This window comes from Pteropus medius, unplaced genomic scaffold, assembly GCF_902729225.1.
Source record: "Pteropus medius unplaced genomic scaffold, Ma_sr-lr_union100, whole genome shotgun sequence".
Classification (NCBI taxonomy): domain Eukaryota; kingdom Metazoa; phylum Chordata; class Mammalia; order Chiroptera; family Pteropodidae; genus Pteropus; species Pteropus medius.
This window is the reverse complement of record NW_024344240.1, coordinates 2,381,642-2,958,357: the sequence shown is the minus strand read 5'-3', so window position 1 is coordinate 2,958,357 and position 576,716 is coordinate 2,381,642. Positions and strand designations below refer to the sequence as shown.

At 41.2% G+C, this 576,716-nt stretch overlaps 2 protein-coding genes and 5 pseudogenes across 5 annotated transcripts; 5 read left to right on the top strand and 2 right to left on the bottom strand.

Moving 5' to 3' along the window:
• The first annotated feature begins 29,822 nt into the window (after positions 1 to 29,822).
• LOC120607565 (uncharacterized) lies at positions 29,823 to 29,938 on the top strand (annotated as a pseudogene).
• Positions 29,939 to 63,227: 33,289 nt separating this feature from the next.
• On the bottom strand, positions 63,228 to 63,346 carry LOC120607642 (uncharacterized; annotated as a pseudogene).
• A 122,365-nt stretch (positions 63,347 to 185,711) lies between these two features.
• Positions 185,712 to 185,827, top strand: LOC120607470 (uncharacterized; annotated as a pseudogene).
• Positions 185,828 to 261,371: 75,544 nt separating this feature from the next.
• Positions 261,372 to 381,799, top strand: CLVS1 (clavesin 1). 2 transcript variants are annotated; one of them, XM_039868863.1, is made up of 5 exons: positions 261,372 to 261,899; positions 311,182 to 311,356; positions 358,569 to 358,679; positions 361,559 to 361,794; positions 379,463 to 381,799. In XM_039868863.1, the coding sequence occupies exons 1-5, from the start codon at positions 261,445 to 261,447 to the stop codon at positions 379,548 to 379,550; spliced, it is 1,065 nt and encodes a 354-aa protein (XP_039724797.1). In that variant the 5' UTR covers positions 261,372 to 261,444; the 3' UTR covers positions 379,551 to 381,799. The 2 variants fall into 2 exon arrangements, 1 of the variants encoding a protein (XP_039724797.1); XR_005654094.1 differs by lacking the exons at positions 261,372 to 261,899; positions 311,182 to 311,356; positions 358,569 to 358,679; positions 361,559 to 361,794 and adding an exon at positions 365,724 to 366,848.
• On the top strand, positions 354,249 to 354,367 carry LOC120607650 (uncharacterized; annotated as a pseudogene).
• ASPH (aspartate beta-hydroxylase) lies at positions 381,248 to 558,808 on the bottom strand. Of its 3 annotated transcripts, none has more exons than XM_039868860.1 (24): positions 558,412 to 558,732; positions 531,571 to 531,717; positions 528,411 to 528,479; positions 503,564 to 503,656; positions 500,708 to 500,782; positions 496,949 to 497,071; positions 494,955 to 494,987; positions 493,943 to 493,999; positions 493,402 to 493,452; positions 489,096 to 489,134; positions 488,673 to 488,705; positions 486,662 to 486,706; positions 476,507 to 476,548; positions 443,696 to 443,781; positions 438,561 to 438,647; positions 432,004 to 432,154; positions 429,399 to 429,535; positions 423,757 to 423,855; positions 421,577 to 421,666; positions 416,696 to 416,833; positions 398,167 to 398,302; positions 394,735 to 394,826; positions 394,231 to 394,364; positions 381,248 to 383,524 (listed from the first exon to the last, which is right to left on the bottom strand). In XM_039868860.1, the coding sequence occupies exons 1-24, from the start codon at positions 558,533 to 558,535 to the stop codon at positions 383,374 to 383,376; spliced, it is 2,232 nt and encodes a 743-aa protein (XP_039724794.1). In that variant the 5' UTR covers positions 558,536 to 558,732; the 3' UTR covers positions 381,248 to 383,373. The 3 variants fall into 3 exon arrangements, with proteins under 3 accessions (XP_039724794.1, XP_039724795.1, XP_039724796.1); XM_039868861.1 differs by having other exon boundaries at positions 496,949 to 497,068; positions 558,412 to 558,729; XM_039868862.1 differs by lacking the exons at positions 381,248 to 383,524; positions 394,231 to 394,364; positions 394,735 to 394,826; ... (16 more) ...; positions 500,708 to 500,782; positions 503,564 to 503,656 and adding exons at positions 522,758 to 523,828; positions 529,882 to 529,926 and having other exon boundaries at positions 558,412 to 558,808.
• Positions 531,995 to 532,113, top strand: LOC120607592 (uncharacterized; annotated as a pseudogene).
• Positions 558,809 to 576,716: the final 17,908 nt, after the last annotated feature.

Sequence of the window (576,716 nt, the reverse complement as noted above, 5' to 3'; positions counted from 1 at the left end):
CTCCCATAGAAATTACCACAGACTGGGCGGCTTAAGCAACAGAAATTTGTGTTCTCACCATCCTGGAGGCTGGTCGCCTGAGATCAAGGTGTTGGCGGGTCGGTTCCTTTGCTTGCGGTCCCTCCTCCCTGTGTCTTCACGTGGTGTCCCTCTGCGCATGTCTGCGCCCCAATCTCTTCTCAGAAAGGCACCAGTCCTATTAGATCCCAACCTAATGGCCTCATTTTCACTTAATCACCTCCTTTAAAGACCCTGCCTCAAATATGGTCACTTTCTCAAGTACTGGGAGTTAGAATTTCAGCATGTGAATTTGAGGAGCGCACAGTTAAGCCCATAACACTCACCCCAAATCGTCACGACGTCATGAAGAGGGCCTTGGAGTCTGGAAAGTATAAGGGCTTAACTATGAGAAAAAAATCAAACAGATAAGATTTTTTTTTCTGGGGAAAAAAAAAAAAGGTTAAAACATTTTAGTATTCTTCAGAACCAGAACTGGTTATGCTTCGTTAAACCAATGACGCTGCAAGGTTTAAAACATCTAAATGTGAAACTAGTTGTCCTAAATTAGGATAGTAGGCTCAGAGGCGATTAAATGTTTCTATTTTGTGAAATTTACTATTGTTACATCACCTTTTTCATGAAAAATCGTAAACGAGACGAATGGCGACATTGCACGTATTTGACCCTTCAAAACCACCTATTTGAATTGTTTCGTTTTGGAGGAAGGAAGCTGAGACAGAGAGATGGAGAAAAATGCCAGCACCGCGGCTCGGCCCCAGCCCTGCACTCTGCCCGCACTGGGCACGTGAAGTTTGTCCAGAGGGAGCTGGGCTGGTTCTTAGATTTACGCAGGCTGACGGAAATAGACGGGAGGTTCTAAGCGAGATCATCCTCTGATCCTGAGTTGGGACTTTTGCTGCATTTTCAGAGAATACTTTCCTTTGTTTGTTTTTCTGATAAATCTCGAAACCAGCGCAGACTCTTCCGCAGCCCCCACGATACCCAGATGAGACGTGCACTGTCTCATCTTCTTCTCATCTCCGCCCACGACACCCACACAAACAAGAGTTGGGACAGGTTGAATACTAGAGTCCTTCCTGATTCTTCTAAACACAGTACTTTATTCCTTTCTCTGTAAAAACGGCATGAAAGCATCGCATGGGCTGTTGCTTGTTTCAACAGGAGGCAGGCGAGCCATCCAGAAAGGCTGTGAGCTGGCTCCTTGGCCTCACCGCAGGGGACAGAGCTCCTCAGAGCCACCTGGAAAATCCTCCCCACCGTGCAGGAACCACACGTCAGCACACATTTATCGTGAGCAGCACAATGCTGTATAATCCAGAAATTTGGGATCTGTTGTGAATAAACATCTGTGATCACTTGACTGTCCCCTGAAGGCCAAGTCGTGACTTCATAAGTCAACCGTTTCCTTATTGCAGTGAATATTAGGATGCACAGATGTTTATTTACAGGTTTGAGGAAGGATGCAGTATTGTTTGATATGTGAAAGGGATAGAGTGTCTTGTTTTTAAAGTAATTCCCCAGAGTCCTGAGATAGACGGTTTACTTCTCAGTGACCTGGAATCCCTCTGCCTGTTCCTTGCTGTCATGACCAAACTTGCCATCTGCTCTGAGACACTCTGGGTCTGTGCCCGGGACTGTCTAGCAGAACTCACGTCCTCTGCCTTTTCCATCTTTCCTCTTCCTGGCACACGCAACCGTCCCCTCTCATGGCCTCGCCTGGTCTCCACGACATACTTTGGGAACATGATTCCTCGCTTCTTACCTTCACACGGGTGTCACCTGTTCTTGGTCTGGCAAAGCATGATTGGTCCCGAATATATATTTTTGGCAATCTAAAAAATTGTGGTACAGTATACATGACATAAAACTTACGATTTTAACCATTTTAAAGTATAATTTGGTGGCATTAAGTACATTCACGATGTTGTCCAACTGTCACCACCATCCACCTCCAGAACCTTTCCATTATCCCAAACAGGTCTTCTGTACCCATTAACCAATAACTCCCCATTCTTTCCTCCCTCCAGCCCCTGGTAGCCTTTATTCAACTTTTTATATATATAAATTTGCCTATTTTGGGTACTTCACGTCAGTGGAATCATACAGTATTTGTCCTTTTGTGTCTGGCTTTTTTTAAGTTAGCATAACGTCTTCAAGATGCATCCATGTTCTAGCATATATCATAATTTAATTCTTTTTTAAAGGTGGATAACATTCCATTTTATGTATATACCACATCTTGTTTATCCATTCCCCTGCCGATGGACATTTGGGTTGTTTCCATCTCTTTGGCTGTTGTGAACAATGCTGCTGTGAACATTAGGTAACACATGTCTGTTTGGGTCCCTGCTTTCAATCCTTTTGTGTGGATACTTAGCAGTGGAATTGCCGGATCACACGGCAATTGTTGAGGAAGCACCAACCCCAAATCACTTTTAAGCATCTCCTCATAGAGCGTGGTCACTGAGCGTGGTGTGACTGTGCACTTATTTTTGACGGCAGGACCATAGCCTTTCAAGGACAGGACTTTAGAGGTCATCGGTCACTCGCTTCCTTTGACAGATGAGGCTGAATGGCACAGGGGTTAAGCACTCCCCGGAGCCAACCAGGCAGAGCTGAATTCCAGTTCTGATACTTGCTGGAGCTGTGATCTTGGGCGAGTTACTTAAAAACTCTAAGTAGCAGTTTCTAGTGAAGACAATGACATCTACCTTTTGGGACTGTTGGAAAAGTAAATAGGACAATGTGGTAAGATGTTTGGCACAGATCCAGTTATAGGCATGTCCTCAAGAGGTGGTAGCCATTGTCGTTACTGTGACCATATTTACAAGGACACCGAGGCCAAAGGAAGGTAATAATTCTCTGGTTGCTTCTTCCCATAGCTGATTCTAAATTTCCCTGTATATGGCTGTCTTTCTATGTCCATGCATTATGATACAGTTTAAACTACAATCCTACTGTGAACCTTGTTTATCTCCTCTGTAATGCTCATGGATGTGGTTGCTTGATGGTTCAGATCCAGCTAAAATGTTTCAGGAAGCATTTCACACTGACTAACCACGTGGCCTTGAGCAGGTCACTACATCAGTCTAATCCTCATGTTCCACCATAATGAGGGGGCATCCTACCAAGTGCACCAGGCTGCGGTTAGACCTATGGAAAACACGTAAGTAACACCCCAGCACCGAGGCAGTCACCGAAGGGCAATCCCCATAGTTCATCAGAACAAAGACACTGGTTGCCAGATGGGCAGTTTAACTAACACACAAAGCTAAGGTGTCATGGACTGTGAGATGCACCCCATTTTCCAGATGTTAACATCCTCGACCTGATGAAATATGGTAAGTGCCTTTTGGTGAGTTCCTAAGTAAAAGATCATAAAGAAAAACAAAACGAAACCGAAGCTCAAAAAAGCCTCACCTTTTGGAAAAGGAACAAAGGAACTGAAACAGTTCTGCTTTCCCTGTGATTAAACTGAAGCCCACACCTGGGACAGCTCTCCTACCTACTCATGCCCAAAGAATTCAAGGAGAAAAAGCTGCTTTGGAATGCAAGCTCAGCTTTGGCACACAGAATGGAAGAAGGAATGCTTTGGGGAAGACAAAAAAAACGAAACACTCTCTCTCCCTTTTTTTATTCATCATGTGAAATGGAAGCATTGTCCTTAACTTATGGCCTCGCCTGGTGGCTGGTTGTCTGAGGTGAGAAGAGTCACCTTAGGTCTCCCCAGGTTAACTTAGTCCAGTGACCCCTGCTTGTGCTATCTGGGCGTCTTACACTATAGATCTATTTGAAGGTGCCAACTGTAAGTGAGTGACTCACTTCTGAGCCTCTGAAACACCAACTTGTTGGGTCTTGATGGAACTTTTGAAGTGACCTTGGTAATGGCCTTGGCAATGAGATGCTCACGTTCCCACAGCTAGTGGTGGCTTAGGTGGGAGGAGAATCTGAGACTTTCAGATCCCTCTCCAGCATGCACACGGCTCTCAGAGTTTTACAAACAAGGTTGACTTCTGTTTGAGGTCGAAGAGGTTCAACTAATGACATTCTGCAGATGGCCCGGACGGCAGGTGACTGGATTAACGAGGGTTTTACCTCTTTTGGTAGAGAGTTAAACTTTAATAACTGTGACCTATTAGCAGTTCTGTGGTTAACAGTCTCTACTTCAGATGCTCTCTTCACTTAAACTCTTCCCTCGCAGTAAGCACACACTTACTGGCATTTGCTATGTTTTAGGCACAATTCTGAGCACTTTTACACTGAGAAATGTCCTGTTACTATTCCCACTCTAGATTTTGCTTAAGCATTGGAGTAAGTTGTTCAATGTTATACAGAAAGTTTGACCTCTGACCTTGGAGACTGAATTCCCAACCCTCGATTTAGGGCCTCCCTCGATTGACTTCTTACCTTTTCCCCAAATAGCAGCCATCAGATGGGAGTGCGCTCATTTCCCTCCACTGACCTTACAAGCCTGCCTACCTCTGGCTCTGGCTCCGCCTTCCTCCCTCTGGCTCCGCCTTCCTCCCTCTGGCTCCGCCTTCCTGCCTCTGGCTCCACCTTCCTGCCTCTGGCTCCACCTTCCTTCCTCGTGCCTCCCTTGTGCTCCTCCGCCGCTGGCGGCTCCATCCTTGCTCAGCGTCCCACCCTGGCCTGCCTTCTTAAAGCCCTCCCTCCGTGACCATCCGCTTTCTCCAACATCTTCGACCTGCTATTTACTGACTGACTCCTTTCCTAACTTAGGTATCTCCCATATTAAAAAAGATATGCGAAGCCTCCCCTCTCGGCTCACACCCCCACGTGAGTACATATGCGCTCCACACTCGCTGCATGGGTTGTATAAATTCCTGCGTTTATCCTCGTCTCCTCGTTAATTCCTCGTTTACACTCGTCTCCTGCTCCTTGTATCAGCATTCCTTGAAAATATGTTAGAAATGCAGGTTCTCAGGCCCCACCCCAGACTCATCAAATCAGAAGCTTTGGGGTGGGGCTCAGCAATCTGTTTTATAAGCTCTCCAGGCGATTCTAACGCACGTTAAAATTTGAGAACTAGCATAACGTCCCTCTTTTTGTTGTTGTTTGTTTTGTTTTGGGTTTATTGATGTTTAATTGACAAACAGGAATATTCACTTTTTTACATGCATAGTTCTCGGAATTTTAGCAATGTATATAGCCGCGTAACCACCTTCATGAACAAGAAGTCACCTACTTCCATCGCCTGAAACAGTTCCCTGTTCCTCTTTGTGTTTAATTCCTCCCTCCATCCCCACCACCTGGCAACTACTGATCTTAACTTTGTTCTTATAATTATTCACTTCTAGAGTATTTCATATAAAGGGAATCACACTGTATGTGGTCTTTTGAGACTAGCTTCTTTCAGTTGGCACGATGAGTTTGCGATTCGGCCATGTTGTGTATCAGTGGTGTGTGCTTTTTTCATTGCTGAGTAACACCCATTATGTGGACACTTGCATTTGTTCAATCATGGTGGGACATTTGAATGGTTTCCAGTTTTTGGGGACTATGAATGAAACTTCTCTCAACATTCACATACAAACCTTTGCGTAGACATATATTTTCATTGTTCTTGGGTAAATTACTCAGAAGTGGGGTTACCGCATCCTATGGCAAAAGTCCTTTTGGCTTCATAGGAAACTGGCTTCCAGTGTGGCTGTGCTATTTTGTACTCCTGTCAGCAATGGACGAGACTTCTTGTGGGTTCAAGTCCTCATCAGTACTTGGTATTGTCAAGTTTTAAAGTTTTAGCCATTCTAATAGATGCGTACCTGGGATTATTTTTTCTTCTTCATTATTCTTTCGGGGATGGTGGAGGGAGGGGAGGTAGGTAGAGAGGTGACTCATCTGATGAGCGAGTTTGGAAGGAGGTCTCTGTGATTCGCTCCCCTTTTCTCCTGCCTGCAGGGAGGGTGCATTTTGATAGGAAGGTGCACTATGATGCCAGGCGGCAGGCTCAGCTGGCAGGCTGTGTTCCCAGGCTGTGCCCCTGCTGGGCCACCACCAGCTGTCCAGTGTTGCTTATGACTGGGGATAGCTTCTCTTCTTAGGGCAATTCTAGAAAGCCCGTTTTTGCCAAATGCATAAGCCAGGTCTCCACTCTAGCATTCCCCCCAAACCCCTTAAATCTGACATATAGACAATATTTGTCTGGCTCTCGCATCCATCTCTCAAATGAGTCTAAATCTGGGGTGAGGGAGGGAGAGCAAATCTACCTGGACCCCGTAATTGGTATAGTGCTGGCACGCGATGGGATAGGAAGTCTCCTGTGACGATAATGTCAGGCTGGACCTACTTTGCTATCATGTCAACAGAATGTGTGTATGAATAAAGGCAACACATGGAAAACTGAACTGGGAGATGAAGAGAGGAAGGAAGGGGTGGCAGATAGACAGAGAGAAAGAGAGAAAGTGTCTGAGAAAGACGGCACTGCTTCAGCTCCCTCCAGCTGTGCCTGAAATTGTTATACATTCTACTCCTCATCTTTTGAGATATGGTGAACTTTCCCACACATGTTTAAATCAGTTTCCATTGGGTTTCTATTCCTTGGATCCAAGTCAGTTTGGCATGAATGGGTGAGAAGGTAGACTCCGGAGGCAGTCATCGGAGTTCGAATCCTTGCTCTGCCTTTTACAAGCTGTGCGACCTTGGGCAAGTTACTAATTCTCTCTGTGCCTCAGCCACCTCATCTGTAACATAAGAATACTAACATGATAATACATCATAGAGGAGTTGTAAGGATTAACTGAGTTAATATTTATCAATTCCTTAGAACCCGGCACGTGGAAAGTTCTTAATAAACGTTGCCTATAATTAATGCAACCTTATTCTGTTTTCTTCTTGCCTTGCTGGGACCTCTTTTTCAGAATCCTTTGAGACTTTCTCATCTGCTCATCAACTAAATGTTGGCGGACCCTCAGGTTTCTGTCTTCGACCTTCTCCTCGTCACTGCACCCTCTCCCATGGTTTCAGCTCCTATCTGCATGTTAATAATTGCCAAACGTACATCTCCAGGCTTGACCTGTCTGTGATCCAAACCCAAATATCCAACCGCTTGTTTGTTTTCTCCAATTTAGGTACCATGTTATTTTCCTATCGCTGCATAACAAATTACTCTACGCCTGGTGTCTCAAACCAATATGTGTTTATCATCTCATGGTTTTCATGGCCAGGAGTCCAGGCGTGGCTTAGCTGGTTCCTCTGCTGAGGGTCTTACAAGGCTGAACTCCAAGTGTTGGTTGGGCTGTCCTCTGTGGAGGATTAACTCGGGTAAGAATCCATTTCCAAACTCACTCGGATTGTTGGCATAATTAATTTCCGTGTGGCTGTGTGATGCGAGGCCCCGCCTTTTTGCTGGCTGTTGGCTGGAGGCCATCCTCAGGTTCTGGAGGCTGCTCACTGCTCCTTACCACGTGGGCTCTCCCAGCGTAACTGCTCACTTCCTCAAGCCTACAAGAAAGTCTCCGTTTCCAGTTGGTTAAGAGAGAATCTTCTATAACGTAATGTAACCACGGTGACAGCCCTCCCCTTTGCTACATTCTGTTGGTTAGAAGGAAGTCACAGGTATTGCCTGCACTCATGGGGAAGGGTTTATACAAGGGCGTGAAGACCAGGAGATTGGGTCACAGGTCACCCTGGCGTCTGAATGCCGCAGATGTCAGGAAGCATCATCACCATGCCCGTGGTGGGACGCATCACCTCCTGACCACTCTCTCCTTTTTCCATCTTCCCTGCGGCAGGAAATGGTGCCACCCTTCAAACCAAAGCTCCAGAGGTCACCCTGACTTCTTAACTGGCCGCTCATACAATCGACCGTACAGCCGATTGATGTACCTCCTGACTGCTACTTGATTCCCTCGCTCTGGCCACTGTTCGCGGCGCTGGCCTCTTGCTGGCTTCCATTCTTTTCTTTCCGCCAGAGTGATATTTCTAAAATGCAGTTCTGGCGACGTTGTGCCTTCCTTAAATCCTGTGATAGCTTTCCGCGGACTTCAGGATGAGACCCAGACTCCTTGACGGACCCTTGGGCATTGGGCTTCTCTCTCCTCTCCAACTTCTCTCGCTTCTGGCCTTTGCCCTTCCTGTCTCTTTAACCTGGAGCCCTCTCTCCTTCCCTCGGCTTGGTAGGCCTCCTCATTGGCCAAGACTCAGCTTCTATGTCACTGCCTTTGGGAGGCTTTTCCTGGCTGTTTGACAAATTAGTCCCTCCCCTATCCTCCCCAGTCAGCACCCAGAGTGGCTGTTTCTTGTCCACTTATCCTCATTGTCCTCTAAACTGTAAGCTCTGGGAGGCTGGGGAACACCCTCTGTGGCTAGCACCATGCTTTCAATACTGTAGGCCTTCAAATAATTGTCAAGAGAATACAATGGTAGAGGAAGACTTGGACCTCAGCCTAACCTTAAAAATATCCGCCCTCTCCCCTTGCAGCAACGTCCAGCTTTTACTCTTGATGGGCTCTGTTCCAGTTGGCAGCCCATTTTAAATCGAAAGTAATATATTAATAGAGGCACTTTGGTTTCGGGTAATATTTCTTTCCTATTATGGCCAGTTTAGTCTCAAGACATTTCCTTGCTGCCGATATACTCCAGTGACATCAGTGCCAGGACATCACCTATTTCCTCAGTACGCGATGTTTGTCCTTTTGCTGTGTAATCGGAATTTTGTAAAAATAGCTGACCAACTGCAGTACATATAGTTCTATAATCTCTCTGGGAACAGGCCCGTCTGTCCAGCCTGTGGAGGGGCCCACACCTGCTCCCAATACATTCCAGGAGACACTCTCATCCACTGAGAACAGAAGGAGCATTTGTTCCCTGAGTCCACTTCGGAGGGACAGCTGAGGCTGGGCCCAATCCAGCCAGGTCTGGCTGTTCCTGAGAACTGGGTCTATTTTCACACAACAAGTGATTGAGCTTAATTGACAGGTGTGAAGTCTGGCCTTTCTAGCCCATCTCTATTCACTTTCGCCTGTAGGGGTGAGGCAGACTCACTTGGGAGCCCAATTAGCATGTAATGTGTGTGTGTGTGTATGTGCGTGCGCACGCATGTATGTATGTGGCGGGGTGGGGTGGGGGGGAGAAAGAGAGAGCCAAAAAGAGAAAAGAAAAATAAACTCAGGGAAAGAGAGATGGGTAGAGAGAGACTTAGAGAGAAGAGAGAGAGAGAGAAATAAACGGAAGGAAACAAAGAAAGAGAAGCAGAGAGCTGGAAATAGATGGACAGATAGGAGGGCTTGGGAGAGTGTGCAGACGGGCACTGTTGGTGGCCTTTTAGTTGGGCTAAGTGCACACAAATGGAAAATGGGATAGTGTAGAATGTCAGTCCCATCTGGAGGACCATGTGTGAAAGAAGGGCAAAGTGAGCATCTGTATGATCGTTAGTATTTCCCTAATGGGCCGGGAGTGAATTCAGGGAGGGAGTGGGCTGGGAGCCCTGTGTGTCCACAGTGGGAGGCTCCACCCTCAGCCCCAGTCAGCTCTCTCGCACATACATGAGGCTGGGGAGAGGGTAGGGTGCCCGCCAAGTCATTATACTGGGACTAAGATGTGAGGGCCTGTTCTGCGTGGAGCAAAATCATCCCCTCGACTTGTTAGGGGTGGTCCTTGCATTCAGAGATCCCAGAAGCCCAATCCAAGGCTTTTTGATGGACTTCAGAACCCTACTAAATGAGGCCAGCTACCAAGCATGCATAAAGCACACACCGTTCTTCATGGCGTTCATACATTAACTCATTAGTCCTCACAGCACCCTTAAGTGGTAGATACGATTGTCATGGTTGTACGGATGAGGATAGGAGGCACAGAAAAATTAACCCACTTGCTCGATGCCACACCACTGGTGAGTGTTACCACATACGCTGGACTTTGAACCCAAGAAGTCAGGTTCCGGAATCAGTGCTCTTACCCACTATTCTACTAATCGAGATCTGGATGTTAAACTAAATTCATTTTTTTTTTTTTCAGGTCCTTTCCAGAGAAGACAGAAGAGGTAGTAGAGTGTAGTAGAAAGAACTGACTTCTTGCCCTGGCTCTGCTGTTTATAGTTCTATTTCCAGACGGCCTCTCGAAGCTTCAGTTGGGGGCAGTGACTAAGTGCACTGATGCTGGAGTCAGACCGACCTGGGCTCTCACTCCCTGCTCTGCCACTTACCAGCTGGGTGTCCTTGGTCCTTTACTTAGTCATTCTAGGCCACAGGTCCTTTCTCTGTAAAATGAGGACAGAAACAAGGCTGTCCTCCTAGGGTTGTGAAAGATAAACAAGGTCATGTAATTAACATGCGTGGCCAGAAGTAAGCCCTCAGTAAACTTTACCTATTACTATTATCTAACAGATGGTGGCCATTTCTATTTTATATACTTATCGTAGTGACGATATGAGAGAACGAATGTGAATTTGTAGAATTTTTCGCATTGTTCAAATGTTAGATAGTATCATTGCTGTTATTAAACACTGTCTGAGCATAAGGTATATATAAGGTACATGGATTAATAGCTTTAGTAGACAGCAAGACGAGGACACTACCATGGGGGATGGGTTAGTGGAAGGGGCTGGAGTGAGGAGTAGACAGTAACCGTAATACCAGATCGGATATGGAAATGCCCACAAAAGAATTCCAACACCATAATACTCTGGGGTCCAGTAGAGAAAGGAATTGGAAAAGATTTAATTAAAAAATGAATTTTTGAAAAGGACATGAAAATCCATTCATTCAATGCATATCGAGTCTCTGCGCTTTGCCAGTCATCGTGGTAGATGCTGGGGATACAGTGATGACTAGGACATGGTCATGACATCCAGGAAGTGGCCTTCGGGATGAGATTTCCACTGGGATGGGTTGGGAAGGGGACTTCAAGAGGAGAAAATAGAGTGAGCAAAGACATAGAGGTAAAAAAGATGAGTGAGCTTTGTAGAGCATCCTGGAGTCATCTGTGGCCAGAACGAAGTTGTAGAGTCGTGGAAGGTAAATTCAGAAAAGGTGTTTGGGGCCATATTTAGGCAATTTTGAATGACTATCTCTAAATAACTCGAAAGGCAATGGGGAGCCATTGAAAGGCAATAAGATGATTGCAGTCACATAAAGGCCACTGTCAACCAAGAAGTCACATTAACACAACTTATTTTAGCTAGTTTAGCGATCATATCCTAAGTAGATGATAGTCTATCTCAGAAAAGACCTGCTCAAAACTTTTTCAGGGCATAAATGTGTATATTCAAAGTCTTTCAGGGTAACATTAAGTCAACTGCAATAAACTAGCATGCCTTTGCACTTGTCACAGATTTACTGTGGTGCTCTGCACATGCGTGCACATACACACACACATCAGTAGACTACATTTTAAAGTCAGTTCTGCATTTGGAGGTATTTACATGTGTCATTTTCTCTTTCAGCTCTAAAATTTAATATGTCAATATATAAAATTCAAGAATAAATGTATATGGCAGGGTAATTGTTCAAGAATTAAAATATATGCCAACAGAACATCGTCAGGCTTTCTTTCATGACATTTGTGGCTCCTTTCTTTGCAGTGTTTCTTTGTGGTAAAAGAGGTAGATTAAAGATCATTGCAAATCAAAGTGATGCCTTCAGTTTTTGAAATGAACGCTAGCTTGTCTTTTTCCACTTTTCATAAATTTGCATAGATCTGTCAACGAAATTCTGAGTTCTTTTAAGAGCAATGTTCAATATGGAGTTGTGAACATCCACGTACCACAAAAGTACTTTGCACCTTTCTCTCTCACTTCACACCCCCACTGCCCTTCCCTTCACCTGCTCCAGAGTATGTTTCTCTCTGAACATCTTCGCCGAAGCTTAAAGAGAAGCAATCAGAGCCTTAAAAACAAATCGATAGCTGCCAAACCAAACTTGCAAGTAGAAACCGACCCCTCCCAGCCACTGACCCTTCCATGTGAGTTTCTGTGTTTAGTTGCAATTCTGCTGACAGCTGGAGGAATGTGTTTTCAGATGTTTCCCAGTGAAATGCCGGAAGTATCTCCTGGTGGGATCTGAGTAGTCAGGTGTGTGTATTCTTCTAGGGTAAGAGATCTGCCGTTGGCTTCCGCAGGGTTAAAAACCCCTGGTGCGAGAGAGCCCTCAGCGAGTGGGAGGACGACGGAAACTGGACTGGCTTCTGCCGCTCACCCTGGCCTTCAAGTTCATTTATGGGGAGTCACAGTGATCCAGTGGTTCATTTGATTCTGATTGGCTGCCAGCTGCCAGACACCACTCAGGTTTGCAAGAACAGTCAGCTCTGCTTGCAAAGGGTTGCTAACCACAACTGTCAAAGACTTGAAAGGGGCAGTTGGGGTCTTGGTTTGGTATATGCTTTGTTGTCTGTTATTTTTAATTCCAAATTAATAGCACAGATCAAGCCCACAGTTAAATAACACATCTGCCTCGAGTTTGGGTAGCGATTCACAATATGTTTTTTCTTCATTATTGTTTTAATTATGGCTCAGAACTCTTTTGAATCACTCCCAAGTAACAGGTGGTTTTCTGACCATGATAAATGCTCAGTGCTGCTGAGGATGAGGCAGGCAGTTAGGCGTTGTTTTCCTAGCTGTGCTAACACCTAGGCCCCAGGCAGATTTCGAATTAGCAGCCTGTGACAGATTGGAATTCTAAGGGGACTTCTCTTAACCCTTAGTGCTCCCTAACCTGTTTTCAATGTTCTGTGGGGGTAGGGGCTCCCCATTACACCCAGAATTGCTGCAATTGTACTTTTTGTATCTTGGGAGGTAGCAGGAGGGATCAGGGCAGGTCAAAAAGTTAATATGTCAGTGTTTTGATGGGTGATGGGAGTAGGAACATGGTGTGATATTGAAGATGATTTGAATTTAGATTTTTTAGAATAAAAGCATTCTTTTATATATCTGCAATAGCTGATAACAATTAAATAAGTCACACATGAATCATAGAAATTAAAGCTAGGGCAAAGACCTATTAGATCATCTAGCCAATTCCCCAGCTAACGCAGAATTATTCCCTACAGCGTTTTCGGGAGAGCTCAGTACAGTCTCTTTTGAAAGACTTGAGCAATTGGGGCCTTCAATCATTTCCTTAGGGAGACGAGACGCTTTCCCTTATAAAAGGCCACAGTGTTTTTTCTCCTTAGCCTGATAGCGAAGCTAAAAAAAAAAAAAAAAAAAACTGCCTATATACTACCTGCGAAATCATTTGCACATTGAGACTGGCCAGAGGTAGAAATTATACCTACAGGTCTCCCCCAAACCTGGCATTGCCCTGTGCACTCTCATTTCTGCTTTCGGTGCTTGGATTTGCATACGCCTTAGGGGGTTTGTACTGAAAAATCCTTCCACAGCCTCTCTGTTTCCAATATCGCTATCAAGAACTGGTCAGAGGGAACACTGAACCTTTAGTTTGAAAAAGCACGTTGGAAGAAATCCTGTTGAGCCTGTCCGTGTTTAAAGGATAAAACTACTCGGTCATCCGGGAAATAGCGACTGCTTAGCAATTCCTCCGTCTTTGGAACAAACGGGTATTGTCTCTCCGGGTTGTTTGTGTTGGAGAGGCCACCGCCTGTGCGCGCACATGACCGCAGTTCCAGGGCCGACTCTCCCGCTCCGGATTCTCAGGGACCCTGGGCGTGGGGCGCGCACCCGGCGTGTGTCCCAGCTCCAGGAAAGGGCTGGGAGAGAAGGGCGCTCTAAGAGGAAAGGTTTTGTGTTCCGAGAGTTATAGGCACCCCAAGGAATGAAGTACAAAGGTCTCCAGGACGCAGGAACGCGGTGATTGGAACACCGTCTCCTGTTCCGTTCCCCTCACCTTTCTCTCTTTAGACTTCGGTCCATGTGCCAGGCACTGAGCACCGGGATGGGGAACAAGGAAACAAGCTCCCGCCCTGGAGCACCTGGGTTAGATGAGGCAGGCAGGTGTGGAAGTAATTTCAAAGCACTGAGATAAGGGCATGAAAGAGGTAAGCAGGGCCAGGGAGTGACTTCTGAGCAAGCCTGGGTGCGGGGAAGCAAACAAGGTTAGGAACAGTAGTGGCCCAGACAGAGAGACAGCTGCGTGTAAGCGGGGTGGGGAGTGCGGGAGGCCGGAGGGGGCGCCGGACTGCCATGCCAACCCCCACCGTCTCTGAAAGGGGCTCACTGTCCTCATTTTGCAGATGAGGGCAACGTGGTTCGGAGCAGCCGGGTGCCTTATCCAAGGTCACACGGGCCAGAGGCAGAGCTAGGATTCAGACTCACTGACCCCACTGTCTGAGGAATACAAGGCGGCTAGAGTACAGATTCCAAGTGAGCATACTTGGGGTCTCCTGGACAGAGCAGGTGGTGATAGGAGCTGTATATCCTTGGGGAGCCCCAGGGGTAACCAGATGTTTTGGTACCCACCTTGCAAGGACAGAGGCAGGGACCTCTGTCCCTTAGTTCAGGGAGAGAAGAAATAGGTTCCCTAGAGTTCATCAGCTCTTACAGTCACACAGAATGGCTGGTGTCAAGCAAAACCCAGTGCCCCTTGCACCAGGTCTGAGTCGGCTGGGCTGGTGGCAGCCACGCTTGGCCTATGACAGTGGCCAAAGCTTTGTGGTCACAGCCTTCTAATAGGCATTTGACATATGGGAAACCCATGAGGAGGGACCCTACCTCGGAAAAGGGAGGGAGGAGAAAGACACAGAGGCAGCCATAGCAAGAAAGGCAGGTGTTGGCCTACACGTGTCATCGAGAGCAGGTGCTGCTTCTTTTGGAGTGGGCCTCCCAGCCTTGTTCTTCATGCCTTTCTCATCTTTTCCTCAGCCCAGGTATGGGGACGTTTTGATCTGATTGGAGAGGTTGTGAGAAGCAAGCATGACGTCTTAGCCCTTCTCCCTCAAAGATTTGCTGGCCTGCAAATTTCCTGGGTTCTCCCCTCTCCCTGTCCCAGGTGCTGATCCGGGGCCTGCTGCTTGCTGCAAGCTTACAGTAGAAGGTTCGAGGCAGTGCTTTGGGGTTGACCTCAGGTCTCAACTTAGTCTCCCATTAGGAAGACCCAATCGTGACGATAGCTAAGCTGGGGTATCCAATTCAGATTTTATAGTAATAAAGTTGCTTTTTTGAACAATTGTGTCTACTTTAAATTGATTCTCAACTCAGAGATGGAGAAAAGAACTGTGATTAACATTCCTCAAATGCTAACACTGTGGGATTTAATACAGCATTTGAGACAGAGATCAAGTGAGGATTAGGGCTGGAGTTGAGGGAAATTACTGAGAATAAGACACATTTGATTATAACTAAAAACCAGAATAAGCTCAGTGTCTGATCGTACAATTATGGTTAAATAAATTATGGCATATCAATACAATAAAACATAACATTAAAAATGATTATATGTGTATCTAGATTGTCATATAATATTCACATTCTATTAGAGACCAAAGCAGATTTTAAGACAGAATAATTGCATTTTGATTAAAACATGCATAAGAAAAAATCTGGAAGAATATAACCTAGAATATTAATAGATCATCTCTGGGAAAGGGATTATATGTAATTTTTTCCCTCTAATGTATTATGTTAATTTTTTCCTAAAACGAACATGATTTCTTGAATAATTAAAGAAAATGGGAGACTGCGGACATCTTGTCATACAAAAAAGAAGTTATGGTGGAAGGAGATAGCACTGGATCTAGAATCAGAAAGATCTGGTTTTGACTCCCAGCTTTGCTCCTTCTAGCGAGGTGGCCTTGGCACTTGGCATCTTTTATTTCTTACTCCCACTGGTGAGGGCTCATAGCAATGCACACCAAGACAGGCTGTCATCTGGCGGGTCCCCAGAGGTCCACAGGTTCTGATGTGTGAACAGAGCTTGGTCTCCACAGCTTTGCAGGCTCAAAATCTTGATTTTGTTATCCCCCAAGAGTGGATCAGGGATTGACTTGCACTAATGAACTTCATAAACGGTTCGTGTGTGAGTTAAACTCCATTTTTACTTTCCCTGATAATAAGGTGGAATGAGCTGGCAAGAGGAAGGAGTCCTGACTTCTTCATCTATGTAGGCGTGGGAAAGTCGAACTGAAATGAAAGCCTTGCTGGGTGAGTGTAGAGTCTTTCACATTTCAGCAAACAATTCCGATCACCTAAGATGGAGTGGGCTTTGGGCCAGGTGCTGCAGATGACAGTATTGCCATTTCCGTAGTGGGTAGAACATTATTAATGACGGCACAGGTTAGTGGCTAGGAGCTTTAGCGTCAGATGGTCTAAGACTCAAGCTTTTCCATTTACTCACAGTATAGCCTTGGATAAGTCGCTTAACTTCTCTGAACCTCATATTTTTTCACCTCTAAAAGGAAAATACCTCTTACCTCACTCATAGTCTTTTTTGAGTATTAGATTATGTGTGTAAATTGCTAAGTACAGTGTCTGGCACATAGATGTGCTCAGTAAATGGTGCTATACCAGCTATCGATACACTATTTTAGCTTGATGTCTGTCTGTCTGTCTGTCTGTCTGTGTGTATGTATGTATGTATTTATTTTGAAACTTTTTTACAGCTTTGCAATTTTTTTACCAGGATTTGCTAACCCTGGACCTTCATCAAGCTAACCTCCTAAGTATTTATATGCATGTGTGTACACGTGGCTTTTATTTTCTTGACTTTCTTCCTCTAAAACACCCACTGAGCCTTCTAATTATTATGTTTTTGTTTTTTAACTATGTTAATACCATCAATTGGGTCATGGGTTGGCAAAACACTTTCTGCAAAGAATTTGATAGCAAATACTTTGGGCGGAAAGAAGAAGGAGCAGAAGCAGCAAGAGAAGGTGGCGTATTGGGGTGTATGTATCAAATGTGGGTTCGGGAGGACCCTGGTTGCTATGCAAGCACTATCTCTTCTTAAATAACAGTCTCAGCCTCCTTCCTTGCCCTTACTCATCCCATACCCTGTTATCACGATTGCAACTACTCAACTCTGCCACAGTGGAGCAAAAACCTCCACAGACTCATGTGAATGAATGGGCGTGGCTGTATTCCAATAAAATTTTATGGGTACTGAAATTTGAGTTTCTTATAATTTTCACTTGTCAAAAATATTTTTCTTTCTCTCTATCTCTTTTATTTTCAATCATTCAGCTACAAAAATGTGAAAATCAATCCGGATTTGGCCTGCAGGCTACAGTTTGCTGACACCTGACTGAGGCAATAGTCAGGTCGCCTCTAATTAGAAAACTTCTTAGATCATTGATCTCATCCAATATGTGTTGATTTTATAATGTGATTCTTAGATAACAACTTATTTCCCAGTTCTTGGGCCTGTCTCACTATGGCTGCCCTCTTCTCCACGCCTCCTTCCCACCATGTAATGGCCACGTGTATCTTACAGGCCACATATACCCTTACATGTGAGGGTAAAATGACTTACTACGGGAAAAGAGCCTGGTCGTATGACTACTCAGTAAATGTTCTTTTCTTGATTTCTCTTTTCCCCTAAGGTTATTTGGAAATTGCCATCACCGCCCCTGATGCCTGACCTTAGTGGAAATGAGGATGTGGCCCTAACTTTCCATTTGAGATAAGAAAGGTACCTTTTTTACTCCATAGTCCATCCCTTGTACTTATGATGAGTAGTATGGAGAGAAAAGATATGATAGGGCTCTACAGAAACGATACTTGTAGAGTCCCCCAGAAAGTACTTAGGTTGCAACCGCTAGAGCTAGAGACCACATCTAGCACACGCCCTGGTCTCTACCAACACACAACGTACAGGACGCCTTAGCTCTGTTCTTGTCTCACATACATGCTGGACATGTATCTGGCTCTTAATCCCAGCTGGAGAAATAGATTCAGCTTTATGAAATATGCAAGAGAATCGTATACTTTACTGAAGGTATTGTGGGAATTCAAGAATTTATAATACATTCCACACTGCAAAAACATAATAAAACATCATATTAGACATTTCTTTTGACTCTTGCAAAGTGTTTCTTCTCCCCGCCCCCAGCTTTCTTGTCTCCCTTTCTTCTCTTGTCTCAAAATCCTCTCTTTTCCTGAGCACTTCAGCTCAATGTTTCTTCTTCTATTCCAGAGCGTCTTTTTAGATCATTTCCTTTTTTTTGGATGTTCATCCTTTAGAAGTTCCTTTGCTAAGAGTCTGTTAAAGGTAAACTGTTTGAGTTTTTGTTTGGCAAAAATGTTTTTCTTATCATTCTTGAAAGAGAATATTTCTGACAATACAATTCTAGATTGACAGTTATTTTCTTCCAGCCTTTGAAGACATGGTTCTGTAGGCTTTGGCTTCATTGTTTCTGTTGGAAGTCCATGTCAGACCACAGTCATTCTGTGGTAGATGATCTGTCGTTTTTCTTGTTGCTTTCAAGATTTTCACTTCAGCTTTGGTGTTTTACAGTTTCAGGTGATGTGCCTAGTGTGTGTGTGATTGTTTAAAAAAATTATCCTGCCTGAGATATATCATATTTCTGTCTCTGAGGATTCATATCTTTCATTAGTTCTGCCATTTTCTTAGCTCTTCTCTTCCAACAAGTTCTTGTCCTCGTTCTATTCTCTCTTGTGTAACTTTGGATATATGTTAGACCCTCTCATTCTTCTTTTCTTTTTCTGTTTTCTATTTTCTTATCTTTTTTGTGCTGCATTTTGAGTATTTTCTTAAAATCTGGCTTCAGTTCACTAACTCTCTCTTCATCCATATTTATTTTGCTGTTTTACCTACTTATTTCTCTATCTATACACACACATCTATCTACCATCTATCTTTCTTCTATATATCTTTCATCTATCATCTATCAACTATCATCATCTATTATCTATCTATCTATCTATCTATCTATCAATCATCTATCATCTATTGTCATCATCTACCTACCTACCTACCAACCTACCTACCTTCTTTCTATCTATCTATCATCTAATATATGCATGTGTATATCTATTTATATGTTTTTAATTACATATAGTTTTATTTTTATTTCTACAAGTTCTACTTTTTTTTCTTTGATAAATCTGTTTGGTCACTGTTGATAGTGCTCTTCTCCTTGTTCATTTTCCTAACTTTTATCTCTTTCCACATTTTGTACATAGTTATTTTATGTTCTATATTTAATAATTCTATTCTATTGAAGTTCTTGGAGGTTTAGGTCATGCTTGTTGTTTTTGTGGACTCTCACTAATGGTGGTTGGTTATCTTGTGGTTTAGTAAATTTTTTCTCTGTTTTTAAACTTACATTTAATTGAATTTAAACGGTGGGAATCCTCATGTGACTAGGTTAATAAGGCTTTGCTCTGGAGAAGATTTGCACTTCCTTCTTCTCTCCACCAGGTACACTGTTGTTACCAAACTGGAATACTTTACTTTATTTTCTTTGTTTGGGGTTTTCAAGATGAGGTGGGTAATGAAAACCTGAACCCGAGACTCATGTGACAGCAGGGCTACAGTTACAAATATCCAGGAGAGACCATTATTACTATTTAAAATTTTTATTATTACTACAATCATTAAGAATATTTTCTACTTGGAACTGTGCCAGAAACAGATAGATTCCCCTCTGCCTTGTTTTGTCAGCATGTATAGTTTTCTAGTGGCCCCTTTTCCTGGAGTGTGAGCCCCTTTGAAGGTTCAAACTTTATGTGAGTCCCAGGTTCATCCTACTTTGTACAAATCCCAAAGACCCCATTTACCTACACAACTATTAAGGGGTTTCTTAAAGGATCAGCCTAAATATTTTAGGCTTGCTGGCCATGTGGTCTCTTTTGCAACTACTCAACTCTGCTCTTACAGCATAAAAGTCCAGTCATAGACTATACATAAATAAATGGGTGTGGCTGTGTGCCAATAAAACTTTATTTACAAAAGCAGGTGGTTGGCCTGCATGTTATGACTTGCTAATCCCTGCTGTAGGATCCCGGTATTGGTATTCATTTCGGGAGCAGCCCCAGCTCCTGAATTTTCTTACTTTTTTCTGCTCATGGCTTATTTTATTTTGTTTTATTATACTTTATGTTTCCAGGAATTTTCCGTATTATCTCGAGAGTTAATCAGTTTACTTAATATGGCAATTTATTCAGCATCTCAGTGTTTTGCAGTGGAAGAATTTTCAAAATATCTAGTCATTTGTATTTCTAATAGCAAAACCCCAAAATTTATCTCTCCCCTTTTGCTTACAAAAGTTTATCATGCCTCTTAGCTAAAAACAACAACAACAAAAACAAACAAACAAAAAAACCCCCAAAACCCCAACAACCCAGTACTTTAGCTAAGTGGCAACCATCTATTTTTCTTTAACCATCTGCCCTACTCCTTTAGCATCTCGTTGTCCCCATTTAGAGTTTCTCTTCCATCTGAGAGCTTAGAGTCTCAGGTTAGTAAGATTTCAGAAGAGATATACTAAGATTGTGACCTCTCTTCTGTCATGTCAGAGGACGGAATAGGAGAAATTTAGGTGTTATGTATGAACGAAGCCTTCTGAAGTTTCTTCCAGACATGTTTATTGAGCCTCTGCTACATGCCTCTCACTGCTCTAGGGGTTGAGGTTTATTGGTGTAAGAGACAAAAAAAAAAAAAAAAAATCTTGTTCTCTTAGACCTGGCATTTTAATGGGGAGGAACAGAAAACAAATAAGTGGATAAAACCAGGAAAAATCAGGAAATGAGAGTGCTATGTTGAAAACAAATGGAATTGTCTTAACAGAGTCACTGGGAGATTGTGTGTGTGTGTGTGTGTGTGTGTGTGTGTGTGTGTGTGTTTTGATTGAATGGTAGGGAAGGGGCATTTAGTGAAGAGGAAACATTTAAATCCGACTTGAGTGATAGAAAAGAACAAGCTCTGTCAGGATCTGAGGCAGGGGAGGGGAGTGGAGCTTAAACATAGAGCGGGAGCCAGTGCAGAGGCTGCGGAATAGGAGTGTTTTTGGTATTTTCCAGGGTCAGAGAGGATGCTAGAGTGGCTGAGTTAGAGTAATAGCAAAATTGAAACAAAAAGGTCCTGAAGAAAAAGAAAAAAATGGGAATCTGAGAAGCGGTCGAACTAAGTCAGGGGTATAGTGAAAAGGGACTCAGGGATGACAGCTGTGCAGCAGCCTTAGAAAACAATGGGTCCAAATTAGTCCAGGGAAGCAGAGGGGCCCAGTAAGGAAGGTTTTCAATAAGAAAGGGGGTTCTATTACACACATTATATGATTAAGATCCTGGAAGATTTTCATAGGTCTTCTGTTAGTCAGAAAAAAAGAAAGGCAATAGACATTGTGAGAAAAATTAAAAATTTATAGGAAATGTATAGTTCGGATATGAAGTAAGCGGCAACATGGCATGATTGAGAGTAGCTGATGTAATTTAAGAGAAGAGAGTGCGTTCGATCTTGACGTGTGGAACATTCTCCTCTGGGCAGTTTAGGTTTAGGGTGATACAGTCCGATGGCTGCACTTGCTTTTCTGTGAGTACAATCATATTACTCAGTGGGCGATGTTAATGCGGTGACAGTAGCATTATAGATGTTGTTTTGGGGTTTAAAGTTTTAGATTCAACTGATATTGACAAAGCAAGAAAGAGCCAGAGGTAAGGAAGGACAGATGCTATAGATGTATGCACACCAGCTGCAGAAGGCTGGGAGGGCAACGCACTCCAGCCAGCCCATTTCCTTGTCTTACGGAGCAAGTCTGAGGGGTGAGGGTTTGAGGAAGAATTTACATTTTCAGTTTTTTGGTGGGTTGAAAGCTTTTAAAACTCCCTGCTCGTCTTATTTTTATAACTTATTTTAGAGAGAGTTACTCTTTAGTTGCTTTATTCCATATTATTTATGGAACATTTCCTACATTCCATATATCATATACCGGGGAGCAAGTGGAGAACAAGACAAAAAAAAAAGGTCCCTGTCCTCATGTAGCTTATACTCCAGTGGAGGAGAATGTGCCTTTCCACAGGTATCAGATAGACCCACGTGAAAGAAATGAGGTATTAGTGACATCTCAGTCGTGCTCAGCAACTCCCAAATTTTGATGGCCGTGTGTGTATTGATGAGTCTTAGATCTCTGTCTTCGGACCAGACCTTGTTCCTGAGCTTGACATCTGCATGCCTAAGTGCCTACGGAGCATCTCTAAACCTGATCTTCTTCCACATCCTGCAGCTCTGCCAGACAACATCTTTCCCCCTCTTCCGCCTCCTTTCCTTCTCCCACCCACACTCCACCCCACGTCCAATCAGTTGCTAAGCTCTGCTGATTTCGTCTCCCATGTAGAACTCAGCTCCCTGCATTGGTTCTCTGCCTGCTGTTTCTTCTCAGTCCTGGCCATTATTTCTCATTTGCATTATTCCAACACGCCCTTCACTGCTCTTCAATCCATTTTCTACACAGCAGCCAGAGAGACATTTCAAGCAAACAAATCTGATCATCTCATTAAGGTGCTTAAAGTCCTCCAATGACTTCCCACAGCCCTTAGGAAAAAGTTCAAATTCTTTAATATGGCTTGTAAAGTTCCTCTTTCTTTCTCTCATGTACGTGTGCGTGCATGCGCGCACACACACACACTTAGGCCTGCACATATGCTACTTTCTCTTTTTAGAATGTTTTCCCCATTACCTAGTTCTGTTCTACAGGGTCTTCTCACCCTTCCTATGTACTCAGCTGCTTGTGTTGCTGGCAAGACACAGGCCTCACACTTGTTTGTGAAACTCTGCTTGTTTTGGTGTCCCTTTGACTGAGTCTGGGGCAGAGTGATTATAGAATGCAGGCTCTGGGTTCGAATCTCAATCTTACCATTTCTTTGGGCAGGTTAGTTAACTTCTCTTAAACCGTGTAAGCGTCTGCAAAATGGGGACCACAGCAAACATACCTCACAGGTGTTAAGACATGTGACGTGCCACAGTGCATCTTTGCTAATGACTTTTATTGGAACTCTCATGCTTCTGGTCTCAGCTTAATGAGAATCTCAGGGAGGTTTTCCTCGAGATGGCCTCCATTGTCGTGGCTCCTGCATTTCTCTTCTGTGCACGCATTCCCCTTTATCGTTCGTGTAGTAGCAGTAACTAACTGTCTGCTGGTCTGTGAGCTCCACGGCTACGGAGACCAATCTCTTATTTCCCACATTTCCAGTGCTCAGTGCAGTGCTTGGTGCATGGTGTTGCTCAGTGAAAAAGGAATAAATGAAGAAGGCATGAGATGGATGCAGAATTTAGTCAGTCTGATGACCCTGGAAAGAACTTTTTAATCTTGAGAATCGTGGGGTCCCTGGCACACCTGAGCAGACAGCTCCACATCTGGAAATGCGTTCTGTCATTCTATAACTCAGAAGAGCTTTAAAAATGTATTTCTTTATTGGTTTTTACAAATGCTTATTTCCAGCCATGTTTTTAACTTAGAGACTATTAAGAGATGTGTCTAAATGTCTGAAGGTTAGAACCATCTCTACCAGAGAGGTTTAGAGGCAGGCTTGCAGAGCATCGTACACCCCAGTCCACAGTGTCACTCTGCCTTGAGAAGGTCCTCTTTTAAGGGGCAGTGTTATTTATTCATCTATGCCCCCATACAAACCTATCGCGGGACCAGCCGGCGTTCCTCCTTCGAGTATGTTGCTCTGACATAAGGCTGGTGGCCCACTGTTTGAGGTGGGTGTGACATGACCTCAAGCAGCGTTGGCTCCTTTAAGAGCAGGGACAAGCTTGAGGAGTCCTGGGGCTCTCACCCCTCTACCGCCAGCAGCAGAGCCCAGCTGTCGGCAGGCCCCACGGGACTTCCCTGTGTTTACATGAACGGTCAGATGGTAACCTCTCCTAGCTCACGGGCAGGCTGCAGTTACCTCATCTGCAATCCAGTGACCTCATCCATGTAAAATGTGCCAAGTGCGAAACAGGAGCTGAACCCGCCCAGCCTCTCACACGGAGCCCAGAGAAACTGTCCTCCACGTGGGCTTGGGGAATCAGCCGGAGAGCTGTCCACTTAGTAATTGCTCCCAGCCAGGAGCTGATTCATAAGTCAAGTGGATGTGTCTTCTGGGGGTGGAGCTGGGAGGTGCCTGTGCAGAAACGTGTGTGTCCACACTTGGGACCTGCTTATTTCATGAAATTTGTGTCCTCTCTAAGAAGTACCTCAGACTCCAGGCTAGGCAGAATCATTATCCCCTCTGGCCCCTACCCCCACCCCAGCCACACTTAGACACTTTGTAGATGTGGATGCACAAACAGGATGAGAAATGCACCACAAAAGCAGAGAAAGACACGTGTTTTCTTAACTGGGGGGTGAAAGCGTTACTAGATACTGTTTTTTGTTTTTTGTTTTTCCATTGTTTATCACTTTCTTTGAATTATATTTGTTCTCTCCCTCCAAAATATATTGCATGTGATGACTAGGAATATAAAATAAATTACCTTTGCCATAGGCTGCTGGGTTTATTAGCCCCTTTCAAGCTCTTCACAATGTAAAGGACAGGCTGACCTAGAGTGATCTCCTCTCGCGGTAATAGGAGCTCTGCTATTTGTGCATTTAACAGCTTAACCCTTCCAGTTACTCCAGAGCTCTGCCTTCCTGCTGGGATTTCTTTGGGGAGGGTCATCCGGTTTGGGATGGCATTTTAAATTTTAAGGCAGCCAATTTGTGTTATCCAGATCATGTGTACATTTAAAAAATACAAACAGAGGTGAAAAACAAGCCTGGGAAATAAAAATGGAAGAAATGACACGAAAGTTAAATAGCTTCAGAGATCAAGAATTTTTTAGGCAATGCCTGCATAACGAAGGTCTTGTGTGTGTGTGTGTTGGGGGGGGCACTTATTTTAGGGAGCCAGTGTTAATAGCACGAGAGGTCACCTCCTGACTGCATGGAGATCGATTAGCCATATAGGACCCATTGCTCTTCTCCTTTAAATGCCTGACAAAACTAGTTATTTAAGGTGGGATCTAAGTCTTCCAGGGAGGGAAGCAAATTGTTGCCTCTAATGAGCAAAAGAGCAGAGGTCATTATTCCGATGGGGTGTTTGTTATTTACTCCCAATCACGCGCCCGACCGATTCTTGCTTATTAGCAAGCGTGCAGCAGCACTGGCAAGTGTTCAAATAATTTCCCCCAAAATCTGGACTCCAGGACACTCCACTGCACACAAATGAAAGTCCTCATGAACAAATGGCCTCCCCGGCCTGTCCAGAGTCACCTAGTGTGCGGGCAAGTGGTCTTTCAGAGCAAGGTAAGCTACGGAGAATCAGAAGCTGTACGTTTAAACAGTCACAGGCCTGGTTTTGTTTCTGCCTCCTGCTGCACAATCCAGAGCAAGCTGGTGTAATATGTGCGCTTTACATATCAATGGCAGAGGAGGCTGTTTCCAGATGGCTGTACCTATTTCAAAGCCACCTTTTTATGCAGGAGGAAGACCGTGTGGCCTCCCTCTAAGTCAATGTGTTTTGTAAGCCCTGGGAATGAATGCTTAAAACATGGTCCCAGGCTATATTTCATGTCCAGTCCGACGTGTTGTGTGTGCACAGCTGTTCGGGGCTGGCATGTGGTAGCATATTAAAAGGAAGATTACCATTTCCCATTTTTTCCCCCTTCTGAAGCCTCGATATGCATATATGAAACTTGGGGAAAAAATAGGCATAATGAGACAAGGAAGCCAGGTCTCAAGGCACGAGTCGGTGCACATCTGGAGTTTGTAGCATTCTAGAGATAGTCACTTATTCCCAGGAGCAGCCTCCGGGGTGGGGACGGTGGCCCGGTATCCATGGTGAGCTTCCCTATCGCACTGTGCCAGGTGTGCGTGTGTGTTGTTTCTTGGAAAGGCTGTCCTCTGAGGGGGTGGGGAGGGGAGAGGACAAGAGAGGAGAGGAGGGAAAAACAGAAGGGAGGTAATTAGGCGCCACCTTGCCCAGCGGAGCCAGCTCAGGCGTCTGAAATCAGAAGTGGGTATTGGACGGGCGCTGGTGGAGTCAGATGGTGTGCGCAGAGGTGCCTGCCAGCTCCACATTTGTTTCTATGGGGACAAGACCAGGGAAGGGAGGCCCTGGGGTCAGAGGAGCCACAGATAACAACACCTAGCGGGATGGGCCCGGGGAGGTCCTTGCTACTGGCCTCCTATGCAGTGTGATATTGGTCTTGAACTGACAACCTGAATTCGTGCTGTTTTTTCCTCGTTGAGACATTGCAAGTGTTTCAGACCTCACAGGCTGTATTTAGAAAAAGGCGTCATGGGGCAGCATTTTGACTGGATAGCTAGCGGACCAGCTGAACTTTATATTCCCACTTAATGGATAGGGAAAGTGAGGTTTCAGGAGCTGTATGTACCTGCCTTACAATGATGGGTAAACCGGGAGTGTGGCTGGGAGTTTTTCCCAGGAAAGAGAGTTCGTTTTAGTTTCATAGATTCATGGTTTTTTTTTTTTTTTGAGCTGCAAGATTGTGAGGTTCCAGATGCTCCGTGTAAAACAATGCCCCACAGGGGAAAGCCAGGGAAGGGAAGTGTTAGGTCCAGCTTGAGGCCACCCTAAAAAGGGTTATAAACAGCAGCTGCTTCTATTGTGTGTGCCAAGTGCTGCCTGTTAGGTCTCCCAACTCCTGGCTTCTTTCTCTTAAACCAGATGTGGCCAACAGGAGTTTGTCAATCCATAGGTGGACCCTAGATGGTGGGGATCAGGGAAAGGAGGCCAAGGGGCACGTGGGGGGTGGTCTGGGCGCCCCGGCGGGGCAGGCTCTCTGCCCTTTCTCAGGTGCTTGGGTTTTCCTCACGTCTGGTTTGCCATCTCAACTTTTGAGCTTCGGCCGCTGAGGCAAAGTGGCCCGACACATCTGATGTTCGAGCTCAGATGTGGCATGTGGAGGGCACAGAACACACCCGAAGATGATAGATGATGGCAGAGGAGTGCTCAGAGGAGCCACAGCCGGGGAGTCCCAGACGGAGGGTAGGAAGAGGGTAAACATGAGACTCCGTGCCGCTGGGATCATGCAGACCCTGGGTGATGAAACACAAGGACGCAGGCAGGAAAAGACAGGGACATTTCACTCAGCCACACCTGGCGAAGGGCTCCAGCAATTCCCCAGTTGGTAGGGAATAGACGTCAGCCTCAGAGCCATATTACTTTTAGTGTGTGTGTGTGTGTGTGTGTGTGTTTACCATTTAAGAAAGTGCGGATTCAGGTTTTCTTAATGAATGCCTTCTTATTTCTCTTTCCCTCTTTCTTTCTTTTCCCAAGTTAGAGACTCTTTTCAGATATGAATTAAAAGACCCATCTGAATAAGTTGTACCCTAACTCGTACAGCCAAGAATCACAAGCACGGAATGAAGAGATGGGGTGAGCAGCATCTCTTAAACAGCTTACATTTAACAGATATGGCCCAGGTAAATGGAGCCACAAGCAACAACTTCTGTCTTTTTGTCCTCTCCTTTTTCTGAGTTGATAAGAATCATTGCAAGACTTACCTTTGGAGGTTTTCAATTATGCTCCCTAAGCTATTTCTGTCATTGTATCTGACAGTTATTTGCAAATTACACAGCAGTGAATTCTCATCCACAGCTGGTAGAGGTGAGATGGGTGTAGCCATTCTGGGGAGAGATTCAAAAGTACTTAGGCAGATGATATGTTCTTATAATCCATGACACAGCAATCCCAATATATGCCAGAGAAACTCTTACATACATTCATAAGGAAACAAATGTGTAAGGATATTCTTCACAGCAGTTTTTTGGGAGCTGGATGCAACATAGGTGTTTGTCATTTGGGGAATGGATAGATGAATGTGATCGAAGCTTATGGTGGAATGTCATGCAGCAAGCGAAGCGATGCACAGACATTGTTCTTTACAAAGAGTGTTAAATGACAAAGTAAGAAATAGAATAAGATCCATAGCATGATACCATTTTAAAGTTAATCATACACATGCAGACAATGCTCTATTTTAAGATACGTATATGTCCAACGGCAAATTCTTAATACGTTAGACGGGTATCTGGGGGCAGGGGGTGGGGAAGGAAGGAGACAAGTCATGGGGATTAAGAATAAAGGGGAAAAATCAAATAAAATTAAAGAAGAGAGAGGTTTTGTGCTGTCCAATTATAAGATTGTGCCACAAACAATGAACAATGAACTGAGATCTGTACCTGAATTCTCATATATAAAAATTTTATCTCACTAATCTACCTACCTATAAAATACCATGGTTTCTGTGATAAGAGGTGCTATAGAAATGTATAAATGCATCTATAATATCACCATCAACAGTGAATCATCAGGCACTCTTTAAACTTATACTATGGGTTTAATGCTGTGCTGGCTGTGATAGGCCATGCAAAAGCATATGGTATTATCCTTGATCTTATCATGCAACTTGGAAATTCTATGTGAAATAATAATATGCAATTCAAAACAGTTTATAATTAAGGCCCAAAACGTGTGAGACATAGCACATGAGTTGCATGAGATTAAAAATAAAAGTCGGTGAGGACAGCAGTAGTCGGGAACAATTTCATGGAGGACAAAGCCCTGCCCCGCGTCTCCAGGGAGGGAGGGCTTGTCCTGGAGCAGCGGGGAGGTCTTGGGGCTGTGGTAGGACCACAGAAGGGGGCAGGGTCGAGGTGCGGAGAAAGTGAGATGCAGTGCACGCTTGCCCTGTCACCTGTGTGGCATTCATCTCCCGAGGGCTGTGCTTCCGGTCCCCTATGTCCTCTGCTCCCTTTGGATCTTCAGGAAGCCATTGTGCCCAACCTCCACAGAGCCTGTCCCCAGCCTCCTACCCTGCATTCCCTTTCACTTTATTTTCACTCTTATATTTAGGGCTGTCTCCCAGCTTTGACTGCTTCCATAGGACAATGCAAAGGGGTCACGTTTTCAAGTAACAGTCCTCCAATTTTTATCAACTCCACAAGTGACAATATTCCACAGAAAATTCTCATTCCACATACTGGTGGACAAAACTCCCAGTGATCGTTTTTCAAAATCATACAAAATCAAAGTGTGTAGCCAATAGTGTGAGGTTTAAGAAAAATGAGAGTCCCAAGCCGTTTCTCCTCCGTTTCTTCTTACTCAGAGAGAGTCACTTGGAGCTAACGTTGGCAGATTCCTTTTGTATTTACTTCTCTGTTTCTATTTAATAGGATTCTATTGCTACGTTTTAATTTTTCAGTTTCAGGCATTTAGGATTTAGCTTTCTTTCCTCTTCCTCCTTTGACACAATAAACATTTACCATTCCGTCTTCCCGATTATAATTATATTATACTTTTGATTAAACAAATATTCAGAGTATGTTATTTGAAGCTGAGCCATGTAGTAACTATAATTATTTTTACTTTCCAGATGACTTTTTAATCTCTCTGGATCTTAGTTGTCCAATACAGTAGCCACTAGGCACATGTGGCTGTTGAATACTTAAAATGTGGCTAGTGTGACTAAGGAATTAATTTTTAAGGTTATTAAATTTTAATTATTTTTTCATCTTACTTTAAAAACTGATGGCTTTTAGGAAATTTTAAGTATGTTTGGAACACCTTTGGTATGTGAATAACCCTTTCAACTGCAAATTTAATAAAAACAAAATACGGATAAAATCAAGTTTTTCTGAGAAATTTTAGTGTGCAGATTGAGATGGGCTATACATGCAAAATACGCACTGAATCTCAAAGATTTAATATAAAAATATGAAATGTCATTAATAATTATATATTAATATTATATTGAAATAATATTTTAGGTATATTAGGTTAAATAAAATATATTGTTGATATTAATTAATTTCAACTCTTTTAAAAATGTCATTACTAATGAATTTAAAATTATATATGGGGACATGGGTCCATAGTGTAGCGGTTAACACATCTGCTTTACACACAAAAGGTCCTTTACACACCCCCAGTGGAGCTAGAGTCCATGGTCTACGGCCATGGCACCCTAAACAAGCCTGATGTCTGATCTCAGAAGCTAAGTAGGATCGTGCCTGGTTAGTACCTGGATGGGAGACCACCTAGGAAGTCCAGGTGCTGTAGGTGTAAAAAATAAAATAATAATAATAAAAAAAGTATATAATAGTTTAAAAAAAATAAAAAATAAAATTACATATGGGTTCACACTTTCTGTTGGAGAACGTTACTGCAGATTATAGTTGTTTAGTCTGTTTATTTGATTTTTATTATATTTATCAACTTCTAATTTTATGCCAGTATTCTGGATCTCCTCTTGAAATGTGCCTTCACATCAGACATCTGTCTCTTCATCTTCTGGGGGAGTCTGTCCTGGACTCCCTGACAAGCTCTTGTCTGGACTGGCTATTGCTCGACTGTATCAAAGACCATTTCCTGGGTCTTCTTCTTTCTTGGTCTATTCCTTTGTTTTATGAAACATACTTTTCAATAGTTTCCTAAGAAAAAGTGTGTAGAAGATTAATTTTTTTCATATATCTGAAATATGTATCCATTCTGCACATGCCCTTGACTCATAGTTTGTCTGGATAGGTAAGTCCAGGATGGACATGAGTTTCCAGAATTTGGAAGGCATCGTCTTTTAGCTCCCTGTGTTGCTCTTGAGAAGTTCTAAGTCATTTGATTTCATACCATTTATAGGTAACCTTTCTCTCAGTCTCTGTCTCTGTCTCTGTCTCTGTCTGTCTGTCTTTCTCCCTCTCCTCTCTCTCTCTTTCTCCTTGTAGAATCTTCCTTTTCTTTCAAATGTTGTAAGGTTTCATGATGATGAGACTTGGTGTGGGTCACGCTCTTCTATTCTGGGAAATCCCCTTGAATTACTTTCTTGGTGACTTCCTCCTTTCCATTTTCTGTGTTCTTTCTCTTTGGCACTCTTTATTATTTGCACGAAACAGATCATTGTTGGTCTGTACTGGTCCTTTAATTTCCTTATTTTTTTCTTTTATTTTCCATCTCTGTATTTTGCTCTCCTTTCTAAAAAGTTTCCTCAACTTATCTTCCGGCCCTTTTGCTGAGCTATTCACTTATGCTATCACATATTTAATTTCTAAAAGCTCTTTTTTGTTCTTTGACCAATTTTCTTTTTAATAGCATCCTGTTCTTGTTTTATTGGTACTATATCTTCTCCTGTGTCTTTTTCTCCAAGGGCAATAATGATCGTTTTGCTTTTTAGTTTCCTTTTCCTCTCATAATCTCCTCTATATCTCCTTTTGTCCTGTGTTTGATCTCTCTCTTTTACATTAGAGGCTTCCTCCGATGTCTAGCAATCCTGGATTGTTTACGCATGTTTAGGGTAGGGGACTAGAAGCTGGTTTGAGGCTGTGTGCATGTTTAGGGTAGGAGGAGGGATCCTCATGAAAGGGAGCTTTTCTGTAGGGTGGCTGTGGGGAGCTCCCAAATGAGGTACTTTAGGTCTTTCCTCTAGAGCTGGTCAGAATTCCCAGAGGAGAATCTGTATGTCTCCTGCCTGGAGGGTAATAACCTGGCTGTCAGCATTCTGGGAGCTGAGGTGGTTATGGAGACTGGGGATTTCAACATTTCCACTGGTTTCTGTAAAGCTCCCCAGGCTGCTCTTGGCTGCCTCTGTTTATCTATTTCTGTTTAACACATTAACCCCTAAACTGTGTGGCTTGGAATAACGATTGTATTTTGCTCATAATATTTAGGGTCAGGAATTTAGTAGCTAGGCTGGATGGTCTATCTGATCACACGGCCTCAAGCCTCAGCTGGCATAGCTGGGATGGAAGGTCCACTTCCATGCTGGCTTCTCCCTCCCAAGTCATGGTTCCCTGCCCCCTCTCCCCCCACCAATGGTGTCTCACTCTTCAGGGTCTCTCTGTATGGCTTGGGCTTCCCATAGCATGGTGCTCTCAGCATAGTCACATCTTTTACATAGCTGCTGACTTCCTATGAGCAAGAAGCAAAGGCTCCAGGTCAGCTTATGACTGGAACTGGCGGAGGGCACTTCCAGCATATTCTGTTAGTCAGAGAAGTCACAGAGTCTCTCCAGACCCCTGCCCAGATTCAAGAATGTAAAGAACCAAACTCTTTCTCTTGGTAGGAGAGGAAAGTCACATTGCACATGAGTGTGTAGGCTGAGAGATTTGCCATCTTTGGAAATTCTAATGTGCCACACAGCCCATATTAACGTTGATTGAAAACAAAAATTCCAGTGACAATATTTTCAAGATAGGAATATTTATGAATTGTTTCCTCTTTATATTCTCCATAATGGCCTTTCAACACTGGTGAAAATCTAAATTAAAACTTGTCTTAACCTTATTCCCCGCTTTTTGGAACAAGTTTATTTCAAAGATAAGCCTTTGCTCGGAGTCTTCAAATACGCTTTCTTTTTTTCATGTACTAAATCTTTTCGTATGTTCTGTAATTTTTATTTTGTTTTGATTTGCTTTCTCCTTCAGAGGAGATCTATATTTACCCAGTTTGAAAGTCGAGCTGGCTTTGTCACCGACCTGTGTTGGTTCCTGTTGTCTTAGTCCCAAAGGGGGAATTTTAGGTTTTTATTTATTTGGTAGTTCTATTTTCTTTGCTTAAGGGATCCAGAGCACCAGGGGGAAGTTGGTAAAAAATTACTGGGAAGGCATTTTTGCCTCAAGAGTTCACTGCTTTTTCAAAATCGTTCCTCCGAAGACTCTGCGGTGGGGGTGCCGCTGGGGCATGGGGGTTAGGGGGTCCCAGATCTCCCCCGGGGCGGCCAGCCTGCGTGTGAGGCGCTGCTGTATTCGCCATATTCCTCTGACTTGCTCCCCACCAACTGTCCCACAGTCCCATTCTCTTCCAGTTCAAGTGAGAAAATTTCCCAGGTCTTTGGGGGGAATTTCACCCCACGTTTTCCACACAGCCTTTCTCTGTCTGCGCTGAATAGTTCTCCTTCGTTCTTTGACTCATCTGTTTTCACCTGCACCGAATCATATCTATTTCCTCAAGGTTTCTAGACCGTTGATACCATTCTTCCTTTTTTTAACATGAATGTTATAGACTTTTCTCCCTGCCGGGTATAACTCTATGATCCTTTTAGTGGGATTTGGGAAGCGAAGGGCATTACACCTGTCAGCTTGAATTGCCATCTGTAAGTCTCATTGGTCACTTTGTCCTTGGTTTTCATCAAGCAGGCTTACTAAGATGTGCTCCAAAGATTAGATTAAGCTTGAGAAAGTGAATATTTTCTTTCCAGGACTAATAAGAGGCACAAAAATCACAGCAGTGGTTCTCAATCCTAGCTGCACATCAGAATCACCTGGGGATCTGACGAAATGCTTCTGTCCAGTGCACCCCCAGAGGTGATGATGTGATTGGCTTGGGATGGCGCCCAGTCATCAGATTTCATAAAAGCGCCCTGGGCAGTTTTGGTACTCAGAGTGCTGAGAACCGTGGCTCTTAGAGTCACAGGAGCATGTCCTAAGCCTGTGAGTGCCTCTGGAACGGGGAGAAAGAGGAAAAGGAAACAGCAGGAAAGGAAAGGAAGACATCACAGGGTTGAGGAAAAAGCGTGGGATTTAGTGCCTGCGTCCGATTCCCAGCTCCACAGTTCAATTGTCCTCATAACCTTATATTACCTCTTTGGGGCCCCATTTCACTCTCTGTAAAATAGCAATAGTGGTACTTACCTGTGGCACTGATACAAGACAAAACTTCATGTCTGTGAAAGCAAATGCTTGTTATTTAAAAAAAAAAAAAAGTAAAGATAGAGAGAAAATGTAATGTTAGGAAAAGGAGAGAAATACCATGAAAGAAAACAAAAATCCATAAGATTGAGAGCAATGGTATATATCCCCTTTGTTGAATGTCTGACCTTGGCGTGAATCTACATCACTCATTTTTAATGGTGAGAAACTGCAGGGAACATTCCAGGAAGGGAGTTTAAAGGGGCCAAAATCTGGGTCCTAGATCTCTGAATACTTCCTTAGCTTCAGCAGCAGTCGCAGTGCCAGTGGTGAGCTCACAGATGTCACCCTCGTTAAATGCTGTCCATGTTTCTTGACCTTCTCCCAAAAGATTACCTGCAGTGTAAACTCAGGATTGATGGGCAGATGAAGTAAGTCCTGGGGAAGCCTTACAACCTTTTTAGAACGTTTGTGTAAAGACCTCATGTCTAACCAGCTGCAGAGAAGTTTATCATGAGACACCCATTAACTTCTCTACTTTGCCTTCTTAGGTTGGTTCGGTAAATAACACCTTCGTAGATTTAACTAATATGTGCTCAGCACTATTAGATTTTGTGAGAAAACACAGGTCTTTTCTTCTTTCTCTTCCCCTCAGTAGTGAGTTGATTTATGTACTTTCCCAAAATGCATGTTTAAATCCTCACTTTCATGGGGCATTTTCTCTGACATCAACCAAATCTTTAACTTTTCAACACCAAAATGAGGTGTCCAACGATTCAGTTCAGCTCTGACACTAACTACCCAGAGTTCGTGCAGACCCCACAGGTTAAGGGCTCAGTCCTCAAAGCGTGCTCCCACTTCAGATGTCAGTTGCAAGTCTCGGGCCACCCGTACTTCTGACTGACCAGGTATAAATTGAGGGTTCTCATGACGCCTTCCTCAGGTTTGATAATTGGCTATGTCCACTGAAAAATAATATCGACGAGGTGTTTTTTTCTTCCACCAAAATGGATTTATTTGGGAAAAAAGAAAAGGTTGCAACCCAGTGCATGCAGACATGAAAAGCCACATGCATGCTTTGGCCCCCATGCTGAGATGGAGGCGTGTCTATGGAAGGGAAAAGGAAGTTAAGGGAAGGGGAAGTTAGATACATAGAGCTTTATTATGAGTATAGAGTGCTTCCTGTAGGGTTCTCAGAATTATATAGAGTATGAGAACGCCCATAAGCCCTAGCTCCTCCCATAGATCCTCCCGACCGATTTTGTTTGCTTAAAGTTCCGGTTAGTCTTTAGCAAATAGAATGGCTCATAGAACTCAGGAAAACTGTTTACTTATGCTTACTGGTTTATTATAACAGCCAGATGGAAGAGATGCATAGGGCAAGGTGCGGAGCAAGACATGGCACTTTCATGCCCTGTCTGGGAGCACCACCCTCCCAGTAACTTGATGTGTTCACCAACCTGGAAGTTCTCTGAATTTTATTATTTTGGAGTTTTTATAGAGATCAATTTCCAGCCTACCTACCCTCCCCTTACCAGAGATTGGTGAGTAGGGCCGAAAGTTCTAACCACTGGTCTTTCTGGTGACCAGCCCTACCCTGAGGCCATCAAGAGGCCCTGTCCTAAGCCATTCACAATTGAAAGTGCTCATTATGAATAATGAAGACACTGTATCACTCGGGAAATCCCAAGGGTTTTAGAAGCTTTGTGCCAGGAGCTAGGGGTAAGAATCAAGCATGTTCATATTATACTAATGAAGACAAAAAAAGGGGTTCTATGGAAAGTCACCTCACAGATTGATCTGATCATAAATTCCTAATTGGGAAGATCATGGTGGGTAGTCACTCCCCAGGCATCTGAAGTTTTAGTAAAAGGTTTATCTTTGACTTGGCAAGACTTGTTCATTGTTTCTGTGCATCTAGGTTAACACACTTTTGAAATAAGCCATAACTACCCTCAAGAAAACACATAATCTTGTTAACTATCAGGTAATCCAATCCTCACCTTGCTTTTCCCCATGTCCATGTACTCTTCCTTATGGCCCCTCCTTAATTTCAAAGGCATGAAAGAAGCAGCAAAACTGTTATTACCTGGAGTATTTGAGTTCCTGCTCCTGGCATATGTCATCAATTTGGCTCACATAAGCCCTTATAAAAATTTTCTACAGGTTTGAACATTCTTACGTTGACACCACACCTTGGCATCTGCGAATGTGACTTCATTTGGAAGTAAGGTTTTGCAGATGCAATTAAGTTAAGGATCTTGAGATGAGATTATTCTGGATTTAGGGTAGGACCTAAATTCAAGAACCAGTAACTTTATAAGAGACTAGAATAAAGAGATAGACACACAGACACAGAGGAGAGAAGGCTATGTGAAGACAGAGGCAGAGATGGGAATTACGCTATCATGACAAGAAACACCTGGAGCCGACAGAACCTAGAAGAGGCAAGGATGGATTCAGAGCTTTCGCAGGGAGCAGGGCCCTTCTGACACCTTGATTTTGGACTTCCAGTTTCCAGAATTGTGAGAGAATCCATTTTTGTTGTTTTGAGCCATGAAGTTTGTGGTTATTTGTTGTGGCAGTGCTAGGAAGCTTAACACACCCTTCCCAACACCCTCTTCTTTCTCCTCTTCTTTCAGCTTAATTATAATGTTTAAGAAATATTCTTACTCTCAAAAGAGATCTAATTACGCCGATCCAATGAACACATCTCTCAGTAGAAGTTAAATGATATGCAAGTTAAATGACAAAACAAAACCACAAGATGATGATGCCACAAGCCACCAGGCAACCGAGTGCTAAGTGAAGGGTGCATACAATAAGTACGGGAGGTCAGGGACTTCTTTGCCCTCAGACTCGATGTTTCCTTTAATCGAACATTCCTTGATCCCGAGAACTCGTTTTCTCTCCGCACACCCTGGAAGATGCATCTCGTTTAGCAGCGTCACTTTGGTATCTCAATTCTGAAACTTCTGCTAGATTCTTCTAGGGCTAAGGTTTTTCCAGATCATATTTCTGGCATATTTTGTACTTTGCCTGCCTCCTAAAGTGAGTTTTAGAATATATGTGACTTAAAGATGGTGGACAAAAATCACTGGGCTGTTAAATCTCTCTTGAGCGACCATGAGAAAATCAAGACCCACATTGATAAAATGTTCTTTCATGTTTGGGAAAAACATGTATTTTGAACTTTGAATTAATTATTTTCTTTGTCTTGTTTCTAAATTAAAATCAGTCACTACTGGGTGACATCACAAGGATATGGCAGAGTAGGAAGCTCCAGGAATCTACCCCTCCACCAAGTCAATGAGCTGGCAGGAATGTCAGCCCATTCATGGCTGATGCGGCTTCCGAAGGGATTTAAAGTGACAGGACCTACTTTTTTCCCCCTCCCTTTCACCTCTTTTGAGAGCCAAACATTTAAGGAAATCTTTATGAGGTCACTGGCTGACTGCAGATATAACAAAACAGAAGCATCAGGACCATACAAAGCAAGATTTACACGTTACAGAATAATTTGGAAAAGTTACGGATGATTGGCTTTGGCTTTCAACAAGCAAGGTTCAGCAGTCCCTGAAGTGTGGAACAATTAGATCTCTAGAGCTGGCATGACATAATACTCGAAATGTCCAGTTCTTAACAACACCACCACAAAATATACCGCCTCCCCCCAAAAAAGTCAGGAAAATATGCCCATTAGAGAATGGCCCATTCACAGGGGGAAAAAAAAAATAATTTGACAGAAATCATCCCTGAAGAATTGCAGATATTGGAATTATTAGTCAAAGATGTCAAATCTGCTGTCTTGCATATGTTTAATGAGCTAAAAGAAACCATGGACAAAAAAAACTAAAGGAAATCAAGAAAATAATGTATGAACAAGAAGAGAATATGAACAAAGAGATAGAAATTATATAAAGAAACCAAACATAAATTCTGGAGCTGAAAAGTACAATAACTGAAATGAAAAACTCACTAGAAGGGTCAAACAGCTGATGTGAGCTGGCAAAAGAAAAGATCAATAAACTTGAAGATAAGACCATGAAATTATCCAGTCTAAGGGGTGAAAGAACATGGAATGAAGGAAAATGAACAAGTCATGAGAGATGCATGGGGTCTCATTAAATATACGAACATACGCATTATAGGATTCCTAGAAGAGAAAGAGAAAAGAGAAAAAAGAAATGGAATAAATAATGGCCAAAACCTCCTCAAATTTGAAGAAGCACATGAATATACACGTCCACGAAGCTCCATGAACTCCATACAGGATAAACTCAGAGAGATCTACACCAAGGCCCGTGGTACTCAAGTCATTGAAACCCAAAGATAAACAGAATTTTGAAAGCAGAAAGAGAGAAATGACTCATCGTGTTCAAGGGATCTTCAATAAGAATAACAGCTGATTTATCCTCAGAAACCATGGAGGCTGGAAGGCAGTGGGATGACAGAAAGTCCTGGAAAAAACAAAAACAACCATCAACCTAAAATTTTATGTGTGGTAAAATAATCTTTCAAGAATGGAGGAGAAAAACTAAGGCAATAGCTGAGGGAGTTCATCACTAGTTCACCTGCTCTACAATAAATGTTAAAGGGAGTCTTTTAGGCCGAAATGAAAAAGACAGTAGACTGTAAATTGAAGCCATAAGAAAAAATAAAAAACACTGGTAAAGGTTCTTTATCTTTTCACATAGGTTCTTTATCTTTTCAAATATAAAATCCAGGATCAGTTTTCTTTTGGTATGGCTTGCAAATTCTTTTTTTCTTTCTTTCTTTTTTTTTTTCACATGATTGAAGACACAAATGCATAAAACTGACTATGAGCATCGAGGTTTGCACACAGTTCCCCTCGGCAGGGCACACCTTCTGAATGGAGGAGCGTGATTCACAAGACCTCTTTCTACCCATTTCCAGTACAGATGTGCCCTCTCTGAGGCTAATTTTAAAAGGGGTGAAAGTATCATGTGGCTGAAAGGGAACTTGCAGAGTGTCTGCCGCAATACCGGTGCCTTCTGTCTGTAGAGTTTCGGAGTCATCTTCAGAGGCAGCACGCCATGTCTGGTATAGCTTTGAGTCTGTGAGGCAGGTAAGGCAGACATTTGGTTTCAGCGAATGAATATATAGTGAGGGTCCTCTGTATGCCAGGCAATGAGCTCAAAACTTCACACAGAAAAATAACAGTGTGTCTTGCCTTTAAGGAGCCCACATGGCACACCCACTCCAGGTGAGGAAACTGGCACTTAGAAAGACCAGGCTCTGTGGGTGAAATCACACGAGAAGAGGAATGGCTGGGGCAGGAAGCCAGGTCTGCTTTGTAGATCAGAGGACGATGTTGGGACGTCAGGCTGCCTGTGCGCTGGATCAGCCCATGTATGCTTTTCACGGTCCCAGAAGGGGCGCTTATGGAACTCCTTTTGGTTATAAACTCTAGTCTGGCACACCTGACTAGAGATTTTGTTCTCAACGGTAGTAGCTTCAACATCTCATGTTGAACTTAACAGTTACTTCCTGTTGTTCTTTTTAATTGAAAAACACACAGTCCCTGCCCTTTTTCACTTCTGGTCAGTGGCATAAGTTCCTCATTCAACACTTTGCAGATCACTTGCATACAGCACCCTGGGGACAGGGTGAGAGGTGGAGGAGGGAGGAGCAGAACTGCCGACCTGAGCCCTACGAGATCTGCAGGGCCCAGCGACCATGCATGTGATGCTGGCGAGGTTTGCAAAACTTGCACTTTCTTCATCTGGAGGTGGAGAAACAGGCCTGTTTCCTCTCCCGGGTACGTGGTGAAAACTTAATTTTTTAGAGGCCTTGCTTTCTCTTTAACCATCACATTAACTCTTAATGACTTTTAATGGGCTTTGGCAGGGACATCTATTATAATTTGGTACCAGTATTGTCACATTCTTGAAATCACTTTATGTTCCTTATGTCGTCAGACTCAATACCAGAATTGTACAGTCAATAAAGAATTAAGCATAGCGACTATAGTGGGCTGAATGGTGGCTCCCAAAATATCAGGCCCTAATCCTTGAAACCTGTAAATATGACCTTATTTGGAAAAAACATTTGAAGATGTGATTAAGTTAAGGATCCTGAGATGGAGTTTTATCCTGGATTATCCAGATGAGCCCTAAATACAGGAAAAGTGTTCTCAGAACAGAGAGGCGCAGGGAGATGACACACACAGAAGAGGGGAGGCAGTGTGAACACGGAGGCAGAGATTAGGGTGATGCGGCCGCAAGCCAAAGAATGCGGGCCGCCACCGGAAGCCGGGAGAGGCGGAGAACGATTCTCCTAGGACTTCCAGGGGGAGTGTGGCCCGGTAACACCTTGATTTCTTTCTGGGAAGGCTGATGTTGAACTTCAGGCCTCCAGAACCATGAAGAAAGAGTTTGCTATCGTTCGAAGCCACCAACGTTGTGGTAACTTGTTACAGCAGTCACAGGGCACTGGGACAGGGGAAAAAAAGCTTATGCCTCTATTGTTAGAGCAGCCTCGCAAAGTCTATGGATCTCTTCTCAGAAAAATGGTTTCGAATCATAAGATAAAATAATACTTAAGATCATGCAGGAAGGCAAATATATTGAAGTACGGTTGTTGGAACATTAGAAAACAACTTTGAACAGCTTGGAGCACGTTCATCAAGACGACCCATTGCAAACATAGGCAAGTTAGAGCTGGTTTTATTTTCGGAAGACACCAGCTTGAAGGTTGCCGAGTTGGAGCTGAACTACACTGTGCAGCGGGCCTGGGGCGGAGCAGGTCGAGATCATGTGTGATCAGCGAGGGGGTCTAGTACGCACTATCGATTTGAAGTAGTGATGAAAATAGAGCGTTGCAAGGTCTGTACAGCAGCTGTAACGTAACCATGGAAATATTCGATGTTCTCCGGTGACCAGGTCCCAGGACTGCCAATGCTCCGTGCTGTGTTGCCTTCACTGACAATCGAAGGAAATGCTGGATTGCGAACCTCTAGTGCAGGACCGCTGGCTCAGACGGGCAGGCAGCGGGAGCGCCAGTGAGTGCGAGCTGCGGAGAGGCCGAGGAGGGCTGGGCAGGCTTCGTAAGGAGGGCGGCCTGCGTAGGAGCCGGACCCCTCAGCTGGGCACTCTGAGCGGCAGCAGCTCCCGGGTGCAGCCCGGTGATAAAGCAGGCATGGCAAATTGGACCGGGTGTCAGGCTGACAGTGAAGTATGATGGATTAACAGCCGAGACTGGTGGTGTGACCTGCTTTTGGACACTTCGTTTAGAAGTTATCGTGTTGCTAGATGCTTCTTATAATTTGTGATGATGCCGATTGTGATAAATCGCGAGTTTCTGGCAAACTCCCCCAGCCGGCTCCGAGGGCTGAACAGAGAAAATGTGTAACTCTGTGGGGACATTCATGCCACGAATGAGAGTGAGGATCTGGCCGTAACAGCAGAATGCTCAGTCAATGAACAAAGTAATTAAATCAAGCTAATTAAATCACAATAAAAATAATTTTAATTTAATTAATTTCTCTGCACTGATTGAACATTATGTTGCAACCGTGAGGCTTTCTGAACACTAATAGAATTTAGGGGCTGGGACACCGAAGTTGTGGTCACTGGTGTGATACGTGGGTTATTGTCAAGGGAATGAAATGAAATACATTTAACGAGATGCCGAAATGTTGACCGAGCCACAAGTAGAAAATGGTTTTGGAATTAAGATAATAAGGTCTTTTCCTTTCCCAGTTAGGTTTCTGTACTAACCAGGGCAATAAATGTCAAGTTTAGCAATAATGATAAAGGCCCAGACAAAGGAGATGGTGCACAATCACTTTGCTGTGTTGGAGTTGGTGGGGAACTTCAGGTCAAAACCTCAGTAGTAAGTGGTAGTGCTGGGGACACTTACCCGTTGGAGATGGGGGGCGCACTTAACCCCAGCCCCTGGTACCTAATAAAGGCCCTACAAGCGCAAGGATTGGAATCCTGTGCGTTCCTCAGTCAGGGATGAATCAAGTGGCAATGGATTTTTAACAGCAGCACGAAAGACTTAAGTGAGGCATATAGAAGGACTTTCTATCTGGGACAGATGTTAACAATAACCGGTGACTGCTCGAAAATGTGAACCGTGGTTCCCGCAGGTCCACCCGGACCCCAGTGCTAAGCAGAGAGCCTCGCACTCGCTGGTCCTCAAGTATTTATTATGAATTGAATAACTGAGGTCTCAAGGAATTTCTTTCCTTAGTGCTTGAACATTAGGACAGATACTCTTCTTCGGGGTTGTTTAGACATTTTTCAGTTAATAAGCAGGAGGAAGCTCACATAAGATGACCTCTCAAGGTCACCTCCAGAGACTAATTTTGTCATATAAGCAACACTGAGATTCTGAGTGTGTTGTGTTAGCAGGCGCCCACATAATTACCAATTTTAGAGGATGCCTGTGCTTTGGATCCCAATATTATTTATCATGCACGTTATTTTAATTAATATTTTGCGTGTGTGCCAACATTTGAACCAGACCTCATTATGAGTGGTCGGGGCACCGCGTTGTTTGTTGAGTGGAATTGTTTTCCTGAGATGCAGCTGGTTTCCCTCCTCTGCAGCCAGGGAGGGCAGAGACCCAGGGCCAGCGTTTGCAAAAGCCTCTGCTGCCACAAAAATGTGCTGGAGATTCGTGGTTCTAGATGGCTCGTCAGCAAGAACCTGTGTCTCTATCGAAAAGAGGGATGTGGGGAGGTGCCTCGGCAGGGACTGGATGCTGAGTGAGTTTCCCAGGGAGAAGGAAGTGGGGAGTCAAGTGTTTGTACTGTATGAATGCTGCTGGAACAGGGGTGTCCACGTGCCTTTGAAGAGCTAATTGGCACCTTTTCTGTTGTCTGTTCTTATGGAATTATACAAACAGAGTGAAATCCAGGCTAGCGCAATACTCATAAGCTCCATTGGCTGGTCAGCTCAGCCCGCACAATAACTGAAGACCCCCAGCCCCTCCTTACACTCTGCCTGCAGGACGTTTGGGCAGGTGCTCTCCTTCCTGGCACAGCTGCCCCTGAGGTTAGAACAGGACCTTTTTCAGGAGGAGACCGTCGTCATTCAGGAAAGGAGGGCACGGAGCTCAACCTGCATTCCTGCCATTGTCCCCTCCTGCGTCTGACCCGCCGCCCCCCCAACTGGGTACCTGTTGCCTCCCTCACTAGTGCAAACGTCCATCCTGACCAGCAGGGAGGGACGGGGTTGCCGAGCGAATCTCCCATTTCTCTGGGACCTGATTCTAGAAAGATATTATCCACAACTGTGAAACATCTCAGGATTAGCTAATGAGGATTATGACCCTAAAGTCACAAACCTTTCCCTCATTCTCATGGACCACAGTCCTGTGAGGTCTAGTTCTCTTCATAGCATTTTAAAAATTGTGCTTCAAATAACAGTATCTAACCTTCATTTGTGGGCAGATAGGTGCCCAGCGAAGTCCTAAGCACTTGACCTGCATCATCACATTTAGTTCTCGCAGAAACTCTCTGAGGTCGGTGCTATTTTTATTTCTTTCTCATACACAAGAAAATGGTGACTTGCAGAAATTCAATAACTTATGCTCTAGGTCAGAGCTAGTAAGTGGCCAAACTGCCACTGGAATCAAGGTCCTTCTCTCCCCTAAACTTTCCACCATCCTGCCTCAGAATGAACCAAGGACTGAGGCATATTGTGTAAGTGACCTGCTGCTCTCCTTCCCAGCACAGTGCTGCCCGGGAACACACGCGTTCTTCTGCGTCCGAGCCCCAGAATGCTCTCCCAGATCCTTTCTCAACCCTGGCAAGCTATTTTAACAGAAGGAAGATGTTAGACCCCCTAAGAACGTCAGGACAATTTTTTCCCTTACAAAGTAAATTAACTACACACTGTGCATCTGTATTCGTCCAAGGATCCTGCCACAGGAGGAAACCCCTTTAAAGGGTTTGACTTAGAGGCCCGAGGACATCTGGAGCATCGGCCCTTAAAGCGGCACGAGGCCCCGGTCCTGCGCATGCCCGGTGTCCTCGCTCAGCGTGGCTGGGCTCTTCGGAGATGAGAGGTAACTAAGCGGTGCCGCCCCCGGGCGTGAGAGCAGCCGGCCCCGCTCGATCCGCTACCCAGAGAGCTTCCCCTTCATCAGCGCTGCTCCCCTTTCTTTGATCTCTTTCTCTCTCTTCTTCTGCTTATGTTTCCCCTTTTTCTCTCCCACCCCTGTTCTTGCCCCAGCCCCTCACTTTCCTGTCACCTCGTCTGTGCAATTGGCACCACACTACATCGTTCACATGGCCTTTGCCCGCTTTATAAATCTCAGCTGAAACCTCATAATAACAGAAAACCCAAGAAGAGAAAATATTTACCAGTGCCGAAATGGCTTGCATTAATGAAATAATGTTTGGGGGCATTTAGATTGAACTGGTGTAATTGTAGGTTGCACAGTCTAATAGTAGCTCATGCAGGGTTATCATTTTGTACTATTTTACCTTCAGGTTTTTGTTAATCCAGTGGGTTTGGTGGAATTAGAGGGCTGCTGTGAAAAAAAAAAAAAAGCAAAAAAAAAAAAAGCCTGAGCGACCTGCTGGCCAGAGAACAGCCTTGTCAAACTAGCAGGTAGCTGCATGGTTAGCCTTTATCCCGCATACAATGAGGGCAGTCGCCAGGGCCTCTACAAAGAGTATTGAACTGTCGACACAGGACATTTTTGTTGAAAGCAGTCCTTTTGATTTCATCTTTCCAGCCTAATGTAATAAAAACAGACATTATGAAATACACTCATCTCCGTTTGATGGAACCATCATGAATACCCAGGCACGTGTGCAAGCGTAAAGGCTGTCCAGCTGCCGGAAGTGACTTGCAACATGATGGCTGATCCAGAGATTGTAAGCGCCCCCACCCCGTGAGGGGGCACAGCTGTCTCGAGAGCAGGCCAGTGGGTGAACCGAGTATAAACATGCTGTTTCTACCAAGAAAATATTTAACTTCTCAAACAATCTAAGGCCCAGCCACAGGCCTGTTCTCTCTAAGAAACAAAACCTTGAGATTATCTCACAGGAAGAAGAAAGGAAAACAAAGCAGAAGAATCTTGAACTTCTTTTTGCTGATGGGATGGCCTCTTCTATAGAAATAGAAGGGGAGCCCACCACAGTTAGAAGCCTGGTTCCTGTCGGCTTCTCTCACTTTCCATAGTCACCAATTCCATACTCTGACCTCACTGGGCACCAACTGCAAAGACAAGGGGTTCACATGACTCGAGAATTTAGGAGTTTTCCCCCAAACAAGAAGCTCACAGAAGTGAGCCTGACTCTGGCATTAGAAGATTCAAAAGTACTAAACCTTCTAATTTCTTGAACTACTTGAAACATTCCAAGTTGGCTATCACATGGTAAACGTGACTCCCAATATTCACTTGTGTACAGCTAGGGAACTCTTTTCTATGTACTTGCTAAAGTGCCCTGAAAGAAGCTGCTTACTCTCCATCGATTGTACTCTGCTGTGAGTTTTTAAGTAACATTTTGTTGAGTGTGAGAATGAGAACGGGTGTGTAATTGCAGATTGTTGAAAATAGTATGTAATTCCTCAGGCTGAATGAAAACATGACCTGATATTTCTTTGAGATTCAAATAGCTATTGTTCTAATAATTACTGTTGCATCCATTGTATTTTATACTATTTGTTTGCTCATGGGTTCATTCAACAAATTGCCACTGAGCACCCACTGTGTGCCAGGATTCAGGTACTGGGTTCTGGGAGTTCATGTACAAAAGACAGTCCCCGCCCTCAGGCAAGTTACAGTCTAAAAGGTTTCTAAGACAAGGCAGAGGGTTACAGTATAGTATGATAAGCACTGTGATAGGGAGATGCCCAGGGTACAGTAAGAGCCAGGAGGGGAGCCACAGACCCAGCTGTCTGTGTGTGTGCGTGCATGCGTGCGCAGGTGTGCACACTTGCATGCTCATGGCGTTTGGAAGTACATAGCTTTAAAGTAGCTGTCCCAGTGGAGAGGATGTCTAAAATAAATCTTGAAGGAAAATGGAAGTTAGACAATGAAAGGAAAAAGGGTTACATTCTAGCTAAGAGGAATAACAAGAGAAGATGATAATTTAAGAACTACGCTACTTTGTTAACGAGAGCTGCTGTTATTTGGAGTTGTGGTGACGGATGAGTCTGGGGACATTGTGGTGCTCTTGTGTTTCATGCCAAAGGGTTTATTTGAAGACGTAGGGAAGGAAGGAAGAAAGGAAGGAAGGAAAGAAAAGAGAAAGGAAGGGAGGAAGGAAGGAAGGAAAAAAGGAAGGAAAGAAAAAAGGAAGGAAGGAAGAAATGGCAACAGTGAGTATTGAAGAGCAGGAAAGGATCTAAGATTTATTTCCTGCTTGTGCCTGGTGATTTTCTTAAGTCCATTATGTCTTTTAATGTTTAACCTCTGAATTCAGTTTCCTCATTTACTAAAAAGAGAAATCCCTCCAACGTAGAGAAGTTGCGAGGGTCAAATGAGATCCCGATGTAAGGTGCTTAGCAGTCCCTGGAACATTATCAATGCTCCACAAACTGTGGTCATTATTATCACGACAAGCTCGGAGGCCGTATTACGAGGGCAAGATCTGGAGCAGTGAAGAGGCTGTAATGAAAGGGCCAGGGAGAGATTATGGCGTCTGAAACGGGGTGGAGAGACAGCAAGTGACGTGAGAGATATTTGGGGAAGCCGCATCAGCAGGGCTGCTGACTGAGGATGAGCAGGGGCTGAGGGAGAGGAGAGTCAATGTGACTTCTAGCTCTCTGGTTGGGTGCACAGTGGCCTCCCCTCTGAGATGGACACAGAGGGAGCTGCGGGCAGTGTCCACAAAGTGAAAGACCATCCAACTCCCAAACCCAAACCGTCTTTGGTCTGTAGAGCTTGTTTTCAAAACTGGACTCAAATCTGGAGCATGTGAAGCAGTGGGGTGTGCTTAGTGGGGTGGGATGGGGGTGCGGAGACGTCTCACTGCAGTGGAGATGCATGCGATTCCTCCCAGATGACCCTCCCTTAATGCCGCGTAACCACCTGCACCTCCTTTTCCTCGCTGGGCCTGCTTTTCTCCAGCTCTCTGCCGACCTGTAAGAATCAAGCCACCCTATACCTTCTCCTATCGGCCTAGGTTTCTCACCTTGTCCCAGGAGCTGTGATGCCAGTGACCTTCGGTCCTTCCTACACACCAGACCCAACGTCATTGCGTATAAACCTGCTGCTGGGAAAATGAAAAGAGTTATGAATCCTGCTTCTTTGTGTTCTAGCCAAAGCAATAAAATATATTCCCAATACTAATACTGCAATTTAAATTTATTATCTTTGCACTTTACAGTATCCATAGCAGTAAAATCTGTTCCCAAGAGTGTCATTACAATTTCCAACTACTTAAGGAATTCTTTTTGTTTACATTTTAAAGCCATGGCAATAAAATTTAACACCAACGATAATACTACAACTTTGTATGGTCTTAAAACTTGTCATAAATGATAACTGTGAGGAGAATGTCAGTAAACATGTAAATGTTTTTCCAGGAAAAAGCAGCCTTTTTGGTTTGTCTCATGCAGAGGCCCAGATTCTTAACAGAGCCTTGAGAAGCACACACCCTTCCAATCGGCCAACAAGTCTGGCCGATCCCGTCTGCTAAGTATTTCTCCAATCGGCCTGTTTCTCTCGGGCCCGAAGCTCCGTGTCCTGGCTGCAGTGTAGGGAGCTGTGCTCGCCTGCCTGGGTAACTAACGTGCCTCTGGTGGTCCACACCCCTCGCCCTTCACTCAGCCCTCCACACAGCCGCTCCGAAGAAGTTTTCAAAACACAAATGTTGCCAGTTTCCAGGAAACGTGGGGGATGGAAGACACGTTATACGACACTGCGAAGAAACGGTCAAATGCAGAATGTGGGACACTGTGCAGGACAAATGACCTGGTTTCTCTAACAAATCGAAGGTATAAAAGAGAGGGAGGAAGACAGGGGAGACCGTGATGGAATGGAAAGGCTGAAAGCACTAGAAACACAATGACCAAATATTATCTGTGGGCTGTGTGTGGTTCCTGATGCCAATGAGCGACTGGATGCAGACACTTGTGAGAAAATCAGGGACATCTGACTGTGGCGTGGATACAAGACGATACTAAAGACCCACTGGAAATTTCGTTGGCCGCTGTTTATGTTTAAAAGCAAAAGCTTTCTCGGTTAGAGGTGATTTCTGGGGTATTTACAGAGGAAATGGCATTCTTACATTTGTTTTAAAATACCAGAGCCCACTACTTCCCCAAAGTGGATAGACTGTGGGGACAGATGAGAATCAAGATGGCCCAAATGTTGATAACGGTTGGAGCCGGGGGATGGGTACATGGGGGTTCATGACGTATTCTATCTACTCTTTTTTTTTTTCTGTCTCCTGGAAAAGTGGCATAATTAAAAGTAAAAAATTCAAGAGACCAGGCGGATGAAGCATTTGTTCTTTTTAATAGCAACTGATGCATTCAAGAAATACGCTTTTTCATCACCCACTTCAACGCAACATATTTTTTACTGAACACACTTACCTCATGCAGAACTGAAGAAGACACAGCTTCTGCCCCTCAGAAGCTCGCCACCTGGAAGGGAAGGAGAGACCTATGCTTGTGAAAAGGTAACTAACTCTAATGCGAACACTAGGACTCATACTAATACCAAGAGCTAAATCGACAATATGCGAAACAGTCAAAAGCTATCCAAAAAAGTCAAGGTACAGAACGCTGCGCATGGTGTGCTCCTTTTTGAACATGTAACGAGAAAAAAGAATCTCTAGTCTTATTTGCTTGTATAAATATAAAAAACGTCAGGAGGGACACATAAGAAAGTAGAAAAAATTGATATCAATTTAAGAGAGGGTCAAACGGGGGGCCACGAAAGACCTTTTACTGAATATGTTTTCGTACTTTATGGTTTTTGAAAACATTTAAGTGTATTGCATACCCAACAATTTAAAATAAAAAGTAATCTCTCAGCCCCCACCCCCACCCCCACATCAGAGCATGTCTCTCCCCTAACACTTTTATCGGTCCTGTTATTCTTGTCACATAAGGCACAGTCCTTTTGGTGGCTTTTCAAGACGGGCACGGTCTGGCTTCTGTGTCCTCTCAGCCTGTGCCTGTCGTTCTGGGTCCTGCAGGCTCTCAGCTCAGCCGAGCTCGCTCTGTCTACTGCAGGAAGCCAACGAGCTCTTCGCTGTGCTTCTCGCCTGGCCTGCCCGACCCCAGGTCACTCTTCAGGTTTCTCTGGAGATGCCACTTCTTAGGGCCGCCCCTTCAGCAACTCGCATCAGGTCCCTCTGCTAAATGCTCCCAAAGAACCCCATGCTTCTCTATTTGGGTAAGGCAACTGCCAAATTCGTAAGTAGTTGTCTGATTTTATCTTTTAACTCATCTGTAAATTCTACGCGGGCACAACTACGTCTGCGTCTCGTTTCCTCGCCTATGCAAGCCTCGCTTTTAGCAGACGTTTAATCTGAAGCGAAGAACGTAAAGATGGGATCAGTTTGCACGTGTGTGATGCACAGAATGCAGGCGTCAATCGCGTTTCCACGAGAAGCGAAGGGAAGGATCAGACAGGAAGTGGCACAGACCCCACGGCGAGCAGGGAACAGAAGGGCGGCCGCGGCCGCGGAGGCGGAGGCCTTCTCCTCCAATCCGGGGTGGAGGGCAGGCGTCGGTGCTGGAGCGAAGACAGTGGTGGGGTGAAAAGGGTGAAGAGAAAAGACTTCGCGTTTACTAGAGGAGAAGGAAACGGGTGGCTATTCAGCTGTCTGTCCACGTTTCTGCAGGTCTGCGAATCTCTGGCAACTGCGTGGAAACTTTCACGGAGCCCTTTACGTGCGTATTTTCTTTTTCTGAGAAAACCCCATAGCTTTGTGAGGATTCGAAAAGCCTGCAGATTCAGAAGGACCGAAGATCTCGTTAGCCGCAGATGAAGCCGATGAAGCAGACAGAGTAAGGAGAAGAGAAAGATGCTGCTGTGACACAGGTGATGACCAGCAGGTAGATGCCGGAAGCGTTTTGCAGAAACGGCGGCCGCGACCTGGAGGGAGGCGGGGCGTGCAGTTATAGGGAAGGTCGTGGAAGGTCATTGACACCGCATGGAGGGGCCCCGTCACCGCCTGGATTGGGAGCGCGACGTCCGCTTCATCGAACTTCATTTTCACTCTTGGGGAGAAGGAAGGGTGGGGGAGCTTTACAAAAACACCTTGTCTACCTCATCAGGGTGTCATGACGGGATAAGCAAGACTGCTAACATCTGGAAAGCTGTGGGGCTTTCTTCGTTCTTCAATTTGTTCTTTATGCAATTTCTATTAAATTTCATGTAAAAATAACTACAGCCCCACTGAATGGTGGGGGGATGGGGGAGCCCCAGCACTATTCGGTCTTTAACCCCTCGTTGACCTTCTGGAACTATGAAAAGAGATTTACGACGTCTCCCCTAACTAAAGACTCTTTTCCCATTCAGTTTACATAGTGTCAGCTTGGAATGGGCTTTGCTTGTTTTCTATAAAGTTCCAAGCATGGAATTCTACTCCACGACCTTACTTTCTAGAAGCGGTTTTGTGCAGCGGGCAGCGGCTGGGCCCTTGTGCCAACCTGGACCCTCGTCCTGCTCTGCCTCTTGCTGGCTGGTGACCTTGAGCCTGTTTCTTCACCGCTGCATCTCAGGCTTCTCATCTCTAAGATGGGACTCTCCTGAGCGCATGAGGCGGCGGTGAGGATTGTCTGGTGCAACATGCGTGAAACCCGGAGAGGGAAACCTGCCCCCCAAAGCGGCACGATGTTCGCTTCCTCCGCTTGTCTCACCTCCCGGGCGGGAGGGGCCGCTCCCAAACGGCAGGAGACGGTCGCCTCACCAAGGCCTTTCACTCACCTCCCACCAGCAACTTCTCTGGAGCTGCCCCAGGGCGTCAGGTTTGAGAGAATGCCTACTCATCTGTGCAGAAGGGACGTTATGTCCAGTCCTTCTCCTGTCTTTAGGGGCTGGGAAAATGCACGGTTTCTGCAGGGCCCCTGAGTCAAAGCCAGGAGAGGTGGTGTCCTTCCCGCTCCGCCGCCTCGTCATCTCGGTTCTGGACGCGTTCCTTTCCGTCACTGAGCCTTTATGTCCTCGCTCCAAACTGAATGTACCCGCTGCTGGGCCGGCGCCCTAGACTGCTAGGCTGCCGTTGGAAACACCGGACTGGGGGCTGAAACGACAAATTTATTTTCTCAGTCGTGGAGGCTGGGCGTCCAAGACCAAGGCATTTGAGGGCTGGCTTCCTCTGAGCCCTCTCTCCTTGGCCCGTAGGTGACCGCCTGCTCCCTGCGCCTGTACACGGTTTACCCTCGGTCTGCATCCTAGTCTCCTTTTCTGGAAGGACACCAGTCAGATCCGATTAGGGCCCACAGTGAACAGCCTTATTTTACCTTAACCACCTCTTTAAAGACCCTCTCCCCAAATACGGTCACATTCTGAGGTCCTGAGGGTTATGACTTTGACATACAAATTTGGGAGAGTGGGTGCACAGTTCAGCCCATAACAGAAGGCTGAGAAATGGTTAAAACTCGGCCTAGAGCAGGCACTCGGTAAGTGCTAGGCAAACATGTTGACGCGCGTCGCTGCGCTGTGTTTTGCTTAGACAACCTATGGTTGGTGAAGGGGATGGACCTGTTGCTCTGACTTGGCTGAGCTGGCCATCGGGCTTTACGGTTTTCTGTTTTACAGCGCACCTCCCTTACGGCCCATGCTCACTCAGCCGGTGTGCCATGGCTGGCAAGGGGCAAACAAGTGGCATCTAAGATTTTTTTTTTTTTGATTGTCATGCTATTGAATGGAAAATCGACCTGGTGAGACTCCTCAGGCCACACACACTGTTAGAAGTTTTAGGGTATCGTCTCTGTTGTTTGGATTTTGCTTTTACTGGTCACGTGCCTGTGTCACTGGAGCACAAGCTCACAGTGGCATCTCATGAGTGAAGGCACATCTGTCCTGAGCCATTGGCTTGCTGGCGAGATCTTGCAAAATAGCTTTTCAGTATTTCTTCAGTAAACAAAAGCAAGCAAAAGCAGCAGTCACGACAACCATAACAAGGAAGAAAGGGGGAGAAAGAGCTCCTTGGTTCCAAAGATAAGAACAGTAAAAAGCTCTCCTGGAAATGGCCGCCAGGCCCGTCTCCGCCCCAGTTTCAGCCCAGCTGCTGTCCCTGGGCCTCCCTTCTGCCCGTCCCCTCGTCTCGTGTCCAGGCTCCTGCATCTTGCAAACCTCATCGCCAGTTCTGTATTCCTCTGAGTGGTGCTCTGGTGGCTCTCTGTCACTCAAAATGACCCTCTGGCAAGGGTTAATGACTGCGAGCAAGGACTTGGAGTTGGCACTGTCCCTTCTTCTGGGGAGAAGCAGACAGAGGCTTTCAAGCCCCTGGGCTGTTGCCTTCAACCTTTGACTCTCGAAGGCCTCTACCTTCCGACCTCCTCTACTCTTGTGGTTAATGACAGTTATAAATGTCCAAGAGGCACACGTCTGAGGCAAGCGGCCTCAGCTAATTGGGTAAAACCATTCGATAGACGTAGACTTTATTTTCTTCAGTATACAGCGATGTATATTCCAAGAGCAATAAATAATGAATTTGAGAAAAAAAATCAAGAATAAAACAATGGAGATTTAAAAGAAAAAAAATTAATTCTGGATTTTGAGAAAAAAACTCCTGGTTGCAATTTCGGATTTCCTTGATGGCTGGATTTGCTTCAGGTGGGGGATGTCAAAGGCTCAGGTGTGCATGGCAGGGGGAGGGTGGAGTACAGCTGCAATGCAGAGAGCCCAGATGGCTTGCAAGGACAGAGTGAAAACTCAGGGAATTCTAATGATGAGAAGCCCTCGGAGAGCTTCCGGAGAGCAGGCAGGCATGCTAGGAACCCTGGGAGCTGTGGGAATTACCATCTAGAAGCAATCGTGGGACATCCTTGCCTAAAATACAGGTCTACAGTGCAATGTGGTCTCAGCGTCTGGAGTGTGTGCTCAGGACAAACAAACAGTCTCCATTCATGCTCAACGGTCCCATGTTGCTATGGGAACAAGCGTCTGGCTGCCTAATTGACAGGGGACTGGCTTCCTGAAGCCACGGGCCGTACCCAGCCCAGGCCGAGGCACCCTCTCCACCTTCTGCGGAAGCTGGGCACCAGCGAAAGCTGAGGTTGCCGCCTTACTCAGGCCGCAGACAAGCTCTCCCTTCTTGACCTGAGAAGAAACTAAGGCTTTGTCCTTTAAACAGTACAAGCTCACCTTAAATAGCCATGTGGTCGCTGTCAAAAGATGTTCGAATATTTATGCAGAGTTCTTGGAGAGGACCTCACAGCACTCTTGGTGTTCTTACTAGCCCGCGGGCTGCTTCTGGGTATGTGTGTGATTGTGCGTGTGTGTGTATGTGCTTGCACGTGTGTGCGTGTGTGTGTGTGTGCATGTGCATACGCGGGGAGGAAGATGGGAAGGTTAGGAATAAGTTGGAAGGAAGGCATCGTCTTTATTTATTTTTTGAAAAAAGGAGCTTGTGATTTTCCCATTGTCCCCCATGAAAAGAAACCATGCTGTGAACTCTTAGATGGGTGTCTTTGGGGGAGGATGTATGGCGTGATGAGGAAGGGGCTGGTCCTACTCTTTTGCTAAGACTGCCGGGGCTGTCGGCAGTAATTTGAGGGGACAGGCAGAGGGAGAAGAGAGGTGCAGTGTCACGCTCGGAGGGCCGGCTAGCTAGCCCTCATCCACTACCTTCCGCTTCCTGTCTATCCTGGTATCATCTTTAAGCCTGAACCCACCAACCTTGTTCGGTGAACTTATTTGACCTTAATTTCATAGCTGCATGTAAAACCAGGATACTCGACTGAAGTTTCATGTGAGGGCTGCAGAGCTTCCTTGTGGTGGCGAAGGTCCCTGCAGTGAGGTGCCAGCGTCACTCCCACAGCAGTGGACGAGGAAGTGAAACGGGGTAGGCTAGAAGGGCATCGTGATTTGGAGGCTGAAGACCTGGGCATCACTTCTGTCCTTATGAGCCAGGGATCCTCGCAAAAGAGATTGACCCTCTTCGAGCCTCTATTTTATTATCTTTAAAATGGAGCCAATGAGAGTCTCCACTCTCCCTACTTCATAAAGATACCGTGAGAAATAAAACATGAAAACCCCATATGCCAAAACTCAGGGCAACACGTGACTCACCCAATTGGGACTACCTAACACATTCAGTTGAAGAAACAAATAAATAGATGAGCATAAAACAGAGAAAAGATGATCAATCCACGAAAGCAGGAGGGAGCGAGGCAGAAAACGAAGAGAGATTCAAACGGCGATGGGATCAGCAGAGATATTGGACTCACTCGAAAATGCAGAGTGACCGGGTCCACTGAACAACCAACAGTACCCATACTCGACAACCTAACGTGCCAGCTACTGCACCATGAGTGCGGAGCCAAGACAGGAAAAGGGTCAGCAGGGAAGAGGCCCCGGGTAGAGATGGGGGAGAGGAAGCCCGACAGCTGTTGTTTTGGGGAGACTGAAGGCTAGGGTAGAAGTCGCACGCCGAGCTGGATAGAGTAAGCTCGGATGGGCTAGAGCTGAAAGTGAGGCCGCTCACATTATTTGCTATTTGGAACGGAGGAGATCTTTATTCAAAAAGCCATCCAAGAAAGGGACTTATCATTTTTTTTCAGGAGAGGAAGCCTTGATTTCTTTGCTCTGAACCCAATTATTTGGTTCAAACTGGAAGTTTCATCGCATGTAAGGGAGACCAGAAAAAGATAGTTCTATCTCTAAATATCGAGAAGGCCAGTCAAGCTTCTGTCATTCAGCGTCATGAGAGGTAAAGGAAGAGTTTCTGGAAGGAGGTGACAACATTGTTTAGCCTTTCAGGAAAGGAGCCAGTGAAAATGGAATGATTGTAGTTGATTTAAGGGGTAAAAGTTGAGAGGCAAATGATGACTGAGGTTGAAAGGGCTTCTCTGAGTAGTCCTTTTGTTCGTGGGCAAGATATTGTTGCTGATGGGTTCAAGGGGAGTGGGAGGGATGATGGATTGCCGATGAACCTGTGAAGAATGAGGCAAAGCAGCATGAAACCATTTGTTTGGGCTTTATAGATTTTCTAATAAAAACGTCAAGGTTTTTTCACACCATTTTGAAAATGTCATCAAATGCAAAACAGTTCTTATGCCAGTGACAAAGGCTGCATTTCCAATGGTAAATTCCAGCCTAAGATGCAATCACATACTCTGTCAGGTTTTCCTCCAGTTCAAACCAGGGGTCAGGTTTGATCCAGGACCCTTCAGGGTAACCTTTGACCCTCCACAGTAAGTGACCCCTCCCAACAGAACCCAGAACTTTCCTGAATGTGAAGTATTTGGGGAGTGATTAAGAGTTAGTGTTAGCCCAGTGGGAACATCCTAAGAATGAGAGTCCATTTCTGAGCCATGTTTGGGGGTGAAGAGCATGTTTTCGAGTCTCTGCCTCAGTCGAGTTATTTCGGATGTAGCCATTAAAGAAAATCTTTCAATGCCCTTTCCTGCCTTAGACTCTCCTCCTTGCAAGCTGCCTCACACACTTTCTTGAAGCTGTTGTCGTTGTCGTTGTTGTTACTATTATTATTTCAGTACATCTTTAATCCCGCGGCAGCCCAGCTCGAAGACCTTCGGTTGCTCCCCTTTGCCGTTTTTGTTTTTATTTTTTGTAACATTTTAAAATTAATCCAAGAAGTCTAAGATAGTATCATTACAAAGTGCAATCCACAGCAGGATGACGAATATGACATTTTATATTCTTTCTTCATACTCAGCTTCAAAATCCAGTGTATTTTACAGCTATGGCACGTCTGAATTTGGAAGTAAATTTTATGAGATATACTTAGTCTGTAGACTTTGCTTTCATAAGATTTATACTTGTAAGAGAGGATTCATGAACCAGTTGTCCAAATATACCTTAAAATTTTCCAACGACCGAATCAAATATCAATGTTCAGAGCTGAATTTACACTAATTAAATTAAAAATCCCGTTCCTCTTATGCAGAGCAGTATCCCATCATTGGGGGGACCACGCAGTCTCCTTTGTTTTTTAAATTAAGTGCAAACACTTTTGAAAGGTTTTCTGCTCCCCGATTCCTCTGTACTCCTACCTTTTGTAATTCCTGGGCATATACTCGGCCAAAATCATCCTGCCTTTGTTCCACACCAGCCCTTTACGCTTCCTGCTCTCCACTGGAATGCCCCTTCCTCCTAGGGCATTCCCTTAAGGCCACCTTTGCCTCTTAAAATTCTGCTGTTCCTCCGAGATTGATCTCAGAAGCCACTTCTTCCATGAAATCTTTCCTGATTTTCTCAACTGTGATTCTGTCAACTGTGATTTCTCCTTGCCTTTTATCCTTCGGAGCACGTTGGTACCTCCAATGAATCCGCTTCAACATATATTCCAGTCTAATCAAGATGCTTACCTCCCTGAAGCCGACAGGAAACCGCCTCACATTTTAATGTTTTATAGCCCACCCCACCTTCCACCCGCAATAAAGTGTCCTCGAGTTGCTTCCTAGGGTGGACCGCCATGGTGAGAGCAGAGTGGAGGCCTTAAGTTTAAGGTGGGTCTTCTTTTGGGGTTCATCTCTATTTAAAGTTTACCCGCTAAAAGGAAAAAGAAAAAAAGACACAAGCAAAGTGACTGGTAATTTCTGCATATTTCTGTTTCCCGGGCCCAGAAGCAGAGGCCAAGAATGAACTTGCAAATACGCTGTCTTCCTTCCCTTGCTGGCTCTGCAGCTCTGAGGGAGTAAGTTCAAGGACCAACGAGAGAGAGAGAGCAGTTTCTGAGAGGTTCTGTTGCACTCATGGGATTTTTATTGGGGCTTATTCTAGAAAAATCTCCAGCGGGGTCCCGGCCCAAATGTTTCCTCTTAGATCTTCTAAGCCTGAGGGGTATTAAACACTGAAAGAGGTTGCTTCTGAGGATCAAGGCAAACATAGGAATTATATTCTTTGACTTAAAAAAAAATGTAGGAAGGCAGTAGGGTCGCCGTGCTCTGTCTGGGTGACACAGGGGTCAACTCAACTGGTTTGGCACCTTCTGCTTCCAGGAGCCACCAAGTGTTGGTTCGTTGGATTGGCGATGTCTGGGCAATAATTTTGTGGTGCACAGGAAGAAGGTTTCAAGGAGCTTAGCGAAGCAGCTCTCGGTCACAATCTGCAGGGTGCGGGCATCCACTGCTGGGCTCCCTGGCAATGGCTTAGTCTTTTAGTCACAGAATTTGATGGTTTAGTCCTGTATTACCAGTGGCTTAGTCCTGAAGGAGGCCGCCTCATGACTGAATTTTCCACGTGTAGGTGCGATTGTCACGTGTCTTTTCTGGAAACCTGGCCAAACGTGACTGTTTCGACTTCGAACTGGAAAGAAATGTAGCCCCCTCTCTCCTTTCCTTCCTTCCTCTTTTTCCTCAACAGATATTTATGAAGTGCCTGCCATGAGCCAGGAGGTAGAGCCGTGAGCAAAACAGTCAAGACCCTGACCTTATATATGTGCTAGCGACCGCCAGACAAGTAAATATATATATATGTATAATATCTAGTAGTGATAAATGCTCTAAAAAAGATAATGATGGTTGAGGGGACACAAAGTAACAGAGAGCTGTTTGTAACAGAGCAAATCCATCTAAAATGGCTTCGTCTGTGGGGGTGGAATTTGAACAGAGAGACCTGGGTGAAGTAAGGGTGTCACTGGGGGAAGCTCGGTGGCACATACAGAGAGAAGAGTTCAGACAAATGTGCCAGCTACGTGCCCCTGGGCAAGGTGATAACTTCTGTGAACCTCCGTTTCCATGGTTTAAAATAACACTAATAACGCCTACCTGACAAAGTGCTTGTGTAGATTAAACGCAATAATGCATGTAAAGGCTTGGAGAGCAGCAGGAGCAGGGTACAAGGTGGGCGTTCTCGGTGACAGTGGCTGCCCTTGTGTGCCGCCTCGGTGCCTGCTGCTCCCCAGGGCCACTTCCATGCTTCAGTCTCTCTTTGGGTCTCTTTCTCAATCAATAAAAGCAGCAAACAACCCTTGCCCCCTCCTCGAAGGAGTGCAAAAAAGCAGGTGAGACAGTAAATGCAAAAATGCTTTGAATTAGCCCTTCACATAAAGGTCCGGGGGGAATCAGAGCCTGTGTGAGAGGCCGGCGCTCGCCCGGAGGGTTTGGCGGCAAAGGCGTCAGGACCAGGACAGAGCCTCAAAAAGCGTGGGGTTGAGACGGAGACAGAGACAGATTTGCTAGCACAAGAGACAGCTGGGAAAAGAGCCAGTCCCAGGGTGGAGGCTCAGAGAAGGGCGGGCTCCGGGGTGACCGCCAGGAAGCAACAAAGCAGCAACACAAACAGGAAACAGGACCGCTGGTGACAGGATGGGGCCCTGCCAGAACCGGGAAGAGCCCGGGTGGCAGGGGCGGTGGGGAGGGCCGCTCTTGGGGGAGCTGGCATCCTGGGGCAGGATGGGAGGTCTCCCTGCACCGGCTCCCACGTGAAAAAGACATCGCCACCGAGTACCGAATAATGCTCCCCTTTCATTTTTTCTTAAAAACACAGCAGAAAGAACCGATTTCTGCCTATTTTGTAATCCTCCCTCCCACCCCCGCCAAAAGAGTTTTTCTGCTTCCCTCTTGACCACTTATACATCCAGCTCGTTATTTGTGAAATAGCACCTCACTGCCAGCCCGCCATTACCCTCCGCTGATGCCAGAGGCCTGGGCACCGGTGCCCGCCTTCTTATTTAGAAAACTACCGGTAGGTGCATCTAGCAGGGGATTGACTCCCAGTGAGAACAGGATCTGCATCTACAATAATATAAGCAGATTGCAGATTGATTCATGGGACCGAACACCAAACAACCCAAACTCCATTCTTTCTTCTGAGTTCCCTCTCTGATCTCCTGTCAGTCTCAAAATTGATAGAACAGCCCGAAGCCATTGAACAGAGTTATGTCTGCAATCACCTTTCCAATTCTTGCATATAGGTGCCAATACGTCAAGAGGACCCAGGCAAGGGGACAACAGGGTGGCTTTATTTAGCATTACGACAAGCAAGCGCTTGAATACCAAGGAGCTCGTGAGCTTTACAGCAGCAGGAAGAAAAAAAAAAAAAATTAAAAAGCCCCTGCATGAACGCCTGCCACGCGCTCTGTGGCCCTGCGTGGTGCAAAAAGGAGATCGCTAACAAAAAGGTTATTCAGCGGTTCCCAGAATAAACCCAAAGGTAACAAGTATGGACGGAGCAGATGTCAGGAGACTGAGCGCTATTTTGGAAAACTGCCGAGATATTTAGAAATAGCGCTTTCTTATTAACCCAAGCATAATGCTAGAAGTCCTTTAAAATAAAACTTCCCAGATGCCACCTGCATCTGACATGGCAATAGGGTGAATGGTCCACTGATACTGGAAATGCTCTTTAGAAATAGCTTCCACGGATTGTTCCAGCACAAACAAATCACAAACTAATTTATGTATTCCTGCAGCTGCACCCCAGCTGAGGTGAGCAGTCCCACCAATTCACAGTTGACTAGTGCTGCCTCATTCTTCGCAGATTTTGGCATTTAACTGTAATTAAGATTTATTGTTCACTAGCTTGCAGGTCAGGGCAAGCATGACAATATGGGTAACTTTTCTGTTTACTAGTAAAATGTCTGGTAGGAGGAAGCCTCAAATCTTTCAAGCAGAACTTGACAGAAATAAATAGCACCTCTTCACTCCAGGACCAGCGCATTACCGATTTTAATCAGACGCGAGGGTTCTCTTTAAGGGAGGGCAGGGAGAAATCAGAAAGAGCCAGTGAACTGTGCTGTTGCTTTTGCACCAGAAGGGTACGGGCCGGAAGCCAAATCAATTATTGCTGATCTTCTGGATTTGGGGAAGGGATTGTCTGCTCGGTGTGGGAGGGACCTGAGACCTTGAGGCCTACAAAGGTTCTGCAAAGACTGGGACCTGCGGGTCATTGTGGCCCCTCCTTGCGACCCAGAGGAGAATCATCCTTCATCTCTCTCCACTCTCAAGGATGACCGTGGACCAGGTCAGATGGCCTGAGGAGGAGGGAGGCAGGGTTCAGCAGTCAGCGGCCACTCACCTGCTTTTCTCGTCTGTCTGCAGAGGTCCTGTGCAGGTGACCCACGACACAGTGGGTGTGAATGAGCAAACGGTCTGCAAGCAGACAGATGAGAAAGGGCATCTCATCCCTACTGGTTATTTAGAAGGCAGAAATGCTGAAGCATAATGTCCTTCAATTTTCTAGCATCTATAATTTATTATATATTATTGTTTGTCCTGCTTGGGGTATTTTTTGCCAGTGCCTATCATATAAAACAAGAAAGCATTACTCACATGGCCCAGAGATTTGGACCCTGAGCTTTTTCTGTTTCTCTTGTTCCTTACAGAGGAGGGGAAGGAAAAAAAAAAATCCTTTGCTTGTTGACGACTGGATATAATTTTCAATGATACTGTGAACATATCTTTGTATCTTACCCTAAACTGTGAATCATTCGGATTGTGCCTTACAAAAAATCCATACAACGCTTCAGGGAAAAAAATAAGGATGCGTGAGTGAGGAAACCGTGCGATTCCTGGCATCCTCCTGGGTCGTGTCGTCTGTTAATATCGGAGCTACTAGTTCACGGAGGTTGAGGAGGGTTGGTTCTGTTCTGCCTCTCTTCGGTACTTCTCTGACTGCCTTAATTCGAGCACATTTGTTTTTCCCTTTACCCAGAAGGATCTGGAGATTCTAAGAAGCATAAGGGGGCTTTTGTTTTGACATTAGGAGAAGGCTGTAAGAGCAAGCATCTTTCCCAAAGGCACATGGGGCGGGGTGGAGGGTGGTGGTGGGGAATGGGTGTGAAATTAATTTTAATGGTGGATAGAGACAAAATCTGAAAAAAAAGATTTAAAAGAAAACTTCCCACCTATTCTACTAACAAAAGTATTTTATAGCCCTAGCTACCAGATTTCTAATTTTGTGGCATACAGTTCAATTAAAGTGATGCTGAATCATGGAAGAGGAAAATTTAATTGTGGGAGGATGGATTCTAATATTCAGATTCAGTTGTTGGTGGTATTTTTGACCACGTGAAGAGAGCCAGTCCTCCGTTCCACTAAACTCAGTATTGTTAGTTTAATTTTGAGATCTTGTCAGTTCAAGTCAGCATATCTATGCCAAGGACACTTGAGACAGGCACAAGAAGGTTCAAGTGAGTCTCACAGGGAGCAAACTTGACCCTAAATGCGAGCCTAGTTTACCAAGCCAGGGAACTTTGGTCCTTGGCAATGCTCTGCAAGGTGATCTCGGGAGAATGTAAACAGTCGCTCACAGCTTCCCGCCCTCTGATCCAAGCGGAGCGCATCAGCCTCGGCCACCATGACAGGCATAGAAAGGACACACGAGACATTGCAGCCATTTATTTAGTAGGCAGGACGTCATTGAGCCCACTGCTGTTTGGTGCAAACAATGGAGGGAGAGAGAGCGGCAGAGGCTCAGAACAGGTGGGAAGCTGGAGGAAAATCACTTTGCTCTCAGCTGGGGAGGGCTTGGTGCAGGAAGGGGGAACTCAGGAGCTAGTCGAATGATTGCAGGAGACAGCTTGATGAGATGGGATGGGGCAAGATTCCAGGCATGGGGACTCCTGCCCAGGAACCAAGGAAATCTGCAAGGAGGGAATATGGTGCTTGGCTGAAGAGGCAGTGGGAAACAGGCCAAGGAAGGGAGAGAAGGGACGGGCTGTATATGAGCAGGGCTACTTGGGTTTCCAGGTTGCAGGAGGTCCTGATTCACTGGACCACAATCACTATTTCCCCATCTCTGCTAAAAATGTAATTACTTTATTACAGTCCTTGGCATTTGAGCTTCGCTTTTAAAGAATAATATTGTGTGCACATTGGCCACCACACTCTGAATGGAATGATAAAATGTGAGAGATGATTCATCAAAGACTGCCCAGAATAGAGACAAAATGGACCAAAACACAGGGAAAATAACCCCATTGTTTGAAAAATTTTTAAATGCGTTTTTTAAATTAGAGATGATGAGACCACGGAGTAATGATTATTTCCTGAGACAGTAAGAGCTAAAAATGTCCTTTTACCAAGAGGAAGGTAAATAATAGTTTTCTACCTTCAAAGAAGAAAAAAAGGTGTCAGAGATTTCAGGTGCTTTTAATAGATAGTGCTGAATTATCCCGTAAAAATGCTGTAGGAATATCTATATCTACCAATAGTTTGTGTGAGACTAGCTATTTCCTTCAGCCCTTCCCCCAGAATAGAAGTTATAGTATTTATGATATCATAGGCCAAGAATCAATACTTTGCTTTGTGTTGACCTTCTCTGATTGTGAGGGAGAATGCTTATTTCAACCTAGATCCTGATCTAAATCGAGATCTATATCTGATCTGGTGTGACCACTCGCATCTCTTCTGTGAATTGCCTGTTCAAACCCTTTGCCTGTTTTTCTCCTTGACTCTTTGTCGTTCATCATTTTGCAGGAGTTCTTTGTATATGAGGCATATACCGTTAACGCAAGAGAGGGCTCATTCTACAGCAACCTGGCCAGCATTCGGTAGAACTGATTTTCTTAATTTGCCAATTTAACAGTCTAAAAGGCCATTTGGATGTTTTGTTTATATTTATTTGCTTATCGGTGAGGTTGAATATTTTTTTCATATATTTGTTAGAAATTGATATATTTTTGCAGTTAGCTTCTTGCCCATCTGTGGGGGGAGGTGCTGATAGTGCTTTTCTTCCGCGTTTGTAACACCTCTTTATGGGATATGAACCCAGGGTCTATTATTTGTGTTAAATAATCTGTCATGCAAATTTTAAGCGCTTTAGGCGGCCCTGAGCTAATAGTGAGTTTTTCCGCTTGGCTTGCCAGGAAACTTTTGGTTCTGTGGACAGAGTGGGAAGAAGGTATGTGATTCAACTCTAGCTTGTAGTCTCCCTAAATTTGGAAATCAAATACAATTTCCCATTCTGAGGATTAATCTCTCTTTGAAAAACACCCAGTCTGGTCTATATATATGAAATTTTATTTCCTCTTGTAATATGGCTTTGACCATGTACTGTACAACATTGTAACCCTGGCCTTATTGTGCTAAAGTTGCATTTGGTTGACTTTATTACCACTGAGCTGATGCATTAAAAGGACTCTGCTCTCACCCCTGCCTACAGGATCTGGGGGCTAGGGCGGAGGTGGGCAGGGAGTAGGGATCCGCAAGCAGCAGAATAACCGCGCTGTAGGAGGAGGGGCAGGGAAGAGACTTGACTGTGGCCACAGGTGCCATCAGCACTCTTGCTCCATGTCTCTGCTTCTCGATGACTTCCGAGAAGTCTGCTTCTCCTTTGGGAGGTTGGCCTTCTTCATGTGGCAGAAACCATCTCACACCTTCGGCCCCTGGAGAGAGGCAGACTCGGTTCTCTTTTAATTCTATCCTGCAGAAAGGACTCTCCTGACAGCCCAGTTTGGGTCAGGAGTAGAGTCGTCAGATAAAACACGAGGTGCCCAGATCAGTTAGAATTTCAGTGAAGCAAGTGATTTTTAGTTATAAGTAGCTCCCCAAATTTGCATGAGATATACTTATATTAAAAATTATTAATCAGTTATCTGAAATGCACATTTTATTTATTTATTTTTCATTTTTTAGGCAAGGCAACCCTTGGTCGACCTCACAGATTGCAAGGACCTTTCAGCTTACAATCCCTTATTTTTTTATTTTTTACTCCTACAGCACCTGGTCTTCCTAGGTGGTCTCCCATCCAAGTACTAACCTGGCCCGACCCTGCTTAGTTTCCGAGGTCAGACGGGATCCGGTTTGTTCAGGGTAGCATGGCCATAGTGAAATTCAAATTTAACTGGACACCTTGTATTTTTTATTTGCCAAGTTTGACAGGAAGTTGGGGTTCCGCTCACCCTCACCTGTGGCCAGTGGACTCAATCACGGCCTTACTGCCGCCCACTTGCTGGAGGTGGGGGTGGGGGTGGTTACCGTGCGGAGGGGACAATCCTATGGGTGTCCACCATACCTGCCTGACTTAGACTAGCTTTTCCTCTGCCTGGAATGGGCTCCCTGCAGCTCGCTCTCGTGACCCTGACCACCTGATCGTACCCAGGACTCCCCAGCACAGTGCTCTGTGATCTGCTGTCACTGTTAACTCTTTCGGAGTCTGGTCCCTCGTGATACAAGCTCCGCGAGGGGCAAGGCCTGGTTGAGGACTTCTCCAATGCATCCCGACATTTCATTAAGGGTCTGGCACACGCTGGGTGCCAGTGCATACCTGGGTGGAACTAACAGGTCCCCGTATCTGTTACGTCGTTGTCCCTTCCACACCAGTCTGCGGGACGCTGGTCTTACAGGAGACCCAGCTCTTTCCTCTGGAGGCCGCGCCTCAGCTGGGGACGTGCTCGCTGGGGACACGTGTGCCTGTCCTGTCTGCTTCACAGCTTCTACCTGCACAAACACGCATTTACCTTTGGCGCCTTCCATCCTGCCTGAGGGGTCACCACCGACCCCCACACGCATGCAGGGCTCAGCTCTGGGTGCGGTACCCGTGTGCGGGGCAACCCTGCCCGCGAGGGGAGAGAAGATTGGAGCACATGCATCGGACCGAGATTGTGTCAGAACCACTGGAGATCAGAACGAACTCATCCGGGGAAGCTAGACCCAAGACCCCTGACGACCTTGCTCACAGAGGGCTCCAGAAGGGCATCCGGGCTCCCACCCTCACACACTCCCCCTCCCCCTCTGCTTGCCCATGCTGACCCGATTCCCCCACAACTTCCTCCCATTTCAAGAGCACTTACTACATGCTGGGCACCGTTAAAAAATTTAAAAATCATTTTAACAACCCCAAAGTATAGCGATTTGTCTGTGCATTTTCATTTAAAAATGGCAACATTAGAAACCCAGAAACATTAAGGAAACTCAGCCGGAGAGCTGCACCTATAAGCACCATGTTGTACTACGGTGCAGCCTCTGCGAATCCACCATCAGACCGCGGGGCCTGTATGTGGGCGGGGCGGGGCGGGGCGGGCAGACACTTGGGGTAGGTGACTTGCACAGGACTGCATGAAAAATACTCTTCCAACTTTATCCTTGACCAGACTCGGTCCGGCCCTCCCCCTTCCCCTTCCCATCTGTGCCAGCCCCGACCCTGCCCATGGCACTCCATCATCACCTGTCTTCCTTCTGCTCCCTTGTTTTCATTCATTACGCTGAAGGTTAGCTGCCTCCTCCCCACATCCAGGGAGGCATTATTACTTTGCAAACAAAACATGTCCTGCTTGCTGGGCAAGATGGGTTGTCTGGAGAGATTTCCTGCAGACCGCTGTGCTCATCGTGGCTCAGGATTCTTGTAAACTGCAGTCACAGAGGGTGGCACTTCCTGCCAGAGAGGAACCTTGTCCTCTCCCTGACCTCTGTCTTATTATCCCTTGTCGTCCATCTTGGAATCCCTCTCTCATTTGCACTGAGGGCCTTGTCCTGCCAACCTCAGGTCACCCCAGGCGGGAAGAAAGCTGTGCCATTTGGAGGTGGCAGGGGACAGACAGACATTGCAAAGCGGGATGTGGTTCTGCCTCAGTCCTCACTGGCCATTTGGCCGACCCACGGGCTGACCCCTCCCCAAGAATGACTGAAGGCCAAGGCTTGAAACTTTCCTGAGGTCAGTTATGTCAGCAAATCAATAAAGATGGAAAGAGCAGGGGTTCCTTCCAGACCCCTTTCTAGAACCTTCTTTGAATGACATGATTCTCATCCCCAGCTGCAGCTGAGAATGTGTTTGTGGGGCTCCACTTCAGACAGTGTCAGCCACAGTCTCTTTCCAGCTCCAAAGCATTTTGCCTCTGGCCTGAATCTTCTCTTCTCTCTCTCTCTCTCTCTGTCTTCTCTCTCTGTCTCTGTCTGTCTCTTCAATCTCTTCTGTCTCTCTCTCTCTCTCTCCTCTGTCTCTTCTCTCTCTCTGTCTCTCTCTGTCTCTCTCTGTCTCTCTCTCTCTGCCCCTTGGTCATTCTCTTTCCAGGTTTTAAAAAGGGGAAGGGATTGGCAAGCTAATCCAAACCCTGATTTTTGAGTAGAGAGAAGCCGTTCACATGACAAAATAAAAGAACATACATTAATAGCTTAGAAAACAATGGTAATATTTAATTAACCTTTTGAAATGGCTGATCTGCAAATCTGCACGTGTCAGCTCATCTTCGAACAGAGGGACTGTGTGTGCCGATGCCAAAATCAACATGCTGGGTCCGTGCATTTCTTCCATGGGGATTTTGCAGGGGGAAAAAGTAAGACCCATCTCCTCCCCAACCCCCCCGAAATCAGTTGTTTTACTTTAAAAATTCATGTGATCCAGCTGCCCTCGTCAGGGCCGGTTGTAGCCTGTTGTGCTACACATCTGAGGACCCCAAGTTGAAGCTTGGCTCCTTTCCCTGTCATTGTAGCAGACAGGCCGCGGGCCTCCTGGGGGAGCGAGGGTCAGTCCTGATGACAGCAAAAATCAGCTCGATGCACTTGGAGCTCTCCCAACACAGTGCATGTCCACAGGACAAAGGGAATTAGACTCATCTGCAAGTGTCAAATCTGGCTTTTTTAGTGATTTTTTTTTTTTTGTCCCTTTTAAAGGTGGTGTGCTCTCTTAGTTTGAGAAGGCATGTCATCCAGGGAGCACTGGGGTTGGCTCATTAAAATATCACCTGGTTAAAGTAAATCAGTGTTGATGGAATTGTTTGAGGTGTTCCCCTCGCGGAGCTGGTGTGTCATACTGATCAACCTGTTACTCCCATCACGGGCTCAATGGGAACCCCTCCTTTCTGCTCGGCACCCCGTACCTGCTTTAATGAGCAAGTCTCACGACGTAATGAGAAGCCTGAGTTGATGGGTGGTGACTAATAACATTTTATTTCCTTTTATCAACAGCAGCAGCAGAAAGAATTAGGGAGGGTCTACTTTGCTCTCTGGGACTTCCAGAATTCAAGAATGTGGACCTCAAGAAAATGAATATGGCACAGTTGATTTGTACTTTAAACTGTACAGACACATCAATCAAGCAGTAAAATGTGTTTCGAAATGTTAAAAAAAAATGGCTGTAATTGTTATTGCTTTTATGTGTTTTGAATCAGAAAAAGGTTTGGAGATTTTAAGAAATGTGGCGAATCTGCCACGCTTTGAGTAGGAGATACAAACCTGATCAAATGAAGCAAATATTTGATTGCTAAGCTCCTCTTTTTCCTGATTAGAAGGACATAGCACAGTCAGGTAGGGCCATTGCAAAATGATCTTATCGCTGTCGTTCTAGCAGGATCAAGAGACTTAGGGATCCAGAAAGTAGGCTAGAGGGAGGGAGCTCTTCCCTGAGAGGAGCAGGTGTGCCTTTCTGGAAGAAAAGGGAGCTCCCCAGTGAGGGCCGTGGGGCAAGCCCGACCACGAGTGACTCAACACACAGCAAGGACAGAACATCGATGAACACGGTGACCCAGAAGTGTTGCAATGATCAAATCTACCAGTGGCAATTGCTGGGCTGAGTGCCAAGGTCTCTTCAGTCCCCAGAGGCATGGGAGCGAGTAGGAAGTAAGGGTTACCTGGAAGTAGAAAGAAAATTCAGCGTTTGTTTATGAGCCTCTACTTAGAGACCACTTACTACACTCCACGCTTGTTCTCTGCACTTTGCATGCCTTATCTTATTTACTCTGCATCACAGACCTATGAGATATTTACTGGTGTCAGCCCCACCCACCTCAGGGTGAGGCATCTGAGGCACAGAGAGGTTAAGTAACTTGTCCAAGGTCACATAGGATATATACTGATTCTGAGTAATGATTGAAGAGTCGAGTCGAAGAAGAAGGTATCGGTTATAGCCAATGGTTTGTATTTTTAAAATGGGTTTTCTGTTTTATCTTGTCTTTATTGTGTCAGGCTTTTCTGAGACGCTAACCGCAGCTTCTCTGGGGAAGCAGAAACAGCATTTTTGGGAGAGCATATCCATCCTGAACACAGGGACGAAAGTCAGCGGAATTGAGAGATGAGAGCAATGGAGAGGGGGGCTCCGCATGCGTGCACAACACCCCCCCTTCCCGATCCCCTCTCCCCGGGAGGAGAGCTCGGCTTCAGGAAGGAATTAGAAAAGGAGCAAGATGGCAAACGAGGGAGACCTCGTCCGTGGAGAAGCGAGGATGGCTTCCATGCCGGACTTCCACCCGCGCGGCCCGGGGCTCTGTCCCACCGCTGTGCGGAAGACTCGAGTGGCAGAAGGAACGACAGGACCCCTGGGAGCAGCGGAGCAGGGAACTGGGGGGACCTCAGCGCATGATCTGGGAGAAGGGCCTGATTTCCGGCCTGGGCGCACGAAACCATCCAGAGTTAATACGATACAGCAAGCCGCACCGTTTCTCAGTAAGGAAATAGCTCGTGGAGATGGTATTACGGGGTCCCGCAATCCTAAGTGTCTCGTATGTGGGCCATAACGCAAAGAGGCGTAATCCGCCTCTTAAGATGTTTATTTCAGCCGGGGAGTAACCTCTTCACTAATGTCCCTCTGACACTGAAAACTAGAGGCCACTGAAAGGCGATGTAAATTACAACATGAATAACATTGCTGGCGATGACTGCCGATGGTGGAGACATGCACCGCAGACAGCCAGGGGACTTCTTTGATGTCCCCTGTATTCATGCCTGTCTAATTCCCTGAGCTGCTAAACTATCACATTTAGTGATTAGCTCTCTCGGAAAATCTAAGTTGACTCCCAGGAGGCGGGGGAAGAAAGCTGTATGAGCATACGTGAGTGGAGGCCGTATAAATGTGTGTGCGTGCGCGCGGGCGTGCGTGCACACGATTGTGCATGCAAGTGGTGAGGCGCTGAGGGTCTGAGCAGTTTTCTGAGATTCCCCAGAATACGGAAGGCTTGCGGTGCATATGGGAGAACTGACAAGTGGAGCAGAAGGTGAGGGAATGGCTGGAAGCAACGCTAATGCCGCTCCATCTGGAAAGAGGGGGACTGTTTAGTACGTCTGGAAAGCATTATTTCTGCAAATAGCTCAACCTCTATCAACTCTCAGGCAGGGATCCCGATCCGCTGCCAAGATGAGATCTCCCTGACGGCTCTGTGGTGGGAGAGGCTGAGCAAATGAACTAATAGCAGAAAGCAGGAAATCTGTGGAGATGGCAGCCGTGAAGGTGCCACACAGCAAGCACCTGCCTCTCTCCAAAAAGACAGCCGGGGTTTCACATCGCATTACGCCAGGACCGTGCTGGGGGAGGGGGAGGGGGCGCTGAACCTGCTGGGGTTTGGGGCTCGGCAGCCATCCCCAACCATTTCTCACACAATTTTTGGGCTCAGAAAAGCCCCAAATAGAGTTAGCCAAATGGCTTTCCTGCATTGATTTTTATACCCATGGGTATTTTGAAGGAAATTAAATCCATGTGTTTCTGATTCAGTTGCCATTAGCACATGAAAACGCTGTTTTGTGAGAGTTACGGTATGCCGTGGGCACCTTCGCTCAGGGCTGCTAAACGCCATCAAACCGCCCAGCCAGACACGGAGCTGCGAGAAGCCGGCGCGTCCTGGATCCGCCATTCCCCGGCCTATCCCGAGGGCAGCCCGTTTTTGTCGCTCGCATCCTTTCCGATGTAGCCCAACACGTTTTCTCAAGCCTGTTAATCGTCTATCATTTCCCATTCGAATAAAGCCGTATTAGCCGGGATGATGAGAGTCGGCCCTTCACCACTAAGAGCTGGATGGGATTCAGACTAAAGCAGCCACCAAGGCTGGTACTGGTCACCGGGTCTGGCGGCACAGAGGCCACGCTCGGGAAAGGTCTGCAGTGCTTAGAAGCAGGCGAGCCTGTGCTGGCAGGGAGTCTGGTCTGGGAACAGGAGAATAGGGAGCTCACGCAGGCTACTACTCTCTGCCTCTGAACCTTCTCCATAATGACCACTGGGTCAAAGGCCTTCCGGTTAGGGCTCTTTCTAGGCCTGACACGCTAGGATTAAGAACCGGCTTCTATCTGTCCCTAGTCACACATTCACTGCATGATTGTATGTATTACATCCTTAGTGTGTTCAAGGTTTCGTGCTCAGTATTGAGGACAGAGTGATGAAAAGCACGTTTCTGCCTTTGGAGGAAGGAGAAAGGCGAGGGGACTAATTTATAGAGTACTGACTACGAGTCGGGCCCAGTGCTAGGAGTTTCATTTGCCAACCTCATGTCATCTTCACGGGAATATTCTAAAGTAGGCATTATTGCCCCCATTTGATAGATGGAATTGCATTAGGGATCAGGCAGATGGAGTAATTTGCTCAAGGACGCAAAGCTCGTAAATGGAGGAGATGGGATATAGAGTCTCTTATGTCTGACCCCAAAACCCATGTTATTTTCCCTCCTCCTTACTGTTTTTCACAGTTCAATGTGCTCAGTGTTAAATAAATATGTATAATATATAATATTTTATATCTAGAATCGCAGAGGAGGAAGTGTCTAGTTCTGTTTTGGGGACACGGGGAGATTTCACTGGGAAGATGATATTTGCATTGGGGTTTTGAAGGATGAACAGGAGTTGACCAAGCAGAAATGGAAGACGGATCGGGGAACAGCAGAGAGAAGGGTGTGTGCAAAGACCCAGGCCGAAATGGAGAGCAAGGTGCTTCAGGAACTGAAAATATCTCGCTTACCTCATTTCGGCCACATTGATGAATGTTTAAACTGCTGAAAATGCTCAGGACACATTTTTATCCTGATTGTACATTTTCTTATCAGAAAGATAAAACATCCGGTTTTTTTTTTTTTTTTGACCTTCAGCCCAGTCTCATTATTCATCTATTGGACAGCACAAAGGACATCGTCTTGGGGAGCAGATGTAAACTCGGCCAAGGTGAGGTTGTCTTGACTTTGGTGAGCCCGGTAGAAGGGACTTCTCATCCTCCTCTCAACCCCCCCCCCCCATTAATATCAAACATGTTTTGCTCTTCGCTTGCAATGGAGAGAGGATGTTGAAAGCACAGCTGGTGGCAGTTTTGCTCTGACTTTGGAGGTCGTGGAGCAAACGGGAAATTTCATGCTGCAGCCGTGGTGGAGGCCAACTGAGCTTCAGTGACTTATGTGGCATGTCCACGACCAGCTTCCCATGAAATTGCCAATAAGTGTGGACAACCTGGAGAACCACAGCTGAACTTCTTGTCTAGAAGGCTCTCTGGTTTTCATAACTGGGCTCACTCCAGCACTTAAGAGAATCATATTCTCCTATGCCTTGGACGGGTCAAACTTGCCTGTACCCTGCTCCCACAGTCAGTTTGCTTTCTGAAGCAGTACAATAGGCAGTTGGCTAAGAGTTGTTTTATCTTATCATAAGGATTTCAGGTCTCTTGGCTCCTGGCAAGGGGTATGCTATGTTCCTGACTGAACAGACTTGCTTATCTTGGTCTAGAATTTGACCTGTGGCTTGAGTGCCTTTGGTGACATGTCTCTGCTTCTAATAATGTTTAAACGAATCCTTCTGGGTGGGGCTGGTGTCAGCCAGTTGTGAGAATCTAGCACTCCATTTAGACTTAGGGATCCTACTTCTAGTCCAGAATCTTTCAAAACGCAAAAAACAAACAAACATAAAACTTCACCATCTGTTAAGTGAAGAGGTCAGACTAGATAGTCCCTTAAGATTTATCTGGCTCTAAAATTTTCCAATTTCTCTTGTTCTAGATGTCCTGGATGGAAGTTGAGAACCGCTGTTTACTTTCATTCAAAGACAATCTCATTCTCTTAGGATTAGTCTAAAGATGTTTGCATCCTAGTTTTCTCATCTTGCTCCATTAAAACAGATCCCAATTTATTTGGCCTTATCTCAGAAGGCCAGTTTTCCTGACCATGTTATCATCCACGTGGACATGAAACATTCTGGGGCCCTCTCCAGGGTCTTCACACCACACTCCGGTGGCACCATTCAGATGGAACGCCAATATGGGCTTGATTGCACTGGAGTTGTGTGGCTGGGTATGGATACAGCTGTTTCTGCCATTCCAAACCTTGCTTCTGTGAGAGCTAAACCATGTCTGAGAGCTCGCAGCCACTCTCTCCTCCGGTCGGGGTCTTTGAGGGTATAGGCAGTGTCACATGTGTTATAAACATGGCAGCCAACAATGAATGTCCTGGACGCATTTCCCTCCTGGCTTATGCAGAGAGAGAGGCCAGTCAGGTGGCTTGGAGGTGTTGTTGGCAGGAATCACGGCTCCCTCGATTTGGGAATGAAGGACCATAAATGGTGGCTGCCTTCCAAACTGCCAATAAATAAGTAAATATAGAGAGCGTTGACACTGATCTCCCTGCCAAACTCCAGGCTGCGTCTATCCTCATCTTCGGGGGAGATGAAAGAGAGAAGGGTTATTGAACGGGCTGTTGAGAGGTAGCCTCAGTTCTTCTTGGAATCTCTCCTCTTTTTGGAAAGCTTTCAATCGTCTTTCTGGCCCTTCTCGGAGAGTGAGACTGTTCTGTCAAATGTGAGATTGTGTTAGCTTATTCATAATAACTATCAGCAATAGAGTGAAATGGAGCTGTTTCTAAGGAGGAACCGTTGTCAACACACACTTAGGCTACAGTTTGGAATAACTGCTGAGCCCGTGAGAGGCTGCATGTTGGACGTGCAGTGATCAGGGGAGATGGCAAGGCAGTGTAAGGTGCTGCCAGGCATGCACCACCCTAAGAATACTCGGCTCTGGGTTCAATTTCAGGGTCCACAGACTCACAAGGTTTTTAACCTCCACCTCCTGAGTTAGAGGATTCTGTGCACTGAGTTTGAAGTCAGGCAAAATGGCGGTCGTTTTCTAAGTAAGAAAGGCGTTGAGAAAAAATGCCGTTTGGCTTTTGCGTGCCTAGAGCTTACCACGTTGCCTGTCACATCAGGGGCACTTAATAAATATTTGTGGAATGAACGAATTAATTTGGAGACTTTGGAGATGCTTTGCTTCCTCTCTGCTGTGATCTACACTCTCAGGCTGTTCTCGTATTCTGAATTACTCCAGAGCCACACTTCCAGAATGTCTTAAGTTTGAGATTTGGCTCTTTCAGATGCCCCTTTTGCCACCGACTCCTGGCCCGTTTTCTTCTTAGGAACCCCGCCACAAGCATCACACGGGGCTCCCTATGAAGGCAGTTCTGGCCCATGCTACACTCTCTATTTTCCTGTTCTGATTCCCATACATTTGTTCTTTTTTTTTTTTTTAAATTACTATTTCACTGCTTTCCCGTTCCTTTCCCCTTTTTCTTTGAAAAATTTCAAGACCCTCCAACAACTCGCAAAATCTAACTGAGAAACTGAGGAAACAGAAGGCAAAGGGCTAAGAGAGAAGTGAATAGCACAATATCTTCTCTTTTCTTGAGACCCGACGGGGTTTTCTCCCTTGATGGCTGGTCTCCTGGGCAGAACCACTGGCCTTAAAGGGCCATGCACAATTCAATTTTCCGCTGTTGCTTTGACAGCTGTGATTTCAGAGTGTGATTTATTATCTACCTATTAGATATTTATTATCTATTAGAAGACATGGTATGAGGGTATATTCCCATACACACCCATTGGATACTATTGGGTTTTGACTAGTCTAGAAATTACTGCTTTTTCTATACATTCCCATGGCATCTGCTAGTAATGGTTTTGAGACAAGATTTTCAGGTAGCTAAACTGTCTTTCAAGAAAGGCTCATCTCTTCAGAACTCTGGTTCCAGAGAATTGTAGATTATTGGCGTGGCAGTTTCGATGGCTAGCCTTCAGTTTGGGGACTGGTGTAGTTTAATGGGCAGCTTATGCCATCACATAACAGTAAAAGTTACATAAATGTGCCACATATACTGTTGTGCACATTTTAAAGACTATAATCAGCATATTTGTGTCTATAAAGAGACATGAGCCCGCACGATTATCGTGTTTTTTCCCCCAGGGTTCTTAGTATACTTTCACTTTTTATATTTTTCGTTGTGTGAAAGTACCCGGAGGCTTAGTGGGAAAGGAAGAGAGTTGTAAAAATGGAATAAATAAATAAATTAAAATTTAAAAAAATTTTTGAATTAGCGATGTCTGACTCCCCCTATTCATGTTATTGCTACTCTTGTTGCGTTTTGGTTTTTGTTTTGCTGCTTGACTGTTGTTGTTTTCCACCAAAGCTGTCATTTATCGTGAGAACAAGAGCAGCCATGTGTTGATTTTTCTGGATTCTTTTTGGATACCATCCCAGCGCTAATGAAGGCCCTTCCAGAATGCTAAAGAGCTGGTGCCAAATTCACTTCTGCGGAAAGCAACGGAGCAGGGCGGTGCACACAGAGCGCGCGTATACCCACGTATGCGCACACGCAGACATTCCACTCAATACACGTGTGCGCCACTCACTATGTCAGTGCGAACACAGAACGTGTGCCCTGGAGCGACGCCCCACAGGAGGATGCGGGGGCTGCACTCTCATAAAAAGTCTTTTCACATCTGCTTGCAGAAAATTTTCATTGATCAAAGGATGAAGAGAATTTCTAGATGTTGCAATGCGCTAATTTGTCAGTTCGGAGGCCATTAGAAATGCATATTCATGAACGTAAAGAATTCAGATGCGAATATGAATTTTGTTCTAGATCTTATTTGTTTTACTAAGAGATGAGGATTCTACTTCAAGAAGCACCTGGAAAGCGCTTAGCTTAGGCTTCGCTGCTGTGCTTATATTAATTACCATTGGTCTTTGAGTACTTTTGAGGTAGTTTATCACCTGTAAAAGGCGGAAATTTTGTAGCGGAGGCTCTCTCTATATTTAATAGATTCTCCTTCCCTTTCTCCCAATGTGTAATTATTCTCTCCTCAATTTGTTTACACAGCTTGGAGATGGGGACAGAGTCCTCTGGCGACCGTGCAACTGCGTGCAATCACCCTAAAGAGAAGCATTTAGAGGCTATAAAACCTAAATGCCCTGCCATGCATCATTACATCTCACAGTTATTCAAATTTAGTAAATTAAATTAAATAATCTCAAATAACTTGATTTCGGGGCTTTAAAAATTCATCTCTATGGTGCCCAGTAGTCAATTTCCTTTATTATTGTTGTTCATCAAGCAGAATTTATGTTTTTTATGAATCAAAGTCCTTGCCTGCCTCGCTGGAGGAAGGAGCTCGGGCTCGCTAGGCTGAGTGGGCGGCTTGCTGCGCCATCTACCGGCTGATTCGGGCACAGCCGCCGAGAGACCTCGCGGCCGCCCGCCCCGGAGTCCGGGGAGCGGCGTTGAAAGCCAGTGTGGCCACATCCCACGTCTCCGTAAAAATCATCGACAGGACGGTGCTCTCAGCTAGTGTGCTAACTGCTCCCTTGGGCTTTGTCGTCGTGGGACAACTTGAAGTTGCAGGGACGACCCAGAAAGATTTGCTGCTGAGGCTGGAGGAGTGTTTTCTGTTTCAGCTGCAAAGTAAACACGTTTTGGTCTGGTCTCTGCTCCCGTTCTTCTTTTTTTCTTTCTTTTCTTTTTAATTTTTACAATTTTTTTTTTTTTTTTTTTTTACTTTTCTTATAATTAATTAAAGCCCAGGTAATCTGATCAAACTGCTGTTCACCGGACATATCTGGGAAGCCATTTCTTTATCACCAAAGGCCTTTCTCTGCTCTGACATGTTTGAAGAGGACAGAGATAATAAACTTTTGCTGCCAAAATGTCCCGCAGATATCGACAGTGCTGAATTTTGCCATGGGTTATGTTTTAAAAGTATTAGGGAAATCTTCTTCCTTTAACACTTCTGAAAGGGAGTTGAAGTTTAGAGTGGTAGGGGTGACCGCCAGCCATCTTTTGTTTTAGAGGCTGGTTTAAATTTACAAGATTTAATGATAGTTTAGCAAATAAACAACCATCACATGATGGCTGTGTGAGTTTTAGGAGGGAGATCCCTTCCAAGTAGTGTTAAAATATTCCTTATTCCAAACTTCTCTGACATCTTTGTTTAATCTATTTTGCTTCAGTGAAGCTGTATAAATGTGCCATGCACATGCTTTCACACATTTTTAAGAATATTATAATTCAAGCGTCCCAACTAGGCATCCACCAAGTTCCTTTTCTCCTCTAGGCTCCCCAGCAGAGGGCTCAGAGTGGATAATTCCGTATCTACGGGTACCTTCGAGTTTGTGGGTCATCTCCCCAGCCCTCGAATGGTTCGACATAGCAGCAGATGATGTTTTAGGCTTTTTGGCTGAGTTTGGGGTGGTCTACTCTGTGCTTTCTCAGGAAGGTGATGACGGTAAATCCACTCTGTTATTAATAAGTTCAAATGAGATGCTAGGACCATCTCTTCAAAATCCAGCTTACTTCTCCGAGCCCCTGGCTTCAGGGTTAACGTGCTTTTCCCAGCCTCAAAAGGAGCTCTCCTGCCCCTCCTTGAAAGGAAACGGGTCCTCCTCCCTTACAGCACCATCCCCCTTGTTGTCTAAGCATTTTCTTTAGATGTTTGTACAGAAAAAGGTGTAAGGGAAAGATTGCCCGATTGGGAACAAAAGCTCATAATTGATAGTTCTCTGGCACATGTTAGGTTACAAATCTCTGGAGATTTTAAAGGCCATTTTATCTTCGAAGCAAGGGTCAAAACTAAGTAATAGCCTTCATTTGGGTCAAGAAAAGCAAACCGAATGGTGCTAGACGGTCTTGCTACTGGGCCTAAATCTAACGCAGAAAGTCCAGTTCTCAAAGGACCACCCTCCTCGCCCTTCAGTGGTGTGTGAGGAACGACCGAAGGCTCTTGCCAGGCTGTGAACGATCAGGACGGAATCCGCTCTTCTTCGTGTGTTAGCTGAAGGCAAGGCCTTCTACCTACCCTGGGCTTGCGGTCCATGTCGCGCTAGCGTTATTGTGATTGGATCGCTTTCGCGCGGCAGGTGCGTTGCTGAGGCACTGCTCCTCCTCATTCTGCCCTTGTTTAGCGAGGCTTCGCCGGCCAGCCAGCGTGCTGACCCAGGCGTCAGGTCCTCTAGTTACCCACCCGTGTCCTGCTCTGTCCCCCTTACTTCTCTGGCTCTCTAGCTCCAGTCTGATACAGTCATTTCCCCACCCCGCTGAGTGTAAAGGAGTCAGCAAAGAAACAGGCATGAAGTAGTTTCCCCAAACTCAATCCTTAATCTGTCTTATTCTTTTATGGAGAAAACCAGAAACAAAGCGACTAAAACATTGTGCTGTCTAACACCAAAATTCCTATAGGAAGGTGTTATGGGCTGAATTGTGTGCCCTCCTCCCTAAATATACGTGCTGAAGTCCTAAACCCAGTCCCTCAGAATTTGGCCTCATTTGGAGATGGGGTCTTGACGGCAGTAATTAAGTGAGGTCATCAGGGTGGGCCCTGGTGCAATAAGACTGGTGTCCTTATGAGAAGAGGAAGTTAGGACTCAGACGTGCACAGACAGAAGACTGCATGAGGACACAGGGAGAAGACAGCCATCCGCCCGCCAAGGACAGAGGTCCTTCTCGCAGGTCCTTGGAGGGAACTGACTCTGCTGACACCCTGATCTCAGCCTTCCAGCCTCCAGAACAGACAATCAATTTCTACGGTTTAAGCCACCCAGTCTGTGGTGCTTTGTTATAACAAACCTAGCAATCTCATACAGAAGGTGAGAAAATTAATTCAGCCCATCTGCATGTTGTGGAATTCTAGAATGACTTCCATTACTTCGAAGAGCCTGAGGCTTGTCTTCACTGGCAGGAAAATTGGTGAGCTTTTTTCGGGTGGACACTCAATGCAGTTCCAAACGAGGCCCCCGGAGGTCTTCAGCTTGGCCCCACGTGACTCTACCCCCGAATCCTGGGTAAGCCATAAGGTAGCACTGAAGTCTGTGGAGCATCTTGCCGAATGCAGACCACGATTAATAACAGATGTGACTGTCTTTCATTTAGCTTCATATATCCGGACACAGAAAGCACTTTTGTGCTGACAGACTAAACGCTCCAAAAACATAGTGCTTTAGCTGTCTCTTTCGCCCATGTTTCACATGATTTTGAATGGAGTTAAGCTCTGTGGACCTGCAAACTTAATCCCCAGGGCTGATGCCCCTGCCTATGTCAGTCAGGTGGAAGGCCCAGGTGAGAGCTTTTTGCTCGCACAGTGGAAGGTGAGGCCTCATCCAGAGATGCTCTTTAAGGACTCACTTGATTCATCTTTTCATCCATGCAGCTGCTTTCCCAGGGAGCACCTGGTCGAATGCTGAATTCTTTTCTGGATGCCTTCGGCTTTGGGTTTATCCTGTACGGTGTTTGTGGTAACTTCCCAGAAGTCATGCTCATTCACTCTCTGGAGAACACAGTAAGTAAAGCGGCTGTTCCAGTATGTGTGTCGGGTTTGGTTTAGCAGATACGAGGAAACGGCTACAACTTTCAGCTGGACTTGGTTTTTCTTTCTGTGATTAGCAAACCAACATTTCAAAACTGAGTCAAATTCTGAGACTTCAATCTCACTGAAAAAGGTCGTAGAGCATTTATTTTTATTTACTTACTATTTATTTATTTTTTTAGTGTACCTCACCATGTTGCATTGGCTTACTGAAGAAGTCTTGCAATATTTTTTTGTGTGTGTGGAAAAGTAGAAAAAAACTCAAAATGAATTTCAAAAGGGATGAGAAAGCCCTGGAGAAGTAGAGCAAAGAAGCACGTTTTACGTAGGATTTTTACTAAAGCTCAGTAGTATTTAAAAAAAATCAGGTACTTTTATTAGTGTTCCTTTGAGAATTTGTTTAGGTTACTAATGGATACAGGTCATGGTGACAGTGTTAAATAAACCTTCAGTGATAAACAAATTATGTTGAGTTTTCATAAGATTACCATCATCTCGTGCCTGTTCTGATTGGGCAAATAACGCATGAAGGAAATGAGCGTGGTAGATCATATACGTCATACTGTCACGCCCAAGAGCGACACAAGCACTCTCTTGAGGAGACTCACACCGTCTTTCTGCCCAAAGCCAATGAGAATGTACATTAGTACTTTATGATAAATTGTTCACTACCCTGTGTTAAGCTGTCTCACTCACACACACACACACACACACACACGTGCACACACACCCATGGGATAAAAAAGAGTTTAGTAGACATTAAGCCTTTGCTCTCGAGATTTGGGAATTAAATACTGAGAGGACTAATCAAATGTCAAAAATTAGAGTGGAATGAACAAAATGAATAAATTGAGTTGTCTAACTCAAAATTACGTATGTACTCACCTTTGCTTTGGGTTTATATCTCAAGACCCCACATAAATTAAGTTTATAGTTTGACCCGTTGAAAAATAACTCTCTTTTACTGTTGAGATCTTTAAGGTTGAGTTCAAGAAGTGTCAGCACTACAGTGATTTACCATTTTGTTTGATTTACCATTTTGTGTTTCTTTTCCAAATACCTTTCTCTAGCATGGGTATGTTTTGTCCCTCCCTGTTCTTCCTTGCTCCCAGAGAACTGATGGGCTGTGTATTTGTAATGTCCAGTGTCTGTCTGGAATATGAAAAATATCTGCATTTTTCATTTTTCACTCCTCATCGGGATATTTGAGGTGATATACTAAATATGTTCATATGAAGTCATATGACTTAAAAATATCATTCTGATTCTAATGTTTACATTTAAAAGTATGATTTTTTTTTTTATTGGTGAATCGACCACTCTGTGATAAGGTGTATTACACAATCAAGAGAATGTGTTCATGGTTTAATAGAAAATATCCTGATGTTTTTCCTATCTGGATGGTCCTTGAGATGAATGTGGTGTAAAAATATTTCATTGCTACAGAAGCAGCTCAGAAATCTTTACCTGTAATGATGGGCTAACAGCTGCAAACACAAGGTGACATCTTTCAAGATAAGGACACTGAGGTATTGATTAGACAAATCTATCTGGCAAGGCAGCAGTGGTGTATAGATAGGCGAAGAGGATGTTGGGAGAAACAATGCACATATTCGAAAATACTTTATGTGGTTCATGAATAATAATAATTATAATAAAGACTCTGCCAGCGGCTTAAGGATCCAAGTGATATGAACTGATCGTCGTTAACATTTCACTTTAAAGATAGATTAATTAATGCTGAATCATTCGGTAATTCTTATGAAAGTACTGTACATATGACATCGAAATTCATACCAGATGAGTTCGTTAGAAGTGGGATCATTCCAATGACTACCCAATAACCTCATAACAACAAGGGGTTCAGAATTTCAGGCGTTAGAGTATTCAGAGGGACAGATCTCTGGCCACCGCTGAGGTGTCGGCTCAGGTCAAGCACAATTCTAGAGGTTCCTTGGCCTTTCGGTGTGATTTTCCCCGATGTCTGGGCTAGAGATTTCTCTGCTGACCATTTCGCGTCTACTGGGCCAGATGTGCTGAGTGGTATCCAGGTCACTCACTCTGCTAAGGGTGTGGTTGCTCTACAGTCTCCTGAGCAGACGTACCAAAGAAATGCTGATGAGCTGATGCAAATCACTAGAGCCTGGTTAACAAAAAGCTTGGAAAGTTTGGGGAACTGAGGATCTCTCCTTTGGTTTGGTTTAGTTGATCTTTTTCTTTTTTCTCTCTCTCCCTCTTTTTTTTTTTTTTTTTTACCTATCCCCCCAGTACCCCCAGCAACCATCAGTTTGTTCTCTGTATTTATGGGTCTGTTTCTGTTTTGTTTATTCATTTGTTTTGTTATTTTGGTTGTACAAATAAGTAAAATCATATGGTATTTGTCTTTCCCGTCTGACTTGTTTCGCTTAGCATAATACCCTCTCAGTCCATCCATGTTGTTGCAAATGGCAACATTTCATTCTTTTTTATGGCTGAGTAGTATTCCATTGTGTATATATGTACTACATCTTCTTTACCTGTGTATCTATTGATGGACACCGAGGTTGCTTCTGTATCTTGGCTATTGTAAACAACGCTGCAATGAACATGGGGGTGCATGTGTTCAAATTAGTGTTTTGGTTGACCTTTCTTACCCTTCCTGCCTGCTGCCTAAGTTTATTGCATTCCGACGCTTGCTCGCGCTACCACGGGGATCTGGTAGAACCTTCTCATTTTGCATAAACTCATGCCGAGACTGAGAAGTGGAGGGACTTCCCCAAGACCACACACCTGTAAATCCCCAGCCCAGGCTTCTTCTTTCTGGTCCCCAATAAGGCACCTTGACCAGGCAGTGAGCTGGAGCCAAACGGAGGAAAGTGCTGAGGTGTCTGCCGTTAGCAGAGGCCCGTGCGAGAAACCATAAGATCAGAGAGCATCTGAGGAATCAGAGATGCTTTATGGAAGGAGCCAATTTCCTGCCCTGGGAGTGAGAGCTCTCAGCTTCCCAGGTCTGCTGGAATAATTCAGAGTCACTTCTACTTTGCAAACAGCTAAGACCTGGGGCCGCTTGGAGCACTTTTTCCTGTGTTTGATAATTCACGAGGTCGAGAGAAGAACAACAACAAAAAAAATGGAAAATAAATATCAGATAGCTTCTCCCAGTATCCAAGCAGAGCCCTTGTGAGGAGCCGAGAGACCTCACATTTCTTTTCAAGAGAAAAGACCCAGAATTGAGAAGCCTCCAGGGAGAGGCAGTGAGAGGGAGAGGAACGGGGAGCAGCAGGACCGAGGACTGAAACTTTGTGCGGAGGGAAATCCTACAGGGGACTTTTAGGAAGGCGGACTGTGTGCTTTATGACGTAATCCTCCCGTGGCCCCTTCCGCAAGGAATCTGGGCTGAGGACGGACTTACATCACCGTTCAAGGCATTTGGAGGCAGCGGTTGCTTTGAATATGACACTACTGAGGGCTCGTTCTCAAGGTCGCCCAGCCTCACGTGGTCCGCCTTTAATTAAGCTTTTATATTTCAAGCACTAGGCTAAGATCTAGGGATAAAAAGCGACGGAGACCCCATTTCTGCCCTCACAACTGGGGTAGAGGGAGAGGTGGCCTCTTGGATTAACTGTTTGATTAGTGTCTGCTTCTCCCACCTGACTGCAGGCTTTACAAAGGCAAGAGGTCTCTTTTGTTCATAATACCTGGGGGATGACAGGTGCTCAATAATATTCGTTAAGTGCGTGTTTTATCAGTTTCCTAGGGCTGCTGTAACTAAAAACCACGAACTGGTGGTTTAAAATAACCGCATTTATTATCTTACAGCTCTGGGGCCAGGAGGCCAGAATCGAGGTGTCGGCAGGGTAGTTCCTTCCTGGGGGCTCAGAGGGAGAATCTCTGTGATGTCCCGGGGTTGCTGTAGCAGTGCTCCAAGGTCTGCTTCTGTGGTCATGGGGCTGTCTTCCCTCTGTCTCCACATGGCATTTTCCTCTCAGTCGGTGCCTGTATCTGTGTCCCTTGTTATAAGGACACCCGCCATATTGCACTAAGGAACCGCCCTACTCCACTGTGACTTCATCTTAAACTTATACCTGGAAAGACCCTATTTTCATACCAGGTCATTTGTACAGGTGTCAGGGATTAGGATGCCAGCATGTCTTTTCTGAAGGACGCATCTAAACTCACAAGTGCTGAACAACATTATCAGTACGTACTTGGTGAATTATTACCCAACCTGGTTTGGATAGGGCAGTCTCCAAAACTCACAGGCACGTTGGCTGAGAAGTGGACAGGGTCTGGACTGCAGGAAGCCTAGGTGTGACCACGGGCTTCTCCTGTCCTCTCCGATGAGCTCGCTTCTCACTCAGACTCGGAGCCAACCCCACCTGCCCCTCCTGCCCTCCCCTTTGCCTCTGGCTGCTCGCTGCTCCTCCCTGTTATTCTCTACTCTCTCCCCTGCCATGGCCCTTCCATTCTTGTGTCTGTTTCCGCTTCAACTGCTTCTTTGGCCGTGTCAGCTCAGAGGAGGATGAAGATGAGACAAGATACCCACTCTTCTCCCCCATTCTAATGAGGGCCATGCAGACGGTTCCAGTGGCCACGAGCAAATGTCATGGGGTCTGGGGACTTTACTCTGGCTTAGGCAATCTGACTAGGCTTCTACCAAGAACATATAGCTAATGTTTATTAAGTTCTTAACATATGCCAAATGTGAAATGCTTTATGTGTATCTTGATATGACACTCTGAGTCACGAGGTAAGTTCTTTGCTCAAGGTTACCTAGCATATCAGGAGGTGGGTTGGGACTTTAACCAGGTTTTATTTGTCACCAACGTTTGACTCTCGGCGCCAGGCTCTCAGGCAGTGGTGAGGTTCCACCTGGCGCCGGTGAGGGTGTGGTCTCTTGTGAACGTCTGGTTTCCTGAGAAGCCCCTGCAGCCACACCAGGAAACTGGGTCAGCCGTGAAGAAGGGACAGAGGGAGGCGGGGCAGAGAGAGCAGCCACTGGAACATGAGTGGAAGTGAAACGTGTCACTGCTGGGCTGAGGTTTTTAAGAATCAGATATGCCTTTGCCACTGTGTTTCGCCCTATCTGCCAGGAGATGATGCAGCCGTGAGATGAAAGGGGGCCGCCAACAGGGAGCCCTTGTGTCAGGCTGTTATCTGGGTGAGAAATAAATTCTGATTGTGTTAAGCCACAGAAAAGCGGGTGCTTATTTGTTCCCTTGACTAATATAGGGTGTAAAACAAGGTCTAGGGTGGTTTTAGTTCCCACTTGGCTCGGCCGGTGTGCTCGTGTACCTCCTGTGAGCTGTTTGTGAATTCATGACGGTTTCCTGGGAGGGAAGTCCTCCCTACACCTCTGGCCCCGCCCGTGGGCTGCCCGTTTGCTGGCAGATCTCCTGAGCGAGCCTGGGCAGGGCAGCCCTGTGCAGACCACACGGGACTCACGCATCTGTCTCCATCCACACTGGGACACTTCCTAGTAAAGGACCATGGTTTTAAAGCATTTCGTTCAGAAATAATTTGGGTCTTATAGAAGAAATGTTCCTCTCCATGGAACACAGATCCCCGTTGGGGTGAAGGAAACGAGAAGGCATGGGGAGAAAAGTGTGAATTGACTGAATATTTACCTAAAAGGGACTGAAAATAAAAGGTAGAATTGACTAAATTATCATGAATTAGCAAGGCAAAGTTCTTCAACATCGGTGGAAATGGGGAGCTCCCGAGGCAGCTACGTTTGGTGATGGAGCAATAAAGGTGACTGTGTCTCTTCACACTAGGTGCACTTTGCACATTTTACATTCGTCCTCCTACGAATGTAGTGTCTAGTTAATGCTGGGCGAAGTCCAGCAATTTAGAGATAGGAGAGGCGTTGGGGCCCCAAGGCAAGTTCTGAACTCTTTGGGCTTCAGTTTGCTCATTTGTAAAAGGAAGATAATAGTGACACTCACTTCATTGCAGGACTCCTAGGATTACATGAGATTCTTTATTTAAGCTCCAGAATATGTTAACTCCAAGTCTCTGAAGTTCTGAGCGACGCAGTAAATTGTAGCTATTAGTCTAGAGAAAGGAATTTTGGTGAGATGAAGGAAAGAAAGGTTCTACGAAGAGAACAGAATTGGACGGAACGCCAGAGCAGGGCACTTGGGCAGCCAGCCCTCAGGCTGGAGGCAGAGGGCCTGGAGAGGGTGGGTTGGAGGCAGGAAGGGCACAGGAGGGGAGAGAGATGGTGCCAACTCGCTTTGCATCCCTCGACTTCCTGCCCAGCATGGCGCCTGATCATCGGGAACCCACACCACACTTGGCATTTACTGGGACCGTAGCATGGCTTCTGGTGCCATCTCCCTAGGGAGTGGACCTTACCCCACCCAAGGATCCCCCCACTTCTCGCTGTGTCCAGCTCCATGCCAGGACTCATACAGTGCAAATGCTTAAAGGACGACTTCTGTGGCACTGTCAAAGTAACAAGCACCAGAATAATTCACCATGTCTCAATTTCCTCTGCGCCTTTTAAGGAAATCATCATTTAATCCCTGTGGGTTTCACACTGTTACTCCCTCATTATTCTCTGTTCAGAGTAGTAAATGAACACAGGACCACACAGCAGAGGAAATAAGCCAAACAAATTGCAAAGTTCCCGGCCATTGAGGAACTTGAAATATAGCAGCATGAGTGGCATAAATAATTCGATACAGAATGGGGACAAGGTGATTAGTGTCTTTTCCTGATGAAATCCTTTGTAGGACAGGTGGGGCTTCAGGAGGAGCAAAATGCAGTTGAAGCAAGAAAACATTAATTGGCATGTGTTCTAAGTGAAAGGAGAAAATGAAGGGAAAGATGCAAAGTTAAGAGTTTATGACAGACGAGCTATCGAACACAGAGTCTTCTGGATTTGGGTAGAAGGGTTCGAGGAAAGAAAATAAGGTAAAATACAGGGGCAATGGAGTGGTGGAAGGTTTTGGTTTTCAGACAAAGACACTTGATCTTCACATAGGTCCAGAGACAACAGGGGTTAAAGAGCTTGGGGTGTGGGGAGCGGATTGTGCAATGTTTTCTGGCACAGAAAGCAGAGCCTGGGCCTGGGAAGCGCATGTGGCGAGAGTCAAGGACAAAACTACGCCATCCATCGACCCGCTTCCATCATGAGGGGACAGACTGTGGCCTGGGGGACAGGAAGGGCGGCTGAGTCGCTTGCTAAAGCGTTACTCCCTTTGGTGGTCTTCATCATTTGAGCACCGGGTGCTGTGCTTTCTCAGACCCGGTGTAAGCGAGAGCGGGGAGAAGCCAACTCGGTAATGAGCTGCCGCGTCACGAAGGTCTTGCTCCCGCATCTTCCACGACCTCTGTGTGTCAGAGTCTCTTTCTGAAGCAGCTCCTATGGCGTGTGCTGCAGCCCCGCAGTGGACGGTGCCGGACAAACGGCTGGCGGCCAACAGGTGTCCATTACCAATTAGATCTACAGACGGTGAGGAGTATATTGCAGGCTTCTAGGCTCGAAAGAAAAACAGGTCATCGAAGGCAGCTGGAGAGTTGCTTCTCTCTGTGTGCGAGCACGGGCTTTACCTGGTCTGGCAAGTGAGATGCAGGATGGGGAGATCACAGGGGAAGGGCCCGGAATCAGTGAATGCCTCTTTATTTCTCCTTCCAGTGCCTCGGGCCCCAAACCTCTTCTATCCGTAAGTTGCTGTACAGCGGTCAAAGCCGCCGAATGGGAAAATCTATTGGATCTACTCTCTAACAAGGTTTCCCCAAACTCGAGAGCTTAAAACAGCTCTTTCTTAGTTCTTACAAGTCTGAGGGCCTGAGTTCCAGCTGGAAACGGTTCTGGCCCTGGTGTCTTTCTTCCTCTTTCTGGGACAGCAGGCCAGTCCTGGCTCGTTCTCCTCCTAACGATGGCAGAAACGCAAGAGCGGAAGCCACAGTCACCAAACCTTCGATTGCATCGTGTCTGCTACCATCTCATTGCCCAGAGCAAGTCACAGTGTGGAGAGGGGGCCGGGGCAGAACCCAAGCAGAGAGGAGCGGTCGTCCGGCCCGAGGGTTACTGTGCAGCTGTGTGTCTCTGTGTGGGGGTAAGAGCTCCTGTCCTCTCTCCCTTTTATGGGGACCTGGGTTTGACCAAAAGAGAAAGAGCTTCTAGAGGATAGACCTCAGAGGACCTGTGGGAGGGGCCTGGGGAAGAACAAGGAGCAGAGAGGGCCGCTTCCCCAGGCAGGGGTGAGAGTAGGTCTGCTCAGCCTCGCACCCTTCCCCCCAGGGGCTTGTGTCCTCCCCCTGGCTCTAGTCTGGAATAGCCCGAGAGCTTCCTGCAGAAAAGCTCCGGTGAGACCATTCAGTGGTGGTGTCACTTCTGCTACCAGTGGGGTCTGTACCCCTGGTTACTGCTCACAAGGAGCTCACTCAGGCTGGTGAGAGAGAGTCATATTTCCTGCTACAAGTCAGGGCAGACTGACCTTGCCAGATGAACCAAGTGGCAGACAAGTGACTTTCATATCGAGAAACAAGGTAGACTGCAGTTTAAGCTCAGAAGGGAAGAGTGACGCCTTGACAGTGACTGCCGTCTTAGAGACTAGGGCCGGGTCCCCAAAGCGGAGAAGCTGTCTTGTGTCTGCTCCTCTGGCTGGGTCAGCTCCGTCATCCCCAAATTCAAAGGGAGCGTTTAGAGCCAGGGTCACAGCAGATTAAGGCCTACAGCTCAAGGCCTCACAAACCAACAGTTCTAAACTCAGCTGAGAAATCAGGAGTGACCTTTTCCACATTTGGGACGCTCAAGAGTCATTGGTTAAGAAGTTTTACTAATTCTCTAAAGATTGCTCTTATGTTGTTGAGTGAGCTACCAACAAAGTCAGGTATAATTTTGAGTAAAACTTTAAGTGTGACTGTATTTTCCTTGTAATTATTCTCTGGGAAAGTTGTATTCAGTGGTTTCCTGAGGGAAAACCAATACAGTGGTAGCAAAAAAGAAGCAGAGGACTTGAAAAAAGAAATAAATGCAGGAGGTTTCAAAATTCAGGATACATCGGCTAAACATACAATAAATACACAACTTTCCTTGACTTTCCAGATGTTTGAGATAGTAGGTTGTAGTAGGCAGTAGTACTACTAGATAGTAGATATCAGAAGAAAAGCATTGAGCATATTATTTGAAAATGCATATTTTTGAGTTGAACAATATTTTCTCTTCCTTTTTTTATCGAGGTAAAACCGACACACAACATTATATCAGTTTCAGGTGTACAACATAATGATTTGATATTTACATATATTGTGAAATGACCACCGTAGTAACTCTAATTGACATCTATCACCACACGTAGTTACAGTTTTTTTTTTTGGGATGAGAACGTTTAACATCTGCTCTCTTAGCAACTTTCAAAATACGATATGGAATTATAAACTACAGTCACCATGCTGCAAGCTACATCCTCATGACTTGTTTATTTTATAATGGAAGTTTGGTCCTTTGACCCCTTCACCCACTTTCCTACCCTCCATCCCCCACCTGTGGCTCCGGAAGGCACCTCTCCGTTCTCTGTGTCTATCAGCGGCTTTTTTTCTTTTTAAGATGCCACAGAAGATGAGATCACAGGGAATTTCTCTTTCTCTGTCTGACTTATTTCACTTAGAATAATGCCCTCAAGGTCCATCTACACTGTCGCAGATGGCAAGATTTCCTTCTTTTCTTATGGCCGAATAATATTCTGTTTTGTGTGTGTGTGTGTGTGTATAAATATATATATCTCTCTCTCACAGTTTTTTTTATCCATTTATCTGTTGGACACTTAGGTTATTTCCATATCCTGCTTATGGTCAATAATACTGCAACGAACACTGGGGTACAGATATCTTTTTGTGAAAATGTATATTTTTAACGAATTATTTTATTATTCTATTTTCTGACTTTTCGAATGTCCCGAAATTTGTTTTCTGAGTTGAAAACAGAGATGCCAATTGCCTCGAGCAAGAAGAAATCTGAAATTCTTGGCCTCTTGTTTTTTTCCCTTGGAGGAGATGTGCAGTTTGGGGTTTTCTGCCCTGACCTCGACACAGCTCTGGGGGGGGTGGGGGAGGGGAGGGCCTGACATTCCTCTCCCGCTGAAGCCGCACTGTCCCAGGGAGCTCAGAAACCGCAGGCCGCCATCGTTTCCTTCCATTGTCTGCTTTTTCCAGTCTGCAGTTTGATGTGTTTCTTTTTGTTGTTGTTGTTTGTTTTATTCTTTACAAAAAGGACTGATAAAATAAGGGCAAGGCACCAAAGAGTAATTTTAAGATTTCTCAGCCTCACGCGTTGGTTTGAATCTGATCCCGAAGAAGAGGTGTGCAGTGGCCTCGGGCTCTGTGCCTGACCCGGGGGTGCGACCTGCCTCGCCATCGCCATCGCCGAGAGCTGGGCCACACCGCCAGGGAAAGGCCAGAATTCAGAGAGGGGCGAAAGGAAGGTCTGTCTCGTGTAATCTAAATGCAGGCACAGAACTGCAGGGGTTTATGCGAACCCCATCTCTCTGCACAGGGACGCTTCCTCAGACTCGTTAAAGAGCAAAGAGCGGGCCCCCACACCCCGCGAGACGGTGGATTATCCCTCCAGGAGAGCGGAGGGTAAACACTCGCCATCCCCTCAACTCCTCTCCTTTTTCTTTAAAAATCACTGTTTATAAATGCAATCGTTATGTAATAACCTGGCTTAATTGGACATCCATAATGAAAACGTATTTGTTAAAATAAATTCTAAATCAGTGCCGCTTTCGGGTGCACCTGATGAGTTGATTTTCACGAGGAAGTCGGTTTTGCCCAGACTTAGTGGCCACGGCCTTTGGTTTGTGTAGCTCCTCCCTGGTGCTCCCCGCGTCATTGTCATTCCCGCTACCTCCCCTGCGCCCCGCCCCGCCCCCCCTAGGTCATGTGCCGGGAGTGGCGAAGCTTCTGGATTGAGGGTGTTAGTGTCTTACCACTTTAAGTCGACCGTGGGAGGTCTCTTATGACATGGTGAGCTGGCATCTGGGAGAATGGAAGCGTGGACTTGGCGCCCCCGCCTCTGAGGAAGGGGCAAGAATAGCTAGAGGAAATGAGGTCTTTCAGAACTCCAAAATGCGGATTTGAGAACAATGCGGACTTCTGGAAACTGTGAAGTGTTGAGGGAAGTTATCCTCTGTCACAGGAAGAGTGAGCGAGACAGTGTGTGTTGTGGGACTTCTGGCCAAGCTCTCGGGGAGGCTGCAGAGGGGTGGCGGGTCACCTGGGGAACCGGAGGGGACTTCATTTGGCAAGACTCCGACTGGGCCGGGAGGAAGACACAGAAGCCGCTCTGAGTTGTTGGTATTGAAATGTGAGCATTAAAATGGACCAAATAGTGAAATGTGGCTGGACTTTTGCATTTTAAGATGCTGAACTAGAAAGTTCTTTACTTTCCCTTCCCTTTCTCCTCTCTTCTCTTCCTCTTCTCCTTCTTTTTCTTTAAGGGAGCTGGTGGAACCCGCTGGCTAACAACGTGGGATCTGGCTTGTGCCCTTGCTCTGTCATTTGCCAGCTATGTCCTTTTAAGCACCATCATCTCTTTCTGCCCCAATTTCCTGTAAAATGTGAATAATAATAACCGGTAACTCATAAACATTTGTCGTTAGGATTATAATTCTCATTTTTTTGACTCTTTGGAAATAAAACATTCCTTTCAGAAATAAATAGTGCAACACATGTTAAAACTCTGCCTTTCTTATTTAAAATTCTCCTCAAATTTGATTATTTAAAAATATTCATCATTTAAATACCTTTCACTAGAAAAGGGAATAGAGTGATTTGAGGAAATAAGGCATCCTAACTACCAAAACCTAGGATATAAATTCTAGTTTCCATCACTCACATTTCAACCACTTTTTTTTTCGTGGACATACTTTTATTAATCCGCCCACCTGTCTGTAGACCCCCGCATCCCGCTGGACCTCCAGCCATCCATTCGATGTGTATTTCTGGACACCTGCCATGTGTCTTTCCCAGGGCTACCCTCTGGGCTCTCCAGCTAGAACCGGGGAGAGATGAAAGCTCCCCCGTGAGCCCAGCCAGAACACAAAACTTCCATTCACCGCGCAAGCAACATTGTCAGTATTTCTATGTTGACAATTACACAAAACGCGCCTCACATACTGCCGTAACACCAAAAGCATGCATTTCTGTAGGAATAAACACAATGTTTTCGCATTTATAAAAATTGGTGCATAACACGCATCACTTAAAATGTGCCACGCTACCCGTCGTCAAGCGTGCGGCTCGGCGGCGTGACATGCTTCTGCATTGTCGTGCAGCCATCACCGCCCTGTCTTCAGAACTTTTTCCTTTTCTCAGACTGAAACTCTGGACTTAGCAAGTGCTACATCCCTGTTCCTCTCTCCTTATAGTCCCTGGTGACCACTGTTTCACTTTCTGTCTCTATGACTTCGGCTGCTCTAGGGGGCTCGTATTAAGTGGAAAAACGCCGTATTTGTCCCTTTGTGATCGACTTATTTTACTTAACAAAACGTCTTCAAGGTTCATACATGTTGTATCTATCACGTGTCAGAATGTCTGTGGTATGTATACAGCACATTTTGTTTTTCCATTCATCTGTCTATGTACGGACACTCGGGTTGCTTCTACCTTTTGGCTACTGCAAATAATGCTGCTGTGAACATGGGTGTACATAAACACAATTTTTTGCTAATAAAGATGACGATTATTTAATAGCGAATCAACTACTTAATGGTGAGTAACATGTAACAAAATTTCAGTTTCATAAAGAGAACTCATTCATTCCTTCAACAAACATTCACTATCCTCTCTGTGCCAGATACTGTGGGTAGTGTGGTGGGTGCCCAGGGTAAACTCACAGGCTATCACGGAAGCAGATATTAAACAAGCGAACATACCAATCAGCATATAATTATTCATCTCGATCAGTGCCGTGAAGGAAAAGAACAGGATGCATTGAGAGAGTATTGATTGAGTGACCTGGTTCAGGCAGGGTGGTCAGGGAGGGGCTTTATGACAAGGTGACATTTGTGCTGAGGCCTGAGGATGAGAAGAAGCCAGACTAGTGCAGAGTGGGAGGGAAGAAACTTCTGGGCAAGGACACAGCACAGGCAAATTATGAGTAGAACCACTGAACTGTTTTCAAATGCCCCCTTTGTGAATGAGTTCTGACAGTTTCTGATTTTGCTCAGTGACTCGAGTTCCTGACATTCCAGCAACTCAGTTTTGGTTTATGAATCAAGCATAAAACTGCCTGCTATAGACATGCTTTGTGACTTTGGAACTGCAGCATCTTAGGGGTGATTAGAAGCATGAATATCCTCCTTTTCCAGGCTGCACACAACCCAGCCCTGTTTTAGGGCTTGGGGCCCCCGGGGAGAGTCCATAACAAGGACCTTTGCTGGTGTTTCCCATATGGGAAGCAGTGATAAGGCAGGGGGAAGCTCTCAGAATCCTTTGGGAATGAAAGTGCTGTCTCAACATGAAGCATGACTCATATAGAGCTCTTCCTGAGTGAAACGTGCTTGAAAACCTACACATTTCCTCCTTTCTAATTATACATTTTTTTGACCCGTAGTGGACTAATTCCCAAGTCAGGAAGCTTAACGTTGTAGAGTGGTTTGCTAAGAAAGATATCCTGGATTTCTAGTTGGCCGACATAAGAAGCAAACCAAATGGTGTCAAGAGGGAAAGAAAAATGACATTTGTTATCTCAAGTGGGCTTCTTTAAGTAGCATTGGCAAGTATCTCAAGCCCACGCCAGCCACCTCTGCCCTCGTGGTTAACGTGTGGCTCTCCTGCTCAGGCCTGTGTACCAAAGCCCCACTTCACGGAGCAGTGAGTGCTCAGCATATGTGAGTGGCAGTTTGTAATGTAAGGTGACCCTGGACACTCACAAACGCCTGTCTCTGTCTGACGACCCTAAGAGAGGATCGCAATCATGGAAAGTCTAAAAGTGTTAAACTCTTTTTGCTGTTGTTTCTGTTACCTACGTTATATTTCATTAATATAACCCCCTAGGATATAGAGACATTTGTAAATATGTCAGTTGCAGATATAGCCAAGGAAATACTTCTGTTTTAGTCACTCATTTTTCTCTTTATGTTATGCTGACTCAGTGCCTCCTTTGTCTCTTGGATTGAGGCTGACTTGTTTTAGTTGTTTGTTAAAATATTTTTATATATGTTCTACACAGTCTTCTTTCAAATTTTTTGACTGTCAGTAAGAAATATAGTTTACTTCATCTGAGGTAATGAAATTTCATGAAAACAATTCTTCCTACTAGGGATGCAGTCTGTATTTTATATTCAATAATATTCTCTTTAATTATGTTCTATTTCATTTTCTAAAATGCCAGTCAAAACCTACTGAAGTGTTTAAATGTTAAAGTGTCATCATGATTCACTATTGGGTTGAGACCTGCAATTTGAGAACCTCCGTCCAGCCAGGCCATTGAGCCTTCTGTGTGGGTCACTGCCTGTCCAGCACCAGTTCATCTCAGCAGGCCTGTGAGCTCTTCAGTGCAGGATGGTGGTTTTCTCCTCAGGGTTCAGGACATAGCAGCTGCTTCGGATGGATAAAGGTCAATTTCAGTAACTCAATCTCCTGAGTTTTAAACTCCCTGTCATTCCTAGTCGAGCTTGAATCATAAGAGAACAAAGTTGTCGAGATGGGTACTCTCTGTTTGTGAATTAAGAGTTCTGGAGGATTTGGCTTCTACTGGACAAAACTCCAAACAGCTTAAGTCCTTTTTTTTTTTTTGGCTTTTGCTCTCTCATTCATTTGGCCATAAATAGCGTTAGGGAGACAGATTGAGCCTCAGTGACTTGGGTAAGCATGAGTTTCCCCAACCTCAAAATGAGGAAACCTTTCCTAAGGTTGTGAGGATTAAATCAAATGATAAATCAAATCAAATGGCATACTTAGAACACATGGTGATTCCTTGATAGTAACCATATTACTGTTGTCTTTTACTTTCAAATATGTTAGCTGCTAAGAATCCACAACATTCTCTTCATATTGTGTTTTTGTGTTTGTTTTTGTTTGTTTTTGATCAAGAGAAGGTGGAAGAAGAAAATTCCAGGATGTAAGAGGTTGTATATTTTTCATCCTTTATCTCCAACATCCAGCATCCATCATAGGTTATTTCTTAGTTGGTAAATATGGCATCATGAGAATAAGAAGGAAGAGAACAGAAAGCCAAGGTCTCAGTTGAAACTCATGATCTATTGCCCAAGTTTCAAATCTGAGCTGATTCTCAGACACGCAGTCAAGTCTTAGTGAGAACCGATTCTGTGACAGGGAGGGGAGTGTCTAGGGTATACACTACAGTGTATAGAATAGTGATTTTCCAGTTCTTCCCTAGAGGAACATATGGCTAGAAACAGGTTATACCCACCTTGTTCAAAGGCTGTTGGTTATAGGTCTGAGTTTATGTGGATTCCTGGGGACTCAAAGCACCACCGCCACTTCTCTGTTACAGGAGGGATTTATGGGAGTCTTGGCCATGGCACTTTGGCTGGTGGGTCTACTGAGTCTGCAGACCAATAGGTGGTCATTTCCCAAATTCCTGAATATATATTTGGTAAATACTTAGGTTGGCAGAATATTTATGTTGGTTCTTTGATCTGTGGAAAAGAGCTATTATAATAGGAAAAGGTGAGTGGAAGGCCCTTTCCATACCGTAGTAGTAAATCAAGAGCAGTATCGCATCCTGGAGAGAACGACAGAGATGCGTGCAGCACTAAATGATTAAATGAGGCAAAGGTAGTCGCTTTTGTCATAACCTCCAGTCCGGTTTTGCAAAACCAGATGGATCAGGGCATATGACAATGGACTACTGCAAACATAACCAGGTTAGTGGCTTCGATGACTACTGCTCTGTAAAATATGCCGTCTTTGCTAGAGCCGATCATCACAGCCTCAGGTGTGGAGTGTGCAACTATTGATTTAGTCAATGCATTCTTTTCCATCAGGAAGGAGACCCAGAGCAGATAGCATTCATATGGGATGGACGACAGTATGTAGTCATGATCTAGTCTGAGAGATATGTTGATTCTCCTGCACTCTGTTGTAATATAGTCTGAAAGGATCTGGGTTTGCTGGGCATTCTAAAGACCATCGATCCTCTATGGCAAGTGCTCTATATGCCTTAGTAAGATAAATACTGTGGAGTAGGAAGCAAATCTCTCAAAAGATTCAGGGACCTGCCATATCAACGAAGGTGATAGGTGTCCTGCGGTCTGGGGTGTTCCAAGGTAGACCCTCCAAAGTAAGGAACAACTACCTTGCTCTTAGTAAGAAACAAAGGGACAAGTGAGTACCTTGCACCCACTACTATTAAGAAAGAGACATAACTACTGTTAGACCTCTTTGGTTTTTGAAGGCAGTACATTCTATACTTGAGAACATGTCCGACTTACTTGTTGAATGACATGAAGGCTGCTGGTGTTGCACTGGCTCCAGAGCGAGCGAAGTCCTTGGAGTAAAAGCAGTCCTGCTGTCTGGACTATATGATCCAGCAGACTGCACGTCCTGGAGGAATCTGGGTAGAAAGGGATGCTGCGTAGAGGCTCTAGTAAGCCCCCAAATGAGAATTCCTACACAGACTTCTGGGTTTCTGGAGCAAGGCCATGCTGTCTGCAACAGAGTGCCGTACACCGTTTGATAACTATGCCTTGACATGTGTATTGAGCACTGGTAGAGACAGACCATCTAATCATGGAATAAATATCAATTGAGTGCATGCCAAACTGCCTATCATAAGCTGGGTTCTATCAGCGCTACCAAGATATGGGGTCAGACAGGCCCATGATTACATCCTAGATGGAGCTTGAGCAAATATGATACAAAAAAGCTGGTGGCTCAGACCTCCGTGTTACCTACTACTTTGCACTGATGTCTTTCCCCCAGCTCACACCTATTGACACAGAGGGGACCCGCTATGGAGGAGAAAATCTGAGCTTGACTCACAGATAGGTTAGCTATGTATACTGACACAGTTGAAAATGGAACATTGTCACAGTATAGCCTTCCTGTGGCCCCAAAAGATGTTGGTGAGGGCAATCCTTCAGTGGACAGAGCTTTGCACCAGTATCACGTCTGTTCATTCGCTTCGTGGAAGAAGAGAAGTGGCTTGAGATAAGAATATATATGGAGCGTGGGGAGGTGGCAGATGACTCGGCTGGTTTTTAAGAGGCATAGAAAAGGGGAGACAAAGAGTTCTGGGTATAAGGTATGCGGGCGAATGTATACATTCATAAAGTGTGAAGATCTTTGTATTTAAGCACACACCAAGAAGTACTAGAAAACCAAACAGATAGGATGACTTGGCCAGTCGGCGTCAGTCTGCCCTTGGCTTCCCCAGTGTGTGAGCAATGGGCTCATGAATCATGGGCTCAGCAATCACGGAGGCAGAGGTAGAGGTTACGCATGGGCCCCAAGGTAGAGAGTTTCTCTCACCAAGGCTGATTTAGCTACCGCTATTGCTGAAAGTCAGCTGTTAGCTCAGTGAAGCTGAGCTCCTGGGGTGAGCAGAAATTCGCTGTGGCAGTTCTATTATGTAGGTCCCCTCCTATTCTAGATAGAGCAGTAACTAGTGCTCACTGAGATCGATATGTATTCTGGATATGGATTGGCCTCTTCCACCCGTAAGACCTTGGCCATTACACTATCTAAGAACTCAAGAATGTCTGATTTACTGACATGGGATCACACATAACATCTGTTTAGACCAAAGACTCACTTTATGGCAAAAGAGGTGTGGCAGTGAGCACATGATCATGGGATCACTAATTTTACCCTTTACCACGCCATTTGGAAGTTGGCAACCTCATAGAATAGTGGGAAAACCTTGTAACAAAGCAGCCGACGACCAGCTTGAACGTGACACCTGATGTGGATGAACCCGTTGCAGGAAGCAGTAGGCTTTTTAGACTAATGCTGTGATACACGCTGTATCCCTAAGAAGTAAAAATACGGCTCCAGGAAGTAGTGGCTTAGTTCACTGTTATTTCCATCATGACGACTGACTTGAGATATCCTGGTTCCTAGAGGAGGCTGCTTCTCCAAAATATTTCCCTCAGTTGATGGAAAACAGCCTTGTCAGGAAAACTTGCACTGCCCTCCAGGCTGAGGGGCCCATAGGCGATGACTAAGTGATGAAGGGGTATACAAGGCCGTATCTTTCCCATCAGGGTGGGAGGAGATAACTGCAGTTCTGTTTATGCTCTAGCGCTTCCTCCATTCCCCACCGGAGATCAGGCCAAGACCGGACCTCACCAGAGATGACAGTCTTGCCCAGCTCCTCTCTCTCCCCTGCTATGCTTCGCTCCCTCCTTCCTTCACTTGCTTTTCCTGAAAGACACTCCTTCAATGAATCCTGAATGCCTGAGTCTCTGATCTTCTTTCTCCTTTGTTCCTTGAACCAGGGGGGAAGGCATTCTGTTCATTATCCCATGGACAAAAATAAGACCATGTGGTGAATGGAGCTACACATGGCAGACTTTTTAGAACTAAACGGTAAAGGGAGGGCAAACTTTACTCAGGACCACCTCTTATTTTTACATTTTTTGTGGAAGTATAATGCAGGCACAGAAAATCACACTGAAATTTACACAACTGGCTGAATTTTCACAAGAATATTGCAGAAGGGTACAGGTGTCACCCACCCTTCTATAATTCAGCCCGGAAACCATCACCACGCTTCCATTGTCATTTCATAGGCTAGGACTTGTCACATGAGAGGAGTGACAGGAGAGAACTGGACGTGGGTAAGATTAGGTATCTCTACAGCAATAAAATCAAATCTGGCAAAGTCACTTTTTTCTCCCCTGAGTTTTCTTGTGTGTATCCACTTCTCCCCTTTCCCCCAGTTTTGGAGGCAGCTCAAACCACCCCAGCCCAATATACAGAAGAACAGAGGTTTTGTCTTCAGTATGTTCATTCCAATGATAAATTCTGAAGCACTTACTGATTCGGGCTAAATACCACTAAACAATAGTAAAGTCACCCTGACGACAATTTTAGGTTCAGTTTGAAACAAAACAATAGCTAATAAACATTCTATTAGGCATAACTTCTGCAATTTTTAACAACTTGCAATGAAATTTCACATGTGGATAGAGCTTCGTGGACATATGATTATATTAAGAGAGGTGTGCGATTTAGAGAATCACTGATGATACCAGGAAAAATGTAGAAATAATCATAGATCCTTTGATATTGATGCACATTGTCATAATGACTGCCATTACTGGTTTTGGGGGCAACCTTCCATAATGAGCCTTTTTTGGGACTTAGTGTTGTATAGAAGTGCCAGAGATACTGTTTCTATTAATGAATGTGTCGTTTTAAGCTGTAACAATGGCAATACTGTATTATTCTGAGAGCAAAATTCTGCTGAATTCACAGACAGGTGACATTGTGTGGGCACTAATGTATATGGAGCTTTCTGTTGTAATAAGGCTGCTATTATCTTTAACAATAATGCTGAATGTGCCTGGACTTATCAGTAGGTGCCGTTAGCTAAGACTGGACTTAACTCTTTGAGGTCTGACTTAAGCAGCTCCTTATAGCCCTATCAGTGATTTCCGACCTCAGACATTTCCATTCTTGTTTTCATTTATTTGATTTGATTTTTGACCACTTTCCCTCTCCCTTTCCCTCTCTCTCCTTGTGACCCCTTTTCCATCCAAATTCTCACATGGAAATGCAGCTTTTGCCCGTTAACTGAGGAGGATGACTCACATCTTCATTCATTCTGGGGGTGATGCACCCTGTACTTTGCTTGTGTCTCCCATTCCATCCTCCCGTCTACAAGGGCTCTATATGGCAGTGTCTCAACACAGTGCATTCTCTGATAAGCAGAGACGGCTCGGAGCTGAAAAGGGACATTAGACTTGGACATAGCACGCTGGTCCAACAGAAGGCCACGCGAGATGGGAGAGAAGCTCTGGTCCCTGTTGGTTCTGATCACACATGGCACCCAATGGCACGCAGGCACGCAAATTAGACATTTCCTGTGCATGGAGCCCGAAGTCCGACTCGGCCATGCTCAGGGTCCTCAGTGCGATTTCATTCTCCTCCATCATCTGCCTGCACATGATCCACTTTGGGGATTATCTCGGGGACAGCAGCAGCCTTTGGTCTGTTTGGCCTCTGCACCATCATTTCTTTCCTGCCTCGCCCTTGGGGCCTGCAGCCCCGCAGTCGCAGGGAGAGAATCAGGAAGGAGAGCCCACGGCATCCCTGGGTAGCTATTTCTGTCAACTGAAAAGGCCGTTTAAGCAAAACACTTAATTACCTTTCCTCCTCCCCGCAACCCCTGGGAAAGTAGGAGCCGGTCAGATAATGAGCCGAGAGAGCGAGCAGCTTGGCAAGGGCGGAGATGTTCATCAGGCTGAGTGACCGCACGCGATCCCATCGCGAAATGGGCAGCAGAGAGAAGAGCAAGGGGCGGAATAAACAGGCTCCTCGGCAGCGCGGCTTCACGCTCTCACCTTTCCTGGGGCGCATTCCCGGAACTTCCCCGAGCTCCAAGCTCCCAGGCAGAGCAAGGAGCCCCGGCCCGTGGTTCCTCCGAGATGCGGCCGCTCAGTCTCCGCAGCTAGGCGTCTTCCTTGTACTGCCTTAACCCCTGGGCCTCAGGCTTCTGGCCGATAAAATGACGACACTGCACTTGGAGGATGTCTAAGGTGTCTCTAAATAATACGATGCTAAACAAGAAAAATTGCTCCAGTGTAGCGGAGTTGGGAGGGTAAGGTCTCCTCCATGCTGGTGGCCAGGCTGCAGTGGGGGCGACAAATGTGGTTGGATTTTGGAGGGCGTGGGCCAGGTCAACAGAGGCTACCCTCCTGGGCTTGCCAGAACCAGTAATTGGGGTCCTATATGAAGAGGCGAAGCCTGTCAAAAAAAGAGAAAGACCTGAGCTTGACGGTAAGAGAAGGCGCTGGCCTGCAGGGAGAGCTTGGCGTCTTCAGCGAGCTCACATCCCGGAAAGGATGACAGATTGCCTGCTTCTCTAGTGGATCTCACTGGGCATTGTGTTTTGGCTCCTATCCATTTTGACCTCAGTGTGTCTCATGGGTTCTGTCCCTTTGTTTGCCTTGCTCTACACCACGCATCTGCCCTGTGCCCGCTTGACACAGGACTGAGGCCACACAGCTCCTTGCCCACTGCCGTAGCCCGTACCACCTGGCCCTGTACAGACACCACACACTGAGCCCCATGCCACGACTGGAATGTCAGCCCACCCACGTCTTCCCTGCTGTCCAGTCCTCCCTCTGCCCTGGCTGGATGCTGCCACCTCGCCTCAGCCAAGGCTGTGACTTCGTGCTGCCTCCTGGTCCCTGCATGGAGGCTGTTGGTGAGTGGAGTCAGAGGGTGAGAGAGAAGAGAGATCAAAGGCCACCGCAACCCAGGAGGAGCCAGATTGGGGGCCTAAGAAAGTCATTCCATTTCATTCATTCATCAAATCATCGAGGCCCTGTTATACCAGCACTAGATGCTGCATCGCAGCACTGAACACAGACAAAAACACCTCCCACTGTGAGTCGAGAGCTGAGGGAAGAGATGGGGACTAAAATAAGTACACCCCCCCACCCCCAAAAAATGAGTAAGTAAAAAAGACTTAAAAGGGTAAGTATGTTAGATTGTAACTACTACTGTGGAGAAAAATAAAGCAGAGAAGGAGGACAGGAAGTGCCCACCAGGAAGGGGTTTATGGTTTTAGGTAAGGTGGGCAGAGAAGATCTCACGGAGAAGGGATGTTTGATTAAAAATCTAACAGACAGGAAGAAAGAAGCCATGCAGATATGAGAAAAGAGGACTCTAGGTGATGGGACTAGCAAGTGCAAAGGCCCCGAGGCATAATTGTGCTTGGTAGGAAGGTGGCCTGGCTGCAGCCAGAGGAGGGGGCTAGGGCAGGGGATCACATCGGCGGGGAAATAAGGAGGGATGGCGGCGGGGAGGCTGTGTAGGGCTTCGCAGACTATTACAAGACAGTCGAGGGTCACTTCCTGGTGCCGACTGGAGGAAGTCACCATCCGGTCATGTTCACAGGTTCCTCCTGATGGCCGAGGTCAGAGAATAGCGAGAGAGGACCAGTTAGGAGGCCATTGTCACGCTGGGGAGATGTGCTAGGACTTGGCCCAGCCTGGTGATGGTGGAGGAGGTGGGAAGTACAGTGCAGATTTAAAGATAGGATGCCACGATTTGCTGGTCACCTGGATGTGGTGGATGAGAAAAAGAGTGGAGACAAAGGAGGTTTTGAGATGTTTGGCCTGAGCAACTGCAGGAATGGAGCTATTTCTCATCGATGGCGAGGAGAAGGCACTGGAGGAGCAGTCTGGGCTGGGGACAGTCAGAGGCTCAGCGCCGCGTTGATCTGAGATGCCTCTTGGTCATCCAAATGGAGGAAGACTCTGGGGCTCATGATTTGACAGTTCACAGATATAAATCTGGTGCCCACAGCACATAGGTGGCATTTAAGGTCACGGGAGAGAATGAGATTGGTGACCAGCGGGGTGCAGACAGAAGACGACAGAGAGGGGCGAAGGACTGAGCTTTGAGGTCTCCGGCGTGAGGAGGCCAGGGAGATGAGGAAGGCCGGAAAAAGAGCTGGGAAAGAAAGACTCGGCTAAAAGGAAAACCAAGAGAACGGGGCATGCCAGAAGGGAGAAACAGTGTTTCAAGGAGGAAGGACCGGTTTTCTGTGTCAGTTAAGACCTAAAGATGACAATTGGTCATAGTAAAATGGAGGCTACTATTGAGCCCAGTTTTCTGTGGAGAAAATCTTTTCAGTACGATTTGAAGTCCCCTAACCTTAGCCACAGGGGCGGCCTTGTGGCCCAGGTCTGGCCAATCACAGTGATTGGTTCTGATATGAGTACGTGGCCTAGCCTGGGCCAGTTAGACTTCCGTCTGGACATTTTCTCCTGGGGCTGTCATGGCAGACTGGCTCCTTCCCCCGGCGTTGTAAGTGTTGGGATGCCAGTCATGATCTCTAGCAGACACCCTGCCTGTTGGTAGACTCACTCTTTCTAGGAAAGAGATAAATCTTTGACTATAGCATTTGAACCAGCTCCGGGTCCAGCTCTGCCCAAAGCCTGCTGCTCCCTTGGACTAATTTTATTTCCCAACCAATAAACTCTATTTTAAGCTAGTTTGTCTCTTGCATCCAAAAATGCTTCACTAATCCAAAGGGATTTCTCTGAAGACTGCTGCTCAACAGTGGGAGGAAGGGTTATGCTGCTAACTCACTGGTCAAGCAAAGACTGACCGGATAGGGCTCTGAGCCACTGGTCAAAGACACTGGCAGTCCTCACCATGCAGACCTGTAAATGACACCTTACTAAGCAACCCTTGAATTCGAGACTATTCTTAGCTGCCTGGAATTGCATAGGGCTAGCTGCCTGGGCTGGACCAAACAGGGTCACCTCCCCACCTCCTCCTGTAGCAGCCTCTGACGCAGACCTGAAATCTGGGGCAGGTAGAGTTGCAACCAGAGAAGCTGGATGAGGGCATCAGGTTCCACCTGTGACCCAAGAGGTAGCATCCTGCGGGGCCACCAAGGCTGGGTACTGGGAGTTCCCAGGAAGATTGTGAAAGCCACAGTGGGGCTTAGAGGGAGACAGAGTCAGCATCTGCAGAATGCAGATGAAGTAATGAGAGACCAGGGCACCAGGAAGCAGTTGCTAAAACAAACTGACTAATTCTGCTCCATGAGATTTCTCTGGCCCAGAGCTATTTTTAAAGGGCCAGTGTCTTTATTTTTAAAGATTGCAGCATCTTAAAGACTCCTAGGGCAGAGCACAGATCCACTCATGCTGGCTTTCAACTCTGAAGATCCAGTTTCCTACCTTTGGGTGTTTTCTCAGTGTGTTGAAAGGGAAAGCAATTTGTTTTCGCACCTCTGTTGGGTCCTTGTGCAAATAGGTCGTTCCGCCTCTCCCTTCATGAGTCAGCCCTGGGAACAGCTTGGATCTTCTCAACCTGCACCCCAACAAAGGTAAATTATGCTCCAGTGATAATCCCTGGCTACCTACAGACGTAATCCAGTTAAGTAAGACTTCAGAGAAGCCTGCGATGTTTACGTAGCAAAGATCCTGGCATAAATAAATCCCTTCCATCTCAAATTGTTAGACCTCAGTGCTTGTCTATTCCAGGATTACATTTGTTCTTGGAGAAGACTCACCTCTCCCATCAACTCTTTCATCATCTAACCGTGGTGGAGACTACGTTCCAATCATACTCTTTCCTCCCATCATGGAATGTGAAGGATACCGATTCAATCAGCCTCATTAAATGTGGTGCCACACCTTGGAGTGTGTAGCATTTGACACAAGTGGAAGTGAAATTTACTTGCTGTTCAGATGATTATAGACGGTGCGCATTACTAAACACTTTCGTAGGAGGGGTGAATTCAGTTTAAAGTGTTTAAGAGAAAAATAGTGTTAAACACCCTCCAGCACTTTAAAACGTCACATTGCACCCACACAACTGATGCCAGCCAGGCACATACAAAAATTCTATAGTCACTAAAGTACGTCTTGGAGGATTTCTGGCTATTAGTGGTTGTTTCGCTTACTTTTTATTTACTGCAATAAAACTACATAAAAACCCTATCATTCACCTTTTTTTGTTAATTTACTTTGGTCTTCTCCCATAATGGATTAGAAAAGGCATGTTTCACTTTCCGATTTTTCCCCTCAGTGAGGTATGTTCTCGGTGCCACCTTTGAATTCTGCTTTCTAAATCACATGAAGAAATGTTTTCCAACCTCTTCCCACACTTCCTATAGGTGGGGCACACACCTCAAGAGAGGAAACTCCTGGAGGATCAGACAGGCCTTTCTTTCTGGAAGGGTAATGCTCATTCTCCCAGCTCTGCTGTTTTAGGTTCGTAGTGCTGTTTTAGGTTCGTAGTGGGAAGGTGAGCAGAAGCAAGTCTCTGGAGTGTTGGTTAAGGGAGTACAAGCTGCTATAACAGAAAAATATCCACGTCTTAGTAGCTTTACATACTAAAAGTTTACATCTTGATCATATGACTGTCCCGGGCTGTTGCTTCGGTTGGGTAGCTCTTCTCCACGATGTGATTTAAGGGCCCGGGCTCCTTCCACCCTGTGGCTCCATCAGGTTCAACACATGGCTCCCAGCATGGTCCCAGGAGCCCAGTCATTCCAGCCAGCTGGGAAGAGAAGAGCAAAGCAAAGACTCTGTCCCCCTCTAAGCCCCACTGTGGCTTTCATAATCTAGGGAACTCCCAGTGCCCAGCCTCGGTGGCTTCAACAGGATGCCACCTCCTGGGTCCACATGGAAGGTTGCACGTGGCTTTATGATCCTGACCAGGAACTGGTGTGTATTCGTTCTGCTCATTTCCCACTGACCAGGGCAGGACTGATGCCAGACCATGGCCCCACTTCCCTGCAGGGGAGCCTGGGAAGTGTGGGTCGGCCAGTGCCAGGGTTTGGGTAAGCATGCAATGGTTTCTACCTTCTGCAGCCATAGGCAAGAGGCTGTGACTCTGGCAGTGGCCAGCTCTCACTCCAAAATTATTAGATAATATCCGTTGGGGCAGGCCCCCTACAACTGAATGAATTCTCTTATTGATTTCCTTTATTTGCTCTCAATTTTGCTTTTCTGTTTTTATCTCATTGACTTCTAGATTGGAAAATAATATCTTAAAATCTTGGTCTACAATAACATCTCACAAAATAAAAGAAAAAAAGAAAGAGTCTATAGCGGAAGTTGACTTGACACTGTTTATTGTAAATCATCTACAAATGAGAGGCTCCACACCAAAATCTGCTAGTAGTCTGAAGCTGGATCGAGATTTCTCTCTTTCTGTAGGACCTGGATATCATTTACCACTGAGTACCTGACTCTCACAATTCAGGACATTGAACCTTGTGTAGACCCCCCACTATCCCCCTTACTCCCCACTGGTTAGTCAATTCCTGGCCTCGGCTGATAGGAATAAACCTCCAGCCCACCCATAGTAGCTGTGAAGTTTTGGTTTCCTGAGGTTAAATGATGCTGTAAATTATTCTCTTTGGTCCCTTATTCTGTGAAAATGGGGTTAATAATTCCCTTTCCATTGGACATTGTAAAAGTTAAGTTAGAGATTGAAGGAGAAATCACCTAGCAGAGTGCTTGACATCAGCTAGATGATCAGTCACTACCAGCTTCCTGCCTGCCTCTCTCCTCACAGGGAAAGGCCCCTGTGTGGGGAGCCGCCCTCCTTCCGCACCCCACCCACCTCCATTCAGGCAGAAATCAGAGGGTCTGAGGGCCAGGAGGGAGTAAGGAGCCAGACAAAGGCGTAATTACCCCCACATGACTGCCTACTAAGAATTCGGGCTGGAGAAAAGGCTTTTCTGCAGTTTGTTTTTGCTAATTCGGCTCCAAGCACCCAAGAGGTAAGGCTCTCAGTCAACAGGACAGCTCCGGTCTCATTGTTCCAATGTAATTCAACTTAGCTAGCCAATGCCATTTTCTATGCTCCATCTCTTCCCCTGCATTTTTTCTTGATTCATCAGCAGCTATCTACTCCAGTTAGCACAGTTTTCCCTTGATCCAGCTCAGCTAATACTGGCATACCACACACACACACACACACACACACACACACACTTTCCAAGAAAAATCTCGCCTTCCAATGGAGGATGGGTGGTACCCTGTTGTCCAAAGGTCACGCTGAGTACATATTGGAGGAAGATGAAACTCGCTCGCCCAGCTCTCCTGATCTAAGTTTATGAGGATCAATTATAATCCTCAAATCTTCTCATTCTTATATAGGCTTATTTCTTACGTAGTTCTGGTGTCCTATTTTGAGCCAATCAGAGTAAAAAGAAAACTTTGTACTGGCGAAACCACACAACTGTGCACCATCAAGTATGCTATTCGGGAGTGAATCAGCAAAAGCCTTGGCTGCTTTGGTACTAATCCCAAAGATCAACAGAAGAAATTGCCTGAAGTGGGTGGATCAAATTCTTAGAGTCATCCAGCCCAAGCCCTCTGGAGCTCTTTTATGATGCCTTTATATATTTCAGCCTTTCACCTAAGATTCCGCAGTGTCACCAAAATGAACGTGTAGTGCTGTTGCGAGGGAGCATGGCCACTGCGAAGGGGCTTAGACTTAAAAACATCTCTTGAAGGAGTGTTGGGAGAAAAAGTCCCATTGATGCTAACTAGAATTCCGGAGAAATGTTTTAAGTCGGTTTTAATGGCATGCTGATATGATAGCTTTTTTTCATTCAGTTGAAAATGTCAAGGAAAGAGAAATGACCTGGTGGCCCAGTGGGACATGATGGTCGCAGGGCTCAAGTGACAGGCATGGTCCGGCAAGCAGGACAGAGGCTGGTGTGCAGTCATTGGCAGTTGGCACTGTGGATTGAAGGTGGGCAGGGATTTTAGTGGGATTGTGCAGGATTGGATGCGTTTGTTGGAAAGACTCAAGACCAGAGATGGAAGCCTGGCTGGTGCCTGAGAAGCACCAGGCTAGAAGCTGGGACATTTGGTTGTCGATTGTTCCCTTAAGTCCTATTTCTCACCAGGAATCTTTCTTCCACAGTCTCCATTCTTCTGGTCCAGAATCGCTCAGAACTTGATAGCAAAGTAACAAAAGAAACCATATATTGAGGATACTTCTGATTGACCACCAAATTCTATTCTCATTATCCTTTAAAAAAAGGACATAAATATTTTTAATTGAAGTAGAGTTGACATGCAATAAACTGCACACTCTAGAAGTGGACAAGTTACTAATTTTGGTATATGTCTACATGCACGAAAGCATCGCCACAATCAGGAGAGAGAGTATATCTATCACTCCAAAAACTCTCCTCGTATCCCTTTATAATTTTTCCCATCTCTGTCCCTCTCTGCCTTATCCCTTCTTCCTCAGACAACCATTGACCTGCTTTCTATTACAATATATTAGTTTGTATTTTCTAGAATTTTCTGTAAATGCCACTGTACAGTCTATACTTTTTTTTGGTCTGGCTTCCTTCACTCATTGTAAACAATTTGAGATTTATTCAAACTAATACACCCAGAAAGCTATTCCTTCTTCCTTCCTACTTTGAGAACTTTCCAACAGAAGTTTAGGTTGGCTGGACTGAGGATAAATTTACTATTTAGATAAAAGAATGAAAATTTCTTGAGCAACTCATAAGGCACTGTGTTATGTATCTGGCCTAAAAAGAGGAATGAAACACAATTCTCGCTCTTGAGAAACTGATGATTCAATGAAAATCTTTTGATTTAGGTTTACGTCTAGCCCGTCTGAAGTTACAGTTGGTTGTTCGGCAGTTTAGAAACAAGATTTTGCTGAGCTTAGAAGAACCTAGGAAAATGCAGAAATTTGGCTTCGAATTGATGTTTTCCTCTTGACATTCTGCAGAAAATCACATTAAGGTAAAACTAAGCTCCGACCCCTCTGCCTGCCAGATGAGAAGGAGGTCTTCACGTGTAGGTATCTGTAGCCTCGTCATCAGCATTGGGTGAAGTCGTGCAGTTGCCATTTATTTGAGTTTTTATGATGAGCCATGGACTCTTGACGTAATTCAACTCACTTCTCTCAAGAACCTAACTGGTGTTTATAGATGAGGAAACCGACTCGTTCTAGGCTATAGAGCCAGACAGGGTTGGAAGCAAGCTTTGAAACCGGTCCTGCTACGAAATCCAAGCCTCCTTCTGCACGCTCTGCTGCCTTTCCTGGGAGCAGCTTTGGACTTAGATTATTCAGAGTATTGCTTCCGGCTTTTACTTTTCATGGACCACATACTTTCTGGTTCTGCTCCCACTGCCTCCTCTGCCCCAGGCTTGAGACCAGCCTTTATTACTCAGAAGAACTTACGAAACTCCATACTTCTTTACATTCAAGCATCAGCATGTTTATCTTTTCTTTTTCAATCCAGACCATGCCCTGTGTTTATAGAACAAAAATCCAGCTTCATTCTGAAACTGAAATGACAGTTTGTCCCTGGAACACAGCGCAGGTCCCAAGTCTCCACTTTAGCACATCCAAAGTCTAGGATTCTGATTGGATACTTCTAATGCCTGTCTGACACCTTGGTAAGGCTTTGCAGACTTATCAAACTGAGGGAAAAGGAAAGAGGCTCTTTCTTTTTCTTGTTGTTCCAGATCAGATAACATTGCCTGATTAGTTCCTCCACCATGAATTCACACCGCAGGTACCCACATGCCAGCCCTTTGCTCAGAGGCCATCAACTATATTGCTTCCTGCACAATCATTTATATTTTGCCTCACGCCTTCCCTTCTCCACCTCTGTTTCCGGCTCCTCCCTCTGAATTAGCAAAAATGCTCACAAAGAAATGTGTCAACAGGTGAAATTTATAGGGGTTTCCTAGCCCACACAGAAATGTGAACCACAGGCATCCCCAAAGGAGAGATTTTCTTACCCAGACACTTACTCTCTTGAATATGTCCTGATTCATTCACATGTGGGTTCGCTGAAGAAACCAGTTATCTTTTTTACGGAATCAGAGTGTGTGGAGCTCCCGTGGGGGAGAGTGGCTTTGATGGCATCCAGTTGCGATGATTCAGTTGCAGTTACAGAAAAACCCAACCCAAACTGGCTTCATCAGAAAGGGACTTTATTGACTTGGAAGCTGAAAAGAGGATGGCTAGCTTCAGACACGACTTTATTCAGGGCTCAGGCGTATCAGTGGCACCTGCTTAATTTTTAGTCTTTATTTCTTTATTCTACCTTCCGTTGTGTTGACTTTAGCCTGGAGTTTTATGGATGCCAGAAAGGTCCCTGCTAATCCATTCGTTTTCTTATGTTTTAGATCAGAGGTTTTGAGTGAGAGTCTCTTTCCCAGAAGACGCAGTGAAAATGTCATTGCATCTCCGTGGCTCTGACTAGATCACATGTGATGCATGAACATCAATGGACAGGGAAATGAGACACTCCGATGGCTTAGGCCTGGGTCACAGGCTCTGCCCCGGGAGATGGGTGGGTGTGGGGTCAGTTTTAATGGGACTGCATGGAAATTAGGTACGGTCACCAGGAGGACTCTGGCGATGTTCCCTGCAGTGAGTTTTGCCTTATAAGAAACGATGTGTACGTGTCACATAATAGTTTGTCTCCACTGCACAAGCCAGCTGCATATCTTTAAAATAGCCAGCATGTTCTTAATGAAATAAGAATTCACATTCAAAGGCTGACTTGGAGAAAGGGTTAGTTACTGATCTGACTTCTGGGAATGAGGATAGTTTGCCCAAATTTTGGTGTGATTAAGTCAGTATAGGAAATTTACTCAAAAGTTTCTCAACTTATGCAGCAGGATCACCTTAAAGCATGAAAATGCTCCACCTTTTAGGTGCTGAAGCCTATTACAATAGCTTTTCTTATTTGTTTGATTGAGTTTTTGTTTTTGTTTCCTAGGCTGACTATGATATTTAGTTATAAGAACCTCTGTAGCCTGATGAGGCTGGTTCTGGAGAGAATGAAATTGTTTATGGCAAAAACTTGAAACTTGGGAAGTCCTTGGAAGTATTTTGATTACGTTGTGATATAGACGCCAGAAGTTCTTCTACATTGATCTTTCTTCCAAGCATTCAACTTCTTCATATGTCTTTCTAAATAAACACCTAAGATTAGGTTATTTATTGTTCTTGTTAACTCTTGACACTGAATGTTCAACCTTTTATCCACTGAACAGTGATGACTAGCTATGTATTTCCTTTCTTCCAACACTTTATTGTTGGTTGCGTATCAGACCCTCTCTAAGCACTTTACATATATTATCTTATTTATTCCTCATAACTACTCTATGACATAGAAACTATTATTATTTCCATTATATGCAGGATGAGACAGACCTCAAAGAGGTTTAGTATTTTGTCCAAGGTCACACAGTTCAATCTCAAAACTATGCGACATAAATAAGACAAGGCTTTGCCCTGTCCCCTATGGTGTAGTACAGAAAGACAGACATATAAACAAGTTAGTGCATCGAATGTCACGTTTGCCAAACTAATGGTCCATACAGGGGGATCAATCACTTCTTTAAGGCCTTCATGCTATTTAAATATGGTTATGACTTCAGTAGCTGTAAAACTCTGTATGTTAGGCATATTCATTGTACCTATCTCATGAGTCTTTGTGAGGGCTCAACACACAGTGGGCACAGGGCTGGCTGCGTGCTACGTGGTACCCAGTGGGTGGTTGCCATCAGGCTTCCAGTGCACTCATAGAGACTCTCACTCCTCGGTGCTAATTAGTTAGAAGACTATTTATAGACCTCGGTGCTCTGCTGAAGACCTTTTCGCAATTCCCACCCCATCGCTCTCAGCACTCAGCAGACAACTTCGCCTTATGAGTCATTGAGCAAATTGAGGTCATCCTTGTGCTTTCTGGTAACTTCCTACTCTCTACCTACAATCTGCTTACGTACATGTCTGTCTGTTCTTGGAGCCTGGCCTCCAGCCGTGAAAGACAAGGCGACTTCCTTCCAGCCATGCCAAGCCTCTCCCAGAGTCTGCATCCTTCTCCCTTGCCCTCCTCTTCCTCTGTTCATCTCCCCCACCTTCTCCCCTCCCAGGAGTCTCTCTAATTCCTTAGCTCCGTCTCTAAGATGCTCCTTCTGCCTATGAATAGGTTCCATTCTCATCGCTTTCCTGGATTACTGCAACAGCCTTTCAAGCTGTCTCGCATTTCCATTTGCCCTCCTCCACAGCAGTCAGAAGGATTCTTTTAAAATGCAGGGTCACGGGCGAGTCTCAGTGCACTAGCTCCAACTCTCCCACTTTTCGCTATTTCCAGAGATCATATCAGAATGTAAGTAATTAAGAGTGATAGTAAATCCTCTTGACTTCCTTCCTCTTTCATTCCCTCCCTCCCTTCCCTATGGAAGTAAATCATTTGCATACTCGAGTATTTACTGATAGTAGCACATTTCTCAGGTGCGTCATACAACAGACAGGGGGCCTCCGTCAGTGGGCGAGTCTTGACACAGTCACCAGACTCGCGCTCTCATTTGCTCCTCATGCACCTGTCTGCACCTCCACTTCTTCTCCCCCGACTCACCTTCCTCCCTGCTACTCCCTGGCTCCGCTTGCAGCTCCCCTTGAAAATTAGGTTCGCTTCGACCTCCTCGATGCGACCGTCATTTGCTCAGTTTCTCTCTACCGTTTCGACAGTATGGATCCTGCTTACCTTCAGACTTCTCACCGCTTTCCTCGATTTTCCTCCGAGCATGCTCGTGGTTCCTTTCTTTTCTCCTTGGGTGTCTCTTTTTCTGCCTGTCCCTTGAATGCGTGTGTCCTCGGCTTTCTGAGCAGGGACTGCCGCTTGCTCTCCTAGTTGTCCAAGCTCTCTGTGGGTGATTGTGTCTCCTCGCATATTTTGCATACGTTCCTTATATTTTGGACATTACTCTTATTATTTTAATGTCATCCTCTAGGCCTTCTAGAGTTTTAGCCCGTTATTGATGAGGTTTGTTTACTGAGCTTAGGGATTATGCCAAGGAGCATTATATTGTGATTCTCCTAAAGCTATTCTTTTTGTTTTATGGTCAATGGTATTCCTGAGGACAACAAGCATTTCGATGGCATTTTAAGATGAAGCAGCCCATTTTCTCAAGTCTTCAAAAAATTTCTGGTTGTTTCCCTATCCTTCATCCCAATACTTTCTGATCTTAGGATATGCTCCTCAAGTGCATATACTTTCCGATCCCAATACTTTCTGATCTTAGGATATGCTCCTCAAGGGCCCTCCTCAAGGGGCCCCCCTGCCCCCCGCCAAAACAGCCTCTCGCTGGGCCCTTCTCTGACCCGTGCGTGTGTCGGGGTGCATCGCTCGCCAGTTCCCCTCTTCCCTCTCACCCACTTCCATCAAGCCTCTTTCAACCTTTTCTTCCCCTCCCCCTGCCCACAGAAGCATCTCACTGCCCACCCATGACCAAATAAGCATTATTCAGATTCTTCAAGCCCAGCTCTGTTCACGGGAGGAGGCAGTGAAAAGAGAAATGCCCGCACTCAAGGTGCGTCCATCAAAGAGGCCCGCATCATGCCCTTGCTAGAAAGAAGCGCGCTATCTCATGTTGCGCTGTGAAGGAGAGTATTTTTCCAAAGCGCATCTGCATGAGTTTCCTGTAACCCCTATAAAAAATTACCACAAATGTGTAGACTTAAAAAACAACAAAAAGGAGTTTTCTTACAGATCTGGAAACCGGAAATCTAAAGATAGTTTTACTGAGCTAAAGTCAAGGTGTCAACGGGGCTGGTTCCTTCTGGAGGCTCTAAGGGAGAATCTATTTCTCTTAGTTTTCTGGCTTCTGGAGGCCACCGGCATTTTTTGGCGTGTGGCCCCTTCCTCCCATCACCCCAACTCTCTTGCTTCCATTGTCATATCCCTTACTTCCTCTTCTCTCTCTTATAAGTCAATTCTTCCTCTGCATCACTTTTATAATGACGCTCGAGATTACATTTAGGGTCTACTAGATAATCCAGGCTGACCTCTCCATTTCAAGATTCTTAATTTAATCATATCTGCAAAGTCTCTTTGGGCAAATAAAGTAATCTTTACAGATTCCAGGGATTAGAACATGTATATCTTTGGGGGACACTATTTAGCATACCACAGGGATGCTATTTAGGGACACTATTTAGCATATCACACACTGAACTTCACCTGCCCTTTGATGACTCACTCACATATCTTAGTGTCACTTTCTTGAGTTTTATTCTGGCCATAGAATACTAGTTCCTTTATATATATGTGTACATTACACACACACACACACACACACATATGAAAGAAAATGCCATTGTTATTTTTATATTTTATGTATGGATTATATGCATCCATAAAAATTTATTTGGAAAGTCAACCTTCGATATCTATTGACATATCTTTAAGAAAGAAAACCAATTTAGAGTGTGTAGTTTTTATGTTGTCATTGTGTGTGTAACTTTACAGAAAAAAACCATCTTGCCAATATTATATCTTCTTTCAGTCTGTTGAAAGAGAGCCCATACGAGGACCTGTCACTGTGTCATGGGAGGCGTCTGGATTGTGGACGGGCGTTGGGCTGGCTTGCCCAGATGCCAGTAACGGCATCGCCTTCTCTCCAGTCCCCTAAACCACAAAATCTGGAGTGAGCGACGCCCCTCCCTGTCTGTTCCGTTGGCGGCACCACCCTAACTCACTCCTCCCTGCTCGCCCTTCGCTGTCCTCCGCTTTGCCCACTGCCTTCAACACCCAGCTGGAGAAATTTTTGTTAAGCTCCTATCTTTCGCCTCCGTCCCTCCTTCATGACTTTGTTCTTTTGTCATCTTATCCCTGCCCCAAACTTCAGAGCTCATCCACGAGGATGAATTCTAAATCTATATTTCTAATGCAAAATATTAAAAGTGTGTATTTGATAGTCTCTAAAGTGCCTCAACTTGGTTTAAGGTGTTTTAATAAGTGTTTTAATTTGTAGCAGTTATATATTTTAATGACCCATCCTGGCCGAATATTTGGCATGATAATGCTCTTATAATAAACATACATAACAAACAAACCATATGTAATGTAGTCAGGTTATCTAATTCATTTTAAAAAAGAGATACACACAGAAAGATGCATTCGAAATTGTGACCAAATTAGCAAAAGTTCGATTTAGAGTATTGAAGTTTAGAATAGAGATTTAAACACAGCTAGTGGGTCCATTCGTTGCTTCCCATATATACCATCAAAGGGGTTTTGATCGTGATGCTCATACGATTAATAAAATCACACTTCTCAGCTCACATATTAAAATAAAATAATACCACGCATCATAAATATGTGTTTGCTATTGAATAAACTAACTTCCAAATAGAATTGCTTAGCTATTATTTTTAGGTCAAATCTCTCAAATCTCTAGGAAAATCAAGCTTAGGACAAAGAACAATAAATTACAAGTGAAACAATTGTAAAGCGAAGGCTTTCCTTCATTGAAGTCTATATATTTTTTTAGCATTTGGCTATCAGTTATTGATAATATTATAGCACATGTAGTTTTTAGCACTTCCTCTGAGTTGGGTTTCTTCCATCGGACTTTTATATTTATTATCTTTATTTTAAGGAATGGGAACAGTATATATTGTTGGGTTTCATCTCTGAAGCAAAGGTTTACTAATGCAGCACTCGTGAGTTTTAGTTCATTTACAGGCGAATCTTGTCAAGCTTGGGAAGAATCAGATATATATCCCCTGCTTTGAAATCTCTTCTGGGAAAGACATTTACAATCTTGAATATTAGACAAATTATCTGTGTTGCTTATGCTTATTATAATTTCTGTGCTTGTGCAAATTAACATATTTAGTGGTGTAAAACAGTAGTTTTAAGTATGTAAATCATAGGCTTTCAGATTTCCTTTCATTAGCTTTCTCTAACAGCTTCTAAGTCCGTGACAATATTTTTAACACATTTATCATAAGATATGTTTGTGAGGAAACTGACAAACTCACAGTTTAGACTCATCTCTTCAGAAATGGCAATGATGCTTCATAGAATCTATTTATTCACTCATTCCTCCCCCATTCACAGATCTGTTCATCACTCACTTATTGAGTGCTTGCCAGGTGCTGCATACAGCTGTAAACCTACATGATTTTGCATAGAGTTTGGCCTTCATGAGTCAATAGTCTAATGTGAGACTTGTTATTAAAAATATAATTAAAAATAAAATATACAAATAAATTCTATCTTTTTCCATTAGCTCGTGAAAGCTGTGAGGCAGAAAACTCAGCCTATCTTTTTTTACACTTGATTTTAGCCAAAAGGCCAAGAAGGGATCAGCCTATCTTTTTTTTTCTGTAGACAGAGTGAGATCTTTGGTCTGATTTTGATCTGGGTTTGAACCTGGACTCTTTTGTTTGCTGGCAGCATGATCGCTGCCAAGTTACTTAACTTGTTTTGCTTCTACTTTTCCATCTTTAAAATAGTGGTGGTGATGGGAGAGGGTGGAAATAATAATTACCTTGCAGGGTTGTTTGTGAAAACAAATATGCATTTCAAGTGGCTGTCACTTAGTAGGCATTTTACAAACGTTAAATTAGTAAATACCGTGGGAATTCAGAGAAAGGGAAAATTATTCCGGGCTTTGCTGGACGGAGAGGGCTCCTGGGGGGCTGTTTGATTTTAGAGAATCTGGGGAGTGGGCGCACTCTTGAAATAAAAAAATCATTTCTTCCTCTTTTAAATGCTTTTCTATTTCTTTTTCCTCTTGCTCAAGTGGGCATGCGCGGTTTCTACGATCATACCGTCATCTTTACTTAGGCCCCTTCCCAAGGCAGCACATAATTGGTGGTCCAGCTTGTGGGGAAGGACTTTAGGCAGTAGTTAAGGCGTGGGAGGCGCCACAGATCGCTCAAGGAGAACGGGGTGGATGATAGTTTGAAGCCACACAGACACTGGCAGGTGGCTGTTTTCACGTAGCAGTCAGTGGCAAATCAAAGAGGTGTGTGGAGATCGTTCTCCCCAGAGGCCATTTATTTCTCTACAGCTGAAAGGGCAATGAGTTGATCCAAACCAGGACGAAAAGTTCGAAAGAATTATGACAGATCAGTTAAGCACCTCTAAGTTTATCTGGATAAAAATGTATAAGCACCCTCCAGTGTTGACAAAGATATGACCTCTGTAGAGGTTGAAAGGGGAGGATCAGAGCTGAGCTAATAAGGCTGTTACATTCCTTAAGTGCATGAAATGGATCCAAATTAAAACGAAATACCTTCGACATTGGTCACAACTTTCTCACCTTAAACTATGATTGAAACTACTCTAAGTATGAAGCAAGTAAAGGCATTTCCTAAGTTATAAACACCTCATTTATGATCATCCATAAATAAATGATTGCTTGAATACTGGTTTTCCTCAAATATCCTGACGCCCCTCTTCACATACCCCAATTCTTAGAAAGCACCCAAGCTGTCTTGGGCCAATGGCTCCACCTGATCGCCAGAGCAGCCTGGGGGACTCAGCGGCTTGTACTATGGTGACTCCTTCCCCTTCTTTTTACATCTCAATTCAAGTTCAGATAAACCTGTTCTCACACGTCCTATTTAACTTCCTCTTGATTTTCCTTACATCTTCTAATTCTTGCCCAATTAGATCAGAAAAAAATTAATATTAATTTTTCTAACAAGATATTGATTCTATGGAATAAAGAACACAGAGTCTGGCCCTTGCTGAGTTTAAAATCGAAAGCAGGAAATCGTGTATCTCTAAGCTGTATCTGTGTATCTATAGAGTCATCATAAAATGAAATAGTGGAGTACCCTGATCTGACTTAAAAGAAAGTTATCATGATGAAAAGTCAGTTTTAAATATTTATTTCTTTCATTTATTTGCCCTCGTCTTTCTCTCTAAGCCATTTTTAAACATCTGGTCTGTTTATACACTTTTGCTTACTTATATGACTATGTTCTAATTTTCAGTTACGCACCGGTATTGAAAATGTGTGCCGGCTGGGTGGGGACCTCTCTGTCTCTCATTTGCTTTTTACTTTTCCCTGTAAAATCAGATACCTACAAGAAAGGACTAAGATCGCAGCACGCGTTAGCGAATGCACAAAGTAGTCTGTAATCTCTCTCTCCTTCTGTATTACCATTTCCTGACTATCGAACATATCTGTGAATTTTTTTGTAGCACCGGCAGGATCAATAGTCAGGCAAAGATGATCCAGGGTCCATTTGCATTATGAAATAATTGTCTTATCTGCATGTTATGGCACACATGTATATTCCTGCTAAAACATCTACATCCCAAGCATTCATTCACGCCCCAGCGAAGATGGCGAATGTACCAGGTGCTTACACCTGGCGGTGAGATCATCAAGGTAGGTGGAGCAGGGCAGCTGGCCATGGGTTTGGGTGTCAATGTCAGGAGCATGAGTCATTCCAGCAGCTTCTGCTGTCCCACCCCTGTTATTGGTTTTAATATGCCCCACTGGAAGAAGGCACTACACCAAAATTTGGGACCATTTGCCATCTTTTGGCAATAACATAATTCCTATAATACCTTTTCCGCCCCTGCAAGCCTCTGGCTAAGCCATTATGAGCCTGTTGCAGACAAATTGTGTTTCCCCAAGGCATGGCATGATGCTTTGTTATGAGGCTGGGACTCCTGTTTTATACTTTATATTTGGTCCTTGAAATATTTATTAAAACGTGTTATAGAGTTTGGGTCAGGTCTTTGCCTAGACACCAGATAATCTGCTTTTCTCAGAATCAATAGCATTCACCTATTACTGAGCTCCTTTAAGTCAACAAGCCCTCTAAAACTAAACAGTCCAAAAGCTTTTGCCAGCAGACCAGGGTTTGAAATTGGTGCTTTAAGGGGAAGAGAATGAGAAGCTGTGCTCTGCTCCGGAGAAGCACGGTGCACGTCCCCTCCCCCCATCCCGCCCTGCAGCTGGTGGAGCACAGGGCTGGCCTGAGCGGGCCCACGACCACGTGGAGCCATGTGATTGGGATGTCGGCGGGGCCTGGGAGTCTGCGGGCTTTGGCGGTGTGCGAGCTGCCCCGTTGCCATGCAGTGGGCAGGAAGGGGGCTCGAGCTCCTGGGTAGCCTTTGTGTTCTTGAGCTAGACTGAACTGGCCTGACTTGGGATCAGACCACCCCCGCTGTCCTATTGTCTTAATGAGTAGTGCTGGGGGCGGAGGAAGCGGAGGGAGCGGAGGGAGCGCTGAGCTGAAGTCTCAGATAGAGCGGGGTCCAGGCTTTCCAGGGACTGTCTCCAAGACTTTATCCGTGGCCAGCCTGTCTGTCTGTCTGTCTAAGGGGCGCGCGAGGCGGCTGATAAAAGCAGCTGCATGGACAGGCTGTGGGAAGGAGAGAGGTTTATTTATTTTGCATTCGGCAGTGTAGTCGTGATAACTTGGCTGTGTGACCAAGACACACTACACAGCAGAATTGCCCACTTGTGCATTGTGATGAAGCTCAAGTGATCACATTGTACTTTTATTCACTAAATTGGGACTGATTTGGACCTGGCCCCTCGTAGGGCGTTGGTATGTTTGTTTACATGTTTATCTGCTAACTTTGCCAACCCGTCCAGGGCCAGGGGCCAGCCACGGTGAGATGTGTGTTGATCAAGCGTTTTTATATATTTTGGGCCTCTCCTTCAATCTCAGTTTGCCAACTAACCCTTTTGGGCTAATGTTTCCCAAATAATTTCCTAAAGAATTGGATATCATTGTGTTGAAAGAGACACAAATGCATTTTTTCTCATTAAATTCCATTTTTTTCAAAGCCAGTACCCTATTATATGATGAATATTAAGTGCTAAAACAGATAGCTGCAAAATCAAATTATCCCAGTTAGGGGATATTTACTTTTAGAATTTTCTGAAAACAACATTCGTTCAGGTTGAGAAAAAAAAATAGGTAGAAATAGTTTACTCCAGATTAAAAAAAAAACATGCCAAAGGTCAAGGCATTATTTCTCTGAAAGAAGTTATTTGGAAAAACTCAAAACATCTGGTTTATATTATAAAATATAAGAGTAGAAAGAGTAGCGGTCCATGAGACATCAGCTTTTATACTTCTGGAATTTTATAATCGCTCTGTCCTTATTTAAAAACAAAACCAAGTCTCTGTTTTCACTATTTGTGTTTTATTCAGTTGTTGTTGTGGGAGGTCGAGGGGTGGGGGATATGCCTCAAATGATATTAAAGAGGGCCGTTTACATGATTTCTTTCTTTACTTTTCATATCTCAATTCCCTGGCCATTCAATTTTGTTCCTGAGGTGCTGACAGCTGGTAATATGCTAAACGGCAATCCACTTTTCGGAAGTTATTGATATTTCCTAACTGAGGTTTAATGGTGTGACTTAGCTTAGGTGAAAATGTGCCAAGGTCTTCGGTCTCTTGTGCCTCGTTCAGGTTTGTTATAGTTCCAGAAGCATACTGCCAGGAGCTGGAAACCGCGTCCTGCCTGGTCCTCCCAAGGCAAATGAATCTCAATTACATGTTACTTTCAAAATGCTTCACCACAGACCAACAGACGGACGGAACGGTGATTCTTTCTTTTGGGCTATTTATTTATTCAATTTACAAAAGCTGGTGAATCTTAAGAAATTTAAAGTGTCCAATTCTGCAAAATTAACAGCTGCTTACATTATAGAAAATAGTCCTAATTTATTTTAGCAAAAAGCCATGAGGAAAAGAAAAAAGTCAACAGATCTGGGACTGGATAGTGGCGATGGTTGCACAGCGTTGTGAAGGGACTGAATGTCATCAATGGTATATTTTACATTATGTGTATTTTACCACAATAAAAAAAAGTCCATAGAAAAAGTTTATTTTACGCCAGTGGCTGAGAATGTTGATTAACCTCAATAAGATTTTCAATAAGGTAAAAGGGAAAAATGAGTGGAAACAGGGGGGTAATATTGCAAACCAAGAGTTATTTATTGCTGGCATTAAATTTTATCTATGGCAAGTGGCAAATAATTTGAATATTCTTCTTAGTAATTTTTAGCAATACGGATTTTAACAGTCGTGGTCACTATTTGTAACAATGCGAAACAAAATAAAAATGAGTCCATAATTTATAGTAATTAGTCATTTTGGGGAGATAAAAAACCAAACAGCACATACTACAAGGCTAATTGGTTGTTGATATTCCTCCCGGTTACGTACGCCCAACACATGTAACATTCATGAAGTGATTAAAATCTTTGTTCCTTTGGGTAAAATGGTCATTAACTAAGAGGAAAAAAAATTCAGTACATACAGGAAGTGCAGTTAACATGTGGAGAGTTGGTAAACACATGGCTATTGACAGATACACAATGAGGGAAGAATGCCAGTGTTCTAATACTCGGGATTCATTAAGACCTTCAGTCTTTCTTTCTTTTGTGAATGTCAAGGATATACTATAACCTATTTTATTTAATACACCAAAACCATAATGGATGTGCTGAAAATCATGAATTACCTTCTTAAAATAACATGGTTTCGATGAAAGATCTATTTGTTGAGCAACTACTGTTTGCAAAGAATTATGCTGGACATGGGAGAATATGGAGATTAGTATGGCCCAGAGTCCATCCCCAAGGAAGCAGAACTGTGGTAGACAGAAAAGACAGGTGCCCAAAGGACAATGATACCGTAATAAAAGAGACTTGAATGCGGAAAGTGAAAGTGGCCTGGAGGGTCACGAAAGAGCGAAAAAGAGAGCGAACAAAGAGCTTTGGTCGTGAGGGCGAGGAAAGGATTTATGAAGGAGGTGACGTTTACCGAGCGTGTAAGAATTTGGCAAACGGAGAAAGCACTTCAGGTGGCAGAACTGAAATGAGAAGGCAAAGGCACAGAATAGGAAATGCCAGGTGTCTACAATTTAACTTTGGCTGAAAGTAGATTGGAGGAAATCAGCGAGAATTAAGATCAGAAATGTAGATTGATCCTCAATGTCAGTATGAGGCACGTTGCATTTCATCCAGAAAGTACAGGAGAGACACTGACAGTTTCTGAGGAGGCGGTGAAATGATCCAAGTTGTGCTTCCCTTCTAGAGAGGACTGAACTGGGATGGTTCGGGAAGAAACCTGCAGAGAGGAAGCTGGTAGAATGCCCTGTGAGGAAGAGAGCACAGAAGGAACGGGGACCTGGGCCAAGCTGGTGGCAGCAGGGAAATAATGGGAAAAGGCAGAATCCGCCTTTTTCGATTTGGCAACTAACTAGGTACAGGTGGTTTAAAGAGAGTTCTGGGAAGATGGCAACTTGAGTGTGTCCAGGCTTCCTCCCAATGAATACCCTCTCCTGAGCCGATGCTTGCTGAGGCCAGCCAGCATGCTGGGCCGGAGGGTGTGAGGACAGCCCCACTTCTGGCTGATTCCAGAAGGTTGGAGAGGGTTGATGCAGGATTTCTCCACTGCGAGCTTGACAACGGCCTGGAGTTAGTGGGAAGAGCCTTGGTGAAGCAAATAAAGTAAATTGTGGCTTGGTCTGCAGAGATGATAGTGTTATTAGTTTAGACAGAAGGGAGCACTTTTGGTTTCCAGTTTGGCACGTGAAAAGCTTGAAAGTCATTACTCTCCTCCTTAAGCAAGAAAAAAAACCTCAACAAGCTGAAAATCAACAACTCTTGTTAGATCCATCAGAGAATTGAAGCCACAGGGCAAACTACTGCCTCACAAATTGAAGAGACAGGTGAGCAGACACAAAGAATCACAGTTTACTAGAGCAGACGTCCAAGAGCACACACCTTTATGGGAACCAGTACCAGGCTCTTTTTACCTAGTACATCATAGCTGACCTTCAACAAAAATTACAAGGCATACTAAAAGACAAAAAGCACAGTTTGAAGACACAGAGCAACCGTCAGAACCAGACTCAGATACGGCAGAGATGTTGGAATTATTAGACTGAGGATTTAAAACAACTATAATTAGTAGGCTAAGACCTCTAATTTGAAAAGTGGACAACATGCAAGAACAGATGGATAATGTAAGCAGAGAGAGGGAAACTCTAAGGATCAAAAAGAAGGCTAATAATTGAAGAACCCTGTAACAAAAATGAAGAAGGCCTTCGACGGGCTCATCGGTGGGCTGGATATAGCTGAGGAAAGAATCAATGAGCTTGAAGGAATTTCAATAGAAAGTTCCCCCCAAAAAATGCAGAGAGAAAAGAGAACGAAAAAGTCACAACAGAATATGCAAGCACTATGAGACTATCACAAAAGTTGTTATACACACACGGTAGGATTACTGGAAGAAGAAGAAAGAGAGAGGAAGAGAAGACATATTTGAAGCAATAATGACTGAGAATTTTCTAAAATTAACGATAGACACCAAACCACAGAGCCAGGAAGCTTAGAGAACAAGTGGCTAAATACCCCCAAACAACACCTGGGCACGTCATATTGAAGCTGCAGAAAATCAAAGACAGGGAGAAAATCTTCAAAGAAGCTCAAGGGTGTGAATAGAGGAAATGCCTTACTTATAGAAGAGCAAAGATAAAATTACATAAGACTTCTCTTCAGAAACCAGGCAAGCGAGAGTGAAGTGAAACATTTAAAGTGTTAAAGAAAAAATACCTATTGACCTAGAGTTCTGTCTTTCAAAAGTGAGGGAGAAACAAAGACTTTCTCAGACAATCAAAAATTGAAGGAATTTCTCACCAGTAGACCAGCCTTGCAAGAAATGTTAAAAGAAGTTCTTTGAAAGGAAAGAAAATAATATAGGTCAGAAACTTGAATCTATATAAAGAAAAGAAGACTGTTAGAAAAGGAACAGAGGAAGGTAAAATAAATAGCAGGGAAGGGGGTGACACCAGATTGGGTAAGAACACACGGCACGGTCTCTCTGCTCCCCGAGGTACATCGACGATCCTGAATCGGTGGGATCCTGTTCAATCAACTTGAACAAAAATAGGGGCCTAGAGGAGATTCAACAATAGTACCAGAGAGATTTTCTGGGATGAGAAACCCATGATGTTATTTAACATTAAGCAATTTGTAGGTAATTTAAAGGAGAAAATAGTTATAGTTGAGAAGCAAAGAGTGGAAAAATGTCTTAAAACACAGAACAAAACTACTAAGAGATGTAAACAGTAAAGACAAAAATTAAGGACTTGAAGTAAGTAGATCTATTAGACCTAATATGTGGACTAAAGGAATTCTTAAAAGAGCACAAAATAGAGATGAAGTGGAGACAATAATTAAATATATGATTGAAGACTTTCCTGAGCTGAAGAAACATGTGAATATGCAGTTTGAGAGAATTAAATGAATTCTAGACAAGACTAATGGGGAAAAAAATAAAGTATATATTTGGTATATTCAGGTAAAATTCTTGCCCCACAAGGATAAAGAGAAAATTTTACAAGTTTCCAGCTAGGGCACATAATTAAACTAGACTCAGATTTTTTTACCTGTTCCCCTTTGTGCTAGAAAATGGAGCAGTAGACCAAGGATTCAAGAACTAGTCAAGGTACTATTTACCTGACAAATTGAAAAAAAAGACATTGGTGGATTCGCAAAGATTTCAGATTTAAATCACCCAGTAGGATGATGAATTTGTCCAAAGTCTGTTCAGGGCTTTGTCCATCTTAGCACTGAAAGCTCTCTCTCTTGGCAGGCAAACTGGGACAACTGGTCACCCTATGATACACTCAACATGAAGAAAACAAACATTGAGTGGAAAAAACCCAGAGACTTTGAGGGGAATAGTGGTTCTCAAGCAGGGAAGATTTTGTCCCCTCCTCCTCCCCTGGGATTTAGTGATATCTGGAGGTATTTTTGGTCATCGCACTGGGGCAGGGCAAAGTTCTTCTGGTATCTAGGAGTAGTGGCCAGAGATGTTGCTAAACATCCTGCAATGCACGGGACAGCCATCCCTGTCCTCAAGAGAGACTCGTCTTGCTCAAAATGTCAATAACGCCAGGGTTGCAAAGTCCCAAATCAGGAGAAAATAATGAGAAAGGGAGAGAGCGGTGAACTAGAATCCTCACTATATTCACATGTATAAAATGTACATGTAAGTGAAAAATCGAAGACTGTCTTGGAATGTGTAACGTAAGCACTTGTGAAGGTTTCTTGAAATAAAAGAGATTAGCTGCAGAGAAATACTAATAATGATCCGCAGGTATGAAACTGTCTTCACGAACCGAATCACTGGGGTAGAGACAGGAGGCTGGTGAAACAGGCAAGGCATTAAAAGATTTTCCAAGGTCTTAACTTATCGGGACGGGAAGGGAAGCAGTCAGGGTATAAGACGTCTTAGAGAAGAAAATCATAAGTATCTTGTTTTCATATAATAGTGACAAATAAGTGTGTTAGTAAGTGCCAGAAAAGGGAATAAATGGAATGGAAAAGGCCCTCAGAACGCCCATGTTAACAAAGGGCCAACAGGGATTAAACAGCAACTTGCTCATACTCTTGAAAATAAGGGAAATGATGCAAATTGTTGGAGGAGAGCAATCCCTTGCCAGCCAGTTTTGCCAAATATATTTGAATGTTTGCCTAAAGCACAAATATATGAAAACACCAAATATCAAGGTGAGTTGAGAAACAGACACCCAAGGTGTAACTTTTTAAAGGAAATAACCAAGAAAGGGTTACATAACTCTTGGGTTATATAACTCTTGACACTGTTTTTTGTTTGTTTGTTTGTTTGTTTGTTTCTGTGTAATATAGTTTAAATATCCATAGCCTTTTAATAAATACATATCATTCAGTTAAAGGTTCTTAATAAAATAATACAACAGTAATTATTGCTTTTTCCCTTCTCAAAAATCATGTCAGTAGGTTTACAGGGTACTGATTATTGGTTATTATTTGTTCCTTTCTCTAGTCCCTGATCTTCATGAGGGTAGAAATGTGTCACTTCTCATTTACCATTGCATCCCTAGTGCTCTGTGAATATTTATTAAACAAACAACACCCTCTCAACTCATAGGTAGAAGACTAGACATAAGTAGAAATAAGCTCCTAATAAAGTGTTTGTGAAAAGTCCAGCAGGTTGTACATTTTACTGAGATTCATAGAATTGAAACAAAGGACAATGTACGAATAAAATACATGGCATTTCAAACTAGTGAAGGTTGACTTGAAAACTTGAAAGAGAGCAATTTGCATAACGTAAAACTTTTGAAAGGAACTTCCTCCCTGAACTAAGTTTGCCAGATTTAACATATAAAAATACAAGACCCCCAGTTAAATTTGCATTTCAGATAAACAATATTTTTTTGCACAAGTTTGTCCCAAATATTGCAAGGGACGTAGTTATACTAAAAGAATATTTATTGTTTATCTGAAATTCAAATTTAACCGGGTATCCTGTATTTTATCTGGTAACTCAACCCTAGACCATAATCGAAAGCAATATTTCTTGAACAGCTAAAGAAGATTATTCAGGAAAAGTGTTACATTTTTCAAGCTACTATTTAAAAAATATTATTCGAATATAACACCTATTAATTTTTTTTAATGGCAAACACCTTCTAGAACTTTTAATTCCTGTGACCTTTTAATTATATTTTATTTCCCCCCCCAATTCTGTATTTTCTAAGAGAACTTGATCCTGCCTTCCATGTTTTATTTTTTTCTGGACTATAACCTCAGAGGTTGTCAAGGAGTGCTGTAATCATAACAGTAAAAACAAATTATATTTGTGTGGTGCTTTTACTTCCATGTGCATTTAATGCTCACCATAGTGAAGCAGGTAACACTATGCCCATTTTATAAATGAGGTCCAAAGTTATTGTGCGCTCATGATAGTTGCTGTGCTAGCGGGATGCTGCCGAGGAGAAACATCACAAGGCAATGGGCTAAAAATGGCCGAACCAGCCCTGAGCCCAAGGTGCTGACCTCAGTGAAACCAGGTCTGAGGTGAAAAGCAAATGAAGCACGTGGGTTTTGTAATCCATCACAAGGCTTCTCCTTTCCACATGAGAAGTGAAATATTGACAGCACCTGTCAAGATATTTAATGAGAGTATTTGCCTAAGGAACGAATATATAAAAACACCAAATACCGAGATGAGTTGGGAAACTTACACCTAAGATGTAACTTTTTTAAAAGAAAATAACCAAGAAATCGTTACATAGCTCTTGGATTCCTCACGTAAATCATGCATATAAAAGAGAGATTAGACATTTGGAGGAAGTATTGAACCTGATTTCCTTGGTGAAAGCTATTCCGTTCTTTCTTTGCCCTACCCCTCACCCAATAGTCCCAGAAATCCAGAGAGAAAGGCTGGGCCGAGAGCGGCTCTGGGGCAGGACAAAGGAGAGCAGTGTGGACCTGCACGTCTTTTGCTGGGGCCAAGGGCACGTGAGTGTTTCTTGCAAAATGGGTGTGGACTCCACGGGTGAGGGAGAAGCCTGCCTGGAGCCATGCTGGGTGCTGGAGCGGCAACGGCTTGCCAACAGAGCATCTGTGTGCAGTGGGCCACCGGGAACCAGGAGCCAATTGAGACATTAATTGGACAAAATTCACGGCCTATCACATGAACGTCACAGCTGGGTTCTTGCAGGCATCCCCCGAGAGAACCCGTAAGAGGAGTCAGCTCTAGAGTTTGCCGTGTCCCGAGGGCTCAGAGCCAGCTCATGATCTCAGTGGTCAAATTAGAACATTCTGTATCCTTTTCCCCTCCTCTCTCCTCATGCTCTAACTCGGAGGAGAATTTGGTGGGAGCTGTGGGGGTGGTGGTAGGGGCGACTGTCGAGAGGAGAAGCTGAACTCGCGTAGTGTGCCTTCCTCCTCGCTGGAGGAAGTGAGAGAAACAGATTTCAGCACTGAATGAAGATCGAAGATGTTTGAATTTCTGATTTGAGTCACGTACGGTGACTGTAGGAATTTCTATTACGTAGGAATGGCCAGCAAAGTCATGAGACCTGCTGGCATTTTTATCCCGTGGTGAGAAGGGAGGGCCCCCTCATACCCTCATTTAAAAGAGGGAATTTTAAAATTTGATCTCAAGTCCTGGTGATACTTAAAAATATGTACTATATAACAATGATTAATTTTAATAATAAAATAAACCCTCATGAACTCACCGTTTGACTGGAGCAATGGGAAGTGCCTAAAACCCTCGACCCTCCCTGCAGCCCTCCCCCTACCGTCCTGTGCTCTGCTTCTCGTCCATCACTGTCCTGATATGCGGTTTATCTTCACTGCCTTCTTTTTCTTTACAATTCTATTCCACGTGCTGGCATCACGTGCTGCTTGGTCTGAACTTTATAAAATGATATCAAGCTATACGTATGTATTTTTCTATGACTTGCTTATTTCACTTGATATTAAATGACTGAGACTCATTCATGTCGAAGTACGTAACTGTGGTTTCTTCATGTCCACTGCTGTACGGTATTCCATCGTGTGAATATATAGCAATGTATTTGTTGATTTTCCTGTCAATAGCACTCGGGTTACCGGCATTTTTCCGTTCCATGCTACACTGTCTCAAGCATATTTGAAGGGGCCCATGTGCAAGGGTTCACTTAGGGTATATGCCTAGGAGTGGGGTTGCTGGGTTGTATCATATCACTTTTTGATTTTTCTAGATTGTTTTCCAAAGTAGTTGAATTAATTTACAACCTCCCCCCTCCACAAAGAGTCCTTCTTGCTACATATCCCAGGCAAAAGTCTAACTCAGTATAGTTAGACTTTTTACCTGTTTGCCAATCTAGTGGGTTTAACATGATTTCTCACTGTGGCTCTAACTTACATTCTCCTGATTGCTAATGGGCCTGCTTTTCATTATTATAAATTAATCCAGTTCTGTAACTTAATTAAGTTGAGATTGCAGAAATCAGATGGAAAGGCAGGAGAGATAGGTCGCTCTGTTTGTCTCTAATTTGTACTCCATCTAACAAATGATTGGCCAAAATATATGATAAATTCTTATGGAGAAAGTCAGGCTGATTTGGGGTTAGCCAAAGATGGCATTGTGGATTCCAGGACATATATGGTCACATGATGTGGCCGTTCTGCCTTTCCCGCCAGAGCAGACCTGTGTGACGCCCTGCGGGCCACACACATCCCTGAGTCTCTTCCTGGTTCATCCTTTTCCTGTTGCTGGGTCAGTGGATGGAAAGTGAAGAGGACGGTTTGATCGTCACCTTTCCAGTATCCAACGTGTCAGCAGTGGGGACTCTTAAGTCAGGGAAGGAAGTCTTTGATGCTATTTCTTTCAAAAGAAGTTATTAAGAATCTCCCAGGGAGCAGGTTTCATGGCTTATTTTACCATCTGGATGCAGGTGGGGTTTCCCGTGAGGCATTTCTCCCTATTACCTCCTGCCGTAATTGGAACACCCCCTCCTGCTTTGCTTATTCTCTAAGAGTCATCGGCAATCTCTAGGCAGCACAGATTTTACTTTTTAGCACTTATTCTCACTTTTTCTTGTAGGCGATATATCACAGTTGAAAGGTCTTTCAGATAATATCATGTTTTTTAGTGTATAGCTTAAGATTTAAAGACCCGACATGCCTTAAACCTATATTTAAGAACGTTTTAAGGATTGTCTTCTGTGTACACAGTGCTTTATAACATAAATAGCCTAGTCCATCTTCCAGAAGTCATGTTTCGTTCCTTTTATTAATTATCCTGTCCACGCTATCTGTGGCAGGCTGAGTAATAGCCCATAAGGTTTTTGAGAATGTTTTACCGGCAGAAACACTGCCAGCTGGACCGAAAGGGACAGAGAGAGGATGAAATGAGAGAAAGCTGGTGGATTCCCGAACCTCCACAGGTGGGAGACAGGCTGAGAAAAGTGCTCGGTTGCAAAATGGTGACTTGGAGCGGGGAGCTGTGGGTCAGGAGCCACGGAGAATCATCCCCAGGGCTCGGAATGTAACGGAGTTCGCCTGATCGTGTTCGGGCATCGGTTGGGACCTTTCGTTTCTATTCTTTCTGTGCCTCGGTGTCTATGGCCGTCATCCTGCGCATGCCCATCACTATTTTTGTGGGACATGTAACTTGTTTGTAATTTCGCAAGTCCACATAAAGAAGGAAATTTTGCTGCTTGATGGATGGTATGCAGAGACTCACTTATACCTGATTTGGATGATTTAGATGAGGTTTGGGACTTCTGAGCTGATGAGACTTGGGTGAGATTTTGGACTTGAAGTTGTAATGGGGTAAGATTTCTGGGAATTTTGGGATGGGGGTAAAGGTCATTTATATGTGGGATGCATATGAATCTTTAGAAGCCAAAAGATGGACTGAAGAAGGCTGAATAATGACCGCCCCCCAAATATGTTTATATCCTAGTCCCCAGAACCTATGACTGTTACCTTATGTGGTAAAAGGGACTTTTCCGATGTGATCTTGCCCGAGGAGAGTATCCTGGATTATCCGTGTGGGCCTGATATAATCATGAGGGTCCTCGTAAGGGGGATATCGGAGGACGCAGAGACAGGGGAAACGGGCATGTGAAGCAGAGATCGGAGTGATGAAGCCACGAGCCGAAAAAGGCCAGCAGCTTCCAGAAGGTGAGAGAGAGAGGACAGGTTCTCTCCCGAGGCCTTGAAATAACATGCTGATTTTAGCCCTTAGAAGATTCATTTTGCTCTTCTGACCTTGAGGACTGTCAGAATAAACTGTGGGAATTTGTTAGACCGGAAGTAGGAAGCTAACACACTGACAGTTGAGCCGGGGTCTGAAATGCTCTCATTCATTCAAGAACACTAGCTAGGGCAGTTGTGTGAAAAGGAACGAGGGGGAGACATTTTTCCCTAAGTGGACCGTTTCACTCTCATCGGTGAATTTTCTTTTTCGCAAACAAAATAATGTCCCCATACAAACCACACAGAAGAAACTGAATCATTTAAAGGCTTTTTTATAAAACAAACATTCTGTAGTTTAGCAGATACTACCTGGGGTACAATACTTCAGCTTTTATTAACTATCTAAACTAACTCCACTAAAAAAAACCCTCTCTCTCTAGAAAACATAAGGCCTCTTAGGGAAGAAACTAACGATCACATATAACATCACCTTTGCCAAAATGACAGGAAGACTCCATTATTAATATTCCTATGAAATCCTGACAGGGAAAAATGCCATGGTTAGAACTTGCGTGGTGTGTTTTTGATGGCACTAGTTATTCAGAACAGGTTTGGGCAGATCTGGCAAAATATGAAAGTAAAATGTGTGAGCTTTCGATTCGAGGAAGAACATGCTTTAGACTGAGGTCTTCAGTCCCATATCTCCTTTCTTCTTTTGATCGATAGGAGATGTCACATACAACATGCAACGCATTTAATGTAAGGATGCAGATTCTATAACTGGAAAAGATTTGTCAAGGGAGACATTTGAAAATCATATTTAGACGTTGTAGTGTCTGTGTTGGAGAGGTAACTATCGTATTAGGCACCACTTTTTTTTCTCTCTTAGCATTTGTGCGTTTTTGATTAAATGCCAGTTTGTATTTATGGAAGCTGTATCAGTAACAGTCCAGTCAGGAACCTGGACACGTGGGTTACACATGTGATTTAAGATCTGAGAGCCAGTCAAAGAAAGGGGGAGACCTGTCAATCAGCAACTGTAAGACGCTGCTGCCTCCCTTCGTTCTCGAGGACCAAGAGGAGAGGGTGGTATATAATGTGCTACTGCGGCTCTGAAAAGTTAATAAACTTAATGGCTTAAAGTAACACGCATTTATCGTCTTACAGTTTTGGAGGTCAGAAGCGCAAAGAAGGTCTCCCTGGGCTAAAGTCCAGGTGTCGGTGGGGTCGGGTTCCTTTCTGGAAGCTCCAGGGGACAACCTGTTTTCTTGCCTTTTCCAGTCTCCAGAGGCCGCCCACATCCGAGGGCTGCTGGCTCCCTTCCCCCGTCTTCCAAGCCAGCAATGGCCGGTCCAGCCTTCTGCACACATTCTCACCCTGACACCGATTCTTCTGCCAGCTCTCCCACATTCATGATTACGCTGGCCCACCCGGACCATCCAGGATGACCTCCCTGTATTGAGGTCAGCTGACTGACTACGTTCGTTCCATCTGCCACCCTCACTCCCCCTTAGCCACGTACTGTGCACATATTCACAGTTTTCAGGAACTGAGACGTGAACACCTTTGGGAGGCCATTATTTTGCTTTCCATAAGTGGTACTGCTGGGCCCAGGTAGCCAGGGTGATACACTGGGAGCCAGGCCACAGCAGGACTTATGCCCATGATGGAGAGGCATGGACAAGACACATCTCCAACAGTGTAACGGGGGAGAAAAAAATACCTAGGCTCCTCAAAATGGGAAGGTTTTGCTAGGTAAACATCTAGTTTTAAAACATCTGACTTCTCTCCTTTCCTTTCCTGTCTCCATGTGGAGTCTCAAAACCCTTTTATCGGGTGCTAGAGAATATATGTTTCTTCAATTTATACCTTACTATATATATGAGAACTATAGACAACTTTACGAAGTGTACTAATGTAGTGGAAAAAAGACGAACCCATTGGAAATCGGCGTATGAGTCACACAAATCCTTTCCTTATATCAGGTGATGGTCTAAGTTGTTCTGCGGGGAAAATCATGTGATTAGAGCCATTCTCCGTTAGCACTGTTCATAACAGTGGATGGTGTGACGATTTGTAATCCAGCCTCCATAGCCGTAGCATCCTTCCTGGACATCAGTCGAACGAGATGAGTTTGGGGTTCCTTTCCCAACTACTGGAAGGAAGATAGCTCATGATATGTGCCCGCTAATTTTTTAAAAAGTTCATTTTTATGTCACTCTGCAGAAATTTACAGCAAATGGGATTCAGAGGATTACTGCATGAAGGAAAAGCCGGTATTAAATCTATAGATGGTCTCTTTAGCGCTGCATGTCATAAATTAAAAGCGAGCACTAGTGAGAAGGCTTGGTGAAGGAGATTGTGGTGAGTGGGGCACTGAGCTGATCTTCCTTACCTTTCTTTCTGGAACATGAAGGCCTGATTGCTTTTTCTTGGGGCCTCCCCTCACCCCGCAGCGAGAAATCACTGTGTTGATCCCCCGCGGTTTGGCTTTCTTAGGCTGCCTTGGCAATGCTGCTTCAGCAGCTCTCTGCAATGCCAGCATCAAGTGTCACCACTGCTGTAGTGACTGGGTTAATGGCCGTGCTGTTTTCCCTGGAGAAGCAGGGATGGACAGGCCAGCCTTTGTTTCTGCCGGGAGCGGTCTGAATGTGAAACTTCACCCCAGACAGTGTGCCTGCGAGCCGCGGGGCGCTCTGTCATTTGGCCACTGCTCCTTCTCCCCTTGACCCCCAGCTCTGTTACAGAGACAGGAACCTCAGGCCCACTGGGCCTGGCCAGCCCTTGTCTGGGGAAAGGAGAATGCATCTCTCGTTGCTTGCCTTCGTTCTGAACCCCAGCTGGTTTGCGTCCTAGAAGTCAGACTGCGCGAATGGACCCTCCTCTGCTGGGATTTCCCGAGGCCCCAGCAATCTTCTGCTCGGAGATGTCTTTGTGTCAGAAACAGAGAAGGGGTGTGAAAATCATGTTTTCCTCTCTCGTTTTTCTCTTGCCCACCCCTCCCACCGCTGTATTTTTCATTCGGTGACATAGGACATCAATACTGGGCTGCTCTTACTGTTACCTTGTTGATGACGATGGCAGAGATGACGGCCAGTATTCTCCAAGCAGTGTACAGTGCTTTGTGCTTTACGGCAGTATATCCGTTTTTCCTTAGAAAAACTCAGAGGCTGTTCCTATTATTGTTTCTACTTTAAATATGAGTAAATCGAGGCTCAGGAGGTCGGATAACTGTTAGGCTGAATCGCGTCTGCCACCCTCCACCCCCAATTCATACTTTGAACTTCTAACCCCGTCAGAATGTCACTGAGTTTGGAGACAGGAGCTTTAAAGAAGTGATCACATTGAACCGAAGTCATTAAGGTAGACCCTAATCCAACATGGCTGGTGTCTTTTTAAGAAGAGGAGATTAGGACATAGTCACGGACAGAGGGAAGACACCGTGAAGAGACAGGGGGAAGGTAGCTATCTGCAAGCAAAAAGAAGAGGCCTCAGAAGAAACCAAGCCTGCTGACCCCTTGGACTTGTAGCCCCCAGACCTGTGAGGCAGTGGATTTCTGTCATTTATGCCGCCTGAGCACTGATGCCATAACTTCCTCAAGGCTTCACATCGGGGAACCTGATTATAGAATCCAGGTTTTAGTGCGACCCTCATAATTTTTCTGTAATATGTTTCGAGTAATATAGCGTTAGTTTTAATATCATAAAAACATATGTTTTAAAATGCTAGATGTGTCTCTATCTCCTTTCGTATTTATAACATATTTACCAGAATTCAAACTTGACTTTATGCTACCCTGGTGTCTAGTTATATCTAGTGGTGTCTAGTTATATCTAGGTGAGCTGTGAAAATTTCAAAACAAAACTAACTCAATTTTTCTTTAATTGAAGGGAAGAAAACAACTATGCAAAACAGCTTTTGGTTTTTTTTTTTTAAGGGCAGAAAGCAGGTTTCAGGAAATCAGACAATAAGTTTTGGAAATTCCCCGAAGAGTGGGGCTTTCTGCCCCCGCCCCCAAGCAGGAGTGGGCAGCTGCTCCCAGCCCTGGAGCACTGTTCATTTTCCCAAAGGATGGAGACCCGTGCTCCAGGAGGGCTGGGACAGGACAGTCGCCCAGGGGAGGTCTGTGTAGGAGAGGGCCAGGGCTTCTCCGTGTCCTTTTCCCAACTGTGAGCCTGGGATAAAAAACGGGTGAGTGGGCGGGCTGGGGGGCAGCCCTGAGTTGGCCATCCCCCCAAGGGAGCTAGGAGACCTACCCATTGGTCCCTATCTGCAGGTTAGAAATGCTTGCTCTAGAGTGTCTTACACAACGTGTGTATTTTGCGTCGTCCAAAAGGCTGAACGTAATGCCAGTCGGAGACTTGTTCTCATTCTGTCCTCTGGCCTGCTGTGGGGCTTCACTTAATAAATTAACACAGAGACCCCACACACAGGGAGCAAATGCTTGGTGTTTCAAGGTACCTCTGGTTTTTTAATACCTTAAGACATTTATTCCATTACTCAGATTTTTTTTTTTTCTAGCTTATAAAAAGCAACATTATCCCAATTTCTTGGCTTTTTCAGTGGTTAGGCACAGTTCACAGCTTTTCCGAATTTCCTCTGGGTTAGCCTTAGCTACCGCTTCGTTGGTTTGTTTCTAAAATCTACCTGGGAAGGAGAAAAGAATAGTAAACAACAGTATTTGTTGCATTCATGTAGATTTCAACAGAAGAAAAGTAAAGGAGTCATTACGTGATCAAGGTGAAAAACGTGACATAGTGGCAGTCTGACCTTGTGTGTAATCAATAGGCCGCTTCCCCTTCGCTCAGGCAGAACCGACTTCTATGTTTTTTTCTTTCTTTTTTTTTCGGCAAAGGCAGTTACCTAATGATATTAAAATTTTAATTGATTATGCTGGCTGTCTGCAAATTGCAACAGCCTATCTCAAACTCACTCAACCCAACTGCCATTGAGTGTGGATGCAGCAGCTATAAATAAATGCTGCCACCTACAGGTGAGAATGGGGATGTGCACAGCCAAAGTGGTCAATTCTCAGCTTGCTGTCGTCTTTCGTGACTCAAACTCCCCGGTTTCTTTTGACTTTTCCTTCTACCCACTTCTCCATATGATTTACAAGGTCAGAATATGTATTTATCTGAATTTCTGGATTTTATTTTAGAATACAAAAAGAAAACTCATGTTCCGTAGGGGAAAAAAAATATTCTTTATAATGCATCTTCAGATTCTCTAAGACTCATTTTTAATAAATAAGACACAAATGTTGAAAGGAGATATTTGAGAGAAAGATTTGCTAGACACAGTGTCTGAACTGACAATGCGAACACTCCACACTTTTCTTTATTTTTTTCTCCCTCTTATATCAGCATGTAACTCATTAATGCTTCTCACTGTAAAAGTCACTTAATAAGACTTAAATCATGCTCACTAGCCTCTGCCTGAGTTTAGGAAGTGGACAGTGGCCAGCTAACTGTCTTGGGTTAGTGCAATTAGCAAGTATGTCCGTCTATTGGATTAAAATGTGTTCACGTGCTGGGCTTTGGGCCTGGCTCTGCTTTTGCAGATTTCCTCTCCTGCATGACATTGCTTCCCGTGTATGCAGAAGTCATCACAGCTTCCAAGGCTTTACCTTTTAATCTGAGGAGCCTGGCTTCACAGACTTGATTTGTACACCCTCAGCCACTCAGCCACCTGCTTCTCTAGATATGACCATTCGTCACTGGTTCTCTCTGCTGGCATCGTATTGTTGTCTTTAGTGTCCGCGTGGCGGAGATATATAGACAGCATAACCTCCATTCTGCAAACCCTGCTTTTTGTTTGCTCCGACTCAGACATCAACTTGACCAGCAAAAAGAGCACTTTGCACAGTTGGAGTGCTCTGAGGCCGCTGTTAAAATGTTTACGCGGTCACTTGGGAGAAGCATTGTGAGTGTGATTACGTTTCGTGAGCTCTCACGGTACTGTGCCTTTTTGTTCTCAGAAACGAACAAGGACAGCACAAGTCACTGTTTTACCCCTGGGAGTTTCTAGTACATGGTGCTTGTGCGTTTCTACAGGGTGGTGTGAGCGTAGGCTATTTTCTGGAGGGAGAAGAGAGAGTTCTCTATTTCGTAGACTGTGCTACGTGCGAAGTTGTGCAGGAGGCCCTGACTGTCTTTGGGATCTGAGTCTGTCCTTTTGGCATCCAGTTCCTCTTATTTTGGAAGACCTCATCTTCTCTGGTGAACTCAAGATCATTTGTTTTCTCTTTCCTGTTGACACCTGTGCTGGGTGGAGGGCGAGATCCATCATTTATATCGGTGTGGACTTAATTCACGGGCTGGGTACTCTGCTTCATCATTCTGGGTAGGAGTGAATTTTAAGTCTTCTCTAAAATTTGAAAAGGATTTTGTCCTCTATTTAAAAAATGTCAAAAATCCATAATCATGTGGGAGAATATTTTAGGGGCCATCTTCTCGATGTCCCTAAAAGTTCCCCCAAAATTCTATCTGAAAAGAGGTCACAGTGTAGAGGTGAGAATGACCTTCGTGGTATATGTTGGCCCTAGGTCGGAGCAGTAGCCACCACCTCCGGGTGACAAGGAAACCGTGCGTTATCCACATTGGTTATTACGCCTCTGCTAATGAAACAAGTTCGTTTAATGTAATTATGTGGTCGAAGTTCCCTTTTAGGAAAAATGATGCATGATACCGGTTCTATGAAAATGAAAATGAATACTGATTCTGTGCCATGTCTGAGTTCTGGTTATTGTGGCATCGGGTGTTTACTCAGACCAACGTTTCTCCTAGAGCTTTTAATTATGCATAATAGCCATCGCCCTTTGTTCTCCTGTATCTTTCATCCGAAGCTCAAAGTACTCCCGAAGCATCATTAACTCATTAATCCTTGCAACACTCCTGGGAGGCAGATCGGAGGCAAGGTGATTAGCCCATTTTCCAGACAGGGACACAGAGGCACAGAGGATTTCAACAACTTCCCCATGGTTGCATGGGTGAACCTCCCCTCCTCCCCAGGGTGAAAGCCAATAACAGTTGAATCAGGAATTGTCTCTGCCTGTCTTTTGAGTGTCAGTGTGAAGCAACAAACAGAAACTCTTGACAAAAACAAAGTCACAAATATTTTTTTTTCTTGAAATATAAAATCAATGCTTTTTAAAGACAAAGAGATATGTACGTTAATCACCTAAATAAAATAAAATCAGTAAATCCCTTAGATAGAGCTCCAAAGTCCTCAAAATTTTCTAATACAGACCCTTAAACTTTTCTTATACAGAATCAGGAAATTCCATTTGACCAAGCAGAAATGAAACTTGAACTTCATAAAGGTTAGGATTCAGTTTGAAACTGAGAGGTACTGACATCTGTCTTTTAAGTTTGACAGTCTTTTCTCCTGGGTTCCACTTGAACACCGGCTGGTTTCACATGGACTTCATTGTTATTTTAGTGGAGCTAGAGGAGGGGGCTGCTTTGTGATCTGTGTGGGTGTCATAGGAACTAGTTAATATCTACAGAGCCATTGAAAGGCCTGGAACCTGGGGTCAAAGGGCTCCAGAGACTGGCTTGAAAGGTAGAGGAGCAAATTCGATGGAAAGTCATGAGCCTTCGTGGGCCATCGTCTTAATTTATTATTCATTTATTTATTTAACAAGCATTTATAGAGTATTATATGCCAGTCATTGGCTGGGTGCAAGCAATTCTAAGATGAATAACACATAAGGCTCCTCTACCAGGAGTTTGCAATCAAGGAGCACAGGTAAACAAGCAAACAAACAATTATGACATAAAGTAACAAGTAATCATAGGGGTATTTACAAAGTATAATCGAGGTGAATTAGCTTGAATGGCTCAGAGAAATCTTCCAAGAGGCATCTCTTGAAGACCACATAGAGGATGGGTCTGAAGGATGAGAAGGAGTTTGCTGGGGGAATCGACGAGCCTAAAATTTCAAGGGTTATCCACTTGCTGAAAGTTTGTTACTTGGTCAGACAGCATCATTTAAGCAGCAGCAGGCAGTTACTGAATTTCTAACATGTGCAAGCTACTATTCTGGGGATGCAAAGACACACTAGAAATGATTCTGGTCCTCAGGTAAATTATAATCTGAGAAAACAGGAGATACTTTAAAGGATAAATTACAATAGAATGTGATGTACAGTTAGTGCAAACCCAGAGAAAAGAGAGTGGTAAGTTAAAAATGCTAGAATTGGGGATGCTTACAGGGGAGATGGAAACCGAAATGGGAATCTGTGGTATTTAGGAGAGAGGTATAGGAGAGATGCTAGGTAGAGGAGATAGAGAAAGAGGAAGAGAGAGAAAGAGGGAAAGAGGAAGAGAAGGAATGAGTGCGAGAATGAGAGACAGACCTGGGTGGGGCATATTAAGTAGATCAAACGCTGGCCATTTGTCTAGAGGGCAGGGCTGCTCACGCTCAATGAACGAGATGCTTGTAGTGCGCCTGCCTCTGATGACGGCTGACATTCTCATACATCACTTGACTTTTTCGCACCAAGCTCTCCTCTCAGACCTCACTTCCAGGCTGGGAAGGTTGGGCTTTGATTTTACAGAACTGGGAACATCTAAAGACTTTGAGTCGGCGAGTCTAATGCTCAGGATTAGTATCGGTTGCCAGCCCCTGAACACACTGAACAGAAGTGGCTCAAACAAACAAAAGGTTTCTTTCTTATGTATAGTCTGGAAGCAGATGGTCCAGCATCGGGACCCACCTGGCAAAGCTCCCATTGCCAAGACCACCTCGTGGTTTAACGTAGGTGCTGGAGGTGAAGTCATATTTCCGTACCTCTGCCAGCAGGGAGGAAGCAAGATGGGGAAAAAAGTACACCTCCCTTTTTAAGGAGAGATTTTCCACATTGCACATACCACTCCTGCTTCTCTTCCATTTTCCAGAACTTAGTCACGTGGCCACACCTGGCTACAGGGGACGGTGGGAAGTGTAGTGTTTATCAGACAACCGTGTTCTCAGCTTCCTAAGGAAGAAAAAGAAAACAAGCATCATGAGACATCTAGCAGTCTGTCACCATGGGTAAAAAGATATTTTTAAAGCGTTAATAAATGTAGTTATTTGAAAAAACACAATATTTTGGTGAACTGAATACTATTAATTTCTCATGAGCCTCCAATTTCGCTCAGGGCAATGGGAAAGGTAAACGATACCCTGAAGCATGGGAGACACCCTCTGCCACCTTTTGTCTGAAATGTTTCCTTAGAGTAACAGGCTTTAACTGTTGGACTTCTGAATATTCCCATTAGGGAAGACAGCTTGCCTAAGGACTTTGACAATGACAACAGTGATGATCATGACTCACGGGGCATGATGAGGAACTGACCCTTTGAACTGTTAATCACTATTTTATGGTCTAGTCAAAAATAATACAAATAAAGGAAGTGACTGGTCTAAATTAGTGAGTAAATCCCAACACCAGACATTACAACAGAACTTCAAATAGTGTCCTAAAATTTTCTGATACTCTGGGGAAGTTACTTGGTCTTCTCCACAAAAACTTTAGAAAGGCACAACTTTTAAGTCATGACTTCTTCTTTTAAATTGTTTCTTTTTCTTTTATTTTTTTAAAAAACAACTCGAAATATAATTCACATAACATACAATTCACCCATTTAAGTGTATATTCAATAGCTTTTGGTATATTCACAGAGTTGTGTATCCATCACCACAAATAATTTTAGAACATTTTCATCACCCCAGAAGGAAACTTCTTATTCTTTAGCCATCACACCCCAGTCCTCCATATTCTCCTCTTCCAGCCCTAGGGAACTTCTAATTTACTTTTCGTCTTTGTGGATTTGCTTATTGTGGACATTTAATATAGATATATGGTCCTTTTGACTTGATTCTTGTATTTACACAGTGTTTTCAAGGTTCACTTGTGAAGTAGCATGTAACTCTACTTCACTTCTTTTTATTGCGGAATAATATTTTCTTATTTTATTTATTCATTCATCAGTTGATATGTGGGTTGTTTTTATTTTTAGCTATTATAAATAATGCTTATCTGAACATCATTTCTCTTCAGTATATACCCAAGGAGTGAACTTGCCGGATCACATTGTCGTATAACCATATGTTTAAACATTCGAAGAACTTTCCAGATTTTTTTCCAAAGTGGCAACACCATTTTACGTTCCCACCAGTGGACTATGAGGGGTCCAAATTCTCTATATTTTCTCCAACACCTCTTGATTCTAGCCATCCTAGTGGGTGTACAATGGTATCTCATTGTTGACTTGATATGCATTTTCCTGATGGCTGACAATGTTGATCACCTTTTTTATGTGGTTTTTGGCCATTTGTATATCTTCTTTGGAAAAATGTCTATTTAGATTCCCATTTCGGGCATTATTTGCAAAAATTTGATCCCATTCTGTGCAAATTTTTTAATTCTATTGCCAATTTATGCAAAGAGGTCAGCTGGAATTTTTTGATAGGAATTAGATCAAATCTTAGATCAATTTGAGGAATATAGCCATCTTAACAATAGTCTGAAATCTATTATTCTATTTAGTTAATAAAAAAACTAAATAAATGAAATGGTTCATTTATCGACAATGGTCCATAATTTTCAAAGTTTTACACTTATTTTGTTAAATTCATATCTAAGTATTTTATTTTTGTTCATGATATTGAAAATGAAATTGTTTTCTTATTTTTTTTTTGTATTTTTAATCATTGTCACCGTATAGAAATACAACAGATTTTTCTTGTATCCTGAAACTTTGCTGAATTTATTTATTCATTTTAATCGTTTTTTAGGGATTCTTTAGGATTTTCTATATACCAGGTCATGCCATTTGCAAATAGAGATGGTTTTACTTCTTCTTTTCTAATCTGGGTGGCTTTTATTTAACTTTCTGGCCTAATTAACTAGGCTAGAAATTATAATTTTTTGAGAACATATCAGGGATCACGGTGACGAGCTCCATGGCACTCCAAAGCTCTTCACTCCTAAATGCCATCATCACTGGGCTGGGCTGTCGTCTGGGATTGACTGACAGGCCCGAAAGGGGAAATATCTTAGGAAAATGGGAAAAGGGGAAAGTGGGAGGGAAAAGAGAAGCAAGAAGAGGGAGAGAAAGAGGAAGGAGGTAGTCAGAGGAGAAGGAACAGGCCAGGAAAAACAGAGTTGGCTGTCGTACTGAAGGGCGCCTCTCTGAGCTCTGAGGAGGCACGGTGACAGCGGCGAAGCTGTTAGTTTTTACGCTCTGCCTGCCCACCACAGGGGGAGGCAGGTAACCAAGGAAGCTGTAGCTTGTGTGGGCTTTTGTTTCTTCTATGTAAAGTAGAAGAACATCAAATTCTTAACATCAGATTCTTAGGTGGGATGGGCCGTTTTTTCGGAGAAAATAGCCTCAGGCTGGCAAATGACTTGATGTAAGGTTCTGTGCGGAGGGCGGTGAAGCCAACCTTCTCAGTAACTCCGGGCTGGGACTGCAAGGTGAAGCACCGTTGGCATTGCTGCTCTTCCTTGGCCACTGGTGACAATCTGGTTGCGTGTGAGGCATAGTGATGAAAAGGTAACCAAGGAGAATATGCTTCGGTCTAAATGGCCATGATCCACATGCTGTTCGTTGCTGAGGGCCGAAGGTAGCCATGAGGATTACTGATTTGTGATTAATTTGTCCAGTCTGTGGGTGAGGGTCCTTATTTTATATTGGATAATCTGAGGGCAGTTGGATCCAGAAAAAGATTGGTATCTGAAAGAATTATGGTTTTTCAGAGGCTTTGGGTTATTAGTAAGTATTCTCGGGGTACGTGACTTTTTAAAGAGAACTAATCAGAAAACACATGTCAGAATTCATTCAGCACAAGGCTGTGAACTGTCACTTCTGAAATAACAAAAGGCAAAAAGGACCCTTAAGGAAATGGGCTGGCTTAGAATTATGAATCACTGAGCCCATTTCTTATAGTGATTAATGATGAATCACTGTTTTAACTTTGGATGAAATAATAGGCTGCATCTGAGGAGCTTCATTAATCATCGTAAGAATTAGGCTTGTGCCAATTCATTACTGCGGAGCCGACATGTGCTGAACAGTTGAGTCGGATTTCAGGAAGGGGTGAAATTTGGCTAAGGGCTGGCTTAGAAGAATGCAAACATTAAGGGCCTATTCTCTCCTGGATAGGTGGGGATTTATGAGTGGAGAATAGATCTTACTCCATCGTGCCTCATCTGGACTCCTCCTCTAGAAGCTTCACAAAATGCCAACCACAAAGTCCTTTGGCTTTTTGGTATTCAAGGACACAACACAACAGACAATCAACATATACCATAAAATCCTATACCTTTATCTGTTTTTCACTTTGCATGTTTCATGTACTCAGGAAGTGATGAACAATCTACCGGACACTTGGATTTCAGCAGGAATGAAAAGTAAGCAAATCTAGCCCACGGTTCTTTGGAGAGCATATTTAGCTTTGCAAAGTTTCCGTTTTTCTAAAAACTTCTTACTATAGATAATGAAAACTTGAGCTGCTGGGAACAGAAAGAAAAACTTGGACCATACACACAAGAAATCAGGCTGTATTCATCATTTGGCCAACTTCAAAGCTCTTGAGCTGAAAGAGAAGTTAAATAGCTGTTTCGACAGATTTAAATTATTGTGCTTCAAAGATACACAGAAAGTATCTCCTGTAGTGGCCAGCAGTGGTAGGAAATCTAAGAGAATTTCGTGTAGTCCTAAATTCCAACAGACGTGATTTTGATAGAGTAGGAGAAAAACTCACTCTAATTACAAAAGAGATCTATTGATATGTTTCAATGTAATTTCTCTAGTAAGACTTGTCTTATCCTATACAATATGGATTTTTGGGGGGGAGAAGTCAAATAAAGAATGTATGATTTTTGAAAGGAAACAAAAGATTGGATCAGAACTGTAAAGTTTCTTTTATTTTAAAAGAAATCTATATTTTTCAAATATAGATTTTCTCAAAGTAGCTTTCATCAGCACTTATGGGAAGAAAAAAAGAATAAAAAGAATTTGAAAACAAACTCGAATCACTTAGATGTACATATAGAGCTATTGTGCATAGCTTATACACACACATACACGTAAGCACACAATTTTGCATAAAGCTTCTATCATTAAAATTTATTTCTCAACTGATTTCCCTGACCCCAAGCTCATCTTCATTCAATGCATTTTTCATACCTATCGGAGAGAACTCCTTGCAATAGAGAACGTATCTGATGCCCAACCGACTTCCTTAAAACTCCAATGAGGGAAATATGGCTGGTTCTTACTTCCAAGGGCCTGGGCATCTGAGGGCATAGGAGTAGAGATGGGGCCAAGGTGGCTGTGCATGGCTGGGGCCCCTGATGCCCATCTACACACCACACACTGTCTGCGCTCTGATTGAGGCCTGGCAAATGCTTATGGAGACTGTACTTTGTAAATAAATAATTATATTTCAAGGCATGCATTATTATATTTTTATATTATTTTCTTAATCATAGAATATTAAGAAAACAACTGTTTTCATGTAGGAGGTCAGTAAAATTTTTGTTTTTTTTCCCCACTTTATAAAGGGATCTTTATACTTCAAAAAAGTAGGAATCGGCAACTATAGGAAAAAGTGCAAACTTGTCCTGGACCACATGACCCATCACGGCCCAGCTTGATCCGCGGGACCCGCTGAACCCAATCCTTTTGGCTTTAATGCGTCCTGCCTTTCACCCCACTCTCTGTTTGCTCCAGGGTTCCCTTCTGGAAGAGGTTGCAATTCTCCCAGCAGAGATTTTTTTTGCCTTACTCGGCTGTTGCATTCCAGTGGTTGCATATTCTCGTGCACTAGAGTATTTTTTACATCATACAACCATTACTTGCCTGCCATTCTCCTCTGTCACACCTTCCTCCTTGAATCCCTCCTTTGATCAGTTCCCCGGAGCTTGGGGATCCTCGGTAGGCTCATGGGTACGGTTTGTTCAACTTAACGACATCTTAAAGAGAAAGCCAGCACTTGAATTCAAAAGTGGTGAGGAAGGGCCGTCAATGGAACAACTTTCCAAAAAACAAACGGAAAACAAACCATGACACAAACACACATCAACTATAGGTGGGTGGCTAGTTGTCAATCTTAACAGCCAAATACAAGATTTTCGAAATGGTTGAAGAGATGGCGCCCAAGAAAGAAATCTTGACAGTGTGAAAACTAAAGCTCACTGCGGAAGCCTAAACAAAACAATCCTGGGAAGAAGCTTTCTGGTGTAGGCCGAGCATGAGGGAGGCACACAATGAGGGTGGAAGATTAGAGGTATCAGAAAACCCAGCACTGAGCCCAGGCCTGCACCACACACCCCGGGAGTTGCTGGCACCTCCGTGCGGGCGGTGGATGGCGTTGGGGCGTTGGAGCCCTGGGGAAATTGACAAACAGCCCAGGTGCAGGAGGCTTAGACTGGCTGTGCACAGGCACTTGGCCATGCAGAGAAGCCTGATTTCGTTCCCCTGAGTGCAGAGGAGACACAGCTATTGACATCTTCCTGGATAAACTCCCGTGTACAGAAGCTTGTAGATAAGAATCATCCTGCCGGCTTTAAGGGGCTTACCATTACATTGAGAAGAAAAGACCAGGCTTCTTATTTCTGGATGCCTAGAGGCAAGCAGAGGGCCAGGTACTCAGTGCTGGTTGGAATGAATGAATGAATGAATGAATGAGGAAGCGGTGAACATAACTCCTAACTTCCATGTGATAGCGTGCTTGAAGCGGGGCTCAGGCCTCACAGTCCTGCATTTTTGAGAAGCTCATCCAAAAGGGTGGACAAAAGCAGGCCAAACACCTTTCTCTCTCATTACTCCTCATGTGATAGTCTTAGTGGGTTTTGGGCACTTAGATAAGCTGTGTCCCTGTTACCCTGCCAGAGAAGAAGTAGGAGGACAACTGGAACCCATCAAGGCTGATCTGCAAGTTAGAAAGAGTGAGAAATAAGCTATCTAAAGACCAGGCAGAATTCAAGTCAGAAGATATTTTTTTACTGCCAAACCTGATTTAATAATATTCTTGGTCTACGAGGACCGATCTGGAGCTGGCAGACAGTGCTCTGTGAAGACAAGTATTGGTGCCTTGTCTTCTGCATCTCCCACCGCTTACCGCAGCAGCATCATCAGGTGCAGAAATGTCATTCGCTGAACTGAACTGAAATGCCATTTGAGCTGCTTTGGAACTATTTCCCCCATTCTTTGCAGTTTTCAGTGTTCGAGTGATTGCCTTTTTCCTTTGGATTGGGTGAAATTGTGAACTGGCTTCTTTATATGTCCTCTGGTGACTTATACGCTGGAATTTAATTCGTTAAACAAATGTTTATTGAAGGCTTACTTTGTACCAAGCACTACTCCACAGAGCAAAACAGACGAGAGTTTCTGCTCTTTTGGGTTTCATATTCGGTGCAACAAAAATCTGCACTATCAGTTGCAAATATACTGTAACTGCTAAATTTCTCATTTATGTTAAAAGGAGTGACACTTGATTGGAACTTTCCTATGCTGTTCATTTCATTATTGTTGACTGCTTAGCTGATTTGCAACGGTGGTGGTATCTAAAAGCTGTCCATAGCTCTGCATATCTCTATTTCGATCTACTCCAATCTCTTGTTCTGTCTTTTCATCTCTTTGTGTATGTGTGTGTCTATATATACACACGATGAGATGATATGTGCATCCCTATCAACATTTATAAGAACGGATGGCAGGAACATACATTATTCCTACATGTGTGAGCCTAAGTTAAGACTTTTAGAACTTCCAAGAAATCTTTAAGACCCAGCCAGGCTCAATATGCGTCCTAATGCAGGCACAGGCATTTTCTTCTGATTTTATTGTCCCTTTTCAGCCGGATGTATGCGTCTCCCCCTGTTATCACAAAGCTTCACCCTGAGTCTGGGCTCCCCATTTTGGAAGGCTCTTTACTATTTTCTGGGAGGCAGACCTGCTGAGGCAGGGGCCTAAGGGCGGTTCCAGTTCGGCCCTAGTGTTTCAGTTTACTCATCTCTCTTGGGTTTAAGCCATGTTACCTTAAACAGGAAAGAGCCTGGGCTGCAAGTTTGGAGAGTGGCTTACTCTGCATCATGCCTGGTTGGAGGGAAAGGGGTGAGTGGGGACTTTTTTCCCGTCTCTTTTGGGATTCTTCTAAGTCATTTTCTACTTGAGGTTTCTTCCCCTCAGCCAAGCCCTGGCTGAGGACCTAGTGTGACGGGGGAGAGTGACTTGAGATGTCCCACTTAGAGTGGCTGGTGGAGGCTGTGTGTACTCTGGCTGGGGGTCATATTAGGTCCACATTCTGCTTCTTCCAGTTATTTCTGTATCATATGCCAGTTATCAAACTCTTTCTTCATTCATAACAAAATGAAAATACTGCTACTCTTATAGAGTTATTTCAGTTGGCATGGATGGTGTTGGGGGCCCAACCAGGACTGCCAAATTCAGCAACTAAAAATACAGGATGCCCAGTTAAGGTGGAATTTCAGATGAACAGCCAATACTTTTTAGTCATAATACATAAATATAACACAAACTAATAAACTATATAATATAAATATTATATGTTAATATCAATGTAAATATTTCAGTATAAATATTGGATGGGCCATTCTTACATTCAAAATTATCCTTTGTTCATCTGAAATTCAAATTTAATTCCAGGCCACACTAACTCTGCCACTTCCCTTCACTGGCCCTGTCTACCCACTCCCAGCTGCCCCGAGTGTTGGCTGCTAATGGCTTCCAGCTGCCACTGTCTCTCGGGGCCTTGGCTGAAAGGTGTGTGCGGGGGGAAGGGTACTGGAGTTGGGGTGCCTGGTGTGAGAAATTAAGGCTCCTCTCCTTCTCCCTCCCATGGGAGCAATCTGTACCTTCTTGACTGACTGACAAGAGGCACGAAAGACCAGCCTCCGTTTTTCAAGGAGGGACCCCGTCCGTGTGCAGTGTTGCTGGCGAGCAGCCCTGTGGGCCCCGGAGCAGCCAGGTTCCAGCCAAGACCACACCTGTACCTTCCCCTCCCCGGCCCTCTCTCGCTTCCCCCTCTTCCCTTCTGAGACCAATTTTAGACTCAATCATTTCACAAGAATCCCTGTCTCGAGCCCTGTCTTAGGTTAAAAACTAATCTATGACAGATATCAGTGAATGTGGATTTTTCCCTCCTTCCTGTAGTTAAAAAACTGTAAAGATCTGTAAAAATAAGTAGGATTTTCTTTTCCTGAAAAAATGGACAAATGCTTAAGAAAATGCATTCCTATATTATACACAGCTTTTGCTGTGCAAAAATTTAGAAAATTCACAAACATGAAATCATAATACTTTGTCAGATTATTAAAATTCCCTATGTAGTGGCGGTCGCAACAAAAGCAAGATACTCTTCTTCCTCCAAAAGGCACTGTCCTTTTCCCAAGAGAAGGATGATGACTCAGTATTTTCTTTGTTATCTTCTTGGAACTTACTTCTGATATAGATATGTTGGATGTGTATTATTCTTCAGATTTGGCACAGAAAAATTGGGAGTGGGAAAGAAACAGCAAATGGCATTCATTCGTGGTTTCATCTTTTACATTTAAGCTTTAATTCAATTGAAATTTCTTTTAGTTAGTAAGTGGTTCTAGCTCTATTTATTGATCATTTCCACATTGATTTGAATGCTACCATTTAATCTGTTTATTTACACGTGGGTCGATTCCTGGTCTTCTGTTCTATAAATCTTTCTGCCTAGTTCTTTGCTATGGTACACTATTTTTAATTACTGTGGTTTTAAAACATGCATAGTATACAGGAGAATGAGTCTTCCCTCATCCTTCTTTCTGTTTTTTTTTTTTTTTTTTTTAACTATTGGCAGTTATATATTCATTCTATCAAATAAATTTAAAAATTAGTTTCATAGGTCTCAAATTATTTCCTCGAGATTTCTACTGAAGTTATATTAAATTGATAGATTATTTTTCAAAGATTCAGAATTTATTTTTGCCATAAGATCTCTCCAACTAGTAGAGTCCTCTTTTAGTAAATTCTGTTTCTAATCAACTAAAGTTTCTTCAATCAGTACTGCAGATTTCTTTTCAAATGTCACCTAGATGTTTTCTGTTTTTTTTCTCTTATAAATAAGATCTCTTTATTATATCCCACCACCTAGTGTGACCACCATTATTATTTTAGTGTAAAGTTCTCAATGCTACACACACCCACCCACACACACACAAAGAGGTTCATATGTTTTTCCTCTGATCATTCCCGAATTCTTAGAATGAAACCTACTTGATCATGGTGTGTTAGTCTCATCAATGTATGCTTGATTAAATTTGCTAACACTTAATGAATTTCATGCGTTTCTATTGTGGATGAGAAATGACCTATCATTTTCTTTCTTTCCTCAGTATTATCTTTGTAAGATTTTTGTCTCTGCAATGTTAATGAAATAATTTGTGAAGCTTCCCACATTTTTTAAAAACTTTCAGAGAATTCAAATAGGAAAAGATAACTTTTTTCTTAAAGATTTGAAATAATTAGCCGATTAGATCCTTGTAAGCCAATATGATATATGTAGAAGAGATTAAAAGTAAGATGCTTACCGCCTCAGTTTTTCAAAAGATGCGGAGCAGAGATAAGCACGAGAGGGTCTAAAAGGTTTGAGAGGTGGAAGAAACAAGAACTCTGTCGAGCCCCAGAACTGGAAGAACGACAGAACCAACAAAGCTTTGGGGTCTGACCTGGGGTTCGGGTCCCGATGCCACCAGGAGATGATACTGGGCTGACTCTGCGAGTTTCCTTTTTTAATCTGTGAAGCGGGGATAAACATTCCAGTCTTCAAAGAAGTAATAACTGAACAAGCTGTTCCTGTGGGAATCTTTGGGAGCCTCAGGACACAGCCGTGAGTTCGGGGAGCCTCGCTGCAGAGAGCAGTGTGATTCGGGAAGCAATTTCTCCCCTTTCTGCACGGACTGCTGTCCTGCTCTGGCACCTGGAGAATTAGATGGTGGGGAGGGGCGGGTGTGGTAAGAACTCAGCCTCCACCATGGTCGCCACTCGTAGGGGTACACTTCAGCTCACGTGAGAAGCGGAATGAGGCAAGTGCTTCTGGGTGACCGGGCCGACGATTCGGCCTGTGAGCACAGGGGGACACCTCTGGGGACCTCTAGACATACATCGTATGGGGGTGTGGGATGATATAAGGGGCCAGAGGTCTTTGTGAACAGCAGAAGAAGAATAGAAAATTTGGGTTAACATTGTAAAAGTGACCTCATTTGTGTCTTCAGGCTGCCGAGCCCTGGGGAATGTCCAGATTAAATAAACATCGTTTTGAGTGGCGCGGATGAGTCAGACTTCACTAAGAGCAAAAGTGAAGTAGGTAATTTGTGACATGGGCGATGGTAGGCAAAGCCACGGGGAAGAAGGCTACCTCAGCCTTGAACTTGCTGATTCAGTCTGCTGGAAGGCGGCTTCTTGGTGTATTCTCTGGGAGGTCACCCAGCTGCCCATACTTCACTCCATCTATACAAAAGACGCAAAGGACCAAACAAACAAGTTGACTTCTGGCAGTTTTCGAGAAAGCAAGTTCCAGAGTCAGCAGCCAAGAGGCATAACCTCACCTGGAAGCGACACCCTTGCTTAGGACACCTGCGCTGGTGCCTCAGTTCTACCCCAGCAAGACCCCAGCCCATATGGTGACACCCTGGTCAGTGGAGGAAGGCCAAGGAGTGTCCTGTCAATTTGGTTTCAAAAGATAAAGTATATGGCTCATTTTGACAATTGATAATTCTGAAAGTTCTTTCCAGTCTCAAAGTTTCTTTATTCTATAACAGTTTAAAGTGCTAAGACTTTTAATTCTCATTCATACAGGAAGCTAACTATCCCGAACTGTATATTTCAAAAGCTATCCAGTAAGAAGAAAAAGAGAAGCTGCCCAGAGCACCAAAAGGCTCTGGTGTCTGAATGAGCCATTCAAAAACTATGGTTATTCTTTATACCAGGGGTCAGCCAGCTTTTGCTGTAAAGAGCCAGGCAGTAAACATGTCAGGCTCTGTGAGCCTGTAGCAACGACCCAACTCTGTCCTTGTGTTTCAAAATCGGTCACCTGCAATGCATAAATGAATGATCGTGGCTGTGTGCCAGTAAAACTTTATTTATAGATAATGAAATTTGAATTTCATATAACTTGCACATGTGTTTCTTTTTAATCATTTAAAAAGGTAAAACCATTCTTAGCTCGCAGGCCATACCGGATCAGGTGGCCAACCACCAAAACAGTTTGCCCTCCTCTGCTTTGCCTACACGAAAGGCTCCCTGGCTTTCTGGTCCAGTATACAGAGCTTTGGGAGGACCGACCTCACCCACAGAAATAAGATCAAATAGCAGGAAGAGCTGGATTCGAGCTCAGTGCAGCGTCATTCAAGCAAGTGTCCCAGGAAGCCCTCTGAATTTTGAACGAACTGGGCCTCCCTACGCAAACGCTGTGAGGCACCAGCTTCAACAGAAAAGAGTTTCGTATCAGCAAAGAAAGACCAGATTCCTCAATGAAACATTCTTGCAGTTATTGATCAAGTAGTTTTTTTTTTTTGTACTGATAAACTTAATGCTTGTCAGCAAGCTAACGCTAAACAAATATCTTCTCCCTTGAGCAGGATGTTGAAATTATCACCCAATACATCATTCTGAGGTTAAAAAAAAAGTTTCCGCATGAAAAACGTATTTGCCAAGAGTTCTAGAATGGCCAAAAGAATTCTTAGTGTAGGAAATACCTTAACAAACATGAAAAGAAAGTGGATAAAATTCTCAAGTCACAAGTCACAGTACATGCAACTCAATATTAAGAACAAATGAAAATAAAACCAAAAAGCTTCCAGTGTCTTTATGTTAGTGGAAGACAGCACTGGGAATTATAAAAAAAATCTCTTCTCACTTTTAAAAACACCATGCAATTTTCTGGGTTGTCACTTTCGACCGTAAGGTGCGTAAAAGCTGGACTTGGTAAGTTACAGAAACGATGGTATAGTGTTTTCCCAGCAGACAGTTTTGGAAGCAGCCCCTTTGCAGAGGAGACATTTAAACACAGTGTTTCAGGGTACAGGCATTGGCAGGACAAGCCCTGGGCTCAAAACGCAGTTCTGGTATTTACCCATGTATGACTTTGGATGAATTACTCTAAAGTATTAGTAAAATGGGGCCAATAACAGCCTTTTTTCCCCCACCGTTATTGTGAATCTAAACGAGATACTGTGAGCAAAATATTTAGTCCAATGTCTGGCATATAGTAAAGGTTAGAAAAAGGGCAATTTTTATTATTTCAACTGTTAGCTTTACTGTGTGAGTGTGAGTGTGAGTGTGTGTGTGTGTGTGCGCGCGCGCGTGTTGGAACATGTTCTAAGAAGAATCACCGAAACGCGTGTGTCTCATGGCACTCACAGATGGATATAGACATGTCTGGGAAATAAAACTATCACCTAGATTTTGTACTTGCGTCTCAGTTGGTCAGGTTTGTGCAAAAGAATCCAAACCTGAATGAACAGAGACTGTGAACTCAAAGTGAGATGCTGAGCATTTCGAGTACGTTCTCTGCTGACTGCACACGAAAACAGCAGGGTGGGCTGGAACGGCAACACCCCCACCCACAGGCAGGCGTTAATGCAGTTGGATGCGCATTCTAACGCTTCCGCTCATTTAAAGTAGCACAAAATAGAAATTCTTGAAAGTCATTGAGGAATGAAAAGATGCGTGAATATGTGCAAACTATTTGTAGTGGAAATGCCGACTTCCAGGAGAAGGGAATGCTCGTGAAATAAAGACATTGCAACATAGTAAGACGACTCAGCACAGTGGAAGGTAAAGAATCAGAACTAACTGAGGCGTTAAAGTTCCCATGAAGAAAAACAAAACAAAATACTGAACTTGGTGAAAATCTCTTCTGGATTTAACTGCAAAACCCTCTGAAGAATCTAAGGCTTCTTTTTTCATCCATAAGCTGTGTCTGTTTCAGTCTATTGCTGGCAGACTTGACTTACAAAAATGATGCAGCTAAAATGAGCTGATTTCATTACTCTAAAGCCGCTTTTGGTTATAAGCACAGAGCAAAGTAAGGAGAAAGACTAACTATAATAAAGGTATTGGTGGAGTTTTGTGCAGAGCTCCTGCTACTGTAAACCTCTTGGATGACAGCAACAAGTGACAATGTCACTGCTGCTGGCTAGAACAGGGTACTAAACAATGACCACACACAGGATCCTTGCAATCGTTGCAAAATTCAGAGTTTCTCAGGGACTCAGGCCAGGAACGTGGCCTGCTAGGAATTCTGTCGGACACATTTTTCTGGCAACCTTGTGGAATGTCTTTGCATATTAGGCTTTTACCTCCCCCGACTTCATACTGAACCCTGTTCATCCTTTTGCTACAACATATACAAGCCATGCGCCTAGATTAAGAAAAAAACAAAACCCAGCAAACGAAGAAATGAAAGGTGTAAACGTGGGAAGTTGGTCTTTTGAATTTTCAGAAGGCCAAGAAAAGGATAAAACCTTAGCCCCAGAGGCTAGAACATAATTCCTGAGGCGAAAGCCGCTTAGGACCAGCATCAATCAGCTCTTTTGTGGCTTTCTGCTCCTTTGCTGAGAAAGGATGTTCGACTCTGGGATGATGTTAAGCACAGAAAATGTAACTTTCTGCATTCAGGGTTAATGTTTATGGTTTCTTTGGTTTTCACGTTTTTGCCTCCTTTTCATGAACTGGTAAAAATGGAACAGCGATCTAGTGCTTTAAAAAGTTTTGTAGTTTGCATCTCCCTTTCTAGAAGACATTAAAAACATTTAAAAGTAAATTCAGTCAGTAACTTTGAACTATGGTTAAGTCATCGTCCTTCCTGATTTAGAGTAAAATATATCATGACATTTTTATGACCAAAAGTAAGTTACGACAAATGCGTTTTATGCTATTAAGCTAAAAAGTATATAGACAAATTCTTCCTCAAGTGTTTAAAACAGGGCTATTTTGTAGAAAAATTTTAAAATATTAAAAATTTTTTTCCATGGTTTCAAAATAACAAGAATGATTTATTCTCTTCATCATTATTAGTTAACTGGAAACTTTGCTCCAAAAAATTGGAGAAGAGTATGCCATGCTGGTTTGGGTCATCCTTTTGTAGTTCTATACTTTTTTAGATCAATCTGGGTCCATAGATTCACCTCCGTGAGGGAATGGCCTTGTGGGGTGTGAGTGACCAGAGCTTTCTTGGCCAGGCCAGAGCTGGCTTCCACCTGGACTACGCGAGGTGTGTTGACACTACAGCTCTGCATTCGCTTAGGAACAGCTTGACCATGGGACCAGACAAACGGAGAGTTGGAGCAAGAGTGACGGGGGAAGAGGTGGCCGCTCTTCTTTCCTTGAGCACTAAACACATACAAGGAAAGAATGGACTTGCATTTGCGTCTTAAAGAGCTTGGAAAATGTTTTGTTCCTGCTCAAGAGAGGCACAGAGACAAGAAGACTCTTACTTGCAAAGCACAAGCGTATCTATCTTAAAAAAAAAAAAAAGAAAAGAAATGGATGAGAATCGGTGGTTAAAAAATTCCCTGAAACTTTACTAAGACATCCACATGGTTAAGAGTGAGCAGGATCACTGTTCTGTATGGTTACACTTTCGATTCAAACCTTTGCAAAAGAACAACACTCCAAATTTCAAAACCACTTGAGTGAGTTTTAAAATGATGCTTCAGATCAAAGCAGCGAATATATACAACAGGGAGGTCTTAAGAAACGTGCAGAGTACTTCGTATGAGATGCCACAGTTAGTTACTGCTGTTCTCTGCTATGAAGTTAGATTATCTCCTTGTGTGACCGTGCTGGATTACATTTCTTTGTTTTAAAGTTGGTTCATCGTGTCTAAACAAAGGCTGCCATTTCTTACAATGGAGCATGCTATTGTCATGTGTTTGACCAAAATTTGTCATTTTTAATAGTTCCTTGACCTTGTCCCCTTTCTAGTTAAGCTTGTCTATTTTCTCTAAGACATAAAACTGTGACATATCACTGCTGTTCTTCCAGACCCTTTAATGAAAGTGCTAGACTCTGGCACTCACCAGCTTGTGATCTTTTGAAAGCTGCTTATGCCTCTTCAGCCTCAAGTTCTTCATCTGTTAGAGGGCCAGGGGTCCAGCCACTCGGTCCTTAAAAAAAGGCGGAACATCCACTTGATGTTGGATGTTGGACACGCAAAGTCAAATAAGACACAGTCTTACTATTATTAACCCTCGTGGAATATGCCATAGTGGAGAGACACACGTGTACATGCCATATGTGCCCTGAAGTCTTATAAGCGCCTCCTCCACCAAGTGAGGACAGGGGAGAGGGATGGTGGTGATCAGGTCTCCTGGGGGGCAAGAGGAGCTGGGGACATCAGAGAACATTACGGGAGGAGAGTGAATAATCTTTGTGAAAGTCTTTGGCTAATAATAGCAGCAAACTATCATCCAGCACTTACTATGTGCAAGGCCCTGGGCTGGGCACTTGAGGAATATTTCATCTCTTCTCAACACACCTCTTTGGTAGTTGCTGTTATCATCTCTAAATTGAGAAGGAAATTGAGGCTGACAGAGGTTCACAACTTGCCCGAGGTCACCCACGCAAAGTGACGACTTGCGGATTCTGCCCCAGACAGTAGACCCGCAGAGCCCTGGCTGTTAACTCGACGACACCTCACTGTCCTCCCCTTTCTGGACTTTGGTGTCGCAAACACTCAGAATTTGTCTCCCTCCCTGGTGGTGGCAGCTGCTTCTACAGCTGTGATCGTGTCTGGGGAGGGGGTGAGGGCTCGGTGGGAAAACAGGATATGGCATGAGGTTGCCATGCTAAGAGGTAGGTTTTACTCATAAGGGGTTACTCAAAACAAAAAACTAAAAAAAAATATCACATAAATTTAGTTCCTCATTTTGGTTTGTCTCTTTCAGGTGACATTTCATTTTCCCACTTAGTTCAAACTGACTGAAAAAGACATTGGTGATTTTTTAAAAATTTCCCTTTAAGATTAAAAGAACGATGGGTCACATAAGAGAGGTAAATGGACTCTTGTTCTTGGGAGAGTTAAAATAAACAGACAGGCAACAAATTTTTAGCTATTGTTTAAATTCGATACAAAAGGATTTTCTAATCCCCAGAACTCCATTATTTTATTTCAGGGTAAGAAGAGTTTTCTGCTTAGTACACAGGAAGGTTTTCGGTGAGGGAATTTAAAAAAGAGATATGCAAATATACTGGTGAGATTAATTAATAGGAAGACACAGCTCTGAGATACACAAAATAAAATACTATGACAGATAATATATTTTAGTTTGATTTTTTCCACAACATTATATAAGTGCTCTTAATTAATATTAAAACAACAATTAATGAGAAATAGCCTTGCTGGTTTGATAAATGGAGTAGAGTTTTTTTCAAGGACATTTTTTTTTTCTGATTCCACGAGTAATATAGTTTACTGTAGAAGATTCAGAAATAAATGATAAGTACATGAAGAAATGAAAATCACTCCTCTGTCTCTAAGCTCGCAAAGCTATCCTAAGAGACCTTCTTTGACAGTATGTCCTGCGGGCTGGCTGGCACTATGCACAGTCTGACTTCTCTATTTCTACATACACACACACACACACACACACACACACACTGCAGCAGCCTTGTATGCTGTGGCCCAGCACACCACACACACACACACACACACACACACACACTATATTTCCCGCACATAATAAATGGTCATAATGTTTGCCATTGTTGGAATTAGAATTATTATATACATTATTGTTTTATAAAATTAGAACCATAATGTATATCAGTTTTGTATCCAGTGAAGCTGATAGTGTTAAATAAATACGAAAATAATCACATAAGTTGTATTAATCGGGGTTCTTTGCATCGCAAGAGCCAGAAACCTCAACTCCTTTAATTTGAGGTCTGGGAAAGATTCGTTTTTTTTTGCATGGCCAGGCTCAGGGGGTTCATCACTTTTCCTTTCTCTTCTTCTCTCTCTCTTTTTTTAGCTCAGCTTGTTTCTGTGTTGTTTGTTTGCATGGTGGATCTTTTCCCTTCCTGCTTTGCACACTTTTCTTCTAAATTGCTGAAAAGCCTGGGGTTGACATTTCCACCATCCATGATCCCCAAACAGAAAAAGCCATCTGTCTTTCCTTCTGAGTCGCCCAGGTAGCACGGAGGACTCTCAGTGGTCCGGCTTCGCTACACGTACATCCTGAACCACTCACTGGGTGTGGCTTCACGACTGTCTAGGGATCTCTTCCCCTCCTGCCTGGTGGGAGTGGGGCTGCTGGTGGGCTTGAAATAAGCACGGTGACCCTACCACCCTCACAGGACCGCAGGAACAAGGGAAGGAGCTTCCCAAAAGAAAGGCAAAAAAGGGAAGTTGCTAAGTGGGCCGGGCAAACAAAAACTTAAGCAGAGTCATCTGTTTGTTTTTTTTTAAAATATCAGTTCAGCTTAGAGTTAAATCTCAGATTTATATGTTTTAGGAAAGAAGAGCTATAAAATAGAGAAAATAAAAAACAATTTTTTATATTTTTAATTAATTTTTAACTGGAATGTGCCTGATGATCTCTTATGGAATGACGTAGGTTTGATGGCACACTGAGTATTTTGAGCTGAACTGGTCAATCATCGAGTTGTACCACCCTTTAAGACTGGCAGACTTTCTTTCGTCATGCGTTCCAACTGAGTATTCATCATTAACCAGCATCCTTGCAAAGTCCAAACAAGTATCCCCTCCCTTCCTCTCATTATTTTTTGAGATAGTCTGTTCTGTAAACCATGTAAAATAAATTACTTTTAGCATTCTTTTAACAAGAAACAACTGTCACTAATAAAAGACACTTCCAACTAGAAGATCAGAGATACCTGTTCTTTAGGCTGCTGCCATCAGGGCTAAAAATAATGCTTATAGGATGGGTTTTAAATACACATAGAAGATCTAGAAAGCGACAATAGAGGGGGAAAAAAGTGGTTATTTTGAGAATTCATTAACTAGTTGCCCTGGAGTGTCCAGTTGATTGATTTCATTAATTTTTTTAAACACGATTTTTGGTTTCAGTATAACCAAATATCTTTTTTTTTGAGTTCTTACCCTATATGATCACCTAACTCTAAGGTTATTTCCTAGTAGTGATACCCGATTTATGCACAGGTTCTTCCAGGTCTAGAAGAATTATCATCATCTCACTTGCTCTAGATCACGCAGGCATTGGGGGCTGAGGCCTAGCTGCGCTACAGACATGTGGGTTAGGTTCTGCTCTTTCCAATCTTTTAGATGTTTTCAAATAAATTATTGTATAATCTCTTTTCCACTAAGAACTGGCCAATGAATTGGGTCTGTTTATATTCTTTTTTTTTTTTTTAAGCAGTTGTCTTTCTTTTTTTCCGAAAGCTTTATGGTCCATTCGATGTCTTGCATAGTTGATCTCAACTGTGTTCGCACTGACTTTAGTGAGCTGCGTTTGGGTTTTCTATGCTCGAGACTCTGCTCAAATGCTGCTATTGCTGTTGGTTTGTTTTCTCTCAGGACCAAGGTAGGGACTTTCACGTACAATCTTGTTTTTAATTCCTTCTCTGCTGTTTCTTTCCTGGATTCTTAGCTTTGCATAATTATACCTATAATGGAACCAGCATCATGAAGTCACCAAGAGAAATCCAACGACTCCAATATCACATGATCTAATTCTACCTTATTCTCCCTGGGCTCACCCGTCTCTGGTACAGTGGCCCTGCCCTGCCCTCACCCCTACTGAGTTCGTCTTCTTAATTGTCCCTGGATCCTGCAATAAGAAGCCCCGATGTGATCAGCTATGTAACATGGCATGAAACCCAGGATGCAGAAGAGAAAGAGGCAGGGCTGGTGCTGGAGCAGCCCCCAAGCATGGCCTCCATCTGTGCTTTCATCTGCCTCTGGTGCTTTTCAACCGGAATGGTGCTTTGGTCAGCTTGGACTTTCAATAGCTTCACTGATCACACAAATATGCTTTTGCGTTTTTGCAGTATAAACCCTCCTTTTCACTCTCCAGCCCAACCCCCTAAAAATCATGTTTCTAAATTGATACCTCTCGTATCAAGCCACTTAGGTAACCCATTTTCTTACCATCACAAGGTTTGAGCTCATGCCAGTGAGTTGTAGAAAAGATGACAGACTCATAGTCCTCCAGCTTATTTCCTTGGTCTTTTAATTCCACTGCTCCCCCCACCCTATACGTTATCTGTGCTGCTATTGGGTTTCTGATGCTTTCGTGACTGGTTTCTTATTGCATTAGACACCGCCCAGCCCTTTCCAGGATAATGCTTAGCGAGTCCTGTTTCTACACCATGAAGATGCCATTTCTGAAACCCATCAGGCTTCATTAGAATGCTAACCCTCGGCTGATTCATTTGTTGCATGATAGGCCGCAGACAAACCACACAGAGAGATGGAATTGTTTGTGGCTAAATAGAACTGTGCAGATAGTAACTCATGGTGACTGTTAACTAGACAATTTAACAGCAATTTATCATGTTGTCTGTCTTTGAAAAGAAGAGACAGAATGGAAACTTTTCCTGCGGATGAATGAAGTTTGGCCATTTAAGTCATGTCGTGATTAGAGAACATTGATTTGGGCACTGGCTACATAGCTATTAAGTGGAGGAAAAGAGGCTTCTGGCTTTCTGTGTCTCATCCCTTCAGGGATTTTGACGTTTACATGTTGGCTAGAACTATGGTTACTGCTGCATCTTTCAACTGTCTCTTCTGAAAATGTAAGCAAGCTGGAGTCTCTATCTAGAGGCAAGCATGAATAGGGAGGCCCAATCTTACTAAAGGGCATGTAAAACTTTAACTACCCAGACAAATAACTGACTAAATATAAAAAGAGAAAGGTGGTTTGTTTTGTTTCGGTTAATAGGGAATAAATACTTTCTGGATCGTTTTTAATGGCAGTAATGGAGATTCATATCGACAGCCTTCCTTTCTTCCTGTATCAGTTAGCTATTGCTGTGTAACAAGCCATTCCCAAACTTGATGGTGTCTCACAGCAATAGTCACTGTTTCTGAGGATCAGAAAGGCTCTGCCAGGTTAACCTGCCTTGGGGTCTACCAAATGGTTGCCATCAGACAGTAGCCAAAGCTGGAAACGGGGAAGGCTGGAGAACTGGGGGCGGTACAGGCATCTCCCCCTTTTTCATGTGGTCTCAGGGCCTCTTGTGTACTCTTTCCATGTGGGTTGGCTTGGGGTTCCTCACAAAATGGTGGCTTCTAAGTGGTAGAACTTACTTCATGGGGCTTTCAGTGTGGAAGTTCTAGGGAACCAGGCAGAAACCACATTGCTTTTATGACACAGCCTCAGAAGTCCCATAGCGCCATTTCTGCCTTACTCTGTTGGTCAGCCAGTCACTAGGGTTGGGCCAGGTTCAAGGACACGGGATATAGATTGCCACCTCTAAATGACAGGAGTGTCAAACAATTTGCAGACATATTTTAAAAGCACCATACCTCTCTAAGACAATATTACTATACTCTTTGGGTTTGAATCTAAACACATGTTTTTTAAAAATAATCCTTATCGATCCATTAATTTAGAGTTAAAAAACCCATACGCATTGTAAAGTCCCACTGCAGATCAATGTATTCTGTGACATATCATGAACAATATGAAGCTTTTGTGCATATCAAATTGGCTGAATTCATGTGAAGCATTCTACGAACAGTTAATAAAGAGTAACAGAGTGAATGAATGAATATATAATGGATTAGTTCACATATCTGCCATCAATCAAAAGAGCTCTTGAGCCAAATAGATTAGAAGTCAACAGAATGAATTATAACTTGGCATCTTGAGCAAAGAAAAATGTTTCTAAAATATAATTAGTACAGTGTTTGTTTTGTTTTGTTTTGTTTGTACATATAATTTAGTTAAAAGGCAGTGACACATATCTAAATACCTGCCCGGCGGGGTGGCAGACGGCAGAGGTAGAGAACATTTCTGAAGAGCGTTAGAGGACTCCAGGTCAGGTGTGTGATGCTGGGGCTGCAGGGTGTCCCCAGGGCCTTCCCGCCGGAAGGAACGTTGGAACTCTTTCAGGAGGGGTCGTCGCCATGGCACCTACTGTTGACCCTGGGCCTCGTCCTGTCTTTGCAAAATCAGTGCTGAGGCATAGACCTAAGACGTAGCCCAAATTCCAGATGAAAATTTCATATTCATAAAGCTAGAAGGAATTTTGGTTCGGGTTCCGTTTTAGACCCAAATGTCCTGGGCACTTTTCAACTTACAGCCTGGAAAGATGTGAGTGACTGTGACTTAGTGTTTTTGGAAACTGCAGAAACTTCACCTCAAGGGGATTTCCTAAAGGCGGCTCTTAACAAGGAGCTCTTCCCCTAAAACCCCAGGGGGCATTCGTGTGCACAAAGGGGTAATTTGAGGGGACTGGGTGGGGGGTGCCGCTGGCATTTCACAGGTGAAGGTCATGGCTGCTAAATGATCTGCCGTGTGGACACTCACACACAAGAGAATTATATTCCCCACAGGATGCCACGAGCATCTGCTCTGAGAAACCAGGGGGCTAGAGCTGTCAACATGTTTATCCCTGTGACCTTATGATCTTTGACTTTTACTTATGGAGAAATTTAATGCATCCTCTGCAGTTTGGTGAGACCAAAATGTGAGAAACCGGATGTAAACGGGCCCAGGCTTCTTGCCTGGGGTCCCTCTGCGTGGGAGTTGGGGAGCTTGGCTGGGAGGGACTGCTGGTGGTGATGGAAAGGACTGGGGTTGGGGCCAGGTCGGGGAGAGGGAGCCTGGACCGGGAGAGACTCAGGCTCTGCTCTCCTCAGGCCTGGCCTTGAAAGGCACCCGAGAAAACTCCGGAAGCTGCAGAAGCACCGTCCTGGGACAACTCGGGCACAAGGGCGGCGCCGAGGCTGGCGGACAAGGTGGGCTTTTGGTGCTGGCAAATAGCTGTCCCCAAGAAGCAGTTGCCACAAAATTTTCGTAAAGGAGAAGAAAGAACCCTCTCCCACGCCCTTTCTTCCATCAGAGATACTGGCGTTTGCAACACCTGTCCTTCCCTGCCACACAGCTCAGGCCAATTTGTCAGTTTTTATCAGGGGAACAACCTGCCCCCTGGGATGACTTAATAATGAGACTTCCATGACTGATTCAAGGCCGCCCAGGGGCCAGAGGCTGCTCAGCCAGCATGAAGCCTCAGACGCCCTGAGAGCGCTGTGTGTGTGTGGTGGGGTGGGGAGGGAGGGAAGGGAGGGGAGGCTGGATTAGCTGCTGAGTCTGACAGGGGGCTCCAGTGTTCCTGCTGGGACATGATGTCTGACTCCCATAAGTAAGACGACACTGAAGGGGGTCTTAGAAAGCACGCAGCGTGTCATTGGTGCAAGGTGACACAGGGCATTGGGTTTCACCTGCCGGGGCTGATGCATGATCCCACTGCTGCTGTTTAGCCACACGTGAGATGAAGCTTTTGTGGGGTGGGCCTCCCTCAAGACAGGCCTTCCCTGACAGAAAGGCCTAAGCAGCATTGTCTTTTCAGGAAAAGCAGTGAGATTCTGAATTAGAGGAAAAATAACTGCCAGTCTCGGGTCCTGTAAGAACCAGAGAACTTGTATTGTACCGTGGGGGAGTTGTGTCAGCCCACGCTTAGAGCATTTACCAGTGTCTGTAAAGTAGCAACCAAAGGCCAGATGTTGTGTGTGGTCCTGGGGACACCAAGAGTCTTGCCCCCAAGGAGTCTTAACCTGAAGAGAAGGCAGGCAGGAAAGCAATTTCAATGGAGTTAAATTACATGCCATAAGAGACAGAAGTAAGATATGGAGGTGGCACAGAAGAGGCAATCAGCAATTCTGCACAGGAGGGCACGGGAGGCAGAGCCAGGGACCTGTCTGCAGAAGACAGGAGTGCTGAGTAGAGGCTTGAAAACCGAGTATAAATTAGCCAAGTGGACAGAAGGGTGTGGAAGTCCAGGAAGGAGACATGGCATAAACAAGGCATGACATTGTAGAATAGCGCATATATCTGGGAGCTCCAGTTCCCTTTGCTTGACCAGAGAGGGTGAGGGAGCAGCAGCAGGACCTCAGTAGTCAGGCAGGGGCCAGGTCCTGCGGGACCTTTCATGCCATGCTAAGGAGACTTGGTGTCATCTGTGCATGACACAACACCTTGAAAGGCTTCAGGCCAAGGCATAACGTAGTGAGGGCTGTGTGTACCTTCACCAGAGGAACTTACTGTGCCAAAATAAGTTGGGAGGATTGGGACGGGGCAAGGTTGGAATTTGTAAGGTTACTTTTAAGAGGCCATTGTGATGGAGAGTCCCAGTGATGAAGGTTGGGATTAAGGAGCTGATAATGGGAATAGTTCAAGGGCACGTCTGTGATAGGTTCAGTAGGTGAACACGACAGGATCTCATGGAATATGAGAATATGGAGTACGAGGGGGAGACGGGAAAGTGAGGGCTCTAGAGTTCTGAACTGGGCACCTGGGTGAATCGTGGTGCCAAGAAGAAGGAGTCAGGTGTATGGAAGGTGTTTTTTCTTTTTTCATTTATGGTTGAGGTGATCGGATATGGTGGGTAGGGAGAAAGAAAGGTAGAGACAATGACTTTAATTGAGCTTAATTTTAGACACAGTGCATTTCAGGTGTTTATGAGACGTTCAGGTGGAGGGAACCAGGAGGCAGCTGGATAAATAGGGGAGCTATATGTTATTAGCATATTTAATGTCTGCAAATCCACAGTTAGCAAGCAGATACAGAGATATAGGGATGCAGAGAAAGGAAAAACTAGTTTAAAAAGTGTTCACACCCTTCTGCCCAGCAAGCATACGCCCCGCAGAGAGACCTTGGATGGGCACCCCAACCTTCTACTCTCTCAGTGGGGCCCAAGTGCCAGGCGCCTCTCAGTTTGAGCCTCTGGCCTTACTGACTGTGACTCCGGAGCAGGTCTTGGCAAGCTGTGGCCCGCGGGCCGAATCGGGGCCATAGCTGGTTTTAAAAATGGTTTAAAAAATTAAAAATTTATATTTTATGACCTGTGAAAATTATATGACATTCAAGCTTCGGTGTTTATAAATACGGCTTTATGGGAACGTAGCAACACTCATTGTTTCGTGAGCCGTCTACAGCGGCTTTGGTGAGGCAGCGGGGAAGCAGTAAGACAGAGGCTATTCTGCTCCCTGAATAACATCTTTACTATCTTGCCTTTTACCAATAAAGTGTGTTTTAGTCCTTAAACATGTGCTGTTTTCATAACATGCCGCTAAGCACGAGCCAAACTCAGCACGGTGTATATATTCATACATACATAAATACAGTACGTGCTTGTATAGAAAAATCCTTGTATGAATGATTTAGGGATTTGCGAGGGAATTTTTAGAAGGAAGCAATGTTGCCACATACACTGGCTTCAGAACGTTCCTGTCATGGAAACTGCGTGAGATGGGATACATATTTGGGAGTCAATAGACTAAACTCTGTATTAGTTTCCTGTTGCTGCTGTAACGAATTACATCACGCTTAGTGGCTAAAAACGATGCAGATATATGAGCTTATCGTTCTGGAGGTCAGAATTCCAAAATGGTCTCATAAGGCTAAAATCAAGGTGTCGTCGGGGACTTTCCAGAGTATCTAGAGGAGAATCCATTTTCTTGCCTTTTCCCATTTTTAGCAACTGCACGAATTTCTTGGCTTGTGGCCTCTTGCTCAGTTTCAAAGCCAGCACCACGGTGGAGTCTTCGTCCCAACACGTCACTCTGAAACTGACTCTCCTGCGTTTCCCTTCCACTTCTGAAGACGTGGGCCCGTACGTAATCCGGGACCCTCTCCCCGTCTCAAGGTCAGTTGACGAGCAACCTTAGTTCCCCCTTGCCATGCAACATGCAAAAGAGTCACAGCTTCTGGAAATTAGGATGCAGACATCTTTGGAGGGACCATTACTCTGCCTACCACAGATGGAGATATATATTCAGGAATCAGTTGACTTAGGGTAGTATTTAAAAGCAGGAGAATGGATGGCATCCCTCACAGAAAACGTGTGAAGTGAGAAGAGGCCTAAGGACAAATCCTTGATGGACGCCTGGATTTCAGTGGCTCTTGAAAAGCACGGGATCTTGAAAAGGAGATGGCAGCAGGACGAGGGCAAGGAAAGTATGGAGCCAAGAAAGCCCAAAGGAAAAAAGCGTTCCGAGGAGAAGGGAGGCCGAAGCCACAGTGAAATCAGGGGGACGCCATGAGAAGGCACCTTAGATTTGGGAGCGGACGGACGCCTGACGGCTTAAGGAGGCCCAGTGTCCATGCTTCTGTCCCCTTCCACACCCCCGTGATTTGTCTGCAGATCGAAAGCGGAGCGTGTGATTTTGGCCTAATCGTCCTGTTGCCTTTTCCTGGCTGCCCACAGCAGTTGGTTCGGGGGGGAGCGCTCGATTCAACTTGTGTCAGTGGGAAGCAAAGAGATTTGTGCTGGGAATCCTGGAAGAGAGTTTAATGTGAGAATTTGCCAGGTCTATAGCTTTAGTCTTTAGATTCAGATGCAGAGGATTTTTGATAATGTTAAGGAAGGAAATCTGGTCCTGGTGACATGGTTTGAACTTCGATCAAGCCAGGTCTGGACTTCTCACTTTTGGAACCAATATATTTGTTTTTATTTTCCTAACTCAGTCAGAGCTGGGCTTTCTGTCACTTGAACCAAATGAGCCCTAATCCATCCAGAGGACTTGGGCATCTGTAAGTAGAGCTTAAGGACAGTGTACTAAAAACGCATTCCACAAAAGAAAAGTAACTCTGGTGAAGATGTACGTGCCGTGGTGACTGCCCAGACTTAAAGATGCCGCCCTCTGCCTACCCAGAACCAACCCCAGGGGGCCTTACTCTCCTGGGCTCTCCCAGCAAACTCCCCTTGGCCTTGACTGCTCTGGAGCAGCAGTTCTCAAAGTGTGAACCTCGGACCAACAGCATCGGTCTCACCTGTTGGAAATCAGGCCTGCGGAATCAGAACTATTGGGACCATGGGGCTCGGCAGCCTGATGCACCCTGAAGTTTAGAACGAACCACTGATCCCACACGGCCGTTTCTGAGTGTTGCCAAGTGTAGCATCGCTGGAGCATCATGTGGGATGCATGTGGACTTCAGCGGATCTTGATGGGAAGGGAGGCTCGAGATTTGATTTCCCTGCTGACACGGCGCACCCCAGACCTTAGCGCTAAATGCCTGCTTCAGAGTCTCACGGCAACACCATGGATTTGTGATGTAAGTGGAGACGCAGGTCTGGGTTTTCCTGAAACACCCAAGTGTAGCGATCTGTGAGTTCAGATTTCTCTTCTGGAGACTGCTCTAGTTGATTTGGTCTCCTTAGTCACTGATGATGCTTAATGAAGTGTGATACTCTGGGCAGAATGTGATTAAATGGGCAGCAGCCCATGTCTCCAAGTGAAATACAGTGTATGGAAGTGGATGTCTTCCATGTTAGATGGGAAGTGACCCTTCAATTAGTGATCCCCATCTTCTCAAGGGCTGGTCCCAGCTGGGAGCAATGAAGGGGTCCGGATTATAGGAGACCCCTAGTATTCAGTGGAACCCGTTTTGGAGATGGAAAAGGCCACTCTCCAATAACATTGAGAGAAGGATGGTCTTTAAGAAGGTCTAGACAATTTTTCTCAGAAGTGGGAGGTTAGTATCTGCCTGATCCAGGAATGTTTGCCATTCTTCTCAAAGTAGAACAAACTTTAGTGAGAGAAATAAAGGCTTGGAAGTCACAGAGCCTGAGTTTGAATCTTGGGGCTGTCAGTTAGTTGCTGCGTGACCTCAGGTGTGGAACTGAGTCCATCTGAGCCTCAGTTCCCCATTCAGAAAATATAATAATACTTCTTATACTTATTAAAAGATAATAACATTTCTACAGTGGTCACGAGGCTTAGAAGGAATACGAGAAGTACTTGGCACAGTCACGTACTCAGTCAGTTTCTGTCTCTTCCAGCCCTCTCTATTTAAGCTCCCACAGTCCCTTCTTTCCCCGTGTCCCCAGTGTCCTCATGTTGTTCTGGTCTCCAGTCTTGTGCTCCTGCCAGATCTGTCCTGTGCCAACTTCCCAAACCTCCAGAATTACTCTCTCCTCTCCTTCTCCAAAAATAACTTCCTTTTTCAAAGGTAGTGTGAGACCTGGCATTGCCATCATCTCATAAAGAACTTGATGCTCCAGGTGAAGTTGACTGGCTAAAGCCTCCCTTGTGGTAATGCTTGGCCCTTCCCAGCCCCTAAAGGAGCAGATTAGGTCACAAGACTCTCCAGTTGGCAAGTACAAGAAAATGGTTGGGGCAGGTAGGTGCTCCTGGGACTTCCAAGAAACTCTGAGAAAGTTATAATAAAGGGTAGAGTATGGGAGAACGCAGAAGAGGAGGCCCACATCAATCAGATTAGTTGAGTGTGCTAATCGGGAAAGACTTCCTGAAGGAGTTGGCGTTTTCAGGAAGGCTTGCATCTTAACAGATAAATGAGTAGATGAAGCGCCCAGGAGTAGGTCTCTCTGGTAAAGGGACTAGCATTACCACTGACCAAGACAGCACAGTACGTGCACGGGAGAACTCCAAGAAGTTAAAATACTGTTTGAGAAAAGGTTGGAAGACAAAGCTGAGAGTCAAGCAGAAACCCACGAATTTTATCCAAGAGATGGGGAGCCCCTAAAATGTTTACTAGGTAGAGAGCTGCTGATCAAATTTAAACTTCTAGCTGAAATTTCTCGAGTGCTTCCACCTCGCCGGGCACTGTTTTAAGAACTTCACCTTGTGTCGTTTCGTGTAGATCTCAGGGTGACAGATGGATCTATGGGAAGCCGGAGGACCTGGAGGCTTATGTGGAGACCAGACAGAAGCCAGGAGGATCACTGGGATGTGAGGAGGAGGAGCCTGCTGAGGTGACCTCATGGAGAATAGTGCCTGTCGGTGACCGAGAAGGCCGGAGAGCCGCTGGGCTGGGAGGGCGGGGCTGCATCCGTGGGTTCTGGAGTGTTCCACAGAGCTGGAGGTCATAACTGGGGTGACAGTGTGTTTCGCACTGGACATCTCGTCTACGCCCCAAGTTCGGCCTCTCCACTACCAGGTGTTGTTTGGCTCTTTCCTGGTAGGAAGCAGCTCCCCCTCCCACGTACCTTGGTTCTATTTCGTCCACAGATCTTTCAGGGAGGAAGGTCCTCCGTGACAATGGCTTCTCCTTCTTTTGTGCAGTGACAGCTTGAGAACTGGTAGAAGAGACTGCTCTGCGGAAAGAGCAGCCGGGGATTTACCCAGCGAGGTCCGGACGCCCTCGAGGGAGGCGGATTTCTGTTGTGCCCCCTTTCACACAACCACACACTCCCCAGCTCTGTCTCCTCTCCCGTGTGGGAGTCTGATTCAATCAGCACGACGGAAGCGCGGGTCTTATTTCCCAGGCGTTGCCAGTGGCGCCGTCGTCCAGCAGAGGGCAGCATTGAGACACTAACCACGGGAGCGCAGGGCGTCCGCGCGGGGAAACAGAACTGCAGGACCCACTCCGGTTCCAGGCGCTAACCTTTTAAGCAATTCCCCGAGGAGCCTTTTATGCCCTGTGTGGGCTGCGCGAAAATGAGCAGGTGATAGGAATGAAATATTAAACAATTCTGTTCCGCAGAATGAAAATGAGTTGTCATTTAGCATTTTATCAGTTGATGACACGTTCTTCCAGCTTTGAGGTGGTTTTGTTTAAGTGCAGGAGCCGGGTGAACACGTTTGCCATTGCACTACCCCCCTCACCCGCTCCAACCCCATTCCCCCCGACTCGGGTCCCGGAGCGCCGAGCACTGTAGTGGCGGTGCCGCCAGCAGCGAGAGGGGGCATCTGGGAGATGAAGGCTGTAGCCAGCAAGGAAGAGGGGCTGAGGGCCCACGACCTGCAGGAGGGATGGGATGCAGCTGCATTGATTAAGGATGCGAAGGATGCAGGCACATTTCCAGCAGGGGCTGTAATCAGGTGGAAGGCGGCAGGGCACAGCTTGACGAAGGAAGCTGAGAAGGCAGAAGGTCAGGGGAGGCCCGCAAGCTTGCTGTTCCCATCCGCGACAGGTGTCTCCTTCCACACCGAGGCCGTTTATCAGCAGGGAGAAATGCGTAGCATTTTCTTTGTCCTTCCCCCGCTCTGTTGACCTGCCGTCCCTCTTCTTTGCACTGTAGCATGTTCCTGAGGACACACCCTCAAGGCCGAGGTTGGCCCTGAATCTTTTCCTATTTGGCCAAAAGGGAGAGACTCGTTTTGTTTCCAACAGTGGATGCTGAGTCAGTGCTCCAGAAAGCGAGCTGGCCCCCAGCAGAGTTCTTGCAGAAAACAAGCTGAGTTGTGTCTCCACCATGGTTCCTAAGCTGTCAAAATTAAATCAGTTTAAAAGGTCACATTTATAGAGACCAAGAAGAGAGGAGTAAGCCCATTTAAAGGCACACGGTAAAACCCTGTGAGGTCCTCTTTTTTCAGCCGGATTAAATAATAATTATATCCTTGGGCAAAGGTTCCTTGCTGCTGCGAAAACAGAATCTTTGCTGTTCCCCAGTGTGCTTTAGTTCTTTACAGATAATATTGATTCTTTCCTCAAATCCTCATTTTCCCCACACTCATGGTCTCATGTAAATGAAAGCCTTTTGTTTGATAATCACGAGGACCATAAAACGCTTACTGTTAGGTGAAGTATATCTTCTGTCCTTAAAGAGGTGATGTATTTGCCTGGTTGAATCCAATTCCTACCGGGTACAGGCGCAGGGGATGTTTATCATTAGCTTAAGAACCCAAAGCGTATTTAGCAATATGGATTTTCTTTTCCCTTTGAATTACTAGATCTTGAAAATATGCCTGCTGTTTGAAAATGTGCTAGCGGTGAGTCATGAGAGAAGTGGGGTGTCCAGTGAGTCCGGGTCTCCCCTTTGTTTTGGGGAGAACAGGGCGGGGAAAAGAGCAGAGATGCGTGATCCGACAACACTTAGTTCGAAACCCAGGCCTGCCACTCACTAATTCTATTATTTCACTTACTCGAGCTCCTCTGAGCTCCCGTTTTTCTCAACTGCGAGATGGGGTAATAATAATAACAGTTGTCCCATCGCGTGCACGGATGTATGTAAAGGAAAATAGTGTCTATAAGCTGCCCGCAGCATGACGGGTTCTCGTGATATCGGTTTCCCTTCCCACTTCCTCTTCCTCTTTCCCCTGCTCCTTCTCCTTCTTTCCCTCAGTTGAATGACCTCATCCAAAAGAGCGTAAACACTGAGACAAGTGGAGACGTACCCTGCAACCTCAGTTGTATATCAACTCACTTAAGAAAAACCACGGCATTCAGAAAATGGCATATATTTAGGTTTGTATATTCTGTGTTTCCTTTCTATATTTGTCCACGTATTGAATACTGGCCAATTATCCAGTATTTGGACATATATATTATATCTATTGACAAGAAACTTTGTTTTCTCTTCCTCCCTTGCTTTTTTTCTCCTTCTCTCTACCCCACAAAGCTCTCTTGTGGAGCCCAAGTCACAAAGAATACTTTACTAATTCATTTATTTTAATTAGTTATCTTTCTACAGAATACCAGGATTGGATAAGGCTTTGCTCGTCTCATTCCACACTCCCTTTGGTAATTTGGGGTATATTTAATCTGTTTGACACTTCCTTCCCTCCACAGAACAGAACGGGTAGGTTGTCCAGTGTCTGCTAACCCCAGTGCGAGCCCACTACACTGTATGACGGATTTAGAAACTGCGTCTTTATTCTGAGCTGAGCTCCCATTGGCCTTGACCCTGCTTTCTGGAATACTCCAGGTTGCAGGTGGCCGTCTTCCCTCAAATCTCTTCTCCCGGTTGTACGCTGCTATTTTCCCGAGCGCTTTCCACATGGCATGGCTGCTCATGCGTACAGTCTCATCTTCAGGTAGGAGACCCTTGTGCAGCCCTTGCTGTAACTCTCACGCCAGCCAAGACATCCGCTTGCTTTAAATAACTGGGCCTCACTTGAGTATCCCTAGCTGACTGAGAACCACCACTAGGAAATCAGGGGAAGGAAAAGCCTGCCTGACTCTCTCTGTTGTAAATAAAGTAGAGGAAGGCGAGACTGCCTGTACTGCTCAGAGGTCTGTGTCCTTTCCCTTACCCTAGTTCATTCTTCGTGCTGGGTCCTGGCCGTTAGGGGAGCTGTGGAAGCTGCAGGAAGTAGGCCTCTCACACTTGTCAGCTTTACCTCCTGAGGATGAAGCTGTGATTAGAAGCGAAAAGGGGGAAACAGATACTCGCCTTCTTCAATGCTGAGAGGATTTGCTTCTTTCTGGTTGTTCTGGTCTGTAGCGATACTTTCATGGAACGAGTTAGCCCGTTTCTCACTTCTCTCAGAAGTTTCGAATGGACATACTTTTTCTCAAATCGAGGACAGTGGGCTTATCTATCTACGTAAATTAAGGTGGAGAGCCGAAACATTTTACTAAAGGACACAGATTAATAGCATTCTTTGTTCAAATTTCTCAAACGAGATGAGTTGAAATTTTTTCTCTTCGGCTATTCAAGTAATCTTAATTCTCAACTTCGTCGTGTGTGCGATTGTGATCTTTAGATTTGAATTCGTTTGAAATCCTCAAACAGAAGGAAAACAAGGAAAAAGCCCACTATACTCGCTAAGACAAACCAGAAGCCATAATCTCAATTTTGAATAAAAGATATTAAAAAAAAAAAGTCCATCCATTGGAGTAAAAACGTTGAGGTTAGCTTGCAGTTGGTTTTCTGAAACAGTAAAATGTGGCTCTCGAAATCTGCTAAGTGCAAAGATCCACTGTCTCATTTACATCTTAAAACTAGTTTTAAACTTGCAGCTTCGAAAATGCTTGGGCTGGAGGAGGAGGAGACCTCAGCTGCTGCCCGCGGGGGCCATGCCCGTCCTGGGGGCCAGTCCTGGGGGAGGGGCAGGCCGCGTGCTGCTTGTCCTTTCTCCTTCCTGTTGCCTCAGCTGTCTCCAGGCTTCTCAGTTACCAGCCCTGTCCCCTGGCAGGGCACACAAATGGCTGGACTGCTGGAAACAACTGTGGTCCGTGAATTCTGGCAGGCGATGTCACTTTTTCCTTACATGGCCCCTCACAGTATCTAAGGGAGCCGGCTAGCATGCCTCTTCTTCGCAGTAATCCTGTCAAGTAGGTATTAGAAATTCCTATTTACAGGCAAGGAAACCGAGGTAGCGAAAAACCTAATAACCAGCTTGATTCCTGGGTTATGGAAGTGCTTTAAGTCTAGGGTGCTTCTCCCTCAACACATTTCCTCAGACCCAGAGCTGTTATTGTGCAATTCAAAATGCTTCTTTTGCTTCTCATGAGGAGTTTCAGCAGTGCTCTGCTGGGTCATTTATGTGTGAAGGCCACGGTCACCGTCCGCATCAGTTCTAAAATCTTAGTTTTCTTGGAAGGTGCTGCTATATCAAAAAAAATTTGCACGTGTTATAGATTTTTATTGGCTAAATTTTGTAGGTGAAATACACCTTTAAAAAAGAGGAAATAGTATCACTATCAGTCAAGAAAACAAATATCCCTCGGAAATCTGTGAACTGGATGTTCTAAGTTCTAGTTGCTGTAGAAGATGGGGCGGGGACCCCCATTGATTGTGGGGGGCGGGAAACAGCCTCTGAGAAAGGACTCTGGATAATGAGGGAGGCTGTTCCTGGAAAGGTGAGAGGGTTGCACGCAATTCGTCCAGCGTGCCTTCTGAGAACATCCTCGTTAGAGAAGACGCTCACTCCCACCAGTGCCGTGGGTTTGTGAAAGGCGGCGAGGAAGCCACAGGGCATGGTGGAGCAAGTGAGTGTATTCAAGTCAGAAGGACTGTTTCTGAAGGGTCACTATTTCAGCAGGTCAGACACCAGTCCTGGTGCAGAATCAAACGAGGAAGGGGCAGAATGCTCTCAGGACCACTGCTGGCGGGGCTTCAGTGATTTTTTGGACTTTATTTGTAGTCTTTTTATGTACTTTATTTTATGTACTTTGTTTGTAGTCCGCTATGTCTTTCTGCGCCGATACACATGTAAATGAATGTTTGCATCGTGAATGGCGTTCTGCACGTATTTCATGGCACGGTTTGAACGGTTTCTCCTCACCAGCGTGATTGTGGGATCTTTATAAAGTCCCAAGTTGCAAGCACCCTTGATGTATTGTTTGGGGACATATCTAATTAGGTAGGCTCAATCCATATTTGAGTTGCTTTCCTGGTGATCAGAATGATGATCCGGTCGGCAGAAACCTTTGCAAAAGGGTCACTGAAATAAGATCCTCTTCTTTTGGGACTGTCCTCTTTACAAGATGGAAGCTTCTCAGCAAAGACTGACAGACAGAAGCAGAGGGGCATCGTATGTCCATTTTGGGTCATGCTTCCAGCGATAGGATGAGGATCCTGTGTTTCCAAGGCCAACTTAAAATTGTCTTAGGGCAGAGATCTAATCACGACTGAGGGCTTTTAATATCCAGACCTTGGCCCGAAGCTTCATTCAGTGAAAACAGAGCAGCTGATAGATTTTCATTCATTTTGCTGATAGTTCCATTTCTAGGAAGTTGCAAACAATGTGTTGCTGCCATAGAATTAGTTCAGATCGACGGAGGGAATACTTAGTAATTACAAAAATCTTGGGTGTGAAAGAGAATGTCATCTGACCCACAAAGAAATTTCTGAGTATAGTAGATTAGGCACATATGAATTTAGAAATTCAGTTTTTAAAATATCCTAGAATGATAGTTGTAAAATCTCATTTATTCCTTATATGGGTTCCTTTCTATCACATTCTGCTTTGCCTTCTGGAAACTTCTCTGTATCCTCAAATAAATGGTATGAACAACAACCCAAACAACTAAAACACATGAAAAGCAGAAAATGAGAAGTACTCAATTACTGTTTTCCACGTAATTTTTTTCGGGGATAAGAATCCTATTGGAAATGGCAGGACTGACTACCATAAAAAGGACCTAGCATAAGATTAACGATTGTAAACATGAGCCTATTGTGGTTTATAGATTTTTAAGTCTTTGACTCAAATGAATTTGTATCTCAGGAGAAACTTATATATGTAAAACTTACATGTTCAATTGCAGTAGCACTGTCTGAAACCCCAGGGCATCCTGGAGCATGATTGAGGGGTCGGATAGAAACGTTGAAATTTTCAAAAGAGAGAGAACAGGACTATATTCCCTGTTGGGCCTGCATATAGGATAGGCAGGAAGCCTACCTATCCTATATGTAGGATACACGTAGTTGAACTGTAGTTTTGAAAGCGGAGGTTTCAAGAGCTCCACAGCAGGCACAGTGATCACTAGGCTTCAGCGCCGGTTTATTAAGAATGTCATGTCACGCTAACCTTCCTCGTTTGTTGCTTTGTGACGGGATGCACGCGGCGTATCTGGCTTTTGGCAAGTTTTCTGCATATTCCTCTCGCGTGTGGACCGGTTTGGTGGATTGGCAGCTGCTCTAACGCCCATACCTTTCCTTCCTTGCCTCAGCCTGTGAGATGTTTTAGCGTGACTTTTGTCTGGATGTTGGTGGCATGCTTATCGAATCTGTGAGTGACATGTAGAAGGACAGTTAAAATTCTACATGATAATATATGCAGTAAAAAAATAAAAAAATATTAAGCAGGTGGCAAGATGGCTTCAATAGAAAGAAGCTGAGACCCTGGTCCTATCTTGCCTACCCGTCCCCAACTACAGTTACAAAAATACAGGATAGTCACGATGGGCCTTAGCAACAGCACATGTGATAAACTTACTATTTTAGTTGGCTGAGAGTTTGCTAGTAGGAGAACTAATGAGATACCAGTTTTTAAAAGGCTAATGCAACTTTGTCACCCCGATGTGTACAAGCACAGAAGTCCAGTTAGTAAAAGAGTGTTGTCCAGAACAAAGGCACTTAGTTCACAGAGCCAGTCTTTCCAGTATTGGTCAGACCAAACCGAGACTGTGCTGTCCAGTTTTGAGCCCTATATTTAAGAGCGAGACTGACAAAGAGGTGTATCTGATCCAGGGAGATAGGGGACGCTTTGTAACTGCTGAAAAGTGTTAGCTGACATTTCCAGGGGTGAAGGTGTGTCTGGCATGTGTGTGGCATGTGTGTCCTGGATGTCTGGGTAATGTGCATGTGTGGCCCCGATTAGCTGCGCCAGCAGCAGTGCATTGCAGTCCTGATTGGGTACAGTGTGCCCGCCAGGACCGCGGTGCATGTAACCTGATAGGCATGTGCCCGCACCGGCATAACCGAGCCCAGAACGCATGTGTGTGTCCTGATAGTGCAAAAAGCCTGTGCCTGTGCATGTGTGCATGTGTGTCCTGATAGTATGTGTGCCTGTGCATGTGTGCATGTGTGTCCTGATAGCTGGTTTCGAATGTGAGCAGAGGATTTGGAAAGAGGTTGGGAAATATGCTGTGTGATTCCAGAGACATTCTGTTGAAGCTCAGCTGTCACCTCGGATGCTCGAAGAGCCTTTTGTCACCCTTTGTAGAGAGCAGGTCCTCCTCTCAGATGCCCTCATCTCATTATCCTGTTTAACCTCCTCTATAATACTTAGCACTGGTTGACATTTTTGTTTAATTTTTTTCTTTTTTCTTTTGTCTTTATCCACTAAAATATAATCTCCATAAGGCAAAGGCCTTTCTTTCTTGTTCAATGCTGTGTCTCAGGTGCCCAAGACAATATATAGTAGTATATATTAGGTACTTAATAAATAATAGATGGAAGGAAGGAAGGAAAGAAGGAAGGGAGGGAGGGAGTGAAAGAGGGAAGAAAGAAGGAAGGAAGGAAGAAAGAAAAAAGAAAAAAGGAAAATATAAATGGATTCCAATGGGCAAAAGTAAAACTAGTATATAGAGTTATGAGGAGGCTAATTTTAATTTAATGGGAACTAGGTATTGAAACCAGTTCTTTCTGGAGGTGACTCCATGTGATTTGATATTCAAAGAGAATATTGTAGGACAGTACTAGAATGAGAAATGGATTAAACGACCTCTACAATTTATTTTGACCTTGAGATTAAGCTAAAAATATATTTTATATTTAAAATTTCTCCTCGTCTTTAAAAATTCAGTGTTCTATGCCATCGGCCAAGCCTTATCAGCTTGCAGCATGCGGATTCCTCCGCTGTCTATTAAGGAACCAGTGCAGCTGCCCACAAGGGGAACAGGTGTGAAGGTGACCGTGTCCAGCCTGACACCGTCCCACTGCGGAGAAGCCCGCTTCTCAGTGGCCTTGAAAAAGTCACTTTTAACTTTTCGTTTCAGTTTTCTCATTCGAGGAAGGTAAATAATAATACCTTCCTTATAGACGTGCTGTGAAACCTAATCAAATGCTTAAAAGTGTTCCTTGACCCCCAGATAAAAGGTACCTAATAAAGGCCAAATAACTTCCCTGATAAACATCTCCCCCCAGCACCTGACTCTGTGTGCGTGTGCGTGTGCGTCTGACATGGAGAGATTGAGAGAGACAAGCTATCCTGTGAGTGGATGAACTTAACTGAGTGTCAGGCCGGAGGTACTTTGTCAGTGTGATGGGGACCCTCGAAAGATATGGCTTAGCGTTCCAAGGTACAGTTTCACTTTCTCGAGGCTCAAAATGCTTCGTTTCTGGTTCAGCAACACAAAACACTGAGCTTACCAAACAAAAGTGCTCAGAGCGTCAGAGTCATGGTGCTGGGCCTTCACGCAGTGGACCAGGTGTTCAAGTGGCCCTTGATGGCTTTGCCGTTTCTTTACACATTTCTCTAAACTTGGCTTCCTGAGGCCAGATGCTAGGGCAGACCTGGCTTTGTTCCACTCTGTGCCCCATAGTTTCTACGAGTTACGTGGGAAGCCTGGTTTTGATTTTACCCTCTACCCTCACCCGTCACCATACACATCTCCCACCGAGGGAGGTTCAGAGCCGGGAGCCTGCTTGCTGTGTCCCATTACAGACCTCCAGTCCCAATGGGCCTCGTCTGGCGCTTTAGCGGAGAGGCCGTGGGTTGCTGTGCTGTGCTTGTTTAGGCCACACGTGCCCTTTGGAATGTCATGACTACCTTTCATTCCTCGTGGTTGCACCGGAAGCCCCAACCACAGTGTTCTGCCTCTCTCTACTCACTCCTCAGAGCCTCAAGGATGTGACTCAGACAGGGCCGGTTGAGGCTGGCCCCTGGAGTTGGCATGTGGGCTCTCAGTGTGATGAGTCCTCTTTTTATGGAAGTCGACACAATGGAGGAGGAGAATCTGGGGCTGCTGAGAGCCGCCTTTCCTGGCCACGAGTGAGAAACGTCTGCAGCAGGGGGAAGGGGGCCAACCCACAGGAAGGCAGAAATGAGAAATGGAGCCAGAGAGAGTGGGGTGACGCTTAGCGCTGGCTGAGCCGGGACCTAACTTCTCAGCCGTGGGAGCCAATACATTCCCAGACTATGTTTGAGCAAATTAGATTTCTGTTCTTTGCAATGAAAAACACGCTGACTGCTGTGCTGACTGCCAGCGGTCAGAGGGACCGCTTGTACGCACATGTAGGTAACAGGAAGTCAATGTAGGGGTGAGGAGAAGTGAAAGCTGAGCTTCGGAAGTCTTGGTGGAGCAGCCTGGGTGAATTAGAAGGGCGGGCTCTACATTCAGGGAGCTGCGCAGAGGATACTGTAATAAACCGGAAAATGGAAAGGGGCCAGAAAGATGAAAGTGATATTTATCGAACATTTACTGGCTCTAGATCCTGGGCTATATTCTTTACTAAATTATCTTGTTAATTCTCACAATAATCTTATGAAGTAGACGGTTTTCCCATTTCACTGATGAGAACACTGAGGCTCAGCGGAGCCAAGTCACTCTTTCAAGAGCTTTTGCCGGAATCAAGATCAACCTTATCTTGAAGCTGTTGCTCTTTCTGGTTTCTGCTGACTTCTTAAAGCAGGAGATCTGGGCATTGAAGAGGCCCTGGGATTCTGGCAAAAGGATGAGGCCCGAGCGAGGAGCTCAGTGGGGAGCAGGGAGCGAGAGGATGCACTGGGCACAGCGTATCATGAGCGGATCCCAAACCTTTCCTGAAAGGGGTGGCTTCCCACTCTCACGTCTTCCCCTCATGAAGGGTGATCGCCTTGAACGCAAGGCCCTTTCCTCGCCCATATTCAGATCCGTGATCTGTAGGGTACTGGTTTGTTAAAGTTAAAGGACTAAGTTTTGAGAGCTTGGAGATGGGGGCAGCGTTTCAGATGACCACCCCGAACTCTGCTCGTCCCCTCTGCCTTGTGAGCTGGCCATGGGAGGGGGACATCTCACCAAATCCTCCCCACTGTCTTTCCTTTTCTATTTATTTCTTATTCCTTTGGCTGGTGTGGGGCTAATATTATCTATAGATATCTGAAAATGGTGAACACTGAAACTAAGAATGATTGGTACTAATCACCAAAGTATTTTCTCTAGGTGCAGTGCAAGCAAATTTTCTAAATGGGCGATAACCATTCAGTACTGTCATCACCCCCAAAGAAGCACTCGCATTTTAGAAATGCCATTTCAAATGTTCAGATATGATGCCTAATCAAGAGCCCGCAGTTAACATCTGAAATCTCAATGTTTACAGGAAAGTGGTCAAGAGGCTATGCCAAATGGCTGCCTCCTGAGGCTTTTTGTAAATGTTTGCAAGTTCGATGAGAGAAATAGCTCTCGAGGATGGATGGCGGTTGCATGTGAGCGATTCCTCTAGGTCAGAGGGCAGGAGGAGGAGCATCAGAAGCGAGGTCCGTGCCACAGCGTGGAAGCCATGAGACTGAGACCACAGTGCAGCCCACGCTCAACGCTCTGAGTTGGCCCCGCTCGGAGGTGCCCGTGGCCTCGGGCTTGGGGGTTCAGGGTCTGTGAAGGAGACAGATCCGCTGTGCGCTGGGCTCCTGCTTCACGTTTCCGATACATCTGCTCCTGTGACACCAGCTTCCAGAGCTTGTCCTGGGCTTCGGGTTGTCTCAAGGGAATTGAGGGAGGGAGGGCACTTGGGCCACCTGGTGGGGTCCTCAGACTGGTGCCCTGGGGGCACTTTCGTGCAAAATTGTACCAATACGGCTGATGGAGTTTAGTTGTGGAAAAATAATGAGCCCTTTCAAGGCGCTGTACAAGCCATTTTAGCTAGATATCTAGGTTTTTAAGAGTGAATATTCAGGGAGCTGGAAAAAAAAATCTGTACATCAGCCGTGTGTTCTTGTTCTTCTCCACAAAGAAAAGAGAGCAAGAAAGGAAACCCCAAACGGCAATTTCAAGAGGTTTAGTACCATTCCTGCTTTTGTTGCTGCTTTTCTGTATTCTGGTCTGTCTCCTTCGGCGTTCTCTGCTGTTCACAGCGCAGTATTAACACGAAACCTGCGATCTTTTTTTTTTTTTTTTTCCTGGTGGAGCATGTCATTTTACGTTTTAGGTAGGCAGAAATTGATTTTTGTCTATTCTGAATGAAGCTAAAATGAAAGGGCCTCTATTCAATAACACAATCAGATTCAGTGGAGGTGGAGTCTTTTCTCTGCCAAACAATCCAACTCGAAAATCAGAAACAATCACGTCATCATTCCGGCCTTAAAAATTGCACTTGCTGAAGCTTAGGAGGGCGCTACATTATTCTTTCTGAGTGGGGAGGGTGTTTTGTCTTGACATGCAGTTTGATTTGGCAAAAAACCAAACCAAAACAAAACAAATAAACCCAAAGGAACGCCGAGGAATCTGCTGTGGGATTGGCAGTGCGTCTTGGTTGTGAGGGAACACTGAGGCTGGACAGACAGCCCTGTGCTCAAATTCAGGCTTAATTAGCTCTGTGGTCATGAGGAAGTGGTTTAACGTTCCCGAGCCTCTGTTTCTTTATCTAGAAGACAACACCAACAAAACCTCTCTCACACGGTTGTTATAATTTAAAGAAATACCGTGACATTCTTAGCACAGTGCAGGGCACCAGAGGAAATGCTTAGCACGTGTCGGTGGCAGTTCGTCGTCATCTTCTCGGAAATTCAGTTACAGAGGAAGGAAAAAGAATGGGAAAACCAGGGAAAGCAGGAGCCGTGCAGGCCTGCAGAGGCTAATTGTGCTCGGTAGGACAATGCAGGTAAATGGTCCGTGAAGTGTGGGGTAGGAGGCACATGGCCTCACACAGGTACCCAGAAGGTGGAGTGCCATCAGCTCCAAGGTCTGTGGGTTGTGCGGGACCTCAAGGATGTTATCAGAAACAGGAAATGAGGATTTTTAAACAAACTTCACATGAAGTGGGTGAGAGAGCTACATGTCTGTCATGGGTCGTGTGTTGGTGGTGTATGTCAGAAAGGCCACCAGGGGCTCTCTCCTAGAGGACCACTTACAACCTCTTTATGGTCTCCGTCATTTATGAGTGTCTACAAGGACGGTAGCTCCACTGCAGGATTTTCTGCACTGTTTACGAAACAACATGGGCTGCAGACACACACACACACACACACACACACACACACACACACACACACACACACAACCTCTTGCCTCCACAGGTGAGCTTTCCTCTCTGTTGAGCCTACAAAAAAGAGGGCCACACCACTTAGCACTACAGTATCTCCTTAGAAAAAAAATTATTCATGACCCTCATTAAAATGGTAAGGCAGGCTTTATTCAGGATATTGTGACGAGTTTAAGGATGACTGCAATGGGTTTGCAGTAGGGGAGAGATCAGGCTCAACTCCCACAACGAGAGGAGGTGAGAACTTAGAACTGAGGAGCAGAGTATGTGGGAGGTATTAGCGGATAGAAAATTACTGATGGGACTTTGGGGGTAGAGAGGATTCTAGCTAAACTGACTCTACAGAATTCTTGATGAAGTCCTGTCAGGGTGAACAGATATTACCCAAGGGATCGTGGGTGCTGAGGAATGCAGTCAAACATCTAGGCTTCGGGAGATTCTGCTTAAATGGACTTAGCAAGATTCTTGCTAAAATTGAGACCTTGAGGATGTGCTCAAGGTTGGGAACTAGTTGAAAAAGAGCTTGTAAGAGCCTGACTAGAGTTTGGTCAAGGAGAGAATCTTTGTCAAAGACGACACCAGGAATCCACGCTTGAAATCCTCTCGCGCTTTGTGATGAAGTTCTGATTGGCCCCCTGACGGTGACCGTCCTGCTGTTCTGTGCACCTTAACTTACTTCATGCCACCGGGAATACTCTTCCTGCAAAGTTCTCAAACGTCGACACAATTCGATGAGGATGTCTGTCTGTGTTTCGTTTGCTGCTTAGTTCTTTTCTAGACACTTTCAAGCACTCGGTGTATGTTTACGAGTCTCCTACACCATGACTTTGGCAGTGTTAATTGAAAGGAAGATTTTCTGACAAAACTTCAAAGACATATCTTCTGTGGATTAAAAAACTGCTATTTTTAAAATGTCAGTTTCCCTATGATAAAAATCACTTAAAAATTTATGAAGGGGAAATAGGAAAGTGAAAATTGGTCAGGCTACTTACTCCTTAATTCTGATTTAGGGCAGTAATTCTGATTTCGAACTGTAAAACTCAAAATATATGTGCTCAGTGCCATGGCACCAATGAGATTGCCAGGCAATTTTCTAGACATGGGAGTATACCATTGTGTTTTGGACCAAGAAGTCCCACGGCCCGAGCTCCACAAAGCACCTTGGGTAATTCTTCCCGTGGAAGAGGAAAACCGTGAAGGAGGACTCCATACTTCGCAAATGCCGACAGCTCTTTTGATTTACTTTCCTTTAGGTTTTCAACCTTTACCATTGACAACTTGAAAAACCGGCATGACAATCAGGCCTCGGGTAGAACCGCTATCTAGTTCCGGCCAATCACCACCCCGGCTGGACACTCGGGTTGCATCGCTGCTGGCGGCTTCCGCTTCGTGGGCTCACAGCGCACCTGGCCCAGCCCTTGCACACGTGGGAGAATGTGTTCCCCGTTTCCTTCATTCTCTTCAGACCTCCCCGCCCTAACCAGTGGTAGGGAGGGGCTCTTTTTCGCATAAACATTAAAGTGACGGTCAGTCATCATATATACATTCAAATGATTTTTAACAAGGGCACCCTAGCAATTTAATGGGGAAAGGAAAATCCGTTCAACTAATTGTTCTGCGGCAATTTAGGAAATCCGTCGGGAAAAATAAAAAAACCTTGACCCATCTCACACCACACACAGAAATCAACCGAAGATAGATCACAAATCTAACTGAAAAAGCTAAAATGACAAAGCTACTAGATAGAATAAAACAGATATTTTCACGACCTTGTAGTGGGAACGTATTTCCTAGAGAGGACATAAAAACCACAAACTGCAAAAGAATAAACATTAGTAAGTTCGGCTATCAAAATTAAAAACTTCTGTGCATTAAAAAACACCATCAAGAAAACTGATATATAATTTACAGACTGGGGAAAATAATTCACAAAACATGTATATGACCAATGACTTACATCTAGCATATAAAGAATTCCTACAATTCAATAATAAAAAAAGACAGCCAAATAAAAAATGGACAAAAGACTCAAACACTTCACAAAAGGCAGGCAGCCCATGAAAAAGCACACGATATCTTTGAAGAAATGCAAGTTAAAATCACGAGATGTCTCTGCACACCCACTGGAATGGCTAAAATAAGAGATAATGGGGGATAATCAGAACTCTCATACGTTGCTAATGGGACCATAAGAGGGTACATCCTGTTGGGCAGGGTCTTAAAAGATACACATACATCTACCCTATGACTTACGTATTTATCCAAGAGAAACGAGAACAGCCTGTGCAAGAATGTTATAGCAGCTTTGTGTGTAACGGCCCCGAACCAGAAACCTGCTGGCCAGTAGAACGGATATGCAAACTGCGGCCCATCCATACAGTAAAACATTAGTGAGCAATATAAAAGAACGAACGGCTGATATATGCAAAACATGGATGCATCTCAGAGATACTATGCTGAGCAAAAGAAACCAGCCCTCCCCACCCCGCAAAACCAACGTGTATAGAATGTGAAGTGAGGCAAACTGTGTCATGGTGATGGACGGCAGGTCAGTGGTTACTTCTGGGGACTGGGGATTGAGGGAGGAGGGGTGGGGAGACTTTTTGGGTGATGGCATGCTCTGAGCTTTGATGCACATTTGATAAGACTGACCGGACAGTACGCTTAGGATCTGGGCAGTTCACTGTGTATAAACTGAATCTCAATGAAAAATAGAAAGTTATCGGATGAAGGTAGTCAAAAGGTACGAACTCCCAGTTATAAGATAAATAAATACTAGGAATGTAATAATGTACGGCATGGTGACTATCGTTAACAAGACTGTATGATATATAGGAAAGTTACTGAAAGAGTAGATCCTAAAAGTTCCCATCAGAAGGAAAAATTGTTTTTTCTTTTTCTTTTTTTTATTGTGTCTGTATGAGACCATAGATACTAACTAAACTTATTCTATCATTTCACAAAATAGGTAAGTCAAATCATTATTCTGTATACCGTAAACTTATACAGTGATATATATCAACTATATTTTAATAAAATTGGTAGAAAAAAGTTAAAAGCCACAGCCCAAATGATGCCATGTCGATCATCGGAAGCGGAAGAGAGCTTTGTTTGTCATGTAAGAGCTCCCTGCAGAAGACAGAGCAGTGCCTGGGCAGGGGCTGGCTGGCCTGGGTCCCTAGGACAAAGCACTTCCCACAGGCCGCCAAGGGCAGCAGCAACCTGAGTCTGGGACAGAGAGTAGGAGAGAGCAGGGAAGAAAGGGGGTCACGAGCGAGACCCATTTGTCTGTCTGAACCTGATTCTGAAAGACTGAAAGATGCTGGCGGGACTCATAAAGCAATATGCTGCATTAACGCCTGGACGTGACTGGTTGGTAAAAATGTGCTTTCTGTGTGCACTCAGGCTGTGCTCAAAGTGACATCGTTAGGCAGAGCCACAGGCCTAGGAGATACTCAGAAAATCTTGCTCAGTGCATACTCTTCTAGAGGGGCCTTCTTCCCTATCTTACCCCTTACCTTCTTTAAACTCTTCTTCCTGCCTTTTCCAGCGAGGCCTGGGGCAGGCATGAGAAAAGCAAATTGCAAAGGCATGCCCAAGGAGATGATGCTGGGAAGAGTGCTGAAGTGCATTATGTCAGGCTGCCATGACAAAATACCAGAGACTGGGTGCTCACATACATGACAGACATTTATTTCTCATAGTTCTGGAGGCTAGAAGTCCAAGATTAAGGTATAGGCTATTTTGGTTTCTGGTGAGGCCTCTGTTCCTGGCTTGTAGACATGCACCTTTTCACTATGTCCTCACATGGCCTTTTTTTGTGTGTGCCTGGAGAGAGAGAGAAGGACAGACAGACAGACAGAGACAGAGAGACAGAGACAGAGAAAGAGACAGAGAGAGACAGAGAGACAGAGAGAGAGAGAGAGAGAGAGAGAAAGCGAGCACGTGCCAGCATGAGCAGGCGCAGGCTCTGGTGTTTCTCCCTCTTTTTTATAAGGCCACTAATCCTGTCAGACTGGAGCCCTACCCTTGTGACCTCATTTAATACTACTTTCATAAAGGCGCCTCTCCAAATACAGTCATATTTGGGGTTAGGACTTCAACATGTAAATGTGGGGGGCATAAACATTCGGTCCATCACAATGCCAGATGAATGATCTTTGCAAAGACTGCTGGGTGTGGGGGAGATTTGCCCTCACCCCGCTGGTGAATAGCTTTTAGAGAACAGCCCTTTGTCTCCATTAAGCAAATTAAATTTGAACCACAGAAAAGCACTTTTATTTCCTCAACCTCCTGAGCTATCTAGTCCTTCCTGCTGGAGCAGCTCTTTTCCAGGCACCGGAATCATTTATCATGAATTAAATAGCTTGTATGTCAAGGCATGGGTCTAAATCAATTAGAGAAAGTCAAGTCTTCATGCTTTTAACTGATTGCCAGGAGGAGAGAGAATGGCTGTTGTGACTCCCCTTGGGGCTTTGTCACATGTGTAACAAAAACAAAAAAAAAATGAGCTGTGTCCTGAATAAAGCTCAGTGGGACAGCAGCAAGGAGAAATCAAACCATTGTCTACACCCAGGAAAGGAATTCAGAGTGGTTAGGATCAGCTTGATTTTCCTGATCATTCTCGAACAGTTTGTGCGAGGCCCTCAGAATTATGTATAGTTCCTTTCCACCTAGACTTAGGTTCCTTGCTGACACCGTAAGTGGCTGACACTTCCTGAGGCTGAACTTTTTATCTCACTGCTCACTGGTTCCCATTTCTGCTCTGAAGAAGGACCAGAAAGTCTCAGACAGCAGAACACAGATTAGGCCTTCAGATGAGACTGGGAGGCTTGATTCAGCTGAATTTTAACCTTGAATCTTTTTAAAAAGCATATTGATTACAGCAATTAATTGCAGTGTTTCTAAAGTCAGTATCAATATTAAGTCAATAAGTCATTTAACAAAATGACTAAAATCAGTTTCTGCTGACATTGTGAGGAATGTTTGCTCTTTTAGTGTTTGTTTTACTCATTATGATTCCTTATTATAAAGCAGAATCTATATTTAGCAAACAAAACAACTATCCCACAAAACATAAATAATTCCACCAGACCCTTGCTAGTGCCAGCCAATTCAGGCGGCCCAGGAGAGCCTGCCATCAGGAAGCCCATAACATAAGCAAAATGAAAAAGGGGAGGGAGATTTACTTACATCTCTACCCTCAGGGCCTCTGGTCATCCCGCCCACTCTTTCCCAAAGATTGTGCTTCTGAATTATCTGTAACCTCTCCCGCCAGCTTCCTTTCCCTGCAGCTGAATGAGGAACCAGGTATAAAGGACAAAAATCAATAACCCTTTTTAATGGGCATTTGCTTTTCCAATAGTTTTGTTGAGCCTAGTTGAATATTTAAAAGATGGAATTGACAAAGACTTTCACCTTGACCAAACTTTAGCCAGGCTCCTCTGAGGACTTCGCCTCTGTCCTTGCCAAGCTGGCACAGCCCAGTCTAAGCAAGAATGCTGCTTAGTCATTGTAGAGGTTGCACCACACTTGAAGCTAATTACCCTGAGCTGTTTAGCAACAATCCTCCTGTCCTTGATGTTTCTTCTTAGTAAGTTTTCATCAACCCCATCCCAACACACGCTTTAGCTATAAATCTCCACCTGCCCTTGTCTTCAGAGTTGAGCCAGATCTCTTTCTCTTATTGCAATAGTCTTGGATAAAGTCTTCCTTACTGTTTTAACAAGAGTCAGAGTAATTTTTCCTTTAACAGAATGAAAGCTTCCTGAGGGGCGAGGACTTTTCTGTTTAGCTAACAGATCCCCAGGACTGGAACAGCGTCAGGAGCCCCGAGATCTCTCAGTGAAGGTTTGCCGATAAACAGTTGCTGACATGAATAATCTCATTTGCTCTTTTCATCAACACAGAAGTATGATGTCCTCGTCCTCATTTTATAGAAGAAAAAATGAAGCTTACATAACTTAAGAGATTTATTTCTCATCTACCAGCTGGTAAGAAACATTCCACAGAGGGACTGTTCTTCGCTCTGTCCTGTGTTGCATTATCTTCTAATTTAAAGAATTAAAAAAGAGCTTCGACAGACACAAAAAATACATAAATCTTCAGACAATAGCAAGAGCTATGTTTATTGAGAATTCGCTGTGTGCAGACCTCTGAGCATATATTAACTTTCATCCTTATGGCAACCTGGTGATGCGGGAGCTATTGTTGTTATTGTTTTTATAGCTTAATTGAATATAATTTAACACATGATCAATTCCACACATGTAAAGTGTACGATTTGTAAATTTTGACATGCATGCATCTATGAAATCATCCCCACAATCAAGATAATAAGCATTATCATGATCCCTAAAAAGGAACTGTTATTCATACCATTTTACTGATAAGGCAGTTGATTTCATTCGTATGATGTCACACAGCTGCTGTGCGGGGAGCCAGGATTTGAAGCTATGTTGGCCGAGATTTCAGAACCATCTTTCTTCCTCCAACCTGAGTCTGTGTCTCTCTCTTACCCCCTCTCCCTAGCTCCCTTCCTCTCTCTCTAAGCCTTTTTCTCTGATATTGCTGATCACCCACTATGCGTTAATGGCTTGATATTTAGATGCTCCATACTGTCATCCCATACCAATAACAATGATGACAGGAATGACAATTACAACTAACAGGTACAGCAAGTCATTCTAATGAGCTCTTTAAGTATGGTGGGACATTTAAAGCAATGCGGCCCTTAGAGCTTGCTTTGCAATCAGGCTGACCCAGCTTTGAACTCCAGCCCCTACATTTACTGAGCAACCCCAGATGATCTTAGCAAACTTGCTGAGCCTCGTCATGCCTATGGGCAAAAGGGGAATCATGATGCCCATCTCAGAAATGGCATGAGAACCACATGGCAGAATTACTTCATACAATACTCCATAACAGCAAGTACTCCAAAAATAACTGTGATTATTAAAATCGTCATAGCAATTTTTATAAAATAATACATCTTCTAAAATTTCAAGCAACATAATTTCTCTTTCAAGCATACAGTAGTTTCTGCCCAGGTAAATAAATATACGTACAAGAACACATCTCAATTTGCCATTCAGCAACCCTTTGTGGAACACCAGAAATACAATAGTGTTGAAAAGGGGTAGAGAAAATTGGAAATGGTCGATATCTTGCTTAATTTCCCTCTTTATCAGTTTATTTTCAGTAAAAAGCCTCTTGAGCAAAAGATATGACTCTTTTAGGTGCTAGCAGTTTAAAAAAGAGAAAAAGAAGCCCCCATCTAATTGCCCAGGTATCAGGCCAAAGGTGCGTTTCACAGCCTCTTCTTGGCCTCTATTTCATTGGTTTTAAATGCCGTGGCTCTGTTATAGTATATGAGCACAATCAACACTGAGCAGATCAGCAAGAAATTTGAAAAACATTTTACAGGTCTTGTGGTCAATACAAAAATCAAGTTAATGAATTATTATTGAAATAAATAGTGAATCTGAATGTTGGAGAGATCAGTAGGTCAGGTTTAGAGAGAAATTAATCAGTATAAAAAGTGTGGTGGAAGAGGGCCAACTTAAATGGATTTTTTTTTTTTTTATTAGCAAATGAGAAATAATCATAGTCAGGGTCATTCATCTCTTTTTTGATGTAACTGAAATATCATCTTAGAAATCTTGGTCTTCTAGACAGAGTCCAGTCAGTGGTCAAAATGGAAACAGCCTACCTTGGACACCTGGTCACTCGCCTTCTGTTCAATAAAGAGGTGGGATATCTCACAAAGCGACTCTGCTCACGCCTGCTTCTCAAGTGGCTTCGCTGACACTCTAGCACAGGGCAACATAAGACTGAACTGTTAGCAGGCACTTGTTCTTTCTTCTTTTTAAAACAAGCATGCTAGGGGAGCAGGCACTGTACTAGGTTCTGAATGCACACAGGAATAAAGCCCCAGTCCTTATCCCTCGAGACTTAGAACATTAATTCTAGCTGGGGGCAACTATGCATACCCGCAGTAAAAAAAATAATTGCTAGGGTATGGCTAAAAATAAGCAGGAAAGGCGTGCATACGAAGTGCATTTACAAGGGAGACATTGCTTTGGACCAAAGTCAGGTTGCAGTGGGGTGGATATCAAGCAAGCGGTAGAGTTTGAACCAGAAGTAGGGTTGGATTTCATTAGGAAGGATATGGAGAATGGCAAAAACAAATACTCATAGAATAAAGAGCCCAGGTCACATTCAGTGTCTTGCTGATCGCGTTTCCCTCTGCTGAGTCCACCTGCACCACAACTCCTCCCAGTGCACAGCTGTCTTGGAGCAGGATTTTTCAATTTCATCCATCACACCAAAATACCAGTCTCTTGTTTGTTTCATCGATCACTGCACCTTTGGTCTCTGGGAGCTCTATCTTGCCTGTTTTAGAAGGGCAGGCAGAGGCGAGTGTTAAGAATGACTCTGAGACTTGGTTCCATAGTGTAGCAGTTAGCGCGTCTGCTTTACACGCAGAAGGTCCTGGGTTCGTGCCCCAGTGGACCCACGGTCCATGGTCTACGGCCATGCCACCCTGAACAAGCCCGGTGTCTGATCTCGGAAGCTAAGCAGGGTCGGGCCTGGTTAGTACTTGGATGGGAGACCACCTAGGAAGACCAGGTGCTGTAGGCATTAAAAAAAAAAAATAAAGAAAGAATGACTCTGGGTTTTGGCTCATGTAGTTGGAGGGATGTTGTTATTCAGTAGGAAATGCTGAAAAACAACTTGATTTGGGAGAAAGATCCTGAGTTTGGTGTTGAATAAATTGAGTTTGAAGTGACTTTGAGACATGTGGTGGAGTTAACTGTAGTTATCTTTGACTGTTTGATTACAGAAGTATGATGCTATTATCTCTTTTTCACTTTTCTCCCATTTGCAAAGAGCAGCAATTTTTTCAAAGTACGTAATGGGCATGTATTACTTTAAAAGTAGAAAAAGTCATAAAGTAATAATAAAATATGAAAAATTAAGGCATTTTAAGTTAATAGCACTCATTGTGAGATTTTATTTTATTTTGATCCAATTAGTTTATAAAAATGTGAATTGCAAAGTACCACATTTTAAGTCTTCATTACATAGGCTCTCTCCAACTCTTGCAAGAAACGATCTGGAATGGCACAAACGCAATAAAAATTCATTCAAAACACAGAATATTGCTCCTAATTAGTGAGCTGTCCCCTCCAAGGGAGATTCAGGGACCTGGTGCCTCTCATTTTGTGCCTCCACCATCTTCAGTGTGTCTTCTAAGGTAGCCACACTTGTCTGCATCCAGTTGATGGAAGAATAAAGAGCATGGAGGATTTTCCGTGGCACGTTTCTCTGTACCAGGCCTGAAAGTGTCACAAACCACTTCCGCTCATGTTCCATTGGCTGGAACTGCAATGGTGGCTGGGACACATATTCTAATTGTGTGCCCAGTAGGAAGAGGAAGCAGATTTTGTGACGAACTGAGAAAATTGTGCCTCAGATGCCAAGCGTCTGCATTTAGTGTTTCCCCTCCAGGATGTCATCTGATTGGCATCTTTTCAGTTTGTTCTTCAGTTATTACCTGGTTAACATTGAGTATCCACATACACAGGACAGGTAAAGTAGATAGAATGCCAACGGCCCTGATCAAATTCAGAGGTATGTTTAAGCATTTCTCTGAAATAACGATATAAGAACCTTATACTAAGGAAAATGAGATTAGATTGAAATGATTGGTTCTGACTGAACCAATTATTTTTTAAAATTTTCGGTGAATATTAATAATTACGTTAAAAATTTATTTTAAAAATTCATGGGAATCAATGTGGATTTCTTGTTGGTCTTGGCTCCTAGAATCTATAATTTGAGTGTTCGAACCATATTTACAAGAGTTTTTAAAATCTGTAATGCACACTAAATTTTGTCTGCAGACAAAACAAATAAGATGACTCATAAATACAGATGCCACTGTTTTTCAAATATATGTAAATATTATTGGAATAAATAAAATGCATATCTGTTGTTAAAAATTGCTGAGTTTACAGTAGCTTTTTGCCATTGAGTATTTTGTTAATAATTGAATATTGTAGATATAGCTCCTATCAAGTGATACTATAAAATTTTCAATTTAAAAAAGAGATCATGATTTTCCAGAAAAGATGGAGTAACAGAAACTAAATTTACACTGCTACCAGAAACAACTGGAAACTGAACAAAATGTATGAAATAATGGTTTGCAAGATACTGAATGCTATGACTGAATTGTGTTCACCCTAAATTCCTGTGTTGAGACCCTAACCCCCACGTGACTGTATTTGGAGACAGGGAGTTTAGAAGGTAATTAAAGGTAAAAGAGGTCATAAAGGTAGAGTTCTAATCCAATAGAAAAAGTGGCCTTACAAGAAGAGGAAGAGAACTCTCTCTCCACTTCCAAAGACACAGCAAAAAGGTTGCCATCTGCAAGCCAGGAAGAGAGCTCTCATTAGACTTCAACTATGTGGACTCTGATCTCAGACTTCCAGCCTCCAGAAATGTGAGAAAATAAATGTCTGTGGTTTAAGCTACCCAGTCGATAGTATATTGTTAAGGCAGCTAGAGGTGACTAAAGACACTGAACTCCCACAGCAAAGGACAATGATCCCTAAGAGATGCAAAACAAACAAGGAGAGCCCTGTGCTGTGCCAGCTTACTCTGTTGAGAGTTTCCAAGCAGGGATGGAAGGGGAGCCCAGGCTGAGCCAGGGGAGACAAAGGAGGTTCAAGTTTGCAGGTCAGAGTACTGAAGGTGAGAGCACTGTATGGAGAGAACTTTGGATTCGTGCGGAAGGTTCCCTCAAGTGTTCAGCTGAATGCCGAGCTGCTCGTGCACGTGAAGAAACCACCTGAGTTTGGGGAAAGAACTGCCTGATCATACTCAAGGTAATAATGTCTGACACTTACACACAATCTAAAATAGTGCCCATTTCTGCCAGCCCTACTGGAAAACCTCAAGATTCAGGCAGTATCGAGTAGACTACACAGTAAGTTCTTGCCTCAGTAGTGGGAATAAGTAGCCTGAGAATGAACACCTCTTCGGGTCTGTCTGACAAATATTAAAAACAAGATCTGAAATAATCGAATGGTTTTTAAGTCATTTTTCATCCCGAAACAAAGCTCAAGAATGTTTAGAGGAAAACAAAAATATCGAACACATAACATGATAAAATTTGCAATGTTTAGCATCCAAAAATAAAAAGTTCCAGGCACACACAGAAAGAGGAAAATACAACCTGTATTGAGGTTAAATCAGTTGAAACTGACCCAAAGTGATAAAGATGTTAGAATTAGCATAAAATGCCATTATAAACATTTATGACTGTGTTCTATATGTTAAAAAGTTAAGTAGAGAGATATAAAAACCAAAAAAGACCCAAATTCAACTTCTACGGACAAAACAATAATGTATGAAGTGAAAAATACACTGTGTGATCAGCTAGGAGAACTCTAGCTAAGTGGTTTATTTCACGACCAGCTTTCTCGCTGGGGTTCAAAATGATTTTCTAACCATTATAAGTTACCGTGCATCATGCAATTAGGGGTTGCTTTAGAACAGTCGAGACCGGGAATGATAACTCCTCAATGGTTTAGTGTCCATTTAAATTTACAAATGTAAATTTGTAACGTGCCTGGTCTCGAAACTTACAACTTGACTGGGAAGGCTGAACATTCATAAAGAGAGATGGATGGAGGTTGAGGAGAGAAGGAGAGAGTGAGCATTTGTGTGGATGTCCTCTGTCCGATGACTTCATTCTGTCGGAGGGCTTTCTTCGTCTGCGGTGAGGCTGAGGCATATCCGTGTGAGATAAAGATGCGGTCCCCGAGCCTCGCATACCGCACCGCTCGGCTCAGCAGATAACTCCAAGAAGGCACAGAGACAACAGTCATTCACCTGTGTGGGGTGCGGTGGGGTTCAGGGAAGCCTCTAGCAGAGAAGTGGTCACAGGAGCCTCAGCTGACCCTGTGGGTCACTGGCTGGTGTTCCCACTGGGGATCAGCTTCCAGAAGAGAAAATTCTGCTGGCTGGAGAGCTGGCGAAACGGATATCAGAGTGCTAAGGAACATATCTGGGTGAGAGAGAGAAGGGAGGGGCTTTGCACAGCCAGGTTGCACAGAGTGGCCCCTAACGCAGTAACGATCCATTTGAATAAATAAATTCTGAGGGGAGTAAAGAAATACTCAAGAAAAATGGAGTTAGTTGACAAACGTTTGAAAAATCATTTTATCGTTTTTTTTTCCCAGATGAGTGAAATTAGTACATACTCATCATATAGAATTTGAAAAATTTAGAACACTTTTCAGAGAATATTTAAGAGAATAAATATTATCTATGGTATTTTCATAAATATGTGTGCATACATATGTTTACATGGGTATATGTACATATACGTGTATGTATCTCTATATATACTTATATAATACTTTCAGTCTTTTTTCTAGACATGTATTCTCCAGATAAAATTGGAATCATACTCTATATAGGTTCCAAACCTGTTTTAATTTTTATTTGATGTTATGTAGCAGTTATGCTTAAATGCTATTTGAGAACATGGTCTTAATGGCAAAATGGCATCACATCTTACAAATGTAGTTTAATATTTTTACATTATCCCCTATTTTAAAATATTAGTTACCTTATAATCATGACATGTCCATGTTATATTGAAATTCCTATCGATACATTTTATGTATATTTCTGATTATTTTCTTGCAACGAATTACCAGAAGTTCTATACATTAGAACAAAGCTTATGCCCATATTTTAGGCTTTTTATACTTAGCGTCCTCCTGCTCTCCATGTAGGTTGTATTAAAGACTATTTTAGGCAAACATAAAGAACGTGGGTTCTGAAGTCAGAAGTCCCGGATTTGACCACCAGGCTCAGTTATTTACTGGTGGTGTAATCTTCAGCTATTTATAACATCCTTCCAGGGCTCAATTTCTTTACTTGTAAAATGGGAATAATAACACCAATGCCTAGCTTCTAGAATGACTGTGATGATTTAGTAGGCAATACAGAAGCCCTTTGCAAGGTTCTAAGGCTACACAAATGTTAGTTGTTAGTATTATTGCCATGGTTTCAAATCTCATTTCCTCCCTGGTTGCCCATGAAATATGACTGTCATAACCTGGTCCTGTGAGCGACCGTGGAGATCAGGACACCTAGTGAGGCTGTTCTGCAGGGCTAACGGAAATCTCTCTGTAACGGGAATTTATGTCTCCCTGACATCTCACACCAGCACTGCATGGCCTGTGGGGAGAAGGGTCAGAGAGAAATGCGGAGCCAGCCTAACTCATTACCATAAATGTGCTTGGAATTGAAGAAGAGAATCAAGTAAGGGCAAATGGGTTAAAGGCACTGTCTGCAGCTGGCATTTACCTTCTGTGAGATTAAAATGTTCAGCCGAATGAACTGATGTCATATCTCTGTAGATCTGCACAGATACATAATTAAGTAAAAATGTAATGCAAATGCAAACTTCTCTCAAGAGAAAGTGAAATTTTTGTTCCTTCTCTGCATATTTGAAAGAATTATAAACATCGAGGGGAAAAGACAAGTGAGGACAAACATCTAAAGATGCATAAAGGTTGGAGAGAGGGCATGCACAGTTGTAGGGATCAGCAAGGGAAGAAAAGGGCGGACAAATTGCCTTCTTAGAATCAGAGTCAGTTGTACTAGCTTTTCTCATATGCACCTCCCTTGGGACTTTGCTAGGTAGGAAGCATACACCAGAGCACAGGAGATTGGGAACTATAACCATTTAAGGAAAGAGAGAAAGAAAAAAGAGAAAGGAGAAGAAAAGAAGGAAGGAAGGAAGGAAGGAAGGAAGGAAGGAAGGAAGGAAGGAAGGAAGGAAGGAAGGAAGGCAGGCAGGAAGGAAGGAAGGAAGGAAGACTATAACTGAACATAGTCACAGCAGATGCCTTAAAAAAAAAAGCTTGAGATTCTGGCAATTGAACTTTTAAAAACATAAAACCTCAAACATATTTCGAATAGCTCTGTAGTTTCAGAAGGGATCTAACTGAGGTATGAGAAAGGATTTTGGGCAGAAAGAGAGTTGGACTGAGACAAATTTTATCTTCTTTGAGACACATAAGGATAGTCAGATTGCGCTAGGATGTTGAATCTGGATGTGTCTGAGGGTGGGGAAAGGAAGTTCAAGATCATTTTAGATTAATTCAGATCCTGCCATCCTGGGATACACGTGAAATAGAAGCTTAAAGCATAAAACTGAGAATAATTATACAGTGATGAGGGTTTCCAAACATTTTCCGAAGCAGTAAAATATTTTTATGAACTATTTATTAATCAGAAAACTAATCGATAATCAGTTTCATCCATTCATTCATTTAATTAGCATTGTGACTCTGAGGTGACATTTGAACTGGCCAGTAAAAGATAGAAATTAATTGTACAGACAGAAAAGAGGGAACAAAATGACTATCCATAGAAGCATGCCAGACAATCCAATTTTTACTCCAGCTCAGACAGAGTAACGGAGGATCCATGCTCAGGAAACTCATGTCCTTATTGCCTTGTTTATTGTGCAGCCCCTCACCTCAGGCCACTTTTCTTCTACCCAGCATTCGATCACACCTAACATATGCTCAACAAACTTTCCCCATGAAAAAGCCTTCGAATTGAATTATTTTATGTAATAAGAAAAGGAGAAAGGCAACTACTCCCTGCCAGGCACTGTGACGTATGTGGTACCTAATTTATTTTATTCAGTCTTCACAACAAATTTATTTAGTAACTGGCGCTCAGGTTTAATAGTTTTACCAAGAAGCAAGCATTTTGAATCCTGCTCCAACTCCTTTCTTTATACTTTTCTGGATATATTTTATTTCCAGTAGTGGCAGGGTAGGTTGCTTGGACCAACCATCTTACTGAAAACAGCTAAAACGAATAAGTAAATTAATAGTTTGTTAATATTTATATATAATTTATTATATATTTATTTGTAAAGATACTGAGGAGCTGAGAAAATACTAGACCAACATTGCAAGAGAACCCCACTCAAAGGGGTAAATAGCATGAGCACATGGAAGACACTTTTGTCTTGAGATAATTTTCTGAGACTACAAAAATTGAACTTATGTTTTGATGGCTTTATGAGATATGGGGACAGAAAGTAAAACAAGATCTGCATAAGGTGGAAGGTCTAACAGAAAATTCCTCAAAAATGAGCTGGGAACTCAAAGGATTATACTCAGTATAATGGTGAATTGGGAGTGGATCCACCCTCTCAAGGTATCGAAGACCAAATGTGAATGACCTGGATCTTGCATGAAATTGCAAGTCTTGAATTTCAATTAAGGTGATTTCAATATTTTCAGTTTCTTCAGGTACTGGGAAGAAGCAAAAGCAAATGCTCTTTGGGAAAAGTATCTTAATTCTAAAACACAAATTATTCCTACAAACAATTGTTTAGGCATAATTACCACAAAGATGACCAGGCATAAAAGAAAATTAGACCACATTAGAGATAACCAGGAGAAACAACAGATAATAGAAACAGTCCTAAAAGACACTAATTATTGAAATATCAGAAACAGATTATAAAACAGCTATGCTTAAATAGATGAAAGAATAACTTGAAAGATAGCTATGAGATATAGGTAACTTTAAAAGGAAAACCAACAGATTTAAAAAGATATTAGAGCTGCCAGAAATAAAAGCTAAAATTGCTACAATTAAAAACAATGAACTGTTTAACGGTAGTTAGACTAGCTAAAGAAAAGGTCAGTGAACTGGAAGATAAATAAGAAGAAAATTTTCTGCATGTAGCATGGAGAAATAAAAGGGAGGTAACTACATAAAAGAAGATAAGCAATACAAAGGGTAGAATAGGAAGAGATAATTTATATTTAACAGGAATGCTACAGAATCCATAATTCTTTAGAATGTCTTTAGAATTTCCTTTTAAGGAGAAAAAAGAGAAATAAGAAAGAGCTAATATTAAAAAAATAAAGTCTTCTTTTGGAAGACTGAAACTGCAGAAAGGCAATAAATCACATTTGCAGAATACCAGGGAATCCTAAGCTGGATAAATTAAAGTAAAATCTAGACAGATATTAGCAAAAACTATGTATATAAAAAAAATAGAGACAAAGAAAAATTCTTAAAAGCAGTCTCAAAGAAATAGTAGTAGACTTGTCATCAGTACTAAAAGTCAGAAGACAATACCTTCTATGTGCCAAAAGATAGTAACTAGCAACTAGAATTTTCTACAAAGTAAAAATAGTTTTCAAGAATGGAAGTAAAATAAAGTCATTCAGACAAAGAGAGATTTTGACACCTATAGAATCCCACGAAAAGAAATTCTACAGGATTCACTTTAAGCAGAAGAAAAACGGACCCAAGGAAAAGATATAAAAAGCAAAAGAATGATAAAACTTAAGATATGTTAAACATTTAAATACACTTAGTTGAACATTGTGCTAAACAATAGTATTAATATCTCGAGGACTTAAAAAGAAAATAGAAAAAATGTATATTGGTAGCATAAAAATTGGAAAATAAGTAAATAAAACTAATGCATTCAAAATTCCTGCATTATCTTAAAAGGGAATAAAGGTATTGTTTTCAGAATTTGAAAAAGTTATGCATGCATGTTGTAATGCACAGATAAATGATAAATAAATAGAAATAGAATGTATTCATTCCAAATTAGTAGAGGGGGAAGAAATAGAACTGGAATACATACTCTACCCATTTGGAGATTAGGACAAAGAAAAAAAGACAGCAAGTGTAACAAATGGAAAACATAGAATAAAATGGTATCCCACATATACCAGGAATTTCATTAAATGTGAATAACTAAATGTTCCTATTAAAACACAAAGATTGTCAGATTGGATAAAAATACCAACAAAACAAAACAAAACAAAAACAAAAAACCAAAACCACAACTATATGCTGTTTAAAAGATCCAAATCTGAAAATTGAGGATAAAGAAAGAGTGAAAGCCAAAAAATGGAAGGAACGTATGTCAGACAAATACTAACCACAATAAAGTTGATGTAGTTACATTAACATCAGACAAATTAAACATTAAGGCAAGGAGCATTATTAGAGATAAATAGAAATATTTCATATAATAAGAGGATTAATTCAATATGAAAATGTAGCAATTTTAAATTTTGTATGCATTTACTCATAGAGCCCCTCCCCATCTCCAAAGAAAAAGAGATGAATCAATACTATAACGGGAGAGCAAACATTAATGAAATATAAACAAAGAGAATCAACAAAGTCAAAAGGTTTTTTTAAAGACTAATACAATTGACAAACTTCTGGTGAAATCAGAAAATAGAGAGTCCAAATCCCCAATATCAGAAATTGAAAAGATGACATCACTACCAGAAACTGAATATGTCTCCTACTTTTACAAGTTATTTTAATTAAGAAAGTATTTTCACATATATTTTTTCAACTAATATATTGTAGTGAGTGCTTATTATGCCTACTCAAAAGGAAGATATTATTTTTTTCCTTAATTGTATTTCACTTAAAATTAAAGATTATCTTAAATCATAAATGACTGCTGTATAAATCAAGAGTTGTAGTTTACCATTAGATCCATGTAATATGAGTTCCTGAAAGTTTAGACGTATTAGACAAAAAGGTGTAATAAGTTATTTAGTTCAAAAATTATCGATAGAATTGAATGCTACTTGAATTTTAAAAAGTGAAAAGAAGTTAAGATGGTAAACGTGGATAAGTTAATAACTGGGCAAGTGTGAGGTGGAGATGGTGAAGAAGAGATAAGACTTGTAAACTTGAATGGCCACAGCACCAGTCAAAATAGAAAATCAATAATTTCAGGTAAATCACTTTATTTGCTGCAAGTATGTAATTAAAACATTTGTACACAATCATTTCCACAGAGATCGTCTTATGAGGTTGTTTTGTGACCTTGGAAAAATGACATAACTGCTTTGGGTTTCAGTTTCTTTATCTGTTAGATGAGCAAACTAGATAAGATAATTTTGAATCTTCAAAATAAGGTGATTTTTACTATTTTAGAAAAGCAACATTTCATAATAGCATGTAGACTGTAGAGTCATGAATTCATTTGGTAAATATTTATCGAGCAACTACTATGTGCCAGCATTGTGTTAGACCCTAGGGATATGACAAGGCCTCTGTCATCATAGAAATTTATCTTTTTATAAGTACCAACCAGATAACAAATTATATAAAGAACTGGGCATTGTGATACATGCTATGTGAGTACTGGGCTGTCATAATACAGATTATAAAAAAGATGTTTGAAAGCTTATTAGTATCGCGCCAACTCATAATAAACTTCTAAAAAATGCTGATTGAGATTTGTATTATTAATGATTAAAAAAATTATAACTTTATATAAGCCTATAGAGGGTTGTTTTCTAGTCAAGACTCATTTTCTTGCAAAAGGTGGAAACCCAACTGAAAATGGCTTAAGCAAAAAGCAGAATGTATTTGCTTATGTATTTTAGAAGCCCAGGGTGGCTGAGAGAGAGTTTGACTGGGGAGCTTGAAAGATAGCAGATTTGTCTGTTTTTACCTGTTTCCCCTACTCCACCAGTAGACATAAGTTCCGTGAGAGCAGCTCAAGTGTGTGTGTGTGTGTGTGTGTGTGTGTATGTATATGTGTGTGTGTGTGTGTGTGTTGCGTGTGTGTGGAACTAGCTGTGGGGGGGACAGTGTAGGAGTGAATGTTTTTGTCAATTGCTATACTTAGGTGACTGTGCCTGAAGCAGACATGGCTATTTTTCACCCATTATATGTTTTCCTCTCTGTTCTTTTAGTAATACCATCCCCATAAGTTTTAGCCAGACACATACATGGTCACCTAGGTAGAAAACATGTTTCTCGACCTCCTTTGAAGCTAAGTGTGGCTAATTCTTCAACAATGCAATGTGAGGGGAAGTGATACGTACAACTTCTGCATCGCTGTAAACCATCACTTGTCCTCTGCTTGCTCTGACCCTTTTCCACTTGCTGAAATCCAGACACAATGCTGATTACTCCTGCTCTATCCATGCAGACAGTATTCTAGCAACCTTCCTCTGCTGGGAGTTCAAGGAAAGAATTAAGCACTAATGCCCTCAGGCATTCATTATATATAATGGATTAAGTTCTCTCCTATGCATCTAGAATGATATTAGTTGTATATCATGCTTGGGAGAATAGAGAAAGGCTGTGAGGACATAGCAAGGTGAAAATAGCCTGGGTCCCTGGATCACCTTGTGGAGCAGAAAGCCTGTGTATCTGGGATTTCCTGCTATCTCTGGACTTCGTCACCTAACTACTTCATGTTAGGGCATCATTTTAACAGTAGATTAGCTAATAAATGTTCGACTCCGTAACGGGGCTGAGATGGACTTTTGATGAGCCACATTGACTTTGCGTGGGGAAGGCTCACAGACGAAACCAGAGTAGTATACTTGGCAGGCTAAATAATACCTGTAACAAGCATATACCTAGCAGTTAAGCTGAAACAGCTAGTTTGGTCATTTCAAAGTCTGTAATTGGAGTAACAGTTATCATTCTTTTCCCTGGAGCATTAACTTTCCAGGTTAAATGTCAAAAAATGCATTAGACTCTTCTTTCACTCAATTATGTATTTTCTTTAAATATAAACATTTCTTGCTAGTCAGTGAAGATGGCAATATCATTGTCTATAAGACTCAAATTAACTCAGGAAAAGATATTAACTCACATTTTATTTATTTATTTCCCTGTAGATGGCAGTGTACATGAGTAAACTAAAATTATACATAAATGACATACTTAATATTTACATTTTTTCAATTTTCTTTTTCTATTGTTTGAGTTAAAGATTCTAAACTGGTTTTCTAGTGCCTTATGTTTCCTCTCCCCTAACACCACTGTAAATTGCTGTGTCTTAAATAGTTCTTATGGTGAATAGCATGTTGGTCCACTAGTCTTCTTGCTACGCTTCATTTATCTCAGACTTGCATTTAGCATTCGTCTGGAGACTCATGTGGATTGCTCCAGCATTTAGTACAGCAGACAGCCTGTAACTCAAGTTAGTTTTTATGCCAAACTAGCTTACATGTAAGTTACCACTCAGAGAAAACCAGAAATGGCATTGCCTTCGATTTTAACTGCATAGTAGATTACAGTGGCCTCACAGAAGTGGCTGTGGGACCTCCTACACGGAAAGCAAGTACACTTGGAATATACATGTGGGAAAGGGGCAGCAAGAATTTTCTTTAAGCAGCTATTTTGAGGGGGAGACCATAATATAATCCTGAACACAGTACAGCTTCTAGGCTAAATTGTATTTGATTTCCCTTCTCTTTTTTGTTGTAGAAAAGTTAGAAAATTCAGATAAGCAAACAAAAAATCATTAAACATCCTGCTATCAAGATATTACCACTGTATAAAATTTTGACTTTATGCCCTCTTAGAATTTTGATTATGCAAATACACACATATGAATATATAAAAATAGTGTACTATTTTGTAACCTGTTACGTAAGCTGCTTTCTAAACTTTCTTTCAAATAATGTAATACTAATATATTTTAACAAATTCAAGAGGTCCATGTCAGTTTTTAAGAGTTACCTTAAAGACACAGAACCCATGAACCCAAAGTACAGTTTCATTCTGTCCTTGTGTTTCTCGACAGATTTCAAGGGGACTCTAATGCACAAGCTTGAAAGCTACTTCCTTTTTTATTTTGTTTTGTTTTGTTTCATTGGCACCCAGAGCCTGCTGAAGACATATTTCATGTCAAACTCCCAATGTCTCCTCCACTTCCAGAGCTGCTTTGCCCATCCTCCTTTTCTGCCACCGTTTAATGTAGAGTAACTCGTTTTCTCAGATAAGTCCTTCCCCGCATATTCTGCCTCCGCAATCTGGTCCCCTTATGAATTTACCACTGTATAAAACTCTCCGGAGTCTGCGTTAGAGAAGATTAGGGACCTTGCTGGGAAAGTCGAGGACGCTCTGCCGAGAACTGAAGGAGGGAAGGACTGAGCAGGCAAGAGGTAGGGATTAGAAAGATGGGAGGGCAAACACGTTTCTCAAAAAGTAAAGGAGAAGAGATGTAAACACTCGAGAATTAATAAAGTTATCGCTGCAACATTAATGTAGTGCAAAAATTTGATTTTGGGGTTGAGCACACAGTGCAATATACAGATGTGTTACTGAATTGTACACTTGTAACCTATATAATATTATTAACCAATGTCACCCCAATAAGTTTAATAAAATAAATAAATAAGTAAATGCGTACTTATATTGTCATTTTAAATGACTAGATGGTGCATCATTCCATATAAAGATGTTATTTGTATGTTTACCCTATTTTCTATTTTTGCATATTTAATTTGTTTAACTTTTTTTTTGTTAATGTAAAAATTCTGCTATGAACATCCTTGTACAGCCATCTTTGAGTAGTTTTCAAATTATTAACTTAGGACAATTTCCATGAAATGGGATGGCTGATTCCAAAGGCCTGCACACTAACAAAAAGGTTGCCTTATTGCCTGCCCTTCAGAAAACTTTACTGGTGTACCTTTTGTTAATTTCGTATGAGATATTACTGACCCCACAATTATGCCAGTGCTACTATCACTCTTAAATTTGCCAATTCACCAGGGAAAAATAGCATCTTGTTATTATTTTATTTATTTAATCACTAGTGAATTAGATTTTTTTTGTGTGTGTTATTATTGACCACTGTAGGTCTAATTTGGGAAATTTATATTTATTTCCTATTGGGACTGAATTTTAATTGAACGTTTGGCAACATATAATAAGGTTTTGGAGTTGGAAAATGCTTTTGAGATATTACTAGCCACAACCAATCATGGTGAAATTTACTAAATTGCAATCTTTTTCTTGACTTTCTTTTTGATTATTTGCCGCTATACTTTACAAAGAAAAAGAAAAGAAAACAAAAAAACAACTCCAGAATGAAATAGATCTGTCCAATAATTTTGATAAATCAAACCTTCTCCTTGTAATGGGACCATATTTCTCTGCTCGTCTAAAGGTCAAGGGCCTTTTGTGATTGAGAAGAGAGGTCATTATGATGGGTTAACTAATAGGAAAGATGGGACGCTCAGGAGTCACTGACGAGTTAGTGACGGCAGCTCCACACGCAGCAGGTCCTGGGCAGCGGCAGGTAAAGGAAGTCAGTGTGAGGGAGGGGAAACGCTTTTCCCAAAGCCGCAGAGAGGGGCAGTGTCAGAACTCGAACCCAGATCTGACAATAAATCCAGCTCCCCTTTCCTAAAAAAACAAAAACAGAACGAAAGAAGAGAAAAGGAAATCTAAAGAGCAAAGAAGAAAGCACAGGAATTACTGTGCCTTTCGTAGGGCAGCTGCTGTTGACAGAGACGACAGGGCATAATCAAGTCTTTCTTTCCAGCATAAATAGAAGGCCGATTTTGTCATAATGAGAAAAGTTTTGTTTATGGCCAGTGCAGTGATGGGCCAAAGAGATCCTGTTTTTAAAGGTTTGGTGCTTTAGTTATTACATTTAGTGCCCCATATTCTTTCCTCCGACAACCCAAACCCCTGTCATCCTAAAAGTCTGGTGCCATCTCAGGTCCCTCTTCCTTCAGGAAGCCTCTCAGGCAGGACGAGCCATAAGGAACTGCTTCAACACGCAGAGCCTGTCTCACCCACCTTAGCATAGATTATCTTATGCCTCTTGCTCTCTTAACATCTTTGGATATTATTCTTATTTACCTATTAGAATAGATTATTAGCTCCCCTAGATCAGAAGTTTAATCCCCAGCACAATTAGGCCCACGGTACAGTGGATCGTAAATGCAAATTGATTGATTTAATGATTGCTTTAAAAAGCTCTACAGAAAGATCCAACTGATATGTATTGACCATCTGCTATGTGCTAGGTGCTTCCCCATAATATATCTTATTTAATCTTTACAATTATCCTGCCAGGTAGGAGATATTGGCTCATTTTTCAGATGAGAAAACTGAGGCCAGGAAGAGTTAAGCAGGTTCTCAGTTGGGCTGGGATTTCAATTCTGGTTTCCCAGCTTCAAAGCTGGTGTTCTTTTCAGTGTCACACTTTTTCTGGGTTTGTTCAACACAATCTGGCCGTGGGTGTAAGATCTTTGCACAGAGGAGAGTGATCATCACTGACAAGCTTATTGAGAGACACTGAGAAAAGACAAGCATGATTATTGTGGCAGTTCTTGCTAACCAAACCCCATGGGGCCTGTGTTTGGGGGTAAAGACTGATTTTAAAAAGCAAACTAAACAAGGATAGAGGTTGCCTTTCCACTAAAGCCAAAATTGGCGAATTTTCAGGAAGAAAACTAATGGGCTATGATCGTCTTTTGTTGGCAAAATAGCCAAGCAGAATTTTCAGTGGTTATAGACCTAAATTGTTTACACTATTTAAAAAATATATAGTACTTAATGCACTAAGGCTTTTTAGCATGTCTACAGAATTTGACTGTTTCTTCAGGAAAATGTTAAATGCAGAAAGGATATAATGAGGCCCCCTAAACATTCTGCAGATGATATTAAGTACATTATTGCTTCATTAAAAAAGAAAAGAATCAGCTTCATACGAGAAAATGCCTGTGCGGTGCCATATATTGCTTTGTACAGCTGCTTTTCTATTAAAGCAGCTGCCACTATAGGTCGGAATCCAGCTTCGTTAAGCATTGATAAGGTCAAGTTATTTCACTAATAGGTCACCTACAGTAGTACTTAGCTTATTTCCTTTGCTCTCTTCGAGAGCTCTTTGCCACTAAAATATTCCAAACCAAACCAAACAAAAGCAAAATGAGAGTAGCTTATAAATGCCAGATTTGTAAACTACCATTTGAGGATGTATCTGTTTCAGAATCTCCTAAGTCAGAGGAAATAGTTCAACTTTCCATAAAGAACAACTACTTAAAACAGAAATTTTGAAAGTGGATAGAATTGTTCAGTTGGTTGAAAGAATGTTAAAATCTGCCAAGTTTCATGAATTTATATATAAGCCTAATGAGGAGAAAGCTTTAAAAATTTTTTTAAAATTTTAATTTGTAGTTCAATATACATCACGTAAAATTTACCACTTTATTTTTAAATGTATAGTTATGTGACATTAAGTACATTCACACTGTTGTGCAACCGTCTTCACCATCCAAGTTAAGGAATTTTTCATCATCCCAAATGGAAACTGTGCTCATTAAACAATAATTCCTCATTCTCCTCTCTTTCTAGCCCCAAGTAACCATAACTTCTGTTCTACTTTCTACCTCAATGAATTTGATTACTCTAGGCACCTCATGTAAGTGGAATCAGGGAATATTTGCCCGTTCATGACTGGCATATTTCACTTAGAATGTCTTCATGGTTTATCTATGTCATATAATGTGTCAGAATTTTCTTCCTTTGTAAGGCTGAATAATATTCCATTGTATGCATATACTACATTTTGTTTATTCAGTTATTTATCAATGGACATTTGGGTTGCTTCTACCTTTGGGCTATCGTGAATTGTGCTGCTATGAACACGGATGGATAAGTATCTGTTTGAATTCCTGCTTTTACTTTTTTGGGGCTATAAACCCAGAAGTGGAATTGCTGGATCATATGGCAATTTTATGTTTAATTTTTTGAGAAACTACTGTTTTTCACAGTAGTCACAAAGGTTTAAGTTTCTCCACGACCTCACTAACACTTGTGATTTTCTGTTTTTTGTTTGTTTATTTTTCGTTTGTCTTTGTTTTAATAATAACCATCCTAATGGGTGTGAGGGGAGAAATGTTTTTAATACTAAATATTTATCTTTTTCGTTTGCTTAAGTTCTTTAAACTCATTGATTTCTACTTATCTTAATGCTGCTTATTTTTTAGGTGTAATTTTACTTTTTTTGGTATCACTATTTGACTGATTCTGTCTCTCATCAGTCTGTAAGCTCAAAAAGATGTGAATTGTGTCTAGCAAAATTTTCAAGCACATAATATAATCAATATCTGTTAAGTAGGTAAATAGTCGAATTACTAATTTCCAGGCCAACATTTTTCTAATTTATTTCCATCCCATTCAGCAAACTTTACTGAACATCTACTCTGTATGAGATGCTGGATTAACAGTGTCTTGAGGTTGCTGTTAAATATCCTTGCTCACAGGTTGTCGTTCTTAGACCTGCTATCTTTGTTTCAGTCCTAACCTGCACCATCAAAACTTAAAAGTAGTTTGGGAAAGTAATACCCCCACTGAAGTCATTGATCCAGTGAATATCTATCGAGGCTGACATCTTCAAGTTGAAGGCACGTCACAATTGCTAGGGAAAGATCGTTAAAATACAGACTGCAGGACCACGTGGACTGTGGGGACAAGTCAGGCATCTATGTTTTTAAAAGCCCCTCAGTGATTCTGATGCACACTCAGGTGTGACAGCTGCCGACAAAGATAGAGAGGCCTGGCTAAAACCTGACTCTGTCACTGCCCAGATGCGTGACCTCAGGGAATTTACCTATCGGCTCTTTGCCTCAGTTTCTCATCTGAACGTTGGACTTTGGTGAAGGGGAAGGGACTGTGGAGTACGCGGTCATAATTTGACACCATTTTTTAGCCACACAGAATGGCTGAGGTAAAAATTTCATTATATGTTTCTCTAATGATTTTAGCTCTGTTTTTCACGGAGAGGGCAGATGGGAATTGAGAAATCGCTCAGCCCAGTGGCTTCCCAGGCAGCCTGTCAGCCTGGTCTTGAAATACCAGCTTTCTGCCACTGGAGGTCCTTGGAAAGATTTCTGACCGATTGCTCAGGGAGCCATTTTCAGCCATGGAAGCAGACACGTTGGTTATTGCAGCTAAATGAAAACAAGGGGAAAATAGTGGACTCAGCTACCGTAGCCTGTAGCTCTTCAGGAAACTCAGATCTGTCCCCATAACCTTTCCTCTCTTGGTCTTTGTCTTTCGACAGCTAGAAATGAGAAATCGGAAAATAGAAATGCCTTCAAATATTTTATTGCATACAGATAGATCAGGTAATTTTTCTCTGTGATCCATCACCAGTACATTTGCTAAGGGGGGATATTTATTGCTTTCTCGAAATGATAGATTTTTTTCCAGACATACATGCTGATTTAGTTTCAACTATGTGGCAGAATTCCTTAAAGACCCCATCTTTCATACACTTTGGAGCAAGATATCCAGCTCATTAATTTTGAAGAAAGGATTCTGACAAAATATGAGATAAATCAGAACAATATCACACTCTCTTGGCAAGAACTGTAAGAGTTTATGAAATTAGCCTGAAGAAATTGCAAAGCCGAGATGAATTTTGCATTTCAGTTACTAAGGTATTTTATAGTGTTCAAACATGAAAATCAACAAAATGTAAAAGTCATCACAATGTATTTACCAGATATGAAAAACGATTTAGTGAATTGACTGCACACCATTTTTCTAATAGGATTGGAGAAATTTCCTCATACACCCTCGTAGATTTCTAAGAGATGGCTGTGGTCAGGTGTACGGTCTCATTAAAAATAGGGTAGAAGACACTGATTCCTGAAAGATTATTCAACTGATAGAACAGTGCAAGAATTTATATCAATTCTCCTGAATTTGGGGGTTATTTTAATAAACCTCTCCATTGCACAGACAACATCTGTGCTCTACAGGTGCTGACCATATTTTCAACCTGGTGACTCGCAGGGAGATGCACAATGAGTAGAATAAATGGCAGAAATATCTAGCCTTGGATTCCAGTGCCCAGCTAGCTGTGAGGCTCCTCTCGTTCCCGTGGTTTCGAAGTTGCTGTCTTGACTGCCCGGCCTGGCTGCGTCAAGCTTAGGAAGTTTTATCCTATCCTCAAGGAAAATGCTTATTGTCACATTTCTACAGTGCTTCAAAAAAGGTGTGAAAGAAGATAAATCCAACTACGATGGAACATTGACGATAGTGTGAATTTGAGTGGGCAAGATGATAAGCATGGGGATCTGCTTTAAGATTTAAAGACTGTTGTAGTTGTCTGGGTAAAAATAGACCATTGCCCGATTAAGGCAGATGCAGTAGAGATGGAAGAAGGGGGTCGGTTTAACTTGGCGTTGTCTGAACGTGAGCGGCAAGAACTGAGACAAAGATGACTGCCATGTTTTTTGACTTGAGTGACTGGGTTAATGTTAACTGAGCTTTGGAAAAGAGGAGGGAAGACAAATTTTGAGGTGAAGATTATTGATTTACTTTTGGACGTAATTTGTTTGTCCATGCCTGTAATGATTCAGATACTGAGATTTAGGAGGCAATTCGATAGATAAATTTGAAGGTCGGTGTGGTAGACAGAGATTTAGGAGGCAATTCGATAGATAAATTTGAAGGTCGGTATGGTGCCCTTGTATAACCCTCTTCTTTTGAGTGTGTGTGTATGGGGTGGTCTGTGACTTGCCCTAACCAGTATAGTATGGCAAAGGGGATGGGATGCCAGTTCCTTGATTAGGCTGCATCAAAGGTGAAGGGATTGGGACTGGATGTATAGATCGAGGAGTCCATAAATAGGAAAGTAGATGCCATAGCTCAGGGAGTCCTGTGGTGTGAGAGGACCAGTGGGCCAAGAAGAGAACCTGAAGGAACACTCACATTTTAGGAAGAAGAGGATTTACCAGAAAAAAGAAATTTAGAAGTAGCCATCAGAGAGCAATGAGGAGGACAAAGAGGGCGTGAGGTCAGGAAACCCTGGGGGATCGCGATCAACCGTGCCAAATGTTGCAGAGCGATCCAGGAGGGTGGAGGCCAACATGTGGCCAGTGCGGAGGTTGCTGGGGCCTTCTGGCAGGCTCGCTGGGGTGTTGGTGAAACATGTTTGTGGGGCTCAGACGCCGCGGGCTGAGGAGTGAACGTGAGATGATTTTCTAAAAGATTATTGGAAAAGATAGGCAGCCTCGAGAGAGAATCAGGTTAAGAGTTCTTTTTCTTCTTCCTCCTCCTTCCCTCCTCTCCCTCCCTTTCCTTCTCCTCTGCCTCCTGTTCTTCCTTCTTATTCTCCTCCCCCTCCTCTTTCAGAATGAGATAGATTTGAACACATTAGTGGGCAGTGGGAAAAGATCTACCAAGAGTGAGTGTGTGAGTACCTCTTTCATTAATTCATTTAATATTTGCAGCTTACTCCTATGCTGGGCTACAATTACAATAAGATCTGCTTCTTACTTTGAGAGAGGTGTGGCAGGAAGAATCGCAGCCCCGCTAAAGATGTCCACATCCTAAGCCCTGGATCTGTGAATGTGTTACCTCTTACACAGCAAAGGGACTTTGCAGATTTGATTAAGTTGGGGACCTTGCCATGAGGAGATTTTTCTAGATTATACAGGAGGGTCCAACAAAATCACAAGGGTCCTCCTTATAAAAGGCAGTCATGAGGGTCAGAGTCAGAGAAAAATAGATGTGAATCCGAGTCTGAGAGAGATGTGGGGATGCGGTGCTGCTGCATTGAAGGAGGAAGAGACCGCAAGCTAAGAAATGCAAGCGGCCTCTAGGAGCTGGGGAATGAGAAAACAGTTTCTCCCCTAGAGCTTTGGGGGGAGTGGGCCCCTGACATCTCGATTTTGGTTTAGTGGAACCTAATCAGACTTCTGACCTTCACAACTACAAGATAATAAATTTGTGTTATTTTAAGCCACTAAACGTGTGAGACTTTGATACAGCAGCAATAGGAAACTAACACAGAAGCTAATGGCAGAGCCGGTCTCTCAGACCCTGTCTTTACGATGCTGTCGTCGGCTGGGCATGGGGCACTATGGGAAAGTCCATCGACAGAATCAAGGGCTGCAGAGTCTGGGGAGGGAGGCAAGAAAAGCTTCACGGGGAGGTAACGTCTGAATAGCGTTCTGAAGGAAGAGAAGGAATCAAGCAAAAGGAGATTGGCAGTGAGAACTCGCCTTAGAGTCTCTGTGGTTAGGAGGGCTGCTTTCTCCAGGGTCGCCCATCAGCGTGTGTAAGCGGTAGGGTGACAACTCCCCCTCCCAACAGAAAGATAGGAGTTAATTGTAATGGTTTAAATAATTTGTATGTAGACACTGCTCTTGGTGACAGAATTATTAGTGGTGTGTGACATTGGGCAAGTTACTGTATTAGTCTCCTGGGATTGCTGTAACGAAGTTATGCATATAGGGTGATACAAACAACAGAAATATATTGTCTCCCAGTTCTGGAGGATGAAGTCCAAGGCCAAGGTGTCAGCAGAGTTGGTTTCTTCTGAGGCCTCTCTCCTCGGTTTGTGGATGGGCATCTCTTCTCTCATAGTCTTCCTCTGTGCACTTGCATCCCTGGTGTCTCTTTGTGTGTCCCAACTTCCTCTTCTTATAAGGACACCAGTCAGATTGGATTAGGGCCCACCCATAAGACCTCCTTTTCCCTCAATTACCTCTTTAAATTCCTAGGTCCAAGTACAGTCACATTCTGAGGGCTGCGGGTTAAGGCCTCAACACAGGTGTTATGGGGAGATACAATTCAATCATAACATCTATTCTCCTGAGGAAGGCTGTTTCCTTCCTCAGCTCTAAAATATGAATAATAATTTTACCTTCCTCATGTGGTTGACTTGCATATTAAATGAAATATGGCATGAAAACGGTTTCATACAGCACCTGACACTTAGGGGCACCCAGCAAACGTCTGCTACTGTGTCACTGAGTTTGATGTCTGTATGAGGTGTGGCGACGTTTACAAAGCAGGCAAAAGTACATTCTTTGACTTCAAGGAGTTGAGGTCTGTGCTCCTGTTCACTCTACTAAAAATCTCTCAGCACTCTATCTGGACCACATAGGAAACTAGTCATAGTAGTTATTTCTAGAGAGAGGAACTGTGTTTTAAAGTTGTCGATACCATCTTTGGTTGTAAAGAAAGTTTTTAAAAAACATCAATGTATTCCTGTCCCCCCAACTGCCCTTATAACTTTTTGTCTAGATTGCTATTTTAAGTTACAGCAAAAATTTTTAAAAACCTTCCTTTTTATAATTATATATATGTATATGTAATATACATATATTTAAATAGATCCTTTCCACTCCAAAGTTATAAAGATAGTCTGTAATATCTCACTATGTTCTTCTAAGAGTTTTCATGTTTCACATTTTTTCATATTTAGATCTTTTACCCAATATGAACAGATTTTTTTACATGGTATTTGATAGGGATGTAATTTTTTTCCGTCTTTCTTCCATACGGAAAGGCCGTGGTCTCAACGCTGTTTATCAAACAGTTAACCTTCCCCCATTGATTTGGAACTCCTCTCTGATGTATCAAAGTCTCACATAGATGTACTTGGATCTGTTTGCGAACTTTTTATGCTGAGCCATCGATCTACCCCTGTGCCCCTATCACATGGTTTTAATTATTATCTCGTTTTAAAGAAGTTTTGTTATCTGGCAGGGCAGGTCTTTTTGCCTTGGTCTTTTAAAATGTACTCATCTATGTAAATTTAAAAATCAGTTTCTGTAATCGATGATTTGTAGTTTCATTGTACTAGAATCAGAGAAAGTGTTCTAATGACGCCCCCCTCCCCACAACACACGCACATTTAAACTCCTGTGCCCCGAAGTCCCATCCCCAAAGACCGATTTCATTGCTAAGGGGCGTGGCCTGGACCATGGAGAGTTTCAAAGTCGCAGATGATTCCAGTGCCGGTGCAGTTCTCTCCAAGGTGGTCTGTGGGCGATAAAGCCTCCTGTTTGAACATCTTGGCTTCCTCTTCCAGCACATCTTACCCCTTCGGGACCTCGGCCATCACTAATGTTCCCTTCACAGCCAGCCTCACTTCCTTCCCTCTTAAAAGCTTTACCTTGGTATTCTGCATTTTATTTTATGAATTTTATGTGTGGATTTGTTTGTTTGCTTTTATTTACCCACCATGGTATGTCTCCGTTTGAGGCCCTCTGTCCTTACTCAGTGGCGGACAGCTCTGAGCTACACCTCTGTGTTCAGCTGCTCTGCCTTTGCATCCAGGCTTCGGAACAGCCAGAGCGCCTCTGGGACGCAGGAGGGAGCCCTTGGCTCTCTCCCATGTGTTTCTCAAATTCCCATTCACGCTTCTCATCTCCGTATCTCTCTGTACAGCGCTCTCAGCGAATTCCTTAATACCACATCCTTTCTTCCTTTAACTTTGTCCTGTCATGGGTTTATCCAGCTTGTTAAATTTTTAAAAATTCGTTTTCATGTCGATACATATAATTATTTTCAGGGGGTAATTGGCTAGTCTGCCAATTTAATTTCATACTTTGGCGGTTTGATTAAATGGATGCTATTTCTTCCTTTATCTCTTCGAGGCCTTAAACGTGCTTATGTTAAAGTCATTTCAGACATTTCAGCCATTTCTATTATTCCATTTTGTGGAGAGTAGGGTTGCTTGCCAGACATAGCAAAAATCAAAAAGAAAAAAAAAATGACCAGTTAAATTTGAATTTTAGACAAATGCTGAATAATTCTTTTAGCATAAGTGTGTCCTATGCAACATTCGAGACTTACTAAAAGATTTTTCATTGTCCTGCATTGTATATGGCAGCTCTGTGCTCATTCCAGCAACTTTGGGGCCCTGTGATCTGTATTTTTAACAATATATCCTGTTGATTGTGATGTGCATCGAACTTGAGAATGACAAGTGGGAAATAGAGCAAACAAGTCGGCACTACACTACTTTCTAGTTGGGAGAAAAGTCATTCCTGATTGTAGTTTGTTGGCTACTTTACTTAATGTTAATTTTTTTCATGTGATTTGAAATAATAGTTTGCAGTTGCATCATCAGTAGGTTACTTTCAAAGTTTTTCCTCTTTTTTTTTTTTCCCTTGTCTGGTGGCCCTAAATTAACTTCCATCTGGTCTTCTAGGATCTCCTGTCCAGAAATGGCTTTTACACTGGCGGCTTGGGCTCCATGGCAATACTGGGGACATTGCAGTTCCAGTCCTCAAGCCAGGGGGCTCTTTAGCCCAGGACCAGTCTGCAGCTTTAGTTTCATTTATAGCTGTGCCCATTTCTGGTCTACCTGTTGTTTGTTTGTTTGTTTCTTTCTTTCTTTCTTTTTCTTTGTTTACTGTACTCAAGGTATTTAAATTGTGTATGTTTGTATGTGTGATCATCAATGTGTTTAAAACAAAGAGGGAAGCTTATAATGTTAGGACCATCTTTATGAGAAGTTTTATGGCAATATTCTAATTCCTGTTAATTTAACTGATTGTTTAGTGATAATGAGAGAGAGAGAGAGAGAGAGAGAGAGAGAGAGAGAGTGTGTGTATAAGAGGATCTTGAAATATAGTTGCTCTCTGTGAGTTCAACTAATAAAACCCACTGCATGGATGAGTTTGGATACTTACGGAAGAGATTGGGGGGCGGGGGAAAGATGTGACTCAGGAGTTAGGGAACATCTCAAATCTGAGCAAGATGCTGATTGAGAGAGGCAAGGTTGAGGTAAAAGTATAACTCAGGAAGCTTCGATTTAATCTCTTGAACAATATGAAGAAGGAAAACTGTATACCGTTGGGATTATCATCACTAAACTCAGAATGGGGATCCTGTGGTTCGAAAACTGGTATTTCCAATCCTGAAAAGACCATGCAACTGCATATCTCTTTGGTGGGCTCACCTTTCAATAAGGATGGGTACATGGAGCTACAAAAACATTGGTGAACTAGCCCTGAAGGCCATCTATTCTTATGAACTGAATTGTGTCCATCCAAGACTCATTTGAGTCTTAACCTCCAGTACCCCAGGATGTACCTGTATTTGGACATAGGGTCTTTAAAGAGATAATTATAAGGTACACTGAGGTCATATGGGTGGGCCCTAATTCAATCTGACTGGGATCCTTATGAAAAGAGGAAATTTGGACACAGACATACAGAAGGAAGCTCATGAGAGGACAGAAGAGAAGATAGCCATTCACAAGCCGAGGAGAGAAGCCTCAGAAGAAACCAACTCTGCTGACACCTTAATCTTGATTTCTAGCCCTAGAACTGTGAGAAAATAAATTTCTATTGTTTCAGCCGCCTAGTCTGTGGCATTTTCTTATAGCAGCCCTAGAAAACTAATCAGTCCATTCAACTCTTTGCATTGTGATTTCAGACTCCTAGGGTAAATTTCTGGTTATAATTTGACCTCCCATGAAGTTATTATTATGGAGGAAGAATGCACTAACCAGACATCATGAGAACCCTCGCCGACTTGTTAGCTCTATGTCCCACTGTGAATCAGTTAACTGGCAGTCTGGTTACTGCACCAATTTTACAAGCATGTTTAGAATGATTCAGTCTTTGATTCCCTTTCTCACTTGTAAATGCTATAAAATTGAGTTTCTGCACTTGCAGAGCCATTTTCACACTGGGAATGTTTTCACCATGTCTCCTATTGTGTAACGTAAAACAAATATTCAGTTTTTACAAGTGCTTTTACTTTTTCTTCTTTTTTTTTGTTTTTTTTTGTTTTGTTTTGTTTTTTTTTTACTAAGAAACATACATAGCATTCCTTTACTCAACCCCTTACTTCCTGAAATTTTTGGTCAAAGATGGGATAGAGAAATGGAATAAGATTTGTGTATAAGATGAGGATGTCAGGTATTTAAAAGAATTAAAAAAAAAAACTTTCAAGTTTAGTAGTTTGTTTTTGAGCTGCATTAAATATCCTAAAAGTCACTTTAAATTGGCTATATAAAAATAGTACCATCAAAACTTTTGCCTTGGCAAGGCTATGTTGGCACATAGATCAGTAGGGACAGAAATAAAAACAGCTGAAGAGGTGAGTAATTGTACCAAAGTCACATTGTGTACTTGAACTTGACAGCTTTTGAATTAAAGCTCCTATTATATTGAATTACCCTTACGAGCTAGCTTATTTTTCAATGGTTGAAGGTAAAGTTTAGTCAATGTCTTTTTTTTTTACTGTTATTATGGGGAAAAAAATCAATAGTTTTCACTCGAATTTTCATCTATCTACGAACAGGATCCTGTTAGCTAGAGGTTCTATGACATCATATTTCCCCTTCGTGTTCAGTATTGTTGAACTCATAGCACTGAAATTGAAAGTGTATATGTGTGTACGTGTGTGTGTGTTTAAGTGTCATCCTACTCACCTATTTAAAAGCTTCTAAGTCACTGTTAAGAGAGGTGGAATTCAATTAACAATAGGAGAGCTCTGCTGCCCTCCAACTTTTAAAATTTTTACATGACTTGAGAATAATAGTTATGAGTTTGTCATGGCAAAGGGAGGCTGACATGGGAAAGGAATTGGATCCCATGGCCGTGCCAGCGGGTAGACGAATGTGGGTCTCGTTTCCCCCCAGGAAGCTGATCTTGAGTCAACAGATCTCAACCCCCTACTGCCTCTGAGTCACTCCACTCCTTGTTCACTTCACTTTTGGGGTCTTTTCCAGGTATGTGAACATGGTGACTGGGCAGTGGTCACCCAAACCCTATTCGGGAGTCAGTCATCTTAGGAAGAGCAGATCTGACCAATGCAGCAGGATTCGAGGGACATAGAAAATTTTCTGGTGACCTTTACTTTCTCCTTTCCAGGCCTATCTGGGGCTTGACTTTTTTTTTTTTTTTTTTTTTACCATCATCCTGAATTTAGAGTCCTCTTTACAAAGAGTGTCTCTAACCAAATTATACAGTGGCTTCTCTTGCAGGCTAGTAGATTAAATGTTAGCACAGGCTCCTTACGCTTTAAATTCATTAGGAATTCGCTGTTACGGGAGGACAACAGGGCGCCAAGGGAATATGATTAAGGGGTGAGATATTTAAGAGTGGTGAGGAAGATCCCCAAAGAGAACCTTTGCCTCGCTGGTCAAAAACATGCACTGGAAGCCACAACCTGCCCTCTAAACAATTCTGCTTGACCCCCCTGCGCCACAGTCTGTCCGAAGGGAGGCATTTAGCGGACCTCGCTAGCATTCATCTTACAGCTTCCCCACAAAGTCCGTGATGCTGCTTTAGAAAAGCTGAGCTCTGGATCACAGGAACGTTAACATGAATGCACTTAAATAGAGAAAAGAGGCTGACTTGCGAGGACGAAGACAGGGAAACCAGATTGATTTTTATTACCTTCGAAACAGGGTTGCAAGAAGTATTTTACCCAAGGAAGTTCGAGAAATGTTCTAGACATAATAGGGATTTGAACTCATAGTTTTCTGTCCATTTGGACCTGGCCTCTTGACTTCTGCACAAATGGAGCAGCGTGGCTGAGTTCAGCCTCAGCCCCTGAGTGAGGCCCTGATTTGGTTCCTGGCAATCTAATGTGGACAGTTACCGATATTTGGGCAAACTTCTCATTGGTGTTCTTCTATTAAGTCAATACACAATCTTTAAAAAATACGTATTCCACCTCTGGGCTATTCTAAATATATTTTCATTCAAAACAAAAGAACAGATGTAAGCATTTTTAACCTTCCTTTGTTGTCCATCATTCAAAAAGTCTGCTCATCACTTGTCCAGATCTAGAATAGTTCACCTTCTCTCTTTTAAAATACAAACCTAATTAATCTAAATTTCTTGAAATCTCAGCCCCTCTAAAGTTTTTCATTTTCTTTTCTGAGACTTTTCCGCTATCTTCCTACCTTTTTCCAAGAATGACCATACATGGAAATAAATAGCCTCTCATAGCATAGGTGGATTTGATTTTAATGTATAGAAGTTCTCTCATATTTACAGATCAGAGAGTTGGAGTTTCAGATATTTCTAGTTCACTGAGATATTATGCCCTATGAACCGTAAGAAGGGCATGAGAGGGCTAAAATGAAGGGAGATACAATGCTCTTTGCATGACTTTTTATTTCCGAACAGACTAGGTGACATTAAGGAGAGAAAAATAACACCAAACGGGGAAGGGGAAGTAGCCTGCAAGAAACGCTAATCCTTTTCTCTTCTCAAATGTAAATGCTATGAATACTGCGTTTTGGACCAGAGGCATGTTTCAGATCACCCCTTAGCTTCTCTTTTAGAACACCATTGATTTTCTACGGGATTCTCAAATCCTAGAGAGGCAGTTTCAAATCTGAAGAGTTTTTTCTAAATTTATATCCCAGTTTCCTCTACCGGTTTTACAGAGAATGAACCACTAGCATGATACTCGAACCAGAAGCCAAAAAAAAAAAAAGTCCCACTTTTTTTTTTTTCTATACAGATTGCAGAATTCAAATGGCAGGAGGGGGATGTGGGAAAGTATTCTGTAAGTCAGCTGTGTCTTTCAGGCTACTTGCCACATGACAGTAGTCCCAACCACCTAGCTGGACAGCATATCCTGGAGCAAAATGATTAGTTGGAATTAATGGAATTTTGGTGTCAACTCAGTCCATTGGCAACCCCTGGGCCATCATTAATCCCCAGGGTGCATTGGCTTCTCCCACAGCATTTCCTCCCGAGTAGCAATTGCTAAATGCAATGCATAGAAACAAATCACCACACTACTTCCAATTATAGCGTGAGAGATGGTGTGACCGTTGGGTTTCTAATATTATCCCTAAAAATTAATCCTTAAATATTATCTTTGCTTATTGCTCAAGACATTTTATGTCAGCTTTTGAAGAAAGAGAAAAAAAATAATTTTCAGATTTCCAATTTGAGATCCATGGACATAACAACTAACTTTGATTAGAGTGAAATAATGACCAGGTTGGTTTTTGCTTTAAAATATTGCATATGGAGGTAAAATTACTATGTTTCCGAAATGTAAAAGCAGAAGCCAGTCTAGTAATAATTTTTTAAAAACCTACTGGCTCTTTTCAAGATAGCTAAGTCAATTAGTAGATAATAAATGTTACTTTAAAAGAGAAACCAACCCCCAATTTATTATTCAAAGGTACTATTAAAAGTTGTGTTTTTGAAGAGTGACTACATTCTTGGCTTGGCACGTATAAGATGTTCAAAATGTGTTGTCGTTGTTGTTTTCTTAAATTAAAACCAATTTTCAGACTTTTAAGATGTGGGAAGTTTTCCAAGTTGAGCCTTAGCCATTAAAATTGGAAGATATTTTTCACATCCAGCACTTTATTTTTACACATAGCTGACTTTGTTTCAACCCGATCAGAAAGAACGGATGAAGAAATAGCAAATTCTCCACTTTTGCATCTTGATGTGTTGTCTTCTTGTAACAGAATTTGTGGCAGAAGTGTTTTCCCTTAAAATCAATGAAATTTATAGTGAAGAATAATCTTGCAAGCTTCTTCAGGTTAACGTTTTAGATCATTCTGTCATGTGAAATTCTCATTTCAGCACTGAGACTGGGGAAGGAATGAGGGTCAAACCAGGGACGCGTGTGGGGGAAAGACAGCTGGTTCCTGTTTGTGATCCTTGATTTGGTGTCAGCAAATGGTAATTCCTGTCTGTCCAGTGAGGACATCAGAAGGCACTGAGGTCTCAAGATGGCACAGCTGAGGTAATGACAATTTCCCTTTGGAAGGTAATTAGAATGAATGAGGATGCCTTTCTGATAATCTGGAGTTTTAAGGTTGTATGAAGAACACCTGCCCCATTATAAAAATATGTTTTTCCTAGCTCAGCTTCAGTGTTACCTTTAGCTTTTCCAAAGCAATTGAATATTATATCAATGACTGGTTCTAATAGATAAGATCTGATAATAAGTAGTTGAAAGGAACACTACAGAAGAAAATGTCATCTATAGACCAACAAGAGCTATATGTATCCTGGGCTGGGTGGATGTGTCCTAATAAATGAACACTGAGGCAGACTGCCTGATAAAACAAGATTCTATCAGAAATAAGCAGTGCTACCTCAAATTAATTTTCATTAAGGAAGAAGTTCACTTGGACGTGAGGAACTAGCCTTTTGAGGATTAGGTGAGAAGAGCCCTCCTTTCCTATGGGAGAGTTTTTATAATCTTTCTGATCAGGCACGTAGCTGTAAATCTGATTCTAGGAAACTATATAATCACATTTCCAGCAAACCTTTGATGTACCCCAAGCTGAAAGCACACCATTACATTTTCATGAGAACTCACTGCTGTTTGCCTCATTATAAGCATTTTGTCACATTTCCTTCTCTTTAAATAATCCAACTTAAAAGAAAATATCTTGAAGGGACATGAGTCATGGTTTTTATATTAATTCCAGTTTTGGCTTCTGCCAAAAAAAATTAGTATTTATTTTCCGTAAATGTGACACAATTATTCTCATGTTTACCTTTGTGCCATTGCAATCACAGACATTGAGAGGGAAGGCTTGTCTTGTTGTAGGGCAAAGGTCAGTTGCAAAGAAATGAGTTATTTTGAGACATTTTCTATTGCAATGATTATTACCCCAATGTTAAGTTTTTGTGGTTCAAAGATGTCAGGGTGCCAAGTAGGATGACGTGAGGGTTTTGCCTGGACACAGGAATTTCAGTGCTAGAACTGAGAAAGCCTGGGCAAACCACACCTGTTGGCAACCTAGCTCTGAGATGGGGGTAGGAAAATGGAGCGGTAAGGAGCAAGCCTGAGAAGGCCTGAGAGAGGGGACATGTTTCCTGTTTAGAAATAAAATACACAAACTACCACACCAGAAGCGGTGTGAAGATAAAAAACTGGTACCCTTAGAAAATGAGGTCTGTGGGCGTCCGTGTTGAATTCCAAAGAGAAGTTTCTGAGAAACATCTGCTTCCAGGTAACCTGAATGTCAATGAGCGAGTGCAAGCCAGCAGCTAAGTGGTTTGTCTTATCCACTCATTCATTAATTCAGTAAAAAATATTGAGTATTTTTTCTACGCCAGACACTGTTAATAGAAATAGACCAGAAAAATAAAGGTGTCCCTTTTCTGATGAGATTTATATTCAAAATGGCAACGCTGGCCCCATGGAGCATTTACTTCATGCCGAGCATGCCCCATGAGTTCTCATTTATTCCCCAGAATATCTCTAACCATCGAATCCCATGGTTAGCCCTACTTTCGAGGCAGAGAAACAGAGACTCAGAAGTCCAAAGTCACTTGCCCAAGGCACAGTGGTGGGGTTTAGGCCACCATGGATCTGAAAGGAAAGCTCCCATGATGCTATGCCTTACGATAGGTGGGAGAGGTCTGATCCCTGAAGCAAAACCCTGGATTTAGTGAACGACCAAGTTACCGGATACTCGCATCGTGTCAGGCACATTTCTAACGGGTTCCACGTGGCTCCTCTTCTCTGATGTTACATCAGCTAGGAGGAAACCACTGAGCCACCTGAAAAGGACATTCCTCTCTCAGATCCAAGAACCCACACTGGGGCGAGAGGAATTGGGGTAAAAGAGAAGATAAGCCAGACATGGAATAAACTTACAGGGGTGGGGCAGCGACAGATGAGGTTCTCACAGACTGTTTGCGAACCTGGACAGAGCCTACCGCATAGCCTGTTTCTGCTTTTCTTTGTTGGGTAAGTTAGGTGTTCCTCTGTTCATGTGAACAGAGTGGCCGCATCCAGCATGATGATTGATCACACGGGCTCTGAAGCTAGACTGCCCAGCCATCCCAGGCCATGGCTGCGTGCCCTTGTTACAAAACTCCCTGAGCTTCAGTAATCTCGTCTAAAAAATGGTCATGATAAAGATAGTATCTTCTTTCAAGGTCATTAAGAAGAATCCATTAGGTAACTGGTAAAAGCACCAAGGATGGTCTCTGAGTACCATGTAACTATTAACTATAATTATTCAAGTCCAATGTGTATTGTAAGGCAAATATTACCTCTACTGTTTCGATTACTCTTAATTGTATACTTAATAATTTTTTGTTTGTTTGTTTATCTTCCCTTTTACCTATTTATCTACTCAGGCTTCCCACTTGAGTTGAGCAGGATAAGCCACTTGGCTTAATATGCAAAACCGGAAAATGTCCTGTGCTCAGAGATGCAGCACCCAGGAAAGGTATTGTCCCTAAAACCTACTTGGATCCGTAGGGCCGGCTGAGTCAGTTCCCATGCCAGAGCGTGCTGGGTCCCTTGCTTCCACTAAAAAGGACAAAAGCTTCTGGTCAGCTCCCAGCCGCCCTAGCCTCTCATCTCTGTCCCCAGTATCCTGCACACATGAGCACACACAGAGCTCCAATGTTGGGAAATATCTCTTACTTTATTAACCAGTGATTTTCACTGCTGGATGCGCATTAGAATCACTTGGGGAATTTAAAAATACTGATGCTTGGGCCTCCCCCAGAGCAATGAAAGCAGACTCTCTTGAGAGAAGGGGCTAGCTCTCAATATTTTTTTAAAGATCCCCAGTTGATTCTGATGTGTTGGCAAGGTCGAGTCCCACTGCTCTAAAGCAAATCCTCCCCTGCTCCTTCTCCTTTCTCCCCACCCCCAGCACACAGAGAATTTCCATCTCCTGAGTGAAACAGAATGCTTTGGGAATTCACCTATTGTACCCTTTAAGGTGCCGTGGGCAGCAAATAACAGAAAACCTGGTAGCGTCAGGATCGCCTGGAGATGTGTTGGAAATGCAGATTCTCAGGCCCCACTGCAGACAACTGAATCAGAAGCTGTTTGAACAAGCTCTTCAGGTGAGGCTCGTGCTCACTAATTCTGAGACTACCTGGCTTAAACCAGAAGGGTCCATTGCTAGAACGAGGGCAGGATCACTTCGCTCACCCCTTATAAGAGCTCCACGGTGCAGGATGGGTGTGTGCGGGGTGGGAATTGGGTGGCAGTCACAATGTTGTCTACGCATGTAGTTTGCTGCAGTAACAGTGGTATTTGCAGATCCTTGTGGTCCAAGGAGCAGCAAAAGGAGCCCCCAAAAAGGTTTAGGATAATTTCAAAGAACAGTTTGTATTGAGGGGGTATGTAAATATTGTGGACCTTTTAGAATAAGAATCCGAGGTCAAAATGAAGTCTTATTTTTTCACCCTCATATTTCTCCAGGTTAGTTTTCTGCATTCAAGATATTCATCTAGATTTAGTAGAATAGAAATTTTACTCAGCAGATGCTAGTCAGATCTGCAAGCGGTGGGTTGGTCTCAGGAGGCCACGGTGATATAATCTGTAGTCACTTTAATATGTGAATATTCATAAATCTAGGGACTTTCTTAGTGAGAGCCTTCCCACAACCCCAATATCAATCTTCCGAGATCCTTTGCCCTGGACTTTCTGATCCAACATCAAAAACATAACAGTTACCATGGCAACTATCTGGCAATATCTTTATATCTCCCCCTAGACTAAGTGGGGCTTCCTGAGCAAAGGGTAAGAGCATTAATTATATTATATATCGATAATTTACATTAAAATAAACCACGCTTTGTTATGGCACGAACGATTCTGAGACCCATGGAGCCAATTGAGATTAATTATGAGCCTTTATTAGCCGGCCAGCGACTGACTCTCCACCACACAGGGCTAGAGATCAGCCCGGAGCTTTCAGAGGAGGCAGCTGATAAAGCTTCAGACCACATCCTGGTGGTCTCCTGAACAAGCCAGCAGATTACAGAAGTGGAAGTTGGCTGTTAGCATATCTTTGCCCAGAACCACACCCTTAATTAACAAGTAAGTGGATTACAGAAGCAGACATTGGCCATCTTCATGTCTTATACAATACACTTCCTAAACCACACACAAGCAAGTAGGACAACTTCTGGTATCTAAAGATATTTCTTCCCTGTAGCTGACTTAGCTAGTTGGCTCACTTGAAAATCTTCCACCCTTAACAGTTTGATTATCTCTTTGGCTTTTTGCTTAATGTTTGGGATTTTCTTCATTTCCAGTCTTGATTTCCTAGAATCTTTGGAAAGTAAAACAATATATAAAAACTATATAAACATATAGCTTGAAGAGGGGGTAAAATACTATGATTATTTTCCAGTATGTCTAACATCTTCCCCCCCGCTGCCCAAAAAAACACCATTACTCATTAGTCAAATGGCAGACTCCTTAGTAGACATGTCAACATCTGAAGCTTTGAATCGTTTTAATGAAAGCAGTTAAAAGGGAATTGTGCACATTATTCTTTCTCTCCAATAAGTGAAAAAATTAGGAAATAAGTGATATTAAGTTTTTTATCTACCAGACTAGTTAAGCAAGCTTATTATTTTATATTTTGCTAGTAAATGAGAATTTACAGAATCCACGTATTCTGAAATCCCTTTGCCTTGTGACGTGTTCAGGATTGCTAGATCTTTGACATTTATATGGCGGAGAACAAACATGGGAGGTACGTCTTTTTCTCTCTCCATTGTGGCTATCAGCCATTCCCTGTGAACTCCCTATTTCTCATGACTTAATGAAATCTCAGGAAGAACCTATAGCTTTTTATAACATTCAGTTATTTAAAAATCCAGGTCAGTTTAGTCTCGTTCAAAACTTCAAACTCATTTCGGGCTCCTGCTTATCATTTTCCGTTCTTCCAGAACCAGACCCCTTCTAAGCCTGCCACTTGCGCTGTTTCTTCCCGCTGGGTACCCCCAGCCTCTCATTGTACATGTCTCCTTCGTTGACATCCTGTCCTCTTGGCTGGGGAAAGGGCCTGCTGTGTCCTCAGCATCCATTCACCCTGGAGGAAAAGTGTCTGTCCTCGCCACACCCAGGGGCCTCCCCTTACTTCTCTGCTTGGCAGAGTGGTCTGCTGCCCAGAGCTGCACATGGCTGACAGCCGCCCATGGAATGAGATGCCAGCCCCTTCTCTCTGCACACCCAGTTTTTGGTTTGGTTTTCTTGGAGGCTTTCTTTCCTTTCCCTTTTTTAGGGGGTCCCCCCAAAGAGAGAGAGAGAGAGAAAGTAATCAGAGTTATGAGGTTTGCCCTGGGGAGTAAATGACATTCTTTTCTTCTCTCCAAAAGCTACTTGGGAATGGGTGAGGAGAGGGGCTGGGGTGGCAGTTTGATGAATAGCAGAGTTGGTGGGTTGCTTCTTAGCAAACTATGGAGGGGTTATCTAGCCCCCAGTTATGTGTGAATTCTTTGAGAACCAGGGAGCAGGTGACACTCCTTTGCCTTAGTTTTGTGTCCCAGCCACCCACCTGAGACAATAGAAAGAGATGTACTCAGCATCCTAATACCTGTGCCAGCTCCCCTGAGATGGCCTCAGTCCAGGATCTCACCACAAGCTACTGGCACTGGGGCATACTGGCTCTGAGGACAGAAGTCTCATCAAACAGACTAAGGAGTGGGGAACAAGGGTGGCCGAATCTTGTCCTTGGACAGTGTGGACATCCTGGCTGTGGGGACAGAGCCCGTTCGGACTACTGCATGTCATTTCTTGTCCTACTCTTCCTGCTGGAGTGTCATCTTGGCAGAGGATTGATCCCTCTGTCTGTGCATAAGTAACTGGAGATAATTAGTCCAAAGGAAGAGGTGAATTATTCCTGCTGGGCCCATCTGTATCGATAGAGCTTGTGCATGCCTTTCATCTGAGTCCAGACAGGCAAGAGCCCAGAGCACATTTGAGCTTTGCTCTCATTCAGCTGCTCTGGCAGGAGGGAGACCGTGCGTCTCCAGCAGCCCCACACATGGTTGAAAGGGGGGCGGGTTTAGGAAGAAATTTTAACATCGGTGACAAGTCGTACTAACTGCTAACTGTCAGCTTCCCCCACCTCCACTCCCATAGTGGAGAGAACAGTCACTCACTCTTCCCCAGAATCGTGCGTCAGTGTCAAAAATCCTCAATGTCGTATACATAACCTTTGCAAATAGAAATCAGTCAAAATCAGACAGGAAATGGTATCCTCACTACATTCCTATGAATAATGATAGTTTATGTTTGCAGGTGCTTTTTATATGCCAGATTTTGTGTCGGGAGTTCAGGGTACACAGCCTCTAGATACATGTCTCTGTTCTCAAGGTGAGGACAACTAGAAGTGTATATCCAGTCACCGTAAGCCAGGGAGACCCAATCAAGACGGTGCATATATTAAGACCTTCTGTTACTTTAAATGCACCATTCCATTTAATCCTCATGACCAGCCTGTGAGATCAGATAATTTGATTATCTCCATTTTTTTTTCAGATGAGAAACCTGAAGTTTAGGAGTGTCTATAACTTGCCCCAAATCACACAGGTAGACAAGGACAGGCCAGGCAGGGTTCAGTCCCTGGTGTCTGTCATTGACATTAAGTATTAGACTTTGTGATACTAAGTCTTTACCGGCTTAGCAGACGTGGGTCTCAGCTGACAAAAGGGAATGCTCAGAGCCTGCAGACCTCAGCATAAATGGTGCAGTTTGCTAGTTTTCCTAGTTAGTTCTTTTTTAAAAAATCAGTCAATGAAACGGCCGCTGTGACTATCCTCCGCCTTAGGTCTCTAAGAAGCAGGCTGTCTTTTCTCCGTGGAACATGTAATTCTAGGCCACTCAGAATGATTGTTACCATCTTCAAGAGAGCGGGATGAATGTTGCTCACTGACATGACAGGGCTAACTGCCGCTCACAGGTGAGCCTGGTGGCCACTTAAATAGAACGCCTAGGGAGCCCAGCTTAGGGAAGAACCAAAAGGACTTGTGGCGAGAACATCTCCATAACTTGGTTGTGCTACACACAGTTGCTGTTTAGATTGTGGATAAAGGCTTCGGAGGTCAAAATCCAAGCATGTGAACAGAATGCAAAAATGCTCCAGTAGCCAGATGATCTGTGGCTGTCCCCAAAGTGAACAGAGAAACTACGTATGGCCTGCAAACTCAACAGAGAATTCCAGCAGAAGCCCATCTGAGCTGTGCTGAAATGTCTTTTTTTCCAAAATGGTTTCAGGAGGCAAAAATTTAATTGTGCTATTGTCAGTCACTATGATTAAAGTGCAAGAAAAGAGAACTTGAGTGGACATAGTTTGTAGAGCAGTTTTTGTTTTGTTTTATTCAAATTCAGCCCAACTCACCACTCTATTTTCTTAGAGCTTCTGAACACATCTTTCAATCGAAAAAATGCAATTATGAATCTCGAGGGCATGATCTTCTAGAAAGTAGGGAGAAGGGAGAAAAAAAAAGGGTAGTTTTCTGTTTGTCTATGCACAATTCCTTTCCCAGGGCTGATATCCACCAGCAATATTAAGAATGGGTGTCTTCATTTGTAAGGACATCAAAACTCACAAATATCAGATGATTTGATGTGACAGTTAATATATGAATGCCTTGTTCTCTGGCACATCCTGTGTCCTGCAGTTAAAACAGAATGTACAAGCCAATTCTTGTTGCTGGGGATAAAGATCATGGCAGCCAAGATTTTCTGAGACTTGCCTTCTTTGTTAATAGTCCCTGTCTCTAAGCCAGAAGCCATGTCAACAAAAGCGATGTGTCATCTGGCACATGGTCAGATGGGCCTGGTACCACCAAACAGTCAGGTTTCCGACCGATGAAATCAGAAGCTGTGGTGCCATCTGTCGAGACATGCTATCGATGTCAGGATACTCTGTGAGGCTCCTGGACTGCTTTCTGCAGTTGGTGAGGAAGCAAAACCTGTGGGTGATGAGTTGGCTGTGCCATGAATCCCCAGGCATCTGAGCCAAGCTTCTCTCCATTCATCTTGGCTATGCTGACCTGATGTTGAAATGAGGCAATGTGCTGCCAGGGCCAAGGGTAGAGAGAGAACGAGACATTGGCCAAGGACAGGAGAGACAGCAGGACACTTCTCAAGCCCGAGGAAGGGTGCATGAGAGCTGTAAAGGCCATGCACGAATGCTTACACAGCGGCTCAGAAAGGCAATAGGCGTGGTGACAGCAGGTGATCGCAGAGGAATGTGTTTAGCTCGCACACTGTGTGGTCCAGAGTGAGAGCAGGTAGGTTTGCTGCCAGTGGCAGCGGGCCCGGAGAAGGCCTCGTTCCCGATTCAGCCTGCTGACATCCTCATACCGTCTGCCACTTGCTCAGACATTCCTCTGGGACCCAGGAATCTGACCAAAAATAGAGCTCTGGGGTTGAGAGTAAAATTTTACAAATGTAGCGGTGGCATTGTTCCTTGGTGAGCTGGCTTTTCTTTTTTTGTGACATTTCATCTCTCCTCCCAGGGCTCAACACCTGCTCTATCCTTTAATAGCTCCCCAGGGCCTCCATCCAGCTGGGCTTCATTTACAAAAACAAGAAAGATCACAGGTTTCTAAAAAGAAATAACTGTAAAGATCATCTAGTTCACTGACCTCATTTTACAAATGAGGCGATGGTGGCCAAGAGAGGCCAAGTTACTTCCCCAAGGTCACTGAGCCAGTGCAGAGAATTAGCTCAAATGGATGAGCCCTCATTTAGAATGTGAGAGGTCACTGGTGCCAACACCTGCATCCTCAACATCCTGTTCTCTCTAGTGCCATGGATGACGGAATGGAGGGCAATTAAGAAATGGAGTGCAGCTAATTAGTGGACAAAGTATAAGTAAGCGTTATTAATATAGTATCATGAGCAGCGTGGCCAGAGGACCCAGAAACACTTAAATCCTGCCTTCAGCTAATCAATTCTTTATATGAAGTTCCTAAGAAAAATCTATCCATTGGACAATGATCAGTAAGGCAAGAGAATATTTTTAGACTAGCCCAGGCTTTGTTCCCAAACATAAGAGAATTCTAGTGAATTAAAGTCAAATCACAGGATGATTCCTATTTGGGGAAGAGCTGGCCGAGGCAGCAAGCCCCTGGCCAGAGCGATAAAGTCAGTTTTAAAAAGGTCGTTGGAAATCCCTTCAAGGATGGAAATGAAAGAGAAAGGAGGTCCATGGAGAAAACGAGCTCTCCTGTATCCTGAGAATCTTGAAGTCACTCAGTTGGACACTAAAATGGACTCGGGCCATTTTTTTTCAAACTTCCTCAATTAGTAATTTAAGGCCTATTGACAGTATTGAGGTCTAGAGAGGTCGAGTGAATTCTCTCTCTAGCTTTGACAAAAAACTCTAGGACCTTCTGACAGACCATGGTGGAGCAGCCACTCCAGTGAGTGGTGGTTCGATAAGATCCTGCAGAAAACTGAGACAATGCAGAGAGAGCCCACGGGTGAGCAAAGGCCTCAAGGCATGCCTAGGAAGCCACAACATTAGAGACATCCAGGCTTGAGACAAATGGCAGAACTATGTCCTTCCTCTCTTCAAAGTCAGATGGAGCTTCTGCTGCCATCAAGTCACATACACCACAATTCTTTATCCATCCTGATGCTCCCATGAGGGGAGCCTGGGAGAGGGCAGAATTCTGTAATCCTGAATGTTGACCTGAGTCATTTGAGCAAAGACTGAATTAACTAAAGAGGCAGTTTAATTACTGGTTTGGCCTGAGAGAGTCTAATTGGGTTTGAGAGCCTAATTCATAGGCATCCTCCCATCCTGTCCCACGCTACTTCCTGAGAGAGCAGGGATCCCTACGGAAGGTCTGAGCAGGTATATAGAAGAAGTTATGAGACCATCTGAGATGGTGCCATGAATATAAAAGGAGGGGAACAAAAATTACCTATAATTCTAACACTCAGAAAGGACCTACCTACCGCTAGCATTTTTTCCTCTCCCTCCTTCCCTCCCTCTCTCCTTTCCTTTCTTCTTTTCTTCTCTTTTCCCCACAGAGATACTTTACTTGAAGGCTATAGCTCGGCTCCTGCAGCAGAGGAGACGTGTCACTGGGGATAGTCCATGGAGTCTCTGCTTTGTCTCTCCCTGCAAATGTATCTACCTGTATTTTGCAGTCTTTTACAATACTGTTTTTATTAAAGCTACTTTTCGAAAGTGTTTCTCTGCGCCACTCCTTATGCTAAGATTTTATGCAGGATTTCATTTAACATTTAAATCAGTCCTGCAAACTGGATGCCCTTATTATCGCCTTGTTTAGAAAATGAAGGCACAGAGATTTCGAATAGCTGGGTGACATGCCCAGGTCACAAGTCCATCAAGTTACGAGCCATAGACCTAAATCATATCTCTCTGGCCAATGATGGGCCTTTTCCGTAATCAGCCATGTGTGCTCCCTGCTTTTTATACACTGAGATTTATTTTTCACGTAGTCCCATCCCTCCACCACGAAGAGAAAGCCTATCTTTAGCAGCAAAAAAACTAGATCAACAAACAATGAAAAATGGAGATGAGGTAAAGATTGGTCAGAGTAGCAAGCTCTTCTCTGCTTAAACCCTCAATGATTTCACACCACCATTAGAATAAAATAGAACTTTCTGATATGCATGATCAGACCCGTTTCCCTCCTGCCTGATTGCCATTCTCCCTTGCTCTCACTGTGCTCAATTCACCTTGACCTTTTCCTATTTCTTCACCAGGCCAACTTTATTTCTGATTGAGGGCCTTGGAACTGGCCAGTCCATCTGTCTGGACTGCCCTTTCACAAAAGTGTTTCTTATAATTGTATATTTGTTCATTTTACCAACAATCCTGTCAAAAATTATTTTATTATTTTTTTAGGTTATAAAACTAGGTGCATAAATAAGAAGAATTCTTATATGTTTCCAGTAAATTGGCCTGTCCTCGTGTGAAACACCGCTATTTTTTTCTAGCAGTATTTCTCTTTAATGACTATTTCTCACATATTAATACAGTTATACTGGTTTCCCTTGTTTTAGTATTTGTATGGTGTGTAGGTTTTTATTATTTTACTTTTGAGTTTAAAGTACCCTTATATATTATATCCATCTGTTTTAAGGAGCATGTGGTTGTGTTATTTCATAATAAATCTGATAATCCTCTTTATTTTATAATAGCCTTTATTTTAATATAATTGCTGATATACTAGGACAGAATCTAGCATCATATAGTTTTCTATTTATCCTATCTGTTTCTATACATATTTTCTCAGTTATTTGTCTAAAAACGTCTTTATTTTGCTCCCATTTTTGATACATACTTTCTCTAGCTTGGCAGTTGTTTTCTTTTCCCACTCTAAAAATGTTGTTTCATTATCTTTTGTCTTCCATCGTTTTTGTTGAAAAGTCAGCTGTCAGCTCATCATTGCTCATTTGGAAGTAAACAATGTTCTCCTACCCCATTCGGTTGTTTTTCAGAGTTTCTGTTGGTCTTTGGTGTCCGGTAGTTTTATTATGATGAGTGTAATGGTGGTTTTCTTTGTAATTATTTGCTTTAGGTTAATAGCGTTTTGATTTTTTCATCTGTGGCTTGATGTTACTTTTTGTTTTGTGGATTGCTTTTGGAAAATTATTAGCTTCAAATATCACTTCTGGCTTTTTTTTTTTTTTAACTCTCTCTTCTGGAAATACAATTAGGTTAGACCTTATAGTATATCTCTTATGTTTCTCACCTTCTTTATTTTCCATTCTTTTGTCTCTTCATGCTTTCTTCTGAATATTTTCTTTCGTCCTTATTCCCATTCACTAATTTTCTCTTCAGCTATGTTAATATGCTGCTCACCCTTCCATTGAGATTTTGATAGTGTACAGATGCTTCTCAACTTACAATTGCTTAACTAAATTAAAAGTGGTGCCAAAGCAAATACTAGAAATTTGATCTTTTGACAAAATTTTGATACCTTCATATTACCAGGCTTCTCATTAAGTTTCTTCTTCTATTTATTAATTCAGCAAACATTTATTAATCAGCTAATATATTCTAAGAATCATACAAGGTGCTGAGGATACATAGGGAATGCTATAAACAAAACCTCAGTACTCACAGAAGTCAAATTCTTGTTCGTGTGTATAGAGGAGTGAAGGAGAGAGAAAATAGACCAGTAAATGAAGGTATAATATAATTTCAGGTATTGATAAATGCTAGTTTATCTCCTTTATGAGTTTCTCTTTCTAATCATTTCCATTTTGCTAGTAGATCTCCACCTTTCTTCCCTTAGGTATGGAATGATCTAGTGTTTGGTTCCAAGGTGCGTCTTTTCAAGTATGGCAAGAAGAAAGGTCAGATAAACCTCTAAGGAAGCACTTTTGTACTGTCAAAATTAACTGAAAAATTTGCCATTGAAATGTTTATAATTTGAAAAAATTTTTTGAAAGTCGACCTTACTATAAAAAGCAGACCCCACTAAACAAGGGGAATATGTCAACTTTAAAATCTAAGTACTGTTTTTGGCTTAATAAATGTATGACTCAACTTCCTTTCACACTAATTACATATTACAGCTTTGAGGACAAGGCAGCTAAATTATTATTTTAGTTTTATTTTTTTAGTAAAAAATGTGTAACATAAAATTTATTATTTTAACCATTTTTAAGTGCACAATTCTATGGCATTAAGCACATTCAAATTGTTGTCCATTCACCATGACCATCTCCAGAACTTTTTTCTCATCCAAAACTGAAACTCTATATTCATAAAACAGTACATCTCCGTTTAATACTGACTCTGGCCCCTGGTAACCATTTTGCTTTCTGTTTCTATGAATTTGACTATGCTAGGGACTTTGTGTAGTGGAATCATACAATATTTTAAAATATTATTTTTAGACCTAATCTATTCTATATAGGAATCAAATAGGAAATTATTAGCACATGCGACTCTATTCTGACAATTGTTATTAATTATGGGTTTTATATATTTTGTTTATTAAATCTGTGAGGTGGTTTTAATGAAGGAAGCAATTTTAGAAAATTTCAACAAAATATATTGCTAGCGACTTCTCATAAAAAGCTTCTAAGTTAGTTAAAGAAGGCAAATTTTAGAACCCAGGGCTACTTAACTACTTATATGTTATTGTTATTGATTTCCTAACTAGAAATACAAGTTCATAAGTGCTTTAGGTCTTACACTGAATGGATTCAAGGTAGTGTTTCTATTGCAAGTGAAAAAATTTCTCTGATGTTCAAAATTATTTTCTTCCTTGAAAAAACACCAAAAATTGTTTTTATTGATCATAATACATGCATTTTAAAATGGGCTAAAGTGTATTATAGCTGCACCATTTGATTTAAACAAAACCTGGATTGTGGAAATAACTCCAACAAATGCATTAGTAGCATCTCTTTCATTTTATGTCTCTGTGCTAATTGAATAGACAGATTTTTTCCTTTGCAGCAAACAGATATTGATGAAACATCTTTAGCTGTTCTGTCACACATTAAATTGATGGTAGGCAGGCCTTCAGTGCCTATAAATTTGATCTATGTTCAACAAAGCCACACATTTAAAATCTTGACTTTTAAGATTTCATAAGTCTTAAATATGTTTTAACTCCAGATCAGAAACACGTGAATTATATGTGATTCAACCATATTTTTAAAAGCTGGGTAAATGGTTTTAGATGCAGTCAGCTCTCTGTCCTCTAATTAGAGTAATGTTGGGAATGCTCCTGTCTGCTCACAAAGTTGAAGTGAGTGGATTCTGTATTCACTGCACAGACTGCAAGAACAGTACGATTTGTACCCATGTTCCAGAAGAGCTTACTGAGTATTTTTCAGCAAGTTAAAAGGATGAGGGCTGGGAGACTTATTTAAAAGGGGATTAAATAAGAAAAGAAAACTGGAAAACTAGGCTAGCATAACCTAATGAAAAAATACGCTAGTCTTCGATATTATGCTTTTAAGTGGATATATTAACTTAAATATGGAATTTAGAAAATAAATATGCCTATGTGTCTCTCATCGTTCTTGTTACCCTGAATTACTATGTGTATTTTACTCATGTATTCTGTTTCTCTGTCAGAGGAGACTTGCTATGCATTGCTATTCTATTAAACATATATTTATGGCTGTTAGTGGTGATGGTGATGATGATAATGATGATACGATGACTTTTATTGAGAAAGCCAGGGACAGGAGATAAGGCAAGATGTGAAGAAATAAGGGAGCGTGAGGGAAAGTGAGGGGCAGAATCTATTAACAGGATGGAGCCAGCAAATCCTGCCACAGGGGTCTGCTCCCACTGGCCACATTTCAGTTTTGCAAGCATTCTTGCCTTTTTTCTTTAGATGGGGACAAATCTCTCTCACTTGAATAAAAAAATCTTCATTTACAGTGAATTTAACAACAAAAAGAAGTAGATTTGCTGGTGAGGATGTGGAGGAAAGGGTACCCTTAGACACTGTTGGGGAACATGTAAATTGGTACAGCCATTTTAGAAAACAGCATGGAAGTTTCTCAGTAAATTAAAAATAGAACCACCACGTGATCTAGTAATCCTGCTTCTGGGTGTATAGCCAAATAAAGTGAAACCGTTATCTTAAAGAGATATCTGTACTCCAAGTTCATTGCAGCATTATGCACAACAACCAAGATATGGAAAAACTTAATTGTCAGTCAACAGATGAATGGACAAAGAAATGTGGTACATATATACAGTGGAATATTATTTAGCCTTAAAAAAGAAAGAAATCCTATCATTTGCAAAAATATGAGTAAAACTAGAGGGTGTAATACTAGGTGAAATAAGCCAAATGGGGAAAGATAAATACTGCATGGTATCACTTGTGTGTAGAAGCTCTGAGAGAGAGTAAAAGGTGGTTACTGTGAGATGTGGAGGAAACAAGGAGAGTCTGGGAAAGTGTACACACTTTCAGTTATAAGTGAAGTCTGAGGCTCTAATGTATAACACGATGACTATAGTTATCAGCTATATGCTGTATAGTATAATTGAAATCGTTAAGAAAATACAACTTAAATGTTCTCGCCAAAAAAAAAAAAAAGAGTAAGGGTAGATACGAGGTGATGGATGTGTTAAATCAGCTTGTGGCGGGATTCCATTCACAACGTCTACGTATATCAAATCATCGTGTTGTACACTTTAAATATCTTGCAATTTTGTCAATTATACCTCGATAAAGCTGGAAAAAAAAAAAGAAAGGTAGATTTGCAGATTTTTAACCAACAGAATGCAAAAAAACATTCTGGTTATCAAGTAGTCAAGATAATAGCTTTCAACAAGAAAGCGGACCAAATCAGTCTTCCAAAGAATTGGTTATTTTATATCTTAAAAGATTACTTATTCTCCTACATCCTAGAAAGAGCAAAGCAGTGAGTGCCATGCACCATGCAAGGACAAGAGAAGAAATTTGTGTTTCATATTATTGAGCAAATATATATCAGGAAGACAGACCTCTTTGCATGATGCTGGAGCCAAATACTTAAAGGTAGTGCAGGGGAGGAGCAGGAACCAGGAGCCAGAGCATCTCACAAAGCACAATGCCAACAGAATCAATTCTCACCCCTGTGACCCAAGCATAATACCCCGGACACCAGCACAGATACAGCTGTTATTTATTGTTCTCCTTGCCCGGGGGCCTCTAAATGGCTTCCACCTAAACCACAGAGAACATCCTTCGTAGTAAATTCAAAATTGCCACTGAGCTTATGTCATAAAAAAGAGGTGTAAGTGAATTCCTGCATTACTTAGATTAGAACTTCTATTTACTTGTCTAGTGAAATTATTACGTAATTAACCTTCTTGTTCCCATAAGAGCTTACTCTGCACAACAGAAGGTTTTGAGCAAAAGGGATGTCTAACTTTGGTTTCATTTTACACATTATAGAGGCATCATGTAAACCCAGAGGAGGAGGGTGATGCATATTCCCTAACTCTGGGGTCCAGTAGGTACAAAACCTTTTAAAAGTTCCAATGTCTGAAAAGTTACATATTGAATATTCCGTAAGCCAGGCTTAGGCAAGAATCTACAGCTAAACTAGTTCAGTGTTATAGCCAAAGTGTATGTTTTTTTTAAAAAAAATCACTCATAAAGTGATTTAATATACCATCTCTGTTTAAAAACTGTAGCATATCATTAGCAAATCACTCAAGAGTGCATTGAAAATGAAAACGTCAAATACAGTAACTATTGCTTAGATACCTGGAAAAGCAAGCTGTCTTAGGTGGGCATGCCATTTGAGTGAGGACTGACATGACAGGTGGTGCCATTCACAGGTAGACAATTTTATGCCAAAAATAGCAAGGTACATTCACTGATAGATAAACCAAAACATCAGAGGAGTTCCTGACCTTAGAATACCACAAATTCCCAAAACATAGCAGGTCGGGTAACCCTTAAATGCCAAGATAATGCTATCCAGGTAGGAATCAGTATCGTGATATCTTCCCTGCTGGGAAAATTGTTTCAGTGCAGTTGTCACGTGTAGCCCGGGTGAAGTTTGGTTAAACATGACAGGAACTGCAGCCGCGGTGTCTAAGGCAAAACCGAAACTGTGGTTGCAGAAGAATGAGACGATGCGGGCAGCATGTTGCTTATGTCTATCATGTGGAGAAAGATTTCAATAGCATGGCCCACAAGGCATCATCTACGCATTCAAAGTCACCTTCTAGCTTAGCCTTCGGGAACAAATTCTCAGGGGCTCCCTCGAGCGCTCCGCGCCGTCAGCAGCGCCACGGATATTGCTGGTTAACAGCGGCCGATAGCGTCGCGCTGCACGCCGTGGTGCTCTGGCCCGGCTACCCCAGCTGCGGCAGCATCTCTCATTTCCTCCTTAGCTGGTGCCTGAGGCACAGCTGCTGCAATACCTGCCCGGCCCACCTGACCCCCCAGTCACACAGATGTTGCCTTTGCCTAGAGCGCACGATTCGCCATTTCTGATTTCTCTTCCGCCGTCTGTTCTCAGTTGAAATGTCATTTTCCCTGCCCCCTGGCTCCTCTAAAGTAGGGTGGCAGTTATCTGTCTTTGTCATTCTCTATTCCAGTCTCTTCTCAGTTTCCTTTATGGCATTTATGTGCTAGATTTTACTTATTTGTATGTCGTTCAGTCCAAATCCTTCCTTTTATAAACAAGGATATTCATGGCCAGAGAGTTAGGACAGTGATTGATGCCAATTACCTAAAATGACCAGTGGTGACCATAGCTATGTTGGTAACATCTAAAGAGAAGGGACATCTGAAAGTCTATTTGCCTCAAAATAAATCCAACTATTAGATGATAAAGCAAAACACACAGCGCCAAAGAAGGAATAAAACCTTTTTTTTTTTTTTTTTTGCTTTTTCTTTCTATTATCCTAACTTGATAAGTGCCGGCTTCCCCGAGGAAGCACCCCCATCCAGGAAGTGGATAAAAGAGAGGGAAGAGAACAATGTTGGAAAAAGTGGTAAGGGTGGTAAGAATGGAGACACCAAAACACAGGTCTGCAAGCTTAATGTGCTGGAAAGTGATGTGAGGTTCTTGTTCTAATTCAAATTCCCAGGCTCCCCTAACTCTTTGAACTTTGGATTCGGTAGACCTGGGGTGGAAGTGTTGGATCCCAGAATCTACATTTAAAGGGGTACCCTGATAATAGCATAAATGTGAGTCTTAACGCTTTACTTGTCGTAAAAGAACGAAGTGCCTGTGGCTCGGGCTCCCTGATCTAAGCCGATACGTCCAACCGATGTGTGCTGAGATGCCGCTTCCTTGAGCTGGCTTGGGGACGCGTCCAGAGGGAGAATCCTCCACTAGCCTCACGCACTTAACCTGACACGGCCGTACAAATGCTACCGTTTGTTCTGAGTTTGCTGATGTCACACTATTTTTGAACCCAGGTTAGCTGTCCCTTGAATAATGAAGTTAATTTCAGAACCAAAGGAGGAGAAAGGATTGAGTTTGGGCACAGGTTGGAACACAGGCAAGGCCTCCACGCGACATCTTGTCTACTCTACAATCCAGAGAGACAGGTCGCCCTGGCGAGCATGCGGACACCACGTTTCAGGCGAGGACCTTCTTCTGGTATTGCTGCTTCTTTTTTCTTCGACCTTTTGGCAGCTGTTCTCTGCCTTGTGTTTTTAAAGCATGCCGTAGGGTGTTGCTTGGCTGTCTAGAATAACAGTATCCACTCACCAAGTGTGCGGTGTCCTGAGGGTATTTGCTGAGACTTTAGGAGGATTTTGGTCCTCGTTCTGAGACTCGAGAAGGGCACCACTTGGATGAAAGTGCATCCGCTCACTTCAGGGCCTGGGAAGACAGAGATTCGGCACCTTCTCCCGCTGACCCGAGCCCGTCCCGGGTCAGGGCAAGTTTCTCCTTGACGCACAACTTCGCTCTTCCCAGGCTGCGGGCAGCGAGTGGATGACAGGGTAGCAGGGGCTCGGGAAGCTTCGCCCTTCAGGTTCCATGCCGTTGACTTGCCCTTTCTTGACTGGTGTCTGCCGGAAGTTTCCGAGCTTCAGCGGCGAGAACCACCTGTCGCTCCCGGACCATGTTGCACGTGTGCTCCCGCCGAAGGCTCTGACACCGCGGAGGTGGGGGCCGCCAGTGATTTAAGACGGTCTTATTGGCAATTGAGTTAAACCTGCTGGACGGCTCTCTCCCAATGCAGGAAGATGAATGCAAGTTTTAGTGATTGAATCGGCTTGTGTTTGAAATAGGAGGAGCAGAAGAGAGCCTTCTTCCCGGGAGGCTTTGACAGGTAAAAAAATGACCCAGAAAAGTCTCTGGTAGAATAGTCGGCTGGGCTGGCATGAGGTACCGGAAACTAACTCATATTTACTACAGTTGGTTTAAGATTTCTGCTAAAACCCCCTGCCCATTTCACCAGCATCCAGAGGATAGTATTCTTGTTTCGCATATTGCTATCTTTTAGAGATATGTTTTTCTTTGAATGTCAACCCTCAATTATTTGTAGTATTGCAAATATGCAATTAAAAAAAATCCGCAGACTATTTTTAGTTAACTTTTAAATGTAGTTTTGTATCAACATCTGAGAATGGGTGTGTTTCATGGTTTGAGAATGTTTGTTTAACAAAGTAACAAAGCTGTGCTGGGCCTATCTTTGTGAGCGGATATCTGCCCAGTTCTGGACACCTTCTGGAGTTCAACACTATCCACACTAAAACTTTTGGCTAGTAGAAGAGATAAAGTTCAGTGTTTGTATTTCTACTTTTTCTTTTGACAAAATGAATGAGAGTTGCAAATGTTATAATGAACATTATAACATTTGGGTGTGTTGAGCAGGTACGGTGTTGCAGAAAGGGCGTAGCATCTGGTAATACAGGATGTGGGTTTGAGGCCCAGCTCTGCTACTTTACAATACAGCCTGAAGCAATATAGCCTTGCCTTAAGCAAGTCTTTTTGTCTCTCTAAGCATTATTCTCTCATCAGGAGACAGTTGTCATGTTGGTACCTTGCTTATTTCATGGCGTGGGTATGAAGGTCAAATGAGATGGTAGATAGGAAAACTGAGTCAATTGCAATGAGATCTTTTATATTTCAAGCAGTCTAGGGCACTAGTGCTAGTCAGTATCCTACATGTTAACAAAGCAGCGTCTTAGTTTGAGGAAGCAGTAATCCTCACAGCGACTGAGTGTGGAATTTTCTGTACATGAAGAGATATTCTGCCTCAAATAATTGCAAATTAACTTTCGGCGTTCTTTGTAGTTTCTCTTCCAATTGCAATAGTATGAAAGGAGGTATGAGAACGGATAGCCTCATACAGAGAGCCGAAATTGAGAAAAGCTAGGTTAGAGGATCAAGGCCTGCAGTCTCACTGCTAAACCACTGCCACGCCCAGGGTACATATCTTATCTTTTTGTTTTCTCTTTATCTCTCCAGGTGATCTCACGCAGTCCCGTGACAGTATATGCCATCTATATGCTGAAGGTGCTGAAAGTTACAGCTACAAATTGGAATGTTCCCTGAGATCCAAACATATATCCAATTACATTTTCAACGCTGTCATTTGGTTGTCTAATAAGCATTAGAAAATTAACCTGGCCTAAATGGAGCACTAATCTCCCCTCAAATCCAGTTCCCACCGAGCCTTATTTTATCTCAACCAATGGTAGAACCGTTCACCCAATGGCTTAGACCAAAATCATAAGAACCACGAATGCTGGACTCTGCACTGGAGCCCACAAGGGTTCAAATCCCAGCTCTGCTGCTTATTATTCTGTGACTTCAGATAAGTTACTTAATCTTCCTGAGCCTCAGTGTCCTTTCTAAAATGGAGAAAATATCATACCTATCTCTTTAGATTTTCTTATGAAGATTAAATGTGTTAGTATGCGGTAAACACTCAGAACAGTGCCCGGCACAGTATAGGTTCTATATAAGGGTTTGCTATTGTTATTATTTTCTCATCCCTCACCTAAGTTGCATTAGCAAATATTGTTAGCTCTGCTTTGATTACTTTTCAGCCTGCCGATACCACAGCCCCAGGCCAGTCCATCATAACTTGCCTCCTGTCTTCACCTCCCCTCTGCTGCTGGCCATCCTCTGCAGAGCAGCCAGAATCCAGGCTCTATCTGCAAGCCCACCCGCTCTGGTCCTGCCTTCATTTCCAGTCTCATTGCTGCCCTCTACCTCATTCAAGGTGGTCGGCTTGCCATGCTTGCTCTTTTGCATCATTTATTTCTCATCTCAAATGGCCCGTTGTCCACAGACCATCAGTCTCCACGGTCAGGTGAAGCCTCTCCTGTGAGGCACTGCCCAGCCTTGTCATAGCTTCCTTTTGGACTCAGGCTTAACAAAATCTGAAAGGACCTTATTAATGGACAAGTTTCAGGGTTCCTGTCGATCTCTTCCTGTGGAATGTTAGGTCCTAGAGTGTAGGGGCTCACTTTGTTTATTTTGTTGCTATGTCCTGATAATGTTGATCTTGATCTGATTCCTACGATCCTAGAAAAACAGTGAAGGCTAAGAAATCCCCCATCCACTGCTTTCTGAGAAATCGCTTGCTTGCAAAGGAGCATTATTTCCCAACCAACTTAGATAAGACTCATGGATGTTCCACCTTCTTGACTTGTAATGAGATGAGCCATGGACCCTCCAACTTCTCATTTTTTTGCCTCATAAATTATTAGCTGAACTACTTGTCTCCACTAATCAATTGGAACAAAATGCTTGGTAATCAAACTTTGATTAATATTCTCTTTCCCCCAGGCCACTGAACTTTAGCACACCCTCAGCCCGAGCCAGCAGACAGATGAGAATAGCTTGGCCACAGAGTAAAACATTCTCTGATCTGCCATCTGATCGGGCCACTCCTTCATCTCGCTCTCCTACACGCAATTCTTTGTAGGCTTTTTACTCCTTCCTTTAAGAGAAAACTCCATTTTGCCTAACCCTTGATGTGCCTACAGATCACAGTGATCACAGTGTTTTTCCTATTGCAATATTCCTCCCTCCACTATTACAACAGTCCTTTCAAATAAAATCTCTATTTAATAAATCCAGATTTTTTTTTTTATTCAACAGTCCCCAGTCTCTAAAAGGTGCCTCGCACATGATTAGTGCCTAATAGATATTTGCCATAGAATAAAAATACATTGCTGTTAGGAATTCTCGTCAAAATACTTAGTATGGCAACACTGTGAAAGGTGAATCCCAGTGTCCATTGCGGAAAACCCTCACTGGGAAGCACACGGAGGCAGTTTCACTTTCTGCTGACTTCTGGGCACTGAGATGGGCTCTTAGGAGAGAAAAGGCCTTCAAGCTGACAGTGCGAGGCTGATGGTAGGGACAGAGTTGCCTGCCATTCACCCATCAACTCATTTCCTTCTTATTCACTTTCAGAAAAAAGATGCACGCGCTGGTCCTCTGGAGAGATTTTAGTTCCCTTGTTCCCCACCTAGTCCTTCACTGCATACTAGCACCTAGGGTGGCATGTGAATAAAGATGAGATTAGTGTGAGGGTATGAGATTAGTGTGGGGCCCTGTCTTAGTACCTGCAGGAGGCTAAATATCTGTGTAATCAAAAGGTATTATTAAAAATAAAATCTCCCATTTTTTCAAGCAGATATTAGCATCTTACAAACCTTGTATCTAAATTTGTGTTGTATTCCTGGCTGTATTTAAAAATTAAAACCACTAGAGAAAAAATAAACTAAACTAAAATAAGCCATAAATACTCTTCTACCACACACACATATACACAACCATCTTTTTAAAACTTTTATTATATTTTTTAAATCTCATTCTTTAATATGGAGTATATAGCTGACTATAATTTTATGGGAAAAATTATCTTTAGCCTAGAAAGATAGAATGATTCCTATATTTTCTCTATACCATTTAAACAGTTGTGATTAAAAAAACAAACAAACAGATTTCCATATCAGTTTAGGTTTTCTTCTTCCTATGACTAATCTAAGCATCCTTCTCAGTTGCAAATGTGTTAAATGATGATCATGACTGAGGTACATAGCTAATTTGCATTTATTGCCTTTTTATATGTATAACAAATATGAGCTTTCCAAGTTCGTATAATTATGTTTCAAGACCCATAAAATATGCTTCATTTATTGAAATGATATTTTCATTTTGAGTTAATTTATTTAAGAAATTTCTGCTCACTGATATTCAGGATGCTATCTCAGAGCTGTACTTGGAAAAAAGTCATTAACTAACTCTTTGTTGATGGATTAATTATGGAAAGAGACTGCCATTGATGGACCCTGGTGGTTTCACAGCACAATATCAAAGTCACGATGCCAGCTGTTTGGGGATAGGAGTCATTTTGGACTTGTAAGATTAGAAATGGCTAATGTATAAAAATTCTTAAAAACAGCATTCAGGTTATTTTAAATGTTTCACCTGATGCCAGACAGCCAACAGTATTTTACTGAATACTTTCGTCGTGCTTAGTGTGGTGCTAAGAGCCAATGAGTGATAAAAAATGGTGTAAGAGAGTCATTCTTTCAACGCTGTTTTAAGGAATCTCTTTTATTCTGTTGCCATTTGCTTAGATCAGATTAAGAATTCTTTGACTTTATTTTCCCTGAATTACTGCCGGAGGTACTCACCGGTTCCAGCTGAAATTAGCTCCATGTTCCCGAGTTTAATCTTCTTGACAGATACTGATGATGCCATTTCTCTACCCCGATGGTCACTTGATCAAGGACATCCTTAATTCCATTAAACTTTTCTCTCGTTGCTTTCTTCTCCTCTGCCATCTTAACCCAATTCTGATTAGTGAGCTTATTACTATTTGCACCTGGCTGTCTTTCAACACATAGCATATTCGAGACATTTTCACAGAAGCAGAGAAATTACCCCTTCCCTCTTTCATCACAGTGTAATCGATTCTCAGGTCCTGAGAATTTATCTCCATTTCGAAGCTACATCACCGCAAAGGATTACACAATCATTGGTTATTTTTAAGTCTGGGTGGCTTAAAACTGACTTAAAACATATCGTTTTCTTGCAGATGAAGTTGCTTAAAATTTGGTGCTACTTTCTTAAATTGATTAACACTTGTAGTCTCTTATATCTTCATGATTCGTATTACAGATTCTTCGTTTCTCCAAGTATGAACAGGGTTGTTAGGCTGCAATCGTTGAGTAACAGATGAGAAGTACAACCAATAAGTAATTTATGGAAGGGCTCTCTGGTGGTGCAAAAAAATTAATGAAGTTTTCAAAGGCGCCCAATTTATAATTGGGATAGCTCAGATGCCCAGAGATTTTGACCTCAAGTCAAGGAAACATAGACTATAGAATTACGAGGACTGGACAGGGAGAGAAGTATTATCTAACCCAGAGATTGCAAACAGAAAACCTCCAGGCTTGATCTGGCCTACAGATAGATTTTTGCTTCTTTAACTTTGGTTTCAAATGCCTTTAGGAAAGGCCTGATCTTCCATCCACCACGCTGTCCACCATTATCGCTGCTGAGCCCATTAATGCATTTACATTACCTGCCTGGAACCTACCTGGATTTCACTCTGTGACCCAGATCTTACAATAAGGAAATGAGGAAACTGTGAGGTAAGTGATTTATTCAAGGTAACTGATAAGCAACATGTTTTGTATGCGGTTTCCCTCACAAATATCCTGATTTTCCATCTAGAATCCTTTCTCTATTTCATGCATGGTTATATTTCTCTGAGAAATTAAAATCAGAACTAACTAAAAATGTAGGTCATTAATATAATGTTTTATACTTTTATGAAATCATAGAAGTATTTTAGAAGCAGGAGTTATATAAAAAGGAAGTGTAGTTCAGGAGGTTGAGTAATTTAACCAAGCTGTGGAAGAAAGCTGGGTTTTGAGTCATGTTCAACCCCCCCGCCCCCATTGGGTTTACTGTTTGTTTTACACAGCGACGGGAGCATCCAGTAAATAATGATCAAATTATGGCATTTCTTTTTGTAGGCTTAAAGTCACAAGTTCCAAATAAACTTCTAGAAAGTGTTCGCCTTTAAAATGCCATTGATCCCTCAAGGAAACAAACCATTGAATTAAAATGAATAAGTAAAAACCTATGATATGCTCAGAAATTAGTTTCTTTTAGTCATCATGTTACTCATGCAAGATTTCTTTATGTCAACCAGACTCTATATCAAAAAGACCGTTTGGGTTGCCATAAGAGACAGTGACATTTCTTAATTTAAGTTGCCATTAACAAGGTAACAAAGGGCCACATCTGCATCATAGAAGCACACAAGGGAAGAAAGAAAGGTTTAGTTTGGGGAATTCTAGATTTCTAGCACTTTCTGACTCAGAGCTAAACATTCATTAAGAGAACTATCAATAATTCTTGTGGTTTTATACGATATTTGGAAAAAGACATTAGCAATTAGGGAAGGTGCCCTCAGAATGAAGGACAAAGTCCAGTCTGATAATTAAAAACACTGTCCTATCATTTCTGATCCAAATAGTGTCATCAGTATGCACCCACATTTGTTTGCATTGTTTTCAGTCTCTTCCCTTCCTATTTCTTAGTTACCGTGTGATCGATGGATTTGGCATAGCTTTCTCTTTTCATTGTTTACTCCTATTTTCTCTTCTACAAGGTAATCCCAAACAGTCCCAGTAGGAAATCTATATGAGTTAGAAAGATTGCTTAAGAAACCCTTGCATTTATGTACCAGTAAAGTTATATTTCTGGCAATATTCTTCTGTTTGCTTTTAGTTCTTAATTCAACTAGACCGTTAGTTTTTAAACTTACTCTGTTTCACAGCATTTTTCATACCTGTATCTAGCACTTATCTGACTGCACTATAATTATTTGCTCACATATTCAACTCCCCTATTTGGCTCCATGCACCTCAAGGACAAGAGATTATGTCTTAATCAGTTTTGTGTTCTTGGCGCTTAACAGTTTGTGTGATATTATTGGAATAAAAAAAATGAATAAATAAATCCACACAAGATAATAAGGTTCTGCTTTTTCAAAAAATTCAAGTTTTAGTTAATCTATAACAATGCAGAAACGAGAAATAATGGTTGACTTTGAAGAATGAGGGAGGATGATTTATTCCGTGGATGGTGCCATCACAGGAAGGGAAGCTGGCTTCAGTCTAATGTTCCAAGTAGACCAGAAGGCAGAGTGGCTACCATTGACCTCTGTTGTTCTCTCTGTCCCATGTCAAGTTCTTTCCTTCCTGTGGTGTTTTGTTCCTTACCCTTTGTCACTTCACTAATGCCTGGGCGAGCTGTGGCCATATTGATTTGCCTTTCAGATTCTCCTTTTTCTATCCCGCTAAGTAATAGACTAAACTCTTCTTTACCCTCATCTTTTAATTATATTTATGTTTACTATGTATGTCAATCTATTCAATCTGATTGGAGTCAGGTCTTACTGGCTCAGGAGTACCCACCCCTTTCCATACCACTGATGTAGCACTTACTATGTACCAAGCATTTTCTAGGCACCAGCTCTGCCCTTAGAGCTGGGTAATGGGAGCTTTCGCCCTGGCCATAGGCATTCCATCCCCACAGGATGAGGGGCTCATGGTGCCCAGGAACATGTCTGCACTACCCTCCTATGTTCCAAGTACCCAGGATGCAAGAATCTCTTGTCCAAACGGCCTCCAGACCTGCATCTCAGGCTTCTGTGAACCTCTTTCAAAGGTCCTGCTTCCTGAGCATGCCTGTGCTCTTGGTTGGGGGTGAAGTTGGATGCACTTTGTTGTGTGGAATGTCCACATACATGTCTGTGAGTCCCCTCATGACACAGGGCAAAGCCAATGGTGAATGTGGAAAGGGGTGGTCTTGAGTGAGGGTCTGGAAGCCTCTCCTTTTGCTTAGTTACGGCTTTCATCTCCCATAAACGTTGGCACCTGCTAAGTGCTTTACGCATATTATCTCATTTGTTCTTTACAACTCCATGTGGGGGAAATCAGGGTCTTATGAGGAAAACAGAATTAGAATTACTAAGGTCTCAAGTAAATGCATTCATTCAACCAATATTGATAGTCACAGTGGTGAGCAAAAACAGATGGCATCTCCTCTTGTGAAACTTTTTACATCCGTAAAAGAGCAATAAAGACAACCAGTAAGCAAAGGAAACATTCTGTCATTATACAGTTTTTAAAATAGCAATCACATGTACTGTAATACCAATTTCTATTTACCAGTCTTGGATGGCTGGAAAATGTGTAGGCTCAACCTCTTTTGCAATTCGATAAATGTCCTTGTGAATTTGTTTCCTCTCTGTGAGCATATTTTTCAATGTCCTGTCTTCAAAGCAGATGTTCAAAATGTCTCTGATTTTATAACTTGGAGGTGTTGGATACAACTTCCTAAACTCTCTGGTAATGTTAGCAACACAAACTAATTTAGTTATATGTATGTCATCAGAAACTACACATACATTTTTTTCCTCTTCTTTAGTTGAAACAAGGACCTTGAAATCAATGAAGGCAACTTCCTTCCTTCATCCCTCTGAAATTTAGGACCAGGCCCCTTGGAAAGACTTAGTGGGTCTCCCTCAGAAGAGGAAATCATCTCAGAATCACCAAGGGTGGCTTTTCCCTAAATCTCAAGCATAGTTGTCACCTTCCTAATCCCATGCTCCAGGAGTCTCTGGGCCAGGCTGGTTCTGAGCACTAGGGCACTGCCAGCCTGAGTTTGGGACCGAGGCAACAGTAACAGGTTCCCAGAAACAACATATGTCTGTGATGGACAAATCAAACTGCACTCTAGTTGTCTTGAATGTGGGAGCCCGCACCTTCCCTGTGGATGGACTGGGTCAGCCTCTGGGGTTCTTGGACGTTGTAGGGGAAGTGGAGACTTCCTGCTGACAAGGTTTGGGGAGAAATAGTTAAGTAATTGTCTTATAACACAGGAGACTGGTAATGCTATATTTAAAATTTGTGATGCAAGTGACATAAATTACATTTGGAGTGGAAAAGCTTGGGGCTTGAAAAAACCTGAATCATATTTCATAACCCAAATCTCCTACCTTCTAATAACCCAGCTCTGCCTGCTATGACTTTATGTCAAGGTCCTTACGAAAGCCAGCTCTGCTTCTGCATCCCAGTTCCAGCTTTTCATCGGGCAGAGGCACCTCTTGGCCCAGACGTGCCTTAGCTTCCTCATTCCTCCCAAGTCTTCATGCAAAAACTCTGTGCCTCTCTACTTTCCTCTTTATCTCTCTCCTATTCCCAAGAACCAGATCTCCCCCACCGCCCCTCCAATGGTCTCCCAGAGGAAGGACTTGCAAGTTGCAGATTCAGAAACCGAACTCTTGTAGTTGCTGAAAAGATCTGCAAAAATCCACGTGTATTCCAATTTTGCAGAAAGGAGAACTCACTGTAGCTGGAATCCATTTAGAGCTTCTTTGTAGCACTGATTTCCCAAACCATGACTCTTCTCTGATCCCTTATTATGATATCCATTGAAAGCTTTAAGGGACTAGAAGTATGGAATCTTTAACTATATCACAAGAATATAAATATGAATTATCAGTCCAATAAAATATACATGTTAGTTGGATGTCCAATTGGTTGATTATTTATTTATGAAATATATGTATATAACATATACGGTAAACATATTGAGTATAAAATCTAGTAGATATTTTACCTAAGTTGAATGTCTCAACAAAATTTTTGGTAAAATTAATGTGAATTTCTCAAATAATACCAATAACTTTGGAATTGATTAATTTTCATTAGAAGAAATGAAACCTCACCTAGTATGATAGGATTCATCATGGAAGCATAAAATTACATGAGTAGAAGACAAAGTGAATTTTAAATATATTATTTTAAATGGGATAAAAACAGCATAGACAAATATTTTCTGTATACATTATTAATCATATTATTCAAAGCGCAGGAACAAAAGAAGTAATGTTTAAATGAATACTTTGTTAAATAAGTAACAAACCTAATTAAATACACATTTGTTAAAGTTTATCCCTTGTATTAGAAAGACTTTTTCTTTTGGAATTCAAAATGGTGTCCAATTTCTGACAAATCCAAATTTTTAAATCATACTGTTGACATTTGTTATTGAAGAATTATTTTATCATGAGTTTTATATTAAAATAGAAAAAATAAATGAACATAGTAAGATCATTATAACCCTGAATTAACAAATATCACATATTTTAAAGTAAAAATACTTTAAAAAGTATTTTTTAAAAGAAACTAGATATGAATTTCTTCAGGCCTTTGCTTCATTATTGCCAATGATGTCCCCCCAAATTGAACTATATTTATCACATACTTTAAAATACTTTAGGCTTCATCAGCAGTTATTTACTTATTAATGTGCACATGTACATTTCATAGTCTTTAAAAGGCATTAAACTTCACTAGAGAAATGCATATGCTTTTGAATCTTGGAGATGATGATAAAAGTTTTCAAAATTATACTCAGAGACTTAGATTTGTACACTTGATAATGTGTCTTCACTTGATAATGACTAAATGAGCCAATCAGATTATAGTTCGACAAAAGTCTGAATGCAACACACACAGAGAATCTCAGTAAAGTAGGGAAAGACACAGAGAGAGGTGGCAGTAGGCATAGGGCGTGAGTAGCAGAAGTTATAAGGTAGAAAGGAGAAGAGAGAAACAACCAGGAGAAGAGGAAGCGGAGGAAGAAGCCAAGATAGAACCTGCTTAATAGACCACAGGAGCAACATTGAGATATGACAACTATAGCTCTTTAAGAGGCTGGATCATCTGATTCTTGTGAGGTTAATATAGCATAATAAAATAGTGGTTAAGAACATTGAGCTTGGGAACAGACATGAGTTATGCTTCCAGCTGCCCAAATAATTCAGGCATGTACTTAAACTTTCTATGACTCGATCTGGGCAAAATGGAAGTAATAAAAGTACTTCCTTCATGGGATTGCTGTGAGGAGTCAACAACATATGGCTTGTAAAATTCTTACTATATTGCTTATGCACAGTAAAAGCTTAAAAGTTTTTAGCTATATTATTACTATTATATTATTATAAATTGTGTATACTTATAATAAGCTCCAACTTGATGAAGTAAATGAAGTGTGGGTCTATTCTTTGCAATCTGAAAGACACTAACACATAGTTATTATGATATAATCAATAACTCCTCTCTAAAAAATGCTTACATTGCATAGAGGTTTGGTGGAAATTAAGGTGTATAGTTTCTAATACTCAAGTACTTATTTTGCCCTAACAAAGGAGAGACTTATGTGGAAAAAGTTGGGGTTCTCCAAAATAATCTGGCTAAATGGTTAGAAGGCTCCTAGGCAAATCCTAGTATAGATAACGCCAGTTAACTCACTGGTCCTCATTTTCTCCTCCCAAGGTTAATTATTCACTAAGAGGGCCTATTTTCTGGGAGGTAGACTTTCCTCAGAAGACCAGGTCTCAAAGGCAAGTTATGGTCCAAGTTATCCTCACACTATTTTAGAAAAGTCAGTAGAATTAAATAGAAATATAGTATTTAAAAACAAAGATGGAGGCCCAATTCAAATCAGCTTGATTAGTTCATGTAGCTCAGACAGTTAAAGGAAGAGTTGTAGGAACCAAAACCTTGGGACAGGAAACAGGACCCATAAGAGTCTCTTTCCACAGGTCTCCAAACTCTCATGTGCTTCATGTCCTCATACTTTCTTTATCCACGCGGCTGCTCTACAGCAATGATTAACCAAAATGTCCAGTATCCTCCCATGGCATCTGCTAGACAGGCATATTAGATAATGGAGGAAGAGGACTTCTTCCAAAGGAGTATAGTTAGGACAGAAAATATGTATTCATTACAATAATTTGCCTGAGATCCCATTGCTAATAAGAAACATTTGAACCAAAGTCTTCTATCTCCAAATCTCATGCTCTTTCTTCAATCATACTAATATTGATTACTTAGTCCTTTTGTTTTCAAATCACAGAAGTGGTAACTCTGATAGCAACAGTTATGCTTTCTTGTTTGGAACATAATAGACATCCACACAGGCTGAATTACTTTACTCTTCTTTTCCATCAAGAACTTTCAACCTCGAGCACCTCCTACTGTTTGATCCTGCAAAATAATTCCCTGGGGTGAGTATCAGTATATAATCATGTATTGTTAGTTTTTTGTTTTTAGTCTCTCGAGCATGGAAATGAGCTTAAGTTTGCATTCCCTTATTATATTATACTGCACATCAAACACCCCCCCCACCCCTGTTTCCAGCTCCATGCGGTCAAGTAGGACCAAACAGTTTATTCTGATCAATGGGCTATGACCAGAAATGATATATGTAGAAGCGACACATGTCATGTGTACGTGGCAGAAGGAAGAGTAAATATGAGTTCTCATGTATCTATTCCCCCTGTCACGATGGCTTTCCAAATGATGAAACTTCCCTGAGTCTGATTTTATGGAGCAGAGCCCTTCTGTCTTTTCTGCACCCCATTTCCCTGCCAGCCAGCATTGAACCTCCAGCACAAGCAATAAAACTTTGCTGTATTAAGCCTCTGAGATCTTTGGGTTTATTTATTATTGATGCATAGCCTATTATTTCCCAGAAGTAAAGTGCTGTATTAAAAATAAATTGTAGTGTTGAACTAATGGTTGACAAAACATGGTCAGGAGACTGATTTTAAAGGTATCATACCATGTTAAGCAGTGGTAAAATATTTGGTAAAACCGTCCCCTGCAATAGTAGATTGTATACTTAAGGAATTCACATCTTTAGGAGGAAGTGTGTGAAAAAAGGTGTTAGTAATGTGTCTTAGTTATTATTTGATGCATTTTGCAAGATAGTAAAGAAAAAAAGATAGATGATTTTATAAGTAGAAATAAAGGAAATGGAGACTTCCAGAAAACCAAGACTTTGCCACGTTGGAATAGCCAATTAAGTTTTATTCTTAAAGAAAGAGATAAAATTAAAACATTTGAGGAAAAGTCCATTAAAATCAAATATTTTTGGCAAGAATCGCATTAGAGATGTGACCCTCGTGGTTACTTAGAAACCTCTCAATGGTTTAGAATTTCTGAAAGAAAAGCTCAGATAAAGGATCTGGCTTTACCACTTACTACTTCAGAGAGGCTCAAATATATTAAGAGAAGTTTGGGAATAAAAAAGCAAATAAATATAGCAGATCTAGTCTATGGTTCCAAAGAAGTATAGTGCGAACACTGAAACAAGAAACTGATTAAGTCAAACAGACAGTGCACCTGTAAAGTGTTCAGAGAGTTATACCGAATGTACAGAAACTATGAACTTGGAGTAAAAAACGTTGTGAACCTTAGATAACTGAAATAACCCATCAGCCCCAGTCTCTAATGGGAAGGCAGACAAAACTATGGGGAGATCAAAACATCATTATGGCTAACTAAAATATACTTACTTTTGCAACGTGACCTTATTCCTCATACATTTTCAGTCAAACACCAAAGCCAAGCAGTTGTCTAGAAATGTGCTGCTTTACCATTTTGATATCATCCTACCATCTCTCTCATAAATATTAATATTTCTCTAGATAGTATTCCATTCTGTCTGAACTCTCAGACTTCAGTGCACCCCCACATGGGCAGAACCTTCATCTGTCACTTGCCAACCCACAGAAAGCACTCTCTCCTCATCTAAACCTAGACCACAGCAAACCCATCACTAACAGGGTCCTCTAAGGCTATACAGAAAAGAGTAACTGACTTGGAAATGTCAGGCACCATATCAGAAAGCATGAAAGATGCTTTTGAGCAGGCCACATGTGTACCCTTGCATTGGTTGCTTATACACAAAGGGGTACTTGGAGGAATAGGTAGGCAACTATAGTGTGAGGACCTAAAACTGATGTTGAGTAGATGGTGCAAAATATTACCACAGTGTCAATCAGAATAAGTAAAGAAAGGAAATGCATCAGAGAAGCCTCTGGTTTTCAGTCAGCAGGCAAAAGCTTTAAGCAAAGACAATCTGGATCCAAGGAGACAAAAGGACAAATTCAACACAGTGAAGACACCTGTACTCAGTAAAAGGCCGTTGTTCTTACATACGCATTTTAAACAGTATAGAAAGATAAGTATTACATAAGCGACACAGGGAAAATACTCATTAATTTAAAGAGAAATGGTATGGTTTTATTGGCACTTTGGGAAGAATTAAATCTTTAGATATATTGAGCATTTCTGTTCCAATCATGAATAAAAGTGACGTATTTTAAATTAATTTTTTTCACTCTGATTAGTGCAAGTAAATTTAAAAACTCTTTTAAAAATTTTCATAATATAAGAGTATATTCTGGTGGGCAGTAGCTTTTGCAGTGATATTTGGTGGATCCTGTTGCATCATTAGGCAGGAGTACTCTGGGTTTATGTCTCAGGCTAAGTGGGGATAGTTTTCCTCTATATTTTAGTATATGTGTTGCCGATTTTCCTCTATAAAGAGTTCTCAGGAAGGAGATTATATACATACATACACATATATACATATATTTATGTATAAATATATGTACATGTGTATATAGATATAACATAGGATTTTTTCTACCTCACGGTTTAGAAAACACAAATAAAACTTGGCTAGGTTATCTCTGATGTCATTCAAAAGTCACAATCGATAAGGAATAAAAACTGAAAGAGAACAGTAGCTGAGCAGATGTATCCAAACTTATTTTAAATTTTGAAAAAGGAATTTTAAATCATTGCTTTATGAAATACTTAGATCTTGGTCTTGGTTTATATTTCTGTTAATGGTTATAGAATAAAGAAAAGGAGGAAGAGAAGTAGAATCATTAACTAACATCTCAGAGGAAAGGGAAGTCTACAAAGCTTTTGAAGAGATCAGGATCAAGAAAAAATAAAGAGTATTAGAGTGAAAATTAATTGGAGAAGTTTTTAAAATTTACATTTGGTATCACTTTGTAAGTCATGTCCATAATTATCTATACTTTTGAAAATGTCCCTTTAATTGAGTTTACATGTGATCAAAACTCAGCAGCAACTTGAGATAATTTTGGTGTGCCATGACTTTTTGAATAATTTTCTACATGAAGTTCATAGATTTATAAAATATTTTTAAATACATATGAATGAGGAAGGATTATGTCATTCATTCATTCATTTATTCATTCTTCTATTCAACGAATATTTATTAAACTCCTACGATGCTTGGGAAGAAGTAGTGAATGAAATAGAAACATTTCTACTACATAGAGCTTACATTCTATTGGAGAGAAGAGAGAGACAGTAAACAGATAAGTAAATAAACATACAATACTGTATCAAAGTTGGAAGAATTCTGAAAACTTTAAAATTTTTGTGAAATATATGATTAAAAGATTGCTTTAAAGTACTTTAAATAGAAACGAGATAAATACAAGGAAGAAAATCAAGTTGTCCAACTTGATAAAAAGCAAATTTACCTATAAACTCATTATGTTATCCTATGATCTTCCAACTTGATAATGGGGGCAGTATTTGCTTTTCTTCAATTACCATTTTATAAGCACTTTTATTTTGTTTTTAATAGTCTTAAAAAAGATGTTTTTAATAGCTGCAAATATTACAGGCTATATACAAACAGTTTTAATGCTTTCATTCTTTTTGACCATTTCTATAATCATAAATTAAATTTATGTACATAAATATTTATCTGCATATCTGATTGTATCTTCAGCATAAGGTGCAAAAAGTGGAATTATGGTGTCTAAATCCATGTATGTTTTATGACAGAATGTATATTGTGAAATAAATTTACAGAAAAGTTACACTTTCTCACTATTATTGCAACAATATGAGATAATAAGTAGATACAAACCTTCAGCCAAAACTGCACCTCAGTGCTATTTTAAATTACATATCTCTGTTTACTGGTGAGGTTAATTTTTGAAAATATGTTCATTATGCATTACCTTTTTATAGAGAATTTCTAGTCATTTGCTCTTCCTTCTTTTTTCTCTTGAACCACTTGTGTTTTTTGATATATGAGATATTTTATGTAGGAAACATATTTGTTGCAATTTTTCAAATGATTTTATATTAATGCTTTTATGATATTTTTACATTCGGAGGTATTTTTATGCCCTCAAACTTATTGATCTTCTTTGTGATTGCTTCGATTCCTCTTGTGCTAAAAAAAAAAAACCTTTCTTATCTTAAGATCAGTAAAATATTTCTTATGTTTTTCTAGTTTTTAAAAAATAATTTTACTTTTATTTTAAGCTCTTTAGTCTATGTGGAATTGATTTTGGTGGAACGAGGCTTTAATTTGAGCCTTTTCCAGATCGTTCATTTTCTTACCAACATTGGTTAATAAAATAATTATTATTTCCACATAGATCTGTGATACTTAGCTTCTCATCTGTTATAGTTACGCACACACAAACACACACAGAGACGCACACCCACAAGGGTCTATTCAGAGATTGCATTAATCTGATTGAAAGATTCTGTTTTTAGGATTGAGGCTGATGTGCGATGGTTCTGGGACTTTTTGTCCCAGATATTACAAAATTACAATAATTCTTGGTATTGTCTTGAGGACCGCGGGAGAGCAACGGTGCGGAGGCACTTAGGACCCAGGGGAAAGCCAGGCTCGGTATAGAAGGACAGAGTCTCTGGCGCACACGCCTCCTACCAAAATCACAGCCCCGTGAAGCCGGGGCTCTCATTCACAGCTTTCTAGAGAAATCTGAGCCCGAATCTGCCAGAATAGGGGATCTCACCTACTCAGCTCAGCAGCGAGGACACCTGCAGAAACACATTCCCAAAGCAAGGCTGGGCGGCCGCGTGAAGGTATTTGTTGCTTTTTTTCTCCCTTCTGTATTTGCAGCGCCTCCCTGCCTTTCCTCTCGCTCCTGCGATGCCATGGCTGCGGCGTTTCAGCACTTCGGTGCGTGGACAGCTCCCATCTGCAATCCCTCTGCACTCCATCCCCCCGCACCTAACTCGCCACCGCCTCCGGTCCATCCTCCTCCTCCCCGCGCCCGCTCAGCCTGCGCTTCCTTACACCATCAACACCCCCATCTCCACCATCACCGTCATGATCTCCACCATCACCAGCGCCGTAACTACAGTCAACACAACTGTGCCTTGTCACTTAGACAAAGCCCGAGGTCCGCAGGGCAGAGGAAAAGACCTAAGTTTTCAGGCATGGGAAGGAAAGTTTAGGTGGAAGACACCTCCGAAAACAAAGAGAGACGCCTGCTTGAGAGAAAGGGAAAGTGAAGACAGGAGAGAGAGACCCCAGGCAGGGGGACAGATGGGGCACTTGCCAGACACCAGCAGTTAGCCAGCTGCCTTTCAGCAGATTAGGGACTGTTTAGTTCAGTAAATTAACATAGCCTGGGATGTAGAATTATTCCAGTAAAACAGATATATAAACTCAATCTGTGTTTCTGGTTTTCCAATGGAGAATCACCAGGAAGCAGGGTGGGGGTGACTGATGACTCATATTCACCCACACTCCGTTTTCCTTCCTAAGCATTTATTGCCGAAACTCAGGAATTAAGTTTTTTTTGTTTTTTTGTTTTTTGTTTTTTTGTTTTTTGTTTTTGTTTTTGTTTTTTTGTTTTTAACTGAAATGCTTTGTAAAACAGAGACCCCAAAGGTTAACTGTGACTGGGGTGAAAATTAAAAATGATGGTGATAATAATAACCGAACAAATGCAGCTCTCATCAGAAAGTGCTATTCCTTCAAATGTCTCTTCCTGTCTACTTATTTCACTTCAAATTTCCAATCTTAAACCTCTCTTTGAAGCAGAGAAGATAGATCCCTTGCCCAAATGGCCAAAGTAGTAATGATATTCAGAGCAGATGGCCTGGCTTTGTTCATCACTAGTCAAGGACCGACTCGGATTTGGAAGGCGAGATTTTGTGTGCTCTCTCAGTAATCAGGCGAACACCATTTTCCTGTAATAGTAAAGGGTAATAGAGTACAAAAATTGAAAAGACATTTTATGTAACTGTTCTATCAGGCTCTGCTTTTAGAGTGCTGCTATTTTCTTTTTCAGCTGGAGGGAAGTTGGAACATCTTTCAAATATCTTGAAGGTCCTACCTAAGACAGAGCACCTCTTTAATTAAGCCAGGATCATCTATTTTATTAGGGCTAAACTAACAAACCTCAGAAAATAAGTGCATGAGCCTGTCATAAATAAAACCCTTTTGGTGGATATCCATTAATCAATTATGACCGAACGGTAAAGTATTAGGTTTTTCTTTTGGCAGATCGTTTTCCCATAAAATCAACATCTTAATTAAAAATGAAGTGGATCGTATTTCCATATGGGAATGTCAGGTCACATGTAACAATCAAGTTTAAACCAGAGCACAGAAAATGTTTATTTAAAAATTACCCTTGTATATTCATCATCTTTAAAAAGATACCAGAAAGCAAGTTTCATCTAAATCAGCTTGTTTGCCATTAGAGGCATTGCCAAAAATAAAGAATAGTCAAAATAAGGATCTTTTGAAAGAAGTTTTGAGGAAAAATCACACAAAATACTTTTCTTGAAAGAGGAAAAGTAGTATTTTTTCAAAAGTTACTTACTGCTACTAATTATGTAAATGTTGGTATAATTTTACTGCCTCTAAGGTTCACTCAATTTTAAACTCAAACCAAGAACATTAGTGAAAATACGTGGTAAAATGAATTTTAGAGAAGAACAAAATTTGGTTGCATATTGTCTTCAGATTGATAATATCCATAGTAAACAGGGCCTCTCAAGTCCCCAAGCAACAAGATTCTTGGAACTCCTTTATTTGTCTACAAGGAATGGTGTAGCCCAGACCATTTTAAAAAGTGCATGTATGCCAGTTCTAGCTCCTTCATACCTGAAACTTAGGCCAGGATCCAGTGCCTCCAATGCTGCTGTCTTCTTGTGCGTAATGCAATTTCCTGAGGCTGGGGAAATTTCAAAACAGTGCTGCTTTGGTGAGATTTACAGGCATCTGTCTCAGAAGCCATGCCTTTCTCTGACTGAAATATTACACTGAGCTTATTAATTTTTATAGAGTGCTGCTATCCTGGCTTTCTCTTTTATTCGATTTACATTAGGGCTATTTTACTTTTTTCATATTTTCAACAAACAGAACTTTCTCACTTTTAAAATGGATCTAAAGATGAAGAGAAAACATTTTCCAGCAGAATAGCATCATATACTTTGGTAGGCATGCTTACAGAAGGACACATCCTTTCAGAATTATGGACTGTAAAGCTAGAAAGTCCTTCATTGCCCAAAAGGGGGAATCTGTAACTATCCAGAACAGGTGGAGTCTGCTCATTTCTGCAGGCTTTGCAATTCTAAGAATTCTATTCAAGACTTTACGCATTCCCGCACAACAGAGCCGTCCTTAGTAAATGGATTCAGGCCGACTAGGATCTTCTCTGCTATCTTGTTACACAGTGAGCCAAACAGAGAAGGGAACACAGTAGAATGGGTACACAAAACATGAACTTGGCCACATGCAGTCAGCCCAGAAGTAGCCCTCGACATTACCAAGAGAGATCCTTTCCCCCATTACATACTTCTCCCAAATTTTGATTATTTTCATTATTCTTCATTTTATCCCGATTTCACTAGAATAACTTTGTTTCAGGAGAAGATTCACAGTGTGAATTACTATGAGTCTGCAACCTTTCACATCAGCCCCAAGTGTTATAGCTCTCTAGAAAAAGCTATGGTTAATTTCCAATCCAAGTTTTTCTTGGGAAGTTTGTCTTCGGTTTGATTCTTCACACATATAGAAATCAACTGGTCACCCATCTCCCAATTAAAAAAAAAAAACCTTTCATTTATTCATTCCATAAGTTCATTATTTTTCAGTACTTCTGTTGCCTCCCATAGACCTTTGTCATATCTTTTCTGGCCGGGTAACCCTATGCAGTCCCTCTTTATGGACTTATTATCGTGTGACAAGGAGTATCTGAGAAAGTTTTCTGTGTGGGAAGCTAATTTTCTAAGAGATTTTTCTCCCTCTTGACTTCTGACCAACAGGAGGAATTTCTTCTTTGTGTTTGCAATGACCTACTCTTGTCTCCTGGACCCTTTGAGCCAAATCTCCAGTTCTTAGACACTGCGGACCACTTTCTCCATCTCTTCTCCTTAAAAATAACATCATATCAATACAGCTTCTATTATTGCTCAAATGTCTTACATAAAGTTCCATACCTTTCTATGTGTCAAGTACATAGTATATTCAGTGTTCTTTATTTTGGAGTTTTGGAGGCAATAGAAGGGAAGCTGTGGGCCTGAGAAGGGCAGTTGGGGACTTAAGTCACAGGCTCTATAAATAAAAGGTATCTTCTGATATAGGGTCAAAATAAGACAAAATTTAAAAATGTGAGATTTTTCTCTTTCTTTTTTCCCCTCCCCTTCTCTCTCACCTTCTTTGCTTCCTCCCTCTTTCTTTATTGCTTTTGGCTGATATACAGAGCATGTAAAGATGTGTGAGAACAATTAGTGGGGTGATCTGAGAAGCAGTTGTGAATGCCGGAACTCCAAAAGGAATGAGCATACTGGGGGTACTTTTACTCTCTTCTTGGATATTTGGCACTGTGGTCCACAGACAGTGTGAGCTCTCACCTCAGGGGCACTTAACCTACCTTTTCAACTCCTTTGATTCATTACAAATCCTCTAGACCAGTGCTTCCCAAATACCAATGTGTGTACAAATCGCCTGGAGATTCTGCTCCCTGTTCGGCAGGTCTGGGTGGGCCCTGACAGTCTGTATTCCTAACAAGCTCCTAGGTGCTGCTGATACTGCTGACCACGGACCACACTTTGAGAAGCAAAAACGAAGAACAAAGACAAAAAATTTCATACTCCCACCTTATATCTGATTATTAAACAATGGCACTCGCACTGAAAAACAAAAAATAAAAACCACTCCTCCCCCAAAAAATCACTCCAAGTTTTGAGGCAATAAAACCTCAGAGATCATAGCTCTAGTAAGGGAGACAATTACACAAATGATTCCTTTCCTCTCACCTCATCCACACGCATCTTTCTGTATTTCACTTTCACCAGTCAGTTTTCTTAACTCTGATACCTGATGATATCATCATCTGCCCCATCACGTCCAGAAGAAGGGACCTAGTCACATAGAAAAAACACTGAGTGGAAAAGATGGCAGGCAGGCTTAGTGGTCATCTTTGGGTAATCTCTGCCTTTCATACTTTCCTCCAGATCCTATCCCTCAAAAATAATCTATTCTTAGAGAAATAATCTCTTCCAAGTGTTTTTGTTTTTTTCTCCTCCCATTGATACTCCTAAGAAGCACAACTAATCTTTTTTAAAATTGAGGCGCTGACTACCAATGACTTCTTATGAGGATAGTTTAATGGCATAGAAAAACATCCCAGTCTAAATATTCCTTTAATTTAAAACTTTCTGCCTTGTACAGTGAGGTGGCAGAAAAACCCTACACCTTCCTTAGAAGTTGTCTTTGCCATCAACTCTTCGCATTATCGGTCCCAAAGCAAACTAAAAGAATAAAAGTTTTATAGATCGTTCTAGAACTCAGGACACTCAAACTCCTCTGTCAAACAAGTCTACTTCATCTGAGCCCTAGCTTACTCTAATTCTTATCTGACATCTATTTTGGGTAGAAGTTCTCAGTATCTCTACTCTGATGGGACTCATTCCAATTTACCTCTAAGCTTTCTTAAGAGCAAGAACCAATGGGAGCAGAGGCCTATGTGCTTAGTTGCTATTTTTGAGGCAGCCAGGGAGTCCACACTGTGAATATTTATGTGGCAAGAATAAGCCATGGGCTGGGACTGAGCTAAAGGTGAGAGAAGGTTGACTGTGAGCCAGGGACCAACTTCTGGTTTAGCTACACTTTCAGGTGATTAAAGAGCTCTCTCTTCTCTTTCCTGACTACTCTTCCTGCCCCTGGTATAGATAGTTCATATCTGCAAGTTGGCTAACGGTTGGTAGAAAGTTGATGGGTTGGAGGCCCATTTGCTACTCACAGGATTTATGTTCCTTTGCCAGTACTTATGCAGAGAAATCCTACAAGCCCTAATGGTCCATCTCAAGTTCATCATTTGGAAAAAAGGTCTCACTTTTGGTCAGCATCAAAGAATGCTGTAATCAACCAACCTCTAAGATTTAAACTGGCCTCCCCTGGCATTTTTCAGGAAGGATTTCAAATAGAGTTAGACTTAAAAAAAAAAAAAAAAAGATTTTTTACTCACTGTGATTTTTGATTTTGGTCTAGATGTATCAGCAGCATCTATTTTTATTTTGTTCAGTATAAAAATTCCTTTCAGCATTCCTAGGGGAAAATACATATTCAGTTAAAAAAAATTTAAAGTGAGATTTTAGAAAGGTAAAAACCCATAAGAGTGAACCCAATTCAATATACATTTAAAATTTGGAAACATAATTTTCACACTTACTGATGGATAAAATAATTGATTAGACTTTCACGTGAAAAGTTTTATCTCTGAGATTCATTTTTTTATCCTTTTTTTTTTAAAGAGAAGCCCACAAAATAAACATAGGTCAATTTCTCATTTTATATTTATATTAATTTAAATTTATGTGTACTTAAAATTGGTCCTTGTATTACCAAGACCACCCAGAAGTCACAGATATTTGAAGTATTGTTAATTAGTTATTGATGTTCTTATAGTCCAAATAATATTTAGGCTTTACAGAGTTTATCTTCTGACCATGACAACAATATACTCCTTCTTCTCCCAATTTGGTTAATTTTACATTAACCCTTAAATAATCTTCGCTAGGACTAATGGGTGTGGGTGTGTGCCTGCTGTGTGAATGAGTGATTGTGAGGGCACTGGTACCTAGGGTGATGTAGACAAAGTACCTACTCTGAGAGGCAGGTCAGGGTCGTGGGCAGAACATGGGTTTTGTGTCACATAGGCTTGGGTGCAAATCTTTGTTCTTCCAACTATACTTAATCTAAATCTCAGAGTTATCCTTTCACCTAATAAGTAAAAATGTAGCCTAATGCGTTGCTGTGGAGATTAGCCCATATAACATCAAAGCCCTAGGCATATAACAAGTACTCAATGAATATTTGTTTGTTTTCTTCCTCCAACTTTAACACTAGCTCATTATCTACCTTTAAGCCATGTGCTTAGCTGTTCTGGGCCTCAATATCCTTTTATTTACCTAGAGACAACAAAATAATGATATCAACAAGAATATTACAGTAAATGTAAAATGCAGCTTTTCATTTCCAAAGCACTTTTACCTACATTATTCCACATAATCCTCAGCACCTTCCAGGGAATTATCTTTCTTCTACACATTGCAGGTTCATTGTAACAATGAAAAAAAAAAACTGATAGAAAATGCTTTGAAGTAATATTTACGCACATACACATTTGTAGGCAAAATGTGAATATTATTATTCTGATTGTTTCCCACTATACTTAATGTGTGTTTCTGAATATAATGAAATAAATGAGAATAATAGATTATAAAATAACCAAAATAGCTTTCATTTGAACTATTATACTTTATAAAATGAGTTTTCCACGTAGACTCCTTGGTACATAAATACTAGGGTATATATTTATAAGTGTGTGTGTGTGTGTGTGTGTGTGTGTGTGTGTCTTGCAAATATACTTTGTTAAGACTAAATTCTGTATGATGATATACACAAATAGATTTTTTTTCCTAAGGGAAACTTGAGATGAAGTATGAATCTGAAATCAATGGGTGCCATGCTTTCAAAGAGCATGATATAGAGACTCTTCCTTCCTCTATCTTATAAAAAATACCACTACTTAAAATTTTAATTCATGAGAAAAAAACATGGATTAGAAGTGGAAGTTAGTTTCTACCTTGGGCTCCCCAGAGAGTATGGTGAGTTACTCTCCATATATTTGAAACAATCTTGAAATAAAGAATCATTGAGGTCCCAAGCAGCAATGGGAAAGATGGGTCTGAGACTCACATGGAACTGCCTTAAGTGCTCTTTCTGGTTATCAAGCACATTTCAATGCCCAGGTTATGCTTGGCACTCTGCTAGGCGTGGCAAAGTATCAGTCCTTGAGATAGAATGGCAGGGTCTTTGATTTGGCATTTTAGCCAAAAAGAAATACATAAAAGAAGAGCAAAATTTTGTGATAACTGGAAAATGCATAGAGAGGTAGAGTTCAAATAGTTTTAGTCGTCTTCCAATGAAGAAATGAGGACAAGATGGTAATTGGACATCTGTAGGGTATAGTATTAAGGTACCTAAGAATGTCCGTTAACCCCTTAGGCATATTTAGGTTTCTAGAATGGAAAACCTGGAACGGGTTTTAGGTAAGAAGAGTGAGGCTCTGGGAGGAAAGGTGACTTGCTGAAGGTCACGTAGGTCTTAAGTAGTAAGTATTAGAATCTCTCTGCTCCACATACGAGGCAGAAGAGCGCAGTAGTAAAGAGCATAAGACTGGAACAAGATTACTTGGGCTTAAAACCAGCTCTGCTTCTCAGTAACTTTGTAATCTTAGGAAAATCATATGACCTCTTTATGCCTTAGATTCTTCATTGGAAAAGTGGTGAAAATATGATACTCATTTCATATAGTTGTTCTAAGGATTAAATAATGTAAAGTGTAAAAAAAGAGTAGGTAAATGTCTGAGATATAATAAGCACAGTTATAATAAATAATAAATTATAGCTGCTATTATTAATACTACCAGCACAGGAAAACACTCCTGCTTCTTTGCGTGATACCAAATCTAATGTCTCCTTTTATACTTGTTTGACCATTTCAGAAGTGTTAAATGAGAACCAGGTCCTTCACGTGAACAAAAGAGATGGTCAGTTGAAAATGCTACATCCTAGAGAATATTCTTGTATAGCATAGCCTTTTAAGAGTTTTAAATATTATTAGTTAAAGTTTTTATTTAAGTAGCAATCTATTCAGGCTTCTGAAATGAAGGATTTGACTTTAATGAAAAATATCTATTTCATATTAAGTATGAAACCCATTGACCCTGACTTGGATATTCTCCCCAGAATCTACTGTATGCTGAGCACAGAATAAAGATATAGATTGAAACAAATTTATTTCAGATATTATAGATTGGAGGCACAGCTATGTGTGGAAGTAGGCCATGAAAAATGCAACCTCAACTTTCCCCTTGAACCCACAGCAATTTATCTAGGAAACATTGTTGAGCTCCCTGAACTATAAGGCAAGTAACTTACTCCCAGCAGCTTTAAATCTTCGGTAGGAAATGAGCCAGCGCTCTAAGCACTCTGTGCCATGGTTTGGAACTGTAACATCACCCAGCATGCTTCAAGGGGTGATGGTATGATGCACAATGTGCCCAGGCTAAGTTCCCCTAGGAAAAAAATACTTTATAAATAAGGGAGGAAATTAAAAGCCAGCTGCAATGTCTTCATTAGGTCCTAATTGTACCTAAACAGTAGGGAAAAACCACTTACTTACTCACCGAAACAACATTTTGACTATTTATTTATTTATTCAACATATATTTATTGAGTACCTACTTTGTGACAAGCCCAGTTCTAGGCACTGAGGATAGGTGGTGAACACAACAAAGTCGCTGTGCTTGTGAAGCTGACTCTTTTTGTGCCAAGCACTGTATTGAGGATATGCAGATAAATGAGACCCAGCGCTTCTCTGCAAGAAGTTCAGAAGAAAGAGGGAGAGAGGAAAGGCAATAAAATGTGGTGTGGTTGGGGCTATGTAGCCACCCGTGACCTCTGAAGAGCAGTGAGTGTTTCCTGGAGAAAACGATCTTCAGAATGACCTCTGAAGGGCAAAAGGGGAGTTAATCAGTGGTCATTGTAGGCAGAGAGAGCTGCTATTGCCAGGGCCCACAGAAATGAGAAGCAGCAACAAGCGGCTCCGTGTTAGCTGCATGGCTGGTTGGTGAATCTGGAGAGACAGATAGGGACCAGGTGATGAAGGGTCTTAGAAACCGTGCTGCATAGCTTTATGCCTTATTTTAGGACAATTGGTAGCTATTGATCATTGTCAGTCAAGGAGTGACGTGAGCAGATTTCAATTGTAATACGGAGAATAAATTGGAAAAAGACAAGGTTGGCAGCAAGGACACTATAGGGGGAATGTCACAGTTCTAAACAGATGAGGTGTGATGGGGCCTAAACAAAGGCAGTGAAAATGGAAAAAATTGGGGGCAGATTGGAGAAATATTACGGAAGCAATTGTCTGGAAGTGGGTGGTAAGGGAGAGGGTGGGATGAGAACTGACTTGAATCCCAGTGTGGGAAACTGTACAGAAGATGATGTCAGTTACTAAGAGATGGAGGAGGAAGAGCAGATTCGAGATGAGGAACCACGATTAACTCAATTTTCAACATATGGATTTCGTGGTGTCTCTGGGGCATCTCAGTGAAGGTGTTTGGTAGGCAGTTAGATATGCAACCTGAAGATCTGGAGAGAGCTATGACCTGAAGTTATCCACATGTAGGCAGTCAAATCATGGAGCAGGATCCTGGAAAACACCACATTGAAGTGGTACGCCCAGAAAGAGATGACCGAGCAGGAATGAACAGAAGGCTAGGAGACAAATCAGGGTATATGCGGTCACTGAAAGGAGTGGGAGAATGGGACCGTTTTAAGAAGAACGAAGTCATCATCAGTATCAAATACTGATCGAGGATACCCACAGAAGGTACTAAAATTTGTCTGTTGTACATAGCAACAGAAAGGTCATTCACTAGTAGGGTGACCTTCTGCCTGGGTTTGCTTGGGTCCCAATTTATGCCTGTTGTTCCAGCATTATTAGTACCCCTGGTGTGTCTATATTTGGATAATAAATTATATGATTGTCCTAGTTATTGTTCGGTAAGAGCAGTCAAAGACAGATTGCAGTGAGTATACGGATGGATTGGAAGAAGAAGACATCAAACAAGGGTACTTTTTGAAGGGATATGTTAAAACTGTTAGGGTATTTTTAATATCAGATGGTTCTTGAACTAGGATGGATTTTGAAGTTTCTTCCAATCCTAAGAATAATTCATAGTATATTTTCCTTTACTAGTTCCTTTCCTTTCATTAAAATCAGTGAGAATCAAGACCGTTCTATTTCTTATCTCCACAGAGTTAAACGCTATGTCGCAAAGGCAATATAAAACAGTGTGTGAGTTGTGTGAAATGTGTGAGTTGATTATCTCCCTTAAGAAAGTACTACTAGTCCTAAATGATGCAGAAGAATCATCTTGGTGTTTAAATTATTTTGTATGATAAAGCATTACCAATAATTAGGTTGGGAGTAAGTATTCTGCCTCTTACTGCAGATACTGTTTACATAGAAAAGCTAGGGGAAAAAATACACGTGTCCAATTTTATTTATGTCTTCTCATTTTTGGAACTTCCAGGTCAGATCAAACAGATGTCTGAGTTTAAACATTTATATCGAAAATGAGAACTATATGAGTGCTTCTCTATATACTATTTAGGTGGAGAAATCATAAGGAATATATCTGAGATGATTAAAACTCTCAATCATTATCATAGGTTAAATAATATCTCAGAAAACAGAAAGTTATATAAAATGGAAGTGATTTTTCAAGCCCATATAGATATTGCATTAGATAGAGAGGCAACCAAGAGTTTCAAGTCCCTTTACCTTCCCTGAAGAACGATGACAAAGGCAAATAATAAAACCACTAGTAAATGTCCACAGGTAAGCATCCTTTCTCAATGCTGTTGAATTTGATTATTGCAAGCTTGCAGCCATGAGTCTGTTCTTCCCTACTCCCCCGCTCCAGTTCTGAGTAATTAATTTTGTACCTTTGGGGTTAGGGTACAGTGATATTTAACAGTCCCTTTTTATTGTTAAGATACAAATGACTGCCTTAAAAAAAAGGTGGGGAATTTCTGTGAAAAATACTTCCTTTTGAGAAAAGAGCCTAATGGGAAGCAATAAACTGTACAGCAACCATAATTTCTCTGCCATATCTAGGCCCGTGAATAGGCCTTTAACGCATGGTGTAACAGAAAGGATCTTTCTCTCTTCTTACTCTTTCTTAGGGTAATTAATAAAAGTGCAACCTATTACTAATCTGACCAAATACTATTATGTTAAACTAGTCGATGTAACTAAAAAATTCCTAAACATATTTCAAATACTTGTACACTATGCATTGAAGTTGTCGCTAAGAAAATCATGCCAAATATACCACTGTAAGGATAATTTATCCCTTAGTCTTTGGACCTGCAGCATAATGTATCGCTTTTCTAAGATTCAGTTCATTTGCCCAGACTTTCTTTGTATCATTCCTGTTTTGTTTCTTTCGCTTCGCAGTAGCAATGGCCTCGGTTCTGCTACTCTTTTGGATGTCTACTGCCACATAGGCACTGCATGTCCTACTGCTTTCCAGGAACAGAAAGAAGACCCTCGATCTGTCGGTTTCAGTGACAGCCTGGTAGTAAAAAAACAAAAAAACAAAACAAAACAAAAAACAACTGTTGAATGGGCCACGGTTTCAGCAGACTGTCACGTGAATGGGACCAGTCTCTCTTCTTCTCCCATATCAGAAATTAAGCAACTGGAAAGGAGATTTGGCCAAGATGACCCACTTACAGGCTGGACTCAGTCCAGAGACTATAGAGAAAGCTCGCCTGGAACTGAATGAGAACCCAGATGTTCTACATCAGGATATTCAGCAAGTCAGGGACATGATCATCACCAGGCCTGACATTGGATTTTTACGTACAGATGATGCCTTCATCCTGAGATTTCTCCGAGCCAGGAAGTTTCACCAAGCAGATGCCTTTAGACTCCTGGCCCAGTACTTCCAGTACCGCCAGCTAAACCTGGACATGTTCAAAAACTTCAAGGCTGATGATCCAGGCATTAAGAGGGCTCTCATCGATGGATTCCCTGGAGTGCTGGAAAACCGTGACCACTATGGCAGGAAGATTCTTCTGCTCTTTGCAGCCAATTGGGACCAGAGTAGGTAAATGTAGATAGCGTCTTTACTTGGTTTTTCTTTTTCATAAGCATAGTCACTGCATGTTTGGGATTGTATAGCTTTATAGATAGTAGGCTCTCATTTAAAAATATATATTCCAGACATCCACAAGGGAAGCTTGAAGGCCACAAGTTTACTGTCATCAGTGGCAATTCCAGATTCATAGCTGTGTTCAGGATGATAGAATCATAGTGTTAGAATAGTAAGACACCTTAGAAGTCATTATTCTCTTTAGCAAAGTGAGTCATTTATTTTAATAAAATTGAAAGCTTGTCTTTGAGAAGAACCATATATTCTGTCTGTAGTATTCTCATCTTTAACAATGACAAAAATGGATTCAGTAGATGGCTTTAAATATCACGTATTTTCAACACATAAAATGATTTCTTGGATCCTCTCCATGAAATTAAACCCTGTATTTCTTCTGAGTGCTAGACCTTTCTATCCAAGTATATGCTAGATATTTCTCCCTGAGAGTTCTATAAAGAACCACAAACTCAGCACGTTTCCAAACTGAATGTGTCATCTTTCCCACTGTACCTGTTCTTCCGTCCATTCATTCTCTCAAGCCAAAAAAATCTGGGCATCGTCCTGGACTGCTCCTTGCCTTTGCTTCTCACGTCCAATTAGTTGCCAAGCCCTACCCTTTTCTTCTTAAAGAACTCTCAAATCTCTTCCTGTTGCCCCCATTGCTATTGCTTTAGTTTAGGTTCTGGTTATTTCTCACCCTCATTACTGCAGCAGCTTCGCTGAGCTTGCCTCTGGTCTAGTCTCTTCTGAGCCATTTTGTTTACAGCCAGAATGATCCTTCCAAAATTTTTTCATATCACTCTCCTAATTAAAGTTTTTCAATGGCTTGCAAAATCTTCAAAATAAAGCAAGGCCATTTATGATTTACCTTCTATATCTCTACTGCCCTTCTTCATGGACTGTGGTCCAGCTGGTTGGAAGTATAAGCCTTACCTTGAATAGCTGAGGCTTTTAAATGCCTCCAAGCCTTTGGACTTGTCCCAAAGGAGAGACCAACCACTTCTTGTCCCAATTCCAACCATACTGGACACAGTCTGCCTACTGCTTCATACCAGTCTTTGAGGATCTTCAAGAAGGTAGTCTTCATCTACCCCAAACCAACCCTCTTTAGTTAGATACTCTCCCTCTGTCCATATTGCCATTAAAGCATTTACAATAGGAGTGTAAGAACCACAGTTATCATAGCTAATAGTTTTGAACACTCACCACATACTCTGCTAAGCAATTATAAATATTACCTCATTTAACCCATTAAGACCTTTGCATGACTGGAATTATTATTATCCCTATTTTACATTTGATAACACAAAGCTTTGAGAAGTTCAGTAACTCACTCGGTGTCATTCAACTAGCCAAACATGGAATGGGAGTCGAGAGCTGGTGGTCTTCCTTGAGAGCAAATTGTCTTCACCTGGCTTTATTGTAATCGTATGTTTACTTGTGGGCTCTTTCTTACCCTCCTTCCAAGGCTGCAAGGTCCTTGTGGGAAGGAGACTGTCTTTTTCATATTTATCTTTTTGGCATATGGCACAATATTCATTATATGTCTAATGAGAAAGAAGGCATGAATCAGTCTCTAAAATTTTGCCTATGGCTTGAGCTTTCATTCGCGGAGGTGTGATCAATGAAATTTGTGTTACTTGAGACATGGATTTAACCTTGAAAATATCCTAAAAAGCCTCATCTCCTAATATAATTAAAAGAAAGATTTCCATGTCTTTACAGTCTCCCATCCATCATTCACTCAACAAACGTTTAATGACTATAAACTTTGTGCCAGGGCTTGTACTAAGGCACTGAGGACAATGATGAAAACACAAAGTCCTTGCCAGCAAAGAACTCATTGTGCAACCTATTGTCCAGCAATGGTGCAAAGATATAAACAGTTGCTCCCATCTACCATGGGAGACTTCCTCCCGAGACTCACAAACCACCAACATAGGGCGTCTGTCTTCAACTAGACGGGTTCGGCTAGACTTGAACTAGATGAATCTCATTTTGAGAATGGCACATTGACATTTGGATTTGGGAACAGGAAAATTTTGATGATTCTGGAGAATAATCAGTTGACTTCATTTATGCTTAGTTGTAAGTGTTTTAGAACTTCCATCTGCTAAGACGGATGATGACTTACATAGAGAGAAATAAATCATAGCAAAATATCTTACTTTTTTTTTTTGCATTTGGTCTGTACATATCTCAAAATGCATTAAGAAATAATAACAAGCAGTAATAGTAAGAAGAAGCAAATCTCCGAGGGAATAATCCAATGTTTATGATGATGATAACCTTGAATGAGTTCCTTCACTTCTTTGTTCCTCAGTTTCTTCATGTGTAAAATGGGAAGCTTGAACTAGGTAATTTCTGAGAGACTTTCCAGCTCTGATGACTCATGAATGTGAAGCTCATTCAGCCTGAGCCTACAGATGGAAAAGGATTTTAAAATCCACCTTATAGGCTCCTAATCCAATATGCTCTTTGAAGTAATTTCTCTCTCTCTCTCTCTCTCTCTGTCTCCCCCTCACCGCCACACCCTGCGAGGCTGAGACTACTTGAGTCCATATTTTCCAAACCGTACAATACTATTTATTCCAAATATTTTGATTTCAATAAGGTTAATGATAAAGCTTCCCTGCTGACAGCCAGATGTTGTTAGAAGCAAACAAATCTCAGTTAGAATGTGATATGCTGTCATGTGATTTACTGGTTATATGACCTGAGACAAGCAATCTCTCTGAGACTCAGTTTTCTCATCTGTGAAGTGGGGACGATGATGATGTCTATCTAAGAATGTATTTGGAAGGGTTGAATGAAGTCATGCATTCAGGAATACAGCTTTTTATTTGACACGTGGTCAGCACTCAGTATATATTACTTCTAGAATTTTCATTAATATTATAAAACATCCCACAACAAAAATAATAGCACACAGATGGTAAATAAATTAAAAATATAGACAGGAATACAATGTTTGAAAATGGGAGTAGACCGATGGGTCCGATCTGCCTGCACACCCATCCTAAGTGCTTGTTTGTTTTCTCCCCCGACGTGGTCCCCATCACACAGACCCAGCCTAAACGAGGCCCAAAAGGCCTGGAAAAATTGGCACATATTTGCAAAATGATTATTTCACTCTCGTTGGGAGCCTGTGATGACTGAGGATTTAAATGTCTCATATAAAAGGTTTACTGAGATTAAAATGGTTATTAATATTTATTAAAACTATGTAAATCTCATTCATCTAGACCCAGCCACCACGAACAAAAGCGCAGAATAGTGAGTGTAGCTCTGCCAACTCTGAGCTATGGAGCATAAACTGGCCTCCTTCAGAAATTGGGCCTCGGCAGAGAGCTACCTGACTTCTGTATTTTCCGAGGCTCCCATGCTGAACCGACATGAATTAGATTAAGTCAGCACCCACATATTCATTCATAAAATGAGGCTGGCACTGTCAGGGTCAGCAGAGTTTACATTTCAGCTCACCAGCTTTGTATGTCACCTAAAGGGACACTGCTGTTCAATGAACCTTTTGATCTTTTCTACCTAAACTCGTATCAGCACTGGCAAGGGTTCACAATTTGCCTCTTAAGATCTGATGAAAATGAAATCTACTTCTTGTTTCTTTCTGAGTTGCATACTTGCGCCTGGTCATACAGCCTGGTTTGCCCAGGAATGCTCTTCCCATGGAGAGGGAAATGTGAGCATAGAGGGGCACATTTATTTTTTCTGAATTTCACTCAGTTAAAAAAAAAAAAGAAAGAACTAAACTTGGTCAAGTTATTTTATTTTCTGGAGTCTCAACTTCATTAAGTGGAAATGGGCATAATATCTGGCACATGGAGCTGTTGCAAGGATTAACCCCAATCACCCTACTTGATGGCGTTCAAGAATAGTAATTAAATGTACCAACTCTGAGGCCAGATGGCTGGCCTCAAATCCCAGCCACTTCTTAACCAGCCATGTGATCCTGAATGAGTTGCTTAAAATCTTATAAACCTTGGTTTCCCACCTGTAAAGTGGAGGTGACAATGATCATAGGTTAGCACTAGTCGGTGTTCAATAAATGGCATTTGTTTCTTAAGAAAAAAGTTTAAATAGGGGAAATAGCTATGATACTGGGATACAAGATGTGCTTTCTAAGGGCAGCAGGATTTGCTGCCATTATCAACTTTCCTCCACCTGCAAAGGTATAAGAAATGCTATGGAGACCCCAAGCCACCATGTTCCAAAGTCTGGTCTGGTAGCTCAGTTGTGGCTCTGAGAAATTGTTTGGTCTTAGGGCCTCTACCAACTATGTTTATTGTGTTCTCAGGATAGAAGAAAGGCATGTGGGGGATCCAGATAATAAAAGCCCCACGACAGGCTACGCTAGTATCCGTTAGTACTGTGTGTAGACCAGCTGGCTCCCGAGTATGTTAGTGAAAGAAAAACAATTAGAAATACATTGGAAATCAAAATATATAAAATTACACTGGACCTTCTCTTGTCAGTGGATTGTTTGTTTTTTACACCTGAGAGTCCCGAAATCAGGAGCCACTTTGCAAATTCGTTGAAAAGTTTCTGTAAGGAAGCTGAGGCACTCTGAGGAAGAGCTGAGTTAGGGCAATTTAGTAGAGAGAACAGGGGGTTGATGAACAACTTGATTACTACCTTCAAGTATATGAAGTTATTATAAGAAGGCAATTAATCCAGTAGGCTCTCTCCCTACCATACAGAACAAGGGATAGAAGGTTTTGATTGAAGCACAGCTGACTGGATTGGAGATTAAGGAGCCTGAGCCACGACCTCAGACCTAGGGCCAGGACAAGAATGAGGAGTGGGGCATCTGCCTCGGGCACATAATTTAAGGGGACACCAAAGCGCTCAGTATCGAAGTAAATAACATCATCATAAAATATTTTTTAAATTGGTGCAGAAAATTCTCTGATGAACAAAATATTAAAATTTTAAAGAAGGCAGGATAAAAATTATTGATTTTTCCTTGTTCCAAGCTCTAATATAGCTTGGCACCGCTCTGCTTAGGCCAATCAGATTTTGCAAGGGGAGAACCTTAAGTTGGCTCCTAGTCAATTATATGACAGTACATAATACTGTACATCTATATACTATACAGCTGCACAGGACATTATGGTTTCCAGGCATTTCCATGTACATTTTTTGGTTTCATGCTCATAACAGTTTGGGGAGTTTCAGTATCACTAAGTGACAGACAATGAAGAAGAGAATACACTTTCTAATTACAGAACTATATGACTCATCAATGGAAAAACTTAGACTCAGACTCAGGGCTTATAATTCTAAGCTCATTCCTAAGACATCTGGAGCCAATTGCTCAGCCCCTGAGTGATTAGATATTTCAAAATATCTACGGATCTTCTGAAAGGCTGCAAGTGGATTTCTTGCTGGTGGACGAGTGTGTGCTTGAGTACAATGAGTCACAGCGGAGCTGAGTTCTAGGGGCAGATTCTCACAGTTGGCATTTGGAACTGTTCAGCTGTTAACGTGTAGGATTGTGTCGAGCACTGGGGAATGTTTACGTCTCCTCTCCCAGGCTTGGTAACAACCAAAAAGCCCCCTTCATGTTTCCAAAGCCCTGAGGAGAGCTGGAGCCCACTTCGAGAACCCCTGATGGGGGTGTCTAGAAAGGCCCTGACACCAGTGTCAACGTCCCTTCGCTGAGCTCTTTTGTACCAAGTGTTTTATATATATTCTAATCCTACAAGGATCTATGTGTGTATAGGTAACATTTAACAGAGATGGGATTCTTCCCTTGTCTGTCTGAATGTAAAAACTATGCTTTTCCACTAAGCCCTAGCTACGGTCTCATCCCTCCATTGTATTCAGTTCCCAAAGCCTCTTTCTATCAAAATCTAAATCACTGGTGTGTTGCTAAGTGGCAAAGTGGCCCCTTGATCCAAATTGAAGGTTCTTCACACCCTCCTCTCAGCTCTTGCTTCTAGCCAAGAGGCACGGGGAGGCTCAGTGTAAACACCATTCTAGTGGGGCTTAGACAATGAGGAATGTGCTTTAGAAGCGGAGTCCACCAGAAGTTGAGATGATTCTGGAAGCTCAATGTCAAGAGCCTGTCTAATATGAGTAGGAAGAAGGAAAGTGGTGAGGGTCTCATAGTTTTGGTTTGAGTGAATGTGAAAGCGGAAGGGGTACTCACTAATAGACAAGTCCTGTTATTCTTTAGTGGGACGAGTCCAAGCCTCGTTCATGCCTTCGAGCACTCAGTAAACATACTGAACAGCTACGGCCGCCCAGCTCTGTGACCATCTCTGAAAGTCCAGAGGCAGCGTTCCTGTTCTGAGCTCAGCGTTCCAGAATGGCATCTTACACGGGTCCCCCCCAATTCCTCCCGGTATTAAACGACAGGAAGATGAATGTTATCAGGGTACTTGACCTTCTTGCCTTCGCAATTCTGAAAGCAAGGACACTCTCATGTTTACTTTATAATGCAGAAAACAACCTGGAATCTGTCTGAGGGCTTTTTTTTTTTTTACCTGGGGTGGTGTTCAGCTGTTTCTCGTCCCCTCACGCCATGCAGTAATTTATTTGATAGATATGCTGGAGATAGCAGCTCCTTCCAACGTCACCAGCTATCGCTGACCTGTGGCAATCTCCAAAAGGCTGACGTGGCAAAACATCCGGACAGCTCGGTGGTGTCTAGCAGTGGGAGAAGAGCAGCAAGTAGGTTCTTTATCCTGATTAAAACCCTGAGGCAGTAGGTGGGCTATAACTCTTCAAACTATAAATAACTCAGCGGAGTGAGGTTCATCTTTAGCTTTTGCAAGAGTACAAAAGAGCTTTTTACAAGCAGCAGGCGGTCTGTGACTCCTTTAATTTAACTGTCCTCAGAATAAGAACTTGTCACACCAAAGGCCACAGATTTCTAACATATCAATGCCCGAATATTGGTGAGGCAAAAAGAGACGAGGCAAGCCAGGTGGGTTTTGTATTTTATGTTTCTTATTAGCTCCATGAGGTAACCCTTCTCCCCAAATCCCAAGGCCTGGTGAGAGAGGTTTAAGAAAATGTTGAGCTGTCTGTTCCGACAGAAACATTCCCAGAATTGCTCTGTGTCGTGATCAGTTTTCTAATCGTTATGATCTTATGAATGAGCAAAAATGAACTAAAGAAGAGAGTTATTATAACCACAAAAACTAACAATGTTGGGTGCCTACCATGTGGCAGGCAGTCATGCTCTTAGGTAGGCACTACTAATGTCCAGATTTTGCAGATGATGAAACTGATGCTCAGAGACGTTAGAGAATCACACGAGGTAATAAAGCTGGTAATTGGCTAAAATAGGCTGGATCTCAGACCTAACGCCACAGTTAAAATACCATGCTGCACAGCTCATCACTCGAGCTCTTTCGTCAATTTTAGGGGCCACTACATCAGGTATTTAGGAGGCTCTCAGTATGCAAGTCTTGACTGGTCACTCAAGGTCTCAAAAGACTTGGAAAGCATCTCAGCCCGACAGGCAGATCCTGTTGCCACATACTCTAATCTCACAAAAACTGGCCACTCATATGTTGAAAATCCTAGCCAGTCTTGGCCCTAATTATTTGACAATAGCAACAGTGGCAATAATAACCTTGATCATGAAAAATCCTAGCCTCTGTAAAGGAATCTGGATATTTCTTGAAATATGTTACAAAAAGCGGTCTTAATAGGAGCCCAATTTAAGATGACGATGGAAGGCATCATCTTTGCCTACCCATTCTTTGCATTAGATAAGTGTTCACATGCAGACCTTCAGCTGGAAACAGAACCTCAGCTCTGCAGCTTACCAGCTCTGCCACCTTGGCAAAACCTGTAACTCCTCTGAGCCTCGGTTCCCTCATTGCCTAGGAATAATCATACGTACTTCGTAGAGCTGGGAGGATTAGTCGATATGCAATAGAGAAGGGGTCTGACATGTAGACAGCTGTTTCCTTGCTTCCACAATTCAGGTGGTTTTCCCACTTCTGCCTAACCCAGAGTCTAAAATGCCCAAGATATCATTTCTCATTCAGTTGACAGATCTTAGAAAACAGAAGATAGCTCTGTTGTGTGCTCTTAAAAAGCTGGTGATTGATGAAGGAATAAAGTTAGAATAGCTTATGTTGCTCCCTCAACTCCCTGGGCCAGTATATGGCTTGTCATGGGAGTCAGCAAATATTTCTTTTAAATTCCTTTTTCTTCCACAAAAACTCCTGATCAGACATTCTTCAGCACTCACACTCTAATTCCACGTAGTCCGGGCTCAGGTGCTTTCTGCCCACTGTCAACAGCCCTTCTGTTTGACCTCAGGCCCTTGGAAGCTGGCCCGTTAGAAGCCATCTCCCACTTGGATTGAATGAAAGAGAGAGCGGTGGGGTCTCTGCTCTGAGATAACAGCCACATAAGTCCCCGCCTAACTGGTGGCTGCCTTCGGGAAGATATCAGATGTCGCGTGGTTTATCCAATATTGTTACAAAGGCGAGTTTGTGGTGAGGGGGGCTGTAGGACCCGGAGAATGAGCTTTTATTGATAGCATATCTTTCTAGCCTAGCTGCTCCTCCCAAATTCACACTTATAATCCAGGAATTTAAAAGATACGACACTCTTTACCTTGTAGATAAAATGTCTCCTCTAATGGCTAGAAATTTGAGGGTCTAAGAATAACTTCCTCCTTCTCAGGGCCCGATACAGCAGCCAACACTGAACTTACTCTCACTTACTCAACTTGAAATTGGGCTGCGGTGGGGACGCGGCCCGTGTCTGTTCTCTAAAAGGCCGGGGTCAGTAAAAGAGGGCACAGAGAAAGGGCGGTTTTTAATCATGGAGTTGCCTGTATGCTGCATTCACTTCGATTTTCTCATGGGTATAGCTGGCTTCCTTCCTAACTGCATTGCAGGCTCTGGGGGCTTTTCCTGTGTGCTTTGAAACTCTTTTGAGCTCTCCCGAGTTCTCAATAAGCCAGGAAGCATCTTTTGATCCCTTTACAAGGAGGATGCATAGAACTGGAAAGGAAACTCCCAATCCCCAAGATTCAAACCTCGACACAGTAACCATCCACCAGCTCTCCTGACCTTTAAATACGGTTCCTAGATAATCGCTCCTGACGGTCACGTACAGAACCTTAAACGGCCGCAGGGTGGGATTAAATGCCTGCACTTTGCTAAGGCTGTAAATCACCCCCCCGAAGCCATTTATTGTGAGTGTACGATAAAGCAGTAGGAGTTATTGCTACTATACTGCAAAATGTAACATCGAACAGGAAAATAAAGAGAGGGTAAATTGTGCCGTGAAGGTTTTAAAGTGATGTGTTGCTTTTCCTTTGCAAGCCCTCTTTCTGTTTATCATTTTTTCTCTTTTCTTTGCTTCTATTTCTTCTCCATCTCCAGCATTTGCTGCGAAGTGTCTTGATCTAATTTCAAGTATAGCACTCCCACAAGTAACACCCGGGGTCTTTCTGGGTATTAGAGAGTGTTAATATTTGTAATGTGCCCAGGTATTGGGCATCCCCTTGTGCTATGTTCTTCTATTTAATCCTCAACAACAGTTTCTGGAGGACCTATTTTTATCCTCATATTAAATAGAGGGCATTAGATCTGGACAAAATCACAAGGCTGGTTGGTGGTTTCATCCTGAATGTGTTTCTTTCTCGTTCTTAATGATGCCCGATTATGCTTGAGTCTGCTGTTGGGGATTGTGCCATTTAATCTCTGATCGAAAATTGTTGCGGAAATCTCTGCTCACAAACCTTTAACGCCACCCTAATAAAGTTGGCTGTTTCGCCATACATTTTTGCCATGTAAAACCTTGAGAATTTGGCATCATTTTCCTTATCCGAAGGACATCTTCCACTTGAATCAAACGAGACTTCTTCCTCTTCCCTTCTTCCTACTCTTTTATCTCATCTCTTCCTGAACTTTGCAGTTCCTACTTCAAGCACTTAGTTCCTACTCAGTCTTCATTCCCATAATGAGGTCGGAATAGGCCCTACAAGAACACGGAAAAGAGGCATATACCCTGGCTGGAAAGCTGGGGCCTCAGAGAAATTTTCCTGGAGGCATTTTCTAACTTGAAAGAGAAGTTAGATTGAGCAGATGGTGGGAAGGAAATGTGAAGAAGGCTGTTTGAGACAAAAAAGAGCACTCTAGGCAACCCTCTAGGGCGAGAAAGAGCTCACTGGCCATGTTGGGAGAGCTTCAGTTAGTTCCATGGGGCAGAGAGCATGAAGGCTTACATGTAGAGAGATGAGGACGGGGAGGTCGACTGTGGCCAGGAATGAAGGGCCTTGCTTGTCATTGGGAACTTGGGCTTTATGCTTGAGGACAAATTGAGTCACACTCATCTTTTCAAAGCTTAAGAAGCTCTGCCCAAGGCTGAGGCAGCACCGATCTCTTCTTTTGTCTTTCCCTGAATGCCTGTCACACTAATCTTTACTGCACAGGGTCTGGAAGCTCCTGGAGGCAGGAGGTCTTGTCTTTTTCTCCTTGGTGTCCATGAGTACGGAATAGGGCTCGGTGACATCCCTTTGACTTAGTGACTCATGGAGAGAAGTTTGAAACAATGGAAAGCCCAGATGAGAGAGGCTTTTTCTAGACTCTTCACAGTGACAATATTCTTGTTGAGGGGACTGGAGTTGTGTTCAAATGAACTTGAGAATGAGTAAGGAAGTGACCAGGATGCTCTGTCTACCCCTTGCCCAGTGATTCACCTAACGGAGACAGAGTGTGTTGTAGAAGAGGTGGGCAACACTCAGTCCCGTTGTGGCTCCCAGCCACTGTGTGATGAGCTCGGGTGCCAACTGCCTCATGTAATAACCTTGTGAAAGGAGATGACCACCATCATTTTCTCTCAACTCTAATTGTAAGACCAAGTTAAGAGAGAGGTTTCACATTACAGCAACCTCCACTGTTCAGGGTGCCACCTTCCATGATCCAGAGCTCAGGGAATAGAAACCTGATTCTCCGCCTCCATCTAACTGAATGGCTTCTTACTCCTCCTCAGCATCCTCCTCTCCCTGACAAGTCAGTGGAGATTTTGTTGATCACATATTTTCTTGTGAGTTTCTGATGAGTTAATCCATCACATAATTTTATAGCATGTATATCGATTAGTGTATCACATACCACAGATGGAGTATTTCAGTTTGATATTTGATCTGCGAACTCTCCCAGAATAACACCGCAATACCTCGTTTATCTTGTATCTTTATAAGAAAAGAGGGTGTACCAGTGATGTTCAATCTTCAAATAGTTGAGGGCTGCTTTATAAGGCCAGTTTTTAAATTTTATTTTATTCAATTATGGTTAAAAAAGAAAAAAAAAAGCACCTTAGAATGCATCATATACTCTCTAACCTGTTAAATATAATTTAATACTTTCTTCATGACAAATGGTGACTAAAATGAATATAAATTATTTTACCCTGGACTGTGAAATAGCTGTCATGATGAGGGTCCTTGGGGCATATGGATCTTCCCTAGGCCACATGGCCCATACTGCCATGTTATATGAGCTTTCAAATTTTTTTTTTTTTAGTACTTCTTTTTCCTCTTAGCTGTTAACTGGTTACTATCAGTGGGCCTGCTTTAAAACCCTTTCTCCTTCTAATTTTCTGTGGTTAGGAAACCAGGAAACTGAGCTTGTTGAATTATATGCTTTGGGTGAAAACCTCTGGGGGATACCAAGAAATAAAGTAAATGAGCTGTAGCAGTGTGCAAATTTTTTCACATCTCTCTGTATGCTCAGAAATATAGTTCCGCTTAACGCACCAGCAGGCAAAGCAGGAAGCACCTTTCATTGCAGCTCTATTTGGGATTGTGCAAAATTGAAAACCTGGGCAATTTTCTTCCAAGGTTTCTCTAACCTTCGATTCATATACTACCTTCCCCGCTGACTTATGTATCTTTCTTCTTTATAATACTTCCTCAGCCTAACAGGAAGAAACCCATATCTTCATTTACACTTGGACTAAAAAACTGTTTAACAAAGTGGTAACCTTTGTATTTTCATTTTTAGACTTTTTAGCTATTAAATATAAGCCTTTGTCTCTCATCAAGAATATATCGAGCAAAATAAGGAGTTCATTTTTCTGCTTATCTTTAACTATATCCCTTGTCTTCCCAACACACCTACTCTAAGGCAGTGGGGATCAAAATAGCATTGTCATTTGGTCCCTTCACCTGAGCAATCTCTCTCTTCTCGTATGTCATATGACAATGGCCCCACCACCATGGCTATCATTTTTATATTAATACATTTAAACTTCCACTACTTTGGTCTTTCTCATAACCAGACCCCTAGGGGTAGGGACAGGGCAGAGACATTGAGAAGGATCAGCAAGTTAAATATGCTTTAGTCGGGGAGAGAAGCATGAGAGATGCTTTCTTCCTTTCTCTGCAGTGGTCCAGGTAGTTGAAGCTGCCGGTAAGTGAGGCAGCTTAACCTGGTTTGTTCTTAACCTGTGAGCAGAGACTTTTTGTCTATAATTGGCTACTGAAAATTTAGAAATCTAAAATTTCAGATACATGTACATTTGATGAAGAAGGTACGCAACTTCCACCAGATTCTCAAGAGGTTTACAACCCAAAGGAGTTTAAGGACCACCTGTTTAGATTATCCTTCTGCTGGTTGACCCACGACTATAATTCTGTGATATACTGGGGGTGAGGAGCCAAGATCCCGTTGGGATAGGTTATAGACTGGTTGTCATATGGATTGATTGCTCTATCCTAAACATGAAGGGGCGTGCAATTATATAAGTAAACATTCTCGATGAAGAAAATGATGAAAACTGAGAAAGTGGTAGGACATTAAAAATTATTCATAATCTCACTACTTAGCTATATCCGCTATTTATATTGAGAATCAAAGTATATTTTCTCTCTCTCACACACACACACACACACACACCCACACACACACACGATTGGGTTTATACTGTGTATAGCTTTCTGAATCTAGACAGGATGGCACAATGGTAAAGCACTCAAGTGCTGTGGCCAGACTGCCTGGGTCTGAGTCAGACCTCTACCACTTACTAGCTAACCAAGCCCGGGCAAGTTACTTAACACTCTGTGCCTAAATCTCTTCACCTATAAAATGACAAGAACAGTATCAACCGCAAAAGGTTTTAATAAGAATTAAAGGAGTTAATAGCAAAAGCTCAGAAAAATGACTGACCCACACTTAGCACTCAGTAAATTTTAACTATTTCTTATTATTCAGCTTTTTTTAACTTAAAATTATATCGTGGTTATTTTATTAGTTTGTCAAATATGCATTGAACACAAAACTATGACTGGGTAGTTTAAAACTCGATTAATGCTGGACATTAGGCTGCTTTCAATTTTTGACCAGTATAAGTAACGTTACGATGAACATCTCTCGATAGAAGTGTTTCCTCACATCTTTCGTCTTTCTCCCCCTCAGGATAAATTCCAGAAAGTTGAATTCATGAGTAATGAAAACTCTTATGGTTCTCGGTACATGCAGTTAAATTGCTCTTCAGAACAGTCGTTCCCACCTCCATTCCCCTTAGTCCATGGGACCTGCCATCTCTCCCCGACACAAGGCAGAGCGTTATCATGAAGCTCTCGTCAAGCACTGCCTTCTGTTGGTCTGATAAAATTTTATTTTTCCTGCTTTTCCTCACTTCCACCCTTTGGGTTTGTAACTTATCTATTTCTGTTTTACATGTTATTCTCCAAATTTTAATATGAATACAGATTTTTCTAAAAACACCAAAGTCGGTCAGTCTCTATTCTCATCCTAGGATAAGGAAAGAAAGAATGCTTTAACTTCTTTCTGAACTTACCCATCTTTAAAATCATTCTTTCAAAAATGTCATTGGAATTTTGATAGAAATTGCACTGAATCTGTATATTACTTTGGGTAGTATGGACATTTTAACAATATTAATTACTCTAATTCATGAACACTAAATATCTTTCCATTTATTTGTGTCATCTTCAATTTCTTTCATCAATATTTTAAACTTTCTGGTATACAAATATTTCACCACCTTAGTTAAATTTATTCCTAAGTATTTTTTTCTTTTGATGCTATTGTCAATGGGATTTTTTTCTTAATTTCTCTTTCTGATAGTTCATTGTTAGTGCCTTGAAATGCAATTGATTTTTATACGTGGATTTGTATCCTGCAAATTTACTGAATTCATTTATTAGGTCTAACGGTTTTTGATGGAGTCTTTAACATATATAATATCATGTCCTCTGCAACAGAGACTCTACCAACCCTCTCCCTGACACCAGTTTAGATGAAAACCCCATTCTCTGTCATGCCCAGACATGGGCAGGGAGAATTCTCTGTATTCGTGTCACAGTGAGGATTCCCCATTTTCTAGCTCCTCATTTTGTGCAGGGAGATAGTTCCAGTTTCAGTCCCAAGGCCTTGACTTCCATCTGCTCACCACGGAAGCATAAAAACTCTAGCCCCTGAAAGGCAGATCTGGTTTGGTTGCTTCATAAAGCTTCTGATTCCTCATCTTTCTGATGATTCCTGCTCCATCTGTGACCCCTGGAGATTCCTCTTTCTTACTTTTGATGTCAGCTATGAATTAACATTTTGAAATGATATTTATCACATATTTCTGTTTGGCTGGGGAAGGTTCCTGCTTTCTGGTTCCACCCTATTCTACCATCTTAAGCAGAATTTCTAATTTATAAATCTTTGTGTATTTATATTGTTTATTCACTTTATTTAAGTTTTTCATTACTTAGGTCTCAAGCATATAATCACATATTCTAAAAATATTAATAATTTTTTTCTCTATTTTTATCAACTTTTGTATTATTTTTGCCTATGAATTCTGTCATAGATTGATACATAAATTCTTCCAATGTAACATTTTTATCAATCTCTCTATAGATTTGCATCCTATAAGGATTATATTGTTCATTTTATCTTCAGCATAAAATGAACTTTTATCTTTGTAAAATAAGGCTTTTTAAATTTTTTAAATTATTTTGACTTATCAGATATTAAAATGCTGCTTCTATAGCTCTTCCTTTGGAGTTATCTGCTCTGCTTTTGATCACCATAATTTTTTTAAGCTTTTCTGAGTTGTTTTAGATGTGTTTCTTATAAGTTACTATTGTTATAGATGGTGTTGTTACTGTTTAAGGCTTTTTATTTCTGCTGTTTATTCATGTGCTTTTTTTGGATTGTTCGTTTTTGCTGTATACATTTATTTTTATGTGCTATTTTCCTGGCAACACTTTAAAAGACAAGCTTTGTGCTTTCAATTTTAACGGTTGTTAACTTAGATTTTTCTAACACAATCTTAGACCTGTATTAAATTAACTCTTACAGTAAAGACTATATTATTAATTTTGAAAATCACCTCTTGTGCAAGGTGAGAAATGTAATAGTGTTTCCTTTTACGCTCCACCACTCTAATCCTAGGTTTTCTTCAGAACCCAGTGGTTATGGATTTGTTTTCTATTATTTTAGAAATAAAGCAATCATTTAATTCACTTAAAAATGCTTTTTTTCTAGTGCTCAGTCTTATAACCATTTCAAACACATTTAAAGTAAACATTTAAGTTCATCTCTGCATCTTACTCATTTTTCTGCTGAATACCTGTCCTTCTACCAAGAAGTCTCCATTTTGGACTTGTTTTTATACGTGCTTCATTGTCCTGGCATAGATTTTCCAGTAGCTTATTCAGGAAGAGACCCTATGTGCTCAAGTACATGACACACTTTCTTTTATTTATACCTGAAGAAGGATCTGACTGGGTTTTGGCTCAGAGACTTATTGTCCAGAGTTTTTAGTGGTTTTTCTAGCTTGATTTCTAGCCCTTTGACTTGCTGAGTAGTTTGAGAACAACCAGATTTTGTTGTGGATTTTTTTTTTCTGGGTGATTTAACTTTTTTCTTCTGGATTTCTCTTAGATTCCCTCCTATTCTCCCTCTTTGTCCTCCTTTTCTTCAGATACTGAACAATTCCTCCTTGTTATGCTTAAGAGTGGTCATCATCCCAACATTTTGTTTTCTTGGAACACAATGTACAATCCGAACTTTCTAACTCGAGTCTTTGTTTGCGTGAGAAAATATTTCCTAAACCACTACCGTGGATCACTCTCTTGTTTCTCATGAAGCAATAGTGTTGTATAAAGTCAATGCGAGTCCTCCTACCAGTGCGACCTTCTTCACGTCAGCTTTTGAAAGTTCCACAGATGCAGTATTCTTTGGGAATTTTTTTTTTTGAAACCGATAAATGAGAAATTTTAAAATATGTTCTCTGTTTCTTGCCAAGAAAAATCCACTTTAGAGATGAAAATGGTGGTTCTTTGCTGGTTTGGCATGAGTTCACTTGTGTGGCTGCATTTAGGTGTAGGGTCAGCTATGAATTGGGCTCAGTTGCAACAGCTAGAGAGCTGGACCTCTATATCGAAGTGGTCGTTAGTCTTGGGCTTCTATACAGAATGGTGGTCTCGCAATTCGAAGAGAGAAAGGGCAAAAGTTACAAGGTCTCTTGAGACCTAAATTCTGGAACTCATGTGTTACTTCTCCACATTCTAATTGTCAAAGTAAGTCACCTGGCCAGCATGGTTTGAAGAGGTGCAGAAAGAGACTATCTCTGGATGAGAGGTACAGCATGGTTGCATTACAAAGGGGCATATTTCTTGAGAAGGGAGGAGTTTGTGACCATTGAACAATATACTACAGAAGCCAAGTCCTGTTTGTTTTTGTATTCCTTAAAGCACCAATGGTATCATCTACCACAAACAAGTCCCATAATAGATATTTGTTGAAATGAGGAGGAATAAGAATTCAAATCAGTAATTCCAAATCTGAAGTTCTGTTTAAAATAGACTTGGCATTAAGATACTTTGAAAGGCATTTTTTTTTCTTATGCTTTAGGAGGATTTCACTCCATACAATAAACGTAGCCAGAAGAATGCTGATTTTATCTTTTAATACTTGAAAACCCTAAAAAACATGGTTCGGTTCAGTAAAAGGATTTTTTATTTGACAACTCTCATGAATACAATAACCATGCTGTTGTGAACTAAAATAGATCTCTTTATACTGGAGGCAAGAAAACATCACACACCTGAATATATCTCACCGTATACCTCTGTGTAAATAAAACTATTTGATGTAGAAAGCATGAGAGAATTCGAAGTGATCCTTTTAAGGAAGAAAGCCGATTTTCTTCCTCTTTAGCTAAAAAAAAGGAGATGGACACATTATTTCTATATATTGCAATAAATTTTACCTTGAAATATTGTAAGTGACATTACATTCCAACAGTTTAGAATAATGTAGAAGTTGAGCATAAATATGTATAGATGGCAGCAGTTAGCGTTCTTGTTGATAATGTCTCTCATTTAAAACCCAGAACCTCTTATTACATTTTACTTCTTAACAGATAGAACAGTGAACCAAAAATTTCCAACCACTTTAAGAATTATTTGTAATGTAAATATTTTCTCTTCTCAATAAGCTCTTTAAAGTCAAAGACTACAGATTATCTACTTTCTCATGTCTAGCTCAGAGGCTTAGTCAGCTCACTATATGTAAGCTGAATTAAATCAAATTGAGCTTCTAGTTTCAACTCTATGAACTAAAAGTTTCAACTTTTCTGTATGATTGTATTTCTCTGTTCATAGTGGAAATAGATATTCTTCAGATACTTTCGAAGGCATTTTTCTCTTTGTCGTTTGTAGGGGTGTCATAGCAGAGTAGGATCACTGAACCTACCTACAGCTCAGTGTCCCTGCTCCTGTGTCAGGATTAGATTCAGTGGCTTCCCCTCGAATCGTCAGCATTTAGAACCACTTAAATTAGTGGTGTGGGACTCTCCTCTGAGCACACACCGTACCATCCCTGTTTTGATAAATCTACTGATTCAACAGTATCCACCCCGTGATCCTGTGGACAAAGTCCCTGTCCTCGAGATATGTGTCATTTAATTGAGAAAAGGATATTTACATAAATAATAATAACCTTGGCAATTCTAATAGCAGCTACCATGTCTTGCACACCTACTCTATGACAAATACGTCGCAGACGTTACACACATTATCTCCATTCTTCCACGGACACTGCAAATTAGATAATTATGCCCAATTTGCAGGTAGGGAAACAAGATCAGGGTGTTTTGTGAATTTGTCTGATATTATAATGGTAGAAAATAAGTTCTGATTCAAATTCAACGTCAGAGGCCATGCTCTTTCTGGACTGTTCTCCAATCCAGGGAAAACTGAATCAGGACACGTGGCAGAAAATCCCGAGTGCCCAAAATGGGAATGCGAAACCACAGTTAACAGTGAGGAGGAGAGAGAAATTTTTGTTCTTTTTCCTACTAGGGCACATTTTGTGGCGTAGGTGGAGATAGAGCTGGAAGTGGAAAGTGGGGTCCACCTGAACACACAGGATGGGCGGGATGAGCATGGCCAAATTAGGGCGGGGTCAAGGCGGGCAGCCGTCCTATTACCTTCCCCTCTGACCTCGTCCCAGCCAATCTTACTTTTATATCATCTTCCTTATCGCCACCCTAGAACTCGTTTCTTCCTTCCTTCAGCGCACAGTAAGAATCCATTACTTCCATAAAACCTCCTTCAGACGGCAAATTCCCGAAGGCCTCAGAAGGTCTCCATCGTGCATTTCTAATCCGCCTTAGCTGGATTTCTATGTGCCTCTAATTTGTGTTTTCATGTTTTCCCACTTGTGTTGGTTGTCTCTCGGTGGGAGGTGAGTCTTCTGGAAACAAAAATTTGTCTTTTGTTATTATCGCCCCTCCATTCTCACTCTGCACTCTGTTTACACTGGGTACTTGGCAAATGATACCGACAGAGGCATGTTGTGAGGAATAAATTAAGGCAATAAAAATAATAAATGACAATCCACGAAAGCTTTGCAGAACTGTGTACTGTGTCTAAAGTGAAATTTTCATTATTATGTCTGCAAGTCGGACCTGTGCATTTTTTTACTTTTTATTCATTTTCATTTTTATTCTAAAAAAAAGTTGGCCCTCCCTTTTGATGATTCTATATTTACTGGTTGGTTTTTGTTTTGTTTTGTTTTGTTTTTGCACTCATTTTCCAAGTATTTCTTTCTAATGATCTTTTTCTTTTAATTTAATTTTATTTCAACAAGGTAATAATGTAAATAGTTTCAAAAGTTAAATAATGATGGCCTTCGAACAGTAGGCAGCATCTCCCTGCCTTTCCCTTTAATTCCCTTGATCAGCGGCAAATGATTTCAACCGATTTAACTGTTTCTTCTGGAATTAACGTGAATATTTTGAACTGACATGCATATACTGCTATTCGTTGATTATTTTACTTTTAGTAACTATTTAGTAATCCTACTGTGAAAGTTTAATCCCACTTTACACATAAAATTTTTTTCTTTCCAAATTCTCAAAGTAATTAAAACACGATTTGGTGCAAAATCACATTTAATGCTTATATTATTGTAACAATATTAATAGTATTCGTAGCTGAGCAATATTTTTTAAAAAACTGATTATACTTTAAATGTTTTATTAACAATAATACACTTTGATGACATTTTCTTTCTAATATAACATTTTGCTGCCTGTTAAGTTAGTAACTGCCTTTATAAGAGTTTACTTGATGTTTCATGCATTCACTATTACTCTGAGACCCAGACAACGAGGGCCCTTTGCATTTGGCCATGAACTTTAGAGTCTGGCTTTTCCCCCATCCTCATCCTTTCATGGCAAGAGATCCAAAGGGGCCAAGGTGACTGGAAACTGTGTCACTCTGCCCTCCTAGACCTTGCTTCTAAAACCCTGGACTCCAGAGTTCCCTGTTCAGATGGTTGTAAGTACCCTTTCTAGGCCCCCTCATGCAAAGGCAGATGGTGCTACTGTGTGCACACTTCAAGGCTAAAGACTGACCCAGGGGCTGGTGTTGTAGTGACGTACACAGTCTTGTGCAAGACCCCTGGTGGTAGAGAGAGACGCTGGGGGCAGGAGGAGGAGAGGGGCTGTATGCTGCAGGCTCTGTCCTACTCTTGGCTTGGTCTGCAAATGTTAGGGGCCAGTGTGTGTGCACCTGTCAGTTATCCATCCTCAACAGATGACTGGACTAAATTTCCTCTCAGTTCCTTCAAACGCAGCCACTCATATCTTCGTCTTATTTTGTTGGAGAAGTCCCTCCATTCTCTGTTGTCCAAATCACTAGCCCCACTACGCGGCTGTCAGTCATCACCTCTCGTCAGGCCTTTGGACTCCCCTTTGCTTCTCCCTTGTTGTCTCTGCTATTTTCTGGATCCCAGTTCTTCTTTCTCAGGTTATTTCATTGTTTTATTGAGTGGGTTCACGAGAGATATATGGAGGTTCAGAAATTTTTTATTTCATCTTCACGCTAAGCTTGGTATCAGATTTGCAGGTTGGAAATTGTTTTCCTTCAGAATTTTGAAGGTATCACTTTATGGTCTTCAGGCCTCCAATACTGCTGCCAAATCCAATGATGTTTTAATCCTTGGTCCATTTCCTCTTTCCTGAGTCCTCTCTCAGGTGATGTTTCCTGGTGTGCTGTCACTTCATATCGATGTGTTTGGACTGGGCCTTTTTCATTTACTCAGTTGAACGTTCTGTGAGCCCATTCAATCTGAAAATTCACGTGCTTAATTAAGGCTGGGGAAACTTTCTTACTTTGTTATTTTTTTGTCGTGAAATCCCCTCCTCCATTTTCTCTAATTTTTATTTGTAACTCCTGTTATTTGAATATTTGATTTATAGGAGTTAACTTCTCATTTGTTTTACTTTTCTCTCACTTTTTAAATTTGTCTCTTTAGTCTGTTTTTTTTGTTGTTTGTTTGTTTTTTGTGATTTCCTTGAACGTAATCCTTCTCTGCCTTTTTCACCTCCGATATTATGCTTTCTCTTCCTGAGAGCACTCTTGATTATGCTGTTAATAACATCTTACTCCTTTTTTCCACACAAACACAATGTTTTTATTCTCTCTCTGAGGATATTCATTTTAATTCTCCTTCTTGCATTTTCTCATTTTCTCCCAGTTAGTGTGTTTCCTCATTTGCTGCTGATTCTTGGCCAAGTCATCCTTGAGGATGGAGACACTCAAGACATATTTGGAAATTCTGTGTGCATGGGCGGGCCTGTCAATTAGGTGGGCTCCACGTGGCATGACTAGGTGGCAAGTTGTATTTTTCCTTGGAGGACTCCCAGAGTCAATACCTGTAGATCTTTTTTTCTGAGTAGGTCAGAATCCCCAGAGGGAGATCCTTTCAATCTCCTGATGGGGGTGGGCGCTTGAGGGGGAGGGGCAGCTGCCAGCTCTCTGGAAGCTGGATAGGGAAGGCAGGCTGGTGGTGTTACCATTTCAGAAAGAGACTTTCACTTAACGCCTGTTTGGCCCTGGCCTCAGCATGCTTAGTGCCCTGCAGCCTTTTTCCTGTTCCAATCCCCCAGGGAATAAACTGTTCCTCTACTGCTGAGGGGGCATCTGGGTATCTAACTTCTTTAAACACATTCCATGGACTTCCCTGGGTTTAGCCACCCGTCTTACCTTCAGAGGAGACTTTATCTCCTGAGCATTTTCAAGAGTTTGTGGTGCAAACTGACTTTCTCCTTGCTGGCTTCCTTTCTCTGGTCTGTTAAGATCAGCAGCCAATCGACAATCTGCTTGCCAGCTTCCAAGATGTTCATATCTCTCTCATTTGTTCTCATTTCTTCCTATATTCTCTTTGTTCCCTAGGATTATGCATTTAAAAAGATTTCTTTACTCTTATGTAAATGAGGTTTTACGTGGAGAAGAAATAAACTTGTATATTCAATCTGCCATGTTTAACTAGAAGGTCTAACAACATTTATTTAGTTTTGTTCATATAGTTTCTTTATACATTCCTATAAGTCTGTTATTAATGGTATGAATTAGCATTAAAATACCTATGAATTGTCTTTAATGCCATTAAAGGCTTTGAGTTTATTTCCAGATGCGTTTATTAATTATATTTTTTATTACATTTCTTAGGAAGCAAAGCTTTTAAAATACCCTTTAAATTAGGGCAAGAATAAAGTATGGGAAAATTTAAAAGTTTAATGCAACATCTACACATCCAGTGACAAATAGGTAAACATCGCACAAATTAATTATAATCAGAAAACCCCTTTAAAAATCAAAGCCCAATGATCTAATTGTGACACTTGACAGAGTCCTGTAAAGATCTCAAGGATTAAAGAAGCCGATGTATGAATACATGACTAACAGATGCCTGCAAGATGTAATAAAATGGAAAGGAAATTTTGGGATGAATTAATCAGAAACATTGAGTCAAAACTAACAAAATTCATCAACAGCTTAGAGTTTTTACCAAATGCCTACTGCATAAGAATAAATATATTGTCAAAGAAAAAACAAGTCCGGACTTAGTAAGAAGAGACCTTAATCAAAACAAATTATTGCAAGGGAAGGAAATTTTTTTTTTTAATAATTTATGATTTATATAAGTTTAAGTTACATTACAATTTAAAACTGTGCCATGCCAGTCAGGAATGAAAAAAAAAGGAGGAATCAAACACACACCACAGCAAGGTAATTTAATGATCTGCTTAAAACAAACTAAAACAAAACAAATTTGCATAGCAAAATAAAAAAGTCCCCAGTCACAATCTGCACCATGCAATCACATCGTCCAGTCTGCAGGAAGCCACGGGAGCCTGTGGTGGGAGGAGCTGGGGTGGAAGCTGACCTCTGCAGAAGTAATTTCTGCTCACAGACGACATGTGCTGTGGAGAAGCCTTGTTTCCTTGAGTTCCCCCACTGCGATAGGAAGAACGCTCTGAACAAAAGATCTGCAAGTGTCTCAAGGTTTAGGCCGAGAGAGTTTTCTTCCATTGGAAGGGGTATACAAGGCTACAAAGAACAGGATGGAGGAAGTAGTATCATGGCAGGATCCATCCATCAGAGAATATTTCTCCCTGAGACCAGGTGAGAATGAGCCAACGTTCAGGGCCGAGGGGAAGAGGAGAATCCTAACCATACGTGGTTAACAAACATTTTGCTCTGATCAACCAAGGGGACCATCAGCTCAGCAAATCGTTTCTGAGGCAAAGAATGGGAAGTCGGAGGGCCTGTGTCTGGCCTCGTCACAGGTGAACAAGGGAGGATGTGTCTGCGTGACTCTTACAGAGGTCATATGGGAAGGGGTGGTTCTTTGCAGTCAGCTCGGTATCAGGGAACACAAAGGATGGGAGATTTCTTAACCTTTGTTGTTTTCTAGGATCGCAGAATCAGGTAAATTTCAACATGGTCAATATGAATCATCAGGATGGCTACCCCTGAAAAATTAAGTATCTAATGAAGCTAATAACTGAGTATTAAAGTTTTTAGCACATAAATACTAAAGTATTTCAGTACAATGTAGTAAGTGCTGTGATAAATAAATACGCAGGTTGCCATGGCAATGCAGAAGAGCGGCACCTCACCTGGGGGGAGGGGCAGGCAGCAAGAGCTGCTCTTAATGAATGACCAGGATCTACCCAGGTGGAGAGCTCTGAACCAGGAAATAACAGCCAAGGTCACGAAGGTGTATGTGCTTTTTTGTAAACTTTGTGCAGCAAAGCTTACATTCAAGTGCATGAGGAAAAATAGTCTTTTCTGGATGAGGAGAGATTTTTCTCCTCCTTACAGCTATAATAACAATTTTCTCAGAGTAGAAGTTAATTTGTAAATAGGTAGTAAAAACCTAGGTAATACATATGATTTATCTAGAGTTTATTTTCCAATTTAAGGCTTTTGTCGTCTCCCAGCATCAGACTTTGTATTTTAAAAAGTGTTACTTTACTCTTTCTGAAAAACAGACTGCAGCTAAAGTAAATTTTTTTTTATTGTACCCCTAACACAGAGCAGAGCCTCTAGGGGACCAGAGGGCCCAGGGTCCCGGGATGGCGTGTCTTTCTCTTGGGTTGGTGTTTGTGTCTGAATGGCTTGCTGGAGAGACCCTTGGTTGTGTGTCACAACTTAACCATCACGGCACACCAAATGTGGCGGGTGAGGGGCACTTTTGGAGGATTAAGGGGTTGGGGGCCAGAGTCAGGGCGTGGATGGACAATGAGAGAGGATGCACAGCCTCTCTGAGTCAGGTTCAGTGAGGAAAACAAGAGGGGAGGGTCTGGCTTCTACGTGCGTGCTGGACCCTCTTTCCTGTTCAAATCTGCCAACCTGGGCCGGGGACCTGCAGCCAGACTCAGAGCTGCTCTCAGCAGTCGCTATGACATTGTTCAAGCTTCCCTTGAAAGTATGAAGTCTCATCATATATCCATCCTTGAGAATTTCCAAGATTTATCTTGGAACTCACATCTCCCTCTATGAGTGATAGGGTTCTCTTTTGCTATAAATTGATATTTGTAGCTTTTAAACTATAAAGGCTAGTAAAACACACCATGTCCTAAATTTAGAGGCAATGCCCATCTTGAAGTGTTTCATTGGTTTTAAATTTGGCATCATGCCTTTCCTTCAGGAAGGATCCTCACCATTGAATTATCTGCCTGGCACCTGGACCAGTGCAATGGAAGTGAGTATGGCTCTCACTGTCCTGTCACACTGGTCTCTTTCAGTGGAAAAGTGTGATGGAAGGAGGAGACGAACAAGGCAGAAAGAGGAGACTTTGGAGAGTTAAAAATTAATCATCATCATCATCATCATCTTCACCATCATCCAGCAACATGAGAAAGAAGCCAAATGCCTTAAAAATCAATAGAGTAGCCTAGAAAAAAAAAATAAGGTGGAAGATAGGAAGGCAGACAAAAAGCTTATGAACATGAAGATTCATAAAGACTGATAAAGGTAGGTAATGCAAAATGCAAGCATCCGAGGAAGGATAAAAATGAATGTGATCTACTGGTAGTGAATAAAAAAGAAAAAAGAGACTAAAACTTTAAAAAAATCTTCTGTATCTAAAAATACAGAAGGACTAGAATATGGTAAAAAGAGCAAATTGGGCAACACAAAGAGAATTCTGTATTGGCTTTTGTCAGTTATTCAGTGTTCCAGGGAAAAAATTACGTGGCTTTTTCAGCTTCCGTTTCTTGAATTGTGAAGTCAGTTAGAAATTTGAAGTGGATGGTAACTAACAAAGGTGATCGTCTACACCAGCGGTCTCCAACCTTTGTGGCACCAGGGACCAGTGCTCCTTTGAGTATCTAATGCCTGATGATCTGAGGTGGAGCTGAGGCGGTGATGCTGGCACTAGGGAGCGGCTGCAAATACAGATGAAGCTTCGTTTGCTCACCTGCCGTTCACCTCCTGCTGTGCAGCCGGGTTCCTAACAGGCCACAGACCGGTACTGGTCCATGGCCCTGGGGTTTGGGGACCACCCAAATGTCTACACTGACTATAAGACCAGGGAAACCAGAGGATCAGAACTGGTGTGTCTTATTCCTTTGTCCACTCCATTCTTTTCTAGCCCAAAGTAGTAAACACTTGTAAGCAGTAGGTTTGCCCTACCTATCTTCCAGGGGCCGGCCCGAGCAAGTCTGCTGGTATTTCAGGTAGCTCGTGCCACAAGGGGTGAGTTACGCCATAATTTCCCCCTTGTGGTTGTGTCCCTGTTTCCACACAGACGCCACCAGGTTTGCTGCAACCTTCCAGTCCTTATTTACCCTACAGTTGTCTGCTGTACTTGGAGTCCAGGTCCTGGTTGGGACTGTCACCCTGCCCAGCCCTGGGCAGTCCCTCCCCCGCTGACTCGCACATTTGCCGAATGGCCTGCTTCAAATGGACTGCCCCTTCCATGCTCCCCGCCATTCCAAACACACAACAGAAACACCTGTCACATTGTAGAGATTTTCGCCGCTGTGTTCCGCTTTCCAGATCAGCCCCAAATGATGAGAGTAATTTTGATATTGAGCTCTGTGATGTGAACTGCCACTTCATCGTCTTCACATATAGCCATTCCATCTGCAAAACAGATGTGTGAGGTGAGCTGTTGCAGTTTTTATTTTCCAGATGAGGGAACCAAAGACCAGAATTGTTACATAATTCACCTGAGGTTGTCCAGCTAAGGAAGTGGCAGGGCTGGCATCTAGATCCTTGTTTGGGTGACATCTAGAGCTTATTGTTCTACCGTCTCATGCAGATGACTAGAGAACATCTGTTTGAAAGCCTTTATTTTAAAAATGATGGTAAAGAAAGCAAAGATCACAGAAATTGATTTGCCTAAGATTATACAAGTGGTGAGTGCCAGAAATGGCTTTTAAAAGATCTCCTCACTCCCAGACAGGTCACCTGCAGCAGAAGAACTGGAGACTTGGCACAGTGAAGCAGGGCAGTTTCAGTGATTTTCGGTCTCTTTGTATTTTCTCAAGAAAAAGTCCAGGCTCTTAGCACGACACACGAAACCCAGTGCAGCCTGTCTTCTCTCCACTCTGTGTCCCTACAATGCCAAGCACTGAGCCACTATTTCTGTGAATATTTCAATTGAATTGAATTGTTATAAGTTAGGGCAAATTTTTAAGACTCTATATTTCTTGAATTCTGGATGAGAAAATGGAAAAAAGTAAAAGGCTATATTTATCAAGCATTTACTGTTCCAAATACTGTAATAGATCTTTAAGTTGACCAGAGGTTCTCAAAATTGAGGGCACAGTGGGATCACCTTATGAAAACCAAAGACTGCTGGGCCTCACCCCCAGAGTTTCTGGCCTAAGTTGATGTCTGAGAATTTGCATTTCTAATATATTCCCAGATGATGCTGATGCTGCTGGTTCAACGACCCCACTCTGAGGATCATTAGTATAGACATATTTATCTTAATCCTCTCAATGAACCCCAAAGGGTGCTATTATCCTCTGCATTTTACAGAAGATATTGTAACTCAGAAATGTTGATGAATTCCTAAAATTACCCAGCTAAATAAGGTCGTAGCTCCTAGCAAAGAACTCTCTGGTTCCCAAACTGTATCTTTACTCCTTCAGGAGGCAATGCAGGTGTCCATGAATAGATGAATGATAAAGAAGAGGTAATATATATGTACTACCTCTTGGTAGATTCCTCTTGGTATAATGGAATATTCCTCAGCCATAAAAAGAAAGAAATCTTGCTATTTGCAACAACATAGATAGACCAAGAGGGTATTATGCTAGGTGAGATAAGTCAGACAGAGAAAGACAAATACTGTATGACTTCACTTGTATGTGGAATCTGACAAAACAAAACAAATAAACGAAACAAAATAGAAACATGGGCCCATAGATAAATTGAACAAGCTGATGGTTACCAAAGGGGAGGAGATGGAGGGTAGGAATAGAAAAATAATCAAAATAGATGGATTCTGTAGAACAAACAGGTGGCTTAGTTTCCTGGAAAATAATAATTAACCCAGAACGAGGACTTGAGTCTCTGAGGTCAATAACTACTACTACTACTAAAGACTGGGTCTGACAAGGGGCTGTAGCGGCACAGTGAAAACAAAACAAGCAGAAACAGAGGCGGGAGGTTGAGGGATGGGTGAGAAAGGTGAAGGGGAAGAAGAAGTACAGACTCCAGTTACGAAATCAGTAAGTCGCGGGGTGCGCATCGCAGGGAATATGGTCATTAATAGCACAATGACTTTGTCCAGTGGCAGGTGGTTACCAGACTTATCATGGTGATCGCGTGGTAACACAGAGCCACATGGACAGATATTTATAAATATCGAATCAGTATGTTGCACACCTGAAATTAATATAATACTGTATGTCAATTATGCTTTAATTAAAAGAAATCATACCCCTCCACAAACAGCAGATTTCCAAGGAGCAGGTGAAGCGAAGCGCCTCCTACCTGGTCCTTCCTGGTGTGGAAGCCGCACACACTTCTCTCGAGCTCCGGGTGTGGGAAACACGCAGGGGACCTCTGCTCTGATCCCATGCTGCTTCTGCCTGCCGGAGACCCTGCCTGCTTGCTGGTGTGTTCAGGCCCAGTGTCAAAACCGAGATGCAGGCAAGGTCTAATTTACAGCCAGCGAACCCCTCCCCCTCCCCCAGGTCAGCGGGCTTGGTGGAGAAAGGAAGTGTTTTGTTTGTTTATATGTGATTATTTCGAGGGAGCCCAGGATGTTTGGAAGGTGGGAGAGAAGAAAATGGTGGACTCATAAAGACTGTCCTTGAAGAGGGTGGGGACAGGAAACCTGCTGCCCCTCGTGGGCTTTGGCGTGGCCAGCAGGAGCGGCTGTCGTGAGGTCCTTCCACCCTCCCTTCATCCTCTGTAAGTGGAAAGGAAGGGACTGTGGTGACCCGGGGAAAATGCACATCAGACTTCTCTCCCCTGTAGCAATCTATGCACTTCGTGTGGTGAACAGAGCCAAATGGACAGAGCAGAAAGGCAGATGGCCTGGGCGTGGCCTCTGAGGCACTAGAAATTTTGCTTAGAATGCCAGTGATTTTAATATTCAAGCAATTAAGAACCAGGCTGGCACCTGACCACCTACGGGCAGTTATCAGCTTGAGTGAAGCACTGAGGTGGCCCAGCCAGAGCGAGCCTGTGGATTGTGTCCTCTGACTCAGAAAGGTCACGGTGCCACATAGCTCTCTCAGGGCATCAGCTGAGGGCCCAGAGCCCTGAACGTAATTGAGAGGTACCTCACCAAATTGATGTCTGGCCTGTATCTCATAAGTAAACAAGTATTCAGAAGCATAAACCTCAGGCAAGCTGATGGAAAGTTAAAAGAAATAATATAAAGAAATAAAAGACGTACCACTTCTAATTTTCTAGCAGTGCTAGGTACATTTCTAGTTTAGGTGAATTTCAATATTGTATTGTTGAAAACAAATGGAAATATTATTTCTGAATAGCGTCTCTCTTTTTTAATAATTCTAAAACTCTAGGGTAGAATATTTTCAAGTTGGCTGTTTTGGGAATGAGAAGACAATTCGTATTTCTGATTTTTGCTTCTTTTTGTTTTGCGAAGTAGATGTTCATTCTGTCAGCTCAGCGTAAACATCACAGACAGGATACAGGCACTGACCATAATGGCCTTCTCTTAAAAGTATTGTTGATAAAAGCATCTAACCTTACAATGCGCCAAAAAAGAATAAGTTATGCCTAGCAGGTAAACGATAAAGAATATTTCCTTGTCATCTTCTTGATCACTTCAGGATTTGTCATTTCTAGCCACCCTGACAAAATGAATTCTGTTCCACATGTTGGTCAGTTTGTCATTCCATTTAGAGGGAACCGAGTCTGAAAATGGCCGTGGGGCTGAAATTGGATGGAAGCCTGAAGCTGTCAAAGCTAAGAGACCAGTGTTAAAACCCGCAGACAAATGAAGTGGGTCTCTGGCCTGCCACCCCAAGCCCGTCATCTTCCGGGGGCCATTTCCCACACATGCAACATGTTCAAAGCTGGCACTCCATTCTCTTTTGGGGCATTCGTAAATACGCACGCCCCAAATCACAGGCCCAGTTCCCAGGCCACAGCTTGCGTTCATGTCCATTTCCCCTAGCATCTTTCAGGAGACCCCCTAGTCAATCCCACACTCAGCATCTGCTTCTGTTCTGAGGACCAGCTCTTCCCTGGCCGTGACTTCGTGAATGGCAATCCAAGCAGATTTGTTTCAAGCATCACTAAGATGGACTTTTCCTTGGGGTACAGAATTTTTTTCAGACCCCCCCCCCAAAAAAATACACCAGAGACAGTCTGGCAGTATTTTCCATCTTTTAAGGCTGGAGGCGAAAGTCAAAGTTGTGCTAACAGATTAGGATAGAGCTACCAGAATCAAATTGATGGCTTTGAAGAGAATTTTAAGAAGCCTTGGGTGTGAACACCCCTGAAAAAATCAGCTGCCCTCTCTTCTCAGCATCTTTGAATGGATACTGAACTCACTGCCATTTCCTGGAGAGCTTTTCAAGTTCAACATCTTAAGAGCGGCAGGTTCGAAAAGTCAAGATAATTTGTTAGTTGGCTTTCCAATGGAAAGGGATAGAATTTCCAGCCTTCAGCTCACCACCTCTGAACACCCCAACCCCAGGGGATGTTTGCAAAGAAAACTCTAGGTGGCAGTTGGCCTCAGATCCCTGTCAGTGCCAAGATGGTGAACTAGGTCACACTTGCTCTTCTGTCTTTGGATCAACGGTGGGGTCTGCTTATCGGCAACCCCCTCCCCTCACCCAAGTCCCACCCTGGTGCCTTTCTGCCCCTTGCAGAGGGGGAAGAAGTCTCCTCCCCAACCAGAGGGGACTCGGGGCCCTTCTAATCGCATCCTTGGCCCGATGGGAGGAGAGAAGGAAAAGAGAGCGGAGCGGAGCTGTCTAACAGGAGATGGTGCTGGCAGGGGCGAGGGCTCTGTCTCCTACTCAAGGGGAGCCGTCTTACTACCCCCACGACTTAGCCAGTGAAATTTGATGTTAGCAATTAGTGCCTATATCCTCTCTGCAATGGTTCCCTGAGGAGAGCTGCCTGGTCTGCCTTGTTCACCACCCTGTTTACAGCTGCGTGTACCACACAAGATGTGTTGCTTGATTTTTTTCTTGCTCCCCCTCTTGCTTGGAAATCAAAGCTGTGTTTTCTTCCGTTCCATTGCCCCTGCATCTGGCACAGTGCACGGCACACAGAACTCAATTAACCTTTGCTTAAAAAAAAAGAAAAGTGGTATTTATTGCATCTTTTCAAAGTTCAAGTATAATGAATGATAATGACAAGGTGGCTTGGGAAAACCACTCTACACATCAAATGGAGCCATTTGGGAAAGAACTCTGGCCTCTCAGAGTGGCAAGTAGGAAGTTTTCGTGGTCTTGAGGTCAATGTGTGTGCTAAACAGATTTTGAACATGATGCCCACACGTCCCAAGGACTGTCCAGAAAATAACATGATTATTCTCTCCTTCACTCAGGAGGACCAAGCCAGGACCAGGACAGTAAGTTAAGAAAAAATAAATAAATAAAAGGCATATGAATTGGAAAGGAAGAAATAAAGGTGCCTCTTTATTGCAGATTACATGATGTTCTAGGTTGGAAATTCCAGGGAACCTCCAAATACTCCTAGAATTGGTAGATGAGTTCAGCAAGTTTGTGGGATAGAGGATCAACACATAAAATTCAATTGTACTTCCATATATGAACAAAGAACACATGGAAACCAAAATTAGAAACATAATACCAGTTACAATAGCTCCAAAGAAAATGAAATATTGAGGTATACATTTTATAAAATATGTGCAGGATCTACATCCTGAAAACTACAAAATGCTGAAATAAATGAAATAAACTAAAGATAAACAAATAGATAGTCTCAACATGACAAAGTTGCTAATTCTCCCCAATTTGGTTTACAGGCTTAATGCACTTCTTATCAAAATTCCAGAAAGTTTTTTTTTTTATAGATATACATAAGCTTACTCTAAAATTTATATGGAAAGTCATAGAACATAGACTGGCTAAAACAATTTTGACAAAGAAAAATAAAATGTGAGAGATCACTACCCAATATTAGGTCTTATGATATACTTACAGTGTGGTATTAATGGAAGGACAGACACATAGATCAATGGAACAGAGAATAGAACTCAGAAACATACCCGTACAAATATGACAAATAATTTTTGACAAAGGTGCAAAAAACAACTCAATACAGGAAGAATAGCCTTTTTAACAAATGGTGCAGGTGTAACTGAACATTCATTGGTTAGAAAAAGAAGAAAAGAATCTCAAATTAAACTTCACATCTTACCTAAAAATTAACTTGAAATGGATCATAGATTTAAATGTAAAACTATAACATTCTTAGAAAAAAATCCTAGGAGAAAATCTTAAGGATCTAAGGTGAGGCAAAAATTCTTAGACCTGATATTAAAGTCGTGAACCATAAAGGAAAAGTAATGGTAAATTGAATATCATCAAAATTAAAAACATTTTGTCTTTAAAAGTTTATATGAATAGAATGAGAAGAGAAGATACAGACCAGGAAAAAATATTTGCAAACCACTTCTCAGACGAGGGACCAGTATCTGGAATATATAAAGAATTCTCAAAACTCAATGGTAAAAATAAAATCCAGTTCAAAAATGTGCAAAAGACATGATCGATCATTTCACTGAAGAAGATACAGAGATGACAAATGAGCACATGAAAAGATGTTCAACATCACCAGTCATCAGCAAAATGAAAATTGAGACTAAAATGAGATATCACTACACATCAATCAGAATGACTTAAAAAGAAAAAAATAGTGACAACATCAAATGCTGGTGAAGATGCAAAGAAATGGAATCACTTATCAACATTGCTAGTGGGAACATAAAATGGTATAGCATTTCTAGAAAGCAGTTTGACAGTTTCTTAAAAAAAAAACAAACTATACATGCAATTACCATATGACCCAGAAATTGCACTCTTGGGCATTTATCTCAGAGAAATGAAAACTTATATTCACATAAATGTCTATAAACAAATGCTCATAGCAGCTTTATTTGTAATAGCCAAACACTAGAACGGACTTAGATACCTTTTAACAGATAAATGATTAAACAAACTGTGATACATTCACACCATTGAATACTACTCAACAAGAAAAAGAACAAACTATATATGTAACAATGTGAATGAATCTCCGGGTAATTATGCTGAATGAAAAAAAAAAGCTAATCCCAAAAGTTTACATAACATAAGATTCCATTTATATAACATTTTGAAATGACAACATTTTGGAAATGAAGGACAGATTAGCAGTTGCCAGGTTTTAGGGGTGAGAGGAGAGAATTTAAAAAGGCAACATGTAGGATCCTTGGTGTGACATATTGGTTCAGTATCTTGACTGAGATAGTGGACACACCAAACTATTCATCCGATAACATTGTATAGAACTACGTACACACAGACCTACACACACAGAAACAAATGACCACAACTGTGAGTGAATCTACAATTGTCTCAATTAAAGAAATTCTCTTTCTTTCCTCTTCCTCATAAATATGGAATTGTCTCCACATCTACCAATACCCACAGTCAATTCTTCTTGGCATCAGCTTCTGCTGAGCTGTGATAAAGGCTTCTACTCTTCCTCAACAGGAGCTCTGCAGCACACCCCTCAACTCGTCAGCCTTGGCAATGAATTCAAGTTTACTGATGCATCATCCTACAAGATATTTTCTCCAGAGATATTTAACCTGAATCTAACCAAGCTTGCAGACCTCGCTCCAATTTAAAAGGAAAAAATTAAATGGCATATAGAGAAAACAATAGGCCAGTCTAAGGTGTAGGACATTCTGCAGGAGAAGTGGCATGGAAATCATGAAAAAAAAGTGATAACATGGAACTCTGTCAACTTATATTAAGCTGTAAACACACGTGTACACACGTGTGCATATGATAGTACAACTATGCGAAATGTCGACAATTATGGAATCGAATGATAGGTACATCATTGTAGTATTCTTTCAGCTTCTGTTTGCCTGGACATTGTTTTCATAAAAAACTCCTCTGGCCTTCTGGGGACAGATGGGTTGATCTTTCAGGTTCCTTCCCACTGTGATATTCAGACACAGAAGATCAAATCTTGCTCTGATATTTATTAGCTCTGTCCTCTGAGCCTCGTTTTTTTCTCATGTATAAAGATGAAGGCTTCGGCATAGTTCTAAAATTCTATCTTAAGGTCACCAGAAAAGTCGATTCTAAATCTCCCAGTAATCCATTCACATCATGAGCAATCCTCATGGCCAGCACGTGTGTCTTCCGACCTGAATTTTTTGAACAGTAGTTTAAAAACTTTCCCTCTTCTTCTGGATCCAATGAAGAGAAAATGAGGGAGAGAAAGCATTTAAAAAATCTTTGACAGTGTTCTTTGTTTGCCCCTCATCAACCTCCTTTTTTAAGCCAGTTATTTCCAGCAAGTTAAACCAAAACATAATTACGTTATATACTGTGTTATCATATGCCTCTTTTGCTTTTCTGTTATCAGTATTCAGTCACATTTGACTTTCTTCAATATCATTTCCAAGGTCGGTCAGCCCAGTGTCTAGCCCATTTGCTCCTATTGCTCTGAGCTGCTCCACTGGTATGTCTTATCCAAGTATAAGTCTCGAATTCAATAGAACACCTTCCCCTTCTGAGGTATAAAACTGAACATGATTATAAAGATTTGGGCCAATAAGTGTGCTTGGCCTTGATACAAAGCCCAGCTTTGGGAGCAGAGAACTGAGACCCCATCTCCGCAGTCATGCCTTTCAAAGTGGACATACCGTTTTGCATTCCTACCAGCAGTAAATGAGAGTTTCTGTTACTCCACATCCTTGTCAGCATTTGGCATTATCAGTGGTCCTGATTTTGGCCAATCCAATATACCTTTTTTTTTTTTTAAATTATGTAAATATATTCAGTTATCTAAGTAATTTTTTAATTCAACCTTGAAAATTTGTATTATTATTATTATTTAAAAGTATAGGTTCTTTATATTTAGATTTTTTTATGGGCATATCTCTCGTACAGATTTTTGTTTCCCAAAGTTATCTTGTTTATAACAAAGAAATCGTTCTTAAACTTTGTTTTAAGAAATGTTTCATTTTCTGATTGTGGTTTACTACGACTATTATTTAAAAATCAATTCCTCGTCACTAAAAGGAATAAGATACCAACTACACTAACACAAAAAGAAATGTTAGGTTTGTGTAACTTTTCTATGTCTGTAGCATATTACCAAGTTTATAGATCCTGTAATGTTGGCATCTGCTGAAGAAATAGAAGAAGGAGAAATTGCTTATTTCTACAATATAAAAATAAATGCTTAACGATGGCGTAAAAGACTGTTATAATCAACTTAGATGTAAGAACTCTGAATACAGTATAAATATCACTTCTTTTCACTGATGGTCAACTTAAGTCATGAAGAAGTTACATAATTCATTTAAGTATATGCAATTAGCCTATGACAAAACCTGGTTTCTTTGTTTCCAACTCAACGTTTTACTAGACCAGTGGTAAAAAACTGGTTTTCCACAAACATTTGCAGGGTCCACTCAGTGTTCTTTAAATTTTTAATGATCTGGCAGCAGCACTGCCCTTCGACTTTGACAAAATGACGCCCTATTCCAGGTCTCACACTTTGGAGGACCCTCCTCTGGCCTTCCTACAGCTGGGCTCCTCCCCAGTGGGGCCAGGATTGTAGGTCTGTAGGGCCAAGGAGATCGATCTACCTGTAGTCCATGCACTCTTTTTCTAGATTGTTTTCTGGAACCCAACCTAAATGATCCCAAACTCACCTCTAAGGCCTGTGTGGGCCTCTTCCCAGCATAAACTTTCCCAAATGTGCACAGATACGCACCACCAGGCCTGAGACATAACCAAGGTGACACTGTCTGCAGGGAGCATGGCTGGAGCTTAGATATGTGGACTGGGCTGTCCATTCTTTTGCAGACAAGGTCCTTCCATGTCAGATCATTACTGGGGAGGAAAGAGCCGGGGGCGGGTGCACTCAGGCACTGGGGCTGGCTTTCTCGAGTGTACCACAATCAGGCATGAGACTCAAAAAAATGCTAAATTAGGACCTGAACTTCTACGTCATTGTGAAATATATATATTTTAGTAAGCAATTTGTTGGCTTGATTTTGAACCTTTAAATATTTAGACATATGGGATGTGGGCCTCCCTTTGTGCTCTCGTACCAGGCTCCACAAATGCTAGAGGCAGACCTGTTTGTCAATGTCGAACATTGGGAGAGTCACATGACAAATCCCATGTTGTTGGTGTTATGTAGTGGCTTCTCCTGTGGTCCTATGCTCTCCAATGGGCCTGTGGCCCCCAACCTGCTTCATCGTTCGCAAGTCCTGCCAGGCCCGCACAGGCATTTGAGTTGACAACTGCTGTATCCTGCATCTAAAGCTGAATCTGAATCTCTCTTGCTCTTCTAGCTCACCTAGCACTAGCTGTGAGCACCACCCTGTACTGAACACTGCGGCTGGCACACGTCTCAGCCCTCAGAAGAACTTGCAGCTCTAGGCAGGCCTGGAGGGAGTTTGGGGACGGGCAGACTTGCACAGAGATGGGCAGGAACCTGTGTATTGAGATCTGGAGGACAAGACCAGATAATAGATGACTTAGTCGTGGTTCAGCGCAAAGTGGCTGCTTCAGCAGGCCTTTCTAGTTGTTGTGTGTGAATGGAGAGAAGATGCAACTGAATCGCCTTAAAAACATGCAAGCAGAGTTTTGTTAGGGTTGTGATTCCGGAAGCCCCCTTTCTCTATTGCTCCCCTGGAAGTGTTTTATCTATGGAAAGCATCCACAGTTAGAGATTTAAAAAAAAAATCTTTAAAAACATGGTTGAAAAAGCATTTTGTGTGCATACAGTTAAAGCAGATTCATTGGTCAATCACAGAATGTAAACGTTCTCAATCCTTTGCAGTTTCCATTGTGGAGAGTGGGAAGGACAGGGCCTCTGGAAAGGTGGGAGATGCGTGGGTGGGGGACACCAAATGGAGAAGAAACCTGGGATGAGAGACAAACTCGGAAGACACCAAAGTGTGGCCTGGGTGAACCCCGTTTGCGCCCAGGCATTTGGGGCAAAAGAAATGCCTCGAGAGCAGGCATTTCTCCGTGTAGCTGCAAAAGATTTTTCTCTTCACCTGATTTATGAAGATGTTGGGAGTGTCAGGACACATTTTTGCAGGGTGTATTAGAGTCAGATCTACACACCTGCTCATGATTCCTTGTCAACAGGCTGGAGACTCCCCCGTAAGACACCTGGGCCCTAACCTCCCTCATTACTTTGCTGTGTGGCTTTCCACCGGCGACTTCACTAAGCCACGATTTCTGCACTTGTGTGCACTAATGCTTACTCGATAGGGCTATTGTGAGAGTAATGAGGTGACATATGTGGAATTGTGGCATTTGGTACCTGTCACATATTAAGCGATCATTAAATGTCAGCTCTGTTCCTTTCTTCTAAGAGAGATCAACCCAAATCAAATTTAGTTGGACCCAAACAATAAGCTCTGTGCTCTTCTGAGACAGCTCTGTCCACGTTACCAGAGCCACACATAAATCGAGAAGAAGTTTCTGTTTTGTCAGATTTCAAGATTAGCCTGGAGGGAGGAAATATATTTTTCCTTGACAACTTTGCATTAGGTCAAAATAAAGAATATGTGAGTTGTCACTTCACAGTATCTGCTGTGGAATAACGAACAGAAGCAATTCCACCGATTCTTAAAGAATTTGCAACTTCTTGCTCATGTAATAAGTAATAAATACTAGAGTTAATTTTTCTAACAGATTTCTTTAGTCTTTCAATGATGACAAATGTGTCAGGAAAGAAGGCATAAATCAGCACAAATGAATGCATCCATTCAGCGTGAATTAATAACTGGAAGAGTCTGCCCTCTTCAGCATTATCCTAACCCTTGATTTCATCTGCGTAACCCAAGGTATCAGGTTGTCTCCTTTGTAAACTGAATACCCCAGAGGATATTGTCCATGCCTCAAAGAGTTCTACCTCTTCTTGTTTCGTAGACTGACACAACGGACTGCCTTGGCCACAGAGAAAGCTCATTAGCACAAATGGATGGACCCAGTCTGCCCCAGGACCAGTCCCTGAGGGCATGGGAGCTTTCCAGGGTCAGGTTGTAGGAGGAACAACCCAGCCTCGACTGGGGTCCCCTCATCAGGCTTCCTTTATCTCATCCACCATCTCTCCTTGCTTTCGGCCCAACTCCCCCACATAGGGGCATCAATCTAGACAACTCATGTCAGGAATTCATCCATTTAATACATATTCTATGGGAGAAAAAATAGTCACTGGAATGTATTAAGAGTAGCAAGACTTTATTTCAGATGAATGCAATAGGCATCAAAGCTATTCCAATAGGGGAGAAAGTTTGAACTAAGTGGGGATTCATAGCTAACAGGCAGAGTGAGGGAGTAGATGGAAAATTACTAAGGGAACTTGGTTAGGGGTCAAGAAGTGGGGTGTGGGGGAATGGAGAGGAATTTGATGAACCGACTTAGCAGGATCTTTTGCTAAACTGGGCTCTGCAGGCCCAGGATGTGGACCACGGATGCGGCCTTGTTGGAATAAGGGCTCAGGGGGGCTGCCTAAAATCTGGTCAAGGCGGCAGTCCTCGTGAATACTCTGGGACTTGCTCTTGTAGGAAATTCCCCCTCATCAGGGGGCGCTCGACTCAAGACTTGCAGAATGAGAAAGGGTTAGCGCTGTGAAGGGAAGGGAAAGAACAGTCTAGGCGCGGAGAACGGAAGTGCTAGAGAGGAGCAGCAGGAAGCCTCCTCCGTTCCGGTCGTTGCTCAGCCTCCCATTCGAGTCGGTCCGTCTTCCTTCGCACGCTCTGCGAGCCTCGGCGGTGTGACAGGCACGCTGACCTGACGCAGGAGTGGGGAACCTTGCTCCTGTGGTTCCACAAACTTCGCTGAATCCGAAACTCATTCGTTAGGTTAAAGAAGTCGCTAGCATTTGGGATGGGATCCTATCCGGGGGGCTGTACTGCACATTGCAGCGGGGTAGCATTGTGGACCTGTGCGTAATAAATGCTGGTAGCATTCTCCACATATTGTGCAAAGCAGTAATGGCTCCCCTCCCACACACGCATTGCCAGATGTCACCCAGTGGCAAGGAGGGGTCTTACCTTTGGTTGAGAATCACCGTGTAATCAAAAAGATTTCTGCTAGCTCTTGTCCCATTCTAGTTGAATTATAAATTCATTCTGGAAGAACCAGCCTCCATCTTAATGCACTCTCTCTCCAAGCTTCCCCCGTGCTTCAGGTTTGGGCAGTCTGCGATTACTTGCAGTATTCCTATGTTGCCTCCGGGTCCAGGAAATTATGTAGGTGGTTAAGTACCATCCCCTGAATGTGGGTGAAAGAGATAGAGTTCCAGTTCTTTCCTCTGAGAATGTTCTATGTGAGCCAACACTAGGAAAACCCTCTTTGTGCTTTCATTAATAGAAAAAGGACAAGTAATGGTTCATCGCTTTGTAACAGGCAAGGATTAAAGCAAGAGAGAAAATTTAAGATAAAACTTACCAGAGCCTGAGCATTTAAATGTTTTACTCTTTTCCTCTTTGGAAATTAAACTGCTGATTTTTCTAAGCAGTCCCTTACAATCTCCAAGATTTTGTTAGGATAAATTTAGGCAATAAAATCCTTCTACAGCAAAATCTCAAATCTTAATGTGTTTTCTCTTTGTGTGAGTACTTAAAATATATAAATTATGTATCTATATACATGTGTAACGCATTTTCCAAATTCTGTTCTGCTATTTAGAGTAGGATATTTGGGACCTATGTTGGAGATAAATGCATCTCGATGTTTTGCAGTATCTCCTGCAGTCTAGCTCCTATTAAGTGGCAGCAATAAATAATAACCACTGGCTCTAATTGCTTAGAGGATTGCCAAGGGATAATCTCCGATGTAATTAAGTAAAGGAAACCAATGTTGTCTTTAACCACCTCCATAAAATAATTCCCCAGAGAGTCGTCAGATCCTCCATGGGTAAAGGTACCTCGTAGGGCAGAGCTGGGCATCCAAGTACACTGTGTTCTGGGTAGGAAAAGTCAATTGATCCTTTCAGTTGTTGTTAAATGAACTATGCTGAGCCCATGTTTATTCTTTTATGAGTGCATTACTTGTTACCTTTTGCTTTGCTTCTGTTTTCTAGAATTAAGTAGAGTGACAGTTGGGAGACTGTGTTCTGACTGGGATTCAGTCAGTGGGTCATCGCAGCTCCCAGCCCACTGGTTTACAGACAGAGGACAGGGAGAGGTCTCTATGACCTGCCTGGTTTGGGTGAGCAGGTGGGTCCTCTTAGGAGAATTCTAGGGACTCCCACACCTCTCTTATGACATGCCTGGTCCTGCCAGTTAACTATTGCAGGCACAGAACTCACGGCTCCAGCCCTCTTCAAAAACCTCCAATAGGCATTTTTCTGGTGGAGTTAAGCACATGTCGATGGGATTCACAGGAGGCTTTTCCCCTCTGGGCCGTGGGAATATATTCATCCTAGTTTCAGAAGGATGATCAAGTTGCTTGTCATTATAATGATTTGTGAGCCATTGCTAAGCATTATAGGAATTGATCAAAGCCCAAAATTCTTCCCATCAGACTTGCCTTACTGGTGCCAAAACTCATAAACAGTGTAAACAGGGGTAGGGATCCTTCTGAACTAGATAGCTGTGAAGGTCATGGGGTCCTTATATTTTTCTCTCTGCAAGAATCCGGTAACCTTGAGGTGTCTTAAGGAAGATGAAATATTTGAAGAATGATAACCAGATAGAAGAATGACACCTGGAAACTAGCCAGCAAGTTGCAGTTCTGTCATATTATTAAGCTATCCTGATATAGTACTTATGAAAATAAGACTTGTCTTGCCATTACATAATGGCTCTCTTCCTTCAGTCTTTCCTGAATTTGATTGCTTGCTGATGTTTTAGTGGCTTATGATTAAGAAGTCTAGAATTTTAAAGGGAGCAAGGACAAACCAGCTTCTAAAACTTCAATCAGATTGCAGATGCTCTAGATTCAATCAGTTTCTATTAAATTTTCTGAGGTGAATTGCCTGTATTTGTCAGGGTTGAGACTCTTAGTTATAGGCAGCTAATTTTAGAGCCTTAGGACTTCTCTTGGTTTTAAGATTTTGTTATCCTGCCGGAATATATCGATCTCCTTCTTAAGCGCAGAGGTTTAGAGTTTTCATCGGAGGTGGGTGATTTTATAAATTAATTAAAATTATGAGATGCTGTATACTCCCAGCTCAGGTCACATATGTGCCTTCCATCAAAGGCAATGTCTATAGAGTCGTTTTGCTAATGTACTATTTAACTCAAGCTTCCTTGCACACGACGAGCAGAGTTTGTGATTTCAGAAAGGAATCTCTTGTTTGCAAGAGTGTTTGCAGCATCTCGCCCAGAGGGAAGGACCTCAGGAGGGTAAAATCATGCAAAGCAGTGTAGTGTCGTAGGATGGACGTTTTCTTAAAATGCCTTCTCATCTTACTGTCCAGTTTTTGATTCTAAATGTGATTTTATGGTGATAAGACCCAGGCAGGCTTAGAGAAAAGAATATTCCATTTCAAGTAGTGACTAGGATATTGCCTTGAACCCCATGTAAGATCTAGAAATGTTAACCGTTTGTAACACTGTTTAGGCTGACTCGATCCTGAGTCCACGCCTACTATTTATTATTAAGTGGTATTTTACATATTGGAGACTCTTTCTAGTTTTCACTTTTCTGAAGCTCCTCAGTCAAGGGAGTTATCAGATAGACACACATGAAATTAATTTTGACATGACCTTCTCCTAAACCAAAATCAATTCTTAAAGCTTCGTTTCCTTTCCAACTCTTGGGTACATGGTGCTCAGTGGCATATTATTCTATAAATATAACCTATAACGAGAAAAGTACTCGAGGACACACATCCAACATCAATGCTTCATAGAACATATTGTACTATGTTCAATAGTACATGAGCATAAGAAGCATTGAAGAAGAAGGAAATGTACTCACTGGTGCCCCCACAGTGGGTTTTCACCTATTTTCAGTGTTTCAGAGTTTCCAATGGGTTGTTTTAACATGACTTCCTTTGTTCCTTCACTAAGAATCATTTGCTGAGCCTCTACTACGTGTGGGTACTAGTAATTTCCAGGGATTCAAAGACAAAAACCACACACTCCCAGCCCTGATGAAGCTCATTGTCTAGGCTAGAGAGGCAAGTGATCTTTTCTTATGGATAGAATAGGAAATAGTCTCTTCTGCAGACAGCATCTGCTTATGGTGATATTTCATCAGTTGAGTGGCAGGAATGTAGACCCCACCCAGCCGTGCACTTCTAGGCGTCCCCTTCACAGTCTTGCTGTCATCATATTATTCACCTTGTGCGTTGCTATCCTGGGTGTTGATTCTTACTGTGAAGGACTAAATACGACTACTACACCTCTGACTCATTCCCCACCCTACAGAGCCCCCTTTAGCCTCAAAGTACCACAGTCATTGCTCTCTTCATGCTGAATCTAATCCATAATGAAGTCCTGGGTACTGTCCCTCATAGTTCTCCTCAGATCTTTATTATTTCCATTCAACTCCCACCTACTGTTCTGCAACCCTCCCCCTCCTAATTGAACTACATGGCTCCAGTCTCTTAACTCCAATTCACTTAATCCCTGTTGCCAGTCCAAATCTTCCTAAAATAGAGCTGCCATTGCTTCCTTTCTCTGTGTAAACAGCCAGTGGTTGTCCTAGCAAGCAGAATGAAGATGGATCACAATTTTAATCTTATTTCTACATTCCTTTTCACTCATCCCGTGGCACAGGCGAACTTGCTATTTCTCCCAATACAAGAGCCTCTATGCACTCAGATCTTACTGTTTATGTGTCACCTTCCACCCTTTCCCTTCTACGTCCAGTGTCCAAACCTTCCCATCCTTCACAGCCCAATCAAAGATGTTCTGAAATCCCCCAGCCACAAGTAACCCCTCCTTGTAACTCCCAAGCACTTTGCAGCCCCTATTACTTTCTACCTGATATCGTATTCATTTCTGTAACAATGAAAACCACCGTGACCATAAGCTCCTTCCATGAGAGTTGCTCTGCTATAGCTTTGTGTACGTTATCTCACGTTATTACGAGTGAGATGATGCTCTTTTTTACAGATGAGGAAACTAAACCACAGAGAGATAAAGTAACTTGCTAAGCTCACACAGAACAGTCAGAATTTGAATCAGAACCTGCTAACTGCAAACCTTATCTTTTTAATGACTATGCTTCATTGCCTCCCATGTACGTATTTTTTAATGTCTCCTACTGGTTTCCGGAAAAGTAAAAAATGTCTTTTTATCTTATGTATCTTCCACAAAATAGAACTTCATTAAACCTTTGAACTAATGCCTCCTGACTCCTTATTCAGTTTAAGGAACTTCAACAATTTAAAAAGAAAACATTAAATGATAAGAAATTGCATTAACTTTTTAAGTGAGCCGATAGATGCATTTGATGTCAATTTCATTTTCTTCAATTCTTGGAAGCATTTAGAAGCACTTGGATCAAATGTGATAAAATATTGGTTTTATTTATTCAAACCATCTTTTCACTTAAAACAAAACAAAACACAAAATCCAGAATGGAGGAAACTCTAAATGGTGAATCATTGTATGTGTTCACACACATACATTATATTCTTGTTCACCATAGATATACAGACAAGGAAGAACCCTGGCAATAAAATAGTAGGCAACTCATTTATTCTGATGTTATAGGAATTATATCCTTATGTGAACACAAATCTACAAGTTTTCTTCACTGACCAGAATAAAATAAAATTAGTAGACATCAAAAATTAATTATAAGATTTTTTCTTTCTTTTTTTCATCCTCCCCCTCCCTCCCTCTCTCCTTTCTTTCTTTCTTTCTTTCTTTCTTTCTTTCTTTCTTTCTTTCTTTCTTTCTTTCTTTCTTTCTTTCTTTCTTCTTTCTTTCTTTCTTTCTTTCTTTCTTCTTTTCTCTCTCTCTGTCTCTCTGTCTCTCTGTCTCTCTGTCTCTCTGTCTCTCTCTCTCTCTCTCTCTCTTTCTTTCTCCTCTTGAGATTGTGGGCCTATCAAACTATGTGAAGCAGAATTAAATCCTAGGCTTCTGTCCTCTGGGTATCATCTCTGCTGAGAAAAATAATTGTCTAATTTGACTTTCCAGCTAATGTTCAAGGTAATAAATTTAAGATTAAGCTCTTGCAAATATTAATTCTACTACTTCAAAGCTAAACATTTTTTGTTAGCATCTTTTTGCACCTAATATTTTCAGAACACAAATATATTTTTTTTACTTTTCTTTAATTATCTCATTGAGAAATATGGATCCATTTGCCTAGTTGCACAATGATACACAGAGACCATCCAGTTAAAACTTGATTCATGTAGGAATTATTAGAACCCGTTTAGGAAAACACATCACCAGAATTTCCTTTCCAAACCATTTTTCAAAGACCCTCGGCCTTAGAAGAGGAGAAAATAACAATTGAATGTTGCACATTTCCCATTATCTTTCTGCCATCACCAGCCGAAAGAAGTGTAACCGAGAGGTATAACATACCTATTACCCGTGCAAGTACAAATACTGCCTCCCGTTGGGATGTGCTTTTCAATTCACAGAACTCATTCTCACATATCACTTTGCATAACTCTTACAACAACCCTCTACATGGGTGGCCAGGAAATGACCCCTTGTTGAACTTTAACCTTCTACCCATAGTTGCATGCTTAGTGAGGGGCAGAGCCAACATGTCCAGACCTTGAGTACAGGCCCTTTTGCCATTTTATCAAGAGAGTTCTTCCCATGCCCACAGGCCAGAATACATCAGAGGAGCTGCAAAGGGAGTGTGTGTTCTTCACCTTGGCTTTGGCACCATTGTCAAATGAGAGGCAAAGCAAACTCAGTAACTGTGAAAGCCATGCTGTGGTTATTTTAGTAATTAACTTTGAAAGAAACTTCAAATGGGATGAAGAGATAAAAAAGCATGCTCGGATGTAACGCTTCTGTTCCTGTAAATGGATTATTTGGTAGCAAACTATCTGCAAAACTACTGGTTTAAAGAGGACCTTAAAAAATTCCCAAGAAAAAAGTCCTGCATATAAAATTAAAAGGTTTCAATACAGAACTGGCCAAAGAGCTTTAACTACTAATATTAACGGACTTCTTGCCGCTATATGAAGAAAACTAGCATAGAGATGCGTGCAGTGATTTTAAATTGGCTGCGAGGCTTCCCAGTGTTCCTTCTGAGCAGAGTCACTGGCCACCGTGTCATATCTTTACGTGGTTATCTGATCTCATTTAGCCTCTTTTTTCCTTATATAAATCTAGCCCTGAGATCTAGGTTCTAGACTCTCCACTAAAAATTCAAAGCACAAAGAAGTCACTTCCTGAAACATAAATATCTTCTCATTGGTAAAGCACTTATTACTTTCCATTATTTTGCACCTCACTGGTATTAAGCTGTATTAAGTTAGCAATGGTAGCAATGTTGGGTGTTCAACTCATATAAACAACAGTAGACCTACACATAAGTCATTATTCATAATCTGTAATTTATCATAGTATAACGATGAACTTCTTTAAGATAAATCATTAATAAGTTCTAATGAATATAAAATTAATATTTGAGAAGGAAAGTTGCAGTTTTCTATTTTCCAGTAGCACAGTTTTTTACATTCCACTGGTAATTTGCTGTTTATGTAGTACTTGCACATATACGATCACATTTGAGCTTCTAATTATCAATCTAAAACTGATATAATCCATAACCGAATGTATAATTGCTATGCAAATAGAAGAGGATTGGAGAAATGGAAACATCCATTTGTCATTTTGATACAAGCGTTAAACTAGGTTGATAGAATTGCTACTGTAGGCAATAAAGTTTTCCCTCCTCTGGGTTATTAGAGTTAGGCAATGTATAAGTCTAAATGAGTTGGTAGAATAAAGAAATTCTGGAAACCTCTTCTGTTCTCATTTCACAATTTGCATGAAGTTGCTAAATTGTTTATGACCATTTTAGCTTGCTTAGAAACCTTGTTAGAAGATTCATGGAAACTTATTACGCCATATTACAAACTCTAGTAAGCCTTTTTTTTAAAAAACAAAACAAAACAAAACTTTTTATTTAGAACAATTTTAAATTTACAGAATTACTGTGAAGAAAGCACAGAGGATTTTCCTATATCCTACACCCTTTATTAACATCTTACATTAGCATAGTATATCTATTATAGCTAATGAACCAATATTGATACATTATTATTCACTGAGGTCCACACTTTATTTAGATTTCTGATACTAGTCAGGTGTTTTGTAGAATGTCCCTCAAGTATAATTTGTGTAGTGTTTCTTCCTGATAAATGTGGGGTTACATTTTTTGGGAGGAAGATCAGAGAGGTAGAGTACCCTTTTCATCACCGTATCAAGGGCGACGGCTATCAACATAATTTATCCTGGTTGATGTTGACCTTGATCACCTGGCTGGCTGAGGAAGTGTTGGTCAGTTTTCTCCACTGTAAAGTTACTCTTTCTTTCCCCTTTTCACACTGTACTCTTTGGGAGAAAATTGATGTACTCATGCCACACTTAAGTTATGCTCTACCTGCTTGAGAGTGGAAGAACCATATAAAACTTTTGGTCTGGTAGATCTTTCAAATTATAAAAAGCTGGGATGATTTTGCAAGTCAAAGATGTCAAAATAGGAAAAAGAAAAATGATGAGAAAATCCATATGAAGATGCCAAGTAGTAAGGAATTTAAGGTAATGATCACGGCTAAAGTATGAGGTGCAGTCACAGTCCTCAAAAGGGGTAAAGTCACATGAGTTTTTCCTGCTGACTCAGTTCCTCTGGAAAAGTGAAGATTTTGAACATTTGGAAACTACAGTGAGGTCCAGAATCCTTTCACTTTTCTCCTGGAATCATCCCACAAATCTAATACTTCATTCAATGTCCATCCCGCATAAGATTTTGATCTTGAAAATTCATAAAATAGTTTCCAGATTTTCAGGCAGAATTTAATGTCTTTTCTTGGGAGTGCCTATAAGAGGATATGTGATGGGAAGAGTTGTTATCTCTCATTTATATAGGAGTAAAATGAGATCGCAAGTATTTGCTAAAAATCTTCGTAATCAATGATTCTTATCATTATCATTTAATTAAAAATTCTATCTCAAAATTCTCCAAAGATCTACTTATTGCCAAATACAATGACTCTTTCCCCTTCCTATTCTCCTTAATCTTTCTGTTGTATGTGGCTTTGTTAACTATCCTCCAGAATTGGATAGTTGTTGCTGTGTAATAAACCATCCCCAGACTCAGTGGCTTAAAAAAGCAATAATTTATTATTGTTCTTGCATCTGTGGGGCAGCTGGAATTTGTCTAGGGTGGGTTCAGCTGGGTGGTTCTTTTTCTTAGGTAGGTCTGCTAATTGGCTGAGAAGTGACTCGTCTGAGTGTTTCTCATTCTTCTCTTTAGCATGCTAGCTATAGCATGTTTTTACCATGGCAATGGCAGAAGACAAGAGAACAAGTAGCAACACCCAAAGTCTGTAAAAGCTAGACTCGGAACTAGCACACTGTCATTTCTGTCACATGCCATCAGTTAAATCAAGTCACATGGCCATGGGGCAGAAAATGCACTCTATTGTCAACGAGGTCAATGCATAGCTAGTGTGTGAGTGTTCAGATTAAGTGAAGAATTAGGGTCATTGATGCAATTTATCATATCCTTACTTCTTGAAACATCCCTTCCCCTTTTAAACACAGTACTATCTTAACCCTTTCATCTTTTATTTTCTCAATTCTTCTTCCTTTAACCTCAGTATGTAGGCTTTACCTAAGGCTTAGCTTTCCAATCTGATTTTCTTCTTGTGTGTGATCTTCCTAAGAAAGCTTATTCAGCATCAGACTCTGTAATTCCCTAATGGTCATTTCTAGTTTACCGTTGGGCATTTCCATATTTCCATTTGGAATATCTTAAACTCATAATCTTTGGTCCCGTGTTCCACTTAAATCAATGTATCTTTCCAATACAAAGCTGTATCTCTAAAAAAAGACTTGGGTCTTTAGATCATGTTTAATGTGAATGCAAAAACAAAAACTAAACAAACCCTAATGAAAGCTTATCCCACATTTATAGGAATTTGACATCCCTAGAACTTAAAAGAGAATATATGTGAAAGAAAACAATAATGATGAGAAGAGTCTTAAAAAAACTATTTCTTATGAGACATGGTTAAAGTTACTAACAATTTTTCAAATGGAGAGATTATTCAAGGCATTATGACCACATGTTTAAATCATCGAAAATGTATGGTATAGGAAGACCTAAGGTTTTTTCTTTGTAGCAGAACTACACCCAATGGGCAGATTTGGGGGAGAACATTTTAGCTTGATATGCAGAAGAAATTTTTAGTGAGACCTGTGCAGAAGCAGAATGAGCGGACACCTTTGTGTGTCCCTTCGTCACTCTCCTCTCCTGAACGATCTTGCTTCTCCTTCTCTCAATGTTCTGTTAAAATCTTACCCATTTTTCAAAACTCATCCCTGGCCTTCATCCCTCCATAAACTCTTTCCTGGCTTTTCAAATTAGTAGTTGATCCCTTTCAACTCATCTGGCTAATCTCATACCCCATCTCAACTGAACTAAAAGCTCTTCGAAAGTAGAAATGTGACATGCTATGTTATCGTTTCAAGTATGAAACACAACGCTGAGCTTATAGTAGGCATTTGGTAAATTCTTACTGGTTCACTGATCATAAATTTCCTGATTTCTAACCTGGAATCATTAGACTTGTTAGAATTTGAACCAGATTGAAATGCTCAAGAATCTGATCATCTCATATGAGGACATGGCTTCTGATTTTAATGACAGACTGATGGAATTAACAAATGTTGCCATCACTTGCTATCCAAGATTACATTTGCCTACTCATCAAAAAAAGATGATAAATTTAGAGATCCTCTAAGATCTTAAATTTATAGCTCTGATAATTTGTTAGGAGTAAGAGATTGAATATGCCATCATTTCTTCATGTCTGAAAATTATTTAAAACAATAATCAACTGGTGAATGGGAATATATGATGTGGAGGAACACAGGCAATACTGGAGAACTTCACTCTAGTTTGTGTTCAGGTCTGCCTGTCATCACAGTTACTGATGTACTCAAAGCGACTTCCTTCCCGAATCACACTTTGGGACAAATCTTCAATGAAAATTAGCTATTCTTATCTGTCTTTGTTTTTCTCTATCCATGAATCGAAGCTAAAAAATAGCATCCATTACCTAGTTGTTTCAAACTTTTAGTAAGATTTTAAACATACAAAAGGAATGAGGTTTAATTAAAATAAATACCTCTGATTAAGGTCACGCCCCATTCGTTCAGCAGTGATTCTCTGAGTAGCTAGGTACTGGGACAAACTGTGATTATGGCCCAGTCCAGGCCCTAAAAGGGATTAGAGCCCTGTGTGGGAGAGAGAGATGAGTAAGGGATGCATTTCAATGAGATGCAATTGGTGTTGTGGTAGAAGCAGAGTATAGAGACCCATGGAAACACAACAGAGAGACCCCTCTGGGATCTGGGATACTGGTGTGGTCAGATCAAAGGGAGGTTTCCATCCTGTGAATCTGGAGGCATCGTTCTGTGAAGTTTAATAAATGTGTTTTCCGTCATTTTAGGGACAGGACTCTGACCGATTTTACCCTTCAGGCCGGGCTCACGGAGCAGTAGAGGGAGGAGGCCAGCACTTTACATGCAAAGCGCCGTCACCTGCTAATATTCACTCCTTTCTGCTCTGGCTGCAGGAATTCCTTCACAGACATCCTCCGCGCCATCCTGCTGTCACTGGAAGTCCTTATTGAAGATCCGGAGCTTCAGATAAATGGATTCATCTTAATTATAGACTGGAGTAATTTTTCCTTTAAACAAGCCTCCAAGCTGACACCTTCCATTCTCAAACTGGCCATTGAAGGGCTACAGGTATGTTTAGCGAACGTTTGTTATAAAACTGTGTGACGGTGTGCCTTTTTCTTGTTGCAACCAAAGTTATATTCTTTTAGAATGGAAAAAGAAAATCTAGATAAGATTTCCCTGTGACTACTCTGCATTTTTACCTCAGCCTGAGTTCAGATGTTTGTTTTTTAAATTAGCCTTCATTTTCATTAATAACTCTAAATTACCATTACCACAGGCACAAATTACCTACTGTAGCAATTATGAATAAAGCTCTGAGATGTTCAGCCTAATTCATCTGAGAGTTTACAAAAATTAAAACTGGAAAACATCTCCTTTATAAGCATGTCCTATGTAGAGGTGGCCTGGGGGCTTTCCAGGGTTTCTAGAAGCATCTTTGTACACTGAAAATGCACCCTGTGGATCCTCACTTCCCAGAATGCAATGTACCAAAGTGTTTGTACTAAAATAGATCCCTTCAGTGCAACAAAGGAGGCTGATGGAACCCTGCTTCCTGTTTGTGCTGACAGTGTCAGGAATTTGGGGAAGGGTTTTCTGTGCCGTGTGGAAGTTAGGGCAGTCTCTGGGGTCCCTTCTGCTTTCGAGGACCAGTGATTCTGTGAAAAGTCGCACTCAGAGGCAGTGCTGCTTAGCTTCCTGGCGATGCATCATTACAGTACAAAAGTAAAGGCACCGTTCAGGGAGACTCAGAATCAGCACAAATAAAACTCACGTCACTTCCTAGTTTTGTAGGAAGATTGACTCAGTGGGGTGACTCTCACCCCCAATGAATGGCAGTTATAAGCAGCATCGAAGACAGCAAGATGTCTCCTAATTCTCGGATCAAGCAGCCAGTACTCATGCTCTTCAAAGTACGAGACTAGAAATCTCGTTTCAATCGCCCGTCATACTCTAGCATGATGCGGAATTGGCAGGTGTTTTTCTTAAGTTGCGGTTCATTCACACTTGGCCGCCAGCAAATATCTAGAGGGTCTCCGGTAAACATATGTTTATTGAATGGATCGAAATGGTTTGCTACTTCAAGGGGAGGAGAAGTAGAGCAGGCATTTCGGAAAAGGAGGAGCAAGCACCCACTCCTCCAGGAACGCCAAGTCGTCCTGGGTGGTTATGTCATACGGTATCCTGGGGGCACATTTTTAAAGTCACTTTTGCATTTCCAGACTACATGGAGTGTCCTGCCTCGCCTTAAAACTCTGTCATAGACTTACGGGTTCTTTATTATCTTTCTCTTAACTCCCACTTCCTTTTCTCTAACCTTCTCTCCTCCAAGCCTCTGAATATTTGATCTCTCTCTCCTTAAAGCTTTGATCGAAGGCAGTCTTAAAGTACGCTGCGAGGTTTATGTCATGCCCTATAATTATGCTGACCATATTTCCAGGATTTTCTGTGGTAATACAAGCGTCATCTAATTTTCTTTTTTTAGAAAAGGTAATTCATTACATGTATAGGTAGCTATGACTCAAGTTTTATGTATTTATAAGATTTTTTTGTAAGTCAAAAAGAGACATGTCCTTTATTCAACCTTGTGCTCCAATTTTTCTTTCTGAAAATGTGTGGATTATATAATATGTCTCTTGCCAAAATTCACTAGGCTGATATGGGTCTTACTGAGTTAATGCATGTGAGTACGTTTTAAAAAGGTAAAGCTCGACATAAGCTTTTAAGCTATTTTTATGAGAAATACTAGATGACTTTTAATGGGGCAAGGTGAGTCCCATCTGGACCTTGGCTTATCATATACCAGGATCTGGAATGAATTCTGCAAGGTTCTATGGCTCTAGTTAAGGTGTAGCCTCTACTGGGAGACCAGGGTCAGAGCAGAGAAAAGGTATGTCCTCCCATCGTCTCAGAGAACAATGTCTGGACCCTTTTATTTCTCTCCCTTTTTATAAAGCAAGGCAAACTCTTTGACTGTGGGAAAGCATCAAACCATCCTGGAGTCAGGCTCTCTGGATGGGGATGCAGCTTTTCCTGTGAACTCTGCCTGCCCAGCCCTGAAGACCCGGGACTGGTTAGAGAGATTCAGTTCCTCCTGCCAGGAGGCAGCCAGTGGTTCCAGGGGAGGCTGACCTGAGTGCAGAAACTCTGTCTAGGATACGACTCCCTGTACCATTTAGCATGTTGTCTTGGCAACCGTGAAGAAGCTCTCAGGGTCACTGCTGATAGTTCTGCTCTTGCTCCACAGTGACTCGTCAGCTCTGACCAGCCGCTGGCAACATCTCACAGCAGGTTATCCCCTCTCAGGCTTTAGAGACATTCAGACACCATGGTCACCCCTCCACTGACTCTCCCAGTGACCTTTCTTCATTGCAAGGATTGTTTCCATCCCCAGAGCAGCTATTAACCCATTTTAACATTTCAAAAAAGTCATAACTGGTACTAAGAAGAATTTATGGCTTCGCAGTCACACTGTTGTACAAGGAGATCCCATCCAGGTCTCCACATGAAGGTTCAAGACAAATGCCAGACCCCCACTGGCACGGTGCAAGCACAGACTAGTTGAGAGTGGGAAAGAAAGGTATGTAAAACCAGGGTCAGTGAGAGACGAGAAGCCAGTGCGAGTGACAGAGGAGAAGCCCCTGCTCCCCCCGGCCTTGCGTGCACCCTCAGAGAGGCCCGAGGAGGGCAGGATGTCTGCTGGACATGTGGGAGATTGCGGGGCAGGGAGATCCTGTGTCCCGGTGAAGAGACCTTGCCCTCTCTGCTGCCCTGCTCTTAGCAGGTCGATGTAAGGAAGTAGCCTTATCAGGAGTGATCGGATCACTGCCGCGCAAGCCCATCCGGTGTGGGCTTCGGGTTGTTTATAGGCGTTGTCTAGGATTACCTGCTGCTCAACCTCTGGAGAATTTGAGGCCCTGGGATATGACAGCCTCCCCTCCCCCACATAAATAATACAGGGAGATTGAGAAGGGAAACCACTGTTCAGACAGTGAGAATATAGGGTCGTTTTTGGTCATTCTTGCACCTTACATCACAAGCTCGTTCCAGAACCCTAAGTTTTAGCCCTATAACTTCCATTCTTAGTTCTCCACAAAAGAGTCCTTTAAGAAGACTTTTAATTACTAATTGTAGCAGGCTGGATTCTCCAGGAAGCAGATTCGGACACAGAGATTGACATGCGGGAGATTTATCAGAGACTACTCTTGGGGTCAACACTATGGAAGAAGGGAAGCTATGGGAAACATTTTGGCAGCCAGAGAAGTTGAGCTGGGTTTGTCATTTCCAACAAAAGCCTCAGGTATTCTCAGATATGGCTGGGGCCAAGGGGCTAGGCCTTTATATTCCCACACTGTTCAGTGATTGGGTGCAAGCTGCCCTGGGAAGTGGTTGTGAGCTTGGGCAAAGTGACTCTCTTCAGCCCGAGGTCCCAGAGGGCACTATTATTTGAGATCTCCTGGTAGCACGCCCAGCCTCTGGGGAATGAATCCTCGCTCTGAAAAAGGCCTGACTGCCCATAGGGATATCTATTGTACGAAGCAATAGATATTTGGAATATCCTGCAATGGAACATCAGGGAGCTGCCTTTATTCCGATTCTGGATGTTTAACGTTTTTTCCCCTGGGCTACATACAGTCCCAATTAACCCCAAAGTGGAGGTGATACCAGGTAATACAGAGCTGATGGGCATTGGGCTACCAGCTTGATGACAGTCTTATATTTGGGTCTACCACTTATATTTCTGTGCTTCAAAAGGCAATTATGCGTATTCAATTGATCTTTGACAAAAACAACAACAACAACAACACACACACACACACAAAGGTAACGCAATGAAGCAAAGATAGTCTAATTCAACCAGTGGTGCTAAAATAAGTAGACAGCTGCAAGCAAAAAATGTGAGTCTAGACACAAACCTTACACTCTTCACACAAATTAACTCAAAATGAATCACAGATCTAAATGTAAAATGCAAAACTATAAAACTCCCAGAAAATAACATAAGAGAAAATTTATTTAACTTTGGGTATGACGATGACTTTTTAGATACGACACCAAAGCACAATCCATGAACAAAATAATTGATAAGCTGGACTTCATTAAAATTAAAAATCTCTGCTCTGCAAAAGACAATGTCAAGAGGATAAGTAGAAAAGCCACTTACTGGGAGAAAATATTTGCAAAGGACACATCTGATAAAGGACTACTATCCAAAATATACAAAGAACTCTTAAAATACAACAAGAAATAAATAATGCAATTTAAAAATAGTCTAAAAATCTGAACAAACACGTATGGCAAGTAAGAGCATGAAAAGATGCTCCACATCATATGTCATTAGGAAAATGCAAATTAAAACAATGAAACACCACAATACACCTATTAGAATGGCCCAAATCTTGGACAACCCCAAATCCTGTCAATAATGCAGAGCAACAGGAACCCACATTCATTGCTGGTGGGAATGCAAAATGGTACAGACACTTTGGAAGACTGTTTGGTGGTTTCTTACAAAACATACTTTTACCATATGATCTAGCAATCTTGCTTTTGGTATTTACCTAGCAGAGTTGAATACTTATGTGCACATGAATGTTGATAGCAGCTTTATTTATAATTGCTCAAACTTGGAAGCATCAAGATACCCTTCAGTAGGTGAATGGACAAATAGACTAGGGTACGTCCAGACTATGGAATATTACTCAGGGCTGAAAAGAAATGAGCTATCAAACCAGAAAAAAGACATAGAGGAAACTAAAGTGCAAATTTCTAAGTGAAAGAAGCCAGCCTGAAAAGGCTACATGGTGTATGATTCCAACTATGTAACATTCTGGAAGGTAAAGGAATGAGTGGTCGCCAGGGGTTGAGGGTGAGTCAGGGAAGGACAATAGGTGCAGCATAGAGGGTGTATAATACCAAGTCATGATGGACACATGCCATCATTCTTCCAAACCCACAGAATGTACAACATCAAGAGTGAACAGTAACGTAAACTATGGACTTTGGGTAATTATGATGTTTCATAGTAGGTTCATGGATTGTAACAAATGTACCACTCTCCTGAGGGATGCTGCTAATGGCAAAAGCTATACAGATATGGGAGGAGAGGGTTCATGGGAAATATCTGTACCTTCCCCTCAATTTTGCTATGAATGTAAAAGTACCAAAAAAAAAAAATAGTCTTACTTTTTAAAAAGGCAATTAAACTGCCTCTGACAACAATCATCAAAAAAATGGCACGTGCACAGAACTTTGGTTATGCATTTTACAGGCTGAATTAATGAGTTAAGATACTAATTAAATCGAAGGCTGCTCTTTAAGGGATCACGAGATTTTTATACAAGTTACCAGTAGAAGCAAGACATGAAATTCTAACGTTCCTACTTTTAGAGCAATGTTTTGAGGAAATGTCATTGTTTAGAATATTAAATTGTCCCAGTTACATAAATATTCTGTGAATATTAGTTCAAAGAATTTTAGTTAAAAACTAATTTTGAGAATGCCTAGAAGTCATTTTCTCTTCCTCTGCTGTTTGATCTCTTAAATGTGGTCAATAATGCCTAAAAGAGCTGTTGTATCGCTTCATTACAACCTGTTTAAATTTTAATCAAGCTAAAAGTAATATTTATGCCACCAATTTAATACAGCACAGCATTAGTCTCAACTCTATCGGGGAATTCTGGCAGAATGAGCAACACGGTGAAGTCTTGCTCTTGAGTTTTGTAACGTTTCCAAAATCAATTTTGGGAATTATTTTTTAATAAATCATTGCAGTCCAACCATTAAAATCAACACAGCATTTATCAATGTTCAGCCAACCCAGATACTCACAGAGCTGACTGTGCTGAAGTGGTTTATTTAGGAAGAGCTATAGCCTTGTGTCTCGTAAGCTTTTTGCGAAATATTTGATTCCTTTAAGGATTCAGACGTTTGTTGAGGGTTTAGAGCAGCTTATGTTTTACTCGCCAGAGGAGATCGAGGCAGCCTCTTCCCTCACCCTCCCTTATTTCTGTGCTCATGTCATTTTCCTCTGGCCAGTCAGACTCATTCAATCTTCGTTCAGGGTTTACTGTGTGACCATTTTTGTTGTTTTAAAGATGGTTTTATAATATTTAAATCAACTTTGATTCGAACTCTCCCAACAGCTTTGAGCCAGTCCAGTGGAAAAGGTGGTCCATTGCTTTTCCAATTCTTAACTCAAGAGTGGGAGGGGGTTTTGAGTGATGCTCAGAGGCTCGGTCTACCTCCTGAGTATCCCTTTTAATTACACCATTTCAGACCCTCATTCATTTTCTCTAGCCTCTTTCCTATATCCTACTTTTTCGGCCTTTTCCCAAAACATGTATGTTCACTTGCCCTTGGGGAATTCAAAATGCCATATTCACTCAAAAGATCAGAACGGTAAAATGTCTGTCAAGTCAGTGGGCAACATGACAGTTCCTGGGTATTAATGAATGCATAGTGTGATTACAAATTTGAAAAAGCAGGTTGGACAGATGCGTGTCAAGTTAGTAGTAGATTCACACCAAAGCAATAGTCCATAACTCAGACGTGTAGACCTATTGACTCCTGGTGTATTCATTCAGCATAAAATGTGGATGAGGTACTCTTCTCAACAGGATTACTGGCAGAGAAAAAAACCGACCTGGCTTCTTAAAGCTTTCATTATAGGGCTTTATTATGTATAGAGTCATCCACAAACCAGCAATATCAGCACTGGTTAGCAATGCAACTCTCAGGCCCTGCCCCCGATCTACTGAATCAGAATCTGCATTTCAAGGAGCTCTCCAAGTAATCTTCATGCATGTGAAGGTCGGAGAACTACCTCTTTGACAGATGATATTGCAGTATGATGCGATGGGTCTCAACTTTAAGTGCATCAGACTGAAAACTTGTTACAATCCACACGCCAGAACTGCTGGTTCTGTAGATATGGAGCAGAGATCACGAGTTTACCCTTCAAAAGTGTTTCCAAATGCTGCTGGTACAACCACATTTTGGTATGAATGACACTAAAGCCCAAAAATGTGGGCTTCGATCCTGGCTCTGCCAATTAAAAACCTCAGGCAAGCCATTTCTCTCTCTAGGTTTCAATTTTGTCATCTGTAAAATGCGGTGTCATAACAGTACTGCCCCACAGGTTTATGGTGGAAATTAAGGAGTACATGGAAATTGCCTGGGCCATAGTCAGTGCTCGCAGAATGATAGAGTGTTATGAAAAGGCCAGTGCCATCTGTGGGCTCCTGTGGCTCTAATGCACAGATCTAAAGGAAACAGCTCTCTGTGGCCCCGGTTCTATAACTTTGGATCCCTGAAAATTAGACCTCGACGGTCTATTCACTGGCCCTGAGCAAGGAAGCTCCCTCTCCCTCTGGGCTTAGTTAATGACTTAAGCCCAGACTGATGTGGCACTTGGGTGTGGCACTTTCTATCCATGTGGTGTGAATCCTTTTAATTATCTATCACCGACAGTCTACTCCCAACACCTTTGCAGCTGGGTGACTAATGAGGTCAAAATTCACCCTTTTCATCCTATAGAACTCTTTTTAGCAGTGACATTGTCTTTTATTGATCCTTATAGTCTTCATTAAAGAATATTAGATGGGAACATGTTGGAAGAAAAGAATATTTGTATTTTTCCAAGAAAGTTAATGCATGTTTTCTAAACACTCCAGGCACGCTTGGAGAACACTTTCTCCCTAGACAAACTGCTTTTTATCTTCTCAGGCCACAAAGCTGTAATTCTTAATTTGCAATCATGCAATATGTTATTATGGAAATATTAGAGGAAGAAGATATCTCCTTTAATGCTCTACCTTGTTAAGTATCAATTAAACTCAGGAAGATAATTAGAGCTAATGACACTCTGGTGATCCCTATGGCAGACAGTATGGCCCATTTAAAACAGTTCCAATTAAATAGGTCTATCTCTGGCATACTTTTGATAAACGGTGTTTTTGGACTCTCATACACTGTAGGCCTAGCCAATGCTCTGGTTTATCCAATAAAGAAACAGATGCTAAGCCTTTATTTTGAGCCGGTCACAAAAGTAAACAGATAAGAGTCCTTGTTCTCAAGATGTCACGGTTCAAAGCAGAAGCAGACCTATAAATCAATGATGAGAATGAGGTAGCATGTAGAGGAAGGGAGATATACACCTGGGTAATAAAATCTCAGTCTGGTAGGAGATGTTAGAAGCGGCATCCCGATTCTTAGCGGATGAGTGAAGTCAAGGTGGGAAAAGTTTCAAGCAGAGAAAATAATATAGGCAAAAACACAGGTGAAACATAGCTCAATAAGAGGGAGAAAATGAATTAATTCTATGTTCCCGGACTGCACGAGGGACCGAAAGGGGCTGGTGTGCCCCTGCGCCATGCTAAGGAGCGTGGTCTTTTCATGCAGATGTTGGGAGCCACTGAACGTATCGAAGCAGGATAGCAAAACAGATTTATATTTCACGTGGGATCAATTTGGTGAGTGTGAGCAGTGAAGTTCAAAGGCAGGGGAGCCAATTAAAGGCCACTGCAATAATTCAAGTAAGAAATAATGAGTCTAAACTAGAAGTGATAGAAGGAATTCAATAACTCCGCAGGAAGTAAAACAAGGCAGTGCTTGGTGATTGGGCACTCGGGAGTGGGAAGTGGTGGGGGAAAGTCAAGCATGACGCTTAGGTGGGCAGCTGGGGTGGGTGACAGGTGGTGGCGGTGCCAACCTATGACTGTGCAGAGGGGAGAGTAGGTAGGTGTGGAAAGAATGAGTATTGCTTGAGCGTTGGGCATGTTGAGTTTAAGGTTCTGTGGGGCATTTTAATAGTTTACGTTAAGTCTGAGCTGAGGGGAGCTGTCTAGTCTGGATCTATCAGGTTGGTGGCGTTTGAAGTCAGAGGAGAGGAAAAGATCATTCAGAGGAAAGCCATGGAGTGGGGAACAATGGCTGAGCAAAGAACCCAAGTGAAGAGCAACATAAATGGACAAGTCAGATGAAGAGAAGCATACAAAAGAGAAAGGGGGTCGTGGTGGGGGGCTATGAGGAGACTCAGGAGCTTGTCTCCCGACAGAAACTAAGCAAGTTAGGGCTCCGAGGAGGGGAACTGTTTCATCTCAGCGGGAGAGAACTCTGGTCTGAGGAAGGATGTGAAGCAAGGGAAATAACTATCAAGAAACTCGTCCCACAGACCACAGGGGGCGGGAGGAGAAAGGAGATGAGATGCTAGTGGAAGAAACGTTTCATCTTGCTTTTTCATCAGACAAGATTTTCAGGGGAGGAATTAAGGGCCCTCGCACCGCTGTGGAGGACCAGTCTTGGCAGAGGATTGACCTTTGTGGACTGTTTAGTTCCAGATGAATAGTTCTCAGCGCATTAAAGAAGAGATCTCTGCCTCTCGTGATCATGAAATGAAGTCTGGCGTGGCTCTGCAGAAACTCTGTTCTGAATAAATTATGTATTTGCAGAAATATAAACTACTATGAGTTCCTAGTCCTGTCAGGGTCCTAGGGGACCTAGTACTCCCAAGAACCTTACCCTGAGAACAACCCACGTTCTCCAGTAATTAAACCATAGGTATTAAAATAATATATATTGCCAAAGAATCGGTCGCAGCACTCTGGTTTTATAGAATAGAAAACCACCTCAAATCTGCCTCAAGCAAAACGAAAGTGGAGTGGGGTGGGGCATTTACAAAACAGAAAAGTTCAGAGCTACTTAGCTCAGCTAGAGCTGGAGTTGAAATTGAAACAGTGACATAAAAACTCAGTCTCTCTCTGTTCATCGCTGTTAGACTTTCCTCTGTACTGACTTCATTTTCAGAAACACTCTTTCCATGGGGTGACGATGAAGGCTCCAACAGTTTCAGATACAAGTGACCTCTGGTGTCTGTATTCATGGCTGGAGTAAGGGGACTGTCTGGTACTCCGGGCAGACCAGAGTATGAGCCCACCTAAGGTGCCACACCTGAACCACAGAGACTAAGATTGTTGGAGGGGTGGCCCCCAAAAGATGCTGGAAAAATGACAAAAATTTTCACTTAGAATCTCAAGGTAGAAAAATAGAGGGAAGTTCTATACTTGCTGTGCAATATAGCAACTAGGAATTAGGAAGCTGAGTTTCGTTTCTGTTGGGCAACTAATTCCGTGGATGACCTTGGGAAAATGGCTTAACGCCTACAGCCCTAAGGTTCTTCTTGGCCAAAGTCAGTGGGATTAGACTAGAACCATGGTTCTCAAACTTTATCATACACGAAAATCACTGGAGGGCTCGTTAAAATTTTGATTGCAGGGTTCTTTCCCTGCACTGTCTGATTCAGTAGGTTGTACGTGGGTGGGGTGGTGAGTGAGAATTAGGATTTCCAACAAGTTTCCGGGTGATCCTGATGTGCTGATTTAGGGACTATCTTTGACAACACTGGACTAGATATTTCTTACAACTCTTTTTAACACCTAATGCTACAAAACCTATAATTTTACCTCCATGGGGAAGTAGCTGTAGTGCCCACAAGCCCTTATGCACCAAACCTAAGCAATTAGAATGCAGTGCTGAAAAGAATTCGGAGGCAAAACTCATGCTCAGGCAGAAGAGAAAGCTGGCATTAATTAGTGATGTCTGCCTTCACTGTGGATGGTAAATGAGAAAGCCTGCCACATACAGGCATTTCTAGCTAAACTACTGGGAATGGGGGTGGGAGGGGTGCAATCTAGTGTTCATGATATAAGAAATAAGAAGAATAACCATAGGGTGAGACAAACATTTTCTAAGAACTCATATTTTCTAGTCTAGATTAAAAATAAGCAAATGTGGCAAAGATGGTGGTGGTGTTGGTAGCCATTGTTAATCTGGCACTTAAAGCTCTTTCAATTTATTTGATCCTCCCAACGGCCCTTTGAAATAAGCAGAGCAGGAGAATGACAAATCATCACTTCAGAATAAAAACACACAAGCAAGATTAATTGGAACAATCAATGAAACATCAATTCTGAATGAGATTTGAGTTGCCTTGGAGACCATGGAAAGCCCCCAGATTTTTTGCTATGTCCCATCACTAGAGAAGATGGACTATGAGAAATAAATAGGTGATAAAATTTAGTCTCCTTTTCATCAGAAGAAAGCATTTGTTGCTATGAAACCAATAAGAATTGTTAACCCTTTTTGGCCCAAAGAAAAAATTTCAAAGTGCAGTTTCTCATTTTCATATTTGGAAGGACTTAATTTTTACAAAATAAACTTTTTGTTGTAGTGTAATATACATTCAGAGAACTACCCAAATCGTAAGTGTGTAGCCAAGTTCAGAAAATGAAAGTACTCAAGTAACCAAATGCAGTTCAAAAAACAGAACACTATGGGTTACCCAGAGGTCTGTCCTTCCCCCACCAGGACTTCCAAAGATATTGTCCTGACTTTCTACATCATAGATTGACATTGTCAGAGTACAGTTTGACTTACAAAGAAAAGAAGTGACTTACCCTTGTGTCCAGGTTTTTTTAAGTCAATTGTTCTTTCGTAGTATAACACTTGATATACTATCTGCTTACACTTTCATCATCAAAATTCTAGAACTATTAATGTCTATATTGGGAATTTAGTAAATAAAATTCTTCTTGGAAAATACTGAAGCTATGAGATGCAGTAGCACATTGTCTGTGTGGAATTTAATTATACTGCAATCATATCTCATAGAATATAGAATATGCAGCATTGAATAGAGTTACAAAATTGATGCATTAAACTTATACACTTTATTCTTAAAAGAATCCCTCAAACTTTCCCTTAGTACCCATTTATTCTCATGTTACATGTGATTCTTATTGATTTGGTCAGGTGGTTCCCAATCTCGCCATATATTAAAAGTCTGTTAGAAGAATTTAGTTGAGGGGCTAATCCACATTTGCATATAAACTATATCAAGACATAACAACTGTCAGTCAGGAAAGACATGCAAAAAAGATCACATTTTACTACTGAAACTAGAAAAGTGCCACAGCTGAGGCCATTCGGCGTAGAGACAAATGTGTTCTGAGAGCATCAGCATACTATGGCGCCGGCTATGAGGAGGAGCCCAGCCATGGTCCTGAGCTATCTGGAGGGGTTTCTGTCACATTCAGTGAGCATTAATGAAGACACCATGGAAATGTGTAAACTAGGAGAGTTTCACAGAAAATAGTTTTAATGTGATACAGAAAATTTTATGAATTAAGAGATAAACTCTTAGTCACTGGATAACATAGAAATCCCAGAAATGATTAATTATTTGAGAGTTTTAGAGAAGTTTCATTATATAGTAAAAATAGTTTCTACATTGCCCAAACAGAGTCTTTTAAAGGTTCATCTTTTAGATTTGCTGAAATGAAAGCACAGTGGATGCTGTAAGGGCCTTCAGTTATTGAAATCTGTAACATTCTCTAAACTCAACTTTGACGCCAAAAATCCCACTCTTAAGGGTTCATTATACATGTTCAGTATTTAGAAAAATTTTTAATACCGGTAAATAACTATTTAAAAATGCAAATTATGTACAACCCTACTCAGAAACAAACATTTTAAACCTGAGCATCTGCTCTTTTCACTTTACTATACACAGTAAACAGTATCCTAGTGATTTAAATATTTAACTCAACATCATTTATAATGACTGCATAGTTTAATTACATGATAATGTGTTAACCAATTCCAACTGTTGAATGTTTAGATTCTTCTCAGTTTTTTCAGTATTGTGTAAAATGCTGACCTGACTTTCCCTTAGCTGAATTTTTGGCCTCAAGAATTATTTCCTTGGGATTAATTTCTAGAGGTGAAATGCATCTTGAAGATGCTCTACAGAAGGTGTTGTAATAAGACACTCTGCTTATCACCAGCAAAATATTGGAGGCTCTGCTTCTGGGCCAAAACAGCAGTGGGTGCTAAAAATCAGTCTTGATGTGTTGGTAACTTCCCTCAGGACGCCTCCACCATGTGCCTTTATTTGTTTTAATTTGCTCTGATGACTTTGATTATCAGTGAGTGGAACATTTTTCTAAATGTTCATTAAACATGTGTATTCTCTTTTCTGTATATTACCCATTAATGGTCTTCATCTATTTTTTCAGCTGAGGTTTTAAATCTTGTTTTATTACTAATTTGTAAGAGATTTTTATTACTTAAGAAAATTAACCTTTATCACGTCACATTTTTTTCACGATTTGCATCTAAACTGAATAGTATTTATTTTTGCTGTTTTTGTTTAAAGCAGTTTTCAAAGTTTATATAATTAAGTCCATTCAACTGCCTTTCCTAGGATTTAGAAAGTCTGTTTTTCCCCAAATATTTTTGTCTAGACTTAAAAAAATTTTTTTTAATTTAACATTTTAATCTATCAGAATTTACATTTGAAAAGATGTGAGAAAAAGAGCTAACTTAATTTTTCTATATGCATTTTGATTACTCCTATTACCAGTTATTGGCTAACGCATCCTGAAATGCATTTTAGAAGATGGATAAATCAATACTGAAGAAATATTAAGAGGTAGAGTTGTAGCAGAGTTAATTATTCATTTAATGCTTTCTATAAGAAATTTGAGCCAATTTTTGATAAGTATGAGTCGTAATGTGAGTTGGCAAAGGCTGGGGAGATGAGACTCATTTCAGTTCAACAACTGTTTAGTCAACTTACTATGTGCCAGAATTCCAAGCAGGCATAGGTGGAGGGGCCAGCTGGTCATGCTCATGGGGCAGGATGAAGATTAGCTTGGTGTTTCTTTGGGGCCACATAGAAGGAAAGGAAAAAAGAGATGGGTAAGTCAGGCACAGGGCAGCTGTTTTGGGGCACAAAAGCTGGACCAAAGAGTTTTCACTGCTAAGGAATATGTACTCATAAAGACGATCTCTCCTGCTTGAATAACATTAGAGTTTAGTCATTTAAAAATGTTTAACGAAGAGTATTAACAATGTGAAAAAAACTTAAAAGATTAAGCTAATGCCAGCTCAACTGGAATGTCTTTAATTGAGAAGAGAAATCCCTAATGCCTTAATCTGCAGACTCATTAAGGATTTGAAAGAAATTATGAATAACTTCTTTCATTAACTGAATGAGGTTTTAATTAAGATATTCTGGGAAAAACAAGAGTGAGGGCCAACGTTAAAGTGAATTTTTAAACTTTGGAAGGGTGAACTGAATTCTAAGTGAGATGGAGAGCAGAGAGGACCTGATTCAGAATCTGTCAGAGGAATGGCCTCTTGATGGATCTAAAGCCTGAGAACATTCTGGAATACTTCTGTTGGGTCAGAGCGTGTTATTGCTGAGTACTTTCTTGGGTGTTTGTCCTTAATATTCACAATGCTTAAAAAAAAATGAGTGTCTTTTTACACCTTCCATAAGAAAGTTAGCTACATATGATGTCTGTTGACTCCAGGTACCATAGAGAAAATAATCAACTGTAAACATAAACCTAATATTCAATATTTAAGGGCTGCCATAAGCTGCCCTACTCCACTCGCCTAAGATTATGCATCAGTGCTACCCAACACTAAATTTTAGAACTGAAAGGCAACTTGGGGATAGTATGGATAAGTGAGTCTCAAACTTTAGTGTGCTTCAGAATCCACAGGAAATTTTTAAAAATTGAAATAATTACTGAGCCCATCCACAGAATTTGTGATTCCATAGGTCTGGGATGGGGTCTGAAAATCTGCATTTCGATCAGATTCACAAATGATGTTGATGTTCTTGATCCAGGAAACCCTTTTTGAGAATCACTTCTGTAGAGCACCTTCCTATACAAGTAATAAATCAAGAATCAAAACGATTTGCTCGTTATCACAAATCTAGTTAGTGACACAATTAAAAACCTCATTGCAAACTTTGGGAGTGGGTTATCAAGGTTAGACTGTGTGACTCTAAACCTGTGTGTAAATACCATTGTCTTCTTAAATAAAAATTGGTTTTAAAGTCATATATCTATATTTCTCTGCACTTGTCAGCTATTTCTAAGATATCGAAATGAGAGTTTCCATTATTCACATACTTATCCTAAATAGAAACTTTGGCCAAATTTATTAATCTATTTTTCTCTCATGTATATAATTGATTTCCAATTCCAAATGATTTTATCTCCCTAATATTTTTCAATTTTCCACTTTTTTTTCCTCCATCCCCAAAGCCACCACTTTGGTTTGTGACCTCATCAGTTTTTTCCAGAAGACAGAGAGTTTTCCAATTGTTCTTTCTGCCTTGTTGTAGACTTGCTTTGATCCATTCTCAGGGTTCCATAATCATCTTTCTATAAATCACGTCTGTTTTGAAATATATACTATTTCCTTCTGGTTTAATTTGAATAAATATTTTTCATGGTAAATGTAAAAACTAAGTAATAAAAAGTTACTGGAGTATTATGGAAAATTTCAAAAATATTAAGAAAAAAATTAAATTAACCGTGGTTCCTCAGATCAGAGAACCACAGTTCACATTTTGGTGTGTTTCTTTTCCAACTTTCATTAAGATATAATTTATATACCATGTAATTTACCCATTTAAAGTACACAGTTAGTGGTTTTTAATATATTCACAGAGTTGTGTAACTATCACCACAATCTAATTTTAGAACATTTTCATCATCCCCACGAGAAATCCCATACCCATACCCAGTCACCTCCCATCCATTGCTCCCTCCACTCCTTTCAGAGTCGTAGGCAAACACTAATCTATTTTCTGTCTCTACAGATTTACCAGTTCTGGATATTTCATGTCAATGGAACCATACAATATGTGGTCCTTTGTGACTGGCTTCTTTCACTTAGCATAATGTTTTCAAGGTTTATCCATGTGATAGTATCCACAGCTCAAGCACCACTCATTTCAAAAAGGTGTCAGTTCATTAGATCTGGCTTAAGCGCCCATCTTCTGTATTTCTCACAACACACTGCACATATTTCTGTGATAGAATTCAACCTACTGTTCTGCCTTTTTAAATTTTAATTTCTGCTTCTTCAAGTAAGATAAATTTCTTATAGGCAGGGGCCACAGCTTATGTATCTTTAATCCACTGGACCTGGAACTCACTCAGTAAATTGATGAACAGATGCATAGGTAGATGTTGAAATTTATGCCATTTTTTTATACTGAGCATGCATAAATTAATTAAAAGATTCACATAATCTTAAAATTCTCAGCAGCCATAAAAAGCAGGAGATCATAAAGGCAAATTAGGTCATTCTAGGGCCTGTGAAATATAAATGGGGGAAAAATGAATAACAAATAAAAAGACATGCCAAGCAAAAAAAGGGAGGGGAGCGTTGGAATCTAGGGTTTCCACAGAATTTATCTCAATTCCTAGAAATAATGTTCTCTATGACTAGTCTCAGTTGCTTTAATGGTCTATGAATAATACTTCCTAAGGACCCTCATCCCTCATCTCTCCCACCCCTCATCGCCATTTATTATACATTCTATTCAACTCAAGAAAATAGAGCAGAACATATATTAAGTAATCAACCACGTTCATGTACGAAAGAAGTAAAAGTTGCAGCCTGTGATCACAATAAAACCAAATTTCACCAAGTTGTCAATTCTCACACACAAGATTGAGTGAGACATTAAAAACAGCCAATAATTAAATGTTAAAATGGGCAGCACAGACAACAACAGTTCAGTAGAGGGAAAGACTCATTCAGACACAATTATTGACTGTGTGCTAGCAATATGCCAGGTGCTAGCTAGATGGTGAATATGTAATGTTGAATAATTCAGAATCTGAGTGCTCCAGCCATTTATAGTCTACTGAAGAAGTATTGCAAGTTAACATGTAACTTATTTATTCATTCAGAAGTACTATTGAAAACCATCACAGGTAGTATCTTAGGGGTGCTCATTACATAGTAATTAATTTTTTTAAAAAAGGCCAAGATATTTGCCCAGATATAGCATACATTGTAGTAGAGAGAGGCAGATAATACACAAATAGATAAATTATACAGTAGGTTAAAAAAAATAAGTACTATGGGGGGAAAAAAACACAGATTAGAGTGATGGAGACTGCTGGGGCATAGATGAGAATAGGTTGCAACTTAAAGTGGGGTCATTGTGATTAATCTTATTGAGAAGGTGACATTGGAGCTAAGACTTCAAGGAGATGAGGTTGTTGGCCAAATAGCTATCGAGGGAAGAATGGGAGTGGTTAACCGATGCCCTGAGGTGCGAGCATGCTGGGAATGTTCACAGAATAGCAGGGACGCTCAAGTTCTGAGGTCAAGTGAGAGGGAGCAGCGGTAGGAGCTGAGGTCAGGGAGGTTGCAGTGCCCTGGTGACCTTGGAGGTTAGCCTTAGTGAAATGGGGAGCGATTGGAGGGCTCGGAGCGGAAGAGCGACGCAATGAAATTTACATGTTAAGCGGATTACTCCGGATGCTTGTGAAGGACAGACTTGAGATGTAAGAGCAGATTCAGGGAAACCAGTTAGGAAATCATTGGCATAATTTAGGCTTGAGATTATTTTAGTGGCCAAGATCAGAGTGGAAACAGTACGAGTGGTGGGACAATACCAGATTCTAGTTATATTTAAAGTTAGAGCCAGAATTAGGTATGTGATTTTTGAGACAGAGAAAAATCGAAGAAGAATTTAGGGTTTTGGTGGGAGCTACTACCTAGGATGGGGAGTAGGACCAAGACTTTAGGTGAAACCAATTGGTGATTGAGTCAGGAATATTTGGAATTCAGTTTGCACATCGTAAGCATGAAATCTTCCAGCTGGAGCTATCATATTGGCAGTCGGATCTAATATGTACCAAAGCAGAGGTTCGCACAGGATTCTATAGAAATGTGTAGGAAGGGCACCCATGCAAAGCCTCCTGAGGAAATGACAAATGCTGTCCCTAGAAAGGAAGCTGGTGTGGTCAAGAAAGCTTCAAGAAGTGAAGTCGTCGTTGAACAACAGGAAAAAATGGCTACAGAGAGAGTAATAAGAGAATTCTAGACATAGAGAACATCTAAGCAAGAAAGATCCTTAGAACAGCAACGGGTGTGGTGAGTTTGTGAGAATGAGCAGAGACTCCTCCTCTGGAAAACCAGCCTGGCCCATTGGTCAGCTCCAGGCTCCCTCAAAAGCCCTTTATAGTCAATGTTCAAGCCCCTTTCAGCACCGTCCCGGAGTCTTCTGAGCCTGTTTACTTTTCTCTGCTTTCCTAGATTATAAGACCTTACATTTTGATTGTTTAAGAGCAAGATCTTCTATTTTTATTTTTATCTACCATAATGATTCATAAGTGGGATTTTAATAAATACTTGTTCAAAGAATAAATTTTATTTGACACACATACCTCCTGGTCATATTTTCATTTCAATGCCTATGGAGGTTTTTAATAACAAGAAAAATCCTCATCTTTATTGACTAGGTGAAAGTTCCATTACAATTAGCTTACCTTGTAAGAGCTAACGCACTAGAAAGATTACAGAAAACAGGATTTTCTAAAATAGCAACTACCAGATGACAGAGAGCACAATACCCCCCAATCTGCTGAGAAGGAACCTTTGGAAACTTGAAGAGATCAGGTTGGTATGAATTAATTTAAGAGAGGAAAACGGCTGGTAGATTGGTCTAAGCTAGTTACATACCTTATATGAATGAAAGAACCAAAGTGCTATCTGTTCCTTAGATAATAAGGACTTTGGTATTTGATGCTTATCCTTTCAGAGACCTATCAGCAGAGGCCCATCCTCAGCCTGCCCACAAGAGCCCCTGAGATGACAGCCATCCTTTACAGGAAAGGACGTTCAATGTCAAGCTCAATCCCTAGCCCCAGCAAAAACCAACCAGTTACCATTGATCCAGGGTTGGCCACCAGCACCAAAGCTGGGTTTGAATGTGACAAAGAACTCCGTAATATGCACTAATTCATTTCAAAATATTTCCTGTTAATTACTGTACTAGCCATGCCTCTAGCTCTGACTCTTCTGACTTAAAAATACTATCGCTTGTTTTCCTTGAAGTAACAGAGGCACTTCATTCATTTTGGAGAAAACATCTGCTGAAAACTCAAATCTGAATACCTGTTATGCGCCTTTGAGTCATTCTTTCACATAGAAATGGTGTTCCGTGTAAGAAGCAGCTAGGGCAGCTTCCAAGTCAAACAATGACGCAAGAGCATTCCCGGAGCTCGGCAGACGTGCTTTGCGTGTACTTCTCACTTCCTCACACAGAGTAGTAAAAAGACGTGTATTCGAATCAAGATTTAATAAAGTTACTAACCTTTATTGCTTTACCAAGGACACCCTTAAGTGGAAATGACATACTTTTTACTCCTGGGGCATGGCGGTGCGGAAGACAATTTGTTCTAGCTTCGTTCGCTACCACTGTCTTGATTCTTGTTGCTCCATGAGTGCAAATGACAACACGGTGAAAAAGGCAAATGATCTTAATATTATTATGAAAATAATTTTGACCTTGTGGTGCCCAGAATAGGGTCTCAGAGATCCTTGCAGTATAGCAGACCACAATTTAACAACTGTTGCTGTATACATATCCTTGAAATTCTCAGGCCACACTTTGCAAGTATTTTAAGGTATCTGATGCACATAACAGATTTCCTTCCCATTTTAAGGTATCTGATACACATAACATAATCCACCAATTTGCACTTTCCTGTGCAATGGATAGAAGTCCATTTTATTAATGGACTCTACAGAATCCAAGCTCCTAATTACGCCCTGCTCATAGGAAAGATAAAAGAGTCCGAATTGCAACACAGGGTCCTATTGTGTCTGAGGGAGAGAGAGTAATTTCTCTTCAATTTCTGTCACTTCTCTCAGCTCAGATATCTCAGCCACTCAATACATTCTGCATGTGAACTCCAAACCATCTTCCAAACCACTATCTATCACAACGGATCCATGGATTCAGAGAAGGAGAAAATATAGTGGTGAAAACAAGTGCATGCCCATCACTTTCCCTCCTGTGTTCGAAGAAAACCTTTCTTTTTCACTGGTTCACTACAGAGACCAATGATCAGTTGCATTTCAGACTCTTTTGATCTAAAATAAGATATTTAGGCATATGTTCATTATAATAAAGTTCCCAAGCAAAAACAGCTAATAAATACTAGTTAATAAATAGTTATTATAATATAACTAATAAAAATACTTAATAAATAATCGTAATAATAGAAGAGAACTTAAGACAGGTGCTGATTAATCGATGTGACCCCAGGAAGTTTGACATAAAATTCTTTCTAGATAAAATCATCTCAATCAAAAATTCACCAAAAGACAGGATTCTACAGTTTTTAAGAAGTTTATAGTATATTGAACCTCATCATTATCAGTGATAAATGTATAATAAGATTTATCTTGGACCTAGATCAAAGGGATTTAGCTCCCTAAGGGACCATTTCACAGCGTTGACTACATCACACACTCTATCCCACCAGCGTGGTTCCTTAAAGCCTGAGTGGTTGGCATTTAGTTGGTCCCCAACATATAATGAATATCCAACACAGGTTTAGAATATGTCTAGACATGCAATAGTTACTCATTCCCCTTTCCAAAACCTGGCTCACCATCTGTAAATTCACCTCATCAGAAAAGGACAGATGTTTGAGAAGGAAAATGCTCTTTCTGAAAATGAATTCAAATCTCATTTAAAAAGCGCAGATTTTATTTGTATTTTTCAATGTAGCTAATTGTGTCTATAGGACTATTAATACTGTAAATAAACTCTAGATGTTTATACAATTTAAAAATCAATTTTTACACTTGTAAAACTGGCATTTGAAATTCAAATAAAGCACCTAAAGAAATACTGCATTGCTGATGATAAAGAATTTTGTGCAAATGATTTTTCATCCAGTTATTACAAGAAAAAATAGATTCAGATTAGTACAAGTCCCGTCGATTCTCAAGAAAGAAATTATGTGTATAATAAATAAGTTGTCTGCTAGTCAAATACGCCTTTTAAGTTAAATAAGCCTTTTAATGCATATTGGGCCTCTTAACAAACACAAAAATTATTTTTTAAAAAACTTCTTTTTTTTAATCGGAATTTCAGAGATCTCAATAATTGTCCTAAGTATGATAGAAAAGCATGATAGTCGAACCACGAAGGGTCAACCCAGAGTCTTTTCTTTGCCAGATTAAGCATTTTAAAAGGCGACATCCATGTGTAAAGAGATTTTACTTAAATTTATTCATTCACGGAATGAGTATTTGTTAAAGATTTTTCATTTGCTAGGTTTTGTATACAAAACCCAATCAGCCATGGACTCTAATCTTCTATTTGTTCATTCAACAAACATTTACTGAGGTCTTATTATGGGTCACACCCTGTTCTAGGAGAGAGCAGGACAGAGAGGGTCCTTGCTCTTCTGGAGTTATAGTTTATTGGGGGGTAGCGGGGAGAGGAATAATGAATGATAAGTAAACAAATGAGTGAACAAGACCATATCAGACAGTGATTAATGCTATCAAGGAAATAAAGCAAAAGGAAGTAATAGAGTAAGGGGGTGCTCTGTGTGGAAATAATGAAGTATATCTCAAGAGAGAAAGTTTAAGCTTAGACTATGGAGAAGACAGTCAATCTAGGGCAGCAGCTTCTAGGCTGAGGGAACAGCAAGTGAAAAAAAAAAACCTTTAGAAGAAAAGAGTTAAAAATAATCAGATTGGAAAGATGGGCAAGTGGGAGCTTCTTCCTTCCTCCAACTCCCCACCTCACCTACCCCAGGTTTGTTCCACCTGATGTTAGAACCTGACCCACCTTTCTTCTCTAGACCTAGAAAGTGACTGACCAGGCCAGGGAACTGATGGGGGCAATTTACAGACTTTATTTAATGTCATCTGCATATAGTCACGTTTAGAAATTCTTATATTTTGCATGGAAGCATTATTAAATTAAACGACATATAAACTGTTTATAACTGAGGAAAATAAGCTCTGTAATACAGGAGCGAATACCTGGAGCCTCAGTGCTATTCATCTCAGCGAGAGACACTGCCTTTACCTTCAGCTGAAACGTGACAGCTGTTGATCTGCTGGGGCATTGTTAGCAGGTTGAGCGCAGTGATCTGCAGAGGAAAGCACTCAGTGCGTTAAGAAAAGCTGGCATCTAGGAGACAGATATCCATAGTTAATGGGGAAATGGGTGGTCTCCATATTGTTGAGAGAACACCCCAAATCCTCAGGCCACTAATCAGCACAGTTATTTATCTTCTTCAGCAAGTCAAAGGAAGAAATATGTCAAGCTTAAGAGCCCTAATGGGAACAGGAGAGAGGGAGTGGGGGTAATTTGTAAGAAGCAGTTTCCAGTTTTGTTTTGATTTCCCTAAAGAGGCCTTTTTTTGTGCTATTATTAAAATCAGGGGTCTTTCAAAATGACTGACATATGCTATATATGCGTTTTGAATAGGTAATCCATTCACATAGCATATAAATCAAAACAACGTGAAGAGGTTTTCCGCAAAACATTTATTCTTCATTCCCATCCTTCATTTCCACAAGGGTAACTTCTTTTATTAGTTCTTCGTGTCTTTGCTTTTTTGCATATCAGAAGCAGAAGCATATATTCTTATTTCCTCCTTGTTATACAAAAGTTCTATATGCTAGATAGTATTATACATTTTGCTTTATCATTTAAACGGTAAGCCCGAAGGATTTCAGCGCAGCATTTCATAGGAAGAAAATCTTTTCATACCTGCACATAGAGAATTTCCTCCTTCATTTCTTTCACATGTATTTGCATAATACTCTATTATCGGGATGTACCACAGTTTGCTCATCAGTCCTTTATAAGCGGATAGTTGGTCTAATTCCAGTCTTTTGCTATTACAACCAATGCGGCAACTAACAAGTTTGTAATTCACCATTTTGCACATGTACAATTATATCTGCAAGATAAATTCCCAGAAGTAGGATTTTTGTATAAATTAAAAATTACCCATTTATAATTTGTGTAAATATTCAGAAATATCCCTCTGTGGAGGATTCACTACAATATCTATTACCATCAATAATGTATGAGGATGCCTATTATGCCAGGCTTTCCCAAAAGAATATATCCACAAACTTTTGGATTTTTGACAGCTTGATAGAATAAAAAATGTTGTCTCAGCGAAAGTTTAATCTGCATTTTTCTAGTTATAACTGAGGTGAAGCTTCTTTGCAAATGTTGAAGTAGAATTTGTATTTCTTTTTCTGTTAATTTCCTGTTCAATCTTTTCTCCATTTTCTTTATTATGTTGTTGGTCTTATCAATTTATATTAGGGAGAGTAGCCCTTTGTGATATAAACTGCAAATGTTTCTCATAGTTTTCTTTCAATTGTCTTTTGACTTTAGTTGCAGAATTTTTTTTTTAACTTTGTTTTGTTTTTGCCAGATAGGAGGACTTTTTTTTAATTGCAGCATTCATCAATTTTGTACAGCTTCTGGATTTTCTCCTAAATTTTATGGTTCCTTCTTATTTTACGTTAAAATTTTTCATCCATTGTTAGTTTATCCCGGTGTACAGTATGAGTGTTTAGTTCTAGTTTTCCCTAGAAGGCTGCCTGGTTGTTCCAGCTCAATTCATGAAAACATTTATTTCCCCTCTCTGATTGTTCTTGCTATCTTTATCATATGCCGTATATACTTGGATCTCTTCATGCATAGATACTACACTGTTTTAATTATTGAGGCTTAAAAATAAGTTTTAATATCCAGTACACCCAGTTCCTTTAAATAATTCAACCCAATATCAATTCATTGGCTGTGAAGAGAAACAGCTGATTACTTGAAGCTGACGCGTCATTTCTTGGGTCAGAGGCCAATGGCCTCCGTCAGAGCAGGCGTCTTCACTTTCCTTCTACTCGCTGCCCAGCCGCCCCACTCTCCACCCCGTCAGATTTCACCCCTGGGGGGCCATCGCGCGGGACCGAAGGTGGGGAGCCAGCGTCCAGGGCCCACCACGGGGGGCGGAGCACATTCCTGGCTTCCCGCGACCCGGCCTCTCTGCCTCCCAGGGTCACCTTTGTCACCTCCCACAATGCTCTGTGCTGTGGGAAGCGGCCACGTGCCCTGTGAACCAGGACAAAAGGAGGTCCAGGCCAACTCCCTGTGGCAGGTCCAGACGGTGAGGTGGTGACTTTCCCAGGCTGAGGTGCCCAGATGGCCAGCTACCCATAGTTGTAATTGCCTCCCTGTCCTGATAGCCTCCCAGGACCCACGCAGGACCCCTCTCCACCCTCCTTCCCGATGAGGTCCCACTGCTCTCCATTCCTTCAGGATTTCACCTTCCTAGCTCAAGAAACTCCATCTCCACCTCCGGGTGCCATCTCTCTCACGCGACATACTCACTCACACCTCAGTCACACGCTCGCCCTTCCTCTCACACGTCCTTCCTCACCCTCACACATTCCCCCCCTGTCACACTCACGTCCTCGGTCACACGCTCCCTCTCAAACGCCCGCTCTCACAGTGATACCCGTTTGTGCACCTGCTCACACATTCTCACCTCACACGACCTCGCGCTCTGACTCGCACTCTCACCCCTACCCCCGCCACTCTCCATTGTCGCTCGTTCTCCCTCACGCTTGCTTCTATCCACTCCCCTTTTCTCTTCCGAATCTTCCCACCTCTCCTCAGAATCATAGTCCTTTTGGGGGGGGAAATAAAGAAGCCCACTCGAATCACAACTGGTATGTGCAGCTCCGTTAGTGCTCTATTTTTGTCAAAGAAAACTAAATCCACACGTTTTCATGCAATTCAACCGATATTTCCATAGCCCCAGTGCGAGGCACTGAAGAAGATCAGTGAATGAAGAGGAAGCCATAAGGCCCCTGAGGCCGGGGCTGGCCCGCAGAAGCGCTCAACTGCCTGAGAGGCAATCACTCTGCATCGCTCACTCCATAAAACTTGTTAGCAAATAGTTCACTACTCAGCATTCTCCGTGGGCTCACGCCACACTAGGTGCTGGAGAGAAAACGATGAAAGACAAAGTTCTGTCCTTACAGCGATGGCATGATGGAGGAAGCGGATATCAAAACTAATAATTAAAACACACATTTTCAATTATTTCTCATTAAAAAGTTGAATTTTGAAAGAACACATATACTATGAGCTATGCACTGAAAGCAGTAGAAACACAAAGGACCAGGTCAGAGAAAGATAAAAAAAACAGAGTACTGTGAAGATTTGGTAAAACCAAATGACCACATGTGGTAAGAGTCTCCATGTAGGCGATACGTTAAGAGAAATGTGACTCAAACCTCAGAAATAAGGTCGAATTATAACAGAAGCTCTGAACTGTCATCTCCACTGGTTATGAGAATGGATTACTGGTAGGGATGGAGCCGAGGGGCATTCTGTGACATTATAATGAGTTGAATTTACTTGTACGACCCCCAGGTGCTCTCAGATATGGCGGCATTCCATCTAGCTACCAACCAGAGAGGGCGCGGCTCCTTCTCCTCTGTTGAAGCAGCTCAAGAAACAGCAAGGAGCCAATGTGGTTAAGACTGGGCCACACATGAGGGTAGGCAGCGTTAACTAAAGCTAAGACTTGGGTTTGAGATATTTTTCAGTCTGTCAAGGCCACGGCAAACAATCTGTCATTCTGATAAGGCCCTTGACTCCAGTGCCTTTGCAAGATTGGAGAAGTAGTGTGTCACTTAGCTACTGAGCTAAGGCCACGTCAAGGCCACGGCAAACAATCTGTCATTCTGATAAGGCCCTTGACTCCAGTGCCTTTGCAAGACTGGAGAAGTAGTGTGTCACTTAGCTACTGAGCAGGCTTGGCTCGGCTCAAGGTCTACATCTCAACCGCGTTTGAGCTCTGTTTGAAACTCCTGGTCAAAGATTTATTTTATGGGGCAAATCATATACTACAGTAACATTCACAATATGCAAAGGATATACTCCTTTAATATTGCAGCAGAATTGCTTTGGGTTATTTATACCTGATACACGGAGTGCCTCCTTGATCATGATTACATGCTTGGAGGAAATTATCGATGATTCCAGGAATGTTAACTGGACACAAAACTTAAGGGAAATTTTATTTTTAGTTTCAAATGACCGCTTAATAAATTAGTGCCAGGGATCTAGTCAATCAACAAACACTGAGCACTGTGCTGGGGCACCAAAAACGATAATATTAACATAAAATTAAAAAGTAAGTAAATCTGGGTTTCTGCCTCAAAATGGATCACAGCTTTGAGAGAGTGATAGTCATAGAAACTAATACTTGCAAAGAAAAGTGTAAAAATAAAGATTCTATGAGCTTTGAAAACGAAATGCATAACTTGGGAACCATGAGACAAGCAAGGCCCCGGGACTGAAGTGACAGCTGCTGGGGACTTTGAACAATAAATAGGTTATAAAGAACCACAGAGAAAAACGGGCACTCAAGTTTCATTTGGAGTTTATCAGAAAGTCTTTTTTCATATTTTCCATTCTTTTTTTTTTCTCTATTTATAATGGGGCTGGGATATTTTTGTGACACAAAGTGGGGACAGAATGAGACATCTTTAGCAAAGACGGACAGGACTGTGACCTGCCAGGTCTCAGAGTTGTTTTCCAAGAGATGGCGAAATACACTGTTAAGAGTTAACGTGATTAAAATGAGGCCCTTCGTGCAGTAACCAAAGCCTCGCTGACCTTCCTCAGGCAGGTAGGCCCCCACCCCAGCCCCAAGCCACCCCGCCTCCCTGGCAGATGGGGTGCCAAATGCCTCCTCACAGCACCTGCCTCTGCCAGGAACTGTCCACGCGCTACCAAGCAGTTTATTCACACGTCTTATGGAATCACGAAATCTAACTTACGCTCTGTACTCCGTGGTATAAGCTACAGAGGGAGGCAAAGTTAGGAACCATTTGGGTGTTGGGATGTGGAAACGGTTAACTGAAGTTTCTCTCTCTGTCTGAGAAAACGAGATGGTAATGCTACTCTGGGCGCAGGCCCAAGGCTTTTGGCTTAATTATCCTCACTGGCTCTTGCCTCATTTGTATTCTAAGGCCTTTTCTCCCAAACCATTTCTCCCTGCGTTTCTCTGCTCTCACAGGTTTTGTCACTTCACATCGGGCCCATTTTTCAGTGTTATGTATTGGTGCCAGTCAACACTTCCCTGAGGGCGAGATGCAGAGGGGCGGTCTGAGCAGCAGCCCCGGCGGGAAGCTGGGCGCCCGCCCTAGCAGCTCGCAGTTTAGGCCGCGGTGCTTCGGCCTCTCAATTTCTTCATTTGCAGTTGTAAATTTGTGCTAGAACGTTATCCAGTTAAAAAAAAAAAAAGAAAGGTGAAATCTATAAATGAACTCTAAGAGATTCTAAATTGTCTTTCGAATGGTGATGGCTAAGTCATCTCAAGGTATAGAACTTTATTCAAGGGCATCAAGATAATCAGCCGTTCGATAGAATTCCGCTTCCTGTTATCGACAAGCCCGGGGCAACTATTAACAGGAGGGATGGCGGATGGCGGAGCTGCAGAATTCAGAGAACCCTAGAGGAGCATCAGGTCTCACGGCCTCCCATGGCCGACGGCGTGTGTTCCATGCTGTGCGCTCTCCAGAAATGCCAAGCATTTCCAAAGTCTGGCCACTTACCCTTCTCCTTCAGGAGCTGAGACACACGCATTTTATTTAAGTGTAAGAGAGGCTAGCAGTCCCCAGGTGGTGCCCAAGATAGTCTACTGAGGTACAGCGAGGAATACTTCTCTTTACTACCTTCCTCGGTTTGATCCATGCGTTCAATTTACACAGAATTGTACACTCTCAAAAAGTCTGAAGAGCCCTGAGCTAGACCCCAACCTGCACAGAACAGCTTGGTGCATTCCTTGCATTACTCACCCACGCACAGTAGGAGGATGCGTGACTGCTGCTTGGGTGCCCCAACAGCTCTCGCACTAGAGCTAAGGCGAACTCCAGAAACCCCTAAGACGGGGTGTGCCTTGCATAACGAGGTATGGAACTCGTAACAGAAAGAAATAAGAAATAACATCTCATTTTGCATAATTTCTGGGCTAGCAATTATTCTGGAGCTACCCCCAGATAGGAAATTTGAAAATTATATATTTATTTTAAATAGCAATGTTTGTCTATTATCATTTTTTTTTCCTTCTAAATTTCAGCACTGGTTTCTTAAAAAGCTCTACTTGAATAAGACATGGATGGTGATGATAGAGGTAGGTAGGTAGGTAGATGGATGGATAGATAGATAGATAGACAGACAGACAGATGATAGACAGATATCCCAATGCATAGAATAAATATTAGAAATAACAGGTGGAAAAAATACTGCATTTTGCATTGCAGTTCATTCTAAGGTAGTCTGTCACTTGTATTCAAGGTCTTGATTTTTATTTTTGCTGTCTTGCAAACTATAAAACGCTTATGTGAAATACAACAGACTGAGTTCTTATCTCTGCATCTGCCTCCATTAAGAGAGCGGACCACAGACAGGTAACCCATGGGCACTGTTCCACCCAGGAATGAAAGAATCGAAAAAGAGCGACTCAGATAGTCCAGGAACCTTCCTGTGGCCTCCAGCTGAGGCAGGTCCACCTTCTTTCTTTATTCACACTATCTACCAGATTAGTGTTCTGTACACTGGGCTGTAAGGTGAAATTCAGATTTATGAAGTGGAAAGTTCTATGAGTCAGAATTGTGATGAGTTGAGGTGTGTATAGGGGGGTGGCATTCGGTCCAGGCAGGATGGGGCTGATTCTTAAAAGAAAAGCAACAAAAGTGGATGCTGTTCCCCCTCGTGTGGCAGAGAAGGCTACTTGTCAGGAGAGGTGACACAGGCCGGGGAAGGAGGCACACCTGCCCTACGGAGGGAGACCAGGGGCCTCGAAGGAGAAGAGAGATCGAAAGGCCAGAAGAGTGTGGAAGACAGACTGGGGATTAGAGAGAGGAAAGAAACCTTCTTGAGAGTTGCTGCAGGACATGGAGTGAGATGGAAAGTGAGTGATATTTAACGTAAAATTAACAAGTGTAGCTGTACATGAAGAAAGTGCCACCGCTCCCCCCGCCCACCTCTTTGTAGGTGCCTGTGCACACATGTGTTTCGAGAAACATTCAATATATCTGAATCATTGAGACTATACATTTTTCCACCAGACTTTTGTTTTCTTAAATGTGATGCCAAGTAGAACTTGAACCATGTAAAGTTCTTGATTTAAGTTTGACTATACTAGTTGAATTTTCTGGTTTTCCGGTAAGCTTACTTCAAATATAAATATCCTTTTGGGTGCTCACCTGCTCAATTCCAGGGTCACTTAATTTTTTGATCACCATGAGATGTCGCTACTATAAAATCTCTCCTCTTTCCTAAGACTCTTCCATGGGAGAAGTGAGGACCTGTCAGTCTGTAAATATTACTAACTTTACTCAAAACAGGGGAGCAGGTAGAGACACAGCCTAAGAATTTCCCAACTGAGTTTTCACAGCTCACACGATTATTCATCCCTGCAATTAAGAGTCATTCTTAACCTACTTTCTTACGCCAGAGATTGGGAACCCCAATCCCATAGCCATTTGACAATTAGAGGGTCTCTGGACTTGAAAGAAGAAAAATTGATGAAATTATGAAATTGATGAAATTATGTTGTATGGTCAACATGGCATCACACATCACAACCAGAGCCAACTGGTCAACTATTGATCCCTTTAGTTGAAATGTCTTAGCCCTCAGTACCTGAGACTTTTATTTTGCTTTTGTACCCTGCCCTGAATCCTAACACGCTGTGATGTGTTTGTCCCCTGGAAAAGAAGCAGCTGCTGTGGCAGGAATCTCACTGTTCTCCCAGCCAGCATTTGGGCTGGAGCCTGGCCCTTCATGTTTCTGTCCCCACTACCTGAGGAAGACCTTGCTTTCCTCCAGATTCAATTTCTTCACCCATAAAAATGAGGAGTTGCTCATCTTAAGATTATTTTTCTGTTGGTTTTTTTAAGTGTAAAATTTTTACTTGACATTTTTTAAACTGCGAAAGTAATTCATGCTTATTTTAGCTAATGAGACAGGTGCGAACAAAATAAAACTGTGGAAAGGCGCTGATGATTTCTCTCTTTCCCCCTCCACTCCCAGCCTCCTGATATAGGCTGAGCACACAGCCCGATGTGTATCCTTTCGCCCCCTTCTCTTTGTTCATATGAACATAAATAAAGAGGAATTTTGTTTGTACCCAAATTTATTTATAATATATACGTTATTCTGCAACTAGGCTTTTGTTTTTTTCCCCACTTAAAATGTTGTTTCGAAGAACAAGTGAAAACTCTTAGTAAACTGTAGTCACCACTCTTCAAGGCTTAGACTTTAAGTATTTCGTTTGTTAGATCAATCAGCTTACTCTCCCTAACATCGATAAGAGATCAGCCGAGTGAAGGAATAGGTAAGTTTACTGAACACAAATGAAGTCGGTAACCTTGCTGCATAAAATGCAGAGTTGTCCCATCTGCCCAGCCCGATGCAGAATGTGTCATTGTGAGCAGTGGCACTGGGGAAGAAGAGAGCCAGGGTCACCTAGTCCCTGTGTGTCCTCAGAGTCAAGCACACCGCAGACTGTGGGACGAGATGGGAGAGATACAGGGAGAATTAATGACTAGAACAATGAATTTAAGAAGGAATAAATGAAGGTACAAACAAGACTACAAGCAAGGACCGTTACTTGAATCAGTGCTGTGGTGAGAATCAAGAAGAAAGTCATAAGGGGAAATTGGGAATTTTCTCTCAGACATCTGGGGATGCATTTGAATAAGCAATGAGAAAAAACTGCTGACGCACCGAAGGCTGGTGGCAAGGGACCTGTAATTGTTTCACCAGCCAAGGGAACTCCAAAGCTGAACTGGAAATCAGACTTCTCTTTTACTCTCTTACATTAATACAGTTTAACATAATTCTTTGAAACTTCCTCAGGGAATCCTGCCTCTGGAAGCAGCTGACTCACAAGCTGGATGCTTTAGTTATATTTTTTTATCTTTCTCTATATCTCCATAAGCTCTTGGGCTTTTCTAGTGTAACTTCCTTATTCTAGATGCTTCTAGACTCTGCATGTTGAATTAACTGCTTATCTGCAAACTGCATGTTAAAGATGTAACGTCCAAATTGCCCAAAACAGACTTATAGAGTCTCTAAGAATATTTCCTAACATATTTACACTTGCTATTTACCTATTAGTCATGCTAAATAAGTGTGTTAAGGCTGGCTTGATAAGGTGATAGACAAGTAACCTATCCATTATTTATACAAGTCTGGAACCTTCAAATCTGATTATTATCTACTATCTTTCCTCCCTCTGATTTCGTGGACTTAATATTCTACATAGGAACTGCAGAGTTAGACTATTTGGACTCAAATCCTGACTCTAAAGCACATGAGTTATATATAGGTCATGGAGTAAATTAATTGACTACCCCGAGCCTTGATTTTCTCATCCCTTAGTTGGAACTAATAATATCGCCTATCGTAGGATTGTTATGAGATTTAATTGATATACATTCAAAAGTACATAGCAGAAGGTCTGGCACATGGTAAACACCAATAAAGGTTTGAAAATGAGCCTTTAAAACTTGTTATTATTTTATGAATTGTGTTTGTTAATCATTAACTTATTTTATACTTAATACTCAGAAACATGCAACTGAGTATACAAGCTAAGAAAATTAGGAACTAAAACTAACATCAAATGTAGGGTTGTTTTTGTCTCTTTGTTTGAGGTCATTGGTGATTTGATTGGGATGCAAATTCTGTTCTGAGATAAACCCTTTGAAATATTGAAAATAGCTGGAAGGACACCTGGGACCGACCCCCTCTACAGACCCCAGCTTGTTGTCAAGTCTTGTACCAAAGAGCTGTAAATACATAGCTATGTCACCGTGAACATCACTCTGTTTAAAGTCCAGGAAATGGTGATTGTGCTGGTGCAGCAAAGCAGGCAAGGGAAGGTATAAAGCAACACTCCATGGGATAAAAACAGATAAAGCAACACTACACCAGGACTGAGAGTCTGCTCTGGTCTTCTAAGAGACAGCAGAAAATATTTGGGGTGGTTTTTCCATGAACAGAGCCATCCACACACAGGATAGCCCATAGCTAGCTGATTCTCATGAAAGCAGTTTTCAGTACAGCTGGTTGAAGTTAGGGTGGTTCTGGATAAAGCTACTCATCATCCTACGACTGTGAAAAGGCAAGCCTTTCTCAACCTCTGATTACCAAACTGTAATCGTTCCTGGGTACTCAGCAGGCAGGCCCAACTCTGGTGCATGTAGCACCCAGCAGAACGAGCTGCTAAAGAAGTTCTAGTCCACAACAGGACTAACCCCATAGCTCTCAGTCAGTTTCTCTTTCTTTCTCTGGAAACAAAACAGTAGGAGAAGCTATCGCTGGTTCTTCATGTTGCAGTTAAATGTAAAGAGACAGCCAAATGCGACTTTATTCCTCTGTGGTCATGCTAGGATGCTTTGATTCTGGAGTGAAATGGAAAGACTCAGCCAAGGTGGACTCCTACGTGAGGTGAGGATCTTACAGTGATAACTTCCTGCTGTGGACACGCAGGTTGCAACACCACACCCACAACTGAAAATGTTGGGTTTTCGTCAAGAAATAGTGTTCGAATATTGGAAGAGGATTTTCTTTCTTGGGAAAAGTGTGGAATGGATGATTCTACCTCAGTGCTAAGTGGGTGATTCTTTCTACCAGCTTAATTTTATTTTCCTTCAAAGAATATTTCCAGTCAGCCTTAAAAATAGAGTGGATTATGTTCAACTTTTTAATTAGAAGGAATACAAAACCTCGAGGATTTTTCAGTAATTTAAACTAATGTCGATAGAAATACACATACATATGGGAAAATGAAGATTACATATGTTCTAGCATAACCTTAATTCATTTGTTCAATGGCTCCTCACTGAGCCTCTTCGATGTGCCAGATGTTGACTTCGATGCTGGATTTGCAGAGTGCAAAGGAAATGTGATCACTGAGTCACAGGGACTGGGGTCCCCAAAAGGAGAAAGTATAGAACAAAGAAATATGTAATTAAAGATATAGTCAATGCTGTGAAGAACAGAAAAATAAATCAGTGTAGTTTGCTACAACTAAAAATTCTCCTTAGCTAAGCTTCCTCTTATTAGTCTCAGTTGTTCAATCATTTTCTTTTTAAAGCCTAATTTATAACCAGTACCTGGTTTTCAAACTGCTGAAGTTCCAGTGAGGAACCATCTATAACTTGAATAGGGTTAGCTAGAACATGGAGGAAAGCAAGAGATGGAGTAAAAATAGGCCACTGGGACAATCATACAGTGAATTTTCATAATTGAAAAGCATCTTTAAAACCCATAATGAGCTGTGTGTGCTCTGGAAGACCTACTAAAAGCAAAGGAAACCTGCTTATCATTGGTCTTCCTTAGCCTATTCTCATGAGTTAGGTGAAACAAGAGGCATTTAAAGAAAGAACAGAGGCTTCAATTATAGGAGGCAGTGGTCAAGGAAGACAGAGGTAGAAGCAGCCACAACCAACTAGCACGTTGTCCTCCCAGGATGGAAGTGCTCCTTCAGGAGCGCTGGCCACGGACGGGTGACTAGGAGGGAGCTGTCTTGGACAGTGAGCTGACTGCTACTGGTCTTCAGGATCCACCAATTGTACCTAATGGGACACTGTGAGAATCAAAGTAGATGAGGCCACCTCCCCACCCCAGCTGTGACACCAGGGCTAAGAATTTACTTCCTTAGTTCATATACTCCTAAAACTCAGATGAGTAAGTGTCTAACTGCTTTAGTTTTAGCAGAGATCAGTGACACTAAAAATTAAAACATTCTTGAAGCCAGACCATATAGAAAATTATCTAATTCACAGAACACTTTAAATTAATGATGCTCATCGGCTTACTCAAAACAAATTCATTATGACTTTTACATCTTTTCTAGGGCAGGACAAGCATAGAAATATTCTTTGGGGAGTTATCCTTTCAAGAGACACCTGCTTGCCTTTCTCATCTAATTATAAATATCTTTCAAAGTGTAATCTGTGCAGTATTATATAACTGTGCTTAAAAATATTTTTCAATAAGGGGATGGCTGATAATGGGGAGTGTGTCCTACATCTGACCAAAGGCATGTCAAAAAATACAGGTACAATTAGAAACCTGTATGGGAAAATTGGAAACATAGCTATTCTCCAAGTTCTACAAAATGGACATGTGTGTACTGCCCACATAGGTTTTATATAGGTTCTAGTCTATTAGTTAGTTACCAAAAGTCTATTTGTTAGTTACCAAAACACACACACAAGCAAAGCCTGATGTTTAACAATACAATGGGTAATAGTAATTTTCCTTGCATAATTAATTTAATGGATTTTTTCTTTTCAGAATGATTTATCTTATCTAGATTCCCTTAAAACACTACTCAGGGTTTTCTCTCTTTTCCCCTGGCCTCTTGAGAGAATTAATTACCTAACAGCTAGGGGAGCCATTCCAAATAATTTTACTGACTACACAGCTACATTTTCCAAAAATTACCAAGAACGCTTCCTTTCCACCACTTAATAGTAAACCACGTTTGACCAAAGTGTCTCTCAGAGAAGAGTGGACTGAACCGAGATGGAAGTGTAACACGAACAATATCGAACGATTAGAATGATTAATTTCTCAATATGAGAACACTCATTTTCTGTATGTAGAAAAGGTGTCTGATTTACAAATCAAGAGTAATCTGCAGAGACTTGGAAACATTTATCAAGATTTTATAAGATTATTTTGTGAGGTTTCAGAGTGCAGACCATCTCCATCTCTACTCATTTCTCCTCGCTTGCATGCATGCGTGTGCACGTACATGCTTGCATACCTTGTATAAAGCCACCTGGAACCATACACAGCTATACCTGTTGAATCATCTCTCATGATAGGCAGGACTAACTAGCAAATTCATTAATTAGCTCCTGTGTTTTTTCCTAAAAGTTGTCAGCTGTAATCATTCCTTTGTTTTCTCAAATTGCCTGCCGTTATTATTAGTGCCTCTCTGTGAATGCTTGGCCTCACCGAGGCTTTACACTTCCTGCAGAGCAAAGCCTCCTCCTACCGAAGCCTTCTCTGTGGGCAAAGCATAGACTTTTCCTTGGCAAATGGCTGTGCCTCGGCATAGAGTCAAAAACCAAAAGACTAATTCCTAATTTGTTTGTTCTACATCCCCAGCAGCAAAGAACCACAGACACAACCATGTTAGACACCAAAGTAGTTTGAACTAACTTCTATGAAGAAGTTATAATTCACAGACAATTTATTTCTGGTCATGCAGCAGTAGAAGCTTTGCTAACTACATAGCAGTGTATATAGATTTGCCTTTAATTACTTTTAAAACTATATGTTCTCCTACATCCACTAGTAATCAAATATCATAGCTATAGTATATACAACATTGCTTTAGTTATTTGTGTTCTTGTGTCTTTCCCGTGGCCAAACTGTGTCTCTTTCAAGGGAGGCTACCCACACTTCATCTTTGTGTCACCAATACCTTCACCTGGACACAGTGGGTCTCATTAGATAATGGATGGCTAAGAGCTAGAAGCACATATGAGTTACTCTGGAAGATTTGGGTTTTCTTCAATTGAGACTATTCACATACGGGAAATGCCCATAGGATGTATCCAGGAGGTTGCATCCCTATATTTTATGCAGTGCAAATGCACATGTCTCTTTTTCTTTGCCACAGGCTCCTTAACCACATGGATATTAAGAATGTACAGTTGTCTTTTGAACAACTCAGAGAGTAGGGGGGCTACCCACACCCACACAGTGAAAAATCTGCCTATAACTTTGGCCCCTCCCCCAAACTGTAACTACAACTAGCCTACTGTGGACCGGAAGCCTTACCAATAACATAAACAGTTGATTAACACTTACTTTGTATGTTAGAAGTATTATATAATGAATTCTTACAATAACGTAAGCTAGAGGAAAGAAAACTTTATTGGGAAAATCATAAGGAAGAAAAAAAATATATATATATATATATATTCCTTACTACTCAGCACCACCTCACCCTCCAATCCCTCGGCTCCGCCCCACACTTCAAGGGCACTTACTTCCTGGCTCTGTCCCTTGGCCTTTCTCTCAGTAGTAGACTCATTTAGCCTCTTTGGCTTCTTTTATTCCCTCTTTCACTCACTACCCCATGTCTGCACTGCAGAGTTGAGAGCCTGGAACCAACCCAATGAACAAGAAAATCTTTTTTAGAGGTAGGTGGAGATTGCGGGGAGCAGTAGAGAGGAGTTGTGTGGGTGAAGACAAGAAATAGTCCAATAATATTTTTGTCTCTGTTACAAGTGCAATTGGACTAGGAAGTGAAGAGAAGCTGCCAGGGCTGGTAGAGAATCTTCTTTGCCATCCTGGGACGTGGCACTAGATGCTATGGTGCAAAGAGCAGTGAGCACACAAAAGCTGTTTCTGAGCACTTAGCCTAAGCTGGGTGGGCTACCCCACCCCCTCGCCCCACACAGAACAGAAATCACAGGTCTCGGAAAAGGGTTCTCGGTTCTCAGCCCTGCTGGAACATGGCGACCCTGGTCATTAGAATTCTTGCTGGTCATTCCTACAGGAGTTTCAGCTCCCTGTTTACCCACAGAGGGCCCACCTGGATGGACCACATACATCTTTCGTGGCTGTGTGTAGAGCTATATTCATTCAGCAGACTCCTTAAGCTGACTTGTCCCTGTAAGGTTCAAATTCATTTTCCTGAGGAATCTAAAGATCCATTGCTCTTAAATTTCATAGTGTGAGTTTCCAATCCACAGGCTAAAATTCAGTATCAGTCAGAGTTCAACTAGGAATACAGAAACCACTATAAGTATTTAAAACCAAGATAACTTAATTTAATACAAGGAATTGACCATACCACAGAAGTGATGGAAAATCTGAGAAGCCAAACAGGGATGATGAGGCAGGCTAGAGAGTAGCAAGAACAGGAAGCATGGACCTACCTGAGGCTGAGAGACAAGGAATTACTGGGGCCCAGGAATGGGACCCACACGGGCCTGTCCGGATGAGCAGGGAGCTAGGAGGAGGGACCACCCAAGGTAGAATCACAGGGGGAAAGTGCCCTGGCTTCTCCCCTGATCTACCCACCTCAGAAGTTCCGTCAATAATCCTCAATGGCTGAAAAGGAGCCTGGGAGATGTGTGTGTGTGTGTGTGTGTGTGTGTGTGTGTGTGGTGGTGGCAGGGGGGGAGGCAGGGTTGACCCCTGCCCTCAATCCCAGAGCAGGAGAGGGTTAGCGACAGACCCATCCTGTGGCAAATAGGACCAGGCCATGCACAATCTCTGTGAGTATCACTGACAAAAATAAGGATATGAACTAAAGACAGACACGGCCGTGCAGAAACAACCTGGTCCCATGGGCATGCTGGACATGCTTCCACGGAGAGGGGAAAACGTGAGTAAAGGCTTAAAAGAGGGACATGCAAGGTGTGTTCCAGTTGCCAGGCACTGGGATTACACACAGCGATCTACCAAAGCCTCACAATTACCTACAGGATTTTACTAGGAGCAAAATGGGCTCAGAGAGGGGAAATAACTTGCCCAAAGTCAATCTCTATGTAGCATTGGAACCCAGACTCCCTGAACACAAAGTTCCCATTGACCACACTCACCTGAAATACAATGTTGCATTCCCTAGGTGCCCTTAAGATGTCGCTTTTGGTAATACCAGCAGAGGGACAGAGCTAGTGGCGATGCAGGGGAAGTCTGCAGTCCGTGCTATTCTACCTTCTATGGCAGGCCTCTCGCCCACAAATATCCTGCCAACATTCCTCCCTCACCACCAGCTCACAGACGCACACACAATTCAAACTGGTAGCAGTTCCAAATCTGCTCTCAGGCAATATGAGGCCTTACCCTGACAGGTGGCATCTTTATTTCACCAGGAGCTAAAGCTCCACGCAAAGGAACAATTCTTTAATAATGGCTTTGCCAGTTCCAGGATGGGGTGGAGATTGACTGTCTCTCCACAGTTAACACCCTAAAAGTCACAGCTAACTTGTGTACTAAGAAGGCCGGCTTTTGAATTGGTTTGTAAATTTAAATGCATTTTATCCTAAGTTTGGGAAGTCTCATTAATAAGCAAGGAAGAGAAACCCTAAAAAATAGACATATATATCAATCGCCTGCTGGAATCTATGGTGTGTGTGTGTAAGGGGAGGAGGAAAGAAAGAGCAAGATAAAAACTTTTATTCTGGGTTAATATTCAATTATAGAACTATAGCTAATGGGTAAAATGTTAACATAAGTTAAAGTAGGAAAGGAAGATAACATTATAGCATCCCGAATGTCATATAACTTTCGAGAATCTTTTCTGTCAAGCAATAAATTTCTCATTTCTTAAGAACTCCACGGAGGGATTGTGGTTAGGACAGCAGGTTTGACTTACGGGGACATAAAAAGACACATTCTTCCTCTTGGTGCTGATTAAGATGATCCCTGATGAGGTCATCCTGTAAGGACATGTGTGTGTGTGTGTGTGTAACTGATATATCTAAAAGCACTGTTTTTTTAAGACATCAGCTAATTCCAAATGCCTCTAATCTAAAATAGAACACTTTAATGCTGTAATTTTCGACAAATATAACATTTTTTGTTGGTATAAAATATAAAATACTAATAAGAATTTGTGTTACTAATAAAAAACATGGAAAGCCACTTTCCCCAAGGCATATTATAATGGTGGTGGTAAATTTTCTCTAATAGAAAATATCTAATTTTTTTAGTAATAATCTCCTCTCCCTTAGCCCTTAAATTCCCAAAGATTCTCAGAGCTGAGTTAAAACACAAACAGTAGAATTTTAAATTTAACAACTCCTATTCGGCGAGCTATTATTTTCTCTGGGATCAATTCTATCATTTTTTAAAACTACCAAGATAGGCTGTTCATTTTGTGAAAAACATTACTCTAGTGTTTCTACTGGTGAATACTTATTCAGGAACTGATTGGGCTTTGAAAGCTGTGCCTTTAAAATAGCACTCGGGCCAATGCGATACGTAAATAAGTGTATAAAAACTGTTGTAAAGTCTACACACCTGTCAAAACCGTTTTGCAGATGACTTTATGAATCATAAATATATAAATGCATCAGATCTCCAGAGATGCTTCGATCAAACGTTAAGTTTCATGGAACCACTGGGGTACTTTGGTGTGATTTAGTGAGAGTTTTCCTTGGTTGGTGGAGTGTTTATAAGACAATATAGACCCCGTGCAGCATGGGAGACAGATGAACAATAGTTTTTCAAAGAAAAAGGAAAAATAAAATTCCCCCAAGGGCGCTTAATTGCCCTCCATGTTCAAGGCATATTTTTTTCCACCCAGCAAAGCAGCAAAGTCATCTTTAAGCAGTAAAAGTAGTAGTCTCTGTGTGTGTGAAGCGACTCGACACGATGAAGGGTTTCGTTTAGATCCAGCCTGGCTCTTCTCCTGGCCCCAGGTCCCAGTGACCTGCCAGCCCTCTCTACAAGCTCTGCTACTACCAGCATCCTGCTCTCGAGAGGACACCAAATCGGTGTTCAGTGTGTCTCCATTTAAAGAAAGATTATGCTCTGTGCTAACCTCAGACGAGCGCAGGTGTCACTTAACCTCGAATGGATGGTGGTATTGTTTCGTGAGACCCCAGAGCACAGAATATTGCCGTGATGCTGCATGAGACAGCACATGAAAAAGTTCCTGCTAGATGCTAAGTGCTCTTTCCTCAGCTATTAAATCACCTTTACTGTTTTTAATTTTTTAAAAAATTATACCTATTAAGACTTTTTATTACCTTTGCTTATTACAAATTTAGTTATAGACCGAAGACATGTGTGTGATTAAAAGCCTAACATTTGCCAAAAGGTTTGCGTTAAATGACATTTTTCTTTCCTTCTACCATGCTTCTTCTCTACGAAATAGCATGATTTTGTGAGTTTAAACACTAAGTGACGGGTTGAATCATATGAAGTATACTCTGTCTTCTGGCATTGATTTTCTGTGCAAATCAGTGATTCAAGCACTCTGGGTTTCTCCATGAATTGGCTTGTAAATTATGAACAACAATCATCTATTTACCACTTAGGTGCCCTCAGGGAAAATTGAAGATGACGTATTGGGTATTCACCACAATGCATTTGCTATTTAACAGTCAAAGATAAACCTTTTTAAACATCACTGTGGTTAGAGAAGCTAGAAGTGATTTTTATGGCAAATTAAGTTTCCATTGCTTGAGCTCAGCTCCACTGACTGAGAGTGACCAGGCTGGATGGATTTGATTCCATCCCTTCTCTCCTCTCCTCTCAGAAGCTGTCGCCTCCTTGGGTACGTCGCCTCCTTGGTCATCTCGCCTGGCCAACAATGAGATGGCCAAAGCCAAGGAAGGATGCAGTTCTCCTATTTGGAGCTCTATAAAGTAGGAAGTAAAAAAAGCAAACAGAATTATCTTGGTTTGCCTGTTACTAAAAGCTTTCCTACAAGGCTCAAGACAGATACCGATGTAATCAATATATTCTTTAAACTTATAGTCACATAGTCCTGTTGTTTTAGCAGAAATTTGACAGGCACACAACATGAGATAATTTTAAAAATCTATTTATCTTTCTTCCTCCCTCCCTCCCTTCCTTCTTTCCTTCTTTTATGTTTTTATCTTTTTAAATAGAGATCATCTGTAAGCTTATTCTTAGAAAATAGTGGAATTAAGCAAAATGTAGGGGCTCCTGGTGGCAAATAAACTCTTGAAGACTCTCAAACACAGTCACGTATATTTATTCATCACCAATTCCTTTGTTAGCTCTTTTATATAAGGCTTTTTTATTTGGCCTCTACAGGACATCCAGTCTTCCCCGTGATCGTCATCTCTGGTTATCTAAACTGTTTATTAGCTCTGCTCTGAGGAACTACCATAGACGCAGAACCTAAACTCTGAATTCTGTGTCTTCCCCTCAAACAAAGCATTACTATCTCCTTTGCTGCCATTGGACGATGAAATGACTGAAGACAAAAAGTGCATGTTATATATCCCTGTGTTCCTGCATTTTACTCATAAGAGGAGCTCAATGACAGCTTGTTGAATTGTTGAACAGAATGGAATATAAACAAGATCATCGAGGAATATTATTTAGGTTGCAGTTAAGGAAGGGTCTGGGCCTGATCTGCTGGTCTGGGTCAATCTAACAGAAGGCCAATTTCACTTACTATGGTTACGAGAATTGCTGAAAGGTTATAATTGTTTCAGGATCTTCAGATAAGACTTTGTCCTCTAGCATGCCCTGCTCTGAACCTGCATGAAAAAACCCAAGTCCTTCCTAACCTCAAGAGAATACTGGGTTGGTACAGCTTCTCAAGTCAACAGCATCTTCCAGGAGCATATACTCGAAGAAAATTCATAGCTTATAATCAGTTGAAACCTTTGCCCAGCTGCCTTCCTAATAAGCACTTTCTCTCCTCTCTCATATATGCTGCTGATATATATATATATATATATATATATATAGTGCATTTGGATTGTAACTGCTATTGCATGAGCTCTCCATTTCCTTGCAAATAGGTGAATATGTGACTTTCACACTAATGACTTCCACATGGTATAATAGAAACCCATCACCATGAAATATAGCATTTTTAGAAGGCTCTCTTGCATCAGTGAAGCCCATTTATGCTGCTGAAAATGTTTTTACTGTCTGCTTTGATGTGGGAAATGGGTGTCATTAGTAGGACATGCACGAACTGAATAGATAAAGCCTAACTTCATGCTTGTGTCTTTATGCCACCTGCAGACCTACATACATGCAGTTATGCGAATGAGTGGGTGCATTCTGCCAAGGCTCAGAAAGACACTCCGAGCTACTAAAGGGAAGGACACAGAATGTCTAAAACACAGCTCGTGGGCTTATCCTCTCCTTTATCAACTTTGCACTTGGTTTTCAGAGGAGCCTTCAGAGATGGGAAATTTGCAGTTAACCTGTGAATTTGAGTAGTCCTGTTCTAATACTCACTAAGAGCAGTAAAAGGTGATAAAGGAGGAGAATGAGAGAGGGCAGCCAATATGAGTAAAGCTTCTCCTGCTTCCCAAAGCGATGCGATTTTGAGATCAGGTGCGTTTTGAATTGTGTTGTGAAGTATGTTAACTCGCAGGCATTATAAATCTTAGAAAATAGCACTGATAAATGCTTCATTATCTAGCAGGAAACTCTGCCAACAGCCACCAGTGACATCTGTATCTGATTGTCAAAGAAAGAGAGTGAAAAGAGTTTTGACCTATCACGTTGCTCTTAAATCCCGATTGAACACGAGGATGCTTGAATAGTGCCGGTGTGAAAATGAAGCGCAAACAAAGTGCCCATTAAAAAATGAAGTATGTTCCTAAAATGGATTGTGAATCACTTACTGGTACCTAAGACTCCCAAAGAAAATAAAGAAGAGCCCTTAGAATGTTCTACAATGTATCTTGCCCTTAAAATTTACCTTGGCATGTTTTGGTTTAACATTCCACGTAAGGCAGAAAAGATAATCCTTAGAAATGCTTCTATGAAACCTAAAAAAAAAATGGCTACTCCCATTTTGGAGAGTTTTGAAATAATTGCAATAATCATATTCTATAATTTTTATTTTAAGATAATTGTAGATTCACATGCAGTTTAAAGGATAATACTGAGAGATGCCGTATGGCCTTTACTTAGTTTCCGCCACAGAAAACATCTTGCAAAACGATAGAGCGATATCACAACCAGGATATTGACCTTGATACAGTCAAGATACAGAACACTTTCATCTCCACAAGGTTCACTTACGTTACGGTTTTATAGCGGCACCCACTTCCTTCAACCCCCACCCACTCCTTAACCCTGACAACCACTAATTTGTTGTTTCTATCATTTTGTCATTTTAAGAATGTCATATAGTAAATGGAGTCATACATGTAACCTTTTAGGATTGGCCTTTTTATCACTTAGCAAAATTCTCCAGAGATTTATCCGAATGGTTGTGTATGTCAGTAAATGTTCCTTTTAATTGCTGAGCAGTATTCCATGGTATAAATATACCAATTTGTCTATGATTATGCTACCCTGAACAAGCCCGATCCCGTCTGAACTCGGAAGCTAAGCAAGGTCGGGCCTGGTTAGTACTTGGATGGGAGACCACCTAGGAAGACCAGGTGCTGTAGGTGTAAAAAATAAAAAAATAAGGGGTTGTAAACTGACAAGGTCCTTGTAATCTGTGAGGTCAACCAAGTATTGCCTCACCTAAAAAATAAAAATAAATAAAAATAAAAGATACCAATTTGTTTAACTATTCACTCATTGAAAGATATCTAGGTTGTTTTCAGTCTGGGATTATTGCAAACAAATATGCTATTTTTTCTGTAGTTTCTCCTTTCAGCTGTTTCACATGAACTTTCATAGAGTAAAAATCTTTAATTTTAACAATATCCAATTTATTATTATTTTTTTATGTTATGGATTATGCTTTTGGAGTCAAGTCTAAAAATTTTGCCTAGTTTGAGATCCTTAAAATAGTCCCCTATATCTTTTTCTAAAAGTTTTATAGTTTTATGTTTTACATTTACACCCATGATCCATTTTGAGTTAATTTTGTGTGGGGTGTGTGGTTCAAGTCAGGTTCTTTTTTGTTTTTGCCTATGGAATTCCAATTGTTCCAACATTATTTGTTGAAAAGCTTTCTTTCCTCCACTGAAATGCTTTGCACCAAGACCATTGATGTGTCTCGGCGTCTTGTTTATTTGAGTTTACACTGTTTGGTGTTTACTTAGCTGCTTCGATCTGTAGGGTTAAGCCTCTTGTCAAATCTGGGAGTTTTCGGCCATTATTTCTTTGAGAATTTTCCAGTTCTGCCCTCTATCTCCTCTCTTTCCAAGACTCTGATGTCACAAATGTTAGGCCTTTTGTTGTAAGCTCGACAGGTCCCTAAGACCCTGCTCATTGTTTTAAGGTCTACTAATCTCTCTATTGTTCACATTAGGTAATTTCTATTCCATCTTTCAGTTTATTGATTCTCTGTCTCTTTTCTTCTGTGGTTGAGAGCATCTACTGAGCTGCTGCTTCTCTTTTTTTTGTTGTTGTTATTTTATTTTTCAGTTCAAAATTTCATTGGGTTTTTCTTTATATTTTGTATTTCTTTGCTAAGAGTTTCCATTCTTTTCTAAGATTTTCTATTTTTTTATTTATGTCAAGTGTGTTCATTATTGTTTGTCGAAGCATTATTTGTGATGGCAAAGTTAAAATCTTTGTTAAGTAATTCTAACGTCTCTGTCATTTGGTATAGGCCTCTATTAATTGTCATTTTTTATTTAGTTTGAGGTCTTTAGGGTTGTTGGTATGAAGAGTGGTTTTTAAATTTTATTTGGACATTTTGTGTGAGTGAGAAATAAATATTTATAGTTTTAAGTGATGAAAAGCAAGGGTCGTATGTTATATCACATAACATAGCCTTTCTTGAATGAGAGAAAATAGTAAGAGTATGTCTTTAGCAGTGGGAATATAGGTATTTTTTCTTTCTTCTTTCTTGTCTTTTTGTGTTTTTTAATTTTCAAATAATTTTTCATCTATTTTTTACTTTTTTAGAATAGTATTTTTGTAGTGAGGAAATAAAATTGATTAAAAATAAACTGGAGGGAAGACAAATTTTATGATTAGAATATATTTATAATTTGAACCGATGTTACATTTTTACTGATACTTGCATAAAATGTGCAAGTATTAATATCATGTTCTTGAACCTAGGGTATGTCTTTGATAAACCATACTCTTTAATTGCAGAGAACTCTGAAAAAGAAGTGTTACATCGTCACTGAATCAAAGCTTACCTTCCTGAGTTAGTTTGGCTCCAGCCTCTAAGAAATGCACCTCTTGGAGGGCGGTGGATCCCCTTGGGGTCCTGGGAGAGATTTGGGTGACAGACAACTTCCCCTTTACCTGCAGTTTGCTAATGAGACCAGGCAACACCACCACGATGAGGAGCATTGCTCATAACAGGACTGTGTTTGCTAATTTTGCCTCCCTCACCTTTCCCTTTGCGTAACACACACACACACACACACACACACACACGCACGCACGCACAATGCCATTATTAATAACTAAGTCAGAACATTTGCACATTGCCTTTGTCACACAGGAAGGCCTTTCATTTGAATTTTATAGAAGATGCCTGAGGAAAAGTTATCCTGTTTCTACTCTGGCCCAAACCGAGAACTCTAAGAGGCACAGGATTTTATGTGCATTATTTATGTGCATTTATCCACACACGGCACTGGCTGACCTGAAGGAGATCGATAAGAGCTCTTTGGGCCTTCAAGCTGGCAGACTCAAATCCAGGCCAACCTAGAGAAAACCGACAGTCTCAACCCTATATTTTGTCTTTCAACTTCCTCTGACACTAATAGAAAACAGTTTTGATGCCTTTGATGGTTGAGGTTCTATAGACTAAAACTCAGAGTCTCTAGATATTTTTAAAAGGTTATTATTTTCTTTGAGAGTCTGCCTATTGCTTATAGAGAATTATTTACAGGGTTTCTTCCCCTTTACTAACCTAGAAATGCGTAACATAAGCAACTCTCAATCGAAATAAAACCCTCTTATCGGTCCTATTAAAACAGGTAGTAAAGCTCTGTTTTACAGATAAACCCTTTCCTCTCGCTGTTCTTCTATAGCCCCTCAGAACCCATGTTTAGCATGTGGCGTAATGAATTATACTTCTGAATAACGAGTTCCAAAAAGAGAGAGTCCAGTGCTTAGCACTTCCTGCAAAGAAATACTTTGGGGAGTGGTCTTTTTTTTTTTTAAGAACCAAAGAATTTGCACCTAAAAGTGAAGAAATTACTTTAGTAATAACTTTTTCATTTCTCAATTCAGATTTGGAATAGTGAGAGATTATGACAAGTGTACAAATTAGTGTAAATGGTCTCTCCACCTTTACTTTGTGGTTTCATTGGTTTTTAAATACAAAATAAACAAAACAAAAATACATACCCAGCCAAAGACCTTTTACTAAAAATGTCTAATTTAGCCTTCAAAAGATTTAATTCCTTTGTACTCTGTAAAATATCTAGATAGAGGCAAAGTTACTTTTAGGTTTGTTAAATGTCAACCCTTAAGCACAATTCCTTATTGGAAACTTAATATTTATTGGCAACTAAGTCTCAGTGTGGAAGATGTTGAGAGATCCAATAGAGGCAGAGGGTTCTGAAAAAAGTTAAAAACCTTCACACACCTGCAGGAGGCAGCTAACCAATCATGGCGCAGGCCAGGCCTTTCACACACCTGCAGTAAGCAGCGAGCTTCCTGAACTACTAGCTCAGACATCCGGGCTCCTTCTGCTTTCATCTCATCTTGCTAACATTTTACAAAGATGTTTGTTGCAATGAAATAGATTGCCAGCACACTTGGAAATTCAAATTGCATTAGATGTTCCTTCTTTTTAAATTCCATTAACCAGGACGAACGCAATGCAAGCTGGGAAAGCCCTTCATCTGGATGGATCTCAGGACCTGGTGCTGTGGGACTAGCTCAGACTTTAGGATCCAGGTCTCTTATTCTGTGAATCTAATTAGCACCGAGAGCAGCTGTCTCAGCTTCTAAAACACAAGCTTATGCCCTGATCTAAATTCTAAAATTGGAACCATTTAAAAAATGATCTTACTTCCTGATATTTTTTTTTAAAAAATGTGTTGATCTGCAGAAAAGGCAGACTCTGATTAGGAGAATCAACTTGCCCACCAATCAACAAATGTCCTTTCCTTGGGATCTATTGTGTATGGGTCCCCAGATGAAGTCAGCACCAAGTTCTGCAATCTGTGGGAAAGTTGCAGGTAAACGTTGTGGATGGATTCCAGGGAGCCCCTTCTCAAAATCCTTTGAAATTCTTTTCCAACCTCTTCTCACAGAGCCCTCACTCACCCAGACAAGTACAGCCATTGTCATGATAATCCGTGGGGAGGGCTGGAGCAGAGGGCAGAGTGTGATTTAAGAGGGCGAGCTTGAGCTTAGGGTTTGTGAGAACTGCAGCCACGGCTCCCTAACACCAGGAAGAATTCCTACTCCCTCGCTGTCCCGGCTGCTCACGCTCCTGTGCCACGTGGGGGGTCACATAACTGTGACTTGGAAAAGACGAGCCTGGCACCTATGCACGATCATCTTTAAGTTGTGGAGTCAAAGGGGAAGGGAGAAGCGAGGGGGAATAGAGGAAACCTCAACAGCTGGGAAGCCAGTGTGTTTCCTGTCCTTCCCGCCATGAGCTAGTGCTTCAGAGCGAAGGCACAGGTCCTTTGGGGACCTGCGGCGCCGGGGCCCGGGCCGACCTGGAAAGCGTGCTCATCCGTGTGTGTGTGTGTGTTTCTCTTCTCGCCCCAGGACAGCTTTCCGGCTCGCTTCGGAGGAGTCCACTTCGTCAACCAGCCCTGGTACATTCATGCCCTGTACACGCTCATCAAGCCATTCCTCAAAGACAAGACCAGGAAGCGGGTAATGGAAAGAAACGCCCAGTGGGAGGAATGTGGGGTGGGCTGAGGTTGGGGGACACTGATGGTGCCCCTTCTCTCAATCTCCCCCTCTCTCCCTCTATCCTTATTATTGTTTTTTTTTTTCCCCCTGCTTTTCTGTAGTCCCTGAGCATTTGAGCCTCAGCTGGAGTTTGCAAATGGCCTGAATTTAATCAATAATTTAGCAGAACTGGGTTATTTTCAGTCCCAGTGACAAACCAAAGGAAACTTTGAAGGCATGCAAATAGCAGATGCCCATGTTACCCAACGTGCTTCTGGGAGATATGGGGTCAAGCAGCTTCCTGTTCATGGAATATTTTAATAGCTAGCATTTTGTCCTGCAAGTGTATTACTGCGATGAAGAATATTTGTAATTTGTTTTTCCCCCTGAGGCTTTTAGGTCAGAGCTGCCAGCTCTATGGGGAAACATTCTTTGTTGGAAATAATAATGAAGAAGGCTTTTAAAATCTTAATTACATCAGCTGATGACATTTGGGTAGCCAACATCCTCCATCAGAGCTGTCCTTTTTCATGGCATTCTGATTAGCTGAAAAAGTGAACATTCCCTAACCTCTCTGAATCTCATTTTCCTCATTTGTAAAATAGGGAAACTAACACGCACATCAAAGGGTTGTTGGGATAATTTAATGAGACAGCATATGAAAGCAGGCAGGAGAATGCCACTCACGCAGTAGAGAGACTCGGTGCCTTTTATTTCTCTCTTCCATTTAGCTTCCATTTCTTTCAAGCTTTGTGATTTCAGCTACGTCTGGGTGGAGAGCACTACCTCTCAAGGGAACTGGCCAGTGTCATTCCTATGGCTTCTTATATATGCTCCTAAACCCAGGGACCCTATGTTAAGGAAGAGCTCAGAGTAGTTAGGGGAGAAGGATGATGCGAGGGGCCACCCTCCCCGGCAAACACACACATACACACTCTGCAGGTTTCCTAGCTCCTAGACTCAGATGCTTCCTCATCCGTAAGAAACCTGGCAATATAGCGCAGGAGGCTAATTCGCCATCCCTAAACAAATGTGAAACTAGGAGGCAGAGACATTCTGGGACATTCTGCAATCTGTCTGGGATGCAAGACTGTGCTACGGACAGAGCTGTACCCAGGACTGTTCCCAATACAGCATCAGGCTTTCCACCGCCTTCGTCTTCTACCCAGGAAGGAGCCAGTGGGAATTCCTCTCACCAAGCAACCAACGCTTGGTGCTGTGCCATAGGAGTTCCTGGAGCTCTGAGTGCAGAACAGAATCTGGCAGGTGGAGAGTCCCGCCTCCTACCTGTGGACTTCTTCCCTGCCACAGAACCCCCTGGAGAGGGCCAGTCCCACAGCATTCCTGTCCCTTAAGCATGTTGGGTACAAGGATGTAAATGTTTGCTCTTAACTCCGGGCCTGTATTTAGCTCTAGCTTTTCTACTTTTCAAATACTACAGTTCCTCCTCTGAGGCGTTTTGCAAAAGCCAGAATATGTGAATTTCTTCAAGAAAAGGAATTTTTATTAAAATTTGGTCATACCCAGTTCAATGTCAGAAAATGTACATTGTTTCCTAAAGTGCTATAGTATTCTTTTGAAGACTTTTAGAACTTAGCGTCTTGTCTTTACATGAAGATGTAATGATGCCACGACATCATAAGTTAAAATCAGTACAATAGACCAAGGTAGCAAGTGTTTATTAAATACCTATATGGTATATCATAACATAGTATATAGCATAATATAATACTTATATGGTATATTATTCTACTCTTTCTGTATTTTAAAAGTCATATGTGCATTTCATCATGGTTAACTGCGGGGAAGTGTGTGTGTACACGTGTGTGTGTAATCGATGGTTCCATACTTGGGTATAACTTATGTGTATTGAGCCTATAACATGAAGAACTGTGGACACTTCTCTGATGTCATTACACAGATGCATTTTAAATAAGTTTCAAGGAGCCAATTCCTAAATTGCAGGCCATGGTAGTTACCGACTGGTGGCTTATCCGTTGTGTGCATTTGTTTGAAAATAATTGTAATTTGGAAATGTTTTCTACTTGCCCAGTTTTCATCACCTTCCATATGTGTTTAGAAGGTGCAAACTTGTTTGGCTATAAGTCCTCAATCCAGACATGAATGGAAAATGTCTGCAAAAATATTCCACTATAAATTCCCAGGCCACGGTTTTCAATTTAATTGACTAATAATTAATGGCGCTTTTACCTTGTGCCCACATCACCCTGGGAGCTCGGAGCATGTTAGAAGAGTAAGAAAACACCAGCCCTTTCTCTGTGTATCCTTCTCTTTCTGCTGTCTAGCAAAACATAAATGAACACATCGGGAAAAAATAGAAGTCCGCAGATAATAAAGAGTTAATTGGAAGAAGAGGGGTTGAGAACCAGAGTGGACAGGTGTTATTGGGACAGATTTAGGAAGAAGCTGCCACGTGGTACAGGCCTGCGAGTAATGGGGGAGTGAAGGGGCCCAGCAGCCAGAGAGTGCTCCAGGGGGAGAACAAAGCAATGCAGAGGTGCGTGCGAAGCATGGCCGGAGGTTTGGACAGTCCCCATCACTGCTCCTTCATCAAGAGGGATAATCAGGAGATGATTGTATGTGTAAATTTGGGCCATGGACAAATAATACCCAATTTGTTCATAAACTTCATTTTTAAGGACTATTAATTCAGCCCCTTTTCTGAGCAATAAATTAACATTTCATAAAGACAAAACCACAGACACGAAATTGAATGCCTGCTTAAACACTATGATCACCAGCAGTGCATCCAATTTGTCACCGCTAAATTGTGTATTAGATTAAATACTCGGTCATATGTTTTGGATTTTTTTTATTGCTAATTATTTTTTTCTTTCTAGATCTTCCTGCATGGAAATAATCTAAACAGCCTTCACCAGCTCATACACCCTGAATTTTTGCCCTCTGAATTTGGAGGAACCCTTCCTCCTTATGACATGGGCACTTGGGCCCGGACGTTGCTCGGTCCTGACTACAGCGACGAAAATGACTATACTCATACTTCCTACAACGCAATGCACGTGAAACACACGTCCTCCAATCTGGAGAGGGAATGCTCGCCCAAGCCAATGAAGAGGTAAGGACTGGCTTATCAGAGACTTTCAGTCAGAGCTCAGTAGCATTTTTGATTTGGGTCTCCTGTGGGTTAAGTAATTGAAGACCTTTATGGGCAAAGAATTTGAAAAAAAAAATTGCAATACATTCTCAACTTATTTCACTAGAATTGAAAGCAGTAGGGCCTGGCTAGCCCAGAAATATAGTTGTCCCTTTGTGTCGAAGAAACTGTTAAAAGCTAGGACCGCGCTCATGGCATGATTGCAGTCCTAGTCTCTAGGGAGTCCGTTAATACACACAGCATGAGATGTTGGACCCTTGAGATGTGCTGGATGGAAAAGCAACCTGGTAAAAATCCCTGCCATCCTTGAACTTGGAACCATTTATTGAGCATTTACTTGGCTGTAGGCACTGATCGGTCTCTGCGAATACAGATATGAATAAGACATTAAAAGAACAGAAAAGTGGGCCTGGGGAAAACCAGCTGAGGAAGACTTCCATATTTATGAGGTGGGTGACATTTGAGCTGGGCTCTGAAAGATGAAAATCAGCAGCCCAGGCTTAAAGAAAGGGGAAAGGCATTCTAGGCAGAGGGGACACCAGAGGTATGGAGGCGTTAGAGAGATGGGGCATTCTAGTGGGGCAGATATGTGTGCAGAGATTGGAGGATGACAGCAGACGTTTTATAAAGTCCCAGAGATTGTCGAGCCCAGGTGGTGAAGCACGTTGCGTACTATATTCAATGAAGTGCCATGGAAGAGGGTTTTTGAAAAAATGGATATGCAAATAATATACAAGTGCTTCCTCATTGTAAAAAATAAAACCTTATTTTAAAGGCTAAATTCCCCTTTAACCACTATGCTCAACTCCAATCCCTACCCAAAGGTAACTGCTGTTGTCAGACTGGGGTGGATGCTTCTACTCAGTCGTCTATACATTACGTATGTCTATACACACCCATAGAAAATGCCTAATGTGGTGTATGAGTTTGCTAGGGCTGCTGTAACAAAGTACCACAGTCTAGGTGTCTTAAACAATGGAAATTTATTTTCTCACAGTCCTGGAGGCTAGAAGTCTAAGATCAATGTGTTAGCAGGGTTAGTGTTTTCTGAGTGTCCTCGCTCCAGTGTCTTCCAATGACTGTCTGCTCCCTGTGACCTCACATGGACTTCTTTCTGCGCATGTTTATCTGTGTCCTTTTCTCCTCTTCTTATAAGGACACCAATCATATTGGATTAGGGCCCATCTCATTTGATCTTAATTACTTGTTTAAAGACTCTGTAACCAAATATAGAGACAGTCTGAGTCTGAGGGGTTAGAACTTTAGCATACAAATTTTGGGCAGACACAATTCATCCCATAACATGTTATGTAACATCTGTTCATGTTAGGGAATCTAGACAGATTTCATGTTTTTAATGCTCCGTAGTATTCCAGAACATGGATATATCACAGTTTAGCTATTTCCTTTTGATGGGCATTTAAAGTTTTTTATTTTTATTTTTTTGAATTTTCTTCTCTATTCCAAACAAAGCTCAACAAATGTCCTTGATATGCCTCCTCATTGTCATAAGAAATTTCCTTTGGGGTAACTTGGAGCCAGTAGTTGCTAGAGCACAGGGTCTGTTCGTTTTTAATTTTAGCCCACACTGCCTCAAGGCCCTCCAAAGCATACGAATTGATGCTCCCACCAGGAGTGTGTGAGACTCCACTTCCCCAAGCCCTTGAAAGTACTTGACTTTACCTGACTTTAATTTTAATCATAATCCGATTGGTGGGACAACTCTATATCACTTTTGTTTTCATTCGTATTTCTCCACTAGACATAATTAAACAGAAAAATGGCATACTAAGGTCTGGGTTTTATAAGGATCATGGAATCCAGTTCAGTGTCTAACACACAGCAAATAACACTGTGCATGCTTGCCATGTATGAATGAATGAACTAATATTGAATGAAAGCTACTACCTCCCAAACCCATCCTTGGTGCACTTACCCAATTGCTTCAACCCAACTGTTGGGGCCTCCCAGATGGAAAGAGTTCATTCTCCTTCACTTTCTCAAGGCTCTCATGGATCCCGCCTTACGGGATCCTCGTAGGGGAGCTAAGACGGGCCCTTAAGAATGGAGTGGTACTATAAAGGAGGTGGAAGAGGCTTCTCGGTGTTCTGAGGAAGCATTCTCTGATTTCGACCAGGAGGTTTCTTAGAAAGGCTGCACAGAGGAAGGCAGAGTGGACCTGGGTTTTGGAGAATGGTAAGACATCAAAATCACAACCCAAGACTATGCCCAAGAAGCCAGCAATGGCATGCATATCTCAGAACCCCACCAAAGCCACCAAGGCGTCCTACCCACTCCTGCTGCCTTTGGTGGCAGCATCCGTGAGCCCTTGCTTGGGGATTGCAGGCAGGGGAACGGGCAGTGAGGACACTGGTGCCGGCAGTGACGAGGAAGGCGTGTCCTGCTGTTGGACCGTGCCCGCCACCAGGGGCCTCGCTGACGGCATCTGCAGCGTCTGAGAAAATTCCAGGGACAGAACGACCACAATTCACAGCATCTTTTGACCCCTCCGAATCTGTAGAGACATGAGAAAATTGAAAACAGAATTGGAAGAGACCTTAAAGGTCATCTCTTCCAGTTTCCCACCTGATGTTGTTGTCTGCTGTGCATCACAGGCCATCGGCCAGACGCAGCTTGCACCAGGCGGAGGTGGGCAGGCGGCTCACGGGGCAGCATGTTCCCTGTCTCATAGCTCTAGGAAGCACCTCCTTATTTGGAACCAGACAACCTGGGTCTGTCCTCTGGGACAGTGTTGTAACTTCCAGGGGCTGGACATTACCTATAGTCCTGACCCATCATGGTTCCCAGCAGTCTTCAGGTCCTGTCATTGCTCTCATTAATTTCCAAATGAACATAGACTCAGCCCTAAAAGAGCCCAATAACAGTAGAGCCGTGGCACTTCTCGGAGCCTGGAAATCACCACGGAAAAGCACATTTTTCTTCCCTCGTGCAGCACGTGGGCTGAATGGCATTCTGACTACACCCAGCCCATGACACAGCCCAGCCGCACTGGCCACTCAGGCCAAATGGAGTCACTCTGAGGAAGAGCAGAGCCAGAGCACCTTGGCAGATAGTGGAGAGGTGTTCACCGTGCAGAGTCCCGGCAGACAGCGATGGTCATTCCCACTCCGACCTCATCCATTAAACAAATATCTAGTGAGTGTCTCCTCCGTGCCGAGATCACAGGCCCCTGTCCTTCATGGAGTCACAAGACAGCGTCAGCAAAGCACCTCAGTGCAGAAAGTGACAGTGTCCACCGCCCATGCGGAAGAGCACAGACATAACATTCTGGTTATGAGTTCTGTACTGACTTTCTAAGTTGACATGACATAGCAGTGATTCTGCTGCTTTGGTATGTATTTATATTAAAAGAAGTTTATTCCCAGGTTTTTGTTTTTGTTTTTTTTTTTTTAAAGCTACGTGATAACCCCATTCATGTAGTCAGCATGGTCAATTTTTGTAATCTCCAAGAAATGGTTTTTGCTGTAGTCCAATCATAGACAAAATTGGGCTGACTATATGCAATAATTCCTGTTTTTGTTTATTTATTAAACTTACAGCAGTTATCAGGGATCCAGAGAATTATTTATAAGGAGTAGGCCTAAAAGACTTGAGTGGCATCTCCACTTGTTCCAATGGAGAACAGCCCCAACTGTCATGTCAGACCCACCCTAGTCTGTACTATATCATGGGTGATTCGAGGGGCCAATACTTTAGGGTCTTGCCAGCTGTACTGTAGTAGGACTTCTTTCGACAAGGATCCTTTTGACAAATGCCTTCATCCTTACATTCCTTAAATACCTCTCCTGGATCCCACACAGAAGAAATGAGAAGATTTCATAAAGACGTTGTGACTCATCTGATTTTATTGTGGGGGAAGGGGCGGGGGAGGGGAGCAGGGGGAGAAAGGAGGGAAACGCCTGGATGAGTTCAGATTTCTGATCTAAAAGGAAATTTTAGTTTATTTTGTTCCCTCTCGGCCCCTGCCTGGGTGGTAAAAGTCAGTTTAACTGTTTTCAGCTGTCAGTAGAATTGGCCATGACCTTGGTGATCTTTCTGCTTATAGCCCTCTTTTGTATAGGACGAATGTGGGCATTTGTTAGATGACTACTCATTTCCGGCAGAAGTAATACATCATCATGAAATACAATCTATACAAAAAGGATGACGGGTGGCAGTGTAGGAACAGGAGGACCCTTGTCTTCTAAGCAGTCAGGGCAAAAAGGGTCCGTTTTACTATGTAGCCCAGGAACAGATGTTTCACGTGGACGTTACGTTCAATGAAATTACATAATGCATCATTTCGTAACAAATGACCCACAGTCTCTGCTGCCCCTTAAATTGTCTCACAGCTGGTTTCTAACTCAAACAGGAGTGAACTTCTCAGTTTGGGGACGTCATTTCTACTCAGGCAGGTAATGCTTGAGATGTTATTGCTTCTAGAAGCAAAGACCTCTTTGAGTAAGTCATAAATGCCCGATGTTTTATGTAGGTTATTGGATACTGGTGTATTTCATGGATGCCGACAGAAATTTGTTAACTTTTCTTAAAGAACGAAGACAAATAGCTGCTTAGCTTCATCATTACTTGTGCGTCTGGCTGAGACAGATATCCTGCTTTTATGTGGTTTTCTCTTCTGTGGCAGAAATGAAGGGGCCATCTTCTTACAAGCGCATCCTATATAGCGATGCAGCTTTAGGGCGAAAAGAAAGCTATACAATGAACTTGGTCAGTAAGAAAATGAATAGAGCTAAAGAACGACATGACGAATCGTGAGATAAAGAGTTCTGAGTTCCTGGCAAAGCAGAAGTAGGGTTGAATTAGAGGGAAAGGAACAGATGTGGGCGAACTGACGGGGCGCAGTTTCCAACGCAGACTGATTACTCACAGTGTATGTTCTGAGACAGATTCCTGTTTGCCGAAGCACCGTGGTCAGATGCAACGACTTGGAAAGGGAGCTGTGGTCAGGCAAGAAAAACAAAGGACATTTCTTTCTTGTGAACATATTGCTCTTGGTAAGCAAACATTTTGCTCGATTCCAGTAAAGCTGTGTGTCCGAGAGCTAGCCAACAATGTCTCTCTCTTCTACGTTTTAGTGATCATAAAGATGAAAACAAATATTTGACATAACACGTGATTTAAAAAAATCTCTTTGCAGCGTCATTCTTAAAAATGATGTGCATGCAGACTTACGATTCCTCTAAAAAGGTTTAGGCAAGCCTTGTTGTAGGTATCGTTGGGCTTAATGTGTCCAAACTGTGCTGCTTGAGTTTTTTGTCAAGGCCATAAATGAGCATTGCTGGGCTTCCAGCATCTCTCTTTACAGTCTCACTTGGGGTGCCTGTGTTCCTGTTACGAGGGTGATCAACCCAGTAAGCTCGGCTTCGCTTTGCTCCGCTGCTCTTCAGGATGGGCCTCTGGGGTGCCATGTGCCCGTCACCACATCCTAATACTTGCTTGCTTGCTTCCACTGTGGGACTTTGAGGTGGTGGCTACACTTTCTTTTTCTCTCTATTTGTCTTTATTTCCCAATTTTACTAGATGTGGGTTCTGGTCACTTTCTTCTACTGATTTTTTCTTTTAGTTATGTGACCTTGGGCAAGCCATTTAACCTCCTGGAGTCTTGGCTTCCTCGAAAATAAAGTAGATGTCAGCCCAGGGGATCATTGTCAGTCAAATGACAGCAGTGCCAGAAAGTATACCACAAAGCGCTAAAGAACGATAAATGTTGTGCATAAGAATCCTCATTTTGTTAGAGTTTTGATTTCTTTCCCAGTGGAAGTTTCTCCTGAATGATGAAAATCCCCTGCCAGAGAAGCAGGCAGTGATTAGGCTTGGTGGCTCGGAGGCAAACGCCTTGAATTTCTGGTTAGTAGTCAGGCTTCCATTGGCCGTTTCTCTCTTCTTCGCCTTAATTTATGCACAGGGCCAGTATCGGGTCTTTCATATCCTTGGAGCCCTCCACCCAAAAAGTGGCCAGGCACAGTGAGTGCAGGGCATAGAAGGCAAAGCCAAAGCAAAGGAAGAATTAGCAATGCAGCCCCCCTTGCCTCCTACGAATACATGAGTTTATGAAAAAGCTCACTCTGTCCCTTAATGAGAAGAATGACTTGGAGTAGGGGAGAGTAAGGGCAGGGAGACCATCTGGGGATGCTGCAGTAGTGCAGGCAAGAGATCACGGTAGTGGGACTGGGTGGTGAGAATGAGGGGAGGGAGAAGAGAGACTCAGAAATATTCAGGGAGAAGAATCAATAAGACCTGGTGATCAAGTGGTTATGGGGAATAAAGACAAGAGGTTTCGGGAATGGATGGAAGTCGCTGGCATGTGTCACTGGATGAAGAGCAATCCCGTTTCCCAAAGCAGGGAACTTGGAGGAGGGGCTCGCTGGGAAAAAGGTCAAGAGTACTGACCACTCCATCTTTCCTGAAACTCTCACTCCAGCCCCTTGGCTTCGGGTCACCACATCTGGCGCACCGCCTACCACTTTGCAGACTCACTCTGGAGCTGTCCTCCATTCCAATGGCTTGCATTTCTTTTTTACACCTGTGAGCTCCTAATTCATGACCATTCCAGAATTCTCATCTGAGCTGTAGAACCATATGTGCAACTGCCTGGGTGAGCTCTGATGCTAACCAGGTCCAAACTGAACTCATATCCTTCTCCCCAATTTTGTTGATTCTACCTACTAAATACAGATCTGAATGCATTATTGTAAAATGTGATTTTTGTGTTATTTTGAAAACCAACCAGTACTTTTAATTGGAACCCAGGTGAAACAGTGATCCAAATTGAATCACAGTAATCTTTCATCTTGGTGGAGATGCGCCTCAGTAAAACAGCATGACCCCCTTCCCCAAGGCCCCCCCCCATCATTGCACTGATTTATTTGCTTCCTAATATTTCCCACTGTCCAGAACTTTCCATTTGCTTCTGTGTTCATTGTTACTGTCAGCCCCTATGAGCTCTGCAATCGGTGGCTCGTCTGATTGATTCAGCCCTGTGGCCCAGACCTAGACTAATGCCCAGCTTTTCTCAGACATAATTCTAACGATGCAGGGGTATTTCCTACCCTTACCTGTGTGTGAGCTACGGACTTGACTGCTGAGTCTTTGGTGTACTACTCTCTGGAATGAGTGTATAAACAGCTGCCAGATGTGACAGACAGGTGTTTTTATACTAGTTTCTGTTGCTTTTATATGAATGAATAGCTTGTGGGCAGAGTTTCTTCCTTCCCCATTTAGCGTATAGTATGTGCTCAAAACGTTAGAAAGAATTTATTGTGCGACATGAACACTGACTAATTGTGAAGTGGGAATGCAGGATAACGTTTATTTCCCAATTGTGAATTTGCAAAATGTTTTCCTATCCCCGGAATATTTTCTGGATACAAAGACAGATTTTCCTAAACGGAGGGCTATTCTCTAGTAATAAATTAGGCATTTCATAAATCCTTTTAACTCTTTAAGATAGTGACTAAGCCAGTGAACCGAATCAGGCATTTGTTTTGAATGAGCCACACCTGACAAATCCCTACGGCTTTTCTGATGTAGACAAATCCTCACAGCTCTTCCTTTCAGGTGAACCTAGAAGCCTAGAAGGTTCTCACTGCCCCACCGCTATGTCAACAGGCAGGTCAGCTCTATGGTAATGCTCTGAAAATTTTAATGTGTGTTTAAAGCGCTGGAATATTGTTAAAATGCAGACTCTGATTCAGTAGGTCTGGGCCCGAGAATCTGCGTTTACAACCAGCTCCGAGGCAGTGCCATGCTGCTAGTCTGGGGACCACACTTCAAGGAACAGGGCCGTAGACAGTAGTGTTTTCCCACATGCCAGACTAGATACAGAAGATCCCTTGACTCGTTCCGAGGAGTTTTGAAAGTGGAGCCTTTCAGATTTTGATAATTTAAAAAGATTAATATTTTACAAAAAAATTTAATAATAGATTTAAAATAGATAAAAGTAGACAGATTATTATCCTCAAGTTATACAATTGCTGAGTCATACAGAGGTTAAATGATTTACCTCAGGTCACACAACTAGTAGATGACAAAATATTGTAAATTCACTTCTCTTCATTCCAAGTCCAACGTTCTTTCTCTTATAGCACATCTGTTCTCACGCTATCTGTGTCTCTTTCCCTCCCTCCCTCCCTCCCTCCCTTCTTTTCTTCCCTCCTTCCACCGAGGTTTATAGAGCATCTTCTTGAGCATTTACCTTTGCTCGGCTGTCTCGGATGAAGTCTGTTTCCATTCCTGCCTACCCCAGTTCTACCATGTCTTTAAGACTCAGCTGAGATGAAACTTCTTCTGTCACACTTTCCTTACAATGTGTTGTCCCCGAACCCCATTCTAAGTGGGGAAGGTACAGACACTCAGAAAGAAAACTAATATTCAGGCTAATCTAGTCATACCAAAGAAGTTCCATTAACATGCTTTCATTTGACTCAAAAAAAAAAAAAAAAGACTTCTAAAAGGTAATTTCTATGAAGAGCACTGGCCATCCTTTTCAAACTCTGATGGAATGAGTCATCCTTATTGTCTCAGCCATTGGCAGCTTCTGGCATTTCCCTGCCTGCCTCAGAACACCGTATTCTAGTTCTGCCGAAGCAGCCCCACTGAAGGTGGGCACTGCCAATTTCAGAGGGAGGAGAACAATTAGGAACAATTAGAAGGCTCTGAAACTGACAGCTCTTTGTGCCAGTCTAATTCTAATGAAAAATGACTCCATTCAAAGCAAGTGGTGCAAGCACCTGCTGCCATTCGCTATGTTGCTATTTTCAATTCTGATGAGTAGCAGGGGGGAAAAAAACTCTCCAGAAATATCTGCATGTTAAAAACATATGACTTTAATACTTTTTCTGACCACATGAGAACAGCTGAATCCATATCGAAGTACATAGAGCAGTGCATTCAATTCCTCAAAACTCTGCAAACCTGGAATGATTTGCAGGAGAATATGGAATGATTGCCAGGAGAGTTGACTGGTTCAGACAGAAATTGAAGACATACAGATCTCTCTCTGATATCCTGGGTTCCTATGAAGGATCTGGGCATAACGCATATTAGATATGACCTTGAATTCTCTCACACTTCAGGTGCAGTAAGGCCACTCTGCTTAAAGGAATTCTTTGGTAAATTGTTCAGTAAAATCAAGAATACTTGTGTAATGCAAATAATCTATTGCTTCATATCTATTTATTTTCTAAGTTGGCTATCTTTTTTTTTGGTTTCCTCTAAGAGGGCAGACACTAATCTTTGTTAAGCCTGGGCCGTTCATGCTCAGAAGGTCCTACTCAGGGGAGCGTTAGCAAAATGCTAAACATGTCCAATTTAAACCATTTTTCCTTCGAAGAGCTAGAAGTACTTTATTATATCTTATATCTCTCATAGCCCTGTGAGGAATACGATAACATTCTATTCTCTTTTTACAGATGCAAAACTGTGAATTAGCATAACAAGAATGCATAGTTTCATAAAGAGCAATAAACTTCTTTGTAAATAAATTAAGTAAAATGTCCAATTGCAGCTGCCGGTTCCACGCTGGCCTTCTTCGGCTCCCTGTCTGAACTCCTTCCTCCTCAATTTCAAGTTCCTGGACTGGCCTGTCTTCTGGCAGCTGAACTCTGGCCTCAGTTAAACCTAACCTGCTCCTTTTCTCTGCAGTAATTAACTTTCCATATTGACTGATTGCAGTTCCGTGAAGGAGTTCCCAGGTATCTGGGTGACTTTTGTACATTTAAAAGAAAGAATTTTGAAGCTTTATTAAATGCCACTAGTGGTCATTATCGATGAAGGTATGAATGTATAATCTATAATTCTCAGAACACTTTTTTTTCCTGAATGAAGTTTTGCCATTTTCTGATTTCATTCACTATGCCTAAATAAAGTTTTAATAAATAATAGATGATTATGTTAACTATTAGGTTCATCAATACTGATTGAAATGTTTCTCTGAGAACTTGAATATCAACAGTTCCTGACATATACATATATATATATATATTTATGACCTTTGGTTTCTTACCAGGTTGTAGATTATTTCTAATACAGTATAGCATAGTGTTTAAGAATGTGGATTATATCCTCAGGGTAAAAATGAAAAGAGACACATTTCCTGCCCTCAGGGAACTCATAGTTTAGTGAAGGAACCCTATGCCTAGGTCTAGAAATACTTTCAAAGCCAGTCTTATCTCCAGAAGACACGCACGCACACACACACACACACACACACACACACACACACACACACAGAATGTGGATTATAGTCATATTTGGGCTCAGATTCTAGTTTCACAACTAGCAATGGAATCTTGTGCAAAAATTAACTTCTCTATGACTCAGTTTCTTGATCTGCAAAATGGAATTAATAATACCCACCTCGGAAGGTTACTGTGAGGATTAAACAAAGATAATGCAGGCTAAATATTTAGTGCAGAACCTGACTTGTAGTAAGTGTAGTAAGTGTAGTAAATGGTGGTTATTGTCAGTGATGGTGATGATGATGACGACAATGACAATCATTATAATAACCAGCCATTGTGATGGGAAACTCTCTTGTAGGTGACAATTCTAAAAATATCCAAATAAAGTTGAAATCTTCTTTTCCAAAACATTCTCAAACTGATTTCAGATGTGACAACAAGACTCACTGAGTGCTGACTGGAACTTTCGTGCACACTGGAACACCCTTGGTGGCTGCACATCAGATAAGACCTACTACTCTATGCAGCAGGAAACTGTGACCTGAGAAGGGGTCATTTCTAGCAATAAAATACTTTAAATAAACTGAAACACTTTAACGATGACACGGGAGAGTAGCTATTAAGTTGGACTTGGCAACTTTGAATTCGACATTTAGAAACTTATGGAAGGGAAACTTTTCGATTAGTGAATCTAAATGTACTGGGAACAGACTAACTTCAGGAGAGGCTTGCCATGTCTGGCCCACTTTTGTCATTTTTAGAATTTTTAGGCTTTTCTAGAATGAGTAAAAACGAATGCCGAGGTAGAGAGATAGATACTTAGACTATCTGAGCAAATTAAAGTCTGAATTGTAGAACTTTGAAAAGCGAAGTCTAACTATTTTCAAGAACAAATGGTGATTGTATCCTAGTTTGGTAGGGTTCGGGAAACCTTGAGGCTAAAAGTGTCACCTCATCCCAGGTCAGCCTTTTACAGTTGAAGAATGTGGGATCAGAGAAGCCGAGTGAGGTGCTCCACAGAATCTCCCAGCAAGTTAGTGACACGGATGATGAGGAGAGGCACATAACCCTGGGCCTAGTACACTGCCATCAGTTCACGTCTCAGAGGCCCTTATAATGAACAACCAAAAACATTTATAGTCATGACATAAAGTCAACGTTAAATTTGTTCTATGTTTAGAAAGAACATTTCTTTTTCTCCAAGTTGTTTAAATTTCTTCCTAAAGTGTTCTCATATTATTTATTCATTTAGAGATTTTTAAAAGTGTATGCTCACCTTCATCTAAATGATAACAAATTAGTGGAGTCTAAACTAATGAAATTTCCTTCTAGTTAGAATTCAAGCAACAACAGTGACACTCAGAAAACAAGTCTCATGTCCCGTGGGGTTTATGTGTGTCAGTGTGAGGATTAAATAGGTTAATGTGTAGAAAGAGCTTAGAACAGTGACTATTGGCAGTGACAGATAATAACGTTGTCGAGGCGCTTTAAGGTGACTGGATTTCTAAGTGAGGGTTAGTGTATTTCTCAGAGCTCAGCCACAAGCACGATGGAGTAAATGAGGCTTGAGACCAATACAGTCCAACAGAAATACAGGGTGAGCCGCATATGTGACTTAAAGTTGTCTTGTAGCCACATTATAAAAGTAAAAAAAAAAAAAAGTGAAATTAATTTTAATGTTTTATTTAATGCAATGTCTTAAAAACTATAATTTCAAAATATAATTTCAAAAAGTATTAATGAGATATTTTACATTCTTTTTTTATAAAAATCTGGTTTATGCGTTTACAGCCCATCTCAGTTCAGACTGGCCCAGTGTTAAGTCCTCAGTAGTCACGTGTGGTCAGGGCTCCGTGCTGGACAGCGCTGCTCTTGTCCTACTCACTTGTGAGCTGTGAGTTTCACAAAAGCAACCTGCTTCCATCCTTCTGAAGGTGCACGTGCTTCTCTTGCCTTTTCTTGTGATAAGATTGAGTCGTCCATGCCCAAGCTCATCTGTTAAATATAACTACATTATACACTTGAATTTGAGTTATAGTACACATAGGCAAGAGCTGAGTATTTGGCTCACTCTAAAAATAGTTCACTTCGGAAGTAATAGAATATTTTTCTTTGTTTTCTTTATATTTCCAGTTCAATAAATAGTGGTCTTTAGAGAATGAATGGGTAGGGTCTGATTCAAAAGAGGGTTCGACTGAATCACTTAGAAGCTTATAGCTCTGGCTTTCCTCCTGTGACTCTTGGGGATTGCCTGGGGTTGAAGGCAGAGTGCTTGTGCCCTGAGCCGGGGTCTGCATAGCTCAAGCCAGGCAATGGCAGGTTATCAGTAAGAAGAATATGTGGTGACAGCTGTTGAGATAAGGTAGCTAAATAAAGTTTTGGAAATAAACCTCTGACTGAGAACAGAACTCTCAGGCCACTTGTAGGTCTAAGCAGAATGCACTAGCTCATGGTGAATGTTCTCTGTTTTCTTCTTGTTTTCCATGGAATTTACTTGCCTTTGGAATCAGTAAAAATTAAACTGTGGCTATAGATATTTGATGATATGAAGTGGGGAAAAGTTCCAAATTTTGGAGAGGAAAAGAGGAAGGGAGAAGGTAGAAAGGGAGAGAGAATGGCAGAGAAGGAGGGAGGGTGGAAGGGAGGGGAGAAAGTGAGAGAAAGGGTAGGAGAGATAGAGACAAAGAGAACAAAATGTGGCTGCCGTGGCCAGAGTGAAGGCTTTGCTAGGGTGGTCTGCCACACCACTGAGACAATTATGGCTGAAATAGCTCAAATGACTCCCCTGCCCTTGGGATTAAGTTGGCTTTCAGTGTGGGAAAGAGGACTCAAGAGAAAAGTCTGAAATGTTTATTTTAGCAGAAGTGTTAAGCTTCTTGTGAGAAGGCAAAGCCCCTAAACGGGGGAGATTATCACCAAGAGTGATCTGGACAACAGTTTCAAGGCAAGTGGCTCCTCCGTGGGTAACACACTAAATACACAATTCCCGAGCTCTCTGTTTACAAGTGGCGGAGACATTTTTTATCAGCGAGCAGCCGAACAGTCTTCCCAGAGGTTGCTTTGACTCAGCTAAATAAACTGAGGGCAAGATTGAAGGAGGGCATTTCTCTTGGCTTCATTTATTTGTACTAGGTTTTTATAAAAGTGATATTTGCTTTATGCTTTTCCAGTATAGTTCAAATACTTCACAATATAGTGTTACTTATATATAATGTTCATCGTGTGACCAGGTAAATGAAACTGCGTCTTGCTGAAAGTAGACAGGGTACGGTCATCCTCTCCATCAGGGAAGATGCAGACAACGGAAATTGTTTGGTTCTGCACGCTCAGTCAGTCCCTCAGACTTGTTCAGCTGTTACCTGCCACTCACCCGAGACAGTTAACCGGCTGAGATAAGACGGCCTGCGTTCCGTGTCTCTGCTGTAACGACAGTCTCTGAAAGAAATCACTAGATCCAAATTGACCCCAAGTGGAGGTGTCACCTTGATGCAGAACAGGGCAGATTTCCCTGAGTGGCCCTGCACTGAGAGAGAAAGGATTTTTGACTGAAGGCAGGAAGGAATTTAAGTGCAAGGCAGAGTCAGAGTCAAAAGGAAAGTTTATCAGAGAAGGGGTAACACTCCATAGACAGAGTGAGGTCTCCTCTCAGAGGCAGAGAGTGAGAGAGCCTGAGGAGACTCAGAGGGACAGACAGGGAAAAAGGCAGTGAGAGGGACCCCAAGTGTTGGAGGATGCAGTTTATATATCATTCTTAGTTTCTATGAATTACAGTTTTAAGACTTTGTTTACCTATTTCTGTTGATGGTATGGACATACGGTGTGAAACGTAAGAATATGTAGCGTGAAAGGCCTGCTGGCAATTCCTAGCCTTTGATCTATAGGTTCCTGTGGTTTCAGCCACAGGGAAAGACTGATTTTATTTTGCGTAGGGCAGCCACTTAAGGACTCCGCTTTCCCTTCACGGTGTGGGGAGATGGTTTGTTAGTAGTCCCAGCAGAAATCTTCCTTCTTTCTGCACGTTTCTCGTGGTCTGGCCATCAGCATACTACATCTCTGAACACAGCTCGATTTAACATTTATTTCTCTTGTCTCCTCCCTGCGTTAACCTGAATGGGACAATGAATGATGTCACTGTGAATGACAGCTTTTCCCTTTCTTCCTTTCCTTCTAGAGGTAATGCCTCCCCTCCCCCAAACAGCTTCTCCTGGGTTCCTATCATAGTAACCTGTTTGTGGGTCTATGGCTGGGTAACTGAAGCAATATTTCCATAAAAGAATGAAGGTTTCTGAACATTGGCATATAGCAAGAAATGCTCACAAATATTTCTGACCACGAATGAGTATAAATAAATGACTTTGAAAATTCAGTAGTTGAGAATCTGTCGACTTTTTTCTAGTGGCTCCCAAAATAGGGTCAGGATAGTTTAAAAACAAATCCAATACTCACTAAAACCACAATGATTTGGATGGTTAACACATTTCAAGATCCAAAAGGATGGAGCTAGGATGAAAATAAGAGCCAAATTGAAAAGGATAAAATTTAATACTCAACCATGCACCTTCAAGATGGGAGAGCGAGCAATGGCTTCAGAGCAGCCTGTGTAAATAGAGCTGAAATTTCCCTCGGCTGTGTTATGAGTGCCAGAAAGGCAGATGCAATGTTAGGCACATTTTCTATGCTTCAACAAAAGCATACAAAAAAAAGAAAAAGAAAAAAAGAAAAAAGGAAGCAATTAATTTCATTCTATCTTGAGGTGATGCCCTGTGGGCAACCCGTTGAAGAGAAGCAGGAGAGGGCCAGAGTGGTCAGTTTTAGGAACCTTGGCACAGTGGAGTCTGATGAGCCTTGGTGAGGGCAGAGAGAGGGCTGGAGTGCACTAGATAAATACCGAAGGGCTGTTTTGTGGACCAGGTGGATTATATGTACTCTGGTGGCTCCAGAAGACAGAAATGGTATGTAGATGTTACAAAAAGACAGGTTTTAGTTTAATGTAAAGAAAAACTTTCTAGCAGACTTGCCCCTCTAGGGACGTGGAGGAGTGGGTTTCTCAAGTTGAATATATAGAGGAAGAGGCTGCATGGCCCCCCTACTGAATAGTTCTTATTGGGTTAATCTAGATAAAGGTCCCTTTGGACTCTGTGACTGTGATCCACTTAATGTGTTGTGAAATAAAGCCAAGTTACACGAAAGCAGAGAAATGCAGTGTAAGGTCTGTAAGGTAGAGTGGCCATCGCTGTCCGCCATTTTCACCAGGGCCTATGGGCAAAGCAGTTAGGCAGCTGTCCGAGGTGCTGGAGGCCGTTCTTTATGTGGGTGGTTGTGTTCCTCTGGTTTTCATATTTATTTGTGTTTGTTTTGTCTTCTGAGTTTTCGGCTTTCTCGTTCCTTTTATAAATCTATTAACACTCCCCCAACAACAGGTCCTTAATTAGAGAGAAATGCATAGAAAATGAGTAAAAGAGCTGAGCTAAGTTACTACCTGGGGCTTCCTCTTCCCTGAGAAGTAAATGAATCCATTTCACTTTCCCAGTTAGGCGTGTGGCATCTAAAGTTGGACCATTTGACTGGATTGATACTTGGAGTAGAACTCCGCCCCCCCATTGTTCTGAGACAATTGTATGGATTTGCCTCTTTGCCTCTTTGTTTTCTACAGTACATGCATATCCTGTAGATAAGAATCATAGGCCAGAAAATTATTTTTACAGTGAGGTGGAAGGAACACTAAATATTTCAGCTAAACAGCTCTGCAGCTTCAGGTACATACAGAAATATGAGGGTGATAGACCTGTCCTGTTCTCCACTCTCTATTTGTGTCACGTTTTCTATGCTCCTTGATTTTTTTGTTTGTTTGTTTGTTTTTTGGTCCCTTAGTGTTTTTCCCCATGCATAAAATGAAAACAGTAATAGCACCACTCCTTAGGGTTGTGAAAACAAGTTAATATATTTAAAGTTATAATACATCACAAATATTAGTGTTACATATTGTTTGGGGCCCTCAAGACCACCATCAGGTCTGATAATTTGTGGAAGGACTCACAGGACCCAGAAAAGTTGTCATACTCACAGTTATGGTTTGTTACAGCAAAAGAGTACAGATTAAAATCAGTAAAGGAAAAGGGTGCATTAGGTAGAATCCTGGTGCACTGGGCCAGCTGCAAGCTGCCCGTTATCCTCTCCGTGGAGTCACACAGACAGAGCTTAATTCTCCCAGCAATGATGTGTGACATGTGCAAAGTGTCACCAACCAATGAAACTCACCCATGCCTTGGTGCCCAGGGTTTTTATTCGGGGGGCAGGTGGGGGGTGGTGCAGGGCAGAGGGGTGAGCCAATTAGACTTAGCTACTCAAGTCTTCAGCTCCTCTCCTTCCCCTTCCCCCAGCATGAGGTCAGACTGATATGAACTGATACAGCCCCAAAACACGCAGTCAGTATAAATCACACTGTTAGCATACTATATGGCATGGCCCAAGGTCTCAGGTATACATAGACACTTTTATCGGGCAGGATACCCCAAGGGTTTAGAGGAGTCAGCAAGGGAGGATCCTGAGACCTTCAGAATAGAAAGGGCCTGGGCAGCTCAGGTTGTACGTTTTGTTTGCTTGTTTTAACAATCTAGTTCAATTTTTTTTTTTAATGTTTTGAGTAATTTTTTTAGTATGTGAACATTTATTGAATGTCTTCTGTGTGCCTAGCTCTAACAACTTTCTCTTTATAAACTGAAAAATAATTTCAGTTTCAATCCATGTTATAAACGTAGGAAAGAAATGGTTATTATACCAATATGAAAGGACACAGCAGAAACTAGAGATCACTACTATTATCACAATAATGGTAACAGAGTGCTCCATAACTATTAAGTACAATTACGTGTCAAATACTTTATGTATGTTTTTAGTTGGAGTCCATATCAACAACTGTGGGAAGTAGGTAATAGTTCAATTTTACAGATGAGAGAATAAAAGTCCAGAAAGTTTTAAGAACTCCTCAGCCAGCCAGGAAGAGGTAGGGTCTGCATTTACCATCTGACTGAACATCACTCATGATCATTTCCTATGACCTTGAGAAACGAAGGGTCTAAAAAGTATTTTGAAACATTAAAAATTCAACAAAATTTATTTGACTTTACACATCTCAAGAGCCACAGAATGTTCAGACATGGGGGCAGGGTAGTAGCTAAAACACGTGTTCATCAGTAGATGAGATTTCTGCCAAGGAGATTCAAGATGCCTCTCCCCATAAAAATAGGGTATGAAGGACACTAAAGCAAGGAAAACGGGGCTACAAAGGGGGAGAAATGATGTGGCTATTTTGAGTGTGTTGATTAATAAGGAGAATGTAAAATCTGAATGCTCTTCAAGGTTCCAAAGTTGCCGCCACAATGAAATGTTTGTAATTGTGTCTTTTTCTTTCTGTTCCCTATTATTAGATCTCAGTCAGTGGTAGAAGCTGGGACCCTGAAACATGAGGAGAAGGGCGAGAATGAGAACACTCAGCCACTCCTGGCTCTGGACTGAACCCCGAGTCACCCCACGCTCCTGCACATCGCCAGCCTTCAGTGGCATCAGCCACCTGGGAAGCACGGGCGCACCGACTCACACAGACACGTGCATTCGGCTTGACACAAGACCCTTCACTCCCGCCACCCAGCAATGACTGTCACCAGCCACTGGTCAGAGCAGCCAAAGTGGAACAAAGACCTGAGAGATGTTTTTGTTTTTGTTTTTGTTTTTGTTTTCCTTCTTCAGCAAGGGGATTGGAGGATGAAGCAAGGCAGTTATGAAGCAAGGCAGGATTCTCCCTCCCCCCATAATTATAATATTCAATGAATTGAAGAGAAAAACTAAATCTGATCCACACACTGCATTAGGACAAAGATTCTTCTGAGGCATCACGCAGAGACCCTCTCCAGTTTTTGCAGTTTAAGATTAAGTGCTTTTCCAAGTAGATACATCAGAATTAAAATGTGCAGCAGACACGATTGTCAAGTTTAATGTAATGCAAAGCCCTGGGACAACAGTATCTCCAGTAATTTCCATTCTTACTGAATTATTTTCTTTGACCTCATCACCAGCATCAAATTGTTCAGCCTAAGAGCATGTTCTCAGAGGTCGGCTATTTGCAGAGTTTGCTTATTTTGACATCCTGCAAAAATGAGTTTAACGTCACATCTTTTGTCAGGCCGGCAGCTGATTATTATGAGCTGACTTTAAAAGAAAGGCACACAATTTGAAACATGATTATTTCATCTTAGCAATGTGACTTCCCACAGGCTACCTGTGTCTGCAGATGGGGTGGGGGTGGGGGTCCCACTGGAAACACATGTCAGTGACTGATGAATCCACTTAAGTGGCCTCACATGGGTCACTACAGCAGAGAAAAGAGCTGCTAAAGCATTTAACCCCCCACCCTCCTGCAGCCAGTAAAGGGTGTAGAGAAAGGGCTTGGCTGTTGCTGAGTGGGTAGGTATTCGGTCATGGAGGAAGACTCTTAAAGGATGGTTAAATATGCGACTATGGAAAATAAGAGAAGACTGGGAACGCAGGATGAAATGCCAAAGACCGTTTTATTTCTTTGTCTATTCTCCTTAGAAATGGAGCCCCCCACCCCACTATCCATTCAAAGGAAATTAGATAAAAATAAAGATATCGTAGCATATGATATCCTTACTTGTGCCATGTTTCTCAAAACCAGGTGTATGTTTTCATGTATCTCTTATTATTCTCCCAGCCATGTGCATGACATGGGCATTCATTAGTATGACCAGCTGGTGCTCAATGTCAAATAAAAATATTTTAGTTGAAAATGGATAGTAAAATACAATTTTACATTTTAAGGATTTGGAAGGGTTAATTTGTTAGTCAAAATATTTAAAGGAAAGAGGTGATTCAACTGGCCATAAATCACCCCAATGGATATTATTACTAATCTTAACCATTTATTACATCTCTTTCTCGATGGATCTAGGGTTTTAATTTTTTTTTCTACTGGTAGAGAATAATAACAAGTAATTTTTGTATTCCAGCCTTGAAATAATATTGAAATAGAATTTAAAATATTTGTAAACCAACTGAATCACAGTATTAAAAAATCAATGCATTTTGTGTAGACATTTCAAATAATGAAATTAACACTGAAACAATTCTACCCATGCAGTGACCAGGACACTTTTCCCATACACCATGACATAGGGAAGAAAGACGAAGAATTAAAGTGAATTAGAAAACCCATTTTATTACTTGGGTTTATAAGACAGTTGTGGAATCCAACTATTTAAAATGCTCTTGGAGGCCATTAATGCCAACCCTTTGGAACAGTAATAATGATTCTGGCTTTTCAATTGGCACTATTTAGAACCCTCCTGTAGTGACCTGATTTTAACTACCATATTATAATTACTAAGTTAAGAGCTAGTTTTTACTCTATTCCATAATTTCATTACATGAATGTAAGATGATGGTACAAAAATGACAACTTATACTTTCAATATCTTAACATGTATGAACATACGAGAACCAAATTTGATAAGTGACATGAATGTTATCACATGAGCAATGAACTATATTGTCCTTTGTCAGTCATTTCCTTTGTTCAATAAATACTGAAGGACACAGATACCTTTTTTTTATTTTTCAAGAGTTTGCTTTTTTTCCTGCACTTTGGTAATGAATTTTGATATTTTTCCTCACATACTTCATCAATTTTACTGAGACTTTTGAATATTGGCAAAACAGAAGGGAACACAAAAAGTACTTTGCAAACTCTTCTGGAAGCTAATGTGCTTAAGGACAAGCAGAAGAGGTCCATTTCAATTTTAAAGAACTTTTTTTTTTTTTTTTTTTTTTAGAATGAGATAAAGAAAGCATCCTCCTCTGACCTTAAATGGAAAAGAAAGCACAAGTGCTTTTTCTACGTGTGAATGAAATTTGGTAACGTATGTGTCAAGTTTCCATCATTTTTGTTCATACTGGCTTAAAATTCAGTGCACAAATAACATTACATTCTTACAACTAACACTTCTGATTAGTTTTAATTTAGAAAACAAAATTTAATACGTTAATAATATTCTAAATTAATGACCTGGCCATCTTTGGAAAGAGTAGGCAAGATCATTTTTCAACTGTTATTTCTATGCTGTGGATAATATTAAAGCTACACTATGGATAATAATTGCAATGTTTCAAAGTGATGTTTAAAGGGCAAAGGTTTCTCAAGCCAGGGAGCTGGAAGTGTCTTGTAAACTCTTTCAAATGGGAAAGCAATCTCAGCATCCTACGCTCAGGACAAAAATCCTGGCATTTTGGGTCTTCCACTCTGCCATCCTTCATATTTTTACAAAATTGTGATGGGAATCCTCTCAAAGACTCCGTTACTCACGTGGATCCACAGTAGGCAAAGATGCTCTGGATTCCAACCCTGTCAGCACAAGGATCAGGGGCCAGACGTCCTAGTAGCCACCTACCTACCAGATCCCGAGAGGAAACTTTTACTTGCAGAAATTTTACTTTTTCTTCTCAAGACTTAATCCTTGGCATTTAAAAAATTTTTCATGTAGCATTTTTATAACTCAATATAAAATTCCATGTCCCTTTTTCATGTAAATCTTCCTCTTAGAAACGGTCATTTCGACAGTATCTCCTCCATTCACATAGCGAGGACAGAAATTAAGACACTGGCTTTCGATGAAGAAAGCAAATAGACTCGATGGGTAGGGAACAGTACAGTTCATAGAGACTGGCATAATTATGTCTTTCTTCTTTGTGTAGGAAAATAAAATTGCTTTTTTTCATGAGTGCATTGGACTAAAAATAATTAAAAGAGGGAAGTCTCAGTTCATGAGGGAAGTTGCCATTAAACAGCTAGAAGTAAAGCATTTACACAGCTTGTCGTTAAAATTAACAACGACAACAAAGTGGTATGTGATGACAAAATCATCTAGCTACTCTAGAAAAATATAATTGCATAGAAAAATTACAAGCCAAAGCAATCTATTCACAGTTTCTACATATATTCTCACTGTATGTACACTGATTTAGCCTATTCTTAATGGAAAAAATATCTTTGGCTGGCAAGGTAGAAGCTATCATGTATTCACCTGAAATATGGGCACCAGATTGGTGCCGTCATGGGAAGAAATACAGCAGGGTATTTCCTAAGTGAATTGCAGTGAGGCAAATATTCCCTTTAGTGTCTTCTAACCCTAAGAGGAGATTTAGAAATTTTCAGGCCGAAAATCAAGGGAATTAAGGGCCTTGGTGTTTGAATTCCCAGCCCCGCACCCAAGGAGACAGAACCAGAAAGGCGGCCTTTCTCCCGCGTGTCCTGAGACCATATGACATGCTAAATTGCAGGAAGGCTACGTCTCTGCTGGGGCGTCAGCTCTGGGTGCCACACATCCACGATGAATATCAGCCGGAAAGACGTGGCGTCCTGCCACACCTCATGCTCAAAGGAGTCGTCAAAGATGAGCACCTTGCCTTCTTCCCATGTCCTGGAAGAGAAGAACATGGATTCTTATGATTCTGATGCCTGAGGATCGACTCACATCTGTGCGCAGAAAGGCATCATCAGGATAACCTGCGCGATATGACCGGGTAACTGGCCCGCCAAGCCAGGATTTCTTCTTCCCTTGGTGACTAAGAAAGGACATCAATTTTCAATGCTCAGTGCGGAAGATGTACAAAGGGCAGGAGGCTGGTGGTAAGGGCATCCTTATTCTTGATAGAAACCTAGGCAAAGCTTGTTTAGCTGGGCGAGCATTCAGGAGACATAGATAGACTCAAAGAAATGACAGAGTATGTATGCGTTACCATGCAACACCAATCTTGAAAAGAAAGGCAAAGCTCAGAAAAGAAAATGACAAGAATAAAGAAGTGAAACGATCCGTGGCTCACACAGTGGGGTGGTCATTTTCTAGGTCTTAGCGTCGTCCGTGGGATTGCGCGATGTTAATGGTGCCACTGACAAGCCTACAATATAGGCAGGAGGTGAGGGGGGAGTGTGCTCAAAAGGGACAAGCAGTCCACGCGCATCCACAGCAGCGAAAGGTGGAAGCAACTCAAGTGACCACAGGCAGATGAATGAATAAGCAAAACACGATATACACTCACAGTGAAATACGACTCAGCCTTAAAAAACAAGAGAATTGTCACACATGCTACAACATGGATGAACCTTTAGGAATGTGAATGCTATGTGAAATAAACCAGTCACACAAGGACAAACATTGTATGAGTCCACTTATATGCCATATTTAGAGAGGTCAAATTCTTATAGACGGAAAGAACGATGGTGAGCTGTTGTTCAGTGGGTACGGAGCTTCAGTTTTGCAAGATGAAAAAAGTTCTGTGGATGGGTGGTGACGGGAGTGGAACACGACTGGACATAATGTCCCAAACTGTACAGTTAAAAATAATTAAGATAAAAAATTTTATCTTATGTGTAGGTTACTATAATTAAGTAAAAAAGGGGAAAGGCAAAGGGGACTGTGTCGTAGACGAGAAAGGGGGAGAGAAGCCACATGGCATGGTGAAAATGTCATGGATTTCGAAGGGCAGCAGATTTTACCCTCGTGGCCGCCATTTATGAGCACGTGACCCAGGGAGAGTTACTCAGCGTGTTTGAGCCTTTATATTGTCACTGGCGTAGTTGATGTGAGGGTTAGCCGATGCTTGGCACATAGCAGATATTCAACTGATGGCAGAGAATATAAAACGGAAGAAGAAGAAACATATTTTAAAAATAGGAAAAAGGTACAAGGTAGAGGCGATGATGTTGGGAAGGGGCATAACGTTTCCAGAAATAACCTTGGCATCAGTCCCCATGATTTAGCCTTCATTTGAAAAAACTGAACTCTTCCAAGGGAATGAGATATAGAAATACTTAAGAGAATCTCTGAAATATACTTTGTGCTACAATGACAAGTGATTCGCAGTATTTTTTTTTTCAAGAGAGAGAATGTGGAACTTGCTTAAAATACTAGAAGCAATTAAAATAACTAACTAGAAAGTTCTAAGTTGCACAAAGTAACATTTTTTCACTAGATTCTGATAGGTATAAGATAGCTAAATATTTAGAAATGCTTTAAGGGAGAAAAATCTCGAACATACCATTTATTAATTGAAATTCCTTGTACACTGGGACAAGCTTTCATCCCAGAAACACACTGGCTCATTTATGGAACACCAGTTCCTGGGAGGATGGAACTTTAGTTACTACTGGTTTGTGGCTTTTCAGATATTTTAAGTCCAATATGGACTATTATAAACCATTGATTAAACAAATTTTTTTTTTTAAATGAAAAATCTAAGAGGTATTCCAAAGGGTTGGATTCTTTCAGGGCCATAAAACTCATGGGAAAGTGTTTCCTATTAGACTTCCATTTGCCCTTCCATTTTCTTTCATACATTTCCCCAGAAAACAGCAAAGATACTCAATTACTGGCTATAGATTCTTAAATGTAGATTTCTTTTTGAATACTTAAAAAATGGCGTTTTTCAATCTCCTATCAGAGCTTGGTGACTAAGAGCAACTTTAATTAAGAGGGGAACATAAGGGGACAGCAGAATCCAAGTGATGCACAGACCGAAACGAGTTGGGGTTAATGGGGGATGTATCACCTGCCTGGGAGAAGATGAGGGTCTCCACAACAGAAAGAGACAGGGCACAAGGATGTCAAAGGTCCTTGGCTCTCTCCTGAATAAGAAACAAGACTCCCACTGCAATGCAAAGACAGTTTTCAGGCCACTTGCTTTGTGAGCAAAGCTCCCCCAAATATGATTACATTATACTCAAGTGACATGGGAAGAGCTTTTGGAGAAAAGACCTCCAGAGAAGCCTTTGAAGAAGTCTTCCCGAAGGCGCTCACACCGCCTTTCTAAAGGGTTCAGAAGAACAGGGCTTGAGGTGGGGAGCTGCACCCCTTCCCTGGATGGTCACCTCGGCTCACTTCTAGAGTTTCTGACCATTATGAGAAGGACGCCTCCTCTCCCTGGTTTGCAAAAAGATACAAGAATATCTGGCCACAAGACACAGCAATATATATAATTCCTCTATTCCTCTATTAACGATAATGATAGACTGTTGTCAGCACATAGCTAATAACTATACTTTGGTCATAGAATTACCATAAATATTAATAATGCCGAGTATCATTAATAATGATACTAGGTGCTTATAGAGTCTCCCACCTAAAAACTTCATAGATCTTGTCCCAGTGACCTTTGCTAAAATGTTCTCAGGTAGGTAAATAACATGGTTCTAATTTTCCAGAACAGGAATCACATGGAAGCAAGTTCAGATGTCTGCAGTGGTACAGTGATTCTGTGGAAGAAGCAGAAAGCCACTAGACTTGCTTTGTTACAGCCCAAACTTTTAGATCATGGTACTAGGGGATGTTCTTAGTGCCTGCAGATGCTGTGCTGAGGCGGCCTGTACGGTATTTAAACTGGCCGAGTGGATATAGGAAAGGGTCACAGAGTTCAGCAACGGGATACTTAATACGGCTCTTATTAATTCCGATCTATGAAAGTTCCTCAGTCTGACGCCACTGGAAATTGAAACACACAGTGGAACTGAAATGTACAACAGCATTATCATCACTTCCCTTCTCTCTCCTCCCAATATATATAGACCGAAAAACCCCCACACACCACTTTCTTTCCTTCCATCCATTTATCTATCTATCTATCTATCTATCTATCTATCTATCTATCTATCTAATCTATCCATCTGGACAAAGCATTTTTCTGGAAGCCAGGACACCTGTGTTCTTGTTCTGACTGCTGCTAACTAGCCACATGGCTGTGACAAAGCACTTCACCCGGGGGCCTCGGTTTCTCCGTTTGTGCAATGATAGAGTTGGAAAAGATGGTCTCTAAGGCTCCTTTCGGCACCAAAATCCTCTTAATTCTCTGAGCCAAGCTGTTGGTTAGGGTCTTCATATTCTTTCACAGGATATATTTAACAAGCTTTCATCTGAGAAATGGGTACAGCATTTGCTATTTTGTTTAATGTCAAAGTATTAATTTCGGTAAAAGGCGGCTAACTTCACAGAGCCTCTCTTTGAACCTGCTCCACACGTAGGCACCCCAGTTCCTCTCACCACCCCCCGTGGGGACAGTCGTTGCACAGGCTGCCGCAGGGCACCTCTCCTCTCCAAGCAGGTCTGGGATCCAGACTCGGCCCTGCTGTCCACCCCTCGTGCTGCCTCTTTCCGGAGCTTCTGACTTTCTCCTCTTTGTCGCCCTGGAGCAGAGAGCTCTGCAACGCAGCTGAGAAAGCCAAAAAAGGAGGACAAGGAAAGGGAGGAGGGAGAGGAAAACTGCCCCCTCCCCTCTCCCTCCACAGCTCTAGTTCCAGGGCGGGGCATGGGGAGGAAAAGGAGAAATGTGGCGGGGAGGAGGAAGGGTTGCTATCAGCCATTCTCCTGAGCCCCCCTGCCCCATGGTCTGTACAGGTGCCATTCCTCCACCAGCCCGGGCCCCACCGATGCTCCCTTCCAACCACGCTCCTCTTCCTAACTCCCTAAAGCTCCCCGACCCCGCTCAGCCCTGTCAGAGTGCGCACTCCAGGTTACAGGAAACGCCTCCAATGTGGCAGAAGGGCTTGCTCTTACTCCTTGGAATGTAAGGGACAAAAGTCTCCATGTCTGCAGTAATCAGACAAGAGGACAATAAAAGCTCGAAAATACTGAGCACTACACAGTACTGTGCAAATACAGTTCTGAGTGCATTTAGATGGATGACTTTGATCCTCGAAATCACATACGGACACACTCTTATTCTTCTCATTTTACAGATGAGGAAATCGAGGTTTAGAGAGATTATGCAAGTTTTCAAAAGTTGCACTTAATATGAGGGAAAGCCAGGATTTGAGCCCAGGTCACGTGACTTCAGTGCTCTTAATTTGCTTTTATGAAGATGCATAATGTTAAAATCTTAAGTAAAAACTCAAGATATATTTCCATAGAAACATTATTATAGTCCCTGGTTCCAGAGTCTAATTAATAAATATCATGAGTTAAAAGCTTCTGGGGGCTGGCCATCATTTAATATTTCCATGGGAAAATGGATTCCGATTTGCCAAGTCCTCAACGATCGGTTCGATGAACAAATGTTTGCACACAATTCATTTGCAATGTAAAAAGTGCCATTCCCTGTGGAGGTACGGGTAGGTATCTATCCTTATAAACGGCCCCAAACACACCTGGCTAATCAGAACAGGGGGTAAAACTTTACTGATGTTTTTAATTCACCAAATTTCTCAAGGGAAAGAAAAGAGGTCAAAATGTTACCATTCAATAACAAACCTTCAGGAAATATATCCAGCTAAAAATGCCATTTTTGTCCTACAATCCCAGATGGGCAGAATAGTAACTTGTAAATAGGGTCACGTTACAATCTGGATGGAAGATGCATATATTTTGTGATTTACGATTTCAGAGACTAGCAAAAAAAGGGGGGTGGTGGAAGAAGGGGCAAAAATATTTGCTTCTAAATGATTTGATTAATTCACAGCGATTAGAAAAATTTTAAGGCTTAACTTTATCTTCTTGGACACTTTAGGAAAACGAAACAAATATCTATAAGCATTATAAATAATGGTGCACTCAAAGAATTAGGTCTCTCTTTTACCGTTACATTTTAACACGCTTTCCATATAATCTTCCTAATCAGAAACTTCAGACATTAGTGAAAAAAACTATGTTCTAAGATACTTGAGGTACATGGGAAGAGACCATTATCTCTAAAGCGAAGTAGAGGGGAATTAAATGACTCATTGCTAATTCATTTCTTCAGTCTGTCACTGACAGTAATGACAACACATGCTTTCCTGGCTACATATCGGTCTGGTCCAACATTTCAGGCTGGTAACTTCTAGGCAAAAATGCTGAGTCTCTGGGAGAGCACACGGTCACTCTTCCTTCCCTTAGCATGGTTCTAGAATGTCCTGGAGGTCCTCTTGGAGACTCGGAAGCAAGCATTCCGCTCTGGGATCATCCAAAGCTGACACAGCGTGGCCGATCCATGAGGTAACAATGCTCACTTGCTGGTTGTAGTGGCATGTTTATCCACTGATACAGGTTCATTCAGCTCTGGATCAAGACTGCTAATGAGACTCATCCTACGGACCATAAAGCCTGGCCTGTCAGGGGTGGTGACGCAAACAAACAAGCCCAGAAATGGAGACCCCCCCAGCTGCTCTCTCTCTCTGTTGTCTTCAATGAGAGCCAGCATTCACGGTGATCACCTTGTAAGTATAGCAGGATCCTGATTTTGAAAACGGCAACAACAAAACCCAAAGCACAAAACCTCTACATAGCGAGGCTTTGGGGTTGAGGCTAAGAGCACTGACTTCCAAGCCAGACCGCCTGGGGCCAAACCTGGTTCCACGATCGTAGTGGGCTGAGTGGAGGCCTCCGCCAAAGTGTGTCTGCCTGGAACCTGTGCATGTGACCGCGTTTGGAAACGGGGTCTTTGCAGTTGATATTCAGATAAACATCTTAGACGAGATCATCTTGGACCAGATTGAGCCCTAAATCCACAATAAATGTCTTTAAAAGGAACGAGACAGGGAGAAGACACGGGAGAAGGCGAGGCTATGACAGAGTGACGCGTCTGCGAGCCGAGGACCGAGGAGCACTGAGGGACGCCAGCGGCCGCCGGAACCCAGGGGGAGGTGGGGAATGGGCTCTCCCTCACAGCCCCTAGAAGAAGCCAGCTCCGCTGATACCCAGTTTCAGACTTCTGACCTCCAAACTATGAGAATAAATTTCTGTTGTTTCAAGAAAGGTTTGTAGTGATTTGCTATGGTGGTCCCAAGAAACTAATACGAACATCAATACTTACTGAGGAAGCTGAGCCTGGGGAAGTTACTTAGCACCTCAGTGTCCTTGGCTATAAAATGAGATTTTAATATTCCCATAGGATTGTCATGAGGAATAATGAGTTAATGTATGTAGCGTGTTTTGAACTGTGCTTTCCCCATGGTAAACATAGAATATTTTATTATTGTTCTTTATCGCCTCCAGGAATATACATATATAGGTAGTGAGAAGTATCTGGGCAATATCTCTGAGTACCAAGATCAATATTTTATTATTGCGCTTCTCAGGTGCCTCGTTAGCGTAGTAGGTAGCACATTAGTCTCATTTTATTGTGCTTCTCTGTTTTACAAATTATGTACAAGGAACATGCATCTGTCTTGCAATCAGAAAGCATTTATTAATTTTAAATGATCATCTTATTTATAGTGATAAAGGCTGCATACCTGCAAGCTCAGATAAATGAAGCCGTGCTATGTTTTGTAGCGATGGCGTATTTAAACACGCACGCGAGCAGGAATCACATAGTGCTAGAGAAATAGCAATGTGATTATTAATCCCCAAGAACGACCATGCACAAATTGCTACAAGTAACCGACTCTTGTGGAAGCTGAGAAGCTCTGAAACATCTCTCCCTGTCACCTGGCACGAGGAAGCCCGATTTCTTGATATACATGCTTCTCTTTCCATACTAATAAGTACTTCTGCAATAACAGCATGAGACATCCAGATTTCATATTCCAGTCTGTCTGTCCTCAGAGTTCATAAACTGTCTGCTATACAGATGTCTAACTATTTTCACTAGAAGCATTACACAGCAGTCTAATTTAATTGACCCATTTCTCTTATGAAAAACATTCTGTTTGTAACAAAGTACTTAGCCTGACCCAACTACCCTTGAGTTTAGGATCATTCAGGATGAGACTATAACACAACATAAAGCGAGGACAACAGGAGGGACATGGAGGAGGATGCTGAGCAGCAATCGGAATGAAGCCGGAAGGCACCAATGCTTACCGGCTCTTCAGGGACACGAGAACGCGAAGCGTTTCAACCTCTACAAAGTCGCCTCCCTGGCCCAACAATATGTAGGTGGATGGCAAGTACTTTTCAATAATCACTGTGCCAAATATACCACCGGCAAATTATCGGCAGGTACTAACTGTCAGGTGAAGTAGGTGGTTCCCTAGCACAGTGGAAACGGAGGCGCTGCCAAGTTCATGTTCTCATTCAAGATCACCCTCCAAGCGAGTTGCGGGATGGGGGCTATGGAGTCCCTATTTCTGGTAGGTGGAGACAGCCACCCTAATCACGTTCTGAACTTGAGGGCTGGCAGTTGTTTCCTTTGCCAAGCATGGTAACCTGGTGTTTGCTGGGAGCCTGGGTGCGGAATCACCTGCAGATGTGGAGTCGGGTCTCCCACGGTCGCTTCTGCATTTCGAACGCTCCTTGGCTTCTCGCTCAGGTTCTGGCGGCCCCCCTACGCCCCTACTCGACTGTCGCACCTCTTCTTTCAACCTGGGCTCCTCTCCACCTCAGGCCTCTGAGGAGCAGGATCAGCCCCATACAGCTCCCTCTCCCCCGCTGTTCCTAAGTAGATTTCTGTTTATTTTTATCTAGTGATTTCCCCTCGAAATATCTATAAGAAGAACAGATAGGAGATTTTTAAAATAAATAGAAGGCAGTGGGGAAGGAGAGGAGAAGAAACAGAGCAAACGACAAGTCCGAAACCCTAACGTGGTACTGAGAAGTGAGGCCTGGTCCTCTTCCCCACCTTTACTGCCTCATGGCTCCTGTCTGATCTCTAAGGATTCGGCCTTGTTAATCTCTGCCTTCCACAGAATCACCCCATCTCCTCTCTGCATTTCCAGGGTCCCCCGCCATGTCCCCGCCTCTCTTCCCTTTGGCAGAAAGACCCCACAGACCCAAATTGGGTCCCCAAAGGTTTGACGAGATCCATTCCATCCTGGAGGAAACCTCTGTCTGTCCAGCCAGCTCTGATTCCTCCTCCTAGCCCCCGTCTCTGGCCCCTGCTGCCCCGTCGCTTGGGTTCCCCTTTCCGTTTCGGCCTTATAACTGTCCATGTGTTCATGGATTCTCAAGCCTCCCCTAGAACCTCCTGCTAAGTCTGCCTCTCAACCTTTATGTCTAGACTTGACTTCTCCCCTGAGGTCCAGGCCTCTACATCCAGCCGACTCTTCACTATTTCCGTGACCGTGTTCCAAGGGCAGCCTAAGTAAATATATACCAACGCTGAACTCATTTTCCATTCCTTGAAGTTGCCTCATGCCTCTCAAGTTCTTAGTATTTGCTAAAACATCAACACCATCTTACTGACCAGAATGGGCGTGGCCAAGCCGTCTTGGACTTCCCTCCTCCTTGCACCACGCACGCTCGAGATTCATCTGTATAGATCTTGATAATATATCCTACGCCTGCTCTTTACTCTCCCGTTCCTTCCAGCATCCCAGCTGTCCTTGGGTGAGCCGCTGTGACAGGTATTCGTCTGTTAACCTATTCATCTCATCTCCTCCATAGGTTTCACTCATGGCTTCCAGAACCACTTCTTACAAAGTGCTGATCCCATCATATATTATATAACAAAGGTCTAATCCCATTAGTCTAGTATCAAAGCCTCCCATTATTTAGCTTCTAATCCATTCTTTAACTTTCCAAGGCTTATTTTATACGTACTGTTTAAATATTTAAACAAGGAAGCTATTAGACTGAGGTGGCCCGATGTGTTGGTAGCCTGGGTAAGCAAACCAAAACCTAAGCCGGAGTCAAAGCACTCAAATCTGAGAGAGTGAAACCTGAGGACGACCAATCACAAACAGCCAACCATGCTTTCCCACATAAGGAGGCCGCTGTGCTATAACCAGTCAAACGATTCCTTTGCTTTGCTTTGGCATCGACTTCGTAAAATCCTTGCCCCTAGGTCCTGTTGGTGGAGTGCTCCTGTCTTTGGTCTGATGCTGTCAAATAAGCTCCTGAAAATTTTAATGTGCATCAGTTCACCTTTTCACAGTATCCTATATCCTTGGTTGCTGAAATCACTCAATGTTCCTCATATGTGGCATCCCTTTTGGCTTCTGTGCCTTTGCAGATGCTGTTCTTTCAGTATCTGCCCAGGAAATGCCCTTCTCTCCAAGCTTTCAAAGTCCAAATCTTCCTTGTCTTTAAAAATCACCACTGTCGAGATTCTCAGCCTCAGAAACAAATGAGCTATGTGTCTGCGGACTCATCTGCAGCCTTCTTAGGTGTGCCTCCCCTATGACTCACGACACCCCGGCCTGTGTCACCTCCCGGATGAGCCACGCGTGGGAGGCCCTCTCCTGATTCACCTCCGAATCTCCCACAGCACTCAGTGCTGCTGTGCCCTGCCAGGGCGGGGATGAATCTGCCAGCACCAAACGAACGACTGTGCACTCCTGAACACTCGTCTCCACTGGCCCTCCATGAAGGACCATGAGAAACGCACAGGAAGACAACAGCTTGGTTTCTGCTCTCCAGGAGCTCACAGCCCGGTCACAGCAATTAGGCTAATACACACGAATGAATAAAGAGCAATGGAAGATAAAGAACGGGATTACTGAGAATATACACTATACACACTTAAGAAGTCAGAAGAGAGATTGCTCTTGATACAACTAAACTGGTTTACTTTGGATGGGTGAAAAGAGGGGCATTCTAGGTGCAGGGAGGAAGAAGATTAGACCAGGAAAAGGCACAGGGAGAAGAGGCCTTAACGTCCGCCACGTCTCTACTCACACTAGGATACGGGCTACGTGTCCTGCAGGGGTTATTTCATTTGATCCGTACAATGATCCTGCAAAGCAGATAGTATCATTGCCAATTTTATAAGCAAGGAGGCTGAGGCTCCAGGGGATTGAGCAACTGGCTTAGGTGACCCAGGATTAGGTGGCGGAGCTAAAGACAGCCAACTTCCACAGCACCATGTTGATTCCTCTAGAGCAAAATATAAATATCACCGAGTGTTTTCTTCAGAAAGGGGACTCTTTGTTTTGCTAATAAGTCAAGTGGTGTGGAGCGCAGTACAGGTTGGCTGTCTCTGAGTGCAAGGCTATCCATCTAGAAAGAAGCGAGAAGGCTCGTCGACCAGATGCAAGCACTCTGGGGAAATCATCACTACAGGAGGCAGCCCTGGACCTGGGGAGTAGCTCCAGACCAACAGAAAGGACGAAGAAAAGGGACAGAGACTAAAGAGTCCAGATTAACATCACCCACCCCAGTCTGCTTCAGTTACAAAGAAATGGAAAGAAGCCAGCTGAGGAGAACTTTGCTGTGACAATGACAAACATCCATCCTCAGAGGTGATGGATAAGAGGTAATGACGGTGGGAGCAAACATACTTGGTCTCGTTGGCGCATCGGATCCTGCAACCTTCCTTGGGAATCACCAGGCCCAGGTGCATTCGGAGCCGGCAGTTCGTGGGCCCCGTGTGCGGCCACACGTGAGTTCCTGGGTGCATGACGGAATATTTGATCTGTGCAGAAAATATAACACACCGTTCTTCCACTTATCAAGGTGTGGGGGAACTGCTAAATTAAAGTGACAGTCCAAAATTACTGTCAATTTGGATTAGAGCCTTTTGTAAGGCTCAGAATTAATATCCTCGTCTTTTCTTTGAGAAGGAACTAAAAATAAGTACTCCCATATTCCACAAAGCTATACACTCTGAACACTTTCCACCTTCCATTCTGACATCAACCATATAAAATTGTTTCATTAAAAGAGAATGAAAAGAGAGGCACTCGTTGGGGCAAAGGAAATAACTGTTTCTTTGCAAAAGGCAGCATTCCCTTATTGCTAACAGGTAACTGTATTCCTCCCAGAATGAAAAACACTCTTGGTACCTGTCCTCTTCTGCATCCTGTTGTCTCAGGGAACTTATCTAGTAAAGAACAGGTTTTAGGAACTCCTTTACAGGCGTTTTCATTTTTTCTTCCTAGAACAATGAATGATAAAACCATTGTTAGAAACGAATCACAGGAAAGCTTTAATCCGCCCCGTTTTGACCACAGGTGACTTATATCGTCATATTCACTGTAGGAAAGAGAAGGCTGAGTACACACAAGATGACAGTGTGTCTTGCTCTAATAGACAGCGAGCGGCAGGACAAGGACTAAAATTCCCCACTCACCGGTGGCCTCTTTGACTAAGGATGTCTGATGGACGAGGCGCGGGTTGAATATTTACTTTTCCCCCGCGGCCGGCAGAATCATGGTCCCCTCCCAAGGATGCCCATATCGCAAGCCCAGAAACTTATGAATATGTTATGCCACATGGCGAAGGGAAATAAGGGTTGCAGATGACACCGAGATTTCTAAACAGCGGACCTGAAAATAAGGAGATTATCCTGGATTAACTGGATGGGTCCAGTGTAACCTCAGGGTCCTTACGAAATGTGGCACAGGGAGGCAGAAGAGTCAGTGTCAGAGTAATACGGAATGAGAAAGACCTGACTGGCCAGTCCTGGCTTTGAAGATGGAAAGGGACTATAAGCCAACGAATGTGTGTGTGTGTATGGGGGAGACTCAAGGAGCTGGAGTCTCCACAGGCATGCAGCCTCGATGACACTTTTCTAGCCCAGTGAGACCCACTGTAGACCTCTGACCTTCGGAACTGTGAAGACAATAAATTTGTGTCATTATAAGCCACTAAGTTTGTGGTAATTTTTACAGCGGCCACAGTAAACTAATATACCTGCTATGGAAGGAAAAATAGCTTCTATTTCTAATCTAAAAATGCATTTCTAGGAGTATATGAAAGAGTTACCTAAACATTATATTTAACTGGAATTTAATGTATCTTTCAATGTACAGATCATTCTTTATATGTTGATAAAGAATAGGATTTAAATGAAGGGGAGGAGGTCTTTGGAGATGACGTTTTTCATGAGTGGCTGTGTCAGGAACACAGATTCGGGGACACAGTCTTATGCATTTTCATCATCTACAAAATCGCGTTTGTTTCTTAGGGAAGATGTGCTCGGGAACGTACACAGCATCATTTGCTCTCATGGAGGAGGAAAATGACGGATTTTTTAAAAGATAGAAATAGTTTCATTCCCTATTCAAGATTCCTACAAGAGACTGCTACATCTAGAGCTGAGTTTAATTTTCTTTAACAAATGTTAGTTGTGTCCTAAAATAATCATGTACTGAGAATGACAGTTACAAGAAATGCAACTTAGAGGTATTCTCCTCAAATGGGCCTCGATACTTTGAAAACAGCTTCTATGTCTACATTAGCTTTTTCTAAGTAACCTTTTTGCCTCTTGAGCAAAATGTTAGTTGCTATTCTTAGTTATTAATGGAGTACCTACAATGAGTTGAATAATAAATGTCAGTTTGAATAAACAGATTTCTATGAAAGTATCATAAAGCAATTTTAAGCCCTAGCTTTCCATGCCTTCCCATATGTAAGATCTGGGGACGGCCTGGCAAGACTCCCCAAGTCTGGGTTCTGTGCTGTTCAGGCAGCGGTTACATGAAGGCTGGTGGCTTAAGGAGCTCTCAGAGGTGGCTGTCCTTCCCACAGGCACACGGGTGAGGGCTGAGCATGTGCCCCTTGGAGAACAGGTGTATCTGTCTTACCTGAATGATAGGTAATGAATGGGTAACTTAATGGATGTGTCACTAAAATTGCCACTCAGTCAGGACTGGATTAGCTGGCCATTTAGACACATAAATGTCTTTCTACTCTGTAAACACAGATTCCCTGTAGAGGAAGAAGCTGTGAAGTAGAAGATGGATATTTTGTGAACTGCCATCGGTAGTTTTAACTATTTACATGTGATTGTGAGGGCAGGCTGCAACAACAATTCCATGGTGCTCAAGATGAAAAAGTTTTAGAGACTGGTTGCACGACTATGTGAATATACTTAACACTGCTGAACGTACTCTTAAAAATGGTTACATGGTGTATTAAGGTTATGTGTATTTTGCCACAATTAAAAGTTCTTTTAAAAATAAGCAAAACACTTAAAGTCAAAATGTTGCCTTCAATCAAAATGTTTCTGTTACTTTCTTCCTTGCTTAATACTCTTATATGCCCTATAATTCTTTGCATATTTCAACTTTATCAAAGCACCTATTTTTAGCAGAGACTCTGGTTTCTGGAAATTACCTGGGTTAATAATAGCTATTTGCATGCTATTCTAAAGCATTGTTCTAGGAAGCCCAATAACTTCTATGAAGCATAAGAATGTTAATGGAACCGAGGCATCAGATGAACTGGTCAATGCTTAAGGCCAATACAATTAACTCGTTTTAGTGAAATGTCAATAGATAAAATGAGCATACGGTTCACATATAGTCCTTACTGCTCCATTTGAAAAAATCTTGTTGGCAAAAAGCTGACAGAATCATTTTAAATCATGTGATCTCTTCTCCTGATGGACATTTCCTTGAAAATTTCACTAGAGTACTTTCTCTTATGTGTAAACCACTCTGAAAGCACAACTGAGATAAACGACTGTTTATTTGTCCTTGAATGTAAACCAACTCCTTATCACCCTCTCAATTTATTTTGTGCAGCTCAGGCTGTGCAACATGTGCTGTTTGGTTCTCAGAATGGATTGACTTTCATACAGCTATTGTTAGTCCAGGTTAGCCTGACTTTTCAAGAAGAGAAGTGGAAAGAGCTTTTAAGATAAAATTCAACGCTCCTGATTTTAAGGATACATTGATATATTAATTCATTGAACACACACACATATCAGCTCTCTGTTTATGTGTCCGGGCCCGAGTTCAGCTCAAAGAATATGAGGCTGACTATGAAGCACTCCCTAGTCTCAAAGAGCTCAGGTGCCAGCAATTATTGTCTTGTCACTCTGGTGTGTTATTATCTCTAACAACTCTTACTCGTGGTGATATCATTTTGGCATGCAACGTCATCTCCATTTTATAGAAGCAATGAGTCTCAGGGAAGCTGCTTTTGAAGGCATTGATGAGCACACAGTAGACTCTACAGGTATGCCTACACAGTAGGGATACTCTTTGTAACTTATCAAAATACTAGCATATATATTTATCCAAACACACCTGAGTATACACACACATACACACATATATTTACATGTACACACACATACATAAGCGTTTATATGTCATTTTAAAAAAACAATGAATAAATTTTAACGATTGAGGTTTTTCTGAGCAGTTTCCCGTAAGTCGGGGAATCCTGGGTCTGGGAATCCTGGGTCTGGGAAGTGTCACCAGACTCATGTCCCACTTCCCATAAGCCACTGGCTGCAGAAAACAGTCTAGAAGTCAGGGGCTCACCTTGCTGCCACAGTGTAAACTGGCTCCAGTCGCCCTTCTCCCTAAGGTTTTCATCTTCAGGTAGGAAGAGGCCCTTGGCTTTATCAATCACTGAAAGGCCTTCATCGCGGATCAACTTCCAGTTTCTTTCTAAGGTCTAGAGAGAAGATTCTGGTTTTATTGGACTGAAAATACACCTGATAGAACCTCTTATAATGACCCCCAGCTTTTTGTTTGTCTGATTAAGAAAATAATGACACTTTTACTCTCATTCAACTGCTTATTTCAATTTCCTCTGAGATTTCTTGTCAAAGGTGTAACCCATCTCCATAACCCTCCCCGCACCAAAAAAATTCAACATAGTCTTTTTCAGAACCAAATTCCTTTGCAGCATAAAAATTTCAATAATTCTTAAGAACCTCAGAGAATGATATCCTCCATAATTTGTTTTTAGGTTTGCCTAAAGGTTGTTTTTTTTTTTTAAGTCCAAGAGTTAACGAGTATTGATCTTGCTGAGCATACTGCATCGTGCACTAGCACAGGTGCCACGTGATACTCTAGCATCCCAACTGAAGTACAAATCATGTCCTTCATTCATCTTTTAATAATGGGTCCTCATAAAGATGTCATTCAACATGGTAAATATTAAATTCCATAGACATCAGAGAGTATCCATTGGAACATTGGATGGATTATAAAATGAATAGCAAAACAAAGCAAATAAATGCCCTAGTTTAGAATTCAGCCAAATAAACATATTTTCTTGACTTCTCACTTATGAGGGTGCGTGAGCACCTGATAGAAAATGGGCTGACACCCAGCAGAGCCTTGGAGTGGCCGGGCTGGTGCTAGTAGGTCTGGCGGCAGGAGAAGCAGAGATGAGCTTGCTCTCCCCAGGATTCCTCACTATCGAACTGTGATCATCACTGGGCGGGGCCGCAGATGGCAATGGGGTTGGGGCAGCAGGGAAAAGCAGGTCGGTGCGAGATTTCCACGGGGCCAACCGAGAGGAATTACCATGAAGAGAAAAGCATGCAACTGCTTTCCTACCGTATGAACCAGACTAAGTGGTGCAGATGAACCCAGATTTTGAAACATTAAGAATTTCAAACATTTCTATGTTAAATGGGAAGTAGATGGAACACTTGAGTATATGGGTACACGGATAGGGAGGAACGCAGTAGCTGATTTCAACAAGAATCAAGGACAGGGGACTCATAAGTTATAGAGGAAGATTTTGACACACACAAAAATAAAACAATAATTAACATTCTCAGAAAATGGATCGAGGTGCTTTGCAAACACGGTTCTCTCTCTTTGAATTATTCAAGCAAAGACTGGCTGGCCAATTATTGGCTAGAGCAAAGCCCTTGATAACATGTAAAGTGTTTTTACCAACCTATGCTTTATGAATCTGTGATTCAATGTAGGAAAATCAATAAAGAGCCATGATGACCATATACGTAGATGGCTCCATGAAAGACGGATACTCTCAGATTTGTATGAAAACACAGTGCCAACTTCAGCCAGCCCTAGAGGATACTTTTTATGTTGTATGAAAACATAAGGTTTATTTTAATATTCCAGGGCAAGAGACAGATTTTAAGATTAGATATTGATTTTATACTTCTTTCCCCCCTCATTTCTTTTAGTCTATTGGTTTCTTTTTTTTTTTTTTAACCTATTTCTCATTTAGAAAAAAAAAGTGCAACTCACTGCCAGCATTAATTGTACATAAACACGCTCTTTGAGGCTGAAGCAAATCTGACTGGTTTTCAATGTGAAAATTACATATAAAAACTGTTCTTGGAGTTATTTCTAAACGGAATCTGTTTCTAATCCTAATGTAACAGAAATGTATACATCAATTGGATTCATCAAATGAATCTTTGGCCAACTGTTCGGGACTATGTTAATGTCACACGTTAGAATGTTAAGTTTTCTAGGATTTGACATTTTCAGCGACCGAGAATTACAGCAGTTTGTAAATGGAAATAACACTACTAAAAACAGAATGCCATAAACAGAATGATGTCATTTGTTTCCAAAGACTATTGACATACCAGAGCAATGGAAAAATAATGAAAGTGAGATTTTCGTGGCAAACTTTGGGGGTAAGGACTGGAACCTGGACTTATCACAGGGTAAATGCTGCAGCTGCAAACGCCACCGTTGTGTATCCTCAGGGCAAATGGGAAACGGGTTCAATTTCAGATTTTTTGAGGTATAACTGACATATATGTAAAATATTTAAAGTGTATATCATGGTAATTTTATATACTATACACTGCGAAAGAATTCCCCCCATCTGGTTAACACATCCATCGCCTCATGTATTGATCTTTTGTGTGTGTGAGAACATTTAAATTCACTTTTATATAAGTCACCATGTTTTACATTAGATTCTCAGAATTACTTCATCTTATGGCTGAAAGTTCGTACCCTTTTAACAACTTCCCCCTGTTTCTGCCCCCAGCGCCACCCCCCAGCCCCTGGCAACCACTTTTCTACTCTATTTCTATGAATTAGACTTTTGTGTTTAATTTCACATATAAATGATACCATACAGTATTTGTCTTTCTCTGTCTGACTTATTTCATTTAGCATAATACCCTCTAGACCCATCCATGTTGTCACAAATGGCAAAATTTCATTCTTCTTTATGACTGAGTAATATTCCATTGAGTATATGTACGACTTCTTCTTTATCCAGTCATCTATAGATGGACACTTAGGTTGCTTCCATATCTTGGCTATTGTAAATAATGCTGTAATGAACATAGGGGTACAGATATCTTTTCAAGATCCCATTTTCATTTCCTTTCAAAAAATCCCTAGAAGTGGAATTGCTGGGTCATATGGTAGTTCTATTTTTAATTTTTCTGAGGAACCTCCATACTGTTTTTCATAGCGGCCGCACCAATTCACTGATTTTTTTTACTTCTGTTTCTGTGAAAGCCACCCATTGATTTGTGTCAAAATCTACAGCTGCTCCCATCATCACCTTGCTTTACGCCGGTGCTGGTCATCTACCCATAAATAATTTCAATATGACTTCATCCCAAGTAGGTAATTCATATAGCAAGTCAAAGATTTAATTTCAATCAAGAAATACTCAGAAGCCCTCACTTGGGCAGATTCCCAGGGTGAGAGAATATGATGGTTTTCTCAAGAAGTCCAAGATGACGGAGAGGAAAAAAATGCACCTCAGACATTCACGTCTCCCCTAAAACCCCTAAACTGCCAACACTCCCTGCGGCTATTGTAACTTGTTCAAGTTGCGAGATGAATCTGTTAGATTCTTGTTAGATTGTCACACAGACGAGAGAGGAGAATCACCTCTCTAACACATGAAATTACTTTCCAGATGAGGTTACTGGCGCCTTACAAGCAGGCTCTTCCCCTCTTCCCTCTGGTATTTTACAAGTTTCTTTTGCTTCTTTTGAAAGCCGATTTTAGGAGCATCTTCGGAAGAAGCTAATCATTTGTTACTAAAATAGGACACAAAACCCTAGGGAAGATCTTCAAGTAATTGTATCACTAAGTAAAAAATTTTTAAATTTTACTTAAGAGCAGGCTGCTTTCAAATGTGACATGGCATTCCTGGCCCCTCTCACCAGCTCTCAGCATCCCCAGGGAAGGGCTGCTGAGGTACTTTTCTATGAGCAGTAATGAGTTTTTAAAAACCGTTTTTGTAACCCCACGTTATACAGAGCACACAGCGGCTGGATGACAGACTCATGCTCAAAAGAGCAAATCGGAGAGGGGTACCACTGGGCCCCAACTCGAAACACCTGTGCTACAAGGCCATCAACCCCCTCAGTACTGACCAAGCACTGCATAGATTTCTAGATTACTGTCATTATAAAATAGCCACCCATCTTCTTCTCTTTTGGGTTCAATACTTTGTCATAGAATTTTATAACTGAAAGGATCCACGCTGTTCATCTAGTGGCAGCCTTTTTCACTTCCAGGATGAGAGAATGCCTCGGAGTGGTTAATGAGTCTAACATCTCACAGTCTACTGGCTGGGGATGCTCTGCTTATTCCTAAGGCACCTGTGGGAACAGAGAAGGTCAGGCTGTGGTGGGCCCTGGGGGCCCCGATGGCTCCCACAGACTCCTGTGCAGTGACTTCCTGGCACCTGTCAGGCGTGGCTACTGTGAGGTCCTTGGAGAACAATGTGCTGCCCACATTGAATTAGCCTAAGTCCTATTTACGAGGTCTTCTCCTAAAACTGATTTCTTGCATAAAATCTTTAGAGAAGCAAACTAAAGCCAAATTATGTCTTTTAAACTATTTCCCTTAGTATTTTCATTTGATTAAAAAGTACACATTTTTAATTAAGTTTTTGGGGTGATAACTGACGGGTTAATAAAATCATATAGGTTTCACGTGTACGATTCAATAGTACGTCACATGTATGTTGTATTGTATGTTCACCACTCAAAGTTAAATTTCCTTCTGTCGCCATATATTTACCTTTACCACCTCTGTCCCCGCCTCCCTATGGTAACTACTAATAAATACACATTTTTTTAAAAGTCAAATATTACTATAGGTCTTATAATGAAAGCATTAGTCAACTCTTCCCCAGTCCTGAGTTCCAGCCCAGCTAATTCTTTTAACTATTTCTTCTGATATTCAGCTGCTTATATCTAAATAATGTTTATATTGCTATTTCTTGATATATCAATTCCAGAAATAACTTATAAAGAGGGTAAAATGCTACTCCTTCCTTCAAGAGTCACTAAGATGAAATGTGCTAAAAGTACTTGTGCTGTATATAATTACAACTATGATGATAATGATAAGGATTTTAAGATCTTTTTATTTTGGGTTTCTTGAAATTTCATGGCAATATGCCTCAGCGTAAATGCTGGGGACTCAGCAGTCCCTTCAATACGGAAATACTTCGAGAATAATTTCTCCTCCATTTTATTCCCTGTTCTTCTGGAATTTCTTTTGTTTGTACATTGATCATGTTAAATTGAGCCTCTAATTTTCCTAGCTTTTCTATTTCCCATCTTTGTCTTTTTGTTTTCCTTCTGGGAGAGTTCTTTGACTTTGCTTCCAATACTGCTTTCAAGTCTTACTTTGAAATCACATTTTTTAACTTCTGAGATCCCTGCCTGGGTCTTTGCCTTTTTTTACACAGTATCCTATTCTTTTTTCATTGATACGCCATCTTCTTTTATTGCTCTGGGCATCTTAGAGATATTATCTGCATTTCGCCCACTGCATATTGCTTCTCCCAAGCTACGACTTTCTGTTTGTTCGTTTTGTTCTTTATCTTCTTTCAGGTTGAAAGGTCTCTCCAATGTTTCATGATCCTCGGCTGTTAGTCCCACAAAACTGAGACAGTGATTAGGAGCTTCCTGTGGAAGAGCAGGCCTCTGACTGACCGGCCTCATTGTTGTGTACATCTCAAGCCAGTTTTCCCACTGGGTGCCCTAACCTATCTGTACGGTAAGTCCTCACTTAACATTGCCAATAGGTTCTTGGAAACTGCGACCTTAAGCGAAACGACATAATAAGAAAATCAATTTTACCATAGGCCAACTGATATAAACAGGCGTTCCTACGAGATATTTCTGGCCACAGAAACACCACCAAACTTCTAAATAAAGACCTAAAACACTTCTAATATTAAACACTGAAATAAATGTGTTATACATATATTTAAGAAAGTTGAATAAAAATAAGGAAGAGAATGATTTTCCAACCTGGTTATTCCAGTTCAAGGTCACAGTGGCCGGAGCCTCTCCCAGTGGCTTAGGATTCCAGGTGGGACCCACATTAGACAGGATGTCCTCCCATCACAGGGCCACTCACACACACACACACACACACACACACACACACACACACACACACGCCACCTCACTCAGACGGGACACTGGAGACATGCCAGTCACCTCACATGAGCACCTTTAGGATGCGGGAGGAAACTGAGGGTCTCAGAGAAGAGCCACACGGATGTGGCGAGAACGTGCAAACTCCACACAGAGTGGCCTGCCGAGAACAAAGTTTTTTTTCCTCATCGGCGTTATAATAAAATGATGCTGAACGAGAGGATGTTATTTGAGGACCCGCTGTATAGACAGGGCTGTTCTCTCAGGCCATGCAGTGTCTTTAGATGCCTTTGTACCAGGTGCCTTAAATCCCTTCTCTACAGAGGCCGCTCTGCAGTCACCTACGTTGGTTTCGGCTTCCCTGGATCTGCCAAGTCACAGTCTCCTCTTCTCCACTTTCCAAAAACATGCTGACATTGTTCCTCTGTTACTGTCTCCTTCCTGTTTTTATTTTTTAATTCTATTCGCAGGTTTATACCATTTTTATTCTTTTACGGTCATTTAAGTGAGCTTCACGCGGGAGATGTTAAATGTTCGTGTGCAGTTTTGCTTCGTCCTTTTTCACTCACATCTCTAATAGCTGATGATTTCTGTTTACCTTCTGTTCTCTTAGACTTGAATGACCTTGTAATATATAATTCAACCTTCTAGTGAAGTTTAGAAACAAAACCCTATTAGCTTGCAAAGCCCTTTACTAGTCCTTCAAATGTTTTCAAGTTTCACACGACGCAGACATTAGAGAGAAGAAAATAAATTCTCAGCGCCATATTTCACATTTTGAATCTAACGTTGCTACTCCATCTATTGACTTATCATTTACCTAATCTCTTTTCACCTCTTGGCTTACACACTGTCCTTGTATCACTCAGATGGCATACCCCCAATTCCATGATATGCTCGGATGATGACAAAATTGAGTATGGTGCTCGAAGCTTGACATAAAATCACTTTAATTTTGTCCTAATCAAAACAAAATTCATCTAACTGAGCTTTAAATATTTTTCTCCTATGTAGGAAAATAGGACCGTCCAGAGAAACATTTTTGCTGAGGCAGAGAGAAAACACTGCAGATTGGTAAGTAAGGGGGGCTGCTGAGGAAAGTCGCCAGTGGCATTAGTTTGCAAGGGCTGCCATCACAAAACACCACAGACTGGGTGACTTCAACCACAGAAGTTTATTGTCTCACAGTTCTGGAGGCCAGAAGTCCGAGATCAAGATGCCGGCAGGTTTGGTTTCTTTTGAGCCCTCTCTCCTTGACGTGCAGATGGCCATCTTCTCATTATGTCCTCACATGGTCTTTCCTTGGTGTGCGCGCACCCTCTGTGTGTCCAAATTTCCCTTTCTTATAAGGACACTAGTCACATTGCTTTGGGGTCCACCCTAATGGCCGCATTTTTAACTTAACTACCTCTTCAAAAGCCTTGTCTCCAAATACAGTCACATTCTGAGGTACTGGAGGGACTAGGGCATCAACGTATGAATTTGAGGGGATACAATCAACCCACGACACTAATGCAGATTCAGGGTAGAATCAGCTCTAGCTAAAGAAACGAAACGGCAGATGGACGGGGCTAAGGAATAAATTCATATCGACATGGGAATAAGTAACTTTATAGGAACAAAATAAAACATAGTCATGGAAAAAGGCAGGAACGGCTGTGCTTTTAACACGTCGACAAAACAATACAAGAACTCTCAGAGCTTAGACTGACATACATGAGATTAGGTAAGTAGCTGTGTGTGATTAGCTGTTAAGAAAAAGGACATTTAGAAAACACAGCCATTAGCACTTGAGAAGTCGCAGAGATATGTGTGTACCTCGAAAGCTTCTGACTCTAAATTAAGAGAAGGTGTGCGGGCAAAGGCTACTCTAGGCAAAGTTTGTGCATTTAATTGGAGTTGGAATGAACTGATAACAATGGTGCTTTAGTACAATATTTTTACTTAATTGTCTAAGAGAGTGCTTGTAATAGTTAGGAATTATATATCTGAATTTTTAGAGATAAAATCAGCTTACTTAAATCTTAGCCAAAACACGCCTATACAGTACACTAGGATGATTAGAAAGAATGAATACCCTGAGGGCTGAGGTGAAGTTAGAAAATCAGAACAAACACCACAGTGAGTCTAATGCCTTCGCAGCAAACTTTCTTTGCAATAATTTTAATAAAATCTCTGAGGAAATTAGTAGCATTAAAGGAGTAATCGCTTGCTGGTCCTAATGCATTTTAATTAGATCGGTTTTTCAAGTTGAATATAAAGATAAAAGGAAACATCTGACACTTCTCATTGTGAAAATAAATAAAGACCAGTCAAATGAATGAGCAAAGGCTATTTATTCAGAGCTTGCTATAAGCAAGGGAGTCAGCCACATCACTTGCTTTGCCTGAAAAGTAGGAAAGCTTTATAATGAAAAAAGGGAAGGCTTCAGAAGTGCCCTGATTTGGTAGCTACATGCAGGGAAAGCTGTAAGCGGGCTGACCGGAAACAGGCATCGTATGTGAGTGTATTTGGTTTTCTCTGGTTGGTCCTAAGTTGGAAGCGGGGACAAAAATTAGGGAAGCTGTCAGTGAGTAATCAAGTCCTGGACGCTTTGGGCCAACTGTACAGAAGTTATTGTTTAGCTTCCCGGATTGTCACCAGAGTGCAATCTGGCTGCCTGCAAGTCTGATTCGCAGCAAGCTGGCTACCTGGGTTATTTTATTACAGATAAGAGTTTGGTTTTGCAGGCTGTTTGCTATTGGCTGTGGGGTCAAGGTTGTATTTTTTATGTATGGTCTGGCCATTGTCCGTTTGTATATTCAACCTCTCATTATCTGTACTGAAGGAAAAAGGTAATGTAAGGCACCCAGCACTGGGGCAAGAGATGGAGAGGCTTGGAGAACTGAATTCTGCTCTTTCTAGACCCTGGGAGAAACAGGGTTTCTTTTTCCAGGAGAAAGGACAAAAGATAGTCCAGGTTGGCAGGAGAAATATCAAGCCTGAGGGTTTCTAGGACTCAGAGGGTGAAGGAGACCCACATTTCTCAGATAGGCCACAGCCCAGAACACCAGGGACACCAGTCAACACACTCAGTCAGAAGAACGTAAAAGGAGAGACAAGTGTCCCTTCCCTGCTCTACCTTCTGTGAAGGGTGCTGAGCTGTCCTGAGGGAGCTACGGCTTTGAGCAAAAACCCCAAAGTCTCTAATAAGGGCTGAAAGTCTGATGGGGAGACTTTCTGTGTATATATAAAATAAATCACTTGATCAACAGATAAGCAAATTGTCTATAATATATATGTGCATATGTATATTTAAGACATCGATCTGTGTGTATGCATAGTAAGCCATAGGTTGTAACCTTACTCATCAAAAATTTGGAACTACGAATAAAGTACCAACCTACAAGTACAGTTTGCAATTATTCTAAAATGTCAAACCCTGTACTGTGAGTTCCCAAAGACAGTCACAAGTAAAGCCAATCTTTAGGTATTTTTTTTTTTCCATGTTGATAAATACTAAAAACTCACTGATTTCACTTTGAGAAAGGAAACAATCTTTTAGTCAGAAATAATTCAAAGAATAGCAAATATTTTATCCTTTTGCTCTGCTGCCATAATTGCCATCACATGCAGTCCTATACACTTGGCAGAGTGTCGGCTCTTACTAAGGGCTCACATTTTAAACACACATAGGAACATCCATGATGGTGCATTTTTTGTTTTGTTTTGTTTTGTTTTTGAGCCTTACCAAAAGCTCGTAGGAGAGGAGAAACTGAGGCAATTCTGAGAACAAAACTAATCTGCTTCTAACTGCAGAGCCCCTTTTAAGAAGTTCGCCTTTAAATCATATAACCATCTGGAGTTCTCTGAACTTCCCTTGTCATTTTTATTGACAGTATCATTGGAATCCAAAAAGTTTAAAGTCTGACTTACAAAAATAGGATTAAATTAACATGTTAATCTTAAGTAACCGCTTTCAGCACTTCCTTATACTATAATACTTTCCCATAAAATTGCTAATCCTCTTATTTTACAGCTTAATTCCACTATAAATCTGACATTTTTGCTTCTTTCTCAATCCCTTTCATTTCAAAAGCAGTTCATTCAAATATTTAATCACACAGAAATGTTGAACCACTAGTGTGATTACTGAGTAAGTCTTTTTTGTTCAGGTGATGTTATTCATACACAATGGATTTCTTAATTAATAAATGGCAGAGTCTGAAGGAAAACGACAGAGAGGGTATCATTCTAATCAATCATTCTCGAGCACTGTGTCACACCATTGGCAAAATATTACTGGGCTCTCCTCCAACTGTAATAAAACTGCAATATGAGGAAAGGAAAACTTATCTGCGATGCGATTTGTTTATCTCAGAGTAGCTGCTCTGAAACAGACAAAAATGCGCGAGTTAGGTAGCAGGAAAAATGAGTACAAAAGGGGTATTTTAAACTATGGTTTTCAATGATTCTTGGCTGTTGTGTTTTCAATGTTACTACAGTGGTTTATATGCGGGCATGTTTACATCTAAATTCACCTTGGCATATTATGGATCAAAAAGCTAATCTCAAAAAGGGAAGAGCAAGATTCTTTAAGGCATGGTGGCTTTTCTCTCGCTAGAAGAGATTTCTTTTCTCTTTTCTTTTTATATCCTAGCAAAGACTTTAATCCATTTTTGTTTCAATTTCTATGTTAAATACCCCCAAGGCACTTAGGGCTTTGATATTTGTGATGTGGGCAACAACCTACTCAATTTTAATGAGAATGTGCCTAAAAGAGAAAACTCTACAGAATATTTTTCTCTAAATTGTTTTCATGGAGTTGCAAAGCCTCTTAACACTGCGCCCCCCTCCCCGTCACAGAGTTGCCAAATTGCAAACTGCACAATGAGGGGAAACAATGGCAATTCAATACAAGGGAAAAACACAGATGATGCAATATTGTCCCAGGCCTTTGAGAAAATTGCACTCTACGTGTCCCTGGAACACACAATGAGGATAATTTAAACGAAAATGTGCCATCCACGGTAGTTAATTGTCACCTAAGGGCCAGAATCTGGGTAATTATCCTAAAAGGATTTGGGCCAGACATGGCAGCTAGCAGGTCTAGAAGGCCTCCACTTTCTGATGCTACTGCTTGGGTGATGGGCCATGATTCGTAATACCCAAATCTGTGATTTGAAAATGGAAGAGAATTTTGATGCGTGTTTGTCAACTAAATGGTCCTCGGCCCCAGGTTTCTCACAGCAGGCAACCTCTTGTCACAGTCATTCCTGGCACATGCTCACCTTGAAATAACTCTTTCTTTTTTTCAAAGTCACAAGCAGACATAATGTTAACATTTCTGCAAATAAAGATAAGTTAGCAAAGTAAAGCTAACTTTACAATCACAAAGCACTGAGTTCTAAACACAAAATGTCATGCTCCGAGACTCCACGCTACGGAGGACCCTGTGATGAAGGCCGAGGCCTCGCTCTTCTTCTTCAATAAAGCAGAGCTTAAAAGAGGCGGGGCTGGACTCAAGAAGTTCAAGGAAATAGACTTTTGAAATGAAGAACTTGACTGGCAAACAGGAGAAGGACATAGGGCACGAAAGCAGAGATCAGTTACTTTGGGGGCATAGAAGGGTACCACCCAGGGTTTGGATTAACTTTGAGGACAAGGAGACCTCAGTTCAAAATCCAGTCTTATCACTGTTAAATACAGGACCTTGGGCAAATTTCTTAATTTCGCTAATCGTTACTTTACTTGTGTGTAAGTGGAAGCAATAATACCTGTCTTGCAGAGTTGCTGTGAAGATTAGAAGTATTATATCCAAAAGTGCTCGGCACATTGATTTGCAAATAGGAGGCATTTAATACATGATAGCTATTTTAGTATTTCCATAATATTAACTATTTCAAAATTGGCTTTCCAAGTTATTTTTTAGAAACTAGAAAATATTTTCAGATGAAAACAAGGCAATAAATTAAAATTACAATTCACAATAATTATGATAATTAATACTTATTGTGCACTTTCTGCTCACTTGTTAAATGAACAACATGGCACCAGACAGGAGAGCAGCTTCCTGCTGTTGAGTGGGTCACAAAGGTCAGCCATTGGCGCCTGATAAGTTTCCAGAGAATATCCGACCTAGGCATCATGGGGAGGCCTGCCAGCAACAAGGGACGGTCCCTATCAGCGCACATGCTCAGTAAGGCCCAAGAGTGTCCCTAAGGTGACCTTTCCCTAATTTAAATCACTTCCAGGGGTGATTTAAGATGCTAATGAAGCATGCTACCCATGAAGGCGCATGTAGTCACCCTGCGCATGCGCCAAAAAGAAACCGCCTATGCCTGCGCTGGCGAGGCCCTGGACGAGGATGAGGGATGGCCCCGCCCTTGGAGTGCCCGCGAATAGGCTGTATGCGCAAACCTCAGGGAGCCGCCCCCACTCTCTTCAGGAGTGCGCGCTCCCTTGGCGCGCCAGGCTCTCGCTTTGATAAAACTTTCTCTCTGCAACTGTTTCGCCCCCTCTCTTGATTTCTACCCTGAGAGGGGCAAGGACCTCCGTGCTGGTAGCAGAGCAAGTGCTATTTCCATAGGCAGTTTTCCAGGAAGCAAAATCAAAACCTGAAGAAGCATTGTTCAACATGACATAGCTGGTAAGGGATGGACCAAAAAAAATCAGAGGCAGGCAATGTGGCTATGGAGCTTATTCTGTAAACTGCTTCACTACGTTGCCTCACTGACGGTTATAACTTCATCAACCTCCAGAAACCTGCTAATATACTTGAACTACAATTTATATATCACAGTTTCCCATTTCTTAACAGATTGATCGAGATATAACCTACAATTCACTCAATTCTACAGTTTGGTGTTTTTTAGTGCACTCACAGAGCTGCACGACCATCAACACCATCTAATTCTAGAACATTTTCATCATGGCAAAAAGTAACCCCTTATGCATTAGCAATCGCTCCCCCTCACCCCAACTTTTCAGTCTCTGGCAATTACCAGTACGCTGCTGTCTCTATGCACGTGCCTAAAAGACAGGATAGTTCATATAGATAGAATCATGTAATATGTGGCCTTTGGGTATGGCTTCCTTTCCTTAGCATAATTTTCACGGTTCATCCGTGTTGTACCACGCATCAGCACTTCATTCTCTTTTTGTGTCACTGGGTAGATATACCACATTTTGTTCGTTCATTCATTCATTCATCATTTAGATGAGCACTTAAGATTCTTTCCACTTTTTTTCTATTATGAACACTGTTACCAGCAACTTTCACGTACCGATTTTTTGTGTGGACATACGTTTTCATTTCTCTTGGGTATATACCGAGGAGTAAGTAGAATTGCCGGGCCATGTGGTAACTCTATGTTTAACTTTTTGAGGAAATTCAAACTGTTTTCCAAAGTAGCTGCATCACTCTACATTCCTACCAGCAACGTCTGAGGGTTCCAATCGCTCCACATACTTGCCAAAACCTACTGATGTTCATCTTTGTTACAGCCGTCCTGGCGGATGCTAAGTGGTGTCGCATTGTAGTTCTGTTTTGCATTGCCCTAACGATGAATGATGTTGAGCATCTTCTCTTGTGCTTCTTAGCCATTCATACATCTTTTTTGAATAAATATCTATTCAAATCTTTTTCCCATTTTTAAACTGGGTTATTTGTCTCTGTATTCTTGAGTTATCAGAGTTCTTTATATATTCTGGATGCAAGTCCCTTGTCAGATATATGAGTGATCAGAGTTCTTTATGTATTCTGGATACAAGTCTCCCTTGACAGATGTATGACTTGCAGATATTACCTCTAATTCTGTGGATTTTATTTTCACTTTATCGCTCATGTCCTCTGAAGCACAAAAGTTTAAGTTTTGATGAAACCCAATTTATCTATTCTGTCTCTATTATGCAACGGCAACATCTAGAAAAGAATGTCCTTGTCCCCTGCTTTTGAAATAGCAGGGAGAAAAAATATTTTTCTTCTCTAGGCCTCCCACTCCCATGCAGTAACAGTAAGAGAGAATTTCCTCCACATTTAGGGAAGGCCAAGGAGGATGCCAATTGTGCCAACTGCTTACATGTAAAAAATGCTAAGTAATAAGATTTTTATATCCCTGGGATTTCTGACATACCTATGAAACGATTCGAGAAAAGAAAGTTTATAGAAACTCACACAACGGACCTCATTTTTGAGCATCTATCATGTATCAGATCCTTCTCTAGTCCTGAATAAGGTGGGCGTGGTCGCTGCCATCTTAGAGCATATGATTTCATGAGGCTACAGAGAAGCTATCAGAATACAGTATAAGAAGCTATCAGAATACAGTATATTAAGCGAGCAAAAAGGATGTATAAGGTGCTTTTGGATACATGTAAGAAAGGACCCCTAATTTATCCTCCTAAAAGAAATGACAACTTTCCTAACATCTGAAGGATAACACATGAGTTGGTTATGAAATGGGGGGGAGAGAAGAAACAAGGGAAAAGGTAAAGAAAAAGAGACTATCACAGGGAAGGTCTGGTGGGAAGAGAAATTTCGTCTGAACTGAAGATAGTAAAGGGCAGCGGTAAGAGACAGGACAGCGTAATAAACCTTGTATTTGGGGTGAGGCTGAATCATTGATCCAAACTACAAAGTTGGAAAAGAACATAACCGTGGGATTACATGGTGAGCTAATTTTCACATTGAATGCTAATGTCTCTAGGCAGTTGGAGACAAAATAGAAAAAGCGAGAAGTCTATTTGGGGAGCATAGCTTTGGAAGAAATTTTAACAGCGGCTGAACCAGAGTGGAGAAGGTTGCTTAGAAAATGAATGACGAGAAAGGGAGAACCCAGAGCAGAGAACAATGTTTGGATCTGAGGGCCCCTCCACAGTCAGCGAGGGCCCTGAACACTAGCTCACCTTCCCAGCATCCTCTGTGTCTCTTCCCCCTTCCTAACAGAGCCCTGATTTAGTTCGGGTCTTCACCCCCCCACCAGACAATCCACCGAATTTAGAAGAATCTGACTCTCTCCTGGCTCCAGGGTTGATGTGTTGTTTAAAGAAAATCTCATAACACTCGCCAGTAATTCATCCCGAGTGAAAATGTGACAAATTGGCTTAGACTGAAGGGAAATAGTTTTGCCCCCTGCCTGATGGAGAGCTACACGATTTTTTTCCTGCTGGAAGCTTGTCGCCTCAGCCTGTTGCCAGCTGCTTGGTTTCTCAGACTCCCTCGTAACTGTGAGTGCCTATGCGACATGGTTATGACCAACAGGACAGGGTCTGCTAAGCGGTTTCTAGAAGGCCATTTCGGGCTGGTTCAACAACGTTCGAAGCCTCCGAACATGTTTCAACCCTCCGTTCCGGCTGCTGCTGGCAGCCATCTTGTAGAAAGCAGACACGAAGACAAAGCTGACCAAGGAGGAAGCTCAGAGACAGGAAACCTTCCCCCTGCTCTCACTGTCCCTGACGTCTGCCCTACGGCCGGGCTTCCTTCACAGGAGTCAGTGGATTCCTTATGGTTTAAGTCAGGTTTGAGTGGCATTTCTGCTATTCGAACTTGAAAGCATCCTAAAAGCTACAGGAGGAAAATCAACTTACAAAGAGACCAAGAGAAAAAGATTAGCTGGTGGAAAGAGGATCAGAAGAGCTCAGTGTGATACGATCTGAGACAGGATAGAATTTCACAAAGGAAAGAAGCACCCACAGTGCCACACGTGTTACACTTCCCAAGGTAGATATTTTCCCTGCACTCCTTCTGCTCTGGATACAAAACCTCTTTAAATTAATCTGCATTCACTGTCACCATGCCATGGTTTTCTGATTTACAAAATGTTCAAAGGCTAACTGACAGCAGCCTACTTTGAGACTGGATTATGATGATTACTATGGATTACAATTTGTTTATGATGATTATAAGATGTGTTTTTACAGTGAAATACAGAATAGACATGGTCAAGGAAGGCTTATTTAATGCCAGTTCATTGAAACCACATTGGAACTTTTCTCTTCCCCAAATAGACCAAATTAATCAGTAAAGTCGTAAGTCTCATAGACACATTTCAGTCAAGATGTTCTTTAAAAAAAAAAAAAAATAAAAAATGTAAAACATATATCTAAAGATTGAGAAAACAGTTTAAGAAACCCCCAAACACCTATCACCAGATTCCAAAATTGTCATTGTTCTGTCACTCTTGCTTTTCCCTCCCTGCTCTCCGAGATGAGTGAATGTAGCTACACTGCTGGTGGTAAAAGTAGCCCAGGGGTTCTGCACCTCGGTCACCTGACCCTACTTGAGCGGCAGCGGACTGGGGCGGGCACTTGCTAGACTTGTACTGCTGCCTGCAATCTAGACCAGCACAATGGCTAAACCTAACGCCCCTTCTCAAGGTGGGAAAGTTTGAGTATAAAGGAACAGAAAGAGGAATGGCAGCTGAGGGTAAAGGAATGGATGAATGGCTTATGTAATGAGGGAAGTCCAATATTATATCAACATCTCAAAAGAGGTTCCAGGCAAGAGGTGATATTACCTCTTAGCTCAATTATACCAGATGCCTGAAAGGGTGAAGCTATGCGTGGCTAAGACCTCTCCTACTTTTAGAAACTGACAAGATCCATGAAACTGACAAGACCCACGGAGGCCTGCCAACCCAAGTGGCCTTGCCCTGGTAGATATTTTCATATGATGACGGACTGGACTCATTATTAATGACTGAATGGGAATTCGGAAATGTGCCAGTATCTATTAACTGTTACCATCCTTTTGTTAAAAGGGATCCATCCACTGGGGGGTGGCCAGTGTTATAAGAGGATATAGATTTGGTCTTTGCTCCAGGTTCCTGGCACAGAGCTCCTGAAACCCTTGGAATTTCCTGAATAACAGGAGTGTCTTTTGTCATTCATTAGGAACCCCTTTTGAGCACACTTAACTTTTATGTTAAAGAAGTGACTTAGGATGGGGCCCCTAGACTTCAGGATGGGGGTGGTCACCAAAAAGCCCAAATGATTAGAATGCTGGAACTTTCAGCCTCAGCCACCAACCACTGGGAAGGGAAACAGGTGCTGCAGGTTAAGGTCTATAAAAACTCCCGAACCTCAAGGTTTGATGCGTTTTCGCACTGCTGAAAGCATCCACACACCAAGAGGATGGCATGCCCAGTCCCATGGGGACAGAAGCTCCTGCACTTGGGCCCTTCTAGACCTGCCCTGTGCACCTCTTCATCGAGCTGTTCATCTGTATCCTCTGTAACATCCCTTAAAAAACTAAATAAGTATTTCTGAGTTCTGTGAGCCACTCTAGCATACTAATCAAACCCAAGGAGGGGGTTGTAGGGATCTCCGATTTATAGCTGGTTTGTCAGAAACACAGGTGACAACCTGGACTTGCAACTGGCGTCTAAAATAGGTGCAGTCTCGTGGGACTGAGCCCTTGACCTGCGAACCTGATGCTATCTCCAGGTGGACAGTGTTGGAATGCTGTTAATTTGTAGGACACTCCGTGTTCACTGAGAACTGGAGAACTGCTTGGTGGTACTGGAACACACCACGAAGATATAAAGTCAGCTGCTTAAAAATCAGAGTGTTTTTTCTTATACAAACAATGTACACATGGCAGTTAGAGTCTCAGGTTGAACCACTGAAGCCCATCTAACTCATAATATAGATGACATCTTTCACATTTTGAGTAGAAAACAATACTATTGAAACTATAATGTCTTTCTTTAAGAATAAGAAGGAGCTCACCAAAGCAATAGTAAACTTCTACCAGCCTTTACCAAAATCACCAAGTAGATATCCTTACAGTCTGGATATAATCTATCAATATAAAAGCTTTCAATTTTTTGCTTCTTCTTCTTCTTCTTTTTTTTTTTTTTTTTTTTGCCCTTTGACATTAAGTTGTTAGAACCACTTAGTTTCTCTGCCACCACATTTTCTAAAAAATATTTATGCTTTTTTTTTTTTTAAATTGACTCAGGACTAGTGATTCTTGAAGTATGGTCCAGGGACACCTAGGGGATCCCGAGGTCCTTTGAGGGGGTCTGCAAGATCAAAACTATTTTCTTAATAATACAAGGATGTTATTTGCTCTATTCATGTTCATTCTTTTACGGGTACACAATGGAGCTTTCTAGAAGCTACATAAGGTATGGGTGTTACATACGAAGTAGGTGTGAGAATCCTCTTGTCTTCTATTGGGCCAGACATCCAAGAAATTTGTGAAAATATAAAAGCAATTCCAATCTTCTCACTACACTTACATTTATTGTTTTGAAGAGATAGTTATTTTTTAAAAAGTTATTATATTAATATGTAGACATTCTTACAGTTTGGGTTTAATCTACCAATGGAGTTATTTTTAAAGAATTCATAAATAGTTGTTATATTTTCTTTCAGTTTCAATTTCTGAGAATTATACTGATAGACATAACCAGCACACATACAGACAAACTCTTTGGGGTGCTCAATAATTTTTAACCGTATGAAGGGGTCCTAAAGCTGAAATGTTTGAGAACTGCTCTTCAAGAAATATTCCTCTCTTCGCCATCTCGACTAACTAAACTTTTGGCTAATGGGATGACAAGATATTCTTTATACAATCTTTTTTGCAGATGTCACTGGCTATAAAATCTATCTCCCCGCTGACACGCCTTTCCATGAGAAGCATTCTCTGATTTTGAGAAGGAAAGAGATTACGATTAGGTGAGGCTGAAATCTAAGTTAACACTCACCTTCACTAATTCTGTGTAGCCCGTTTCCCTTGCAGTCCACCATGGCTGGGCTTTCAGTCCATTCACGTTGTAGAGCGAACGCTGCCAAACAGATGCAAAATGTCCCCTCTCGTGCCCAAGCTGGTACCACTTATACGCCTGAAATAACAGAAAAGTCAAACTGCAAATGAAGCGTTTTTAATTTAAAAATTAAAGTCACTAAAAGTAAGTCTTACTTTGTGACATTTAAATAAAGAGCTTGCTAGTCAGATGCCCAAGTCTGTTACACTGGTGAAAATACTGTTATTTGACTGGGTTTCCAATTATGGACTATTATTGTAAATGAATGTGCGCATTTTATTTTCACTCTTAGGTGCTAAGGTCTTTCAACACAGGAGTCATGCTGCACTAACTGGTCCTCACTCAGAGCGTCCAGCACAGGGTCTAGGATGAATTTGTGGAGTAATAAATAATTTAAGACACTAAAGTAGCCTGTATATTTCAACTTTCATTTATTAAATTATATTTTTATGTTTCCTTTAAAAGGAGAATTATGATTTTAATAATTTCTTCAAAGTTATTTGCATTTACCGAATCGGAATGCTAAAGTCGAGAGTATCTTTTCACGTACATGTTCTTTCCATGTCTGCATTTAAGAAGGCGACCCCAAGGTAGCAGAGTGCAAATACTCTATTAAATTAAGTAGACAAAAGGAAATATTATTCTGATTTGGCGTCACTACCAAGAGAGCCCATATTAGATTTTTTTAAAAGGTGGTTTTTGTTCCTTTCCGTTGTTGTTCTGCCATAAGGGATAACATTTGTGGCTGTGGGCTAGCTGTAACATGATACGACTTGCCTCCAAGACTAGTCTTCTCAGGGGACAGCTGGCTGCAGAGTATGCCGCTCCATATGTCTCTTTCAAATGACACCCCAACCATATGCTCTCCTGGTGGCCCTCCCCACGTTTCTGCAGCGTGCACACTCCACTGTCCTTAAATGGAAGACGATCCTAGGGGTACACTCAACAGCATCCCCTCCGTTACTGTAAGCCTGATCTAATGATTACTTTTGAAGAGTGATTTCAAATACACATTTTGATCAATTAAACATAGGCATTTAATATCAAGCAGATCAAGATATCATAAGTATATTATAAGACTCCAGATATACTTTAAATGGAAACTATATTAACTTTTAAAAGCCTTTTAAAATTCGTATTTCAAAATTTCCTTCATTAGGAAAATCAAGCGTGATAGCAACACCGCTTCATATTTTCAGACACATTTTTCAGTTTATTATGTGCTTTTATGTGTGTACTATATTTGATCTTTCTAATAACTGCAAATATCTTCAATTTACAAATGTTGAAACTGAGGTTTAAAAAGGCTAAATATCTTGAACTATATAGCCTAGGGCTCCTGGCGACTTGTTCCACAAATTCTTCTATCTTTGTATCATTAAAAAAAAAAAAGCATAAAAAGTGATCTTATTTAATTACCTTTCTCAATAATGTCTCAAATTAAGAATGTATATACTGGCTCCTCTCATATGTTTTCCATGAAAAACATGTAAGTTGAGGCCATAAAATAGATTTCTTAAAAACCATAAACTTAAAATAGCTAATTGTCTGATTTTTTAAAAAATAACACTTTACCTTTAAAATTAATTTGATATTTTTGTTATTTTTGTCCAATTTAAATTTAGGATTATATTTTTTATATATTTTAGTGTTAAAGTGAACAACAATATTAATTACAACAGATAACTTCTTAAAACTCTTAAAACCTATTATTTTTGAATCATCGGCAATTTATTTTATGGACGAAGCACATCGTTAGAATAGTCAGAAAGAATTATTATAAGAAACCAAAACAGCAAACCTTATAATTCTAGTGGTACGTTAGAAGTCTTAGATTTTAGCCCTGGCTTTAATTCACCTTTTATTCACCTTGCTGGATGCCTAGGCATGTCACTTAGCTTACAATGTCACATTTAAACTATCTGTAAATTCTTTTCTGACACTCAAAGTTGTCCTACCGGACCCTTACTTCTGTACCTCTCTGCCATTTAACTTTTAGGGAAACAAACCATGATGATGATAAATGAGGAATTTAAAAAATCTTTGACGACATTTTCAATGAAAATAAAATCATCTTCAATTACATAGAAGACTCAGTGAATTCGGCCTGATTGCCTTTTTAAAAAATATCTAAGCTACTTTACAGGAAGACTTGTTAGAAAAACAATGATCAAGAATCCTCTGAACATTTCCTTTTATGCTACTAACTAAGGATACTAAAATAGACAGAAAGAACACATGGAGTCACCTTCATAAATGTGTTTACCATACTGCAAATCATTGCCAGGTATGACACATACACACACACACACACAGAGTAATAGTATGTCGAATGATTCTAACTCAGAAAAGCCCAGGCCCCGTCTGGGGAGCAGGCCTGTCACATGTGGCCCCAGCCGGAGCCCGTTATGCTTGGAGCACAGCGTGCCGTGGGGCCCGGGAGACACACCTGTGGCAAGAACGGTTGGTGGCGACTGGCCTGTGGAGGATCGTGAATGTCACCGCTTGAAAACAGAACTCTATTTTTATTTTGCACCATGGAGTTTTTGAGCATAAGATGGCCTGGAAATAAGTTAAGACTAAAGCAAGAAACAACAGCCAGGTGCTTACAGCCATCACTGATGTGCAAGGTAGCAACTGACCACCCTGGGCTACCATGCTGGGGTGACAACGCTGACAGAGCCAGAGGGAGGATGAGATGGATGCCAAAGACCCCAGGAAGCTGACTTCCCAGAATGCATCCGTCACTAGACTGGAAGGAGGAGGAGGCCTGCAGAAGGAGAGGGAGGAGCTAGAGCCGATTCAAGTCTTGAGCCCGGGAAGCTGGCAAGATCATCAAATGAGAGACAGAACTCAGGAAGAAAAATGATTTAGAAGAAGACGAATGAGTTGTCACTGTGACAGCATGTGGTGACACTAAGCAGGCAGCAGACATGCAAATCTGGACTTTGAGTAGGAGATGAGAGCTAGCATGTGGATTTGGGAGTTATGGAAATATTGTAAACAGCTGAGGCTGAATTTCTAAGACTATCATGGTTTGCTTTCCTCCCTCTTCCCGTCCATATGAAACGCACCTGTTAGGAAAATCTTCCTCAGAGGCAATTTTACTGTCAGCCTCTGCAGCACAGAGGCTGTGGGTCTGCTTCTCTTTCAATGCCTGGAGCAGAACTCCGTGCACACAAGCATGGAGGATGGCTGCTTCCCAGTGTGCAAACTTGGAGTATGGCAGTCAATTCACAGATTTGATACCCAATATTAAGCGCATACTAACATGGAGTTTCTACAGGCTTATTTTTGTTCTTTGTAAGCATGAATCCTTGTGAATGTTTTAAATTCAAGAACTGTGCTGTTCCGTGCATATTATTAATAATAATTAAGCTGATAGAAGAGTCCCATAGGTTTAAATCCCAAGCCCTTAACACGTGTTTAGTAGTGAATTTTTTGACCTTGAAGTAAGGGCTATTTTCATCTAAGATGTGAGGTTAAATCATAGACTTCTTTTATCTGCCTTTGCCCTGGACTGTGAGATGTTCAAAGATAAATTAATTAGTGACGATTACATTTATAGCAATCAGAAAAGAACATTTATCCAGTGTTAGATACTGCAGCAAAATCTCTTACCCCTCTCATTCAAAGGAGGTATCAGGCATTTACATCTAAAAGAATGAAGGAACACCAAAATGACTACCAACCAACAATTTCTTCTCCCTTTTTTCTCTTCACCTCTCATATCTCATTCTCATATTTCAGTTGACCGACTGGTGGTTTAGCGGGGAAAGGTACAGATACGTAGAAATATATAAAGAAAAGTGTCAGTTTTCCAAATCTCTATTACCCCAAATTGGTTCATGTCTCTAGCTGGCAATTACTCTGTCACAAAACCCCTCGCTCCGATGAACCCTGAACTGTCCAAATGGTTCCATGTTCTTGATTAACTTTAGAAACACGAAGCTGACCCTTAGTCATCACTTTATCGTATCTATGGGATGCAACGGTTACAAAGAGTCTGTGTCTCACACCGCCCTTTTATTCCTGACTCTAAGGAGAGCCCAGCCAAGAAGCCTGTGATGGTGCAGGATGGAAAGGCGGGCTTTGCTGTCCAGCAACGTTGTGTAAATCACGGTGGGTTGTGGGAGTTTGGGAATTTACAGTAAATAATGTCATGATCAATGATCTAATGTTATGTTTAAACAAGCTGACATTGTACTCAGAAAAAAGTAACGATCACAAAGAAAACATGTAACTTTTTTATAGCTACTATATTTTCTGTGTCAGTACCTGTCATTACTACAGCTACAGGTGTTCATCTCAAAGCTGCTGTTAAACATTTCAGAAAGTAATTTATACAATTAACCTTTGGGTTCTGAGTGCTTAGAAATCCGCTGAATGAAGACTTCATTCTAAAATAACTACTTTTAAAATTCCACAATAAAATAAAAATAAATCTAACTAAACTGTTAATATCTCTTTATTTCATAATTTTACAAACACTTTTCAGGGCAATATCTACCACCCTCTCTATACACACGCACAGATACACACACAGACACACACGTACAGATACAAGCACTAATTTAGAGGCTGCTCTTATGATTACGCACTCAGATACTCTCTGGAAAGAATCTATTAAAGTCAAATCCCAAAAATTCTTTATAGGTCTAAGTAGGGCCGTTGGATTGTTTCGAAAAGGTTTAAATCCCTACTTTTAAAAGTTTATGCTCGAAAATTTTTTTTCAGTCGTAACTCTCTCTTAGAAATGATCCGCGCCCCCTTTACCACAATCCACGCTCCGTTAGAACAAAAAGTTCAGACACACATTACCTCTTTGTTCCCAACCCTCTGCATGGCATCCCCCAGGTGGAAATAAAACCGTCCATCATCAGTGCCAGGATCCCCTGACTCGATTCCCTCCTGCAGAAAGGATCGTATTAGCATTTATGAAAGAAATATCACATTTAATTCATCGATTTACTTAATATTTATTTCCATATGAAAATCTAAGAACTGGACAAATTCATCTCAACATTAAAGTTTGGCAATTAGGTTACTGGATAACATTTACAATGCAAAACCAAAAGGAGGTAATAAAAGTGAAAATTAGCAATATGTCATTAATTAACAATGAATGGATTGACTCATAACATTAGTATGATGCTTTGTAAATTGTCTCTGTGGGAGAAAGCATATTTTAATATCCCAAAGAATTTCTTTGGCTGGGTATCTATCACATTTATTTTGTTCTTCAAATCTAAGCAGTTGTCATCTAGAAGCTTTTTTATTCCTGAATCAAAATGTTTAGTTGCTCACAGATGTTTGAAGTGATAGACACTCGACTGCAAATAATATTTTTTCCCACTCAAAACAAATATCTCATTTTTTAATAAAATCCTTTAGAAAACATACAATAGGATTAAAGCTAATTGGAATCTTGGAAAATGTAATCATTACACAAGTCTTATTCTAAAACACTTAGCTGATTTCCACCCTTGTCTCCCACATAAGAATTGAAATTAAATTTATTTAAAAAAAAACGGAGAGAAACAAAATATTAAAGCAAGAGAATAATTTTTTAAAAGTAGAAGGACAAAAGTAAAACATATTTAAATGTCAAGGAATTCTTTTAAAAAATCTGCATCTTTGAGGCTTCTTCACAAGAAGCCATTTTACTGTTAAGAAATTTTATTTGCATAATGTTGAAAAGAAGCTGCAAGAAAGAGAAGTGTGACTTAGGAGAGAAGGAGAGTTATGATCGGGGTCATGATCTTAACTGACTGACAGACACTCAAATAAATATCGTCATTCGTTACTGACCAATCCTTTCCCCATCTCTGGAGCAGGGAGAGCACTACTTGGCCCTTGTTATGTCAAAGGAAATCTAAGGCGAATACTTTAAATCAGGGAAATGCGCATGCCCACAGGGTCCTGGCAGGGAATGGAGAGGTCTGCAGAGGCCCAGTGGCAGTCAAGACAGAATGGGGGGTGCATGCCCACCTCACGGGGACACCACTGCTGGGCTCCTGTGCTGGGATGTGGGCCAGCTATGACCTTTGAAGAGAAACCAGAAATCTGCACAATTATATAAAATGTTCAGATTCTCAACAGAGACAAGCATTTACAACTGTTTTTAGTAGAATTATATTGGCCAAATGTAACATGCAAGCTATCTGCGATCAGTGGGTTGCTATTCGGAATCTCTGATTTAAGTCATGTGAAAGAAAAAAAATCATAAAAGCATAATATATGCTGCTACTTTAAAAAAAAGTTCACAGGCATCTACTCGTCCAATATGGTACCCACTAGCTAATGTTAATATTCAAATTAAAATTAATTCACATTAAAATTAAAAATTCAATTCCTCAGTCACACTAGCCACATTTCAGGTGCTCGACAGCCACCTGTGGCTACCATATTGCAGAGTACAAATAAAGAACATTTCTACTGTGGGCAGCCCCGAGCTAGACCTCATGTGATTCTGGTGAACTGACAAGGATTCAACTAGATATGAGAGAGAAAAAAATAACAGTATACTTTAAGTATGCATTGAAATTAGTTTCAATGGGGGTCATGACAACCTATTCAAAGGGAGGTAAAAAATGCAGACTGAATAGGTCAAACCCCAAAAGCCTAATAGCTCAAAATATTCAGATTAAATGATAAAAGGAACATTTAATGCATTGCTCATATTTAAAGATATTATGTCACTAATTTTTGTCCATCCTAGACATTTCAATAAAAACTAATAACGACTGTAGTTTGAAGGATTTCTTCATCAAGTCTTTTCTGAAGAGTCTACTCACATAGTTGGTATTTCTATATTCGAAACTCTCAGTTCCAGTCAAGGTCCATCCTCCCCTATGACCATCATGGTCACAGGGCGTACAGTTTCATGGTGAAGAGACTTAGCAGTGTGTGCCAATCAACCTACAATGCATAATCAAGGGTGTCCAAAAGACTCAAAGGAATTGGAAGATGAAAAACCGAGCAAGGGCAGACACAGTTACCTTTAAATAGGGAATGCTTTCTGCAATCTTGTTTTGTGCCTTCAGGATAAAGCCATAATGTACTTTGGCAAAGCCATCATTAGGTGTCACATTCAGAACCTAAACTCGAAGAAAACAAAAAGCTATTGTGATCGACTACAAATTCTACAAATGACTGTCAAGACAAATTTAAATTAGCTTTGCTGTACTTAGATTGAATTATAATGTTACGGCTTAAAACACTCGTGTTTTGTTATCTTGCAATATATTCGGCTTAAATGCCCCATTTTCCCTAAACTCAGTGTTTTCATATCGACACATTAGTTCTTTGACAATGAAGAAATGAATGAAAAGGCGAGACTGCTAAAGCACTGTTTTGACAACGTGTATCAGTAAAATACCTGTCAATTGTTATGACTTTAGTAATTTTTTAGTGGTCAGGAAAAACTGCTTTAAATTTGCTATTTCAAACTCAACTCTGAACGGTTATTACGAATTTCTTTATATACACACTTTACATATTGCTTTAATTAAGAGAAAGTTTGGATGCATTCATAATAGGTCATGATCCATTCATTCAATAAATTTCCAGAAGTCCCAGCCCGTTTTAAGGACTGAGGATAAAGGGGTGAGCAAATCTAATATTCTGTGATAAAACTCGGGTAAATATTTAATATTACCAAATCACTATTAACATTATATGCATTTATTATGATTAAACATAAATTATGCAAAATGCTTCTTTATTAAATATTAGCAGTGAGAAATGAAAACAAAAACATTCAACTTGTGAAGCTGTTTAGACAAACTAATTTACAGAACAAAAGTGAACCACGACGAAGGTCTGAGTTCAGTGAACATCCTGTAGCTTCTCTTTACCCTTGAGCCTGGGTAAGAAAGGAGAATGCAGCCACCATGGGCTCCTCACACAGGACTAAGTGTGCCGGGAGAGAGGACTCCAAGCCCTTGGCGAGCCCTCAGTACGTACTGCCAATACTTTAGTGTTTTCTAGCTTCTATCCGCTCCTGCAGCTCATCCATTAGCAAATCTGGCCAACGCTACCTTCACAATATCACACCCCTTGTCACCTGCTGCACTGTTGCCCCCCTGCTCCAAGCCCTTCATCTCTCCCCTACCTTCTTACTGTTGACCCTCTGGACTCCAGCCCCGCCATCCTGTAGACCATTCTCTACGTGACGCCCTCAGCGGACTCACTAAATCTCACGTCAGGCTCTGTTCAAAACCCAAAGGGGCTCCATTCACTCAGAGCAAGACCGAGTTCTAGGCACAGCCTCCAAGGCCTCCTTGAGCTGGGGCTCTCTACCTCTCTGGCCTCCTCTCCCATCTGCCTCCCACTCAGGCGCCCTGGACTCTTTGCTGCTGCACAGCAAGCCAAAGGCCTTTGTGCTCCTTTGCGTCAAACACTCTTCTCCCAGATATCCAGTGGCTTACTCCCTGGGCTCGATGAAGTCCTTGCTCGAAGGTTACCATCTCAGTGAAGCCTCTGAGCAACCACCCGAAATAAAACAGAATCGTACTCGCCCCCATTGCCATCACCAGTCATTTCCTAACTTCTTTATACCAACTCCTTTTTCTTCATAGCACTCATCACCATCTGACTTCTTATTACTTATTTTCCCCCATTAAGATATAAGCTCTACAGGGATTGTGTCTGTTGCACTCATTGCTGACCCTCAGTGCTTCGAACAGTGCCCGGCACATGGCACGTCGAGAAATCTGCACTAACTGAATGGATGTGCACGTGGGCTTTGCTTCCTGACTAGATCTCTGAAAGCACAGACTCTGCTTCTGCACCTTCCACGGCATCTATTTCTGAGCTAGTTGCTGAGCAAAAGCTCAATAGAGACGTCTGGAATGGAACTGAACTGAGGCCGATCACGCTTCTGGTCGCATAACTCTGAAGAGATTATTACAATGATCGCAGCTGCATCGACGACATTTCTGCCTACTATAGACACGCAGCCATCGCCTCAAGTAATCAGCAAATGTGCTCATTTACTAGATGTGTTAGGAGACGCAGACCACTTCTAGGCTCTGGGCACATACACATAAATGAGATGCACTCTCCTGTCTTAGGGAACTCTCAGTCAGGGGGTAGGGGGAGACCAACCCATAAGCAGACAATAGCAATGCAGTGTGTTAAGTGTAACCATAGCGACAGGCATGTGGCACGCAGGGGCTGTGGCGGAGTGAAGCCCAGCTCGCTCTAGGGTGGGTGTGGCGGGGCAAGGTCTGAAAGGTGTTCAGGGATGAGTAAGAGTTCACCAGGGAAAAGGAAGGTGGGGGATAGAGAGCCAGGAGGCACTTAAGCATAGGAAAAAGTGAATAAAAAAGAATAGTGGGCCAGGAACAGCAAAAGGGAGTGAGAATGAAGAAGAGGGCAGGAGGCAAATCACTAAAGGTCCTATTTAGTATCACAAGCAAGACAACCTGCTTCTCTTTGTACTGGTCTTTGAAATATAGCATTTAGCATGAGGCGTGATCCAAAGCTCTCTTCCCATGTGCGTGGCGGACAGTCACAAGTCTCATCCACACACATCGGGAGGGGAGGGTGGGCGATCAGGCACCCAGAGTGCTGCCCTCTCTGCTTGATTCTTTATGATCACCTATTGTGCTAATAGTGCAGTTCACATGTGGATAGACGCACGATGGATGTGCAGGCTGCATTACCAGTTGTTATCAACCCTCGGAAAATGACAAGTGGCTTTATAAGATTTCTAAGAAACTGAGATTGATATTTATACTAACAATAGAACACAGATTCTCTGTTTCTCTCTGCACACATACACACACACACACACACACACAGCACAAACAACAAAAAAATGGGACGGCTGATATTTCTAACCCGGCACAAACTATCTGCATGACACTATTTGAGAGACCAGCATTTAAAAAAATCATATAATTATAAATGGTATTGCACATTGATATTCCTAAAATATTAATTTTTCAGTGAGAGCAAAAAGATTTGTTGGCAGTTAAACGAAATTTTTAAAGTATCTGAACTATTTCATTTTAAAACTTATTTAGAATGTTTACTTTTTATAAAGTGTATCACATATCTGCACACATGTATATACACACATAACACATAAATACGTAAACATACATATCGCAGGTATTTGCGTGAACATGTTTTACTGGAAGGTTACGCAATCAAGCATGTTTGAAGACAACAGCCATGGCCATTAGGAACCGCTGAGGAGTTAAAGCCGAGGGTAAGACGGTCGTATTTACGGTCTGTGTTGATGCAGGGCGGGGAGACAGGCCTGGACAGTATGAACTGTCCTAGTCCAGGGAAGAGATGATGAGTGCCTGGGTTAAAAAAGGAGGGCAACTGAAAAATATTCAGAGGGTAAAACTAAAAGAAACGAGCGATCTGGTTCCAGATTATAAACTCCATCAGGGCGCACTCTGTGCGTTTCCCGCCCCCCCCACCCCGCCCTGCAGCTGCATTAACTGCTATTTCCCGAGCTACTGTGGTGGGTTTCAGTAAATACGTGTTGACTGAGTGAATGGGGCTGTGTGAGGAGCAAGGAGAGGGAGAATCAGGAATGATGCTCCACGTCCGCTGCGGGTGGCTTGGGTGACTGTCGGGGCACCGACTTGCAGGGAGACACGGGAGCGTGCTACGCCTGACCATGTTACAGTCAGTCAGTCTGCTGAAACCAAACACAGCAAAAAAACCCAGAAAGAGAGCGATCAACTATTTCTATAAATTTACTCAGAGATAAAAACCAACATGAAAAAAATATAAAATTACACTATCGGTTTTCTGGAAAGGCTCATTGACTGAGATATAACATATCAGGATAAACTGGTTAAGAAGAGAATCCATTAGATATAGCTTATTAACTTAGAAGAGAGAGGAAAGAATGAAAGGCAAAGCCCATACATATTTTCAGTCTATTAAAGTTTCTTTTTTTAAAAAAAAAACCACTCGATTGTATTATACAGCTATATTTTAGACCTTCTGCATCCTATTGTGCTTATTCAGATGAGACTATGATTTCAAATGTATAAACAACAGCAGGGAAATTTTACTTTTCAAGATGAAGTAAAATGTTTCACATATCAGATTTAGTGTCGGTTAAAAAGAGTGAATATATTCAAGGCAGGTTTTGAAAAGGGGAGGAGAGACAAATCCGTAGTGGGTGAGAGAAACTAGCACGTTTTCAGATCCTGCCCTAATCTCACATGTGCTTAGAACCCAGGTGACACTTGATCATAATTTCTGGAAGAAAAGAAGGAAGGAAGGAAGGAAGAAAGGAAGGAAGGAAGAGAGGAAGGAAGGAGGAGGGAGGAGGAGGAAGGAAGGAAAGAAGGAAGAAAGGAAAAGAAGGAAAAGAAGGAAGAAGGAAGGAAGGAAGGAAGGAAGGAAGGAAGGAAGGAAGGAAGGAAGGAAGGAAGGAAGGAAGGAAGGAAGGAAGGAAGGAAGGAAGGAAGGAGTCCTACAATTCCACCTTTGTGGACTTTGAATAATGGGTATAGCTGATATAGTTTGACAATTCTTACACTCATATGATCCTGAGTCCCTGATATACACGATCTTTCCCTTAACCAAACTGCAAGACAGGGCTGTCAGCGTTATGTTTGGTCATTAGCAAATACAATGCCCCACGTGGACTTTTTTTGTGATCCGGAACAGGGACATTGGTGGATGCCACTTATTTTCAACACTGTAAGATCAATCCACTTTGTAGAGATATTAGCAAAAGTCTTACTTCCGCACTCTCAGAAAATATAAAAAATATGATGAGAATGAAAAGCTAACTGCTCCAAAATTTAATGATTTTCAATGAAGCACCAACAGCAATAAAAATGAGTAGACCAGTCCCCAGACTGAGTATGAAGTCACTATACTACTTGAGAGCATTTTAAAAACAGCAGGAATCATATCGGCTATGACGGAGAGGTAGCATTTTCATGTACAGTGCACCAGCTGGAAAATCACTGAACAAAAGGCCTAAATTAAAGAATAATAAATTAATGTGTTCATCTTTCTTTTATAGAAGCATTAGCTTTCTCCAGCTTCAAAGTTCATTTGGTATCCATGTTTATTCCATACCAAATGAATTCCCTCATGGCTTGAAGGAGTCACAGTTTTCCGGATTTTAATGACTCGTGACATAGAGGTCATTTATTAAAACACCCATTATAAGGTAGAAATCCTTTGAAAGGCATCATTGCTCGAGGATCAAAGAGTCAATGCCATCCGAAAGGTGAGAAATTTACTCCATATGCTGGGCAGACACGTTCTGTAGCCTCTCTCTAGACCAGGCTTTGAGTGAAGAAAGGAAAAAGCTGAGTTCCTCTTCGTAGCATAAAGAACACTTTTCAAAAGGCTGTTGTTTGTGGACTGATAAACATGACACTTTAAAAGTATCACAATTATAGGTTGAAGGTTTTGATGTTCCCGGTGTCAACTAAAATTTAAAATCTTCTGATCAAGGGGAAAAAAGCGATGCGAAAACAATATTTAGAAGGTGTCAACTACCGTAAGACTTACATTCCATTGAACGTAATTTAAAACGAGGACAGTGCGATATTGGGTGTATTAAATGCCATTTACGAATAACATTAGAACTTCATGTTCAGAATAATTCGATGTCATTAATAGAAGATCGCTGCTTGCTCACCTCTTCATAAACCTTCTTGGCATTATCATTATCTCCTATTAAGAGGTACCCCACTCCAAGGTCATTCTTTAAGGAAGTGTCATCAGGAAATAGTTGAACTAATTTCTGCAGGGTAACAAGAGAACCTCTCATGTGACCTGATTTGGTGGGAAGAAATAAAAAAAAAAGCCAATAGAAAGAAAAACAGATTATGTACCCTTTTATACTGAAACTAAATCATGAGAGACTATTCAATAGAGCCTGAAGATCAGTTTAAATCTGACTCTGCAGATGGCCGTTAGCATTCTGTCACGCAGTTGCAATGGGTTCGATAACTCCTATAAGTAGATACTGAACACAACTCTTACTATAAACATTTTACAGACATTTTCATTTTCTAAATTCATCAACATTTACCATTTTAGGTCAAATTCTCTCTTAAGTAAGTTTTAGTTACCAATTCCTTATTTAAAAAAAGCTTTACTGAGATTTTTTTTGTGGGGGGAAGGGGTTCATTATTATTCACTTTTAAATTATGAACAGAGAACAAATAAAAAGTCTAATAGCATTGTGGAGTCTAGCAGCCCCTGTGAAATCTGAAGAGGCACTGAGGTACCCCGCTGACACTGCTTGCAATTAAGGGTGTCTTCCTCTTAAGCAGCGACCTATCCTGGAGCAAAGGAAACAACATCTGGTATTATGGGACCCCCTGGTGGACGATCGGATGCCATGCATACGTGGGTCATGAAAACCCTAGCTCCAATTCATTTTCAAGGCAACCTGATGGAAATTTAAAATTTCCGGGGCCATTTGTCATTACTCCTGGCCATAGCTGGGAAGACAAACTGAATATGGGAAATGTGCAGTACAAGATTAGTATAAGTGACAAAACTAATTACCTAAAAGGCTCAGTTGTCCTCAAACTGAATATCAGCCAAGAGCATCACAGGACCATTGATAAGCTAATACCTCACTAGCAGATAAACTAACGGGCACAGAACATCACCGACTTGTCCCATTACTGGCTGACCTGGCTTGGGTTTGCTCAGCTGTTCATTCTTTCAAAACAAATCGGACTCAGTACCTTTCTTTCTCCCTAGTGCCCAGACTAATTTCACAATTTTCTTCTGCTTCTCAGTTCCCTTTATTAACCACTACGACGCCCCAGGTGAAGATTCCCGCCTGCTGCCATCTCCCTGTCCCTCCCACTGTGCATCGAGAACCTCCTGAGTAAGCTTCACTGCCTGGTCACCTTCCCTGATATCTCCTGCTCGCAATTCCCTCCTCACGGTGACCTTGCGACCTTGCCTCGCCCTCATTCAGAGGAGAAGACTAAACTCAAACACTGTGGAGGAGGAGTAGATTTATCCATAGGCAGTCTTTCCCCCAGGGCTGGGAATAAGGTGAGGTGAGTGAGGCACTCGGAGCAAAATTTAAGAGGGTGCCCCGAATTCAGTAATCAAGAGGAGTGATTTTTAGGTATCTTTTTAAAAATCAAAATGGATGTAAAAAAAAAGTCCATGATGAACAGAATATTAAAATTTTAGAGACAGAATATTAACCCATGCTAAGCAGAGCCATGTTGGAGCTTGAGGCAGGAAGACGACTCAGTAATACTGACTGCGCCCACAGCAAGTGCCCCTACTTGAGGCCCAGCCTTGCCTCTTCCGTCCTATATGTGTGCTGTACTTTTTTCTTCCCCTGGACTGACTCTTATTAACTCTAACTGACCACTTCTAGTTTTTAATTGTCGCTTGGGTCATCTACTCCTATCACAGATTTGGGTCATCTACGGAAGTGACACAACTACCTTTAATTCCATCCTTCAGAAAACTCATGAAAGAGTCAGTTGACCTTGAATATTACTAATATGAGCCTCTCTTAGTGACATCCATAATTCGTTCATGCATCTTACTCAGCCAGCCTTACTCACCCACCTTAGCAGTTACACGTGGCTTAGATTCTCCCCTCCATCAGTTTACTGATGACATGTGGGTGGCTGAGAATCTCAAGCCTGGCTATAATGAAGGCAGGCTACAGCTCATCTTACTGCCTTTGGCTCTGGGAAGCTGGGCCAGTCAGAGAGGACATCTTTATGTTGCTCTTTCAAATTACTAAGTGATTAAAGTCTTCTCTTATCATTTTCCTTGGAATAAAGTCAAACCTTACAGCTAAAAATTTTAGAGTCCCTGGAACTCCTAATATCCCCCTATAAAAATTGTCCCATTCATAATTCCAACCTGCATAAATCAATTTGTTAAAGTTAAGAGAGAAAAGGATTTGGCATGACAGGAGTTTTTGATGCCAGACTGAGTAATTTATTTGCTATAATTCCTTGGGTAAATTATCCAGCCTCTCAGCATCCCGTTCACCTCAGCTTGCAAATGGGTGGTGTGGGGTGAGAAGGGAAGGGTGGTCAAAATACCGGCTGCATCTCTGGAATTATTAAGGTTAGGCTTGCTATTTCAGCCTAAGAAACAGTCAGGTAAGTCACCTGACATTAGTTATAGAACTCAGGTTTCCTCCCACGTGACTAGACTCTTCTAAGAGCACACACAGCCTCCGGTCTCTTTAAGACAAAAGCGTGGCATGCGCTGTTCAATGAACTCTCCCTGTTCCATCTTACCCAGAAATTGCTGTCTGTCTGACCGCCGCTTCAAACTCAGCTTCACCAGGTCTGCGGGGACATCTGGCAGGCCAGCCACCTCTTGGTAGGTCTCAATGGCTCTACGCAGCACCTCATTGCTTCTCCTCTTCTCAGCCAAATCGTCTTCACACTAGAGGACATCCCACACCGGACAAATGTCTCATGACAAGCTATATTTGTGATCACCCAAGTTACTCATGAAAAGTTAACTTTTGGACACGCTTTAAAAATAATTCAAGACAGATGCATAGTTTCTTTTTATCCAGAGATAAAGAAATAAACAAAAGAAAGCAATAGAACATTCCATTTTAGTAATATAGCATAGAAAGTTATATAGAACAATAATATAGCATAGAAAGTTAGCTAATAAGCTACGGATGAGAAAGAAGATCAGAAAAGCAAGACTAATATACTAGGGCTGATGAAGATTTATAACATGCTATACATTAACATTATATAGACAGGACTCCAGTCCACAGTTCCTGTTCTTTCCCTTGTTTATTCTTGTGTTCATTTACTTATTCAACAGCTGTTTTCAGGGAGCCAGGCACTGTTCTACACATATGGCAGACAAACTGAACAAAACGCTCGAAGCTCTTTTCTCATTTCACTTCTTTCTTGGAAGGACAGAAAGACAATGTACAAATAAGAGTGCCGTGTCTCTGATGGCCATAACCGCTGTGGATAAAAATAAATCAGGCTTAGGAATGCTGGGAGTGGGGTGGTGGGAAAGATGCTAGTTTGACCAGGATGATCAGGAAAGGCTTGAAAGAAGAAAGGGAACGAGGCATGAGGATGTCGGGGTAAGAACATTCTAGGCAGAGAGAAGAGCGAGGGCCGTGAGGCAGAAGAGACAAACAGAGGGAAAGGCTGGTGGAAGCGGGGAGCAAGGAGGAGATGACGGGGACCTGTGAGGCAATGAAGAGCCTGGCAAGCTCTCGCCAAGTCTACTACACTAAGTCTACGCGAGACGGAAAGACACTGGGGGTTTTAACACGATCTGATATATGTGTTGAAAAGATCACGCTGGTGACGATATGAAGAACAGACAGAGGTGGTTGGGGGAGAAGCAGACTGCCCAGTTAGGATGTTCCAGCAGGACTCCAGACATGGGGTGATGGCTTGGACAAGGGTAGCGGTTATGGTGATGGTAAGAAGTGGCTGGATTATGGATATATTTCGAAGGTCAGAGCCAAGAGATTTGCATGCAGATGGCCTGAATGTATGGTATGAAAGAAAGGAAGAGACAGAAGTCAGGAATCAATTTAAGGTTTTGGGCTTGAGCAATTAGCAGATGGAACTATCATTCCCTGGGAATGGGAAGATAGGGCAGAAGCAGGTTAGCAGGCTTGGAATCAGGAATTCAGTGGTGGACATTATTAAAGCCCAATGGTTATTAGGTACCTACGTGGAGATACTGGGTAGGAAGGGACATATATGAGGTTCAGGAGACAGGTCAGAGTGAGAAACATACATTGAGGAATTGTTAAGATAGAGATGGTATTTAAAGCTAAGAAGCTAGAAGCAGTCGTAAATGTAGATAGAGAAAAGAAGAGATCCAAGACCAGAACTCTAAGGAATCACAATGTTTCAAGGTCACTGGAGGGCAAAAAGACAGTGGAGGACCAACACAAAGGACAGAGAAGAAAAGTGGAAAGAAGAAAGTAACAGCGTGAAAGTGGTGTTCTGGAGGCCAGGTAACAAAAGCATCAAGAGGGAGCGAGCGATCGTATTAGAAATGGCTGTCAGGTTGGGCAAGATGCTGAACTGGGCAGGGTGGAGCCTCCGCTGGTCCTGGCAAGAGTATTTCCATGGGACTTTAGAGGACTCCGTGGAAGAGAGTAGGTTCAAGAGAACACAGGAAGAATATAGGTGCAGACAATTCTTTCGAGGAGTCTTGCCGTAAAGGGAAGCAGAGAAATGGGCCAGTAAGTAGAGGGTACTGTAGAGATGAGGAAAAGATTTTTTCTTAACAATGGAAATATTACAGAATGTTTCTAAGCTGATGCAAAAGACTCAGTGGAGAGAGAAAATCTGATGATGCAGAGAGGGACACAAAAATTAGAATGATGTCTTCAGCAGTTGGGTGAATGGGGCAGGGGACCGGAACATGCCAACAGGAGGGAAGGCAGAGCACGTGGAAGCAGGTGTAGGCAGGTTGCTAGCGCAGTAGATGGTTCATGTGGAAGTTCTTTGTGGATACCTCCACCTTCTTAGTGAAATAAGCAAGATTCTTAGCCAGAGGCTGAGAATGAGGAGTGAAATACTAGAGACAGGAAGACAGAGGAGAATGTGTAACACGGTCATCAAAATCTCATCAGATTGAGTAGACTATAATTTGAAGGTTACCATTTAGATGCTAAAAGTAGCAGATGTAATTTTTTTTTCTCAGAATAGTCTATTTAATATGTTTACTTTGTTAAAATAAAGTGTGTGCTGTAGTTAATATATAGATGCCTGCAAAATAAAGCATAACTCGATGATTCGAGACCATGGTAAGAAAATGATCCACCCCTTCCCCCAAAATGAAAAATTTGCAAGAATCAGCAAATTGACAAAAGATCAGTAGGAAGCTTTACAGAAGATAACACATCAAAAAATAACTTGTTAATATGTACTGATTAGACAAGATTTCCAGGATGATGAGGGTAAGAACTGAAGCAGCAGACAGAGAAGGAGACAAGAAAATTGATAGGACAAAAATCTCTAGATCAGAAAAGGGCAATTCACCTTTGCTTGATAGAAGAAAGCTTCAGACTATAAAACCCATATGTGGTTTCCAGAATAGACTTATCTACCAGGAGAGGAAGTCCAACGCCAATAACCTACACTGGTCATCCTGACCATACTTTCCATACTTTCACATGCTGGCTTTTCTGATTAGGCATCAGTTTGTTGTGAGTTTGGCTATGGTGAATTAACTCCCCCAAAACATGCTGGTTTACAGAAGACTTCACAGAATGCCCGAGTCCTAGAGCTGAGAGAGCCTTTTGAGACCGTCTAGTTCACTGTCTTCATCTGGTAGCCTCTTCAAGTTACCAAAGAGATCCTGGAACAGGAGGGTCTCGTCAAGGGAAGCGCAAGGACAAATGCCTGTTGAGATAATCCTTCTTTACAGAAAGAGGAATCTCTAACTAAACTTAATCTGAAAAGAGAGAAAAATGATACGATCTATGGATGCCTTGTTCCCCTACCTTGACGATCCTTCAATTTAATGAAGTATAAACATTTTACACTTGGGGAAATATCAGTATTAAAATGGTACATAATTCTTTAAAATTTCCTGAATGAAACTGATTGGCTTCGTTTTGAAAATCAAAATTATATAGATTGATTTTTATCAGTTTAGCAGTGCATATAAAATGATTTGAGCTGAAACTGAATACTTGTTAGGACGTTAACGTGTTAACATAGTTAACGTCGCAAAGCCTTTTGTTGACTCAACCCATCCGACCTTCCTAGGAGATGGGTCATTTACTGCCTTGGAGGTATTAATGGTTTGTATAAGATAACAAAGTGAATTGAGTGTATAATTCGAGAATTTGTGTCTGATGTTCAGAGAATTTGGTCAAAATTAACTTTCACAGTGATCCAAAGAATGAGACAACGTCAGTGCTACTTTAGAAACGATTGATGCTAGAATCTATATTTAACTTAATGTTGCTCAATTTAAAAAATTTTTTGGGATATTCAAAGTAATTATTTAATCTGCTAACAAAGAATGAAAAAGTCATCATTTATTCCTCCCTGTAAAATCCATCTTTTGTTGAATCTTTACTTTTAAAACTCCTATGCATTTTAAATTTCCTTGAAATTACTCTATTAAAATTTAATTTACCATGCCTAAATTTTACTTTATGCCACATTAATGTAAATATTAGTAACACCTTGTAGCATAATAGTTTAGAGATAAAAAAATATTGGCTGAAGTCTAATTCTCAAATTCCTACTGTTAAATATCGATATAAATACAGCAGTCTCCATGTGCAAAAAGCAGTGCATTTATTTAGATTTTGGTACCCATAATTAATATCACATAAAAGAAAAATTCTGAAGCATAAAACATTTCTGTCATAATTAAATTAGCATTTGTATCAATCATTAATCTCTCTAGTTAATATGCTTTCTTTAATCAAAGGACTGTCAATACTAGTGACAAAGCACGTCACTTATTTCAACAGGCATGATCTTGTGGTAACATTTTCTCTGGCTTAACAGCAATAGGATTTAGCAACTATGGAGGATTACTGACCAAATTAATTTACAAAAACGATACAGTTGCTCTCTGCTCAACCTGGTCTGTACTGCAGATAAAAAGAACTTACCTGTATTAATTTTTCACAACCTTAAGTCATTAAAATTTAATTAATAAAAATTGAATATCTTTTAACGGGGAGGTAGGAAAATTGGAGCATCTGGATCTCGAGTGGATGCCACCTTTAGTTCAGAGCAAAACACACTTTTTTTATCTACAGATGTATTCGTTCCTGTGTGCGTGTCATACACAAGTCACGGCATCGACCCCCTACGATGGGGTGCTGTCAGTTTCTCCTTGGTCTGGAAAATTTCTGGGGCTCTGCATCTACTGTTTCCCACCAGGGCCGAGAATCTAAAGTCACCAGGTGGAAGCTTTACTCCCTGACATATTTGTATATCAACCTCGGCTTTTACCCTGATTTCCAGACTCTGTAAATCCATGTTCTACCTGACACATCCACTTGAAAGTCTATGGGCATCACGAACTTAACAGGACCCAAATCAAACTCTTGACTTGGCACCTCCCCAAAACCATTTCTCTACCAATCTTCCTAGTCTATAACTTGCACTATCCTCTCCTTAACTGGCCAAATCCAAAAGACCCAGGAGTCACCCTGGGGTCCTCTTTTTCTCTGACCTTACAGCTAATCCATCGTCAAGTCCTTTTGGCTCTGCCCTCCACCCACCTCCCCATCTCCAGGGCCCTGCCCACAGTCTAAGCCACCGCATCTCAAGTGCACCTACAACAGTCTCCTATTCTCACTTCTATTTTGGCCCCCATAATCCATCCTCTACCCAGCAACCAAAGCAAAGCAAATTTTATTAAAAAAAAAAAAAAAAAGTTGGTCATGCCCATGCATCACCCCTCCAATGGCTTCCCAGTGCATACAGAACGCAATCTGTGAGGCCCTGGCCTAACCTGTCCTGCTTCACCGTCCCTCAGCGGCCCCTCTTTCTGTCCTCAAGCTTATTATGCCAAGATTATTTCCCTACATCACAGCCTTTGCCCTTACTGCTCTCTCTGCCTGGTCAGCATCTGCCATAACCTTGTCACATCTCAGCCACTTGTCACCTCCCTAGAGAGGCCTTTTCTGATCACCTTATCTGATGTGCTGTCCCCGCTTTCATTCTCAATCACATTACCTACAGCCAAAAAAATCTTAATAGGGATGTTCTTTATTCCATTATCTTCTTTTCTTTATGCTACATATTATTACATAAGATGATCTAATAATACATTTATTTTAAACACTTTATAATATTCTTTAAATACTTAGTTACTTACTTACTTAATTAATTTATTTATTAAGACTTTCAGGACTTTGCTTGAATGTCACCTCTTCAGTAGACCTTTCCCTGACACCCTATCCAATATTTCATTCATCTCCCTCACATGGCCTATGGCTGTACTCTGCTTTATGTTGGTTCTCCCTAGCACATACCACAAGCAAGTGTATATATTTCACTTATTGGTCTCATACATTGTCTTCACCATTACAATGAAAACTCCACATGTTTTGTGGATGGCTGAATCTGCAGGGTCTAGAACAGGGCCTCACACATAGTGGGCTTGCGTTAATAATTTTTGAGTAAATAATTTTTAAGATATCTTCCACTGGAAAATAAGGCCCACAAGAACAGAGATCTCTAGAGTGTTCACGATCATCGCAGGGCGTAAAACAGCATGTGGCACACAGTGGGTTCACGCAGCTACAGGTGAATGTGGAAAAGCTTCATGAAACAAGGGGCTGGAAGATGGAGAAAGTCAGATGAAAAAGGCGATGGGAGCGGGAGGTGGGAGCAGGTAGCTGGTGGGAAATGAGTCAGCTGAAAGAAACTATAAAGAACACAAGCACATTCCACTTATATTTCTAAAAAGACTTTCCTAAGCATACTTGCAATCTCTATTTATGAAACTAAGGTTCTTAAAGCTCTAAGGAGACTCATGTGAAAACGATACGGTGGCTCTAAATGGGATGGGACGAAAGGTGTGGAAAATCAATGACAAAAGCATTACCCTTTCTTTTCTTTTTAGAACCAGAGAGAAGCCATATGGAGGGGGGAGAAGTATTACTAAATTCACCAGTACACAATAGCAATAACTAATTGTCTCATTTAAAACAGTATTTTCTGCTTGAGTGTACGCATATGCATGAGAAATTGATTCTGTATAAAAGTTAGCAGGGAAAAAGAGAATGCAGAGTGGGCAGTGAAAAATCCAATCATACAGAACACAAGGACATCAAAACAATTATTTAAGTAGACGAGTTTTAGAATACCTGTGCCTTCCCGTATCTAGCCCGTGGACTCTGAGGGTACTTGCGAATGAGTTCTTCAAATGCAGTCACTGCTTCCTCAATTTTTCCCTAATAGAGATAATTATATAAGTATAATAAATCCAAATACATAATGCTATGCAATATAGTCATCTAATATTTACCAAGTAATTTTGTCAAAATTTCCTGGACTCCGTTCTGAGTTTAAAGACAGTTTCATCTAAGATGTGTAAATTAAAACAACAGTGAGATGTCATTCGACATCTATTAGAATGGCCCGGATCTGGAGCACCGACGATGCTGAATGCTGGTGAGGACACGGAGCAGTAGGACCTCTCATGTGTTGCTGGTGGGAATGCAAAATGGTGCAGCCACTTTGGAAGACAGTTTGGTGATAATTTACAAAACTAAACGTACAGTCTTACCATACAATCTAGAAATCCTACTCTTTGGTATTTATCCAAAGGAGTTGAAAACATGTTACACAAAAAACAGCTTTATTTGTAATTGTCAAAACTTGGAAGCAACCAAGATGTCCTTCGGTACGTGAACATATAAATAAACTGGTACATCTAGACAATGGAATATTATTCAGCACTAAAAAGAAACGAGCTATCAAGCCATGAAAAGACATGGAGGAACCTAAAATGCATATTACTAGGTGAAAGAAGCTAATCTGAAAAGGCTGCCTACTGTATGATTCCAACTCCATGACATTCTGGAGAAGGCGAAACTGTGAAGACAGTAAAAGGATCGGTGGTTTTCAGGAATGGGTGGCAGGGCGGGGCGTGAGAGGATGACTGGGCGAAGCACGAAAAAGTTTTAGGGCGGTGAGACGACTCTGTATGATACTATATTGGTGGATACAGACAGTATACATTTGTCTAAATCCGTGGAATGTACACCTCCAAGACTGAACCCCAAAGTAAACTGCAAATTGAGTGATTCTGGTGTGTCAGTGTAAGTTCATTGGTAACAAATGTGCCACTCTGGTGGGGGGGTTGATTATGGGGGAGGCTGTGTTTGTGTTGGGGTAGTGGGTGTATGTAAAATCTCTATAAAAAAATTAATATTGTGAGAGACGGCATATTTTAAATAGTGGTACAGTTATTTCTGAGAATGACTATAACTTAAGAGAACGTTCCTAGCTTGATTAACTCTACATCTGAGTCCTCATTCACCTTGCATTAACCTGCCTGTCTGTCAGGGAAGAGACTTATCTGGGATGGGCCCCATTATTTTGTGCTGGCACACACATGCCCCCCACACTACAGTAATGATAATACCGATTAATAATAATAATAATAATAATAAAGTAACATGGTTCAATGTTTCCTATGCTCTCTGCAGTGTCGCAAGCATTTTCTGTATGTTATCAGTTTGGCCTTTACAGCAACCCCACGGGGTAGTCAAGGACCCTCATTATCCCCATTTTACAGATGAGGCACCTACAGCAGAGTCCCAAGCCACTTGCCATAAGTCACACACCTCCTAAGAGGTGGAGCCCAGACTCGCCGGGGAGCCTGGCTCTGGAGCCTGCACTCGCAACCACTACGCTATGTGTGATTTTCCACCAGCCCCGTCAGTGACACTTACGGTCCTGTGAGAGAGAAAGGAAAACCTCCTACTTCGATGGCATCTAGCTAAAGGAATGATTTTTAAGGAACTTTAACAAGGATGTTCCCTGGCCTCTTTCTACTTAGTCCAGCCCTTTGGAAGTGGTGTCACTGAGATTGCGTAGGTGCTGGATAGTTCTCTTTGCACAGCCGCATTGTGAGTTAAACTTTGTTGTATGAAAAGTCACTGAGTGAAGGTCAAAACAAAAAGTGCAGTGAGCTTGTTTACATGTGGAATGAATGGATTCACCAATTTACAGGGAGTTGAGGGTCTGGGAAAGTCAACTCAAAAAATCTGCCTCTGTCCTATGGCTCTCAATGTCCTGGGCCTGCTGCCACCCATCAGAAACCAGGAGACACACTGTGGAATGGCACTGGTGGAATGGCACTGGTGGAGTGACGTGGGGGGAGGGGTTCTCACGCCCATGCCAAGACCCTCACCAAGTTGGCTTGTGGCACATCCTCCCTTCTTTGTTGTGCAGAGACCTATCAAAGGTGCTCGGACCATCTGCTTAAGGGCCCATGTGAGCTTTGGGAGGGGTCACGTGACATAGGCAGTGTGGTGCTCCAGGCAACCAGATGAGCCAAGTCAACCCTGACATATGATGTGGAGCATCTTTTCCTGTGCTTATTTGTCATCTGTATATCTTCTTTGGTCAGGTGTTTGTTAAGGTCTTTGGCTCATTTTTTAATCAAGTCGTTTGTTTTCTTTTTGTGGAATTTTAAGAGTCCTTTGTACGTTTTGAATAACAGTTTTTAAAACCACTGTTTTATTTCTTCTGTGAAAGATTTTAAGAAATGAAGAATTAAGGTTAAATATCTTTCTCTGTGTGGCTTTCTTCTAACTACCCCTATATTAGTTTCCAGTGGCTGCCTTATCAATGACTATACACTTGGAGGTTTAAAGCAACAGAAATTTATTGTCTCACAGTTCTGGAGAACAGAAGTCCAAATCAGTTTTACTGGGCTGAAATCAAACTGTCAGCAGAGCTCTCAGGGAGAATCTGCTGCTTGCCTCTCGACGGTATTTCTTGACTTGTGAATGCATCATTCCAATCTCCACGTTAGTCTTCACATTGCCTTCTCTCTGTGTGTGCCTTCTCCTATTCTGTCTCTATTAAATTTCCCTCTGCCTCTCTCTTATAAGGAAACACATGGTTGCATTTAAGACCCAAGTGGATAACTCAGCCTATCTCCCCAACTCAAGATCCTGAACTTAACCGTATCTGCAGAGACCCTTTTATCCAAATTCACTAACATTTACAGGATGTGGATATCTTTTGGGGAACCATTTTCAGCCTACCACGTGCCTATGCAACTTAAATTGCAAATGTCGAGGCTATCTTTGTGAAAATCGTGCTAAATGCACCACTACCAGATTTAAAACAGGAATAACGGTATTCATAACAAATATGCATTGCGTTTTATTTCACAGTCCCTTACTTGGCCGTCACAGTTATAAAAATAATGGAATATTTTGGATGTCCTAGGCATCCTTTGGATCCCCTTAAGACAGAGGCTAAGTGGCCTTCTTATGGGACCACCTGGCAAAGTAAATGTATTTATTCTTAGTCTGAAGAGATTTCTCTTCCCTAGGGTCATACTAGAGAATATCGCTCTTAACACTATTGTGCGACTCTCATTAAAAAACTCAAATGCAAGATATAATGCTGGCGAAAAATTGCCTGAAATGATAAATATTATTTTTTAAAAAGAGATTACTGAGATATGATCTGAGCTCTACATTTTTGAAGTAAAAATAAAGTGCCCTCACACTTCCATGTAGCACAGTATTGGCAGCTGGGGTGTGAGCTGAGAGGTGACCTCTCTCCCCAGGGCACTGCCTCGGCATGGGGTCTCGCCGTTCTAGCGCAGTCGGTTGCTTCGTCTGAAAATAACAGGTATAAAAACGACCCAAAAAGACTAAATTATGCTAATGATTCAGTCAATAATTTGGCTCCCTGTTGTCTCAGAAGCAAGAATGGCCTCTGTGACCACTTCCTCCTCCTTTATTTACCCTGATATGCATTTAGCGTGCTCCTTGAGGAAGGCATCATAATTTCTCCAAATAAGCAAGAACCAGAGAATACCCCGTGGATTGTTCTAGCCCTTATATGTCCCACTGACTTATTGTCCCTTGATAACTGAACCCTTCTTTACCACTAATTACAATTACATAAAAATCCTTCTGTAAAGCTGTTCGCTTGTTGTTTTTTTTTTTTTTTATCTCAAAAGTCACCTGTGAAATTGTCTTTCTACATTTCCATACTTGGTATTTAGTACAGAGAAAGTGGGGAATGCCAGAAAAAGAAGATTCCTGCTTCACCGCTACTAAGAAATGCAAATTTCCTACAAATGGTAGATGGCTTCATTTTATGAAGTTGAACAAGACAGTCATTCCTTGTGGATCAATGAGTAAACAATGACTTTGCGGCAACACTCTTTGGCGTTATTATATTTTATTGGCTGGTAAAGAGGGTAAGCCGGGCCTTGGCATGGGAACCTTCTCTAATGCGAGTACAGAAGCCATCGCGACTGTTGGTACACGTCCAACAAACGTGTGGGAAGCCCATTCTTGTTCCACTTTAGTTCCTATTTTTTTATCGTTGTTGCTTATTTACTTACAGTCCCCTGGTCTTTCTTTTTTTTTGCAGCCAAAGTATACCGATAAAAAAAAAAAAGCATATTACAGGGACACTAATGAGCATTACACAGAGTATAAATTCAAGTACAGAACGGAGAAAAGATATTTCCCTGAAGAACAAGTAGATGATTAAGTGAAGACAGCATTAAACACAGAATAATAAACATTTGGCCCTATAATTAGATAAATGTGACCAAATTAGAAAACAAAGAACTTCTATCTAGTGTCGATTCACTGTTTTCAAAAACTGTAGTTTCTAGAAACGAATACAAATAATATTTCGTATTAGTTGAAGACAAAGCAATACATAAAAGCCACCCTAAAAAGCAGAGGTCTCTGAGGTTAAACCCAAGTGAGAAGAATGTTAAACCTCAAATCATTTCACCTAACGGTAACAGTAACTATCCTAAAAGGATTGGACTTATCTTTTTTTGGTTGGATCGAAGTGCTATAAATTAAAAACCTCCACGTGTAATGTCTTTGATGGAGTTGATTTTTTTTTTTGATCTTTACAAAAACCAAATAGGAAGCGGAATTATTATTCTCATTTTTTTTTTTTTTTTTTAAATAAGAAAACTGAGGCTCAGAATGGCCAAGTGATTTGCCCGAAGCCGAAGGACTGGATGGGGGCGGGAAGTGGCCTGACTCCCCGCCGGCCGGCCTGGAGCGAAGTTCTAGTCCTAGTTGGCCATTACGGCTGCAATTTTTCTTTTCATTTGATTCACTTCATGTGGAATGCTAATGTCCCTGGGGAAAACTCCACTCTATTCGAAGGTTGCTTCTCAACATTTTTTAAAAAACACACCGAGAGCACTGCCTGGGTTTACTTAACAATAAACCACTGCACATTTCTGCACAAAACAAAAACTTCGACCTACCCTTTTACGGAGTTTTTCTGCAGCGTCAAGTTCAGCTTTAATAGTCTTATCAAATTTATTTAATAGTTTAGGCTTCTTTTTCTTAACTGAAAGAAAAAAGAGGTTTTAATTTTTTATTTTAGTTTTGTCTAGAAATAGGTATTAAGAACAGTGATTTACGAGTGGTGAGAAACCTGGCATCGGTCCCAAACCTACGACCGCAGGAACAAGCACACTCCTGGCTCACGTCCGCCCCCTCACCCGCCTCCGGTATGACGCACTCAGTGACACGGCCCTTCCTCATGTGCTCACATGGGTTCTGAGGGGACTGGGTGGATACGGGCAACCTCAAACTCCCAGGACACGGACCTAGTTTCTGGAATGAAAATGGTAGGTATGATTTCTAAACTCTTATGATAAACTTCTCGGCTAAAAAAAATGTCTAAAAGAGTTTTTAGAGTATTTGCAATGTTTCTGATCAGATAACGATAAAACAGGATGCTCTTCAGTCTGGCACTCACGGCCCCTTCACTGCGTCGTGGACCTGTTACTTCTGCTACAGTCTGTACTTCAGCCAAAGTGGACCACCCCATGTTCCCCAAATAAGCTTTGCGCCGTTTCTGATGCTACTTTCTCCAAATAAAATGGCCTATTCTTTATCCTTGTTAGTTGAAAATAGGCTAATCCTTCAACAACTAGCTCAAAACCACTCCTTATAAAATTTCTCCACCTATCACTCACACTAGTAGTTTCTCTCTCTCCCCGCTCCTCCAACTGAAGTCCACAGTATGCTTTCTTCTCCCACATTACTTTTCTTATAATCGTTTTGCATGTGTCTTAGTTCCTTTCCAAACCATAAGCTCCCGGAGAGTGGCACCACGTCTTCGATGCACACTGGATTTATTCATGCTTACGTGGCGTGAAGTCACAGCCAGCAGGAGAGGGAGCAGGTCTGCTGGGGCGCACCCAGCAGCGCCTGTGGAGTGGACGGATATCAAGTGCTCCCTGGAAGCCCCGAGGAAATAACCCTGTCTGAGGGCTCAGGAGAGTGACAAGGGTGGAACCTTGAAGGGGAAGCCAGATGTTCCAGATGTTCCCCAGGCGGGGAATGGGGAGGAGTGGGAGGGATAGAGAGAAATGAGAACGGCCGGAAGAGAACCTCCTCGTGCTGACATTAAACTGACAAATTCGCTTCTGCCCTATCCTGTCACAAAGTGTGTGGGGGGGGGAGGGCGCACCCCCTCATGTACACCTGCCCACTGCCTCCTTCTGCATCTCCTCTGATGTCTCCTCCTGCTCTGACAGTCTTCTGAGCCCCCACTGTCATTTAATAGAGCTGAAGTCTCTGCTGTCTTAAAGCCAACCAACCAACCGAGACACACCTCAGCCTACCCTCTACTAGCTGTCCTGTCTTTCCCCTCCCCTAACTCCTGGCTCCCTCTCAACCCACAGAGCTCAGCTGACACACGGGCAAAAGCAAGTCTTCTGGAAGGGGAGCTCCACAGTTAAGAGTCGGATGGCAGGGATCTGAGTCTCAGCTCTGTCACATCCCAGCTCTCTGACCTAAGCCAAGTTCGTACTAGGCTTCTGTGACTCTCACTTCCTTAATGTATAAAACACGGGGCAGAGGTTTGGAGGATTAAGTGGATATTGTACATGAGCCAATAGCACGGTGGCTGGTATATAGTAGGTGCTCCATGCCTGAGAGCTAAGAATGCCTATGGCCTTCTCTGCAAGCCTGACTGTTCTCTTTTACTTCCTAGGCTGCCCGACCCCTCTGCCGCCTCTCTCTCCTCCTCCCTCCTCTCCGAAATGATCTCCCTCCTTGCCTTTAGTGCTGCCCGCTCCCCTGGTTTCCTCCCTGGTCTCTGGCCTCTCCACTTCCGCCCCGACTCCTCCTCGGTGGCTCCAGCCCTCTGCTGACATCTGCGATCTTATATTCTTCAGGGTCAGTCTTCAGCCCTCTAAAGGGCTTTAACTATTTAATTTCCAAACTGAGTTACAAATTAATTAGTTAATTTTCTCCTTCATTGCAAAAAAACATAAATCCAAGTGCCTATGATTTCTGGCACAGACGCCTCAAGCTCAGTAGATCAGAAATGGAAATCACTATTCTTCACAAGTCGATTCTTTCTTATAGTTACCCATTTCAGAGGATGGTGCCATATTCCTCTGATTATCCAAATCGAAAACCCAGTTAGAGAGTGCAAGGAAAACAGGCAAAGGAGAAATGTGGAATTATCCAAATGAAGACTGAATGGAATCACTACTCTCCTTTTTAGCATTCGCTCTGTGCCAGTTTGCCGGTCTCCATACCCGGTGCTTATGCATCTTTTATTCTCTCAACTTCCCTGACACGGGAAATTTAACTTCACAGATGTGGCCACTGAGGTCCCCAAAAGGTCATTCCCTTGCCACCTCCCATCTCTTGTCCACACGGGAGAAAGGGGACACTTATTTCCTACTTGTTTGGTTTTAAAAAAAAAAGAGACGTTTCTTGGAAACTCTGGGCCTCCGGCCCCTCCCCATGGGGGGAGATGCTGTGACTTCTCTGATTACTGAACTGGGGAAGGGACAAGCTCCTGTGGCTGAGTGCCACTCCATCTCTTCCTCCAGGAGCTCACACACTGCTCTGAGCATCCCACGTGGGAGGAGCAGGGCTGTTCCTGGAGCGGGCGGGTATGTCTAATTCTGGGGTTTGATATTAAGAAACTTATTATTCCTGCTCATCTCAGCCCCATCCTTTAATTCAGCTCTCATCAGTAATAAAACTGACACTTTGATCACTTTTCCTTTATTTCATTCTCGTGCATTCAGCATTCTATTGCTGAAAATTATAAATGTCTAAAGCAGAGGCTGAAAGAATAGTGAATAACAGGCATTTTCAACTGTGTGTCATTACACGTTAACATACATGCTGAGGATATGGAAAATGAATTGACATTTGATGGAGAGGTGGATTTACAGCGGTGGGAGTTTGTATCTTGTCATCTCAGTACTGGCTTATGTCTCTCCATTGCTCATTTTGGTTTTGTAGAAGTGTCTGTCAGCAAAATGCCAGTGGGACCAGGGAAGCCTGGCGTGCATCTGAGTTGAGGGTTTTACTGCTAGCATCATCGGTTTTCCCAAATATGTCTCTCAGGATACACAGTTAAAGTTAACATGAGATTTATTTATAAGAAAAAAAAAACTGCTGGCAGTTCAGAACATCCTCACAGTTCAGAACTCTCTCTTCTCATGTACAAATGAGTGACTCGGGCTGCTTCTCTTAAGGTCTCTTTGAACTGGGAAATCCTGTGCTTCTAATTTTCAGTTGATTTAAATCGCATTAATAATCTTTCAAAGTAGACCTAGAAGGTACTGAAATGGATTGTTAATTTTGTTGAATGTGGATTTTAAAAAATGGTTTCGGAGGAAGCTGTCTCTACTATATTAAACTTTGTATTTGTTTAATCACTGCCATTACAAGTATTTTATCCTTTTCCAAAACCACAGAGAAGGAAAAAAAGTGATGAGCTGCCATCACCATGCCACAGTTGAAACATTAAGAGCGCATAAAAAGGAAAAGAAAGATAATAAAAGAATAATTAAAGGCATGAAAAAGCACTAACGATGCATCCTTAGATTATATAAAAATTAATGGCGACTACCTTTCATTTCCACTTTTTCCATAGAAAAAGATGTTTTTATTTCATGGTGCGTGGAGAGAGGCTGACCACCAATAAACACAGAATCCTTATATGACTTTATGTCCTAGACTCGCTTCATTGAAGAGTGACAAAAATGGCTGTGTCTGCCACAAGGTAGACAGAAAAGCACAGTTCCCTAACCAGTCTCCCTGCCTCCTGTCTGTCTGTCCCCATGCTCCATACTGTCCTGAGTATCTTTCTGAAGCACAATCTGTCTCTGCCACCTGCTTAAAATGTACCCATGGTCCCCTGAAACATACCAAATACAAACTAAATTCCTTAGAATGCCATCTGAGCAATCCTGCTTCTGGTTACCTAGCCAAGAGAAATGAAAACATCCACACACAGACTCGTGAATGCACATTTGCAGCAGCCCTGTCCCTAACAGCCCAAATGTGTACCAACTGGTGAATGGCAGACACTCTGTGGCCAAGCAGTACGATGAAATATACTCAGCCATAATACCAACACATGCAACGTGACCACATCTGGAATGCATTATGTTAGGCGAAAGAGGCCAAATTCAAAAGGCTACTGCCTAGATGATTCCCTTTATACAGCATTTTTGAAAAGGAAAAACTGTAGAGAAAGAAAACAGATAAGTGGTTTCAGAAGCTGGGGTGGGGAAAGAGGTTGACTATAAAGGTTATAAGAGAATGTTCAGGTTACAAAGTTTAATATTTTAATTGTGGTGGGTAGACTGTATCTAGATGTTTATGCATATGTCAAAACTCATTATTGCACACTTGGACACATATAGTTTGGATTTACTTTACGTAAATTGCACCTCGGTACTGACTTAACTAAAGTGTTGTAGGGAAGAGACAAACCATGTGATTCACAATGCAGACTCTTATCATAGGTATAACAGTATGAAATGCATTTGGGGATAAAAACATACTTTTAAAAATAAAATTCAATCTGGTTTTTAGCACCCTTCCCCCGTGAACCTATCAGGAGGTAATTCAAATTCAACCATGCTTAAGAGGCTCCACCTTGCACAAAAAAAGAAAAAAAAAATGCTTTCCTAGACTTACCTAGGCCTTCGATGGCATCTATGTTCTTTTCTTATTTACCGTTCTGGATACCTTTTCTACGACTGATGACTCCTCCTCTTATTCCTTCTCCCCTTCAAGCATCCTACCTTTGTAAAAAAAAAGTTGCTGACTACTCTTGAACTACATCAAAACATCGCCATTCAACTAATTAGTAAGATTCCACTGTGTTCCAAGGATTGTGCCTAGGTGTTGGGAATTCAACAAAACTTTCCCCAAGGAGCCTACAGTCCTACTGGGAAAAAGGCATAAATGGATAATTCACCTTTAGAGGAATGTGTAGAGGGTGGGCCGGGAGTGGTAGCATCTATTCAGAAGGAAGGAGGGAGGCTGAGAACTTATATACACCCAGGACCAGACAGAGGCAGCATTCCAGGCCTCCAGAGGAAAGAGGATTTACTTTGCAATTCGATCACAATTGAGAACTTGTACTTTCATCGCTAGTTATTTTTCTTGTAAGTGAAAGACTAAACATCTCCTCCTGCTTGGAGGAGGGTGCCATATAAGTGAATGTTCTCATTATGGGAGTTGGGGCTTTCCAGAATTTTGGAAAGCTCAAGGTGGAGATATTGATCAGGGACCCCGGGCACTAATTTGCTTTCTCCCCACATCTGAGGACATGGTCTTAGTGATGCTGAGCCTGCTTCAAGAACCAGGAGAGGTCCAGAGTGCATGTTTACAGGGTATAAGTTTTGTTGAGAGAAGATGTCCACCCCAACTATGAAACAGCAGTGGCATAGCAAGAACTGGGTTTTTGAAAACATGCAAGACAAAGAATGAACAGCTATAGCTCTGCCCCTCCAACCAGACGAGGGATTCTAGATGTCCACGCTGGGGGGCATGGCATCTGCTCCTGCCCTAGGTTACCAGTTTGTGTCTGATACCATTTTGCATGAGTAGTTAAAGACCTTAATTTAACGAGAGAGAGAGAGAGAGAGAGAGAATTTCTCCCACCAACTCAAACCCCACCTGAAACGCTATATATTTATTCAAGGTAAATAACATATCTTGAGCTCTTATACAGTTGTGTTTCCTTGAACCAGCTTTACCGACTTTCACAAATTGGCCTTTGGTCTCTATTTTCACCTCCCATCACTTACCGGCAAAGCAGTTTTCACTTCTTTTATACAGCCTCTCATTCGTGGCGTGAAGCTTTGACACTTCTGAGACTTTTCTCATGACATTTCTTTGCCTAGAAAGCACTTCCCTCTGTTTCTGCCAAAGATTATTCTAAACTCTTGAGACCAAGTTTAAGTGCCATTTCCATTTTCAAGTCATCTAAGACATCTTCACGCAAAAAAAAAAAAGTTTAAGTTGGTCGTATGTATAGCGTGTACTCGCTACCCTCCACACCTTGCAGGATTATTAACTTTTGTGCGGAAAGAGCTGTGTCTGACTCATAATTTGTTTCCAGCATTTAGCACATGGCCTGTCCGAGAGAAAGTCCTCAACAAATGTTTCTGAGCATATGAATGAATGCAAACATGAATGAATCAAGACAGTTTAGAAGAGGATAAGGCCATGTCACTTTGTGATTTAGGCATATCAGCTGTTTAAAAAAAAATCAGAAAATTGTAAGCAACCGAGACAGAATAAACCGAGCGTAGCTTGCTTTATAAAGAAGGCCTAATCCAGAAAGTGTCAACGGACAGCGGTGGAGGGGACAGGGAGAAAGAAAAAGAAAGAAGGGATAGATGAGACAATCACCACAGAACATTTAATAGAAGACAATGACATGTGTTTCGTGTCTTATTCCATTTTAGTTTTTCAGTATATTTAGCACTTTAGAACACAAATGGCAGAACACTAGACACAACTAAAGCTAACCAGTAAGTTCGGCAAAGTTCGGCTGATTTTAGTAAAACATAAAAACTTCACAATGAAGTTTTTTTTTATGGTCTAAATCACTGCTTAATGCCTTATCAAATTATCTAGTTGACATTTATTGATTACTTACTCCACTAGACATGTGTCCCTCCCTCGGGCGGCACAAATTGTAAACAGTAGGAGCCAAGACTGGAACTTGGGGTTGTCTCGGCTCCAATGTCTATGCTTTTGACCACTTTGTAAGATCTCTGGCATCTGGCCCAGAAGTTAAGACAGCAGGGTGTCCCTAAGGACTTTGAAATGATGACAGAGTGGAATGAAGTATCAGTATTATGTTGCGTAAAGGAAGGAGCTGAACTTTGTACTTGTCTCAAAGGATAAAGGTAGTTCAACAACCACAATCATTTTCTTTCATTTTGTATCTTGAAGACCCCGTGTTTACACATTATACAGAAACACCCTGGTTTGGCAGGAAGATCACAGGGTACGGAGTCTGGAGGCCAGGGTGCGAGCTCCAGTTCTGTCCTTCTTCGGTTACTTGCTTAACCTAACTTCCATGAAATGGGATAATATCTGACTCGGACCTACTAACCGCAAATGAGCATAAAATACACATTAGTCATGAATTCCATGTATAATACCTTAGTTTCACTTACTTTAAAACTCTGCTCTTTAATTAAACAGGAGATGTGTATGACATACCTTATCAGCAAATTATTGAGGAATTAGTATCATTATTATTTTTATAGATACCAGATTTGGTCAAATATTTCCCTGGCAGAGATATGGGGCAACTACTAGCTCTGCCACACTGTATCTCTTTCCAGTTCGTTTTCCTGAGTTAACAAAGGACTAAGGAGCTAGAGGGCCATGTTATACTTCCCTTGCTCCCCAAACCCTCCTTCAAGCTGAGCCACATAAAATATAGAAGACTGCTTTTTGTTATAGGTATCCAAAGGTGGAGTTTGATGAAAAATAATCTAAAAGGCAAAATGATTTAAGGGAAGGAAAAGGCAAAAATAAGATATTAAAGGAAAATGTGCTCTATATCTGAGAAGTGGCCTGAGGCTGAAATAATCATGTAATGCTTGATTGCAATATTATTCATGTTAATTAACAGTTAACCGAAGACAGACTCCATTACATATTTTAATCTTCCTATATTAGGACTGAAAGTTAATTCTGCTTTTCTTTTTAAAATCAATGATAGATTTTAATATTAAAAAAAATCTCTGCATTACATCTGTTTGGCAGTGGGAAAATCTATAAATTAAGGCAAATGATAAGAAGAAAATAATGGTGCAAAACACTATTATAAAACAAAAGTCCTAGGATTTTTGAAGAAATTCTAACTTCTGGGTACAGGGAAAACAAGCCTGCATCTCCCAGGATTCCTCCAAGGCACAGGCAGGGGATGGGGGAGGAGCCCTCAGTTCTCACTCTTTCATTTAGAAGTGGGAATTGTGAAAGATATCCCATTGCTAGGCTCCACTCTGGGGTCTGAAATGAATCTGCTATCATATCGCGAGAGAGTCATGTCATGTGCTACTGAGAAACCCAATCAGCAGACAGCCACGGGAGTGCTTCTGGCAGGAGTCTGTATTGTGACAGTGAGAATGAAAAAAGTAATGTGTCTGATCCGAAAAGAACCTTCTGAAGCTACTTCCTTTGATGCTATCTACTTTATACGTACACAGTACTGGGGGAACAGGTAAATCTGGGCAACCCTGGGGGAAGTCCTCTTCCTCGCCAGCCTTGACAGCACCTTGGCAGGAAGACAGATGGTACACACTTGGTCTGCCTCCTATAGCTAGGGAATAATGGACTTCTGTTCTCAGAATTAAATATCAACTATACACCAGCAGGAGTTCAATATTCAAAGCTTAAACCTAATAGTTTGCATAAATATTTTTCAGATGAGAGACCCTAACTAAAACAACACAATAAACATTAGATAAAGGGCAATTGTTTTCGTCTGCTCCCTCTATTGAACTAATGTGGGATTCAGCTGGGAGCGTTCAATGGAGCCAGCAAGTATTCCAGTTTATTAAATGTAGTTTGCTGTGTCCCCATAGGCTTATTTTAATAAATTATACATCACTCCCCTTCTAGAGTAATAATCCTTTAACAGATGTGACCCCATATGTTAAATGAGAAATTTCAGAAACACTAAAGTGATGTGTTTTCTGTACATAACAGAAAACCTTTAAGTGCCAAGGCCTTACCAACAGCTGCATCTGACGTTGTGAATTACACTTCCATGTGCGCTGTTCCATGAGAGAATAGCCACCTTCTCCAAATTTTACTTTAGTTACAATTTAACAATTTTGGGCTGCTGGTTCTCTAGCCCATCATTTTTTACAAGTAACAGACCAGAAAGATGGAGTGAGGGTTACTTGAACCAGATCTATACTCAGCAGCAGAAAGTAAAAGCTGACAGACTGAAGAAAGTCAAAAAGACCACCAGAAATGAACCCAGGTCAAAGAGCACTAGGATACGGGCCAAATGGGGTAGAGGTAAACAATGCTATGCACAGTGACCCCAAAAGGCATCAATGCACAACTGGTGTTCATTAAAACAGGCATTACAGTCTTCAATCATCAAGGAAAGTTAAATTACAATTTTAAAAGGTGGAAATGAACAAAAATATTTTAGAAAAGTATCTATTGAATTCTATTAATTTTATTTAAATGCTGCTTGAAGTTATTTCAAGTCATCTGTAAGTATCTGTTTCTATTCCCAGTAATGTCAAATAAAATAATAATTTCCTAGCCTGCATCTACATCAGTATCGCCAAGGGAACCTGAAACAAAATAGACACTCCCAAGTACTATCAAACAAAAACTATGGGAGGCGGGGCAGGTAATTTTGCTCTACAACATCTCGGATATATTTAAAGAGTAGTATACATTCTATGAATGAATGTATTCAGTATTTGTAAGCTTAGTTCTTAATGCTACCTTATTTTTTATTTGATTGTTCAGATGTCAACAGGATCTAAATGTTTGACTGCTGTTTGTTAGCACTGATATCAGCTGGTTTTGATGATTATATCATTTAAGACAGAAGTTACATCTGATTCATATTCTTTAAGACATTATCTGAGATTTTATCAAACCCAAGTGGAAATCTTTAAATATAACTTGATCATTGCAATGACAAAAATCCCAAGAGTGCCTTTAGAGGTTTTCCCTGGGTGATGAGAATAAAAACCTGATATCACAGAATTTATTAATCTAGGCTGGTAAGAATGGTCGTAGACATGATAAGATGACCACAAATTTTCAATAAACAACCCAACTGTAGAGATCTGGGTCTCACATGAATAAGAAATTGTTGAGTTTACTTGGATAATACATGATAATAAAGTGACAGATCAAACTATTTTTGCTATTTTAACAAATAGAAAATACATGTTTAAATGACCAGCTTTTCATTACAGACAAAGGTGAATATGGATCAGTAACAGAGAAATAAATCTATACTCATATGTATTGAAAAATAAAGACATTCTCTTTCTGAAACAGAGGTAGGGAAAATCACAAGAAGAGGATGTTATCTGCAAATACTAAGGTTGAGAGCATACTTTAAAAATGAATTCAAATTTCTAAATATTTCCATGTCATATATGAAACAACAGTTTGCAAGGCACTATACAACAGACAATGAATCACAATGATTCCTGAGAGAAAAATAAAAAATTTCAAAACCAGTAATAAAAAAAAAAAACTAAATGTTGACAGGAAGAACAGATATGTTATATACAGGGAAACAAAAATAAGAATGACAGCAGATTTCTTATTAGAAAAAAACAGAAGGAAGAAGAGAGTGAAGTAATATTTTTAAAGTACCAATGGGGGAAAAAATGCCAACTGAGAATTCTATACCCAGCAAAAATATCTTTCAAAACAAAAGAATAAAGGCTTTTTCAGTCATACAAAAGTTGAAAGAGTTCAGCACCAACTGGCCTGCACTACAAGATATGTTCAATGACATTCTTCAGGAAGAAGAAAAATGATAATACATGGGAATATAGGTCTATATAAAAAAGGAAAAAACTGAAAATGGTAACTATATGGGTTAATATACGTTTTCTTTCCTATTATTTAAATCTCTAAAAAATATGTCTTTTTTTAAAAAAAAATAATTGTTTAAACAAAAATAACAATGTAGTATAAGCTTTAGAGTAAAAGTAAAAGGTATGATGACAGCACAAATTCGAACAGGAGATGTATATTATTGTAAGGTTTTATATAGTATATGTGAAGTAGTACGACATCACTTCAAGGTAGGCTATGATAAGTTAAGGAGCTATACTTAAACCCTAAAGCAATCACTTAAGTAACAAAACGAAGAGTTGTAGCTACTAATCCAACAAAAAAGATAAAATGTAAAATTGTTCAATTACTACAAAGGAAAGCAGAGAAAGAGAAAAAATGCCACAAATAAGAGATGTGACAGAAAACATACAGCCGTAGATTTAAATCTAATCAATTAAATATAAATTACAATTATATATCCTAATTAAAAGCCAAAGAATTTCCGCTTGAATGAAAAAGCAACTATATACTGACTACGAAAAATACACTTCAAATATAAAGATACGAATAAGTTAAAAGCAAATGGAAGAAAAATGGCATGCCATTCTAGTAACAGCAAAGGAAAGCTGGCATGCCTAAATTAATATCTATTAATAAAGTAGGTTTGAATCCAAAGAATATTATCAGTGGTGAAGAAGGTTACTGCATAATGATAAAGGAGTCAATTCATGAAGACAATATAATAATCTAAATGTTTATGCATCTAGGAACAGAGCTTCAAAAATCCATGAATCAAAAACTATCAAAACTATAAAGAGAATAGAAAAATCATGAGTCCATCAGAGATTAAGATACTGCTCACTCAATATCTGATGGAATGAGTAGAGAGACTATCAGCAAGGACACAGAAGACTTGAAAAAGTATGAACCAACCCGACCTATTTCTAGAACACTCTCCTAACAACAGTAAAACACACATCTTTGCAAGAACAGTTTCTAAGCTTCCACCTAAAGAAACTGGGAAAAGAAGAGCAAATTAAACCGAAAGTAGAAGAAAGAAAACAATAACAGATATCATTAGCTTAGAAAGCAGAAAAGTAATAAAGTCAATAAAATTAAGGGTGTTTTGAGGGAAGATAAATAAAATCCCAGCCAGAATGATCAGGAAAAGAGCAAGATATAATAAAATAACCAATATCAAGAAAGAGTCAGGTGATAGCTCTAGATTCTTTTTTTAAAGGATAATAGAATATTATGAACGGTTATGCCAATTAATTCTACAAATTAGATGAACAGACACGATTCTCGAAAGACAAACTCCTAAAGGTTACTCAAGAAGAAATAAATAACTTGAATATCCTATATCAATAAAGGAAGTTGAATTTGTAATTAAAATCCTTTTCACAAAAAAACTTTAGACCCAGTCATTGGAGGAAGAAACAACGCATAAATTCTTAAAGAGAAATTGCTGACTAACTCATTCTATGAGGTCAGCATTACTGTGAAACCAAAACCAAGCAAAGCCATTACATAAAAACAAAACTACAAACTAACTTTCCTCATGAACACTGATGTATAAAATTCTAAAGAAAATTTTCACAAATTAAATCCAACAACATATATAAAAGAATACATCATGAGGTTTAGCTTAGGAATGTACAGCTAGTTTAATACTTGAAAATCAATGTAATTTATCATCTTAATACGATAAAAATGAAAAAAAGATCATTGCATTAGACATAAGAAATAGTCTTTGACTGAATCAAAGCCCCATTCTTGATAAAAACACTCAGCAATATAGAAATAGAAAGAAACTTTCTCAGTTTAAGCTTCTATGAAAAATTCACAGCTATCATACTTCAACGTAAAAGACTGACATCATACTTAATGGTGAAATATCAGGAACAAGAAAAAGATATCTATTCTCATAAAGTCTGTTCAACATTCTACAGGAGGCTCTAGCCACTGAATCGTCAAGAGAAAGAAAGAAAAAGCATCCTGATTGCAAATAAAGAAGTGAAACTGTCTTATTTAGAGATGACGTAAATATCTTTATGGAAAATCTGATATAAAGCTATAAGAAAGCTACTGGAACATATAAGTCAGTTAAGCAAGGCCCCAGGATAGATGATCAATATAGAAAAATCAATTTTCTTTCTACATATTAGTAACAAACAACAAGAAATTGAAGTTATAAAGTAATACCACTTATAATCACATTCAAAAATGCAATATACTTAGGAATAAATCTGACTAAAGTTGTAGAAGATCTGAACCTGAAACACTATAAAACAATTCTGACAGAAACTTAAAAGATTTTAAATGCAAGACACATCATATTCATAGATTAGCAGACTCAACATAGCAAAGATGTCAATTCTCCCCAAATAAATATATTGATTCTATGCAACTACAGTAAAAATCCCACCAGGCCTTTTTATTTGGTAGAAATAGACAAAGTACTTTTAAAATTGATGTGAAAATACAAAGACCCCCTATTACAGCCAAAACAACTGTGAATAAAATGAACAAAGTTTGAAGGCTAATATTCTGTGATTTCAAGATTATAAAGCTACAATAATTAAGACAGTATGGTATTAGTTTTGAGATAAACAGATCAATGGAACTGAATAGAGTCCAGAAATAGACCCATATAAATGGACACATATATGGATATCTTCAACAAAGGTGCACAGGCAATTCAGTGAACAAAATAATCTGTTCAGCAAATTCCACTTGAATAATTGGATATCCATATTTTTAAAATGAACTGCCATCTATAACTTTACTACATATAAAACTTAACTCCAAATGAAACACAAACCTAAACATAGAACCCAAAACCATAGTATTTCCCAAATAAATCATTACAGAAAATCTTTGTTACTTTGGGTTAGGCAAAGACCTCTTAGGCATGACTCCAAGAGCACCATCCATAAAAGAACAAATTCATAAATTCGACTTCATTAAAATTAAAAACATCTTCAAAAGCTATTACTAAGAAAACTTTTCTTCCAGAGGCTGGAAGAAAATATCTGCAAGTCATATATGTGATAACATGCTATAAAAATAATGTATAAAGAACTCTCGAAAAGAATACAAATAACTTATTTTTTAATAAGGGCAAAAGATATGGACACTTCACTGAAGAAGAGATAAGATGAGAACTAAGTTCATGAAAATACGCTGAATATCGTTTGTCACTAGGGAAATGACTGACCAGAATGAAACCACTACACACCTATTAGAATGGTTTCAATTAAAAAGTCTGACCAAGTGTGGGTAAGGATGTGGAAGAACCAGAACTCACATATTGCTGATGAGCATGTAAAATTAAATTGTAAATCCGCTTTGGAAAACCACTTGAGAATTTCTTAAAAAGTTAAACAGACAACTACCATTTGATCCAATCATTCCTCTCCTAGAGAGTTACACAAGGGAATGAAAACATACGTCACTAGTACATGAATGTCCACGGCGGATTTACTTGGTGAGAACCAATAACTGGAAACAACCCAAATATCCATCAACAGGTAGATGGATCAACAAACTAGTACATCAACAAAATAGATACTGTTCATCAATAAAAAGGAATGAACTATCACTACATACCACAACATGGATGAAAAGCCAAAATAATTGTTGAGTGAAGGAAACCAGACAAAAAAACGGCACATACTATATGATTCAATGACATTAACTTCTAGAAAATGCAAACTAACCGATAGGGAGGGACCTTGGGGGACGGGGATGGGGGTGCATACAGGAGAGATTACAGAGGAGCACAAGGGAACTTTGGGTGTCACTAGACATGGCCATAACCTTGATTGCAGCGAGGGTTTCATGGCTGTACATGTGTTGAAACTTATCAAATCGTAGGCTGTAGGTGAAGTTTATTTATATAAACCTTATCTCAGTTAACTCGTAATAAAAACATAATCGTAATGCTACAATCATCTCTAAAAAGAAGTTAACAATAATTTCTGAATATCGCGACTGGAAACTTTCACTGAATAGTCTGTTTGCGTTTCCTTGTCTTTTTTTGAATTTATATTTTTACAGTTTGTTATTCTGAAATGGGATCTAAACAAGGTCCAAAGATTATAATTGGTTTTGTCCCAAACAAATGAGTCAGAACTTTCCACAGAATCTTATGAGTTATTAATTGTCCAATTAGAAATACTGAACAGAAGAGTGCCAAGAATATTTTAGGACATACATAACTACCATCCAAATAGTTTTAGAGAAACAAAAAACAGCCTAGAATCTGCTCTGATCTGTTCAGCACCACTGCAATTTAGTTATTATTGATTCTGTAGAGAAATGCGGACATTAGTTTTCGAACCACTGATAACATTTATGGAGTAGAGACACAAAGATGAATATAATCTTGCAGAAGACTGAATGAATGTTCATGTCCCCAGTGAATTCGTTTGTTGAAACCCTAACCCCCGAGGCGATGGCGTTAGGAGGTGGGCCTTTGGAAGATGAGTAGGCCACGAGGGCGGAGCCCTCAGGAACAGGATTACTGCTTTTAAGAGACTCCCCAGAGCTCCCCAGTACTTTCCACCATGTGAGGACAGAGCGAGAAGGCACCATCCACGAACCAGATACAACCAGATACGCTGCCAGGACCCGAGCCTGCTGGCACTTTGACCTTGGGCTCCCTGGCCTCCAGAACTGTGAGAAATACTTTTCTGTTTCACCACCCAATGTGTGGTATTTTGGTTACAGCAGTTCAAAGGGACTGAGTAAATCTCTATCCTCAAATAAGTTACACATTAGAAAGTAGGGGAAAAAAGTAAATTAATGACTAAAAAGAAGGCTGAAAATTATCAGGCAAAATAAGAATTACAAAATACTTGGGAACACAAAGATGCAAGGAAGTACTTTTAATTGGGACAATATGGTAAAAATTGAGGAAAAAAATCTGAGCTGAGTCTTAAAGTAGAGATCTAATGTGAGATGAGGCAGAGGCACGAAAGACATCTTCCAAAGAGGAAAGTACAGAGGTGGAAACGTGAAAGAGGCGCTTTCAGGGGCCTGTGAGAAGCCAGGTGAAATTACACAGGGTTCTGGGTCAAGACAGTGAGGGTCAAGCCTACAGAGGTGGCTTGGAGCCAGATTATGGAGTTTCTTGAACAACATTCTGAGGAACTTACGCTTCCTTCCACAGGCAATGTGGCATAACTGATGGTTTTAATGAATGACTGTAAATAATCTGTGTTTTCGGAAGTTTCTCTGGTCGTGAGTACACACACGTGGAAAGGCAAAGAAGGAAGTGACTGCCGGGGGGCGGGACACTGCCATGGGGCTGAGGGGAAGGCGATGCAGGGAGAGAGTTAAACTCCTGGCTGCATTAAATGATTACATTATAGGGGGAAAAGATTTTAACATAAAACTTAGAAATAATTAAATTGGAAAATATCAAAGAAGAAAACATGATAATTTCTTATCAGTAAAACTTATTCAGATACATCTATTTTCACTTGAATACATATATATTAATTTCATCATGTTTATAGATTATCCTATTTTTTAACATCATGAACTACTCATCATACTGTCACTTAGAGAAAGCAGTGACATTCTAAAGCGGCACAGATTGTCAGCCCAAAAGATACAATACGTATTGTGATTCTCTTTATGAATAATGTGCAGCTTATTTTTATGCAACAGCACACCACATGTTTTGGTTTTTAACAGATGGCAAACTCTTTTTACCAGGGTTTTAAACTTGCACACTGGGAATGAAAACTATTTATACAGTAAACACTTTAGCTGATCCTATCTTTGGACAAGTTTAATTAAAGAATGAGATACCAATAGCACAATCGAGCAGACTCATGGGAGGAAGCAGGAAGTTGCTACTTCACTGAATACATTATTTTACCCCAGCAATTTAAAGCATCCATGGAAATTCATGGCACTATTGAGTTTTATAATAAATTCCTTAAGCATTTAGCTTTTTCTTTGATAGCTGTTTTCAAACCCAGTGTTAATAAAGCTTTAACACCCAAGGTGGAAGGAAAGTATAACTTACTCTTTAATGAGATGCCATGACAAACATTCCTCATATAGCTCTCCAAACCTTCAGACCTTATTCGGCCTGTACATGTTCACTTTCCACATATAAACACTTTCTAGGGGAACATCCCTGAAGAGTCAGTATTCTCTTCTTGTACTTAAGACATTATATATATCGGGAGGTTGTGGGGATTAAGTTTATCAAATTTATTAAGAATCTCTTAGAAAAGAAATATATACAAGTAGCATTAAATAGCATCTGGATTTGGGGTTTGCATACATTTTATATGAAATAATAGTAGGAGGGAAAATAATCATAGTTGTTTATATCTGTAAGCACGATGCTGGTGACAAACACCAAAACTTCAGGGGGTGGAGGGTGGGCAGTCAGAATCATCTCCATATTTTACACATGGAGAAAGAAAAACGCCAAGAAGCTGAGACTTATTCAAGATCAAGCAGCAAATAAAAAGCTGAAGATCAATGACAAATAAGAATTAGTAGAGCTGACACTAAAACTCTCGGTAAAGGACCCCTTTTACTGTACTACAATAATTTTCTAGTGTTGATCAAGTGACTTCACATCGGAAAGAGGAATTTAAATGCCGGCGAGGGAAATGTTCACAGAGAGAAAGATGAAAAAGATGGTGGCCAATTTAAAGGAGACACAGACTGAACAATCCTCCTAGCTCCAAGTTTCCTGTGACGTTACCATGGGCCTCAACTTCCAAACACCACATTCAGCACATACTTTCACCCAAAAGCAACACAGACCAAACCGAGAACTTGGTCTAAGATGACTGAGCAGTGAAAACACCGTGTGAGTACTTCATCACTCCAGTGCCAATGCATTATGTTTGATACTATTCATCTAAAAAACGATTTAAAAACATTCCTCATTTTCAATTTCCAACAAATCTCTCCACTCGTGTTTATAATCACAAAGAAACACTTCGGCAAGTGCACTGCCGAGCTATTATGAGACTTCTCAGGGAGCAGAACGCAATCTGCCTCTGGCCTCCTCCCTCGCCAGGCACTGAGGTAAGCAATTAATGGCACAGACAACACGAGCCCTGCTGGGTCCTATCCTGCTTGACTCTGGTGACAGTCTACAAGTGCCGTGAAGAAACAGACCACAGAGAAATGCACATGGGGTTCATGGCAGCAGTTAAGAAGCAAGATGCGATATGAATCAAAGTGACGAGGCGCAGAAATAAAATGCTCACCCAAGTTCATTGGTTTTATGTTGAAGCCGTAATTTGCAATTAATGCTGCTTCCACTCTCTGACTAGCTGAATGCCGTACCGGATGACATCACTAAATACGGCGGTGTAAAGGCAGAGAGAAGTCGGCAGATCTCGAGAGAGAAGGGCCAAATTTCAATAAATTCATGGTTATTACCTGAAATGCACCTTTATCTAACCTTGGTTTTTATGTAAAGGACATATGTAAATAGTTTTCATCCGCCTTTATTTCAAGTTTAGTTTTAAGGGTGTTTTGCACAACTTGAGCAGAGTTGGTAGCTAACTAGCCCTGAAAGCTCCAGATAAATTATATATGTATGTATGTAGTCCTGGAAGTAGGGTCCAATTAAATCTCACATGAAACAAAAAAGGAACAAACAAGAGAAGATACCAACAATGGTACTGAAGAATCAAAGGAGAGAAAGTGTAAAATTCACTGGACATTAAAAAAATATAATGACAATTTTCCTCAAAAGTAGAAGGGTCAATCAAGAGTTTTAAGCCAGGGCTCTAATCAGTTTAACCTGTTTTATAGAGAGCATCCCCATGATTCATCTTGGAGTCAGGATGAACTGGCTGTGTGCAGAAATGTCTACAAGCTGTTTCTCCTATCAACCCATCACTCTGTTATTAAAAATAATTAAATGTCTGAATTCACGGGTGGACGCAAAGCGAATTCCACGTATACAACCCTTGCTCGATACCCGAGGACCAGCTCAAATGTCATCCTTCCACAAAGACTTGGGCTGCTTTCCATTCCCCCACCAGTGGGTGATCCTCCCGTAGCATTTTGTTCATAAATCGCTACCTCCTTATATTGTAGGATTATATTTGCTTTGTTTTCAGGGCACTCCACAGAGCATGGCAAACGAAGGAAGCTGAAATATTTGTTCGATTAATAAATCATCCTCTTAGCTAGAAGCTCCTGTGCCTTTCCTCAGTCCATGCTCTAAGCGTGGGCAACACAGGACCTGGTGAAAGAGACTTGACCTTCAGCCAACATAAATGAGTCGCTGTATAAAACGAGGTGTTAGAATGTGTGTTAATTCCTTCCCTTACTCCCTTCACCAACACATGCTGACTTCTTAAAAACTAACCCAAAGGCAAAATTCACAGTGTTTTCTGATACTACCATAACCAAGTGGGCAAACGTACTTATGACTGAAAATGAGTTTAGAATTTGCAATATAAATTGCTGCATATTTGCCTTAAATGATTAATATCTTTACAATTTGGAGGATGTATGAAACAGATGCCTTTAACCACCTCAGTAATGTCTTCTTATTAAAGGTAAGAATTTTTTAAAAGTTCTCCCCGGCAACCCAAGAATGGGTCCACGACAATGACCCATTAAATGCTGAGCACCTTCCATGGGCAGGGCACAGCCAGGCCCCACCAGGAGAGGCAAAAAGTGACCCAATAGAGCGGCATGCATTTGCATTTTATGATTAAGTTTATATCTTTCCCCAACGTCTTCATCCTATATAGGAATATATCTTCAATAAATGATATATCCTAGGTCCCTGGGTATTTTATAATGAACATATGATGGTTAAATTAGTTTTCTTTAACAGTTAAGACTTCCAACATTTGCTGGCATCAATGCGATAATTCCAAATGGTGACAGAACAAGCTAGACCTATGAAAATATCATTGATAAAAATTATGTTCTTTAATACCTGAAGTTTGAGCACGTGTAGATGGCAACTGAGAATGTTAACATTATTCTCTTAGCCGTGATTCAGATTTGCAAGGTTTAGCAAAGGAATGGACCAGTGTGAGGTAAGAGGACAGTCTATAGATAAGACAGACACGGGCCACGAGACAGAGAAATGGTCTACAGCCAGATTCAGACCTGGACACCTGCCTAGCCCAGCTCAGTACCTGAAGAGGAGGCGGTCAGTGGTCCTCAGATCCCCAGTGCAGCTGAGTCTGTTTACCACTTGTGGCTCATATATTTATTTATCTTTAAGAGAGCTGTTTAAGAAACCTGCAAGTCTTCACGGGATAGCTTCTGCTCTTCTCAAATAATCCTCTTGGTGTCTCTATATTTTAAGGTGAACAGTCCCTTCAAATGGGATTCAAATATTATCAAGGAAGGAATGATATCTGAACCAAGTGGACCCAATGAACAATTTTTAGTTAAGATGATGCTAGGACATAGACCAATTTGACCAGCTGAGCAGCACACCTGACCTAGCGCTTCTCCATCATGACTGCACGTTACAGTTACTGTGCCCCTGAGCTACAACATCAGAATAGCTGGGGGTGGGGCCCGGGGCATTTACTAAAATATCCCACAAGTGATTCTAATACACAGGCATGATTAAGAATTGCTGTTATTATACACTGGTGCCTAACTAGAACCTAGTTGTGTTTGAGTGCAACGTGGGTTTCAACAGCAGTTAATCATTTATAGTTTAGCTTCACAGGTTCCAGATGGAGGGTGAAGAGGAAAGTAGAAGGTTAAATGAAAGTGTTAAGGCAGTTGATAAACCATGCGTGTTCCTGATATTGCTGCACTGACCTCATGCCCAACTGCGGTCATCCGGGCCCAGCTCCTAAGTGCCCGTGGCAGGGCTAGTGATGAGGCTCCGGGGTCTGCCAGTGCCTCTGGGGGAATCCAATGTCCCTCCTCTCCCTGGAAATACTTCTTTCAGCTAATGTCCTCCTGCTCCCCGCTTCACTGGAGGGCTGCTCCTGAATTCCTGTGAGTGGCTTCTCTCTGTTTCTGAGATATATCTGCCTATTGCCTACTACCTGGCCTCCCAGACCCACCCAACCTGCTGCGTGTACCTAATTTTCTGTCCCATCCTTGAGTGTCTGTCTCACCTCAGGCTCCAGCCACTCCCGCCCTGCAGCATCCCACTGCTGACCAGGCTCAGCAAAAGCGAAGGGCTGCAGGCGAAGAGGAAGAAAAAGAGTGTTCTAGCAAAGGAGAAAAGTGCAGCTGCCGTTCCAGGATGTCGGGGAAGTGGCTGACCTGTTTCCTGGGCAGGATGTGAGGAAATCACCCCGATTGTAACAGAGAAGGTTCGATTTATTTTCACTAATACTTTCTATTGTCAACACATCCTTGATTTTTAAGTGGAAAACATATACGTATGGCAAAAATTACTGCTGTAAATGCCACTACAACCCACCATTATATCAGAAGAATGATAAATGCTGTCAGGGAGACTCTAATCAGACTGAGGTAATTTTCAGTAATGTACTTTTCAAACGAATACGCTCTCCAATTTGAAGTTTTGTTTAAGTAAATGAATATACTCAACTACTGATAGCACTGTCTTTTTAAGGCGCATTTTTTGAAAGCTTAATTTTAAGCTAGCTTGGGTATATGTGGCCAATATGTTAGTCTTTAATCTGCTTCAGTATACAAAGAAACAATGAGTTAATACACAGTAGATTATTCTGATTAGAAGACAGGATTACATTTCTCTCAAAAAAAAAAAACAACTTAGATCCTAACATAATTTTAAAACACACTTATATCTGAGTTTTTTTGCATAAGAAAGCTATTTAACTTTCCTGTTCATATTGTCACAATCATTATGGAAATTACCTTTGTAAAATGTTGAGCACCAATGGGAAGCATCAGAATGAGATTTTAATGACAGCGAAGAATTTGCTGTTATTGTCCTGTGGTGTGTTTGACGGAATAGACACTCTGGTGGAAACAGGTGTCCTGAATTATTACTTGTACTACAGTATGGCTAAAATCATGAAATGAAAAATAAAAATAAAGAAAATGTGTATTTCAACAAAGCTAAAGTTCTACTACACTTGCTGAGACTGGTAATATATGCTGAGCTTATTTAAATCACTAAAATTGCTGTAATTAAACTTCTCTCTAAATCAGACTTGTATAAGTGTCAAAAATCGCCTATAATTAACTTATCTGTAGAAGTAATCAGACAATAACTGCTGGTATATTTTAGGAGCCACTAAAACTACCGTAGCTGTTGAATGTAATGACTATAATAAATCTTTAACTGCAGTTATCTCATAACCTCTCCTCACAGCTGCAAGGGTGGGAGGCAGATTGTTTTTCCGAAGCTTTTCCCTGAGTTGGTTTAAGTGTGCTATTGCTATACTGCTCTCCTACAACATGGGAAAATTACGAAGGCGCAGCGGTGTGGCCTGAACTGAATCGCCAGCCCAGGCTACCTCTAAGTGGGTCACTGGTACTAATAATGAGGAATATAGAGTGTTTTAGGGACTGCTAAAAAGAATCAACCAGAGCACCTCCAGTGGGCAGGTAAAGTCAGAAGACCTACACACACTGACAGCGAAGTAATTGAGTTCAAGGCAGAGATGACTCAGTGGAACTCACGTGCACCCGTGGAAAGGTCCCCTCAGAACAAATAACTGAAGCTTGATGACAGATGTCTTCACAGCCAAGTACTACAGGTTTTATCTCAGAAAGTTAAATGAATACATTATTTGAGGGGAGGACCATATTTCACACTTCCTAAGCTCCCAAGCCATCTGAATCAAAGCTGTCCAATGTTTTTGTACATATGTTTTTTAGTTTATAATAGAAAAATATATGAAAGCAAGAAGATATTTTTGGACCTGTGCAAAGCACTATAAGAGATCAGAGAACCCATTCTCTCGTGTGTTCATTCATACACTCATTTACTCCAACCTCTATGTATCTGTAATGCATCGTACGTGAAGGAAATAGATAAAACAAATGGAAAAATATTTTTGCAATATAAAAACCAACAAGGGGCTAATATCAGTAACATAAATGAAACCACTGAAAATCAACAATAAAAAGAAAAAAAACATGAATAGGCAATAAAGAATCCAGAATGGCTTACAAATTTGAGATAGTTGGCTTCTCTAATACTCAGTATAATATTAGTCTTTCTTTAAATCAATGAACTAACACTGAAACCACTAACATAACTATTTGAAGGCACTGGAAAATGACCAAAGACAGGCAGAAACTTGTGAATAGAAAAGTTTATTTTTGAGTGACTGTTTCTCCATTGGGTAAGAATGATGAGCTTGCAGTGTTCTTGCATGGGGGTGCTGCTCCCCAACCACTCCAAGCCAGGCAGTGGAAAACTGTGTCTTTCCTCAGTGAGCAACAAAACAAATGGAAATTTAAAGGGGAAATTTGGGAAGTAGGAGAGCTATAGCAGGGCTAAGATTCAAAATCTTCGAGTAAACTCTGCCCAAATCCTGGCTGATGGATAACTTTCTAATCTCACGAGGAACTCCAAGGAACCCAGTGAAAAGGCAGGCAGAAACTGAAGGGCATTGGATTGATTATACAGTTGATCCTTGAACAACACAGGTTTTGAACGGTGCAGGTACACATACAGGGATGTTTTTTCAATAAACTTCTATACTGTTTTCGATCCACGGCAGGGAATCTGTGGCTGTGGAAGACCAAGAATTGGTCTACATCATTTTATATAGGGGACTTGAGTGTCCACGGATTTTGGTTTCCACAGGGGGTCCTGGAACCAATCCCCTGCAGATTCCAAGGGACAATTCAGTGTTTGAGGAGTCAAAAGTTATATGCAGATGTTTGACAGTGCAGGGGGTCGGCAACCCTAAAACCTCTGCATTGTTTAAGAGTCAACTGTATGACTGCAAAACAAACGGCCCCCAACTTAGCACCTTACAACTACCATAAACTGTCATCTGACACAAGCTCCTTGCTACACAGACCCGTCCAAAGGGCTGCTTGTATATGCTCATGACATGGCAGCTGGTTTTCCCAGAGCACACGCTCAAAGACGAGCAAGGTAGAAGCTGCCAATGTCTTATGACCTCGCCCTGGAAGTTACACTGTCATTTCTGCAATGCCCTATTGGTGACAGAGGTCAGCCCTATTCAATGGAGAAAGGACTACATAGAGGCATGAAGGCTAGGAGGCAAAACTCATTGGGGCCTTCTTGGAGGCTAACTACTACAGAAATCTGTCTTTGAAAGATAGAACTGCTTCTGGTGAAATCTGCGTTTGTTCTGTTTTGTCTGAATACATTTCTCAATACACACAGTTTGGGAAGCAGAAAACAGAAGCTCTACTGGCTTGAGGCATAAGACGGCAAAACTTGGAGTTGGCAGAACAATTGATAATTTAGATGGCGAATCCCAGATGCAAGCCCCCACATCTGAGTATAAATTCTGCCCAAATCTATAGCAGACCATTGGACTATGCAGGCACAGGGTACCTCCACTCCCATCCACCAGAGTGCTAAACTTAAAAAACAGAGCTGGAAGTCAAAACACCTGAGCAGAGGCAGTACTGCTTCATACTGCAGGGAAAACAAATTTTCAGTTTGAATCCAGGCAAATTAACTAGATACCAAGTCTACTAGAAACTAACAATCCTCATTAAAAAACAAAAGAAATTCCAGAGTTGCTATAACAAATTATATCTACAGTCCAGCTTTTAAGCAAAAATTATGAGGCATGCAAATAACAGAAATCTCCTGAGCCATCCTCAGTTAAAAAAAAAAAACAGCAGTCAATATCAACTGCCTCCAAGTGTGCCCAAATACTGAGTTTATCAGAAAAACACTTCAAATCAGTGATTATAAATGAGTACAAAAAAATTAAAGAAAAACATGACATTAAGGAAGAAACAGATAAAAAAATTATAAATCTATAGTGGAAAAGAATCGTAGCTGTAATGAAAATTTTACTAGATGAGCTCAATGGCAGATATGAAATGGCAAAAGAAGGAATCAGTGAACTTAAAGATAGAGCAATAGAAATTATACAATCCAAAGGAAAAAAAATTAATGAAATTTCAGATACCTGTGGGAACATCATCATTCAGTCCGACATGTAATAGATTCCTATAACATATAGATAGATACCAGAAGTAGCAGAGAGAGAAGAAAAAAATTCTTGAAGAAATAATGGTTGTAAAATACTTAATTCATAAGATCTTTTGGTAAGAACTGAATGAGAACCTATATGAAAATAACTTAAAATGTAGTACATTGGATATGCTTAAAGTTCATTCATACTTTGATATTTGCGCTTATATACTCTTCCTGTCCATCATTTGTATCTCATATTATCACCATTAGATGAAGAGACAATTAAAGGAAAAGGGATTTACCACATTTTTTCATGCAACAACTATTTATTCAGCTAACAGGGGGATGTGTTGATTAATTTTATGTGTCAACTTCACTAGGCCATGGTAACCAGGTATTTGGTCAAACGTGACTAGATGTTGCGGTGAAGGTACTTTTTTAGATAAGATTAACATTTAACCTTTTCCCATTTAGGAAAAAAAAAAGTGCAGTTCGTGGCCAGCATTCACTTAACATTAAGTGCAGGAATGCTACGTTTTCTAGGATTTGACATTTTCAGCGACTGAACTATTAAAAATAGAATGCTATAAATAGAATATTATTTGTTTCTAAAAACTATCCATATACTAGAGTGATGAGAAAATAATAATAAAAGCGAGATATTTCATGGCAAACTTTGGAGGTGAGGTTAGGGCTGTAATCCACGAGTTAGCTTGGGGTAAACGCCCCAGCCGCTAGCACCACCAGCGAGTATTCTCCGGGCAAACAGGAACTGGGTTAAATCTGTAGACTCTGAATAACGCAGATTATCCTTCATAGTACGAGTGGGCCTCCCTCAATCATTTGTAGGCCTGAAGAAAAAGACCCCTCTCCTCCCACAAAGGGGACAGAATCCGGCCTCCAGACCGCCTTTGGAGCCAGGTGAAACATCAGCTCTACGCCGGATCTCCAGCTTGCCTGCCTACTCTGCTGATTTTGGACTTGCTACTCTCTATAATCACATGAGCCAATCCTTTAAAATAAATCTCTGTGTCTGTCTTCTGTCTATTTCTACTTTTCTTTCCCCTTCTAGACACACACACATACGCGCGCGCGCACACACACACACACATTTATTTTTTCATTCATTCATTCATTCATTCATTCATTTATAAAAATCCCAGGAAAAACTTCATAGAATTTTTTTAATGAAAAAACTTCTTTAGGCTTGATTATTGCCCTTGCTGGTTCTATCTTATTTTCCTCGTGACCATGGAAAACACAGGAGCAGTCATATGAGACTAGCTGCACCAAGCTATTTACTGGCTATGCACAGCCATCTCAGCCTTTTCTTTGAATTGCATTACAAATGTGATTTCTGTAAAGAAAAATTTAGTGTTAAATGTGACTTGTTTTCTAGTGCCATCTGGTGTTTAGCTAAGGCACTGAGTATTACTTTTTAAAGAATACAAATAATAACTAGGCAATCTTTAAATGCCTTCTTAATGACATTCCCAAAACATACTGTTTATGCATATCCTTAATTGTAATAAATAACATAATGGGATATGAAATATTGGTCTAATCAAAGGAGAATTTCAAGAAAAGTCCCTGATCCAAATACAATTGTCTCTCACACACACACGTGCTCACACACAAGCAAAAACATGTTTTATCAGCATGGGTATCCTGTTGCTCCTCAAATTTCTTTAAAGACTCATCAATCCTCAAATAAGAGACATTTGATTTATATTAAATCAATAACATATTAGATACTTTTATATTCGATGAATTTGTTAAAGCACATCTTTTAAGGTTTAGAGTCAGTTTTGCTTCCTCGCTTACTCCATATCCTATCCATTAGCAGATCCTAGTGACTCTAAAGCAACCATATGCAGATCTAGCCACCACTCACCACCTCTGTCTACCCCACATCCTAAACCTGGCCTTCATCATCTCTCACCTGGACTTCTGCAATTGTCTAAGTGGTCTTCCTGCTTCCAATCTTGCACCCCTAAAGCGAGAATCAGCTTTTTAAAACAAGGAAGATCATATTAATCTTCAGCTTGGAATCTCCCAGTGCTTTTCAGTCTCCCTCAAGATAATAGCAAAGCCTCTCTTCGAAGGCCGCTGTGATTAGGATCCTTCGGATCCTTGCAACCTCTGCGACGTCTCACACTCCCCTCTCCCCTCACACTCTCCTCACGAGCCACACCTCCTCACTGGTCCTCACACACCTTCGGGACTATGAATGTGCCACTGCACCCGGGAACTCACTTTTCCAAGTGGCTGCACAGCTCACTCCCTTGCATCTTCAAATGTCAGTGTCTAGAGGCCTATCTCTAGAGCAAGACCCCTGCCCGCTGTCATTCTCTGGACTCTTGTCCTGTTTGATGTTCTTTTTCACACTTATCACTGCCTATTACATTCTAATTGCACATCCACACACACACGCAAAAGTTAAGTACCATGAGAACTGGGCTTTGTTTTTATTGACTGCTTTGGCCCCAGTGCCTAAAACAGGGCCTGGTACCCAGTAGGTACTCAAATATGTTACAGAGTAAATGAATAAAAAATCATTGTTTGAATTTGACATCTAATAAGCCATTTTTGCATCGCATTACTTCGTAGTTCACACTCGTATTTTATGATTATGGAATATGGAATCTATGGGAAAAGATGACATCCAGTGGGGAGAAACTGATACAGCAATTTTATCTAAAACAAATATAAATAATCTGATTCAATTCAAGAATCTGCCAACTCCAAGTGTGGGCCTATTTTGGAATAAACCCTATCCCAAACTCGTGACTCTATCAAAATGAACTAGATCTAACTCTCTAAAAGAAAGGAATCGTATAATTATTAATTCTAAGTAAAAAAAGAGAAATTTTCCACTGCCATCAGTATTTCCTCATCAGTATATTTACGGGAAGATGATAACACGAGTAGAAAATTAGACAAACCTAAAATCTAATAATTTGTCTCAAGGCAAATTTATAATTACCATGAAAAAAAAACCCCTCCATTTCTACATGATGAATCTGAAGTCAAACTATTAAAACACATTTAATGTTTTTACTGCATATTCCAAAACTAGAAGACTTCCCCTTCCTTCTCCCCTATCTGTTAACAGCATCACATAAATCTGCATAAAAAAAAAAAGGAATTCCCAAAGCTAACAATTTGCTTAAATAGGGTTTTCAATAAATCTATAGTAACATTTATTCCTGCATTTCACACTCAGTAACATACTGTAGTTACAAATATCTTTTGGTTGGTACTGCTGGAAACTGTGGGTTTTGCATGATGAGGAGTGATGAACCAATCAAGAGAAGCTGTCACACTGATTCCACTGTTTCCATGAAGAAACAGTCAGGGGAGCCCAGCCCCACTCCCCTGAATGTTCCCTTTAGGATCAGAACCCCTGGAGGATAACACTGTGCCGTGTCCCAGGCCTTGCGGAGGGAGGCATGGCCCCTAAGGATGAAACGGAGCCTCTGGAGAGTGAGCAGTCTGGGGCAGGGTGTGCCAGAGTTCACCATGTGCAATAAACAACGCCCACAATCCACTCTCCCCTCTCTCTACCTTTTGAAGAATGTGCCCAGGTAGACCTCCCAGAGCCAACCAGTCAGTATGTGAACGAGAAAGGCTCTGATTGGTGCAGACACCTGCATGGCTGGGTATGGAATCCCACTGGATGAAGCAAAACGTCCAGACTCCGTGCCATAGCCTGGTTCCTGACTTTCTCTCTGACTGCATCGCACACGCTGTTGGGTTATTCAGGGTGCTCCAGCTCCCCAGACCCTTCATTCCCACCTCAGGATGTTTGCACAGATGGCTCCTCTGCTCAGAGTGCCCTCGGCTGACTGTTCGCACAGCCTTGCACGCATCACTAACCCCCTGAGACCTTCTTCCCTTCCCTCGCTGCTCCCTCCAGCACTCTCCTGCTGGTACCTTCAGAGCCTATCACCACTTCAGTCCGTGTGTGTGTCACAGGACTCCCTCGTGAGACGTGCATGCTGTGAAAGCAGGAATCCTGTCTGTCTTACTTTCTACCTATGTCCATTGGCCTGGCATAGTGCCTGGCACGTAGCAGGCATGCAAGTATTTAAGTGGATAAATAAATCAGTATTTTTTTTTTTTTTTTTGGTAAATGATAAGTTGATAGTCTTTTAATAAACAAACTCTGATGTCTTATCAAACTTTTTAGCATAGAGCAGTAGCCATTTTCCTAAAAAATGGAAAGGAGTGAAATACAGCTTGCCTCAGCCTACACATTGCTGATTTCTCTCAATATTCAGTATTTCCTTCTTCTTTAGAACCAGAATACTGAATTTTAGCTTTCATAAAATTCTGTCAGTTAAACATCATTCTTCGATGAAGCCTACTACTCCTTGCCTTTCATTCCTTCCTATTATCTGGATGTGGCTCCAATGACTGGTGCTAGAGCAGCCCTTTTGGAACATGAGGTTATGAACTAAGGATGGGAAAATGGCGAGAGAGGAGCTGGTCCCTGATGAGCCACTAAACTGGTCCTAGGTTATTTATGTGGGTAAGAAATAAACTCTTATCTTGTTTAAGCCACTGAAATTTGAGGTTTAAAAAAATTATATGCAATTGACTTTAATTGTAATGGGGATGTGTTGATTTGTAGGAAAGGTCTGAATCTGACATATAACTCAACCCTTAACAACATGGTGGGGAGAAGGGTAAAAATAAGGGGCTGTCAAGACCACCAAGGCTTTCCTTAAAAGTGTTTATTTCTCTAACCAATGTCAGACAGGAAAACAAGAAAGCACAGAGGATTTACGTCCCTTCTCTGTTATCCTCTGGGTTGCTGTCTGGGATACAGAGTGAGACTTGAGTAAATTCGGTCCCAAAGAGCAGCCTCAGTCTACATTAGTGGTCTTTGTCTTAAAGCCTCGTGACAAAATACTTGTTGGCCCAAGGCAAACTGAGTGATGTGGATCATTTTAGTGATTTTTGTAAAGCTAAATTTATTCAATTAAAAAAAAAAACATTCTTTATTCTTAAATTAAGTCTTACTTTTTGAGCTAAAAATACATTTGCTTTTATAATTTATTATAGTACATGTGAACATTTTAAAAGTCCCGTTTTAACAAAAGTTTAAAATTGGCACACCTATGTCATATCCCCAAGTCAACCAATTTAACTGCTAATCAAAAGCAACCCAAAGTACAGATATTTGGAAAATAATAGTAGTAGACTGAAGTTTAGATAATGATAATAGTAGCAGATTGCATTTATTATTTTCAGATATTATTTTCACTTTATTCTTCCACGATGTAAAAGTATACCTTGTGAGGCATAAGAATCATTATCCTCACTTCTGGACGAAGAAACTGAAGTGTTAAAGTGTTTTTAAATACAGGTTTTCTTCTCGTTAGTTCTGTGCTCCAAAGAGTGTGAACATGACGATTTCCTGGGTCTATTGACTTAGACACTTAAGTCACAGAAGAGACCATATGATCGCTTTGTTTTTTTTTAGAGATGACAACGGCAGAGCCTTCTTACCCCAGGGTGACTACAGTTTTGGTGTCCCATAGATTTCCCATAGTTTGGGCTCTCCCAGTGAAGTTTTGGGTCTCCCATCAATTTTTATCCTAGGGGTGCTATCTGGGTCTCATTCTTACTACTACAGTTAAGGTCTTACAGAGCCTTTAATGTCTATTCATATTAATCCCTAGTGATTAAAAAATAATAGAAATTCCTTCAACAAATATTTACTGAGTGCTTACCAGGTGCCAGGCACAGCCAATGGAGCAGTGAGCAAAACAGACAAAAATGTGTCTTCATAGAAATCAGATTTCAGTGGGAGGTTCAGAAAATAAACACTAAGAATTAAACTATCAAATACAATCACATGGTGGTTACTGCTTTGGAGAAAAGCAAGCAAGGAAGCAGAGTGTAAGGGGGTTGCAATCTGAAATCAGATGGGTCGGGAGGCTTACCGAGAGGGCAAGAGGTGAACAAAGACTAAAGCAGCGAGCCTGGTGGGGATCTGGGGGAGAACGCTCCGCCTGGCGGGAATGGCCAGTGCAGAGCCCCTGCGTCCAGTGTGTGCTCGGCAAGGAAGCCGGTGTGTCTGGAGTAGCATCGGCAAAGGAGAGAGGTATAGCTCCTGAGGTTAGGGAGGAAATCGGAAGAAGGGAGAAGGGATTGTGTGAGGCCTTGTAAACCACCGCAAAGGACTTTGTTTCCACTCCGAGGAAGATATGAAGATGCTGGAGACATCTAGGCGACAGGATACGATTTAGGTTTAAAAGCAGCAATACGGCTACTGTATTGAGAAAGATTATAGAGACAAAGGTGGAAGCAGGAAAACCAGTTAGGAGGGAACTGGAATAATCCAGACAAAAGATGGTGGTGGCTGGATCCTGGGGGTAGTGAGTGGGTGGCGTGGCAGGAAGTAGCTGGATTCCAGATGTGCTCTGGAGAAGGCTGACAGGGTCTGCCGATGGCATACTGGGGAGGCGCGAAAGAGAACATTCGCAGGAGGAGTGGGTTTTGTAGAGGGAGAAGGTCAGGGGTTCAGTTTTACACCTATTAAGTTTGAAGCGATGATCGGATTGCGGTCGTCAGGCAGACAGCTGGATATGCCAGCCTAGCGTTCAGGGAAGAAACCCAAGCTGAGGGTAAATGCGGTAATCTTCGACATAGTGAGATATTTAAAGCCATGAGATTAGATGCGATCAAGGGAGTGTGTGTAAATCGAAACTCTCTGAGGATTGAGTCCTAGGGCACTCTGATGTTTGATGGTCAGCGAGATGCGGAGCGTCCCTCCAAAGTGGCTGAGAAAAAGCAAACAACGCAGAGTGGAAAAGCCTAGAGAATGTGCTCTGTGGCAGGCCAAGCGCAGGACGTGTTCTGGAATAGTGGAAGTGATTAGTTCTATCAAAAGCTGCCGATACCTGCTTTGCTGTTTCTCCCTAGTGCTTATCCCTGTCTAACATCGTATATCACGAAGGTGCTGGAAGGGAGGGGAGGCAAGGCGGCATGGCGAGCTTGGGCATGATGACTGAGCTAAATCCCAGACCTCTAGACACAAAAGTCGACCGACAGCTTCCAATACTGAGGAGAAAATGCAGAATTAACAAGCTATTTGGACATAGGAGAAACAGCTGAAAGGAAGCTGGGAATGGGACTCATGGATAGAGAGTAGTAGCGTAGATGACTACTGTTTTTCTTTAAGTCGTAACTTTTAAAACTGTATCTCTACATCATTTTGATAAAAAATGAAAAACAATCAGTCAGAAAAAAAAAATGCATGAGTTAGATGCCTAGTTCCCAGCCTCGGAGCTATAAACTTATGGCCAGAGGCCAGCGACTCATCACGTATTATTTAAATACTGAGTAGGTTAGATCTTGTACATTATGTGTCCTGTAGCTTTTCAACATACCACTGCTTTCACCACTACAAATTAAAGGCATTCCTAAAATTGTAATATTTCATCACTGAAGATTTTATCATTCAATTGGTACTAAAAGTACAACCACTGTTGTGATCATCCATATAATTTTTTAACTTTAAAAACAGCTCCTAACTCAAAGTTTAGAAACTTTTATAAGAATTAAGTTATAATTGCAGAGTTATTCAATTTATGAGAATGCCTTTGTAATAAACTCTTAGAAGGCAGAGATGATCCTTTCTACACGGATATAGCTTTTTTGCACGTTCCCCTTTCCAAACAATTTAGAGTTCCTTGAAAAAAGATAATGCGCTGTGTACCTAGAACAGTTACCAACACAGGTGACAATAAATAATATGTAACATTTCCTAAGTGCTTTGCCTGTGCTAGACACTACTTTAAGCACTCTACATGTATTTTTACTTAATTACTATTGAAGAACACAACATGGTTTCTGAAGTTGATGACAGAAGAGGAAACTGAGGTACAGAGGTTAAATAATTCTCAAGGACACATAAAAATGGCAAAACTAGGATTAGAAGCCAGGCAATCTCTCTCCAGAGCCTTAGCTATAAATGTCTATGTAGAATATTAATGTTTGTCGACAAAAAACAATGATATAATAAACCCAGTGGCAATTAATCTTAACTAGTGATATAAAACAAAACCATCATTTGGGTTATGGATGATCTGATGACTTCTTCAGATGTATATTTGAAAGGCTGGTTATTTGATAGTCTCACCTTTTTCTTTTCGTCCTGGGTCATCTGTTTTCCTATTTGTTTCTGGAAAGGAAAGACAAAACAAAATAAGTACTGTGAAAGTCACCATTCGATATCTCAAAATATAGGACTATATTTAATGAATTCAAATCAATAGGATTTAATATTTCTGGGCAAACGATTAAATTTTTCTAAATTCTGAGTTCTTTGCATACAAACTTTGTTTAAAAATATTAAGATTAGACTCATTTGAATTACTTGTGGAAGTCACTGAGCAGTGACAAGGTTTCAGGTGCCAGGCTACGGGTTTCTCCTCTGTCACAGTGGATACGGGTGATCTTTACCACCGCAAGCACTGTATGAGAATGAAGACAAACTGGGGTAGGTAGAAGCCCTCATCAAAGGGGGTATGAGGGAGGTAGATACAGGTAAAGGGTGTCAAACATGGTGACGACAGTGAACATACAAGGCAATATACAGATGATGTATTATTGAATTGTACACTTGAAACTTATATAATTTTATTAACCAATGTCACTCCGATACATTTTTTAAAAAGCTTGTTCAATATTTTTTATTGTCTCCTAAAAACATAAACTGTAATAGGTACCATGTGCTTTAAAGGAATGTGTCACATGACAGAGAACACTAGTCTTGTTCCTCTAAGGACTTCACACACACACACACAGGTAAGCTGCTGGCAGGTGCCTGACCTGAGCCCAAGAGCCCCCCTCTGTCAGCTTTTCTCCAAGGGAATCGATCACACTTAGTGTCTCACCCACAAACGGGGTTCCCACAGACAGTGAAACCTACCCAGAACCTGCACTGGCCAAAGAACAGCCATCTCACAGGGAAGAGACCAGCACGCGACCTGACCTTGTGCTGGTAATCAAGCTGCTACATTCATTTATAACCTCACATCTGGCCCACTGTTTAATACAGGTTAGCATCTAGTGAATTTTCAAGGTAGATCAGCTGATTGCAGTCGCAGGAGGTACTTATCGGGTCTTTGGGTGTTTCTAGGAACGTGTGTGTGTGCGTACGTTGGCGTAGGGATGGAGCAGCTTGGGAGACTGATGAAAAATCACAGACTCTGGCCTTTCCTCACAGAAGACATGAGAGGATGTGGGTGCCGTCTGGGGTGGGAACACAGACGCAATCACGGAGCACTTGACTTTTTGGTCCCTAGTTTCCTATATTGATTCCTATAAAACATTTCATTTGGGGGACGTGAGAAGTAAATCTGAGGCAGGCTTCTGATGCAAGGAAGGACTTTTTTCAGGTCAAGCATTGTTCTCCCTTGCAGCCCTAGGTGAGAGGAAGGGGACTAACTTTGAAAGCTACAGTGTGTCAGGCTTAGTACTAAGCGTATCGCATATACCTCTTGTCCCTGACACCCGATAGCGAAAGGTCTTATCTCTCTCTGTGCAAAGGAGGAAGCTGAGAAAGTAGAATGCCCAAAGTTATCAAGGTCAGCCGTTGACATCATTTCAAAGCATATGATCTTTCCACTGTGCTGTTTTTTACCTTTCTAGAAAAAGAAAAAATGCCTAAGAAGTGTCAGGTCTTGACTTATGCAGAGTATGTTTTATAAATTTGACTGCCATAACACTTTCTGGCCAGTGCTACAGATGGTACCTAGGATATTTAAAAACAAAAACAAAAACACCTCGATCTTATTAACTACAACCTCGTCATTAAGTTAGGCAGTGCATCCATCATTCAATAGGATGCACTCTCGTTGGCATCAGGGATACAGGACTGAAGAAAAGAATCAAAAATCTCAAGGAGCTGTTTTTCTAGGGGTGTCAGCAACACCTGCACAACCCTCAGTAACGCATTCCCTGGTGCCAGGTACTCACTCCAGAGTACCGTGAATGGCCTCGGGCTGGTAGGCGGTTCAGCCTTGCCCTGTTTCCTGGTCTGTGAGCAGGGATGACGTCCATCTACTGGGAAACGCAACTACCTCACACACACGAAGCTCTTAGCAGAGTAAGTGCAGTCGGTGAAAGTGAGTTTGCTCACTCTTAGTTTCAAGTCTTATTCTAATTGTTTCTTTTAGGCATGGTGGAGAAAACAACACTTTCTAGAACTCGAGAAGCTCAAACCAGGATGACTATCCTCCCAAGATGATGGTCAGAGGATCACAAGGTACAGGGAGTGAGGTGGGAGTGGCCTTGCCAGGGAATAACCAAACGAGGACTGAACAAAACCTGCAAAGGATGGGCACCAGGGCTATTTCACTGTAATCCTGCCCCCAGAAATGGAGCATAATAGTAAATTTTAAACAAATTTTAAACAAAATACCAGAAACAGGTTAGGGAAGGGGCTAAAGGTATTCCTTGGTGATTTTAGTCATCAAAATGCTTATAGTATTCTAAAATACCAGTAAGTCCAAAATGAACCAATTTTATTATGTAACGAAATAAAAAATATACTTCAGAATGACAGTATAAAGAAGAATTCTGCATTTTATTGCACTCAAATAACATTAAACAGAAAGACATTTATATTATTTTTAGAAAATCCACTGATGTTGCCCAGCATGGCATATATTTGTAAAGGCTCATTAATTCAGATATTTGGAATTAAAAAGTATTTGAAGTTGACCACAGCATAATGAATCCTCTATTTCTAGAGATGATTATATACAAAAATCCAGTAGAATTTATTTTATTCATTTATCTTTTTTATGTCACTCCTAAGTTTCCCTAAAAAAAAATATATATGGCTTTATAAAAAGTAGTGTTCTATGATTCACAATATGAAGAGCTTTATTAGAATTTATATTACCCATATCACAGCTTTAGAAAATTATTGCTTTTCTTATTATTTGAGGTTTCACTACACGTTGGATCAGCATGCATAACTTACTATATTATAATATTACATTATGATCTATAATGATGAAAATATAAAATCTTTTTTGATTTTAACCCTAAAAGCAGGAAAAACATTACCTTATCTTCAATGTTAACATAATCAACAGCTACCCCTGACTAGTAAATAAAACCACTTGTTATGGCTTTTTTATGTAGCTCATGGTCCTTTCAAAAGGATGTTATAGCTACCTTCTTTGCTAACGAATGAAAATTTTCGTCACAGCAACTATTCCTGAGCCACAAATGAACCACATTAAAAATAGAAGAAATGTTTCAGAGTAGCAGGAAAAGGCTCGTGCGTGTGGAAACGCAGCAGGCGTGTGGCTCCGTGAGTGCTCTCCACACGCCCCAAAGCAAGCCTGCGAGGGGCGTGGGTGACCTTACTGGTGAGAGCACCTGCCGTCCTTGGTGCTGGGAGAGCATCACTTATTTACCCAAAGGCAGAGCAATCTTTAAGTTATGCACCAGTAATTTATATTGATTTTCTAAAATTTAAACAAATACTAAATGGACGACAGCTATTATATGTCATTAATCCAAGTTGCCGAAAAGCGTTTTTGTGTGATATAGCAGGCCATGTCTTTTCTCTTTGCCCTAATGAGGAATTTCAGTTTCCCCTCATCATTCTGAAAAATAAATTAACCACGATAATTTAAAACTTTTGCTGAAATATTATTTTCTCTATTTAACGAGCTAAAAGCTAAAGGAATGTGAAATTCTGAATTCTACCTTGAATACTCAAAGTTAATAAAGACTTTTTTTTAAGGATATCAGTGCAGATATATACAACTCAAATCTTCACAGATAATGATGACCTCTACTAGTGTTTTCAAGGGTGCTAACGCAAGGTACCTCTAACAGTGTTTAAATCCCGTTTAACGCAGTTTGCACAAATCAGCTGAACACAGTGTTAATTCCTAATAATATATATTAAAACTCTGTCAAGACAAATGCCGCTACATCATCAATATAATTATTAACTGCTGTCTGGAAAACACACATCAATGTAGGTAGGAGTAAAAGCCGAGTCACACACACAAAAGAAAATGCAATGGATTCACTAACGCTATCAAGAAAGGACATGCAGGAATGTAACATTACATGTAGTTTTTGTTTCTAAAAAAAATACACTAAAATGCCAGTGGACTATGATTCATTCAAAACATCTTTAGTGTTCATTCCCAAAGATCTTGATCTGCTCAGTAATTACTTCACAAGATCTATCACAGCCATCTTTTGGAGCGTATGGTTAGGCTGGTCCTCCTGTGGAAGTGGGGGCAGTCTTTCTGAAGCTTTAAGTATCTGCAAAAATAAGGGGAAATCTAAATTAAAGGACCAACTAGACATAGACTGTGAAACTGCTTCATTTTCATTGACTTTTTAAAAACCCACCAACAGAAGTGAATGCTTTTTTGCTTTTGTGCTGCTGTTTTTAAGGGCAACTTGATAACAGAACGGTTAACTGCCTAGAGAAGTTCCTGGGGTGACCTGCAAAGCTGTTGATGAAAACTGAGGTTCTTTAGGGCATCTGAGAATTACAACTGAATTTAAGTTTTTCACTCTTTTGAGAAATATAAGCATTAATATTTTTCTCCCATCAATCTTTTCACTGTACTAAAAAGGCACATAATTGAGAAAAAAAAACTAGTACGGTATTTGAAAAACAAATATAGGAAGGATTTTCAAGGAGCAACTGGATACTGTAAGTTGCGGTTAAAATATATTACTTTAATAATTTTATGCCAATTTTAATATAATTGACAATATAAAGTCAATTAAAAAAATTAAGGATTTTGAAAGAAAATTCATTCCTGTCAAACTTTCCGCAAATACTTTCTCATTCCAAACTTTAGTATCGATTTATTTTTCTCTCATAGCATTGGATCTATTACAATTAGAGAAAATGATCTGGAACAGATGAAGACTCATCCAATTTTTCCTTTTTTCCCTCCTTCCTTCCTTCTTTCCTTCCTTCCTTCATCTATCTATCCATCCATCCATCCATCCATTTACATGTGTTATGTGCGTTTCTATGTGTAACCAGAAATTTTTGTCTAAGCAGAATTATTTGGTGCTAAGGTGAAGAAACTAGAAATTATATGCATACTTTTATACATCTAATGAAATAAGTGTTTATGTCCACGAAAAAGACATGTACAAGAACAGCCATAGCAGCTTTCTTCACAACAGCCCCAAACTGGAAACAGTCAGTACAGCCATCAATGTAGAACAAATTTTTTTTAAATGTAGTATTTTTATAGTAAATAACAATAAGACCAAATTATTTTACATTAACTATGTGTATGAAACTCAAAGACAGGATGCTGAACAAAGACACTATAAGAACAAGCATTTCTGTAACCTGTGCAATCAAAAATACCCTGAGACCAAGGTAAGTTGTTCAAAGTAGAATGATGAGTACTGATAAAAAGGCAAACAAACTAAAGCCCAGTTATAATTTTGAACAACTTAAATAAATGCTCCTAGATCTTCAAGGACAACTCCACTCAGAAGTGGCACACCGAGTGGCAAACCCGACACCTCCAAAGGCAGGCTGGTCACGTCCCTGCCACTCTCCATGTCCTGCCTTCTACGTCTCCATTAGGTTTCATCGTTTATTCATTCGAGTCAGACACACGGGCACCATCCTGACTCTACCCCCGCTTCAGCCCTCTCACCCGTCAAATTATTTACAAGTCTGATTTCTAGGAAATCAAGCCCCCTCTTTATTCCTTCTCCCACAGTTCAGGCTCCACTGTTTCCGGCCAAGGTTCGTACATCCGCCCCCTTACTAGTCTCCACCTTCTGGCGAAGCAGCAGAATGACCAGAAACACTGATGCTCCCATATCTCCATTTTGGATAACACAATTATAATCACAAAATATAAAAATAAATTTTTTGTGCGTGGCATGGTATGACAGAAAAATTATTGATGGAACCAGTTAGTCAAATGGTCTTAAAGTATCTGGCAAGAAGTTTTACTCTCGTGAATTTCTAAAGTGATTCCTTCATAAATCATACAATTTGTGCTACATATATTTATGCTGTCACATTGCTAGACATACGTTATAAGATTTCACGTAAGAATATGAGTTTGAGGAGAAATGTGAAAATCTGCTAAAGAAAAAGGGATTCCAAAATCAATTTTTAAAAATCTGGGATTTAAAATGATCAGTTTTTAGGACTGACCTTTTATATCCCTGCCAAGAGTTTATCAGCAAAGCACTTATAAATTCACAAACATAAAGAGACAGCAAAATTTAAGCTATTGGAAAACTTATTTTTCTACACTGAATCATAATTAACCTTCAACATTCCTGAGTTCTAACTGATATACTAATGTACATTAAGAAAAAAACACCAAAGAATACAACATTTTCTGTTTTATCAGACCAAAACAGCTCTCTAAACTCATCAGCTCTTAGGCCTGCATTTATTTAAAATCCTCTAGAGCACAGCAGCTGAGAGTGTGAACACGGGAACCAGATAGAAGGACCGATCCAGTCCTATCGCTGTCAGCTCTGTGACCTCAGGCAAGTTACTGCGCCGTGCTGTGTTGATTTTCTCATCGGTAAAATGGGGATAACAGCATAGCTACCCCTGCAGCTACTGGAAATAATAAATGAGTTAATTCATGTAATGTGCTTAGAAGAGAACCTAGATAATGCTTACTAAACGTAAGCATTCATTATCCCCTAGTGTATGGCTGGATACAATAATGATAAATTAGATAGCTCCTGCCCCACGGAATTACCACACCAATAAATATTTTTATTGACTTTAATAAGCAATAGTAAGACTGTATTAGAATGTATTAGTCTTAGAATGATCAGGGAAGACAAAGTAACTATCAATTAAATTCTGAGGGCCAGGAAAAAGTGAACTGATATCCAGCATTTTGGAGTTTTTCCCTGAATAAAAGAATTTTAAAGATTAAAAGGCAGTAAGAAGACAGGCGCTACAATTAGGGTGCCCACAGTTTCTGCAATCACATACACAATTAAACACCATTACAAAAGCAATCAGCCTACTGTACAAAAGATCATGAATACAGATTTTTGGCTATTATTTTTTAAGTGCGAATAATAAAAAATCGTAATATAAAGTTAAGACAGAGAGGGTAATAGAAATAAACAAACCAAGCACAATCACTGAAAATGACTGTTGCTAGCTCTCGGTCCTACATTCTCTTCCGGCAAGGTCAGACCACACTGTGCAGCGGGTTGACCAGATTGTTATGACACCAAATTATGGGCTACAACTTCCGGAACAGGCCTTTCAGAATTCAGCTTCTCTTAGATATTTGCCAATGATACATCTGATAAGGGATTAATGTCCAAAATTTATGAAGAACTCATACAATTCAACAACAGCAACAACAACAAAAAAAAAACCCAGACGATCCAATTATTAATTACTGGGTGGAGGACCTAAACAAACTTTTCTCCAAAGAGGACACACAGAGGGCCAAGAGACGTGAAAAGATGCTCAATGTCCCTAATCACCAGGGAAATGCAAATTAAAACCACAATGAGATATCACCTCACACCTGTCAGAGTGGCTGTCATCAGTAAATCAACACACAAGTGCTGGCCAGGCTGTGGAAGGAGGGGAACGCTCGTGCACTCTTGGTGGGACTGCAAACTGGTGCGGCCGCTATGGGAAACAGTTTGGAGGTTTCTCAAAAAGTTCAAAATCGAACTACCTTGTGACCCAGCAATTCCACTTAAGGAATTTATCTGAAGAAATCCAAAACACTAATTCAAAAAGATACATGCACCCTTACGGTCACTGCAGTGCTATTTACAATAACCAAGATATGGAAGCCACCTAAGTGCCCGTCAATAGACAACTGGATTAAGAAGAGGTGCTACAATGGACTATTACTCGGCCACAAAAAAAAAAAAATCTTACCATTAGCAATGACTTGGATGGACCTAGAGGGTATTATGCTAAGTAAGTCAGACAAAGAAAGACAAATACCATATGATCTCACTCATAGATCAGAGAACTGGTGAATGAATGCCAGATAGGAGGGGGACTGGGGATCTGGGTGAAAAAGATAAAGGAATTAAGAAGTACAAATTGGTATTTACAAAATAGTCATGGGATGTGAAGTACAGCATAGAGAAGATAGTCAATATTATTGTAATAACTATGAATACTGCCAAGTGGGTACTAGACTAACTGGGTGAATCACTTCATAAATTATATAAATGTCTAACCACTATGCTGTACACCTGAAACGAATATAATATTGAATGTCAACTCTAGTAGAAATGTTTTTTTTTTTTTAAATAAATTTTTAAAAATAACAGAGGAGTATAACCATAAAAAAGATCAGGCTAATTAATTACTAAATGGTGACAGCCATAGCTACCATTTACTGGGAGCTTATTATGTCAGGAAGTATGTATATTAATCAAATTTTCATTTTTATGTGCTTTAGTTGTTAAATATCTCATCTAAAAAAGCACTTTTATCCCAGCAGTCTAACCATTTGGTATTTTATACCTATGTTCCAAGGAAATTCTTGTGCTTAGTTTATAAAACATGGAAATAAAAGCATAGAACTTTTTGGTCAGAAAATAATATTACCTTTCATATCTTCACTAAAGTTAGGTCAATATTAAAAAATGTACTGTAACTGGAAAAAATGTTGCAGAAACTCAGTATTTTTAGGAATACTTATAAAACAATTAAAAAAAATTTTTTTTTATGGTGACACTGGTTCAGCTGTACACTTAAACAGTAAGGCATATACATGTTTACACTGTGTGTTCACCTCCTATAGTTAGATTTCCTTCTGTCACCACATATTTGACTTCCTTTACCCCGTCTACCTCCCCCCTCCCCCTTACCACCCTCTGGTAACCACTAGTCTATAGTCCATGTCCATGAGTCTCTGTTTGTTTGTCCTGCTCATTTGTTGCTTTTAGGTTTATATCCCACATATAAGTGATGTCATGTGATTTTCAACTTTTTCTGTCTGGCTTATTTCACTTCGCATGATTTTAAAAGACATGGATAGTAATCGAAATGCGAATTCAATAATCTGCTCTGCCTCCTCAAGAAAGAAGAGAACACTCTGTGACATCTCTCTCAACAATACAGAGCAAACTACAAAAGTAGGACAGAAACATCAACCTTCCTTGCTGTGTGTCGTTCCTGAACACCAAGTCTATATACACACCCAGTAGTCACCATGTAAAAGATCAATTTCTCCATGGATTTCTTTTCTCATTCATATTACAATACCAACGACTTAGTTCTCTTAAGTATTTGTACATATTTTTATAAATGTACATGGTATGACAACTATCAAAACCTAAAACATCCAATTGTTAAGTAAAGATGAGCTGAGGTATAACTTAAAATATTCTTTGATTATAAAAGTTTTTCCCTTGAAATTCAGTATTCAATAAATTTTGGCAGGCACAGTTATCTCTACCAAAATCAATAATAGTAATGCACATCATTGCTATGAAATTCACATTAGGCATAACGTGAAAAATATGAGTAAAAATTGAACCAATGACACAAAAAGGGAAAAATGGAAATAAAACAGAAACAAGAAGAAATACACTTTGGAAAAAAAGAATTGGAAAATCTTAATAAAACATTGTTTTCCTATGAGAACAGGAAGTTTACATGTTCATTTCTGATTATAGGTACAGCTAATGTCACCTCCAAAATGCATTGGAAAGCACAGGCCATGGTTGAAATGCTTCTCCCATTCTTTACATTTACTGATGATGAGAGGGACATGTGGGGGAAGGTAAGGGAAAGTCAAGAACTGGGTCAGCACAGTGGACTGAAAGGAAAGACTGCAGGGTCCTGACAAGTCGTAGGCAGCCTGGCCTCGCGGGGGCGGAGCGGGGAACGTCGCAAATATATGTACTATTAAACTTGCATCTTAAGGCAATTCTGGTTCCATATCGTCCATCAAATAGCCTGTCAGTCAAAAAAAAGGAAGAAAATAAAAACCTAACTTCCACTACTACCTCCATCTGTAATGGCAAAACTCACATGTCCTTTGATCACGAACACTCCTCTAATTCTAGGGCAACGAATATGTGCTAGAGTGAAATCTGATATGTAGTTTCCATTACTTTGGCTCACCTGATCAAAACACAGAAAATTTTCTTTTTAAGTTGAGGTATAATTAATCCTTGTGTCTCGAGACTTTTACTCTTCACAGATTTAGTTCACACGGCTGGTTTGAATATCAACACCATATTTTAAATTAAACAAAAAAGGAAAAAGCAACACATTTGATGAACTATCACATACCTGGTGGTATTTCCTGCTGTTCTTCGGCTGGAGGCACACGTACTTCTAAAATAAATAATAGAGTTACAATCCATTACATGTTGCTGACCAGTATTTCAAATATGGATTGCTGGTATTTAAGTTACAGTGATTATTTTTACAGATTTTTTTTTGGGGGGGGCGGGGATTCAATTGCAATCATTATAAAAAGAACAGGTTTTTACACCATCGCAACAAAGAAAAATTAGCTATAACTTTGTAAAATGTTGTACATTTTTCAAGTGTTCTGTACAACAGGCTGCCTGCCTAACCTCGAACCTCACTGCTCAGCAAGAGATAGAAACTAAAACCCACAATGTGTATGAGAATTGATAGAACTGAGGAAAGATATTTAAAGCACCTTGTTTCTTCTTAAAAAAATGTTTTAATGTTTTAACTCATAACTCTAATTTTCACGTGAACAAAAGCAATGAAATTGAAATAGAATCGTAAAAATAAGTCACTATTATCAACAAAGTTTTACGAAAATATTCAAGATGACATAGTCTAAGACTAGTCAAAAATGTGGATGTGAATTTTTAACATCTTGTCTTTTTCTCTGATTGCTTCAACCTACTTATAACCAGAGACAGATCGCACCACCCACTGATACAATGACATATTGATCTGATTCGCTTTATAAAATTACATTGGGTAGTAGAATCTTCATACCTAACAACCCAGGTGGCGGCACCTCAACCTAGAGAGAAGAGCACATCAGCTTTCGCTTTGCTCCTTAACACTTGCAACAGGCTTTGGTGAAAGGTGGGACTGTTAATAGCATTTTCTAAAACTCAAAATATTTATGCAGCTACTTTAATCATTTTTCTTCTGGCATGAACTTGCTTCTAATTATAAGAATGATACATGCTCAGAATGAAAGATTTGTAAATAGTTTATACAAAAGTAAAAAGGAAACAAAAAAAAAATCATACATATTCCCACTAATCACTATTAATATTCCGGCATAGTTCCTTCTTTACCAGCAGTACCTTGAGAGTCGACCAGCTTTCTGCGTGGTGACTGCCTTGTTAAGGGTTTGCCTATCTATTTCATTCTTAATAATTTCACTGTTACTTTCATCACTGCTGTTAAACTAAGAAAACGTTTATTTTGGTAATGATGTAATAAGAGGATTTTAAAAAAAGAAATCGATAATTACATCATCACGTCTGAAAGAGCTGCCTATTGATACAGCTGACTTTTCCTTACTCCAGGACAGTATGGCTTTCACTCCCACAAATTTATTCAAATAGCTTTTGCTCAGATCACCAACCACCTCCACATGCCAAATGCGAGGACAGTCCTCAGCCCCGCAACGCGGCGGCAGGAGCAGAGCACGTTCCCTCCGCACGTCTGCGCTTTCGCCTTCTTCTCCACCGGTTTTCTTCCTGCCTCGTGGTTTCCTGCTCCACCACACCTCGCAACCGCCGGCTTCCTTAGAGCTCAGCCTCAGGCTGCTCGTCTTCTCTCTCCGCGGTCACCTCCAAAACGGTCTTAGCTGCTTCCGCGAAGTGACCGGCACCCTCAGGATGGTGGCTCCCACACATCTACATCCACCTCGGCTCCGGCCCGCCTGGTTCGGACGGCACATCCAGCCCCTACTTGACGCCTCCACCCGGGCACCTCACGTAATTCCCCCAAATTTTCTCAGCCGAATAACATAAAGGACCCAACTTTCGACCCATCTCTGCCTATGGCTAACCCCTTCGCATGAAATTTGAACCAGCCCTCCTCACTCTCGCCACTCATTTTCTATCCTACCATCCTGTTCTTATCTGTTATTGCACTTTGCATAATCTTTAATTATTTACCATCTGTCTGGCCACTAGAATGCCAACCCCAATGAAAACAGGAATTCTGTCCTATTCACTCCCGTCCTCCTACCCCCTGAGCACGGTAGAGAGATTTAAAAGTACTCAATAAACACCTGTTGATACGTAAACATATTTTTAATTTGAAAAGTAAAACCATCTCTATAAAATTAACTTACCTTCTAAAATTATGTTTGAATCTTCTACTTTGTCTAGGAAAAAACACACACATCTTACATTTACTCAACTCCATTAGATCCCTGAATTAACTTACAGCCACTCGGATACCTAAATCTGGCTCTTTTTAGACTGGGGTTTCTTATAGTGAGACTCATAAGTATTTATACCAGCATTCCAACTGTAATTCCTAAATTTTATTCAAAGAATACATCAAATAGGCTGATATAACCCCTGCTGGCATAAAACCTGCACCATAAGTAGGGACTAAATATAGTGACAACATCCAATTACTTCCTTGGTGGCTTGAAAAGGTCTTGTATGTCTTACTACGTCAATCTCAGTCCCACGTGTTATAAGAGATTTAACAGGTACAAGGGGGGATGACTTGCAGGAGGAAACATCTGCTTAGAGAAAGCGCTTACCTGAACTTTCTATCCCTTCACTGTCCGATGGTTCATACACTATAAAATACACACAAAAAATAATCCTTTAGCACCGCGTAACTCTCGTTATAACACAACACTCGCTGTACGATTCAAAAGCACAGACAAAGTCTAATTTATCTTTGAACTCCAGGGCTTAGTGACTGCGCAGTAATAGCAGGCTACAGAGCAGGGTGGGGAAGAGTTTGGTTTGAAGTGAAGCAAGCCCCGATTCAGTTTCCAAGTCAGCCACTTTTTAGCCACAGTAGATGGGCAATTACATATGCTTCTCTCCTAGGAAACGGGGAAGATTAAGGTTCCTCTCCAAACATTTGTTACCAGGATCCAATAATCTGTTTAGTGGATAAACAAATTCACTGCTGGGCAGCACTGAATTACCCGTTTTTATTTTCTTTACATCTGTGGTGGAAGGTCTCAGTTACCCGAGGCGCTACCCTGCTTATCACTCCACATTTCCACCAGGGGAGGAGTCTCAGACCTTTCACCTAGGGGCAAACATGTCTGGCACCAGCCTCTGCGCATGAGGGTTTGTCTGTCTGGCAGGCCCTTACTTCACAAGCTTATCCATGGCCCGCCACGCACTTCTCGAATTTACTGGCACGGGGTTTAATGCTCCTGCGCTCTGCTCCACAGAAGGCTCTTGTCTCTGCAGGAGGCTTCTCCTGTGCCCAGCTGGGTCACAGCTTCGTAGTGTACCTGATCGCCACTTTTTCCGTCTTCCAAATACCTCAAATTTTCTCCCATACTGAGAGCAAACTTTCTTATTTTCCCAGCACGGTTATAAAGTTGTTCTTTTTGTCCATTTAATAAAGAAAAAATTTTGAGCACCTACTATCTTTCAGATATATTATTCTCAGTACTGGTGTGGAGCGAGGGACAAACAATTTTTTAATAGACTGTTTTCTGTCCTTTCGGTGGCATTTGTAAGACGAAGGAGCAGTGAACGTTTGCCCACTCTGTCACCCTGACCCATGTCAGTATTTAATCATGCTGACTTAAAAAAGTGTCCTTTCTTGAGCCTGCTTCCCCTCCTTCCTCCATTTTACAGTCTAGTTTCTTTGAAGAGTCACTTACATCTCTTCACTTCCTCCCCTCAACCCACTCCGGCCTGCCAGCCCTGACCACATTCTGAAAAAGGCTCCTAAGACCAATGAGCACCTCATGTTTTTAAGTAGAGTTTCAGATGAACAATACAGCGATTCAGCATTTATATACCTTACGAAGTGATCATCCTGATAAATCTACTAACCATCTGTCACCTGACAAAGTTACTGCGATATCACTGACCACGTTCCCTGCGCTGTACGTTACATCCCTGTGACTTACTGGTTGCATAACTGGAAGTCTGAACCTCTCATTCTCCTTCGCTTTTTCCACCCATCCCCGCAGGCCCCTCCCCTCTGTGTCTATGCGTCTGGTTCTGAGGAGACGGGCACCTCAACTAACGTAGTGGACACACTCCATCTAGTCCACATGTGATCTCTTCGTGGCTCCTTCCTTTTCAAACGCTGCTGCACTTGGACTTCAACATGACCACATTCTCCTTTCACTCCTTGGTTTCTCCTTCTCAATAGTCCTTATCATTTCATCCTTTTCTTACCAGGCATTAAAGGTTGCCTTTCATCCAAGTCCAGCCACAGAATCTCCCCTCTTCCCACCCTATCCTCTCTCCATAAGTCAGCTCTGTCACTGGCTTCAATTACCACATATATGCTCACAATTCTCAAGCTCACGACCATGAATCAGAATTCTCTTCTGAGATCCAAACATCTATCTATCGGCTTGTTAGGTTCCCCCGTTGGATGTCTCAACATGAACTATCGACACGTACAGACTGGACCATCTGGGCTAGTTCCCGTTTCCCACCTTTGTCTGTCTTAGGAAAAGAGCATCACCACCTATCGAGTGCATAAGGCACAACAGTAGACGTGGTCCCTGACACCTTGCTCTCTCTCCCCAGCGATATCTGCACATCAAGCCCTGTTGATTTTATCTTTCAATATTTCTCAACGCTGTCTACTTCCCTTCACCTTCAGTGCCACCACCTTGGTTTACACTGTTTTCATTTCTGTCCAACTCTGTCCATTGAAAACAGTTCTTGCCAAGGTCACCGAGAGGCTCCTGTAGTACGAGATCAGATGCATGTTTCTACTTGCCCTGCGTGGGGTCTCGGCAGCATGGGACTCTGCTGAACATCCCTTTCTTGAAAGTCATCTCCTTTGACTCCTCATTTGGCGGAGATGTGGCTCAGGCAAGATCAGATTGGATAACTGCAGTAACTCAGCTGGTCTCCCCCTAACTACTCTTGTCTCTCTCCGTGTATTTGCTCCAGGTCAGACCGATCTTTACGAAATGCAGACCTGGTTTTTCAGTGCCTGAAACAGTGCCCTCGGGTGAAGGTGAACACCCTCGACCTACCTACAGGCACGCTCTGGACTGGGACCACCTCACAATCCCAGGCCGTGACTCTTACTCTCGGCACTCCAGACACACCTGCCACCTTACCGGCTTCCGACTGCGTTTCAGCCACCTTCCCCCTTGCCTCGCCAAGTGCTCTCATCCGCTCGGTTTCAGGGAAGGCTTGCCTGGAGCAGGAACTAGGTGGGGTCACTTTCCTATTTTCTCCTGTCACACACAGCGCTCGTTCTCACCTGCACTTAGCACAACTGTAACTGAACACTAAACTGAAACTATTTGTGTAATTTCTACTCTCCTGTTAAAATATAAGGTCCAAGGGAATGGAGACCATCTGTGTGCTCGTCACTAGAACTATTACAGATACTTAGTACATATGTAGTGTATGAATAAATAAATCAATCAGATGGTAAGACTGTATTATTATTCCCCAGGTGTATCCAATGTAGGCTTGATGCTTTTTCAGATTTTATTTTTTTTTTTATGTGGAAAGCTGGTTCCATCCATAGATTTAGTAAGCCATATGTTTTCTAGGTTCTAGAGTTCAGGGATTTAATTCCAGAATATATTCTCTTTTCCCACTAAAAATGATTTTTTTCTACCCTACTTATAGTTTCACTTGTATACAGTCGCTTGGTTTCCCTAGTTTTGGAATTCCCTAGTGAATTCCACAAAAGTGTCTTCTTAACATAGTGAATAATCCTGAGCTCTATTAGATCTGTTTAGTTTGAAAAAGCTTATGCTCTACAGTCAGATAATCCAAAGTATCTCACTAAAGCTTAACGACCCTTTAGGTCATATTTATTATTCTTTGTTAACATTTTAAATTATATTTTTATGACATTCTGCCTATGAAAATTCATTTTTACAATACCTTTTTAGCATGGTGTCTTATTTTATACTTCTTTCAAGTTTAATTTTGAAGTTTCTAGACCTAGTCTGCAAATTGCATTCCAAACATGTTCTTTCCAGTTTTGAAGAAAACACTTAAATGACTGTTAGAAATCAGTAAAGTATGTCAAATCCTACGTCTACATGCAACCTTTTAGTTTCTGAGTTCCTATTTTCTCCTTCAAATTCATAATTGAAAAGAAAACCTAAATGTAATCATAGTGGCCATGTTATTTAATTTCTTGTAAAAATATGAGTCCATAAAAACAGAATTTAGAATTCTTCCAATGGTGTCATTCACATCCCAGTAGAAAGAGCCTCTGTGGATGGTGATTTTGGTAGGGTCTCAAATCTTAAATATACACACTTAATAAATTAGCTTATCAGATGTACACACAGCCATTTCTAATTTTCTTCAATTGACATTCACCAGCTATCATGAGAATACAAATTTGCTGAAAGCAGACTCTATAATATGTTCATATTTGAATGTTTAGCCCTAAAACCTAAAACTACATAGAAAGTCCTCCATATTTGACTCAAGCACTATATGTTTATTGACCTTTCTTGCTTCACACACGAAGTTCTACTTGACTGACTTGTTCTACTTGTCATCTTTGAAGATATTGGAATACAAAGGATACACCACTGGCTCTATTATTTGTTAGAACTGGTTACATTTTCTGAACCTTATTTCTCTCATCTTGGAAGTAGCAAAAATATAATCTACTTCGTGGCGTTATATGCAGAAGTAGAGTTAGGAAGTAATATCTTGTTTTGTTGTGGAGCCAGTGGTAGATGAGATGAAATATGAAAGCCTAATATTCTTTTAATAATCTCATTTTGTTACAAAGCAAAACATCTTACATTAGGTGTTAAAATTGTCTCCTTTGAAAGAAAAATCACCATGTTAACATAGCATTGCAACTATAAAGCCTCTAAGTAATGTTTAAAATCTAACAGAACGTTCATCGAATACCTGCATCAGGATAAATTCTCTCATCATCATCTATTACTGGTTCAATGGAATCTAAAAGGAAAAAAATGTACATCTTTTGTCAAACATGAAAAAAAAACCAAACATATCACTAGACATCATTCTCAACTATTTATGAATTAATTCTAATCTTCAAAACCATGTAAGATATCATCTTTATCACTTAATAAAATTTAAGATAAAGTTCCATAATTTTCTAATTCAAAAGATAGGAAGGAACAGTACTAGGATTCAAACCTAATTTCACTCTAATCTGTCATTCTGTCTCATTAACTTCCAAACACTCTTTCGAGTATCTGACCTACAAAGACCAACAGCTCCATGGTGATCTGAGAAACACATCTCCTTTTTTCCTCATTTCTCCATATAATATTAAAGCACATTCAGAAATTTCTGCAACTATCTGGGCAACCAAAAATGATTAGAAGTATTACAAAGAGTACTCTGTTGAATCAGAATGAAGCATTACTCTGGATTAAAACGGCCTTGGTCAATGCTTCGAATGGAAACATGTATCACAAACCTGGATTTTCCTGTTCGTACGTCGTCTCTTCCATATCCTGATTATCGGCCTGTGAAGCTATATATTAGGAAACAATTAGGAAATTACAAATATAACTCAAATAAGGATTACATCTGATATTCAAAATAGGAAAACACAATTTCTAGTATTAATAGCGATGTATGAAATCAAACCATAATGATGCTCAAACTCACATTCATTCATGAACAGATAGGTACTACCTATGCTAAACGCCTAATACGAAGATGAGTAAGACAGTCCCCATCGCAATGGATTTATCATCGAACCACAAAACAGTGGAGCGGTAGTCTTATTTAGGTTATGCAAATGCAACTATGTTCAGCAAAACAAAAATGGACGGAGACACAGAGACAGACAGCGACAGCAGTGCTGGGAGCCGGCCCTCCTCCCTCCCACGCAGCAAGCACCTGCCTGGGAGCCTGAGTGAGGACACACGCTTCTCAGCCCCTCACTTGGACTCAATACCTGAGCGCCCCCAGACTGCAATATAATTCTAGTGTTTACAGGCGCATATTGTCGAGGCGACTGTATATGCCCTGATGCCAGCCAACAATATCGCGTGGTCCTCAAGCACAGAAAGAGGGATCTACTCCAACAGTGGCCAACAACACAGGCTTTCTGAAAGATGATGTGTCTGTCTACAGCGTGGCAATAACATCTGGGGATGTGTGACATGGAACAACACACAATTCTGACCTTTTACTGACTCTGTAATTTAAGACTACAAAACATGTAATTCTACAGTATCGTTTGACCTAGTAATCCCACTACTGGGAATTTAAATTCAGGAAATAGATTTCAAAAACACAAAAATATAACATAATATATATAATATATAGAAGGATTATTAACTGTATATTACAGATATTTGATATAGTGTAAAATATTATTACTAATAAATAATCATGCTTTCTCTCTCACTCTCAATGTCCTTTTATAGGAAAAGATCAATTCTAATTTAAAAAGGAAGGATATTAAATTAAAACCTCACCTGGCTCTTCTACATGGTAAGTATTTTCAGTTTCTGGAAAAAAAGAACATGAAATCAATGTTACTACTTTCATAAAATAGTAGGTACATATACTGCATATGTATATTCTGAATCTATGCTCATCGTTGATTTTATTTTGAAAGCAAATAACTACTAAAATAAAACATGAACTGATCAATTAACTGTCTGCTGAGCACTACTTCTCACTGGAACTACACTTAGAAATACTTCACGTGTTCTTTCATTTGATCCGCTCAACTACCCCACAAGGCTGACAAATACCATAACCTGAGCTCGAGAGAGAGGATGAGTCAGACAGACTAACATGTTTTCTTTCATGACTCTTTAGAAATGAAACGTCTATCTTAAATAAACAGGGTTTTATCAGTATTCATTCTAAATGTAAAATTAGATCATTTATATATTTTAAATAAAATGACGTCAGAGTACAAAATTATGGCTTAAAATCTTTTAAGAACTCATTAAGATATTAAAGGACTACTTTAAGAACAGAGGACAGAGAATCTCATAAGAAGAAAGTTATGTACACGTAATGGTAGCCTCACATTAAAGCAGAGCAAAGCACAAAATATATGAATAGAGTTTTCATCGTCACAGAAATCACTACTCTGTATGTCAACAGTCGATACTGTCACTCTAACTTGCCTAGTGCCAAAGATCCAAGGTATACTACTCAACTGATATTTAAGATATTGAGTACAGCAAAGTACGGTCTATAGCCTAGACCAATTCTGCTGTCCAGTTTTGTAAGTAAACTTTTACTGAACCGCCACCATAAATCCCCATGTAGGTATCATCCAGGCTGGTTCTGTGCTGTTGACAGCAGAGCTGAGTTGTCGCGACACCAGCTACGTGGTCTGCAAAGCCCCGAGCATCAGCCTGTTGGCCGATAACAGAAAAAGTTTGCCAATGCCTCGTGTAAAAAAGAACTGTGTTCTACTGACTGCAGTTATAGAGTCTATGTTAGAACCGGAGCCCGTGATAGGTCATCAAGTAAAATATTTCATCAGTTGTTTTATTTTCTTTATAACACATGGCACTCTAGAAAGGAGAGAACAATAAAAGTGACAAGTGGAAGTATTTCACTTACTTTCTCTAAGAAATTTATATATCCTGAGAGTTTCCCTAAAAGTGCTTTAATTGAAATTGGGATATCTATTTCAGGGAAAAAAAATCATTTCAACTGAAGTTTTTAGTTTCAACTTAAAAAAAAAAAACTTTAGCTAAAAGTCGAATATTGGTTTTAAAGGTATTTAAGAAACGCTTCAATAATCATAATTCCAAATTGTCTATTATATTTTATTCTGAAACTGAGAGAGGAGAGGAGGCATCTGAAAAATGCAAAGGGCCTGCAGAAGTGACCGACTCAGCCGGTTAAAGCTGCTCTCGCCCCCCATGCTGCCCAGTGCCCTCTGGCGATCACGTTTTCCCATAGCTCCCTCCCCCACCTCAAGGACTCTCCAGCTCACATCTGCTGATTCATAGCTTGCTATCCAACTAAAGTTCTTATCTCTGTAGCTGTATAGGAATAACAAGACTGGGTAAAACTGCTTGTTACATTACAATTAGAGTTCAGCCTTTGGATAGGAATCCGCCGAGCAGGTCCCATTTCTCTGTTCAAGAATCCTATAATGGTGCTGACAATGCCAAGATCGGGGGTTCTACAAAACAAGACCTGTGGTCTGGAAATTCCTCCCCTCTTGCAGTCCACGACCCAAAGCTCCCCGTCCCCATCCTGAGTCATGATGCACACGTGAAACCTCAGACAAAGGAATCACGTGTCCCTTGCATGGACACTGCAAGGGAATATAAGCTGTAAGAAACCTAAGCAAGGGGAGATCGTGCTTTGGTGCTGCCGAAAGCCCCACGCTCTCCACCGGCATTAAATTCTCCTTCCAATAACAAAGTTGTCTGAGCGTCTAATTTCTTCCGTCGGGTGTCGCTTCCGGCAACAAAACCAAGAAATGTACTACCTTCCTGGAATGCCCCAGTTTCCAGGGGCTCGAATCTGTCCTCCGCGTCACTTCCTACAAGGAAATCGTCTTCTGGCTGCTGTTCTCTTGCTGGTCCGTCTTCTTCCTGTTGAAGGTCTTCTGCTTGAAAAATAACAATGAACAAAGTGACACGGGTGTACAGCAGGGGCTCACGGCAGCAGGCGACACAAGCACGTAGGCCCCTTCTGAAGGACTGCTACACACTGGCCCCCGCTGCTGGGCACCCCCGCCTGTCCTCTGGACCGCTGCACGGGCTGGGCCCACTCCCGCCAAGGGCTAGTCCACCTGACGGGGGCAGCCACAGGTCCTCCTCACACTAGGACACGAACTCGCCACGGTTAGAACCTCGCTTACTTTGCTCACTGTGTGTGCCCAGCACCTAGGGCCATGCCAGCCACAGGAAATGCTCAATAAACATTTAATGAATAAATGAACAAATGAACTCATAATTATTAATTAATATATTTGTGTCTTCAATTGCCAATAGGTCAGAGAAAAGGTCACCCTGTGACCTTTAGTTGAGAATTGACATAAAATTCCATGTAACAATCTTAGATAACTCTATATTAGCATTCTACTGCAAAGAGCAGCCAGCTACATATTTAAACCATTTGCTAGGTCAACCCCATCAGATCACCTGTATTATACTTCAAATCTCAATGTTTAGGCTTTAAGTTTTACAAAGATGCCCATTTCCTCCTGAGATTTTTATGATATACGGAACTGCCCTGCTTCTTTTATGTATATGTTGGACACGCTCCTTATTCTACTGCACTAAGGTATGGCTTGTGGTGGAAAAACTTCTTCCAATAGTACTGCGTATGGCTTCACACAGACTATGTCCTGTATACAACGCACTACCACACAACTCAAGAAACCTGAGCAGTGAAGCGCAGCAGTTAGGGGTGTGGGGTCTAGAAAGTAAGGCTCCAGATATCGCGTCTTCCACACCAGCTGTGTGACCCTGGGCGAGTTACTTAACTACTCCGTGCCTAACACTTCTCTTCCAAAAACGGAAATGACAATACTGACTCATAGCACTGTTGAGAGGATTAAAGCACTTCGAAAAATGCCCGGCAGCACTGATGAAATTTAGTCACTGAGACTAAATTTAAGAGCATCACTGTGCCACACTGAAAGGAAAGTACCTACGGAGACACCCTGCAGTCTGACGGGGAGCTCGGTACCAGCAGAAATGGTAACACTGTTATCACCGTGGTGAAGATGAGGTTAGAAATCACAGCAACAGCAACACAACAATAACAGTAACACCGCACGGGCCTACGAGGTAGGTACTATTATCCCACGGTGAAGGAAGAGGAGCTTGAGAGACTCTGCTAAAACCACACAGCTACTCAATGGCAGCTGCAGGACCTGAACCCGGTAATAAAATACAGAATAATGGGGACAGAGTCTACTTTACAGATGGCAGTCGGGGAGGCCATGTTTGGTCTGATAAGATGTGAAGACTGAACACACACACAGCAGAAGATATAACAGGTGCAAAGGCATCAAGGCAGGAACAGGCTTGGCGGTTTGTAAGGAAAAGAGAGAAGGCCAGCTGGGCTAGAGAAACGTGACTAATGGAGAAAGAGACCAGGCCCAGATAAGGAACAGTGGGCGAGGCCACATCAAACACGGGGTGCAGAGGAAGAAATGGGAACAAGACCCAACTGGATGCCGCTGCACTGGTTATGGCAAGAAGTGATGGTGACAGCTGACACACTGCAGAGTCCAGATACGTGCTGGAGGCAAAGCTAACAGGACCTGCTAATGGATCACAGGTGAGGGGAGAAGAGAGCGGAATCCAGGAAAATGCCCAGATTTTTAGCTTAAGTAACTAAGTGGATAGGGAGACCATTAACTAAAATCTAAGAGACTGGAATAAGAGCAAAAATTATTTTTTGCAGGGGGAGATGGGAGAGCAGTGAGATGGAGAAGAATCAAGGATTCAGATGGAGAAGAATCAAGGATTCAGATTTAGGTGCATTTTAAGTCTGAGATACCCCCCCAAAAAGCAAACGGAGTAAATATGCAGCAGATAAGCCAGGAGCTTAGACGAGAGATGAGGGCTGCAGATCTATGTTCAGAAGCGATACAAATGTCGTTTAAAGCCACAGCCTATGTGATTTTCTAAGGAGAAAGTCTCTACAAAGAAGAGAACAGGTCCCAGACAAAGGCTCGTGGCAGGAACACAGGTGCTAGACTCAATTTCTCCCTCTTCTCTCAGTCGTCCCACGCCTACCCACCTGAACGCCTACCACGTTTCCCCACTTTACTCCTCCCCACCTTTGACTGGAGTTAGTCTGACCAACCGTCTCGACTCACTGAGTTACCAGTGCAACCTTCCACCTGACGTCCTCACTGCGCACTGCCTCCGATGCGCTCTCCACGCTGGAGACAGAACGCACAACACGCCTCGACACCCTCCGACGGTTTCACTTACTATTAGAACCAAGTAAAAACATCCTCTCCCTTATCTCTCACCCGCTACGCATCCCACGGGCCAGCCACCCTGAACTCCTTTCCGACCCTCTTTTGCCTCTGGACTTCCTTCACACATGCCTTTTGCTTAGAACATTCTGCTGACGTGTGCCTGGCAAAGCGCTTAGTCCGTCCTTCCGCTCCTAAATCAAAATGTCATTTTCTCCAGGAAGCCTCTGCTAACCCCAAAATCTGAGCAAGCTGCACATGACGTCCTGTTTCTCCATTACGGCACCTGTCTCATTATATTGAAATCAATGACTTTGTGTCACATTAAAAACGCGTAGGAAGGGAAAGGCTGTGTGTGTTCATATAGGCAGACTGTACGTGCAGGGGAAGTGTCTTTCCTAGCTGAGAAGAAGCTGGCAATGAAAGGACACGGACTCCGAGACCCCTAGCAGCCAGTGGCAAAAACCTACAACTCAGCCGAAGCTGGTCTCCCCAACCAAGCGGCAGCGGAGCTAGATGGGAGGCTTTACCCTTAACACCAAAACACCTAAGACTAAAAAGACAGTTGAGTAGGCCTGCTAAAGCCCAATTTAAATGACAGGGAGTTCTGTTTGTTTTTAAGAAACGTAATGTTTTCCCCTTAGGACTACCGTCAGCCTACACCAAACCACTCTCAGCATCAGGATAACATGTGATCTGCCCTCTTCAAAATCCCTTTGTGAGTTACATTTGGTTATACTATCTGCTTTTATCAAGGGATGCTTCAAGAAACAATCTTATAAAATCTTAAGACATTGGTTTCCAGAGTATTATTTCAGAGAACTTTACATAAAAATTTTAGATGTAAGCGCTGGGAAAATGCTTAATATTTTCTCAGTAGATTGCACGTTATTTCCTCTCTGGTAATATGACCTACATAATTAAAAGTTTCTCCTCTGTGCTTTGGCGACCATCCAAGCACGCAGTAAAATCTGAGAGTCAGTGATAGCACCTGGACAGCCCATTATAGCTTGTTGGCTGTGTCCTATTTTCTTCATCCCTGTTCTTGCCACCTGTTCTTGATGTGTCATTGGTCTCGATTTGCTTATTCTCATGCATTCCTACCATTTCTTTATTAGATGTACATGACAAGTTCCTTAATAGTAAGATAGGGTAACATAAAATTAGTGTTAATCAGAAATCTTTGTCCTTTAATAAAAAAAAAAAGCACTCAATTATGATTTAAATTTTCAAATAATGTCCAAGCCATTTGATGTAATTAAGCATTATTTCAGTAATATATATAAAGCAGATTTTAATTCATACCATGATCCGTGTATACTGCTTCATGCAGAGGGGAATGAATTTCTTCTTGTACTTCATCTTCGATATGCTGACGTCCTGAAATAATTACAAAACACAACTAAGTAGAAAAACTCTAGACATTAATGTAGAACTGAAATATGGCATCTATAGATATATACATTCCAATGAATATGTCTGGCGAATCTACTATGCATACTTTTCATATCAATTGACCACTTTTTCTTCTATGTTGGCAAATATGGTAGATATTTAGAAATTAGTTTTCTTTTGACAGCAGATATGTTCAAAGACTTCATGAGATTTTTAAAAAAGGAAGCTAATTTGGGTTCAGATTTTTCTGTAAAAAGAAAACCTCACTCAGAACAAAATTGTTTGTTTCTTGTTAACAAAATTCACACTAATGATAGAATAAAGAAGATGGGACGAGCAAAGCTTTCAGAAAAGGAACTACTGGGAAATAAAGATAAAGATGTGGAAGACGAGGTCGACGGCATTAAATTATGTGGCCAACCAGCATCCTCGCTGACCGATAGGAGGAAGGGCCCCTGGCTGCTCCGAGGACTGGGTGGTCAACTCCCAGAAGCCGTCACGAATTGTGAGTAGAAGACCCTACATGACTGACAATCCTTTCCGCTCTGGAGAACCTGATCTGACGGTCAGATCCACAGGTTCAAGTACGTGTAAGTTACAAAACTGAACATCAGTACCGACATTCCAACACCACTGTATCAGATTATCAGGTTTACTGCACCATCACACGACAAACAAGAAGCTATAACTACACGGACGTTGTTATAAATTTTCTAACAAACGTCCTCTATGTTCAGTAAATAGAACTGACATTAGACAGAATCATGCATGCTGTCCCATGAAATGCCAAGGACATCAGCTGTATTCCCGAGCTAATATTCAATGACAAAAGCAGAGTAAGCTAATTGGAACTTCAGATAGGAAAATGTTTAAGAATTTATCATGTTAATCACACTACAAAACCATTTCTAAAGCAAAAAGTGCCTTCTATTTTTAGAGATGTATTTTCACAAACTATTTCTCTATATATTGTCATATAATTACAGAGGAGCCTGCCTATCTCTATTCCTCCCTCACCATCTCTCACAATGACAGCTTCCTACCGGGAGTCCCAGTTTTACAACCATCCACAGAACACACTGTGAGAAGTGGAGGCAGGCACTCTGCTCCTTTGCTTAACCCTTTAACAGCTTCCTTTGCCTAAGCTTCCGGGAACAGAATATTAAGATCTCCACAATCTAGCCCTCGCATACCTCGGAACCATCTGTGATAGCTCCTTTTGGAACTAGGCGAGTCATCATCCCGTCTTCTCTGTCCTTGACTCTCAAGCCCCTCCCATTCCCAGGGAGCAGTAGCCAGACTGCTATGAATTAAAGATTAAGTGGAAAATAAGGCAAAAGAGCAAGTGTAGCTTCTTCTTCCAAAAAATCTGGCTCCTTCAGCAAGGAGAGGGACTGCGGGGCAGAGAGAAAGCACCATAGGGATCAATAGGCGGGTATGTGATTGTGTTTCAATGAGAGGCATGTACCTATGTTTGTGAAATAGGTGGTGGTCAGAGAAATGAGAAGCTAAAGACCTAGGTAACAGCAAGGTTGAAAAGGCCACATTTCAACTAAACCAGATATTGCCAAGAAGTTGAAAAGAATATAAGGTGATAATAACTGATAGATTTAGGAGGACAAGTTATCCATAATATGCAAAGAGTGATACTAACAAAAAATTAAAAAGAGTGGAAGCAAACAGCACAATATTTCAGAGTATTAGCTTTGAAAAACAAGATTTTTAAATTAGAAATTTATTTGGCACAAAGTAAAATATGAGGTGCTAAATCCAAATACATATTTAAATTTCAAAACAAAAAAATCATTCTTGCTCTGGAACTATCGTATGTTCATTGCAATTCTGTAGGAATGGGAGGGAGACAGCAAGTTCTCTTGGGATTACGATTTGAACAAATTTTCAAAACCAGATCAATATACTAGTCTTAAAAGGAAGGAAAACCAAATATTATTTATCAGCACAGTGATAAAATCAGCCCAAGTACCACTTGGACCCAGGACTTAAGTTGCCAGTAAATACGTGGTGTCGTACCCAATACCTCCACTGGGTGGCAAAGCGAAACCAAACTTTTGAGAACGGAGCAAATGAAAAGTGTGCAGAAATTATATAGCACTTTGTAATAACTATCTCATCATAAATAGGAAATGATAGTAATGGATTCGAATTTCATTTACCAATGTATTAGGAGATTTCAGGAGTTCTCATAGAATGGGTCACAGGCCCTTGGGTGACTAAGATACTTGAACTGACCTAGGAATTCAGGGATGTGTAAAACAGCTTCACAGACAATACGTGGAGGTCTGCGAAGACTTTCAATGTTGAAAGGAGACTCCTATTTTAAAAAGACTGGCAACTCAGCAGACCTAACCTATTAAATAATGTGGCGAACGATGACAAACTAGTGTACAATTTGTGTCTAATTTTACTTTTGAGGTACTTTTGATATGTCACCATAGTCCTGGAATTGGAATCAAGAGACAAAGTATTTAGTTCATGATGTTCCCAAAAGTAGGCTCTCGGGCAATGAGCAACCATCAATCTGTGCCTTCGACTCTAGAGCTCAAAAATTAAAATCATTCTGTATAAATTTTTACTAGAAAAAAAGTTAAGTTTACTATAAAATTTCAGAAGAGAAGATTTTAAAAAGTATTCCACAACTATTTACAAAGTATTTGCAAAACTATTGGTAAAACATGATTCTGGAATCTGCAAACTGGAACACCTGGAGGGTGGAGGCACTTCGGCCAGAATTACAGGATAGCTTACCTGTGTCTTCGGGAACCTGTTCCTCCAGCCAAGGGTAAGGCTCAGCTTCTTCTGGTGGGACTGTTGGCTTTGAAGCAGATCTTTCTTTAAGGCCTGCATTTTTATTCACAAAGTTAACTTACTTTTTTTTTTTTTTACATGTTAAACCAGGAAAAATAATATTCTCAAAACACTTCATCAATAGTGCAAGTAATCCAATGTTTCCAAGACTTTATAAACTATATGAAAACACTAATATACTTAAAATCCGAAATAGGAAAATAGTTTGCTCTTTAACTTCACATGGGCCTTTGCCATCTCTTTACCTAAGTTAACCTTTCATTAAAAAAAATAATAAAACAAAAATCACTGTTTAAATGTTCACTAGTCTCCAAAATATAAATCCATGTCTGAACTTGCCAAAAGTAGTTCAGTGTGAGTTCAAGTTCCTCTTGCATTCATTCATAAGTGACTAATGAATTCCTAAGTCTTGAGCTCAGAACTCAGCAAAAAGATAACTATGATATCTTGAACTTTCAACTGTTATTGGTGAGGGCTCCAGATCTGATTTATATGTAATTATTTTTGAAAGTTACCGTTAAAAATAAGAGAAGTATTTACAATCTTCTGAAGGTAACACAGGCAATCATGTTATTCCATAGAGCTAAAAGATACAGGAAAGACAAAGTTCTTTTTTATGTCTTAAGGAAAATAAAACATCGGGGTAAATTAGTGTGAAATCTGACGTTAAAGTCAACACTAGTCTAAAATCTGTTATATTAAATCAGTTCCTTGATACTTTATACGTAGAACATTAAAATATATCTTCAATTAAGTGCAACTATTTGGAAAGCCACACTAGCGAAGTTCCAGTCTGTAGAGTCTACGCACCAGACCTGGGCTCCTGCGACCCCATTTGCAACAACAGCCATCACATCGATAGCTGACAGTCAAAATCCAAGACAGAATGGGGGGCGTTTTTCTAATCTTAAGCACCTTTATACAACTCTTAACGTACGTATACTATTGTAGTCTAGAAAATCTCATTTCAGTGTCTTTTACTCTTCTTTTTTGATTCTTTATATTTTTCCTTATTATTCCCTTTTCTATATCTCTTCATTTTTCTCTCCTTGACAAGAACATACTCTTACCTTCCTCTCCCAGATCCTAGAGACACAGACAGATACATACAGGAGCTAGTCCCATCATTTGTATTTCCTCCAGTTATTTCCAACACAATTTACACACAAAGATGAATACTAGTTAAACAAACATCAACGCATACAGCTATGTTCAACTCCTACCAATAGAGTGACTGCTAACTGAAGGATTATATGCAAATACCCACAGATCCTAATTACGGTTCTGTTTAGGAGGTGGGGGGAGGGGATAGAGACGAAGACCTATTAGACACACTTCAAATTCCAAATTCAGGGCTGGAAGCTCTTGTGCCTTTTCCCACTTAAACAAGATATTCTTACATCTCTCAATTGTTAATGGTAGAGGTATGGAACTCATCATTGCCAAGCTCTGCTGAATGAATAGGGTAAACCTTAAGAATCTTCAGAATCATGTAATTTACCATCGCTCTCAGGACCTCAGAAAACACCTGGCACATAGATAGCAGATGCCAATAAACACTAGGCAAAGGGCTGAGCACACCCAACAGTGTCACTGCTGTAAAAATTTAAGTGGCTGCAGAGTCTCTGTAGGGCCAGGCTCCTAAGCTGCCCTCTAGCAGCTTAGGGCTGTAAAGGTGGGAACAGGATTCCCATCCATTTCCCATTTCCCACTTCCGTTTACCGGAGAGTCACACCTGCGCCCCGGCATCCACTAATGCAGCAGCACAGCCTGGTTTGCCTGGGGCAGTCCCAGGGTGTATATGTTATCCTGGCGTAATCATTTTGCTCTCAAAAATATCTGTTTAAACAAAAAATTACAGGGTCACTCTTCATTAATCTCATATGAAGTAGGTTTTAAAACTGTGCTCCATCAATTCAATAAGCAATAAAATACTTTCCTACCAAACAATGAAGAGTTAAACTGCCTGAAAATCCCATTCTTACTGGATTTTGAGAAAAGTTTCATTTGACATATATATATACATATATATATATTTTTTTTTTTTTTGGTGAAAGTGTATGAAAACTACTAGTATACCAAAATTCAGACATAAAATGCCCCTCATAGCTTTCTGTAAATCAGCCAGGAGTTATTTGTCTCTAAAATTGAAATTGCAAACCGTGAAAAAGAATGGAAGAAAAAACCATATAAACAAGAGAAAATATTGAGCAGTTTTCTTTTCTGTCCAAAGTGGCAGTTGAACTGTAAATCTGTTGATACCTGGTTACAGCTATTTTCCAGAGGCAAAACTGGCACAAAAATAAATGGCACTGTAAACATCAAGGAAGCTGAGAATTATATTAACACTTCTCCTTCCTTAAACCCTTATACACATTCTAACCTAACAAAAATGCATTCTAAATTAATTCTTATTGGAATTAGCCCTGGCGTTTATGGAAGAATTAGCCCTGGCGTTTCCCAAAATATTTTGTCAACCAAATCCATTTAATCCACGAGTGAGTGTTCTTTGGAGAATAGTGGTAAATTCATGTCTCATACGAGTTCAGTGAAATGTAAACAAAAATTAAACAAGAAAAATGAATACATATAAGGTCAATTCACAACCAAAGGGAAGGTTTTCAAATTAGATTTATTATGAGGTACATAAGGCAAAGGTGTATGTAGCATTGAAATAAATATTCAAAATTACACCATGAAATGAATGTATCAGTTTTGATGTTCCCGGGGCTGCATATAACAAAACGCCAACTCACACAGGCTCGAGAAAGAAGGAAGTTTATTTTCCAAGTTAAGAGCGCAGCGGCAGGCGGGCCCGTTCTCAGCAATGGCTTCCTCCCCAGGCCAGCAATCAGGGCTCCCCAGCTACAAGCTCCTCTCTCAGATGAGACAGATGGCCAGGAGCAAAGGACCACCTCTCGCTCTCCTTTCTTAGGCTTGAGGCATCTTTCCCAAAAGCTCCCAGCAGTCTCCCCTTTGAGGTTTGATAGTCAAAACCAGAACCCACTTCCATTCCTAAAGTGGTAAGGGGAACTGGATGACAATGGCCTGACGGTGATTATGGAGAGCTGAATGAATGTTGCTGGTCAACCACAGAGCCTCTACATGATTTAGAAAATAACTGAATCCGCTTAAAACGCACCTGGTTTTCAGTTCTTTGGGTGTTTAAAAGATAAATTAAAAAAATTTTTAAAAACATGTTTGCATTGAACAAATATATAATTTCCTCCAATTTTAATTAAAAAGGGAAGGAGTTATAAAAAGTAAATGAAATGAGCACTTTAAATTAACCATTCAGAGCAAATACGATTATCTGACACTGTAACTCTAGTCCAGTACTAGCTCATTCTCCGCTACCCAGCTACGTCTGACCAAATGGGAAAGGATAAACGTATTTTCTTCCCATAAATGTCATAGTTTAAATTACTAAATTGCGTAATGCATTCATTTATTCGACAATTATTTAACATCTGCTAATATAAGGTATTGTTCTACAGAAAACACACACACACACATACATACACATACACACACATACATACACATACACACACATACATACACATGGGTTTTTGGTACTTCGTTTATGGAGTAAGCTTTTGATGGGGAAAAGATTGGTATTATGCTTACTGTTTAAACAAGGAATTGTTTGATTTTAGGGTCCATTTCTATAAAATTTACCAAATAAATGTTCATTATAAAAAAAATTAAAAAAATAAAAAAACCATGAGAACAACTACAGGCAACTTCCAAAGTGGTTAAAACAATTACTGAAGAAACCTCTGGTTTGTTTTTTTTTTAAAAAACAAAACACAATTTTCATATTTCTAATATTATTAAGTGTATACAGATCTAAAATGTTTTTTAAATTATCTATTTTACACATTCACTATTCAATAAACATACACTGAATACCTATTATTGTCAGTTACTATGACAGAGATTGAACATAACCCAGAGGCTGGTGGCAAAGCAAAGTCCAGGAAGGAAGCACAGTGGTGAGCACGGTAACTGGAAGGCACGCGGTCCAGCCACCTGGGATGGGGAGATCAGAGAGAGCTCGTGTGCAGATGCGATGCCTCGGCCAGATCCTGCAGGAGAGGAGGCAGGTGGCCCACAGCACGGCGCAGGAGCACAATGTAGGCACAGGGGAGGTGTGGGCAGCACCAGCAATAGCCCGTTTAGTCATTTTCTTCCTCAGCCCTTTGTTTACATCATTGAATTTCACTGTGGGGGTTGCAGCCACCTTGAGCACTTGGACCCCAGTGCCTGGCGCAGCCCTGGTCAGCTGCAGATACTAAGAACATTTGTTGAACAAATCAATAAATGGGAACTAGAGATGACAGCATGTGAGTGCTTATGTAATTATGAAAACAAACACAGAAACTTTAAGTACATGCCTTCCTCTAATCTCTTAAAATGCAAGATAAGTAATATTTGAGGCAAGGAAGAAATACGCGACAGACAGATCTTTATGATGTGTAGAAGCCAATAAAAAGTGATAAATACAAGCACAGAGTGAAGTAAACGAGGTATGAAATGAGAACAAAGGAAAATAGATGACTTTCTGCTCCGCAGGACTTACAAAATTGGAGCTTTTGCTGAAACTGATTTATATGTAAAAATGATACCCGAATTGGTACTAATCATCTCGTTTATGTGGCAAACGTTATCCTTAGGCAAATGGAGGCGGCGGGACATGAGACTAAAGGTTTGTACTGAGGATTTTTTCAGATTACCTCAAATAGGACAGGTCGCCCTTCAGTTTCCCAAGAACAAAAACTTTCTTTAGATAAAACCGAAGGAGAATGGAAGGAGCTTAACAACAAAATAAACCCAATTTATGTGATAATTAAATGGTAATACTTCTCATATGGCAATATTCTCTAATACTCAATTGTCCAAAATGATCCCTGACCAAGGGCTGGGGCAGGTTCTCTATTCCCCATGGTCTAACTGATATACCCATGTAGGCCCAGCCCACTTGGCCAGCGGCAGCAGCAGACGAGCGGTGAGGAGGCGAGACCTCCACCAACCACCTGCATTACAAAGATTCACTGTGCTGCACCTATCCCTCCTTCTGGTAAGAGCACCCCAATTTTGTTAGAAAACTGGTTTTTCTTCACCCCATCATTTGAGGGGTAGGCACTCATGTGACCATGGTCTTGCCAATCACAGCTTTGTTACCCCCACCCTCACTCCATAAAGATCAGGGCTGGAATGATGGGCACGTGGGACTCAGCCTGGGGCAGGCGGCCTGTGAAAGCGGCCACGTTCTGAGAGTTCAGAGATGAAGCGAGACCGTCAGACCGTCAGGCCACTGCGGAGCGCTGGGCCCAGCACGGCAAGGGGAAAGAGCCAGCACCCAGAACGACTCCTGGGCTCTGTAGTCATGTGAGCCAATCAATGTTTGTTAGTTCTTTTGGTCTATGTAAGCGAATTTGAATAGATTCACACATGTAACCAAAAGAAATATGAATAATAATACAAAGTAAAACTAAGTATGTTACTTAGAAGTAAAACTAAATGTTCCTAAAATCCTGAGGAAGAATGATAAATACCTTTTTCTATAGAAATGCAGTTACACTGAAACTTACAGAACCGGATATTAGGGATTAAATAGGTTTTTGTGGACTGGAACAGAAAACCTTCAAAGACCATAAAATTGTTTCTGTGGAAAAATGTGTTCCAAGTAATAAGCAAACTTATAAATAAGTTTTTCCCGATTAGGCTGGTTATGAAATTTTTCAACTATACCATATTCTTAAGACTACAGTTTATTACTTCATCATGTCTTTATAGCCTCTGCATTTCACATCTTGTGTTTTCATGCTGTAGCAGGTCGCTTTCTACAACTAAGCATTCCTATGGCTTTACACATATATGACATTCTTGATTACCATTATCACTCTCTCAATTATCTCAGTAGAACAAATCAGGAGCCGGTATACCCATTTCGCAAAGATGTATTAGTCACAAAGGATAAAGGACTTACTTGTCTCACAACCTGTTGACAAAAGCAGGAGTAGGAATCATAGGCCTGCTGCTTCTGAATTTTGAACAACTGACTGAAATGCTTTAGAATTATTACCTATTCCACCAAAGGACAGAGAAATACGAGTGCCAACAACGTGCCAGGTGCGTATGCATATGCGAACACCAGCTAGTTCGCACGACCACCTTGAGGAAAAAGTATTATCTTCAAATGAGGAAAACCAGCATTGCCAAGATCCAATTTATAGTGAAACAATTTGAGGAACCCATCTGGAGAACTGCTATCGATGGGAAGTAACAGGAGAAGGAACTGGACACAGGAGACCGGAACCGAAGTCAGGAAACATACGGCCCAAGTCACCAAACCCGTTCATGACAACTGACATCACAGTTAACTTAAAACACTTAAAATTAAAAATCATATTTGTTTACTGCCTTTGCTTTTTTAATGGAAGTTTAAGTAGGGAGTCCTTATTAACCAAGTAATCATGAGAACCTCTAAAGTTACAACGTTGTATGGCAGAGCAGGCCACAACGCTATAAACTATTCTCTGTGAACCAATCATACAACAAATCCCCTGAGGTTACCTCAAGCAGTCACGCTGGCTGATGCAAGTCCATCCTTTACCAGCCTCTGTGAAATGCTCAGAAGTCCACGCATACACAATGTAAATCACCCATAAAGTAAAATGGAAAATCTTGTTAAAGAAATATTTCAAAAAGATCATTACAAGTGACAATAGAAATATCTAAAATTTACACGAAAAGCCATTAACAAATGACACACAGAGGTTACACGACTAGTGAAGAAACAAATCGACGATGCTAATGTGCTTCAAAAGAGAGCAATGTGAATATCAAAGGGTAAGAAAGATTCCTGGAAAAATTGGCAGCTCTCAATAGTTAGAGACTAACCATCTATACAATGACTGTGCTATTCACATGTGAAACGCTGTCAAAGTTTTTAAAAAATTATGCCAAAAATGTCATTTATTTAGGATTCTAAGTGTCATCTCACAGTGCGATTTAAATCAAAAACTTATTAGTGCTATCACAAAATAAACTTACATACTTAGTGTTTAATTTTCACTTTTCAGGACTTTTGATTACCACTTCATGTTATGAAATTTCTGTCTTGGCTTCTCGTTGACTCACTTAAAAAGGGTAATCTTTCCAGTATCAATTATCCTTAGATAATAATTTGAAAAAGCGGAGTACGGCGAGAACTACGTCCTGAATAAAAAAGTGAATAAAAATGAGAATGCAAGCAAAATTTTAAACCATTAGTCACAACTAAAAGCTTATCTCACTCTAAATCTTTTAATTCAATCGTCAGTTATCTAATGCCAATGCAGACAAAGTGTGGCCTCCACTTTGATAAAATTCTGTTGAAGCCTTTATTTACTGAAGAGAAGAAAAAAAAAAAGAAATCAATTCTCCGTTCACAAGAGATCTTGAAATATTTTTAAATGTTTTAGTAAAGATGCTTCAATTCTTGAGCTGACATTCAAAGGAGAACTCGACAGAACTAAAATATCTCCAAGTGCTTCGCTAAAGAGATAATGTTGTGCCCCATGGCCGCTGTCCTTCAAAATCCAAGGTAAAAATTATCAGAATGCCCTAGGAAATGCAATTATAATTCTATGCGCTTCTGCAAGGGAGAAAAAAAAAATCATCCATTGAAAACTTAACACCTGAAATTTGGTATATACATTTAAAAATCAATCCATCTTAGCAGCAAGAGCAAACATTTTAAAATCTGGTAACCTTTATGTGTGTTGAATAACTGTTTTGCTTCTTGATCTGTCCAGTTCTCAGTGAGAGCCTCCCTCTGCTCCTCCCAGAAGCTCTTTCCTGCAGGAAACGTCTTACGTGGTTTGAGTGGAACATGCTCAACTCCCACCGAAAGCTTTGTGCCCAGGGAAACCAATCTGTGTCCAACTACACAATGTAGTTGTGACAATGGTCACAGATGGTCGCCAGGCCTAACCAGGCCAGTTCTAATTCTCCCAGAGCCCTTCCAGAAAACTGCCTCTTTGCACTAAGATTGCTACTCAAGAAAGACACATCAGGGGCCTTCTGAGGGCCATCTTCATCGGGCGGTGCCTCCACATAAGTAAAGCCAAGTGGAAGTTAGCAGAGCCAGATCTGGACGAGAGCTAAGAAGGCAGAGCTGTGATCACAGGTCTGTGCTCAGAATCTGGTCATATGAGGCCAGTGCCCCTGTATCTGCCAACCAAATGAGACATAAAATCCCTTTTTTGGTTTACTGTGTTCCTGTCATCTATAAAAACAACAAAATTCTGACTAATCAACATGTGAAACCCCAAGTTACCACGTGTTACAATTTCTCTGGGCCTCAGTTTTTAAACAATAAAATAATAGGATTAGATAGAAATACAAAATTAGATATTCTCTAGGATTTCCATTTCGATGTATCGATCTATTGTCAGATGAAATTTTTGTCAACTAAATGTTTAAGTGTTTGTTTTAAGCAGTAAAAGGTGCTAGCGTAAGCATCTGCACTTAATGTGTACTCATGTCTAATGTGAAATATCTTTAATTAGGTCAAAATATCAGTTTTTAAGCTCTTCAGAGAAAACGGAAGTTGAATAATTATTTTTTAAAAATAAAATCTTTGTGGCAGCACTCTTAATTCTGTTACAACCAATTGGGTTGTTCTTAATAACTAAATTTCACCAGCAGTCACAATTAGAGATTTAAGACCTCATGCGCGAATAGTACAAACCATGTGTAGAAATGTATTCACATTGAAATTTCATTTTATTAAATGTTTTCTGATGGGCTAAATTCTGAGCTCTAGTGAGATCTCAAATTTGCAATTCCTTAGAAATGGTAAACAGTTATGATACAATCAAATATGAAAAATATAAGCCGTTTCACCAAAACAGCTGAAAAAGCATGTGATATAAAATGAAAGGATATCCTAATTTGAAATAATTAAAGCCTTTCTATAGTATTCGGAGTCTGTAAAGACATCATAAATAAAAGTGTTCTAAATTGTTCTTCTAAATAAAATTCCCTTGTATTCATGACTAATCCAGAGTTCTCAAAACGATGCATCTGGAACACAGTATTTACTGGTTGACAGCTGATGGGGCAGGACTGGTAGAGAAGGGAGAGGTAGCCGAGAAGGGGTAAAGAGTGGGGAGGCTTGGAGGGATGAAGGAGGTAAATAAAGGAGATGGGAAAAACTGGGGAGGAGAGATTCAATAGGAGAGAGATGGAAGGAGAAGGGAAAGTTGAATTAATCTGGGAAGAGCCTGAGGAAGACCTTGAGAGTCTAGGGGTGGGGGCCAGAGTCTGGGAAAGGAGGAATACAGATGTCACAGGAGCCTGAGAGGGGGCACTGGCAAGAGAAAGGAGTGGGGAGCGGGGAAGGAAGCTGACGAGGAAAAGGGAAGCAGGAAGGGGAAGGCAGGAAGAAAACCAAGGGCAAATGGAGACAGAAGACAACTTCCTATCTACCAGAGTATTTATCATCCCTGAAAGTTATATCACTCTGCATATAAATACTATTTAAAGTCTTAATATTATTATTCAATTCCAATATAAGTATTCAATATATTAATAAATTACAATTCATATTATACATATACATTTATCTGGATACATGAGCAATACATTAATAAAATAGAACTTATTACATCACATTTTTATTACATATTTTTAAAGCTTCATCTTCTAAATTTAGAAGCATTAGACAATGTACTTAAATTTCAAAGAATTTACTTGCTGAGCACCAATTTATACATTCAATGGCTAAATGACACATCTTCCCCAACCAGAGCAATACTCAATACTTTAGCAGCAAATCACAATAAAGAATATTACCATTTCCTGGGATGGTGGTGTTAGAGCTTTAGCTCTTTCTCTTCTGGTTATTTTCCTTTGCTAAATGTGCCTGTTTGGTAGAACTTCTACCTTCTTTTCTGTCATCTTTGTCTCTGGATGCCACTTTACTAGAAACATCCTTTATATTTGTTGACTTTTTCCTATTTTCCTTGGTTTTAGCACCTTTATCTAGTCCCATTTTCTCCTTTTCTCTGTCCTTTTTACTCTTAGGGGACTCTTTCCTGGATATATCAGAATCAGCAGTTTTCTTATCCTTCCGGTCATTCTCTTTCTCTTTCTTTCCCTTTCTTCTCTCTTCATTCTTACTTTCCTTCCTGGACTGAGGCTTCTCTTTTTCCTTCTTGAGCTCTTCTTTAGTGAGTTCTTTAACTTTCGAGTTATCCAATCAAAGGAAAAAAATGTTTATTGAAAGCATCTCTTAATTCACAGAATGGTAACTTAGTGCGAATGTATCGTCTTTATTTAAAATCTCCCCCCACACACAAAATGATCATTCAAAAAGTGACATTTAATCCACTAGTTTTAAATTGGTTAAAAATAGATGCAAACCTTTATAAAGCACCAACTATACAAGAAATGCTAGAAACTTGCCACTACATTTTTCCAGCTTGAAATATGGTATGGTTTGTCTTTAAACAAGATTAAAATGCAATACTATTCAATGAGTCCATCCATAAAGGCAGTGCTTTACACGAAAAATTAACAACTCACATTTCACAACCATAATGACATAATTAAAGGAATACTGACAACATAAGAACAAATTTTCCATAACTTGCAAGTATTTGTACAAAGATAATTTTTAAAATTTTAGTTCTAACAAAAAAATTATGTCCTTGAAATGTGTGTGCTTATACTCCTTGAAAACATTATATGCACAAATAAAAAATTAAATACAATTTTTTAATTAAAAAAATACAATGTCCATGAGTATGAAATTTTAAATTCATTATCTATGGTGTGTAAAATGACAAGTAGAATTTTTCTGTTAATATTTAACATTATGAAATCAGTATTCCTTTAAGCATGTTTCCTGTTAATTTACGTAGAGCCACTCAAGCCAACATATATATTGTCCATGCTCACAGGGGAGAGAGCAATTCAATGGAATATACAGGTAATTTCAAGTCTCATTAAGACACTGCTTTCAACTTGCTTCATATAAAATTTAATAACGCCATTAGCCAAAGCTTTGAAATTTCACCTTCTTGCTCTCATTACAAAATTGTAAAAGAAGGAAGGTGTTTATTGCGTGATGTAGCATTTAAGCAGAAACAAAGAAAATGAAATATTTCTTTAAAATAATAAAATGTGGAAAATGTGATTTTCCGATCAAAATCACGTAAAATTCACATAGCACAAAATGTTATTTGATTCTTCCAGAAAATCTTATTAAAACTTTGTAAAAATGCAGAACGGCATTCATAAAGAATCAGCCATCTAGGTCCCCACTCTACGCTAGTGCTGCTCATAGAGCAACACAGCTAGTAGCACTGCGAGAGCAGAACGCTTGCCTAAGTGGTGAAAGTTCTGTTTTCTCCCCAGGAATTATTCAGGTGGGATACAAAGTTAAAACATTAAATTTCCCAATCTTAAAATTAAAATACAAATCACAAAACCCTGCAAATCACATAGTGAAAGTCTCACCTGTTAATGTCTCACTAAAAACAAATTACAAACAATATGCCAAGCACTTGAACACAAAAGATTATAAATTTGTAAAGAAAAACATGCACTTTCCCCATGCCCCTCTCTCTGAAGGACATATATATTTACATATGAACAAGAAAAGCCAGAGGGATATAAAATAAGGCTGTAATAATAGGCTGTTAGCCTACGTATAATGGTTGACAGGTATAGAAATTTTCAAAAAATTATAATAGCAAATATAGCGAGTTCTATACCAACATAATGTGGTGCTACAGATTATATATCTAAGTTTTTATTTTACCGACAACTACAAGTTTGACCACACTAGCTTTTATTGTGCTCTAAGACAGAGTGTCATCAGCTTTTGGAGAGATGAAATCATTGATGAGTTCATCTTTTTTTCCAACAGTAATTAAAAAATTCAAACTTAGAGAGGTTTTATGTTGGAAGGTAGGATATATATGTACAAATTCATACAGAATAACAATATTATGATATTGTTATATATGTTGTTAAAGACTGTTACAAAGTTTTGATAGTGCAAAGAGGAAATTACTTAGTATTAGAGGCTTGAGACGGAAAATTCTTTGATGAAGTCTTGATAAAACTACTTATGACCAAAAGTGCACTCAAAACCAAAAAGCGATAACGTTTAGCATTAGTAACTGCATTTATAAAACATATCTAGAAAATGTCATGCATTTTCAAGCATTATACTTGATTCACTCAAGGCTAATTTGAAAAACAGAAAATACCTTTAGCCTTAGTTTTTTTCTTGACTACCCCACCAGGTCCTTCTGTTGGTATTTATAAATGAAAATAGGTTATAAACAGAAAATATTAAGGTATTTAAAAATATAAGTATCTATAAAATAGTTAAAGTCGATGCAGCTATTAAACAAATTACTTAAAAACACCATTTAAAAATACACTCCTTCAAAATATAAATATCTATCATTTATGTCATTTTAGAACCTTACTTTCACTATCTATAACAAAAAAATGCATTATAATCCAGATGTAGTCAACTTCACAGCGCGCATTAGACCTGAAAGAACTGTTGGCTTTAGAAACGTCTAATTACCACCGAAAATGGTGTGTCCTCCGTGGTGCCTGGACAGTCACTGACTGCTGCTCTTGACACAGATGCTCAATCAGAAGCACCAGGGGTGAAATGACCTGAGGACTTCATTTTCCAACTTAATCAGCATTGCCATCCAAAAAAGGACACTATATTTTAATACAATTTTTACCTTAACCGTTTGAATAATCATTGCTTCCCCCCCCCATAGTTTCTTATCAAACTTTCTTTATTAAAAAATCACACAAGTAAGAAATACACTATTATGCAGATCTATATTAATTTTTATACTCTTCATCTAAAGACTCTGCAATAGCCTTCTATTTCCTCTCGGCAAATGAAAGTTCCGATAATGGGTTTATTTTTAATCCTCTAACAAATGTCAATACCATATATCTCTCAGTACACTCATTCATTCCAACCAGGCTGTATTTAGCATCCCAGCCAACTGATGTTCCTGATTCCGTCTCCTGGTCACATGGTCGCTTTGTTGCACTCCTGTGTCAGCAAACTTTCCAAAGCAGCATTCCAAGTTGCCAGTCCATTTCCCAGGCGCACTGCTTTTCACCTCCTGTGAGGTAGCGCCAAACACAATCTGTTGCCATACAACTAAGGTCTAAATCGCCACAAGAAAGCCCACTAGCTCTTTTACACCCTTCCTGTTGGAAACTACAGAACCCGATCTACACGTTTCTCAAAATGGTAATCGCACTCCCACTTCCCGTTAAGACGTTTTCACTCCTATTATCGTATTGTTCAAATCGCCCTCTGTTCCTCGTCCCTTCTCCTTTCTCTAGTCACTGCAATTTGTTGCCATCAAATGAGACAGTCCATTTGAGCATGGTAATTTATTCTGGTTGCATTATTCCCATCATCATTATGAGAAAAGAAGTATTAGTATGTCTTACCCGACTACATTAAAAAAAGAAATGTGAATTAACTGTTCCATGTGGCTTCATATATCTGTCCAATTACTTGATCATACAGCCATAACCATAATCAGTATGTGTGTGTGTGTGACAACTATTTTTCACAGACAACACTTGATTTTTTTCCCCTAAACTCTATCAAAAATAGCATGCCACACCGCAATAATGAATGCTATCTCGGACCACTGGCACTAAAGTTTATTTCAAAATAAAATATCAAACATCCTTTTAATGCCAACTTTTAAATACCTGGCATTATCCAATGTGCAAAAGAAATCATCGTTTAGTAGTAAAATGTACTTTTAGTGACGCTAATGTCCCCTACGGACACCTGCATGTTCCTGAAATGCAGGCCTGGATCATCCTGTTAGAAAGCAGTGGCGGGAATGAGAGTGCACACCTCTCCCCGTCACTATCACGATAGAGTCAAGAGTGTTACTGATGAAATATCAATGAGCTGAAATATTATTAGATCAGCATCAGATTAGTAAAACAGGAAAAAATAGTGAGTACTTTAGTTAAAACTTATCCACTTTGGGTATAAATCCTTAAAGAGATACAAATTAACAATGTGCAATATAAAATTTCAAAGTATCGATATAATCTACATTTTCTGAACTTAAGGTCAAAGGTTTTTAAGATGTTTGACATGACAAAGACAGCTTAATAATTTAAGCCACAATGATCATGTTCAGTCTCTGAAGGAACCAGTATAGGTATGAAAGCAAGCACAGCACTCAGAAAACAGGAAGTGAATAGAGGAGTCACTAAGTTATGAATAAAAAGAGGAGCCAAGAAAATGCAGTGCTCTAAAACTGAAAGGGGCAGTTTTGGGAAGGAAGGTGTGGACGAAGGTTCAGGATGAGGACACTACTGAATTACGTTAGTTATTAAATGTACCATAAGGTTGTTCAGATTACAGTTTTACGAGTAGTACAAGAGGTGGCCGCATTACGTACAATAAGAGAAAACACAGGTGGAAAGAAAGGTGAGCAAAAACCCAGGGTGCTCCTGAGGGGCTCTCTTACCTCCTTAGAGAAAACCGATCGTATGTGTAATTTTCCAAGATTCTCAGCGGGTAGAAAGGGAAAAGGGTTTTGAAGAGTTTCATCTGCGTTTGTGTGCACTGACGGCCGGAGGAAACAAACGCATGCGTGTAGGAAAAACAAAGTGAGTTCACGAGAGGGCAGAAACGATGAGCCCGTCGTGGGGAAGGGGGGGGTGCACACGCAAGGGGAAGGGTTAGCGTTGGAAACCAGAAGATGCCACATCTGAAAAAAATGACTCAAAAAACATTCAAAGAGTCAAGAAATGTCATATAGTATAGAGAGATGGAGATAACAGAATCCAAGTCAGAGTGGACTATCTTGGTAAAGTGGAAAGCAAAACTGCCTCTACAGAGAAAGGAAGAGGGAAGAGTGTGGAAAAGGTTTTGAATATTTACTAAAGAGAACGACACTGTCACAGAGAAGTGAGTGCCTCACAGAGCTTCAATTCAGGTAAACGTAGAATGGATCTTTTTCCAACAACAGTGTGAAGCCCAGTGGTGGAGAAGGGGGCAGTGGTGATCCAGGATTGACGAGCGCATGAAGGGGAAAAAACACATACAAGCATAGGGACATTAGAGAAGAGGCCCCAGAGAAAAGCACAGAGCATGTATATAAGACTTTGTTTTTATGTAATTCCTAATTCTAGACAGAATTAATTTCTTATCATTTGGAACTATGGTTGATGTGGAGTCCCTTTACAGCATCGAAAAGCACCTAGTGTGCCCTGTTTTTCTCCTTTTCTCTCTTTACTACCATAGCCAACATCCAGGAGCGGGGGAAAAAAGTAATGATCCCATCAAATAAAATTGAAGATAATACAATAACTCCTTAAAAATAGTATCCAAGCAATATATAGAAAATTATATTAGAGCCGGGAAAGGAAGCATCTTAGTATTCTGTAATCCCTTTGGATAAGTTGTTTTTATTGACAGAATAAATGCTAATTGAAGGCAGTCGTCAAAAAAGCATTGGGATGTGGTTACAGTCAAGAGATTGGCAAAAATGAATAATCAACATGTTGTTTACTTCCACTTTGCCCTGTATGTTTATTCTGATGGTTTCTAAGGTGATTACTGTCAATAGCTCTCTTACTGTTTGGGAATTCTCATACAGAAATTGGAAAAAGAGCAAATCTAATGTTCTTCCCTTAGAACATCAAAGAGTTCTTAATTAATATTATTTTGGTAACTGTCTCAGAGTCACTATCCCAGACACATTTTCAAAATGAAATGTTCTGTATGAAATTAAAAACCTCAGTCATTAAGCCAATAGTTGGACCTGCAATAGACATAATTTTAGAAAACTGGCTCCATTACAGAAATGCAAGTAGGTACAGCAAGATATTCAGAGTTGGCCATAGAATTGGCAGTCTGGGTATCGCTTCATACTTAGGTCATTTCAGTCACTTCCACAGTCCCTGGTGAGACCTGTGAGTCACTCCGAACCTCGGTTTTCATCTTCCTCCTTCCCATACTGAAACATCATGCGTTATTTCAGCATTGACTATAGATAACAAAAAAAAAGGCGCAAATACCTAAGTAAAGGATCTGTGAACTAGGCAGACTGTTGCTCAAGAATGGATATCTGGTTTTGGTAAAATGCATATTAGGACATTATAACAATTTCTTTCTTATTTTTTAAATAGATGGTATAACAGACATTTTTGAAAAAAGGAAACTATAAAACTTTCAACCCTCTATGATAAGTAGGGAAAGGAGGATTAGAACATAACAGAACCAAAAGACTAAAAATTTAGGAAGGGATTACATCCAGAGACTGAGAGTTCAAATAAAGAGAAAATGCAGATTCAAATACAAATGAGATATGGGAAAGATCGCGTGAAGACCTCTGTTAGCATAAGTCGGTTTATTATACAAACTTCAAAATGTTCTTTCCCTTCAAGAAAATACGTCCAGTAATTTTTTCACTTATTTAATTTGGTTAAACAATAACAAAAACATACACACCTCAGTGTTTTTTTATGCAGTGAGTTACTCCTAAGGAATGAAGCCTAAGAACTGGTTGTTAACTACAAGGAGTTCACAGTTTAGTTAGTACCTAGTCCTATGTATTACAAGTTATCTCAATGAATAACTGGGGCAGAGAATTCGGTATACTGTTCCATCAGTCAATTTGCGATGATGAGTCACTGAATTTCATTAAAGCACTCCAAATATGTGCCATGATCAAAGAAAATTCCACAGCCCAAACGGCAGAAAATAAGTCTTCCTTGTTTTATAGACCAGAATCTTATTTAGAAAGGGTTGCTGAGTATCAATCCCCATGAGGTGTAACTGCCAACTGTACGAATTAAGAATAACATCTATGTCTATATATCCTTTTGATGATCCTCCAAAATTATAAACATCGGGATAGACAAGGAAACATTTTGTTCAGTCTCACTAACTACAAAGAAAAATAAGCCAGAATTCAAGCGGAAAAAAGTTTTCTTACATGTTTGGATACAGCTCTCTAAGACAGGGAGGTAATTTCCAGAATAAAGAATGTAGTACAAGTGAAAAAGCAGAATCACCCAGCATTCTACTATGTCCGAGGCACCTGCATGATTCTCACAGGCAGCAAGCCGGCAGCTAAGGTCTCAGGAATATAATAAATAAGATCAACACCTAAAAGATGCTTCTCCAACTGACTTACTTCCCATCGCTCGTGTCCCAGGGAAAATCAGGGCTGAAAGAAGCTAAAGTACAGAAAATAAGTCCCCATAATGCCACTTCTTTCTGGAGTTTGGGGACAAACTCCAGAAAACGTAGTGCCTTTCCAGTTGGGCGAATGGCAGTGTATGTGAAGAAGCAAAGGCATCTGTGGGGAGACACCACCACATCTGAATACAGAGCACATTCGGCAAAGTTCCTTTGATCGTTCAAAACTGGAAAAGCAGAGTAAATATAGTACATCTTAAAATTCTGCAACTATAAATATTCAAATGTACAGAATACAATTTGTCTTTTTAAAGTATGGTCCTCAGTTTAAGCTAGGAAATTATGAAACAGAAAATTTTATAATAAATCCTTAGAAAATTAAGAATTATAACATATATAATAAATAACATTTAAGTGAAGTAATTTTGGTCAGCTTCAAAATACTCTATTGCAGTTTTGCCAACAACTTTATTTTTTGTCACCAAAATAAGCGTTAAGCACAAGTTGAAGGAAGTCACAGAAGGCAGGGGTTCACCAGCTACTCGGATTTTTCCTTTCTCTGAGGTTTTTCAAAAGGACTCATTGGAGGGGAGGCTAAATAAACGGCAAATTATAAGCTCACATCCTTATTTTTCACTTACAAAAAATAAAGCATAATTAATTTCTGTACATAAAATGTGTTAGTATCAAGACAAAAAAAGAGCCTGATGAGAAATTAATGATTCCAAACATTTTAAACACACAAATCTGATTATATACTTCGCATAAACTAATCAAACATCTTCTAGCATTAGTAGAAATGAAGCATTAAGAAATAAGACTGCTTTAAAATAAATATACATCTCAGACATCTGGCTAAGTAACTTTCATTGACAGTGGAGCCTAAGAATGCTTTTGAATTTAAACCTAATGAACTTTGATATTTCACAGTACTTAAATTCAAAGTGGAAGACACAATAAGCATGGGTAAAAACTGCATAAGCTTTCAAAAGAACATTATTAAATCATACTCATTTTAGAATATTATAACATATCAAAATCAAAAGTTTTTGACTGTCAAAAACATTAACAGAATAAAACATATCCCTAAATAATGAGAGAAAGACAAACTAGAGTTTTAATAGCCATTTGCGTTTTAGATCACTGTCCAATGTACAACATGCATATTTATTTCCAAAAATAACTTAATGTCTTTAAAAAAATAAGCTTAGTAAACTGAACAGTTTTCCCTGACACATGTAAATGGTGAGTGAAGGTGGAAACTGGTACATTCCCTGTGTTCTGATGAGACCTTCTCTCAGGCTATAGCTTCGATAGCCTACGAGAATGATTTCTGCCGAATAAACTAGATTTGTCATAGTTCCCTCTGAAAAAATGAGTGAAAAAAGCCACTAACAGAAAGCAATTTGATTAAATATGAAAAAATAAAAAAATATTTGAAAAGTAGAAATTAATATAAAGCATTGAAAAAAATAAAAACATTTTCTAATTTTAAGCTCTGAAGAACCAAAGCTAAGTTTCACAGAAGCTCTAAGAGATTTAAAAACATGAAACGCCACTCCCTGAGAGAGTAAAGAAATCAAAGGTCTTAGGTTTTACTGCTTTCAAACTGTAAGAGCTTTGATTACGGAGGAAATGAATGAACTCTCATTTTAAGAAATACATGTTATATATGGCTAATACAATTACTTTTGATGTTATTGAAGCAAACTAAGTTTAGATAAATTGATTCAAAGATGGTTTTAAGGTTTTTAATGGCAAAAATGTATTCTCCTAAAAAGAATTACCACATTAAGAAATTTAACTTAAAAATCTAAAAATCATTTTATACCTAAGTCAAAGCTGATAGCCAATTAATAAGGTAATACAGGAAAAAAAAATGGAAAAAGACTTATTTAGGATGAATAATTTTAATATGTACAACATTATTTAAGATACATATTCACATTTTCCTTCTTGCGTAATATGCCTACTTTAAAAAAAAATACAAATTACTTTCTCTGGATGTGTACTTAGAAATAAAATTAAAAATAAATTCTGCTTTCATGGACAGACATATTCAGACATACTACTATCTGAATACAGTAATTTAACTACCCTAAGGCAAAAACATGGAGTTATTTTCAAATTATTTTAAAAGCACCATTAATACAGAATTTTACATTGAAATTGGTATTAACCTATCTGATAAATCAGTTAACCTAGACAAATTACAATTTTTAAAAAATCAGCTTTTTTAAGAACCACCATTTTACACATCAGTCATGTTAAAGATCAACAGAGAAGCATTTAATTGATGAATCATGCTAGAAATAGTGTGATAATCAAGTCCATTATAATCATCTCAATAGTGTGTTAGAAAGACAAGCATCAAGGGTTAATCACAAAACAATTTGCTATTAAATTTCTAAATTTAGTGAATACATAAATCGAAACAAAACAATACAGAAACCAATTATACCACCAAAAACGTCATTCTCAATGCACTTTGTAGACAACTACAAGAATGAAAAATGCCGCTTTCTTCACTAGAAGTGGGGAAGCCAAGCTTAGGACTAGCTGGGACTGAACTGGGGGAAAAGGTCGCATGGCTGCCTTGTACTGTTCGATCGCAGCCGCCCCACTGCACGACGGGGAAGCCCTGGCTGAGCAAAGGAAAGAAGGGGAAAGGAGCCAGCTTCGGGTTTTCATAAGCCAGTGACGTCAGTCCCTGAATCAAAGTTACTGGTTATGTAAATCCAAAATGACACAAGTCTTTCCCTGAACCCCTTCATTCTGTGACGTGCCATCAACACCATCTGCGGTCTCGCTTTCGTCTTCTTCTTCTTCTAGCATTTCAAAAGGAGTCATAATATCATAGAGAAATGAGAGGAAACCATAAAACCAATCTGAACTTTCCTCTGCTAAAATATTAAGGACTTCCTCAAGAGAATCAATATTTTCATTACTGCCATCTTTGGTCAGGCCTACATAAGAATAAAGGAAGAGAGAAAGAGAAAATAAGGAGAGCAGTTAGGCGGAAAAAAGAAGTTGAGGAAGAGTGATCTCAAAAAGGATGTGCATCATGGACACGGAGGTTTACAGAAAAGATATTTTGGAAAACAAAGGAATTGATCAAGATGCACACCTTACAATCAACTCTCAATCATATGTGCTAAAGGAAAGGTACCATTTGACCAATCCTCACCATTCCTACCAGCCCCTAACCAGGTTTGCCTTTCTCTCATTAGAGAATCTAGAGCTGAAAAACACAAAATTGCATCAGCCAAAATCGATTGACTATTGTCAGTGAGAAGAGTGATCACAGTATGAGGGCAAAAACATAGATACTTCAAACGACCTCCAGATTTGTTCATTTACCAACCAGATATTATCGAGAGTTGATTATACAAACATTTACATATATCCATAAATATCCACTGAAAAATAGAAAGGTTCATTTCCTCAAACCTTGCCCCTTAGGACCTGGAGTTAACTTGGGAAAATCTGAAATTAACGTGAATAACAGGATTACTGTGCATAGCCTCCACAGATGGATGGGTATAAATGCATTCAAATCATGTAACTCAGAAAGTTTACAAATTTTAACACTACAAGAATGTTACCTTTATAATGCTCCGGCTACTGACTCACGGTCCTGTAATTGTGGCCAATGACAAAAGTCAGCTATTAATAATAATTCACTCTGCCTACCAACATAAAATGGGATCAAGGCCTTGGCCAGTCATTTGTAATAAGAACATTCCAAAGTTCTCTCCCCATCAGCCCATGAAATTAGCTTTTACTGCAAAGACTCTGACTCCTGCTGTTTGTAAGTCCTGGTCCCAAAACAGGGCTCCGTGATGGAAAGAAAGCCAAGTGATATTGTTTTTATCATGTGGGTTTTTTTTTTTCCTATGAAGAACAGGTATTGGGTAGGAAAGGTCTGTTGGCTCCAGTAAGTACCAACGTTCACCAATACTGCCAAGCTCTATACAGCAAGGCCCATAATTTTGAGGAAGTGGGTGAACCCACCAGGGGGGATGGTTCCAGCTGTAAGAAATGTGAACATCCATGATTTCGGAGGCGAAATTATAAGCACCTAATTTAGTATTTCAGGCTCTGACAACACAGAATTCTCTACTCAGCATACCTACCAGCAATCAAATTGGCAGGTGAAGGATAATAATAAGGCGACTAGTATAAATACCAAAGATTATGGCCCACGGAAGAACTACATCATGCCATTCTTCATGTACTGGCGGGGGCGGAGGAGGGGAGAACAAACTGCAGTTAGTATTTAAATTATTTTTTGACAAACCCAGATGTTTTTTCACTGAATATGACAGCTGACAAGTGCTACGAACAGAGGAGCTCTGTATTCCCACCCAGGTCTCTGTGGGAATAACAGTTTCTTCTTCCTCCTTTAAAACACTATAGCTGTATATTTGCAATAAACACCTTTATTTCTCTTCATTTTCCAATACAAGTACTTCTAAGTATCGGGTACTAAATATAAAACTTTACTGTCCTTCAGTGTGACAGGTTGAAGTATGTAATAAGTATGCAAAGTATTTAAACAAAACTATTCATCCAACTATAAAACCTTCCTGTGATTAAGACAAAAATACTTTTTATCCAAAGAGAAAAAGAAAATGTTCTGGTGCATAATTCCTTAACCTCTTAGCGTCGGCCCGAACCAAAGAGGAGGGCATGAAGGCCTTTGACGGGGCAAAAGGCAGGCCTGTCCTCCGTCAGCTCGTTCACGCGCGCTCTCCCGGTCTGCCCGCTGACAAGGCTCTGGGAGTCGCTGACTGGCTTCCCTTCTGTTCTGCAGCCATATTTGATACGGTGCCAGCTACGGACTAGTCAGAGGCCAATCACAGAATCCTTCGGTGATGGTGCCCTAAGGAAATATTACTCTTGGCACTGAGTTCTTGGATCATTTTCCCATCGATTTTACTTGGGAAACAAATTTTCAAAGAATACATTTGCAAACCATGTAGTTTTTAACAATCCAAACTAAAATCAAAGCTACTTTATTTTAGATAATCTGGCCACAAAAGTAGGAAGCTATGTACACTAGAATAGGCTCAGAATATTTTCACAGTATATCATAAGGGCCATGACCAGAAACAATGAAATAATAAAATTAATGATGGCTGCTGATCTTGATTTACTCACACATATTTTTTCAATCTTTCGATATTTCACTAGAAAAACCAACCTTAAAATGTGAAAGAAATGTAAACATGAATGCATACATTTCCTCAAATCGATAAGATTTATATATATGCAAATTCAAGAATACAGAAAGAAATGCTTCTGAAAGAAATGCCAAAACTATGAAAGTTCAACAATCTCGACTCTTACGTCACCCACCACGCCAAACTCTCCCCAGTCTCCAACTCTCTACTTTCGTCCATCCCCTTGGACGCCCACTCCTTAATCTAAAACCTGGCCCCTTGAGCTGCCTCTCCACTGGGAATGCACCCAGGAAATCTGGCTTCTTTTTGAGAATACACCCCCCACCTCGGAACCTCTCCCTGAATATACTCTTTGTACCCCAAGAATTTCACCAGCTTCTTTCTTTCAACCACCTGCTAGTAACAGAGGCACAACTAACCTACAATACCATCATGAACTAGAAAAGAACTTTAGTCATAAAATTCAGTTCTAGTCAAGATTATATTTCATGCAGAGAATTCAAACATCATAGCAATAAGGTCAGAGGACACAAGTGAGCCTGACGGCTCGCCTTTGATTTGTTTCATCTCTACTGAAGCACGAACTGTGAATTAGTACACATTTACCGCAAAATAGTTTATATTAGCTTTTGTGCATTGAGAGTCGAATTACCAAAACGAACTGACAGTCACCAAATTTGGTTCCACCTTGGAATATATAATTCTTATAAAAAGGTACAAGTCATGATTTGCCCATAACACATATGTGTGTACCTGTGAATGGCAATGTTCTGAGTTATACTTAACCTCTTAACGATTGCTTAAAACCTTAACGGGAATAAACTCTTAAAATCTAAATATAACACTAAAAATCAAGTTATCAATGTGTCTGCTAAAGAAATCAGTGTGTTCTATAGAAAAAATAATACATTTTAATAGTTGACATTTCTTAACTGACAGATTAGATAGCCGATTTAAAGCTAAAAAAAAAAATCAGTAACAGACGGATAAGTAATTTTATTTCTAAAAATGAGGAAACTTGGCCCACATGAAGTTACTTTTGAAATTAAAAAGGTTTACTATTCAGAATCTACCATTTAAAGTAATATAATGGAGTAATAAACCATTTATAGGCAAACAAATTAGCATCATTCTAATTTAAATTCTCTATATAATTTTATTTATTTTGCATGCCTAGGATTATATAGTCTTCTGAGGATTTACTGTCTATAAACTCAAATTTAGATATATGATAGAATTACATAGAAAATTCCATTAAGGTTAAGACAGAAAAAGAAATTTCATAGATAGTTTCCACTGTTAAATAGCAAACATAATTCCTACTGAGAAATAATAAAAGGTGAACAAAAATTAAGAAGTTATATTTAATCACAAATAAAAACATTTTTTTCATATTTAGAGCTTACTGTTTTATAAGGAGGTTAAGATAAATCTACTGAAAAGTTTCACTGGTCACAGATGTGGGATTCTCTCATTTTTTTCACATCCATAAAATATACACGAAATTGTGCGTCTTAGCAGAATTTCTTTGTGCCATTATTTTATTAAGCTTAGTGTAGTATATAATGCCATGCCATATTCATTATTTTTCCAAAGACTTTAGTACAAAAAGTTTTAATACACATTATGTTACATACTAAAGTGAAACAAATGATGCTGTTTAATAAGCAGAAACACATACCTCACCAAGCCAGATCATATACAATTTGCATATTAAAATCAATACCATCCTTTCTAGTAAGACAGCATTTTAAAACAAATTAGGGAATATTAAATCTTTTTTTTATTACAAGAAACACCTCAATGATAAAGACACGTAATTTGATGACAGAAAAGGGGCTTAAGACTTCCAAAATAAAGAAATCTGGCCAAAGACTACGAGTTCATATTTTAATATTACCTTTAAAATGCCCACAGGACATTTTAAGATGTTTATTACCACTATTTTATTTCCAAATAAGTTTATGTAAGCCATTAGAAGCTTACAAATGTTAGCAAATTATGTCAAATGATTCTAAAGAATGGCTGTAATCACCATATTTGAAAACCAACTAGCAAATTATGTACATGTTTAAATGTTAAGTTCAGAATATGAAGTGCTTTAAATTTGAAAACACATACGAAATTATACTTATTAAAAATATTTGTGTAAGAGCTATATATTTATCTATTTATAAAAATAAACAGAAATATCAGTCCATGGAAAAATAATTACACATCTCGAAAAGAATGAAATATATGACTTAAGCAGGAAAATATCTTCCATAAAATGTATACAATTGACACAGATATTATCAAGGCAAAATATTCTTTTGTTTCTGGCATTTTACCAACACTAGCAAAAAATAAAATGTCTACTTGCCTAATAAAACTTTGGCATCGTCCACATCAAAATCTCCATCGCCATCAGCATCATAGACTCCTAATTTTCCTACAAGAAGGGAGTAAAGATAAATATGGGAAGAAAAGGAAAATCAAATTTAATAAGATATTACCACGTATTACAGTCCTGCACATCAGCCATAAATGTTACCAATCAATGCAATTCTGTGCTCTTTTAATCCTGAATAGCAGTGCTAAGTGTATATCTTACCTAAAAATGATGGGCAATTCACTTAGAGATTCAGGAAATGTTCGCCTAACAAATCTAAGAAATATAACTGAGAAAATACATTCCTTGAAGGCTTAGCAATACCCTGATTTAATCATTTTGAGTATCTTCTCTTATCATACTGCTAAAAATATTTTAGGTATAATTTTCAACACACATAAGAAACAATTTTGATTTATTTCTAACAGTCACATGAAACAATGGTTCTAAAGTATGGAAGTTCCACCATCAATATTTAAAACAAAAAGGACATACACCAAGCCTCAAATAAGCACTAAATATAAATAATTAACATTGAGTATAAGTACTAAAAATAAGAGAACAATTAATTTTATATTTTACTATAATGATTTACGACCGAAAAACCATAAATCGACCTTTAAAATAAATGGCTATTGGAAATAAAGTATGTAAAACTGGCTTCCTGAAATCACCAAGGAAAACTTACGGCTCTCCTACTTCAAGGCTTAATTTGCATAGGCCAAATGCTACTACTTAGAAAAAAATAACAAGCCTTAAAATAGGTAACCTGAGAAGACAATAGTACCAGAGCCTTTCCTCGACAAGCAGAGTAAATACGTATTTTAAGGCTTTAATAAAGCTTTACCAGCTAGGAGCACAGTTATGTTTAACACTTCAAATATGAGTCAAATACATTCAATTCTCTAAAAAGCATCCTAAATTCAACATTTATAATCCATCACTGGGCAATGGCTATGAGGAGACATAATAATGTACAGCAATATTTTAAATGACATTCACAAACAGCATTAGTATTAAGAAACCAGTTGGCAGCACTGTTACCATTTCTTTAATAAAAAGTAAATTAAAACATTGCATGAGAGCAGGCAGGACTTCTGGAATACAGTAGCTATTACCAACCTTCACCCTCCCAGAGCCTTGTTCTACTTAGGAAAACAGTACACTTGCTATGCAGAAGTCTGGTTTAGAAAGCAAACACACATCAAAAATGATAATAGTAATGGAGAGATACAAAGTTATCATTTCTTTGCTAAGCAAATGAAAAACACTGATGTACAGGTCAAGGCTATATATAGCACAGAGTTCAAACATTAGAAACATGGAAAATACTATACTTTCTAACAAACTTAACAAGGAAAATTGGTCTTATCACTTACACATTGTCTGATAACTAACAGAATAAAGATGAGATTTTAGAGACTAACACAAGTAGACTTAAAATGCATCTCCAACAGCCTACCTTGAAGTACCTCTGATAAATTATAACGGAAGTCCTTTGCTTTGGCTGCATGCATGTGAAAACATGAAAATTGTTACTTGTGCTCAAATGTACAAATATTTGAAATTCCTTCTTTTGTTTAACAGACTTTCCCTAATAACATATCACTGTAAGTCAGCAAAAGCACAGATCTACTGAGAAGTCTGTCCCACACTAAATTCTTCCTCTGTTAGTCTATCGATTTATCCAGAGACGCTTTCCTTAAAGTAAGAAAAATAAGGAGCTTCAACAAAAGGCAAATTACACGTAAGCATGTTTTTTTATTCTTTGCCCTTTCCCCCAAAAAAGATGGCTATAACTTAACAAGTAAAGCAGAAGTACATGAGGGTCTATGAAAGGGAGGGTATTTTTCTAGCAACACCACAGAGAAGTGTGCATTTTTTTTTTCAGTGACATGGTCCACTTCTTTCACTGAGTTATTAAAGAGCAAGGCCATTTATTCATAACAACCAAAAAGTGGAAATAACTCAAAGTTCCAACAGTGATGAATGGATAAACAAAATGTGGTATATCCATATGCTGGAATATTATTCAGCCATAAAATGGAGTAAGTATTGAACTTTGAAAACATTATACAAAGTGCAAAAAGACACAGAAGGCCACACACATTATTATGTGATTCCATTTACATGAAACGTCCAGAAGAGACATTCACAGACACAGACAGTGTATCAGTGTTTGCCGGGAGAGGAAAGGAGCAGGGGATTGGGTGTTTTGGGGGAAAGGAGTGATGGAAATATTTTAGAATTAGATAATGATGACGACAGCACAAAATGATGACTATATTAGAAATCAGTAAACTGCTGATTTTCAAGTATTTAAGTATTTTCGATACTGAATTTTGTTATGTGATTATGTGAATTTATCTCAATTAAAAAAAAAAAGACTTGGTGAGGTTAAAAAAAGAAAAAATGGAGTATGACTCAGAAATGGTAAAAAATCATTAATGCAAAAAATCATGAAAAATCGCAGTGATTATGGGGAGAGAAATCGAAAACTAAGGAGAAAGGAAGACAACTAACAGAAATAACATGGCAACTGCTTCAAAATGGCAGGCAGACCGTACCTACACATGCACCCACATATCCCTATACCAACACCTACACACACACAGACACACACACAGACATACACACACACACACAGAGACATACTAGGACCTACACACACTCTCTCACATACACACACCCCGCTTCATGACATTTACACATCCACACTCACATCCACACATACCAGTTCCAACAAAGACACAGAGGGGTGTGATCTGAAATGCTCTCTAAGGCAAAGTCTTACAAATTGTATGTTTATGATCCACTAATGGGTCCTTAAGTAAATTCAGTGGCTCACAACCAGTATTTTTAAAATTTCTAACATAATGAATAGAATAGTAATTATAGAGTACTGCACATAGTGAGAGTAAATACTGTTTGATAAAACTTTTCTTGATATACACTACTGTTCGAAGAAGTTAAAAACCCCACTACTTCAAGGAAACCCTGATAACTCCCCGTTTTTTTACTCCACTGAGAACCACTGAATGGCTACAGAAATTAACAGTACCTAAAACATGCTGATAAATCTTTAAGATTACTAAGGGATGTCATTTATGCTCTTATAAGTTCACTTAAGAAACAATATCAAAATTCTTACCTAAAACTTCCTCATAATCAACAAGATCAAACCAGACAACAGCTACTGACGTCCAGACCCCCAGCAAAGCGATGACCATAAACCATGTGAAAAAAGAACTTCCAGACAGTCCTTTCTTTCCATTCTTGTGTCCTCCATGCTTTGTGTCTGTTTAAAAATAAAATGATGCACAATGTCATTATATAAGAAAACACTTTATCAAATGCCTCTTTTCACTGAATTATTTCTCCTATAATTTGATAGTACTTACAATGGTAAATTATTTCAAAAAGTTTTCACTTAGATTCTCAAAACATGTTGCATAAAGATTTTTGAAAATGAAAGAGTTTTTTAGTCTCAACACAAGTAAAATCCTAACTTCTAAATAATTCAAGAAATAAACTACTGATGGGCTAATGATACTTTTAAAAATAAAGGCTGAGTGATGTACAGCCATGCCACCCTTAACAAGCCCAACCCCGTCTGATCTCGGAAGCTAAGCAGGGTCAGGCCTGGTTTGTACTTGGATGGGAGACCACCTAGGAAGACTAGATGCTGTAAGCTTAAAAATATATATTAATTAATTTAAAAAATAAAAAAATAAAGGTTGCTATAATATCTATATTTCTTCCAAGTTCTTTTATCAAACCTAAATATCACCTCCTTCAAAGTTGAGAGCATGTCGACGATTTAATGAAATCATATAGAAATGGAGCCAAAACAAATCCTTTGCTCTGTCCCACTTAGTTTTTGTAGAATCTTAAAAGCTCTGAACTATTACAGAAAATAGATCCCCCCAAAATCTGCCCCATATTCTTAGCCAGAGAGGGACAGAAAAAGGAAGGAGACTCTATAGGAAATAAAGGTCAGGGAAGAAGAGAAGCAGACAGTACGAGTCAGGCCCCCTCCTGTATAGGACCCACAAGACATATGGAAACAGGAAACGGCTCATTCACAATTGGTCTCAATGCAGGAAACAGCTTGGTAAACTGCTGTTCACTAAAAACATCAATTGTTACATGTGACACGTTTAATATCTTTTATTCTTCCAGAAATATTCTTCTTACAGTCAAAAATAAACAAAAATGACGAAAGTCAAGTGATATTAATAGAAAATGATCAACACTATCCTTAAAAAGAAAGCATAATATTTGAGTTTCTCTTAAAAAGGAATATAACAAATATTATGTAAATATTAATAACTGAATTAAAAGGGTATGTCATATCCCAAACATCCTTGGAAAAAAGGAAAAGTATCAACCAGGTAGTAACTGTCTTCCACCTGTTGAGTGCGGTCAAATCTTTCAAAGTGCTTCCACATACACAGCTGACAAGATCCTTCTGTCAGTGTCTCTCAAGAGAGCATTTCCGGATGTTTATACAGTACAATTCCTCATCCTGTGTGACTGCAGGGCAGCTGGCATCTCTGGTCCCAAAGGCAAGCGGCTCCCACTGACTATGACAAAAACATCCCCAAACACTGCCAAGTGTCCTCCACAAGGCAGTGCCTGGTTGAGTACCACTAGGGTCAAGGACAGGAATCACCAGCTCTGTGTTACAAAGATTAGATGATTTACCCACAGTCACCAGCACAGGTCAGACAGAGCTGGGAATAAACTCTGAGTCCAATGGTCCTGAGTCCCCTGATCCAAATGAGTGGGCCAAACTACAAGATTTCCAAAAATCTCACATGCTCTAATATAGAACCTGCTTTCGGACTCCTAAACACAGTTCTGATTACAAAATACTGGTAGTAGTTCTCCCGTGGCTCACATCAAGAATATAATGCCAATTATTCTGGATGAAAAAATAAAATGAAATTCTTTCTGCTAAAAAAAATATATATACACTTTTTTTTAAAAAACAGCCACTAGATCAACTTTTCAAAAGGAGCCATAAAAATTAAATCAATCTGAGAGATAGTATGTATGTGTGTGTATCTACACACCCAAACATATACATCTTTATCTACTTATCTATATTTAAGGGTATAAAATTATAATGACCAAACAAGACAAATTTCACTTCTAAAGAAAGTCGATTTTTTCCTATTTTTTTAAATATTGACAGACCCACCAAAAAAAGGGTCAGATTTATAAATAGTCATATGGTGATTTCATAAAAGTATACTTACCAAATAACGTATGGCCATATAATTTGTTTCTAATATGATCTATTAAAAGTCTTCTAAAAGCTGGCTACACAAAAACACAATTTATTCATTAAAAAAAAATACTTGCTAGACACAGATCATAATGTTGTATATTAAATCCACTTAAAACGGGCTTCGCTGTTTCCTTCTCTGAACACAGCCATGGGAGGGGCAAACTGGGTGAAAATTTCTGCAGTGTTGGAGTAAAGGATGAATTCTGATATTTTTAAGTGCCTTAAGCACAGAAATTACAAGAACAACAATATAAAATAAAGCACCACTAAATTTTTTTTAAAAAGTATGTAGCTTCTGTGGGGGCAGAGGAGCACCATGGATTCAGCAGCAGTGTTGTGTTTAATTTATTAAACATCTATATATATGAAAACTTTTTTAAGACTGCACTTAAAAAACGCTTTTCTATATAACATATATATGTATATATATCCATTTGCATAGAATACTTATAATAAGAATAATGCCTTTGAGAATATCCATTTACTTCCAAATATGCAACTACAGTAGTTAATGACTAAGAGTGTTCCTCCCTTGACTACTTATTGACTATAAGGATCAAAATTATATTTTCTATTTAAAATGAGTACTAAAATTGCAGAAAAACTGAGTTCTTGGGTTATCTCCTCTTAGGCATTTTGTAACTGACACTGGTGACTTGTATTGTTCTTAATTAACTAGAAAATAACAAGGCTAAATAAATACAGTTCATCCTTTTATTCATTCAACATATTATTCGGCATGTGACAAACATGATATAATTTTTCTCAGTAATTAAGTCTTCAAAATGTGTTTCTAAATGAAAGTGCACTCAAGACGATGCTATTTACAGAGGGGAGGGGAGGTAGAGGGACAGGTGAAAAAGGTGAAGGAAAATAATAAGTACAAACTTCCAGTTACAAAATAAATAAGCCACAGAGATGTAATGTACAGCATAGAGAACAGAGTCCACAGTATTGGAATAACTTTGTACAGTGACAGATAGTCACTAGATTTATTGCAGTGATCACTTCGTAAGGTATATAAATGTTGAATAACTATGTTATACTACCAACACTCATACAGTATTATATGTCTACTATAATTTAATAAAAGTTTTCTAATAAATATTTAAAAAATAACAGAATCCTCAAAATAAAGATACTATTTAAAATAAGCTTATAATTAAAAAGCTAATAAAACAAAATAATAATTTGATTTCAAAGTTCAATTTTTTTTTTTCTCCATTTCTACCTCTTTCTTAAGGCAGAAATGAAGGAGGAACATTTCTGAGATTTTCAGAAAGTATCACTTATACAAGCTGATCGGTAATACTCATCTAAATGTTTGACTCGTAACACCAAATACAAGTAAAAAATGGAGATAAATGGTTTTTTAAGAAATAATTATGTAAATGTGTACACCAAAATGGAGAAAAGGCATTGGGAAGGGTAAGGCAAAGTCAAACCCAGTAAAGAACATGCCTTTACCTAGAGCATTTATATCTGTTTTAGACATGCTAACAATTTCAATCAAGTGTCCTAAATTAACATACCAAACTAAAGAGTAGATTTTAAAGCCCACATAACCCAAATGAGTTAAAGCAACAGGGCTGATGGAGGCAAGGCCTTTAAAGGCATGAACACAGCAGCAAGAACAAACACGAGAACTTGAGTAGTGGCAGGAGGCCATTTATGATTGATGCTTGTAGGCAAACCCTGAACAGTCTTAAAATAATCTTTAGCACAAGGAAATAATGACCTTCATAGTGATTCTGCCATTAAAACGTGATTTTAAGTTGTTTAAAGAATGCAAGAAATGTATAATAAATCTTGGAAAGATTTTCATTCAATATATTTTTTATTAATTAGATTTATCACTTTAAAAGGTAAATGTCAAAAAAAGGGTTAATGTTACTTAGCTGGAATATGAAATTATTAGCAATATTTTATCCATCCCTTTATAATGTCAAGTTGAGACGTAACTCTAGTATTATTAATCTTATTACTGTTAATATTTATTAATTCCATAAAGGAACAAAACAGTAAATTATAAAAAAGAGTCATTTTTAAGACATTTTTTAAGGGGACATTTTTAATTGATACCAAATAATATAGTCTTGGTAGGTCATTTTATAAATATCATGTGCCTCGCCCTAAAGGGCAGATCAGTTTCTGCCCGATTAAACAGAAAAAAGCACAATAAGCTAACCCCTTCAAGAGGATTTAAAACTCCCTAAGCAAACCTGAAACCAGTACTTTGTTCCAAAGGCATTCTGGAAGAACATCATTTTCTAAGATCAGAATAAATCTAAGAGTCTTCATTTCATTTTCTGGCTCCACATTTGACCTATAGCCCCAGGGATTAGTCAAAAAGTGTTTTTAATGGGGGTTAACAGTGTGGCAAGAACTATGTGTTTCATTTTTTCCCCATGCTAACCCATCAAAAGTACGTGACCTCCAAATCAGAAAATGTTTTCATATACTACCAAACACAGAAAATTCACTATAGTGAGCAATGGAATGTGTCTTTCTCCAAAATGAAGACTGGGCTAGGGATGACAAGATTAATTTTGTTTGGTTGAGGAAAGGGAAAATAAAAGATGTACCCCAGCACCTGAACAGTATTCAATTACTTATGTGGGTGTACTATTAACTGAATTACAAATCAACCATTTACGAGTGTTAGTAGCATTATGCGGGCGAGTTCATATTTACACATAAATTCTACATATTCAAAGTTTGTTTTTTTTTTAAACAAACACTATCAAGCAACTCATCAAATAGATTATTTTTTCATATTACAAAATGTCACCCTTTGGTAACCAAGAACTGTTAAAAGTGTGTCAGAAGTAACAGCTTATTTTATCTCACTATGTAGATTATGTAATCCACGGAGAAGGGGGAAACTGTCCCCTAAAAGAACTGAACATCGGATGTATATCTAATATCCTTCTTCCTGACTACATGAGGTACTTTATTAGAATAGTCAAGTGACCCATTCTAATCATTTATCCAAAACAATGTTCAAAGCAGAGATACTCATATTCTCTATACTAATAATAGAATCCTTCCAGTGGCCGCTTAGGCAGCTGAGAGCTGGAAGCAGTCTTAGTATGTTTTTTTTCTTAAATAAATTTTCAACATAATGAGCCAGTGTAGCTGGCTTTCAACTAAATGAGAAGACAACCTTAATTTACAAAGCAAAGCAAAAATATAAATGAAGAAGTAAATTCAACACATTATTAAAGACCACTTGAAGGTTAATGATTCAATTTAAAATAAATAAATTTTAAAAATCCTAGTGTCTTTTCTCTACATTTATCTTCTGCTTCACAAAAATTAGGTAAGTTTCCACATATGCTAAGTCTTTGTCTGAGCCAATTAAATGTGCTCAATAATACAAGATAGGATATATACATTCCTTAAATTTCCTATAATTTTATATGAGTGAATACATACGATTCTTAAAATTCACTGTAATTAACATAAAATTAAGGAAAACTGCTTGTACATTTTTCTGAAGTTTGTAAAATACAGCTTCTGATAGTATAATATACTAAAAGATATTCTAAGTTAGAAACCAAAATGTATTCTTAAAGACAGATTATTCCGTTAAAAATTAAACCACTGTGAAAGCTGATGTTCCAGGAGTTCAAAATAGAAAATGTGTAAGATGTAGTCAAAGCACTTAGCCAAAAATATTTTAAGAGCACACAACTGAAAATACAGCTAAAAATTAGCAGTGGGATTCAGAACCACTTTTAACCCAAACAATAAAAATATACCTTTACCTTCAGCCATTTTGTTTTGTTCAATCCATTAGTAATAGATATTAAAGGGGACAAAAAAAAAAATCAAAGCTCCATTAGCAGGTACCAGGCCCGCCACATGCTCTTCCTCCTGAGGCTCTAGACTGGCCAATGGCTCCACGGGCGAGGCCTCTAGAACTGAAATTGGAACTGACTGCAAACTCTGCTCACCAGTTATTTTTAGAGGCCTCTTCCTCATGGCCAAATCCTGCTAATCACTCAGGCTGAAATGCGCTCCTAACAATCCAACAGCCTTTCTCCCACTTACGGGATTCCTTTCTCAATTGGTCCTATCTCCCTACCCAAACACTAAAAAAATCAAGCATGCTGGAAAAATGAAACAGAACAAATTGTGCTGCCAGTAGTGATTTCTTGGAATCAGTCTTTAATGGTTGTAGCCTAAGTACCAAATCCTTCAAAACTAAACAAGTCTTGCTATAAAGTGGGGCCCCAAGCCCAGAAACAGCTCAATCTGGCCATTTGGAACCTAATCATTACTTAGTTTGTTTGAATGAAACAGAACCCTAAATGGTAAGAAATAATTAATGCTCTAGAATTCTGATTCACAGGCATCACCATCCCAAGACTAATTCCTCCAACAGCAAAAGTAAAGTGAAAATAAAAATTTGTTTCACTAGATAAGGACACAGAGCTAGAAAAAAAGGATAGAAGGAAGGATAGGGAGGGAAAATGAAGGAAGAGGATCAAGATGGAAGAAAGGCTGAGAGAGGGGGCAGGAAAGAAAGAACTCATTAGCATCAAAAGCAGTGATCTAGGAAACACAGCCTGAGAGAAGGAACTAGAAAGAGATTGACAACTGCATCTGATTTTGTTCTACTTCCCTCCAACCCCAGGTCCAAACATTCCCTTCTAAGGAATAAATCCAGCCCAATGTTAGTACTGTTTATTCACTGATTTAAGACTAGCAGAATTCATGAGAGTTATGATTAGTATACTAAATTAACTTAGCACAAATAGTATCCAGAGCAAAGCAGCGAAGCTGTTTATGAGTCCTTAATTTTTTTCAGTCAAATTGAATGTTTCACATGCAAATTAAATGTTCTGGGAAAAAAGTCAGCAACCTATGGTACCGATTTCTGATGGCCCAGAACTGGGACAGAGTGAATGAGGCATCAGGGCCAACTCAACAGAATTGGCAGGTGTCTTAGGTGTCCTGTGACCGAGAGCCATTCCCCGGAGCCCTTTCCTCTAGGGTCAGACCCACTAACAGCGCTTGCTAAAACGCTGACCGATAATGAACCACTTGTTGACAGGGGTTTGAGACTACCCACCATCACAGAAATTTATTAGACACATATTTCAGAAGCTTTCTTTTGTTTTTTTCAGAGAAAGAGTGAGAGCCAGAAGATCCCCTTCCTGACAAAACTGGAAACCAAGCCGTGACATTCAAGTGGCGGGTAGCTTGTAGGACTTAAGAGACCTGGATTCGATACCCTGCTTCTTCATTAACTCTGATTTGGGAGAAGCCATTAAACTTCTGGGCTTCAGTTTCCTCGCCTGTAAAAACTAGGCATGAATATATTTGCTAGAGTCATCCATGCAACACACTTGGATTGACTCGATCACAACTCTGGCACAATTCTCATCTCCAATTCAAAGCTCTTTCCTGCGCCCACTCTGCCACCCAAACTGCGGGAGGGGCTGGGGCTTCTCCCCGCCCTACAGGCCTGTGCAAGGCCAGCTGCGTTCTAAATTACAGATCTGTGGCCAAGCGCTGGCCTGAGACAAGAACCTCAGATGTTAAATTTGTGTTTACTTCACCCCTGAGGCTTCTTCAACACAGCTCCGATTATTCCTCCTCAACAAATCATCACACATATTCACGCACCCTATAGCTGACCTTCTCCTTTGTCTTCTGCAACACTTGCACAATTTCAATAAAATGTCATTGCTCCTTTCACAATAATGGCATATCTGTTATTTTCGATAGGGTGATGAGGATCAGGAAATAACATTGAAGCTATTACAATGTTTCTTAAGAAAAAAGAAATTCTGAATTCTAAGTAACTATGTCTTATGATGTCATTTGTACAAGAAATGTTTATGAAGTTTAAAAATAAATTTAATTTGCATAGAGTAAATCTAGCAAAGACAACTAAAGTAATATTAAGCTAATTATTCCTTGTTAAAGCTGTTGGGACTAATAGCAACTCCTAAGTCCAAGCGAAGACCGAACTTCTAACATGTGCTCTGAGGCCATCGTTGTCAGCCTGATGCTGCTGGATACCAGGAGGGCCAAGACCCATGTCCACGGACTCCTGGGCTCTACCTGCCTCCAAAACCTACCAGATGAAAATCCATCAGACCTCTCGTGGGTCAGCACCGACTCACCCCATCAGCTGCCATACGGCAGCGGTTCTCAAACCTGAGAGCACATCAGCTACCTGCAGGGTCATGACAACAGAGATTGCTGGGTCTGACCCTATAGTTTCTGATTCTGAGGCCTGAGGATTTGCCTTTCTAATAAGTTCTCAGGTGATCTGATGCTGCTGGTCTAGGGACCACACATAAAGAGAGTCGCTGCACTGTACTAGCCATCCCTAATGATCAGAGCCTAGAGGAGCAAATTTTACTAATTTCCAGAAATTCATTTCCTTGCCACTTAAAAAAGTAGAAAAAAATAACTTGTTTCTCTGAGGTCCGTGCCATCCAATTATATCACCCTCCACCCTGCCTCATTACCGTCACCAGCACCATCCCCAGTGCCCCGTCATCTCGATTCCAGCCATAACCATGTGATTCCAATGTCTGTGGGTCCAACATGACGGGTTCTCGTTCCTTCATATTTCATCGCCAGTAACCTTGCTCCCTTCCATTCTCTATCCAACACTCATGCTTACATCCTTACCATGGGTCTTGCCATAAACCCCGCCTAGTTCACCTTCCTAATCACATCTTCGTTCTTATTGAAAACCTCTGTGGCTCCCCTGCACGACCACCTAATGGATTCCACAGTCTTGCTACGGAAGCTCTGCTTGTTTGGTCCAGACTGCAGGGTATCACGAGATACCCAAACACAGCTCTTTAAAACAAAAACAAGAAACCTTTCATCTACATATAGTCTCCAAAGGAAACATGAGCACGTTTTCCCATTCTGAACCTAATATTAAACAGCTGGTATTACCTAACAAAAGTCAACTCTGCAGGCATTGAGTAAAACTTAACGTTCACACCACCCCCGCCAGGGAACACCACCTCCACGTGCATCTCTATCCACCTTAGGGTTCCTAGTTCATCTTAAGAGTCCATAGGTCACCATGCAAGTCACTCCCTGACTCACGAATCCCTGTGTTCCTCTACCCTTTCGTTGCATCGATCTGCCATAACTGCCTTCCCGGATGAACACAATATTCACCTTCTGCACAACTGCAAAGGCAGCCGGGCACACCCAATAAAAATCAGGTGCAGGGGCAGTGCAGCCCAGGGCAACCAGCCCTCAGGACCGCCTGTCATTCCTACCACACGTCCCCAGAAAAGATACTTTCTTATTCTCCACAATGACTATTTTGAACTTTATCTCCAAATGATTCCATTTTCTCGTACTCAAAAAACGCCACAGCACGCGGGTCTCCACTCTCTGCCTCCCGAGCTCCTCCCGTCCCGCCCTCCCCAGCTACCTCACGAGCGTCACCTTCTCACTCTCCTGGACGCCCAGCCTGTGCCTTTACTACACCTTCCCTCAAGACCATGGTTAGTCCCTGCTTCATCTTTCTTCTTCCCGTTATAGATAAAATTCTCAACAGAGCTGCTATTTCACTGCTTTCATTTTCCAACCACCCGTTCACTCCTTACAACCCTTAGGCTGCAACCGGCTTCTGGGCAGCAGCTCTAAGTTCACACCAATGACCTCCACGTCATTAAACTCAAGAGAAGATGTCAGCCCTCATCTTACCTGCCCTCTCAGAAAAATTCTCCCTCCTTCGTACATGTTCTCTCCCCTTGACTTTCAGGACTTCAGAATCACCGGGCGCGTCATGTCGTCTTCCTCTCTGGTCTTATTCTCAATCTCCTTTGCTAGCTCATTCTCCTCTAGTTGATTTTTAATGGGGAGATTCCATAAGCCATGGTCCTACGCCATCTCCCTAGCTGACTTCAGCCACTTTCTTTATGGCTTAAAATTGTCTCTCTTTTGAGCTCCAAACCCACATATCTGTCTACTCAATCCTCCATTGATGGTGTAAGGAAACCCCAGACCCAGTATATGCAAACGAAGCCACGATCCTTCCCCTCTTCTCTCCAGTGTACACGCCTCGGAAGCAGTTCCATCGACTCCGCTGCTTAAGCCACAAACCTGGGTCTCATCCTTGACTTCGAACTCTTTCACCTCTTTTCCCAATTGTCCATCTCTCAATCAGAGTTTCTCCATCGAGCTGTTGCAAATGGGTTACCACTGTGCCAGAACATGAACTCCCCTCAGGGCCTGGGTCATCCTTGTCTATTTACCCCAGTCCCATGACATGAAAGATAGGAAACCCTGTCTCAGATGACGCTTACTTCTGCCTCCCGGCTCTGATCATGCAAACCGAGTGCCATCACCTCCTAGGCTGCTCTAATACCTTAACGGAACCTGTAGCGCTCCACACAGAGGAAGAACAATTTTTTTTTAAATCTGAATATAACTCTATCCCGTTAAAAATTCCTTAACTCTATCCTGTTAAAAATGGCTTCAAAATGATTCTCAGGATAAAATTAAAATCTTCGACGTGGCCTAGAAGACTATGCGACATGCCCAGCCTACCACTGCAGCCTTAGCTTTGTGCCATCTCCCCTAGCCGGGCGTATTTCAGGTACAAGAAAACTCACACACCTGTCTCAGGACCTCTGCGCAGGCCACTCCGTCCTGGGGTGCCAGCACCGCTGCACCACCACGTCCCCCCCAACGCAGCTGCCTCCTGCTCACTCAGCTTAAACCCCATTTCTGCAAGGAAGCCTCGCCATACTCTGCGGAAGCGTTTTCTAATATGGCCTCACAGCAGCGTGTCGCTTTTCGTAGCATTATTTCATTGGTAATTAGTTCTTAATCTCTTTCGACCTCCAGAATGCACATTTTCCACAAAGCCAGGGACTGAATCCACCTTCTTCATGACTGTACCTTTGTCTTGTACCTAGTAGGAACCCAACAAACGTTTGTTAAATAAATGAGTACATTCCTTCTCAAATCTTTGATATTATATGAGTAATCAAACCTCTTCCTGCTAACACTTCAGAAACAGGGAAACAAAGTTTACTTCAATGAAAGCCAAGTCACTTTGGGTTTCCTCATTTCCACGAATTTAACTATCCTAAAATTAATTCATAATGGAAGACCTGCAAATAGTTAAGAGAAACATCAAGAAGCCCAGTGATCCCCAAATACTGGCTATGAACTCAAATCAGCCCATGACCAAGTTTTCGCTGCTATGTCAGAAAGTCCTCGCTGATCAATCCTGGGTGATTAAACACGGGCAGGCCCCAGGAGGAAGCCATTGCAGCCCCATGCGTCTGACTCGACAGCCAGACCCTAACACTTGCCTGATCCCGGGGAGAAAAGGCACGAGTGGCTGCAGGAGTGACAAGGGGCTGCCAAGAGTTTTAGAATCTGGTAAAACAAAATTGAGAAAGTCATTTCCATTTCTATCAGTAGAAGCATCAGCGATCCCCATCTATACCAGCCTCCGGGTAGTTTTTTGGAACCTTTATTATTCTTCGGAAGCCCAAGCTGAGGAACCACTGCCTAGCACAAGTTGTGTTTGTACTACTACTGATTCAGTGCGAAAGAAAACAACTGAATCCAGAACAGGGGGTCCCTGGACCCCCATCTTCTTAATCAGTGATGCACCAAAACTCCGCTGGGAAAATGCTAAAACACAAAACAAATGGTAGCTGACTCCCACAGCTAGCTCCTCATGCCAGGCCTACTGAGTTAGGTCTTTAACCTTAATGAGTTCTCATTCGATAAAGGAGAAGACTTAGACTCGGAGGAAAAACCGCTCCTTGCGTAGTCTAGTCAATCATCTGTCCGCGTGGGTAACACTGGTATGGTGCTCAAATAAGACAGTCTCCTCCTGAACTGAGTGACAAAAAGATAAACAAAAGCGAGTTATGTTGTCCATTGGGACACGCTGAGGTGGTGAAAAGTCGTTAAAACAAAAAAAGTTCTTTTTTCAATGCTAAATCCAGTAACAAAAAAACCCTGCCCTACTCATTTAACTCTAATTCCCTGGCAAGAGACTAGGTCACAAAGCCGATATGTATGGCCACGACTGATTTGCAGCTGCGTCCCTGAAGGCTGTTTGATCTTAACTCATTTAGACAGCAAAAAATCCGTAGCCATCCTTCCCCAGCAGTGCCTACTTTCTAGGGCAAAAGAAACTGGCATTTACAATAAAGTGTAAGCGCAAATGGGGAGGGAAGAAAGGGGAGAAACATGAAAGCACTAGCACAAAATACACAGAAGATTCGTGTGTAAATCGCAAAACGTATGTGTCTTAGAAAAGTATAGGCCAAAAGACTTGATGTAATTATGCATCACAATATATTTGGGGAGCGGCCAACAACCCTTTACTAAGTAAGTCAATAATAATGAAGCTTAATTACAGAAGTAGGTAAAAAGAATGGCTGCAACAGAAAACTGCAGTGAAGAATTAACTTTACCCAAACAGAGGTGTGGCTTTTGTCCCTGCCTGCTTGGAGGTGATCTCTAAGTCCCTGGAATATCCTGCCTGATAGGAGTGACTCTGTTTGCTTGGAGGCTTTGGCACTGCATTACCTGCCAATGTTAATGATGAGGTTTGGACACAAGCCATTATCAAGTTCCAGTCTCTGAAGGAACCACAGACTAGGGTCAGCCACGCTGCTGGGCAGGAGCAAAGAGAACTGGGGAGGGACAGCCGCAGAGAAAAGGCAGCGGCTACCAAGCAGCATGCACTCCCAGTAGGGTGGTGTCAGCTTCCCACTGACCAAAGGGGGCAATGACAGAGAGCCAGGGTTTGTACCATCTCGCCAGCATCTCACTCAAAAGGGTGGACTGCCAGGCAAGAAACTCCCAGGAGCCAGAAAGGGTGGGGTACCCCACTAGGAGAGGGTGCCGAGGAGGGTTGGAGGAAGCCCCCGGGGAAAGACTTCACCAGGATTCCAAAGAACTCACAGAGGCCGTGTTTGGCACCTCACTCTTGCGGGCAACTATAGCCAGCTGATCTCATCAACCAGCAGAGGAGACCCGATAGGGACCTGTGAGGTCTTAATCTTTTTCCTCTCCCAGCCCCAGCACTCCTGATAAGCTGGAATCTAGAAGAGGCCGGGCAAACGCTGCCCCAAAGCAGGCCAGGCAGAGAGAACACAACCACATCTTCCCCATTTCGGGTCCCCCTGCCTTGCTGCTAATGAGACACAAGAAATTCTGCAATGACAATGAGACTGGATTTCAACCAAACAGCGTTTTAGAAATGGACAGTGACTGGGATGTTAAGGAATCTGTCCCAGGGACAATTAGGAGCCTGTGCCACCCAGAGATTAATCTAATCCAACTAAGTACAATGACTGGAAGAAATGAAGCTTCGTATTAATACCCTGACAGATGAAGGCTGCCAAATAAAACAGCAACAAAAAAGTGATTGCATACGTTAGACTGAACCATAAAAAAGTGCCAGCATTTAACCATTTTGCCCCACAAAAATGGCTATTTTATAAATGATTTAAACAACTGATATCTGAGTATTTTCTCAATATTTTATCATGAAAATGTCCAAACACATAATAAAACTGAAAGACTTTTACAGAGAGTATCTGTACACCTATCAGTTAGAGTCCATCATTAACATTTTATTATAATGCTTATGGCAGCCATGTCTCCATTCATTAATTCATTTTATATGTGTAATGCACTACAAAATAAATTATGGACATTAGTTGACTTCCCCTAAGTACTTACAATTCAATACTTCTTTGTTTCATATGTAAAACTTACATAAAATGAAATGCTCTAATTTTAACTGTACAATACCTGAATTTTCACAAAAATATATATCGATAACCCCTATCAAGACACAGAGCATCACCACCACCCCTAAGTTCTCCAGGCCCTTCCCAGTCACACTCCACTCCAGCCTCAACCCTACAGGCAGCCCCACTGTTCTCGTTTTTCACTGTGGGTTAGTTTTACCTGTTCTTGAAATGTCATAAAAATGGTACCACATGACCTGTGCTTGTTTGTGTAAGGCTTTGCTACCTCAGCTTTCTGTTCCTGAGCGCCATGAGTGTTATGATAGCAATAGTTTATTGTTTTCTATTGCTGTGTAGAATCCATTGTATAAACACACCGGAGTATATCAGAGCCTATTCCCTTTTCCTGTTAGTAGAAGCCTGGACTCTTTCCCATTTTAGACTACTACAAATAAAGCTGCTAGGAATATTCTTATAAAAGACTACTGCTTGCATATTAGAGACATATGCATAGGTCACAGGGCCACATACATTTAGTATTATAAGAAACTGTCATCCCTTTTCCCATTTATATACCCAACAAGAATGTCCGACAGTTCTTTCACTCTATAATCTTGTCAATATTTGGTGTTGTCAGTCTTTAATTTTAGCCACTCTAGTGCCTATGCAGTTGTATCTCTTCATGGTTTAACTTTCATTCCTCTGAGAATGAATGTTTGAGCAGTTTTTTCATGTGCTCATTGACCGTTTGTCTTTTGTGAACTGTTCAAATTGTTTACATATGTGCCTGTTTTTGTAGCCTTTTTAATTGAATTGTAGAATTTCTTTGTATTTTCTGGACACCTGTCCTTTCACAGATACATGGTTACGAATTTTCTCCCAGGCTATGTCTTTCCTATTAATTTTATTAAAGAATCTTTTGATGGTTTTAAGTTTTTAATTTTGACGTTGCCTACGTATTCACTTTACATATTTTTAAATATATCATCAAACTGGAAAATGTTTCTTAAACTTTAACAGAGTTTCCATGCTTCGCATTCTGAAATGTGACATCTTCTTCAGCACTTACACAAAATCACTGGATCTGTGACATACAGTCATTGGCAGAAGCCTCATTCATTATTAGCTCAAACACTGTGCCACTGAAAAGGAAGGTCATGAAATCAAAGGCTAATATGTCAACTAAATGTCTATTAGTGGTATGTATCACAGAGAGTAAAAGCAAGAGAAAGTTTGATAATTTTGTGCAATATTTTCATTAGTTATGATGAGTTACAAAAACTTTCTAATCCATTTATTTTCCCTTCAAATTCAGCTCGATGGAATAAGTCTAATTCTTCTGCCATCCAAAAGCCCTGCCAACGCTTGAACCCCTTGACTTCTTTCAAGGAGCAGTTTACATGTACTTTTATTTGTATGTTTCCTTCCCACAAATTTAAATTACCAGACTGTTGTAACAGGAGAAAACAAAATAGTGTTTCTTCACTGTGATTTTCACTGTCTGCCTCATAAAATCTTTAGAAAAATAACACACACACACAAAACCCAACATATTTTAGAGAGAAGGCATACAGTTTACCTATTGAGACTTTGTGGAAGAAAATCTAATTTAATTTTAAAAATCCTTCTGTAAAGGACATCAAGAATTCAAAAGTGGGTTGGAAGATCAGTTTAAAAAACATTATTGGAATTAATCAGGAAAATTTGAATGAGGACGACATTACGTAACAGTGCTGCAACAGTGTTAAATTTCTGAGCATGGTAATTACATTATGATTACCATTGTGATTACACTGGAGCACATCCTTGTTCTTAGGAAAAACATGCTGAAGAATTCAGAGGAAAAGTATCATGATTTAACTTTCAAATGGTTCAGCGGCAAAATGAAGAGATAATGCAAAGCATCAAAATATTACTGACTGGTGAATCTAAAGGTTCTTTCTTGTAACTGACTTGAAGTTTTGAATTTTTTCAAATTAAAAAGGTGGGAAAATACAGATTTCCAGGCCCTTGTTGTCTTAAAGAATCAGATACTCCAGAGCGTAAGGACCAAGAATCTGAACTATTTAAAACCCCCATGTTCATTCATCATTGGATTCTAGATAAGTAAAAAAGAATTTTTAAAGAAAGCTTCAAGTTTTAAGGTTGTTTCTAGAGATAACTAGAAAAATCTGAACACATGGAATGCATTTAGATAATCCTGTATCAATGTTACATTCCTTGAGTTTGAGAACTCTACTGTGATTATGTAGGAGAATGTCCTTGTCCTTAGTTGATACCTGGAAAAGTAGTTAAGCGAGTTAAAACTGTCATAATGACAACTTATTTTCAAAGAGTTCCAAAGGGGCGGGGGGCGGGGTGAGAATAAGATACACACAGAGCAAATGTGGCAAATTACTCAGAGTTGGTAAATCCAGGTGAATAGTATATGAGTCTTTCAATGGACCAATCTCTTTGCTGTTATGTGGGTTGAAAAGTTTCAAAAAAAAGAAGGTTGGAAAAATATAAAAATAAAAATTAAATGAAACCAGCTTTTTAAAAAAGATGAAAGAAGTCAAGAATCAAGTCCTAAACCCAGCAGTAATGAAAAGAATACCAGTTCAGCCTCTAGTCTCAAATTTATTAAAAACCAAAGGGAAAATTGTCTCCCCTTGAGGTGTCCTTCATGAGAGCTGAGCTCCAGTATCTCCATCTTCTTGCTGGACACATTCCACAGACGCCCTGAGTTTCACCTCAAATTCACCTGGGAGAATAAACCTAACTCCTTGGCCACCTGGAAGCCATTCGAATCAAACCCTTGGAGTCGGTGATGTCCCCAAAAATTATCCAGGCCAGCCAGACCCAGGGTTTTCGCCTCTCCCTCACACTATGGTTTAAAATCTGTGTTAGCTTGCAGAGCTGAAAGTACCTTGTTTTGCAGAACATTTCTGGTCAACATATAATTTCCCTTACCCAAGGGCCTCATCCAAAAGCTCATCCCCTCTGAGCAATCTCCGTCACGGCCCCCAACACGCCGCCCCCACAACTGAAACCAGGAATCCAGATGCAGCCTGACCAACACAAGGTGGGACCTCCGCCTCCCTCATTCCGGACACTAATAACACTGATACTGCAGGACAGTCTTCACCCACCGCATCATGCAGGCAACTCGCTCCGACACTACAAGTATTAAAAAACCAAACAAACAAAATACTAGGGCTTCTTAAAAAAATAAAAAATTAAAATCTACCGCTTCGAGCCTATACTGAACAGTGGGTTCATTTTGCAAATGTGTGCTAACCCTGTTCAAGTCCGCCTTCCCAAGCAGGCCGTTCTTTCGCATAATGTGTCTTTTCCTCCTGGTACTATTTTTCCCTCAGAGCACTGTGCCACACACAAATGTAATTAGCATTAACTGGGCAGGTCTCTCTTGCACTTGACATTAACCCATTAATCCTGCATTCTGTGGGTACAGTTCTACAGTCAACTATGACTCAAACTATAACATGTGGCCTAGGGGATTTTCAGAGATGCTGTTGAATACCTTGGTGAAGTAAGGAAAAATGACAAGATAGCATCCTGATCGCGTAGTCTCCAAGGCTCATCGAAATGCATAATTAGTTGTTGTTGTTGTTTTTAAATAACCCGAACTTAGTAAACCTGCAGTGTTTCCTAGTGTTCATGGTTTTCTTTTCTAAGTATTTAAAAAAAAAAATTAATTCTAGATGTTAATTCACCCAAACTTGGTCTATACTTTCAACTGAATTCTAATCATAAACCCGAATATGCATTATTATTCTATAGAAACTGACAAGCTGATTCTAAAATGTATATGGATATAAAAAGAACCTACAATACCCAGAGCTATCTTAAACGGAACAATGAAGTTGGAAGATTTACACTACCTGATTTTAAGATTTATTACATTGCTAGAGTAATCAAGAGTATATGGTAAAAGCATAAGGACAAATAGGCAACGACAACAACAGACAAAAAACAGAATAGAGATCGGAAACAGGCTTATTACATAAGATATATATGGGTATATTATACTGTCATTTGCTTTTTGACAAAAGAACTAAAAGCAATGCAATAATAAAAGTAAACTCTTTTCAACAAATGGCACCAGAACTGGATATTCATATGGAAAAACATAAAACTAATCCAAACTGATCTGAGATGGGTCATAGAACTAAACATAAAAACTAAAACTATAAAACTTCGAGAAGAAAATACAGGAGGGCTTCACGACTGGGGAAAAGGAAAAGCTCCTTAGACGAGATACAGAAAGCAAAAAGCGTTAAAAAAATTCAATATTAAAAATATTTATTTTTCAAAAATACTATTAAGAAAATGAAAAGGTAAACTATAGATGGGGAGAAATATTTGTAATACATATATCTGAAGAGAACGTCTATCCAGAATATTCAAAATTTACAGCTCAATAACAACCAAAAAGCAATAAAAAATGGTTTGGCAGATAAACAGAAACTTCACAAAAGAATATAATGTGTACGGCCAATATGCACAAGTGCCTGACATCATCAGTCATCAGGGAAATACAAGTTCCAGCTACAATGAAAAGCCACCGAAAACCCACCAGAATAGCCAAAGGAAAGAAAACTGACACCACCAAATGTTGGTACAGATGTAGAACAACCAGAATTACCACACATTGTTGGCAGGAGTATAAAATATATTGTACAACCACTCTGGAAACAGTCTGGCAGGTTTTTAAAAAAAAACGAAACATACCTCTATCCCATAAGCCAGGAATTTCTCTCCTAGGTACTTGCTGAAGAGAATTGAGGACATATGTTAACCAAAAAACAAACAAACAAAAAAACCCAAAAACAAAAACAAAAAAACACTTCTACATTATTCGCAGAAATTTCTTCATACTGCTCCAAACTAGGAATAACCCGTGTGTCCACTAATGAAAAAATGGATAAACACAGGGTGCCATAAACATTCAAGGGACTACTTGGCAATAAAAAGGAACATGGTGCTCCTCCCATGCCTGATGAACTTCAAAAACACACGTGAGTCAGAGAAGCCATACGCAAAAAGTACTTCGAAAATGGAGTTCTAGGACAGACACAACCAATTCAGAGTGAGAAAATTAAGTATACTAGTTGCCTCTGACAGTAGAGGTGGTGGCATGGTAGGTGCTTGAGAGAATTTTCTGGAAGATGGAAATATTTTCTATCTTAACAGGTTGGTGGGTTACACAGATGTATATTTATAAATACTCCTCAAATCATATACTAAGTTTTGTGCAATTCAACACATAAAAATATTACCTCGGGGGGGGGTAAAAAACACAAATGTTGAGCTCTAATGCGTAAATGTTTAGAAATGAGGTGTAAAGATATCTACAAATTACTTTGAAATGCATAAAAAACAAGATTAATTGATGAATATGATGTAAAGCAAATATATTCAATGTTAACCACTGTAAAAATGTAAGTGATGGGGTCATCATTTTTTTACTTGGGTACATATTTTAATATTTTCATAATAAAATGTTGGTTTAAAAAATATCAAGTACTTAGACTAAATCGAATAAAAGATGTATATGACTTTTGGATAAAATTATAAAAATTAACTATAACATTTAAATAAATAAGAAATTATACTATGTTCATGTATAGAAAAGCTCAATATTATAAATGTGTTATTTGTTCCAAATTGTTTTACAAATTCAATACAATTCCGGTCAAAATCCTGAAATATTTTTCATGAAACTTAATCGATAAGCAAGTTCTAAAATGTATAATCCTGATGAGGAAAGGTGCAAAATCTGCAAGGCCGATGGAGAAGACAGGATGAAAGGACCTGCCCTGTCAGATATGCGACGGAACACCTGTGTGAGGTTCTGCTCCTACACACTTGGACCAAAAGAGCCCCACAAATTTATACACAATAGGTGCAACTCAAGAGTCATGTAGAAAGGAGACATTCTAATGGTACAGGAAGCCATTCCTTAAAAATACTGGATTAGATCCCTACCTCGCAATAAACATAATAAAATTTACGACTGGTAGTTTAGACATTTAAACATGAAAAAGCAAAATGTAAGATATTTTGGAAGAAAGCAGAATGTTTTATTATCTCTGTGTTAGAAAAGATGTCTTAAATAAAGCCCAAAAGCATAAACTATAAAGTAGAAAATAGAAAAATTATACTATTATTAAAAATCTAAAAATTCTGTTCAACAAAACACCACAGAAAATGACAATGTGAATACACAGACAAGGAGAAGCCCCTCACCATGCAACAACTCAAAGGCTCAGAAAAAAAAATCCAAAGGTTCAGGATAAAGAAAGAAATTCTACAAATCAAAACTAAAAAAGCAAAAAAAAAAAAAAAACCAGGAAAAAAGGCAAAATACATGAAGGCGTAATTCACAGAAAAGGAAGAAAACTAAGCCAACCTGTTTTCAACAGCAGGATGGCTCAACAAAAGAGGACCGTTCACACAGTGAAGGACTATATATACGAAAATGGAGAGCCAGAGTTTGATAGACTCCCAAACAGTATCAAAACTAGTATGCCAAGTGTGAGCCTATTCATAAAACTATTTTTAACATGTGCCAAACAAGCATACATCCTTCCTAAGCAGTTTTCATATTTATTGCTTTTAACAACAGATGTATTTTACATGAATGGATAATAGTTTGCAGCATAACATTATATATTATTTGTGTCTATATATTATGTATTATAAAGAAGTGCATGAGAATGATTATCACAAAATGGGGATAAATACAGGAGAGGAGAAACCAAGAGTTTGGTAACATTTTATTTCTTCACAGGTATGGTAGGTACGTGGGTATTCACTGCATTATTCCATATACATTATACATAGGTCATAAGTATGTAATATTTCAAATAGAATTTTAAAGAGGAGCATATAGAAATACTGGCACTCTAGAAGTTAGAGGGATGAGTTACTGCCAAATAGCATAATTTATAAAACTCAGTAAGTGACAACTCATCTTATTCAAAATAATGTAATTCAAAAAAATGAAAAAGTGAAACTAAATGCTAGGTATTCCTTCAATAAACATTAACAACACAGATTCTTATTTTCGTGTAAGAAAAAAAAAACAACTGCTCCTAAATAAAATTTATATGTGAACCTGAGGCCAAAAAGGCTTTTCAGTATACCAGCTCAAGAATATTGAAATTAAAAACAGGGTGTGAAAGATGGGAGAGAAATTATCTATATTAACAGTATAATCAACAACAAACAGAAGTTAGAGACAGGATAGAACAACAAAACAGCAGTGACTCTGCAGAAAGGAATGGCACAAGCAGAAAAGGCTGCCAAACATGTAGACAATATAAGATAAGAAAAAGCAGTTACATAATACTGGTTATGGAATAAAATTATTTTACCAAACAATATTCTCTCACTTTAAAATTAAGACTGATGCGTGCTGGCTTCCACACAGAGTGAGTCATTGGGTTAAATCTGTAGGCGAATGTGCGGGAGAAGCGCTGGCATTTCTCCAAGTACAGCAACAGTGGCTTCCACTCTGTTCCAACTGGACACCCTTCCTCCACCGTTCCCAGCCCCGCTTAATTCATTAACCCCAAATTAGAGCACAGAGAGCATCTATGACAGATGATGACAGTCATACTGCAGCCAGAATGACCAGAAGGTTTTTGAAGGATCTGGGCTGTTCCTCGGCCCCGTGTGAGATCCAGGTGGCTTGCCTGGATCTCACACGGGGCCGAGGAACAGCCCAGATCCTTCAAAAACCTTCTGTAACTATTTTTTTAAAAGATTTATTCACCAAGTGAGCTCCAATTTTCCTTTGAGTCTAAGAGGTTATCTGTAGCAAATTTGTCTTCAGGTACCATCAAAACCTGATTGGAACTAAATTACATTCAGTGATTTGCTGTTAAAAGATAACCACAACAGCTAAAGGTAAACTAAGAAACATCCCTGAGAAAAAAAATTTCAAATGCAGACCAAATGCCTAAAGCACTCTCATCTCAGCAGAAGAAAGTAAATAAAATTTTAAAAAATAATAATAACTAACAAGAAAATACTATCCTGGCTCCCAGGACCACTAAGAAAGAAGAAAGTCGAAAGGTGAAAGCACTGGGAGAAATGCCCCCAGAGGCACACAGGGAAGAAGAGAAGGAAGAAACGAATATCTCAATCTCTAATCCTCTAACAGAAATGACCAGAACTGTAGGCCCAAACCGGAAATGTGTACCCCCCAGAAAGACTGACGCCGATGCATGCAGTGCTGAGTGGATGCTCCGCAGCGGACACTGAAACACATAAGTGTGCCCGAGCACCCCTGCAGCTCCCAAGAGATGGCTGAGGCTTTCCCCAGAGATTTGGGTAAACTGTAGACCGGGTGTATGTATGCACGGGTTTAAGAGAATTTAAAAAAAGGTTTTTTGTATCTTGGCACAGAATGAAATCAAACCACTTAAAAGATGCAGAAATATCCAAGACACAAACTTAGTTGCATATTTTCATGATATTAAAACAGTGTGGTGGAAGAGCATCAAAAGACTAAAATGTATCTGAGCTCTAGTAAAATAAAATAATGTTACAGACCTCAGAGGGATTGTAGTAAATGTGCAACTTGAAGGCTGATATGCAACCGGGATACTTACACCTCCAGAGGGAGACAGAAAGTGTCAAGTGGTACTCAAAGCCACAGTACGAAAAGGACCTCTAGAACCACTATTTTACTTAAAACATAGATGCTATGAATATAACGAAAATGTTTTTTTTTTACGATGTCATCTAAAAATTTCAAGAATGCAATGAATGGCCTGCTTAGCTCTATATCCTTATCCTTATATTCTCCAAAATTCTGTACTCACCCTTATATAAGTACTTTAATAAAAACATCTGAGAAACACGAAGGCCTATAAAATTGGTTTTAGAGGCTATTACAACTCTGAAAAGAAAGAAGAGAATAATTCTTTCCCATTTGAGGAAACAGATTAGACAATCTGAGTCACTTGCCACGTGGTTCTTAAATCAATCTGAATCAGGTCAACAGGCTCTCAAACTACATAGCCTTTCTAGAGAAAAATAAGGTTTATTATTGGGACCAGAGAGCTCAAGGGTTAAATCTCTGCCGCTACCTAAACTAGGGTAGAGAGCCCATAGGAGCCTTCATCGAAGTTACTCTGCGGGTAATGAGCTAAAAATGAAAACCTCTCATTTTCTAGTAATCTCTCAGAGATACATGATTTTAAAACAAGACTAAAATATAAATCTCTCCTTTTATTTCCTAAACCCAATACAGGTAAATGTTTTTGGTCTTTTTTAAATGTGTTCAAGAATTCTCTTGGAACATTTTAGTACTTGGCTTCATATGATCCAGCCAAATGGAAAAAATGCTATTCCACTAAACACAAAAACAGTGCCCAGTTCTTGTAGTGGAAGAATTATGTTCTTCCTAGTTTTTTATCCGAGAATGACTAATAGAGGATTCAGCAGCTGGCCTTAACTGATAGTGGACTTACGAAGGAATATCACCAAAGCCTCTTCATTCAAGGATGCCAGAATGCAATCAGCAGTGTATTGCATTCATTAGTTACTAAGTAGTCTAAGAGATACTGAAAGTAGGAAAAAAAATTCTAAATGATTAATATTCATCAAAAGAATCTGTGAATATATAAATTTTACAGATAATCCATGAATGCATTTAATTCCACATAAGAGAAGCTTAAATAAATAAGGCTGCTAGGGACAAAATCTTACTATTATATTTCAAAATCTGATGTTGGAGACTTTTGAGAGTAGTGGCTAAGAGTTTTTAAGTAGTTGTCCATCAACAGTTTTGAGTACGTACAAGGCTGATTAAATAAGAAACTAGTTGGTGTTACAGAATCTGAAGCTTCCAATGAGAGGAAATAGTGTTCTACAGTGACACCTACCGGTAAAGGGAAACAGAGCAGCACGATGGTATTAGATAAACAGATGTTACATCCCTGTAGCATGTAGAGATATGGGGGAAAAAGACGGAATGATATTCAAAAGGGAAAAATTAAAAAAAACATTACACATACCAGAGTCTTTGTACTGCAAAATAAGTCCAAAAGGACATCATGATCCCTTTTAAACAAAGATTTTCAATTCCGTACATCTGAAACTGGTTTTCTCTGGCTCCTCGGCCATACGAATCAAATTTTCATATGCAAGTTAAAGGTAAGATGTCCAATTTACTCATGTCCTTTTTATATTTTAAAGTATAAACTGAATAAGGTAAAATTGAGCTCCGTAGGCTAATAGACATTTTACCAGTTTTAAATTTAAGCTGAGTAAAATGAAAAGCAGGCACTTGCTTGAAGTTATATAAATCCCCAGAGTTTCAGTTTCCAAACATCACTTTTCAACAAAAATAAACAGAAGGCCAGATTACCACCTTTTTTTTCTAAAAGGCATGCTTCAAAAGACCGGGTCCTTTTTACCCCATATAAAGATTTAACCAATAATGTTTAATGTAACCAATGTCATCATTAGCTTAAGACTGCCAATGCAAAACATCTCCAAAAACTTACTTCTTCAGCCCACGTACTTCTCAAACTAAGATTTTCAAATGTACTGTTTCAAACGTAATTTTAGCCAAAGGAAATTTAATTAGTGATATGACAAAAGCACTCTTTTCCTAAACTACTGGTACTGTGCCATAGAGCCAGAAGGAAACTTAATCTACTTTAAGATACGATAAAATCTTACAAATTAGACAACCTAAAATTCACGTATTACGGTATAATGAATGCTTAACAGAAAACCTGAGTTCTAGCCTTGGATCTTCCATGAAGTGGGTTACCAATACCTACATAGTCTTTAACGAACTAGACAACCTTTGTGGACATTAATTTCCTCATCTGTAAGATTAGAGGCAGAACTAAATGGGCCTCACAGTAATATCATTGCTAAAATTTCTGCAATTATGTGATTTCCCCTGCAGATGGGAACAGCAACAAAAGAGAAGCTGCCCTTATGTTTCAGGTACATCCAGCTATCAGAAAATAGTATAAATAAAATCGCATTGTCAGAGTGCAGCGTGACTGTTTACCACTAAAAGAATCCTCATTTCCATCTCCAGTACCTTCTACCTGGCACACAGTCAGAACTCAATTTTTACTGGAAAAAATACCTGCAGAAAAAGAATACTCATTGTGTACCATGCAAACTCCAATACCAACTCTCTAAATGCTTTGGGGGTTTTGTTTTTATTTTGTTTTGTAATACAAGGACTTTTAATATATTCTCTTTTACATACTATGACTGTTTCACGACAATTATGGAATCAATGTGTAAAATGCTTAAAAGGCTGTAGATCTTCAAATATGGACAGAGCTTGTTCTAAAATGCCTGAATATGAAAGTCAGAATATATTCATTTAGGTCACAACATTTCCTAAATTTATTACCTGCCTGTTAAAACTGGTTCAGTTATTGAACCAGTAGGGGTGGGAACCCTATGTACACAATTAGCAATACTAATTCTTACCAATAAAAGGCCATATAACGAGACTTCCTCAGGTGCAGTCAGTCTTCTCTACTCATGATCGGAAAGGATAAAATGGAACAAAGATGTGCTTCCCTTGTGAGCAGAATCAGAAAACTTCCCAAAACAACATCAAAGTCTTGTTCACCAGCTTTCTAAGTTGGTCCTCAAATGGCACAATGGTCTCTTCTCATTGGAAACTTTAAAAAGTGTAGCCAGAGCCACCTGAGCCAGTTCGTCTACACTATTCTGCCTGTTTTAAGCCACTGACTGGCATTTAAGGACAAGTGTCAAAGGAACACAAACTTTTTCTTATGTCAAAGGTGAATTACTATGCTTGCTTTGAACTTGAAACTGTCCTTTTCCATTGACAAAACAAATATTAGTTCTCAGAATATAAACTTGTGCGATGACTTAATTGCACTACTTTCACCATTTTCACTCACTAATCAAATATTTAGTGAGCCAGAACCAGTCTAGGAGTTGTGAATAAGAATGAACAAGAGGAGAGAGTAAGACAGGACAATACACATGAAAATAAGATCATTTCAGATGGTGATAAATGCTATAAACAAATAGTTCTTTGAAGTAGGACTATGGTTATCTGATTCATTTTCTTGATATGTATGAATACGCTACATGTTTACCTCAGGAAACAAAGAATCTAAATCATTTCAAAAAAGAAAGTTTACAGCTCACATTCAATACACATGTGTATTGCAGTTTCAATAGCCTATGAGTCAAAAGAAGTATAAAAGAAACCGAGAACCGCTGAAATATGAGATGAAACAGATTTAAAACACATGCTCTCTCTCTCTTTGCTGAGTAAGCACATGGAGAAAGGTGAATAATCATTAGATTTTTTTAAAGAAAAGACTATAACAGAGAAACTTGCCCAGTATTCTACGGTATGGTGATCTTTAATAGGCAACTACAACGCATGTTAGGAAAGCTACATAAAGGCAAAAATATTTAATTTCCAAAAACATTCAAATCACTCCTCCCGCCCCACCATCCCACACCCCCTGTAGATTATCCTTTGAGTTGCTCTTAAAAGCGGCTGATTTGGCAGGAACTTATTTTCTCTGACTTTGGCTCATTTCCAAACTCCCCCAAATACGCGGGCAAAAGTAAATTGTTTCTCTCACTTCCATCTTCAACCCCACGGAAAGCCAGGAAGGTGTCCACCAATAACCTCCATCTCAGCTGCACCCTGCAGGTGAGGGATCAGCCGAGAAGGGGCTCAACAGCGTGACCAACCGGAGGCCGCGAACCCCGCTCTTCTGGGCCCCTGAAGCCGGTTCACCGGGCCCACCAAGCGCAGCCTCCGCCCGCGCCAAGAGGAGGAGCGACGCGGAGGATGGAGGAGACGCACGGCGGGACCTGGAGAGATGGGACCGCATCGCCCGCCGCCCGGACCCCACCCCCGGGTCCGATCCCGACCCCCGGCTCACGGCCCCCGACCCCCGCCCGGAGCGCCTCTGACCTCTCCGGGCCCCTGGGCTGCTGCTGCCGCCGCCGCTGCTGCTGCTGCTGCTGCCGGAGCCGCTACTGCTGCTGCTATTGCCGCCGCCGCCGCCGCCGCCCTTGGCATTCTTGCGCGGGGCCATCGCGCGCACCACGGGAGCAGGCGAGGGTTGGCGGACTCCCTTGGTGCGTGGGAGGCACGGGGGGCGCGGGGACCGCGGGCGGCAGCGGGCGCTGCAGCGAGGGTGCTGGCCGCGACTCCTACAGCAGCGCCTGTGTCTCGGCACCTCCCGCCGCGCCTCGGAGGACTTTCGCCCGTGTGCCGGCTGCGCGCGCCCGGTCCTCGTGAGCGCCGAATCTCTGACTCCCGTCGGAGGCGAGAGCGCGCAGCCAGCCGGCCCTCTCGTCCATGCCCCTTCCCGGCCGAGCCCCGCCTCCTCCCCGCCCACGGAAGGCTGAGTGACGCGGGCGAGGACCTATCACAAGGGCCTCTGTGAGGGGTGGCACTCTGCCGCGGTTCTCCGCCCCCCGCAGACTTTGGGCTGTTGTGGCACCACGCAGCCGCCTGTGAGCGCGAACCGGTTTCTGCTTTCCAGTCTGTCCCGGTCCTTTGGAACGTGGCAAACGTGGAAGCCGAGAGGGCTCTCGCGAGCGTTGGAGGACCCCGCACGCTCGGGATGGGGCGGGGCATGGAGGCGGGGCCGGCGGACACGTGTGCAGCGTCCGCACGGTGCGCGCAGCATCTAGGCCTTTCCCTGGGAATTTTGTTCATGCCCCACTTCCCTAGTCAGACAGCAAGAAATGCAGCCCCTCTTCCTGCGAAAGAGCTGTGTTTCTTGTATTAGTATTAGGACATTTCTGAAATTGTGCTGGGTAAGCACATGAAATTGTGCTTAAGCCACACGTAATTGATCAGTTCTCTTTTAAAACAGGACTTAATTTCGTTTGTGCTATCAATATTTTCAGAGAATCTTAGTTAAGAGGTGCAAATGTAAATGCAAAACAAAAAGTTCATTCCCTCTATCGGAAATCTCTCTCCGCTGGGTTATGCCTACACTCATGTTTCCTTGATACCCCCAACCTTGGGACCCATGTTCGGTCGCATTCCCTGGGCCTGTGCTGCCTCTGAATTCTGCACGTGGTCTTAAATGTATCTAGACCCGTGAATAAAGCACATAGGGACTTGAAGCCTTCGTCCTTGTGTCTTCAATTGCCAACAGGATGCTTGGTGGGTAACAAACAAGCAAGAAATGTTTGGTGATTTGATACGTTTCTGGCAACTTCTTAAGACCTTCCCCCAATTCTTGACCATGTTTCAGAGCACCTCCCAGGCGTGCAGTTGCAGTGTGATATCTGTTTTGTTTTTTTTCTCTAGCCCCGCCTCCCCCATTGCCAAGTCCCTGGGCCCAACCCCCTCTTCTGCAGCGACTGGCCCCTTTGCCGCTGGACACTGCCTAGTGATGCGCAGGAAATCACTGATCGTGTTGCATAATGAAGGGAAGGCCTCTCTCGCCTTCTTGTGAAATAATGTTAGGTAATTATCAAGATAAAGCAGAAGCAGAGAAGTCTATGGAGTTTTTACTGAAGCAGTTTTTTTTTTTTTTTTCTTATGGCATCTGCCTCCACACATCCTTTCTCCCATCCGGGGCCCCTTATATTATTTCAAGGGGTGGGGGCTGGAGGAGCGACTTAAGTATTAAGTGACACTGCTTAATATAAAATAATGAGAGCTAAGCTGAGAAAAACAATGCTCAAGATATTTGAATTCTTCAGTTGTCACAAAACCCTGTTATTGTGTCCAGTTTTAGGGATGAAGTAACTGAGGCTTAGGAGGTTAAACAAAAGTAACTGAAGCCACAGTGCTAGTAAGTGAAAGAGCAGAGATATGAACTCAGTCCATCTGGCTCCAGAACTGATGGTCCAAATTTTCCTTCCAGAACAAGGCTTGGTTTTGAGCAGAGAATGTCTCACCTGGCTCCCTCTTCTTTTAGCAAATGTCTCCCTGGAGTCTCATTGGTTCTACCTGCAAAGAGAGGTCTGAAACCTGATGGTGGGTGCTTAGCAAAGTCCACCTCTTTGAGGAAATCAAGTTTCTTTGATAACTAACTCCCAAATGCCATGAAGTGATGCTTTACTCCTGCATTTTCAGAAACCAAGTCTAGTAACATCGACAAGGTACACTGCTGTGCATCTTAGGCAGTACCAGGCCAAAACAGAAGCTTTGTAAATACAGAGCAGAGGAAGTTCGAGGTTATCTGACTTCCTCCTTGTACTACAAGGAAACACCTACAATGACATTTATACACTCGGTATTATAAAATGAAAAGTATAACAATGTTTATGACATCAGATACTATTGGATATCTATACAGTTTAGTGGCAGGGACAAAATTTCTCTAAGCGAAGTATCAATATTATACATTTTACATCTGTTCATACTTCCCTCTTTATGAGCATTAAAAAAAACAAAGCTTACCTTGGATTCATCAACAGATTCACACAGGTGTTTTTGTCAGCATTGACGTTGGGGAGGTTAGGGAGTCAAAGTATCTTTGAAATTAAATGAAAGGTCAAATATCCCTTGTTAGTCTGATCTCATTTCTATGATTTCTGAGTGAGCTATGATTGAACTCTTGATGAAGCAATGTGAAAAGGACTGTAAAGACAAGACTTAACTAGGACAATGTGTTAAAATACTAATTTAATAGAGCTTTCGAACTGGGCCAAATGTGCCTTTCAGATATTTCCATAAACTTTTCATTGGCTTCACTGGGATTTGCAAGTGAGAACTTGAGGACAAGATTTGTCCTAGTTTTTTTTGGTTTTTTTTTCCCCCCCTTGTGTTGACCCTTCACAACCTTCAGTAAAATGCTTTCCAAATTAGATATTTCTGGACTCATTTATACCTACTAGTTGCATTTTAACCTGCTTCCTAGAAAGTACTTCTCATTTACATGCAATCTTCTTAATGTAAAATTTTATTTTTGCAAACTAAACACGAGTATCTCCTCATCTTTATTTACTATAGTAAATACTGTCATAATGGCAAAAATAAATAAATAAAGTTGAACTGGTCACGATTCAATTGCATTCATTTTACATTAGCAGAATTTGTTGCAATGAAAACTGTGCTGATAAGTACAAGAGCTCTTTTAAGGCATTCTGTACATGAAGTGTTCTCAAAGCAATTATTCCCATGTGCGTTATATCTCAAGAAGTAAGTGAACTGTCGTTTTCATCAAACAGCTTGACTTTATATTACCATAGAAAAAAATAATGCTGGCTGGTATCTACATTACATATTTGTAGAGTGAATTTATGTGAGCAAAGTAATTTAAAATCCAGTCAAATGGATTAGAATCAGAAATACAGTGTTGTAATGTGAAAAAAATAATATGAACACACTAGCTAAGTAACCTGTCATTTCTTTTTTATTTCAAGGCTTTACATTTTTTCTATCAGGATTGATCCTTCTTAGTGCCAAATTTCTTTCCTAATAAATAAAATTTAAGTAATGGTTATCGATAGGTCTTAAGTTTCTTAGTATAGGGAACTGATAGAATTAATTCCTTTTAAGTCTCAAACTTAATGCTAGAAACAAACCTTAAATGTGAAGAACAAGTCAAATAGAGTAACAACTGATTATAGGCATGGCCATTCTATGGAATATAAAATGAAATACCAATGTGACTTAGAAGTCTTTAGAAAGTAATGAAGAAATCAAGAAAAGAAAAATTGTGAAGGAATCTCAAAGATTCAATTGTTTAAAGAATAATAATTTTACTTAAATTACATTTGCCTCAAAGATCTAATGAGTATGTGGGGAGGGGTGTGGACGTGTGTGTGTAATTAAAGTAATTATTTCGGTATCTTTTATGAAAACAACCATTCTCCAGGTGAAAACATGTTTCTAATCCAGAGAAAAGTATCCTAAAACTATTTTCTAGGATCCTCCAACTTTATCAAGTCTAAGGACATAAAGCAGATGTATTTGCCTTAAAACAAATGTTATTACAATCTGTAAAATTGAATCAGTCAACTTGAATCCTTGATAGCTGATGAGAAATCATGCATACACTATGTAAATCAGTATTGACTTGGTACTTTTTACGCTGTCATCATTTGACTTGAATCTATTCTGCAACTTCAGAAGCACATGATAAACATTACTGAACCCATACCAAACAAACAAAATCCTAAAAGACTTTGCCAAAGAATTTGCTAGCAGGGAAAATAGGGAGGGTCTGTCTCCTCGAGTCATTGCAATGAGATTTTATTCACCCGAAGACATCTGCTAACATATTTGAAATCCTAAGTGTTTCTTTACTTTAAGAAGTACAATATTTATTACTTTTAAAAAGTGTTTAGTGTTAGATTGTGGCCAGTAGTCCCGAATATTTTGTAATTCTTCATGGAACTGCTACAATGCTGACTTCATCACTTGATGAAGTCATTTCTCTGTGGGTGGATCCCTTTGAACTAGAGACAGATATCAATACCCTCGAAGATTGCCGAAGCTGCTCCTCTCGGCACCAGAGAGCATATTAATCTAGTAAAACAATCTCTGTGGAGAATATTTCCAAGAAGCCGTCTCACAAATTACGGTTCTAGCTTTTCTACTTCTTTCTGGTATCCGTAGTGCACTTAGTCTCTCTAACACCAACACAAAAGAATTGAGGAAAGCAGTGACCAAAAGGTGCCCTTACAGAAACGAATGTGTAAAAACCTCAGTGCAGAAGTGTTGACTGTTTAGACCTAGCCCAAGAGATTAAAAAAAAAAAAAATACATTCATTGCAAATTTGAGAAAATTGAAATAAAATGTGAACTGTTCGTTATTGTGCTTGGGCTAATGTAAAAATAAACTAAGCCATAAACAATATTTTTAGGAAACTACAAACAGGCTACAAACGAGGGTGAGGACTGCCAGTGGCCTCATCTATGTATCTCCAGGGAAATCAGCAGTGTCTAGCACAGAGCAGGTTTTAATAAATGTTTTCATCTCGGGCTCTTTGCTCTTGCTCTTCCTCTGCCCGGGGCATGCTTTCTCTGGAAAGCCACAGGACTCTTGTCACCCTCTAAGTTTACACCAAAGCCCTTCCATACCTCCTGGCGAACACTCTGTACATAGGTATGAAACGTGTTGCCATTTCATCAAAACTGGAGAGCTGCTTATATTAGGAAGGTAAGGGCTTATATTTGATAGTAATGCAAAAAAAGAAATACAAAAATCAATATATTTTTTTTTTTTTACTTTTTAAGTATCACACAACTTAACATTTTAATTATTTTCTTAAAAATAGGTAGGGGTAACCCATTTAGCATTTATCCCACCATAAAACTGTGACCAGCCATGGATAGCTAAAGTAAGAAGTTAAAAAACAAGCTTTGGAAGAGAAGGAATCATTGTATGAATCTATGCAGTAATCAGAAAAAATGGTAGCCTGAGGTAGAGAAGGATATTTCATGAATACCTACTTAAAATGTGAAATCTGACCAATTGTAAATAGATTACACTGACAAACTCTCTACAATTAGAGCCTCAAAATAATGATGTGACTTCCAAATCAGACCAGCATGGGACAGAGAAGACAATCTGTGAATGGTATAAAACTAGGATTAAAAAAAATGTTTTATCCCATTCGCTAGGTTTGTCTGGGTCTTTTTTTCAATTTCCAAGTTAGAAGATGTTGGCTTTAACACCAGAATTGTGCTAGATGTTATTATTTATAGTTGACTGGACACGTGCGCCAATACATTAAACATTTGTGAATGTCACATAGATTATTATATACTGTCAGTTCAGAGTTTCACCTAGTCAATAAAAAGAGAAAGTCAAATCTTAAGTTAAAAGATCACTTGAAAAAAAAACACTTCAAATATTAAAGATATATAACTGGACTCATTAGACTTCAAATTCAGATTCTCAGAAAGATCAGCTCTTAAAAGAAGCAACTCTCACAGAGTTATGCTTCTTCAAGTCCAATTCTCATTTGTGAATGCAGTATGACTCATAACACAGGCAATTAGGGTAGGGTTGTCTATTACCAAGCACTGTGATGTGTTCCCATTCTTTTATCAACCTTTGCCTCAAAGCATCAAGGAAAGATGTTCAAGACAGCTCTGGTCCTCCTCTTTCTGTTATTCGCTAATGAATTTCAGCCTTGAAAACTGCCCCATTTCATTCCCATACACTGCTGGGCACAAAGAAAAAGGGGAGAATGCAGAGTGTAGGTGCCTGCTGGTCTCTTACCCCTGGGCCTTCCTCCCTGGTCTGTCAACAATGCAGGCTAAATCAATTCAGCCTGGGAGATACTGTTGACTCAGAGCTAAATGCTTTCCATGGCTAAGGCTTAGAAAGCAGGTGGAAAGTCCTAGGGTTATTGGAAAGGCTCTCCACCAATCAGCAGAATGCTCTCTTTCCTTCTCTCCCCGCTCTTAGGACTCTCAGTAAAAATGCAAGTCGTGAAGGTATAAGGATGGCAGATTCAGCATGACTGGCAAAAACTTGGCCTGCCTCTGGCCCTGCTCCCACAGAATAACAATTTTGCAAAAAACAAGGCACCATGCCAGACAGACTGGCCAAAACAATTTAGTGCTGGGAGTAGGGAATGGGGAGACCTTATCAACAGGCAATAGAGCAGGACCTGCAGGGGAAGCGTGACTGGTACAAGACCCCTCTCTGGAGACCACGGCTTTCCCCAAGACAAGCACGGCGATCCTCTCCGTCCTCTCGGAAGTGCTCACGCCAGAGCTACTCCAGCAGGAGCGGACATAAGTTTCTTGCAGTCGCTGCCATCATCAGGTTATAATCAGATTTTAAGATAGTTAGGAAAAGAACTCCATGTTACCCCTTCTGTCCCCATCTCAGCACTTACCACCGGGCCTGATACAGAGTAGGCCGGCCCTTGGGGCATTGGTGGCTAATGGAATAACCCTCCCTTTGTGATACCTTCTCTAAAAGATTCCCTGATCCAAAAAAAAAAGAAAAGAAAAGAAAGAAAGATTACCAGTCCCCAAGGCCATATTCCGTGGCTGTTCTGAACACTCAATTGTTTTCTGGATGGCCAAAATCTGGAGCAATAACCAAGAGAGGAAAGCGGCATTTCCTTACCTCCCCTGCTATGGCTCCTGTGATGGTTTCTGATAGAAGGCTTCCCCACATATCTGACCCTCCCCCACCATTTGCTTAATTCCTTATCTCCCTGCTCAGACAACCCCATATGGTCAGAAGAATTGTGAGGAAGGTTTCCAGAGGTTCACGCCTTAGTCTGTGGATCTTCGGGCTGCTGTCACTACCAATCCTTTTCTTCTAAAGTGACGGGGAGCAGAGCTGGGGGACTAAAGAGAGCCAGTTCCACCTCTGCGTTCCCAGCGCCCTCAGCAACCCCCCGTTCCCTTAGGAATCTTGGTGTCTCGGGCCCCTCTCTCCTCTACCTCCCTCTCTCCACACTCCCCGTGGGGGGATCTGAAAGGCTTTGGAAGAGTGAGGAGTGGCGCTTCCTCCATCATTTAGAGGAACTTTGTTGGCTGCCTTGTCACCAGAGTGCATTCATTGTGCTGTCTTTCATTTTGAAGCTGGTGCTTCCTTTCCTCAGATCCACACTCTATATTCAGAATTGTATGGGGCGGAAAATATTTGGACGTTTGCTAGTAAGCTAACACATGTTTTGGAGTTTTTTTTCCCCCTGCAGGTTTTAAGATTTTGGCAGTGTTTGCTACATAGACATGACAATATTTTCTGGGCTTTATCTTTCAGTATCATCTTTTCTTTGAGAGCTGGTTTCGATGTGGGGGGAGGGACAATAGATGGCATCTGATGATCTAAATGGAGGAATAAACTAAAATAAAAGATGAGGACAGAAGCGATATAAAATGCTATCCTTTTGAAACCAGCCAAAACTGTTTCCCTAGTCTTACCTAAATTAGGCAACCAGTTAATTGCTTATCCTTACACTATATTTTGCTGATAAGAACTATATTTTTAAAAAATGCTTTTCAGATAATTTGAGCAAATTCTCACATACAAAAACTGAGGGAAATCTTATTTCACATAATTCTACCAAGATTTCATATCTTCCCATTGATAATTTCAGTATTGTTGCTTTTTAAAAATTTCGTCCTTGACACTTATAGGATTATAGTAAGCTTTTTCGGCATCTTCACTGCTGCTTTTTATTTATATGAGTTAAGGCTGTTCCAGGCTACAAATGAGATTTTCTCCCAATTTCTTAATTCTTGAATAATAACCTCTGCCTTAACCATTTCCAAGGAAACTGAATACATGTACTAATCTGTAATCATGGAACATTACCAGTTCTACTCAAATTTTGATGCATACCCACCAAATTTCACCTTGTGATATGACTCATTTTCTGTACATTTTATTACTGAGATTGTATAATTAAGGCAATGTTAACTAAACCCAGTTAAATGATGGAATCTCGGGATAAACTGATCAAGCATGTACAAGACCCTTTCATATTCAAACTTCAGAAACACAAATATAATCATTCCCTGATCGAGGTAAAAAATATATGGCTCCTGAAGGCACTTGATTGACAGGGGAAAACAGCACTTAACTAGGAGTGTCACAAGTCATATTCTGCCTCTAACTAGTTGTGCTGTGGAACCCAAAGAAATTCTTAACCTTTGATATATGAATCCCTAAAATTGACTAGAAAACTTTACGGCTTTCAGAATAGCACTGTGGACCATCATGAGAAACATTCTGAGAGCTGTAAAGTTTTCTAGTCAAATTTAGGGATTCACGTACCAAAGGTTAAGAACATCTGCACTGGAACATAAAGTTCCTTCTACTTCTTGCATCTATGATGTTAAGTCTTGGTAGCTGCTAATGGAAATGGTTTCTTATATTTTCTTAGTCTATTCATAGGTATGGTGGCAGAGGATGAGAAATTGATAATGGGTCATATAGCTGTTGTATCCATGCCAACTTTGAATACTATCAACTAATCTGTAACGAGAATGCTTAATACATTCACAGAAGATACAAATATAGTGACAAAGGAATGATCCTATTACTGGTTCAGAGGATTTATTTAGTTCGATTGCCTTTTGCACTGTATAAAACTTTTCTGGAACCTGTGATGAGATAATGCAGGAGAAAGCCCGTTGGAAACTGAGAAGTGCTTTATAAATGTAGACAATTGTTTTCCTAATTTTTAATGACAGATTTACACTATAAAAAGCATAAAATTTTTTAATGGTAATATCCCTATGTGCCCAATTTTGACCAAGGTCATTAACCAATGTGCTGGATCTTTGTCAGAATAATCTTCCTAGGCATTTTTGAAAAAAAATATAAAATTGGTAACGATATGACTTTTCTTCTTTTTTTCCTCTCTTACTGCCAACTTTCCTTTCTTTATGTTTCTTGATCGCTTAACATGTCAGACACCGCCCTGTGAGCTACAGTACAAGGCAGGTGTTATGTAATTCCATGGTGCCTGACTTAGCTTACATATTTGATGTCAGAAAGATCTAACGTTGGCATTTCGTCTAGTTCAATCTGTAAGTCCTCTATGCGGCCTATTCTACCAAGGATAATCAAGTGCCCACTTCCTGCCAGGTACCGGACGAAATACACGTGGACTTCGTCTTCAGGGAGCTCATGCCATTTTGGAGGGAGCCTGGCACACGAACTAACAATAATATACCAGGCACTACCTTCTCCTTCCCCACACAAAGGTTGGTAGACAAGGGAGCAGGAAGGGCCAGAGGGTCAGCTGCAGTGGGTTCATGCATGACACGTAAACATCATAAGGCTCAAGGGCTGCTAATGTCTTCAAGAGCACGTTGTTCAACATCTTCAGTATTCATATGTGAAAAGTAAGTCTCAAAAAGTGAGAGCGACTTGTGAAAGTTTGAATAATCAGTTAACACAGAACTGGGGGCAAAATAGTGTTAGATATTACCTTCTCCAAAGGGCTATAGTACATAAACAGATATGTTATATCTGTGGTATTACATTTTCTTGGGATGGAAGGATGATTACAGAAAAAGAATTCCCTAAAAAGGCCCCTTGCAGAGTAGGGGACAATAATTTTTCTAAAAGGTTGACTTGACTGTGGTGGTGTCATGGGTCTATGTCCAACCTCATCAAATCATACACATTAAATAAGTGCAGATTTTGTATATCACTTGTATATCAATAAAGCTGTTAAAAAATGTTGATAAACACTGTCTTACAGCCAGGCCACCATCTTACTCTTCTACCTCACAAATTCAGAAATAAAACGTCTTTTATTGATACTTCATCTTTACTTCATGGTTCTGAATGTTAATATTTATTGTCGATTTTCTTTCTTTCTCTCTCTTTTCCATTCTTTGCCTTTTTACTTTTTCTTTCTTTCTTCCATCTAATCATTAAAGTCTTCGAAGGCTACTGTGTTTACAGTGAACTACTTATGTTCAGGCACTACGCGCTCTGATATGGTTTAACTATTACTGTGAAAAGTGTGTAAATTAACAGGTGTGGGAAACATAATCCCTTAACCATAATTTCATTCTCTAAAAAAATTCATACTTAAAACCCAAATTTATAAAGGCATTCTAATTTACTGGAAAAACATTTTATGGCCATATGCATGTGTTCAAACATTAATGATCAAAGAGCATTTACTATTTGATTGCTACCTGAATTTTACAAGTCAGAGAATTGAGGTACCACTTACTTAAAGTCACACATCTAATCGTCAGGACCACATATCTACTAAGCGGCATAGTCAAGGTCAGCCAGGACCACCCTGGCAGTCTGGCGCTAGAGTATAAGCTTTCCCGTCCACTACATTGATGATCATTACCCAAACCTGAAGGCTGTCTGGGCGCTTGCACAGTTGAGTTCTTGTTTCTCTGGTAATGTTACTATAGGGGGATTATGACCCAATTCCTGAGGTCATCTGTATGTGTGTTTCTAGTATCTTGGAAAGTCTAAGAGCTGGAATAGCAAGGGGATGGGGCGGGGTGCGATGATGATGTACCCCACGCAAAGGTGGAGTTAAGAATTCTGAAGAGCATGGGTAAAACCCAACCAGGAAGTTGGTAGCATGTACTTCAGAGGTCATAGATCAAGAGCAGTTATGGGAGCAGAAATTTTCAAGCATGGCTAATATTCAACTAGCTACCCATGAGTAACTCCTTATGGAAATTCTGGCATGTGCTTTAAGAGCTGCTGGGAAGAAATGATGGTGTGCTCAAGACTCCTGCCCAAGGTCCCACTGGTGTCCATGAAAGACAGCATGTTGGCTAAGGTCCCTGAAAGACAGGCACCAAGATGCAATGAGGCAGGCAAGAGGTGTATTGAAAGAAACACCTGTGAAAGATAAAGAACTAGAGAGCAGGAGTGGGCAGGAAATACCTTCCGCCTATGATGCAGACCATTGCAAAAGGAGAGAGAAAAGGAAAAATGATTGGGTAGAAATAATCGTAGTTTGTTCAGAATAGCTGTAAGGAAATCTCAGCCAGGCCAATGGCAGTCCCCAGCAAGTATGGCCTTTAGACGTCTAATACCTGCCATGCAGTCATGAGTGGGGAGCAACGACGTCATGTAAATGCCACAGCAAATCCAAAGGCGTGGCAGCCAGAGGTGTTGGCCAGCTGAGCTCCTCACAGCAGGATCTTTTGAAGGGAAATCTGAGTGGTGCATCTCCATGACCACCACAGACACTTATTCTGGGCCATTTTCAAACACTGAGAAACATGCTCAGAGAGGCTGAGCAACTTTCTAGAAGTCACACAGCTCGTAAATAACGGAGACACGACCTGAACCAAAGTCTTTCTGTTTCAAACATGTCCTCTTTAGGATATCTAAAACTTTACTGAGGTTCTTAACAAATTCTTAAAATTAGGCAGGGGAAGTTTGCATTATCTTAGGGCAGAGGTAAAGGGATTTTAAGGTGCAGGACTTCACTGATGACATATAGGATATAAAACTAATTAGCAGAAACTGGATGTGATCAATCCAGACAAATGGTTGACATTCTTGGATTTAAAATACATGGTTTTAACCATTTATGAGACTTCCTGGTTAATAATTGAACGAATTTCAAATTTTACTGATTCATACAGTTGAATATTTTAGGTAAGTTGATATTCATGAATGATCTACTTAGCTAGTGAGAGATGCTCATAGCTCACTTAGCAGTCTCGTCTTGCCTTGGCTTTCTCATGCTGAGTCATTGTTCCATATTCTTGAGGTGAAAACAATTCATTTCTTTTTGAAAAGCGGCCCCCCAAAAGAAACTAATTGTTCATACTTACGATGGAATTAAATGTCTGGAAAAATCCTTGGCTGAAAATTCAAAGTTCTGAGTAAATTCGAGTGAAATGTCAAATTTATCTGTGAAACAGTCACACCTTAGGTGGGTATACTACGTGGTGCCATAGAGAAAATGATATTTGTGACACCATTTCAAGAGAGTGCTCTGACCTCAGCCATAATTGTTCTCAGGCAAGGGACAGATATTTAAAGGACTCAAAAGGAAAAGGTCACCGTACTGCATTTTATGGGAACTATTACAGGTGGTGCTGATGAATTTGGGAGATTCCTGAAGGTCTCATATTTATCTCAAAAAAATGTTAACAACAAGCATCTGTCATATTGGGGTTTCTTAATTTCTCTCTAGAGACTTTCTCCTCCTTCGCTGTTCACCATTTCAGAAAACGGCACTACCATTCACCCAATTAATTGCTCAGGCTGAAAATTTTCAACATCTCTCTGATGCTTCTGTCCATGTCACACCCCCCTTTATTTCAGCAGCAAATTCTTTGGGCTCTAAATTGTAAATATATTCTGTATCACAGTTCTTCTCATCACTCCTCCCACAATCACTCCTTCCCAACCTCCCATGATCTCCTGGAATAGCCTCCTACATGGTTTCCCAGTTTCTTCATGCACCCTCTCTGCATGTCCTCCCTTTGGTGTCCAGGATGATTATTGGAAAGTATAAGCCAGATATAGGGAAACAACATAGAGCCTTCAGTAGCTTTCTCCCTGGTTTAGAATAAATCCGAAATCCTGTCCATGGCTCTAACGCCACACATGATCTGTTCCCTAGCTGCCCTTTGACTCTATCTCCTCTCCTGCTCACTCGCTCTGGTTGAGCCATGCAGACTTCTTCGCTTTTTTGAAGGTGACAAACATGCACCGCCTGGGGACCTTTACCTGGGACTCTATTTATCTACATACCAATAAGCAAGCCCTCTCTCCTCTCTTCTCCAGGCCTCTGCTCAGAATGCACCACCACAGAGGAGCAGTGACACATCTATGACCTTGTCACCCTATCAATCTCTACTTTCTTATTCAGCTTTTTTCCATGGTATTTATCACTGTGACGTTACATATATTTATACGCACACACATACACACATATACTATATATACATATATACATATATATGTGTGCATTTATTTATTATCTATCTTTCAACATGGGAATATAAGCTCCATGAGACAAGAATATTTGTTTTGTTCACTATAGTCCCTGTAACACCTAAAATAGTATGTGGCACATAGTAGGTACTCAATAAATATTTATGGAATAAATAATGACTATCTGGACAATGCGTGTCCTGTCTCTAATTAGTCATTTAAGATAAACAGACACTGAGAAGGAAGTAGAGCGTCTGTGGAAGACCGTGGTGGGCTTGATTGGAGGTACCAGTCCCCTTTCTTCTCCCGAGCCAACCCGAGGCTTCCCTGGCCCTTGGAGGTACTGGATGTGGCATGCTGGGCATCAGAAAGCCACCAACACGTGGGACACATCCTGATGCAGGGGCTCGTGTGGCCAGCTGGGAAGAAAAAGTTGTGGGGGAAATTGAGCTATGGTACAAAGCAGACTAAGAGTAGGCATCACATCTTATTAACAATTTCCCTGAATGACTTTTGCATTGTATTATACAAGCAAGCGAACTTTATTTTTTTTATGAACACTTTCTTTATTATTAAAGTTTCGATCACTTTCAGGATGAATCTACCATATTTATACTGCTATTGTTTAAACAATGAAAAACTTTTTAGTCTCAGTTGTATAAAATATTAATAACAGAAAACAGCACAGACTTAAATTATGTAAGAGGTAACAAGTCACTTTTTCCTGAGATAAAGCTATTATAAACGTTAACACATTAGAAGTCAATGAAATACTCTATCTCCATATCTGGAAAGTCTGTTGCCTATCTGTAATTTGGCAAACAGGGACTTTTGGCAGTCGAAAAAGAATATTAATTTATTGTTTAAAAGGTAATCACTAGGCAAAACTACTTATATCAAATTTAAAATGAGTTTAAAATAGGGTGACGATTTTTTTCATTCAGTAAGCACTAATCATTTGCTATGTTAATTTGGCTTATTGAAACTTGATCCCACTTGAGTTATTTTTCTGTTAACTCCATTTAATTTTCTCAGTTTTCTTTTACAATTAGGTGGTTTATGATTCCCTATGAAAGTTAGATACTACTTTTTAAAAATCTTTTCATTTCTATCACAAAAATATGAATGCTATCATGTGGCAATAAGCGATTCAAAAGTTCTTATTGAGTTCTAGGATCTACTGGTTGGTTTTGAATATGAGAGGCGCTGGTCCAGAGACTACTTTTAATTTTTAAACCACATTTAGTTTAACACCTTGGGTCCTATAAGGTTCAAGTAATACCTGATGACTACTAATACTAAAAAAAAAAAAAATCTGTCTTTCTAGGGCACCCCTTTCTTTAACTTTTGGCTAAAGAGAGCAGGTTTGATGAGCCTATATGGTAATTAAAAGAAATTATGGTCAGGATAAAAAATCAATCAGCTACTAGTTCATAATACATTGATTTCCTCTTTCTAAATAGTACTGACTAGGGGACTCTCTCCGGAAAGATGGACTAGATGCGATTTTCCTTGGTATTTAGCAAAATGAGTTGAAAATTTATGTATACACACAAAAAAATTGCACGTGAATGTTTATAGAAGCTTTATTCATAATTACCCAAATTTGGATGCAAAATATACTTCAACGAGTGATATATCCATACAATAAAATTCTATTCAGTGATACTGTTAGAGCCATCAAAGCCACAAAGACGTGGAGGAATCTTAAGTGCGTATTGCTAAACAGAGGAAGCCAATCTGAACAAGGACATGCTGTAAGATGTTAACAATAGGGAAATTGGGCAATAGGGGCAAGAGAGGGAGGAATCAATAGGTGGAGCACAGGGGATTTTTAAGTCAGTGAAATTATTTTCAGTGACACTGTAATGGTGGATACAGATTATGCATTTGTCAGAATCATAGACTGTATAACACAGTGAACCCTAATGTAGATGATGGACTTTCCTTAATGACAATGTATCAATTACCCGCTCATCAATTGTCAACAAATGTCGCACATCCCTGTAAGATGTTAACAATAGGGAAATTGTGGTGCGGGGGGAGGAAAAACAAGGGGGAAGGTATATGGAAACTCTTTAGTCGCTGTTCAATTTTTCCATAAATCAAAAACCTTTAAAAATAAAGTCTTTATTTTGATTTATTTCCATAAATCAAAAACCTTTAAAAATAATAAATTATTTTAAGAAAATAATTATATGCTGTCTATAATAACTTCAGTGCAACTATAACAATACGGATAGTCTGAAGGTAAAATGGTGGGGAAAGGTATATCATACAAACAGAAGAAAGCAGATAAAATAGACTTGAAAGCAAAGAAAATTACCAGGTATAGAGAGAACCACAATAATGAAAACATTAATCCACCATGAAGACTTAGCAATCAATCATGCTCTTGGGCATTTATCATTTTTATAGAAATGAAAAATGATGGAATATTTCGATATCTCAATTGTAGTGATAGTTACATGAATTACACATGTGACAAAAATAGCATAGAACTATATACACGTATCATACCTCTATCGGTTTTCTGGGTTTGTTATTGTTATACAAGATGCAGTCATCAAGAAAAACTGAGTGAAAGGTACATGGGACCTCTCTGTATTAGCTTTACCATCTCCTATAAGTCTATAATTATTTCAAAAGCAAAGCTTGAAAAAAAAAAAAGATGATGCAGATTGAGAAAGCGACATTTTAAAGTACAGTTTATGTCATCTGAGTCGATTTCACCTGTATTGTTTTGCCAGCTGTTGCTTCATGATCACCAGTGAACTTCCTTAAAGTAGCCCTCTGTAAGATCTGCCAGGTGTCGCTCCCGGTTCTCTGGTGACCTTCATTACAGGACTCCTTCATCACCTTGCCAACTGTGGCTCTAGGCACACCATTACGCATTTTAAAGCAGCCCTCTCTACCTTATTGCAGGTGTAACTTTTCCATCAAAGGTGTTTTTGAAGTACCTAAGAGACATGGTTTGCCTTTTACTTAATTATTTTTCAAGGAACCTTAAGCACTTATTTTTCTCATTTTTAGTTGGTTTGGTTAGTTAAATTTTCCAAAGGGAAGACAAAAGGGCAGACACTGAGAATAGGTGTATCGGGGTTCTACCAGTGGGAGAAGAGCTGGGAAATGAACAAGTTGGGACATCAAAGGTGACAGAAATGTTAACAGCCAAGAGAATATATCTTGATATTCACGGAACGAGGAAGCAAGGCTCTAAAAATTTCATTTTGATTTAACTGAGTTGAGTGTGTAGAATGCCGGCTGCTTGTAAGAATCAGCTTGGAAGCTTTAAAACATAACGGTACTCACATCTTACCCCAGACCAGGTAATTCAGAATTTGTGATTTAATATATAGTAAAGACGTGTGTGTGTGTGTATAAGATTTCATACATACTTATGGTATAAATAGTATGTTAATAAGTGCTATGGAGGAACATAAGACTGAAAGGGGAATAGGAAATGTATGTGTATGTTTGCTGGAGAGGTCACAAGATAAAAATGAATAGTCAGAGATGGCCTTCTTTGCCCACTTTATTCTTGTTCTTCATATTCAAGTATTTCAATATGCTACATAACCCTTAGAGAAGGAAGTCCTGTAATATATCAGTGTCAACTTGCATTTATTAAGTCAACAGCATCAACATAAGGAAACTGTCTTGAGAGTAAATATTTATAAATCTAAGTAATCAGGCCTGATTGCTATCTCATAATTTAAAATGAACAGGAAAGAAAGTGACTCATTGAAATCACTATTTGCATTAGGTACCGCAGTTGCAAGCTACAATTGCAATGTTCTGAAGTTCAGAATATTACTTCCTTTCAAGACTAAAATATCCTGAAAGAGCACAGTTCATTTGGAATAAACCATTTTCTTTTTAAATATAAATGTATTGTCTTTAAGATTATTGAAATACTATTTGACTATTGCACAAGTTCTGGAAAATAAAAGCGGAAACAAATTAACCGTGATCTCACTGTTAATATTTTGGTTAATGTTTATCTAGTCTTTTTTATTCATGTCTACATATGTAGGATTTTTATTTTTTATTGTTTTCCTCCCTTATATATAGCGTATATTTATATATACTATTTACAGTAAAATTGTATACTATAACTATAAATGATAAGTAAGACTTAGTTGAAATACTTAGTTGGGAAAGTGGGTATCTAGGACATGGAAAGTTCTGATGCCTTTTCTTCCATTTCTCCTTGGCCATGTCCACCCTTGGCCGTGCCAGGCCTGGTTGTCATCCAGCTCTGTCCACGTGTGAAGCCTCAGATTGCAACAGCTACTTTCGGATTACAACATTCTAATCTTTCCCTTTATTATTCGGCATTCTCTTGCTACATAACTTTGAATCTCATCGATCCTTCCAGTCTCTTGAATGTTTTATTTTCTTCCCACCAGCTCCCCTCTCTCTTCAATTCCTTCTCCGTCTTGCCCAGGTTCTGCAATCCACATCTATAACTCCTTTTATCTGCAGTCTTTTCATTGTGTCCCTTGGTTTCCCAGTCATGAACCAATATAACTATAAATGTCCACTTTGCCAGTCTGAGCAAACCTAGAGTCTTAACACTACGAAGGAAAGTCACCCAAGGACATAGATTGGTTCCGTCACAGCCTCAAATGGGTCCTCAAAAATATCAGAAATTGTTTCAGGCTCCTGCTGTAGCAATCACGCCACCCTTTCTCTGCTGTCTTTAACCCTTTTTCCAGCTCTCCCCCATGTCCCTTAGCGCCCGGCCTTTCTTCCTGCCTCACAGAGAAGAGGCAGCCTGGTACTCCGGACTTCCTTCCACAGCTCGGGCAGACACTGGCCAGCTGCTGAACCCACCCTTACCATCCCTCATCTTCCCAGCAGAAGAGATGTCCATATTGCTTATGACCAAGTCCTCTGTCCCTGTTCGGGCCCCTTTTACTCCAGTATT

What these genes read in the sequence shown, in the direction of transcription:
- ASPH (XM_039868860.1), bottom strand. Translation starts at nt 558,535, where the DNA reads ATGGCCCCGCGCAAGAATGCCAAGGGCGGCGGCGGCGGCGGCGGCAAT. An exon ending in AGCAGTATACACGGATCATG is followed by an intron (nt 497,072 to 500,707) that starts GTATGAATTAAA and finishes TTATTTTTCAAG; the next exon opens with CAGAAGACCTTCAACAGGAA. An exon ending in TGAAGGGATAGAAAGTTCAG is followed by an intron (nt 488,706 to 489,095) that starts GTAAGCGCTTTC and finishes GTTTTTTCCTAG; the next exon opens with ACAAAGTAGAAGATTCAAAC.
- CLVS1 (XM_039868863.1), top strand. Translation starts at nt 261,445, where the DNA reads ATGGGACCAGTCTCTCTTCTTCTCCCATATCAGAAATTAAGCAACTGG. An exon ending in TGGCCATTGAAGGGCTACAG is followed by an intron (nt 311,357 to 358,568) that starts GTATGTTTAGCG and finishes TTCTCGCCCCAG; the next exon opens with GACAGCTTTCCGGCTCGCTT. An exon ending in TCGCCCAAGCCAATGAAGAG is followed by an intron (nt 361,795 to 379,462) that starts GTAAGGACTGGC and finishes CCCTATTATTAG; the next exon opens with ATCTCAGTCAGTGGTAGAAG.